Source organism: Sceloporus occidentalis, unplaced genomic scaffold, assembly GCF_023333645.1.
Source record: "Sceloporus occidentalis isolate IW3139 unplaced genomic scaffold, rSceOcc1.0.p SCAF_13, whole genome shotgun sequence".
NCBI lineage: Eukaryota > Metazoa > Chordata > Lepidosauria > Squamata > Phrynosomatidae > Sceloporus > Sceloporus occidentalis.
This window is the reverse complement of record NW_028316993.1, coordinates 9,092,147-9,640,710: the sequence shown is the minus strand read 5'-3', so window position 1 is coordinate 9,640,710 and position 548,564 is coordinate 9,092,147. Positions and strand designations below refer to the sequence as shown.

The window sequence follows — 548,564 nt, the reverse complement described above, 5'->3', positions numbered from 1 at the left end:
AGTGATTTCAGGGAGCCCCACTGGAGCTGGGCTGCAGCCATATAGTGGTTTTGGGGAGAGACGCCATGCAATAACACCAGTGTACAGCCCAAACGAAGCTTGAATTTGGCAGCAGTAAGACGCTTTTTTCCACAGTGTGACAATCTCCATAGAGTTGGAAGAGACCATAAGGGCCATCCAGTCCAAGCCCCTGCCATGCAGGAACACACAATCCAAGCACTCCTAATAAATGGCCATCCAGCCGCTGCTTAAAAACCTCCAAAGTAGGAGACACCACCACACTCCAAGGCTTACCCATCTGCCTCAGCTAACTGGCAATTCCTATATATGATTCTGAAAGCTGGACAGAGGAGAAAGCTGATAGGAAGAAAATCAACTCATTTGAAATGTAGTGCTACACAAGAGTTCTAAGGACAGCATGGACTGTTAAACAGACAAAGACATTTTGGACACAAATAAGTAAAGAGACGTCAGAGATTTTAAATGTTATGACACAATTAAATGTTGCAAAACAAAAAAACGTCTAGGGGGAAAATGGCATTAGTGAAAAAAGATTGCTCAGTTTTATTAAGTACAATATACAAATAATAATAGATCAGAAATATCATCAAACTTTGAGGCAAGCAAAAATCATATGAGGTCTGTGTGCTAGGCCTGAAGGTGAAAACAATGAAGAATATAAAATGTCTTGTATGAAAAATCAAGTACTGATAGTATATGCAGATTTCCATGGAATTCACACAGGCAAAATTTTTGAGATCAATTCTTGGCCTTTCTATTTAGGAAGATCAAGAACTGATCTCAAAAATGTTTTGCCCAATGCACTTTTACATCTAGTGACAGGCTAAATGTCACCCGAATCACAGGCATGGGCATGGGTTCTTAAATTGGCTAAGAATACTTTTTAGCCCAGTGGGATTGGCTACTTTAGTATTAACTGATGGGCTTCATTCTAGTTAGAACAAGACTCTGAATGAGAAACTTGCTAAACTGGGTTTCAGATGAACCACTATTTTGGCAATGGGTTATATAAAAGCAAAACATAAAATTGATCAACGTATTATAGACAATGAGTTGCAACAACATGTAAGCACAGCCACCACATGCCTTGGTTTTAGAGACAGAGGTCATGCTTTTTTGTTAGCTAACTATTTGAATATTTTAAACTTTACAAAATATAAGAAAGCATTTGCCATAGCAAAATATAATGTGTTACACTCTGCTTCATTGGAAAGGAGATATAACAATATCCCTTATGACGCATGTTTATGCGCCTATGGAGCTGGCACAATGGAGACAGTAGAGCATGCATTGTTACATTGCCCTTTATATAATGGTTATCATTATATTTTTTATTTATCCAATTCTTAGAAGTATTCCTGGAAGATACCAGTCCAGTGTCCATCAGTAACAATTAAATGGTCTGTCAGCGTAAAGCAGTATTTTAAGATTTTATACTAATTAATTTGAATTTAAAATTTAAAATTTTTGAGGAGCAAAGTTTGTATTTTGAATCTCAGTTATTATTATTCACTTTTATATTCTGATGTTAATTTTGATTTGTTTTATCTGTTTTATCTCTATGTCTGATCTATTGCTCATTAATCCAACAACAACAACAACAACAGGTTTATTGATTAGTCAACTGACCATATCAATGGTAAAATACAAATATCAAAATATCAAAGTACATACAAGGATAAAACTGGATCACTCCTAAAATCATATAAAATTAGCTAGAGGGTTGAGACACATAAAAGTTGAACAACAATTCATTCCTGAACTATGAGCTTTCATAGACTCCAGTCTTCTTCCTCAGATGCATTTAGTGGAGTGGGAACCAGGGGCAGACAGATATATATACCATCGGATGGAGGAATGTCAATTCAAATTAAAAATCCTTTGCCTATGGAAATGAAATAAAAAAATCCAGTTTTAACTATGATTGTTAGTGAATGAAGTCATTGAGAACTGGCCAATGCATATGGAAATGAAGAGGCAAGACCAGTTTGGAAACTAGCCTGTAGGTGAAGGAAACTAACCTGTAGGTCTGTTCTCTGTCCCTGGTTTCCACTCCACTAAATGCATCTGTGGAAGTAGATTGAAGTCTACAAAACTCATGCTGTCACTTCTTTATTTCAGTTAGTCTCTCTCTCTCTCTCTCTTTTTTTAAAAAAAACTCATTTTATTAAATAATATTCTTAATATATACAATACATATCATATTTCCATATATGAATATATTCCTACATTCTATTACATTTTAGCAAGTTATTTTATATTTCCCCTCGGTGGCCGCCTTCCCCGGAGCCATTTCCATCCTTATATTCCATCAAAAATTTCAGTTCATCTTGTGGAGGTAATCTTCCATCTTTTTCAGTTAGTCTCAAAGGTGCTACAAGATCTCTCTACATACGGATTCCACAGACTGACACAGCTATATCTTTGAATTCTTTGACTAAACTGAAGTTAGCATACTTTAGATAATATCACAATTAATTGCAAAACAGATAACACTTGGTAAAGCAGAGGCAGTAGGAAAAGAGGAAGACTACATTGCAGGTGGATTGATTCAATCAAGGAAGCCAATAGGCCTGAGTTTGCAAGATCTGAACCGGACAGCTGATGACTGTCATTCCTATTGTCATCAGTGTGTCATTGCTGCCCTTTCCCTTTCTCTAATCAAAATGCTGGAGGGAGATCTGAAGGCAAATGAGGATGTTACTCCATCTCCTCACTCTTGTCTCTATTTCCATGTAGGCAAACAACAGGTGACAACAAATAGTAAGAACTGCAGAGGTGGACCATTCCAAATGTCTGGATTTGGGGTTGAGCAGATGCCCTACAGCCTTGGCCCCTTATGCCAGTGCTGCTGTTTAAGACTATCTATTAGTCTTTTGTCACCCTACTAGTACCAAAATACCCTTCAATTAAGCATCATGCAAAACAAAAATGGAGCAGATGAGCTCAACTGATATACGATGACCTCTGATAGATAGTTTAGCTAAGTAACTGGAATTCAGATACTCATGTGGATATGACCTCCATCTCCCCCCTTTTAATAGATGCATTTCCCTACCTTGATCAACTTTAATCTTCCACGTCGTCCACCTTATTTCTGGTTCCTAGCTGAGATTCTGGACCACAATCTTGGTTTTCTATCCTCTGTGATCCAGTTACCAGCCAATGGGGCAAGGGACACTCCCTTCTTGACATTTTCCAGCATTATTCTGCTTGTACTTTTCTGAATGAAAGCTGTGGTCTCTTGCTGATTGGACATTTCATAGCCAGGAAGGCGGGATCTTTCTTTTACACAGTTACCTTGAAGATGAATGCTGGCATCCTACCAGCAATGGTAAGCGCTTCCACATTGGGGCAGACCTGACTGCAAATGGAGTAGGTTTTCTCATCTTTTAAAAAGAACCAGTGCACACAAGGCTTCTAATGCCAACTAAGTAGTGGAGGGGGAAAAATGAGCAATGCAAACAGGTATTAGCAAACGTGATGCGTTTTGCATGCGAAATGCAGAAAGTTGTTGTTGATGATACATTGGAAGTTGTGCAGATTAATATGCCGAAGAATCTCCCCTCCCTTTCTTATTGGTATCTCCGAAATATAAGAGGACTCTGAGAACTGCAGCATGAATACAAGAGAAAGCATCTTTGCCATGGCCAGTACTTTACCATCACACAATCCACTACAGGAGAGGACAGGTCCAGTCTTAATTTACAGGAAGGAAAGCACTTTGGTGTATGTAATGGTGGGATTCAAAGGATAGATGAATAAGTAAAGGGACAGATGAAGGAGCATGATTCTATCTATGGCTATGAAAGTTGGACAGTGAAGAAAGCTGACAGGAAGAACATCAACTTGTTTGAAATGTGATGCTGGAAGAGCATTCTACAGAGGATAAATAAATGGTCATTAAAACAAATGAAACCCAAACTCTCACTAGGAGCAAAAATAACTGAACAGAGGCTGTTGTACTTTGGACGTATCATGAGATGATGCAACTCATTGGAAAAGATGACAGTGCTTGGTAAAGTGGAAGGCAGTAGGAAAAGAGATAGACTGCATTACAGGGATTTTAGCTGGCATATGTGCATCTCTACAAGATCTACCATCGTAGAAATATATCATCCTCCAAGACCATCAGAAATTTATAAATAAACATTTATATTTAAACCATTGTATCTAAAACATTTGCCTTATGAAAAAAAAAAAATCTGCTTCCTCATTCATCAGGAGCATTTTTGTTGCTCATGAGATGGCAGATTAGGAAAAGAAATACACTTGCAAGATGTTGTGAAATAAAACTATGAGTAGTCAAAAATAAAGTTTTGAACGAGTGCCAGATATTTAATAGCAGGCTTCTCAACCCCCCCCCCCCAAAAAAAAAACCCAACAGTTTATCATTGAACCAAAATGTCCCCTTCCAGTACTCTTACATATCTATTCTCTAATGTTTGCAACTCAGAATGCCAGTCTACTCTTCACCCTGGAAACAATGGTTAAGTTGTCAATGAAATTTGGATGTAAAGTTCTAACGCTAAATCCAAAACAGACTAAGTCAGTTGCTGCTAGTCTAATTTATCTGAATACCACACTGCATTCTGTGATGAAATTAGTAAAGGTGATTGAGGGTGAAGTCAACATCACACTACACTGTTACAGCACTATTACTCTAACTCCGTGGTCCCCAAACGGTGCCCTTTAAGAGATTTTGGACTTAGTTCCCAGAAGCCTTAGCCATGTTGGCCAATAATCTGGAATTGTGGGATCTGAAGCCCAAAATCCCTTAAAGAGCATAGTTTGGTGACCACGGATCTGACTGCTATGGCATCCTCCTGTGAAATCCTGGGATTTACAATTTAGAGAGGCACAGAAGAATGACAAAGCTAATGCCAGTGGAATAATTTGTCTCAGTGTGGCAAATATAGGTTTCACTGAGTCCATGTGACAAAAGGCCAACCCAAAACAGGCTTCTTTCTTTGCCCCTCTCTGATTGGAACTGTGAGTTATGTTCAGCCATTTTATTGTGGGTCAAAGAAAGTTTCGTGTCACTATCCAATTATGCCTTTTCTTCTCTTAATTGCTAAGCAAACCAAAAGCTAGGACACGGTGACTGAGGAATTATGGAACGGAGATTTATGTGTAGATTGGCTGATCTGGCTCCCAGTGAGGAGTAGGGCAGGAAGGAAATAGAATGGATTCTCCAGTCTCAGTGCTAAATCTAAAATAAGTCCCTGTACACTGTCTGGTGTAAGAGATATCAGGGAATTCATGCCTTAACACCTCTACCCCCAACAAAGTGTTTCTTTTCCAAATGTACATTCCAAATATATCGCCTATATTTGGAATAGGCTAACTGAACTTGGGACACAGTGGCTCAGTGGTTAAAATGCTGATTCTGATGATCATAAGGTTGGAAGGTTGACAGTTCAAGGCCCAAGTGCCAGGTGATGGAGTGAGCTCCTGTCACTAGTCCAGGCTTTGTCCAATCTAGCAATTCGCAAGCATGTAAAAGTGCAAGTAGATAAATAGGTACCACTTCTGTGGGTCCAAGCCATTGTATTTCCCATCACCATGTACAGAAGTGAGAGCTGGACAGTGAAGAAAGAAAATCAGTTCATTTGAGACAAGTGCTGAGGGTACCATGGTTGCCCAAAAAGTCAAATAAATGGGTCCTAGAACAGATCAATCCTGAACTTTTCCTTGAAGCCAAGATTACTAAATTGAGCCTATCCTACTATGGACACATCAGGTGAAGGCACAACCCAATAGGAAAAACAATAATGTTTGGCAAAGTAGAGGGTAGTAGGAAAAGAGGAAGAACACATACTATATGGATCATGGTCCAGAACCTATAGGACCTGAGCAGAGCAGCTGAGGACAGGGGAGCTTGGATATGTCTCATTCACAAGGTCGCCATGAGTTGACTCAAAGTCAGCTAACAACAACCACAACAACAACAAGAATAACAGGGTAGCCATGGCATTTGGGGCCCCAAATATGTTTTTATGGTACTCTGTATACTCAACTATAAGTCGACCTCATATACACATCGAAGACAGGTTTGGGGCCCAAGATGATGGATTTTGCCATGACCATTGGATAAGTCGAGGGTAAAACTTGGAGGCTCCTTCAGTGTGTGTGTGTTGAGCAAGAGAGGCTCTAACTGAGGCTGTTGTTTCAACTTTGGTTTCAGCCTTCATCCAGACAGCGGTAGCCAGAACGGACAGGAGAGGGTCTCTCTTTGTTTGTTTAAAAGCAATTAATCACTCAGGACTCTTTCTGTTTGGCTCAAGAGAAAAAGAAACTATCTTCCCACCTCATGGGGAAATCTGAAAGAGCTGGTAACACATTACCATGCTGACTCATAAATAAGTCGACCTGGAATTTTAGGGTCAATTTTTGGGCATAAATTTAAATACTTATAAATGAGTACAATTGATCCTTCTTATCCAAGGATTTTTTATACACAGATTCAAGCATCCACGGTTTGAAAATGTTAAAAAAAGTATAAATTTCACATATCAAACCTTGATTTTCCATTTTTTATAAGGGACACCATTTTGCTATGTCATTATATTTAATGGGACTTGAGCATCCATGGATTTTGTTATCCACTGGGGATCTTGGAACCAAACCCCAGCATATAGCAAGGATTCATTGTATGTGTGGTAAGCGTGGCATTCATTTTTTAAAATGGGTTGCACTATTTAACATTAAAAATTACCAGTTCCAGGGGTTGGGACATTTCTGGGAGTATGTACAGCTTTCGGAGGGGGGGGGTAGGGCATTTTAGGAGCAGAACATTGGCCCCTGGACCAGCTGCAGCTGCCTATTCCTTTTCACAGCAAAGAGCCTCTTCACTGTCTATCTCTGTGCTCTTAACAGGTTTGTCAAGGGTGACAACTGAGCAAGTGAAATGCTTTTCCTCTGCCTCTACAAGCTAGAAATATTAAACAGCAGCATCTGTCATTTGAGGCAGTGGCTAATGGGATGACCGTCTCTGAAAAGAGTGTCCAGTGTGTGACAAGCGGGTGTTTTATTTTTAAAGACTGAGAGGCATTTATGAGTTACTTATTGCATCAAGAACAAAAGGCATCAAGCTTGTGATCTGGACAACGGCTCCTTGAAGACACAATTATTGTGAGCAAAGGAGCACAAGGACCTTAGCTGGGGCCAGAAGACTAGAGCATTTCAGAAGGGGACCAGATAACAATGGAAGTCAGAGCTCCTTGCAGCCTTTAGGGACAGACTGACCTTCACCAACCAGCAATCTTGGACAATATCAACACAGCTCTAGGAGAAAACAATGGTAATTCTGACCCTCTACCTTTTGAGGTGTCTCTCTTCAAAGGAGGGGTAGAGTCCCTATTGGTCACAGCAAGTTGGTTTCCAGATTTGACTTGGCAGTTGGAGTACATTTGATTACTTTTTATGGGGCGAAGGGAGGATAAAAAAAGTTTACAAGCAGCAGATACATGAAAAATGATAATCTCTGTCTGCCTCCCTCTCTTTTCCAACCCCAAAGTCTTGCAATTCTGCAGAGGAAATGATATAGGCATCAACATCGCTTCATATCCTTGTGCTTCTAGTAGCAGCTTGATCAGCAGAAATCAATAGGCAGGGGACATTTTTTAAGATTGTTGATGACTACACTTACCAGCTAATGTCTGAAGATCAAGCATCTGTGAAAGGCACATTAAAGAAAGATGGCAAGCTTGTGTTATCTCCTTTGTGCCCTCTTGTTAAATGATGAAACAGATGAAGAAGGTCCCCCTCCTCTATAGACAGACCTGGGAAAAATTTCTGGCAGAAACCTCTAAGAGCTGATATCATTAAATGGAGTGGAATATTTCCCCAATTAATACCTTCTAAAGGTTGATAATAATAATAATAATAATAATAATAATAATAATAATAATAATAATAATACATCACCTATCATCCATGATTATTGACCATGCCTGGGTTTGGGGGGGTTGCATGCACTCCTCCCTACTAGACCCAGCAGACTCACTCCTCCTCCCCATACCACCATTTTTTGCAACTAAAAAAATGACAGAAGAATTTCCCCACAGCCTTTAGCACCTATGCACACCTCTCCCCTGAACCTAAGTGTACTTGTGTACCTCTTTGAAATGTACACATTTTTAATCATGTGCATTTCCTTATGTACTATGTCAAACAGAAGGAAGAGGAGTAGTCTAATTCTATACTCAGTGCAGCAAATCAGAGCTACATACAGCATCCTCAACAGATGCCTGGAATGTCTGCTCTCCTTGGAGGCCTCCTTATGCTTGCTGAGGGAAAGTTTTAGCTTCATGAAGGAAGTACTAAAACCTATTCCACAGGGATAGCCATAAAAAAACCCACCCAGGCATACAATTTGTCCCCATAGATGTACTAACTCTTCAAATATGAGCATGTAAGCTTAATTTGGACATCTTATCTCCACATATGCATCTGTGGACTATGGAGGCAGAGCTTAGAAGGTAGAGGAAAGCTGCAAACACTTGCTTTTCTCCTATCCTGTACACATGTACATGTGCACATTATTCATATGTGTGCATGTGCACACACACATGGCAGGTCAAAGGAGACATATTAGCCCAGTCTGTTACTCCAAAGAGTCCAATGACATCTTCAAAACCAATTCATTTCTCCATGATATTTGTGTACTTTTTGAATTCCATCAAGGTGGTTTACGAAAAAGAAAGGAATAAGCATGTAATATCTTAAAAGATTTTTAAAATATAAAACCATTGAAAAAGGTGATTTAAACATATGTCTTGATTCTGTCTTTGAATTCAGATAGAGTAGGAAGGCCAGATGCAAAAGAGGAGAGGGCTCTCGAACCTTCAACAGTCATGTAGAAGAGAGACCTGTATGAATAATATGTATAACAACCTACCGCTGCTGAAATTCTTTCTAATTTAGACAGTTATTGTAGTTCTGTCCTCTTTTGTATTTGGCCACTCTAAAAAAGAGAAAGAGGAGCAATTACAGCTTAAAAGGGAGTGCATTCCTCAGTATGTGAGCAACCAAGAGAAAATATTTTCTCATGTGCCTGAAAAAACAGCCAGGGAAAGAACACATGTTGTCAAAGGGCCCGAACAGACAGGCCAAAATAAAGCTGCTTCAGGTCACTTTTGGAGGTATGCAGTTTAAATGAGGGATGCATCCTAAGAGGCTGGAAGCCATGCCAAAGCCATGCTCCAGTCCTAAGGTTTGGTGCAGCTTCTGACCTCTTTAAGATGTGTGTGTCATTTAAACAGCATACCTCCAAAGTGACCTGAAGCAGCTTTATTTTGGCCTGTCTGTTCAGGCCCAAAGGTTGACCTCCAGATCTTAAAAAACCCAGAAGGATGATACTTAGACAAATGGTCTCATAGGTAAGCAGGTGACAAATTAAATATGTGAATTATAGCCATCTATCAAAATCAAAAGGCAAGACTGGTAGCTAATACAGAAAGGATGGGAAAAGGGACAAAATAAGACAAAAGTACATGCAGCTCCTAGAATTCCTTATCATTGGTCATATTGGCTGGGCTGTCTGGAAGCCCAAAACACTGAGAGGACCGAAGGCTGAAGATCACCCCTCTCATCCATGATAATTTGTGACACAATAAATGTACTTGGGGGGAAAATGAGGGGGAAAAAAACAATCTCCAGAAAGAGATGCCACTGGGTTAGATCTGTTTTTGTTATCTCTGTTATTCTGCACTGTTAGCCTCAAAACAGAGATACATGTGAACAAATTGGATATTTTATGTGCAGTTTAAAATGTCTTATAGCACTGTTTTGTAAATGTCTTCGAAATGTACACATTGCGTTCAGAGGTGAGTCCCACTGAGTTTAAAGGGAGTTGCTCCCAGATAAATAATAGGATAGAATCATTAATTTATTAAGCAATATCAAGATTGCAATCCTCATGATCATTTGCGAATGTGTCCTAGTGAATTCAGGAGAACATGCTAGTGAGTAAATGCCAGAAAAGAAAGGAAAAGAAAAGAAAATTAAAGCCAATTGTTTCTTCCAGTGATGGGAAATGTTTGGCCCGCTGCTGCTAGGCGTTGCCCTCCAACAACATCTGGAGGGACACAAGATTCTCATCCTTGTTCTAGTCCCATGAAGGTTTAATTCCAAGCAAGATCTTCAATGGGATTTTCTCCTATTAAAATACGAGTAAGACCACACACTTACTGTGAGTGTTTTTGTTGCTTGCTCTTATTGAGAAACAGCTGTGATTTGGCTGGGAAAATGGGCCAGAGTGCCAAAATACAGTCAAAAGCACCAGATGGCGCCATTGGATAAAGAAAGCATCTTTATTTTATTTAAAAAAAACATATCCAGGGGCAACTGTGTTGACCATACAGTAAAATACAACAACATCCAAAATCCACAAATCACACAAAATACACCTTGCTAGCTTTCAAATCTCCATCAGGCAAAGGTGTTCAAAAACCATGCAGGAGAATTAAAAATGATGATGTTAGAGGAGGGCGACCAAAATGGTGAAGGATCTGGAAACCAAGCCTTATGAGGAGAGACTTAGGGAGCTGGATACGTTTAGCCTGGAGAAGAGAAGATTAAGAGGTGATATGATAGCCCTGTTTAAATACTTGAAGGGATGCCATATAGAGGAGGGAGCAAGCATTTGTTCTGCTGCTCCAAAGACTAGAACCTGGAGCAATGGATGCAAGCTGCAGGAAAAGAGATTCCACCTCAACATTAGCAGAAACTTCTTGACAGTAAGGGCTGTTCAACAGTAGAACAAATTCCCTTGGAGTGTATTGGAGTCTCCTTCCTTAGAGGTCTGGATGGACATCTCTACAGTCAAGCCATTAAGGCCTCTGTGAGACTGAGAGGCTTGTCTTCTTCTATTTGATATGGTATTTCACATTAAGTAGAAGTGTTCCTTGTGGATAGGTAGGAAGAACAAAGGCACTGTGAAGGCACTAGGAGCAAATGCTGCTGCTTCTGCTTCTGTAGCCCCCTGAGTAAGTGCCCAGTTTATTCACACTCACAGTTTCAGTGTAGCTTTGGACAATGTCAACTGTACGTTATGTAAAACAGCCAATATGTTTGTTTTACATTCTGTTCAGTTGTAAAATATGTAACAGTGCCACATGGGAAAGCTTCTCAATGTCTATTTCATAAAAATCGTACAGAACTTTCTGAAAACTTTCTTTGTAATATGTTGCACTGCATATGAACTACCTCCACTTATTCAATTAGAGTTACAAAGTGCTTAACTTAATTTCATAATTCTCTCATTATCAAAAAATAAAGTTCCAGACAGGTATCTAATCTATTTGCAACTAGTTCTTTCCACGCTATATCTTCTGAGATGTGGTGGAGGATGCTGTTCTGCCACCAGTATTGAAATATCAGTAGCAGCTAGTAGTCTCTATGGAAGTGAGGCCATGGGTTTGCTCTGGTTTGAGTCTAAACTTAAAAGGAGATATCAAAGGTTTTGAACTCCCTGTTCAAATAGCTCCACAAGCTTGGATAGATCCTCTAGATTAACAACTGGAATGGATTCACTGCCCATTGACATGGGAACCACCATATCAGTTACAATTCAACAGTGAGTCCATTGAGCTTCTAAGAATTAAATAGATGGGAGCCGTCTTGCCTTCCCTTTTGAGCAGCAAAATATCAGGAGCTGGCAATGATAACTGCTGCCTTGAGAAGTTATTTGTAGCAGTAGACATGATGCAAAATGCATTTTCTGGAAGGAAACCTGCATGAAAATCACAACAGATACTGGTCCTCATTTAAAGAGCATGGAAAAGAATAGTAAATCAACAGGCTGGGGAGTTGTGAGATGTGTCACATCAAACTCTAGTGGAAATTCTCACCTCTGTGAGAAGGTGGATAGGTGCTTTGTTTGCCTAACACCTTCAGCTAACAAAGTGCTTTATTTGTCTAACACCTTCAGCTATTTAACTCTGTCTAATGCAAACTTACACAGTGATTGCAAGCGATGTAAATTCCCCAACGATAACTTTGGCCATGGGCCACAAAGACAGAATAACAGGAACTCTTAAACTAACAAGTGGGTGATTAAACACCAGTTAAGGATTGATATCTTGGTGCTGCTCCCTCACCTGCTCCCATTAAGATCATGCTTTGCTAATTTACTCAAAGATACTGTTATTAATACCAGTGCACTCAGTGGGTAACCTTGATGCTACTGCACTCCTATCAAATCATAAAGGTGGAAAGGTTGGTTCCAAGGGCCATCTAGTTCAACCTCCAGCTAGTGCAGAAATCCACAGCTAAAGTAGTTTTGAGGGCCTTTTGAGGCAGTCTGTTGTCAGAACTAGTTGAACTTCCACAATTCAAAAAGGACATTGAGAAACTGGAGCATGTCCAAAGGAGGGCGACTAAAATGGTGAAGGGTCTGGAAACCATGCCCTATAAGGAAAGACTTAGGGAGCTGGGGATGTTTAGCCTGGAGAAGAGAAGGTTAAGAGGTGATATGACAGCCCTGTTTAAATATTTGAAGGGAGGTCATATTGAGGAGGGAGCAAGCTTGTTTTCTGCTGCTCCAGAGAACAGGACCTGGAGCAATGGATGCAAACTATAGAAAAAGAGATTCCACTACTATTATCGTGTGCTAGCTACCAATCGCTTTCTTGGCACTCCTGTCAAAATGAGATATGCCTAATAGAAAAAAAATTCTGAGGTCAGATTAATTTTCCTTTGTTTAATTTGCATTCTTGATCTTATCATCAACCATGTGGTCCGGGCCTCAGTTATCTCATCAAATTACCAATCTGTTAATTGGTGCTTGGAAGATGCTCTTCCATGCTGTTTAGCAAAGTCACATTGCATGGGGAGTTAAAGGCAGACCTTCACTATGGTGCCCCCCTCCCATTGTGACATGACTTCCCTTTAGAGATACAATTGACATCTAAGCTACAGATATCCTTCTGATTAGTAAAAACATACATATATTCATGTTTTCCTATGCACTGTTTTTTTACTACAGACTTTATTCAAGTATGGTTGATTGTTCTGACTATATTGCATTTTAAGATGGCCTTGCTATCTTTTATGATGGAAGCCACTCTATAATTCATATAACCATTGCACCCCTTCACACACACTTTGTTTCATTTTGCCCTCTTCTCGGAGTAGATGCACTTTAATTGCTGGGTAGGAATGGAGATATGAACAGTGTAGAAGCACTGTTTTAATCCCACATCAGAGGCTCATTCACATTACAGAATTATAGCACAGTTATTTCACTTTAACTGCCTTAATTCTGGTCCTATACAAATTCTTGGATTTGTAGTTTAAGGAGGGGAAATTAGACCTTTCAAGTGGACTGCTCTAGTGCCTTCCCAAACTACATATTCCAGGATTCCATAGCACAGATCCATGGCAGTTAAAACCAAATTAATATGACTATAATTATGCAGTGTGAATGGGACCTTAATGAAAGCATAAGAGTGAATCTGTCTTGGCAATGCAAATGAACCCTGGTGAGCAAGCTGTGTTTCTTGCCCTTTTTACCATTATTCACAAAATACACTTCTTTGTCCTTTGAACCTCCTTGCATAAGATTTCTAGAATCCTGAAGAAGTGATGTTAGTCCATGGTCAATGGGGTATCTGGCCTCATTTTTCCTCTGTGTGTTTGTCAGACGGCAGTCCATATACAGAGAAGGTGGGGCTGAGAACATTTGCCTCACAGCTCTAAGAACCATATTTGCACTTGACATGATTTCCAGGATCTTTACTCTTCCAGTTCTTCCCATGCGCTGCTCAGCTTCCAAGCAAAGAGTGACAACTACCATCCAAATATTGCATGATGTCAGAACTTGTATTGCTCATTTTGAGTCAACAAACCTACTGGCATGAGTGATGGATTTCCTCCCAACGTAAACAGCCATTTCAGAGGAGGGATTTGGTCTGATTCAATAAAGATAACATTCTGGAACCAATGTTAGTATCATCCCAGACTGTCCATCACTGGAAATATCCATTATTATTTTATTTATTAATGGAAGCATTTAGTAGACATTCTTCAGCCTCGGCCTTGCCAGCAGTGGGTCGCATCGGATGTAAAATCCAACAAATGGATGATGTGCTATCATGAATTCCAGATAATTGGCGCCAGCTCTTAATCCTCTGCCCTACATGATTTAAATCAATAGACAATTAAGTAGCCATGACCAGTAATGTTAAGATCCCTTCCCATCTCATCCTGCGTGAAACAAAGCAACAAATATTGACCCAACAGCTAAGCAAACTCTTGAAGGAGAAGGTTCTGGGAAAGGTTAGACTGTGAGGTGTGGTATTGTTAGGTTGGCAAAATAGTGCATGAGGCAGGCAGTGTTGAAGGAAACAAAGCTGGACTGGAGGAGGAGGGCTGAAGGAAAATGCTTGTCAGTGTGATGGTGTAGTGCAGTGGAAAGTAATATTTGTAACTAATTGCTTTTAATTAGTTATAGTTAATTATTTTAAATTACAGTCAGCCCTCCACATTCACTGAGGTTAGAGACGCAGGACCCCTGTGAAAGTGGAAAGACCGTGATTAACTTTAGGGCCCCCAAACCTTCTTTAAGAGGGCAAAGAAAGGGGACTGGGTGGGGGCTGTTTCTATCCTGCTAAGCTTTTAGATGGCAGGTAATACTGAAAAATTCTCATTGCTCTGAGTCCTTAAAACCAGGGGGGTTGTTCTGGCTATTTACTGGTATGTGGTTTTAAAAAGGATTTTGAAAGTAATTGTTTCAGTCTCTTTTAAAAATGTATTTCTCTGTCTGTATTTAATGTTTTAAATGTTGTGTGTGCGTTTTTGTTAGACATCATCACAGATGCCCTGGTGAATAAAAATCGATTCAAATAAATAGGATTAACCGTAGAGCATCTTGTCAACTGATATCTCATCAAATAAACTAAAGGCTTTACAAACACTTATGTACTATGAGGAACTAAACTTGCACTCACCCAAATCCGAGTTTAGTGTCCCTCCTCCAGGAAGTCACTACTCAGCCTGCCACACTCAAACATCCTGATGTGCCACCTTAACATGGTGGGTAATCTCTTGTATATAAACCTGGCAGTCTTGGCACTGTGATTGTCAAGAGCTCCCCAGCAGGTAAGTGAGTGAATTTCTCTTTACAACTGCCTACAAAATGAGCATGAGAATGTCAGAGAAGGCAGGGCTCTCTTATTCTAGCATCTGCATCCACTCACAGATCTGTTTAGTCAAGTGAGACTTAACTAATTATATGTTAATAAATTTATATTATCAATAAAACAGTAGTTCTGAAGAAAAGCAGGGAAAGCATACTTTGTGGTTTTGGTTTTTTTTAGAGATGATCACATTCACTGATTATAACAAGCAGCATCTTCTTGCTTTCTGTGCTGTGCAGGAGATAACAAGATATCAGGGGATGCATCTTCAAAGATGGCACCAAATATTCACTTATATAGATTTACTTTCTTTCCAAAAATCTTTGCTGAACTCTATCAAAGGATTTTTAAATCAATGTACCCTAACCAATGAATCTATGAAAATGCTTCAGTCCCAGCAGATGAACTGTTTTGTTTCTAGACAAAGTAAAAAGAAATATTTACCAAGGCCATGTGATCTAGCAGCTCCCATTAGCCATGATAATTAAATGAAATCTTCATGTACAGGAGTGGTGATTATCAGATGCTGAACCCTCCGAAACATCTGATGACTAGACAATCCTGGCTGTTGAATTTTATCCTTAGTAAATGATCATTCGTGCTATTTTGAAAGGTGATGTGGGGAAAGAAATGTTAAATCAGGGATGAGCAACTTGTGGCTACTGGCAGCTGGCAGCTGCAATGTTAGTGCAGTTCTGAATCTGCACTGGGTTTTATTCTGAAGGGTAAAGGAGCTATCCATTGTTCCAAAGCTATGGAGAAAGATACATTTCAGCATCTTTAATGTTCTGAGTACAACACAGAACAGCTTCAGTATCCCACTGTCATCAGAGCCACCAGTTGCCAGTGTTTGTGGCTCTCAAAATGTTGGACTGTTCCTAGTCATCAGAGCCAAAAATGGGGGATCTTGGTCCTGCCACATCTGGAGGCACCCATAAGTTGCCCAACCCCACATTAAACACACCCAGACATTTAAAATTGCATCTAGTCTGCCTCATGTTCTCTGGTCTTTACTTGCTCTTAAGGTTGACCACCACTTCTATTACTGTTGTTGCTAAGATGATCACTATATGGTTCTAGACATACAAAATGCCAAAACTAAAGTAGTATCAAACTATTAACAATATTAAAAGAATTTGAAACACATGGTTAAAAAGAATAAAAAGGCAGTTAAATCTGTAAAACTATGCTTTCCTTAAAAGCCGGTCTAAATAAAATATTATTCACTTGCTGATGGAAGGCAGCCCTTGGTAGCGTGTTCCAAAGTCTAGGGGCAGCCACCAAAAATCCATGTCTCATGTTTCCACCAATAATATCTGTGAAGGTAGTGGGAGTGAAATAAGGCCAATCTCATGGTTTGGGCAATCTCATAGGTGGAGCTTTGGTCTGTCAGATATTCTGAACCTATGGATGTCAAACTTTCATTTCCAATCCCTACTCCATATTTGTCATTCACTTTCCCATCTCCCTTCTTGTTTTACAGCCATGGGGACAAAGATGCTGCTGCCGATTGCTGTGGGGTTGACCCTCCTAAGTGGTAAGTGGGAAACTGTCCCTGGGCCCATGTCCGTAGATGCACTGGCACAGGAGTATATAAAATAAGTAATGCAAAAATTCAGGCATGTGCCTGAAGAATAATGAGCAGAAGATTCAACTCACAAAGTTAAAGAAAACAGATAGTAGGGTCATCAGACTGAAAACTGGAGACAGCTATTGCATCTTTAAGCTTTGTGGTTGTTGTGTGCCTTCAACATGGCAAACCTATTATGGATTTTTTTTTGGGCAAGATTTGTTCAGAGGGAGTTTGCTTTTGCCTTCCTCTGAGGCTGAGAGAGTAGGACTTGCTTAAGATCATCCAATGGGTTTCTCTGGCTGAGCAGGGATTTGAACTCTGGTTTCTAGAGTCATAGTCCAACACTCAAAATGACTACATCCCACCGGCTCTCATCTTTAAGCTAATGTATCTTTCATGGTTGTGTAGAAGAGGGAATTTCAGCAGGTGGTGCTTGTTACCCAATGTGTGAAAAACAATACCTGATGAAATCCCATCTTCCACACAACCAGAGGAATTTCTCCACTTTTATTTCTCTAGCAACCCTATAATGTTAGTGTCTATGTGGTTTGCTGCAAATCAGATGAAATGTCAGAGGTGTTGCATCTTTCTACACAGGAAGTTATAGTCATTGTGGAAAAAAAAATCAAATGGTAAGGCCTACTATTCAAATATGTAGTTTCTTTAAAAAAAAAATCCTTAAATCTGCAGACTGATCACGATGAACACTTTTGCTATACTTAAGGAAAGCAAGCCAGCCAAAAATGTGTTTATTTATCAAGGATGGGTGAATCCACTTCATATTCTACTGGCTTAAATCCTATTGTTTGTCTCAACTAGCATAGATTCACTGAGTCAATGGGAGTAATCTCTCTATTGACTTACCATTCAACAACTAATTCCATGGGTCTACTGTATTTGGGGCTAACCAAAAGGATTCGGGCCGTAATGCCATTTAATTTCCAAACATGTTCCACATCCATTTGTGAATGGTTTTTGAAAAATGACATTTTTGGGCAGTGGATATTTGTTGCAGTCTGTCACTTGGAGGATCCCTGAGATAAGTTCTGATTTGTGAATAGTTTCTGAAAACTGCATGGTTTTTGAAGACTTTTTCGCAGCAGGAAGAAAATTGCAAAAATTACTTGTTGCTGCCTTCCAAAAGAATCTAAGGGGCTGCAGTCTAAATGAATTTAATGCGTATTAATTAGGATGATCTGGGTTTTAAATTGCTTTCTTATTTTAAAGGGTGGAAGATAACCAGTTTTGGTTTAAGGCAGGGCTTTCTAAAAAGAGTAGTACTGTTATTCTGTTGATGTGCATTTATGGGCATGTTTGTGCATGTGTAAATGGCTACTTTTTTTTTTAACATGGTGACCACTACATGAGAATGATTTGAAATATTTGCAAATAAAAACTCTTCCCCTGCATTCATTTTTCTGGTTGGGATCAGGACTGGCACCATGTTAGAACAACCTCCTATTTCTGGGGATAGCTGGGGAAAGTAGCAGAATCTGGAACAGAGGAAGTGGTGTACAACTTGAAATGTTACTGTTAAAAAAATGAACTAGATACTTTACTTATTACTCTCATAACCCAGCTTGTTACTCCCAGTGAACTCTACAAAAAGAACTCACCAAATTATTCATTACTATCAACTTTCTGTTATTACAGTGGGCCCTTGCCTAACACGGGGATCCGTTCCGCCCCACCCCTGCATGAGGCTAATTTTGTGTATGCTCGAGCCCCATTCATTTGAATGGGGCTCGTGCGCGGTGGTGCAGGAGTGTGCGGGGCGCCATGGGAGTGCCCCCCATTCATTTGAATGGGACGCGCCATCCCTTGCGCCCCGCGTGTTCCCCACAGCTTGTCCGCGTAAAGTGCACCCGCATATAACGCAGGTGCACTGTATTACTATTGTAAAACACAACAAAATAAAGGACTATAAGAACTAACTCGGTAAAAAATAAAAACAGTTATTACTGCAGTGGCAATCCACCTTAAGGGTATCTGGATCTGGATTTCCTGCATGGCAGGGGGTTGGACTGGATGGCCCTTGTGGTCTCTTCCAACTCTATGATTCTATGATTCTATGATTCTATGAAAAGATATAATGAGCCCTCTGTTTGCATCCACTGATTCAACCAACCATGGCTCAGAAATATTTTTTAGAAAAATCCCAAAAGCAAACCTTTCAGTTACTCACCAGTTTATATAAGGGGCATAATTTTACTACATAATTATATATAATGGGAATTGAGCATCCACAGATTTTGGTATCCACAGAGGTGAGGGGAGGGTCCAGGAGCCATACCCCAGTGGATACCAAGGTCCACTTGGTAATAAATCTATGAAATAATCATTTGTTCAAATTAACACTATGCACTCCAACTGTATAAATAGCAACATAAGAAGAGGTCAGTTAGACTAACTACCACCCCTGTATAAGGAGAAACTACAGTCAGCCCGCCCCTTATGCAGGGGATCCATTCCGGACCCCACCTCCCAAATAAGGGGAATTGAGTGTATGCTCAAATCCCATTATGGACAATGGGGCATGCTCCCGCAGTGTGCCCCATTGGTTCTATCGGGGCTTGCCTTCCACGTGAGCTCAAGTCCAAGGAAGACAAGCCCATGTAAGGGGTGGGACAACTGTATGTGCAAAATCATTTATATGTTTTGCTGCATATGATACAGTGCACAAGAATGCATACAATTTTTCATGCAGTTTTTTGTAAAAAAATATCCAAATTATTGTAGAAATGGAATAGAAGAAACTTGTGTTTGAAAAATGGTTGTAGTAATTGAATCATACAGTATCATCCATCCCACTGCTGTCATAATTATGCACATAACTTAGTGTATCTGTTTAAAGAGCCAGCTTTGAAGTTCTGTAAGCAACACCTTTTCTTAATTATCAGACTTACAAAAGAAGGAATTTTAAGCATGTGTGTGTGCTATACCCCATCTCTTGTTTCTTCCATTCTTTCTAGGCCTCCATGCCGTCTCTCCTGTGGGACGAGAGTTCATCACAGTGTTTATGCAAAATTACAAGATGGACTACCCTCCAACTAAATTTCAGCTCTTCATCTCTGGCTACTCGCCCTCAACTGCTGTCACAGTCTCAGTCTACAAATCCGAGTTTCACAGCAACTTTGTCATTGCCCAGGGTCAGACAGTGGCAGTGAAGCTACCAGATTCTGTAGAGATGGTCGGCACTGTTCAGTTCTGCTATGCTGTCTTGGTGAGAGCTGATCAAGACATCTCCGTATTGGCCCTGAACTCAAAGAAAAATTCAGCTGATACCACCATTATCTATCCTGTCCATAGTCTTGGAGAAGAATACTATGTGCTCACACCTCCTGGAGAGCTGCCCAACTCATACAAGGAGTTCTCTGTTATTGCATGGCACAATAGCACTGCAGTGGCAATCCACCTTAAGGGTAGTGTGAGATTCAAAGAGCGTGTCTACCCCGCAGGCAGTGTGTTGAATGTTGATCTTCAACCCTATGAAGCTATACAGTTGCAGAGCCGGGAAGATCTGTCTGGCACTTTCATCAGAGCAATGAATCCAGTAGCAGTGCTGAGTGGGCACACTTGTGCTCACAAGAACACCAATTGCAACTACGTGGTGGAACAACTGCAGCCAGTGTCTAAATGGGGTCGAGTGTTCTTTATACCCCCAATCTCCTTCCAGATGAACTATGATCTTGCATATATAGTTGCCTCCCAGAACACCATAGTCACTTATGTCTCCAGTAGGATGCATAAGAATTATAATCTGGTTGCTGGGCAGGTACTCCAGTTGAAAGTCACCCGTTCAAACCCGATCTACATCACAGCCAATGTGGGCATCCAGGTCTTCTTCTTTTGTACTGGTGGTTCCTATTCTCACCTCACCTTCGATTCCTTCCTCTTGAGTGTCCCTGATGTGTTGAGTTATTGCACATCCTACTCTCTGACCAGCCAGATGGGTTTTGATAATTATGCACTCATCATTGCCAAGACCGCTGCCACTGATGAGATCACCATGGATGGGCACTTACTGAGTGCATCCTATTGGAGAGAGATCTCGGGAACAGACTATTCTTGGAGCGAGTATAGCCTTGGGAATGAAGGAAGTATTCATTCCATGGCACACCCCAACATCCCTTTTGGCCTGCTAACTTTTGGTATTGCTGATAGGAATGCCTACGGTGCAATGGCAGTCTGCCAAAGTGGTGAGTAATGGGGGCATTAAAGTTCTTTTCAATCGGTAACCCAAACCCTGCCAAATTATGCAATTATTTTTTATCAATTATGATATTTCCAATCCAACCCTCTATTTGTTAGACTCATAGAATTGTTGTTTGACAGCCACAGACAGCCCATGGGTTGCACTTTGCTCACCTCCACAGGAATGACCATCCCTTCTTTCTCTTCTTCATCCAGTCGCCTTTTCCCTTTCCGTTTCTCTTTCTGCCCCATTCCATTTCTCCTTCCCTCACCTCTGTTTCACTAACCTTGTGCCTTTTTATTCCAGTGACTGAACCTCAGCCTTCCTGCAGTTCCCTTCGGTGCCGGAAGAAAGAGACTTGCCAGATAATGAATGGCCATCCAGTGTGTATGGCCCAATCTGCTGCCACTTGCTGGGCCCGGGGCGATCCCCATTATTGGACTTTTGACAGGCGGAAATTCAACTTCATGGGCACTTGTTCCTACACCTTGGCCAAGACATGTGGCTCAGATACGACTCTCCCAGCCTTTCACATTGCAACCAGAAATGAGAACCGAGGCAGGCAAAGTGTGTCCTATGTTGGAATGGTGATGGTCCAAGTCTATGGCTATGACATAAGCATGGCCAGAAATGAGTATGGCTTGGTCAAGGTAAGAATTTACACTCCTAAATGTATGAGCTGGTGCCAAAATCATACCAGTAGATTTGGTGGGCAGCTATTGGGTGTTTGACCCTCATTAATCCCCTTGGGGGACATGGAAAATCATACTCTCTGCTACATGATCCAGGAAAAATGGAGGGATGCATCCACATGGCCCATGGAGGTATGGGGGCAATTTTACACATGCCATACCTTACAGCAGTTCACATATGAAAACTGGGATGCATGTGGCCAAGCAACATCAGAGTGTAGTCCAGGTGACAAAAATTATTAATGAGGAAGAATAGACAAACTAAGGCCCGTTACACACGGGCTAAAAAGTACGCGCGGAGCGCGTACTAGGGTTAAGGTGGGGCGGTGCTTCCGCACCGCCCTAACCCTAGTGCGCACTGTGCGTGCACAAAATGGCAGCGGCTGTTCCGCACGGCCGCCGCCATCGATACGTCATGACCGCGCTGCCTCCAAACGAGGTGGCGCGGTTGTGACGTATTGGGGTCACGGCAGGGCGCCTAGGGCGCCCTTTCCGCGACCCCGGAAGGAGCTCTGTTTCGGAGCTCCTTCCTGGTTTGGTCCGCTGGGCGCAGCCTTCAGACGGCTGCACCCAGCGGACCAAAGGAGAAAGGGGCGGTCTGTAAGGCGCCTAAGAGAGGGTGCAGCATTTTTCTTTTGCCTGAGTCTAGTGGGAAAGGCAAGCTCCCTCCCCTCTCCTCTCTGTTGAGCTAACTGAATGCAAACTACTTTGCACTTTGAACTCAGTTTGCAGCAGGTGAAGTAAGGTGAGGATGAGGGAGGAAAGTGAGAGGAGGAGAGTGAAAAATGCAGCTGAAAAAGTGGGATGACAGAGGATTCATTGGAATTGTGTGGAGTGCTATCTTTCACGATTCCAGCCACTCCACTTAATTCTTCCTCTCATCCAATTTTCTTCCTTCTCTCTCCTACAACTTTTAGTCAGCATGTATCACTCTCCTTGGACTGTGTGGGGTTTAAAGATTTTTTTTTTTGTCTTTTGGAGCAAGGAAGGAGAGATTAGTCCAAGTTGGTTTCACATGTTTCCATTCATGTCAATTCTGTCATCAGTGGTACATTTTTAACAATCATATTTGTTGTACCAGGTGAATAACCAGTGGTCCCGGCTGCCCATCTCCTTACATGAGGGGAAACTGCAGCTGTATCAGAGTGGGATGTCTGTCTTCATTGAAACAGACTACTCCCTGAGAGTCTCCTATGACTGGAACAGCCAGGTATTGGTGAAGATCTCCAGCAGCTTCTCCGAGAATGTTTGTGGCCTGTGTGGTAACTACAATGGGGACCCAGATGATGATTTCCAGACCCCTGCTGGGTCCTTGGCCCTGACCCCTGGGGAATTTGGAAAGAGCTGGAAGATAGAGGATGGAGACAAGTTTTGCTGGAATGACTGTCATGGAGAATGCAAGAAAGTTACCCCAGAGGTGCTCATCAAATACAAAGCTGAACCTTTCTGTGGCTGGATCAGCAAAAAAGGGAGTGGCCCATTCAGTCAGTGCCACTCTGTCATTGATCCTGAGATCTTTGTGGAAAACTGTGCCTATGACCTCTATATTTATGAAGGCCACATAGAGACTTTGTGCCAAGCACTGAAGAGCTATGCAGATGCCTGCCAGAGAGAAGGTGTAGTCATATCTGACTGGAGGAGACTCACTGGCTGCTGTGAGTAGAAGTTATTATTATTATTATTATTATTATTATTATTATTATTATTATTAATAGTATTATGACAGGCTCAGAGATGAGGCCTCCATTATTTTCATGCCTCACCTCTGAGCTGAATTAGATGGAAGTAGGCCTGTTTCAGAAGGCCTAGTCTTAGATCAGAAAGAGAGAGAAAATGCAGATGTGTACATGATAGAAGAAAAATGTATAATAATAGATGGATAAATAGATAGAGAGGTTAAAAACTAATGAGGTTAAGCTACAGGGAAACGTGGGCTATAATTAGGAGACAGGACCCCTAAACATTTTAGCTTTCCAGCAACAAAAAAGCAATCTTGAGAGGCTGTAGGACTTGTTTCTCAGAGCTTTCAGGAAAGGGGTGGGCTGTAGTTTCCTGTGGATTTCCATAGGATTTCATATGCATGGTATATAATGAAGAGAAAAAGCATTGTTGGATCTTCTGTTGCTGTCACCTTTGAAGCTATCTGAGGAAAGAAGTTAGATAGGGGGCAAAAATAATGCCTGTGTTGTATTTTTCTGCAGCTCTATCCTGCCCTGAAAACAGCCAATACAAGCTCTGTGGCTCTGCATGCCCTGCCACTTGCAATGACCAAGCTCTGCCCACCAGCTGTTCCTCTTCCCAATGTGTGGAGACTTGCGAATGCAACAAGGGATTTGTACTGGAATCTGGGCAATGCATCCCACTGGCTGCCTGTGGATGTGTTTATGAGGGTCGTCTGTTGACTCCTAATGAGGAGGTCTGGGGAGACAGCACCTGCACTAGACGCTGTGTTTGTGACCCCCAGAGCAAACAAGTGAGATGCCAGGCTGCCAGTTGCAAAGAAGGCGAGGAGTGCAAGGTGGAAAAAGGCATCCAGAATTGCTACCCAACAGGCTACGCCACTTGTTCTGCCATTGGTTACTCTCATTACCATACCTTTGATGGCCAGAGTTTCAACTTCCAGGGCACCTGTCTCTACGTTTTTGCTGGACTCACCAAGAAGAGTCAAGATTTGGTAGATTTCCAGGTCTTGGTCCAGAATGCAGGTCAACGTGGGTCATCTGTGTCTCTGAACAAGCTGGTCAAGGTTCAAGTCTATGACCTGGAGATCACTATCAGCTGGGCTTCTCGGGGGAGAGTCATGGTGGGTCTAATCTCACTGTTTCCATGAATGTCTCTGTTAAAAGTCCCACTGCCCCAGTTCCTTAGTATGGTCCATCTGACAAAGTATGTATGTTATTTCATCCTCATATGCAAAAACAAATAATTTTAAAGGTTTTGCCCTGATGGGGAAGATTACAAGAGATTTTGGAAATTTCATACTCAGGAATTTTTTGTGAAAAAATTATTTAGTCCAAATGTGTGGCTGGTTTGGTGGTAATGGGGGATACAAAACCCAGTACAAAATACCTTGGCTGTTTCAAAACTAGTTTTAAAAATAACATTGAGCAGCTTTTATGTAGATAACCAGGTTTTCGGCAAGATATTTTCCACGTTGTTATGTGCCATGAAGTCAGCTTTCACTACACTGACTCTGATTACCTGTAATGTTGTTTTCCTACTTTCCTCTCTTTTCTCCACTTACTCTCTCCATTTGTGTCACTGCTCCCAGGTTAATGGCTTACTCACCCACTTGCCCTATAGGATGGGCCTGAACCAGGTCCTCATCTACCAGAAAGGCTTGAGTGTTGTCATCCAAGCAGATTTTGGCCTCACTGTCACCTTTGACTGGCAAAGCCATCTCACAGTAACTGTGCCAAAAACCTATGAAGGGGCTCTTGGTGGTCTCTGTGGCAACTTCAACAGAGACAAAGTAGATGACTTGACATCTGGTGTTGCTGGGACAGCCTTAAATTCAACCTCTCTTGGCCAGCACTGGAAAGTGGCAGAGTCCCTGGGATGTGGAGAAGTGAGTCCAAGGGTGTGTCCAGACTTGGAAAGCATTGCCCGCCATCAACGAAGCCTCAGTGCAGAATGTGGACTCCTTGTGGACAAGAGTGGCCCCTTTAGGGAGTGCCATAGCAAAATTGACCCAGAAGTATTTTTCCGTGATTGTGTGTATGACTACTGTACATCCAATGGTCAGAAGGCTGTGTTGGAACACACCATTTCTGCTTATGCTGAAGCCTGTCAGCGCATTCATGTGACCATTTACAACTGGAGAATCCACATATTCTGGAGTAAGTATGACTTCATGGTGTAGCACTTTCCACTCTTTTAGCTGGGCATAGAGCAACAAATGTTTTGGAAGTAGTTTTGAAAGATTAGACAAAAACCTGTTGATGATATATGTGCCTGTAGCTTGAGGTTACATAGGTATATATCTTCTTCTGCATGCACTATGACTAGCCCCTTGTGCTTTCTCTCAAACCTCCCTGCACATCAGCAGCCAAGCTCCATAGGGAATTCTCTGACTCTTAAAAGGCCATGACAGAAGGAGGAAAGGGAGAGGGAGGGAGGCAACTGAGCAGTGAGGGATGCCCCTCTCCCTGCTGAGGATCTCCAGACCAGGAGTGGTCAACTGTAAATGTGCAAGCAACACCATGCCCCCTATGAGCGGTGTCACTAGTGGGGTGCGACAGCACCAGATGGCACCCTAGGGAAGGATGTCAAAGTCTGGCATAGCATTAGCTGCTGTGCCAGAAGGCTGGCGGGGGGGGGGGGGGGTATGGCTGCCTTCTGAGTCTGTCATCGGACTCAGGCCTTTGTGGGAGCTGCCTTCTGAGTCCGGTGTTAGACTCAGAAGTCATGGGGGGCTGCCTTTTGATTTCAGCGGACCGAGAAGGCCTTAGTGGGGATGCCTTCTAAGTTCAGCGTTGGACTCAGATGGGTTTTTGGGGGTGTCAGACTCAGAAGGCTTGGGGGGGGGCTGCATTGGTGTTTGGCCAGGTGCGGGGGGAGGGCAAGGCACTATCCCTAGTGATGATGCTGTTCCTTATTGTGCCTCACTGGTGTACCAAAGTCATCAAACCACTAAACATTTTAGTTTAGTAGATTTTGGGGGGGATAAATCCCCCACCATGCAAAAGTTTTGTTCCACCAAGCCCCACATGCCTTTTAAACCTGTCAGAAATCCCTCCCACCCCCCACCATCACCCCAAAATTAGCTGAGATTGAAACATGAAGAGAGTGATGCAGCTCCTGGTTTTGATTTCAACTTATTTTCAGCTGATTCCCCCCCCCCCAAAAAAAAAAATTCTAACAGGCATTTAAAGTGCAGATGCATTTCATAGTGTTTTCAACCATCATGGGGATTTAGGGGAAGAAAAATTGACCAGAAAATAGTTTTTTAAATGGGGTGGTGGTGGGACCTTTTGGTAGCTTCAGGGGCCACACCCTGGTCCCCCAAGGAACATACTTTACTCACTCAGAGAGAGAATACAAACAAGCATTGAGAAAGAAAGAAAAACTAAGAACAATAGTATCTTTTAAAATACTTTTCCAAAATATTTTCCAAAGTTGTGGGTCAGGGATGATATGAACAAAAGAACTAAATGGTAATTGATTTAAAATGATTGAATTATTTTACCCTCCCATTCCAGAGCCAGCTTGTCCCCAGAGCAGCCACTATGAACTCTGCATCCAGGGCTGTCAACAGACCTGCCAGAACCTTTTCTCCCCTCTGCCTTGCTCAGCGTATTGCACAGAAGGCTGTGTATGTAATGATGGGTTTGTGCTCAGTGGTGAACATTGCATCCCTGTGGCTCAGTGTGGCTGTGTCTACAAGGAACGGTATTATTTAGCTGGGCAAATATTTTACCCAACCAGCAAGTGCAATGTGGAGTGCATTTGCCAGGCTGGAGGAGACGTCACCTGCAAGGAATTCTCCTGTAGTGCCCATGAGGTGTGCAGTATCGTAGCTGGTGTCCGGAAGTGCCATCCAGTTGGTTCGGCCACTTGCTCTGTCTCTGGTGATCCTCATTATATCTCCTTTGATGGGCTCCACTTTAACTTCCAAGGCAACTGCACCTATGTACTTGCGAAGACAGCCACTGTGCTTCCAAACAACTTGATTCCCTTTACCATCACAGAGGAAAATGAAGCCTGGGGAAGTGGAAGAGTCTCAGTTGCTAAGATGGTATCTCTGGATGTCTATGGTTTCACCCTTACTCTTCTGCAGAACAAAAAGGGACTGGTCATGGTAGGTATTTTAACATCCTTCAGGCTATTTATTTAAGAAGTCATCCTCCCACTCTTCCTCTAAAAAACTTACAAAAACACAACCTTTTTTATTGTCACAATAAAGAGAGAAAATGATTGGCAGAAGGTTGCTCAGCAATCTTCATGAAACCTAAGTCTCACTGATTCTAGTCTACCAAACCCTAAGTCTCATGGTGTGGTATGTGGAGTTAAGTCTTCTATTGCAGAGGACCAATGGGCAGACCAGAAGACCAATTTATGGACCCCATAGATAGATTATAATAAAATGACTAGCCTTCTGCAATATAAGAACCTATTATTTGGAGTATCCAAAATGAAGTTTCAGTAATAGAGCTTCTCCTAATTTCCCCCTACATCTAGAGCCAAGCATCCAGAGAACATCAGATTCCAGAAATACAATGGCTCAAGTCCTATTATTAGTCCTGAGTAGACTAGACTCACTAATTTACTTATGTGTCAGTTCATCATTCAATAGTTGGTTGAATGGGTCTACTCTAGTTGGAGATAACTAACAAGATTCCAGCCAGTGTATACAATACTTTGAATTTGTATGCTTTGTCTTCTGGATAGATATATCCATATACACCAGTATCCAAGAATCAACTTTCCAACAGTCTTTGTAAGATACGTTGACTCATGTGATGGGCACCACATCAAGCAAGATGATTTTCAAATCCATTGAAATTATCAACTTGACCAAACTGTGTAGAGTGGCTGTGGGCAAAATGCTTATGATGGGCACAGCCAGGGATCAATTATCCATGAGTCTAGTTTTGTGACCCTTGAACATCCATGCTTTCCCTGCTAATCCCCTCCTATCCCCTACTCTCCTCCTCCTTCTTCCAGGTGAATGGTGTATTCCAGTCCCTTCCCATAGTCCTGTCTGAAGGACAACTCAGAGTCTATCATCATGGCACTAAAATCTTGATGCAAACTGATTTTGGCCTCACTGTGGGCTATGACTTGATTTACCACGTGACCGTCTCTGTCCCAAGCACTTATCAGGGCCAGATGCAAGGCCTGTGTGGAAACTACAATGGGCAGAAAGATGATGAATTCCTCCTCCCCAATGGCAGGGCAACCTCTGATGTAGCTGCATTTGGGGCTGCCTGGAAGGTTCCAGTCCCTGGGGCCACTAAAGCTTGCACAGATGGATGCTCTGGAAGCAATTGTCCAGCCTGCGATGAAACGAAGAAGGACATTTTCAAGCAGCGCAACTACTGTGGGATCCTCATTGCACCTGATAGCCCCTTCAGAGCTTGCCACAGCAAGGTGGATCCCAGTGTATATTTTAGTGATTGCCTCTATGATCTTTGCTTGGGCAATGGAGAGAGCCTGTCCTTGTGCCAAAGCATCCAGAGCTATGTGTCTGCCTGCCAAGAGGCCAAACTCCCCATCCAACCCTGGAGGAGCCCATCATTCTGCCGTGAGTACCATAATTCTGAATTCCAGGTTTAAATGCTTTGAACTTTCTTTTTAAAAAATGAGAAGTGAAAATGGTAGAAAGAGAGGTACAATTTGTAACCTGTGTAGTTATGACAAATAGGTTTCACACTCCGTAGGATATGACGTCAAAGGCTTTTGTGACCGGCATCCATAGTTTTTTGTGGATTTTTCGGGCTATGTAGCCATGTTCTAGATGAGTTTGTTCCTAACATTTCACCAGCATCTTCTGACAATGCCTGAAAAACCCACAAAAAACTATCCCTAGGATATATTTTCAAGTGAGGAGGCCATATCTAAATGTTTGTATATGCAGTCCAGATGGTACAGTAAATCTCTTCTTAGTGCTTTGAATGTAGCAAGTCTGTATTTATGAAAAGGATGTGATACATCTTTCCTCCACTAAATATCTACAGAACATATTTATCTCCATCCATTGCAACAAGTTTGGTGTCTCCACAGCTGAACCTGCCCAATGCCTATATCATCTAGAGGCATGAAAAACAGATTTCAGAGGTTTTTCATTTCCCTAAGAAAATCTATTCACATCTCCTGAAACTAACAATGGGATCTCACACATTTTATCTGGATATCCAAGGCTGATGACGTGTTTCAGCAAAGAAAATGTACATAAGATTATGCGTACATTTGAAATAGCTGCACAAGCATGCTTTAGTCAATTGGAAACAATGTGTACAAATATGTTCATTTGTGGAAAAACACGCAGACTACACATATACTGTACAGAAAGTGTGTGTCAACTTACACATAAACTTCCATGTGTGAGGGAGGAAAAGGTTTCACAACAAACCAGTATGAAACCAAAGTGGAACAGAATGCTAATAGGATATGAGAAATTCAGCTAAAATGAAATGGACAGATTTGCACAGCCCCAAGAACACCCATGGAAGACATTTGGTTGAAAGAGTGAGATAGGCACAAAGCTTGGTACCTGAAGATTTTTCCCACTGACAATATGTCTTTTTTCAAACCTCTCTCTCTCTTGTAGCTCTGAGCTGCCCTTCAAACAGCCACTATGAAATCTGTGCTGATTTGTGCTCTGCTGATTGTGCGGGGATCACTGACTCCAGAATATGCCCTGAGACCTGTGCAGAGGGATGCCAGTGTAATGATGGATTCTTCTTTGATGGTCTTGGCTGTGTCACAGTCGAGAACTGTGGATGCTTTTGGAAAGGAAGCTATTATAAGGTAATGCCCCACAGATAATGCTAGTTAAATCTTGTTTAACAGTAGGGTAATTGGGGGATACGTAAAGAGCTGCCTTACATTGTGGCAAGCTTTTGTTCCCACAAGCCCTGGTTCAGTGCACCAACTCTTGATGAGAGGTTCCTTTTCTAGTGCCTCTATAACATTAATCTGGAGAAACCAGGAACAGAACCTGTGATTTTATCTGTGTATCTGACCCACAAAAACATAACTGCTGCAAGAGTTAGCTGAGGTAGTTTACTTCCATCTGTTCCTGCAGCACCATAGAAACACCAGGCATCAATCGAAGGTAAGGAATTACCAAGTATTCTCCAGAAGAAGCCAACCTGTCAATGGTCTGAGTTGTTCTGAAGTCGAAGGAACTTGAGAATAGGTACAATTTTCTGGCAGGCTTCATTGATCAGCTCTCCAAGAAATGGGAAAAGTTTTACCTGTTGCAATTCAACCTGTCACCCAACTTTCAGAAGATGGAAATCTCCATCCAAACAAATATAGAGACTGGAGATTTGAATCTTACTATGTCGGGAAGGCAGGCAGTTAGTTTAGTCTGTACCCTGTCATGCAACAGTGAGCAGCTTCAAAGGCTCCTTTTGTTGACTGATCCCATTTGATGAAATTTTAGGATTTAGGATTTTTAGGATTTAGAAATTTAGGATTTTGGGAAGGATATTTAGAATTCTTAGCCAGAAATCCCCAGTGCCTCACCAGACTACAAACCCTAGAACTGGACATTGCCATAAGAGTTAAAGTGGAATCACAATGTTACAATGAGGTAGTGTGAAAGCATTCCTGGGGCTTCAGGTCTGTAAATTCTGGCTCTGTCTTTTTGATTAGAAGGGACAATGATGTCCGTCTTCCACCTCCACTAGTTTCCTCCCTGCTCCTGAGTTTAGATACATTCCTCATAGACAGTTCTGGACTGTCCTTGAGGGCTTAGCTAAGTGGAATGTCATGATGAGCACCTTGCACTTCAGAATTCACCACTACATATGGCAGCATTTAATGTTTACTTTTCCTCAAAAACTGTGCTCATTACAGCCCAATGAGAAGGTCCTGATGAATGAATGCCAGCAAGTCTGCAGCTGTGTCCCGGGTCGAGGAGTTACTTGCAAATCCCACAGCTGCACCTCTGATGAAACCTGCAAGATCCAGGATGGCATCCTGAGCTGCGTCAATAAAGGTGAGTGATGGAAGATGTTTTTAGAGCAGTATTTCAAAGATACAGCCGGGATAGGTCTCCATGCTCCAAAACACACTGCAGAAAATAATCCAGTTTAAGACCACTTAACTGCTTCGGCTCAGTGTTAGGAAAAACTGGGAATTGTAGTTTATTGTGGCCTTAGAGCTCTCTGACAGAGAAGGCTAAATGTCTCCTAGAATTTCCTAGCATTGAGCCAGGGCAGTCTCAAACTACATTATTTCTTCAATGTGTTTTGGATCCACTGTTCAACTGTATAGAGAATAACATATGTAACTTTTAGTTGCCCAGAGAACAAGACTGGCCTGGGGAGGTTATGCTCCTCAAAACTAACCAATTTATAATTTATCACAATACAGTTTTGTCATAATATATTGTAATCTAGTTTTATGGACTAAAGCCAGCCATCTACCCTATGGAGATGGTGGAGTTAGGCAAGATCCTGGATATGTCCAGAGCTTGCTGAGGGAGAGTGGAAGTTGTAGTCCAAAACAGCAACTCTTTCAAGCTCTGAGCATGTTTGTTTTACCAAAAGCCTTCCCTGTAGGACAGCTCTCTTTCTACCCAACAAACTGCATTTTCTTCTTTCAGATCCTTGCCAGGCATTGAAGTGTCGGCTCAAGGAATCATGTAAAGTGGAGAACAGCAGAGCAACCTGCGTTCCAGATTACAATGTCACCGCCTGGGGCTGGGGAGACCCACATTATCACACCTTTGATGAGATGGACTTTAGCTTCCAAGGCACCTGCACCTACACCGTTTGCAAGTATTGTGGCGATGACCCCACTTTGGTGCCATTTGTGGTAAATGCAAAGAATGATAACCGGGGCAGCCAGGCCATTTCCTATGTGAGATTGACCAGCATCTTTGTGTATGGATACAACATCTCCATCCACAGGAAGGAATTTGGTAAAATACGGGTGAGTTCCTTGCAGTGGTATCTCTATAGCACAGCATTAGGAGGAGAAGAGTTTTGAGGGAACAAGTTGCCTGTGGGTTGTCTTCTACCAGTATGAGTCTACCTGTATTCTGAGATCCTTGAAGGAGGACTTTTGTCCAGTCCCACCACCATCACAGACATGTTTGGTAAGGACATGTGGGAGAATCTTCTTTGTGGCTGCTCACAGGCTGTGGAACTTGGAGGAAGGAGATTAGGATGGCCCCTTCTCTCCTCTCCTACTGTCACTATGCAAAGACCTTTTTACTTAGGTCCAAAACACAATGCAGAAATAATGTAGTTTGAAACCATTTTAACTACTCTGGCTCAGTGCTAGGGAATCCTGGGAACTGTGGTTTGTTGTGGCCTCAAAGTGCTCTGATAGAGAAGCCTAAATGTCTCACAAAACTATAGTTCCCAGAATTGGCTGATAATTCTAAATATCCCCCAAACTGGAAATCTCAGGATTTGATAGGATACTACAATGCCAGTTAAAATGAAATCATAGCACTATAACTGTGTAGACTGGAAAGGTCCTCTCTGAGTATAGATTTATATTAGGCGATCATGTTGTAGGATCTTAGTCACTCTCTGGCTACTACCTTGGCAAGCTAATGCTTTATTGCAGAAAGTGAGATTGCATTGAAGACCCTTATTTATATAGATGTCCAATATTTCCAGCTGAATGGTGTTGTCACGAACTTGCCGGTGACTCTGGAGAATGGGAAGATACAGCTCTTTCGAAGTGGCTTGACTGCTGTTATGCAAACAGACTTTGGCCTGGTTGTTTCTTATGACTGGAGTGGGATGTTTGAGATTACCTTGCCCAGCAGCTACTATGGCACTACCTGTGGCCTTTGTGGGAATTTCAATGAAAACCCAGAGGATGACATGTTGACACCTGCTGGGGACAGAGCTTCTTCGCTGGTGGAATGGGCTGGAAACTGGACAGTGCCAGATCGTGACCCTTTCTGCTGGCATGTCTGTGAGGGGAACTGCCCTGTTTGTGAAGAGAGCAAGCGGCAGCTCTTTGGAAGTAATGAATTCTGTGGGCTTATCAGCAAGTCAGAAGGAGGCCCCTTCCAAAAATGTCACCCCAGATTAAACCCCGACAGCTTCTTTGACAGCTGCATCTATGATGTCTGCCTCAATGGTGGAGCCAAGAGTATCCTGTGCCAGGCCCTGGAGGCATATGCCTCCAATTGCCTCAAGGAAGGTGTGGTCATCCAAGACTGGAGAACAGCGAGTGGTTGTGGTGAGTATGCGGTAGTGGAATGGGAGGGAAAATGGCATTCTTGCATTGATTTCTTAATCCTAAAAGAGATGGATCATGTTTATAACTTAATATGTCCCCAAATCAGGTTATATGCTAAGGAAGGCTAACTTCCATGCAGGAACTCACAATCAAAGCATCCCTGGCAGATGGCCATCCAGCCTCTGTTTAATGACCTCCAAAGATGCCTCAGCAAATACAAGCACCAAGATTCCATAGGATGTTGCCATGCCAGTTATAGTAGAATATACCACTTTAATTGTGTCATGTGAATGAAGTCCAGATAGTTCTAGTACGTTACTGAACTACAATGCAGCCATGGCATTTAACATGGAATCAAGATATTATGACTGTGTAATGTAAGAGAGGTCCTGGTATCTTTTTGTTTGCTATAAGGTCTTTGCTACTCTGTCCCATCCTAGCTTTGTCTTGTCCTGAGAATAGCCACTATGAGGCCTGTGGAAATGCCTGCCCAGCCAGCTGCTCTGACCGATCTGCTCCTTCAACTTGCAATATGCCCTGTGTGGAAACCTGCCAGTGCAACGAAGGCTATGTGCTCAGCAGTGACAAATGTGTCCCTGTGCAGAGTTGTGGCTGCACACACAATGGCCTTTACTATAAGCCCAAAGAAGAGTTCTGGGCTGATGAGAACTGCAGATCTTATTGCCGGTGTGATCCCAACCTGGGTATGGTGGTGTGCCAGCCAGCCAGTTGCAAGGCCAGTGAAAGATGTATCACAGTCGACGGGATTCGGGGTTGTCACCCCACCAGCTATGCCACCTGTACAGCCACTGGAGATCATCACTACACCACTTTTGATGGAAAGAGATATGACTTTGCTGGCACTTGCATCCACCAGCTGGTTGGCCTCTGCTCCAAGAACACAACTCTAATTCCATTCATGATCAAGATCCAGAACAGCCAGGGCAGTAAGACAATGCCATTCTCTTCTGTGATTACCCTGGAAGTCTATGACAGGACTATTACAATCAGTCAAAAGCACCCTAACGTTATCCAGGTATGGAGAAAGAGGTTCTGCTCTGATTTAGGGATTAACAACGTGAGCCTCTATGTCATTTCTAACTGCAAAGTCCTTAATTCTCAGCTTCAAATCGCTTAATTATAAAATGGGAACAATAAAATTAGTTTACTTGATTTTACAGAAGTTATAAAAATAATTGAGATGATCTAGATAAAACACTTTTACCTGTTAGTTAAAATACATCTGTCTGTCTGTCTGTCTGTCTGTCTGTCTGTCTGTCTGTCTGTCTGTCTGTCTATCATCTGTTTATCTGCCTACACATCTACTTATTAGCTCTCTATCTATCCAAAGGGACTGACAACTTAATTCTTCAGCTATAAAAATAACTATAAACATGCTTGCTATTTTTCTGTGGAGTTTGCTTTCTAGTAAATCTATTTTAGATTGTATAATATTTTGGTTGTCAGGCTTTTTATCTCTGTTGTTTTGTCTGGATTGGTGGCCTTCATTTGATTGTTTTAATCAAGCTTACTGTGTATCTTGTAGGTAGATGGAGTATTTGTGGATCTGCCTTTCTACCATGAAGATAAGATAAAGGCCTACATCAGTGGAGCCCATGTCCTTGTAAAGACCAAGTTTGATCTTACTTTAACCTTCAGTTGGAACAGACTTGTCCATGTCACAGTTCCAAGAAGCTATCTTAATGCTGTTTGTGGGCTCTGTGGGAATGACAATGGAGAGCCTGGTGATGATCTGAACATGAAAGATGGGGGAAAGGCAACCAGTGTCATCCAGTTTGCTAAGAGCTGGAAGGTGGGTGAGATTCTTGGTTGTGTGAATGAATGCACCAGCAACTGTCCAGTGTGCAGGGAAGAGCACAAACAATTCTACAAAGGAGATGAATATTGTGGAATCCTCTTCAGGAAAGATGGCCCATTCAAGCAATGCCATGAGACCATTGATCCAACTCCTTACTTTGATGACTGTGTCTCTGATGTCTGCCAGTACAAGGGACACCATGATGCTCTCTGCAGTGCCATCAGTGCTTACGTGACAGTGTGCCAAGCTCAGGGCATCCAGGTTGGGCAGTGGCGATCAGCTTCCTTCTGCAGTAAGTATTGGTTCTAGTGGGGAAAATGTTTATTATGAAGCTGGATATCCTCCTCTATTATAAATTTCCTGATAGACCAAATTTTAAAATAATCTTAAAGGGAATACCAATGATATGCTGACTAGGAAATGCTGTTGTCTGCAGGCTTGGAGGTCTGGGTGATGAAACAAAAAAAGAATTAAAAGGAACTTTAGCTGTATACACATTGATTATAAAGCAATCTTCCACAAAGTTATGAGGACTGAAGAACCATGTCTGTATCATGTGGAGAACAGGAGAGATAGCTATAATATGCCATTAAATGTACCTTTGAATGTGATGGGCAAGTTTTTGAAAAATGTAAAATAACAACCCCAAAGTCCTGCTAAAAAGAACATCTAATCCAAATCATTGGTGCAAATCCCATTTTCTTTATGCTCATACTAATTTACAGTCTTTTATACTCATGCTCTCCAATGTTTCTTTTCAGGCCCCTCTTGCCCACAGAATTCTCACTATGATCTCTGTGGAAATGGCTGTCCAGTCACTTGCCATGGACTTTCAGCTCCTGATGGGTGTGAGACAACCTGCAAGGAAGGCTGCTATTGCAACGCTGGGTTTGTCCTAAGTGGAGACCGGTGTGTCCCTCTTGGGGACTGTGGCTGTGTATACCAGGAAAAGTATTATAAGAAGGGAGATGAGTTCTTCCCCACTTCCTCTTGCCAAGAAAAATGCCGCTGCAGGGAGAATGGAGTTGTGGAATGCCAGAAAGTATCTTGTGGTGCACAAGAGAAATGCAGGGTGAAGAATGGCATTCAAGGTTGTCACCCTGTTGGCTGTGGCAAATGCAGTACGGCTGGAGGAACCTATATGACTTTTGATGGACACACATTCAATTTCCCAGGTTCCTGTACCTATACCTTGGCCAAAGTTTGCAGCAGGGATCCAGAACTTGCAAGGTTTTCCGTGGTGGTGGAGAATGAAATCTTTGGTGAAGGCAAAGTTGTACCAAAGATGGTGGTCATCACTGTCCATGGTTATGTCCTCACTCTTATGAAGGGAAGGACCTGGAAGGTTATGGTATGTTTCCATTTTCTCTCTATTTCACTGGGGGAAACCATTTCTAACCCAGCCAGCAAAACAACTTGATTTTAGCTTCCTGCTTCATCAGAAAAACTCTGGGAAATGGAATTATATTTGAAACTGAAATGGTATAAGGGAACTCTAATGAGAGATATCTACTAGCCAGGGCTGCATCCATGTTTTAGGGGGGCCTGGGGATGTAGATTTACCTTGAAATAGCACCAGTAGTCAACAGTCAACAGGAGGAGCATTGCTCCAAGAAGAAATCAGACAGCCTGCTTGCCAGTTTAATATCCTACCATGCCTGGGAGGGACACTACATCCAGTGACTTTATGGGAAACTGAAATGACAGTGTCCAGGTCCGGCCACACAATGCTTACTGAGTGCTGGTTTTTTGTCTAAAGGAGGTGGCTGTATGTCCTACCAAAGAGGTACAGTGTTGACAATGGCCCTGCAACAAAGTTAAAGCTTAGATATAAGACTGGTCTAAGATATTTTGCAGCCTGAGAGAAAGTAGCAATTAGATATTTTCTCGCAACTCCTAAACTCAAGGTACTCTACGCCAGTCAAGTAATCTTAGCATTTGGGGTAGAAAACTTCACGTCTCTTTTTGCCCTGGCAGTAAAAATAGTAAATGAATCAAATAACTAACAGCTTGCTGAGTTGTTATGAAAAACAAAGTTCACAGCTATCCCTCCCTTTTAGATATTTCTGCATCCAGTTTCTTCAGAAGTAAGAAGAAGCATGAGTGAGATGATTCTTCTTTCTATTTTCTAGGTCCATCTTCTGCCAATCTAGCAGTTCAAAAGCATTCAAATGCAAGTAGATAGATAGGTGTCACTTCGGTGGTAAGGTAATAGCGTTTGGTGCAGCCGTGCTGGCCATATGACCACTGGATTTGTCTTTAGACAACCCTGGCTCTTTGGCTTAGTAATGGAAATGAGTACCACCTCCTACAGTCAGTCATGACTAGACATACATATCAAGGGACTACCTTTACCTTTTTAATGGACAAACAGAAACTCCATCTTCTTGCTTGCAAAATTGGATGCAGAAATAATTAAGAGATAGCGATAGCTGAGGATTTTGTTTCAGTTTGCTTTTGATAATATCTGCAGTATATTTGTTTTAATTGTGATCCAAATATGTTCCTTACATTTCTCTATTCTTTTTGTATAGGTGGATGGAGAGGTCTACACCTTGCCTATGGTATTAGATAGGAAAGAAGTTTGGGTCAATCAAGAGGGGAAGAATATTGTGGTGCAAACAGATTTTGGTCTCAAGGTTCTCTATGATTCTTCCCATTATCTTCGGATATATATTCCCACCACATATCAAGGACACATGTGCGGTCTTTGTGGCAACTTCAATGGTGACAGGACAGATGAATTCCAATTGCCCAATGAGAGGAGTACCCAGAATGTGACAGAATTTGGAGCTTCTTGGAAAGTGTTGGGGGATAATGCTAGATGTACTGATGGATGTAGGCAAAATTGTCCCTTGTGTGATGCCACCAAGACAAGGCCATATCGGGCTGAGAGCTTCTGTGGCCTTATCCACGCCAAATCAGGCCCTTTCAGTGACTGCCATGCCTTAGTGAAGCCTGCTGTATATTTCAACCATTGCCTGCATGAAATGTGTGCTGCTGATGGGGCAAAAGATGTCCTCTGCCAGAGTCTTCAAGCTTATGTAGCTGCCTGTCAAGCAGCTGGAGCAAACATCACGGCTTGGAGAGCAACTTCCTTCTGCCGTGAGTTTAAAAAAGCATGTGGCTGCCATAGACCTGCAGCTATCTTATGAGTTCTCATCTCTTGGCCATTATGTTTCTCCTTTCTGCCTGTTCTTCTCACTCCTGGGTTTCTTTTCCTGGGAACCTTTCCTATGCAGTGGTTTCTAGACTACAGCTTCCATTCAAATCCCCACTAAGCCACAAGCTTTGCAGAATGGCCTTGGGCCAATCACTGTTTCTTAAAGGATCAACAGGTGCTCCTACAAATGGTGAAAGATGTCTGTTTGTCAGAGGATGTGGTTATTATCAACTGTGTATCTTGCATTTAGGATGTTTTCTTTTGTGAATGGGCAGTGGAAGGTAAATTAACAGCCCTGTTTGCAAGCCAGATGGCAGAAACACTGTATCAAAAGAAATCCTGTTGTGAAAAGGAAAATCAGACAAATATCAGAAATATGTACACGCACACATACACACACACAATATCTAGTGTAACACAGAGCTAGCTCACAGAAATTGATGCAAAAATACAATGAAGGGAAGAGCTCCTTGAAGAAAGAGCAGGTGCGCAATAAGCATGTGCTCCCCTCCCCTCCCTACCAATTTTCTTGCCCATAGTTTGGAAATGTTACACAAAGTTTATTTTCATAAAACCCTTTTTAAGTAGTTCTGTTCATGTTTCCATTGGCTGCTATGTTCTCAGGCCTACTGGTTCTGCCTTCCCTAACCCTACCTTTTTCTAATTCCTTTTTAAAATTTGTCTGTCTGCTTTGTAGTTCATTGTAATGAAGATAGTTCAGTTACTATTGCTCATGCACTTGAAATTTGATATATTTCCTGTAAATGAGAATCAAAGGATCTTTGCTCAGAGATAACAACTGTGGTTCTCTTTTCTTTTCAGCTCTCACTTGCCCAGCCAACAGTCACTATGAGTTATGCACCAGATCCTGTGATCTTACCTGTGCAGGCCTCTCTGCACCCCTACAATGCACCACAAAATGCTTTGAAGGCTGCCAGTGCAATGCTGGCTATGTGTCTAGTGGGGAAGCATGCATTCCCATGGACCAGTGTGGCTGTATGCATAATGGTCGCTACATCAAGGTGGGTGCCAGAACTGCAGTGTAGCTATGTACTTGTGTTCACTACTCTTTTTTCCTTTAATATATTTCATTAGGTAATATAAAGGTTTTATAACACAGCATAATTATACACACATATGCATATCTATCTATCTATCTATCTATCTATCTATCTATCTATCTATCTATCTAAATGGCCACCTTGTTCAGCTCAGTTTCATCCTTTGCAACTGAAGAAGGTGGAAGCCAAAATGTTTTGCTCATTATATATATTTTTTGGTTGTGTTTGTTAATCACATACACACATGTAAAGTGGCCTGCTTGAATGTCTTTCACTATAGCAGTACATAAGTATTGCAAATAAAATAAAATAAAACACATAATTTAAAGCACTGTAATGGTGCTAGGGAAAGAAGAGAAAGACAACAGAAGCCACTGACCAAGAACCTAATAGACAAAGCTCTGCCATATATTGGTGGGAGTCTGGTCTCCTTCTCCAGCTTCCCATCAGTGCAGTGTCCAATGCCCTCAATTCCAGATTGGCTACAGGAGTCTTCCCTCATTGCAATCTGGTTGCTGTTGCACAGCCAGGAAAGGAGCAGCAGCCTTTTGCTCCTCTTGAAGAGGACAAAAGTTTATTAGATAAAATATCTATCTAACAAAGAGTCTTGAAGCACTTATAGATTAACATGTTTTGTTATAAGTTAAGCTTTCGCAGTCTCTGACTAACTTCATTTGAATGTTATGAACTAATAGTGTGTTAGTCTTTAATGCATTCCAAGACTTTATGGTTTTTATTGCAACACAACAGCTGCCTGCAATCATCAGTTTTTGGCAGGACTAAAGCCTCCATTTCCTTTTTCGAAAGAAAAATTTCCTTGTCAGAGCTGAGATTTTAATAACCATTTGTTTATTTGGGAATCCCATTTCTCTGCTGTAGGCTGAAGAAACAGTTATAAACAAGGACTGCTCTGAGAAATGCACCTGCCATGCCTCAGGCCGGCTCACCTGTGAAGGAATCAGCTGTGGCCAAGGGAAGGCATGCGCACTCAAGAATGGTACCCGTGGGTGTGTGAAGCAGGAAGCTCAGTGTACTCTTGCCTTAGGAGGCCAGCTCACCACCTTTGACGGCGCATCAGGCGAAATACTGTACAGTGGAGTGTATGAGGTGGCTTCTTTCTGCGACGTTTCAGCCAGTGCCTGGTTCCGGGTGGTAGTGAACATGAGAGAGTGCGGTGATGGTGAAGTGATGGCAAGTGCTGCAGTTTATGTCTTCTTCCGAGAGGCATTTATTGCCATTAACAGGAACAAAGAAGCTTGGGTAAGAAAACTGAGTTTGGTACTTCTTATGTGGTTTACCAAAGGACACTGTGGTTGGGACCAAAAAGAGAAATAACAGATATACATTAAAAAATTACCAAGTAGCTTTCTATTTGCAGAATACATGTTCTCCAATATTCACAAGTGAAAATTGAGACATGTGGAAATTAGTGTATGTTATGATACAATTGTTCCTACTATAAACATTTAATTTTTAAAAATAAGCATATTTGTATAGCTCTGGCAAATACATGCATTGCTGCTCATGCACATTTTTTAAATGGATGCATGGTTTTATATGCATTTTTCTTTGCCAAAATGTATCATGAGCCTTTGAGATTCATAGGGCTCTGAGGCAAGAGGTGCTTTGATCCACGTTAGTCTTGTGAAGTGCAAAATGATTATTTTCATAGGTAACTGAAAACCCAATTGATTTTTTCCATTCCTGGAAAGAAGTCTTTCTCCTTTGGCAGTGAAGGTTACCAACAACTAGATTGGATTACTCTACCCATAAACTTCATAGATAGGGCTATGGAAATAATTTCATGCTAGGTACCCTGGCATGTCAGGCATATAGCCACTTCCTTCCTGTTTCTCTCTTGCTCTCTCTTTTCTATCACATTCTTCTCCTCTGTATTGTTATCCTTTACCCCCTCTGATTCCTTATCTTAAACAATGAAAAACTGGCATGAAAAAGAAGAGAAAATGTTGGCAATATCCTCTGGTGTAATTTTCCTCAGATTGGCCCACAGCTCAGTTTTGGGTCACTATTTAAAGTGGGTGGAGGGACATTTGACTTGCAAAAGGTTATGGGACTGTGGTCCAGCAACATCTAGAGAGTCACATATCTTCTGCCCTAATTTAAAGGCCAGTAAGTCACACAGTTTTGATGTATGACAGTTCTCTCTCTCTCCCTATGTATTGCAGGTGAATGGTCAGCCGGTGCAGCTTCCAGCAACTGTCTCTGATATCACATCTGTGAGCATCTCTGATGATGTTGTCACCATCAGCCATGGAACATCTTTGCAAGTCCTCTTTGGCCTCAAAGGTGAAGTGACAGTGAAGGTCAAAGATACTCTAGAGGGAAAGCTGTGTGCATCGTGTGGAAATTTCAATGGTGACAGTTCAGATGACCTGATACTTCCCAATGGGAAGGTTGTGGGGAACATTGCTGAAGTTATTGATGCCTGGAAGGCTCGAGACTTTATTGGCTGGTAAGTGGAGAAGATGTGTGTGATGCTAACAGAAGACAGAATAGACAGAATTACTCAACACCTTCTTTGCTTCAGTCAGAAAACAAGCTTGCTCCCTCCTCAATAGGACATCCCTTCAAATATTTAAACAGGGCTATCATATCACCTCTTAACCTTCTCTTCTCCAGGCTGAACATCCCCAGCTCCCTGAGTCTTTCCTCATAGGGCATGGTTTCCAGACCCTTCCCCATTTTGGTGGCCCTCCTCTGAAAACGCTCCAATTTGTCAACATCCTTTTTGAATTGTGGGGCCCAGAATTGGACACAATAATTCTGGTGAGGTCTGACCAAAGCAGAATATGGTGGCACTATTACTTCCCTTGATCTAGACACTACACTTTTATTGATGCATCCTAGAATTGCATTGGATTTTTTAGCTGCCACATCATTCTGTTGATTCATGTTCAACTTGTAGTCTCCTGAGTCTCCTACATCCCTTTCACATGTAGTCATGTTAAGCCAGGTGTCCCCCATTTTATACAGTATCTATGCATTTCATTTTTTCTGCCTAAGTGCAGTACCTTACATTTCTCTTTGTTGAAATTGATTTTGTTAGTTTTGGCCCAGCTTTCTAATCTATTCAGGTCATTTTGAATTCTGATCTTCTCCTCTGGGAGATTAGTTAATCCTCCTAATTTGGTAAAGCTGTTTACCTCTTTTTGGCCACCAAACATGTGGTCTTTATGGTTAGGGTTACAAAACAGCCTTGAAGAACTGCACTATTCAATTCCAAGGGCATTCACCCTCCTCTTCTTTAGCTGAAGAGGTTTGGGAATGAAGTCCGGCACACAGAGCCATGTATTCTATGACTGAGCTATGCTTCTTTCCTACTGCTTTTTGAGTATTTTTGACATGACTGTACTTTTTGGATTATGTAGCATAAGTAATATTTATTTTTCTCTCCTAGTGAACAATAGTCCAAAAGAACATTGAAATACAAGACCTGCATTCTCCAATTTGGCATTTGAAGTTGAAGGCTTTTGTAAATACAGAAAGGATGCTCAAAATAGAAGCACATGGTAAATGTCAATAAAGCTGTACCTACAGATTTCTCTCTAAAGAAATAGTTCTTATCCTGTGTCACCATTCTTCTCAGATTCTCACACTGGAGTCTGAACTGCTGTTACAGTTCTGCTTATAGAAATTTCCCTTTCTAAAATTAACCATGATGCCAGATAGGTGATGTGTACTCTCTGTGGTTGGCTATATGCTTAAGAAGATCCCTTGAGGACAAGATTTCCTTAGATGTCCTTCCAGCAGTGATTCTTACATCACACCACACAGTAATGAATTACAGATGGTTAAGTCATCTCTTTTGTTCATTTAGGACTGTCCACAGAGAAATCTGAACTGGAAAGATTCTGTAAGTCAGAGACTGGGAGGAACCTGTGTCCCATGAGTTCTATCCTGACCTTTTTTAATTGCAGCCCTTTGTGTTTTAGTACTTCAGCATTTCCTGCTGCTGACTATGATCTTGTACCCACTACATAGAACACATTGTTCCTTAGGAGATTGGGGGGGGGGGGGGGGTTGAAAGTAGAAACCTAGTAGGAACCACACTTATGAAGAGTGTCCATCATGTTGAGCCAGAATTATATAATGTAATTATACTATGAGAGTGTAGTAGTGTCATGGTCATGGCAAATGTTGAAATGCAGGCACTTACTGGGGCAGCTGTACCCATGGCCATGCCACTTCCTTGGTAGGATCCAAAAAGTCAGGCAGCTCTTTTGATCCACAGTAACAAACCATCCTAAAATGAACACATTGTATTTGTGGGTGGCACTGTAAACATTCATGTGGGAGATGAATTGTAGTGAGGTAATTCTTGGCTAATTTTCTTCTTAAAACTAGCTTTAACAGGCAGCAGCTGCTGCAAGCAATAGAGGTCTGTTCTTCTATTGATTGGGGTACTTTCAACCTGCCAGCAATTACCAATGTAAGGAGGAATTGTGACAGGGAACCTGCTTCTGTTTGTCTCATCATTGGGGAGAAGGAATGGGAAGATCCATATGCTGTGCCCCATTTGACAAGTAAACAGATCTCTGCTACTTGCAACAGCTGCTGCCCAGTAAGGCAGGATTAGGGAGTCAGGCCAGTATATACTACACTAACAAAATGTGTGTAGAAAATGCTATTTCCTGCAAGGAAAATGCTATGGCTTTTTTGTTTTTGGAAAACAATCATGTGCGAATTTTGCGTCGAATAAATCTCAAACTGCAAAGATTGTTATCATTCCAGGATTCCTCTCAAGATTTTTTGACACTCTACAAACATGTCTTTCAACTATATTTAAAATATATTATCTTCATACTTAATGAAGTGCATTAGACTTTAAGAGGCTGCAAGATCTTTTTTCTTCTTCCCTGCAATAGACTAACAAACCAAGAAATGAGTTCTACTGGTTTTCATTTCTACCTGGAGCAGGTCTTTGGTAGTGGACCTTAAATGCCCATTCCAGACCAAATCACTCCAAATGAATTTGCGTTATAATAAACACAGCTCAAAATATTATAACGTGTTGTTTTTTTCATTGTTGCTGGGAAAACCTAGCCCCATTCCATCCTCTTACTGCTTTGAGAATTGCAGCTCAGCTCTGCAGGAACAGGGGAGTCTATACCAGATGATATCAATATGCCAACTAATGAAAAAGTCCTGATATTTCAACCCCATGAGCTTTGGCTGTACTGCAAGTGTGTAAATAGATTTGGAGCTGATCAGTGAGTGGTGTAGTGGAGAAACACTGAAGGAACAATATATTTGAAACACTGATGGCTACTTGTGTCCATCCTGAATTGTGATGTTAATACTTCCATTCCAGACACAACTTACTCTTCCATACTAAATCTATTTTTTGCACACACGTCAGTGATATTTTGTATTGTGGCTGAGATCATACACGGATGTGCACATGTGGAACTTCACTACAGTTTCCCCATCATCAGCCGGAGAACTGACTTTGTGGTGATAGCACCTTTCAAAGCCATCCCATGGCTGATGGACAGTGGCAGGGATCAAAGAGGCATCAGCCAGATGCAGACTGAGAACATCTTCCAAGATCTGTCAGAGTCCTCCAAAAGTCTCAGCAGATGATGTCACTGATTTGTGTCTGGCTATGGAAGCATAGTCAGATGTTTTTCTGATGGTCTCCATTCTCTTCCAGCAACAGGATGATGATTGGGAGCGGCTATTGCAATGACACAGTGAGTTGGGAGGAGGGTCTTTGGTTGTTTCAAAGGAAAGAAGTGGGTATCAACTTCTGCAACAACCTCAAAAATACATATGTAAACGTGTAATTACATTTGCACATGCAACTGATAGGATGCCACCAGTGTGTCCAGTGTCCTCAGAAAAAAAATGAATTTGTACAATCTTCACAAGGGTGGTCTAAGCATTTATTTCTTCATTAATAATTTACAATACTTTGCGTTAGAAGCAATAGCTTTTAGACATTCTGATTTGCCAGTGTGCTAGAAAAACCACAAATTGCCAAAGGTTTAGATGTAAACTCCCATCAAAATTCAGTTTAACATCCTAGGATACTGCTTCATCAGACCAAAGGTACGTGTATTCGAAGAAATGAACTCCCATGGAGAACTTCCAGTTGCCTGTGAGAAGTCCACAGGCAGAGCAATAAGATGACAACGATCCTCACAATTGTCTGGAAGCTCAAGTACACTGCTTCTACATATGGCGGTTCCATTCTTGGCTGTCACAATATCTATGATCTGATACAGTGGAATGATGGACTGCAGAGTGATTAAAGGAGGGAGAAACACTTGCAGCATTGTGTGGTCCAGTGCATGATTCCAGACTGGATTTTTAGATAATGCTAGGAGGGGGAAAAAATGAAACAAACGGGTATGTTACACTTAGACTTTTTTCCTGAGCCTATTACTTCCAGCAAGGAATCTCTCCCTCCAAAGGTCTGCACCTATGGGTGCTATTAGCCACCATTGTCTATATCCCTGACCACTTCCTTAATTCTAGTATTAGTTATGACGAAAAATATAACAGAATGGGACCTTAAAAATAGAAGCAGTTTGGACAGTTGCTTACCATGACACTGAGTAGCATCTTGTCCTCTGGGTATCAATAACTGTGGAGGTGAACAGAGGAGAAATGGCATGTAATACTGGTTCTCAAGGTATGTGCTACATGTGGTGGCCTCTTGAGGTTCTGGTGTATTTGAGACTTTGTAGTGTTGTTTTCCAGTTGGAAAATATGAGGAGGGGGATGAAAAATGTTGTAGCTGCTTAATACATGAGAGAAGTAGGCACAAAGTGATTCAACCCAGCTATGAATAGTAAAGGGAGCAGAGTGCACATAGCTGGCCCATGAAATGTTGCTGTCTGAGGTGAAGAACAAGAGAGTGATCTCTCCCATTCCATATACAAAAGATGACTGGAGTGGTTGTTGGCACTTTCTTCAACACTGATATTGGGACAGTGTCTTCCACCGCACCTGAAGGCAACAGGAGAGGTTAGGAAGTGCCAGGCAGGTGCGTGGTACACAACCCCCTGGTCCAAAACCTTGCTGCTGCCATCTAACATCTGCTTTCTGAGGATGACCACTTTACATTGCTTAAAGGAAAGACCTTCTCTCCATAGCATTGGGAGCCTGAGAGTGGTTGGACCTGATGTTGGAAGGAGAAGGGGTTAAAATTTGGAGGGGATTAAATCAACTGGAGAGCTATGGAGTACTCTTTTGGCTAGGGTCAGGAAAGGCCCAGGGATGGTGATGATAACCTTGGGAATAGCGCAATGGTATAGTATCTATTTTCATGTAGAAAGACAAGTTCAGTGCCCAATTCCATTCTAAAAGAAAGCAATTAGAGAACCTCGGACACGATTGCAAGTCGCAATGGGTTGAGATCCTGAGTCCAGAATCTCAGAAAATTCTGAGTCCTCAACTGGTACCAAGCTATCAATGCCCATGGGTCACTGGTACAGCCATTAAAAATGACCGAGGAAGGGCCATTCTTGGCTATAGTTCTCTAACAGAGGGAAGCAAAACAAGGTTGTAATTTCTCTTTCTTCTCTTCAGTGAGGATGGAAAGCAATCTGCACTGCTCAGTCATTTTCCTAACTCCCCTTTCTCCCTGCCCTGGTCATTTCATGGCTGCAGCAGTGCCCCATGAAGCTTGGCAGATGGTCTTGAGGAGGAGATTTTTCACAGATCACAAGAGGCTAATGAATAATTCTTCATCCACTGTCCAAAGGAAGATGTACACATGTATAGTCTTGGGTTATATACATGCATATCACCAACATCCTCAATATATAAGGTAGTAGACAGTAGAATCAGCAATGGCTGGTGTCTCCTATCTCAGTGGGGCAGTGACTCTGCTCTAAGTCTATTGAACTTTAAAGCAGCTATCCAAAGTTCTGGATGTAATTTTGGGGAGATGGCTCATCATCTTTAGTTCAGCTTTTGATTAAAAACTTAAGTAGATTCACAGCTCTGCTGAGACACTAGCCACCATCAAGTGGAGCAAATGCTTTACATGCACACAGTTCCCAGTTCAATCCTTAGCATTTCCAGCTTTTTTTAAAAAAGGATCTAGTAGAAGGTGATAGGAAAGGCTCAGGTGACAGATACTGGGAGGCACCTCTCCATGCCTGTGATCCTGGAGGTTATTTAGCTTATCCACACTGCAGAATTAAAGCAGTTTGACACCACTCTAACTGCCATGGCTCTATCCCACATCATCCTGGGATTTGTAGCTTGGTGAGGTATTTGGCATGGTCTGTCAGAGAGCTCTGGTGCCATACCAAACTACAAATCCCAAGCCTTTTTTTTAAATTGTAAGCCTGAGGGCAGGGAAATGTCTAATTAACAATTTGTACGCCACTCTGATAGCCTTTTGGCTGAAGAGCGGGGTATAAATAAATAATAATAATAATAATAATAATTATTATTATTATTATTATTATTATTTTGTGAGATAAAGTATGTCACAAATAGCAAAAGGTTATCTATAGAACTACTCACCAATCGAAGAAGTCCCTTGCCTTCCAGGCATTAATGACCTCAGCAATCCCACTAGCAATCTGACCACTTGGTAGCCTTAGGTCATCTGCGATGTCATTGTTGAAGTTTCCACAAGGCGCACACATCTTTCCTGCCAGGCTATTTGTGACTTTCACTGTCACTTTACCATTGGGACTGAAAAGAACTTGCATCTTGGAATTTTGATCAATGATAACCGTGTCCTGAGACTCAGTGAGGGACACCGCTTTGGAGATGTTCAGTGGGAGCTGGACCAAGAGTCCGTTGACCTGGAATACAAAGAAAGCAGTCTGAAGCAGAGTGGGGCTGAGAGCCATTGCTTCCAACCCCCTGAAGGAGAGAGGAAAGAACAGAAGAGATGAAGGGAGTGGGGTCTCATGAGATTGAGCACCTTTGTTTTGGGATAGTTATGAGATCAATTATAGAAGCAAAGTAGTCACTTAAAATTAGCTTTGTATAAGATAGGGAATCTGCTTGGGCCTTAGAGAGAGTCAGAGAGGTATTCTGACAAGCCAGTAGGGAAAAGAGAGAGAGAGAGAGAGAGAAAGTTGCACATGTTGCATCCTGAAATCTCCTTAAGAATGTTAAGAAGAACCTCAATGGATATGTCTGATGGCCCATCTAGTCCTACACTTAGTTTCACAGAGTAGCCAAGTGACTGTTTCTGGGATGCCAAAGAAGCATGATTTGAAGGACCCCTCTTTCATTTGCTCTTCAGCAATTCTTTACTGGCATACCACTTGTTTTTTTACATGGAAGTTCTGCTTAACTATGGTGGCCAGAAACCACTTACCCAGGTCTCTTTGTGGCTTGTCACTGTGATGAATGCTTCCCGGAAAAAGACATAGACAGCTGCAACTGCTGGCACAGCTTCATTATTGCATTCATTGATATCTACCACAACCTTAAACCAGGATGGCGACATCTCATCACAGTAGGCGGCCAACTTGTAGACACCATTAGAGAGGAATTTTCCTTTGGCACCATCAAAAGACGTGAACCAGGCTCCTGGTGTGAGCGTGCAGTGGCCTTCTTGTCTTACACAGCCACGTTTCTTAGCTGTAAGAGCACAGGTCTCTCCCACAGTGCAGCTGGTTTTTTCACAAGTGAGTTGGCCTGAGGGGCGACATGTGCATTTCTCTGAGCAGTCACTGGAGATGATGGCCTCTCCAGCCTAGAAAGGAATTCAAACACACAAAAAGATCCTGAACCTTTAAATCTCAGGAAATGAGCATGTTCACTAGAACCATAGAATTGAATCAAAGAAACATTCCTTTCCCTTTAAAACAAACAAACAAACAAACAAACAACCCAGCTCTCTAATTGAATAGCATTGGCTAAGGCAAGAGACCTGCACATTTTGCCTGACCTATCAGAGTCCATTTTCAAATAAAAGATCTGCCAAACTGGATATGCTTGATGAAAACTAACTAGATAGGTTGGTATGAAATGGGTTCAGTGTAGTTGTCAAAAAGTATATACTTTCAGTAGGAGATGGCATAACTCAGTGGTAGAACACATGGTTTATGAGCTAAAAGTCCCACATTCAATCCTCCCTCAACACTAAGAATCCCCGATTGGCTGGAATGAAAGAAGGGAATAAGCCCCCCCAAAATATCAGCACACTAGCAGATGGAAGTGGTTGAAAGGATGGCTGTGCAATGGGAAAGAATATGAGTACTCTCAACAGCAGAGGTCAGAAAATGCATTGGTTGTCTAACAATGATCTAAGAGTGTTTTGTTAACCATACTACTACTGAACATTTAATATAAGCTTCAGTTTAACCTATGCTGAACAGACAAATATAGGTACATACACCTACAGCAACAAAAACCTGTAGTGCTACGTTTCCCCAAGGAGTCTCATAACTGCTGCATCTTCACCGCCTACTGAATAGTCTAGTTCATTAGTCAATAGTCACCTTGATGTAGTGTCCGTCATAAGCACAGCCACAGTTGTCCATGGACACACATTCCTCTCCATCAAACACATAGCCAGTGTCACACTGGCAGCCTTCGAAGCATTTTCCAGTACATTGAGATGGAGCAGATAAGGCAGCACATGTAAAATCACAGGATCTTGTGCATAACTCATAATGACTGTTGACTGGGCAGGAGAGGGCTGAAAAGAACAAGGAATATTGTAGAAAATTGTAGAATGTTGTAGAATGGAATTAGGCTGGCTACAAACCTGAGTGACTGAGGACGTGAAAATGGCTCTTTAAGTCCCAGCTCCCCAAATTCTGGAAATTGCTCACCCCAGATCAAACTAAGTTGATAGAGACCAAAAATCAAATCTCCACTAGCCATGGAATACTCTGGGTTATCTTGAACCAGTTCCTTGATCTCACATTTCCCTCATTCGTTGAACCATGGATCATTGGACAATGAGTCCCTAAATCCAGCAGAAATTGCTACAAATTTCATTTGCAAACTTACGGCAGAAGGAGGGTGTTCTCCATGCTCCAATATTGACTCCAGCCAGTTGGCATGCAGCTGCATAGGCTTGAAGGCTATGACATAGGGTTTCCTCTGCTCCACTAAAGACACACATGTCAAACAGGCAATGTCTCAAGTAGTCATCAGGGCTCACCAATGGGTGACAATCTCTGAATGGACCTGTCTCAGACTGGATCATTCCACATGCATTTTCAGCCCTATATGGAACTGTCTGTGCTGTGTTGCAGGTTGGGCACCTATCTCCACAGCTGTCAGAACAAATGGCACCATCTACAGGGACTTTCCAGGAGGTCCCAAGTTCCTCCACACTTTTAGTGAGTTCTCCATTGGGTAGCATGAAGTCATCACTCTTATCCCCATTGAAGTTGCCACCAAGTCCACACATGTGTCCCTGGTAGGTGCTAGGGACAGACACACTGACATATGAAGAAGTATCATAAAGGACAGTGAGGCCAAAAGATGAATGGAGAATGATATTGTTCCCCTCTTGTGTGATCCATAGTTTCCCATCCACTGTATTCATTGGCAAAGTGTAGAGTTCTCCATCCACCTGTATAAATAACAAAAAAAACACCTGTATAAATAACAAAGATTGCAAAGCTATGTTTTTGAAACCTCTAGGGCAAGATTGTTGGTTATGGTCACACAAACCCCTGTAGGCAATTACTTGTGCATACACAAAAAAGTATAGCCACTGGTGATCAACACTAAGTTCTGTATTTCATTCATACCAATGGAATAGGAACATACCATAGCCTTCCATTTCATCCCCCTTTCAATGGCAATAGAGTAGCCATGAACAGAGATCATAACTGTTCTTGTTATAGGCGAGTGCCCATCGTCAGGTTTCTCTTTCTCCACCACCACAGAGAACTTCACTAATCGAGGATCTTCACTACAGACTTTGGCTAAGGTATAGGTGCAAGAGCCTTGGAAATCAAGACTTTGACCATCAAAGGAAATATAATGAATGTCACCAGATAATATTGCTATTCTATATCCAACAGGGTGGCAGCCCTGTATGCCATTTTCAACCCTGCACTCCTCATGAGCGCCACAGGAGAACGTCTGGCAGTCAACAGCTCCATTGTCCATGCACTGGCATTTCTCTTGGCAAGAGGTGTTGGGGTAGAATTCATCTCCTTTTTTGTAGTATCTGCCTTGGTGGGCACAGCCACACTCTGCAAGAGGGACACAGTCATCCCCACTGAGGAGAAATCCAGGGTCACAGAAACACCCTTCCACACATGAAGCCTCACATGTTTCTGGAGCTGAGCTATCATGACAAGTGGCAGGGCAACCATTTCCACACCGTTCATAGTGAGAATTACGTGGGCAGGGCATATCTGGAAGGCAAAAATGGAAGAAAAGAAAAATGAGCTTCACAGTTCAACACTGGGAACATACTGTATTCACCTATGTACGATATTCTAAGCAACAGAAGTACAGTACTAGTATAAATGCTACTGCCCTTTTATATAGGGCACATGCTGCCCCCCTAAACTGTTTTGTTGCACCAATCCCCATGGTCATCACAAAACCCTGGTCCCCTAATTTTTCTGAGAAAGAGTAGATGAATAAAAAGTCACAAAAGTTATAACAATGTCTGCTAAAACTATATTTTTGTGATGGGCAATGGATGTGCCTTTTTATTCCTAGTATGGCTTGGTGACTTGTGCTAGCACACATGATTTCAATGTAGAGGGGTCAATGATACATGCTAATGCAGAGATGAACATAGCCCCCAATAAAGTTAAAGAAGGCAACACTCACTGCAAAAGGAAGCTGATCTCCACTGTCCAATCTGAACGCCCTGAGCTTGGCAAGCTGTCACATAGCCACTGATGGCATTGCAGAGAGTGTCATGGTGACCTTTATATGCACAGGTATCAAAGACACAATCCTCGAAATAGGATGTTGGTTCAATGGCCTGATGACACTGTCTGAATGGCCCATCTTTTCTGATTAGGATCCCACAGAACTGGTCTCCCTTGTAGGTTTGTTTCTCTGCCTCATTGCATACTGGACAGTCAGTAGTACATCCTTCTGAGCATCCTGGAACCTCTTTCAACTTCCAGTTGTTTGCAAATTGGATTTCATCCTCTGCTTGAGTTCCATCCTTCATGGTAAAATCATCACTGGGATCCATGTTGGCATTGCCGCAGAGTCCACACATAGCATTGGCATATGCATTGGGAATAATGACCCGGGCATAGCTGTACCAGTCAAAACTGACTCTCAGATCAAAGTCTGTTTTAATGAAGCCGTGGACCCCACTTATGTAGATCTTCAGTTTATTCTCATAAGAGAATGGTAAGTCTACAAAGACTCCATTGACCTGAAAAATAGGTGGAACAGACTGTCAATGATTTTTGGTGAAAACAAGAAACATGAAATTGATCCAGTTTTTCCTCTTTTGTGACTTCAAATAATTTTTGATTTATGGTAATCCTAAAATGAACCTAATATGGGGGATTCTTGTTCAAAGGCAATTTGCCTTTGCCTTCTTTTGAGACTGAGAGATTGTGACTTACAGTGGGTTTCCATGGCTGAGCATGGATTTGAACCTTGGGCTCCTCAGTCATAGTCCAATGCACAGAACACTACATCATGCTGGCTTTCTAGTTTCTCATTGTTGAACAGCCCTTACTGTCAGGAAGTTCCTCCTAATGCTGAAGTGGAATCTCTTTTCCTGTAGCTTGCATCCATTGCTCTGGGTCCTAGTCTCTGGAGCAGCAGAAAACAAGCTTGTTCCCTCTTCAATATGGCATCCCTTCAAATATTTAAACAGGGCTATCATATCACCTCTTAACCTTCTCTTCTCCAGGCTGATCATCCCCAGCTCCCTAAGTCGTTCCTCATAGTGCATGGTTTCCAGAGCCTTCACCATTTTAGTCGCCCTCCTTTGGACATTCCCCAGCTTGTCAACATCCTTTTTGAATTGTGGTGCCCAGAACTGGACACAATATTCCAGGTGGGGCCTGACCAAGGCAGAATAGTGTGGCACTATCACTATGTCTATTGATGCAGCCTAGAATCGCCTTGGCCTTTTGAACTGCTGCATCACACTGTTGATTCATGTTCAATTTGTGGTCTACTAGGACTCCTAGATCCCCTTCACACGTAGTCTCATTTAGCCAAGTGTTCCCCCATCATATATCTATGCATTTCATTTTTTTAACCTAACTGCAGTATCTTACATTTCTCCATGTTGAAATTAATTTTCTAAGTTTTGGCACACCTTTCTAATCTATTCAGGCCATTCTGAATTTTGATCCTGTACTCTGGGGTATTAGCTACTCCTCCTAATTTGGTGTCATCTGCAAATTTGTTAAGCAACTCTATTCTTTCATCCAAGTCATTGATAAAGATGTTGAATAGCACTAGGCCCAGGACAGAACCCTGTGGCACCCCACTGGTCACTTCTCTCCAAGATGAAGAGAAGCCATTACTGAACACCGACTGGTCTCCAAGACTTAAAGTCATCTAGATTAACCAGGTATGACCTGAAGGCACACAGAGAAACATTATCAGATGTAACTATGATGATGGAGATCCATCACTGTAGTCACATCTGTGCAGAATCTTAGCCTTTATCTACAGTCCTGCAGTTTCCTTAACGTAAAGTCCCTGCCCTCAAACAACCCCATCCCACAGCATTTCTGTACCTGGATTTTGTGTGGATATTCCTGGCTCAGGCTGATGACCATGTCATAGACCTCCAAAGTCACCACCTTGGTGAAAGACACTGCCTTGCTGCCTCGGTTATTGTTTTCTACTGTGACCAAAAATGGAGTCAGGGCAGGATCCTTGGAACAGACTCCTGCCATTTGATAAATGCAGGTGCCCTGGAAGTCATACTTCCTTCCATCAAAGGTAGTGTAGTGAGGATCACCAGTTCCTATGCAAGTGGAATAAGTCGTTCCTTTGCAGCGACGAACACCATTCACCATGGCACACTTCTCATTGGATTTGCAACTGGCCTTCTGACATGTCACTCTGCCCAGATTGGCATCACATTTGCAGCGGACACGGCAGTGCTCATCCTCCCAGAACTCTTCCCCAGCTTTGTAATGGAGGTTGTTATAGGTACAGCCACAGTTCTCAATGGGGATGCATGTCTTGCCATTGAGGACATAGCCCTCATTGCACTGGCAGATGGCAACACAGGTATCGTCACATGTTGAGGGAGCAGTCTGGTCAGAGCAAGTAGCTGGGCATGCATTTCCACAGGCCTCGTAGTGGCTGTTCTCAGGGCAGCTGTGGGCTGTTTGGGATGGGAGGAAGAACGGGTTAGGTTTCATAAATCTTACATTTGTGATGGAATACCACTTCCAGTTGCTCAGGGAACAGGAAATACCCTGTTCCAAGAAATGGTTGAACTATGGGCCAAAACTATGGGAGAAGGTTGGCTAGAAAAATTAATCATTAGAGGGATGGTCTGGGGCTTCCTGATACTTGCCTCATACCTTACTCATTCCTGGATTAGACAAACACCTGTTATCCTTCCCCAACCTGGCATCCTCCAGATGTGATGGACTAGCAACTGGACTACCCACAGATAGCCTCACCAGTTTCACAATCCAGGCAACAACCATCCTGTCTGTAAACCAGAGTTCACTTCTTTACAACAGGGCATTTATGATTTTACTTTCTTGCTACTCCCAGTGAAGAAAGCAATGGGCAATAGCCCATGGGGAATAGGTTCCTGCAACTCTTTCTTGCCTACATGGTCTTAGAATCTAAACTTTCCTAGTTTGTGCATTGTAAGGTTAGGCTTTGTCTTGTTCCCTATTGTTTCGAATACCTTCAATGAATGTCTCATTTCTCTGGTGATCAAGCTGAACTGGCCCACAGCCAGATGTAATTTTCCAGTCAGCAATGGCAACACCTTGTTCTTCACAGGCAGCGGCATATGCCTCCATCACCTGGCAAAGCTCACTGCTGTCTCCATTGGTTAAACACATTCTATTGATACAGTCATTGAAGTAGCTGATAGGGCTCACAGCTGAATGACACTCTCCGAAAGATCCTCCTGAAAATTTGCTGATAACCCCACAATACACTTCACCGCCATAGAGTTCCTTCTGTCCATCATTACAGGCCAAGCAGTTTCCTTGGCAGGAGTCTGAGCAGGCAGGGTCCTGATCCTTGACTTTCCAGCTGCTGACCCAGTCCACGAGGGAAGAGGCTGGGATATCATTAAGAGAAGTCATGTCATCATTTGTATCCCCGTTGAAGTTCCCACAGAGCCCACAGGTGGCTCCAAAGTAACTGCTAGGGAGAGTCACTACTATAGCCCCATCCCTGCCATGTGTCACCTGAAGGCCAAAATCTGTCTCAACAGCAGGCTGATCATTGCTTTTGGTGACTTTGATTTTTCCATCCTCCAATGCTGCAGGAATACTGGTCACAACATCATCCAACTGAGAAAAAAAGATAAGGGACACATGAGACATTATAGATCTTCCTAGCACACTTTTTTCCCCATTGTAAGTAATCAGTATTTGCCACTACAGTGGGCCCTTGGTATCCATAGGGTTTGGTTCTAGGAAACCCTCATGGATATCAAAATCTGTGGATGCTCAAGTCCCATTAGGTTGTGTCCCTTACATAAAATGGCAAAAACAAGATCTGCTTTCTGGAATTTATATTTTTTGGAATATTTTCAATCCCTGGATGCATGAATCCATGGATTAAAAAAAAAATCCGTGGATATGGAGAGCCAAGTGTACTTAATTACTTTAAAATGAGATCCTGAGACCCAAGACAGCTTGGAATGCATGACCTATAATAAAGAGACACTGCCCAACAAAAAATTTAGGACTTTGACTATGGTTTAGTACTTGTGAACGTAGAGCATGTTGTTCTTGTGTGCCTTCAAGTCATTTCTGACTTATAGCAACCCAAAGGTGACCCTATCATGGGGTTTTCATAGCAAGAGGCTGAGAGCATGTGACTTGCCCAAGATCACCCAGTGGGGCTTCATGGCTGAGCTGGGAATTTAACCCTGGTCTCCAGAGTCACAGTCCAACACTCGAACCACTACACCACACTGATGTCCCTGTTTTGAAATCTATCAGCACCATCACCATCTAAATTATTATTACTATCCCTGTTGGCATTGAAAATAATCACTGGGTGGGAACATGTATGATTTGGGGGCTCTACTTCAGTCCGTTCTTTATACTATGAGACCTTCAGTGCTGTTTGTTGGTTATTTAAGAAACTATTATTTTTGTCAGTTCTTTATTGGGATTTCTAGATAATTTTCAGTTTTTATGCCAACTTTTCATCCATTTTTACTGCACTTCATTGTATCCCCCTCTATTTTATTATGAAGGGAATCACTGCAAACAAGTCAGCATGAATTCTTACCATAAGTTGGACATCATTTCCCTTTGTTATGGTGATGCTATGACCATATACTGTGATATGAGTTATCTGCAACTTGGAGGAGTCCTCGGTGTCCATGTTGCTGTTCTTCGCTTCAACTGAAAATGGCACAAGCAAAGGATCACTGCCACAGTACTTTGCAATAGTATAGGTGCAAGTGTCTTCGAAGTCCACAGAGAGACCATCAAACGTCTGGAAATACTGTGTTGTGAAGCCTTGACAAGTCCCCATGTACTCATGGACACAATTTGCCTGGCCATTCTGAACCTCACATGTCTCCTTTGGCCGGCACTGAAGTGTTGCGCAAGGATCTATGAAGGAAAACAGAACAAAGTAGGCATTACTGAACAATGACTTGGATTCTGAGTTCATCTAAGAAAACTCAAAGATGGAATATTTCCCATTTCTTCATTCTTCCCCCCACATCCCTTGCCCAAGGGTAGTAGCCACAGATACTTCTAAACAATGAAGGACGGGATGTAAGACTTGTGTGAGAGAGTTAAACCATCCAGATCAAGCATGCATCCTAAAGGTAGCTAAGGTGAGGAAGTTCACTGAAAGGGAAAAAACACCTTCTTTCTCCAGGAGTTCTTCACAACTCATCCCACATTGATCAGAGGTTTTCAGTCAATAATTTATTATGGTCATAGACCAGCTTATAAATCAGTTTTACCATAAATAAACATAAATAAATTTATTATTATTATTATTATTATTATTATTATTATTATTATTAGATACATAAAAGGTATGAGATATAGTAAAGCAGCATAAAATAGTAATTATAACAGATACATAAAATTCCCTCGTAATAACAGTAGTGCAAAGTTGATGAAGCAGTCCTATATACAGATCAGGTGCATTATCTAGAACCTAATGTAATCCACTCTCCTTGTTATTTACTCAGCTGCCTAATTCTTTATCACCATTCCCTACTGCTGCTTTGTCATCTGCTTGTGAGTCTAATGGCAGATGCACAAAATCATGCAACCTTATTTGTGATTTGTGGACCCTGGTCAGCAAGCAAAAAGGAAAGATAAAATGCTTCCGAGGCTTTCAGTTGTTAAAACATATACCTAAAATGCAAAATGTGAAACAACTCTCAGTCTTCTATAGAATCCAATTCTGAGATTCTTAAGAATATCAGAAAGAAAATAAAGGACCACTCAGGAGCATGTCAGTTTTCCACCAGTGGTCATGGGCAGGAGATTCCTCTGGCACACTAAACATTGAAGGAATGGGGAAAATATCCCACTCTAGCAACTGTAGTTCATCAGTGCTATTGAACTGCATTGCATTGCATTGATGGGAGTTCATGACTTCATTCATGAGCTATGACCCCTCTCCTGCCCCCATTCAGTCCTTGAGCTCTACAGTTTATAAGACTATTAAAGGGATTAAATAAGAGGAGAGGTATAAAAAGAGGGAACAAGAAATTTTGTTTTACCATTGGCACAAACAGCGGGGGAGCCGTAAGCTTTCTCATTTCCAATGCCAACGCTTAGCAGCCCGAAGGGGGTACTAGGGTGCTCCATCATGTGAACGGTATAACCTTGGCCTATGCTGTGGGAAGCCCAGGAGTATTCAGTACCAGCAACCAGATTCCATTGGAGACCCTGCAAAGGTCTTTTATCCAAGGTGATCCCAGAAGTTTCAGAAGATTTAGCAATGATCAACGCATAGTTGTCAAACTGGTCATGCCCATAGATGTGGTAGGCCTGACAGTAGCTAGAAATGTCTGGGATTGCCATGAAGAAGGGATCATATTTAAAGTTCTGGTAGGTGCCACCATCATTAAAGAACATTACCTGGATGCCAGAACTAGCTGAGAGTGACATGGCAGTTGTACCTTGAATGCCATACAGCACTGACCGGGCAGCAGGCAAATTCCGGCTGCTCTTGCTTTGCCCAGTCTGAGCATCAACGCGAGTATTTTGGGAAGTGGAAACATACACAATGTCGTGTTCTGTATTAAAGGGCAAAGAAGGAATTATGAAGTTGGCACCCCAACTGGAAACAGGTAAAAGTTGTTCAAAAACATGGTCACACTGGACTTGCCGAGAAACACAGGTGTGCCCACTGTAGACAGCCACAGGTTTTTGGGAAACTATCTTAGTGCCAGAGAGGTCTGCTGAGCTTTGTAGCTGGACAGCTTGATAAGGCTGAAGTGTGATGGTCAACTTGCTTCCTCGAAGGTAGTTTTTCCCTTGAAAAGTAACAGCTCCTTTCAGGTAGATATCAACAGATGTGGGTTCTTCCCATGCTATGATGGCAACCTCTCTGTAGCGATCTGTGCCCACATTTGGAGTGATGGCATAATACTCCGTACCTAAGCTCACCACAGGATAGATAACGGTGGTGTCAGCTGTGTGTGGTTTGTAGTTAAGAGAGAGGATGGAGATATTCCTGTCGGCCCGGACAGTGAGTGTGTTGTCAAAAATGCCACTTCCAACCATCTCAGCCTCTGGTGGGATTTTCACAGATATTGTTTGGCCAGCGTTTACCTTAACCCCAACCCTCAATGCAGGCCGCTTCATTGAGACATTAATGGATGTGACAGGAGCATAGCCTGTGATGAGTAGTTTAAAATCTCCCTTGAACATTCGTGGCAAGCCGTTCTGCATGAAAGCTGTGATGAACTCCCTTCCTAATGGGCTTGAGGAAGCAGAGATGGGGAGCATATTTAATAGAAGCCATGAAGGACCACCTGAGATTCCTAAACAGAAAAGAGAAAGAGAAAGAGCCCAAATAAAAGTTTCACTGAATCTTATTATTTAAATGAGTGTGTCTCTATTGTATAAAAGTGGATAAATGTCATTAATTTCTTTTCTTTATGGCGAGGGATAGGAACACATCCCCCCACAGGACTTACACCTTATAGTAAACATTTTGGGTATGTTTGGTATCATCATTGCAACAAAGAAAGTAGTTCTTTGTGAAATCATACAATTCTATTCAAAGACTGGGAAGGAAGAGGTAAAAGGAAACACTGTAAATATACAACTCTGATTTAGAGTTAAAAGTCTGGAACAGATTTCAGAATCTCATTGATCTGTGAAATTTTGGTCTGACAATAATCTTATATATTCACAGCCGGGACTTTTTCAAGTCGTATCAATTTGATGAGAAGCAATGAACCGTGATTATAGTCACAAGGTTTCAAAACATTAGGTTTTGCCTCTTGTTCCATTTTACCTCCCCTAGATGCCTTTTGAAGAGACTAATGAACATCAGTGGTGCTGCATGGTACTCACCCCATAGTATATAGAACTTGGCCCAGAGGTTGTTCATTTTCAGGACTGACAGTGTATTAACAGGGGCTGGAAAATAAGTTTTGAGATTAGATTGGAACAATAGGTCCTTCCAAAAGGGCAGTCTGCCACCCAAGATTTGGCAACTGAAAACAGAAGTCATCAGCACAAGTTGTGTGTTTGTGAGCATGGGAGCCAAGCTCTGTGTGGTTTGGCAGTAGCTGTAGATATTCATATCCTGGTGTGTGAATATAGACACATTTCTCTGAAATCTGGACAACTCTTTTCTTTCACATACTACAAATCTTACCTTGGAGACACATAATCACATCTTATGGCAAACAGAATCTCATCTTCTACATTAACATCCAGAATGGATGAGCATGTCTCAGTGTGGCTCATAACCAAGCTATTCTGTTTCTGAGATTTCACAATTGTTTAATTATGAAGCTGGTTTCACCTACCACTGTCAAAATCAGTTGAAGAAGTCAATTAAAATAAATGCTTGTTTGAGTAACTGATTTTATTATATCCATTTTGAACTGACTAGTATTATATTGTTTTTAGCTACTTTGGGGGAGAGTAGATGAAAAGCAGGATTGATTGGGTGATTCAACCAATGAATCAATAATTTTTAAAGTGTAGGAGATTTCCTCACAATTTTATTGTGGCATAACTAAATCTGGGAAAAGTTACTTTTTCAAACTACAAGTCCCAGAATCCTTCAGCCAGCATGACCACTAGCCATACTGATGGCAAAATTCCAGGAAATGTAGTCCAAATAAGTAGGGGAGCTGGTATCCTCTATGCAGTACTCAAATGATATTCAGTACACATCAAGTATCATTACTACTGTACTAATCAGCTCTGCTTGCTTATTCATTAAATAATTAATAGAGCAAGTTATGTAACCAAGAACCAAACAGCATTGTATGTTGTTAAAGCATCCACAACCTATCCATTGATGATTAGAAAGAGCAACCGCAGGCCTCAGTCTGGAATGAGTTTCTGATCTGTATCAGGCCCATTTACCAGTTTCCTTCTGGTTCTTCTTGCCACCCAAGATGCATGCTTTCCAACATGTCTCAGATGAAAATTTGTAGCGAAGCAACATCAGCTTGTGGACAAGATGGTAAAAGGTATTAATGATGAAGAATAGACAAACTAGGAACATCTGCAGCTGTTTGCTTTGGTTCAATTCTACTGGGAAGGGCAACATTCTAGCACTTCCTCTCCTCTTCCTCCTACTCAGTTAACTGAGTGCAAATAACTTCTGCACTTTAAACTCAGTTTGCAGGACTGAAATAAGCTGAACAGAAGGGGAAAAGTGAGAGGAGGTGAGAGAAACTGGGACATTTGAAAAGAGCTGAGAAAGTGCTCCTTTTCAGATGATTAAATAGGACTGTGCCTGCCAAACTGGGACTGTTGGAGAGTATGTATGAAGTACAATTGAGATACCTAGCCTTTGGAGTTCAAATAAAGAAAAGCCACTGCCAAATCTGCAGGGAATGATGCACCTTGTTTTGCTTAGTGAGTTGGGGAGGTCAGAACTTCAGTGTCTGAACAATCACATTGAGAAATAGAATTACAATAAGAAAAGCAAAATTTCTGAATCACTGCATAGCAAGGCCCAGGAAAGAAGGAGAATCTAGAAAAGTAAGGAAGACATGTACTTTGAATTCCCATCCTACCATGTACCTGTTAAACTCACGAAGGAGACACAAACAAAAGAAGAATCCCCAAAGAAACAGACTCAGCTGACAAGTTGTCGGTGTGAGTTTTCTTTCTTTTTCCTAATTAAATGTCACACTGGTTTATCATTATATTGACTGGTGTATATACAGTTTGCTGATCCATTTGCTATGTCCACCTGGGGATGGAGTTTCCCATCCCTCTAAATAAAAGAAAATCAATTCTTGCTGAAATAGCAGAGTGTAAATCTAAACCACAAAGTTTCTTACCTTTAATCCCCTTGTGTTTCTAATGGCTTGGAAGTGAGGAGAGAGGGAGATGATGCCACTGTATCTCTGCCTCTGAATTTCCTCACTTTTATGACTTCCCTTTATATAGGGATCAAGTGGCAGTTCCAGGAACTCTCCTAAGAGGACTAGAAAGGGTTTTGTTGTTTTTTGCTTCTCTTTTTACCAGAACAGATTGAAATTAAAATGGGGTGTGGAGACAACAACCAGCTTGGGATTTGCAATTCCTGGACTGGCCTTCTCGGATGAGGTTGTGGACATGCCTTTAGTTGTGAAATATTTGGCCACTGGAAGACTGGGGTGATTAATAGGAAAAAATGGCTTGATAGTTGCAAAAGTTTCCAAAACCCAGGCATCACCTGATCACCATTGACACCCACCATGTCTAGCCCTTGACTATTGCAGCTGAAATGGATTATTTATTGGGTGTTAAGAGCATTGAAACAGTTAGAGAATGTGGCACAATGATCAAGACCTCTCCTCCTTTCGCCCAATGGTTAATAGAAACCGCACAATATTGTTGTGAAGATTAAGCCGAATCAAAGGCTCCCGTTCCAAATGAGTCTGGTGCCAACATAAGCAAACGTCTGGAGGCCAAATTTCATGTCTTCATGTAAAAGAAGCTTTACAATTGCCTGGGACAATACCCAGATTAGAAATCCAAAATCTGTGTTGGTCATTACAGGCGTAAATGCCAAAATGTCTTCATCATTCTTTGTAAGAAGGCGAGTGGATCCAGATGGTGCCCCGAGGGAACTAAATAATAATCTTCTCTTGACATAACAAAACAATTGAGCAGAATCATGGAAATGAAAGGAAAATGTGAGCAAAGTGGAATAAATAAAAGTTGAGAGAATAAAGATATTTCTCAAAGATGAATTCTTGGTGATGGTATACTTGAGATTCAGATTAATCTAGAAGCTACTTGGCCTGATTTGGACAGATTTTGCAGATTTCTAGATTAAAGTGAGCATTTTCCAAAGTACAGCAAATCTGAATGGGGACATTGTATCTCCAAAAAGAGACCATTGCTTGGCTCAGATGCTTTATATTATTTTTATAGCTAGGATAGTCATATCATGGGCAGAGGTGGTGAAAAGCAAGTCTGCTGTCCTTTCCTGCTGTGCTCCTTTTGCACCATTTCCTTCCTCGTCTTAACTTTCCTGCTTCTCTTAAGCCAGTTTCCTTGCTATAACTCTTCCTTTTTCCTTTCTTTGCTGGATCCTACTAAACCAATGTGGACTGTAATGATGCCTCTCACTCCACAGAACTGAAGACAGCCAAGGAAAGAAGAAGCACAGTCATATTGTTTGCTAACATGATCATTCTCCATCCCAGGGAGATTGGGCGCTTTCCAGTGTTTTCTTGTGCATTCTCTTTTCACTTAATACTTTTTCTATTATCAGTGGATGTTGGGAAGTTCTTCCCAATACCAAACTGAACAAAATTCTCACCTATTCTTACTTAGACCTATGTTGGACACAACCCTCTACTCTAGGTAAAAACTAGTAAATCATGTTGTCTCCTCACCTTCTTACTCACATTGCCTTGCAACCTTCCTGCACAAATTCACTGAGCCAAAAGCATATCTATCAGTAGGTAGCAGGGAAGAGAAAAAGGAAGAGCCTGCTGCAGTGACTGCTTTTGAGTGCCTTTAAGGTATTTGTATGCCTTCGGATATCCTCCAACATATTATCCTGCAAAATTAAGCCTCGGTCCTTATTTTCAGAACCAACTACCATATATATGTTATCTCAGTATTCCTTATATCAATACATTTCTATTCTTAACATCTGCATATTGTCGCTGGTGGGTTTTTTTATTGTAGTTCTCCCATTGCATTTCTTAAACAAGGATATTCAGTATACATCAACTCTGCACTGTAGTTTATAGTTGTTGTCTCTATATTGCACATGACGGTGGTGGTGGTGGGCTGAGGTTTTCCTGCAGCAACCACCTAGTGTAGCCTTTATTGATACTGCGTAATTTCTCAAGAGGAGACAAGAGCTGGGGTAGAGTAATTTGACAACCGTGTCCCAACCTCTTTCATGAAAAGTACATCTTCTAACACTTTACTTCATAGTTTAAAGGAAATTCTGGATTCAATTAGAAGGTAAAGTGCGTATGCGTGTGAGTTTTTACTATTACCTGTTTTTTGTTCATTTGTTTGTTTTCGGTTTTGTTTTACATCTCAGACGTTTCCCCTTTAGACCAGAAATGGCTGAACATGGGAAGAGTGCAGGGAAAAAATCAACATTTAAAACACAAACATACAGTTTGTTCAGCTGTGACTGAATGAATCAGAAGATGACCTGGAGCTCCCAGAGCCAAAACAGGACAGAGAAGCAGCCCATGTTGGGTTTGTGAGGCATATCAAAGGCATCTTGGATTCTCGGAGAAACAGCAGTTGGATCTTTCCATTAGGATACAGACAGATCCATCTTCTCTGATTCAGAGGATGTTGATGAGTGATGTCACCTTCTGGCAGTGTAGAATGCAGGAACCTAAAGGGGCTTTTTGACAGGCTGTCAGATGTAGAAATGCCTGTCCCATATAATACTCATGGGATAAGGGTTACTCATGAATAAGACTACCTTCACAAGTGATACTGGTGGCTCACGCCTGTATTCTGGGGAGGTGTTGAAGGCTGAGGATTAAAAGCTTGAAATTCCCCTACCCCCCAAAAGGAATGAATAAGTTCAAATCATGTATAGTCGGATCATATTCTACTCGCATTGTACCAGGAGAATTTTCATCATGTAGGCTGGCACATAACTGAAATCACTCTTCCAAAATCATATTTCCAAAATGGCTTTACTGATACTTGGGGAAAAGGAGCATGATTTGATTTGGAAACAAGTGTGTGCTTGACAGGAGAATGAACTGCATGAAATGTGATACCAGGAAACTCTTCTATTCTGAAGAATTTACTCCAGAGCTTAAATCTGCAGAGTTACTACCAGTTGTGAGGAGCGCAGGGAAGCATTCCACGGTGATTCAGGTAGCTTTTAGACATCACTGGAAGAAAGAAATATGGAGGAAAGAAGTATTATAAACTTGTTTTAATCTCTGTGCATTATCCAAATACTTTGTCAGATCATGGAGCAGTTTTTTGAGGCACATAATTAACAATACACATAATATTTCTCTTTCTATGTACTCATTATCTCTTTTACTTTACAAGGCTACAACCTAAATACTATTATTTCCTGTGTGTATGGAGCAATTGTGAGGCAGCGTGGTATACTGGTTTGAACATTAGATAGAGCCATTGGCCAAATGCAATAAAGTATATGAGACATTATGAGACTCTGACTCTGGAGACCAGGGTTCAAATCCCCACTCAACCATGGAAACCCACTGGGTGACCTTGGGCAAGTCACACTCTCATCCTCTGAGGAAGGAAAAGGCAAACCCTCTCCGAACAAATACTGCCTCAAAAACCCCAACATAGGTTCACCTTAGGGTTGCCATAAGTCAGAAATGACTTGAAGGCAACCAACAACAATGGAGTGATTTTCCTTTCTCCTGCACTTCAAATAATAATAATAATAATAATAATAATAATAATAATAATAATAATAATATAATAGAAAAATCACAAAGATAACCCCTCTAAGAACCACTCACCAGCCAGAGAAGTCAATGGCCTTCCAGGCATCAACAACCTCAGCAATGTTTTCTGCTGTTTCTCCATTGGGCAGTATCAAGTCATCAGCAGCATTTCCATTGAAGTTCCCACAAGAGGCACACAGTTTTCCTCCCAGGCTTTCACTGACTTCAACAATCACTTCCCCACAGGGTCTGAGAAGAACTTTGACTTCAGAAGCCAAATCAATCACAACCCCATCATGAGAGTTGCTTATAGATATGTTTTCAGATGCTGCTGCTGGGAGTGATACTCTATGTCCATTTACCTGAAATGCAGAAACACAAATATTAAGGTATTGGATTAGTACTGTATTAAGGGGAAAAGATGCCAAGGGACTGTGCATCTCCCACTTGGAAGATACACACAGGTTCTCTCTCTTTAACAAGACTAAGAAGCACTTTTGTATCCAGGTAAGCAAAAACAGCTAGACCTCTGTGAAACACACACTTCCATTTCTGCATAGATCCTAACTGTTTATTGTTCATTTTATTGTAGGGCGGCAATTTTAGACTAGAGTCGTATACGGAGATGGATGAATTTTGCAATCACAATCCTTCCTTCCTTCAGTTTGTCAAATTTCTGCCCACTCTCCTAGTGTAATATTTTTGCATGTGTTTTTTGCAAATGTGTGAACTTTCCCATGTAGCAATTTTATATGATCTCCCCCCCCCCCCCCCGCTCCCATGATGTGTATATTTTCTACCCAAATATTCAAATATGCATTCTTCTTCACTTGCTTGCTTTCTTTGATTGGAGTCTGCCCATTTGGAGTGCAAATGTGCCCAAGTCTGTGTATAAGTGCAACGAGTGTCCATTAAGTTCTCATGAAAATGTGAACAGAACTAAGTTAAATGTTGACCATTCAACCAAGTTCATTTCATCCTGCTCCAGGTACTTACCCATGTTTCATTACTACTTTTCACTGTGATAAACACCCCTTGGAAAAAGACATGTATTGTTGACACGGCTGCCAAATCCCAAATGCGACATTCTTGGACCACTGCTATAATCCTGAACCAAAAGGGGTCATTTTGATTACAAAGAGAAGCCACTTCGTAAATTTCATTGGAGAGGATTCGTCCAGAGGCACCATCAAATGAAATCAGCTGTGCTCCAGGTTTCAATAGACACTCTCCCTTTGGCCCCATGCAGCCACGCACACCATTGTGGAGGGAACATATGTCTCCTTCCTGGCACCTGGTTTCTTCACAGACTACGTGGCCTAAGTCATGACAGCTGCAGTTCTTCAAACAGCCTTCCAAGATGATGCTTTCTCCAGTCTGAAAAATGAACAACAGAAAAAAAGAGAATACACTCATCTCTCCACATTTGCCGTTTTGACTTTTGCGGATTTGATCATTCACAGATTCTATTAATATGTTCTCTCTAGGAATATCTAGGTCAACTGTAAGCAAAAGTCGCACTGAAGGACCTAGAGATTCCAAGAGAGAATACTCCCTTAGGCATTTGTAGCTCCTCCAGTGCAATTCTGTCAAAGAAGACTTTTATCCCTGAAAAATCCCTCAAATGTGGAGGAAGCGCGCATGTTTGGAAGCTTGGCATGCTTCCTCAATTGTCATGCAGTCGTTGCTCCCTCTAACACCTCTGAATTGTCTCAAGGGGAGTGGATGATTCAGGGATGCTAGAGGGAGTGACAATTGCATGATGCTTGAGGAAGCACCCCATGTTTCCACATGCAGGTGCTTCCTCTACGTTTGAGGGACTTTTGACAGACGTCTTACCAGCGATTCAGGTATGAAAATCTTCATAGTCCAACATTCAAAGCAATTTTTTCACTTACCTTGATGTAGCGCCCCTCATGTACACAGCCACAGCTCTCCATTGGCACACATTGATTCCCATCAAACAGGTAGTCACTGTCACACTGGCACCCTTCAAAGCATTTTCTGGTGCATTGTCCTGGAGAGGACAAGCTTGTGCAGGTGAAATCACAGGTCCTTGTACACAGCTCATAATGGCTGTTGGATGGGCAGGTGAGAGCTGAAAAGAGAGAAGGGAAAACCAGTGATAAGAGATGACAGAAACAGGCCAGCATGTATTAGGCACCAGCTACACATTCCTGGAAAACTATTATATCCATGTCATGTTGAGAGACAAAGCAGGACTGCTCTCCACAGAATCTAGAGTTGACAAAAGCATGATTTGGTATTGGTTCAAACTGAATGAGATGGCTGCCATAAGGTTCCCCAAAAGGGAGGTTTGGGCTAGAACATGCCAGCACAAAATGACTAAATATTCCATTTTAGTAAAACAGGGAGCTTATAACAGAATATCAATTCAATTTTATTAAGCAAATTGAGAAATTTCACCATCCCTGGATAGGGAGTTCATAAATAATAGCTACACTTCTTGGTGATTCGCTGCTATTAAAAAAAAACTCCATCAGCTTTCCAGCTATCTTTGTCATTTTTCTCACCCCCCTTTGAGGAAGGCTTTTCACAGAACTGAGATTTCATCCTGGAGGATAGCTATCTTCACATCCTTGTAACTGCCAAGACTGTGTATTTGCAATAATGGCTGCATAGAATACTTAGTGCTTTACCTACTGTCTTGTCCACTATGTACTAGAGAGTGTCGGTTGTCACAATTTGTGTCATAAAGCAGTGGCTGGCCAACTCAGAAGATAGTAACTTTTTTGTTATTTGACAAAGTGGACAACAGGACAAAAATATAAAGCCTTGGTATTCAATGTGGTAACAGAACATTAGAATATGAAAGTGCAAACTTACGGCAGAAAGTGTTTGTCCTCCAGGCTCCAATTGTAACTCCAGCAGCCTGGCATGCAGCTGCATAGGCTTGAATGCTCTGACAGAGGGTTTCTTCTGCACCATTGGATGCACACATCTCATACAGACAACTGTTGAAGTATTCAGCAGGATTCACCAAGGAGTGACATTCTTTGAATGGGCCTGATGTGCTTTGTATTATTCCACAGGAACTCTCAAGCTGATATGGTGCTGTCTCCGTTGCATCACAGTTGGGGCATTTTTTGCCACAGCTGTCTACACAACTAACACCACCAATGGGAACTTTCCAAGAGACCCCAAATTCATCAACATTCTGGGTACTTTTCCCATTGGGCAGAATGAAGTCATCAGATGCATCATTATTGAAGTTACCACATAGGCCACTGACATGTTCTTGATATGTAGTGGGTACAGAGACAAGGACATAAGAGGACGAGTCATAAAGGACTTTCAGACCAAACCCAGACTGGATGACGATATTGTTTCCTTCTTGGTTAGCCCAGAGTTTCCCGTCATTTGTACTTAATGGCAAATTGTAGAGTTCTCCATTCACCTGTATTAATAACAAAACAAATGAGACTATGGACACTGTTGTTGACACTATATATATAATTAGAGAGCATATGATCATATTTAGTGTAAGCCATATGTCTTCCAAGGGGAGATAGGAGAGGCACATAAAGCATGGAGGGAGGAGAGCAGTGGGATGTTCTCTTCTCCCGCTGCCTTGCAGTCCATTTCTATCACACTTCCTAACTATGCTAAGGATTGGGTTGCCAGATAAGGACTCATGGTCAAAACCTTAGACATAGAAATGTCCTGGGTGATATTCCAAGGGGAAACCACTGATGATAGCATTAAGTATTAAATCTTAAACATCAAACACAGCTGTGTTATTGCACATAGTATTTTAACAAATGAGAGAATGTGTATTCACACTTTTTTCAAGCCAGTGGTGTTACCTTAAGGATTGGGGAAGAGGGTTCAGCCCCTGAGTTTCAGAGTCAAACACTGAGATTTAGAAATCCTGGTTTATGGAGTTCAAGGTAATATGGGTCATGAATGTCTCCCTAAAGTAATTCTAAAGACTTTTGGTTAAATATTGCCAATGTTTCTTTTTCAAAGATACAGAACTTATAGTAAGACTTACCTTGATCTTCCACTTCACCGCCTTTTCAATGACAGCAATGTAGCCATCAAAAGAGACCACAACCCTCTTGGTGAAGGCCTTTTCATTCTCCACAAGCACAGAGAAGTTTGTTAGCTTGGAATCCTTTCTGTGAACTTGAGCTAAAATATAAGTACAGGTGCCATGGAAATCATAGGCCTTTCTGTCAAAAGTCAAGTAATGGGAGCCCGCAGCCACACTGCATTTGCCACATCCCACAGGATGGCAACCTTGGATGCCATTCTCCACCTTGCATTCCTCGTGGGCTCCACAAGAAATATCTTGGCATTCAACCACTCCATTGTCAGTACAGCGGCATCGCTCCTGGCAGGATACACTGGGATAGAACTCCTCCCCCTTCTTGTAGTACTTGCCCTGATACACACAGCCACAGTCGCCAAGAGGAACACACTGGTCCCCACTCAAGACAAACCCAGAGTTACAATAGCATCCTTCTTTGCATGATGGCTCACAGCCATATGGAGGTGAGAGACCATAGCAAGTTGCAGGGCAGCTGTTTCCACAGAGCTCATAATGAAAATTAAGTGAGCAAGCAGGGCCTAGAAGGAAAGGCAATGATATCAGAAACATTGTGTATCTACCATATAATGGCTATCAAAGCTTTTGCAACATTACTTTTTTCAACACAAGGATAGTGTTAACTGTGTTTTAAGAGATGACACTTACTGCAGAAAGACTCTGATCGCCATTGTTCAATCTGAACACCCAAAGCCTGACAGGTTGCCACATAAACACTGATGGCATTGCACAGAGTGTCATGTTGACCCTGGTATTGGCAAGTATCAAAGACACAATCATTAAAGTAGGGAGTTGGGTCAATGGTCCCATGGCATTGCCTGAATGGCCCGTCCTTTTTGATAAGGATCCCACAATATTGGTCACCCTTGTAGGTTTGTTTCTGTTCCTCTCCACATACTGGGCAGTCAGTGGTGCAACCCACTGAGCAACCTGGGGCCTCTGCCACCTTCCAGCTCTCTCCAAACTGGGATACGCTAGATGCTTGGGCCCCATCCTTCATGATGAAGTCATCCTTGGGGTTCAAATTGTAGTTGCCACAGAGGCCACAGAGGGCATTGGTGTAAGTGCTGGGTACAGTGACTTTGACGTAGCTCTTCCAGTCAAAGGTTACAGTCAGCTCAAAGTTGGTCTTGATGAAGGCCTCATTCCCACGGATATAAGCCTGTATCTTGTCTTCATTGTAGAAAGGCAAGCTCACAAAAACACCATTAACCTACAACGTGATGGAAAAGGAAAGATATTGTTACAGTATAATCTTTACTGCTTTGTGGACAAACTGAGACACTCAGCTAATATGAACAGAACAGAAATGACATCTCTGGAGATTATCAGATGGGAAAAGGGTGTTCTTGTCCCGTCCTTCCCTCGTGATCACAGGAAAGACTTGCACATGACGTCACACTTATTCGGACATTGTCCTATCCAAGAAGCATGAGTGACAGCTATTGCATGAAAGACTTTCATATAGCATTGCATTGATCCTGTCATTGTCCCATCATTCAAGTGGAATTGTCCTGGCATTTTGTATTAACGGGATTTTGAGTTAATACAATTCCACTTCAATGACAGGATCAGCACTACGTGTATGAAAGGCTTTCATGCAATTGCAGTCATGGACGAGATAAGGACAGGAGAGCAATCCCGACTTTGTCCCATCCCCGTATGATAATCTCCAATGAGTACACAATCTATAGATCTGTGATTTCAAAAAGAATTAAGACAATATCCATGGATGCCAGTTGGCTTCCTCATTCTGTTATGTCTTTAAAGAGATCCAAGAAGCAACTTCAGAAGACCTGCAGTTATGACAAACGACTTTTCACTGGTGTATCACAGAATATGTCACATAGGTAAAGCCTTCCCACTCTAAGAAAGCCAGGTACCAGTTAAGTTCAATGCAGTAAATCCATAAAGATGGGTGTGTCACTGCAGCCTGTTTGCCACCAGCCAACTCTGGCTGAAGGGAGGAACTGTAGAAAGATTAGCAAAGCAATCTTCCTTCTGCCAACATAGCAGATTGGATTTGATAATAAGCCTAACCCCTTGATCATTGAACAGTTAGAATATCTGCTACCCCTGACTCTAGCAATCCTTGATGTAGCCCCATCCTCTGGAGTCACAGCCAATGGCACTCAGATGGCCTTCAAAGATAGATAGCTATCTAAGGAAAAATCATAACTGTGGTTTGTAATATTTCTATCTGACATCAATTTAACTCTGAAGTGACAAACCTAGCAACTGATTTAGATGCATAATTGATGATATCCTGAGAGATTCACTGCAAATTGCCACTGTTGAATCTATCACTACTATCAGAACTAACAAGATCTACAAGGGTCTCAAGAACCACAGTCATCTCCTGTTTAGTGATCTATAACGTCATAAAAAAAGTCCATATACATCCACTGATTTTTCCCATGTCAGTACCTGAATCTTTCGTGGATGCTCCTGACTCAGCATAATAGTTACATTATAAACGTTCAAAGTTACAACTTTGGTGTAGGACACCCTTTTATTGCCTCGGTTGTTGTTTTCCACATTGATAGTGAAAGGCCTAAGAGTTGGGTCATCAGAGCAATATCCGGCCAGCTGGTAGACACAGGTCCCCATGAAATCATATCTTTTCCCATCAAAAGTGGTGTAGTGAGGATCTCCAGATGCTGAGCAAGTAGCAAAGCTGATGGGAAGACAGCCACGGATCCCATTATCCACTGCACACCTCTCATTAGCTTTACAGCCAGCTGGTTTACACACAACCATTCCCAGGTTGGAATCACATGTACAGTGAGATTCACAGTTATCATCGGCCCAGAATTCCTCTCCAGGTTTATAGTAGACGCCATTGTAGGTGCAGCCACAGCTCCCTATGGGCACACACTTGTCAACACTGAGGACGTAGCCATCATCACACTGGCAGGTTTCCACACATGGTTCTTGGCAATAAGAGGGAGCAGTGCGGTCAGAACAAGTAGCTGTGCAGGCACTCCCACAGAACTGATAGTGGCTATTCTCAGAGCATGGCAAGACTGTGAGACAGATAGAGGGGAGGGAAGAGCAACAGAAGTTTAACAACTTACATTATGGGCTACAGAGCCAACATGCTGTAGTGGTCTGAGAGCTAAACTAGGACCCTAGTAGATTAGGGTTTGAATCCCCTCTCAACCATGGAAATCCATTGGGTAATCTTGGGAAAGTAACATTCTCTCAACATCAGAGGAATCCAAAAGCAATCCCATGTCGAGGAAGTGAAAGACCAGTGAGAAAGAAAAAGAGCAAGATCTAAACAAGAGAAATAGCACTGAGATTGGGAGATAACAATTGGCAAAGCTGGGTACTTTTACTAATATTCTGTACATTCAAGAACATTTGGATGTGATTGGGGCATCCAAGAACTGTCAGCTATGATCTATTTACAACAAATCTATTGGCACTCACCACAGCCAGATAGTGTCCTCCAGTCATATATGGTGGCACCTGCCTTTCTGCAGGTCTTAGCATAGGCTTCCAAGGCCTGGCAGAGGATGTTCTTGGCTCCTCCATTCAAGCACACATCATAAATGCAACTATCAAAGAAGTCATCTGGATTTACTAGGGAGTGACATTCTCTGAAGGGCCCTTCTGAGGTTTTGCTGATCAGCCCACAGTAGTCTTCATTCCCATATAACTCTCTCTTGTTCTCGTCACATGTTGGGCAATTCCCTTGACAGTAATCCCAGCAGAATGGGTCCCGGTCATTGACTCTCCAGCTGCTGGCCCAGCTCACAATGGAGGAAGCCTTGGTCCCATTGAGAAAAGTCATGTCATCCTGTGGGTTTTGATTGAAGTTTCCACAGAGACCACATGTAGCCTTATAATAGCTGCTAGGAAGAGTGATCACCAGATACCAGTTCCAGTCATACGTTACTTGGAGCCCAAAATCTGTTTGAACAATGGCATTGGGACCACTTTGGTAAAGCTTGATCCTCCCATCCTCAAGATTCAATGGCAGGCTCATAATTGTGTCATTTAACTAAAGAAAAGAACAAATGAAAATGAAATAGATCTGGATCTTTAACAATAGACCAGGGATTATTATTTTGGTTTCCTAAGAGTTGCACAACTGTGCCATCACTCCCATGTCACCATGAGCCAGGAAAGAGGAACAGTTAAGTCAGCATCAGAGAAGAAAGGACTGGAAAAATCTAAGCCATTTCTAGAAGAAACAGCTCTGCAATGAAGCAAGCTGAAGAACTCTGTTCAGACTGGATACCTTAAAAGTTACAGGAAAACAGGAATTGGTATCCAAAAGGGGAAGACATTTCTTGACAGCTTCATCCCCATTGCTTAATATTTAATACTGATTTTAGCCATTGCCCTAATTGTATGGTGGGGTATACCTAGACAACTCTAATCTGCTCTCCTAAACTATAGTACTGGAACTCTTAGCAAAGAATTCTAAGTCCCTCACCAAACTACAAATTCAAGGATATTGTAGGATGGAGCCATAGTTGTTAAAGTTATAGCAAGCTATAATTGGGCTGTCTTAGGGGCTACATAGAGCAATGAATTCTTTTATACTTTGTGGGGTCTTTTATCCTATGGCATGTTAACATACCCTGATTCTTCCAGTTTCCTGCTTGTAGATGGAAATCTTATATCCATAGACATAAATGTTGACCAGACGCACATAGGACACAGCCTGGTTGCCCCTGTTGTCATTCTTTTCATCGATAGAGAAAGGAACCAATGTAGAGTCATTTCCACAGTACTTAGCAATAGTGTATGAACAAGTGCCCTGGAAATCAAAGCTCATCCCATCAAATGTACGGTAATGTGGGTCTCCCCAGCCCCAGCAGGTTCCTGTAAAGTCTGGGACACAATGAGCTTGGCCATTCTCAATTTTGCATGTTTCTTTTTCTCGGCATGTCAAGCCTTTACATGGGTCTGAAATGAAAGGAGAAACAATGTGAGATGGGGTGAGTTTTAGCCATAGATATTTGAGCCAGTGTCTAGCTACCACTACCAAGTAAGAACTGAGGAAGGATGAGAAGCCATGCATTGCTAAGTGGTATCAGGAGACAGTCTCAAAATCGGGCAGCAAGTGCCATATTGTGGCTATTCAGAAGCCTGCAATGACTTGCACTGGTATGAAGCAGTTGTATCATTAGGTGTGTTACAAATTATGTTCCAATCCATGGCATGGAAGCTTGAGGAGGGTTGAAATCATGACATAATTCTTGCCCTGCAAGTTCTGACTCCACAAGACCACTGGAAATATGAGGTTCTGCAGAAGGAAGTTAGTATCAGTGATAGAGGGGTCCATCATTCTTGGTGATGTTTTCAGTGATAGAATAGAATACCAGTGGAATCACCCATACATACATGTTACAATGAACTTCTTCAGCATACAACCATCTGGCTAAGACGTTCACTTCATATCTACTAATCTATGTACTTGAAATAATCTGTATTTACCCTTATTAATGCAACTCAGGATGCCATCTTGGATCTTACAAGTCTCGTCAGTGCCACAGCTGTGGGATTCACAGGTTACCCCCAGACCTGGAACGCAAGTGCAGCTTTCCTGGCATGCATTCAGCAGAACCTTCTCATTGGGCTGGTAGGAAAATTGAACATAATGAAATGTTAGGGCAATAGCACCACTGGATCAGTTGTAGTAAAGAAAGTTATTTTAATGCATTTTTTTCCTTTTGATAGACCTAGTTGTATCAAGAGGAATTCATTGATTTTGTCTCTTCTACATCTCAACGACAACTATTGAGGAATTTTAAGATGGAAAGAAACTCTTAGCTGGTATACAAAAACTCCTTAGGAATTTTGGGGATGATCTCAGTTTCTTGTAATTTGGTGGGGGAAAGAGCGTAAAGCCAATAAATAAAGCCTGATCAATGATAGGGGACAAGAAAATGTTGAAAAGTGGTTGTGTGAGAAAAATACAGTTCCAAAGTTTCAGCCTACCTTGTAGTAGCGGCCATTCTTGAAACACCCGCAGCTTTCTGAGGCAACACAGCCAAAGCCATCAAAGAAGAAGCCATCATCACACTGGCAGCCCTCTGCACAGGTTTCTGGACATGGCATAGGGTCTGTGATCTTGGCACAGCTGGTGGAGCAGACTTGAGCACAGACCTCATAGTGACTATTGACTGGACAGCTGAGAGCTAGGTTAAGAGGAGAAAATACAAATGAGAATGTTTTAAAATGATACTGCTACTTCAAATGGGACAAAAATGGTGATATCTTGGAATATATCCCATTAACAACTATTGACTTGGCAGGTCAGGGCTATATGAAAAGGCCATACTATTTAGGAGAAAAAAATGCAGAGGTGATGGGGTGGAAATGGGTGAACCCAGCCTATCTTTTGGCAAGTGAAGCTAGACAGAAGGTCCCCTAAAAAGCTTTGTCTGTATGGGCCAAAAAGGCCCATTTCCCCCACCCCTTCTCTGGCATCATCCTGTTTGGACAACACACATCCCAAACCCTGGGTCCAGAGAGAACAATCTGGACAACGTCCACTATGTTCTGCACTAGAACCAGGCTATACTGGCCTTAACATGGCATAGAATAACATACTTGGTGCTCTGTATCTTCCAGAAAGATCCAGGGCCCTCTATTCCTGTGCCACGGTGCCTGTAAACACAGGCATCCCACTGGATCACTTGGCACATCCACCACTGCCACTACAGGGTGCTCATTCTGAGGTCAGAACAAGTTGCCCAGCCATATGACCATCACTGGGTGTCTCACTCTGACCTCAGAAGTGAGTGACCCACGGTGGCAGTGGACATGTTGGGTGGTGCGGTGAGATGCCCATGCAAACAGCCATTAGGGCCATGAGGTGAAGTCCAGGCTAAACTGGGTAGAAAAAAGGACTACAGTTATTAGTATGGTTATTATTTTTAGGGCCCTGAGGAGAAGTCCATGCAAAAGTAGACAGGAAAAAAGAATATTATTATTATTATTGAGACACTATTATTGAGTCCCTAAATATTAGGATGTTAGGTCAGATATTGCTCACATTTCATTTCCCAACCTATGCATAACTAAATGCCCAGTCTCTAATACTCACGACAGAAGGATGGGCTCCTCCAGGGCTCAACAGAGACACCAGCCGCTTGGCAGGCAGACATATAACTCTGAATACTCTTGCACAAGACTGGACCATCCCCATTGCCCATGCACAGATCATAGATGCAGTTATTAAGGTACACAGTGGGGTCCACCTGGCTGTGGCAAGTTCTGAAGGGGCCATCCGTTGCAATGAGAATCCCACAGTAGTTGCGCTGCTTGAAAATGTCCTTCTTCCTTTCCTCACAGACTGGGCAGTTGTTCCCAGAGCATCCATCTGAACAGGCTTCAGTAGCCCCAGGGACTAGGACCTTCCATCCAGCCCCAAATGCAGCTACATCTGAGGCTTCAGTGCCATCAGGGAGCAGGAACTCATCATTCTTCTGTCCATTGTAGTTCCCACACAAGCCTTGCATTTGGGCATGGTGAGTGCTTGGGACAGTAACTGTCACATGGTAAACCAAGTTATAGCTAACAATGAGGCCAAAGTCAGTTTCTATCAGGACTTTAGTGCCATGATGATAGGCTCTGAGCTTCTCAGAAGCAAAGGTGATAGGAAGAGGCTGGAATACACCATTCACCTGGGTGAAAGAAAGTATAAATATAAGCTGAACATCACATATACGTACATTTATCAACAGATAATCAAAAAGTAAATGAGATACCATTAAGGTAGTTTGATATCTAGGAAGTAACAAATGAGGATTGTATAATGTGAGCAATGTGTTTTTCGTTGTGTTATTGTGATGTATTATATGTGATATTTTGTCTGACTGATAATTTTTTTATACATGTTTTAAAAGTTAATAAAAACTAAATAAAACATAAGTTTAATGTGAGCGGGGAGGGAAGCAAGGTTTATATTGAAATGATATGTTACACTGCCTTAGTGAAGAACCTTGATCACAAGTTCTCACTTCGGGAGAAAAACAGGCTATAAAGCCAATAAATAAATAAATGAATAAATAACAACAAAATTATATAAATAATAACAAAATTATATAAAGCATATGTGCATGTAGGACGGCAAGAACAAGGAGATAAATTGCATTATGAAAATAGGAAAGATTAACATTGCAGTAAACTACGAAGAAAAATTTTAGTGTTGTTTTTCTAAGAAATTATTAGTATACCTTGGAATCTATATACTCTGGAAGAAGAGAAATATGTGCTTCTTCATAGTACATTTAGAAATGAAATACTTGTAATGCCAATAATAATATTTCACTGATCAGTCTAAAATAAGAGAGTGATACAAAGTCCTTCACTATATTATTTAACTATGATGTTCAACTGAGTAGATGAACCAGGACAATGATCAATGCATGGGGAGGAATAGCTATAGATCTAAGGAGTGACACCTCTGTTTTGATAAGAGACTTACCTTCACTTGTCCCTTTGTGTTCTGCAGTAACGTGAGTGTAATCCCATAGACTGTGACAGAGACCATTTTGGTCACAGAGACCTTCCCATTCCCCCAAGGCTCATTCTCCACATTAACAGTAAAGGGGATCAGGGCCCGGTTGCCTGCATTGGTCTTAGCCAAGGTATATGTGCAAGTGCCCTGGAAATCAAAAGCCAATCCATCGAAGGAAAGGTAGTGGGGGTCACCTGAGGCAGAGCAGGTGGCATTGCCAACAGGGTGGCATTTACGGATGCCACCCGACAGCCTACATTCCTCATTGGGACCACAGGAGAATGGTGCACATGTGACAGTCCCTCCTGCTTGGCACCTGCAGCACTCCTGGCATGTTGGGTAGAAAGTCTCTCCTGCTGGATAGTAGTGACCTTGGTAGAAACAGCCACACTGGGATAGAGGGACACATTGATCCCCACTCAACACAAAGCCCTCATCACACACACAGGCTTCTTGGCACTTAGCTGGACAAGAGACTGGAACATAGAAGCTGCCACAAGTCTGGCCACAGCCCTGAGCACAGAGCTCATAGTGGCTATTGGGACCACAAGAAAGACCTGCCGGATTGAAAAGAAAAGAAAATGGAAAGGTGAAAAGACTAGATAAAAGCTCTAGAATGACATCCTAATAGGAGTTATAAGCTTTGCATAGACAGGCTGAAGACTTATAGTCTGACAGCCACTTTTTGATCTAGCTGGATTCACATCTCACTAAATAAATACTTGTGTCCTTTTTCAGTGGTGGCCTTTTATTTAGGTTTACCACCCCATACAATTTATGCAAGTCCTATTCTATTACATCTGATCACTTTAAAGCTGAATGCTTAGCATGGGGAAAATGAGTTGTCTCACCAGGCAGCTTCAAGTGAGACTATGGTTGTGTACAGGTCTTATTTAACATAGCATGCAAAACATCTATTGCTTTCTTTTTAATTTTAGAATCCCATTGCTTGTGCTCACGCCACCCAGAGACTTTGCTCTAGACAGATGTACTTACTACAGAAGGTGTCAGATCTCCACTCTTGGATAGTCACCCCAGCAGCCTGGCAGGCTGCTGCATAGCTTTCAATAAGATGGCAGATTACATTCTGTTGGCCTTCAAAGAAGCAGTAATCATACACACAGTCTTTGAAGTACCCCTCTGGATCAATCTTGCTGTGACACTCTCTGAATGGCCCATTCTGGGCCAGGATGAGCCCACAGTCCCTATTGAGTTGCCGTTGGTGACTCTCGATAGCTGACAGACTGGAGCACTCTCCTTTGTCCACCTCGGTGCAGCCTGGTACCTCCTGCACTTTCCAACTCTGACCAAAGGCTGATGGATTTGATGCCACATTTCCATCTTTCATGGTCATATCATCTTTTTTGTTGCCATTGAAGTTGCCGCAGAGGCCACAAAGGGCACCAGCGTAAGTGCTAGGCACTGTCACCGTGACTCGGCTTTGCCAATCAAAGGTGACAGTCATCTGGAAGTCAGTCTGGACCACTGCTTCCTGTCCTTTTCTGTACAGGGAGATTTTGTCTTCAATGGTGTATGGGAGGTTGATCAGCAAACCATTGACCTAGGATCATTGAAAAAGGGGAAACACTGGTATTGGAGATGCAGTCCTTGTAATGCATGATTCCACCCAAAAGTGAAAGTTTACAACTTCCCTGCTTCCCAGAAAAGCTTATAGTGTCTTGTCAAAGGGATCCACATAATGATCTAGAGTTATCGATCACTATGGCATTCTCTGAAAACAAAACCTGGAATATTTGGCTTTAGTTCTGTCACTTCAGTAACCAACAAGGCAAAAGCTCTTTATGGTAGCTCAATGAAGAAATATAGTTATATTTTTATATATATTTTTTAAAAGCCTTGGTCAAATAAAGACTTTTACTGTATCACTGGGTAGAAGACATATCAGGGCTCAGTATATTATTTTCTTTACCTTCATGTTTCAAAATTCTGAGGATCATATGGACTAGACTACAGATTTCAGAGTTCTCAGTCAGTATATGGATACCCAGATAGCAATAAATAATGACTTGATGTGAAAATGAAGGAATAAAACAAAGCAAAAGCCCATGCACAAATGTTTCAAAAGCTAATCAAGCATTGCAAAGAAATCATACCCAAAGAGCTCACCTTAACTTTTGCAGGGTGTTCCCTGCTAATCACAATGACTGTGTCATAAACGTGGATCTCCACAATCCGAGTAAAAGACACCGACTGGCTGCCTCGATGGTCATTTTGAACGGAAACTTGGAAATCCACCATGTCCTTTCTTTGTTCGCACAGCCCAGTCAGCTGATACATGCAGGTGCCCTGGAAGTCAAACCTCTTGCCATCAAAGCTAATGTAGTGAGGGTCTCCTGAAGCAGAGCAAATGGCAAAACTGGTGGGGTAGCAGTTCTGGATGCCATCTTCTACCCTGCACTGCTCCCCAGTCTTGCAGCCTCCTTGTTGGCATTTCACTTGTTTAGTCTGTGGATCACAGATGCAGTGTCTTGTACATGTGCTGTCTCCCCAGAATTGCTCCCCAGGAGAGTAGAGTTTCCCCTCAAATGCACACCCACAGGCAGCCTGAGGGATACATTTCCCAGATTCTGACACAAAACCTGCATCACACTCACAAGTCTCTACACAAGGCAACGAGGAACAGTTCTTGGGACTAGCTGGATCATTGCAGGTAACTGGACATGGTGTTCCACAGGCCTTGTACTGGCTGTTCTCAGGGCATGGTAGAGCTATCAGAGAGAAGAGACAACAGTCATGAGAAAAGGACATGGAGCTCTGATGCTACAATATATATTGCTGTTGTTGTTATGTGCCTTCATGTCATTTCTGACTTATGGCAAACCTATGAGGAACCTATTATGGGGTTTTCTTGGTAATATTTGTTCAGAGGAGGTTTGCCATTGCCTTCCTCTGAGGCTGAGTGTATCATGGCTGAGTGAGGAATATCTTGCTAGTATAGCACAATCTAAACTACTTTATATTGTATGTGCAATCAAAATAGCCTTCCAAAGATTTGAAATTGTGTATGCTTTAAATGTGGTTTGCTAACACTTGCTGGTTAGTTCTGAAAGCCAATGTCTGCGGAGAACATCTGTAGTTTTCTGTATAAAGGTTTTCCTGAGTTTTCACTACCGAAGCCTGGATTTCTGAACTAAGGGCTCCTGTACTTGATAGTTTATATCTATAAAAGCTCATGCTAAAATATAATAAACCAGTTAGTCTTAAAAGTGCAGCCACATTTCTTTTTTCCCCCTCCTCTTTCCCCTCCATCCTTTTAATACTCTAAATCATGTTTCTGTAAGAAAGAGGACAAGGATTGTGTTGTAGTAGGTGACATGTCCTAGCTAGGGTAACTCAATGAATCTCATGATATCTGGGGACACAGTATAGTAGATTTCAGACAAAATGTGTGCTCTTTGTTCATTCTCCAAGGATACTCACGGCAACCAGTGGGTGTCCTCCAGTCAGAAATGGCAACCCCTGCTCTTTGACAGGTTTCTGCATAGTTCTTCAGGGCCTCACACAACACATCTTTGAGGCCATCATTCAAACAGACATCATAGATACAGTTTTTCAGAAAGATGTCAGGTTCGATCACAGAATGGCACTGGCTGAATGGGCCATTCCCTCCCTTGCTAATCCAGCCACAGAAAGGTTCAGCGTTATACTTGCTGGCCATCTCTGGGGAACATGTTTTGCATTCCCCTTGACAATCATCCCAGCAGAACAAGTCCCCATTTTCTACCTTCCAGCTCTGCCCAAACTCTACAGGACTGGAAACCAAGGCTCCACTGGGGGTGCTGAAGTCATCTGTGGGGTCTTCATTATAATTACCGCAAAGGCCACACACACTCTCTGAAAAGCTGCTGGAAACCTTTACCACCAGATAGCTATTCCAGTCATAAGAGACCTTCAGTGAAAAATCAGTCTCAATAAAGACAGAGCCCCCACTCTGGTAAATATGGAGCTTTCCTTCATTCAAGGAGATGGGCAGCCGGGATCTTTGGTTATTCACCTGCAAGGAAAAGGTAGAATGCAACAAATACCTTAAGGATTCTGTTCTCTTAAAAAGCCATCTCATGCACCATGGAAGAAAACAGAGTTAGAATTGGGCAATTCTAAATCAATTTATCATTTGGTTAAAAAACAAAACAGAAATATGATTTGAAAATGATGGGCTGATTGTCCCAAGAAATTTCAGTAACCTTATCAAAGGTATTTTTCCCTTAAAATATGTCAGATATTATTGCACAAATACTGATTTACAAAATTATTTCCCACTTAGATCCTGTTTTCTGTACAGCTGAACCAAGACGTCTCAGAAGAAATCTTTCAGCACGAAGGGGCGGAGGGATAACATTCAGATACTCTGAACAGGGAGCATCCTCTGTTGTTTTTGTGCCTACATGTGTCTGTGGAAACTGGCAAAATTGTAATTAGTTTTTTGTGGGGTTTTCAGGCTGTGTGGCCATGTTCTAGAAGAGTTTATTCCTGACATTTCACCAGCATCTGTAGCTGGCATCTTCAGAGATGTGCCATGCCACCAGCGATACTAGGGTTAGGGACCGTGCACCAACTGCATTTCATAACCCTAGCATGGCACTGTCCACACAGGCGTTGCCATGTTGACGTAAGTGATACACAGCATATACACATTGTTGTGTGTTGTTCATGTCATGAGTGCCCCATGCACCGTAACAAAACCCCGTTTTTTCCAGGTTCTTTTTACTCTTTTTACCCTCTGCGGTTTACCCTCCAGAGGGAATCAGGCCGCCACCAGTCTGGATTTAAGAGAGCAATATGTACCAGGCCTTAGTTTTCAACATGAAGTGCTTTCCACTATGAAACCTGAAAAGAAAGAACTGTTATGTATAACATGCAAACAAATCAACATAGCAGCAGATCAAACAAGTGCTTAGGAAAGCAAGGGCAAAATAGAAATATGTCTGCCTCTAGTCTTACCCGTACAAGTCCAATCTCATTTCTCACGACAGAGATGGTGATGTTATAGACAGTAACTGTCACTGAACCAACATAAGAAACACGAGTATTTCCCCTGTTTTCATTCTTGGCCTCGATGCTGAAGGAAGGAAGAGTCACATCTTGGCTACAAGTCTTAGCCACAGTGTAGATACAGGTGCCCATGAAGTCAAAATTCCTTCCATCAAAAGTGTGATAATGAGGGTCTCCCTGCACCCTGCAAATGGATTCTGATTCTGCCACACATACTGGGTTTCCTTCTATGAGCTGACACTTCTCCTTCTTCCTGCATTGGACCAGGCTGCAGGGCAACACTGGTTTGCCTAGAACAAAATAATTGCAATGTCATTATAAAAGCAAGACCAGTGAGTCCCTATCAGAGGGGGAGCTTCTAACCACAGTGAAATATGTGAAGAAAGGGGAGCTCTTAAATGCGCTGCAGCAAAGAAGTTGCGAAAAGCCACTATTGTGGTACCTAGTGTGCCCTTTCCATGAAAAGGTCAGATCGGGGCTGTGGCATGCAGTTGCCACGGTCCCAGTCTGGTCAGGGGCTGTCTATTGAGCCCCTTTATGACCTTTCAAATTGGTGTGGATGTCTGACTCTGGCCAAGCTTTATACAATTTTCATTCACTGTAGCAAAGCTTAGATTTAATACACAAGTTAGGATACTTACTGGAGGAGCACAGGGCCACAGACCCATAACCATCATATTGTGAGACACCCAGGATGAAGAGTCCAAAAGTTGTTTTCGGATGCTCTATGGAGAGAGCACTAGCTTCTCTGCCCAAACTGTATTCACCCCATGAATACTGTGTACCCGGAACTGATCTCCAGTGGACATTTTCAATGGCCTTATTCTCCACTTTGATCCCGCTGCTTTCTGAGGTGTTGGCAATGAGGACAGCATAATTATAAAACTGTGCCATCCCATCAATATGATAGGATGCGCAATAGCTTGTTACAGCTGGGATGTTGATGATGAATGGGTCAAAGGCTTCACTTCCTCTTATAGCCCCAGAAAAGAAGAACACGACTTGGATGCCAGCATTGGCAGTGAAGTACTGTGGCTGAAAAGGCTGCACATCATACGTGATCACTTGCCCCGCCACCACATTGTGGGACGTTTGTATGCCTCCAGATTGGTATTTGATGCAAGTGTCCTGGAAAGCAACTATGTACACAATGTCAAGTCGACTTTGAAAAGACAGTGGGGGCACAACGAAGGTGGTACCCCAACTGGAAACAGGCAAGAGCTGTTCAACAACATGATCACAGTTTGTATATCTCCAGGCACAGCTGTGTCCACTCAAGACAGCCACAGGAGCATTTGATTCAATCCTGGTGCCAGATAAATCAAATGAGCTTTGCAGCTGGACTGTTTGGAAGGCACTCAGGTCAACAAAAAGCCTACTTCCTGCAGGATATGTCCGACCTTTAAATACTACAGCTCCTTTCAGAAGAATATCAAGTCTGGTGGCAAACTGGTAGGCTACAACTGCAAATTCCTTGAATGTGTTGACACTATCACCCCTTGGGGTTACTGCGTAATACAGCGTTCCGAGCTGCTGGACTGGGTACACAACTGTTGTGGCACTTGTTTGGAATTTGTAGTTGCGAGATAAAACCGAAATATCTTTGTCAGCTTGGATCACTACAGTGTGCTCAAAGACACTAGTCCCAACCATCTCTATTGAGGTTGGGATCTCTACACGGACGGTCTCCCCTCTATTGATGGAGATGATTCTTTGGATCACTGACTTGTTTACTGTCACTGTTACACTGGTTGCAGGATGATGCCCAGTGATAAGCAACTCAAATTTGGGATTGGCTTGGGTTCTCCAGCTGTTCTGCATGAAGGCGGTGATAAATTCTGTCCCATGGGAATTTGCTCCACAGGGACCTGAAACAAAGAAAATAAACAAAACAAAGAAAAATTATTTGGAATGAGTAGTTACTACAACATAGTTACAGAAATCTGTGCTAACACCAAGGAGTTTATCAGACAAGGGAAATTGGAAGTATAATCCAATGGCAATCTGAACGCAATCATGGGGTTTCACGTTATTCCGTGATAGACTGCCACATGCAAATTCAGGCAATGGCATGCTATTTTGGGGCAATGGGAAGCCAGTTCGAATGCAATGAGCATTCATGTAATTTCGCTAAACTAGCAACTTTAAGTGAATGCGTTCTGGCCCCACTTTCTTTTCATTCGAAATTAAGAGAAATTCCTCAGGTGTGATAAACTCCCAAGAATCAAAGAAGACATAAACTGTCTAAGGTCTAATCTGCATTGCAGAAATAGTGCAATTTGGCACCCCTTAATGCTTTGGAATGCTTAATGCTTTGGAATGCTGGGTTTTGTAGTTTGACGTGGCCCCTACTCTGGCAGAGTAGGCTAAACATTTCACAAAACTACAAATCCCAGCATTCCATAGCATTGAGCCATGGCAGTTAAAGCAGTGAAAACTGCATTATTTCTGCAGTACAGATTAGAACCGTGTTTGTTGTGTGTGTATGGAGTAGCCTGATGGTAGGTTATTACATTTGTTTGAGAGCAGTGAATTTCAGGACTTGTGGCAGTGTTACAAATTTAACTAATGAAGATACATACACCATGTTGTTGCTGTTATTATGTATAACATAATGATCAGAACATGCAAGAGATCCATTAGAGGAGGACAAGAAAGCCATGGTCCTGTTGTCTCCTAATTTTTCTGCAAAGGCTAGATTTATGCTAATCGAATCTCTGTGTTGAGATTTGTGCCAGAGAACTACAGTCATGCATAGGGATTCTAGTTTGGCCAAGGAGCATCTTGCAAGAATCTCTGAGCAACTCCCCGCTCCCAAATTACAGGTTTTGCGAGAGTTCCCACATTTTATGGGTGGTCAATACAGGAACTAAGAGCAAAATGATCACTTCAAAGGAATATAGCAAGAAATTACATTCTTGCATGCACTTGAATATCAAACTCACCACACAGGAGTGCCAGCCAGATCCAGAGCAGCAGCCATTTTGTTGCCATGACTAAAAAAGAGCAAAAGAAAACAAAATGCTCGGGTGATCTCACTGTACAAGATGTTTCCCTAATAGCTCAGCCACTATCCAAACAGGTTAAATAGCATCTATTTAGGCAGTAACACAATTACACACTGCTAGCAGCAATCATCCTCATTCTGGCAGCAATGTACTTTTATCCCCAAACAGACATAGGAGCTTATCACACTAGTGAGATTCCACGAGAGTTATATTAGAGAAAACCCGGAAATGCCCAAAATGTATCTCACGATGTTGCTGTTAACATGAAAACTGGAGAAAAACTATAGCTTTTTACTTTCGGAAAATTCTGAAAGAGTGAGCCAATACACAGGGCTTCATTGGAGAAATGAGTGCTTTGTCCAGAGGACATTGAAGCAGAAAATGAAATGATGCAGAAATGTTATGATCATTACAAATACCATACACATGTGTGTGAAGTCTTGCACACACACTGATTCACTTATTGACTATTGTTAGTGCTGCAGGGCCACCCCAAGATATATCGCTTCTGGAAGCCATGGTCCACAGTACCCAGACCAATCTAGTTATCTTAGAACACAAGGCAAAATAACGCTCCCTCTTGATGAAAATACATTCCAAAAATCTGCTGCCTTTTCAGGATATCAAAAATCTACGGTTTGAGGCACCTGCCCCACTCTGTCTAAAGTTGAGTTTGGAAGAAATACTTTGGTAGGCCACAAACCACAGGATCTCCCAGCCAACATGGTTATTGTTGGGAGTGTTTGTGCAAAAAGTCACTTTCCCAGGCTTCCTAAACATTCATACCTATTTCTCCCCAATGACTTCATTGAACAAAATAGGTCCCCCTACTTGGAACTTTTAACAGCTTCTAGTCTCCACGTTGTTCCTTCCTTCCAAATTTTGTATTTGCCCAAATTATACCAATTGTACAAAGATTAGAAATGACATTGAGAGCACTCTTAACAGGAGAGTGTCGCATGCCTCATCTGTACAGTCACTTTTAGAACTATGCAGAGAGATGGACTGCATGTCAAATGTCTATAAGCCAAGACATACATGTCAGGCCAGTTCCTTATCTCTCCCAACATTATAGCATCATTAGGTCAACAATAAAAGGATACCACTTCGCTTACCTGCAGAAGGCATCTGGCTGACTCTGTAATGAGAACAGTTGGATTTATATAGTACCTTGCTTTCAAATGCCCCAGCCAATGCCTCAGGGCATGAGAAAAGACATCATTTGCATACTGTTCTGAACAGGAATAGCTGATAACATTATTTAATCAACTGACAACCCAGCCCTTTCAATATATGTATAAATACACATTTAAGCTTGGCAATGCCCAATAGTCATTCATGTTAAGGATGTGGAATGAGGTCAGAGAGGCAGGCACTAGAAGGAAAATTATGTTTAAATTTCAGGTTTACTCTTCTAGAAAAGAAAGTGCATTAAAGTGCATTGCAATGCACAAATATGATCTAGAATTATACATATCTGATCAATGATCAATGATTCAATGAGCACTAGCTGTGCCATAAGAACTTTTGGGATTCTTTTTTTCCAGGCAAAAACTGGGGCAGGGATGTCAGTCATTTCTTTGGATTTCACTGCTGCCATTCCTCCATACAGTGAAGGCAGGTAAACTGTGAGACTGAGCCAGGCAATTGATTCTCTTAATCTGACATTGCATCCTTTGGCTAGACCTCTGAGATCACAAGTAGATGTCTTTCCAGTCTTTTGCAGGAGAGAAGACCAGCCAAGCACAAGTCCATCATGCCTTGGCCTAGCGCTCCTCTATTCCGACTGCCATTGTTCTGGCCTCTGTGGGAGAAAACTACAGTCAGCATTTGCTGGACTTATTTTCCTCACCCCCATCCCTCATGGCCATCTCCTTTTGGTTGCATTCAACAAATGAATGACATAGGCTGCAATGTAGATATGTGACTATTTAGTGTCTTATTTAAATTGTAAGCCAGAGGGCAGGGAACTGTTTGGTTAATGATTGCTATTTTTGGCTGAAGACCCTGGTATAAATGCTGTAAATTAATTAATTAATTAATTAAGGTATGACTGCATTCTAACATCTCAGTTTTATTGTTAGTACCAACTATGATAGTCCCATTGCAGCAGTGAAACATGCATAAGTACAGTAGGCCCTTGTTATCCGCTGGGGTTTGATTCCAGGACCCCCCATGGATCACAAAATCCATGGATGCTCAAGTCCCATTAAATACAATGGCATAGTAAAATGGTGTCCCTTATATCAAATGGCAAAATCAAGGCTTGCTATTTGTAATTTATATGTTTTTGGAGTATATTAAAGCTGTGGATGCTTGAATCCATGGATAAAAATCTATGGATGAGGAGGGCCAACTGTCTTGACTTACCCATTGATGAAATCAGTCTACTCTAACTGGGACTAACAACTTGATTTAGGCCAAATGTATATTTGTTACAAAGAACCAGATAAGAATTTGAGACAATAAGTTCTGTGGAAGGACAATTCCAAAATAATAGGCCTTTCATTATTCATTAGTTCTTAAAATCATATTTCTGTTCTGTTTTCTTTAGCAAAAATGAATCAAGTTTAAACATACAGTATTGCTCTCTTGGCAAATAAAGCACAGAAACTATTTGCTTTTACAGATACACAGATATTTACAGTATTTAATAAGCACTCAGATTATACAGATACTGTCTGCAAAAGATATTTTGTCACAACACAGTTTTTAAAAGGGTAAAAGGTAACCTTATTCTTACACCCAACTAGAGTAGATTCATTGAATCAAATGGACTTGGCTATGTGTTGACTTGCCATTCCACCTACAGAAATGAACTTTCTTTAGATGGGAGGATTGCAACTAATATCAGATACAGCACTATGTCTATAGAATCACCAGTGTTGTATGTAGTGCAAAATGCAAGAATGGGGAAGACTGAAAGAGAAGCAAGAGAAAGGGATTTTCTTAGCAAAGTGAAAACCTCGTCACTGGAGTCAGTTGGACAAGGCTGTCCAGTTCCACTGGTTACAGTAAAAAAACGAATGAAGCAGCCTACAAAGTATAGGTTAGGAGTACATGAATAAATTCCTTGCAAGTCCTACTTCAAATATTTTAATATAGATGTCCTTTATCCACTCTTTTCTATCAAACCCAATTCTGGATGCTTTTGGGTTTAAAGATATGAAAACAGTAGCATGCCTATGATAAGTAAAGGGAGGTGGGGGACTGCAGTTCAGTAGCTGGCATCACAGAAATGGTTTTCTTGGGTGATCAGCCATAGTCGCAGGTCAAACATTTGACCCTGGCATTGATGCCTTTAACAGTTGTCCTATAGTTCTCTTGTCTGTTATTCCATCCCTAAAACAATGATCAGAGAAAGGGAGACAGTTGCATCTTTCAGGGTCCTGAACGCCCACACCATTTTTTTACTACCTTTGGTATGTATGTCCTTTATAACTCTGGTATGTTTGCCCTTTATGTAGCAAGCCTGTGCTTAGCCCTGCTTTTTTTAGATCTAGTTTAGACAGCTTTTGCACACAGCTAAATGATAGTTCAGTACATCCTTATCGAAGAAAAGGGTCACATGGCTTTACCTTCTGCCCAGTTGAGTACATTTATGTTTGCATACGTATCCTTCCCCTGGTTATCCCTTCTGGGCTAGGTATGAGAACTGAGCAATAGATATGGAATCCAGGTTGAGAAAGCTTTTGTTGAACTTGCATCTGAGGACATAACTCACATAGTCCTGTGGATCTTTTAACTTAGCTCCACTCCAGGATGCAGGATTTTGTAACCTACCCCATAGGAACATAACACAGAAAATGGGGAGAGGGCATTCTGTTGCTAGTATGTGTGCATGCTGCGGGAAAAGTTTATATTGAGTCAACTGCATTTCTAAATAGTAATAGGATTTGGAATACGTGGTGTGATTATGATGAATAAATACAAGAACAGAAATAGAAATAGAAATTTATCAGCAGCCATCACGTTGGGACAGGAAACCCTTGTGGTTTTGGATTTTGGCCAGACAGTGCCCATATTTCTACATTTTCCCCAATTGATTTTCCTATTTAATTCAAAAAGGACATTGACAAGCTGGAGCATGTCCAGAGGAGGGCGACCAAAATGGTGAAAGGTCTGGAAACAATGGCGCATTATAGATGCGCCAAAGGGACGTATTAGGGTTAGGAAGGGGTGTCCCTTCCGGACGCCCCACAACCCTAGTATGGACCGAGTCCGTACAAAATGGCAGTGCCCATCCACACAAGGGCCGCCATTTTGATGTCGCAGACGCATAGCATCCGGACATCACACGGAAGAAGTGACACCACAAGTGTGCGACTAGCGCCTCGCAGCGCCACTTCCAGGCCGCAGAAAGAAGTGCCATTTTGGCGCTTCTTTCTTGCTGCGCCCGGGAACTGCGCGGTTTGGCCGCTGCAATTCCCGGACACAGCAACCGGCAGCGGCGCGAGACCGCCCGTTTTGGGTGGTCTGTAACGCGCCAATGCCTTCTGAGGGGAGACTTAGGGAGCTCCATGTTTAGCATGGAGAAGAGATGGTTAAGAGGAGATATAATATCCCTGTTTAAATATTGAGGATGGAGCAAGCTTGGTTTCTGCTGCTCCAGAGAATAGGACCCAGAACAATGGATACAAGGAAAAGAGATTTCACCTCAACATTAGGAAGAACTTCCTGACAGTAAAAGCTCTTTGACAGTGAAACACAGTCCCTTGGAGTGTGGAGGATTAACATTCTTTGGAGGTTTTTAAAAGGAGGCTGGATGGCCATCTGTCAGTCGTGCTTTGACTGTGTATTCCTGTAAGGCAGGAGATTGGGCTGAATTCCCTTGTGGTCTCTTCCATCTCTATGATTCTATGACGATTCCAGTTTCTAACTAAACCTGAGAACGTCCAGATGGCCATTTTGCACACTTAAAGATATGGCCCTGTCTGTTTTTAAAAATGCTGTGTAAGCGGAGAATTGGAAAAAAAAATGAGAGAGACCGGAGATATGTTTCAAGATACTCAAAGCATAGCTTTTTTGTTGGTTAAAAAAAATGCCCAGCATGCTTTGGCCTCTGTGTGCTCTTAAGGACTTTTTCAAGGCTATTTAGAATTTAGAGCCAGCATGGAATGGTGGAGAACAGTGTTCAATACCCCTCTTGGCATGGAAACCTGTTGGGTGACCTTTGGTGGATCACACCCTTACAGCCCCAGAAAACCCCATTATAGGGGGTTGAAGGCATTATAGGGGGTTGAATGACTTGAAGGCACACAACAACAACAACAACAACAACAACAACAACAACAACAGGATTTAAAATCTAAGTTCCAAAATTATCTGGACTAGGAACTGTCAGACAATTTAGGTTTACATTTCTCTAGCAATTGAATGAATGAAACCAGAAAAGAGAGAGAGAAGAATGGATGAGTTTAGGACGAGAAAAGAACAACATGAAATAAAAGACTGAGAAACAATTTCCATTTCATATTTTGGGGGGGAAGAGATAATTCCTCAAGCTAGTGCTCTCAATGCAGCAATTTTCTACTCTGACATAGAAAGCAGATTTTATTAGAGGTGTGTCTGTGTGTAAACAGTCTTTCTCTACTTGCCTGTTTAAGACCAGTTAAAGCTGTCTCATGTTGACTAATGCTTCTCCAAAGCAGGATACTGGAAGCTCGGGTGAATTAATAGATTTGTTCTATGATTAGGGATGACTTTGTGCAATGCCATAAAATGTGCATGCTTACAGCTTAGCTTCCATAAACTCACAGTTTGCATTGGTCTTTCAGGCTCACATTCAGGTGCATATAATGGGGTTCCTGGGACCAGAAAGGATGTCTCACCCTGCATTGCCTTACAAAGTAGCTAAATCTTAATGGAATCCTGTGGAATCCTGTGACTATTTAAAAACATGAGCCAGTGACACTTTTGCTTTTGATAGTAGTACAGTGAAAGAAGAAGCCAGATCAGGAGGAAAAAAGAGACATGCTTCAAGAGCCGATTTAAAATAGGGGTGTAGCTTTGCACATATTCATTTATTTATATTTGTTCTTGGGACTTCTTTATTATTGGGTAAAAAAAACAATTTTTTTCCCTCAGAAAACTTGACTTTTAAGTGCAGAAAAGCAAGGACTGGCATTGTGTTCAGTTTGAACAATGTTGTATGCTGGAGTTACAGCATTGTATTTATTACAATGTTTACATTTATAGTCATTGCTCCATTGCAATGACTGAAAACATTTCCCAAAGTCTACCTATCAGTTGTGCAACCAGTCTCTGAAAAGAAGGTTTTCTGAGGTCCTGGAAAGCAGATTTTTGACTGATGGCACACATCCAGCCCTCTCCTGGTAGCAGGGTGATTTGTGACAAGCAATGGCTGGATCTTTGTGGAATCTTCTTGCAGATGCCAGCCACATCATGCCTTGCTGATGTGAGGGAGATGGACACAGAGGTCCAGTACATACCGGCAGGAAGCAGCATCCTGGCGGCAATTCTAGGGTTAGGAAGCGCGCATCAATTGCATGCTCCCTCACCCTAGCATGTCATGGTAGCGGCATAATGGTAGCCTCCCGTCCACACGGAGGCTGCATTGTTGGAAGGATAGGCTTGGAGAAGCAGCATCAGGATACAATGGTATGACCACAGGGCCCTGTCATCATAGCTACATCTTCCCCCTACACACACATAATTCTTGGCCTCAGTTCATGCGATGAAGAACTTCACTTCCAAATCTGCTAGATTCCTAATACTGGCTATAACACAGGATGTAAATCTTTGCTTAATTAATGCTCCAATGCTTTCTCCCCAGTGGGTGAGATTATGAGGGTTTTGTCTGTTGAGGCACTGCCAATACACTCATTGCTGCTCCAAAATACAGTGTTTGTTTTCTTAAAAGTGATTTTCAAAACTGGCTTTAAATAGGTATTTCCCTTTGTTTTAAAATAATGTTTTCAACCTATTTTATTGTACATTGTTTTGGTAGTCCTGGTGGACAGAAAAACAATGAATGAACAAATAAAACTGATCAGCACCACCCTTCCAGGTTCAAAAGAGCAACCCCTGGCACAGTGACCCTCAGAAACCAAAGTGGGGCAGGGCAGGCCTTATTTACCCCACTCTATCCCCATGCCGCAGATGTCATGATGCTGATATCTGTCATGATGTCAAAAACTTCTCCATCCCTCTTGTAGTTCAATGGCTCAAAGCAATTAAGTTTATGGTAGAAACCGGGTTGAGAATTCATAGCAAGATAAAAAGCACATTGCCATTAATTGTCTTGAGAAATCCATCCAAGGAAAGGAAAGAAACTAAACGAATCAAACTCATACTTCCAACACTTCACAGATTAAAAGTGGGATACATCTGGCCAAGCAACATTAGCTGGCAAAGGTTATTAATGAGGAACACACAAACTAGAAGAGGCTACAACAGTTTGCCTTTGCCTGTGCCTACTGGGAAGGGCAAGATTCTGCTCCTATGTTTGGCCATTTACCCACCGCTGAATCAACTGAGTGTAAATTACTTTTGCACTTTGAACTCAGTTTGCAGAAATGGAAGTCAGATGAGGAAAAAGAGGGAAGTGGGAGGAGGAGAGAGACAGCCGAATGTTTTAAAAGTAGCCGACAAAGTGGGATGACAGAGGATTGATTAAGGCTGTCCCTTTTTAGGGAGTGCATTGGTCCCGCTCAGAAGCCTTAGAACTACCAACCCTCCTGCATGCATATTTTTAGTTGATATGGCATAATGCCAAACATGTCACCTAATAAGGGGAAAGTATGCTTGTGCTGGTGGGTGTGGAAAAGTGATATCAAGTTTTATTTGGCTTGTGAAATGGAATAATGCCTTTCCTGATCTGAGCAGTTAACCAGCTGTTCAGTGTTTAATGAGGCATGTCCCACTAACTGAAATCAGTGGAAATGCAATGACTGTATACTAATTCAGTAAAAGGAAACCAGTATAAGGATACCTGTATTCTGCAATCTGAACTTGATCTCGGAAATATTAGTGTGAAAATGGATTATATATTTTATTTTTCTACTTTTTTATGTTGTGCCCCAGGGAAAAGAAGACTAGGTGCTATGTGAAGCCAAACCCTCATTTGACAGGTCTGGAAACCATGCCCTATGAAGAACAACTTAGGGAACTGGGGATGTTTAGCCTGGAGAAGAGAAGGTTAAGAGGCGATATGACAGCCCTGTTTAAATATTAGAAGGGATGTTATATTGAGGAGGGTGCTAGCTTGTTTTCTGTTGCTCCAGAGAATAGGACCTGGAATGATGGATGCAAGCTACAGGAAAAGAAATTCCTGACAGTAAGGGCTGTTCGACAGTGGAACACACTCCCTCAGAGTACAGTGGAGTCTCCTTCCTTAGAGGTCTTTAAACAGAGGCTGGATGGCTATCTGTCAGGTATGCTTTGACTGAGAGTTCCTGCATGACAGGGGTTGGTCCTTGTGGTTTCTTCCAACTCTATGATTCCATGATTCTACGATTCTGTGATTCTATCAGTGTGAACTTGCAGCGGAGTAGCTGTAGCTGCAGTCAAACCATACCCCTTGGTAGCTGATGAACCCATGTAGGAATTCTTGTGGGTTTTGAAATACAGTGCGCCCGTGCCATACGCGGCCTTGAGCATATGCGGGGTGGAAGGGGCGGCGCGTCCCATTCAATTGAATGGGCGCGCCCGCACCTGCACCGCCGCACCGCCACGCACGAGCCCCATTGTTTCCAATGGGGCTCGAGCATAGGCGGAATTCGCCTTACGCGGAGGGATCCGGAACGGATCCCCCGCGTAAGGCGAGGACGCACTGTAAAAGGCATTTTCAAATTCATAGTTTTAGAGAAAAGGAATTTTAAAATATGCATATAAATGCATACTTATGAGTAGATTTGTACATGTTTGTGGATTAATGAGTCATCACAAGCAAAATGGACATAGATTTGAAAACAACAGATTCAAACCATTTCTATATATGTGCAAAGTACAAATGTTTTACAAAATCCTCCCCCCCCACACACACACACACGGTGAAATTCAACCCATGCATAATGGAGGCAGGAGAGTGGATGGATTCTGCTCATTTGTGTCTTTGAGGGTGCTTTTCCTTTTCAACACTTCTATTTCTTGACATGGGCAGTGACAGCATGATCAGGGGAGACCCTCTTTTGGTGGTACGGCTGTCCTTTTGGTTCAGCATGCTCTGGAATGATGCTGCATCCAGGGAATTGTGAAGAAACCAAAAATGGAAAGCAGATCAGTAAAACAGAAGTTTTACTGGGAGAAGATCTGCTTTAATTCTTTGGATTAAGACAATTCAGTCCTCTGCACCCTTTGAAGCCAAAACATTTTGACTATTAATCGCACGTCCCTCTCTGCCAGAGGAACAAATTTGACAAGATTTAATCTGGGAAGCCATAGTGCTTAGGTTTAGATCCTATGGCATACTTTGGCATCCAGCGCTGGTGGATTAGGGACTTTTGCCCTTCTCCTTCCCTTTGCAGCAGCAATAACATCCTCCCAAGGCTTTTCTAACCTTTTGGAGCGGGGTTTGGGCTATCCTGGCAGCTGCAGGAAAGAAGGGGTTGCTCATTCTGGGAGAGGCATCATTGGATACTAGGCCTGTCTGAAAAAGTGCAATAGCAGGTGGAATCAAAGTTTATTACCAGCGTGATTACAATCATGTTCAAACCACATATTGAGTCTCCACCCTTCATCTCGGCCCAAGGAATTCCATCTAAAACTTTCATGCAAATATTTGTGCAAGCAAATAATCTCCATATGGAAGATACTTCCTTTGTTGACATAGGCCTTGTAAAATAGGGCAGAGTTTCCGGCTGGCACAGGGCAATCTCTGAGTTTAACTGTCCCAAGCAAACCTTGGAAAATTACTTAAGACCGAATCTAATGATATCATGTATCCATCTATAACTGGGCAGTGGTTAGGATGACGTTGTGGGATGAACAAAATATCCGGTCATTGCTCAATTATGGATGGATTCAGTACTTCATTACTGTATGATATGTTCTTCTTCAAAGTAATTTCTTGCATTCTGTGGTGGGGTGAAAACTGGTGGTCCTGGGTAGTTTTGGGGTCACTTTAGTTCCTCATGTCCCTCCACAGTCTTCATCTTAAATAAGACTCCAAACCATTAGTTTCTGATTGAAAAATCGCTCTTGGGTAGGGGCAACCAGATACAACAGAACATCACTTTTGGTTTTAGAAAAGGTGTGAGGACTACATGGGACCAGGAAGACATAAAAATAGTCTTCTACTGCAGTTATTTGAAGGGCAAAGTGAAAAGATATCTCAAAACCTGCCTCTGTAAAGATGACAGTAATATGGCGCAAAGGGCATGTTAGCCACGTTGCCCCAGGAATTCTGAGGCTTGTTGGGCAAAATAGTATTTTTTCTAATCTTTGGTAAATCGGCAGAATTGCTCCGTGTCAAAATGGATGAGAATTTCATTTGATGCATTCTTATATAAGAAATTTATGTTCTTCTATAATTCTTTTATCGTTGTTATGTGTCTTTGAGTAAACTCCAGTTTATAGTGACCCTATCCTAGGGTTTTCCTGGAAAAATCTGTGTTGAGGCGGTTTGCCATTGCATTCTTCCAAGCCCAAGAGAGTGTGACTTGCCCAAGGGCACCGTTGGCATTTCCATGGCTGAATGGGGGTGCAAACCCCAGTCTCCCGAAGATCTACTCTAGCACTCAGAGTACTATGCCAAGCTCTCATTTTTGTATACATTAATTTAGTTTATCTTTTATCTTATTTTAAAATAAATAATTACTTCTATTGAATTAATTCTTCCCCAAATTTGAATTAAATAACCATTTCACCTATCCCTAGATTTTTAAAACACATTTAAAAAGCTGGTTTACAAGTTAAAGAAAAACTTTCATCAACATTTAAGGAATTTCTACTTTTAGGACATGGTAGATTCAATGTGGTAGTTGCAATGTATAATTTGCCCTACTAATAAGCCATATTATCAGTAGAAAGCAATCCTAAAAATGAATATTACCTCCAGCCAAGTTTGCCAAGATGCACAAGGTCCGAGTTCTGGTTTCTATGTATGTGGGTCAATACTGGACAGTGAAGAAACTAATAGAAAAATCAACTCATTTGAAAACTGATGCTGGAGAAGAGTTCTACAGATAACAAAGACTGCTAAAAAGACAAATTCATTGGTCATACACTAAATTAAACCTGCACTCTCTTTAGAAGTAAAGATGACTAAATTCAGGCTGCCCTACTTTGGAGATATCATGAGACAGAATGACTCATTGGGAAAGGCAATAATGCTTGGTCAAGTGGAAGCCAGTAGAAAAAGAGGGAGACCAGAGTGAATTGACACAATTAAGGAAGCCATAGCCCTCAGTTTCCAACTTTTAAGCAGACCATTTCATGATGTGAAAGTGATGAGGTCTTTCATTCATTCATTTGTTGTTATTAACTCCCTTCAAGTTGGCCCCAACTCATTGGGAACCTTGTGGGTGAGACCTCTCCAAGACTCCCTGTCCTCCACTGTTCTGTCCTGTCATACTTGTGATCTCCTTAATAGAGTCCATCCATCTAGCATGTGACCTTCTTCACTTTCTACTGCCCTCTACTGCCTTTTGTAGTGAGTCATGCCTTCTCATGATGTGGCCAACGTATGACAGCCTCAGTTTCATCAACTTGGCTTCCAGGGAGAGTTCACGTTAAATCTGTTCAAGGACCCATTTATTTTTATTTTTCACTGTCCACTCTTCTCCAGCACCACATCTCAAGTGAGTTGACTTTCTTTCTCTCAGATTTCTTCACTGTCCAGCTCTCACATCCATACTTGGAGATGGGGAATATAATGGCTCAGATGATTCTAATTTTTGTGCTTAGTTGTACTGCATACCTTTACGCTTCAGGATCTTATCCAGTTCTTTCATGGCTGCCATTCCCATTCCTAGTCTTCTTCTCGTTTCTTGACTGCAGTGTCTGCTGTGATAAATGTTTGAGCCAAGATATGGGCACTCTTTTACAATTTCAATTTTCTCATTGTCTCGGTTGAATTTATGTCGATCCTCCATGGTTATTATTATTGTTTTCTTTTTGTTCAGCATTAAGCCTGCCTTTGCATTTTCTTCTTTGACCTTCTTTAATAATTGTTCCACTTTTGTAATGGTTTCCCTAGTAGTATGGTGTCATCTGCATATCTTAGACTGTTGATATTCCTTCCTCCTATCTTCACTCCTTCTTCTGAGTTCAGGCCTGCTCTTCGCATGATGTTTTCTATGTACACATTGAACAGATAGTGTGATAAGATGCAGCCTTGTTTGATCCCTTTGCCAGCTGGGACCATTCTGTTTCTCTATAGTCTGTACTAATCGTAGCCTCTTGTCCTAAGTAGAGATTTCTCATCAGTACCTTTTCACACACACACACACACACACACACAAAATTAAAATTGAGATGGCATTCATATCCCCCAAGCTTTGGAATCTCTTCCCCAAAGACATTCATCTGGCACCTCTTTTACAATACTTTCATCACTGGGTAGAGATGTTTTCATTTACCTGGGCATGTAATCCTGTTTAATTTCTTAGCCTGCTTTGGCATTAATACCTGCCATCTTTTGATTCTTTTCTTTCTTTCTCTAATCACAGTGGTTACAATAAAACAATCACGTTATTCTCATTCGTCTGTGTTGCCTCATGCCCTGAAATCTAATCTGGTATATAAATGTTTTAAATAAATATACGGGAACTAGTGGAAACACAGGCACCTTTTATAATGAATGCTAGGGACTCCACTCCAACTTACACTAGCACTTGCCAACCGCTGACAGATCCTTTTTCCATGCAGGATCAGAATTGTCTACTGGGGACCCTGCTTCAATGCATGCATGCATCTTCCCAATAGAGTGGATTAGACAACTTCATAGAGGATAGGTTTATATCAACACTTGTTAATCAGGCTGGCTAAATGGAACTCCAGTTTCCAGGTGATTTGGCACGAAGTGTGGACTAGAGACCAGCTGCTCACTTCCTCCTGTTTGTGATATTTGCTTCCAAGTCCTGCCACGTGTGTGTTCCCCAACAGTGCCATATGATCATTGTCTTTCTCCCATTTAAAGTGATCTTTTACTTTCCTCATAAAAACAGCATGGTTTCCCCAATTGTTCCTTGAAGTCCAAGCATTTTGCATGGGAACGGTTCATGTGTAATATGTACCCCCTCAAAAAAATCCTTGGAAGATTAGGACAATCTGCAAAGGAGAGAAGGGGTTCAAACACAAATTTCATCTGGGCAACTGTGGCAGGTCCAGGGTTACTTTTATGCCCAAGGCACTCTGAGGGCCACAGGGACTACCAAAATATTTTGTTTGTTTAAAGTGATGGAAACACTTTGGAAACACTACTGGTTTTCAAACAAGAGATTTCCTTGCAACCAGTTTAAAAGGGAAGTTGTTACACCTGCAGGCTTCCAGGAGCAGCAATTTATTCTCTTTCTTTGGCCCCAAAAAGGTCAGCTTGGGGATTCTGGAAGTGTCAAGGGCCACAAAAGCATCCTTGGGAGACACGTGAAGTGCCAGGGTTACATTTTGTCCACCCTTGTACTAGAGTGATATACATTTTAGACCCATTTGAAATGGAAGAATTTGAAAGAGAGCTATGCTCTTTGCAGTGAGTTTTTTTCCCTTCCTTGGAAGTGATCTTAGTCAATGCCAACTGGTACAAAACACAAAAACAATTAATTTTCATGGCTGTACCATTGTTGTGTTGTTTGTCAGAAATAGTAGCCATTCATAGAACAACTTACTAAAGTTGTCAGTGCTCAGAATTCTGGACTTCAAGAATGTCACTTAACAAAACAAAACAAGCATGCAACTGCCTGATCTCCATTCTTCTGGTTATTTGACATGTCCCCATGGATATCTTCTCATGAGACACAGAGCTTCTATGCAAACATTTCCTTGTTAATCCGTACATCAAAACGGAGATGAAGAGCTACAGCCAAGGTCAATCACAAACCCATCATGAACCTTCCTAAAAAGTCAAACCTTCAGAAATCTTTACACGTGAGCAATTTTTCACATTTCTGGAATACGAAATTGTGCAAACTCATAGGGGGAAGGTTAGGGAAGGCCTGGAAAGATGCAAGCAGAACACTTTGTAAAATATCACACCAAATAAGCACTGAAGAAGTCAAGAAAGCAGATACTGTTTTGCTGCACAGAAAACTGAAAAAGACATTCAGTTTTTTTCCATCCAAATATGGCTGAGAAAATAGATATACTGAGTGCAAAACAGGGCAGTCATTTGAAAAGAATATTCATTCATTATGTTTAATAATTATCAGCCAAACCTAATAACAAGGGCACTATTCATTTAATTCTAAAAGACTTCTAAACTGTTATATCCATTAAACTTGAGACTGAAGTAAAATTACTATCAGATGGATGAGACACCATGGGAATAATTACCTAGGGTTATTATATAGATGATACTCTGGACACTATCCTGGAAACCCCTGCATAGGCAGGTTCTTAAAAACCAGGATCACTAAAGAGGTTGTGGGATGAATGGCCTAGGAATTGCACTTGAACAGTGCCTCCATTCAGCTGGGAGTTGTGTCGTACGTACCACTTGTGTAAAAGGTGAACAGCAGACACTGCAGACTTGTTCCTCTTACTGCTTGCATTGTGTTACAGACTGAGTTCTACTTTGGAGATGCATTTTGCAAAATTTAATCCCCTGAAGACTGAATAATAAAGACTTGTGCATGACTTTTTACAGCAAATATAGGCAACTATATTATTTCATTACTTTACATCCTGCTTTTCTATGTAACAACTGCTAAACCATGCACTTCTTCTGATCTCTGTCTTTCTTCTGAAAATCTGTATATTCAGACCTTTCCATATGATACCTATAATGAATGCCTTACTAGTGTTTTGTTTTGGTGGAATGGGAATAAATCACTCCAAATTTGTTCATCTCAATGTCTGGTAATGAAACTAGGGTAACCACATTTGTCAGTGTAAATTCAATTTGCATGAATAGTGCCAGGAGATAATAATTATGGACAAGGGAATTTGAGCAGATGAATTTCGTCATACTGTAGTGCTATCACTCTTCTATTGTAGGAGAATAGGACCCCACCCCATTCCAGGGAATTTCTAGCTTGAATTGTTAAGTCAAACACAATGTGTCTTCCAAAGAAACATTTCTTCCCAGGAAACCACTTTCATTTTCTGCTCTGTTAAAAATCTCAAACCCTCAAGGCCCAATTCTACTTCTGTGGAATTTACTGATCCTCTTGTCTGTCAGATGGGATTAGATTTTCATCTCAATAAAAAGCAAGGCCAGACTTCTTTCCCCCTTGGATACCTCCAAAGGCTTGTTGCATTAATGGAGATTTGTTGCTACTGAGTGGACTCAAGTGACATCATGAGAAAGATAGCTCTTTAATAACTTTGGCAACACTAAAGGACTGGGGCTTTTATAGCAGAGGGGGGCAACCAGCATGCTTATATCCTATATGGGATAGAACTGGGATGATAGCAAGCAGTGTTTTTACTTTGCCAGGGTTCATCCCATCTCACATCCTCTGGACCTAGAAGAACTGGAGGAGAGATGATTGAGTTAAGAAAATGTTGAAGGAAGCATATTGTGCATGCTCATAGGCACTCTCCTAGAAGCCTATCCCCCTCTAACTTTGGCAGGGGGATACTGTCTATGTTAATCTTCCATCATCCCACTTTTTCAACTGCATTTAAAATGTCTCATGTTCCCTCTTGTCCTACTATTCCCCCCTTATTGCTATAAATTGAGTTCAAAGGGAAAAAGTAGCTTCTACTCTGTTATCTCTGTAGGAGAGAGAGGAGAGAAATGGACAGAGTCTTGCCTTTCCAACTTGGTCCAGGCAAAAGCAAAACACTGCAACCTCTCTTTGGCCCAGTACAGATAAGAAGAAAGGGGTGGCCAGAAGCCGCCCCTTTATCCTCCAGATTGTGACCGCAGCATCCGCACAGCTGCAACAAAGATCCGCTGCAAAAAGGAGCTCCTTCTGGTGATGATGCCAAGACACTGTAAGCGCCCTGGGGCGGCATGGTGAAGTCATGTACATGCCGCGCTGTTTTGACACAGCACACACATGATGTCATTGACACATGTGCCGTGTGGATGGCAGTATGTAAAGATGATGCCACTGTCACGTGCTATGGTTTTGGAGTGTGCAGATGCTGTGCACTCCAGAATCCTAGAATTGGCCCCAAGTCACTGCAAACCAGTGGTTTGTACTAGCCCTAGTTTGTCTTTTCTTCCTCATTAGCTACTTTTGCCATCTTGACCCCACTCTTGCCTGTTTTTTATCAGTGAAATGCTGGAGATTATGGAAGCCTGCAAATACAACAATAGCTATGGACAAAAACATTTAGACTTATGCTATGCATAATAGGAGCAGACTCATTCCTTTGGAGAAGATCCCTAATCATGAATAAAACGAGGGAGGCTATTTTTAGGCCAAAGGGAATGCATAGCCCTGGTTTAGTTCCTCACACAGGTGAAAGCCGCAAACTATTTTTGCCCAAAGGCAGATGTCTGAGGAGCAGTGGTGTCACCCTAACTTAGGGTGTCACCTGGTGCGATCTGTACATCTGCACCCCTTAGTGAAACCAGTGGTCTTTTCTACTGTTATTACATTGTTATTAAATAATCATTGGGAAGTGATAAAGACATCCAAACATAAGTAAACAAATAAATGTTTATACTGATAAGAAGTCTTAGTCTGAAACATAAGAGGTAATCTGAGGAAGTAGACTGTCTATGAAAGCTTATACTAGGTGTTTCACACAGTTACTTCAAAGATACTACAAGATCCCTTTCTATAAGAGATAAAAGTTTAATTTCTAGAAGCTAAGGTTTGCATCCTATTAATCGCACACAGGTATATATTGTGCTACACATGCAGATTTTTTTCTTGGACAAATCGACAGTGAGTTGTATCCAGCTGAGGGCAGTATAAACAGAGTTGTGCATGGTGGACCACTCTGTAGACAGTAGTGCATTAAAGCACATTAAGTGAATATACATTGTCTCTATGTATTGTCTCTGCACATCTTGCATTGCAATTACACAATGGGTTGGCAGCCATGCACTTTACACATTGATCCAAGTGTGTTGTACAATATTGGAATCCAGTATAGGGACTGCATAACAAAACTTTGTCAGTGAATATTAATGTTTGCTGAAGCAATGTAGAATCTTGGCCTTTATATCAGTAGGTGGGGAATTGAATTCATGAGACAAAAAAGAAATGTACAGCACGCCAGCACCATATGTGGGCTTGCCATATGTGGATTCAAGGTCACATGGATGACAAGTCCCCATAGAATGAAATGGGGTGTGCAACCATGCCACACAGTGTGCAGGAGCATGCCCCATTCATACAAATGGGACTTGGGGTCCTGCGTTTTTTGCCTTACGCGGTGTGTGTGTGTGTCCAGAATGGATCTCCTGCATATGGCAAGGGCGGACTGTAAAAATAAGAGGCACAAAAAATATCTAAACACTGGCTACAAAATAAACAGAAGACACAAACAAAACAACCCACAAATGGCACAGTAAAAGGCTGCTTATGAAAACATCTTTTATCCCTTCTTAGTTTAACTTGGAATAGTTATTTGTGGGACTACCAGAATCCACTATGAATGGCCAAAGGCATGTTGTTTGGGAGATTCTGGAAGCTATAGTCACAAAAAGTAATATCTCTAAACTCTACTGGATTAAATTCAGAGTTGGGTGATTTTGCTGGACAGCTAAAGCATGTTCGCCAAAATAATATAGTTTCCAGAACTATTTATGGAGCAGATTGGGTACCAAGCCATAGGATGACCAGTTTTAGCCAACAGCAAAAGCTGTGCTGAGACACGTAATTCCCTTCCTGAAATGGGGTAAGAAAAAGAAGTGAGCAAAAGTGGGAAGACCTTTCCCAGCAGGTTACCTGAATTCTCCTACTTGAAGGATGAAACAGAATGGAATTGAATCAGACATTCTTCCCTACCCAGTGCTCATAGCCAATACCTCCTCCCCAATGATCTGTGGGCCTGGATGTCTTATGCAACCCAACTGGAAAACCTGGATATTTTAAAAATGGCTGGAATGAGGTTAAAACATGCTATGTGTGAAAATCCTCTTGGCCTGAGAGCTTTCAGCGGGGGTTGATTTTACCATTTTCAAAGTTGCAACAACTGTAACTCTATCTATGCAAAACCAATGGGCCCAAAATCTTCCTCTAAATAAGCAGCAGATGTTTCCATCCTTTCAGATCTGAAAACAGATACTTAAATGAAATGATCACAAAACCCCAACCATTTTGGAATCAAGTCCGTGAAAGTGAAGCAAGAAGGAGTGGTGGAGATCTACATCTGACATCGCAGAATCTTGTCATCCTGAGTGATCAGCCATAGAACATTCAGGTCATAAGCCAAATCTTTGGCACGGGCAGTGATACTGTTGACTTTCATCCATTTGGTGCCTGAAGGTTTGCTGTCTGTGATACCAACCCTAAAACAATAGATAGAGAAGTGAAAATAATAATTATCTAAAAGGAAATCTACTTTCCTCTGTTTTCACTACCATCCTTCACAAAAGTTGTTTGTTCTCATTGTGGTGTGCCTTCAAATCATTTCCGACATATGGCGACACTAAGATGAACCTATTATGGGGCTTTCTTGGCAAGATTTGTTCAGAGAAGGTTTGCCACTGACTTCCCCTGAGGCTGAGAACATGTGATTTGCCCCAGGTCACTCACTCATAGCCATGCTGGGAATCAACCCATGGTCTCCAGAGTCATAGACCAACACGCAAACCACTAGCCCCCACTGCTCTCCAAATTGTCTAGGCAAATGTAACATTTCCTGTGAAAGATACATTCCATAAGTGCTCACCTGTGGTAGACTTCCCCTCCTTTCTTCACTGCATAGACATTTCCATCGCTCCCAACCTTAACCATGGAGAATGTACCAGCAATGTAGTCCCAGCGGTTTCCCTGGCACCTGTGTGGTTCAATGCCAATACGAAAATAGACAGCATTCGCACTGTTCACACCCCAGCAACCATTCAAACCACAGGTCAAATATTTCAGTTCTCGGTCCATATTACTCCAGGTTACTAGGGAGCTAGGCTTCATCGTGAGGAAGTCGGCACTTGAAAGACATACTGACTGGTGGTTTGATTTAATGCCAGCCACAAAGAGATCTCCACCTGCTTCAATCTGTTGGAATGATTCTGAGAAAGGAGAATGAATAGAGTCACCAAAGTCCTGTTCGAGTTGGAATCAATATGCAATGTGGGAATGCCTTGCTCTATAGTTGCTTTCTTATGTAGACATTGACAAGTCTGAAAAAGAGAAGTTCCTGTTGGAGCATGGATGATGATGATGATGATTTTTTTCTCCAGGATCTTTGCTCATTTTAAGATTCTCCATGCAAGCAGAAATCTTTCCATTTCAGGCTTGTCACTTTCCACATGAGTAAAATGATGGTGGAAGGGATGTGCCTAAATGCTCCCCTCTTCAAGTGTCAACTCCTACCCAGTACTTGACACACCTGATCAGCTCTCAGGTTTATTAGCTTGAAGAGATTCAGAGTCTACAGGTGATATAATGACAGGTCTAACTGCTCACCTACTACAGCAGCCATTTTGTTGTTTTAAAATGATATAAGTAAGTTACTCTAATTGTTCTCCATATTTCTTGGCTGCTGGGGAAGACTATAAGTTGATACATCTTGCGCATATCCTAAGGACTGGAGCACAGCTTTGGCGCAGCTTCTGGCCTCTTAAGGGGCCTAAGTCTATTTCATTACCTTTTAATGCTGTTAACTTGTGTTTTAAAGCAAAATTAGTTTAACTGTAGTTTAACGTTTGTATTAAGAGTTTTGTATTCTCTCTTTAAAGATATAAACACCACTTTGGGTTCCATACTGTGAGAAAGGTGGGATATAAATTAAATAAATAAACTAAATAAATATGCTGTGGCCAATAAAAGTCTTTCACCTCTTGAAGAAAGACTGATGGCAGGAACTGCAATGCACATATCATCTTGGTATGTCCTCAATCTCTCACATACTATTTAGGAATAATTTTATCACCATAAGAAACTATTTTGTCTGAGTAATCCTCCAGAGAGGTTCAATTATTATTTGTTAATGATGTGCTAAATGCCAATTCACATTTTTAGCCAAATGCTGTGAATGACAGAGTACCTGATACTTTTTCCAAATTGCCTCCTATCAGACGATAGATAAAGTTGTCATTGTCAACCATCCATATGCCACTAATGCCGGCAGACACATGTTTCATTCCTCCTGCCAGATAGAGCCAGTCTTCTCCATTCAACATGAATGCATTGCCTGTAGGCTCCAGACCAACTACAAGTCCATTGCCAGCATCAATCTGTTTTAGAAGTCCAGGGTTAGGAATTTCTGTGCAGAGTTGAGCTGCAAACAACAGAATACAACAAATACCAAATAGTTTCATGCAGAAAAGATTATGACCAAAATCTTGCATCCCACTAGCAGAGCATAAAACCAGTTTTCCCACTAATGACCAACCACAAAATAAAGCATAATAAATGAAAGATATTTCGGTAAGGAAGATCATGTGCTATAACAAATAAAGACTAACCCCAATGCAAAATGGAGGGGTGCTGTTGCATCAGGCCTCCAAGGGGCTGACCTCTCGGTACTGCCCAGCATCTAGCAATGGCTCCACTGCAATGGGACTTCAGGCAATATCCAGTGCAGATCTTGCGCTGGATCTCAGGAGAAGTCTCAGAGGCCAGAGGCTCCATGGGATTTTATGTGATATTTAGCAGGCTTATATAGACCTGCACCCATGGTATTTGGCCACTATCTGAATAACTATCATAAAATGAAATGGCACTTGACATATCCTTCAGCTCAATTTACTCACCATTTAGAAGCACCAAATCAGCCAAAAGGAACAGAATCCTCTTCACTGCCATGGCTGCAAAAGAAGTAAAGAAGGGCATATGAAACTTTTTTTTAACATTTTCACTTATTTTCAGATATATGAAAAGCCTGAAGCAGGAGTGTCACTAGAAAAGTGTGGGGCATGTGGACTGCACCAGGTGATACCTCATAGGGAGTTGAACAACCAGTGGGGCAGTTACTCCTGTCCATCCCAAGACACTCCCCTGGCCACCCTCCTCCACTTGCCAGGGTGCCTCTGCCATTTATCAGCTGCAGCAGCTGGTAAAGGTGGGTTGCTAGTGCTACCTGGCAGCCCCTTCTTGGTCTGGTGAGGCTGCTGGCTGGATGGGAAAGAGAGTTGCCTTCCTTTCCCACTCAGCCAGCAGTCTGTCTACAGGGTTGCCGGGCGGCTGCAGCACCCTATGGGGCTGCCTTCTGGTGCTGATGGGGCAGCTGACCAGGTGGAAAAGGGAGTCACTTGCTTTTGCCATTTAGCTTGCCAAATCCAAAAGTGGCTGCTGGGTGACAACAGCACACCACTCCCATCAGTGGCTGCTGGAGCAAAGGGATGCTCTGGCTGACCTGGAAGGGACTGCCAGGTGGCAGTAGCACCCCAACCCCACCTCAGCAGAGGCAGAGGGGCAACTGGGAGGGTGTGCCAGGCAGCCTGGGGGTGACAGCATGAGTTACCACACTGGGATGACACCAACCTTAGTAATGCCACTGGTGGCCAAGCCTGATCAATCTGTGCTGAGAGATCAGTGTCCTCCAAATGTGTGTGTATGTGTATATACACATACACCATGTTTTAGGAGACTTGTAGATAATCCAGCCCCATTGAAATGAATGGGGCACACTCCTGCGTGCAAGCATAGGTCATGCACCGTGGGAGCATGCCTCATTCATCTCAGTGGTGGGTTGCCCCTCCACGGATCGTCAAGTCCATAGATTTCAAGTCCGCAGACTTGGAGGGCCAAATGTGTTAAACTTTATTGGTAGTATTAAAATCAATACATATGGCATAACATAATTTCTAAAACATACCACCTAGCACCTAGCACATAACAACAGAACTACTATCTACCCCCCCCCCCAATATCTTACAACATCAAAACATAAACACTACATATTGCAATGTACATCACAACATAAATTAACAAAGATATACTTCCTGGACTTTGTTCAGAACTTTTCCCTTTTTTGTATAAGTTATCCTGTTTAACCATTACTATCTCACACCTTAATTTCCCCAACCTCTTAGTATACTGAAATGAATTCTAACTAGAATACTATCTTAATTCTATATTTAAATCTTATTTTCTCATTTTGGTTTATTTGCAACTTTAGCAGAACCCCTAGCCATTGGTGAGAAAGGACCATAAATAGGAAAGCCCCTTGCCTAATCCTTGTCCTGCAGTCAGTTGAATTGGGAGAAACACAAAGGAATGATCCAGGATGATCTCTTACCTTCTGCTCTTTAGTAGGCCTGCCTTGGACTGGGTAAATGAAAGAAGACAATTCTTCTCTCACTTGTCTACCAGATGGGATGTCCATTTTATAAAGGGGAAAGGATTGACCTCTGTTTCTGATGAATTTACAGAGAACCTTACAGAGTCCCAAAGGTGAGGTTTATTGAGAGGGCAAATGGAAGACCCAAATGATCTGATTTATGAAGCCAATGAACGACAAGGGCTATGCTCTTAACTCTTCGTGAAAGGGAAATGGTTTTGGCATGGGAACAAGTTGACCTTGGAGAGATTCCAACTGATTTCTGCTTAAGCCAAGAGGTGACTATTTGTTTCTCCCTCAAATTCCAACGAACTCGCTGAAACACAGCCAGCCTTTGGAAAGACTAGTCCTATGTGAGATTCCACAGAAATGTGGTCTTTGCTTATCAACTCATGGACTTTCTCCAAATGTTAGGTTTAAGATTTTTTTTAAAAAAAAATGGAAGTGTTAGTAAGAAAGTTTCAAGAGCATAAAACTATCTTCCCCTCCAAACAGAGATCTGCTACTCCCCTGTTTGTTGTGATCAGTGTAATGCTATCTATCTATCCTGCCTAAAAGAGGCTGTAGTGAGGCTATTATTGGAGGGGAAAAAACACACCTCAACTTAGGATTCCCACCATATTGAACAATGATAGGCCAATCTCCAATATTGGGCAAAGTTCTGCAAAATGTGGTGGTCTCCCAGCTTAGAATCATAGAGTCGGAAGAGACCACAAGGGCCATCCAGTCCAACCCCTTGCCATGCAGGAATACACAATCAAAGCACTCCTGACTGATGGCCATCCAGACTCTGTTTAAAAACCTCCAAAGAAGGAGACTCCACTACACTCCGAGGAGTGTATTCCTCTGTCAAACAATTCTTACTGTCAGAAAGTTCTTCCTAATATTGAGGTGGAATCTCTTTTCTTGTAGTTTGAATCCATTGCTCTGGGTCCTGTTCTCTGGTGCAGCAGAGAACAAGCTTGCTTCATCCTCAATATGATACCCCTTCAGATATTTAAACAGTGATATCATATCACTGTTTAGCCTTCTCCTCTCCAGGGTAAATATACCAAGCTCCCTAAGTCTCTCCTCATAGGTCAAGATTTCCAGTCCCTTCACCATTTTGGTCATCCTCCTTTGGACATATTTCAGCTTATCAACATGCTTTTTAAATTATGGTGCCCAGAACTGTATTCCAGATGAAGCCTGGCCAAAGCAGAATAGAGTGGCACTATTACTTCCCTTTATCTAAGGCACTATATTTTTATTGATGCAACCTAGAACTAAGACTCCTAGATCTTTAGGTATTGTGCTTTGTTGTGCTAGGACTTCAAGTTTAAGTACATTCTATTTGTGAGAAGACTGGGGCAAAGAAGGTGTTGAGTAGTTCTGCCTTTTTTCTGTCCTCTGTTAGCATTTGGGCATCTTCTCTATGCAGTGATCCTACCATTTCCTTCTTCTTCCTTTTGCTGCGGACATACCCCCAAAAGACCTTTTATTGTTCTTAACCTGAGCTCATTCTGCACTTTAGCTTTTCTGACTTTACCCCTACATGTGCTAGATATTTGTTTGAATTCCCCTTTGATGATTTCCCTCTTTTCCCATTTCTTATACATCTCCCGTTTAAAACTTAGGAGTTTATTACATGGGAGGGATACTGTGCAAAAATGGGATTTAATGTGAAAAAAGCCCCAAAAAGCAGATTTATTGTCAGCCAGCCATTATTATTAGCAGATTTATTTATTAGGATATTAGAATCTCTCTTTTATTCCAACATAGAATATATCTTTTTAAAAATGGGGGAGAAGGTTGGAAACTCTCCAGTTTGTCAACATCCTTGAATTGAGGTGCCCAAAATTAGACATAGCATTCCTGCCTGACTAAAGCAGAATACAATCGTACTATCATTTCCATTGATCTAGACACTATACTCCTGTTGGCTTTCTTAGCAGCTGCTGACTCATGTTCATCTTGTGGTCTACTAAGACTCTTTAGATCCCTTTCATATGAACTGATTGTTGTCTAGCCAGGTGCTTCTTATCCTATATCTGCCTAGGTGCAGGACCTTACATTTCTCCCTGTTGTTAGTTTTAGCCCAGTCCTCTAATCTGTCAAAGGCCCCATACAGACTGGCAGTTTACGCCGGCCTGTATGCAAGCTAGGGTTTAGCCTCCACACAGCCGAGAACCCTAGTCTACTGCCTGGGCACCATCATGGCACACACCCGTTTACATGGACTGCACCATGATGACGCATGGGTGGTGCAGTGCCCAAATAGCACTGGCCTGAAGGGCCATCATCATGGTGCACAAGTGTGCCAATGATGCCCCTTCCAGGAAGCTGCTCAAAGCAGCTTCTTTTGTGGTGCGGGTCGGTGCTGAACCATGCGGCTGCTGCAGCACTGATCTGGGGCATACAGGGGCAGCTAAACGCTACCTGTCTGTATAGCCCCCAAGTCATTCTGAATTTTAATCCTGTCCTCTGGGGAATTAGAAACCCCTCCCAGTTTGGTATTGTCTTCAGATTTAATCAGCATGCTCTCTATTCCTTCATCCAAGTTATTGATAAAGATGTTGCATCACACAGGGCCTAGTACAGATCTCTGTGGCACTAGTCACCTCTCTCCAGGATGAAGAGAGGCCATTGATGAACACCTTTAGGTTTGGTCAGTCAGCCAATTACAAATCCACCTAACAGTAGCACTGACTAGGCGACATTTTACTAGCTTCTTTGCAAGAATATCATGGGGATGTTTGTTAGAAGCGTTGCTGAAATCAAGATATGCTACATATCTTCAAGATTATTTGTGTGTATTGTTGTTGTTGCATGTTATTATGTGTCTTCAAGTCAACAATATAGAGGCCCCATCATAGGATTTTCTTCGCAAGATTTCTTCAGAGGATAATGTAATTGCCTTTCTCTGAGGCTGAGAGAGTATGGCTTACCCAAGACTACCCAATGAGTTCCCATGGCTGAGTGGAGATTCAAAACCTGGTCCTTGTCCAATGCTCAAGCCACTACACCACACTGGTTCCCACATCAGTTCCTTCATTGAATTCAGGTAAGGATGGAGAATAATTTTGCTGGAGTCAACATTCTCAACAAAGGGCTAAAGAAGACAACCTGGTAAAGCCAGTTTATAGCCAGCTTGGGGGCATGGCATTTAGAAACGCCACACCCCTGAGTTGCCTGGAAGCTGTGCTGGCGATTACAGCCATCTCTGAAGATGTAAGCCACAGATGCTGGCAAAACGTCAGGAAGAAACTCTTCTAGGACATGGCCACATAGCCTGGAAAACCCACAAAAATCTATGGATGCCAGCCATGAAAGCCTTCGACTTCACATTTAAAAGTGTGTTCATCAGAGAAAACTGCTACATCACACTGGCCCTTGTATGTATATTATAGAACAGAAAAACACTAAAACATAGTTCATATAAATCAGAAAAGGATTTATTTACAAGTGGAGTTTTTTGTTTTGAAGATAAGGTAATGAGACTTTTTTTTAACAAACAAAAATCAGAGTGCAATAACCGAAGCTTAATGGAGGCTAAGAGTCCATTTTATAAAACAGTCCTCTGGATACGGCTATATGTCTTTCACTGTTTCTATTCCTGTCATATGGTGGTCACCCTTGTCCTTCATTACTTCTCTGTTATGCTAGTTCAAAGATATATTTCCACTGATAAGAGGATGGTTAAAAATGTGACAAAAATGTTACAAACTATCAGACCCAGTGACAAAGTTCCCTGTGTTTCTGGATGACACCTGTTAGCAGTTTGAGCTGTTGAGCTGATGTTGAGCTGATGTTGTGTCTTCATTCCATTGACATACAGAAGATGCAGCACAAGACAGAAACCCCTCTTGCATTCAGTTGTAATGTTAGATGTAAAACAGTTACAAAAGAGGGAAGACTGGGTACGTCAAAGCATCCCAAGCATCGAAGATTGAAGACATTACTAGGAAAGAAAGACAAAAACACGTTCACAAATTAAATGTGTATGCTAGGTCGAAAACACACTGCAGAAATAATCCACTTTAACTCTTCTGTTTCAGTTTCTGGGAATTGTCATTTACTGTGGCACCAGAGCTCTCTGACAGAGAAGGCTAAATGTCTCACAACACTACATTTCCCAGAAGTCCTTAGCATTGAGTCAGGGCAGTTAAAGCAATCTCAAAGTGGATTATTTATTTCGACCTAACTCTGCTGTTCTTTGGATTCTTATTCAGGAATAATTTCTACAATATTCAGTGGAATTTGCTTCTGGTGAGACTAAGATTGGCCCAGCCTGTATGGATGCAATACAGAGAATTTGCTCTTGAGTAAAAATGATAAACTCTGAATTATAAACCTTGTCTCTTCCATTTCTGTTATGGAACTAAATGTCAGAATGCAGTTTGAAAAAGGCACTCTTTTGGACAATTCCCAGGCACCTAGCACACATGGCCACTTATTGGTGGATTCTCTGTGTTGTAGTCAACAAAAATTTCAGTCCTAATTTTCCCCCCTGCAAGGCAATGAAAACAGTAGTGTTTTCATATGCACATGAGGAAACAAAGCTACACTCTTTGAAAACTGATGTTTGTGTAAGAAACACTACTCAAATGAAGGCTACACTCCCTCCCAATACCTAGTCAAGCACCAGTCTCCTCAGTGGGTTGTTGCTATAATAGGTGTTTTGGAGGGCACAGTCTGCATTCCTCCCCTTTGCCAGCTGACAAAGCTTTGGAAAACCAAAGTGAGACTTACAGATCTGAAATCCAGCAGACCTTGCTTAAAGCTGAGCAAAGCAAGCTGGGCCTCTGTCCAAAGTACTGAAATAGATTCTTAAATAATATCTCCCAAGGCTATCCCCCACAGTTCTTCCCTACTGAGCCTAATGGAACGGAAGGAGTTGCACTTGTCAAAATCTGTGTCTTACCAATTTTTCTAAACCTCAGCCTCCCAGGATTCAAGGACTTCATCAAAACTCTTTGTGGCCACTCCATTGGGCAGCTTCAGGTCATCAGATCTGTCTCCATTGAAGTTTCCACATGTGGCACAAAGCTTCCCTGCGTGGTCCCCCTTGACTTTCACTGTCACCTCACCATCAGGATGGAGGTGAATCTGCACCTGAGAGTCCTGGTCAAAGACGATTCCATCCAGCAATCTCTTCAGAGATACAGAACTTCCCTCACAGGTTTTATTGTAGGGTAACATTACCAAGCGCCCATTTACCTGGAGGACATCAAAAAATAGGGGTGAGATGTAGTTGTGTGGAAGCCCATAGATCAACAAAAAATTGAAATCTATAACCAGATGCCATCATCTTCACAGGAAAAAATACAGACTAGGGTCAGCATTCTGTTAATGGTATGCAGAAGTGTAGCTAGCATGCATATAAATCCCACCTTGGACAGAGTGCAGAGAGCTATCAGCTTACTTTTCTAACTATTCACTAATCTTTGCACACCATCAAAAAATATCTCAACATCTCACAGCTGTCAAGTCTCAGAAGGGACTCTCCATTGATGTCATCAGTGGAGAAGGGGGGGGGAGGAGGCGATCCAGACCATGAAGATATGATTCATCTAATTGCCAAGGGAAAGGGGAAAGATAAGCATGGTAGACTCAGTGTGAGAGCATGCCCTCATATCTTCCCCCACAACTGAGTTGAGACCAGCTGTTTCTCCAGTATCTAAACTGGCTCTCCCTCCCTCCCTTCTCGATCAATAAGCAACAAGAGCAGGACCACTTCCCAGGGCTTCAGAGCTGCTAGGGTTGAGTGGTGAGAGGATGAAGAATGCCATACACAGAGAGCTGTGAATCAGTGTAGGATCTCAGCCTAGGAGTGGCATAGGTATTAGAAAATTGGTGGCTCAGAAATGTAAGCCTTGTCCCTTCAGTATTTGTGATGAGTTTACAGTCAAATTCAAAACAGGTTGAGTCTCAGGAGGACTCAAAATAGCACTTGCTGTCCATGTTACTTGGGGCCTTCTCATGTTAGTTCTTTAGGGTACAGAACTGTAAATAGATATCACCATTTAGGGGTGATTGGGAGAGAAGGAAGAATAGAGCCCCTTCACACTACAAAATTATAGTGTATGTTAACTGCCTTGGTTCCATCCCATGGAACTGGGAACTGGATTCCATAGGATGCTGTCTGGAATGCATCAGACTACTCTGGAGGAGAACTGCAAACTGCCAGGTCTAGGATTTCATAGGATCCCTAAGTGAATGGGCTCCTGTACTCTTTCTTGTGTGTATGTTTTGAAGATCATCTGGACAGGTGACTCTTTGTGGAACAAGATACTGCCAGACAAAAGCTAGCAATGTCCATCACATGTTGATGACAACATTAAAATAGCCTGAAAGGATTTTAGTGAAGGGCCTATACAGACAGGCCAAATTAAAGCTGCTTTGGGTCACTTTGGAGGCATGCTGTTTAAATGATACATGCATCTTAAGAGGCCAGAAGCTGCACCAAAGCTGTGCTCCAGTCCTTAGGACTAGACCCAAAGCACCTTTATTTTGGCCTATCCGTACGGGCTTTATATCCTATGTCCAAATTTTATGATGCATTCTGGAAGTTTTATATATTGTTCCTCATGGCCCCACTCTCTCCTGGATTCTACTTACCCATATCTGTTTATTGTTTTTTACCAAGATGGAGCCATGTGGGAAGTAAATGTAGACAGGACTTCCAGTTGCTGTGCCAGCATGGTTCTTGTTGATGCTTACTAACACTTTGAACCAGGTGAGGGCATTTTCATCACAAACGGAGGCCATTTCATAGATGCCACCGGAGACATATTTTCCTGAGACACCATCAAAAGAAGTGAGCTGGGCTTGTGGGGTGAGTTTGCACTCGCCATCCTTCTTCACACAGGTTGACACACTGTCACTGAGTACGCAGGTCTCCCCAGGTGAACAGCTGGTTTTCATGCAGATGACTTGGCCTGAGGAACTGCAGGTACATTTTGTTGAGCAATTGTTTGAGCTGATGCTCTCTCCAATCTGTTGGGAAATTCCCCAAAAGAACAGTTGTAAGCGAGAGGGAGGGGACTTTTTGTTTTGTTTTGTTTTTTGGTTGTGGAGTGATCCACAAGAAAATTTCCTGATATGAGCTGGCAGGTATATAAACCATCACATTTCTCACACTTGCACACAAAGATGAACAGTTCCCATAGTTTTGTCCCTAATGCAAGAGAAAGAAAAATTTCTGCACACTTCTAAGGAAGCATTTGCACTTTGCAAAAGCTTCTGAGGAATTATTCTGGCAAGAACACATTCTTTTTCTGCATAAAGATATTTTACACAGAAATTATATCTTCACTGCAGGGAACAGTGCCATCTGTATATAATACATGGTTCACTGCTTGCATTCATAAAGTAGAAACAAATGCAACTGCTGTGACCACACAACTGTAGAAACAAAAGATCTGGTCTTGAAGAGCACTATGTGTGAGCACCATATGCTGAAGCAGCACTTAGGACACATTTTTACAATCCTAACTAGAGATGAATGGATCTGGCTGTCTCAGTTTTCCAGCGCAAAGTACAACCGCCATGACAATTTGCATAGATTTGTATTCCCATTTCTCCAAATACGTAAAGTTCTGCCTTGCACAGATCTTTGTGAGCAATTTTCCTAACATGAGATATTTTAAACATTAACATCCAAGTGCAAACTGAATGAAAATGTTCTCCATTTCTAGTTATCAGATTTGAATAGTAATTTTTGGTACTCTACCCCTCCCCCCCTTCCTGGCTTCCTCTTCAGAAATGTACCTCTTTCTGCCAAGGGCAAAAAGCAAGTAAGTTTAATGTTGTTCCAAGTCATAACTCAAGTCATTAGAAATGCATACTTGTTAAAACAACAACAGCAAATACAAGTAAAGAATATGAGTTACATAATGGAAAATGGTGGTTACAATGCATGAAAAAATGACATTAAAAATGGAGATGCCAACTACAATTTAGCCAAAAATATAGTGGGTATCCTTCTAATTTTAAGAGATTAAAAAAGGAAAAAAATAGCCACTTGACTAGTAACATACACAATGACAAAAATTCTACTCTGCTTATAAATTTTGCCTTCAAGATACACAGAGGGCATTCTTTGGAAGTGTAAACTTCTAAATGCCTTCTGTGAGGGAGCACTAGTAAGTGGTGGATCAACCCTGTAGACATAATAGCATCTGACATCAGTCTGACAGCAAAAGGAACACCTTAGCTGTGCCTCCACATTTCTGAAGAAATGCATCCATCTCCACTTTGGGTGCTCACTTTGTTTCAACTCCTCCTGTCAAGATTACCAGCAGGCAGGGAAGGAAGCACAACATTTGGTTCAGTTTTTATACAAATTGTCATTCCAGCATATCTTTACGATATGGACACACTAATTTCCATTTCAGAAGCCTTGCTGGTTTTTCAGAACAAAGCAATGTATCTGGGATGCACAGGATTACCTTGAGGTAGACTCCATCATGCATGCAGCCACATTTGTCCATAGGGACACATGAGATTCCGTCAGACACATAGCCTTCATTGCACTGGCAGCCTTCAAAGCAGCTCTTTGTGCACTGGATTGGAGTGGCTAGGCTGGCACAGCTATAATCACAAGTTGCAGTGCAGGTCTTGTAGTGGCTGTGGGTTGGGCAGCTAAGAGCTATGGAGACAAGAAAAAGGAAGGAAAATGACATTTGTTAAATATTCTCCTTTTCATAGAAAGGCAATTTGGGTTGCAATCTTTGTGATTAACTGTGGAGGGAAAATACTATTTCCCATTGAGAACTCACGACAGAAGGAGGCTGTTCTCCAGGCTCCAATCTTAGCTCCAGATGCCTGACATGCAACTGCATAAGCTTGAAGGCTCTGACAGAGGGATTCTTGTGCTCCATCGGTCATACACATACCATAGAGGCAATGCTCAAAATACTCAGCAGGGCTCTCCAAGGAGTGACAATCTCTAAATGGGCCTGATTTAGACAGGATCTTTCCACAAGCACTCTCAGCCTTGTATGGTTCAGTCTTGGCTGCAGTGCAAGTGGGGCATCTCTCCCCACAGCCATCAGAGCAAATGGCACCATCCACAGGAACCTTCCAAGAGGCCCCAAACTCCTCCACACTTTCAGTGAGTTCTCCATTGGGTAGCATGAAGTCATCCCTCTTATCTCCGTTGAAGTTGCCACCCAGACCACACATGTGTCCCTGGTATCTGCTAGGCACAGACACACGGACATATGAAGAAGTATCATAGAGGACTGTGAGGCCAAAGGAGGACTGGACAATGATGTTGTTCCCCTCCTGGGTGATCCAGAGTTTCCCATCCTCTTTGTTCACTGGCAGAATGTAGGATTTCCCATTTAACTATAGATAGAACAAAACAGAGGCTTTCTGTTAGGTCTGACAACATAAAACGGCAGGCTTGGGTATATGTTAGTTTTTATGCTAGTGATCCATAGATTGATCTGATATACCAGCCTCCTCCATGCATTTCTTCTATGAAAGGAGCACTACAGCAAGAACTGAATTGTTCTTCTGACCCCAATATCAGTTTGTTTATTTTAGACTTGACTCCATTTCCATATAACCAAATGCCATCATTTGCAGGGGGAAAGCCTATTCTAGGGATGTAAATTTGATTTATTTATTTTTTCTTACACACAAGAATGAAAGATTTCAAAGATTTTCCCCATTTCTGTGAGTTTCTTGGTTGTTGTTTTTTTAACACTAAAGCATTGTTCTTTTGCATGAAATACAATGTTTTTCACATAGACCAACATTTTGGATGGGGGTTCTCAACCTATCAAGGCATCAATTCTCATCAAAGGCGGGAGTATTTGTAACTATTCTTTAAGCCCCTGCCTATATAGATGAAGTTGATGACATGTAGTCTTCTCTTTTGTTGGGACACAACTGGATATGTGGTAACTGGATATGTTTTTACACAAGATGACTGCGCTAACACATGGACATTTCTAAGATGAGACAAGCATTATTCCCAATGGGGACAGGGGCAGGAGTGCAGCACTGCTCCCTGTTACTAGTCTGATGTTTCTTTCATGAGAGTATTGCATGAAGGAGGTTACTGTCTTAATATGATAGCCACTTACCATTGCTTTCCACTTTATTCCCCTCTGAAGAGAAACCTTATATCCATAAACAGAGACCACAAGATTTTTTATAAGAATTAAAGGCCTGTCATCAAGTTTCTCATTCTCCATCAATATAGAGAAGTCGACCAGTCGGGGATTCTCACTGCAAACCTTAGCTAAGGTGTATGTACAGGAACCATGGAAATCAAAACGTCTGCCATCAAAAGAAATATAATGAGGGTCATCAAACACTATAACTGTTCCATATCCAGTGGGGTAACAGCCTTGGATGCCATTCTGTATCCTACACCTCTCATGAGTTCCACAGGAGAAGGTTTGACACTCAATAGCTCCATTGTCATTGCATTGGCACTTCTTTTCACAGGAACTACCAATGGGGAAGAATGTTACTCCTTGCTTGTAGTACTGGCCTTCATGCAAACAGCCACACTCTGTATGAGGAACACATTGGTCCCCACTGAAGAGGAATCCAGAGTCACAAAAGCATCCTTCAGTACATGGAGCATCACACGACTTGGAGAGTCTTTGGCATGTGGCAGGACAGCTACTTCCACAGAGTTCGTAGTGGGAATGAAGTGGGCAGGGAAGGCCTGGAAGGAGAGAAAAATATTTTTATTTTATTTTATTTTATTTTATTTTATTGCTGATGCCGGGAATATAAGCATCAGAAGACCCTAAGCTGAATCCACAGCACATGATGCCCCCAAAGTATCCAGAAGCTGGTCTTTTTTGTCCATATGTTTCAAGCCTCAGTTGTGTTTAGGTCTTATCAGAACGAATAGAAAAAAATTAGTTAGAACTAACTTAAATCCAAATGATTTCAATAGAATAATTCAGTTGATTTCAATTTCAATAGTATGGAGCCAACCCTATACTTCTATGCGATTCTGAGTAGAAGAAAAATCTACTTGTGAAAGTTCTCATAGTATTTCAGGCACCACAGAAAATGACTCTGAGGGTTAGCATGGATTCCTCAAAGGAGGGAAACATTCAAATCTGTTGAAACTCCATTTACAGTATAGCCTTATACATTCACCCTTAAAAGTAAATCACACTGAGTTCAACAAGATCTCTCCCAGGAAACTGGGATAGAATTTCAGCCCTAGGGTGCAGTCTTAACCAGAAAAGAGCACAATCATCAATAGGCTTACTCTGTATTGGGTAAGACTGCACTGTTATTCCTACTACAATTCAAACTATATTCTGATAACTAACACTTGAATATATTGACATAATTCAATATTAAAATATAATCCATGTAAAAATTTAACACTGTAATACAGGGTGGGCTTGCTAGATATTTTGAGCATCAACTCCCCCAAGTTGTAAGGAACATAGATAACGGCAAGGGATTATGAGAGCTGTAGTCTAAAACATTGGACTTTATCACACAGGGAAAAGTGGGGGTTTAAATTGACATTATCCCATGCAAATTGCATGATCATAGTGAAGATTTTCACACAACATCATGATTAAAGAGAACTTATCCTGGCAATAACCAGGTAATAACCAGCAACAAATCATTCACATGGAAATCATGTGAATGATTTGTTGCTGGTTATTACCTGGTTATTGCTGGGATAAGTCCTCTTTAATCACAATGTTGTGTGAAAATCTTCATTGTGATTATGCCATTTCCATGGGATAATGTCTGTTTAAACCCCTGATTTCCCCCCGTATGATAAAATGGAGGGGGGTATACATTCTCCACCCAAATTAATCTAAGTCATCCTTAATACAATTCCATAATTTAATATTTGGGCTCCTGGTTTAAAAGATCTTGTGTTTATATTCTGTCATTAAATGAGGCTTTCTTTTGCCCAATTAAGCTACTTAGTAAAGCTTAGAACTTGGAGGTAACACTTACTACAGAAGGATGGTGATCTCCATTCCCCAATCGAAATACCCTGACTTTGGCAGGCTGTCACATAGGAACTGATGGCTTTGCAGAGAGTTTCATGGTGGCCCCTATATGCACAGGTATCAAAGACACAGTCATCAAAATAGGCTGCTGGATCAATAGCTTCATGGCACTGTCTGAATGGGCCATTCTTTCTTATGAGCACCCCACAATAGCGGTCAGCTTTGTAGGTCTCTTTCCCTGCTGTAGTGCATGCTGGACAGTCACTGGTGCATCCTGCTGAACACCCTGGGACATCCATGAGCTTCCAGCTATCCGCAAATTGGATTTCATCTCTTGTTTGTGTTCCATTCTTCATGGCAAAGTCATCGCTAGGATCCTGATTGGCATTGCCACAGAGCCCACAGACAGCATTGGCATATGTACTGGGAAGAATGACCCTGGCATAGCTGTACCAGTCAAAGCTGACCCGGAGATCGAAGTCAGTTCTGACGAAGCCATGGACCCCACTGGTGTAGATCTTCAGCTTTTTCTTATAGGAGAAAGGCAGGTCCACAAAAATTCCATTGACCTGGAAAGCACATGGAAGATAGCAGCAAAGGGTATATCAGTGAAAACAAGGATCAGTCCTATTGTCATTAGCAGATGAAAGAGCTAATCCATAGTTTTATAGTTATTCCTTAAGGTTTTGCCACTTGTGCTAACCCAGCCAGAGAAGACAGTAAGAGAATAGGAGGCAATGCCAAAAGGCTGGGGCATTAAGCAAAAAGCCTTTTTTTTACAATTTTAATATTATAAGATATAAAAATCCTACTGAATTTTAGTAATGAGTGCCTCTGTTCCATGATCCTCTTCTGTTCTATTGACTGGCTTCTTTGGATTTGTGTAATAGCTACAAATCCATACTGATTTACTATGCAATGGCTATTTAGCTTATCCTATCACTCAAGCCAGTCTTCTAAAACATCAAAAACGTTCAACTCAAAGAGGTACCAAAATTTCTCAGGAACTAAGATTTGCAATGTCTCTTGTTTAAAATCTTATCAGTTTATCCTTTGCCCAGTATACATACCTGAATCTTGTTTGGATATTCTTGGCTCAGACTGATGTTCATATTGTAGACTTCAAGCGTCACCACTTTGGTGAAGGATACTGCCTTATTGCCTCGGTTGTTATTCTCCACACTGACCATAAATGGGACTAGGGCAGGATCTTTGGAGCAGAGCCCCACCATCTGATAAACACATGTTCCCATGAAATCATATTTCTTTCCATCAAAGGTAGTGTAGTGAGGATCTCCAGTTCCTATGCAAGTGTAGTGCTTGAGGGCATGACAGCCCCGGACCCCATTGACTACAGCACATTTCTTATTGCCCTTGCAGGAATCTTCTTTGCACACAACCTTGCCTAAAGTGGGGTCACACTTGCAGAGAGTATGACAGTCTTCATCATCCCAGAACTCCTCTTCTGCCTTGTAAGTTGCACCTTTATGAGTGCAGTTGCAGGTCTCCACAGGGACACATTTGCCAGCGCTAAGAACATAGCCCTCATTGCACTGGCAGATGGCAGCACAGGTATCATCACACGTTGAGGGAGCAGTGCGGTCAGAACAGGTCATGGGGCAGGCATTTCCACAGGCCTCATAGTGACTGTTCTCAGGGCAGGATGCTGGGACTGGGACCGGAATTGCATCTGAATGAAACAGTAATCAAACTCATCAGGCCAATTCTGATGTTAAAGTCTTTCAATTTTTGAGATAAATCTGTACACATGTAATGCTCCTAGGAGCTTATCCCATTGTGTTTTAATTCCGTTTACCTCTATTCAGATTAAACTTTAAATTCGGGCAGCATCCTGATCTTATGATCAGATGGTTTTTGCTGCCTAATTTGCCACCTGAATACATCCAGGGTCCATTAACACTTCTAAAGCTGTTTATCCCAGCTCTTTTTGGATCTGGGAGTTTTCTGGCTTGGGAAAATGGCCGGAGGAGCAATCCTGGAAGCAGGGGTGGACCTGGGCTATATTCAGGCAGCAAATTAGGCAGCAAAAAACGTCTGATAAGATCAGGATGCCACCCAAATTAAGGTTTAAACCAGATAGAGGTAAGCGAATTAAAACACCATAGAATAAACTCCTCTATTTACATTCCAACACCTCTATACATTTTTCGCTCTTGTGTAATTGCTATAGAATTTCTATAGGAGTTTATAGTGTGTTTTATTAGTTTTAGTGCTATTTTGTGTTATTTTGAAATGGCCTAAGGGCTAACCAATAAACATTTCTCTAAGTAATTCAAGGTGTACTTTTGCATATGATTTTGAAATAAACTGAAAAGAACTACATCTCATTTCTTTAAATACAAGAAGCTGCTGAGACAAAAAAGGGGAGAAAGAAGTAGGATGGGGCAGAAAGGAAGGTTAGACCAAACTCTAGATTTAGAACCTTCCTCCACTCAGCAAGAGTCTATCTTTCCTCTCTGTGGCCTACCCACTGCATTATTATTAAAACTCATTAAAACTATGACAGAGTACAAAGGAAGATGGGAGAAAGAGTGAAGCAACCCCTTTTCTCCTCCTGGAGCAACATACAGTATTGTTTGGTGCTCAGCCACTCAAAAAACCTATTACTAAAATTGACCCAGGCCAAATCTCTACCTACATTAGTGAATTAACTTTTAAATCCAACTTTCCAAGCTCTGCATTCTTCATATTTAGCTTCTTTGTCCATCAGTTGCCATTTTTACTCTTAGATGCCAGTTCAATAATTATATCTGCAACAGTGTTTAAAATACCAAAGCTTTAGGCAAATGTGAGGAGAATATAAGTGTTTGTACAGACATTTACTTTTCATTTCTTTTAAATTTTACCTTCCATACTCTCTGTCAAATCCAGAAAAATGGCCAGAATGTCCAGACAACCTGTATATTATGGTCAAATGATTCATTTGAATCGGGTTTTTTTTCATTGTTGTTGTCAAACTATTTTGATGGATTTTATTTTTTAATGTATATTGTCATAAGCTGTTTTGTTTCTTTTGTATCACAGCAAGAGAAATAGACATTTTAATAAAACAAGTAAAAACTCACGTTGAAGTGATGTGCATGAATGCTTACCACAAGAGCAAAGGGCCACAGAACCATAACCTTCAATTTGTGAGACTCCAAAGATGAGGAGCCCAAAAGGAGTGCTGGAGTGCTCCATCATAACAGCTCCTTCCTCTTTTCCCAGGTTTTGTTCAGCCCAAGAATATTCTGTGCCTGGGACTGGTGTCCACTGGATGTTTCCAATGGGTTCCTTCCCTAATTTGATGCCACTGGACTCTGAGGTTTTGGCTATGATGATAGCGTAACTATTGAACTGATTCATTCCATTAATGTAGTATGAGTTACAGTAGCTTGTCAAGGCTGGTAAATTGATAAGGAATGGGTCAACTGCTAGACCTCTATTATCAGCTCCTGTGAAAAAGTAGGCAACCTGGATTCCTGCATCAGCAGAGAGGTACAATGGATGAGAACCTTGCACCTGAAATGAGACAACTTCCCCTGCCATCATGTTACGGGAATCTTCTTTGGGCCCAGACTGGTATTTTATCAGCGTAGCTTGGGAAGCAATTACAAACACCATGTCAAATGTCTTCTGCAAGGATAAGGGAGGGATAATGAAGGCCTTTCCCCAGCTGGAAACAGGTAGGAGTTGTTCAACAACATGATCGCATGCTGTGTTTTTCACAGCACAGTTGTGCCCACTCAGAATAGCCACAGGTTCTGTGGATTCGACTCTAGTGCCAGATAAATCATCTGAACTTTGGATCTGGATTGCTTGGAAGGCTTCCAGGTCAACAGCAAGCCTGCTTCCTCCAGTATAGGTCTGCCCTTTGAATATCACAGTGCCTGTCAAATGAATGTCAACTCTAGTAGAGGTTTGATAGGCTACAACAGCAAATTCCTTGAATGTTCCTGATATATCCCCTGGTGGGGTTATCACATAATACTGTGTGCCAAGCTGCTGGACTGGATACACTACTGTGGCACCAGGTGAGTAGCCCTTGTAACTGAGGGAGAATACTGAAATGTCTTTGTCAGATTGTATCAGCACAGTTGCATCAAAGATGTCTGTTCCAACCATCTCTACAGAGGTAGGGAGTTCCACTGACACCATCTGTCCCTCATTAACTGCAATAGTTCTCTGAAACATAGGGATTTTAACTGTTACTGTGACTGAGGTTGCAGGATGATGCCCAGTAATAAGCAGCACAAGCCTAGTATTTTGTACAGGTTGCCAGTTGTGAAGAAATACTGTGACAAATTCCTTCCCCTTCGAACTTGCTGCACAAGAGCCTAAATGGAAAGAAAGAATGGGATTATTAGGTAAATGGCAATTATCATTATCAGATTTTTAGGAGAACAACATGTACAAGGAAAGATTAATGTTTGAGGCTTTGCTAGTGTACAAGAGAGAAATCATTTGCATTGCACTTTTCAAGTGCCACAATACAAGGAGAAAGCCTTCTCAGTTTTGCTGCTCCATTTATGAAATGATATTCTAGTGAAGATGCAAGTGACACCAGGATTGTAGAAGTTTTGATGTCATCTCCTTTTTTATTTCCAAACTTACTGGTTTGATCTCTTTCATGGGGGAAGGATGTTTTCTTTGCTTTCCTCCATATTTTGGAGTTTTTGTTTTCTTCATTATATTGCATTGGTTTACTATATTGATCCACTGTCCTGATCTTTGTAAGGGTGACTTTTAAGTGGGATGGATGGATGGATGGATAGATAGATAGATAGATAGATAGATAGATAGATAGATAGATAGATGGTCTAGGACCATCTTGCAGACAAAAAGAAAAACTGCTTTTTGTTCTCATGTGTGAGAATAAGACAATGAAGAATTTGCATCCTTCATATCAGCCTAAGTAAGTGAATGTCTCTTCAAAGATACAGCCCAGTTAGTCTGTAGAATCAGTATGTGAAAGATCTTGCAGCACCTTTGAGACTAACTGAAAGAAAGAAGTTGGGAGCATGAGCTTTAATGGATTTACATCTACTTTGTTATCCTTACCAAGGCAATCCATGATGCCATCTCGGATCTCACAAATTTCATCAGCAGCACATCTGTGGGTCTGGCAAGTCACTCCCTGGCCTGGGATACAGTGGCAACGCTCCTGGCACTTGTTCAGTAGAACTTGTTCATTAGGCTGGTGGGAGAAATAATAAAGCAATCATACTGATGAGAGTGTGTGCAGATGAAAATTCACATAAATCATTAGGCAAGATGGAGCCAATTCACTCGAAGCTTTGCTAGTGTATATGTTGAGTCCTGAAGGAGCTAGACTACACTTACTGCACTTAGGCCTATTACAGACTGCTAAAATAAAGCTGCTTCGGGTCTCTTTGGAGGTATGCTATTTAAATGATGCATGGGTCCTAAGAGTCCAGAAGTCGCGCCAAAGCCACACTCCATTCCTAAGCACTGGAGTGCAGCTTTGGTGCAGCTTCCGGATTCTTAGGATGCATACATCCTTTAAACAGCATACCTCCAAAGAGACCCGAAGCAGCTTTATTTTGGCAGTCTGTAACAGGCCTTAGTCAGCACTTCAATGCTGGAATCTTACTGGTGACTTACGTGGGCATAACCTGAGGCTGCATGTAGGCATGTCCTCTTTTGAAGCTGCAAAAGATATATTCATTACCTTCTTGTGTAAAACCCATCTTCCCCACTCAGGCAGCATTCATGTGCCTAGACTGGGTTCCCATGGCTTCTTACTGGCTGTGGTGGAAGGAAGGAAGAATTGCATAGGCAATACCTGGCTAGGTTACAGTTTGCCACTGGGTGAAGAAAGCTGACCTCACCCTCTCAAATCTCCAGTTAGTCAATGAAGATACATGAGGGTGACTTCAGCTCTATCCGCCTGGCTGCCTATTTGCCTTTTGCTTTCTTCTCCCCATCCAGTAAATGGCTACAGCAGCACTCTGTGCTTCCGGATGCACCCTTCCAGGAGGTGAGAGAGCTAAGGAATGGTACAGATGAAGCATTACCCTCTGCATCATCATCATCATGATCATCCCCCAGTTCAGGATTCAAGGTAACAACAGATTTTAATAACAGTTGAAAATTCATAAAATACAAAAGTTAAAAGGGGATTAAACTGTCAAAGTTATAACCAGCTAAAAACATAAACCATAACACCACACACCCCATCGACAAACCATCACTGACATCCAAGAAAAGGGAAGAAAATGGCTCCTATTCATTGGATGCTGAAAAATTCTAAATTTCATTGGAACAGAGGTCCAAAAATTCCAAATTGGGATAGCCCATAAAAAAATGTATGGAGCTGAGGAAAGTATAGACACTTAGAAGGAAACATTCCTGATCTGATTCAAAATAACAGCAACACAAGAGGAAGCTGGGGCAATAAGATTGCAAAGATCAGTTTACCTTGTAATAATGTCCATTCTTGAAACACCCACAACTTTCTTCAGGAACACAGTCAATGCCATCAAAGAAATAGCCATCATTACACTGACAGCCCTCTGCACAGGTCTCTGGACATACTCTGAAGTCAGTAATCCTGGCACAGTTGGTAGAGCAGAGATCAGAACAAACCTCATAGTGACTGTTGGCTGGACAGCTAAGAGCTAAACAAACAAACAAACAAACATATCAGATGAAAAGACTCCCAGGATGACTGGGGTCCAAAACATATTGCAGAAATAATCCAGTTTCAGACTGCTTTAACTGTCCTGGTTTAGTGCTAGGGAATCCTGGGAATTGTAATTTATTGTGGCACTGGAACTCCCTGACAAAGAAGATTAAATTTCTCACAAATCAAATTTTAAAAAATCAAAAGTTTGGACAAATTTTCTTCATTTTAAAATCATTAGAATATTCTAGTCTTATACTTGTAGAGAGCTACTCAATACTTCTGACAGCTATTGCACTGTGAGGGCATTTGTAGAATAAAAATAAGAGATCCTATTATGTCCCAAGGAAAAAGGGATGCTGCTGCCATTTCATTTCTCAGCATACACCTGCCACCCAGTCTGGATAACTTACGACAGAATGATGGACTCCTCCAATGATCAACAGAGACCCTGGCTTCTTGGCAGGCAGACACATAGCTCTGGATGTTCTGGCACAAGGCTGGGCTGTCCCCATTGCTCATGCACAGATCATAGACACAGTTATTGAAGTACACAGTGGGGTCCACCTGGCTGTGGCAAGCTCTGAAGGGGCCATCAATGGCAGTGAGGACCCCACAGTAGTTGTGCTGCTTGAAAACATCCTTCTTCCTTCCCTCACAGACTGGGCAGCTACTCCCAGAGCATCCAGGTGAGCAGGATGTATCTTTTCCAGTAGTCCCAACCTTCCAGGCAGCTCCAAATGCAGTTGCATTAGAGATTACAATTCCATTGGGGAGGAAGAACTCATCATCCTTCTGCCCATTGTAATTCCCACAAAGGCCACGCACCTGGCCTTGGTAAGTGCCTGGGATGGTGATTGTCATGTGGTAGACCAAGTCATAGCCCACAGTGAGGCCAAAGTCAGTTTCTATCAAGACTTTCATGCCATGCTGATAGGCTTTCAGCCTTCCTTCTGAATGGATCATAGGAAGGAGCTGGAACACTTCATTCACCTTTGAGAAAGAAGAAGATTCACCTATTATATTAAAGTTGTTTTGAGAAGAAGCCATGTTTGATTGAGCACGTTATTTTATCTGCATTCTGGTCCTTCTAATATCAAATTAAAATAAGCTATTCAGTTCATATTGGTAGCTTTTTGTTTATGTCATTCAATTGTGATTTGTTGTTGTTAACTGCCCCTGAATTGCCTGCGACTCATGGCAACCCTGTGGATGAGATATTTCCAAGACCCCCGTCCCTCACCATATGCTTAGGTCCTCTAGATTCAGATTTGTGGCCTCCCTGACTGAGTCCATCCATCTGGTGTGCAGTCTTCCTCTTTATCTATTGCCTTCCACCCTCTTAGATGATCACCCTTTCAAGTGATACTTTCTCATGATGTGGCCAAAGTACAACAGCATTATCTAAAATATACACTGAAAGAGTTGGAGGGAAATCTACAATTCTGTGGAAAATAAATCATGCATACTCAGCTACAATGCAATTTGGTGGCCATAGAAAATGCCCAGAGGAGACATCTATCTTCCACTCATTTATGGCAGGACACTTACCAGCTGCTTGAACAGAAGGAACAACTAAATAAAGGGCCATCCAAATATTTTGGATTTGAATCTCCAAAAACCCTGGTCAGCATGGTCAATGATTAAAAAATGTTGAGACTAGCACTCCAAAGTATCTGGAAAGTCTAAGATTCCCAACCGCAAAGGCTAAAGGCCTAAAATGAACTGTTTCTTAGCAGCCCAAACTCACCTTCACCTGTCCTGGTTTGTTCTGCACTAGAGTCACTGTGACACCGTACACCATGAGAGAGATGACCTTGGTAACTGAGCCCTTCCCATCACCATTGGACTCATTCTCCACATTCACTGCGAATGGAGTCAGTCTCTCATCATCTGTACTAGTTGTAGCCAAGGTGTATGCACAGGTCCCTTGGAAATTAAAGTACAGCCCATCAAAGGAAAGATAGTGAGGGTTGCCAAAAACTGAGCAGGTAGCGTTGCCAGTCGGGTGACATTTCTGGATGCCATCAAGCAACCTGCATTCTTCATCAGGCCCACAGGAGATAGCTTCACACTTCACGCTCCCTCCAGGCTGGCACAGACAACGCTTCTGGCATGTTGGGTAGAAAGTCTCTCCTGCCAAGTAATAGTGATCCTGATAGAGGCATCCACACTGGGACATGGGGACGCACTGGTCGCCACTCAGCACAAAGTCCTCATTGCAAACACAGCCTTCCTGGCATTTGGATGAACAAGGGAGTGGGACAGAGATGCTGCCACAAGTACTCTGGGCACAGCTGCGAGCACAGAGCTCATAGTGGCTATTCAGGCCACATGAAATACCTGGAAATTGGAAAGAACAGTAAAAGTAAAAAGACAGGGGAAGATCTAAGATGGTAAATCAATCACTCATTCCAGGTTGGCATGTTAAAAATGAGTGTATAAAGATTGCATGGACTTAATTTGAAAGCAACTTTCAGACTGAGAGCAAGCCTTTAGTGTACTGCTTGCATTTGATTTCATGTGCAGATTTTCTCTTCAGAGTTGCTAGCCTTTAACCTTGCAAATAATAAAATGGCACTGGAATAATAAAATGTTTCTCTTTCAATTATTTTTTTTAAAAAATCATGATTCCCGTACTTTGAAAAACATATTGTGCTTTTTTGAACACATAATGACTATGCACTCTTTCACCCAGAAAATCTACTCAATACAGTTTGCACTTACTGCAAAAGGTGTCAGATCTCCAAGCCTCAAGAGTTGCCCCAGTTGCCTGACAGGCTGCTGCATAGTTGGTGATGGCCTGGCAGATCACAGCTTGTTGGCCTTTGAAGAAGCAGGAATCATACACACAATCTTGGAAGTATTCTTCAGGATCAATTCTGCTGTGACACTCTTGGAAGGGACCTCTCTTGGACAGGATGAGCCCACAGTCCCTCCCAAGACGCCGCTGGCGGCTTGTAAGGGTTGACAGCCCAGCACACTCTTCTTTGTCCAGTTCAGTACAGCCTGGTACCTCCCGTATTTTCCAGCTCTGACCAAAAGCTGATGGATTCAGGGTCACTTCTCTATCTTTCATGATCATCTCAGCAAGTTTGTTGCCATTGAAGTTCCCACAGAGACCACAAAGGGCACTGGCATAAGAGCTGGGCACTGTTACAGTGACACGGCTTTGCCAATCAAAGGTGACTGTCAGGTGGAAATAAGTCTGAACAACTGCCTCTTGCCCTGTCCTATAGATGAGCATCTTCCCGTTTCCAGTTCTGTAAGGCAGGTTGGTCAAAAAGCCATTCACCTACAATTATTCGCAAAGAAAGAGATGGGAATTTCAGGTGAGTCTTTGTAATGCAGGGAATGCCCAGAACATAAAGGAAAACAAAACATATCAGTGGAATAATTTAAGCTCATTTTATCTCCTCTGGTGGACACAGTTATTTCAGTTAACAGCCTTCATATTTCTTTGTAAGAGATTTTTGCTTGGCTGGAAGTTTGCTGCAGTCCAAAAGAAAGCAGTTCTAACTTTTCTAACTTGTTTCCCCACTGTCTGGAACCATCAAAATAAAAATGGCATATGTCAATCTTTTTCTCTTCACTGTCTCTGCTTTCAGACAAGATCCTTGCAAATTCAGACATGGTTGGCATGAACCACAGTATAAGCACCTTTGGGAAGTGATATCACACAAACACAGATACAGGCAGCCAAGAGCAGGCTCTTCCCAAATGAGGACAAAGGTTATTATCACTGGTCTTTCTAAATTTATTTACTTTTGGGAATAATAGATAAAGAGATGGGGAAATCTGAAGGAAAGAAAAGATTTTATTTGTTGATTGGGGCCAGAATAATATATGCAGCAAACTGGAAAACTGACAAGATACCTCAATTATTGGAATGGTTTGAAAAAATTGTTGACTACATAGAAATGGAAAAATTGACACATCTTTTAAAAAATAAATCTATTAATAGGTTTAATGAAGAATGGTTGCCAACTGTGAAAATAGTGCAGGATAAGTTACTGGAGTGTATAAGATAAAATAGAATTAAGAAATTGGATATAATTCTACAGTACAAATTTAGTAGATACAAATATTTGCTGGATAAAGTTGGAAGGTTTTCTTTTGGTCGAAATAAAAGAATTTGTTTAAATATATTGATATAAGTTAAACTGGTAGTAATGTGGATACAAGATGTCTTAAATGATGGATCAGTTCAACGTTAACTGCACCCTGACATGAAAGGAGACCAGGACAGACATACCTTCCTTCTTCTCATCTGCATTTTAAGCAGCAAACTAGATGTGGGTCCAGATTTCAGTTGTACATTTGGGGGGCATCTCTTACTGGATCTCAAAACAGAGCTCACTTGCTCTGCTCTCGTCTTAAATAAGGATGAAGAAGTGAAAGGGGGTTGGGGGGGGGGGGAGCCATTAAAAAGAGCTGCCTTTCCAAAAGGAAGACAATAAACTCACCATGACTTTCCCAGGGTGTTCTCTATTAATCACAATCACAGTTCCATCAAGCCTGATTTCCACCATTTTCAGGAAGGTTGCAGAATGGCTGATTTCATGGCTATTTTGGACAAGAACCTGGAAATCCACCAGATCTTTCCTCTTCTCACAGAGACCTGCCAACTGATATACACAGGTGCCCTGGAAGTCAAACCTTTGCCCATCAAAAGTACTGTAATGAGTGCCCCTTGAAGCATAGCAGGTGGCATAATCGGTGGGATAGCAATTCTGGATGCCATCCTCCACCCTGCACTGCTCCCCACTCCTGCAGCTGGCTGCCTGGCAGGTCACCCGTTTGGTCTCTGGGTCACAGGTGCAGCGCCTTGTGCAGCTGCCATCTCCCCATAATTGCTGCCCAGGAGAGAAGAGCTTCTCCTCAAAGAGGCACCCACAGTCAGCCCTGGGGATGCATTTCCCAGCATCCCAAACAAAGCCTTCATTGCACTGGCAGGTCTCCACACAAGGCAATGAGGCACAGCTGCTGGGAAGAGCCTCATCGTTGCAGGTCGTAGGACATGCAGGTCCACAGGCCTTGTATTGGCTGTTTGCAGGGCAGACGAAGGAGGCTGTGGAAGGAAGAAGACAAAAATAAGACAAAAGTTTTTAAAAGGCATCTTATAGTGAAAAGGCACATAGAGAGAGCTGCAGAAGTCCATAAGGGGATACCACACATGGGGATGTCTCCATTACAAGGGTCCCCCTTTGTTCTGATCCCACCCTTCCATTCAACCCCCTGGGAGACTCACAGCATCCAGTGGCCATTCTCCAGTCAGAAACAGCAATTCCCTCTTTCTGGCAAATTTCTGCATAGTTCTTTAGGGCTTCACACAGTACTTCCTTGAGGCCATCATTCATGCAGACGTCATAGACACAGTTTTCCAGGAAGATCTCAGGACTGATCACAGCATGGCATTGGCTGAATGGGCCACTCCCTCCTTTGGTGATCCAGCCACAGAATGGTTCTGCTTTATATTTGCTGGTTAGTTCTGGAGAGCAGCTTTTGCAACCCCCTGGGCAGTCATCCCAGCAGAACCTGTCTCCATCGTCCACCTTCCAGCTGCTCCCAAACTCCACTGGACTGGAGGCCAGGGCTCTACTGGGAGTGGTGAAGTCATCAGCAGGATCATTGTTGTAGTTCCCACAAAGGCCACACACACTGTCTGAAAACATCCTTGGTATTGTGATCACCAAAGAGTCATCCCAGTCATAGGAAATCTTCAAGGAGAAGTCAGTCTCCATAAGGATGCCACCCACACTCTGGTAGAGATGAAGTTTACCTTCATTCAGGGAGATGGGCAAGCGGGATTGCTGGTTATTCACCTGTGGGAGAGAATATGCACAATCAAGAGTTGATGAGTTTTATTTTCTTACAATGTCATATATTCTACTGAAGAAGATGGGTTTGGAGCTGGGATATTTTTTAATGGCACGTGGCTTTTAAATTCAATCTTTTTCAAAATAATTTATTTAAATAAAAAAAGTATGAGGATATTCATCCTTAGGACTGGAGCATGGCTTTGGCGCTGCTTCCAGCCTCTTAGGATGCATGCATCATTTAAACAGCATACCTCCAAAGTGACCTGAAGCAGCTTTATTTTGGCCTGTCTGTTCGGGCCCTATGTTGTTTAAATGTTGTATGTGTGATTTTATAGTTAATAACATTTATTTTAAAAAAGAAAAACATAAAAAGATTAACCAAAAGAAAATCAATGTGAAGCAATTCTAGGAAAGTTAAGGAGTGAGGAACCATTACACAGATGGGGCTGGAGAATCATGGCACCATGCAAAGTAGAAGAAAGTGGCAGAATTACTCATTGACAAAATGACATTTGGGAAAGTGAGAGTGAAATGGAAAATTGGTTGTCACCCTGACTTACCCTGACAAGTCCAATCTCATTTCTCATGACAGAGACTGTGATGTTGTAGACTGTGATAGTCACACAACCAAAATAAGAAACATGAAGATTGCCCTTGTTTTCATCCTTAGCCTCAATGTTGAAAGAAGGAAGAGCTGCATCCAGGCTGCAAGTCTTGGCAACAGTGTAGGTACAGGTGCCCATGAAGTCAAAGTTCCTCCCATCAAAGGTGTGATAATGGTGACCTCTCTGTGCCCAGCAAATGGATTCAGATTTTGCCACACAGAATGGGTGTCCCTCTATGACCTCACACTTTTCCTCCTTCCCACATTTGATCAAGCTGCACGAAGCAAGTGGGTCACCTAGAGAGGAACAATTCCAGGGCAATTCATTGTAAAACTACAAATATTCAGCCGTAAGGATGTATCATGTAAGTCAAAATATGAAAGATACTAACCCACCTATCTGCAAACCAAGGCACAGTTTAGCATATTTCAGCAATATGTTTGGGAAATTATCTCTGCATTGATTAAGGTGGTTATATTATCTCTCTTCTATAAATGGACTGATGGATAAATGTGTGTCTACCTGGGCCTTCAGGGACAGAGACAGATCTCGGCATTCTCAGAAGCTGTGAGTATAGTTCCCTATGCCTATGATCTTTTGAAATGAGAAATGTGCATTTGAAGCTCTGAATCCAGGCAGCTAAATTCTCACTTCTTTGCTCCACATGGTACCTGTCCTCTAGTTGATATTTTGACATTACTATCCAGAAGTTAGAAACCATCTCTTTTCACTATGTACAGCAGTCAGTTTAATAAGAATAGGCATGACAATTTCCAAAACATGACAGACAGTGCTTTTAGGAGGAAAATATTGATGGTAACTTTAACCACAAACAGTGATGGAACATATAAAGCTAATGTGATATAGTTCTAAGCTTTATATTTAATTCTCTTTTAAGGGGGGGGGATATTGTAATTTTATGTATTATATTGTATGTGGATGTTTTACTGTGAGATGCTCTGATTGTTTTGCTACAGAAGAGCGGGATATAAATAAAAGTTTTATTTTTATTATTTATTATATATTGTCTTTTTTTACTGTTTTTGTTTTACTGTTGTTTTGTAAAAATGTTCCCATCATTTCCAATTAGCATTAATTGTATTTCTTTTCCTTTTATAAAAAATCATTGTAAAGGTACAATTATACAGCAAGACAAGATGAGTAGGCATCATACTAAAACCACTAATAGTTGATTATTAATATGGTAGCTCATTAACATGATAGCTCATTTATATATTAACTCATTAATATCTTACACACGCACATGCACACACACACACATAAATACTGGCATATACTCACTGCATGAGCAAAGGGCCACAGAGCCATAGCCAGTGTATGATGATGCTCCAAAGACAAGGAGGCCAAAGGGAGTGCTGGGATGGTCCAAGGAGAGAGCACGATCCTCACTGGTCAAGCTATGTTCAGCCCAAGAATATTCTGTGCCTGGGACTGGTCTCCACTGGATGTTTCCAATGACTTTCTTCTTTAGCAAGATCCTGCTGGATTCTGAGGTTTTGGCTATGATGACTGCATAACTTTCAAACTGGCTCATTCCATCAATGTAGTATGAGTTGCAGTAACTTGTTAAAGCTGGGATATTGATGAGAAATGGGTCAAAAGTTATGTTTCCTCTTCGGACTCCAGTGAAGAAGAATGAAACCTGGATCCCAGCATCAGAAGAAATGTAAAGTGGTTGAGAACTTTCTATTTCAAACTCGATGACTTGTCCAGCCACCGAGTTAAAGAAATCTTCTTTGGGTCCCGACTGATACCTGATCAAAGTGTTTTGAGATGCAATCACATACACAATATCAAATGTGCTCTGGAAGGACAGAGGAGGCACAATGAAGGTGGTTCCCCAGCTGGAAACAGGCAAAAGCTGTTCAACAACATGGTCACAGTGTGTGTGTTTCACAGCACATCTGTGCCCACTCAAGACAGCCACAGGTGCATTGGATTCAACCCGGGTGCCTGATAAATTACCTAAGCTTTGGATCTGGACTGCTTGGAAGGCCTGGAGGTCAACAACAAGCCTGCTTCCTGCAAGATAAGGCCTTTCCTGGAATATTACATCCCCTTGCAGATAAATATCAACTCTAGTAGGAACTTCATGAGCCACCACTACAAATACTTTAAACCAGGGAACTGCTGGAGATACCACATAGTACAGTCTGCCCAGTTGATGTACTGGATACACCACTGTGGCCCCAACTGTTGCCCTCTTATAGTTATAAGAAAATACAGAGATATCCTTGCTTGCTTCTATCATCACAGTCCCATCAAAGATGTCGGTCCCCAGGACTTCTAAGGAGTCAGGGAGCTCAACTGATACCATCTGTCCCTTGTTAACAGAAACGGTTCTTTGGAATTTGGATTTGTTCACAGTCACTCTTACTGAAGTTGCAGCATGATGTCCAGTAATAAGCACTTCAAATTTATTATCAGGTCCAGCAGCCTCATTTTTACCATCAGAGTTAACTAGAAATGCTGTGACAAATTCCTTCCCTTTGGAACCTGCCATACAATAACCTGAGGAAAAGAAGAAAGAGGTTACAACATTAAAAATACATTTAAAAATACAATAAAATACAAAATTAATCCCTACCCAGTCCCCCATCCAGATGGTATCATTACTGCTGACAAGTAAAGCATGGGTCTTTTCAATCTCACATGGGTGTGTGACAGTTTCTTTAACAAGATGTCCCCATATGTCAAGACCTTCTTTTTCATGTCAAGGATGAGGGGGGAAATGAAATTGTTCAACATTCCTCACAGCTAGTGGAATTAAATGAATGACTGTTACCCTTCTTCATGCAGTCCATGACTCCAGCTTGGATCTCACAGGTTTCATCAGTGGCACAGCTGTGGGTCACACAGGTCACTCCCTGGCCTGGGATACAGTGGCAGCGCTCTTGACATTTGTCCAGGAGAACCTGTTCATTGGGCTGGTGGGAGTAATATAATAAAGTGATTAGAAATATGGGAATGGTGGAGAAAGAGAATAAATTATGCATTCTTGCTGCAATGCAGGATATTCAAAGGACTTTTCCTTCCCTGAAAGACAGCGTTGAGCATTTGTTTCAGCAGTGGACGACAACTCTAGAGACCAGGTTTTGATTCCCCACTCAGCCATGGAAACCCACTCAGTGACTTCTGGCAAGTCACACTTTCCCAGTCTCAGAGCAAGGTAAAGGCAAGATCAATCTGAACAAATCTTGCCTCAGAATAACCTGTGCAAGCATTACCTTAGGGCTGCCACAAGTCAGAACTGACCTGAAGGCACACTGCAATAAACCTATGAACCTGCTGAGCTCAAAGCTGAAAGAACTGGTTAGGCTGGGAGGTCCCTGTGCACAACACTTCATTTCTTTCCTTCACATTTCAAAGACAGAAGAAAAAGCTTGACTCCCGTAAAATGGATGCTGAGAAATTCTACAGCCAAGCAAGGTAAGACAAATGTATGATCAGAAGGACTACAAACAACAAAAAAGGTGGGAGAATATGTCCAGATGCCTATTGGTGGCTTCTGCTGGCATAACCTCTGCTTAATCCAGGACAAGTACCTCCTTGGATCTTTCTCATGGAGGCATCCAGAACCACTTCCCACCACACATTTGTCCCAGATATGGAAAAGCAGCCAGACAACCAATCAATTGTGAAGAAGGAGGAGGTGACCTCACTTCAGGCCACTACCTGAAGTACACTGATGGAGATTTATGCTCTGCCAATTTCCCAGTGGGACCATGGATGCAGTCGCCAAAGACAAGCCTACCTGGTAGTAGCGTCCATTCTTAAAGCATCCACAACTTTCTACAGGAACACAGCCAAGGCCATCGAAAAAGTATCCATCATTACACTGGCAGCCCTCTGCACAGGTCTCCGGACATTTTTGAGGGTCAGAAATCTTGGCACAGCTGGTGGAGCAGAGATTGGCACAAACTTCATAGTGACTGTTGGCTGGACAGCTGAGAGCTAAATTAGACGGAAACATGGATTAGTTAGATAACCCCTATATGAATGGGCAGGAAATTGGGGAGAAGGGGTAAATACAGTGGTCATCTGAAGAAGCTGAATGGTAAGCAATTCAAGTCTGATATATGGTCCAATAAATAAAATAATTCAAGTACTCACGGCAAAAAGATAGAGTTCTCCAGGGCTGGACAGACACTCCGGCCACTTGGCAGGCAGACACATAGCTCTGAATGCTCTGGCACAAGGCTGGGCTGTCCCCGTTGCTCAGGCACAGATCATAGACACAGTTACTGAGGTATACATTGGGGTCCACCTGGCTGTGGCAAGCTCTAAAGGGGCCATCCGTTGCAGTGAGGATCCCACAGTATGTACGTTGCTTGAAAATGTCCTTTTTTGTTTCCTCACAGACTTGGCAGCCACTCCCAGAACATTCATGTGAGCAGGATGTGTCTGTCCCAGGGATCAAAACTTCCCAGGCTGCCCCAAATGTAGCTACATCAGAAGTTGTCTTGCTATCAGAGAGAAGGAACTCATCATCTTTTATCCCATTGTAGTTGCCACATAGGCCTCGCATCTCATCCCGATAAGTGCCCGGGACAGTGACTATCATGTGGTAAACCAAGTCGTAGCCCACAGTGAGGCCAAAGTCTGTTTGTATCAAGACTTTCATGCCATGCTGGTAGACTCTAAGTTGTCCTTTGGAGATAGAAAGGGTCACAGGAAGAGGCTGGAATACACCATTCACCTAAGAGAAAAAGAATTGTATTGAGACAGGTTATTTTGTTTTTGAAAGCCATGTCTGATAGTCAGAAAACAATTGAAGAGACTTCTTGTTCTAAGAAATAATCAGAAGTAATAAGTCCCAAATCATGTAGGTATCTATAATGAGTTGCAGTTTGGGAGTAAAGAGGGTATAGTGCAGGCAAATTTGAAAAACAACCAAATGAATGGAGAAACCATTATTTTATTTGATATGAGAAATAATGCTTTCTAGTTACCTTTACCATATATTTTTAAAGAGAACTTCAAGCCTGCTTAGAAGCCCTTGCATTAGAACTTTTTATGCTTATGCTATTCTCTTACAGATTCTTAGGGTTTTATTGAAAATTGAGAACTCTCCCTGGAAGCCAGGATGATTAAACTGAGGCTGTCATATTTTGGGCACATCATGAGAAGGCATGGACCATTAGAAAAGACAATAATGCTAGGAAAGCTAGAAGGCAGAAGAAAGAGAGGGGGATGACATGCCATTTCAGTGGACTCAGTCAGAGAGGTCACAGGCCTGAGCCTGATAGACCTGAACAGAGTAGGGGAGAACAGAAGACTCATCTACAGGGTCACCATGATTTGAGATTGACTTGAGGGAGGTTAGCAACAACAGAGCAGACACAATAATGAGTAATATAAATAGTAATGGATTTATTCCAGGCAATTACTTCAAAGGGGTCATAAGAAGAGGTTGGAAAATGCTATTACCCTTGATAAAGAGGATCCCCCTGTTGTTATTCTGTTGTTCTGTGAAGTAGTCATGCTTATGGATAAGAGAACATAACAGTTTATTCCAACTGTTGCCTTTCACACCCAATTATAAAATAGCAGATAACAGGTGAGGAAGCTAAAACACAACCAGAATACCTTTGGCCCTCCAAATATTTTGGACACCAGTACCCAGAAAGGCCAGCCAGCCAGTTTGGCAAATAAAGAATTCTGGTAGCAGCACTTCAAAGTATCTGGAGAACCCATGATTCCCTACCACAAAGGCTAAAAGGTCTAAAATTAGCTGTTCCCTAGGAGCACAAACTCACCTTCACCTGTCCTGGTTTGTTCTGCACTAAAGTTACTGTGACACCATACACCATGAGAGAGATGGCCTTGGTAACTGAGCCCTTCCCATCACCATTGGACTCATTCTCCACATTCACTGTGAATGGAGGCAGTCTCTCATCTTCTGTACTAGTTGTAGCCAAGGTGTATGCACAGGTCCCTTGGAAATTAAAGTACAGCCCATCAAAGGAAAGATAGTGAGGGTTGCCAAAAACTGAGCAGGTAGCGTTGCCAGTCGGGTGACATTTCTGGATGCCATCAAGCAACCTGCATTCTTCATCAGGCCCACAGGAGATAGCTTCACACTTCACGCTCCCTCCAGGCTGGCACACACAACGCTTCTGGCATGTTGGGTAGAAAGTCTCTCCTGCCAAGTAATAGTGATCCTGATAGAGGCAGCCACACTGGGACATGGGGACGCACTGGTCGCCACTCAGCACAAAGTCCTCATTGCAAACACAGCCTTCCTGGCATTTGGATGAACAAGGGAGTGGGACAGAGATGCTGCCACAGGTATTCTGGGAACAATCCCGAGCACAGACCTCATAGTGGCTATTCGGGCCACAAGGCAGACCTGGCAATTGAAAAAGGAAAAGTGAGAAGAAGAATTAAACAGGTAAATCAATAAATAAATCCAGGACATCTTGCCAAATTCAATCAATTCAGAGCAGCATACCAACTGGGGCTAAAAGAGAAAAATAGATAAGAATGAGAGAAGAGAACTGTCTACATGATAGACAACAGATGGGTCAGAGGTCTCCTCCTGGTGTTCAGAGCCTGTTTATTGCTCTTAAATGGTGCCTAAAAATCTCCATCTACCCAAAACAAAGAATGTCAAGCTGGGACTATGTGGGACAGTGATTGAAAACAGTCCTGATAAGAGATGTCAATAATGGAGCCCATGAGTGCCCAAAAATGTATATGTTCTGTATCCAATGACTGGAAAGGAGTGTAAATGTTTGTATCCTATGTATCCAATCAATGTATGGTTTGTAAGTTCTTTGTTTGAATTCCTATAAAAAGGTATGTCACCTAATATACCTTTGCTTCAGGCTTTTAAATAAAACTGTTGAACTTTCATTCACTTCTGGGTCCTCCTGAATTGTCTTTCTGAAATATCTGCAAAAGGGACATATTCTGATATCATCTTTCAAACAGACAGCAAGGCTTCAGTTTATTACTCATATCTGGTTCCACTTTCTATCAAATCCACATTTCCACGCCACTTTTCTGTGGGAGCCTGAGTGTTTCTTAAACACATACATACATAGAATCTATAGTTCAGGTTGGGAATCATATGAGTTTTTGTACCATAATATAAAATTGCCCTAACTAGCATGGTAAGCAATGCTGGAAGATACAGTCCTACAAAGCATGGAAGGCAACATGATTCTCATCCCAACTAAATGCAGAGGAAAATCTTGTCTTCCTCTGTTCCTAGTCAAGAAATGTGTCCTTCTTCTTCCCTTTTCAAAGGTAGCTAATATGTTTCTTGTATAATATACTCCTGCCTTATACAAACTACATACAATTCTGTCCTCTTCTTCTTCTGCCTGACTGACTGATGCTAAACTCTAGAGTCAATTGGAGGTCAGTTATTGTCTCTCTAGGCTACTCCAGTACAGACTTTGTTGGGGAAGGGATTTAAATCAAGTCTGATTTGAAATGGCACACAAAGCACCTAGTGTTTCTTTATTTTTATTTTTCTTACACCTCATACCTATGCTCTCCTTCCCTAGAAAAACTACTCAGGACAGTTTGCACTTACTGCAGAAGAGGTCAGATCGCCAGGCATCAATGTTCACGCCAGCTGCCTGACAGGCTTCCGCATAGTTGGTGATGGCCTGGCAGATCACAGCTTGTTGACCTTTGAAGAAACAGGAATCATACACACAATCTTGGAAGTATTCCTCAGGATCAATTCTGCTGTGACACTCCTGAAAAGGGCCCCTGTTGGCTAGGATGAGCCCACATTCCCTCCCAAGTTGTCGCTGATGGGTCTCAATGGTGGACAGCCCAGAGCATTCTTCTTGGTCCATCTCAGAGCAGCCTGGTACCTCTCGCATTTTCCAGCTTTGACCAAAGGTTGATGGACTCAGAGCTACTCTCTTATCTTTTGTGGTCATCTCATCAAGTTTGTTGCCATTGAAGTTACCACAGAGACCACAAAGGGCACTGGCATAAGTGCTGGGCACTGTTATAGTGACCCGGTTTTGCCAGTCAAAGGTGACAGTCAGGCGAAAGTCAATCTGAACCACTGCATCTTGCCCTCTCCTATAGAGGAGGATTTTCCTGTTTCCAATGCTGTAAGGCAGGTGTGTCAACAAGCCATTTACCTAAGGCCATTCAGAAAGAGAGAGATGGGAATATTATACATGGTGAAGAAAATACAGAACATTTTCACATCATTTTTCTAGTGCCATGTTTATGTCAAACATCTGATAGCTCCATATAAAGACCAAACCATCACACCCTACCATTTGGTAGACAGTTTAGAATATGCATCAAATGTCCTTACTGACTGTAAATATTATAGTGGCTGGATGAAGGGGAAAATTAGATTATACAAAAGAGTGGGAAGTTAAATCTGTCATTTAAAGAAAGAAAGAACATAAACTCACTATGACTTTCCCAGGGTGTTCTCTATTAATCACAATCACTGTTCCATCAACAGTGATTTCCACCATCTTCGGGAAGGTTGCAGAATGGCTGATTTGATGGCTATTTTGGACAAGAATCTGGAAATCCACCAGATCTTTCCTCTTCTCACAGAGACCTGCCAACTGATATACACAGGTGCCCTGGAAGTCAAACCTTTGCCCATCAAAAGTACTGTAATGAGTGCCCCTTGAAGCATAGCAGGTGGCATAATCGGTGGGATAGCAATTCTGGATGCCATCCTCCACCCTGCACTGCTCCCCACTCCTGCAGCTGGCTGCCTGGCAGGTCACCCGTTTGGTCTCTGGGTCACAGGTGCAGTGCTTTGTGCAGCTGCCATCTTGCCAGAATTGCTCCCCAGGAGAGAAGAGCTTCTCCTCAAAGAGGCACCCACAGTCAGCCCTGGGGATGCATTTCCCAGCATCCCAAACAAAGCCTTCATTGCACTGGCAGGTCTCCACACAAGGCAATGAGGCACAGCTGCTGGGAAGAGCCTCATCGTTGCAGGTCGTAGGACATGCAGGTCCACAGGCCTTGTATTGGCTGTTTGCAGGGCAGACGAAGGAGGCTGTGGAAGGAAGAAGACAAAATAAGCCAAAAGTTTTTAAAAGGCATCTTCTAGTGAAAAGGCACATAGAGAGAACTGCAGAAGTCCATAAGGGGATACCACACATGGGAATGTCCCCATTACAAGGGTCCCCCTTTGTTCTGATCCCACCCTTCCATTCAACCCCTGGGAGACTCACAGCATCCAGTGGCCATTCTCCAGTCAGAAACAGCAATTCCCTCTTTCTGGCAAATTTCTGCATAGTTCTTTAGGGCTTCACACAGTACTTCCTTGAGGCCATCATTCATGCAGACGTCATAGACACAGTTTTCCAGGAAGATCTCAGGACTGATCACAGCATGGCATTGGCTGAATGGGCCGCTCCCTCCTTTGCTGATCCAGCCACAGAATGGTTCTGCTGTATATTTGCTGATTAGTTCTGGAGAGCAGCTTTTGCAACCCCCTGGGCAGTCATCCCAGCAGAACCTGTCTCCATCGTCCACCTTCCAGCTGCTCCCAAACTCCACTGGACTGGAGGCCAGGGCTCTACTGGGAGTGGTGAAGTCATCAGCAGGATCATTGTTGTAGTTCCCACAAAGGCCACACACACTGTCTGAAAACATCCTTGGTATTGTGATCACCAAAGAGTCATCCCAGTCATAGGAGACCTTCAGGGAGAAGTCAGTCCCCATCAGGATAGCACCCCCACTCTGGTAGAGACGGAGTTTCCCTTCATGCATGGAGATGGGCAAGCTGGATCGCTGGTTATTCACCTGTGGGAGAGAATAAGCACAACCAAGAGGCGTGGATGGCACCAACCTCTGTGATGCCAATGGACTTTCCTGCTGGAACTTTCTGAAGAGGACATCCACATAGTTCATACTGATTACATTTTCACTTGTAACTGGCAGTCATTTGAACAACCTCCAACATCAGTGTTAAAATCAGAATGCTAGTGTTTGTTCCTCTAAGCATGAATAGTTGTTTTATCATCAGATGAACATGAATGACAGGCAGTTCTCAGCAGGAAGTTCCAAAAGGGAGAAACTAATGCAAAACATGGAGCTGCAGAAGTAATTTCAGTTTGCAAAGAAAAAGAAAAGAAAAGAAATGTTCAGCTTGCAAAAAAAAAAAAAAAAAGAAGTAAACAGAAAGGTTAAAGGGATGGATGGTTCAGAATATGCCTGATTTTTTTCCAGCAAGAATTTAAAGAAAGGAAGAGCTGTTGCGAAATCAAAGCTTTCGATGTTATTGTCACAGCATAAGAACAAAACAGAAGCAAAGGGACTAGATTCAGATGTAATCAGTTTTGGAAGAAAATGTAACTAAGACGTCTGGAATAGCAAAATAGAAATATGTTTCTTTCCAGACTTGAAAGAATATTGGATATTAGTTTTCATCCTAAAGCCTGAGAAAGAGGAACCTTTGCAAGAGCTGTATCACATGCATGCAGCCCAAGCACCAGTGGTGTCATTATTCATAAAGAATGGGAAATAACGAAGTGTATTCTGGTGCAGTTACCCCTTAAAAATTGGAAAATCAGAAGAAATGAAATATCTTTGTCTTCATATCTTACCCTTACAAATCCAATCTCATTTCTGGTGATAGAGATGGTGATGTTATAGACAGTAACTCTCAGTAAACCAACATAAGAAACATGAGTATTGCCTCTGTATTCATTCTTGGCTTCAATGCTGAAGGAAGGAACATCCCCATCCAGGCTACAAGTCTTGGCAATGGTGTAGGTACAGCTGCCTCTGAAGTCAAAGTTCCTCCCATCAAAGGTGTGATAATGGCGATCTCCCTGGACCCAACAAATGGATTCAGACCCTGCCACACACACTGGACGTTTGTCTTGGATCTCACACATCTCCTCCTTCCTGCACTGGATCAAGCTGCATGAAGCAACTGGCTCACCTAGAAAGGAGCAACTGCTGTGTCATTGCATGGAATTATAGTCATTTACTTTAAAAGTGGAAATACTCCTAGATTCATAGAATCACAGAGTTGGAAGAGATGTTAGGGTCATCCAGTCCAACCCCTGCCATGCAGGAACTCACAATCAAAGCATGCCCGACAGATGGCCATCCAGCCTCTGTTTAAAGACCTCCAAAGAAGGAGACTCCATCTCTCTCCAATGCACTCTTTGAATGCATTGCGAGTTAAAGACAGCTCTGGACAATCTTTTCAGGTAGTTTGTACACCTCACATACAGGATCAGTGCTTGAATCTTTACACCAATGCTGCTCAAAGCATTGGTCTGTGAACCAGTGCCAGTTCACAGCAAGTGGACTGCACCAAGTTTCAAGGAAAGCAAGAAACAATTGAATCCAACGAGCATAAATACAATATCATTCACATTGGGGTGGGGATCCTGTACCCATATTAGATAGTTCAGAAATATTTCTGCACATATATAAGTAGACGTACATATCTTGTTAGATTGCAACTGCATTCCTTGCCACTGGCTATGTGACTCCAACATCTGGGGGGGTCATAGGTTCACTCCCCTGCCCTAAAACATCACACTATGCTCTTCATCTGCTTTTAATACATATATGAAAGAATGGTAACGAAAATAATTTAACCTCAGACTAAATCAGATACAGTCTTGTATATAGACTGTTGATCTCTACACAAGTAGAATTTTTTACATGTCCATTGAACACATGAGTCTGGCATAGTTTTGATCACGTCATGATATGTATATGTGTCATACAGGGGGTTGGGTGGAAATAAGGGATGTGCATTTTTAAAGGCTTTATGAAAGTCCTGATTCTACACAGAGTCATGGCATAGGACTGTGCTTTCTGAAAAAGATATTAGTTCTGCTTAATCATTTGTGAATACATGTTGAGTATTTGTTATCCAAAATGCTTGCAACCAGAAATGTTTGGGTGTTTGGATTTTTTATATTTTTGAGGGGATTTTGGAATAAAGGTAGAAATAGCATAGTACATACTGTATTTGCAAATCTGCAGAGAGACATGAGGCTGGATAGAGATATGGCTGGACATAGACACAAGAATCTGTGAAATGTCTGGAATCCAAGCATAATGCTTAGTGCAAATCCAAACCTCTCACCATTTCAAATGCCTTCTCATCTCTCTCCATCTTGCATATTTCTCACCTCTCTCTCTAGTATTGTGTCTCTCTTCAGCCATGTAAATACAGTATGCACTATGCTACTTGTATTCAAAAATCCAAAATATTCCAAAATTGAAGCCTCAAAACATCATGTTGGTGTTCAAAAGGTTTCAGATTTTCAGATTAGAGACACTCAACCTCCACAAGTAGTTCAACTACATAGGATGCATTTCAAAAGATTTCCTCTACCCAGCAAGAATACTCTTTTGAAATTTGCAATAAAAATGCTGGTGGAAGCACCAAGGTGTATTTTAAATAGTTATAGATGCCAATTTTATCACACTGACAGACAGACAATTGCATTTAAAATAAATTCAGTGCCTATTGGAATGACAGAATTGGCATCCAAGTCTAATAGTGAAACTATTAATTCACTGGGGGGAAATACCCTGGACGTTTTGTATACAGAATACTTACCAGTGGTGCAAACTGCCATTGAACCAGAGCCATCGTTCTGTGAGACTCCAAGGATGAAAAGCCCAAAAGGAGTACTGGGATGTTCTAGGGAGAATACATCTGCTGTTTTGCTCAAACTGTGTTCAGCCCAAGAATATTCTGTGTCTGGGATTGGTCTCCACTGAAGGGTTCCAATGCCTTCCTTCTCTAACATGATCCCACTGGATTCTGAGGTTTTGGCTATGATGACAGCAAATCTGTCATACTGACTCATTCCGCAAGTGTTGTGGGACACACAATAGCTTGTTACTGCAGGAATGTTTATGAGAGAAGAGCCATAGTCTTGATCCGCAGCACCAACAGCAGAGAAAAGGACCTGGATTCCATTGTTAGCCGAAATGTACATTGGTTCAGAAGACTGATGGTCCAACTGGAGAACTTGTCCAGCTTCCATGTCCTGGGACTTCTCTATATGGCCATGTTGGTATTTGATAAAAGTGTTTTGAGAGGCTACTACATACACAGTGCCATGTCTATTTTGGAACGACAACAGAGGGACAATGAAGAAAGAACCCCAACTGGGGGTGGGCAAGAGTTGTTCAACAACATGGTCACAGGCTTTATTGTCCTGAGCACAGCTGTGTCCACTCAAAACAGCCACTGGTTCATTCGATTCAACTTTGGTGCCAGTCAAATCATCTGAGCTTTGGAGCTGGATTGCTTGGAAGGCTTCAAGGTGAGCAACAAGCCTGCTTCCAGAAGGATAACCATTGCCTTTGTATGTCACAGCCCCTGTCAGGGAAATATTTATTCTGGTGGAAGTTTCATAGGCTACAACCACAAATTCCTTGAAAGTATTTGCTTTGTCACCCACTGGGGTTACTACATAATATAGTGTGCCAAGCTGCTGAACTGGATAAAGTACTGTACTACCAACAGAAGACCCATCATGGCTGCGAGCCAAGATGGAGATATCCTTATCAGCTTCGATTAACACAGTCCCATCAAAGAGCTCAGTCCCCAACAATTCTATGGTGTTAGGAAGCTTTATTGTCACTGTCCGCCCTTCATTGAGAGGGAAGGTTCTCCGATACATAGATTTACCTATTGTAACTCTCACCATGGTTTTAGGAGAATAGCCAGTAATAAGGAGTTCATGCTTAGCACTGGGTTCATTTGCAAGGTTTTTCTGATTGTTTTGCATGAAAGCTGTGACAAATGTTTTCCCACGAGAACTTGCTACCTGAGACCCTGGAAGAAACAACGGAGAGATTATTCAGAAAGGGACTGACCATAATACCGCACATTCAAGAATGATGCAGCCACATTTGAAATACAGGAGAGACACATGTCTAAAACACACTGCAGAAACAGTCCAGTTTGAAACTGCTTTAACTGCCCTGGCTCAGTGCTAGGTAATCCTGAGAATTGTAGTTTATTGTGACACCAGTGCTCTCTGACAAAGAAGGCTAAATATCTCAATAAACTACAGTTTCCAGAATAACCTAGCATTAAGTCAGGGCAGTTAAAGAGGTCACAAACTGGGTTATTTCTCTAGTGTGTATTGGACCTCAGTTTGCATGGCCCCAATGTATAAACATCAGGTCCCCACTTTCCTTCCTTGTTATATATCACATAAAAAGTGGGAAGTTCTGTTCAGATACAGATTTTTTGTTTTAATGCATAGACATACACACCAAAGAAGAGGCACACTCGCTGAATAGTCATTTTAAAAATAAAAGAGCACTTTCCAGCCCAGTTTACTTACCACATAATTGTGCCAAACCAGCCAAGAGGAACACAATCCTCTTCATAGCCATGGCTGCACACCAAAAAAAGAAAGGAAAATCATATTAACATAAAAACATATCATGATTTGGACAACTTGTTGTGAAAACAGGGAGCCCTGGTGGCGCAGTGGTTAAATGCCTGTACTGCAGCCATTCACTCAAGACCACAAGGTTGCGAGTTCAAGACCAGCAAAAGGGCCCAAGCTCGACTCAGCCTTGCATCTTTCCGAGGTCGCTAAAATGAGTACCCAGACTGTTGGGGGCAAATTAGCTTACTTGCTAATTAGCTTACTTGCTGTTCACCGCTATGATCTTTGGAATAGCGGTATATAAATAAAACATATTATTATTATTATTATTATTATTATTATTATTATTAAAACTTACATAAGTGTTGACCTACCAATTCCCATTAACTCAGTGGGTCTGTTCTACAGTCTCCCCTCTTTTTTCACAGAGATCCATTCTGGACCCCCTCGCAAAAATGGAGCTTCGCCTATACTCAAGCCCTATTGGCTTGAATAGAGATGTGCGTGTGCAGGCGCATGCAGATGTATGCCATGGGCATGTGCCCCATTCATTCTTCCTGCGTTCATCCCTTGTGCATAAGCAAGGGATGCGAGTCCAAAGACCACGAAAATGGAGGAAGGACTGTATTTGGAAATAACCACCAGATTGAAGCTTGTGTGTCTGTCAGTCTGTCTTTCTGTCTGTCTGCTTTTATGTCTACATAATTATATAGATTTTATAAAGGGGGTGCTACAACTGTCCAAATTTGGCAGGACATTCCAATTAATCCCCCATTGTCTCACTTTTTCAGCTGCTTGTAAAATGTTGCAGTTTCTCTCTCTTCTCCCTACTTTCCCCCTTTGTCCTCATCTTACTTCAGTTGCTGCAAATGGACTCCAAAGTGCAAAAGAAGTTATGATTATCCTATGAATGCAGAGAAGAGGATCTTGCCCAGTGTCTTGTCCACATTAATAACTTTTGCCATCTTGACTACACTGTGATGTTAATTGGCCACGTGGGTAACAATTTTCATCTTATGTTGGAGAGTATGGATCATATTCCTAAAAGCTTGAGCCTTAACGGTCTCTTTTGATTAACCTGTTATATCCACTAATTCACATTGGAGAAGGGGCTCCCCCAGATTAAGTGCAACCATTGCAGCTTCAGCAACATTACTTGCAGCTGGCAACATTATTTATAAGTCTGCATTTAAAAAGAAATCATCAACAGAATAGAAAATGACAATTTCATGTTCATTGCAGAGCAAAAGGTACAGAGAATCGGCAAGCTATTTTCGCAGCAGCAGCAACAGATGGAGATTCTTCTTAATTAGAATTATTGGCCCCTGATTGAGAAAGATTGCTGGAATCAAAGGGTTGTTGCTTACCTTTAACTATTAGGGATACCTCTGTCACAACTTTCCTTCAGTGGGTCCCATGGCAGGAATAAAAGCAGGTCATCACTAAAATAGAATAAAATAAAAAACATTCAAGATGGCATGCATGGTTTTCCTGCTTCTCTTCCCACCCTTTGTCTTCACAAAAACCCTGTGAGCTTAAGCAAGCTAAAGATCCCCCAATGAGTTATCTAGTTTTAGTTTTATTATAGGGGGATAAGGGGGTTATGTAATTTATATTTATGTATGTATTGTATATGTCGTTGATGTGTTTTATTGTTGTAACCCGCTTCAATCCTTTCGGGAGAGGTGGGCTATAAATAAAATTATTTATTTATTTATTTATTTATTTATTTATTTATTTATTTATTTATTTCAGCAGGTGCAAGAATCTCCCTTGTCCCAACTGAACACTTTAACTACTACTCCACTATTTTACTCCACTACTTTACCTTTTCTTTTACTACTTTGCCCTTGGTTAGCTTGCAGTTCAGCAAAAGCAGCTCATTGGCTTCACAAAACACAATCCAGAGGAGTCTCTTACCTTTAATCTAGTAGATCTGCCTTTGAGCCACAGACCTGTCTGTGCTCCCTCTCTGTTTTCAGTTGCTCTCTCTCTCCTTTTGTAGAGAAAAAGGTCAAAGCCTTACAACAGTTTCCACAGAACTGCCTATAATTCCAAAGGTTAGCTTGGTTTATTGGCAGGGCAAATGCAAGAAATAAGCCAAAACCATACAAGCTGTCCCTGACTTTGCCAAAGGTAGTGGAATCTCCCTCCTTGGAGGCTTTTAAACAGAGACTGGATGGCCATCTGTCGGGGATGTTTTGATTTAGATTTCCTGCATGGCAGAATGAAGTTGGACTGGATGGCCCTTGTGGTCTCTTCCAACTCTATGATTCTATGAGCACAGCAGACCCTCCAATGAAGATATATCAGAACCAAGCAACATCAGAGAGTGATCAACGTGGCAAAAGTTATTAATGATGAAGACCATACAAGTTAGGAGAGGCTGCAGCAGTTTGCTTTTGCCTGTTTCAGCATCGAAACAGCAGCTGTCTACTACTTTCACCCTAAAAAATTAAAAACCCTCTTCTTGAGCTTTATGTATGTTTGCTGCCAATCCTGCTATAACCAGAGCTGGGGTATCGCTGGTCTTCCGGATAATTTGGAATATAAAGCATATAATGCCTTAACACTGGCCATTGTAGCTGGGTATTTGTCCAAAATATATGATGTCCCCGCTCCTAGAGTTCCCAGGTCAGAAGTTTCCCAGACCTCATCGTTTTAAGTCCAAAACATGAGACCTAGTACTAGGCCCTGATGGTGTTACAAAGCATGATGTATTAAGCATCGACCATAGCTGTGCGGAACATACTGTTCAAGTAAGGAACACCAAAGTCTAGCAAATGAGGTATGTGCACACATTTTGAGGTCTGTACTTACCCAGAAATCCCTCCTTTACCCTGAGGACAGGAGCCAGACCTTTAGATCTGGGAACGCTCCCCTGCTATAAATAACTAGGTCCTCTAACATCATACATTGTTTAAGTCCTGAGTTCAGCATGGTTTCCTTTTTATACTATAACACTCAAAATCCCCCATTCAGCTGGCCAATATCCAGATCTGTTTCAGCACTTTTCTGCATCACTGTGTCACCTTTTTACAGCAGGGGTGGCCGATCAGTATAACAAGGCACAATGTAAAGGAGTCTCTTACCTTCCACTCAGATCTGTCTTGGGTTGACAAAGCACAATGAGAGAGAAGCAGCTGCTTGCTCCCACTCTAACTTTTTAATCTGCTTCTTCTCCTTTTGTAGGGAAGAAGGTCAAGAGTCTCATTTCCAAAGAACTTCCAGAGAATCTCCTATAATCCCCAAGGTTTGGGTGTACTGGCAAGGCAAATGCAAGAGGTATGAAGCCATCCCATCACAACCCCTAGAGAAAAGGAGCTGGCTGGCTTTCCAGTTTGAGGTTAATGGCTGTAACAAACTCCAGTCTCATCTCTAGGTGGTCATTGTGCAGGTTTTTTAAAAATGTTTCTAAAACATAGTTCAGTGTTACAATATCCAGAAGAACATGTTTGCAAGCAGCACGACATCAATTAAAAGGAGATCTTCCTAATGTCCTTATTAGAACAAATCTAATCATGCAACAGAGCTAGAGGTTGCTGTGACTTCATCCATCAGTTTCCAAAAAATCCTTAAAGGTGATAGCATCTGAAGAAATATTTGGAAACAAGCAGCCAGTGAAGATGTCTTTAAATGAGGAGGAAATGCAGATGGATATGGAAATGGGATAGTATAAATCTGTGACTGAACATGGAGCAAGCTTGTTTTCTGCTGCTCCAGAGAACAAGACCCAGAACAATGGATGCAAGCTCCAGGAAAAGAGATTCCATCTCAACATTCGGAAGAACTTCCTGATAGTAAGGGCTGTTCGACAGTGGAACACACTCCTTCCTCTGAGTGTGATGGAGTCTCCTTTCTTGGAGGTCTTTAAACAGAGGCTGGATGGCCATCTGTTACGGATGCTTTGATTGAGAGTTCCTGCATGGCAGAATGGGGTTGGACTGGATGGCCCTTGTGGTCTCTTCCAACTGTACAATTCTATGATTCTGTGATTCAATGCACAATGCATTTCACAAAAGAGAATCTACATACAGGTGAAGGGCTAACATACAGAGAAATATCAAAGATACAGGAAGGAAAGTATTAAATGAAATCAAGAGGGGAATTATCATTAAAAAAATATAGAATGTCATTGGTTCCTCTGCCATCAGCTACATAGGAGATTTTAGCAAGATTTGAAATTGGAAGGTGTACAAGTGAAAAAGACAGAATTAGAGACAACTATATAAAGTGGAAGCAAACATCTAATAGCCAAACTTTATAGAAAGTGATGTTAAAATTAGGTATAGAACAGGAAAGAATTAAAGATAATATCGGGGCCTAAAATACTGGATAAACCTAAGAGGCATCCTGCAGCCGCCTTCAGCTGTGCCAGATCTGGGCTGTGGCAACCACACACTGCGGCCCTGGTCTGGCCTTTCCAGGGCACGATAGCCATGGTGCCATAGATTTAAGACACTCCTTTGGTGCTGCGTCTTGTGCCATGACATTACACACCGTGTGGACGCCATATGGCAACTCTGCGCCCAGGCCGGCCTTTATGGCCGGTCAGCACAGCCCCTTAATCTGCAGAAATAATGCATCTTGATGCCACTTTAACTGCCATGGCTCAATACTATAGAATTCTTATATATGTAGCCTTCTCTGTCAGAGAACTCTCATGCCTCAACAAACTGCTAATACTAGGATACTATAGGATGGAGCCATGTCAGTTTAAGCAGGGACAAACAGCATTAATTCTGCACTGCAGGTGAGCCTTGATGAGCTTTCAGCCTACAAAGCAAGCAAATGCTAGCAATGATGAGTGAGGAAGTGTAGGAACAGAAGCTGTTGATGACAATGGCAATGAGAAAGCACTTAGGAAAGGAATCTACTGAAATATCTTCTTCAATGGTCCTCAAAACCTGGACCTAGCATTTTACTCAAGACCCAGCAAAAGAGTACAGAATATATTGTCTGCTTTTCGATTAAAATGGAGGTTGCTGCTACAGAAGAGTCTCTGCCTTGTATTGTGTACATACCAATCTAGTCATTCTCTTTAGTCAGATCAAGGTCCAAAACACACTGCAGAAATAATCCAGTCTGAAACTGCTTTAATTGCTCTGGCTCAATGCTAGGGAATTCTGGGAACTGTAGTTTTGTGAGACATTTAGCCTTCTCTGTCACAATAAACTACAATGTGCTCTGGTGCCACAATAAATTACAATTCCCAATATTCCCTAGAACTGCGCCAGGGCAGTTAAAGTGGTCTCAAGCTATATTATTTCTGCAGCGTGTTTTGGAATATATATAGCAGGGCCTCTGATGCATAGTTTACATAGACAGCTGCCTTATGATCAATATCTCAGTATTCCAGACACTGATAAGCAATAGTTGTGACGTGCTGACTACAATCCAGCCAATCAGGTGCTGGCTTGAGAATTTGACGATTCCCTTTGGCAGTTGGGTTGAGTTAGTTGGGTTTAGGATGTTGAGAGAGGCAGTTGGGATTGGGCAGTTGAGGGAACAGTTGAGTCCAAGAGAGGACTGGGTTCCATGAGTTCCTGAGGGAAGAGTCAATTAGGGCTTGGGATCTGAAGAGTGACGGTTCCAGGGATAGAGAAAGATGGTTAGGGGTAGAGTCTGAGGGGGAAAGGGCTCCCTACCATTATACAGCCAGGGCTCTAGGAAAGGGAGTGGGTGGAGTATAATATCCTGCGGGATAGTGTTAGCTTTGGGGACTGTTAGTTCTAAGTTTAAGAGAGGAACTAAGGTGCGTTACAGACTGCCCAGAAGGGGCAGTCTCACGCCGCTGCCAGTTGCTCCGTGAGGGAGCCGCAGCAGTCAAATCGCGCGGCTCCCTCACAGAGCAAAAAGAAGCCCCCAAATGGCGCTTCTTCTTCCGCCCCAGATGTGACACCGCAAGGGGCTACTCGCCCACTCATGGCATCACATACAGGGCACGACGTGCGGATGCTATGCATCCAGTACGCCACCATCTTTACGCCCTCATCACGTTTTAGGGATGAGGCCGGTATGGACGCTAGGTCCTCGGCCAACCCCTAGCACGTGATGGGGGCGCCGTAAAGGCCCGTGTGTAACGGGCCCTCATAAATGGAGTGAGTGAATCTTAAGTAAACGAAACTGGTGATTTAGATGAAGATTTATAAACCCAACGGTAACAGTAACGAAGTAGAGAGTACAAATGCAACAAAGCAACATGTGCCTGACCTAACAGCTGTTTAATGCCATTTAGTTCAAGTTGTATCTGTTCAACCCTTTGTTCAATAAAGTTCATATTTTGTTTTATCTAAAGGCTTGTCTGACATATATCTTATATCCACGCTACTATATTATATAATACCGTGAGCCTGCTACATAAGAAAGGAGGTTGGTTACATAAATTGGTTGGCAGCGGGGTGGGATTAGAAAACCCCATAGGACTGCCATAAGGTGAAGGAGTGTTGTCGTTACAGTAGTTTCTTGGGATTTCATATGGGAACCTCTGTCCAGGCTTGGAGGACATCCTGGGGATTGAATGTTGAACCTTCGAGCTACAGACTTCCACAGTTCAGAGTACCAAATGACCCAAATTTCATTCCAAATAAACATTTGATTTCTGGGGAAGTTTTTCATGTGTTAATGGTCATTGACCTTCCCAAGAAATGGTCTGTTAGGGAACTCTAATTGTTTAAAAGAGGATGTTTGCCAAAGCTAGAAGCCAAAGTCATTTAGCTACACAGTATAACACTGTGGGCTACTGCCAATTCACTTGTCAAGCAGGAAGAGACAGGCTGCAGATGGGATTGTCTTGGGAATCACTGCATTTAGAGGGTTGCAGAATTGTTGTTGTCAACTGACTTCAAGTTGACCCCAACTCATGGCAATTAAAATGCAGTTTTTAATGCATTTCTGTAATGTGCACATTTACTTGTGCATTTTAGCTAATGTATGCCTTTCTCCTTACCTTCTAAACCATATTTATGTGGATTTTTGAAAAATGTGTTTAAGTTGCCTGCATTGTTTGGTCTGTGCTAATTTTATTTTAACAAAACACCACACATCTTGCAAATGTGTGAATTGTTGTGGGGAGTGCCATGATGAGTTCTTGCACATCACCATAACAGCAACTACATTTTTCTAAAGGCCAAGAGTGTCCCCACTTCTTCCACAAGGTTTTCAAAGAGTCAGGTCAGTTGATTTATTGTGATGTTTGGCTGTGGCCTTTTTCCCAATAATAATCCAGAATCTTTGGTGTTTTGGGAGTTTCCGTGGAATTTAATTGGGGTGGGAGGACTTGGACTCCTATCCTTCTCCCTATAAAAGAGAAAGAGAAACTGATAAAGGAGGAGGCAAGGCTGAGCTCTTGCTACTTCTTTATCAAGCCAAGAACATCTGCTGAAGGTCTGAAGGTAAGAGTCTCTTCTGGACTGTGCTTATCAGAATTTAGAGAACTGGATTTTTATTACATACCTCAGAATTATCTGGCTATGATATCTTGCAAATTGGGATCTTGCAAATTGCAAGAGGGATCTTGCTAATTGCAATCTAAAAATTAACTTTTTCCTAGTCTGCTAGTAACAATGGTCAGCTGAAACTACTATACCCACATGTCAAGAGTAGATAATACTAAAGGATCAACCAAGGAACTATGGCCCTAAACAGACTGGCACTTTGTGCTGGCCTGGGGCCAAACGTAGGGCTAGATAGGGCTGGGTATCCACACATGCCCAGCCCTATCTTCACCGCCTGTGCACCATCTTGGTGCACATCTGTCCATATGGGGAGTGCCATGATGCCACACAGGTGTCAGAACGCCCAAATGGCACTCTGTGGAAGGGGCGTCATCATGGAACATGAGTGCCATTATGGTGCCCCTTCAAAGAAGCTGCCTAGAGCGGCTTCTTTTTAGGGAGCGGGTCGGTGCTGCAGTGTATGGCTGCTGTGGCACCGACCAGGGACAAAGACGGGCAGCTTTTAGTCACCCATCTGTATACCCCTATCTCATTAAAGGAAGTAGATGGGAAAAGTACTTTTTGAAGCTCAGCTCCAAGGATTACCAAGGTAGTATGGCCACACTTGCACCATCTACTCTCTCCTACTTTGTTCTCTATACTGTCCTCTTTGCAATAAATATGTTCTCTTCCTTCTGCTGCCCTTTTGATTCAAGTAGAGTATGCTTTAAAAGCCATAGCTGGCAGATGGATCTTTTCTTTCATACTTTAGCTAGAGATCAGGAAACTTACATGAGGCTTGGGAGGTTTCAATCCTTTGTGACTCCCTCTCTGTGGTCCCAGTCCAGATTGCAGGAATATGGCTGAAATGTCTATTTCCAATAAGTATGACATTAGTTTCAATGGCTCATTTCATAAAAATTGCATGAATAGAAAGCCTCAAGAGACCATAAGTGTAAGGGAGCAAAGGGTTACGGTCTCCTTAGTGCTGCACCCTGGCATTGGTCCTGATCTGCACTTATGATTTTTGAATGTCAGACTGGTCACTGAATAATTACAGAGCTTATCAGCCAAAACTTAGCTGATTTAGGAGAGTCCATTTTTGGGCAAGCAAGTTAAGTGACCTCTCAGAACTTGAGTTTGGGAGAGCTTGGGAGAGTTACTTTTTTGACTTGCAGTTCACAGAATCCCTCAATCAATATGGTGTTGAAGTCACCAAAAGCATCTTTTCTAGTTCCTATGAACACTGTGAAATAATTAGCTTGCTGAGAAGCTCTTGAGAAGTTGATTAAGGGAGCATCAGTTCTCCTGGAAATGAAGTTTGACCACAGTTTCTGTACTCCACAAGTCACCGCCATTCCCTTATGCTTACACCAGATAATGATGGCATCATCTCTGTGTATGATCATAACTCCTGTTTCTAGGTCCCCCTTCCTATTTGCTTGTAACTGCTTTTCTAAACCTTTAGCAGCAACTTCAGCTTTAACCACCTGTCTTGTCCCTTCTCCTTTCTCTTGTTCAGAAATACTGCATCCTTGAAGTCTGGCACCAGGCCCTTATTCTTTCCCTGTAGAATATTGGCTTACTGGACACCATTAGTCAATTTTTTCTAGTGCAAGAACGTAATCTGGCTCAATAGTAGAGCATAGCCCTGGTAGCAGCCAGCATGGCAAGTCATTACAGTGGTTTTGGTCCAAAACAGTACTCAAAATGCCAGCAGATGAGATGTGAGACTACTATTCTACCCTTTAGAGTGCTGCAGGAGTCCAGCTTGTGTCCCATTTTCTTTAAATCTACATGGAACATGGTGAAATCACCAGGAGATTTTGAATTATAAGCCAGCATGGTGTAGTGGTTTGAGCACTGGACTGTCTCTGGAGATCAGGGTTTGATTCCCCATTCCCCAAACCTACTAGGTGACCTTGGGCAAACCATATGCTCTCAGCCTCAGAGGAAGACAGTGACAAACCTCTGAATAAATCTTGCCAACAAAACACCATGGCCTTAGGTCACTATAAGTTGGAAATGACTTGAAGGCACACAACACCACCAACAGTATGCTTCCTCTTACAGACAAAGTCTTAAATCCAACTAGACTAAATCTTCTGAATCAACTGAAGGTACACAAGTGTTGGCTCAGCAAGCTCCTACTAATTCTCTGTTTAGCAGTAACTATTGGATTTATCTACAAATGAATGAATAAACCAAGGATCATTATTTCAGTCTTTCTTTCTTGTTTGTAGACATGATCGTGCGGTGGATCTTCTTCCTTTTGGCTGGTTTGATGCTACTAAGTGGTGAGTAGGTTGCACCGATTGATAGTGCCACTTGCCTCTTCATTTTCAAGATGGCTAACCAGTGAGCATGTGGCAGGTGTAGAGATTCTTCTTATGTTACTCAACTGGAAAAAGAGGAGTGTTAGCAGACCCCTGATATTCATGCAGGAGAGGCATGAATCATCTCTCTAGTCTCCATCCCACTTGTTTCATCTCTACCAGGTCCCTAGTGAGCATTTTCAGCCCAGGGGGCCTGTTGCCACAGTTATCCAGACTATTTGAAATGGGGGAGAGTTTGCATAGCTACTTTAAAGCTTCAGCTAAAAGTCTTGGCAGATTTGCCACCACACTGACAAAGAAGCCATTGTCCCCCACTGTATGTAGTATATCACTCTCCATCCCTTTCATAAGAACCCCATCTTTGTTCTCTTTCTCCTCGTTTCTAGGTTGTTGTGCACGATCTCGTGGGAAGAAATTTGTGACAGCATTTCTGCTTAACATCTGGGAAAGCCAACCCAATGCTAGGTTTGAGCTGCTTATCACTGGATATCGCCCTGCAACCACTGTCACAGTGATGGCGAAAAATCCCAGCTTTGAAAAAACCATTTCTGTCACTGTGGGGCAGACAGTCTCCATTGAGCTTCCAGCCACCCTTGAAATGCTGAGAACTGACATCTTTAACAAAACTGTGATGGTCGAAGCTAACAAAGACATCTCAGTATTTGCCCGCAACTCCAAGGACTACTCCATTGGTGCCACGGTTGTGTACCCAGTCCAGCAGCTGGGCATGGTGTATTATGTGGTGACACCTGCTGGTGATCTACCAAACACTTTCAAGGAGCTTGCAGTTATATCCTATCAAACTCCCACCAGGGTTACTATTCATCTGACAGGAACTGTGGCATTCAAAGGACACATTTATCCTCGGGGCAGCACACTTGTTGTTAACCTCCAAGCCTTTCAAGCAATCCAGATCCAAAGTTCAGATGATTTATCTGGCTCCTGGGTTGAATCCAAGAAACCCGTGGCTGTCTTGACTGGACACAGTTGTGCTCAGAAAAACACAGCCTGTGACCATGTTGTGGAACAACTTCTTCCCGTTTCCAGCTGGGGCACCACTTTCATTGTCCCTCCTCTGTCTTTCCAGAGCAAATATGACATTGTATATATTGTTGCTTCCCAAAGCACTTTGCTCAAGTACCAATCTGGCCTCAAAGAAGATTCCCATAACATGGTGGCTGGGCAAGTTATCCAACTTAAAATACAGTATCCTGAGCCACTTTATCTCTCTGCCAGTGCTGGAATCCAGGTTCTTTTTTTCTTCACGGGTGCAACAAATGGAAATAGATCTTATGAGCAACTAATACCTCTGTTAGCTGATGCCCCAAAGGAAAGTAGACTCTATGATCCATTCCTTGTCAATATACCAGACTTAACCGATTATTGTAGACTGTTCCACATTGACAGAATGAGTCAGACTGATAACTATGCTGTCGTCATAGCTAATTCTTCAGAAACCAGCCAGTTCAAATTGGCAAAGAAAGCCATTGAAAATATCCATTGGAGGCCAGTTCCTGGCACAGAATATTCTTGGGCTGAATACCTCATAGGTACTGAAATGAATACTTTGTCTACAGAGCACTCCACCACTCCTTTTGGGCTCCTCATCCTTGGAGGCTTGTACCGCAATGGCTATGGCTCTGTGGCTCTTTGTTCTTGCAGTAAGTGCTCTGATTTTTATATGCAGATAAGATGTGTGACTAAAGGCACCAGATCCCATCTGATCTTGAAAGCCAAGCAGGATCAGCACTGTTTAGTACTTAGATGGAATACTAGGTGCTGTAGGCTATATTTCAGAGGAAAGAACTGAGTACCCAGATTGTTGTTGGCAAATTAGCTTACACTTGTAAACCGCTTAGACACTGCTTAGGCGGTATGAAGCAGGATATAAATGAAGCTTGTTTGTGTTACATATTCCTTACCGAAGAAAATCCTATGAAATTCATGAGGTTTCCATAAGTCAACAGGCAACTTGAAGGCACACGTACATAAACACGGATTGCTTGCAATGAAGGAATAATTCAACAACAAAGTACTTCACAGTTCTGTCAACTGGACTGGGAGATTATTTTTAAATGCAGCATTCTTAATGACCATATTATGAGTGTTATATGGTTTGTTGAAATCTGGCTTGTGATTTCCAAACCCACCTCTGCCAACATGTTTTTTTGACCAGTCCAATACCATAGTTCAAACTCATGGCTTGTTGTTGGCTTGCACACTCTGGCTTGATTGAAACATGGCTTATCATGGCAATTGAACCTGCTAGCATAGCTTGTCTTGGCTTCTTTCCATAGAAGTCTACTCTGAAACAGGAAACAAACCAGAGACACACAAGAGAGAAATCATGGTTTGTTATTCATGATCTGAGCAACGCAGTGTGGTCAATACAGCCATGGTTTATTGGTATTTGCAAACATTCCTGTATTAAATTCATATGGTGCCATTTCATAATATAGAAATGCATGGCTTCTATAAAGTACAACTTCATCCATAATATGATGGTCCTCACTCTTTAAATCTAGATTAACATCAAGTTGTTGTTGTTGTTGTTGTTGTTGTTGTTGTTGTTGTTGTGTCTTCAAGTCATTTCTGACTTGGCCACCCTATGACTGGTGTTTCTTGGCAAGATTTGTTCAGAAGGGGGTTGCCTTGCCTTCTCTTGAGGCTGAGAGAGTGTGACTTGCCTAAGGTCACCAGTGGGTTTCAATGTCTGAACCTCAGTCACCTAGAGTCCCAGTCTAATGCTCAAACCAACTGGCTAGCACATTAGTTCATTCAATGATCTCACGGAAGAACTTCTTGCACTTCCCAAGCCTTGCCTCAGAAATCTACACATTTATCCGATTTGTCATGTGCTTAGAAAAAATAAAATATCCATAAACCTAAGTGCATACTTAAAAGGGAAAAATACTAAAATGTGTTCAGTTGGAGAATATGCATAAACATGCTTTGTCAGTGGGTAAGAAAGAATTTAAAAGGGAAATGTACAGAAAGTGCTTGCAAATTTCTAGGGTGAATAATCAAAGTCTCACAGCCTGGTACAAAGAAAGGATGGAATGAGAATGTAGGCAGGATTCAAAGCAATGCAGAGAAAATGAGACTTTTCTTACTTCTGTAATCTTAAACTCTGATTAAGGTTTGATATCCTGCTGATGGTGCTGAGTTTGATCATCCCTACTTAATATCTGGGAATGTTCAGGGATTGTGGACTTAATCTCAATTAAAACTATTGTTAAAATGAAAAGTCTGTATGTTTGTAAAGGAGGTACAGATTTCATTGTATCTCTCTTGCTTCTTTTTAGAATCTGTGCCAGGTTCTTCTGCCAAGAAGCTAAAAGGTAAGGTGCAATTAAACTGAAACCCTGCATGTAAAAATGCTTACAAGTTTTCTTGTCATCATCGGCAAAGGATGTCTCAGCATGAGATCCAATAGAGGTGGTTCACAAAGCATCACAATCATACTACCCTGCCTGTGTACTGAACTGCACTGCTGTGGAACAGATTGTGCAGCTCACGTTACTCTGGTGTGCATTCTCAATGCTCAGTGGTCAATGCTGAGTGATGTGGGAAGCTAGTATTTCCCCCCTAATGTGCTGAAGGACTGCTGTCATTTTTGTACTAATTGGCTACAACTGTTTCTTTCTTATCTAGAACCTCTCAATGGACTGGCAGCTAGTGGCTTGTGAATCAGCACCAGTTCAGAGCCATCAGCACCAGTCCTGGCCGCCAAGCTCTTGCAATATAGTGCCACTCTGAGTAGCACTGTAGTAGGAGACAAATCTATGTAGTGCCTGAAAAAGCACAGCCATTTGTTGCAGTGACTACACTGGCAGAATTCTGCTTGCACTAGGGATGGAAGGAATAGTCAAAAGCATTTCATCAATGGACAAAAAGAGAGAGGAAGAGAAGTCCACCAGAATGAAAATCTTCACAGTTTGGGATTTCTTTTTCTGTGGATGAAAATCCATCTATGCATGTTTTTTTGCATAGAGAACGTGATTTTCTGCTTAGAAAAACAAGAGGCCCAGAAAGTGACAAAACATAACCAGACACTCCTTTTTCAGTTTTTTCCCAGCATTTCCAGGCCTGGCATGGTCCATGTTGGCTCCAGGGCCAAAACAGTGCCCCCCATAAGGTACCCATGCCTGGTATATAGGATTTCCATTAGTCTTAATATATGACCATTTGATCTCCAGTGGTCTTTTATCATTTATAGTAGATTTCTGTTGTACATTTAAAGCATCTGCTTGCTGTGTTTTGACATCAGAAGGTGCTCTGTGACTATGATTTCTGAACTTGATCATCTCTTATGGCTGTAACCCTGCATGACTCAACATAGCATAGTATTTCCTAACATAGAACTATGCTACATTGAGCCATTTCTCACTGCCATGTCAGCCATGCTCTGAAGGAAAGTGAGGGGGTTGGCATGTGGCTATGTCCCTGTTGTCAGCGGTAAAGTCATACTTAGGTTAACTTCTACTTGCATACTGTATACCACTAAAAGGATGTCAGCCTATGTGTAAGAAGTGGGAATTATACCATATTTAAGACCCAACTTTCTTTACCCAACTTTATTCTGCTGACTAGGTGCATCCCAGTATACCTGATGGGTGTTTAAATCTTTAATAGCTCTGATAAGCCAATTTCTTGTTCTTGTTTTAGGGTCAACATCAACCTTTTCTCCCTTGAAGCCAAAAGGTAAGATGATGGGATGGTATAGTGGGGTGTCTTTGGGGTGAGTCATTCCATCAAACCATGTTTACATTCAGTGTTTATAATATGGGTGGGAACTCCTTTCATCCAGAAGGCCAATGTCAGTTTCAAAGGCATTGGAAACAGCACTGGGGGGAAAACCACAACAGTGAAAGAAATATATCCTGTTCCAGAGCTGCTGCTGTATCCTTATGGGACAGAACAGGGTGACACAAGAAACCCCAAGTCGGATGATGCAACATCTCCAGAGATCTCCACAGCAGTGCCTTTCCCCTTCTACGGCAAGAAGCACCATTCTCTCTATGTATGTAGTCCCTTGTCCAAATGAACCGCATCTCCATGGTTGCTTCAGCCCAAAGCCAATTGCTAATGTGCTAGATACATTGAATCAATGGGAATTTGGTAAATCAACACTCATGTAAATTCCAGTGGATCAACAGGCCTACTCTAGTTGAGATTAACAAGCAGCTCTAGGTCCTAGACTGCTATTTTTTAAAATCTTTCATGACCTTTGATTTCTATGGATTTTGGAGACCCAACATTTTATGTGCCCTTCCCATTGGTCTTCCTGAAACCACTCTTCCCACTCTTGGGCAGTCAAAATACAACAACAAATAAATAGTTAACTAACAGTTTGCTGCTCTTTCATACCACCAGATATCTTCTGCCTAAAACACCTCTTTTACTCTCTTTAATAGCAGGTTCACCCTTCATTGCATTGATGAAGCCATTTATTTATTGTCCATTGCATCACCTGCAATCTCTGTTTTACATGTATCTTATAGTAAGAGGAAAGAATAGTAGTTATCACTCTGTATTTCATCTGAAGAAGTGGGTTTACATGCACGAAAGCTCATGCTAAAATAAAAAAAAAAGTTAGTCTTAAAGGTGTTGCTATATTCCTCCCCCTCCTTCCTCCTTTTATTTTAGCTTTTTGGAGTCATTCTGGACTGCTGGGTGTTTGTTTTGTTTTTTCATAATCTTTCTCTCTTTGGCAATTGATTCACAGCAATTCTGCTAAATTTACCTCTCTCTTTTCCCCACTTTGGGCCATCTCCTTTCTTTTTGGCCTCTTTCTGCAGGTGGATAACAATGGTGTGATCTCCTTTGGCATGACGGTCCCAGAGTTTGTACAAACACCTGACCCTTTACCCCTGGATGAGGGGCCACCCCTTGTTGCTCCATTTTGGGGAGATGTCTACAATCCAATCAGTGGGGATGTCTTCTGGAGGCAGACCCAGGACCCCAAAATCCTTCAACGCTGCAGTGCAGAAATCAGCCATTACTACCCTGAGATCTCTTTCACACCCACCTGGGCTTTCCTTGCTACTTGGGACCGAGTTGCCTATTTTGGATCTAAATCAAAAAAAGTAAGTCTCTGATTGCCTTGAACCCTGTAGTACCTTTGCAGATTTCTCCTGAACACATGGGAGCTACTTGACTCTGAGCAAAATGTAGAAACATTAATTTTGGAGACTACAGCTGTCAATGGCCAGAGCAATAGAGCTGCTCCAAGAAAGGACCTTGCAGAAGGGCAGTACTAGGTATAATTCCATTTGATTGGGTGGGATATAAATAAATCCTTATTATTATTATTATTATTATTATTATTATTATTATTATTTGGGTGTTACAACAGTGTGGGTGCTGGCTTCCCTTGCCATCACTCTCAAACCTGGAATAAATATAGTTCATCAACAAGATTCCAGCTTCTGTGCCAACCTTTTCCAGGTGTGCACCCTCCAGGTGTTTTGGATTATATGGTGCAGTACAGACCGCTGAAAAACGGTGGCCTGTCAGCGCCTGTTTTTCCACCGAAGGGAAGCTGCAGCCACCAAACCGCCCAGCTTCCCTCCGGTGGAAAAGCGGGTTCTTTTAAAGCTGCAGGGGCGGTGTAATGAGTGAGCCATTGGCACACCTGTTATGTAACGGCCATGCAGTGCCATGCGGATGCCACACGGTGCTAACATAACAATGGTGGGGCCCATGTATACAGGGCATCACCATTATTATGCCGCTGCCATGTGCTCGGGTTATGGGGCGTGTGGGCGCTCCACCCCGAGGCAACCCTAGCATGTGACGAGGATGTCACTAACATGACTGGCTGGGAAAAAAATGACAAAGCCAAAAGCAGTAGGAAAAGTGGAAGACCACATCACAAGTGAATAGATACAGTCAAGGGAGCCATAGCCCTGAGTCTGAAAGACCTGAGCATGGCAGCTGATGAAAGGGGCTCTTGGAGCTCTCTTATTCATAGAGTTGCCATATGTCAGGGTCAGCCTGACTACAACCTTTGCTGAGGCTTTGGGTGGGATGGGGTGGGGAATGTGCTGTCATTGCCCTCACATGATGATCCTCATTATTTCCACTATGGAGCTGGTGTGTCACTCTGTATGCAAGAAAACCTACTTGTTTTGTGATTTCTTCTCACTTTCCCCTCCTGTTACAGGTCAATACCTTTCAGGTTATCTTGACCACAAATGGGGAATTATCCTTCATCATACTGAACTATGCAGACATTCAGTGGACCACAGGGACATGGAGCAATGGGGATGCTAAGACGGGCCTTGGAGGAATCCCAGCACAGGTATCTCTGAGTAGAATTGGCACCATATAGTAGTTATCATTCTGGATCAAAGGATGCACAAATAAATAAATAAATAAATAAATAGTTGGCCTAGATCCAGTTACCAGCCCCAGGTCAATAGAATCACTCAACCAATTGCTGAATGGTAAATTGATAACTATTGTATGCATCCCATTCATTCAATTGGTGTACTTTGCTAGAAATTAGATTTCTATTTAGGCTTGTGTTTCTTATTCTGTAGTAGTGTGAAAGTGCTAATGGCTTTCATACAGCATATAACAAAAGCTTGGGGAAGTTTTCCCCCGACTAACCTTCCAGAATATTCCAGCCACAATAGGTGCTGTGCATGCTCTCTGGAGAATTCTGGGAGATATAGTTCAAAAGTACTTCTTCCAAGCTCTGTTCATAACTCTACTCAACTCTCCCCCAACCTGGTACACTTCAAATGCATTATGGTAGAAACCCCATAATCCAGTCACTCCAGTCAGAAGCATGTCAGAACCCTGCTGTCTTCACACTCTGTTCCCAAAGAGGGCTGTCCACACAGGGGCCAACCAGCACAACCAGGAGTCGGTTTATTTTGGCTCCTTTTTGTTGTGATTCTAAGGACTGGACCGCGGGCCATGGCCTGGCTTCCAGCTGCTTTGGAAGCATGTGTCACCTAATCTGCATGCCTCCAAAGTGGCCAGAAGCCACTTTAATTGTCTCACATATTTCACCCCAGTGTTGTGTGACAGATATTTTCAAATGCACTATTGAACTATTGTTGTTGCTGTATGCCTTCCAATTGTTTCTGACGTATGGCGACCTTAATATGAACCTATCATGGGCTTTTCATAGCAAGATTTGTTCAAAGGAGGTTTGCCATTGCTTTCCTCTGAGGCTGAGAGCATGTGACTTACCCAAAGTCGCCCAGTGGGTTTCATGGCATAGCGAGGAATTGAACTCTGGTCTACAGAGTAGTAATCCAACACTCAAACCGCTATGCCATGTTGGCTCTACTTTCACAAACTTTTATGGTGGTTTAAAAGCTATGTGTGATAAAGTCCTTTGTCCTTTGTTTCCATTCGTTTCCAACTTTTTGGCATCTTGACCACTCTCTGGTGTTGCCTGGCCACATGTGTCCCAGTTTTCAGCTGCAAAATGTTGGAGGGTTTGCACAAGGTAGGAAAGCCTACATCTACAAACTGTCCTGAATCACCCTGATAATTAAAAAACTAAAAACAGATTGAAGATTACACACTGCACACATCCACACAGAAATCCAAAGCATGTACTATCCTGAATGCTTTGCTGTGTTGCAAAAATTCATTTCCCGTTTTGTCTCTTCCCCAGGCTGGATTCGACAATGGAGACAAAATAAATTACTACATCATGCCTGGTTCCCGTACCGCTGATATTCTCAATATTACGAAAACAAGCAATGTGAATTACCCGGGTCGCTGGGTATTCAAAGTGGATGAATATGTGACTGACAGCACCATGGACTGTTTCTTGTGAGAACAGAGAGGAGTAGATCAGATCAAACTATTAGTTCTTTGCTAAAACAACTTAGAGCCTTCCGGATTTTGTTGGACTGTACCTCCCATCAGACCTAGCCAGTTGGAAACTAATCCAAACAGAAACTGGGATGTCACACTTCTTCCATGTTCCTGCATGTCTTTCATGAAATAAATGTGTATTTTTGTTTTTATTTTTTGTAACTCAGCAGTAGTTTTTGGCTGCTCCCAATTCCCTCCTTTTATTTCCAACAAATCAATCTTTAAACAAGGTTAAGCTGAAGTATCTGGGTTTTTGAACCTGCTGTATTCTCTCATTGGACCCCACCACCAATTTCTCCATTGGAATTAATTAAATACATTTTGGAATACTCTTTAATCTGTCCATTTAATTTCCCTTTTGTCTCATTCCTTCTTTTGCCCAGTTCAGACAGTGATCCATTTCTCCCTTGAATATTTGCAAAACTGCCACATGGATGTTCATAAGCCAAAGGATCTGAGGATCTAAGGACAGGGAGCTCCATCAGTCCATTGTTAGAAAGCTAGTCCAGAAACGGTGAAGGTTCAAGATCATAGTGTCTCTATCTAGGAATATTTGCCCCACCAAAATCTCTCCAAGAACTATAGAGCTAAATTCAATTGAAAATCCCAGCTAAAGTTGACCCGCTAAATCAAATGGACCTTGGTGAGTAAATAATTATGCAAGTCTCAAGGTAATCCTATGTGGATTTACCATTAGATTTGAAACTGTTTTCTTTCATTAGCTGCAAGAGTATTATTGTATCATATTACGATACCACTGCTTTATGATGGATGATGGCTTAAGCATTTCATTATTATTATTATTATTATTATTATTATTTCATTATATGCATTCTTAGTAAAAAGTGCATTTTGAAGCTCTGAATTCTAGTAGCACGCAACACAAAATTTAATTGGCATTTGCACAGGGTTCAAAATACAAACACAACCCTGGTGATCAATGGGGTGATAGATGTCGCAGCCAGATCGCCCTCACATCCAAGAGATATACTAATCCACCTTTTGCAGACCAAGTGCCCAAACTGCAACCCAAATCCCACTTATTTATCGCAAAGTGCCACATCCCTCTGGCTTTCTAGTAATGAACTCTGGCAAACTCTGTGCTGGGGCAACATCATGCATGCCCACAGAGAAGGCTCTGAGTGCCACATCTGGCACGCGTGCCATAGGTTCGCCAACACAGGTTTAAGATGATACTAACATAGCAACTCTACCAGCACCAACTGAAAGCTAGCCCAGGCACAGAATGTTAGGAAAATAATGGAGAGGGGAGTCAAACCTGGAAGGGATCAAGGGCCCTGTCACACTACATACTTATAGGGCTGTGATTCCACTTTAACTGTTATGCTAACATCCTATGGAATCTAGATTTGCAATTTGGGGGAAGGATTTTAGAATGCTCAGCCAGAGATCTTCTGTTCTTCACCAATCTATGAAGCCTAGGATTATATAGATGTTGTCATGGAAATTAAAGTGCAACCATAGTACTATGATTATGTGGTGTGAAAGGGCCCCTAAAGTCCAGTTCTGATTTCATTTTTGTGATTGTGGGAATTGGGAATGAGGCCCCCTCCAACGTAGAAACCTCTGCTCCTGGAAATGCTCAGGACCAGAATAATATTTTTATAGGATTAATATATTTTTCTGATTCCTGGCATCAAAGTCCTCCTGAGAGCCATAAAAATAGCTCTGGGATTGCATCTGGCCTACAGGATGCACTTTATCCATTCATTACAAAGACTCGACAATGAATGGTCCAGCGCACTGGGATCTGGCAGCATGGAATGATGGAGGCAGGGAAACAACAGTTTTATTATTATTATATTGTTTATTTCATTTTTATGCTGCCTTTCTCCCAGAAAGGGACCCAGGGTGGCTCACAAAATAAAAACATTTTAAAACTTTACAGTCAGAATTTAAAAACAATTAAAATCATTGAGTTAAAACAGTATAAAATTAACATTGGTTAATGGTTAAAAACATAAATAATCCCGGAATTTGTAGTTTGGTGAGGCACCAGTACTCCAGTTGGCAGTGTAGGCCAAAGTCCTTGCAAACTACAAACCCCAGGACTCCATAGGATTTGTGAATGATCCTTTTGTGAGACATACATGTTCTTCTTAATGGGGATTCCTTTGGTGTGAATCTAAAGCTCAGCACTTTCAGAAGGAGGCCAAAGAAAGAAGCCAGTCTGCAGCTCTTCAGCTGAAATGATTTGTCAGAAAGAGCAAATCCCTGACAGAATTTTTAAAATGTTAGAAGTCCATGGCTTTCCAAGCATGAAGGATCTCAGAAGTATTCTTCTCAGTCTCCCCACTGGGTAACTTCAGATCATCAGACTTGTCTCCATTGAAGTTTCCACATGGTCCACAGAGTTTCTCTGCAAGGGTCTCACTGGCTTTCACCATCACTTCTCCATTGGGATGGAGGTAAACTTGCACCTGAGTATCTAGGTCAATCATAGACCCATCCTGAATTCGGCTCACAGACACAGCATTTTTGATGTATGGCATCTGTACAGGGCGCCCATTTACCTGGAACACATGAAAATTTGGTGGAGATAAGATAAAGGTTTGTGATAAGGCCTAGATACCAAAACATTCCTTGTTTAAAAAGAGGAATAATTGTTGTTGTTAGCTGCCTTTGATTCAACCTCAACTCATGGCAACCCTGTGAATGAGATGTGTCCACCTCTCTGCTCAGATCCTGTAGGCTCAGGCCCATGGTCTCCCTACCTCAGGGCCCAAACAGACAAGCCAAAATAAAGCTGCTTTGGGTCACTTTGGAGGTATGCTGTTTGAATGACACATGTATCTTAAGAGGCCAGAAGCTGCACCAAAGCTATGCTCCAGTCCTTAGACAACATGCATATCTTTAGGTGTATACAAACTGAAAAGTGCAATACTGAAGAAATGAAGGGAAGGATCAAGCTCTAATCAGATGCATCTTGAATATTGCTGCTAGTTTGCCATTCTTTGCTTACCCACATCTTGTTGTTACTTTTCACGGCAACGAATGTATCTTGAAAGAAAACATAGATGGCCTTTGCAAGCACTAAGCCATCATCGCTGTCTCTTCCGAAGCTGACTAAGACCCTGAACCAGGAGAGGGCACTGTCATTGCAAAGAAGAGCCAATTCATAGACCCCACTCCAGAAGAAATCTCCCGAGGCACCATCAAAAGAAGTGAGCTGGGCTTCTGGAGAGATCTTGCACCGGCCTTCGCTCTGCTCACAGCCACGCACCCCATCTTTAAGTGTGCAAGTCTTTCCCAACGGACAACTGGCCTCCTCACAGATCAGCTGGCCAGAGACGCTGCTACAAGTACACTTTTCTGTACAGCTGCTCGAGAAGATGCTCTCTCCAGCCTATTGTATCAAGAGAGAGGATTTCATAGTGAGAGCTGGAAAATCAAATAAACCTTCAAATGACCTTTTTATGTATTGACTTAAGATGTTTATATTCTACCTTACCATGTGAAAAAAAATTATACATAATGACTTACATTTTTAAATGCATACACACTTTTAAAAGTTTGATTCCAAAGAAAGGAAAAAAGAAAAAGGAGAGAAATTGAGAACCTAGTATTTTGAATGTGGGCTATTCAAATACATTGATATAAGCTGACCACATTTCTAAAACTACATTTCCCCGAAGCTGGCATCTACAAAATACATGCCCAAACCCCCAATTATTATATATTTACTAAATTTATATACTGTCCAAGTGGCAAATGTCCTTGGGATGATTTACAAACAGCAAAACATGGAACAATCAATAAAGCCATGCCTCAGATAAATAAGCATTATTTAGCCACTGAAATTCAGTCTAGATTTGGTCTTATGTTAGAGCAGTAATGATTACAATCTTTTGTAAGGTGGTATTTTTGTATGCACTTGGTGGACTATTGCAATCATTCATTATATTCAGGGCAGTCCATTTAAAAATCATCATGTATCCGTGACATACCATGAGCCATGTTGTCCCCTCGAAAATAAGAGTGGAGAAATCATAGTTGTGGCACAAACATTTACCTTGAGATAGAGTCCACCATGCACACAGCCACACCTCTCAATAGGCACACAGGCACCCCCATCAGACATGTAACCTTCATTACATTCACAGCCTTCAAAGCAATTTGTTGTGTACTGGATAGGAATGGACACACTGAAACAACTGAAGTCAGAAGGTGCAGTGCAGGTTTCATAATGGCTGTTCAGGGGACAGATGAGTGCTGCAGAAAGAATCAGGAAAAGCAGTTTTAGTGGTTTTGAACTGAATGCAATGGATGAATTGAGATGGGTATAACATGTTCTTTGCCACATACATATTGTCCCATTGATTTCAATGGTTCTACTCTCATTGGGATTAGAACTGAATTCAGCCCAATGGTTCGGAAATATTCTCCTTCTTAAAGAATATGAAACTTTAATGGGATTGCTTTCAGGGATTTGGTTTTATTTATTTATTTGGTATACTGTGTGGCTTCTACCGTATGTATGTGACTTGAAGGCACATAATAACAAATGTGTGGCAATGGAGCTTTTGGCACAAACTGTCTGGGCTGGAGTTTGCACATTTGAATACATTGGGAACAGTGATATCAGAATCTCCATAGTCCAACCTCTGTGATGAGTAAAAAGGTGATCACTTTGGTCTGGGGATTAGAATACTATGTCAGTACTATAGAATGTGAGAGATAAAGCTTAGGGAAGATATAGTAGCTAGGAGCCAGGAAGCTCAGAGAGAGGGAATTAAGCAGTGGAGTAAACAAACAAACAAACAAACAAAAAGAAACATGGGAGAAAGGGGTCTTGAAGAAACATGGGGAAATGAAAAAAACCAGTGAATGTGAAACTGTTAAATTTCAGCCAACAAACCAAGCCATGTTTATGTAGTGTAGGGAGATGCACAAGAAAGTGGAAAAGAAAATGGTTCCCTGAAAACTTACGACAGAAAGAGGCTGTTCTCCAGGCTCCAATCTTGGCTCCAGATGCTTGACATGCAACTGCATAGGCTTGAAGGCTCTGACAGAGGGATTCTTGTGCTCCATCGGTCACACACATACCATAGAGGCAGTGCTCAAAATACTCAGCAGGGCTCACCAAGGAGTGACAATTTCTAAATGGGCCTGATTTGGACAGGATCTTTCCACAAGCACTCACAGCCTTGTATGGTTTGGCTTTGGCTATAGTGCAGGTGGGGCATCTCTCCCCACAGCCATCAGAGCAAATGGCACCATCCACAGGAACCTTCCAAGAGGCCCCAAACTCCTCCACACTTTCAGTGAGTTCTCCATTGGGTAGTATGAAGTCATCCCTCTTATCTCCATTGAAGTTGCCACCCAGACCACACATGTGTCCCTGGTATCTGCTAGGCACAGACACACGGACATATGAAGAAGTATCATAGAGGACTGTGAGGCCAAAGGAGGACTGGACAATGATGTTGTTCCCCTCCTGGGTGATCCAGAATTTCCCATCCTCTTTGTTCACTGGCAGAGTGTAGAACTCACCCTCTACCTATACCAATAATAAATATTATTATTTAGAGATCAGTTCTGGTCACACACAAATACATGTGAATACTATGCACATGACATTTTCTCAAGCAGGTGGCATACAAATCATTTGATTTTAATGTTAGGTACATACCATAGTCTTCCATTTCACTCCCCTCTCCAGTACAATAGTATATCCATGAATGGAGACCACAACAGTCTTTATTAGAATCAAAGGGTTGCCATCAAGCTTCTCATTTGCCACTGATACAGAGAAATCCACTATCCGTGGATCCTTGCTGCAGACTCTGGCTAATGTATAACTACAAGAGCCATGGAAGCTAAAACTTGTCCCATCAAAGGATATATAATGAGAGTTTCCAGATGCTATTGTTGTTCCATATCCGAGGGGATAGCAACCCAGGATGCCATTCTCTGAAGTGCACACCTCATGAGAAAAATGACAGAAAAATTGTTGGCAGTCAATGGTTCCATCATCCATGCATTGACACTTCTCCTGGCAGGAAGTATTAGGATAAAATTCCTCTCCCTTCTTGTAGTATCTTCCCTGGTGCACACAGCCACACTCTGTCTGAGGGACACATTGATCCCTGCTGAGGAGGAATCCAGAATCACAAAAACATCCTTCTGCGCACGATGTCTCACATGTTTTTGGAAAGGAATCATTGTGACACATAGCAGGGCAGCCACTTCCACAGAGCTCATAGTGGGAATTTTTGGGGCAGCTAAGGCCTGGAAAGACAGAAGGAGGGTCATTTTGTTGCTATTTGGAATACAAATAGGATTGATCTGAAATATCACAGGAAAATAAGAAGCTGTCTTTTACCGAGTCAAACCACTGCTCCATCTACCTCAATATTATAATCTCTGATCAGCACTGGCTCTCCAGAGTTTCAGCCAAGATTCTTCCCTGTTCCTCCCTGGAGGCACTAAGCCCCCTTACATTATTCTCTTCTATCATCAAAGTACTAACCAGGTCCAACCCTGTTTAGTTTCCTAAATCAAAAGAGATTGGATAGTTCAGGGTGGTATCATCTATTTGAAAATAATCTGATGTAATGTGTCATGCAAAGTGGCCTCTTGAACTCAATATGCAAAAGACTTCTAAACCATTGTAAGCAATGAAATGCACTTCCTATGAGATGTCTGGCTTGTGCACTACTACAGGAGTTAAAACACTGGGAGTGGTTATGAAATTTAGACAGTAATTCTATATAGTTGGACCCTTCCCCACCCAAATATAAACAATTGCCTACTACAACTAAATGCCATATTTTGCACAGTAAACTGGGAACCTTTGCAAATGCATCTTGCTTTTTAAAGACAAACTAGGATTATGCTGCACCTTCATTAAACATAGGCTGCGTTCCCACTATGATTTAAAGCGAATTGCTGATTGGGTTATATGACCATTGTTTCCATTTGAAACCAGTTCCGATCGTGTGTGTGTGTGTGTGTGTGTGTGTGTGTGTGTGTATATATATATATATAGAGAGAGAGAGAGAGAGAGAGAGAGAGTTCCCAAGCTGGGCTTCCCAGGCTTCCACTTACATCACTGCTGATGCACAGATGATTAATGCATTTTGAAGCAGTTCAAACTAGTGGGGATTACAATCCTGCCAAAAAAAGAAGCAATTACAAGGGGATAATGAAAAGATCCACTTTCATAGTGGGAACGACGGACCTTTTGGAATCGATTTACCAATACGGAGCGAAGGTGAATTGCAAACTGGTTTAAATGTAAGTGGGAATAAGCCCATAGGTTCAGTTTAGACATGGAGGGTATGCCTGTTTTCTCCAGTTAACCCATTTTCCATCCTGCAGCAGGATTTTCTCAGAGATGCATGCCTCAGCAATCAGGTTTTCAAATTATGCAAGTGTTTAACTTCCAATGATGAATCACAAAACAATGCATGACTCATCACTGAGGAACATCACATGCTGTGAGAAACAAATACCTTTTACCACTTGAGGGAACACCTCTTCTACTTAAAAACATTCTAAGCATATTATCTAGTTGGACCCCAACATTCAATAAGCAGCACTTACTGCAGAAGGAAGTCGATCTCCACTGTCCAAGCTGAATGCCATGATCTTGACAGGCTGTCACATAGGCAGTGATGGCATTGCAGAGTATGTCATGGTCACCCCTGTATGCACAGGTGTCAAAGACACAATCATCAAAGTAGATTGTTGGGTCAATGATCTTATGGCATTGTTGAAATGGTCCATCCTTTCTGACAAGGATCCCACAGAATTGGTCCCCCTTGTAGGTCTGTATTGATGTTTCCTGGCATACTGGACAATCAGTAGTACATCCTCCAGAGCATCCTGGGACCTCCTTCAGCTTCCAGCTGTCTGCAAATTGAGTTTCATCGCTAGCTTCAGTGCCATCCTTCATGGAAAAGTCATCATTGATATCCTGATTGGCATTGCCACAGAGCCCACAGACAGCATTGGCATACGTACTGGGAAGAATGACTCTGGCATAGCTGTACCAGTCAAAGCTGACTTTCAGATCAAAGTCTGTTTTGATGAAGCCATGGACCCCACTGATGTAGACCTTGATTTTGTTTTCATAGGTGAATGGTGGGTCAACAAAGATTCCATTGACCTGAAAAACAGTAGTTATAGTGAGGGCTTTTAGTGAATTTATGGAAGGGGTAGATTTGCTCTGACCATCATTGAACAAAATGGACAGTTAATGCTACATGTGACGGCTTTACTTCTTTTGGTCCAAGCTAGAGAATCTCCTCCTCTCATTAGCTGCTCCTTCCTTCTGTCACTTGCTTCTTCTGCCCTCTCTTCCTTTCTCCTTCTCCATTTGTCCTTCCTGAGATTTCTGTTTTTCACACCACTGCCAAGTTTGTATCTTTCTCTTTGACCATTTTGCCTCTTGGTACTGTGCCTATCTTTCTGTTCTGTCTCACAGTTCCATAGGAGCTTCTCACAGTCTAACCAGCCCATACTGAGCTTTGCCTTTCAGTCTTTTATGGGATGTTAAAGCCAACCAAACAAATGTCCATATAGGCTAGTTTCTTCCACAGACAAGGGTCATTGTAGAAAACAGATTTATTTTATATCATAAGAGAAGTGGGGCTTCTTTTCCACAGTCAATACACAGTGTGGACAGGGTATCAAACTGGATTTTCCATGTTCACACATCATCCTCTGGTATAATAATATGTCCAACATGGTTTCCTCATACTGTACATTTCCCTGCCCTTACCATCATAGGCTGACAGGAAAGGGGGCAAAAATGTAGAATACAATGAAATCACAGTACATGTTGATTACACTAAACGTTACCAGGGATGTGTCTGCACTACACAATTATAGCTCTTCAATTCCACTTTAAAATGCTTGACTTCCTCATATGAAACCTGGAATTTGTAATTTTGAGAGGTACTTAGAGTTTGCTGCCAGACAGCTGTAATACAGTAGTGCAGGGAGTGCACTGCGGAATTCTAAGTATCTCATCAGACTACAAATCCCAAAATTTCCAAAGATGAAGCTGTGGCAGTTAGAGTGATATCAAAGTGTTGTAATTGTGCACTGTGTATACAGCCCTGGAAGAGAAGGGAAAGCAGCAAAATGTAATTTTGTAGCTCTTAGAATATATGTAAGTGTGTGTGTGTGTGTTAGAAACTCTCATTGCTGATCACACAGAAAGTTCCATATATAGTGAAGACTCTTCCCTGCAGACTATCACTCTCTATATATGGAAGACATACACAAAACAAGGGTATCCTTCTCCCTTCTCCTCACACATTCAGATTAAACCTGTTCTGAATACTTGAATAGGGCTTATGTGTATTACTCTGCTCAAGTGTTCAAAAAAGGTTTAATCTGAATGTGTAAAAGTGTGAAGAGGACAGGATCGTCTATGCACAGACCTTCTACATGCAACCAGGACCCGAAATTTGTTAATCTCCCTGATTGTGTGGAACACCTTCATATTTAGTAGAGGCTCTTCTTTATACTGCTGCTCTCTACATGTCAAGAATGATAGTGGAGGAAGACACAATATGCATGCTCCTCTTCTCACATATTTGGAATAGTCCTTTTTTAAACACCAAAACAGGGCTCACATGTTTATATGTATCTTCCCTATTTCGAAGAAGCCTTGCTCCCTTACCCACGTAAGCACATATTAAAATGTATTAGCAAGCTCCCCACTGTCCCTTTAAAAATAAACAGTTTTTCCCTACCTAAGGAAAAGACTCATGTGCTGTGAAACTGAACTTCAGAGCATATTATGCGGCTGCCCAAACACTAAACGCATAATTTGAACCCTTATCATCTTTTCTTTTGTCCAACATACCTACCTGAACCCTGCGTGGATATTCTTGGCTCAGGCTGATGGTCATGTTGTAGACCTCCAGAGTCACTACTTTGGTGAAGGATACTGCCTTATTGCCTCGGTTGTTATTTTCCACACTGACCAAAAATGGGATAAGGGTAGGGTCCTTGGAACAAACCCCCGCCATCTGATAAATACATGTCCCCATGAAATCATATTTCTTTCCATCAAAGGTGCTATAGTGAGGGTCTCCAGATGCTATGCAGGTGTAGTGCTTAGGGGCCTGACAGCCCCGGACCCCATTGACTACAGCACATTTCTTATTGCCCTTGCAAGAATCTTCTTTGCACACAACCTTGCCTAAAGTGGGGTCACACTTGCAGAGCGTATGACAGTCTTCATCATCCCAGAACTCCTCCTCTGCCTTGTAGGTTGCACCTTTATGCATGCAGTTGCAGGCCTCCACTGGGACACATTCGCCAGCACTAAGAACATAGCCCTCATTGCACTGGCAGATGGCAACACAGGTGTCATCACACGTTGAGGGAGCAGTGCGGTCAGAACATGTCATGGGGCAGCCATTTCCACAGGCCTCATAGTGGCTGTTCTCAGGGCAGGATGCTGGGACTGGAATGGGATCTGAATGAAACAAAGATCAAAATTGGCCAAAGTTTTGAAGACTTTTCTTACAGTGGGAATTTTTTTTACTAAAATTACTCTTGCTTCATTCAATAATGAAATTAGCAAAGAATTACATCCTTACTCTGTTCATTTGACCCTTCCATATCAAATTCAGTGCCTGAACACATCTATCGCCCATCTGATCTTTCTCTGCCATACCTGAAATGGACCTTAAATGGTAGCTTGCCTTCACATTCAGCTAAGGCTTATTGTTCTGCATCTCCAGCAGCCAAGAGTCATTGGTTTTAATTCCGTTCTGATGATGTCTCTACTGACACCATGTCAAAAGAAGGATGGAAATATAATATAAAGGCCTGATTTTTTTACTCTTCTTTCAATAGAAAGGATGGCCAAGAAGGGCAGATAAGGAAGCTGAACTACCAGCAGCAGTGTAACTGGCAAATCAGGTTGACATGTTTTTAAAAGATCTCCATCTGAGATTTTTGGCTCATGCAGGTATATCTTGTGCAGGACTAGGAAACCTTTGGATCTAGAGATGTTGTAGCACCCAATTCACCAATGGTCCTGTTCAATTTGGTCAATGATAAGAGACCATGGACATAGTAGTCCAAAACATTTGGATGACCAATACCTCCCTGCCTCTTTCCTAGTGTTCTGCATTGAGACAAACTATCAGACTTTCCTTTGGCATGCATTCAGAAGCAGAAGATTGTGGCAGCAGCCCTGACTGGATAATGTGTAAGGAGTCTGGCTGTACTTTATGTGAAAGATAAATAGTGTAGCAGTACAAGATACTTTTTATGCCGAAGGTCCACATCAGTGATATTTGTATATGAACAGGTGTACTCTAGGTGAATATAGATACATTCTAGCCAATGTGCATCAATTAATTTCTTCTTACCATTAGAAATGCAACTCATGGTTCCGTTTTGGAATCCACAGGCCTCATTGACAGCACAGCTATGAACTTCACATATTAGGCCATGTTCTGGGATGCAGATGCAACTTTCCTGGCACTTATTTAGTAGAACGGTTTCATTGGACTGGTAGAAGGTTTAGAAAACAGTTAAATAAAGCAATAAAATTATGACAGACATCTGATCTATGAAATCCAGATCTGATAAAAACATCTAGGTCTTGGAAGTAAATAGAATCCACTCAAGGGTTCTGAATTACCTCTTGCTACCTGATGGAAAGCTACATCTACACACACACATAAACACACACACACACACACACACACAGAGAGAATAAACTGTAATAGGGGAAAGAAAATCAGTTTCACATTTCATGGAATTCTTAAAATGGCAAGTACTGTATTTTATATCTCCAACAGGAAAAAATGTGAATTTTGATAAATTCTTATCTTTCCAGGGGCAACCAGAAAACCTATTTAAACTGGTGTATTTGGCAACGGACCCCTTAGTAGTTTTTAAGAACCGCAATGATCTGCATCTTCAATAGTGTGAATAAGTTATCAGATCGATTTGGATCATGCAGTCATTCAGGAAATGAAGGTACCTCCATTTTGATGTAGAACAGGGGCCAATGGGAACTTCAGACTGTATTTAAATGCCACGGAGCTGCCTTAAAACAACGGTGAATCAATTTTGTATCACAGATGCGAATCTCTTCATGCAAAAAACATAAGTGTGACTGGCCCCTTTATCTATCCATTTGATTTCACCCCAACTACTTTTTTTAATCACATACTTTCCATCTCAAAGATATAATATTTTGCAAATTCTCACCCATCCTTACTCTAAACAGAATACAAGACATTAATGGATATGATACTTCAAACACAAATGAAAAACCCTAAGGCAGGCTAAAGCCAATTCACTGAAAGCTTTCTTGGGATATATTTTTGGCAGAATGGACTGAGGATCACTATAGCAGTGCTTCTTAAGCTATCTGATGTCAAGGACTGATATTATGTGTGTCCATTGGCTGCAATTTTCTTTCTTTCCTGGGAACTCCCAGGGACTAGCAGTTGTTGAGACATGAACAGACATGGGTCCATGGATCACCATTTTGAGTAGCACTGCATTAACCCATGTTTGGTGCTAGAATTCATTGCTCAGCACTGTTTTGTGTTACCAGGGGCCTGAACAGACAGGCCAAAATAAAGCTGCTTCAGGTCACTTTGGAGATATGCTGTTTAAATGACACACACATCTTAAGAGGCCAGGAGCTGCACCAAAGCTGTACTCAAGTCCTTAGGACTGGAGTGTGTCTTTGGTGCAGCTTCCGTCCTCTTAGGACACATGCATCATTTAAACAGCTTACCTCGAAAGTGACCCGAAGCAGCTTTATTTTGGCCTGTCTGTTCAGGTCCAAAGACAGATAGTAGAACTAGGCTTCTACTTAGCTGCCTTGGGCCTTCTACAAGGAGCAAGGTGGTATATACATAAAATAAAACTTAATGTGCATTGAAAAATATAGAGGTTTGATTACACTTGCTTGCAATGACCAGTTGGGATGTTTGGAGTAAAGCCAAACACAAGCATTTAGAAGAAGAAATAAATCATCTGGTCCCTAAGAAATACTGAGAACAAGAGAAACAGAGGGTGAGAGAATCAGATCTTAAAGACCAGCCTACCTTGAAGTAGGTTCCATTCACAAAGCACCCACAGCTCTCTGCAGGAACGCATCTAAACCCATCAAAGAGGAAGCCATCATCACACTGGCAACCTGCAGAGCACTGTTCTGAGCATGGTTCAGGATCTGTGTTCCTGGCACAACTGGTGGAGCACAGATCAACACAGTCTTCATAGTGACTATTAGCTGGACAGCTGGGAGCTAAAACAGACAAGGGCATACACATTAGAATGTAAACAATGGATAGTCGTATTCAAAATTGGTGGCAGGGGAGAGAAGTCAGTTTGAGTAAACCTGGCAAACTGGCCTAGATCTCATAACAGTTAGCTGGGAAGCTTAGAGCTCAGTTAGAAAACCATTCACATTACATTAGGGAGTAGGTCCCGTGGGTGTCTCACCATGACACTACATTTCTACAGTGGTGGGATTGCCATGCTCCTGTGAGACAGGAGTGCTGCTAGTAGGGTCTCCCATACCAGATAGGCTTCAGACCTGTCTTCCATATCAGACAAGTCAAAAGCTGTGCAACACCACATATCAAAGGAACATGGAATGTGAGACACATTAATCAGGGGAAGCTAGACATAGTAAAATAATAAATGGAATAAAACATTACAATACCTGGGGTGAGTGAGCTAAAGTGGACAGTAATGGGACGCTTTGAATCTGATAATTACTAGTTTTTTTACTCAGAAGAGTAAAATCTAAGAAGAAATGGGGTAACCATTTCTTCTCCAGGCTAAACATCCCCAGCTCCCTAAGTCGTTCCTCATAGGGCATGGTTTCTAGACCCTTCACTATTTTAGTCACCCTCCTTTGTCCATGCTCCAGCTTCTCAATATCCTTTTTGAATTACTTGCTAATTAGCTTACTTGCTGTTCACCTCTATGATCTTTGGAATAGCGGTATATAATATAAAACATATTATTATTATTATTATTATTATTATTATTATTATTATTATTATTATTAATTATGGCGTCCAGAACCATACGCAGTATTCCAGGTGCGGCCTAACCAAAGCAGAATACAGTGGCACTAATATTTCCCTTGATCTAGACACTATACCTCTATTGAGAAGACTAGGACAGGGAAAGGCAGCTATGAAAGAACTGGACAAGATCCTAAAGTGCAAAGACTAACACTGAATACTAAATTGTCCAAACCATTTTATTCCTCATCACCATGTATGGATGTATGAGCTGGACAGTAAAGAAAGCAGAGAGAAATAAAATCAACTCATATTAGGTATGGTGCTGGAGAAGAGTGCTGAGGATACTGTGGATGTCCAAAAAGAGAAACAATTGGGTCCCAGAACAAATCAAGCCCAAATTCCCCCTGAAAGCCAAGGTGACTAAATTAAAGTTGTTGCATTTTGTATAAACCATGAGAAGAAAAAGACTCCTTAGAAAAGGCAATGGTGCTAGGAAAAAGAGGAAAGCAGCAGGAAGAGAGAAAAACTCCAGGCCAGTGTCCCAAATGCAGTCCAGGTAACCAAGCAAGCCCTGATTGCTACACAGCTGATGAGCAAGCCTAGTAACAGCTTATAGTTAAGCATTTACTTTACTTACAAGCCTTAAGAAGACCCAGAGTTCAGCCCTAGTATGTGCCGGGGGCACCCTTTTGGCACGCGAGCATTCAGACAGTGACGTGTTTTGTATGACGCGTCCAAAAGGTGCAGCAGACAAGGGATGTCAGTGGGCCGCTCCAGGCTGCTAATGGATGAATCATTGTAGCGGCCATGGCAGCAACGATCCAAAGGAGAAAGGGGTGACCTCTGGCCGCCCCTTTCTTCTAATCTGTATAGCCCCAAATTTTATCTACCATTCTATTAAAAAAAATCTTGTGATCCATGTTGCCATTTTTTTACAGGAAAAAAAAGTTTCAGGGAAAAAATGGAGGCTAAAGTACTCTCTATATGATATAGAGCACTGATCTCATAGTCCATCATCATCATCATCATCATCATCATCATCATCATCATGATGTTTATTCATACCCCATCTTCCTCCCAGTACAGGGACTCAAGGCAGCTTACAAATCTAAAACAATCCAAGTTAAAACACAATAAATATGCAATATTCATGTTTAAAAAACAATTAAACAATACAAACAATTAAAAATGTTACATTATTAACGTTTAAAGTTTAAAACTCTTTAAAACAAGATAGTCTAGACTATTTCCATTTGGGACTGATGGGAGTCTAAAACCCCTGGAGGTCACCATGTTGCCAAAAACATTCCTAGGCTATTATCAAATTATTCATTAACTATTCATTCACCCATAAACTATTCATTTATCCTTGTATAAATGACAACACTTACAGGAAGAACAGAGGGCCACAGATCCGTAACCATCCCGTTGTGAGCCTCCAAGGAGGAAGAGTCCAAAGGGAGTGCTGGGGTGCTCTAGGGAGAGTGCTGTTCTGCCTAAACGGTGCTCAGCCCAGGAATATTCTGTGCCAAGAATTGGTTTCCAGTGGATGCTTCCTGTAGCCTTTTGGTCTAGTGTGATTCCACCAGATTCTGAAGTTTTGGCTAGGATAACAGCATAATTGTCAAACTGACTCATTCCATCCACATGGTATGACTTGCAATAGCTTGTAACGGGGGGAATATTGATGAGGAATGGGTCATATATTCTACTCCCTCTTGAAACCCCAGTGAAGAAGAAAAGGACTTGGATGCCATGGTCAGCCAGTATGTAAAGCGGCTGGGAGGGCTGAACATTCAGCTGGATAACTTCTCCGGTTTCCATTTGATGGGAGAATTTGGTGGGCCCAGATTGGTATGACATGGAAGTCCTCTGGGAAGCGGTTACATACACAATGTCATAACGCCTCTGGAAGGACAGTGGAGGGATAAGGAAAGTAGTTCCCCAGCTGGAAACAGGCAGGAGTTGTTCAACAACATGATCACAATGTGTGTGTTTCATAGCACAGCTATGCCCACTCAAGACAGCTACTGGTTCATTGGATTCAACCCAGGTGCCTGATAAATCATCTGAGCTTTGGATCTGGATTGCTTGGAAGGCCTCGAGCTCAACAGCGAGCCTGTCCCCTGCATGATAAACATGTCCTTTGAATATCACAGTCCCTTGCAGTTCGATATTAACCCTGGTAGGAACTGCATGGGTCATAACCACAAATTCCTTGAAAGTATTTTCCATGTTGCCCTCTGGGGTTACCACATAATACAATGTCCCTAACTGCTGGATTGGATACACGACTGTGGCACCGGTTGTGTAGTCCTTGTGACTGGTGGAGAAGACAGTGATGTCTTTGTCTGCTTGGATCCACACAGTGTTGTCAGAGAAAGCACTCCCCAAGATCTCTAAGGTGTCTGGAAGTTCAACTGGAAGTGTTTGTCCTTCAGTAAGAGAAAATGTTTTCTGTACCATATGGCCATTTGCTGTCACTGTAACAGTGGTTGCAGGGTGATATGCAGTGATGAGCAGCTCGAATTTAGGATTGTGTTGTCTTTTATTGAGGTTGGATAAGAAAGCTGTGACAAATTTCTTCCCAAGGGAATTTGATAAACATGATCCTGAAATAAATAAATAGAGAGAAAGAATGAAAGATATAGAGATAGATAGAGAGAGAGAGAGAGAAAGAGAGAAAGAGATAATACCACAGTTTCTTGATGTACAGTGGAGGCTGAGGGCTGCCATGTCAGCTGGGCAGTGAATCCACTTTCAGTTTAAGTGTGACCTTTAAAGTAACTTTCCAATATGTTGAAGCTGTTTTGGAGATAAGGGTACACCACCCTGGGCAGCTTCATTGAAATTTAGACTGAAATCAATAATGGATTCACCCTACCATTGACATGGGAGCCACTAGGTAGCCCTGATCAAGTTTATTAGGTGCCCCATGATGTAAACTAATGTGTACCATTAGAAGATCCTTTCCAACTCTATCATTCTAGGTAGATTATACTATTGGCTGGTTGACTACTCCTAATGTGGAATGGTAGGTTCTATTGCATGGACTCTCTATCTGTTCCAGTGAACAGACAAATCTCTGCAATCGGTCAATCATTCTACCATAGGGAACCATGCAATTCAAAAGTAAGGATGACATTAAAATTAAGCACAGCACAGGATACTACTCCAGATTTATATTACCTATGTAAATGAAAAGCATGCACCTTTATTGTTATTGTGTGCCTTCAAGCCATTTCTGACTTATGGCAACCCTAACGTGACCCTATCATGGGGTATTCTTGGCAAGATTGGTTCAGAGGATGGTGGCTTTTGCCTTCTGCTGAGGCTGAGAGAGTGTGATTTGCCCAAGGTCAGCCAGCGGGTTTCCATGACTGAATGGGGAGCCAAAACCTGGTCTCCAGAACCAAAGCCCAGCATTCAAATTACTAAATCACACTGGTGCTCATGCTTTGACATGTGAATGAATGAACTTACTTTTCATAGGCTTTTAAATCAATTGGTTTCTTAAGCATTAGATAGATTGACAGGTAAATTGGACCACCAAGTCAAACTGAACATTTCCCACTAGAAAGTCCACAGCCATGTAGATAGAACAGTATAGACCAGAGTGTTACAAGTGTTGTTGGACCGCTCAGCCTTAGCTAGCATTGACAGTGGTGAGGAATGCTGGGAGTTGTGGCCCCACAACAGCTGAAGAACCACACTTTGCCCGTCTCTGAGATAGACATCAGAAACAAGAAACAAAGTCTGAGCAGAGGGGTTCTGTGACACCATGGGGAAAATGCTAGCCCAGCACTAGAGTAGTGCACCAGCAAGGATTATGGTCTCTGTCTCCACCTTATGGGCATTTGGGCTCTTAGCAAGGACAGCCCAAGATTCAGGAAAGTGATCTGACTGCCTATGGAGGGCAAGATTTGTTCAGAGGAGGTTTGTCATTGCCTTCCCCTGAGGCTGAGAGCATATAGACTGAAAATTGGAAGCAATGTCTTCCGACTGACTTTACTTACCAGCCAAAAGTGCCAAACCAGTCAAGAGGAATATAGTTCTCTTCATGGCCATGGCTATGAGACAAAGAGGTAAAAGGAAAGAAAGATGATGTGAAGATTTATTTGGGGGAAAAATACACCTGAAAATAGCGTACCATACATTTCATTTCCCCACATATTGCAACTTTTTTGAGATTTGAAAACAATTTTGCACCTGAGGTATAAACCTTACCTGCTCTATGACTGGGTAATTTTAAATGACTGTTCCTACCTCCTTTGGTACATCTGAGCAAAATATTGCCTGTTCCCAACATCACCAGCACTTCATTGTTTATGCACTAAAAGTGAAAATTTAAGCTGAACTGAATCGTAGTTATTTTCTTGTTTATATGTGTTTCCCCCATACCTACCGCAACGGCACAATGGCAAAGGTAGCAACATATTTGCAAAACATCTCCCACACCTCTGTCCTGAGCTCTGACATTATTTAGATGATTTCTGGACGCTGCAGAAGAGGTCTGCAGCCATCATTGCAATGGATGCCCCTGAAGACCACAGTGGGTTATAACACCACACCCATCCAATGTCCTGGTTTGGCAATGTCCTAACATTGAGCCAGGGCAGTTAAAGTGGACTCAAACTGGATTATTCCTGCCGTGTGGACCTAAGAGAAAACATTTGTACACCTAGCACAGTACTGGGAACAGTAACTGTCAACAAGTCTCTAGGTTTTACTCTTTCCAGGACTACCTGGAGCTGCCAGGGAGTAAACCTTGGACTCCTGAGTGCAAAGCATGTGCCCTACCACTGAGCAAAGACCCTTCCCCATTCTCTTACCGTCTGTAAAACTGTCTTGGCTTGATGAAGAAGAACTCTTCCCATTTGCCATATGGCTCTGCTGCTTCTTGTGCTTTTATAAGGGGAATGAGTCAAAACCTATTGCCTAATGAACTTTGGGGCGAGCTCCAGCTGGCCAAATGGGCAGGATCAATGCAAGAACCACATAACAAAAATATAACCCCTGCAAGTCATGAGTCTGGCCCCAGACAAATACAGCTATCTGTCTTAGCTTGGCTTTCATGTGTTTCCAAAATATATTTTAGCATTTGAAATAGCTGGAAAACAGCAGCATTCTTCCTAATTAATGTGGCATGAATAGAACAGACTTCCGTTCCAAGGATTAGCATAGTATTAATAGTTAAGCCACTAAAGTATTACTATATAAAGTATTAAATAAATAAAGTATTACATAAATATTAAATAAGTGTTAAATAAAGTATTAAACAAAGTATTAAAATATCATTAAATTCATAATCTTTAAACCCCCATGTGTTACTGAGATCATTCACTGTCCACTGAAGGATGGGATACCTCAAGTGGGGGAGTTAACTCAAACCTCCAATCTAGCCCCTTCCAGATGTGCTGGACTACAACTCCTATAATTCCCACTGATTACATAAGAACCAACTAAAAGAAGAAGTATTCCTGGTATATTGTTTTGCAACCACCACCAACACCCCAGTGAGGGCATTTACTGTACATATATCTGCTTCTGTTTTTCTGGATTTGCACATTATTCATTATTTGCATTTTTGTAACATACATATTTTTCTCTGGTTGTCTTGTTTTTAAATGGATGCATGTGTTCATAGACGCTTTCCAAACGCACACACCCTCAGTGCATGAATGAGATCACAACTTGTAGATGTATAGGGTTTTGACAGCAAATGGCATTGAAGTCTGGGAGTAGCTAATTGGTATTTCTGAAAAGAAAAACAACAACCCTCCATCACTACCACCACTAGCATCCCTCCATTCCTTGCCTTCTTGTGCTGCATTCATCTCAGTCTTTTGTATCTCAGTTGGGCTCCTTGCCAGCATCAGAGTGCCAGCTAAAGTGATCCTCAGCAAAGAGAATACAGAGAAGTAACCTGGCAGGGAGGTCTAGCATGCCTTCCCACTGGCCTGTTACAGACTGCCAAAATAAAGCTGCTTCGGGTCTCTTTGGAGGTATGCTATTTAAATGATGCATGGGTCCGGAGGTCGCGCCAAAGCAACATGCCATTCCTAAGCACTGGAGTGCAGCTTTGGTGCAGCTTCCGGACTCTTAGGGTGCATGCATCATTTAAACAGCATACCCCCAAAGAGACCCGAAGCAGCTTTATTTTGGCAGTCTGTATGGGGCCTATGTGTTCTTTTTGCTCCTTCCTCCCCAACATACATTGCATACATGATTATTCGGGCTCTAACTGAAATATTAACTGCACCTGTTCCAGGTCAATGGTTATTTCTTCAGTTACATCCTTTTGTGAATGCTTCTCTGAGCATGTACAATCTGCTTTCACTCAACATTGTGTTGGTTTAGCCACTCCTGTACTGTTTTGGAGCCAGAAGAATAGCAATGGTCCACAAGACAAAGATCAAGATGGTTTCCTCACTCACTCTAGCTCAATGTAGCTGAATTTTTTTATTACACTAACAGATCTTGAGAAACTGCTTTTTAAAAACATTTAACTATAGCTATACCTCTAATTATACCATTCTAACTGACCTCAATGAATTATCGTTGTAGTTTTAATTTTAGATGGTAAATCTTACTCATTATTTGAGAGTAACTAATAAATACTTTTCAAGAGCCAGTATGGTAGAGTGGTTTGAGTGTTGGAGTACAAGTCTGGAGACCAGGGTTCAATTCTCCATTCAGCCATAGAGATCCACTGGGCAACTTTTCAGGAGTCACAGACTCTCAGCCCCAGAAAATCTTAGGCCTCAGTGTCAATATAAGTCAGATATGACTTGAAGTCACACAACAACAACAACAACAACAACAACAACAACAACAACAGCAACAACACATTTTTCAGTTACTGTTTTAAAACCTCAGAAAGTTTATCAGTACTGTACTGTAATGCAAAATATAAGTTGTCAGGCTGCGCACCAGGTATAGCTACCCCATTTTCTACAACAGTTAAGAGTTATGTCATGAAATGAGTAACATTACTCGTCATCCTATCACAATTGTGATATAACTTAGCTATGCCTTTGTTTAGCACAAAAGAATTAATTACTTGTAAATCATTACTTGTAATGAGTTGCTTGCAGTCTCTGCATTTTGGTTGGCTGATAAAAGAATCACTTTTTTGTGAATGTGATGTTGTTGTATTTTGCTGTATGGTCAACATGGCTACTCCTGAATATGTTTCCTTAATTCCCTTTATTATTCTTGTTTTATTGTATAAAGATTTCTATTTAGCATTTTTTCTCTCTGTCTGTCTCTTTTTCTTTCTCTCTCTCTCTCTCTTTTTTACTGCTATCATGTAGGAACCAAGCATTTCTCTTCAAACTTATTCTTACTGATACAAAAATTGATATAATACATTTTGGCACACAATAATAAATCGCATAATAAAAAGCAATGAATTTATACATAATAAATTATTACGGAAAAAAACCCAACATCATTAATACTGATTGAGTGAATAGACTGAAAATCATGATCAAACAAGTTTTATTTAACTGAGTGACACAGTCCTATATCCAAGTAGCCATTATTGCTTCTTATGTAAATTAGCAGTATTGGATTATTTTTTGCTGAAGATCAAGCATAGTAACTGAAGTTCCTTGGTATATCTGAAAAACAACAATAAAAAAGTTCTACTCAGGTAATCTGCAAAGCTTTTGGACATCTTGTTTCGGGAGTTAATCTTGTCTTTTTATTACATCGGATTGGGGAGACAGTGCTGCACTTGAAGAGACAGAAAGTTGAAGAGATGGTGCACTGTGGCAGGGAAATGCCATTGGATGACATATCAGTTAATACTTCGAGAATTTCGCATTTCACCCCATATGTTGGTAGATTTCCTCAAGAGTTACTGGGAAGAAGAAGAAGAAGAGGAGAGAGGATTATTTCCCCATTTTGGAAAATACATTCATAGAAATATAGAATCATAGAGTTAGAAGAGACCATAAGAATCATCCAATCCAACCCCCTATCATGCAGAGATACACAATCCAAGCACCCCCAGCAGATGATCGTCCAGCCCCTGCCATGAAAATGCTGGCATATTGTGGTGCCATGTGTGTGCCCATGGCAGTATCATTAACTTGAAGGTATATGTTATTACCAAAAGTGAGGTAGTTATGTGTTAGGACAAAGTGGCAGTCTAGGTGCTACAGATCCCTTTGGATACTATTTTTCCACACTACTATTGCTATGTCTGTGAATTCTATCATCAATGATGTAGTTTGGATCATTAGTTAAAGCTCAGAGATAGATTAGTGTTCCATGCAGTCATGCTGGCCACATGACCATGGAGTCGTCTTTGACAATGCTGGCTATTTGGCTTAGTAATGGAGATTAGCACTGCTCCCTACAGTTGGACACGACTTGACAACCTTGTCAAATACATTTACCTTTACTTTTACCTTGAAAGCTCAGTATCACATAAGATTTTAAAAATAAACTGATGTGTAGATAGATTTCCATAAAGCAACTTACTAGTATCAGTAATCTTTGGACCTCCAAGCATGGAGGACCTCAGCAATATTCATTTCAGACATTCCACTGGGCAGCTTCAGGTCATCAGAACGATCCCCATTGAAGTTTCCACATGGGGCACACAGCTTCCCAGCAAAGGTCGCTTTGACTTTCACTGTCACCTCCCCATCAGAACGAAGATGAACCTGAACCTGGGAGGCTTGGTCAACCAGGATCCCATCATGAACCTGGCTCACAGTTACAGTTTTGGAGACTTTGTATGGTAACTTCACAGGGCGCCCATTTACCTGGAACAAACAAAGTTAAATTGCAAGCATGAGATGCTCTTTTGAGAGAAGACCAAGAAGTTGTGCCCTGAGATTCTAATTAACTGAGGTGCTTTACAGACCACCCTTTTGGTCTGTAAAGCGCCCTCATTTGCTGCACGGAGAAGCCTCAACGGCCAAACCATGCGACTCCTCCACGCAGCAAAAAGAAGCTGCAAAAAGTGGTGATGACATGAGATGTAGTGTTGCAGACATGTGCTGAGAATTACTTGTACCATGCATGCAAGCCCTGGTGGCACAGTATTTAAATGCTGGTACTACAGCCACAGCATTGTAAGTTTGATCCTAGAGGAAGGCTCCAAGGTCCACTCAGTTTTTCATCCTTTCATAGGTTGGTAAAATGATTACCCAGCTTGCTGGGGGCAATTGGCTTGCACATTGTAAACTGCTTAGGGAGTGCTAGTTCACTGTTAAGCTGTATAGAAATGTACAGTACTTGCTATTGCTACTTGCTATATGTTTTGGAGTACAGCTGCAATAATGGGTGATCATTGCCATGCTGGCTGGGCCTACTTGGTACTGTTGTCCAGCAATATCTGAAAATTGCCAAGTTTTCTTTGACTGTCCTGGGTCATGTACTGAAATAAAAGCTTGAAGTGTCTTCTGGATGAACCGTGTCCTTAAAAAGAGGATTTAAAGGATGCATGATAAATCTTACCAATTAAGAACTTTACTTCTTCCTGGCCTCCACTTGTGTGTATGTGCCTTCAAGGCACCTGTCGACTTACAGCAACCCCATGAATTTCACAGGATTTTTTAAGGCAAGGAATACTCAACTGGTTTTGCTACTCCCTTCCTCTGAAATATAGTCTTCAGCACTTGGTATTCTTACCCATATCTTGCCATTTTTCTTCAGAGTGATTGATGCATCCCAGAAATAAAAGTAAACAGCCTTCCCAACTGCTAAGACATCCTCCACATCCTTTCCAATGTTCACTAGCACTCTGAACCAGGAGGCGGCATTTTCATCACAAACAGAGGCCAGGTCATAAACCCCACTGCTGAAGTACTTTCCCGAGGCTCCGTCAAAGGACGTGAACATGGCTTCTGGTGTGACTTTGCACTGGCCTTCTCTAGGCCCACAGCCCAATATGCCATTACTAAGTGTGCAGATCTCATCAGGCTGGCAGGTAGTTTCCTCATGGGTGACTTGGCCTGGGGCACTGCAGGTGTATTTTTCTGTGCAGTTCTTTGAGAAGATGCTCTCTTTAGCCTGTGGGGAAATCCCCAAGTAAAGAAAAACATTAGGACAATTGCAAAAGATCAGGAATAGTCAAAGAATGCTTTCTTCTACTGTTTTATTGCAATGTTTTGCATGTCGCAATTCATTTATAGTGGGAATATAGGGGGAGACATAGTTGCACATGCTGTATGATGGTCAAAAGCTTTTATTTCTTAAAAAGCCCAAAGCTTTTGGCTTCATCACCAACTAGCATTCTTCCAGAGCTGTTGTGTATGTGATATAGAGACAATGCATAAAGCATCCATAAAACATCATTTCTTAAAAGTTAAACAGTTTCTATTGTATATAAATATATCCATGCCAGTTCTCAGAAATTTCTGGAGTTGCAGTCTGAGCTTTCTATAGAAGTGGATCGCTTGAATATTAAAAGGAAGGAAATAGGCCTACCAATGGGTTCATATCTATAGATATTTCTTTAGATGGCTTCATCAAGGAGAACCAGTGGGAAGGGCCTCATTCCCACTACAAAATATACCGTTTCTTGAGTCAAATTGATGAGACTATTTAGTGCCGAATAGATGTTCACACTATTCAAGCTTTAATAAAAACTATCCGTTTCAATTTAATCTACTTTGTGTTCACATTCATCAATGGATAGACTCAATATGGAGTCGCATCACAGGGCTGACTGTGCCACAGGGAACTGATTCATATCCACTGTTCATTCACACTAGCACTGAATCTATTCATTGCAAAAGACGTGTGGAATTCAGCAGATCTGGAAGAAGTGCTTTAAATAGGTTTAGCACTGGGGTTATGTAATGGAGTAACCATTGTTGATAGGTGAGCATAAGGCAATGCCGCCTGTTATACAATTGCTTGCCTAATTGTGCAATTCTGCCATGGAATAACTCCAGTGGCATACATTTATGCTACACAATTGTTGAACAGGATCTGGGACACTGTATCTGTCCTTAATTCCAGCATTCACTTTTCCATAAGGTCTCTATGAAACTCTATTAGCCAAGCTGTCCCTTCTCTAAAACAGGAGTGGAAAATTTCATGGCTGGGACACAGATTCCTGTTGGTTACCCCCAACTAAAGTAGACTCATTGAATCAAATGCTGAATGGTAGGTCCACAAGTTGATTCAGTGGGTCTACTTTAATCAGGACTAACCATAGGATTTAATTGACTTACCTTGAGGTAGAATCCATCATGCACACAGCCACACTTGTCTATAGGCACACAAGCATCCCCATCAAACACATAACCTTCATTGCACTGGCAGCCTTCAAAACATTGCCTTGTGCACTGGAGTGGAGTATACAAGCTGGCACAGCTGAAATCACAAAGGGAGGTGCAGGTCCCATAATGGTTGTCATTTGGGCAGGTGACGGCTACAGACAGAGGAAACAGAAAGTGTTCAACAAGTATTTTCCTTGTGTCACCAGTGCTAGATAGAATAAAATGTCACAACATGCCAGACCCTTCCATGATTCCTTAGGCCTCAAAGAAAGGCAATGCCAAACCCCACTTGAACAAATCTTGCCAAGTAAACCTTGTGATAGGTTTGCCTTAGGGTCACCCTAAGTTGAAAATGATTTAAAGGTGAGCATACACTCACACACGCACGCACACGCACACACACTGCTGCTATCCCTTCAGGATGTGCATAGATGTTGAACTGTGATGGCCATGACTTCTGCCGTTACCACACTTTTGTACATTGACTGATAGATAGGAGCCCTGGTGGCGCAATGTTTAAGTGCCTGTACTGCAGCCACAAGGTTGTGAGTTCAATCCCAAGGGCTTCAAAGTCCACCCAGCCTTGCATCCTCCACTAAAATGAGTACCCAGCTTGTTGGGGGCAATTGGCTTACAGATTGTAAACTGCTTAGGGAGTGATTAGTTCACTGATAAGAAATGTACTTGCTATTGCTATTGCTATTGCTATTGATTGATAGAACTCAAGGAGTAGCAAAATCTGGCTATTAAGCTTTAAGGGCATTCATTATGAGAAAAAAAAGAACCCCACATTGCCAACTTACGACAGAAGGAGACTGTCCTCCATGCTCCAATCTCAGCTCCAGCTGCCTGACATGCAGCCATGTAGACTTGAAGGCTTTGACAGAGGTATTGTTGGGCCCCAGCTGCCGACATGTCATGCAGGCAGTTTTCAAAGTACTCTTCAGAGCTCACAAGTGAGTGGCAGTCTGCAAAGGGTCCTAACTCGGACTTGATCATGCCACAAGAAGTCTCATCTTCATATATTGATGTGTCGTCTGGTTCAGTGTTAAGCCTTTCCTTAATACAGCCATCAGAGCAACTGACACCAGCCACAGGGATGTTCCAGGATGCCCCAAAGTCAACCACATTTTGTGTGATAGTTCCATTGGGCAACATGAAATCATCACTCTCATCACCATTGAAGTTGCCACCCAGCCCACGCACCTGTCCCTGGTAGGTGATGGGAACAGAAACACGGACGTGGGAGGCAGTGTCATAAAAGACGGTGAATCCACTGGATGACTGGACAAGGATATTGCTTCCCTCTTGGGTGATCCAGAGTTTGTTGTTCTCTATATTCAGTGGCAAACTGTGAAACACTCCATTCACCTAGACAAACAATAACAAAAACAATAATGTCAATGAGAAATTAGTTTTCCTCACTAAAAGTGTAATGTTTGTTTATTTGATTTTGGCAAGTGAGGACGAAAAGTTCAGAAATTTTTCTCTCTGATAGATTAGATCATAAGGGATTGCGTACATTTTCATTGATTTTTCACATTTGGAGAGTTTTGTTCCAAACCTTTTTTGTGTGTAAAACATGTATATTCCACAATATCCAGCATTTTGCAGAAACCTTATGTTTTCTTCAGAATACAATATTTTTGCACACAGAAACAATATTTTGCATGATATAATGTTCCTGCGCATAAAATCATTTTTTAAAAATGGCAGACTGGGAAGATGGTGGTCTTTTTGCCCATTCTCAGAGGCCAAATAATAATTATAATAATAATCTCATGGCAGTTGATGTTTTTCTTCAGTGAGTTGTCAGAACACAGCAATCCCCTTTCCCAGCGAGTCTGAGAAAACTTGAAAATATTAATTTGATTCCTACGTGGCACATACATAGTGTACCCACAGACACAGGGCCAGAGCAGATGGGAGTGAAAGAGTAGTCTGAGTCTGTTCTGGCAGGAAGCAGATCCAAATCCCATTGACCCCATGGCCTGCTCCAAAAGCAGGCCGTGCTCAGCGGGGCCAACCAGCGCTTGCAAGAGTCGGGTTCCAGGCCATAGTCTCATGCACATGCTGGTGATCCACATTGGGGCATAGTTCAAATAGAGAGACAGGGTTGTGAAGCAGAGTAGGAGTGAGGTAGGATTCCCCTACTGCAAATCCTGGGAGGGGAGAGATGATATCAGGAGCACTGGGCATGCTCTCTGATATCTCTGGGTCAGTGCATCAAGGGAGCCTTGTCTACCTGTTTGAGCCAGGAACTCACAGCTGGATTGCTCCACTATATCTTCTTCACGTAGGCCTGTAGGTGGCAGAGGCATCTGTTTGTCAGTCTGTCTGTCTGTCTGTCTATCTACATGTCACATTTTTTCCAGTTATCATGGCCAGCCAGGCTGAGGATTTGGAGGACTCAGAGGAGGAGGCTGAGTTTGTGCCTCAGGTGCAGGTGGAACCTGAGGCTGAGCCAAGCCCCAGCTCTGCTCTGTCAGCTCCAGCAAAGCCTGTGACTCAGTCTCCCTCCAGCAGAGATTCCAGGCCTGGGAGATATGGAGAAGCTGGACGAGGAGGTACCTAACTTAAGCCAGCGAAGGACAGAAACTGTTCAGACCAGAGCCAGGGTTTGAGCTGTGGGTCATCCAGACACCCCACTAAAAGGATGCAGACAGGGCCTTGATGTACATGGCCACTATCTAGTTGGGGTTCTGATGCACAGTGGGACTGATGCATCATCAGCCCTGTTGTGCATTTGTCCCATTATACACTGGTCCTATAATTGTAGAGTTGGGAGAGACCACAAGGGCTCTCCAGTCCAACCCCCTGCCATGCAGGAAATCACAATCAAAGCACCCTGGCAGATGGCCAACCAGCCTCTGTTTAAAGATCTCCATGGAAGGAGACTCCACCACACTCCTGTCCTGTTGAGCATCAGTCCTGCTGTGTATCAATCACATTGTTGGCTGTCCTACTTAATAATGTAATAGCAGCCCTTTACTGGACATGTATGTTATAGAGCTGCCCAGTTCTAATTCCCACAGAGGCAATGCACTTACAAAGACACAAGTTGTTGTTGTTGTTTCCAATGTAATTCTGGAAAAATAAGAACATGAATAAAAATAAATTTGGAACATTCATCCAACCTGACTTACCATAGCTTTCCACTTCATGTTTCTCTCCAAGACAATAGTATTTCCATTAATGTAGATCACAACAGACTTTAACAGAGTTGAAGAACCAGCTTCAAGTTGTTCATACTCCACCAACACAGAGAACTTCACTAAATGAGGATCCTCCTTGCTAAAGATTTGGCACAAGACAAACGTGCCGGAGCCACGGAACCCAAAACTTCGTCCATCAAAAGAAATGTAATGAAGGCCTCCATATGTTGTTGTTGTTCCGTATCCCACAGGATAGCAATCCTGGATGTTGTTCTCAACCTTGCACTCCTCCTGAACTCCACAGGAGAACTGCCAACAGTCAACAACACCGTGGTCCTTGCACTGGCATTTCTCCTGGCAAGAGGCATATGGATAGAACTCCTCTCCATTCTTGTAATACCTGCCCTGGTGTACACAGCCACATTCTGCAAGAGGGACACATTCATCCCCACTAAGGACAAATCCAGTATCACAGAAGCATCCTTCAGTACATGGAGCATCACATCTTCTACCAGTAAAGTGGCTGTGGCATGTGGCAGGGCAGGCAGGTCCACAGAGTTTGTAGTGGGAATTAGAAGGACAGGAAAGGTCTGGGAAAAAGAATCAAGAGAATATTTTGCTGATCATTGCAATGGGACACAGAATACATGTTGGACTGCTGAGAGTAGACTAGCGGCCTCAGAGGTGGTGATGGGACATGTCTGTTCCTACTACTCCGGCCCTAGCCAGGTTTTTCTTACACAGAGATATGGTACAGCCCTCTCTATTGCCAGGTCAGGCCAGGATTGGCTGGTATATGTGAAAAATAGGTCTACATCAAGCCTACCTCAAGTCTTGCAAGAAGAAGGTGTCTTGCAACGATTTCAGGCTCCTGGAAGATTTGAATCTCACAGGAGTTCAGAATTCACATGAGAGATCATCCTCTCATGAAATTTGAGGTGGGTTTTTATACAGGCCTACCTCATGTGCCACTCACCTCAATCTCCTGGGTTTGTAGAACTGAGAGCAAGAGGGAGGACTTCTAGCAAGGAATGGGTTGCACCACACACCAGTTGGCAGGAATGTTTTTGCCAACAGTTTGAAAAAAAATGATCGGGAGGGCTTTAAACTAAGTTATGTGGGGGAAGGAGACAGTATTCTGGAGGGCAGGAGTTCATCAAGGGCTGGAGATAACTGTTATACTATAGAGAGATCAGGGCAAATAGTGCGAGGACCCAACAGTAGGAGAGGAGAAAACTTTACATAGGCAGCTAGTGGGGATGCCCCATGATCTTAGATGTCTCTACACTAGTTCACAGACCATGGGAAATAAAGAAGATGAAAAAACTCCAAAGGCCATCCACTCCAACCTCCTTCTGCCAGACAGGAATACACAGAATCCTAGAATCCTACAACTGGAAGAAACCCCCAGGGACCATCCAGATAAACACTCTCTCCTCCATTTGGTAAGAGGTGGGCCATTGCCATCTTCTGAGGCTGAGAATGTGACCCAGGTCACTTATACTGCAGTCGGCCCTCCTTATCCACAGATTTTTTTCTCCAGGGATTCAAGCATCCATGACTTGAAAATATTCAAACAAAGAATAAATTCGAAATAGCAAACCTTGATTTTGCCATTTCATATAAGGGATACCATTTTACTGTGCCATTGTTTTTAATGGGACTTGAGCATCCACAGATTTTGTCATCCATGGGGGGACCTGGAACCAAACTACAGAGGATACCAAGAGTGGGGTATAAATAAATAAAGAAATTATTATTATTATTATTATTATTATTATTATTAATTATTTTTCAGAAGAAGGAACTGGTGAAACAACCTCAGCTGATTCCTTGACTGTGAAGTTCATGGGGTCGCCATAAGTTGACAGGCTACCTAAGGCACATACACTTATGGCATTAATACTGATGACATATTACAGACCTCAGGTGTCATTCCTGTACAAACAACTTCATATATTATGAATGACAGTGGAAGTCTAAACTTTTAAGAAGGTGATTAAACTGCATCCCAGTATTTCAGTAGACCCAAATCTTGAAAGTAATACTTACTGCATGAGGATGCTGCTCTCCACTCCCCAATTTGGATGCCCTGCATTTGGCAATCTATCATGTAAGCATTGATGGCACTACAGAAAACACTGCGGAGACCTTTATATAGGCAGGTATCAAAGACACAGTCCTTAAAGTAGTATGTCGGATCAATGGCAGCATGGCATCTCTTGAATGGTCCATCCTTTCTGATGAGGAGTCCACAGTAATGTTCACCTTGGTAGATTTGTTTTTCTTCTTCACTGCACACTGGACAGTTATTGGAACATCCCTCTGAGCACTGTGGGGACCCTTTCAACTTCCAGCTGTCTGCAAATTGGATTACACTTGTTGTTTGAGTGCCAGCCTTCATGGTGAAATCATCACTGGGATTTTGATTGGCATTGCCACAGAGTCCACAGACAGCATTGGCATAAGTGTTGGGAATTATGACTCTGGCATAGCTGTACCAGTCAAAACTGACTCTCAGATCAAAGTCTGTTTTAATGAAGCCATGGACCCCACTGATGTAGATCTTCAGTTTATTCTCATAGGAGAATGGTAGGTTCACAGAGACTCCATTGACCTGGAAAACACATAGGAAATACCAGCAAGGTTTTTTTAGGGAATCAAGAAAACAAGGATATGTTAAAATTATAATTTGCTGCAGAACCAATGAGAAATGTATGTATTGCCCCATAGCACCAATTCATTTCTGATGGCCTAAACTAGAAAGATTATGTCTTGTGGCATGGTCAGCAATGAACTAGTTTGGGAAAATAAAGCATCTCCATTACACAGAGTTCAGGAAGCATTTGGCTGTTTCTCTTCCAAAATTTTCTGCTGCACACTTGCTGGTCCTCATATTCCACTTCATGTTTTACAAACAGGGTCAGCCCTACCATTAGGCAAATCAGATGGGTAAAATGCAGTCCTCTGGATGTTTTGGACCGAAACTCTCATCATCTCAAGCCAGTATATCCAGTGGTGTAGAATATTGGGAATTGCACTTTTCCCATCCCTGAAGTAAATGGGGAGCTCATTGACCATTGCCTTCCTTTGGAGGACAGAGTTGTGTGTTCCAGGGCAGCTGCCCTGCAATTTGTGTAAGTTAATCTGCTACCATTAAGCAAGGTAGAAGATGGTGTCCTCATGCCAATACTGGAGTAAACATGTACTGCCAGTCTGGTCAGCTTTGTAGGTGGGGTGGGGAACACACCATCATGACTCAGGCAGAAGAATGTATTGGGGTAAACCCTGTTTCCACCTCCCCCAATAAAACAAAATAGCCCAATGTAGTCAACTTGAAAAGCCTCACAACATGTTTGTCAGTCCATGATTCAGTATTTTTACCTGAACTTTCTGTGGATCCTCTTGGCTCAGGCTGATAGTCATGTTGTAGACCTCCAGAGTCACCTCTTTGGTGTAGGACACAGCTTTGCTTCCTCGGTTGTTGTTTTCCACTGTGACTAAAAACGGGGTGAGTCTGGGATCGTCAATGCAGACCCCTGCCAACTGATAAACACAGGTTCCCATGAAATCAAATTTCTTTCCATCAAAGGTTGTGTAATGGGGGTCTCCAGATGCGGTACAGGTGGTGTAGGTGACTTCCTGACAGGCCCGAACCCCATTGACCATGACACACTTCTCATTGTTCTTACATGAAGATCTCATGCACACAGCCCGGCCTAATTTGGGTTCACACTTGCAGCGAGTACGACAGTCTTCATCACCCCAAAACTCTTCCAATGGATTGTAAATCATGCCTTTGTAAATGCAGCTACAGCTCAACACTGGAACGCATGTCTCATCACTGCGGACATAGCCCTCATCACATTGACAGCTTTCTTCACAGGGCTGATTGCATTTGGAGGGATCTGTGCGGTCAAAACAGGTATGTGGGCAGGCAGTTCCACAGGTCTCATAGTGGCTGTTCTCAGGGCAGGATAATGGGACCAGAATTGGGGGAAGGGATGGAACAAGATCTGAATGAAATAATGATTAAAAAAAAGTCAGGTGAATTCTCAAGCTGAAATAAATATATACACCCAGTCTTAATTCAGAATTCACTGCTCAATAGTTTGTCAGGCCCAGCCCTGCCATTAAGCAGAATGAGATGGATGCCTTAGGCAGCAGATTGTGTGGAGCAGGAGAGCAGACTGTGTGTCTTACATGATCTTACATGTAACTCTCTCCTCATTCTAGTGTGTTGCTCTCAACTGCACTAGGCAACATTGTCCTACCGCTAGGATGGATGTAAGATTTAGCACCCAATCTACTCGATTACTGAAACATGGGCCAGAATCCTATTGATACTCTTTACATTGCAATGTTCCTTACATATGCAGTTGAACATTTTTGGTCATTGTGCAACAGACAGATTCAGTTCACGGTTGCATCATGTAAACCCAGGTATAACCATTTCACATCTCAACTAGTGTTAATCCTGACTAGAGCAAAATCAGTGACAGTTGTATTTCCCTATGCATTGACTCAACAATAGAGTATGTGAGTCTGCTCTAGTTGGAATAACTAATAGGATTCCAGCCACAACATTCTGCATTTTTAGATGTTGAGTCAATGCCTTCAAATGTGCCACGTTGTTTAATGAGATTGCAGTAATGGCCACTGAGCATTCCCCATTGCAGCCACACTGGCAGATAAACAACTGGTTGTACAATGATAAAATTTTGCTGAATATTTTACTACAGCGTAACTACACAAATCTAAATTTACATTCTACAATGTAGGATATCAGCCATCTATCCTGTTCTTCACCTCAGACTCTGAAATGTCTTGGCCTGGCCCTGTTCAGAGAATTCCCTTGCAGGGTTCCATATATTGTAACTCTAAGGAGCTTAAGGTGCCAGGAACTCAGTTGCATAATCTGCATACATCTCAGAGCTGAAAGCACAGTGTCATAGAACCACAATTTCTCCTTGGCTCTGCCCTTGGTCAACTACAATGGAGCATAGATTAAGGTGAGTATTTACCTAAATTCAAAAAAATCTATTTTTCAGAATTTGTAGAATTTATTTTTCCTGCTAAAGATGTGTGTACAAGGATTTACCCCTTTCTTTTCTTTTTCGATATGAAGATGAAAACTCCTTGATTGATTTTAGTAGAAATCCTGCCCAAAGGGAATGGTTTACTTCAGGGTATAATGTCCACAAACACTTCAGAGGAAAAACCTCAGGTGCCTGAATAGCATGTCTATTTTGACCCTTAGAGGCAATTGTCAGACAAATATATCTTAGCAAATCAATTATCCATAAAGGAAGAAGCAGGACAGATTTCATAACCTCAGATAAATCCAGAGTCTGGGACATTGTATGTGGGACAATTGAGATGTTACAGCTATGTGCCCAGTGTCCCTACATTCTCAACAGGGCCCTGAAACCCTTTAAAGAGAAGGAATATTATGATCTGCAAATCCTATCATGTGAAGAACTCAAGATAATTAAATTGTAAGAAAGCTGGGCCTTTGGGCCACTATCTTGAAAATAATTACCAAATGCGCCAAAAGGTGATGGAGCAAAGCCAAAGCCTTCATAGTTTCTGGTACTGAAGAGAAAGACACCAAAGGGAATTTCAGGATGCTCTAGGATGACAGATCTGCTTGTGCGGGGCCATTTGTGTTCCCCCCATGAATACTGTGATCCAGGGATCTCTCTCCATTGAATGTCTGTAAAAGCCATCTTATCCTTAGTAATGCGACTGGCTTCAGAACTTTTGGCTATGATTGCAATATAGTTCTCAAACTTCTCTAGTCCATCAATGTAGTAGGACAAGCCATAGAGCGTTATGGGTGAGATGTTAATGAGGAATGGATCATAGCCTGTATTTCCTGACTTGATGCCAGTGAAGAACAAAAAGACCTGGATCCCAGCATTAGCAGAGACATAAAATGCCTCTGGGTACTGGATTTCAAACTTGCTTACCTCCCCAGCCACCATGTCTAGAAAGCTTTTTAGATTCCCTGATTGATAATGTATGCGTGTGGTTTGGGATGCAACCACATATACAATATCAGCATTGCCTTGGAAAAACAGGGGAGGAACAATGAAACTGGTGCCCCAGCTGGAGACTGGCAGAAGCTGTTCGGAGACATGATCACAATAATAGTTTTGCTGAACACAAACATGCCCACTCAGGACTGCCACAGGTGCTGATGACTGAATCCTGGTTCCAGATAGATCATCTGAGCTTTGCAGCTGGACAACTTGGAAAGCACCAAGGTTAACTGTGAGTTTGCTTCCTGCTCCATAGGTCTTTCCATCAAAGACGACTTTCCCTTTCAGATAAACATCGACTCTCGTTGGAATCTGCCAAGCGATAACTGCAAATTCTTTTAAGTAGCTTGTTGATCTGGTACCAGCCGGAGTAATGACATAATACTCTGTGCCAAGTTTGTGGACTGGGTGTACAGTTGTGGTGGCAACAGAAAACAACTTCCGATCCAACAAGACCACAGAAATGTCCTTCTCAGCCTGGATCAGAACGGAATGATCAAACGTGTCACTGCCTATCATCTCTGCAGTCACTGGGATTTGTACCGGTACCATTTGACCCTCTTCAACAGAGTAACTTTTCCGGGTGGCACTTTTGGTCAGTGTCACAGTTACAGTGGTGGAACTATGGTAACCAGTGATGAACAGCTGTAAACTTGTCTCGGAGGGCCATCTTGTCTCAAAATTTTCCATGAAAGCCGTGATGAATTGTTTCCCCTGGAATCCTGCTTTGCCAGGACCTGAAGGGATGAGAAGAGAAAAGATCAAAAGAAGCCAAACTTGGTAAGATAATAACAGAAACAATTTATATGAGAAGATACCATCACAGACTTTGGATGGAATCTTTTTTTCAGCACTGTATATGTTCCTCCCCTTATATCATGCACCTCTCTATATAAACAACTTGCTCTGATTTGTTTCTTATCTGACCACCGTGTGCCCCCCCCCATTCACCATTTGTCTCCATTTCTCTTTCTTATTTTGGTATAATATTTAAAAAGGCAAATCAGTAAGCATGAAAGTGTTAATTGTGGGATCTGCGTATTGGACTTGAATTTTGGGAGACCAAGGTTTGAATCCCACTGGATGACTTTGGACAAGTCACATTCTCAGCCTCAGAGGAAGCCCCATACTCAATAAGATGCAGAGGGAGAAATAAAAATAGCTAAACCTTGTTATCTGCTATCTCATAGATAATAATTGTGACATTGCGAAGGACTGAAGAGCATTGTAAAGACATTTATATTTACAGATGAAGGAATCAATACACAGTTAAATCAAACTAGGAAGGCAAAACAGGATACATGGGCAGTAGACTAATCTGACAAAATCCATCTGGTGGCTGAGGTTTTGTACACACATTTTCTCTGACATTTCTTTCAATAGGGAAACTGAAATAAAGAACTGAGAGGAAATAAATAATAGAAGAGGAAGAATCAGCTTCCTCTTCTGAGAAAAATAAAGGAAGTGAAAGCTTTGATTTTATTATCACGGTTCTCCTCCCCATCCCCCCTTCGCCAAAGATATGAGTGATCAGCATTCTCACATATCTACTCCCAAGTGTTGCAAGTGGTGGCAGAATAATAGAATCATAGAACTGTAGAGTTGGAAGAGACTACAAGGGCCATCCAGTCCAACCCCATTCTGCCATGCAGGAACTCTCAATCAAAGCATACCTGACAGATGATCATTCAGCCTCTGTTGAAAGACCTCCAAGGAAGGAGACTCCACCACTCTCCATTGAGGGAGTGTGTTCCACTGTCGAACAGCCCTTACTGTTAGAAAGTTCCTCCTAATGTTGAGCTGGAATCTCTTTCCCTGTAGCTTGCATCTATTGTTCTGGGTCCTATTCTCTGGAGCAGCAGAAAACAAGCTTGCTCCCTCCTCAATATGACATCCCTTCAAATATTTAAACAGGGCTATCATATCAAAGGCAAGAGTGCAATTTGTCTTGGAAGCACTGACCTCCCTCTACTCTCTCTTCCATTCAGCCTTTAGTGTGAGCCAAAACAGTTAGGCCTGCCATAATTTTGTAGGTTCTTTGGCATTGTTTTACTTTACTTCATCATTTAGCTCTTTTGTTGCATGTCAGTAAGTTTTATCCTTAACTTATCTAAGGGTCATAACAAAATCCATAATTTTGCCCCCAAAACCTGCCCTCAACTTATGGCCTGTTACAGACTGCCAAAATAAAGCGCTTTGGGTCTCTTTGGAGGTATGCTATTTAAATGATGCATGGGTCCTAAGAGTTCGGAGGTCGCGCCAAAGCCACACTCCATTCCTAAGCACTGGAGTGCAGCTTTGGTGCAGCTTCCGGATTCTTAGGATGCATGCATCATTTAAACAGCATACCTCCAAAGAGACCCCTAGCAGCTTTATTTTGGCAGTCTGTAACAGGCCATAGTGAAGTATATATGGTAGGTAGGTAGGTAGGTAGGTAGGTAGGTAGGTAGGTAGGTAGGTAGTGTGTGTGTGTGTGTGTGTCTAAAATATTTATATCATGCACTGTTTAGATACAGGCCAAGGTATAAAATATTTATGCATCGCCTGCCCTCTGTCTGAAGAGTTCATGGTGTACAAGTCACACTGTGTAGCATAAATAACTGAGTCCTCCAACAAATAGGGAATAGCCAAAGAGTTCGGGACAAATAACTACTGCATCTGCTTCCTGAAGCAATTGGTCCCTGCACCCAATGTTAAAGATGGCCCCCGCGGTAAGAGGCAAACTCATCTTTCAGCTCCTCTTCTAATTCTGGATATTAGATACCCATCCTAAAAAGAAAGAGGGAATTGGAGACATTTTCTCTTCCTCCCAGATTACTCACCGATCAGTAGCATTAAACCAGCCAAAATGTGTAGGATCTTCATCTTTGCCACAACTGCAAAAATAATAATAATTTGGAACGAAAATATTTTAAAAGTTTTCTGGTATTTTTGCTCATAGTTGCAAACCTATAGTTTGCAGTGGTAACCTCTAAAGCAGAGCTTAGAACATTACTTTTAAAAATTATTTTGTTACATAACATTTTGCAAAGCCCCCATCCATGCACCCACACACCACCACAATTTGACAGCATTGCAGGGGGGGAAATAATAATCCCTCAATGTTATCCATATTCCTTTTGAATTCCTTTTTTTTTTTAAGGTAAATCTTTTAAAAATAAAAAAAAATGGTTTGAAATTGTTTCAAAAGGTTCCAAGGAAATAAAACAGTAACAGCATTATTGACCATAACATTATTTACAAAAGGAACATCATTATATATTATCCAGCAAAAACAGACTGCAGCCAACATTATTCATTGCAGCAGTTATTTGCAAGTGCTGCAAAGTGTTCTTGCAATGAAAATTTCTTGAAGAAGTCCTGTCACTTTTTAACAGCAGCCTAATAACATCATGAAAAAGGTTTCCAACCATGAAGATCCCATGACGGAAAACCAATGTCCATCCTAAAAGGCAGTTTCTTTCATCTGAGATAAAGGAAGGAATGCAGAGACTAAATACTGTTGGAGTTCATTCGTGATGTTCCAAGAGCACTAGAGACCTGGACATGGCCTTACCTCTCACATGAACACTGAAGCTTCAGAGTAACCCAAAAGCATCTTGATCCAGCTGCTATATAAAAATGCCTATGGTAAAAAGGGAGTGGCCATCTCTCTGCTTTAAGTGTGTGGATTTTGTTACATTCTTGTATGGTAAGAGAGCTGATACTTTAAATAAAACTTGTTGAACAAGAGGCGACATAGAAATGTCTATTTACACTTTGGGGAGTGGTCTCCACTCAAACGACATTCAACTCCTGTATTAATTCCTTTTTGCCTTCCCACACAGCAGTTCATACAATCTAACAGTACTGTAGATGAATAAGACAAAAGTGAAGCCATAGAAAAGAAGAAATCTGCTTGCTCCTGGGTCTAGATCAGGGTGAGAATCATGCTGCCCTCCTGATGTTGCTGAACTCTTGCTGTCTGAATTTAGACAGACTCTGAGTGCTAGGAGCTATCAGAAACTGAGGTGCAATCTTGAGAGAGCTGTAGACTGGGAATGTGATGCAGGATTAGCGATAATGCTGCTTGCTTCCAAAACACATATTTGCGAATTAAAAAGAAATTCTTCAAGCAAAGGTCTTTAGCATCCTTTTGTCAATACAAGGAACACCATAATGAAATAGAAAGGAAATATTACAATGGACTACTAAACCATAAGCCCTTTCCGTTAAACATTTAGAGTCAATAGGACAAAAGATTCTGAGAGGTCATAGAATCATTGAATCGTAGAGTTGGAAGAGACCACAAGGGACATCCAGTCCAACCCCATTCTGCCATGCAGGAACTCTCAATCAAAGCATACCTGACCGATGGCCATCCAGCCTTTATTTAAAGACCTCCAAGGAAGAAGACTCCACTACACTCCAAGGAAGTGTATTCTACTATTGAACAGCCCTTACTGTCAGGAAGTTCCTCCTAATGTTGAGGTGGAATCTCTTTTCCTGTAGTTTGCATTCATTGTTCTGGGTCCTGTTCTCTGGAGCAACAGAAAACAAGCTTGCTCCCTCCTCAATATGATATCCATTCAAATATTTAAACAGAGCTATCATATTACCTTCTCTTCTCCAGGCTAAACATCCCCAGCTCCTTAAGTCATTCCTCATAGGGCATGGTTTCCAGACCCTTCACCATTTTAGTCACCTTCCTTTGGACACACAGGGACAACCCTCTTGAGATTTGTCTCAGGTCGGCCAATTCCACCAGCTGCCCTGTAGGAAGGCTCCTTATGAAATGTTGTATGAAAATGTTGGCTGGCATGATGCTGATGAATTATGATGGCATAAGTTGGACCGACACCATCACAACTCACTTTTTAATCTTTGCGGAAGTCAACTATGAAACAACAAACATCTTTCCCCCCCCCCCCTCCAACCCCTTCCCACCTTTTCTCACCTGCAGCTCTTGAACCTGGGCATTTCCTAGTTAGTGAGGAGTTGCGAGCCAAACATTCAGCAAAATGTCTCATTCTGAGAGTTTCTCAAAGAGAGATGGATGAGGTGGTGATGGAAACTCCCTGTGTGCATAGACAAGTTGCAATGCTTTCTGAGGATCCCTGGGAATGATGTATTTGTTGTATGATCAAAAAGGGGAATATGCAGAGGCCGATGCTCCCCCTGAGGTGGTATCTCATGCTATCTCTGAGGCAAAAAGAACTAACAAAGTCACAGTTTGCTGAACCTATCTGTGGTGAAGGTTATCAACTGTGTTGCTTCAGAATCCAACCCAATGAAAAACTAAAGAAAAATGGCTCTAATCTAGGTAATCTTTTCAAATAATGCCTCCAGCTGGACAAAAACATGAACTCATGAGCCAAAGAAGGGTGAATCAGCCCAGCGCCCACATTCTGCCAGTAAAATGTATTAAAAGATAATCCACTTCAAATATTTGTGTTTTAAGTCTCTACCATAAACTTCTAGAGTTTTGACTGATACAAAGCACACAGAAGAGTGAAGTGGTAGAAGGAAGCACAGGGTGCAGAGGAGGAGAGGAAGATAGTAGCAATCTGGTGTGTTTGTTGAAGAATAACTGGTTCAAATTAAAAGGGATTATTCATGCCTGCCAATGAATCAGTGAATGTGCTGGGAAGGAAATCCTGGGAGGAAAGACATGGAGGTTGCCTTATTGTACACTTGTAAGCTTATCACACAGCTCTCTGTGGCATGGGAATGGAACGGGATGGAAGGGTATGGATCGGGGGGAGAACGTGTCTTACCACATGGCAGAATGCCCCTGATGCCACCGAAAAGCCCCAATCCATTCTTCATCCGTCCCACAGCAGCCAATTTTCAAGAACTGTTCAGAATTGTTCTTGAAAATTGGCTGCTGTGGGATGGATGCGGAACAGATTGGGGACTTCCGCAGCGCTCACAAAACTATAAATCCCAGGATTCTGTAGGGTGGAGCCACGGCAGTTAAGGATTCGATTTCACTTTCGCATCTTTACAATTTTTTATTAACGGAGTGGTTTCAGTAGTTCATCACCCAGATTTTCATATGCTAAAGGGCTTGGATAGAATAGGTAAACCGCCTTTCATAAGTGGAAGATAGGATTTTGATATCTAATATACTGGTAGGCCTGTGCACATGACAGAGAAAGTGTAATGCCTAACATCAAGAGAATCATATAGTACCGTAATCAGCAGTATGAGATCAAAAGCATTGATTTATGGCAAGAGCACAAAATGATATGCATGGCTTTAGACTCCAGTGAGGTAAGGTGGGATTTTTTACATACTTGAGCATAACAAGGGTTGGGGGGAGAGTGTGCAAGCAAAAGCCATGGGCTCCAAAACTCTGGAAGGCCTGGTTCAATTGTGTTTGTGTAAAAAGGAACACTAGATACCAAAATAAATGTTGGTAGCTTACCAGTCTAGAGGACTGCACCTTTCAATGGCAGAATTTATTCTCCCTCCCCACTCCATTTCTCCCTATGCACACCATATATTATTTTGAGGGGGGAAACATTAGATGATGATGATGATGATGATGATGATGATGATGATGATGATGATGATTTAACCACCTCTCCCCACCGGGAACAATAACAATTAACAGACACACCACATCAGTTAAATAACATCAATTAAAATACACATCAATTTAAAAGGACATGGATACAACTTAAAAGGACAAGATATACGCATATTAAAACAATCCACATTTAAAATTAATAATTTAAAATTCACAATTTAAAAATCATCTGGGTAAGCCTGCTAGAAGAGACTGGTCTTTAATGCTGTTTTGAATTCAGACAGCATATTCAGTTGTCGAATCTCTTCCGGCAGGCAGTTCCACAGTCTAGGGGTGGCTGAAGAAAAAGTCATCTGGCCGACAGTTGCCAACCTAGTCCTGGCTGACTGGAATAAATGTCCACTATAGGACCTGAGCATACAGTGTGGATTATATGGGAGAAGGAGATCCTGTGGGTAACCTGGCCCCAAACCATGCAGGACTTTAAAGGTAATAACCAATACTTTGTACCTTGCCCATAAACTAAATGGCAGCCAGTGGAATGATTTTAATATTGGTGTAATATGATCACTCCTAGATGTCCCTGTAATCAATCTGGCTGCCATATTTTGGATTAGCCGAAATTTCCAAACTTGGTACAGAGGTAGCCCAATGTAAAGGGCATTGCAGAAGTCCAGCCTTGAGGTTACCAGTGCATGCAATACCATCTTTAGCCTTGCCTCCCCAAAGGTAGGGAAAACTGGAGCATCTTCTCGTTGTAGTATGTGTAAGGAACTCATCAGAATTCATAGTGTTGTTCTGATGGTCACGCCTACATTTGCTATGCAAGAAAAGTCCTTCTCTCCCCTGCTTTAATAATAATAATAGGATTTATTTATATACCGCCCAGTCACTGGGAATCTGAGTGGTTTACAACAGAGGGGATAATAGACAGTTCCCTGCCCGCAGGCTTACAATCTAAAAGACACGACACAAAAGGAGAAGGGAATGGTGAGGAGGGGAGGGGATCAGGTCCAGCATTCTTCTCTCTTCTCTCCCTCTGAAGCCTGGACCAAGGCAAATGGGCCGGAGGGAGGGCTCATAGAATCATAGAATCATAGAGTTGGAAGAGACCACTAGGGCCATCCAGTCCAACCCCCCGCTCTTCTTCTTCTTCCAGGCAGGCAGTTGGAGCTAGCCTGCCTCTCTTTCCTTCAAGATGGAGGATGGAGGATGGTGCAAGGCCACAGCATCATGCTCCCAAATCAGCTAGGTCTGATGTGAGGTACAGTCTGACACCAGGAGACTCACATTTTGCTCATCCCCTCTTTAGTACAAGTTGATTTAACTACAACACCTTTTAGCATGAACACCATTCCATTAGGCCTAGAACTGTGCTGTTTTGGACGGTACAGGGCAATTTCACCAAACTCCTATAATCATTCATCTCAATATCCCAAGCGAACAGATGCTGGGATATCTGATATCTACAACACAACAGTTTCCCTGTTACAGTATATTCTTGATTTTGGATAACATATTAGCTTTTCCTACTGTTGTTTGCACAAACGAAAATGCAAAGAGTTTTTGTTCTTTTCCTGCAGTGATTTGTGTAGCAACCGGGTCAGTCCCAGGGCACGATGTGATTTATACGATGCTTCTCATTTCAATTGATTGCAACACCGGGGTTGTGAAACTGTTTTGTTTTTTAAGGAGTTGGTGCAACTCTAGGGAACTGCAGAGTGTGGAGAGGTTTAAAACCTTTTGAGCAACTTTAATCTGTTGCCTAATTTGATGAATGAGAAGAACTACATGCCAACAATTTGGAGTTTTGAATCAAATCAACAAATAAAATTCACCTCTCCCATATCTACTTGTACTCTAGATGCTTTACGACATACTGGGGATTTCCCCTTTCATCAGCATATATTCCAGGAATTCTGCTTTGCTGCAGGAATTCAGATAGCAACAGGGAAGTACAGAGGGTCATTCATTTCCAGTGCATTCTGTGGTTTGTTAGCTGTTTCGTACTTGACAACGTTGCAAAATGTTTCTTCTGTGACCTTGCTACCACTTTTCAAACCATTTTAAATTTTATTTTGTATTATAGTACATTATGTATATTATAAGGAACATAGAACAGGAAGGAATATTTGAGCAAAAAATTAAAACTTTTAAACTTGAGATGGGATGGGCGTTCAACCGCTATTCAATCCTTTCAGGAATGTTGGCATTTCTAGAGTAGGCATGGACTTATTGGCATTGTCCCCTTCACCATCTTGAATATGACTTGACTATGGACTTTATCACACCGGGAAAATAGGGGGATTTAAACACTGATTAAATTTTCATACACATCACGATTAAAGAGCCATTGTCCTGGGAATAAACTGGCAATAAACAGACAATAAGCAGCAACAAATCATTCGTGGGATTTCCCCATAAATGATTTCTTGCTATTCATTGCCTGTTTATTCCTGGGATAATGGCACTTTAATAGCAATATCGTGTGAAAATATCAATAGCGGTTGCACGATTTTCACAGAATGATCAATGTTTAAACCCCCGATTTTCCCTGTGTGATAAAGTCCTATGATGGAAACCTATTGGTTAGAGTTAGACTGATCCACATCAACAAACCAATTCTAGCAGTTTTCCTCTCTACCAGGATCTTTGTAAAATTGATGGTTCTTGACTGAGCATTCGAACCATCCCCAAAAATAGTTTTTTGTGGGCTCATGGCCACATAGTCTGAAAAACCCAGAAAAAACTATGGATGCCGGCCATGAAAGCCTTCGACTTCACATCCCCCCAAAATTTGCAAAACCGCAGAAATAATTGACAACACCATGTTGTTTCTAGGTGAATCCATTTCCGTCCTGGCTACTGTGAAGATTGTAACTAAACTCAAGTGAAAGGGAAAATATGTGGCAGTTTATGTACGTATTTAAATATCTCTGTCCCCTCCTATATCCAGAGTTCCCAGGAATGGGAACAGGCAATGAAAGCAATTTTGAAGCAATCATAAAGCAGTTGGAACCATTTTAAACAAATCAAGATAATTAAAACAGAACATATTTTACCAAACTATGTATCTGCATGCACATTTATGCTGTGCATATGATACTATAAAAATATTGTTTTAATTTTGTTAGTTCTCATACAGACAGGCCAAAATAAAGCTGCTTCGGGTCACTTTGGAGGTATGCTGTTTAAATGATGTATGGGTACTAAGAATCCAGAAGTTGCGCCAAAGCTGCGCTCCAGTCCTTAGGACTAGAGCATGGCTTTGACGCAGCTTCTGGCCACTTAGAATGAATGCAGCATTTAAACAGCATCCCTCCAAAGTGACCCGAAGCAGCTTTATTTTGGCCTGTCTGTATGGGGCCTTAGTTGTGTATGTCACAACTATTACCATTACCTTCAGTGACAGAAAGTAAGACACATGGTGCACCTGACCACAGAGATGGATTATTCAAATATGTTCTCAGTCATATGGGAAGCTGGTCAAGGATAAATGGCTTTGAATAGCTGAAGAAACCATACAGATGTACTTGTGGAATCTCTAAAAGAGTCCTACCACTAAGCAATAGGACTCTTTTGGTCATCGACTGTAATAATAAATTTCGTTAAGCAATTGGACAGTCCTAATCCTCTCCTAAGAGGTTACTAAGCCAGGCAATGTCATCTAACTCCGGTAAAAAGTTTCCAGTCTCATTTTATAATTAAAAGTTATCACGATTAATGCTTCCCTTGGTAGTTGATAAGTTGCACAAAGCTGCAGATGTTCAAATCTTGAGTTGGGTTTTGGAACCCGAGCACAAGTGGGTTGTTTCTGCATAGATCTAAATGGGCCAAAGCAAAATCGTACAATTTTCCAAATTGCTGAATTGGGATCTGAAACAAATTGTGTGTGTGTATATGTGCGTACGCACGTGTGTGTGCGCGCATGTGCACATTCTCAGGAAAGGAAACAAAAAGCAAGGACATGCGTCCTGGGCCTTCAAGGTGTAGTACTCACTATTGTCATAAGAGGGCTCACTTGCCATTCTGTTTAATGCTATTTATTTTTTCAGTTATACTTACAGCTTTCCATATACTTGTGCCTTCCAGATGTTTTTGTTTATAAATGCAGTTTGGGAAGGCAGCCTGCTACTTTGTGTGAGACTAGAGGCAAAGCCACTAAACTAGAGGCATACCAGGTCTTGAAAGAAGGTCCCCACAGCTGTCCTGTGGAAGCAGAAAAGTGGAATGACAATCTTGTTTTGTTGACCTGTGACTAGAGAATTGCACTAGAGATGGGAGGCAATCCCTGATACTCAGTCCCTTCCTTCATCCTCTCTGCCATTTAATAGCTGTAGCAGCAGCCTCCGAGGCTTGATGCCTGCCAAGGCAGAGGAACTGCATGGATGAACACTATGCTGCGCCTACCTGGATTTCCAGGATCTCGGCTCATGTTTCCTGATATCATGTTGCCTACAGAAGGATGGCTGGGTGGGAAATTCCTGACAGCATCCTTCTGTCAAACAAAGGACTATTCTTTGGAAGTTTTTCAAATGAAAGGTTACTTTCTGTAAAAATGGACATGTGGCACTGGGCACTCCACATCCTGGCAAAGGTAAGAGTGGAGATAGAAAGCTTGTAGGAGAGGAGTGGCTTCCTGGCATCATTCCTTAAGCATAACAAGAATAGGTGCAAGTAATCTGAGATGTTTTTTCTCCAAACTCTGTTTATTCAGTGGTTTCATCTTTGTTTGGAATGCTTCCTTGGTGCTACGTGAACGAGATGCAAATAATGGCACTGAGAACATAGCTGGCCATGTCTGAATAATGGAAACTACATTTTAGGCAGCCATGTATGTCAGCACAATTTCTGTTTTAGGAAGAACCTGTGGCAAATACTAGCAACTGAATGCAAAAGAAAAGGTTCCTATGGACATAAATGAGGAACATGTTGACTTCCAGATGTTGTTGGACCACAACTCCCATCATTCTTGACCATTTCTCCCTTATGGCTTAGGGCAATGATTGCTTTACTTTTGCACCATTCTTTTGCAGGAGTAGAGGTTTTCTGCCCCTGCTATAACAGGTTAGCATGTTGGCATTAAAATGTTGCCGTGTCTTTTCTCCTGTAGGGTTGAAAAAAATGTGCCATTTGACATTCCCTTTTGAAATTATGATAGGTGAGTCATGTTGCCAGTTTTGGAACTCCTACTTTTAAAACAGAAGTTAGATATATGAGAATTAGATGTCTCTTCTTGACCTCATTTATCTTGATCACCACAGTTGTTTTGAGAATGTCATTCAAATTTAAAAAAGGCAAAGTCTAATTAATGAGAACACTTTTTTTCTGGATGGGAACTAAGTTTTCTAGATTCTGTATTGAACAGAACTGCCCCCTGCATTCCAAAGCAACCTCCAACATTTTGGTCAGCAGCACTCCATTTTAAAAGTATATATTTTAATGGCAGTATTTTCACTGAGTTTTGTTTTGTGTTTTCCAATTCCTGAGGACCACAGACCCTGAGATCTAGCATTCGTACATTTGGGGTGGGAGAGACTGGAGTTTGTCAGACAAGGGAAATTGGAAGTATAATCCAATGGCAATCCGAATGCAATCATGGGGTTTAATGTTATTGCATGATAGAACACCACATGAAATTTCAGGCAATAGGAAATCAGTCCAAATGCAATCATGGGGTTTCATGTTACTGCGTGAGAGGTGATCACATGCAATTTCGGGCAATGGCAAGCTATTTTTGGGCAATGGGAAGTCAGTTCGAATGCAATTCGAATTCACATAAATTCGCTGAACTAGCGAATTCATGTGAATGCGTTCTGGCCCTCTTTATTCAAAATTAAGAGGAATTCCTCCCATGTGATAAACTCCTTTCTTGTATTTGGTCATTCAGCTGGAATTTCAACTTCAGCATAAAGGCCAAAAATGGACCTAAATACTCTAAAGGCACAAGATCTCATTTGATCATGGAAGTGAAGCAGAGTCAGCCCTGGTAAGTACTTGGATTGGGAGACCACCAACGAACACCAGTTGCTATAGATTGTATCTCAGAGGAAGGAACTAGCTAAACTACCTCTGGATGTACCTTGCCTAAGAAAACCCTGCAAACTTCATGCAGACACCAGAAGCTGACAGATGATTTGAGGGCACACACACACACACACACACACACACAACCAAAAATAAAGTATCTTTTTACAGGCATATTGCTTCTGGGGAGTGACTTTGCTTTTCTCATTGAAAGATCAACAAATCAGCTATTAGGAAACTTTTCTGCATGACAGTGGATGAGAGTCAGGGGCACATTTCAAATTTTGTATGCAAAGTCCAGTGAGATGGACTTGCATTAAACCAGCTGAGCTCAGTATCTTCTAGTAGCAGCTGATAGTGTGCATATTATTTCTGTAGCTATTGCGGGGGAGCACTCCGCTCTCCACTGAAGAGACTCTGGTCTCTTTCTAACTACACAATTATAGCAATTTGATGCCACTTGAACTGCCATAGCTCCATCCCATGGAATCTGGGCACATGTAATTTTATGAGGTGTTACCAATGCTCTAACAAAGAGTCCTAGTGCTTCACCACACTACAAATCCTAGGATTCTGTATCCAAATGCTGTAACTGTAATGTGACAAAGATCTCTGACTGAGTGCTAGGTAAGGTTGACAATTAATGACTAAACCTTATTTACTTACTTATTTATTTATTTCACTTATTTCCTGCCACGTTTCCCCCAGAAAGAGGGAAAGATTTTACCATAAAATATAAAAACTATTAAAATCATCAAGATAAAAACAGTATTAAAATTAACATAAAAACATACAAAAGTTAAAAACATAACTAAAACACCCCATGTAAAAATCACCCAGTCGTGTTTATATGTTAAAAAGCCTACCTAAATAAAAATGTTTTTGCTTTCTGGCGAAAGGAAAGCAGGGAAGGAAGTTCCAGAGAGTGGGAGCAGCCACCAAGAAGGCACTTGCTCATGTCCTCACCAAGCAAACCTATGATGGTGGTGGCACCAAGCCTTCTCCTGAAGATCTTGGGACTCTGGCAAGTTCATATAGGGAGATACAATCTCTCAAATAGTCTGGACCTAAACCAATGTGTAGGGCTTTATAGGTCATAACCAGCACTTTGGAGTTTATCACACGGGAGGAATTTCTCTTAATTTTGAATGAAAAGAAAGTGGGGCCAGAATGCATTTATGTGAATTCACTAGTTCAGCGAATTTACATGAATTTGAAATGTGTTCGAACTGACTTCTCATTGCCCGAAAATAGCTTGCCATTGCCCAAAATTGTGTGTGATCACCTCTCATGCATTAACGTGAAATCCCATGATCGCGTTCGGACTGGCTTCCCATTTCCCAAAATTGCGTGTGGTAGTCTATCACGCAATAACATTAAACCCCATGATTGTGTTTGGATTGCCATTGGATTATACTTCCAATTTCCCATGTCTGATAATGTCCATTCTGCATTCCTTCCATTGGTACTCCTCTAGATTTAGACTTTGGCACATAAGATGGTTTGCTAGTCAAGGTGATTTTGTGTTTGCGTGTGTGCATGCTTTCAAGTCAGCTGTCAACTTATGACAACCCCATGAATTTCATACAGTTTTCATAGGCAAAAAATGGTGGTTTGCAAGCTCCATCCTCTGAAATACAGCCTACAGCACCTGGTATTCATTGGTGGTCTCCCATCCAAGTACTAACCAGAGCTGACTATGCTTAGATTCCAGGATTAGACAAGAAATGGTGTCTTTAGGTGATCGTAGAGGCTATTATTTATTGCCATGTTTTTAATACCTTGAATAACGATACACATTTTAATCTATATTTTATTGTTAGCCACCTTTAATACTTTTGTTGGCAAGAGTGGCCTGTTACAGACCGCCCAAAAGGGGCGGTCTTGGGCCGCTGCCGGTTGCAGCGCGGAGGAGCCGCAGCAGCCAAACCGCACGACTCCTCCACGCTGCAAAAAAGGAGTGCAGAAATCACACTCCTTCCGGCAACCCGGAAGAGCCGCCACAAGTGCCAAAGCGCGCACTCGTGACGGCTCTTCCGGGTTTAGACGTCCGGACGCTGTGCGTCCGTTACGTCGAGATGGCCACGCCCATCTGTATAGGGCGCCGCCATCTTGCCGTACGGAATACGCGCGAGGGGCAAGGAGCGTCCGGAAGCGCCGCCCCTCGCGCGTATTCCTGGCGCAATGACGGCGCCGCTTAGGCCCGTCTGTAAGGCGCCAATATGAGCAATCATTCAGTCAAAGAAACAAATATGACACCTCCACATCGTGCTCCTCTCCTCGCTTAGGTGAGGAGAACATGGTTAATCTGGAGTAAAAGTGCACCCATCACCCACAGGAAATCAGGACAATGTAAGTAAATATTAGCAAACACATTTGAAGGCTAGGCTAAAACTAAGGTCCACTGGTTTTCTGGTGTTATTTTGGACTCACATAATAGCAAATCAAACAATAAGCTAGAGATGGAAGTTCTGGGTATCAGACATTTGAGACATGAGAGCAAATACATCCTGTTGACTTGTGATGTGTCAACCTACATCACAATGACAAGGTCAACAGCCTTGTTTTTCTTTTACAAAGAAACCAGGAAACTTTACTTTTTCTGACAAACAGTTCCCAATAAGATAAAAATTAAAGAATGCATATACAAAATATTCAAAAATATAGACTCAGGTTGATAGGGAAAATATCTGGACACACAGCAACAGGTATCCTCTATGGTTTCCAGAGGATGACAGCAGCATTGCTCTGATAGACCAGAGGTGAGAAGCACCCAGCCTTCCATATCTCCTTGGCTGCAATAGTAGGTTTGCTGCCCGCCAATAAATAGACAGTGGACCATGCTTCAACATACTGTGGCAAACATTGTGGAAGAAAGGACTGATTTCTTCTTTTCACAATTTTCAGAAAAGAGATGCACTCATGCAACCCCAGGTTATTCACATATATGTCACCAACATGTTTCCTGCAATTTAGAAATGATTATAACAATAATTGGTGGCGTTCAGTTTCACACATCCATTTCTTTTTGCCCCATTACTTTCATCCACTCTGAAATATCCAATTTTTGAAATAATCAGGTGTGATGTATCAAATAAAAACCAAAGATTCTACTTAATGCTGGTGAAAACATGAAGCCAGTGTAGTTACATGGGTTTAGCTTCACAGAGAAACATCCTGTATATAGGGGTAATGAATACCTTTTTGTACAAGTATGTAAATAGTGCAGTCCATGGCCTAACCAGGAGTTACACTGGCACAGCACCCTCAAGAAGATCCCAACCAAAAAGTATATCAAGTAACTTCTCAGGTGTGCCCTTCACGATGAATGTACCTTCCAACGTATCACATACCAAAGCCGGAATACATGTGGCCAAGCAACTTCAGATAGTGGTCAAGATGGTAAACAACAATAAGGAAAAACAAACAAGTTAGGAAAGGCTGTAGCAGTTTGCTTTTGCCTGAGATTACAGGGAAGGGCAGGATCTATCCCCCTGCTCAGTGAATTGAGTGCAAACTGGTTTTGCACTCTGAAGTCAGTTTGGAGCAACTGAAGTAAACAGAGGACAAAGAGGAAAATTGGGAAGAGGAGAGAAAAGCTGGGACATTTTACAAGCAGCTGAAAAAGTGTGATGACATAGGATTACATGTGACTGTCCCCTTTATTTGTCAAGGTACAGAGTTATGAACATTTCCTGATTTGATCAAGGAGCTGGAACTGCCCATCTATTGAGGTTGTGATCCGTTTATCACGAACGATGTGCAAAGAAATTCAATAAGATTAAACTGTTGAAATGGGTTGTTTGGCTAATGTCTTTCTTTTGTCCTTTATGAGAAATGTTTGCCCTCCCTCTGTAAAGCTAGGTGTGGATGAAGGGGGGGGGAGCATATATATGTACACACACACATCTCCATTACTTTATTTGGAATACACAACAACCAACAGCGAAGGCCTCATTGGTCTCTTACACAAAAACGAGCTGGCAGCATGGAGACCCTCTGGGCCTTCCTCCTTCTGACAGTGGGTAAGTCTCATAAATCCAGACTTTCTTGTATAGGCAGTTCTTTTTGTAAATGGGAGATGAGGTCTGATTTTAGCTTGATTGTAAGTAGACTGAGAATGGGATTGATTCAATATGCTCATGATTTATTACAGCTATCTTCATAAGGAAATTTCAAGTAAAATGTATAGGGTTGGATCCTGTTCAAGATGAATGCTATGGGGCTGGTAGATGTGTGATATGAGATATGAGAAGTATCAGGTGCTCTAGGCTGTATTTAAGAGGAAGGAACTGGCAAAACCACCTCTGACTAAGAAAACCCTATGAATGTTATGGGGTCACCATAACTCAACAGTTGACCTAAAAGCACATACAGACACAAAGGGCACAAGTTCAGAAACAATACTGAGCTACTGGTCTTATTCTTTTCCTCAAACAAGCTTTAACTCAATAGATCTCCATGGAAGTTACTGGCATAGCAAGAAATAATATGTGTGTGCATGGGTTACAGATCTGTCTCTTTGTTGTTGTTTTTCTTAGGATTAGCACTGACTTCTCCTGTTGAGAACTCAAAAGGTAAGATTTGGTTGACTGGAGAACCTGAATTTGGGTTGCGGTATATCAGAAGACCATAAAAGTGTGTAATATTGGTATAAAAATGAAGTGGTATGAAGGTAAGTAAAGTCCAGGAGACACCTAGGGCTCCTGTGCCTCCATGTGTACTACTATTATAGGCAAAACAGGATGCTTAGATCAGGGGTAGGCAACCTTTTTGAGCTGTGGGCCGGGTTGCTGTCCCTCAGACAACTGGGGGGCCAAAGCAAAAAAATAAATAACTAAATAATTTTTTAAAAAATTAAATAAATAAATAAACCAGGACAAATGTAGTACAAAATTTTCAAATGTAGGACAGTTTTTTAAAAAAATGCAGGACACGCGAAAAAATTTGCTGATTTTTTAAAAAATGTTAATATAAATGCATGTTTCGGAGGCTTCTATAGACAATTGCCCCCCTTGCCTGCCTCCTCCTGATAGGCCAAAGGCTCCGGCGGCAATCGGTGGCAGGACCGGGCTGGGGCCGGTCCCAAGGCCTTGCCGGGCCGCATCCGGCCCGTGGGCCGCAGGTTGCCTACCCCTGGCTTAGATGTTCGTGTGATAATGTACTCCACAGTTAATGCGCCTTAGATGTTAGGAGATCCTTGTTGTAGTACTGGATCCAGGGCTCACAGGTTCATAGCACAGGGATGTTTCGATTAGGAGGGACTTTGCCATCATCTTCCATCTCCCTCAGGTTTTTCTGTTTCTCTTGTACTGTATAAACCTAGATGTAATTTTCATAGCAGCTGAGGGTCTAGCATCAGTTTTTCCTAGCAACAATATATTATGAACCAGCCCAGCCTAGGCCTAATCCAATGCATTACATCCCTCTGCAAAGTGGTGTTTTGTTTCTGGAAAGCTAATCACTGGCCAAAACACTACGTAACAAGCCATTCTTTCCTATTCTAGCATCACTGATGTATCCTTATGGCACAGACCAGGGAGACACAAAGAATTCCAAGTCAGATGATGGGACATCTCCAGAGATCACCATTCCAGTGCCCTTTACCTTCTATGGCAAGAAATACTACTCTCTTTATGTATGTAACACTTGGTCAGAACAACCCTGCATGTTCCTTTACTAGAAGGCAGGTTGGCACCAAATTCAGGCTGCCAGTTCCACCTGTATCTTTGCTGATGTACCTTGACCCCTTGATTTTTGCACATCTGTCAGAAATAAAAGGCAAACTGCTTTATCTGATGAAAAGCTTAGGGCAGCTATTTTTGTATCTCCAAAGAAACTAGAAGATATTAAAAGATGCCAACCACAACGTCGGGAATAAACTCTTCTAGAACATGGCCTCATAGCCCCAAAAAACCCACAAAAAAACTATAGATATTAGCAGAGATTATAAAAGAAGACACCAATTTGCATATCCTAATTGATATGTATAGGCAAAATCATCTTTAAAAGCCCAGCGTGTTTAGCCTTGCCACAGATTGGCCTTCTTCAGGCCTTCTTCAACTCCAAATTTCTAGCATTCCAGAGTGTGAGACACTGAAAGTGGTTTACATCTAGAACTTTTGTATTTGTGATGTTCACAATCCCTTGGTCCTTTTGCCTGCCTATTTTCTTTGGATGATCAAATTGTATTTATAAACGCTTAAATGAACTGCACTTAAATATTTAAGTCACTGAAATGCTAGAAATCTGAGCACTGAAAGAAAATTTCATTGGATATCAAATTCCTCTTTGTATCCTCATTTTGCCCCCCCCCCCCCAACTACACTCCGGCTACTCATTGTCATTCATATCTTCTGTCTCTTTTCTTCAGGTAAACAATAATGGTGTGGTCTCCTTTGGTGTGAACGTTTCACAGTACACACCGGACCCTTTCCCCCTGGACGGTGGAACTCCCTTTGTTGCCCCATATTGGGCGGACGTTAACAATGTTATAGGTGGGGATGTTCTGTGGAGGCAAACCCAAGACCAAGCAATGCTTAGTCGCTGCACTGCGGACATCAATCTGAACTTCCCCGAGATCCCTTTCACAGCTACCTGGACCCTCATTGCGACCTGGGACCGTGTGGCCTACTTTGGATCAGCTTCAAACAAGGTAGGACTTTCACTGACCTGTATGCTTTAGCTGCAAAGTTAAACTGCTTTCCTAAGCATAAGAGAAAACATATCCATGTGGCAGGAAGAATGTATTAGTGGTCCAAATGCTCAGATTGGCCAAGGAGGAAGAACTCTAGAGCCTCGTATAAGATGGCCACTTACATGTTGCCAAAAAAGGAGTGCATGCATCAAGAATGTTTGCATACCGTCTAGCATTTCACAGATGAAAGCTGGGGTACATGTAACATCAGAGTGAGATCAGTATGGAAAAAGGTTATTGATAAGAAAGAACACACAAGCTAGGAGAGGCTGCAGCAGTTCCCTGTTGCCTGAGTCTACTGGTAAAGGCAGACAGAGTCTTCTCCCTCTTCTCCTCGCCACTATTGAGTTAACTGAGTGCACACTACTTTTGCACTTTGAACTCAGTTTGCAACATTTGGAGTAAGCTGAGATCCAAGAAGGAAAGTAGAAGGAGGAGAGAGAAACTGGGACATTTTAAAAGTAGCTGAAAAATTGGGACTGCAGAGAATTAATTAGGGGTATCCTTGCCAAATCGGGACAGTTGGAGGGTATGGTGTTGCACAAAATGTTTACTTCTAGTTTATGTGTATAGATGTACATTTAGAAATGATGAGTGAAAATGCCCAGATGTGCATGGCTTCGGACACACTATTCCTCCCCCAGAGATCTCACCAATCTCTCCTCTTTCCTTTCCTTGTTGGTTTCTCTCTTTCTCCAGTCTTGAACCAGCATCCCCTGATCCTCTACTAAAATTGTCAGCTGTGTGTCTGTGTCTGTGTGTGTGTGTGTGTGTCTGTCTGTCTGTCTGTCTGTCTGTCTATCTATCTATCTATCTATCTATCTATCTATCTATCTATCTATATCATAGAATCATAGAGTTGGAAGAGACCACAAGGGCCATACTGTCCAAATCCCCCCTCTCTCTCATATATATATATATATATATATATATATATATATATGATGGAGGGAGAAAGAGAAGGAGATCATGAGATAGGACAGCAATGTGACTCTTCCCAGACCTTCAATGTTCAATTCTTTGCTTTTGTCACAAGTACATTATTTTGTTATTGGGGTGGGGGATGCCCTTGTGATCCTTCTACCACAGTTTTTCCCAGTCGAGTAGCCTCCAGAAGTATTGGACTACAATTTCCATCATCCCCAGCAAACATGGGGAAAGCTACTTGCTATTTTTGTGTGAAATCCAAGTCAGAGCTGCTAAACTAACCACATTGCAGGGCAGTCAAAGATTATCTCCTTGTGCTTTCGTTAGCTTCAGAGTTGCCCAGAGGTCTCTTTCCTCCTTGCTGCAGGTCAACACTTTCCAGGCTGTCTTGATCACCAATGGAGAACTATCCTTCATCGTGCTGAACTATGATGAAATTCAGTGGACCACAGGGACAGCAAGTGGAGGAAAGTCTAAGACAGGTCTTGGTGGAACCCCAGCTCAAGTAAGACTGGCAAGACCTCATATTATACAGTGCATGGGCAGTTTGGGATCAAAGGATCAGTGCAATAAAGTGATCATGCTTCTTACAGAGAAAGAGCATTAAGCATTAATTTAATGCCTTATATTTCAGGGTATAACTATTGGTGTAATTGACTATAGTGCCAGCCAGCCATTAGGCAGAGTGAGGGAAATGACACAGACCACAAATACTTCAAGGCAGCCCCACACCAACAGATCTTCCTGAGATGTTAACCTTTCTCATTTGTTGGATCGCAGAACTGGATTCCTCAGGGAAAATGGAGGAAGCTTACTTGCTCCATGCCTATCCAGTTGGTTTAGATTGGGAATGAGGAGTAGTGCTATTTTTGCCTTTTTCTCAGACAAGAAACCATTTTAGCCCAGCTCTATTTCACAGTAAGAAACAAGAGGCATCACTGTACATGATGTGCTTCCAGCTGTACATCCAGCCCTGGTACCTGGGAATCATGTGTAAGCTACCTTACAAGTATTATAAGCAGTAGGCTATGCGTTGATAGACTACCACACGCAATTTCGGGCAATGGCAAGCTATTTTCGGGCAATGGGAAGTCAGTTCAAACGCAATTCGAATTCACGTAAATTCGCTGAACTAGCAAATTCACATGAATGCATTCTGGCCCCACTTTCTTTTCATTCAAAATTAAGAGAAATTCCATGTGATAAACTCCAAAGAATTTAAAAACAGACAAACAAACAAAGCAGGAGGAGATTAGCCCTTCCTAGGATTTTCCATTGGAACACTTTAAGAAACCATGTCTCGTTCTGGTTTGTTTTTTAAAGGAAGAGTCCTAGGGAAGACTCAAGAAATCACTAAAAATAGTTTAAAAAAAATGACTGAATGAAACAAACAATCAAAAAAAAGAATGGACAGAGGAGACAACAAGCAGCAAAACCCAGCAAAAACCGATGGGCTATATTGCAAGATACCTCATGCATCTTTAATCTAGTTTTGAAGAGCTCTTAGTCATATCTAGAATACATCCACTAAGATCCATAGTATTCAAGTTAGAAATGAGAAACTCAGGGTCCAAACAGACAGGCCAAAATAAAGCTGCTTCAGGTCACTTTGGAGGTATGCTGTTTAAATGACACATGCATCTTAAGAGGCTAGAAGTCCTTAGGACTGAAGCGCGGCTTCCAGCCTCTTAGGACGCATGCATCATTTAAACAGCATACCTCCAAAGTGACCCAAAGCAGCTTTATTTTGGCCTGTCTGTTTGGGCCCATGGGCTCCCTTGATTTCAGTGTATCTGCCCTAATTATTCCCAAAGTGTAAAAAGTAAGATGAAGCAGCTCAAAATGCCACATAACCAGTCAAAAATGAATTTTTCTTTCACTATGAATTTCTAAAACATATGACTTACATATAGCTTTTACAATATAATCCATTGATTTGTGCCCTGTGGTGGTTAAAATCAATTGAAAACGTAATATGCTGTGTTATGCTGGATAGAAGGTTTGCTAGCGATACTGTAGGATTGGGTGGTTCATGGTTTTTTCTCTTGGATCTCCTCCCCAGGCTGGATTTGACAGTGGAGACAAAATCAATTATTATAACATCCCTGGTTCCCGCACCCCTGATATCCTCAAAATTGCAGAAACCACCAATGTAAGAAGGCCAGGGCAATGGATGTTCCAAGTTGATGAATATGTGGTTGGAGTCACCACAGAGGAAAGTGACTGTTTGGAGTAAGCATCAGATCATCTCTTTTCATTTTGTACTGGTTTGTGAAAGGAATATGTAAACCTGAGTTCTCTACATTTTGGTTGTATTTTCTAAATGTTAGAAAAAGAGGAGGGGGTAGAAACGTCTAAGGAAGGACCTATGGGCATGTACAGCTCCCAGACCCCCATAGTTGCCCAGCTGTGGGACCCATGAGGAGGAACCTCCTGACAGTAGCAGATGTTTGACAATGGAACACACTCCCTTAGGACTTTATCACACAGGGAAGATCGGGGGGGAATCGGGGATTTAAACAGCGATTATCCCATGCAAAACATGATATCGTGCTTAAGATTTTCACACACACCGCTACTAAACAGGCAATAAAAAGCAACAAATCATTTTTGGGGATTTCCTCATAAATGATTTATTGTTGTTTATTGCCTGTTTAATAGCGGCATTGAGTGAAAATTGTGTGATATCGCGTTTTGTGTGAGATAATCGCTGTTTAAACCCCCGATTTTGAATCTTTTGTTCTATGATTCTGTACAAGACACAATTATAGCATTGTTATTTCACTTTTACTGTCATAGGATATTACTGCATGCAGCCCCATTCTCACAGATTCTACTTCCAGATAAATGTACAGGATTTCAACTTTATTTCATGAACCAAGGGCTCTATTTAATGTATATGTGAGCCTGTACAGATAGGCCAAAATAAAGCTGCTTTTGGTCACTTTGGAGCTATGCTGTTTAAATGATGCATGTGTCCTAAGAGGCCAAAAGCCGCACAAAAGCCATACTCCAGTCCTAAGATGTGTGTGTCATTTAAGCAGCATAACTCCAAAAGTGACCCAAAGCAGCTTTATTTTGACCAGTCTGTACAGGCCCTGTAAGATTCAAAAAGTGCTGCAGGGAGGGAGGATGCAATCTCTTTTCTATTTGCAATGTTGCTGTCTCTTTTCACTAGGTGACACCTCTTCCACCGACTCAAGGACCTCATGTTCATCCCCAGCATGGAGACAGTCTGTAGCAACATGCTTACAAAGATCTCTCTGCCACCTGATACAATCAAGGAGGTTTCTGGAGCTACTGTCCATTGTAGTGTAGCAATAAACAATTGTACTCACATTGATTCTCTCCCAGATCCATTTCCTGAATGACAGGAGATGGTCAGGTTGACTGATAAAGTGCATGACTGTTAGAATGTGTGTGTTTGCATGTGCAAGCATGTACACAGGGTTTTGTTGTTGTTGTTTTTAAATAAAGAAATTTGGCCCACAGCACCTGGTATCCCTAAGCAGTTTCCCATCTCAGTGCTAACCAGGGCTGACCCTGCTTAGATTCCGAAGATCAGATGGGATCTGGTGTCTTTAGGGCAATTAGGCCCCATTGGAGGATATACTACAGGCAAAAGGGATGTGGAACAGTGTGAACACTCTGTCCACACAAGATTAGGTTTCAGGCTACATCTGTTTTAATGCCACTGATGTGCTAACATTTACATTGCAGAGCATGTCAAGATTAAGCATACAGAGCTATTGAGTAAAGACCAGCGCAAGCTGTGCAATATAAATATGAGCCACACCTCACAGGTGATGATATGAGCTGCTAATGAGAATCTGTGCTGTCACCAGATCCTTTCATATCTGACAGGTTTGCCATCTTGAAGTGACATTTGAGTCCAATGTTTATTAAGGTAAATAGTGATGTAATGCAGCCAGGGATTGCAGGACTAGTGACACAAAATGGGACTTTTTGATGGTGGGAGAGTAGATAAAATGGCATACCCCAGGCCACATTATTCTCTCTGAACTTAGTTCCACATCTTCCAGGAATTAGAAAACAGGATGCGTGTCCCCAGCCACAATATATTGTTGTTATTCTTGATATTAAGCAGACTATTTGGAAGTATCTTGGCAATTAAGGTCCATTAATTTTACAAAAGAGCTGCCTTTGGTGGAAAAAATTGCTAGAACTGGTTTGTCAAATATGGATCAACACAGTTGCTTGAATTTTTGGAGTCTCCTTGGGAGAATGGCTATGAGAACTGTCAATATGAATGCTTGCACATTAGCATTTATCATTACACCACTGAAAGCAAGAAACAAGCAAGTGTCTCAGTCACACGCTGGACATAAAAGGGAGAGTGGATGTCCACAAGATAGTTCCAAAATGGCTTTGTGAAGAGAGTCTTGTTCACATGTAAACACTGGAATAAATTGAAGGAAAATACCCATCAGATTATTTAAAAATTCCCAGTTTGAGGGTCGTGTCTCCCACAATCCAGCCCTTTGTACTACAGAAACTAGTGAGTCATCTGCCCCACACAAGATGTAATTTATGGCCCACTCAGCCACACACAATTCAGCTACAAACGATACATCACTTAGGATATAATACTGTTTCAGTTGAAATGGAGATCAATTTTGGACAAGAAACCAGGTTGTTATTTGTAATGAGGCATTGCCACTTCCAGGATGCTGAGAGAAAGGCAGTTTGAAAAAATGGGAAGATGTCCATCTCTTTGTCTTTATCCATCAGCATCTCATTATTGGAGCAGGGGCTGAGGCACCCCATTAAGAACAAAAGCCTTTATTCAGTCATTTTCACCCTCACTCGTTCAGCTGAATGGGCAGAAGATGCGGAATATCAACTGGCACAATCATGGATATGGTATCTTCTAAGGAAATAACACACACCGGCTTGTGTTCACCAGATTTGCAAAACTCTCAAGACTTTAATTCAAAAAGATGTTGTTAATAGAAACACAATTAATACAAACGTGAGTCATAATATTGTTGTTACTTCTACTACTGCTACTAATAATAATAATAATAATGAACACCCCAGTGATAGTTACATATGTCTGCCATCCCCAGTGAACTACATTCTAGTTCTGTGTGGAATACATGGCCCACAAGCCACATGTAGCTGGCTAGAGCACACAAAGCTTAGGGGGTCCCATGAAGCCCTTGCCCCGATACCATACATTCCAGAATGTTGTAAGTAAAAAGGGGGGGGGGGGTTTAGCTAAAAAAAAATCATAATACATCCATTGATTCTGCCTAACTTTGCACAGTATCATGGTTCTTTACATCATCTTAATCCCCTTCATTTAGACTTGCTGTTGTTTTCATTTTGGAAAATGAAAATGTTGGGAGAGTTGGAAGCCCGTTGTTAGGTGCTGGAAACATACTAAGCCACAGGACAATAATTTGGGCTAAGTCCCATTCCTAGTCCCTGCTACTGTGAATCCACTGAATTGGCTGCTAAATGGCAAATCCACACCTATGTAAATCTAATTGATTTAGTGGGTCTGTTTTACTTCGGACTAGCAATTGGATCTGAATCAAAATTGAGAACTTCTAAACACCAAGTAGATTGGTCGATAATGTGCATAATCCACTATATTTCTCTTTTATATATAGTTGTAAAACGACTGGGTATAATTTCCTGAATATCAATTCATCCTGTGTATTGATATTTTTTCATGATTTTTTTCTTCCCTGTTTCTTTTTCCTTTTATCATTTTTTCCATATATATATATATATATATATATATATATTTAAAATTCTTAATAAAATATTGGTTTTTAATTTTAAAAAGCAACCCCATTTTTTCAATTCCCCCGCCCCTTTTTAAGAGCTTCCATGTTCTTAATCTGCTAGCTAAATTTTAGGCAAAATATTCAAATTTGTTTCAAAAGCTCCATTCTATATTATCTTTGGTTCATAGATACATTTGCTTCATAGATACATATTTGATATTCTTGTCCTTGGTGTTCTAGTATGAGACAGAAGAGTTGGGTTGAAGGAAGTTGGGTTCAGAGAGCCTCAGGATCCTTGGAATCAGCTGTCTGGCTAGTAGCATTGATGGGGGTCATGTTCTGATAAAGCACCACAACCTGAAGGAAAGACGAAGACAGGAACACAATCATATGTTCTACTCCTAAGTATCTAAATTACAGGCTTACGTTGTTATGAGGTTCAAGACATTCCCCTGAAACATTTGTCCAAAATTTATTGATTTTTATGGTCACCTAAAATGTTCTACAGCACCATTTTAGATTTCCCATTCATTGCGCTAATCGATGATGCAAGAGAGAAAGGAGTGATTCCAGGACATAAGCAACGTGCCACAATGACTAGACTGCTAAGCAGACATTTCACATATCTTTCATCAGTGATTATTTAGAATGTCCCAATGGGGTGTAACCAAGGCATGTACCACCGTGGCCAGATCTGGCATCTCAAGGAATGGGCACAATTGGTGCACAAGTCTTAACTGTACAAAAGCACTCCTGGTCACTGCTGAGACCTGGGCCTCCAGGTTCAAAGCTGAGTCCAGGAGTACGTCCAAACTGCAAACCTGCATCTTCAGGGGGAGTGTAACCCCTTCTAACGTTTAGCCTATTTTGCACACCTGCACAAACACACACAGCAATTTAGTGACTGGTGGAGAGCAGAGGTATGTCCAGCATAGAGATATTTCCCCATAGCCAGAAGCAGGTTGAAGACATCACCCACTGAGAACTGTGCAGGCATAGGTTGCATATGAGCTTGTATAGGTCAGTAGACAGCAGATAAGGAACTTCCCATCCAACAGCCATGAAAGCAAAGTTAGTGTTTGGGGCTAGATTTGTATTTCATTTGGCAATGGGAACTTGGCAATAAAAAGCTGGGAGTAGACATTTCAAATATCCTTATCCAGGGGTCCAATCTTGATGTGGATGATGGCAATGATTATTACTTATACCCTGGCTCCCCCCCCCCTAAGACTGGGACCCAAGATGGCTTACACATTTAAAAGATTACAATTAAAATATGCAAAAAAGTCAACATTATCCAAATTAAGCTATTAATAGTATTAAAAGCATATTTTAATTATATTAGAGCATACACTTAAAAAAGATTTTTAAAGTTAACAGCACCATTTATAACAATATACTTCTTGCAGCCTTTTAATTAAAAGCCTTCCATTCTAAAATCCTGGTGGAATAAACAAGTTTTAATCTGCTGATAGAAAGACAGCAAGAGGGGCCAGGCTAGCCTCCATAGGGAGCCAGTTCCAAAGTCTAGGGGGCAGCCAGATAGAAAGCCCTTTCTTGTGTTCCCATCTACCATACCTCGAAGATGGTAAGAGTGAGAGAAGAGTTTCTCCTACAGCCCCTGGGCCTGGGCAGTATCATATGGGAAGATACAGTCTGTTGGGTAGCCTTGTGTCCCTTTCTGGGAGAAAGGCGCCATAAAAATGAAATTAAATAAATTAAATATTTATTTAATGTTCCATCTTTCTCCATATAAAGCATTAAAATAGAAAATGTATTTAAATAAATAAATAAAATTCTGGACCCAAACCATAGAGTTTTATAGGTCATATCCATTTTGACTTGTAATAAACTCCTTTCTACAGTGCAAGAGAACAGGCCCTGTTCCTCGTTCTCCACTATGTTTTAAACGTTACCGTTTCGGAATAAGCATCCCGGCACACAGTCTTGCACCCAAAGGCAGCGGTAGAGATAGAAATGCAGAACTGTAGGATGACGAAAACCAGGATAACAACTTGCATTCCATATATGGTATCCTGCCAATAAAGCATATAAACCAGAAAAGGTGGTAATAATAATAATAATAATAATAATAATAAGCTTTATTTTTATACCGCTTTTCTGAGGTGATCAAAGCGGTTCACAGAATCATTTAAAACTTACACATCATAAGAACAACCTCACAAAAACCAATAAAAATCATTCTTCAGTGCCAAATATAAAGACAGATTCTGATTCAAGGTTCATGTAGCTACACATGATGAAGTGACAAAGAAAGGATCAAAACCCAAGTTGCACTGGACATTCATGGTACTCATCCTAGGATGGTGAACGGCTGGAGAACAGCTAGGGCTGCAAACATTATTTTGTGACAACGAAGCAATAGCCCAACCAAGGGAATTTCTCCCCAGTCTCTCTCTCACACGCATAAACAATACTCCCTAGGAATTTCGAGACTAAACAAGACAGCCTAACGTGATTGCAACCCACAGGACTCCCAGAGTGTACTTCTTTAAGAGCACTGAAAAAAAGAGAAACACAAGAGACGTAACTGCAAATGTCCATTTGGACAAGCAACCCATAGACCAGGGGTAGGCAACCTGCGGCCCGCGGGCCGGATGCAGCCCGGCGAGGCCTTGGGACTGGCCCCAGCCCGGTCCTGCCACCGATTGCCGCTGGGGCCTTTGGCCTCTCGCGCGCAGGGGCAAGGGGGCAATTGTCTATAGATGCCTCAGAAACATGCATTTATATTAACATTTTTTTAAAAATCAGCAAATTTTTTTGCGTGTCCTCACTTTTTTAAAAAAAGTGTCCACCATTTGAAAATGTTGTCCTACATTTGTCCCAGTTTATTTATTTATTTAATTTTTAAAAATGATTTAATTATTTATTTTTTGGCTTCGGACCCCCAGTTGTCTGAGGGACAGCAACCCGGCCCCCGGCTCAAAACGGTTGCCTACCCCTGCCATAGACTATTCCTGAAGGGATATGTACTTACATAAGAGATCACTTTAGCAAGACACTCCTCTTCAGCTATTGCATCCTCACACATATATGAGTATTGCCATTGCGGTGTGGTATATAACATTGTCAAGGAGAGGATTACGATCGAAATGCCAGCTCCAACAGCGCTCACAACATTCATTCCCAGCATGCCTTTCACCTAATGTGACAAACAATATAATGTTATTTCATTAAGCAATATTATGACAGACTCAGGAATGGTATAGGCATATTTGTCTGATATCTTCCCTGCTGCTGGACCTCCCAAAAATAAAATCTCTGTGCTTTCTTTGCAGACATCTCTTTATAAAGAAGAGAGATCCTGAGCAAATCATCATACTGTACAAAGCAATAGCAATAGCATTTACATTTCTATACCACTTCATACTGAACTAAATAATCTCTAAGCATAGCTTTTTTCTGTTTTTTTCCAGCTATGTGGCCATGTTCTCAAAGAATTTATTCCTGATGTTTCACCAGCATCTGTGGCTGGTGAAGATGGCAGCCACAGATGTCGGTGAAACGTCAGGAATAACCTCTTCCAGAACATGGCCACATAGCCTGAAAAACCCACAAAGAACTATGGATGTCAGCCGTAAAAGCCTTCAACTTCACAGTCTCTAAGCAGTTTATAACAATTCTCCATCAATCATAAAAAAAAGTGAGCCGGACTTTACTGGACCCAGCCCCGGAGTCCCTGAGAGCTGTCTTGCATCCCATCACAGCAGATTTGGGCCAGCTGTATCTAATGAACTACCTGCTGGATGATAATAGGGATATACAGTCGCCCCTCCTTTTTCGCAGGGGATCCATTCCCTTTTGGTATCTCAGTCATGCCCTCCAAGCTTCCTCACAGGACTACGCCACTTTCATTATGACACCATTTGCTGTTTCCCTGTTTTTGTGTGGGGTTTTTTACCATTCTAAAAGATTGAAATGCCAGTTGCAAGACTGACATGTTGAGGTATTTTTGGTCCTACTTTTTGTCTTTGGGATTACTGACCAGTGAAATGCAGCTTCCCAAAACGTCTCCAAAATTGAATGAAGCCCTTGGATGAAAGTAGTTTATCCCCTTTTGATCTTGTCAGAACTGAAGAACTCCCTTGGCAAGCCTTTTTTAAACAATGTTTGCACTTCTCTATACTCTTTTTCACTATACTGAATACAAGTAACTGGTTTGTACAGTGGACCCTTTGTTATACACTGGGGTTTGGTTCCAAGGTCCCCCGGGGATAACAAAATCCGTGGATGCTCAAGTCCCATTAAATATAATGACATAGCCAAATGGTATCCCTTATAAAAAATGGAAAATCAAGGTCTGATATTTGAAATGTATACTTTTTTTGAACATTTTCAAACCGTGGATGCTTGAATCCGTATATAAGAAGGGCCGACTGTATATATGACACACACTGGTGCAGAATGAGATATGGGATCAGGATGTTTGTTTCTATTCATATGTAACAAAACCACTCACATTATTAGTTTACTGACCAAGAGATAAACTAGAGACAGAGCTTTATAATTGCCACACAGATTTATAATTGTGTTATCTGTCTGAGTTTTGTTTTTGTTCTGACAGTACCTGCCAGATTCCATAAAGAAATCCACAAACTGTCTCAAGATTTACCCATGATGTTTCAAAACACAATATCAGGTCATAGCAAAAATGACAGCCTACATTTCAGTGAACTGTAGTCTGTCTCAGTGGAACTCAACCTTGATCATCCAGATGTTTTTCACTTTATCACCCGGAATCCTTGTCTATGGACAATGCTGACTGGAGTTTCTACAGCTGAAGCCTAAAATATCTGGACTACCAAAGATCAAGAACCACTGCTGCCTCCTTGGCTCCATCACAATCATATCACACATTCCCAAATAGGTCAATTACCAGTGACATCTTTGGATTCCTGGCAGCTGCCACAGACAGAGATCCTGAAATTATGTACTATAAGAGATAAAATAGAAAGTCAGAAGTGGCAATGAACAAGCTTCAAGTGACTGTCTTACGTCCCTCCAATTCTCTCTACTAGATCTTAATCAGATTATAAACCTGAATGTCATCTGAACATTTCTCAAGGTATGGCCTTATGTATTCCAATGGACAGATCCCTTTATTTAAGAAGGATTAATTAATTTGTCCATGGAAAAGCTTCTTAACAGCTGGATCAGTGAACAATTGGTGCCTCTCGTTCCTAGATGCAATATAAAGCCATGCCCCCTGGAAGATGCTATGTAGACACAAGCTCTTGAGAACATGATCACGGGGTGAGATTAGTTTAGCAATGCTAGTTCTCAATGAACTGTGTAAACATATTGTTTTCAATGCTCTAATGAAGATTTACCAAGATTCCAGTCCAGAATGGTGTCTTCAACACAAGGAACTCTGTACTGTATGTATCTGTGATGTTCAACACAATCCCAAAAGCTATTCCAATAATTCCTGTGAGTATCTGGGTGATCTGAAAAGATATAATGGAACAAGTTGGATTTGGCTGAACTAAATGATCCACGAAGGATCATCAGTAATTTAAATATCACATTAGCCGAAAAATAAATTAGCAGGGTCTATAGCTGCTGGTTTTGCTTCATTTCTAGTGCCTTTTTTCCAGTGAACTCACATGGCTCTTCTACATTATTCTCACAGTCTCCCTATAAGCTAGGTCATGCTGAGAGATGATGCAGTCGTAAGGTCATTCCATGAGCTTTATAGTTTAATGGGAACTAGAACTCAGACCTTCCAAATCTCAGTCCATTATTTTGAACACCACTTCGCAACAGTAATATCCCCCTCCTCTGTTATATGTGGCATACAGGTTGAGAGGCCCAAACTAAGCCTAACCAGAAAGAATTATTGCCTTTAACATGCTTCCCCCCCCCCCCCCTTTTATGCCACCAGCATGGGAGGATCTTGGCACATGGAAGAGTTTTCTTCACTACTATAACTTCAGTGCAAAGGATACACATAGAACTGTATGCACCTGAAGTCAGTGCATCCTTTTCTTAGCGCACACACAAAACTCCCCTATACCTGTGCATTGCATAGGAATGGGGTAGTTTGGGCAAACTGTCTGCAAAAGCAGTTATTTATTTTGATGTTATGTTATTAATTATTTTATTAAGGAACCCCTCAGCTGCCCAAAAAATACTGTAAAAATAAATTGTTCCGAAAATAAATTCTTTTTTCCTATATGGCATACTCACCCCAAGGGCCAACGGTTCTCCCAAATAGAACTTCTTCAATGGTCGTGGCAAGGAAAATTTTGTGTCGTCACTTGCGGAAGACCTTGACAGCTGGGGCAAGACTGGCATTGTATCCATGCTTGTATTGGTACCAGGCTTCTTTTGGCTTGCAAAACAGTAACACTTCTGCTGTGCAATGGAAATGCGGGGAGAAAGGAATTACTATAATCATTTGAAGAAACTCTCTTCCCAAATTCTTTCGGGATCCTTTCTGAGTCAAGAAATGTGGAATGACTGTACTTTAGTTTTCTTCTGAAAGACACTCTATATTCTTTTATCTGCTACATTAAAAGGAATACATTCAGCAGGCACCACTTTCCTAACATGGCAATGCATTGATATATGACACATCCTGAATTACTGTCTATCATAACTTGTTCAACACCGCACTGTCTTTTAAGCCAGAATCGGAGAGCTGAAATGGGAAGTTTCCATTTGCTCTACATTTTCTTGGGGCCAAATCTTACGATAGGAAGCTGGAAACATTCTTCTTAAGAGCTCCTGTACTTTAAGACAGTGCATTTTAAAATATTTGGTGTAGGAGCATGGAAATTTCCTCTCCAAGGTGCCACAGACCAATAGCTCAGGAACCAGCACTTTGAGTAGCACTGTGTTAAGATACAGGGGAAGCTGAACTTCTTTCTGGGTCCCTGAAGAAGTACTTGCTCCCTGCTATATGGCTGTTACAAGAAGAGTATCTCTTTCAAGAGAAAAATTAAACTGCAGTCTCTCCATGCTTCTTTTTCTGCTGCTGAATGAACAGAGATTACATGTTTTAACAGATGTAGGGGTCCTTAAACCTTCTTCATAGTGATTCCAACAAGGCCTCCTACATTAAGGGACAGAAAAAAATTATCTGCAGCACACTATACCTTTACTTGTGATTGGATCCAAGTAGGAACCTATATGGTGAGATATCTGGGGAGATATCTGGAGAGATACTGGTTGGTTTGTATGACCAGGGTTGCCAGTGGATTTTTCATTATCATTATTATCATCCTATTTATTTACATCCCACCTTTTCTCCAGTTTGGGACTCAAAGCAGCTCACAACAGTTAAAACAGTTGCCTGTCTATAGAGAAAGAATAGGGAACATGCCAATCTAATCTATCTAGGAAGAGAATCCCAAAGTTTGAGAACAGACATAGAGAAGGCTCTCCCCTGTGTTTCTACCAGGTATACCTGTGAGAGCAGGACAGAAAGAAAGGCTTCCCCAGAAGGACTCACAATATGAACAGGTTTGTATGGGAGAATATGGTCTTTCAAATAACCTGTACCTGAGCTATTGCTGCAGGAGCAGCAAACCCATTATCAGTTTTTCAGTCAGATGCAGGTTGTATGGAGGGTTGGCTAGTGCCAAAACTCTTCCAGCATTAGAGTCTAGTACCTGGATGGCTCATGCACAACAATGAAGCACAGCAGCAAAGCCGAAAGTGGATTTGCTGCTTCTGGGGTAACAGATTCACATGCCAACCCTGTGCATGGCAACACATTTATTGCTAAGAATACACCAAAGCCTGCCGTAATGGTGAATACAGTTTCAAAAGTAAAGTAACTGAAATATTTTGTAACAAATGCAATATCAGCAATAAGGGAAGAGCGGAATATAGATAACCGTAACTGTACTGTATACACAGTGGTTATTTAAAAAGAGATCATGTTTTTCCTCACGTAGTCCAAGGAAACTCAAGACTGATAAAAGAATGGACAAGGAGACTGAGATAGAATTTATAAAGCGTTCAATGTGGCAAAAGTGTTACGATTGTATCTTGCCTTTCTGCCAAAAGAAAAACAGCAGTCATGACAATAAAAAGAAATACAATCAAAAATACAACACATAGGGCCTGTTACAGGCTGCCAAAATAAAGCTGCTTTGGGTCTCTTTGGAGGTATGCTATTTAAATGACGCATGGGTCCTACGAGTCCGGAGGTTGCGCCAAAGCCACACTCCATTCCTAAGCACTGGAGTGCAGCTTTGGTGCAGCTTCCGGACTCTTAGGACCCATGCATCATTTAAACAGCATACCTCCAAAGAGACCCCAAGCAGCTTTATTTTGGCAGACCGTAATCAAAACATAATACTGGTTAAAACAGATTAATTTTTCAAAAAGAAAACAGCCATCACTTTTAGCATCATTTGAACTTTGTATTGAAATTACTGATATCAGAGTTTAGGAAGGCAGGGGCAAAACAGTATTCATCTTTCTTTTGCCTAATATTCCCCCCTTGTCTTTCCTTCTGAGGAAATGGCCACTCACTTATTCATCATCAGAAGCCCACAGATGAACACAAAATGTGGTTGCCATTGCAAAACATCTCCTCTCTCCTTTCAGCCCCATCTCCTGCAAAATGCCTCCAGCTGCACTTTAAAAGAAACTCTGTAGCCTTTGGGGAAGAAACAGTGTCAGATAAAAGCAGGCTTCAGGATATGAGAAGCCTCTAAAAACAAAGTATGCAAAAGGATGTTAAATGTATTTGGTCATTGTATTGGGTTTCTTCCACTTAACATTTGCAGGGCCCTCCATGTGTCTTTAGGTCCAAACCTGAGTGCAAACAGAGGCAGTGATTTTGAGCAGGGCATGCAACCTAATGAAAAGCTATGGGAGGTCTCTGAGAAATGGGAATCCCACTCGATTTGATCGCTTGGATGAGGAGAAACGCCACTCTGGGCCCCACAACATACTCCAACTCCCAGAATTCCATAGCAGTGAGTCAGACAAAGAGTTAAAACGGGACCAAACCGGTTTATTGCTCCAGTGTGGCTGCAGCCTGAGGGGAGCCTGGGCCCTCCTCCTCCTCCTCCTCCCTGGGGCCCTCCACTCACCCTCCGCCGGCGCTGCCTCGCTCAATGCGGGGCCTAAGTGGAGGGCGGCCCTGGAGCCAGGAAGGAAGGAAGGAACGGAAAGGGCTCGAGTTGCCAAACGCCTCAGTCAGCAGGAGACCCCGAGGAGGAGGAGGAGGAGGAAGGCCCGCCTGCTGCTGCTGCTGCTGCTGCTGCTGCTGCTGCCATGAGGGACGCTGGCCTTGTTGCGCAAGGCTTCCCCCAAAACACAGGGCTTCCAGCTCGGGCCGAGGACTTGCTGCTTCTCCTTCCCCTTCTCCTTTTCCTACTTTCCTCCTTCTCCTCCTCCTTCCCCTTCCCCTTCTTCTGTTTTTCCTCTTCTCCGCCTTCTATTTTCCTCCTCCTCCTTCCTCTCTTCCTCCTCCTCCTTCTTTTCCTTCTCCTTCTTCCCCTCCTCCTCCTCCTCCTCCTTTTCCTCTTCTCCACCTTCTATTTTCCTCCTTCTCCTCTTCCTTTTCTTCCTTCTCCTTTTCCTTCTCCTCCTCCCCCCTCCTTTCCTCCATTTCCTCCTTCTCCTATTTCTCTTCCTCCTTCTCCTCCCCCCTTTTCCTCCTTTTCTTTCTTCTCCTCCTCCCCCCTTTCCTCCATTTCCTCCTTCTCCTATTTCTCTTCCTCCTTCTCCTCCCCCCTTTTCCTCCTTTTCCTTCTCCTCCACCTCCCCTCCTTTCATCCCTTTCCTCCTTCTCCTATTTCTCTTCCTCCTTCTCCTCCCCTTTTCCTCCTTTTCTTTCTCCTCCACCTCCCCTCCTTTCCTCCCTTTCCTCCTTCTCCTATTTCTCTTCCTCCTCCCCCTCCTTTTCCTCCTTCTTCTCTTCCTTTTTCTCCTTCATCTTCTCCCTCTCCTTAGAATCCTAGAGTTGGAAGAGACCCCAAGAAGGGCCCTGATCCAGTCCAACCCCTTTCTTCTGCCATGCAGGAACTCTCCATCAAGGCATCCCCATTGACAGATGGCCATCCAGCCTCTGCTTAAAGACCTCCAAGGAGGGAGACTCCACCACTCTCAGCACTCTTCTCCTTCTACTTCCAGCCACTCCCTCAGAACCAGCTGATACATCTGTCCCTAATCCAAGGTTTAAACAGAATGACTAGGCGTCCTCCTTTTCCAGGACATGCCCTACCATTCAGCCTTCTGTCCAGGAGGAATGCCCAAATGTCCTCCATTTGGAGTAGCACTAAGAAGCATGAGTTCACATCTCTATGGGTGTTTTTAGCCTTTATGTTGTCCTGTCCAACATTTTTTTCCTCAGATGTCCTGCATTTTGTGGTGCCTCGTCCTCTGTTGTGGTGAGACCCTCTGGTTAGCCTGGGTTTGAGCCCCTCAGGAATGGCACTAAAATAATAGAGCTGAGTCTGTATCTGCATTACAGAAATAATCCACTTTAAGTGCTATGGCTCCATCTTATCTGGAATTTGTAGTTTGCTGTGGCACCAGAGCTCTCCGACAGAGAAGGCGAAATGTCTCACAAAACTACAATTCCCAAAGTACCATAGCATTGAGCCATGGTAGTTAAAGCAGTGTCAAACTGGATTATTTCTGCTGTGGGGAAGGAGCCCATGGGAAGAACAAAGGCGAATAAAATGAAAGGGGATCAGTAAGGAGAGAAAAAGCAGGGCTGCCTTATGGGTGCGTTGGCAAAGTTGGCATTAGGGCCACCATAAATCAGAGACGACTTGAAAGCCCACTGCAGAAATCATGCAGTTCAACACCACTTTAACTCCCTTTTTGGCCAGGCCCCAGCCCTATGGGGCAGGGAAGGTTCATTTCTCAATGTGAACCCCAGATCCTTAACAAGTGGAAATCTGAGCCAGTCTCCTTACTGACTGAGCCCTTTCCAAACTCTACTGAACTTCTGTCTCAACCATCAGAGTTACAAACTGCATTTTGAACCTTGGTTATGTTCCAGATTTGACCTCATGTTTACAGTAGACTTGTTGAAATGAACAGGGCAAAAAAGTCACGACTAAATGAGATCTAGTGGTTTCAGAAAACCTTTTGCAAGCATGGATTCTAGATTCAAGACGATGGTGAGAGTGATTTTGATCCAGCTATCTCTATTTATTAATGGGCTTTGATTTGAAAGTTAATACATTTTCAGAGCCAGTCCCAAAACTAGTAAATCGGGTTCCCATTCACTGTTATTTCTGTATTAATTCCTGTTTTCTTGCATATTGAACAAAGTTCCTCATGTGTTTAATGTTTTCTGTTTCATTCGAACCAAGTACAGTTTTGTACAACATTGATGTAATATCCAAATTTATGCTTAATGTTTCAGGTTTGGAGCCTTCCTCTTTTTCTTGATCTCCTTTTTTTTTTCTTTAGTAGTGGCTTTTTTCTGGGATTGCCATTTCATTTGTCCCAGAAAACCTGGGATCGTGAATCGGTTTGAATCGGCTCCAACGACAACGGTTCCCACTTAATCCATATCACTGAAGCGATTCTGAGAGGAGGATCATGCGCTAGACAGATTTAACCCACATCTTTTCGACGCTATTTTTTCCCCGCTCCTTTTTCGATAAGTCGAATCTACACAAGTGAGAACCACATGCGGATTGGAATCGATTCAAATTTCTCCTTTGGCTGGCTGGAACTGAATCCTTTTGAATCAATTCATTTGTGAATAAGAACCACAAATGGATTATTTTAGAGGGGGGAAATGCGATCGGGGCAAATGTAGTGGGAACCATGCTCTGCTGTCGAATCGATTCGGATTGCACACCAATTTATTTGTAAGTGGGAATGGACCTTGGAAGAGTAAAGGGAGTCCCTTTACTCTCTTAGGGCTCCTTGGAAGGCTCTCTCTCTTCACCCCAGCTATAGGGGTCAAGAAGAAAAAGAGAACTCTTCACTTGGTAAAAATATTGAGTTTGAACCATAATGATAGAAAAAGTACAATGATTAATGTGTTGAAATTGCATAACCAAAATCAAATTAATAATAGTCATAACTATAATAATTTATATAATATGCAAATAAGGTGACTGGCATTGAGGGCTGGGATATGACAACCCTATTGGAGCCACTGGGCTTGTGGGGGAGCATTTCTGTCATACATTCTGGTGGTGAGTGAAATGTCCTCCCCTCACTGGTCCCAAGGTGACCTTGCAATGGCAGAAAATGTAAGTGCCAGATTCCCTCCTCCAGCCGCAATTGTGACAAATTTTCCTTTTTCCTTATATTGGGCCCAAACAGACAGACCAAAATAAAGCTGCTCCAGGTCATTTGGAGGTATGCTATTTAAATGATGCATGCATCTGAAGAGACTGGAAGCCGCACCAAAGCCACACTCCAGTCCTAAGGACTGGAGCTCAGCTTTGGTGCAGCTTCTGGCCTCTTATGATGTGTGTTTCATTTAAACAGCATACCTCCAAAGTGAACCAAAGCAGCTTTATTTTGGCCTGTCTCTTTGGGCCCATTATGAGTACTATGTTTGTTAGGACAAATACTGTTGTAATGGAACCAGGATTTGCAGGGCTGGAGTGACATGGGGTGTTTTGGGGGGGGGGAGAGGGGAGCAGTAGGGAAAATGGCACAATCTGCCACCCCATTCCCCAAACCCCATTGTTTTCCCTGAGCTTAGTTCCACATCTGCCAGGAACTAGAGAAAGAAATGCATTTCCCTGGATACAATATATTGTTGTTATCCTTGATAGTAAGCAGAATGTTTTGAAATAGCTTGGCAAATAGGGTCTATTAACTAAGCTGTCGACAAACAGCTGCATTTGGTGAAGAAGGGAAATTCTTAGAACTGGTTTGTCAAACATGGATCAACACAGCTGCCTGAACGTTTGGACTCTCCGTGGGAGAATGGCTATGAGAACTGACATTATGAATGCCTGGACATTAGTATTTATCGCTACACAACGGAAAGCAAGAAACAGCCAAGCGTCTTGGTCACACTCTCTGGACACAAAAGGGAGAGTATATGTCCATAAAATATTTCCAAACTGGCTTACTGAAGAGAGCCTTGCTCACATGCAAAGGTTGAAAAAAAAAATAGAAGGAAACACACACAATTCAGCTCCATACAGTGCCCCATTTAAGATTTAATAATGCTTCAGCTGAAAATTGAGATCATCTTTGGAAAAGAAGCCAGTTTGCAACCTTTTTGATAGTGTGTCCACACCACAACTACTATTTGTAATGAGGAACTGCCACTTCCTGGAAGCTGAGAGAAATGCAGCTTGAAAAAATGAGAAGATGGAGCTCAAGTGTGCCTTAAAACACTCAAATCCTATGTGCATTTTCTATTTTCTTCTCTGCCAGGGATACATCAACCCTGCAATCCAATATGAAATTATGTGGAATTAAATACCAACAAACTTTGTCAGCGTTCTGAATAATAATGTATAGGATATTGTTAACAGACCTATACAGACCGGCCCAAAAGGCCAGCCTATGGGCAGAGTCATTGACGACATGCACCCTGACTCTGTGCCCAGGGTGCTATGTTACTGCGTGCCACTCCAGATGGCTTGCGGTATCATGACGTGCATCTGGCACTGTGTCCAGATGATGCAGTGCCAAGGGGCACCATATAGTCACATCTAAGCAACTATGGTACCCTTTGGCGGGCACAAAAAGGAGCCATCATCGCTTGCCCCTAGCTTCTCAACAACCTGCCCTATAGATCAGGAGAAGAGGACATTTAGCCCTCCAGATGTTTGGACTTCAGCTCCCAAAGCATGGGAGTTGGCACAATCATGGAAATAACACATACCAACATCTATCCACCAGATTCTGAGATATGCTCAAAACTCTAATTCAAAAAGAAAAGCAATTACTACTTGAGTTATAATATTGTTGTTGATGATGATGATGATGATAATAATAATAATAATAATAATAATAATAATAATAATGCACACACCAATGATAGTTACATATGTCTGCCATCCCCAGTGATAGATTCATTTTAGGGTCACCATAAGTCAGAACTGACTTGAAGGCACACAACAACAACAAACGACAACATCATCAGTAACAAAGACCTTCTTACTGAATTTCTTTAATTTTCAAATCTCTAAATTGATTATTCATTTCTTAAAGCAAATGTGAACAGTCAGAAACATAAGGTTTACAGAGAAAAGTATACAAATCGCTCGGAGAGTTGGAAGCCCATTCTTAGGTGTTGAAAGCACAGTAAGACACAGGAAAATATTTTGGCCTAAATCCCATTGCTAGCCCTTGCTAAAATAAATCCGCTGAATCAGCTGCCGAATGGTAAATCCACACCTATGTAAATCTAATTGGTTTAGTGGGTCTACTTACTTAGGATTAGCAACTGGATCTGAACCAAAATCAAGAACTTTTAAACACCAGAAAGATATGTTTATAATGTGCCTAATACATTACAGTGGAAACTCCACATTTGCTGGGGTTGGGGGCACAGGACCCCCGTGAAAGTGGAAGAACTGCAAATAAATATCCAAAGTTGCCTCAAAAGATCCATTCTACATTATCAACATCTCTCCACATTTATTCAAGAATTAGCTAAGAGAACACTTTGGTTTATAGATACATATTTAATCATCTTGCCCTTGGTGTTCCAGTACGAGACAGAAGTTCAGAAGAGTTGGGTTGAAGGAAGTTGGGTTCAGAGAGCCTCAGGATCCTTGAAATCAGTGGTCTGACTAGTAGCATTGTTGGGGGTCATGTTCTGATAAACCACCACAACCTGAAAAAAGGAGGAAGTCAGGAATGCAATCATCCCTTGAGGCATTAATTCTGCTCATCAGTATCTAAATTACAAGCTTTAGTAGTTATGATGTTCAAGACATTCCCCTCATGGTCAACTACCTTGTTCTACAGCACCATTTTAGATTTCCCATCCTTTGTGCCAGTTGATGGTGCAAGAGACAAAGGAGTGATTCCAAAGCACAGGACATAACAAAAATGCCACAATTGCTAAGCTGTTAAGCAGACGTTGAACATCTTTCATCAGTGAACAAACTCAGTTATTCTCGATTGTTGAGGAACAATCAAGGCCCTACAGCAGCCTTCCCCAATACAATGTCAACCCAATGTATCAGACTACAACTTCCATCACTGGCAATGCAGTCACCAATCATACTAGCTGGCTGATTGTGGGAGGTCTAGTTTATCAAGTGGAGAAGATGTTTTGCTGGTGAAGGGTATCCTAGAGGGTAGAGTCCACCACCACTCCATCCACTGGGTTAGTTCTTTGTATTACTATAGGCAGCAAAAATGTGAACAACCTGAGAGGTCTAGAATGGCACCAGAATACGTCATTCTCTGAATACAGTTGGCCCTCCGTTTTTGCGGAGGATCCGTTCCCCCTCACACTGTGAAAATGGAGGTTCGTGCTTATTCATGCCCCATTGGCTTGAATGGAGTGTGCCCCCATGTACACGGCAAGGGCGCATGCACTACTGCAAATAGCAGAGCTCACCGCATATATTTAAGGGTGCAGATCTGAGATCCATGCATTAGGAGGGATGACAGTACAAACAAATATTGTCTGAGATCCAGTATGGCAGAGCATGGCACAGAAGGTTCTGCAGGGGGAAACTATATTAGGCCTCTCCTCTCAACCCTTCTGATTCAACATTAAGCCACAGCATGCATGCACCTGCACAAACACACAAACATACACATACACATGTGTGCAAACACAGCAATTGAATAACTGGTGGAATGCAGAGATGTATCCAGCATAGGGATATCTCCCTATAGCCAGAAGCAGGCTGAAGACACCATCCACTGAGAACTGCAGGAGTCCTCAAAGAGTTGGATTATGTAATCATTCTGCATCTTTTGGGCTAGATTTCTATTGCGTTTGGCAATGGGAACATGGCAGTGACAGGCTAGAAGTAAACATTTCAAATCTCTTTATGCAGAGGTCCAACCTTGATGTTTATGATGATGGTGATGATGATAATGAAGATGATGAAGAATTTTATTGATATCCTGCCTTTTTCCCAAGACTGGGACTCAAGACAGCATACACATTTAATAGATTACAATTAAAATATACAAAAAGTCAACATTAAAACCAAGTTAAGTTATTAATATTAAAATCAAATTTTAATTATATTAAAGCACACACTTTAAAAAAGTAACAGTTAACAACTCTCTTGTCTACTGTACCTCATCTACTATATCTCGAAGGTGGTAAGCTTGAGAGAAGGGCCTCTCCTGCAGCTCTCAGATCTGGGCAGGCTCATATGGGGAACCTAGACCTAACCATGCCTAGACCTTACCATGCAAGGCTTTATAGGACATAACCATTTTGACTTGTAACAAACTCCTTACTATGGTGCAACAGAGCAGGCCCTGTTTCTGGTTCTCTTTGGCTACTTTGACTACCGAACTCCACTCTGTTTTAAACGTTACCGTTTCAGAATAGGCATCCCGGCACACGGTCTTGCACCCAAAGGCAGCAGTAGAGATGGCAATGCAGAACTCTAGGACAGTGAAAGCCAGGAAAACAGCTAGCATTCCCTTTATGATATCCTGCCAATAAAACATATGTGCCAGCAAAGGGACTCATTCTTCAGTGCCAAATATAAAGACAGATTCTGATTCAAGACTCAAGTAGCTATACATAGCAACAATAGCAAGTTTTTTAGATTGTAAGCCTGAGGGCAGGGAACCGTCCAACTAAAAAGATTGTATGTACAGCGCTGTGTAAATTTACAGCGCTTTATAAATAAAGGTTAATAATAATAATAATAATAATAATAATAATAGCAGGTATATTTTTATACCACTGATCAGTGCACTTAAGCAGTCCCCAGTTGACAATGTGTAAGTAATTGCCCCAAACAAGCTGGGAACTCATTTTAGTGACCTCGGACTGGATGGCCCCTGTGTTCTCTTCCAACTCTATGATTCTATGATTCTGTGAGTGTAGTGCAGTAATTCATGGCATTCATACTAGGATGATGAACCGCTGGAGAACAGCTAGGGCTGCAAATATTATCTCATGACAATGAAGCAGATAGCCCAACAAAGGGAATTATCCCCCATCATACACACACACACACACCCTCCTGGAAATTTCAGGACTAAACAGAACAACTTAACTTGATTGCAACCCACAGGACTTTTTAAGAGCATTGAGAGGAAACAAAACACAAGAGACCTAACTGCAGTGTCCATTTGGACAAGCAACCCAAAGACTTTTCCTGATGGGATATGTACTTACGTCAGTGATAACTTCATTAGCAATACACTGCTCATTATGTTCTTTCAATTCATACTGCTCACATTCATATATGATATGCCACCGCCGAAAGGAAAATGACAGCGGAATGCAGAGGAATATGATCTCAACGCCAGCGGCGACAGCACTCACAACATTCATTCCCAGCATGACTTTGACCTAATGGTGACAGACAATATAATGTTATTTCTTTAAGCACTATCATTGCCCAGAAGCAGACATGATTATAGATATATTTGCCTGTTATCTTCCGTGCTGCTGGACCTCCTAGAACTAAAATCCACTGTGCTTTTCTGCAGATGTCTCTCGACAAAGAACAGAGATCCTGCAAAGCATCATACTGTACAAAGGCGGAACACAGCCCCCACACACTGATGGAGAATGAGATATAGGATCAGGATGGTTGTCTTCATATGTGACCAAAACTACTCATATGGGCAATACTGGCTGGAACTTTCACCTCTGAAGTCCAAAATATCTGGACTACCAAAGATTGAGAACCACTGCTGCCCAATTGGCTCCATCTCAATCATGTCAAAAAGGTCAATTACCAGTGACATCTTCGGATTCCTGGCAGCTGCCACTGATACAGATCCTGAAATTATGTACTACAAGAGATAAAAGAAAAAGACAGAAATGGCAATGAACAAAGGTTCATGTCTTGCATTCCTCCAATTTTCTCTACTAGATCTTAATCAGAGTATTATAGGCCTAAAGGTCACCCCGACATTTGTCAAGTCATGGCACTGAGGATAGCTTATGTATTCCAATGGACAATTTCCAAATAATCAAGAGATTTTTCTATGGCAAGTCTTCATAACTAATGATGCAGCACCTGGATCAGTGCACAAATGGTGCCTTTCTATCCCTAATGCAATATGAAATCATGACCCCTGGAAGGTGCTGCATAGACAGGAACTCTTGAGAACATGACCAGGGGATGGCATTAGTTTAGCAATGCTAGTTCTAAATGAACTGTGTAAACATATTGTTTTCAATGCTCTAATGAAGATTTACCAAGATTCCAGTCCAGAATGGTGTCTTCAACACAAGGAACTCTGTCCTGTATGTATCTGTGATGTTCAACACAACCCCAAAAGCTATTCCAATAATTCCTGTGAGTATCTGGGTGATCTGAAAAGATATAATGGAACAAGTTGGATTTGGCTGAACTAAATGATCCACGAAGGATCATCAGTAATTTAAATATCACATTAGCCGAAAAATAAATTAGCAGGGTCTATAGCTGCTGGTTTTGCTTCATTTCTATTCCCTTTTTTCCAGTGAACTCACATGGCTCTTCTACATTATTCTCACAGTCTCCCTATAAGCTAGGTCATGCTGAGAGATGATGCAGTCGTAAGGTCATTCCATGAGCTTTATAGTTTAATGGGAACTAGAACTCAGACCTTCTAAGTCTCAGTCCATTATTCTGAACACTACTTCGCGACAGTAATATTCCCCTCCTCTGTTATATGTGGCATACAGGTTGAGAGGCCCAAACTAAGCCTAACCAGAACGAATTATTGCCTTTAACATGCTTCCCCCCCCCCCCTTTATGCCACCAGCATGGGGGGATCTTGGCACATGGAAGAGTTTTCTTCACTACTATAACTTCAGTGCAAAGGATACACATAGAACTGTATGCACCTGAAGTCAGTGCATCCTTTTCTTAGCGCACATGCAAAACTCCCCTATATCTGTGCATTGCATAGAAATGGAGTAGTTTGGGCAAACTGTCTACAAAAGCAGTTATTTATTTTGATGTTATGTTATTAATTATCTTATTAAGGAACCTCTCAGCTGCCCAGAAAATACTCTGAAAACAAACTGTTGCTAGAATAATACTTTTTCCCCCCATATGGCATACTCACCCCAAGGGCAAATGGTTCTCCCAAGTAGAACTTCTTCAATGGTCGTGGCAAGGGAAGTTTTCTGTCATCACTTGAGGAAGATCTTGACAGCTGGGGCAAGACTGGCATTGTATCCATGCTTGTATTGGTCCTAGGCTTCTTTTGTCTTAGAGATCAGCAATGAGTAGCACTGGGTTAAGGTACAGGAGAAGCTGGACTTCTTTCTGGTTATCTGATGGACTACTTGCTCCCTGCTGCTGTTGATGCTATTTTCTTAAATCCAGCCTCCCAACATAGTGACTTAAAGCAGCTATCAGAAAATTTAAAAACAATTTAAATTTTAAAAATTTTAAAAATACAATTTATAAGAATACTTACAAGTATTTCTTTCAAGAGAAAAGTTAAACTGCAGTCTCTCTATGCTTCTTTTTCTGCTCCTGAATGAACAGAGATTACTCCCACATTTCTTATGTGATGTTTCTAACCGATGTGGGAGTCACCAGGCATTTGTAGCCAAGTTCACCAGGCATTTGTAGCTCCTCCGGTGCAATTTTTTGGTCAATGTCTGTTGGACATTGACCACCGAGTTGCACTGGAGGACCTGGAGATTCCTAGAGAGGTGTCCTCTAAGATAAAGGCATAGTGTGTTAGTTATTTGTGGGTTTCCCCCATTCATGGGGGTCCTGTGTCGCTAACCCCAGTGAATGCGGAGGGAAAAGTGCATTGAAATTACTAATATCCAAGCATAGGAAGATGGCAGGAAACAGTATTCATCTCTCTTTTTCCTAATACTCTCCCCTCATCTTTCCTTTCAAGGAAATGGCCACTCACTTACTCATCTGGCTTCACATACAGCAGCCCATACACTGAACAGAAAATGTGATTGCCATTGCAAAACTTCTCCTCTCTCCTTCCACCCCCATCTTAGGCAAAATGTGACCAGCTCTACATCAGAATGAACTCTATAGCCTTTGGGGAGGAACCAGTGTCAGATCAAGGCAGGAGCTAATTCAGCCACACTTTAGGGCAGTGATGGTGAACCTATGGCACGCGTGCCAGAGGTGGCACTCAGAGCCCTCTCTGTGGGCACAGGTGTCGTCGTCCCAGCATAGAGTTTGCCAGAGTTTGTTACTAGAAAGCCAGAGGGACATGGCACTTTGCAGTACATAAGTGGGGTTTGGGTTGCAGTTTGGGCACTCGGCCTCTAAAAGGTTCACCATCACTGCTTTAGGGCCTCAGTTTACAACAAGCCACTCAATGCAAAATATAGGAAATGGTCAAAGTATTACATTTACTTTTTTGGTAACTGTATTGGGCTTCTCTAACATGACATATATAAGGGCCTCCATGTGTCTTAGCCATGAGTGCAAAAGTGATTTTGAGCAGAGTATAGAACATACTTCCTTTCAGGGCTAACCGAAAAGCAAAGGGTGGTCCAGATCCTTGACTTGATTTTTGAAGGCTGCATCCACACTGGAGAAATAACCCAGTTTGGCACTGCTTTAACTCTTTCTGGCTCAAGGCTGTGGAATTCTGGGAGCTGGAGTTTGTTGTGGGGCCTGGAACAGAGCCAACCATGGACAACATACAAATAAATACATATAAACAATATAAACAACAAATCAACAAACCAATCACATACTAGTATAAAGAAATCATCAGAGCGACTATACAGAAGTTTATTCTCAACACTTCCAGTAGATTAAATGATACCCTTCTTATCTTACTTTTGCTCAATTCCAAAATTAGAAAGGAACTTTCCACTTGGATTATATGTTTGCGTTATTTCTCTTTGGCGCCAACGCATCTGAGAAACAAACTGCGGGTTTTAAAATCCCGTTTCTGGATCCTGTTTTCTGGAGCAGCAGAAAACAAGTTTGCTCCCTCCTCAGTATGACACCCCTTCAAATGTTTCAAATATCTGCTGACATCCTGACACCCCAATGGCATATAGAGCTCTGTCCCTGGCTTCCCACTCCACCAAATGCACCTGAGGAAGCAGACTTGAGTCCAGGAAAGCTCAGGCTGCCAACTTCTTTCTTGAGTTACTCTCACTTTCCTCTTACTTTAGTTACTCTTTGGTTGCACCTGTTCAGAGGTGCTGCAAGAGCTTTCCACATACTGCCCCCTTCTTTGTTTCTTTTCTCACCCATCCTTTCCCCTTCTATTGACAGATTTCCTTCTCTTCCCCTCCCTGCTCTTCTCCTTCTTCACTTTCTCTCTCTTTCTCTCTCCTGACTCTGCTTCCCTCCTTTCTTCCTGTTGGCAAAGCCCCCTCCGAGGACCTTCCTCTCCTCCTCTTCCTCCTGCTCCTCCACTCACCCTCCTCCGGGCGCTGCCTGCTTCAAGTGAGGGCCCTGGAGGGCAGCCCTGGGGCGAGAGCAGGGTCCGGAAAGGGCTCTTCTTGCAAAAGGCCTCCGGAGAAAGAGAAACAGAGGCGCCGCCGCCCTTCTGGCCGCTGGCCTTGCGCAAGCCTTCTCCCAAAGCACAGGGCTTCCAGCTCGGGCCGATTTGTTGATCCTTCCCCCTTTCCTCCTTCCTCCCCCCTCCATCTTCCTCTCCTTCTCCTCCTTTTCCTTCTTCCCCCTTTCCTCCTCCTTCTTTTTCTCCTTCCCCTTTTCCTCCTTCTTCTCTTTTTCCTCCTTCTCCTTCTTCTTCTCTTTTCCTCCTCCTTCTTCCCCTTTCTCCCTTCTCCTTTCCCCTTCTCCTTCTTCCCTCTTTCCTCCTTCTTCTTTTCCTCCTTCTCCTCTTTCTCCTTCCCCTTTTCCTTCTTCTTCTCTTTTTCCTCCTTCTCCTTCTCCTTCTTCTCTTTTCCTCCTTTTTCTTCCCCTTTCCATTCTCCTTCTCCTTTTCTTCCTTCTTCTCCTTTCCTCTTTCTCCTTCTCCCCCTTCTCCTTCTTCCTCCTTTTCCTTCTCCTTCTTCCCCCTTTTCTCCTCTTCCTCCTCTTTCTCCTTCCCCTTTTCCTCCTTCTTCTCTTTTTCCTCCTTCTTATTCTCTTTTCCTCCTTCTCCTTTTCCTCCTTCTCCTTCTTCCCCTTCTCCTTCTTCTTCCTTTTCCTTCTTCTCCTTCTCCTTCCAGCCACTCCCTCAGAACCAGCTGATAGATCTGTCTCTAATCCGAGGTTTAAACAGGATGACCAGACGTCCTCCTTTTCCAGGACACCTTTCAGCCTTCTGTCCAGGAGGAATGCTCAAATGTCCTCCATTTGGCGCAGCACTAAGAAGCATGAGTTCACATCTCTATGGGTGTTTTTAGCCTTTATGTTGTCCTGTCCAACATTTTTTCCTCACATGTCCTACATTTTGTGGTACCTTGTCCTCCTTTGCGGTGAGGACATCTAGTCGCCCTGGGTTTAAGTCCCTCAGGAATGGCACAGAAAGAGGAGGAGGAGGAGGAAAAAAATTCAGCCTGCATCTGCACTGAAGAAATCTTCCAGTTTGAGTCCACATTAACTGCCATGGCTCCATCCTATGGACTTCCAGGATCTGTAGTTTGTTGTGGTGAAAGTAGAAACCAGAGCCTCTCCCTTGTACCCAGTACAAGTAGTCAATAGTGAGAGACATTAATGCCTTATAAATACTAATCGAACCACTAACTTCAGCACCTGAACAGCACAGAGTCAAAGGAATAGGTGGGTAGCTCAGGATCTCTGTGGGGCTATATACACACTGGAGAAATAACCGCTTTAACTGCCCTGGCTCAAGGCTATGGAATTTTAGGAGTTGGAGTTTGTTTTGGACCCAGAGTGGAGCAGAGCAGAGTCAGAACATCTGACTTTCACCTGGGCTTTGGATAAAGCCCATTATCTTGGAGATCATTCTTACACCCCACAATATGAGATTCCAGCCAGCTATGGGCCTCAACAGACAGACAAAAAATAAAGCTGCTTCAGGTCAGGGGAGAAGGTATGCTGTTTAAATGCTGCATGTGTCCTAAGAGGCCAGAAGCCGCACCAATGCAATGCTAAGGACTGGAGTGCAGCTTTAGAGCAGCTTCTGGCCTCTTAAGATTCACGTGTCATTTAAACATCATACCTCCAAAGTGACCCGAAACAGCTTTATTTTGGGCTTTATTTCTTCACTGAACTCTAGAATAGGGATGGGCAACATGGTCCACTGACCATATGTGGACTCTGAGCGCATTATTGCATGCCACAGTGACTTTTACTTCTGCCACTAAATCATGTCACCCCAATGGAAAACCCTCAGGCAGCCAAATAAGGCAGCTTCTAACTGTTTTGAAGTCAGCGGGGGTGTTTAAACAAAGCAGGAAACGAAACTGGGTGTAAAGCAAAACAAAGCCATATTCTAGAACTAAAAACAAAAAGAAACTAGGATATTCAGACTCAAGGCAGAAAATGTGCTCCATCGCAGTGCCAGCCCGATGCCAGTACGGGGCTCTGGCAAACCAAAAATGGGATCACCACTAATTCAATGGATATAATTACAACGTATGCAAGTCCAGCAGGGAAGCATGGGGTGAAAGGGGGTGAAGGGGGTATGTATAGGGGGCCTCCATGATTGTGCTTTGCCAACGTATCACCTGGCACACCAATGCACTGTATAGGTGGTGTATTGCACATGCAATTGTGTGACTGGTCATACAGGCGGGCGTCCAATGGAAGGGCATCTGGGTGGGAAGAAGGAGATAACTGGAGGTCACCGGTGTGTTCGTATGTTGGTGCACATGCATGGGGAGGCAACAACAAAAAAATAACCATACAACACTACTTGACACCGCATAGTGCAGACAGCCCATGGGTGTTTGGCCTGCCTTGGATGTGGGCAGTGTGGACAGTAGGGTTTCAATCCACTTTCAGAAAACCCAGGATCAAGATACTTTTTCATGCCCCTCTGCTCTGGCCCTATATCCTGCCTGCCACCAAACTGAAATATAGGTTGTGACAGCTAATTCAGTGGCAATCTGATCCCTTGGCCATGTGTGTTTAGAGGTCCAATGCTGTCCTCCAACTTCAGGAAATAGTCCAAACCTGCTCTAAGATCATATTTTTGTTAAGTGGATCTGAAAACTTCTTTGAAAACTTGCGAAGCTTTGGGGGAAAGTAGTAGTGAGCCTGCAAAACCTGGTTTGTAACTTTCTGATGAACCAGTGCCACTTGCTGGCTAAGTGGGGGAAATGCATTTTGAAAATATGTTTTATTTTCACCTAAATATCCCAATGCACATGCAGTGATGGTGAACCTTTTAGAAGCCAAGTGCCCAAACTGCAACCCAAAACCCACTTATTTATTGCAAAGTGCCATGTCCCTCTGGCTTTCTAGTAACAAACTCTGACAAACTCTGTGCTGGGGCGACGGCACATGTGCCCACAGAGAGTGTTCTGAGTGCCACCTCTGGCACGCATGCCATAGGTTCGCCATCACTGGATAAGAGCTATTTGGATGGCCCTGGACCAAAGGTTCAACAGAAGGAGATCACTTTAGGCATTCCCCAATAATTATTGTTCCCTTTGCCAGATCAATAAGTGGAGGAGACAGTTGAGGAGCTGATATAGACGTGGACAGAAGTATAGGTAAATGATCACTTTCTAGGCAGTCCAAAATATTATAGTTCATCCTATAGAACTACTAGGAGAAGCAGAATAGAAAATCAATAACACAACCTACTGTGTGTGTTGTAAAGGAACGTAAAACATCCCTTAGAATTATCCCAAGGACTGCCATGAAGGCATGTCAACTGCAGGCAGGACGTTAACTTTTTACCTTCTTTACTGACCACATTGTCCAAAGAAAAACAGTCAGGTAAAAAAGCCTCATTACAGTCCAGGTCAAAGCATTTTCCTTTTCATTAGGACCCAAACCAACATGAGCATTAAAATCACTACACACCACTATGGCTGACTTAGGATACCATGTCTCATTTGGGACGTTATCAGACAAGGGAAATTGGAAGTATAATCCAATGGCAATCCGAACGCAATCATGGGGTTTCACGCAATTTCAGGCAATGACAAGCTATTTTCGGGCAATGGGAAGTCAGTTTGAATGCAATTCAAAGTTGGTGGTCTTCCATCCAAGTACTAACCAGGGCTGAACTTAGCTTAGCTTCCAAGATCAGACAGGATCTGGTGCCTTTAGGATATTTAAGACCTGAATTGTATGTTACTTTTAAATTTGTACCAAAAGGGTGGTGGGGAAGTAATGACATTGAATCTTTGCTATTGCAAAGAATAATATTATATAAACTATTCAATATAAAGAGTTCATTTTTCAAGTGCCATTCCTTCTGTTGACAAAAGACCTAGCAATAATCCAATGTTGGCTTTCATTAAGGATTTGAGTCCTCGGGTGCAAATGAAGGCAGCTGTAATTTCCATCTGGTAATGTATATTTTTGCGACAATCCACGCCAGTGGTGACATAAATTCCTTTAATAAGGCCAACAAATGAAGAGAATTAAACGGAGCCAGAAAACATAGAAAAAAACAAACCACGCCAAATTTTTATTGTGAATACAGAACTGGAGACTCCTTGGAACAGAATTAGCACAATGGTGTTTTCCTTGGCATAGAAAGTCTACAGCCAGGCCTACAAATCGTACGCCAACTGAAGTCTCTCTTAACCTGAGGCTGTACAAAGAAACAAAGTTTGGATCCATGAATATTTCAGTCTTTCTGGCTCTACAGGGGAATTAGTTTAATGAAAATATATATGCAGTGCAGAGCCAGAAACAATGAATGGGTTTTGAAGGAATGAGCAGAAAAGACATGTTGAAGGTCAGACAGAGGGCTGGATGACTGGGGTGAGGTTTGGAAAACTAAGCAGCAACTTTTCCATTGGGGAAGAGCATGAAAGGTTGACACATGGGACGTCCACATCCAAGGCGAAGCAGGATCAGTGCAGTCCTGAGGACACAAAGTGGCTTCAGGCCTGTGACACATCATAGGTTCTGTAAAGAAAATGGACAGAGTTGAAACATATCAGAATGTATTTAACTGTGTATCAAGTGCAGCCATAGCCTAAGATATTGTGATGCATGAAATGAAGGGCAAGATTAGGGTTGGCATTGCACAGGATCCCTAGATGCCAATTTCTGCTTTTTAAACCACTACCGCCACCAGTCTCCCCAAACCCCACAAACAACCTCCTCATTTTTCTTTTAAATGCTGTGCAATTTCTGGCAATTTGGGGTTAAAAGCCACACAGAAACACCTGAAATGCATGGAAGCAGCACAGTTCAACCACCAGAACTTTTACCTCTTCCAAATACCTCCATTTTCATCACAGCTCCTCTCAAAATGGCAACAGGATATGACATATGTTATCATTTTGAGAGGAACTGCAGGGAAGAATCAGGGGAAGCTAGACATAGTAAACAAAAAAGGTAATGGAGCACATAAACATAGCAATACTAGGGATGAGCAAGCTAAAATGGACAGGAATAGGCCACTTTGACTCAGATTATTACTCAGTGTTATACTCAGAAAATGCGAAAACACAAAGAAACAGGGTGGCTTTCATACTAAGGAGAGATATAGCAAAAGCAGGCAAATGATACAATGCAAGATCAGACCAAATCATGTCAATAAGGGGTGTTTTGATTGTGAGTTCCTGCATGGCAGGGGTTGGACTGGATGGCTCTTGTGGTCTCTCCCAACTTTATGATTCTTCTAGTAAGAGTTCCTGTACCTTGGATCAAACATTGATCAGAATGGAAACTGCAGTCAAGAAATAAGAAAACTGGGAATGGGAAGGGAATCCAGAAAAAAATTACATAAGATCCTGAAGTGTAAAGATATACAACTGAGAACTAAAGTTAGCATCGTCCAAGCCACTATATCCTCCATGACCATGTATGGATGTGAAAGTTGGACACTGAAGAAATATGAGAGAAAGAAAATCAACTCATTTGAGATGTTGTGCTGGAGAAGAGTGTTAAGGATACCATGGACAGTCAAAAAGACAAATGAATGGATGGATCCTTGAACAGACTAAAGCTGAACTGTCCCTGGAAGCCAAAATGACAAAATTAAAGCTGTCACGCTTTGGCCATATCATGAAAAGGCAAGACTTGCTAGAAAAGGCAATAATGCTAGGGAAGGTGGAAGATAGTAGACAATGAGGAAGATCACACACCAGGTTGATGGACCCAGGGAGGTGACAGGCCTGAATCTACAGGACCTAAGCAGAGCCAAGGAAGACAGGGAGGCTTGGAGATGTCTCATCTACAGGGTTGCCATGAGTCGGGGGGGGGGGGGCGTCTCAAAGGCAGACAATGACAACAACAACAACAACAACAACAACAACAACCCTTCATTTAAATGCTGCCATTCAGCTTCATTCATGACATAATGAATTAGAGGGGAGAAAAGGAAGTCTGGATGGGTTGTTGTCTCACCTTGCCCGTTTCTTCCCACGGCATCGGGGGACTTTCCCATGTTTACCACCTAGAAATTGAGAGAGAACAAAGAGTTACAGTTCTTCCTAGTGTCAGAAATAGAAAGAAGTGGGCAGCCAGCAATGCCTAAGCAGCTACAACCTAGACGTCTTCTTCTGTATATGAAAGCAGTGGCACCAGATTTTGAAAATCTCAATAAGAGGCAGTTAAGTTCATGCCATGCAAGGTTCACAATAAAAAAAACCTATTAACAAGTTTGCGTACAACCTAAATATCAAATGAAAGTATCGATTTCATGACAGCCATGTGTTAGTTAATCTATTGCTCACATTCATAAATTACATGAAGTACACCTTTCTGCCTTTATGAAGAGCCCACACCCCAAAATACAGGATTTTATCATTTGTGGTTCAGTCTATATTGAAGGAAATGTTTTCCAGTCCTCAATGAGAGAACAGGATTTTATTGCACTGCTTTTTCCCATCCTTTCCTCCCGTACTAGGCACTGGATGTAACCTGTAATATGCAGATTTTATCACAAACCTCCATGCCCAGGGAGGAGGCATCCCATACCTGATCATGGCATCCCGTAGCCAATCTGGACTTCTCCGCACCTTGCAAAGAACGAGAAAATCCCATTCTTTCAAAAAGTGCCAGAGAAGTCCAGATCGGGTACAGGATGCCATAATTGGGTACAAGATGCCTCCTGCTTGGGCAAAGAGGGGTGCAATAAAATCTGCATATTAAAGTTTGCATCCTGCACTTAGCTCAGGAGGAAAGGACAGGAAATGGTAGTGCGATAATCTCCGCACAAGGCACAGTTGTCAGCCCTATAAGGAACAAGCTTTCCACCCCTGAAATAAGAAACATCCCTCATAATAAGGGATACCTGGCAACTCTATGTAATAGTGATATTCAAACTCTGGGTACTTATCAGGGCAGCATGTCACTCAGTATTAGTTGCTGGAAGCAACAATGGAAGAAAACCATTGCCTCTTTTTGGAAACTACTTTGGTTTGAATGCTCAGCATGAATGTTGAACTGACTACCTACAATTAACTTCTTTATCAGATATTTAGCCTTGTTTTAGCCCTGTTTTAAGCTGCCCTGGATCTCATGTTGGAGAAGGGCAAGATAGATAGATAGATAGATAGATAGATAGATAGATAGATAGATAGACTGTTTCCACCCCTTTTAGCAACACAGCTTAAATCAGATCCATTCATGCCAGCCCTCCATTCTTACAGGTGAGAATGAGAATGCCAAGGATGAACAGGATGGCAGCAGCTACTAAGCCCCATTTGCGGAGAGACTCGTAATCTGCAACAGGAGGAAAAACAACAACAGATATTTAGTACAAACATCAAATGGTATACTAAGATAAGCTAATGCTGGTGGATAAGCAATGTCTGGAGAATGAGCCAGTTTTTAAGAGCAGTGTGAAAGACATTTGAGATGCCTATGAGGAACTAGAAAGAAGTCTCCGAAAGCTTGTGCTACCAATTTCTTTCTTTCAGTTAGTCTCAAAGGTGCTACAAGCTCTCTCCACATAATGTGTGCCTACATGTATTTCTTTTGTGCCATGATCTCCTCTAGTCAAACAGGTTGTGCAGGGTTTTTTTGGCATCCCAAAATCTGCAAAACTTGCTTCCCAAAAAGAAAGGCAGCAAGAATGAAAAATACCATGAGCAGGCATCCTTCATTCAAAACCCTTCAGGGTCTCAATAAGAACCGCCATTTAAAAATGTCACTTCCTTCATTTTAGGACTTACCATACTTGAAAAGCTCATCATTGTAATCTGTATTTTCATCATCTGCCAAAAGCGAAAAAAACATTAGATAGACATAAAAATGTGCACGTTTTGCCATCATGAGAGTTTCAGATCTGATCCTCCTGGTACAAATTACAGGACCAGTTTCAAACATTGCATATACAACTAGCCTGATAGGTAAAGGTATTTGTTAATATCTATACATACATAAAGAAAATAACTGAGAGTCAGTGTGGTTTAATGGTTGAAGTACTGGAACTCCAGGAGACCAGAGTTCAAACCCCCTCTCAGTCATGGAAATCCACTTGGTGACTTTGGCAAGTTGCTCTCAATCTCAGAGGAAAGCAATGACAAACCTCCTCTGAATAAATCTTGCCCCACAATATGTTCACTACATATTGGAGTGGACTTGAAGGCACATGACAACAAAAGGAAAGTAAATACAGGCTTAGATTCCCCCCTTGAGTCCTAGTGCAACACCATGTTGGTTCTCAATATTCATGGGTATTTACCTAATTATAGAGAAATGGAAAATGCATTGAGGGGAGAAAGATTCTTTCCAAGTATTTCTGTAGTACCAGAGACACGCTGCAGAAAAAATACTGCAAATCCCCAAAGCCAAGTTTTCCCTCCTTCTTTTGCAGCCTTCAATATACCTGTTCTCCTCTTCTGGTCAATAGGTGGCAGTTCAGCTGAAGTGACTCCTGGAAAAGGCAATGCAGAGACACAATATTTTACCAGCTGCTGTTTGGTTGAGATTGGCATACCTGGGCTCCTTTGTAGGTTCTATCTCTCCCGGACCTTCTCAAATAGATTGTCCCAATCTCATGAGCTTGGTTTTAGTGCTCACCTGCAGGACTTGTGGATTCCATATAGCTGGTGCTGATCATGGCAGTTGTTGATGTTTCAACTGCAGTCGTAACTTCAGTTGTAGTTGTCACTTCAACTGTAGTCATCGCTTCTACGGCAAGTCAAGGAGAAAATATTAAAAATGTAAAAATGAGCCCAATTTTTTGGGGGGTGGGGGGGATTTCTGAGCTTTGTAGCCAAACAGAGACGTGCTCTCTTATTTCAATCTTACACTAACACTTTAATCATTAAACAAGTATAATAATGGTGTTCAGGCTTTCTGCATCCAGGTATGCACCCAATCTGAAAAAGACACCCTGATGGCAAATCCTGAAGGACTAATGGGACCTACAAAATATTGTCACACAGAATGCCGTTGTTCAGAGTTACAGCCAGCCAACCTTCTGCCTTCTGCCAAGGCACTCCATTCCACTCCCCAGCCCAACAGTCATTTAATATGGACACTGAGCATCAATCCTCAATGGTCTATTGTGGGGTGGGATTTCCACCATCCTGAAATCTTCATTCCCCATAAAGATTTTTGTTCTTTGGCTTCTTGGGAGTTCCTCCAAGCCTGCTTCTACCTTCCTCTTGCACCTCAATGGTGCCTTTTGGCTCCATAAGCACTGGCATGCTGACCATACTGGCTAGAAGACACTGAGCATTGTAGTCCAAAACAGTCCACTTTCCTAACTTCACAGAGAACTGAGGTCAATAATATTATGAAAGGATCTCAGCCTGAAGATGTTTTCAGCCACATACCATTTGTTGCTACAACCTCTTGCAGAAAGTTCAGAAAGCTCAGCTCATTACTTACATTTGCCAATCCCTCTGCCATATAAAATGAGGGGTGTATCCACACTGCAGAGTTAAAGCAGTTTGACAAGACTTTATCTGTCATGACTCTATCCTACAAAATCTTGGGATTTGTACTTTAGTGAGGAATGCAGCCTGGTCTGTCAGAGAACCCTGGTACTTGGCCAAACTACAGATCCTAGGATTCTTTTGGATAGAGTCGTGGCAGTTAAACTGATGTCAAACTGCTTTAATTGTGCATGTGGATACCTGATGATATGGCACAGGAAAACTGGGTTAGAAGAACTTGATCCTTAAAACCAAGGTAGCTATTTTCATGGTTTTAATTGACTATGATTTTAAAAACTGGTCTTTAAAAGTATTTTTAGTCTTAAAAAAAATACTTGTTCTAACTGTTTTATTTGTTGTGCATTGCCTGGAAGCCATAATGGAACAATGTATTTAAGCTACAGGAAAAGAGATTCCCCCTCAACATTAGGAAGAGCTTCCTGACAGTAAAAGCTGTTTGATTGTGGAACATGCTCCCTCGGAGATTGTGGTGGAGTCTCCTTATTTGGAGGTTTTTAAACAGAGACTGGATATCCATCTGGCAAGAGTACTTTGATTGCATATTCTTGCATATCAGGAGGCTGGAATGGATGTTCAGTGTCTTTTCTTCCATCTCTGATTCTATGAAATCATACACACATCCAGCAATGTCCTCTCTTCATTATACAGTTTAGAATGTGACACAGCAGACACTCAGCCAGTAAGGGAGGGAAATACATTTGGGAAAAGAGCGTGTGGGTGCTAACTTCAGTACAAAACAATGATTTCTTTTTGCTTGCATGCAGACGCAGTCTTTCTGAAGAGGGCCAGATACTCTCAGCCAAATTGACCAGAAATGATTTAAGAAGCCATAAGACTCACGTGTTGAAAAAAAATGGGGTTTCATTTTGGTTATAGCTGTAGCATCCTCCTTCTGTTCAGCAACTGAGGTTGGACTTACTGAAATCAAAGGAAGGATTTGGTCAGTCAGCATATCATGGCCACTGAATGTGTTCACACTTTATTGAACTAAACCTTTGCAGCCTAATATCTCCCCCCCTTCCCCCCCCTTTTCTTTTGTAAATGTTAAGGTTCCCACAAGCTTTTGGATGCCTTGCTCTTTGCACACAGTGTTGGGTGTGCAAGATGCCAGTGATGCTATTTTGGCTACTTTAGGAAAAGTGTTCATTGTCTGAACATCAGAAACATAAGAAATTATTATTATTAGAAGTGAGTGTTCTCATCCTCCATTCATATCAGACTAAAGATGCTGCTCTTGTTCTCTAAATCCTTTTTCTTGTAGCATTTTGGAGCTGAATGCATTTTGCAAACTTGGGCTGAGATTGTCTTTAGAGCTGGAGGAGTGTTACTTTATGCCAGTGTACCTTCTTGGACATCAGGAATATAAACCTGGCTAGTCAGGCGGTGGCAGGATGGAGTTTTCCATGTGTAGACCTGCACACTGCCAAGGTCAGTGAGTAGCCATTTGCAATGGGTGGTGGAGTTGTTTCTGTCTGCCATTGTGTGGCAAGGCAAAAACATTGTGCAGAAGGTAGTTGTAACCTTGCACAACATAAAAATAAATACTTATGCTGGCATCAAGAGAATTCATCCCATCCCTATAGCAGAGTAAATGTTTGTGCAGATGGTAAGAATAAAGAAATAGAGGGTGAATGCTAACCATTTTCTGGATCCTCTAACTGTTTTCCAACTCTGTCCTGTCTTAGGCTTAAAGGTTATGTTTTGATGTTACAACTCCCACAGTCTCATAGCCAGCCAGCTACTGGCCATGATGGCTGGGGGATTTGGGGAATCAGAGTCTAAAACAGTAACTGCTTTCCCATGCTTTTGCAGTTGTATGTGCAAGGATTACTACAACCTCTCCCCTTCATCATCCTTTTCTGTGATTCAAACCCTGTAAGCAGCTGGAGGCTCTGGAACGCTGCCTCCACCACAACACATGCGAGGAGGGATGCTTGGGCTGTGAAGCAAAAACCATGGCATTTTGTGAATTCTTGGAAATGCCAGCATATGTTCTGACTTATTGAACAAAAAAAAATATTGTTCATTTGCAGGGTAAAATATTTTACAACACTATTTTCTTCATTTCCCCAAATCTCCCTCCCTCCTAGTTTGGGTATTGCCTGTCACTGCAGGCTTTTCCTCTTTATTGCCACATCTTGATAGCTCTGCTTGCGTCTCTCCAAAACACACACGGCTCTGCCTACAGTTCTTCTGCACAGAGTACAACTCGCAGTCATTTCTCTCAAGTGGGATTTGGACAACAGTCATAGCATTTCCCTCTCAAAGGTCATGGCTGAAACATCCAAGGCAGGGATGCAGAAAGTTTGGCTCTCAACCTGCCAGTCCCACTCAATATAGCCAGTAGTAAGGCATTGTGGGAATTGTAGGACAAGCCCTTTAGAGGGCCAAAGCTTTTCCAGTGTGATTGCATCTGAAAAGGTCACTAAATGACCTGACTGATCTTTTTTTACTTTTCTTTGAGTCTTTTTGAATTCCATTCCTTTTTTCTTTCCTTGATGTCTAACCTTTGCAAGAGGCTCAGTGTGACTTACATTACAGTAAGACCCCCTGTCCTCCACTGTTCTGCCCAACTCCTGCAAACTCATACTCACAATCTCTTTAATAAAGTCTATCCATCTCACATGCAGCCTTCCTCTCTTTCTACTTCTCTCTACCTTTCCTAGCATTAGTGTTACAGTATCACAATTGCAATACCCAATTACAGTATCACAAAACAAAGCCCCAATTAATGCCAACCCAACTCTTACTATATTAACAAAATCAACAAAATGTCTAGCAAACTAAAAATGTATATTTCAAAAACAATTTTGTGTGTGTGTGCATTCTGTGATATTACAGTATCACTAATCACTATTACAGTTCCTTGAAAAAGTCCTTCCCATAGATCCTTGGTATCGGGTATGTAGAGGAGATCATATGTAGAAATGTAGAAAAGAACATGCAGAGATAGCTTTCATATACTGTTGGAGCTCATGCAGAGATAGCTTTTTATATACTGTAGGATCCCCAAGAATTCAAGGTGAGGTTGCAGTCAACCTACCATGCATGGTTATGAATCATATGGACTTTGATTTTATTTATAGTTTTATTACTGAATGTATTGTGTTTGTTGAGCACAGCTATGAAGTCTTTCAACATATGCTATTAATGCAAAGAATATGTTGTTAATGCACACCATCAAGTGTCAACTGTGAAGGAGCAACAATGGAAGAAGACTGTTGCCTTCATCTCTTCCTTGTAGGCTTCTTATAGGTACTTGATTAGCCAGTGTGCAAAACTAGATTAGTAGATTTTCTCTGTGTGTATGTGATCTTCTTGTGTACTTACCAGAGTTTGGAAAAAAAATACTTTTTGGATCCTATAGCTATAGTAATTCTAGGAACAGTCACCTCAAGAGTAACTTTTCCAGGCTATAGCTCTAATGGGTCACCTTGGATTAGCATGGAATTCCCTTTTTGTCTGAATAGATCTCTCAAATGATTTTGCTAGTGCTCCACACTTGTTAATTCCTGCCTGCTTTCACCATTACGCTATTCAGTATTAACAGCCATCTTTAACAAAGAATGAATAAGATGGAAAGAAGCAGAAAGCACTTAATTCCTGGATTTCCCCAAATCCAGGAAGGCCCAACAACCTCCAGTGTAAGATGTATTGGTAGTCCTCAAAACCTCCAGACTTGGCCTCAAATTTAATGTCAAGCTGCAATGTTATGAAAACACAAGTTTTATTTCAACTTCTGTACCTACTGACATTTATCCCCACTTCCCGGTTAGGCTTCTATTCCAAAAACATGGGAACAACTGCAGAAGCGAGATCTATAAGCTGAAGTTCAATTATGTAGATGAAGATGACCAATATCTGTCTTCTAGAGGGCTGTTCTACTATTCTTAATGTCAGAAGTGTCTAGATGATTCATGCAAGGGAGGTTAGGTGAAAAATTGTAGCTCATGGAGAACATGGATGTGTGACTCCATTGTTATCTACTGACATAGGGTTAGAACATGCACTTGGAAAAATGTCATGAACAGGCAACATCTTACCTTCTGCATCCACAGCGGTTGTGAGACTCACAAGGCCAAACAGCAGAAAGAGCTATGAAAGAAATACACAAAGACATGTTTTCAATTGTTATGCCCCAAATCTGGATTGTGTCCCATCCAGTCCAACTCCGTGCCATGCAGGAACTCACAAGTACCAGCAACAGATGCCCATCCAGCCTCTGTTTAAAGACTTGCAAGGAGGGAGACTCCACTATTCTCCAAGGGAGTTTGTTACACTGTCGAACAGCCCTTACTGTCAGGAAGTTCCTCCTAATGTTGAGCTGGAATCTCTTTTCCTGTAGCTTGCATCCATTGCTCCAGGTCCTAGTCTCTGGATCAGCAGAAAACAAGCTTGCTCCCTCCTCAATATGACATCCCTTCAAATATTTAAACAGGGCTATCATATCACCTCTTAACCTTCTCTTCTCCAGGCTGAACATCCCCAGCTCCCTACTTACCTGTTTGCTAGCTTTCTGTACTACACCGAGATCATTCAAAGACATTGCCATATTCATCTATTTCAGCATAAAAAATATGAAGGAATCATGTAGCAACTTTGAGATGGATAGCATTGGATAAAGGCATCTCATGAAGTAGACTGGAGTGAACTGAAAGTTTTGTTAGCAATGTCTCACAAAGGTGCTACAGGTTTTCTTTGTTTAACATAAAGATCAATGTGATGATCAACTTAATGAATTAAAGACAGTGCTGTGTATAATTACAGTGCTCTAGAAATAAAGTTTAATAATAATAATAATAATAATAATAATAATAATAATAATAATTTTCTTTGTATCTTTTCATGCTGAGATCATGACTACAATTCACAGAACAGCTCACATAAAAATAGGCACATCAAGAACCACATCCAAATGAAACAAAAACAGTCAGTTCTGCTGACAAAGCCTAGATCTTAGCTTTAAAAATCAATTTGTTTTGTTAATTATTAGCATGCATCCAGTAATTAATTTGTTGTTGTTCATGTTAGTAGTGAATCTTTAATTCATTATGTTGATCATCACATTAATCTTTATGTTAATCATTAGTTCTTCAAGAAACCAGCAGAGCTCCTGTTCCATGCCATTCTGCACACAAAAGCTCTCCTTGCCTGCAAAAGCTTCCAGGATGGCCAACCAGAGCTCTTTGGACTGGGAAACCTTCCAAAGCTTTCAATAACTTTTTGTTAAGATAAGGAGTAAGCACCTACAGTCTCTGTTTAAAAGAATCCAGGTTAAGTTAAAAACAAGTTGCTGTCCCTTGTTATATATTTTTTAATCCTCAGTGAATTGAAATAGCTGATTTATTCTGAAATGCTTGCTAAAGCAGAAGCTAGTTTCTGATATTCTTTTCCCCATAGCTGTTAGTGTTAGATGACCCTGTACTAGGAAGCCTAAAAGTTCAGCTCAAGCACATATTTGATGCTGCCATCTACTTTCCCCTTTCTTCAGTATGACTATATAGATGTACAGTTCAGCTTCCAAAGAATCTCTCTTTTCTTTTCTTCCTATTTTTTAATAAATGCAAATTTCTAGTTCTTATGTTCAATGCTATCCTTGATATGGTAGCAATGCCTGCAAAAAAAACTCACTAGTCCAAGAAGTGGCTGTCAATAGGATTTTCAACTTATTGGGAAGATGGTGATTCACAGCACAATTGCATACTCAGTAACCAGTAAGTCCCACTATGGGGCTGCACAGACCAGCATGAGGCGCAGGCATGGGGGTGGCATGGAGGTGTGGCATTTGGGCAATACATGCCCTGATGCCGCCCCATGCTGGTGTCATGATGCCCACCTAACCACATGGCAGGTGATGCCACAGTGCTCCTTTAGCACAGCATTTATACAATGCATGCCAAAAGGAGCACCAAAATGTGCCGCCATGGTGGCAAGGGCGCCTTCTTGCCAGCTCTGAAAGGAGTGGCATTTTGCTGTATCTTGTAGAGCTGGCAAAGTGCCGGATCAGGGCAGCAGTGTGTGGTTGCTGCAGCCCCAATCCGGCACTGAAAGGGGTGGCGGGATGCGGCTCCTTTGGGGCTGTGTGTACAGTTCCTGTAAGTCAGTCAGTAACCACTAAGGAGGTATAAGCTTATACGTCCAAAACACACTGAAGAAATAATCAATTTTGCAACCACTTTAACTGCCTTCGCTCAATGCTAGGAAATTCTAGGAACTGCAGTTTTGTGAGGCATTTAGCCTTCTCTGTTAGTGATCTCTGATGCCACAATAAAGTATAATACCCAGGATTCCTTAGCACTGAGCCAAGGCAGTTGAAGCAGTCTCAAACTGGATTCTTTCTGCAGTGTGTTTTGGACCATAGTTCCTCTTGTGAAAAGTAAACCCCAAAATATGCAATTTATTGATTTTTTCTGAAGAAAGGTTAGTGCAATGATGTAAGAAGTATATATGTTTGCCTGGTTTGTGCAGTGCAGGCTGGTCACAGATTTTAAACTATCCTGTTGCAGAACGTCAACTTCCTGGATGAAGAAAATTCCTTAAGGGCAGAACAAAAACAAATGCCTATTTATAGCCTGTTCTTTGTTGCCCGGCCTACATTTTTCCTATCCGGACAGGTTTATGGCCTAAGCCAAAGCCCTCCAGTGAGAAAGGAGCATAAATTCAATAAATAAATAAACAAATAAATAAAACAAGGGTGGGCAATAGTGGCCCTCCAGATGCTTTTGGACTGTGATTCCTATCAGCCACAGCCAGTAAACCCAATGGTGCAGTATTGTGAGAGCTGCAGTCCAACAGCCTCCAGAGAGCCACAATTGGTTATCCCTAATATAGATCATTTCAATTAATTTTAACATTAAAACCTGCATTTTAAAAGAGCATGCACTCAACATATTTTTCCACATAGAAAACAATGACAGGCTATAATGAAGAGAATATAAAATGAATGGTATTATCATGGTATTTAACCAGAAACATTTTTCCGGCTCTGACATGTCCTAAGTTTCATCATTGCCACTGTTTGCTTTAGCTTCTTTAAGTCGCAGGACCACCCCAATACAGTTTGCTGCCCGAGGCAAGGCAACGAATAAACACATACAACATGCATACCAGAACCCTACCCTACGTCTTGCTTGCAACTGTTTTAGGTGACCATCTCAGCAACCTGATGGGCATTTCTGCCTCAACAGCTCAGCAGAAGTCTCAGGCTCTTGGTCCAGTCTCTGGAGATGGAAAAATACTGATACTTCCACTCAACAGAAGGTGCACTTCTTCTTTGACTCTCATGACTGCTGACATGGTGGCTTACAACTGTAGGAAACCTTCAAAGGATGTGAGTCATGATGCAAAAGTCTAGTCAGGCAGCTCTGAGCGATCCAGCCACTAGTGTCTTAAGGATTCCCTTGGAGTTCATTAAAACCTAGCAGGGTTTCTCTTTCCAACTGAATCTCAAAGACTGATTGGTGTTTTTCTCTAGGCCTCTCCTACTGGATCCAATCCAGTCCACTGTAGTCCCAGCATCACTGAAATTAACCAGCTACCCCCTCATTCTTGGCTTTGTAACAGAAGATGAATGTGTTCTCTCTCCCACACTGAACAATCCCACAGGCTCATACCAAAGCTCTGGCACTTTGTTATTTTCCAGCTGGTCTGAAACTTCTACTTTTAGAATCAAAAGCTTGGGCAGGGCCTGGAAAAGTTAAGTTTCAGGATTACAACTACCAGAATCCCAAATCCATGGAGCCAGCTGAGGGAGTTGGGGAGCTGCATTTTATTTTAATAAGCAACTTTCCCTGACTTTGGCTGTGTGTGTGTGTCTTATGTCGCTGCCCAGAATATATAACACTGAGTCTTTAGCTCCTGTCCAAGGAGAGGGGGTCCTTGAGAGGGAGACCAGGAGTTCAGTAAATGTGATCTAAAGCAGGTAGGGCATTTGCCATGGAGCTTATCTGCCTAGTCTACAGCTTGGTCCCTTGCTTTGCACTGCTAAACTCCATCCTGCTCTCAGTTAGGGACATGTGGCTTTCATTTCCAAAGGCCTTCTTCTTGTGCCGCCAATTCCATCCCAAAGGGTTAATCCCCGGCAGAAACTTTTCTCCTGGCTGGTAAGATTTTCCAGAGACAGGAAACAAGTGGGAGGAGGGATGAAAGTTATTATTAGAAGAAAGACCTGGGTGGTCTGGTCTATGCTAGAAAGAGTTCAGGTCACTCACCTTCATGGCGGATGCTTCACAACACCAAGCGTGCGGCATGCCGGGCATCTGCGAGTGAACGAAAGGCCTCACCAGTCATTTCCTCTTCTTGCCACTTCCTGGCACTTATGGAGTGGGCGTGAGTCACAAGGCACGTGTTCTTACATTTCCAAGTGTGTGGGTATATATAAAATCCAGCCAGTGGTGTGTGTGAGTGCTTCAGAAGAGCATTCTGCAGAAGTACCGGATCTCTCTGTACATGACGGCAGGCTGTAATCAAATCTAGAGCCGCTAATAAGAACAAAAACAACCTTTCCGCCCTCCTTCTTGGCATGCTTGGGCGAATGGCAAAGGCCACATGGATTGTCCAAAGACTTTAACTGGAACCAATATGTGCACAGTTGGAGGGCAGTTTTCTGGGAGAGCAGTTTTTAAGAAGAGGAAAGTGAGGCCCTGGAAATGGTGGTCTGGTGCAAAGTTAGCTAGATGGAAATAGTACAAAAAGAGATCCTTCTGTTGTATCTTACAAGGTGAGTACTGTCCCTGTGTTGGGAAGCCAATGCAAAATGGTGGTCAGACCGTCAACACAGATGCCACCACTTAAAGCCAGCTGGGGATTTGGGGAGTTGTAGTCCAAGAAAGTGACAGTTTTTCTACTACTGCTTGCAGCACAACAAACATTTTAAAAATAAAAGAAAGAAGGGCTTCAACTGCCACCACTAACTTTGAGTACCACACCTAAGAAATTCTTGGAGAACTTCTCCCTCTCTCCACCTACAAAAAAATGAACCCTTCGTCCCAGTTCTCATGATCACAAATAGGAGAAGTTGGAAGACTCAGGTACAAAACCCAGATCAGCTGCCCCTTTCCCTTTGTCTAAACTTCCCTCTTTAAACATGGGAACTGAGGCTAGCTCCTGGGAAACCTGCAGACTGCCATTTTCGGGCGGTCTGTACTGTGCTTTAGCTTCCAAAGAGAGTTCAGGCTTTATCTGTTCTAGAACCCAGGAAAGCTGCTCACCTCTGAAGAAAGCAATTGAACCAATTACACTCTGAGTGTGACTTCTCTTTCACTTTTTTTAAAAATGTAGAGTGTCTAAATATGTTTTTTAACATATTGAGCAACCAGAAACATCTGCTTTAAAAGAACAGTAACACCTAACCATCCCTTCTAAGCATGAATGTTTGTGTGTGCGCATGAGTGTGTGTGAGAGAGAGAGTATAGAAGAGCAGAGAAACTTGGCTGCAGGAAACCACCTTCCTTCCTTCTCCCACTGAAGGTCTCTCAGTCATTTCCTATTTTGGTTTCTTCCTCTCACAGGTTAGTCTGTGAAACCTGCTGCAAATGCTGCGAAGAAGACAAGAAAACACTGCAGAAAACCAGAATTCAGAATCATTACCATTTTGGATATCAGCTCCCAGAATCTCCCTGGCAGTTGTTTTAAAAAAGTAACTTTCCTAACTTCTGGCAGGAGGTTAGTGGTAATGCTGCAGAGCTGGATTCTTCCTCTTTCCAGTGTTTGGGCAGAAAGAGAAGAGTTTGGGAAAATAATGTTTTTGATCACAACTCCCCCAAATCCTTGTAATGGCTTTTAGTCAAAGACAATGGCCACAATGGCTGGGAAATTCTAAGATGCTTAATCCAGAAAAATAATGTTTGCAAGCTCTACAAAGGTGCTATTAGGAGAATCTGGAAAGAGATGCAGGATAAAAGCATTTTCAGTTTGGTGCATCTCTTGCCAAGCATATACCATGCTTGGAAAAGTAGTACTATATGTATTCTAGCTGAGGGATTCTGGGAGCTATAGGGAAAAAAGCCCAAAACTTTCCCAAAATCTTGATAGGGTATAGCAGTGAGTGATTAAGTTCCAACTCATGCAGTAAGTAATAGATGAATTCTGCTCTTCCCCTCCTTTTTGTTATTGTTGTTGTTGTTGTTGTGTGCTTTCCACTTGTTTCAGACTTACAGTGAGCCTTTCACTGGGTTTTCTTGGCAAGATTGTTCAGAGGAGGTTTGCCATTACACCCAGGTCACCCAGTGGGTTTCATGGTCAAATAGGGAGTCGGACCCTGGTCTCCAGAGTCGCAGTCCACCACTCAAGCCACTTGCCATGCTGACTTATCCACTCCTTATTAAAACTAAATGGTGATGATGTATTTAGTATTGCTTCTACATGAATTTAACCTGAGCCACAGAGCTAGGATCTTCGAAAGCCCTGTGGAAGCTTGGAGGGAGTGAGAGCCAGAGTAGACATGACTTTATAAGACATTCACTACAATATAAGAAAAACCTTGTAGGATAAGATGTAAAAACAAAAGAATATAAAACATACTGTGTTTCTTTAAGCTGTACTATGAATGTTTACTGTGATTCCTATATTTAAATACTTTCCTTTGGTATTTGTTCCATCACTGGGTAACTCTTCTATAGTGCAGATATTGAATGGTGTTGCAAAAAATGGTAAGAATTGTTATTATTTTTCTTTTTTGGAAGTTCCTTCAGTTTCAAACATTGCTCTGTCTCTTCAGAAGGTGAGTGCTTTTGTAAATAAGTTGGTAAAATTTTGCCATTTGTTGTCTTTTAAAGTTCCTCATCTGGTTTGAAACTATAGATTAAATATAACTAGTGTGGGCGGTTGCAACTGCAGAAGAGCAATTAACCTGCTCTTTTGCTACTGAATTTTATTTAGCTGCTTTGTTGTGTCAAATCTTGCACATCTTGCACATTTGTGGCTTTGACTTTAGCAGATTTGATTATTTGCCATTTTGATTAATCTATTCTCTCTGAGAACCTCTAGGTCTTCCGATGTAACTTGGCCAGAGGTTGACCATAGAGTTGTGCTGGAGAACCTAGAAGTTCCTAGACAAAACCCTTCTCTAGGAACGTTTATGTCCTCCAGCATGATTGACTTCTGGTAGATGCTGACCATAGACTTGTACTGCAGCACCTGGTGAGGTATTTTTTTAGGGTCCTTCACCCCAATCCCAGCAAATGTGGGGGGACCACTGAAGCACAGAAATGACATCATATTCCAGAATTGTCACAAAAGAACTGGTTTTCTATTTGACCATTGGACTCTCTGTCTGGGCTACTAAATAGTACAGAATCATGTCTTTGTCTGTGTGCATGTTCTGTTTCTACATTGATTTGATTTGATTATTTTGCTTTTTGAGTTTTCATTCTGGTTTGCAGGGCTGCCTCGCCTTTTGCTTTTGAAAGCAGCTCACACAGCATTCCTCCAATAGGCTATTTCAAATTTTCTGCTTGTGGCATTGCACCCTCTGCTGATCATCCTACCGATTAGCAAGCACTGTGAAAAGGAACAGACAAGGCATCCTGGAAAAGGATGCCAGCCACAGATGCTGGCGAAACATCAGGAAGAAAATCTTCTAGAACATGGCCACATAGCCTGAACAACCCACAAAAAACCATGGATGCCGGCCATGAAAAGCCTTCGACTTCACATCCTGGAAAAGGATCAGAGCAAAGAGACTGGCCCATTTAATGCAGTTGACAAATGCAGAGGTTAAAAGAAAAGCTTTATCAAGATGTGAGCAGTATTTGCAGTGATTAACAAGGAGGAACTGCATGAGCATAACCAAACATCAAGCCCAGATGCTGTTGGATTACAACTCCCAATACCTCCAGCTTGGCAATGGTGAGGGACCATGGGATCTGCAGTCTAATAAATTCTGGACATTCCCAGTGAGGTGTCCTGTACTATAAGGGATATCCCTTATTTGAAGGTTGGAAAAGTTGTCCCTTATGTATTTGGCTAGTGCCCTTCATAATGAGGGATGTGTCTTATATATGATTAGGAAAGCCTTCCCTTTTATATGGCTGAACAAAATGCCAACATATTCCTGCATTTTGGGGTGGGAGCCTTTCATAAAGAAATGTGTGCATTATGTAATTTATGGATGTGGACAATATGTTAATTCTACAGAGAAGCGCATCGCTAGGTTAACTGAAATCAATAATTTAATTTGGTATTTGGGTAGAACACAAACTTGAGTATAGTTGCTTCCTGACTGTCAAGCCTACATGACATAAATTTCAACTGTCCCTTATTGCTGTGTATTTTGAAAATGTGGGAACACTCGAGGGTCACAGGTTACACACCTTTGGAATAGTGTACTCTTTCCAAAGATACTGGTCTCACCTTTCCCTTCTGTTGATGGGCAGAAAATCTGTCAGGTCTAGCAGGGTGGTTGGTTTGGGTACTTAAACCACCATGGTTCCCACTTAGTTAGAATCGCTAAACCGATTCAGAAAGGGGTGCATGGTTTTTGCCCATTTAACCCGCGTCAAAAAGATGCTGGTAAAATGGGGTGTTTTGGGGGCTGAATCGATTTATTTAGAAATAAATTGACTCAGCCCAAGTGGGAACCAGGTGGATTCGAATGGGATTTGAATTAGCCTTGGTTCCCACTGGCATTGGCTTTTCCCCAGCCTCTCCACCCTGGTCGTGATTCCCTCTGTCCCCAGCCTTCTTTCCGGCCTATCTCCTCCATCCCCCAAGCAGGGACGTAGCCGGGGGGGGGGGGTTCTTGGGGTCTGGACCCCCCCTTCCATTAGAAAAATGAATGGTGTGTGCTGCTGCACCCAAGCCCCATTATAATGGTGGCATAGTCTGGACCCTCCCCTTCCTAAAATCCTAGCTACTTCTCTGCCCCAAGCCTCTCTGCCACGCAGCCTGACCTCTCCGCACCTGGCCTTCCCGCAACTTTCCTGGCACCACCCTTGTTCTGGTGCAAAGATAGTGGGAACCACGTTCGAGGCGGTTTAACAGGTCAGTGGGAATTAGGCCAGTGTGGACTTTCTGAAGCATAAGCAATGGTAAATTTATTTATTTCATTAATAATTGCAGTGACGGAGAATGTGCACATTGGTGTGAGCAATCTCAATCTGAGCTTGACAAGGAATGCATTTATGTGATCTATCTGTGTTTCTATCACTGTTAACTCTGGAAACACATGGGGTGACATGTGTATCCAGTCCTACCACCATTCTCCTGTCTAATAAGTTGTGCTTTTGTATTACAGTGCGTGCAGTGGCAAACCAGATGAGAGTTACATCCCACTGGCAGAAATACTAGCAGAACATTGATGCGGGGGGGGGGGGGGAGTGAAAGAGGGAAATGGATATGACTCAGTTCTTAATGCTCTACAGAACAAATATCACAACTACTGGGATATTTAGAAAGAAGGAATAAGGAATATAAGAAATTTAGAAAGAGCTAAGAAGAGAAGGAGAAAGTTTACTTGGGGAGTAAGACTGGAGTCTTCCAGTACTGGAAGTTAGGTTGGGTTAGGAATTTGAGTAGTTAGGAGAGTTAGGGTCAGAGACAGCAATGAGTTAAGGGTCATAGCTATTTAGTATAAGAGAGAGAAAGAGAGATGTGAGTTTCAGTAGTATTGAGCAGGGAACAAGCTTGTTTGCTGCTGCCCCAGAGAATAGGACCCAGAACAATGGATGCAAACTGCAGGAAAAGAGATTCCACCTCAACATTAGGAGGAACTTCCTAACAGTAAGGGCTGTTAGACAGTGGAACAAATTCCCTTGGAGTGTAATGGAGTCTCCTTCCTTAGAGGTCTTCAAACAGAGGCTGGATGGCCATCTGTCGGGGATGCCTTGATTGAGAGTTCCTGCATGGCAGGGGTTGGACTGGATGGCCCTTGGGGTCTCTTCCAACTCTATGATTCTATGAACTCGGGTAGGAAATTGCTAATCTTTTATCCAAAAAAATGTGTAATATCCTTCATATCAGGCCTCTGTTCCAGAAGCCTGGAAAGTAATTACAGTCTATCAATTCTTAAAAAGAGTATGAGGCAGCTTCAGAAAATTGTAGAATCATAGAATAATAGGATTGGAAGATACCCCAAGGGCCATCCAGTCCAACCCCATGTCATGCAGGAACTCACAATCAAAGCATCCCTGACAGATGGCCATACAGCCTCTATTTAAAGACCTCCAGTCAACTTCATCCTCAGATGCCTTGGTTATTTTTCCCCCTTACCACCCTGCAGCTGAACAGTTTATATATAACATTTGGGCAAAGTAAAAATAAAAAGCAAAATAAAAATAAAATCTGTTTTCCCTGAATATTTTAAAAAACAAAACTCCAGAAAGAAAGTGACATTGTTTGCTTGGCTGTTTGAAAACTGGGCAAAGTCAAAATGTTTAGTGATGTCTCCCAAACTGAAGTAGCACCGTAAGAAACAGTTTGGGTTAAGTGGGGAAAAAAGATGGGGATGCAGTTTGTGACATCTGGGCCAATGAAGAGGGTGAGATTGTACAAGGGACTTCTTTGGTTGTGTTCTGATAAATCATGCTAATTTTTAAACAGACAATAAGCATGACAACATGCATACACACACATGAATGAGAACCAAGGTGACATGTAACCAGTGGTGGCTGGTGGCTTCCATCTAGGGCTGCATCTGCACTGGAAATAATCCAATTTTACACCACTTTAATTACCATGGCTCAGTGCTGTCCAATTCTGGGAACTGTAGTTTGTTGTGACACCAGAGCTCTCTGGCAGAACTACAGTTCCTAGAATTCCATAACATTGAGCCATGGCAGTTAAAGTGGTGTTAACCTAGATTATTTCTGCAGTCTGGATGCAGCCCAGGCTGTCCTTTTTCTAGCCAAAAAAGGGGTTGTAAATTGCCAGTCTGAAAATTCCCTAGCACAGAGCCAGGGCAGTTAAAGCAGTCTCAAAGTGGATTATTTCTACAGTGTGTTTTGGATTACATTTGGATTACATTATGATTGTAGCAGAACATGGATTAATTCACTTCTTGTTTTGTAGTGAAGCTGGTTGATTTTTTTTTTACTGCACGCAAAAGCTCATTATGTCTCTGGGGAATCTGAGCTTTCTGAGGCCATCTGGTCCCATTGCCCTCACCAGGAAAGTTCCTATCTAGATCTGCAGACATTTGGATCCAGGAGCAGGGAGAAAAGAGAGAAATGATAGACTTCAAAATCAACCAGCCTTTTGAAAAGTATACATTGCATTAAAGATTGTGTATCAAATGCAGTTGAAGGAAGCAGTTGAAGGAAGCATGTGATAGGGGCTTCTTAAGAGATGATCTATGTCACAAGGTTTAGGAGAGAAACATCTTTGTACCCTGTATGAACCAGCCCAGGGCCTGGATCCTCAGGAGAGGCTCTTCTCTCCAAACCCAAAGGGTGCTCAATAATGGCTCCTTTTCATCCTGGAAAGAAGTGACCAGTGGGGTCCCACAGGATAAAACTTCAGAATGACCTTAATAGATTAGAAAGCTGGGCCAAAGCTAACAAAATGAATTTCAACATGGGGAAATGCAAGATACTGCACTTAGGGTGGAAAAATGAAATGCACAGATATATGATGGGTGACACCTGGCAGAACAAGAGTTTTACGTACGAAAGGGATCTGGGAGTCCAAGTAGACCACAAATGGAACATGAGTCAACAGTGCAATGCAGCAGCTAAAAAGGCTAATGTGATTTTAGGCTGGATCAATAGAAGAATAGTGTCTAGATCAAGAGAAGTAATAGTGCCACTCTATTCTGCTTTGGTCAGGCTCCACCTGGAATACTGTGTCCAGTTCTGGGCACCAAAATTTAAAAAGGATGTTGAGAAACTGGAGCGTGTCCAAAGAAGTGCAACTAAAATGATGAAGGGTCTGGAAACCATGCCCTATGAGGAGCAAGTTAGGAAGCTGAGGATGTTTAGCCTGGAGAAGAGAAGGTTAAGGGGTGATATGATAGCCTTGTTTAAATACTTGAAGGGATGCCATATTGAGGAGGGAGTAAGCTTGTTTTCTGCTGCTCCAGAGACTAAGACCCGGAGCAATGGATACAAGCTCCAGGAAAAGAGATTCTACCTCAACATTAGGAGGAACCTCCTGACAGTAAGGGCTGTTCGACAGTGGAACACAATCCCTCAGAGTGTAATGGAGTCTCCTTCCTTGGAGGTCTTTAAACAGAGGCTGGATGGTCATCTGTTGGGGGTGCTTTGATTGTGATTTCGTGCATGACAGGGGGTTGGACTGGATGGCCCTTGCAGTCTCTTCCAACTCTATGATGATTCTATGACTCGATTTTTAGATTTCTACCCCCACCTTGTGGCCAGTACCACTTAACACTGCAAATGTCTCCTAAGCCTTGAAGTGGGACCTGCAGGAACTCTGACCTCTTTCAGGTACATAAATAATAATAATAAACAAGTAATTGCTTTATATTTTCCGCCTCTCCCTGTGGATCAAGGTGGGATTACAACCTGATAAAATACACACAATAATAAAATCAATAAAATACAATCCAACAACGATAAATAAAAAACCAACACAAGAAAGATCAGTTAGAAAAACCCCACATTTATTGATTTGTCAAATTTGGCTCCATGCATAGATGAGACATGGAGATGTGGATGGTACAAGCGAGGAGAAGCTGTGGGGAGCCCCCCTCCCCAGGGAAAGCAGAAAGTATGCCACAGAAGCAAGCCCTCCCCTGCACATTCTTATTCCAGTCCTATTTGGGGGTCCAGGGCGGACTGAACACCCTTGCCCATCCACCACAGACACGAATGTCCTTTCTGTTCTTAAAAAGCCAAGGGGCCAATGTGGCTCTTTCCCCTTGGGGCTATGATGGTCATTGGACTTCACAGCATAGCATGAGAAAGCAAAGCAGCAGCAGCAGCAAGAGCAATGGAGGTTTATTATGCCCTACAGTAAGGGGGCATTTCTTTTTGGTGGATGTTTTCTACAGGGCGGTGGTAGCAGCGACAGCAGGCAGCATTATTGCAATTTTAGGGACCTTTGGGGGGAGGTGGATTATAGGAACCAGCCCCCCAGCAGGGCAAGTGCCAGCTGGGAAACTGACAGGCAGAAGGGACTGCCACGCTACTACATCACCTGAGCAGCGCCCCAGCCCTGCCCAGGTGCTTGCTCCCATCATGCAATGGAAGCGCAAGAGCTAACTTGGTTATAAAATTGCCCCTCCCTCGTTGAGGATAGAACGGAGAGCCCCTCCCCCTCCCGGGCAGTCAGTGCCAAGGTGCCAAGGTCTCAGGAGAAATGTTCCTGGGCGCAGTTCATCCCCCAGCCAGTTGAGAGCAGCACATCTTGGAGATGGCGCCTATGCACTGCCAGCTGGAGCTAGGAGAAAGAGAGAAAGAGAGAGAAAGAGAGAGGAGTAAAGAATATGAGAAAGAGACAGAAGGCAGTGGTGGTTAAGACAGAGGGAGATGAATCCCAGAATCTAGGAGCCCTGGAAAACAATGTCTCCCTGCGGGCTTCCCAGCTGCTATTGGAATAGTGTTCTCTGTTGCCATGGCATCACGGTACAGTCCTCAGCATCCTTTGCAACGTCAGCAAATTCCATGGTAACAGAAGGTGGGTGGGAACTTACCTCAGGTGTGGGAGCATCAGCCACCCACTCATACAATTCCTCATTACCTTGCAATGAGATGGTGTAGGACAGACAGACGCACATTAACAAGCACATGTGGAACACCAGCCCCGTTCAACAGGAAGAACTTAAGTCTTCACTGGTTTTAAAAAGCATTGCTCTGGGCTTAGGTGGATCTTTAGGCCACTTCTTGGCAGAAACTCAACAGGGGCAGCCCAAGACATTTTGGCTTCCTGATGCAAAAGAAAAGATGGTATTCTTCCTGCCCTAGCCATTAGTCATTTCACATACGGAGGATACTGGACTGATAGATGTATCTTTTTCAGACACTGGAGGTGAAATAGCATTCTTCACCATACCTTAAGTAGCAGGCTACTTTATAGTAGCCCAGACTAAGTTGTGTGGCAGAAACAACTCTATCCTCCCAAAGAGGGGAACAGCCAGGGTTTTCAGGAGGAAAAGCAGGAGGCTACCCATATCTATGCACACATCTAGTGTGTCTGAGCAATGTGACACTTTGTGGCCCTCCAGAGGTTGTTCTACAACTCCCACCCATCCTCAACATTAGCAATGCTGGCTAGGGATGATGTAGTCCAACAGCTTTTTGGATTGCCCCAATGGTAGAGCCATCCCTGAAACTAAAACAGAACAAAATATGAGTTCGTGGCTAAGCTCTCAGCTAGGAGCTACATCCATGAACATGCCAATAAGGTACATCCTGCCTTGTGCCCTCCTCCCTCCGAGTGCCACATCACTTACTGGGAGTCTTGCCTGCTGCCCTGGGATCCGACAGGCTGCAGAGGGGAAGACACAGAAAGGGTGCAAGTGAATAGGGAGTAAAGGGTACCATGTCTCAGGATGGGGAGGGACAGGTAAAGAGTTCAGATGAGGAATGAAGACAAAACAGATGGATGAGCTGGAAGTGCCTACCTGGGGTCAGATTTTTTGCACCTGAACTTTTTACCTGCAGAAAGGGATAAAAGAGCAAAGTATCAGTGGAAGAAAAGATGCAGGGATGTATTCAATGGGCAAGATGCGTAAACTGTGTGTGTGTGTTATGTAAGGATCAGGCTCCTTAAACTCCACAGGAAAAGGCTTCATAGTTTTTACTGGCGTATGCACAGGAATTCACAGAAATTTGGCTGTCCATCTGCTTGACATAGATTCAGGTGACTCCATGTTATTGGCAAGGAGGAGGGGTTTAAACAGATACAAATTTGCACAGGAACATGAAGACAATTAACCATCTATGTGAGTGTGTGAAAATCCACAGTAATGCACATACTACACTTATGTGTACACTACCCCATAGTCAAGAAGGAGGTAAACTGATCCCCTTTCTGCTATTTCCCAATGATTCCTTACCACTACCATGCACACACATACACAGTATTACTCTCTGCCCTGTGTAAGGGGCACACCCATCCCTGATCATGCCTCAGTAATCAACCACAATGCCTAGGCTCTAAGAAGCTCTGGGGTAGACATGTTCCTGGACAACCAAAAGTTTTGAAAGCCACTTCTTCAGGCATGTCCAATTTCTTTATTTCCCAGTTTCCCTTTGGGCAAAACTGCATATATTATGTAATAAAAGTAATAACCATTATGCTGCATCAAAAGACTGAATTTTTCTATGTGGCACATTTTTGTTTATGTTATGTAATCTCCATCACCACCCCAATCCTCATCCTAAACCCAGTAAACCCAGTAAACCAAGTGTGGCATGGTCAACACTGATGGAAATCCCATTGATCCAATGGCTCTACTCTAGTTGGGGTCTAGCAACTTAATCTAGGCCTTTGTATTCATCTGCCAGATTTGAATGCTACCCTTTCTCCAAGGAATCTATGGTGAAGTGGATATGATTCTCTCTCTCCATTTTATCTAGACACAACACTGTGAGGTAAGTTAAACTGAAAGAGAAAGAGTGACAAGAGACCATCATTCACAAGTATGGAACTTGCTTTACTTGAGTCAAGTACAAGATTTGGCCACTGGTTGTTGTTGTCGTTGTTGGGTGCCTTCAAGTTGTTTCTAACTTATGGCAGCCCTAAGGCAAACTGTGGGGTTTTCTTGGGGAGTGGGGATGCTGATGGTTCCATGGGCCAACACAAAATCCTGTGTTTGGATGGTGAGACTCTTTCTCTGAATCAATGTAAAGCAGTGGTGGCATCGTTAGGATGGGATTTAGATGTTAGTACAGAAGACAAGAAGACATTAAAAAAAACAAGCATCAACAAAATGGAACTCACTCAGTGCTATCAAGATTCCCAGCACAAACATGACGATGGCCAAGACCAGCCCAACCATGCGCAACGTGTCATAGTCTAGAGAGGAAATGCAAGTCAGAACATGAGATGCTCAAAGTCATCCCTGCCTGCCCTGTCCCCCACCCAAGGAGGAGTTTAATTCAGAAAAGTTATAATTCATCCTGTTTTGGATATGGGCACCCCTTTCTCCTTGGATGACTTGCTACAGTTTCTCCTATCTCTCAGCCATGCAAACTATGAAATTCAGAAACAGCTATGGAGCTTTTAAGAGTTATACTCAACATCCAGAAAATGCCAAGTTCCACCAGCCTCTGAAAGGCTTGAACTGACATTGCTGAAACATCATCTCTTCCCAGCTTGATTGAGTGAACTGGGAGCTATCCATGGTCCTGACTCTTGTTTCCCTGAATCAGTCAAGACTAAGCCATCAGTAAACTAGCTCACCTCACTCTATAAACTCTGCAGTGCCTTGATCAGGTCATTTAATGTGGCCAGACTGACATTAATCTGATATATTTGACTGAACTTGACACACTGTGACCTGATTGCCTTGGAACTGATCTAGTTGACTCAGCCTGATTTACTTCAAGTGGACTTGTCTGACATTTCCTATCTCTTCCTTTGTATGCTCCCAGTCCCCACAACCAGGATCAAAAGGTAAAAGGTAAAGATACTCTCTTCATATGAATGTCTAGTAGTAACTGACCGTAGGGCCCTGTACAGACGGGCCTTTTAGCACGTAAGGAATACGTGCTAGGGTTGCCTCGGGGCATCGCTTACAGACGTCCCACAACCCTAGTACATATTCCGTACGTCAAAATGGCAATGCCCTGTACACACGGGCGCCGCCATTTTGACGTGACGGACACTTAGCGTTCGCACATCAGGATGCACTTGTGATGGCCCAAGTGTGCCATTGGAGCACTCGGGCGCCACAAGTGTGCCAGGAAAAGAACCCACTTTTGTGGGTTCTTTTTTTGCCGGTGGGAAACCGCATGGTTTATTCACTGGAAAAGGAGGCACTGGCAGACCACCCTTTTTGGACGGTCTGCATCCCGCCTTTGTTTCTAAGCTAAAGAGCCAGCATTGTCCGAAGATGACTCCAGTGGTCATGTAGCTAGTATGGCTGCACCAAACGCTGTTACCTTCCCGCCAAAGTGGTACCTATCTATCTACTTGCATTTGCATGCTTTCAAACTGCTAGACTGGGACTAGTGACAGGAGTTCATCCCATCATATAGCACTCAGGCTTTGAACTGCCAACCTTCTGATCTTCCAGTCTTCAGAACTGGCATCTTAACTACTAAGCCACTGCATCCCTACAACCAGTATAACCAGCACCCAAACCAAGATGTCATGGATGGCAACTCATCACCCTGAGCAATGTCACATCTTAGTTTCCTCTGGTTCTGCCTAGCCTGTGACATATCTGCCCCATTGCCCAATGTTTTCTCCTGGACCCCCCCCCCCCGCTGGTTTGGGACAAAAGACTTCCAATCCCAGTAACTGGACAGCATTTCTCTAATATCACTCACCGTAGGTGAAAGGGTCCATGTGGTTGTTGGTATCTGCGGAGAAAGCAGAGAGTCAGAGGATAGTGAGCAACCAAGCTTGCCAAGTATTATGTTTCACTGACTGGTTAAATGTTGCATTAAGTAAGATTATATCCAACAGAATTTGCAACAAAACTGCAGCTTAATAAACAAATATTGCATAGCATTGCTCTGCTCCTTAAATGGATGGTTTCAATACACAGTTCAGTCACTAGGCGGCACTAGACTTAGGTCCTAAACACATTGCAGAAATAATCCAGTTTTAGGCCACTTTAACTGCACTGGCTCAATGTTAGGGAATTCTGAAAACTGTAATATTGTGAGACATTTGGCCTTTTCTGTCAGAACTCTGGTGCCACAATAAACTACCGTTCCCAGTATTCCCTACCACTGGGCCAGGGCAGTTAAAGCCCTGGTCTCAAACTGGATTATTTCTGCAGTGTGTTTTGGACGTTAGTTGCACTTCATGGGAGTCAGGTGTTCACTACATTTATTGTGCTTAGAGAAGAAAAAATATGTCTCACTTCCAGACTGGCATGTGTTCATGATAATCTTCAGTCAGTCAGAATGCACGATCCTGTTAATGTCAGGCATAGTTCAGGGATACCAAAATCAACATTTCCCTTCAAGCCAATGCAGCATTGAAGTTTGCCATTAATGGGTTTAAATGGGTTTGCCAAGCAATGACCTAGAATAAACATCTCTGAAAAATGAAGGAGTAGGCAAAGATACAGCAGCTGAGCCTCCTGCACTTGACCTTTGATTCTGGCCAAAGCTAAACTTGTCCTTAATATAAAATTGATATATTTTAGTGAAACCCCCAATAAGAGTCTGTCCTTCCCATATATTGTGATCTTATAATATACAAGCAGCACCTGCAACAAAATATTGTAATGTGGAGTTCTGGTATTCAAAATCCCAGCCCATCAATTGCAGTCCCTCTCCAGAGGCCCTTTCACACCAGACAATGATAGCATTATGATTCCATTTAATTGTCATGCCTGCATGCTCTGGAATCCTGGGGCTTGTAGTTCATGAGGCACTAGAGCTCTCTAGCAGAGAATTCTAAATATCCCTCCCCAAACTGCAAGTCCCAGGATTCCATAGGATGCAGCCGTGGCTTTTAAAGAGGAATCATAGTGCTGTAATTGTTCAGTGTAAAGAGGTCCCAGTTTAAGTCCTGCCTTCCCATACTCAGCCAAAATATTGTGGCCACTGAAGACTCATAATGCTTTTCTGGGTAAGAGGGGGAAGAGGTGCATCCCTCCTGAGTTTTCTCCCTTGAGGATTATGTTTTGTACTTCTGCAAACCATGGGATTCCTCCCAACCTGCTGATATTTCTATTTTGTCCATGGATGCTGTTGTTTTGGCTACATAGGGGCTGGCACTCAGAGAACTGTGATCACTCTTAATATACAAATTGAAGTGAATGTAAACCCTGGGCAGTTACCTTGGCATGTTGGTGTGAGAGTGATGACACTGAGCTGCAACATATGGGAACGTGTGGGTGCATACATAAATTTGGCCATGTTCCCAATGTGAGACATTTCCCAACACTATGACAATGAATAAAAAGGTATAAATGTATATGAATGAATATGTATATGAATATATGAATGAATATATAAATGTATATGAATGAAAATGTAAATGAATGGGAAGATATGTGGCTCTGTCTCTGACTTTCCAAGAAGGCCAGGCTCCCATTCTGCAGAAGGTCTCACTTCCAATCTCAAGATAGTTTGGTACTTCAAAGTGATCTTTTAAATGTTTATTGATCACTCATTACTTAGTGATTTATGATTTAATTTGTTTTTAATTATATCGATAGCCACATTTTTATAATGGGAATGCAAGGTAGAAGTGAAATGAAATAAATAAATAACAGTGTAGTTTACTCAATTGCCACATTAAAAAAAACCTGATAATGTCACATCTTTCAGTATTTCTCTGTGATATGAGGCAGGTTCTTCATACATAAAGAGAGGACTGAACATGGCGTCCAATACTGGATGGAATAACACTGGGTGCCACTTTTAAATCATATACCTATGACAACTGATCCTGAGAATGAATTTCAGGAATCTGACCTTAGTCCTGTATGTCTCCTGAAAAGATACTACAAACAACTAGAGCGACGTCAATATTGTAAGAAAGAATCCATGTTACTAGAGGAGTACAGCAAATGTTTTACAACAGTGTGGATGTCTCCTGAAGGAGGGTCTATGTAGAGGGAGGGTGTAAGGTACGCTGGAGGTCCAGCGGGGCCTGGCCCATTCTGCAACCATGTTACAATGAGGAGGAAAAAATGAGGCTAAATTGTAGGTCATACTTGGGGATATTTATGGAAACTTATTTCCTACATCTATCTACCTATTGTCCAATCTTGTGAGATTTGCTAGCACAAAAAAATTAAAAAGGTTAAAGCAGAACAAAAGACACATGCTGAACAGTAGGTTTCTCTCCCTGTATTTTCTATACAGCAGAGAGAATGGGATTGTGCAGTGAAATTAGGACTTGTACGCTAAAAGATAGCAGTATGTTTGATTCCTTATGGCAATGCTTTCTCAAGAACTACCACCAAATGGGCTCAGTGTGACCACTGGGCTGCACCCCACTTTTGTGCACTTCTGAAGCCCCCCCCCCCCATCAGTCTCCCAAAGCCTCCTAACCCCCTCTTTGAGCCATTTTCTCCAAAGCCATGCAATCCCTCCCCACCCAAAAAAATTGTGGAAACTCATGAAAATATCCCCAGGCCAAACCCACAAGCATCTCAGGTTCAATTACCGCCCCAGAATACTTCAGTTTTCCTCTGCAGTCCCTCTCAGTCACTTCCTTTTGCCATTTTGAGATGGGCTGCAAAGAAAATTGGAGTTACTTGGACTTGCTGCGATGGGTATGGTCTACATGGGGTCTAGTGAAGGGAACTGGCCCTTGCCTCCTATGCAGTTATCCACATCTGAACTGCCAGTTCCAGAGGAGGGACATCTTGTAAGAAGGACAAGACATTTGTCATAATCAGACAATTGGTGCCTGGGGCAAATAACAAAATGACACCATCTACAAAAGCCATTTAGACTGTAGTACCTACTGTACTACCTGAAGCAACAACCTCATTATGGAAACTGTACTTTTGCAGCCTCTGTGTTAAGTAATCTCTTAACACAGATATATCCCATTCTCTCCTTCCTTTTTTAAAGAAGCTAGGACAGGTATGTAGGTTACAAACTACTTTTAAACTTGCAATGTAGATGTACCCTAATACAGTAATTATTCAAACAATACCTTCAACCGAGTACAGAATTTCACTGACTTGACGGAAAGCTGGAATGCCAAAAAACTAACTGTAGATCTTTCTCGCAAGGGCACAGTTCAATGAGAGGGTACCTCCTTTGCCTGCATAGCCCAGATTCAATCTGCAATACTCCAGTTAAAAGGATCAAATGGCACAAGGCGGAGAAATCTTTTGCCCTCTAGTTATTTTGGTGTACCACACCCATAATCCTTCATGATTGGATGTGCTGGCTGGGGGTTCTGGGTAGTGAGATCCAAAACATCTTTAGGACTCATCCTTAAATTAGCAGAATGAAAAAGAGATCCTGGAGAGCTGCTATCAGACAGACAACACAAGGCAGCTCCCTTTCTCCATTTTAAGTCAGATCAAAACCCACAGGAAGCCACAGCTACTTACTTAGAAATTATATGTCTATTCCACCTTTCCACCAATGAGTTCAAGGTGGCATATTTACGTCTCTTCTGCCCTACTTAAATGAATAGAGTACACCTTGCTTAACAAGACTACATGTGAAAGGGATCTAGGAGCCCGAGTAGGCCACAGGTTGAACATGAGTCAACAGAATGATGTTGCAGGTAAAAAAGTCAATGAGAGTCTAGGCTGCATCAATAGAAGTACAGTGTCTAGATCAAGGGAAGTAATAGTGCCACTCTATTCTGCTTTGGTTAGGTCCCACCTGGAATACTGTGTCCAGTTTTGGGCACCATAATTCAAAAATGATGTTGAGAAGCTGGAGCATGTCCAGCAGAGGGTGACCAAAATGGTGAAGGGGTTGGAAACCATTTCCAATGAGGAGAGACTTAGGGAGCTGAAGATGTTTAGCCTGGAGAAGAGAAGGTTAAGAGGTGATATGATAGCCCTGTTTAAATATTTGAAGGGATGTCATGTTGAGGCTGGAGTAAGCTTGTTTTCTGCTGCTCCAGAGACAAGGATGCAGAGCAAGGCATGTAAACTACAGGAAAAGAGATCCCACCTCATTAGGAAGAATTTCCTTGTAGCAACAGCTGTTCAACAGTGGAATATGCTTCTTTGGAGTTTTTTAAACAAAGACTGGATGGCTTTCTGTTAGGGGTGCTTTGATTGTGTATTCTTGTATGGCAGGAGGTTGGACTGGATGGCCCTTGAGTCTCTTCCAACTCTATGATTCTATGATTCCACTATGAAGTTGGTCAGACTGAGCAAGAGTGCCTGGTATTGCAACCCCACCTTCAACACACCTTATTTTGGAAGCTAAGCTCTCCCATTCCCTCTGGCTTCTTTCATTCCACTAAGCCTAAATCCCCCATACAATATACAGTCATAGTACTTTGATACCAGGTAGTTTGGTGAAATACATAGAATTCTCACAAGAGAACTGTATTTTTTTTTTCCTCTAAGAGAATTAGTGCTCTCTAGCAGAGAATTCTAAGCAACCCACAAAACTACAAATCTCAGAACTCTGTAGGGGGCGTGCCATTGAAGTGCTACCAAAATACTAAAACTATGAAATGCAGATATACTATAAAAGGCTACAGAGTCAACTTCATCATCTACCCTGAACAGGAGGAAATTCTATCTTACTCCATATTTATAATGAGAAACAACACCTACGTTGCACAACATCCTTCATTTTGACACTTTTATTATATGTAGCTTTACTACAGAGCTCCCTCTTCCCACACTGGCAATCCTTCCACCATTTTGTAAAGTCCAATGCCTGCCATGAATGGCCTGCAGACCATAAGCACAGGATTATGCACTCTCCCACACTCCCGAGAAGCAGTGCTCTCTGTTTCTGCTCCATCAATGTTTCCCCATCCTTTCCTTTGAGTACCCTAATGAGATGCTCCCATATTTCCACATGAAACTGCTTTAATAAGAGAATAAAGGGGAGAATATTAGCACCTGCAGCTTCTCCTGCTACATGTGTAGACTCATGTAAAGTGCTGCCTCCCCTTTGCAACTGGGGCTAAAAAGGGGGTTGAACACACTACCCACAGTTTCCACTCACACACAACCTGCAAATTGTCTCTAGTCTGTATCCCCCACCAGTTTCTCTAGTGAAGTGGCCAAGCAGCCATCTTCCTACTTCTCGCCTACTCCACACACACATCTCTCCTTACTCAGTACTTATCATGTGCCCTACTAAGACCCCAGCCTCATTCTGGTATTTCAGGACCATGTCTCAATCCTATTACCCCTTCTTCATTATAAAATATGATCTGCCCCCATGCTGCCCCCCTTCCGCCAACCAGTGCTACCTTCCTTCCTTCCCTAGCCCTCCTAGCTGCAGCATATAAGTAGGGAGAGGCCTCCAAAGTGCCTGATGCAAGATTGAGGGCGGTTGCTGCGGCGGCGCAGGGACTGCGGATGAATAATGCAAACTCCAATGCAGGGGATGGGGGGTTGCCATGGAGACAGGACACTGCATTGAGAGAGCCGGGTGTCTTAATCCAGTGCCAGGGCTCAGAAGAGGCAGCTGAGGAGAAAGGATGCTCAGGGCTGGCCCTGAGCCAACTGTCCATAGGAAGCTTTCCAGGCCTTGGGTGCAGGCTCCCATGGCTCCCCACAGCTGTCAGTTTACCTCAGTTTTAACCCAACAGCTTCTCCTGTCAAGCTGAGCAACAGCTATCCTCAAATGTGCCATGTGTGTCCTCAAATCCACTCTGTGTCCTTAAGTGTCCTTTTACAATCCCCTCGATTTCCTCCTTTCCTCCTTAGTATCTGAGTCCTGCCCTCTCTAGGAATCAATGGAGGGGACGTGGAGTTTGTTGCGGTGGATGGGTACGGGTCAAGGTCCCCTATCACTGAATCAGCAGGTTTCCCAGAACATCCTGGAAGTGAGCCAAGGAAACACCCTGCAGACAGCCATAGCCAGCGACTGGGGCAGCCGCAGAGATGGAGAGAGTGATAAAAAGGAGTGGCGTTTCCCAGAGCTGCGCATTAAACCGAGAAACATTATTATCTTTTCCCTCCTGACACAAAGCTGGCCAAGGAAGCCCAATGCCACTCCAATGCTTCCTCCTTGCATCCCCAAACAGAACATGAGGTTAGGTTGCCACATCATTTCGGTAAACTCAGCTTCTCAAAAAGGATGCTGGCTCTCTGCAGTGGTGTATGTGCCTCCAGCTTCTGTTCAAATACTGACCCTATTTAGAATATGGGCTCTGAGTATAGGCTGGGGAATCGCGGTGGCACCGGGGGGATGGCTCCAGGCCAGACCCTCAGACGTCCTTGAAGGAGAAAGCATTTTTGTGGCTGGCACACACTGACTGGGCAGACACCCAGGGCAATGAGAGAGTGGTGGTGAATGGTTGTGAGCACGTAGGAATGCACCTCTTGGATCTGAAAAATGGTTTGAGGCAGTAACTCTTTGGAGAAAGTGGCTTGGATGTAACAGGCTTCACTGATGCATTGGCCATAAGGAGTGCTTTAGTCTAAGTTAGCCAGTGGCATGCATGGTTAGTCACAAAAGCCATTTGCGGAAAGCAAGATCTTGAGCCTAGAACAGAGGCAGGAAGCATGCCAACCTCCAAATATTCCTAGTGTGCAATTCCCAGCATTCCTCACCAGTGGTTATGCTGGCAAGGGCTGCTGGAACTTGAGTCTAACAACATATGGAGGGGTGCATGATTCCCAGCCCTGTTCTAGAACAAAGAATTCAATAAAGACATAAGTGAATCTGAGCAGGAACAGAATGCCTTCTCCTCATTAGAGACTAATCACAGAAAACTATCCTTGCATGCATGCCTTTTGCTGCCCTCCAGATATGTTGGACAACACTTACCATAATCCAAGGCCTGTAAAGTAACTGAGAATGGTGGAAGCTGAAGTTCAACACAGGTGGATGTGTGAATTTCCAGGTCAGAAAGTACACTTTTTGATGCCCCTGAACCACCGTTATAAAACAAATGGCTTCTGACTAGAATTCTGGGGTATTAAAGTTTTGTAAGGATATTGAGAATTTCTTGCTAGAGACCTGCTGCTCCCTCAAACCGAATTAGTTTCCGGGTGGCCATGACACTTAAGAAGACTTAAAACTGTTTTAAATTTGTAATCCATATTAGAGTCAGGCCTTAGGTTTGGGGCACAAGTATATCCGTTCCTTCTGGTGCCAAATAATCTGATCTGATGTGGAGTCGAAGGCTTTCATGGCCAGCATCCATAGTTTTCGGGCTATGTGGCCATGCTCTAGAGGGGTTTCTTCCTGACGTTTTGCCCCAAAACCCCACAAAAAACTATAAACTGATCTGAACTTTAAAAAAAAAACCCACATTTTAATTGAAAGATGTTATTAAACTTGAAAATTTCAATATTACTCTGTAGTTGTTGAATGTGGTCCCTTTGGAGGCCTGACTGGTGCAGATCCTGGTTTGATAACAGCACCAGCCAAACCATGGCTTCGTAAGCCATGTTTTAGCTAAAGCCTTTGTACCCTCATAATTTCCATTGTTTAAAATAATTTTTCTGCAGGATTCCCAGAAATATAAAGTGGGATACAAATATTTTAATATATTAAACAAATTATTTACTACGAATTTGCCCATCTCCTTAAGCTTGTGAATAGATGGAAGAAAGTAATGATAAAGGCTGCCCCATTTGCCACGATAAAGACAAATATTAAATGGTTGTTGCTGGATAGGTTCCATAAAACAGCTATGGAAGAGATGAATTACCTTGTAGGGGAAATTGGTCTCTTTTGATGGGCAACTTGTAGCCCTTCAGAAAGTGCTGAGCTGTGTCTCCTATCGCCAGCACAGCAAAGAGCAAAAGTTTTGGAGGGAGTTGCAGTCCAACAACTTGTGGAATGTCATGTATTCCCCACGCCTGGCTTTGGTTTGGAGGCTATAGGCTTTTGGTTAACACAGAACTGTTCAACTATTCAGAATGAAGATTACCATCATGCAAAAGCTTAGATACTTGGTCTAGTTGATACCTCTGCTGAAATGTCAAAAAACATTTCAGAAACCCACTGAGGCTTATAAATTATTCCGCACTGAGCACAAAGAGCAAATGGTTCTCATGAATATGCAGACTTGCAGCACACTAGGCTTCTCTGCCAGTAAAAAATAGCAACAGAAATGTCAAAGTCTTTGCTTGTGTCACTAGGCAGGTCACAACGATCACTTAGCTGCTGAGTCTCATCACAAATACCTAACTAACCCTTTCTGATGTAGTGCCTTCTAGAGGTTTGGGACTCCATTTCCCATCAGCCTCAGCCAGAATGGCCGATTGTCAGGGAAACATACCACCTAAAACATCCAAAAGGCATTAGATAGAGGGAAACTGATTCAAAAGCCCTTTTGACAGAAGAAGAAGAGGAGGAGGAGGAGGAGGAGGAGGAGGAGGAGGAGGAGGAGGAGGAGGAGGGGCTAAAGAACAATTAAAAAGGGTCTCATTCCAATTAACACTGTCTAATGGACTTCCATGCTGACAGTGAAAACAAAGCCATTTGAGCCAATGTTCACTTACTGAACTCAATGGAGCTTTCCTTTATATAAGTTGGTATGGTTCTGCAGTCAGCCTAAACTCCCTAAAGGCACCAGATCCTATTTGATCTCAGAAGCTCAGCAGGTTCAGCTCTGGTTAGTATGTGGATGGGAGGCTGCCAACAAGGACCAGGTGCTGTAGAGGAAGGACCTGACAAAACTACCTCTGAGTATTGCTTGCCTAAGAAAACCCTATAAAATTCATGGGGTCACCAAAAGTTGATAGGTGACTTCAAGGCACATACAAACAAGCACACACACATACACGACGTTGCCACTTAAGTGTAGTAATGTGCCCACATTAATTTAACTTGGATCCAAACCAAACGAAACCAAACATTTCAGGTTCAGAACTGCCCACAAGAGAATTTCCCACTGAGATCAGTGCACATGTCTAAATTTGCATGAGATTTTGTACCAATCAACCCTGGCAAATGCATATGAGAGCAAACACACACTGTCATAGTTTAGCAGTCTGACCAAACCTAGAGGCTAAGTGGGCAGCAGTGGAGGAAGCAAAAGTTGGACCTTAGGGCTAAAATTCTGGGCCCTGGAGCTTGGGGTAGGTAGGAGCCAATTATAACACAGGTGCTCATTTTATCTTTCGCTATAAAAATATCCTTTTCAAAAATAAAATGATGCTTGTATCCAAATAAAAGAGCAGGAGGAACAGCCTCCATTTCTGTGAACGTGACCATGCTATCAGTAGAATTTAAAATTGAAAACTACATATGCTCAGAGTAAGGTAGTGTGTCCAACCATAGGGGGTGGTGCTCATCTCCATTACTAAGCCGAAGAGCCAGCGTTGTCAGAGACTACTCTGTGATCATGTGGCCAGCATGACTGCACAGAACGCTGTTTACCTTCCCACTGGAGTGGTACCTATTTATCAAATTGCATTTGCATGCTTTTGAACTGCTAGGTTGGCAGAAGCTGGGACTAGGGATGGGAGCTCATCCCATGGTTCGGCATCCAGGCCAAGTCAGTATCTTAACCACTTGAGCCACCGCAGAAGTGCTCAGAGTACTTCTTTTGAAAACAATCTTGGTTCAAAACCCTATTCCCGCCGCTCTCATCACATCAGCAATTAGAAGCAGTCATAAAGCCTGGAAAGTGGTTACAGGGAGAAATAAGACATATTACTTGTGTGCTTTACAGTATACAGCTACACATGGCTGAGATCCAAAGTCTAAAACTTTTAGGAAACCACAGCCTTGCAAATATTTTTTTGTCTTCAGCTTCCAAAATCTGCAGCTAACAGGATCAATGGTAATGAATTATGGGAGTCATAGTCCAATGATATTTGGATGCCCCAAAGTTCCTACCCACTTAAAATTACCAAGCTGTACCACTTTGCACCAAGATCCTTCTAGAAAGTGAGAGGGTATCTTTACACAGTTCCTTTAAAAACTAGGTAGCCTCAGAGTGGAAAGATACCAAAGCATGACATTTAGTTCTCTTGCCTGCGTCAGGCAGTTGATTGTATTGCTCACAACAGACAAACAGCAACCCTCACCTAGTTAGGTGTGCATGAGCAACATGGGGAGAAGGGGGGAACGGACAACAAATGGGCAGTGAGATAGTTCTCACATTCTTATATTGAAGAGTTTGGTGTTTGTCCAAGGTTATTTAGGGGCAAATTCATACATAACAATTTTTTTAGGTGTACACCAAAAGGAATAAAATAAAGAACGAATGCAGCAAACATCTGTGCCATAGAAACACAGTTGTCAAGGAGCTGGCATTAGCTGCTCATCCCTGCTGATTGCCACAGAGCACACACACTGTGGTTTGTCACTGCTCCCTGTGTGAAAACAGCCCTGAACAGCTGGGGGTGAACTAGGTGGAGGCATAACGCTCTGTGGCTGGAATCTGTGCATATAGTTTGCAATAACCTTGTGTGACTCCTCTTCCCCAGTCTGCGTGCAGAGAAGCACATTACCTTGGCCTGGGCATAGGGCTGCTTTATCATGCGGAGGAAGGGAAGGGCTGCAAACAAAAGGCAGCATGCATGCTTGCACGCTCACATAAAAACTGACAGTACACCTGCCCAATTGCACAGATGTACAATGCCTTGCCTGGTATGCATGTAAGACAGCAGCTGATCAAAAAGTCCCTAAAATCAAAGTTTACTCACCATCCTATCCTGGAACTAGATGCCTATGCTATATGGAAAGACATTCACATGTCATTCATAACACACTTGTGCAGCCGGGGGTACACATATGCGAATACATTTTTGAACATGCATATGTTTGCTTCTTCCCTATCTACATCCTCCCACTCTTGACACATCAAGTCATGCCTACACACCTTGATGAGTGTACCATTCATGAAACAGCAGGTTCACTGACAGCAGAATTGTGTAGAGGAGGGTTACAATTGAGTGGAGAAGCTTTAGTCCTTTAGCTGTTTTGGATTTCAATACCAAGCAGCCAGAGACAGTATCACCAATAGTAAAGACTGGTGAAAGCTGTAATCCAACATATCTGGAAGGCCAAAACTTCCTTAACTCTAAGCTACCAAAGCTCTTCTCAGAGAGTTTTACAGTCCAAATAAAATACACATTCAGATTATTCCTATGGAGATGCCCCCCTACAAAAGTGTTCAGCATGGGGTCAGGGAATGAGACTGCATTCATCAATAGCGAGAAAGGATCTTGTATGCATATAATTCACACTCATTAGGAAAGAATAGAGGGAACCTGACTCCCCAACTCTTTTTTAGAAGGTATTAGAAGGGCAATGATCTTAACTAAAACTGAGAGGGCTCAATAAGCCAAAGGTGCCGATTATGTGACTTACTCTTGCCAGCACAGTTAGTGCTCACAAGTGTTGGGAGCCTAATTCCAACAATTACAGTATCTGAATGTAATAGTGTAAACATTTTTTTACATTATCTATGGGGATGTTTTTCAGGTTTATTTCAGCAAGATGGATGATTTAGTGTTCTCCTTTAGCTTTACTCTGTTTGGTATTAGTAGTTCTCGATCTGTGACACAATCTGCTCGTGGTCTTGCTTTTGCACTGAGAATGCAAAAGAGAATGAATCCATCTTCTGCTTCCCATTATATTTTATATAAGTCTCCCTGCTTGGAAGTCTTTAGACAGAGGCTTGATGGCCATCTGTCGAGTATGCTTTGATTGAGAGTTCCTGCATGGCAGGGAGTTGGACTGGATGGCCCTTGAGGTCTCTTCCAACTCTTTGATTCTATGAGTTCTATATTGGCCTTCAACTGATATGCATGCATACAACCACTTCTTGGGTTGTTTGCAACAAACAAACCGTTGGCCTCGCAAAATTCAGTCAGTCGGTCTCCTGCTTCATTTCTGGATCATAGGCCAGATCTTCCTACAATATTGGATTCTGTTGCGTTTCCTATTTTTTTTCATCCTAGTCACGTATGAGTAACAAGAAGTCCTGTTTGAATGGATGAATGAATTTATTTACCGTCTTTGACCAAAATAAGAAGTCCTGTTTTGATGTGTGATCAATTTCTTCATGAAACTCCTCCATAGAATCCTTCAGTTTCTTCTCATTTTGCCTCTCTGGTTGGAGTGTAAATTTGAATTATGGTTATTTTAATGGGTTTTCCTAGAATTCATGTTAACATGATTCCTTCAGACTGTACATCCTTTGTCTGTTGCTACTCATAGTTATCCTCTGTTCTACCCCAAGAGCATGTTGAGTGTGCCCTGATATTATCTCTTTCTTCACTTGGATTATTTCTATGGTTAAAAAAAGGGTTTACCGCATCTTCCTCTGTGCAGTGCTAACAAGAAATTTAAACCAAGAGCAAGGAGCCTACTTCCTCAGATGCATGAGGTGGGGTGGAGAATCTAGAGACAGACTCTTATAAGTTGGCTGTATAACATTCTCACACACAACCTGCTTATATAGATCTGTCTCTGGACCCTCCACTCCACCTCATGCATGTGAGGAAGTAGTCTCAAGTCTACAAAAGCTCATGCTACCCGCTTCTTTCTTGTAGTCAGTCTTAAAGGTACAACAAGATGTTATTGCATATGTAAAAGAAATAAAAGGATGATAGCTACATTTAAAGAAGAATCATACGATGACTGACCTCCAATTTTAAAATGTTAAGTGAGTGATGCACTCAGAGTACTAGGGAGAAATACATCATCAAGAACATCTGGCATATCAACAGAACTACTTCAGTCTACAGAGACAAAATCTACAGTCAGCCCTCCATAGCCACAGATTCTCCATCCACAGATTCAACTATCCATGGCTTGAAAATATATTTTTAATTTAAAAAAATTAAAAAAGCAAACCATGATTTTGCCATTTTATATAATGTCCATTTTACTCTGCCACTGTGTATAATGGGACTTGAGCATTCATGGATTCTGGTATCCACAGAGAGTCCTGCAACCAAACCCCAGCAGACACCAAGGGCCCACAGTGCTCTAGTTATAATTAAAATCTGTTAACGAAAATGGAAAAACAAACAATGGCCCACAGATTGGAAATCCTCACTGCACATCCCTGTCCCCAAGAAAGGCAATAGTAATCACATAACCAATACATTAATCTCCCATGCAAGCAAAGCTATGCTCAAAATTCTACAATGAAGACTCTTACTATATATGAAGTGAGAAATGCCATGTTCAAGCTGGAATCAGGAAAGGAAAAGGCACTCGGGATCATGTCGCAAACATATGCTGGATAATGGAATGTACCAAAGAACTTCCCAAGAACATCAATTTCTGCTTTATAGACTGTACAGACTGGGTGGGTTTTTTTTATATAGATCATGATAAACCATAGATCACTCTTAAAGAAATGATGCCACAACATTTGATTCTGTTAGGGCAGAATACTGAGAAACAGAGTAGTTTCCAATTGTCAGGTAAAGAGGCATTTTATCACCCTACCTATTTAACTTGTATGCCAAAAATATCACACATAAAGTTGTAGGTATGAAAACTGGAGGAAGGAACATCAACAGTTTAAGATAGGCCAATGACACCTTATTGCTAGCATAATAAAGCAAAGACTTAGAACAGTTATTGAAAACAGTTGAGGAATACAGTGCAAAGGCACACTTACAGTTGAACATTAAAAAAACAAAAGTAATGACCACAGATGATTTACCTAACTTTAAAGCGGACCATGAAACAGTTCAAGCTTTTCCAAACCTTGACTCAATCATTAATCAGAGTGGAGACTGCAGTCAAGAAATCAGAAGACTAGGACTTGGATGGGCAGCTATGAAGAAGTAGACAAGATGCTGAGATGTAAAGATATATCACTGCATATTAAAGTTAAGATGGTCCATGGCTGTGAAAGCTGGACAGAGAAGAAAGTTGATAGGGGGAAAAAATCAACTAATTTGAGATGTGGTTTTGGGAATACCACGGAGTGCTAAAAAGACGGATCCTAGAGCAAATCAGGCCTGAACTCTCCTTAGAAGCCAGGATGGCTAAACTGAAGCTGTTAGACTTTAGCTATAGAAGAAATTACAAGATGATAATGCTTGATAAGGTGGAAGGCAGTAGGAAAAAAGAGGAAGACAACATTACAGATGGGTAGACTCTTATCAAGAAAGCCATGGCCTGAAGGACCTGAGCAGGGCAGCTGAGGATAGGGGGACTGGGGGGTCTGTTATAGGGGGTCTCCATAAGCAACTAACAAAAACATCTTCCTAAATTGACCATATTTCTTATGAAAAATGGAGTCAAATGTGATATAACATCACTTCCACTTGCTCCAAACATGTTTCTACATCCTACGGAATAGCACCGGCCCTGGCACAGTTGCCCATTGCTTCTGTATAGGATTGGCTGCTGCTTATCATCCTACTACTCAAAGGATTTAGGAAGGCGTCAAGAAAATATCTGCCACTCCTAGCCACAGGGTACAAATACCAACATCCTACAAATACCAGTATCCACACTTATATGGACAGAAGCTCAGATTTAATTCTTTCGGAAACACCCACTCAGTACAACATTCACTGATAAGCAGTATAGAAATGTACTTCCTATTGCTAAAACATATACATTCTGACCAAAATGTCATTCAAACATATATACCCGGTACATACAAATAACAGATGGTAGAGCATATATACACAATCACATCAAATGCATACAACCTGAAATGTTGCTTGCATGCACACTGGCAATATGGCATCCATACAGTTCCTTCATACATACATGCTAACATACTTAGTACCCCGTAGACGACAACTCAGAATCGCTGGGATGACATGAATAAATGGAACTAGGTAGGTAAGAATGAACATAGGATATGGTTCCATTCAGCTAACACGCCAAAATATAGTTTAAGTTTCTAGCAGGCCTACTTTGGCTCAGAGCTAATTGCTTTTCATTTGCTATCTGCCCAGACCCTGCATCTTCTAGACACAGCAGACTATGGGAGCAGAACAGCTATGGCCATGATCATTCAATTAAGTCATCACATACAAACACTGTTTGCACAGACTATAGTTACTCTGTCTGAACCATGGTTTCAGACTCCTGTTCGCAATAATGAATTCCTCAAGCCTGGGGCCATTTCGCAAAACAAAATGGCAACTTCCTATGGGATCCTTGAGTTTGTAGTTTGGTGTGGCACTAGAGCTCTCTGGCTGAGGGTTCTGAATGTCTCGCCCTAAAATGCAATTCCCAGAATTCCACAGGATGTTGCTTTGTCAGTTAAAGTGGAACAATAGCACTATAACTCCATGCTGTGCCAGACTTCATAGTCTCCTTGCAAATGACTGTTAGACTTCCCTAGCCATGATGATGTGGCATAAGCTTGAACTAAGCTTGTGCTGATGCACTGGAACAGACCACCTCTCAGTAGCCTTGCAATATGCTTCGCAAACCACAGATTCTGGGTTCATAGAATCATAGAATCATAGAATCATAGAATCGTAGAGTTGGAAGAGACCACTAGGGCCATCCAGTCCAACCCCCTGCCATGCAGGAAATCCAATTCAAAGCATCCCTGACAGATGGCCATCCAGCCTCTGCTTGAAGACCTCCAAGGAAGGAGACTCTATCACCCTCCGAGGGAGTGCATTCCACTGTCGAACAGCCCTTACTGTCAGGAAGTTCCTCCTAATGTTCAGGTGGAATCTCTTTTCCTGTAGCTTGCATCCATTGTTCCGGGTCCTGTTCTCTGGAGCAGCAGAGAACAAGCTTGCTCCCTCTTCAATATGACATCCTTTCAAATATTTAAACAGGGCTATCATATCACCTCTTAACCTTCTTTTCTCCAGGCTAAACATCCCCAGCTCCCTAAGTCGTTCCTCATAGGGCATGGTTTCCAGACCCTTCACCATTTTTGTCGCCCTCCTTTGGACACGCTCCAGTTTCTCAATGTCCTTTTTGAATTGTGGTGCCCAGAACTGGACACAATATTCTAGGTGGGGCCTGACCAAAGCAGAATACAGTGGCACTATTACTTCTCTTGATCTAGACACTATACTTCTATTGATGCAGCCTAAAATAGCATTGGCCTTTTTAGCTGCCGCATCACACTGTTCACTCATGTTCAACTTGTGGTCTACTTGGACTCCTAGATCCCTTTCACACGTAGTTTCATTCAGCCAGGTGTCACCCATCCTATATCTGTGCATTTTATTTTTCCGCCCTAAGTGCAATACCTTACATTTCTCTGTGTTGAATTTCATTTTGTTAGCCTTGGCCCAGCTTTCTAGTCTATTCAGGTCATTTTGAATCTTGATCCTGAAATCAAATTCTGCTGTCTCCACTTAAAAGGAACAGGTAACAGATGATGGCAAACAACCTTCTTCTGATACCCTGTTAGTCAGAAAAGGTAGCGCTGGACTTGATAGGCAGATAACATTACATTTCTTCTCCGATAAGAAGAAATGTCTTCTTATAAGCATATATTTATTCTCTAATAAGAAGAAAGTTAGAGCTCTCTCTCTCTTTCTTGTTGTAGCTACTGTCCTGGGAAGTTACTTTGTTTTTTTGAGGGGGGACACTAACACTGCTCAGATAGTAAATAGTTTACTTATGCTTCTTGTATCATCTCCAATATGTGAACATTTCTTCCTCCCCATGCTGCCCCCACAACAACCTTGTAAGGTAGGACAAACTAAGAGAAAGTGACTGGCTCTGGTCACTGAGTGAGTATCATGGTTCCTGGGCGTGGAACTTGAACCTGGATATCCCGCATCCCATTCAGTGGCTTCCATGTCAGTGAGTCTTTGAATCTGCTCTTGGTTTTATGCTGAACTTTAAAAAGGTGCTATCAGAGGGGTAGAACCCATAAGTTAAACAGCTTCGGTGGCTCTTTTAAACTTCAGGCTAAAGCACAGAGCAGATTAAATGCCGTATTGACATAGAAGCCACTAGCTGTTGCCGATCCCAGTCCCAACACTATGTGCACTGTAGTACATATGCATGCATGAACATCTGTGCATGAGGAAACTGCCTTATATATCAGGTAGAAAACATTACCTGATATAAGGCAGTTTCCTCTATCTGTGTCTGTTAGTGTCTTCTCCCTCTTCCTAAAAAAAACTAACCTAGACCATCTTACCAAAACAGTAGCTACAACAAGAAGAGAGAGCTCTGAATTTTTTCTTATTGGAGAAGAAATGTATGTTTATAGGAGGAAAAGTGGAATGTGAATGTAAAAAGGAGGTGATTTCAGACTAAATTGTACATGATTTCAGACTAAATTGTACATGACCAACCTTTCAACCATCATACATCTACCAACCTTTTTCCCAGGTACCCAGAGAGAGAGATGGCTCTGCGGCAGAAGCTTAGCCTAAACTTTTGGCATCTTGACTTATGGGAAGGGGGGGGGGGGGAGAAAGAAAACAGGCCATACACCCGGCTGCGCACAAGCACAACAAATCCCACTATGTTCACAGCAGCACCGCACAGACTGTTCCTGTCTGTCCTCCAGAAACAGGCAGCCAAATCCCTCTGTTTTCTTTTGCCTTGCTTTCCCAAGACACATTCCATCCAGGCATCCAAAGTGTGCACCGACCCAGCAAGATCCAGCAATGCCAACCCAACCGCTGGCAGCATCCTCTTCCCTCCAGACAGTCAAACAGAGCAGCAGCTGCTGCTGCAGAAGCGGATGATGATGGTGATGATGATGATGATGACTTCAGGCTCCCAAGGACTGCAGTGAGCTGGGCAACATGCTGTGAGACTGCAAATACACACGCACACACACACACACACAGACCTTGCAGCAATTCTTACAGGACTAGAGAGGAGAAGGAAGGAAAGAAGGAAGGAAGGAAGGAAGGAAGGAAGGAAGGAAGGAAGGAAGGAAGCTGCTTTGCCCAACCTGCCTCTGTGATCTCTTAGACCGCATCCTTCCGCATTGCTCGAATAACCCAGTTTGACACTGCTTTAACTGCCAAGATGTGTCAAGGGGAGAAGTGGAAGAGAGATTTAGGAAATGGAGTGGGTAAAGCAGGCTGATCTGGTTTGATACCACTTTGGCTGCATCCCCACTGGAGGAATCACCCGGTTTGGTCCCACTTTAATTTGTTGTCTGGCTCACTGCTATGGAATCCTGGGAGTTGGAGTCTGTTGTGGGACCCAGAGTGGAGCCACACAAACCCACACATCTAAACCATCTTCCCAAGAGAGCAACTCCAAATGAGAGGATCTGGGATGGCCTCAAAAAAACCCATTCCCACGTTTCACCTTCTTTTTGAGTGTTTGGACCAAGGCTCTGGAGGCTGGGGTTCGACTCCTGAAAGATGGCCTGGGCAAGGCACACTCTCTCAGCCTCAGGAGAAGGCAAGGCTACTTTTAGACTCTGGGTTCGAATCCTGGCTGGGTCCTGAAAGCGTCTGGGGTGACACTCTCTCAGCCTCTGAGAGCAACGCTCCCTTGAAGAAACCTTGCTCAGAAAACCCTTTAAAAAGGTGGCCATAAAAAAGAGCCACCCTTTTAAAAGGGTTTCCTGGGCAAGGTTTCTGGAAAGGAGCTTTTCCCTCGCCTTCCCCTGAGGCTGAGAGAGTGTCACCCCAGGCGCTTTCAGGACCCTGCCAGGATTCGAACCCAGAGTCTAAAAGTAGCCTTGCCTTCTCCTGAGGCTGAGAAAGAATGTCTCCCCTAATGCTGGCCTTCCTGAAGGGGAGAAAGATGGGGGTCTCACCCTGATGGATGGTCGCAGGGGTCGCCATGGCGGTGGAGGAAGAGGAGGAGGAAGAGGAGGAGGAGGAGGTCTTCTTGGCTGCACTCAGCTGCTGCTGCTTCTCTTCAGTGAAGATGCACGAAATGCGGCAGAAGCCGGCTGGGCGGGAGGAGGAGGAGGAGGAATAATAGGTGAAGAGGGCTGGGTTTTGTTTTCCCTTCCTTCCCTCCTTCCCTCCTTCCCTCTTTCCTCCCTTCTCCTTCTCTCTCTTTTCCCCTCAGTCCCTCTCCGCCTCCCCTTCGCTTCGCTTCACGTGGGAAGGAGCCACCAGTGGAAGCGAAGCTGCAGAGGGTCTCCAAAAAATGATTTGTATTGACTTTTCCAAACACACATTGAAAACAAACAAACCATAATCCCAAATCAGCTCCTTCCTACAATCCTCTTGGCACCTTCTTTCTCATCTTATGCATAACCTCTTCTTATATTTCCCTCATCTGTGCTCTCATCATTCCCCACCTTCTCTTTACCTTCCCACTTTCCACTTTATACACTCATCCTTCCATATTTGCAGATTGGATTATTCATGGGTTTTATGCATAGCTTCCTCTCTAGGAATATCTAGGTCCTCCAGCTCAACTCTATGGTCAGTGTCTGTCAGACGTTGGCCACGGAGTTGCACTGGAGGACCTAGAGATTCCTAGAGAGGACACTCCACTAGGCCTTCGTAGCTCCTCTGGCGCAGTTCTGTGGTCAGTGTCTGGCAGATGTTGACCACAGAGTTGCACTGGAGGATCTGGAGATAATAATAAGAATAAGGCCATAAGAAGAAGAATGCAGAATAAAGCTCTGGGGGCACCACAAGCTACAGTTCCCACAATTCCATAGCATGGAGCTGGGGCAGTTAAAGTGGTATCAAAATAATAAGAATAGGCAATAAGAAGAATAACATAGAATAAGGCTCTGGGGCAACCACAAGCTATAATTCCCAGAAACCCATAGCATTTAGCAAGGGTAGCTAAAGTGGTGTCATTCTGCTTCGGAGCCACTACAAATTACAAATCCCAGAATTCCATAGCACGGAGCCGGGGTAGTTAGAATGGTGTCCAAACCGCATGAGTTCAACAGTGAAGAGACAGCCACAGAGGTCCTAGTTGCCGGTTTTACACACATAGCCCACACACGCCTACTCACTTCCCAAATCTCTTTTTATACAGCCTCTGGGAAAGGTGGACCCAAGAAATGGGGAGGTCTGAGGCCAAGCAGCAGATGGTACCCTCACCAACCCACTCCCTTTTTTCAATCCAGTGTGCATAGCATTCCCCCTCACTGAGAAAGCAAGAAAGATGCCACAAATCCTCCAACCACAAAAAGGGCAATGGATTAAATCAGGAATAAGTGGCTGTCCTCTCTAAATCCCCCACAGATAAAGCAGCTGCCTCTCTTCCTCTGCCAAAGATAGCCATTTTGAAGGATGCGGACCTTAGACAGGAGTGGGCAACTTTAGTGAGTATGGAGGCCATAGTAGGACTGGTTTTGGTGTCAGCATGTAAAGCTATGAGGAAGTACGGTATCATCCAAAAGCCAGGGATATCTTTATTGGGCCAACCCAATATTGGGAGGTGTCTCAAGAAACCAGGATGGATGGCTAAAGAACTTTCAACTGAGCTAAGTCTTAAATGGAAGATATATAAAACATGGGAAAGGGGGAAATCATTAAAGAGGAATTCAAAGAAATGGCTAGCATTTGTAGGGAGAAAGTCAGAAAAGCTAAAGCGTAGAATGAGCCCAGGCTTGCTAGAGAGGTTAAGAACAATAAAAAGGGCTTTTTGGGGTATGTCCGTAGCAAAAGGGAAAATGACAAGGCATTGCATGGAGAAGATGGCCAAGTACTAACCCTAAACAGGGAAAAGGCAGAACTACTCAACACCTTCTTTGCCTCAGATGTCTTCTCACAAAAGGAAAAGGGAGCTCAACCTGAGGAAAAAGGAGTAATGACAGACTAGGGGAAATTCATCATCATCATCATCATCATCATCATCATCATCGGTATTTTTAATGTTAAATAGTGCAAAGGATCCCTGTTGTGACCTATTTAAATGGTGAATCACCATGCCTGGAAACTTCCAAGTCAGACAGCTTTTTCCCCTGGAGAAGGGACCTGAGATTCCCAAAAGAGCTTGGGATCACATGAAGTCCCCAGACCACCCTTTGCCAACTGCTGCCAGTTCATGAGCCATTGGCTTGCGCCAGTCCCTGATGAGTTATGAATGAGCCACCTCATTCCTTTCTGGGCTCTTCAGACTTCTTTTTGCTTACAACTCCAACCCCACTTGAATGTTGTCTATGCTGGCTGGGGAGGCCGAAGTACCAAAGCACTCTGGAGGGTCCTATGTTGGGGGAAGCCTGTGTAGGAAAATGAAATTCATACTGGAGCTACTTGCATTTAGGGACAGTTCTAGCAGTACGTAGCCCTGGTAACTGCCAGTAAAGAAAAGTTGTAAGCAGAGGAAATGCCAGGAGGGGGGAATGCTTCCTTGTAATGGCAATGTGACCTAGCTTTCTGTGATCATGTGTGGGGTTGGCAAAAAATTGCAAACCATAAGAAGTCAGGGATATTAACACAAAGTGCCTGGCAGTAAAAGAAAAGCTGTCTTCATGCAGTACGTAGCTATCTTAGGGAATGAACTGTCCTGTGACTGTTAATGTGATGAGCTGTAAGAAATGTTTTTTGAAAGGATTTGCCAACCATATGAGGGAAAAACCAAGCCTTAAGATGTAGAATCATAGAATCATAGAGTTGGAAGAGACCGCAAGGGCCATCCAGTCCAACCCCCTGCCATGCAGGAAATCCAGATCAAAGCATCCCCGACAGATGGCCATCCAGCCTCCACATATAAATGGTATAATGGGTAGGCAATTGATGAAGGAGCCAGCGTAGGATAGTGGTTTGAGTGTTGGACTACAACTTTGGAGACCAGAGTTTGGTTCCCAGCTTGGCCATGAAACCCACCGGATGACCTGGCCAAATCACATGCTCCCAGCTTCAGGCAATGGCAAACTTCCTTTTCACAAATCTTGCCAAGAAAACCCCATGATAGGTTCAGCTATAAAGTTAGAAACGACTTGAAGGCACATAACAACAAAACTGTTTAGGGAGCTGCATTTCCCACAAAGGACCCCGTTTTAAAATTCATTTTCACTTGCTTTGTGATATTCTTCCCTCTTTGGGCCGGTGTTTTTCCAAACGGAAAGTGACTCAGAAATCAACTTTGGCTCATCTCTTCTTGGAAGAAAAGGCCTTTCCCGGATCTAATATACCCTGAAAAGAGGGAAACATGGGGAAATTGACCCCTTCCAAATCCCCCCAAGGCTTTTGGGAGCAAAATATTTGGAAAATTCATCTCCTCTTCCCACTGCTGAGTTAATTCATTGCAAACTACTTTTGCACTTTTGAATCCAGTTTTTAGCAGTTGAAGTGAGGACAAAATGGGAAAATGGGAGGAGAAGAGCAAAAACAGGGCATTTTCAAAGTATCTGAGTGGGATGACAGAGGATTAATTGGGGACAGTCCATGCCAGATTGGGATAAATGGAGGATGTTTGCTTTGCCTCCTTCAGGACTGGAAAGCATCCCAGCCCAACTGTGCAAGCATACATTTCGCCTGTGTGGATGCAGGCTCTTGGCCAATGATGTTCTAAATTCATGCTCTAAATTCAGTATCTGGTTTTAATGCATCAACATATTTGTTTTTAATTGTTCTTAATAGCTCGGTACAGACTGCCGTAAAGCAGCAGTCTGGGGATGATTTTAGGGCTCGGGATTGTGGAGTGACCACATGGTCCCAAGCCCTACCATGTGGCGGCCGTGCCTTCATGGCTATATGGGGGCCGCCATCTTGACGCAAGCACGGTGCAGCATCTGCGCGTTGCGGTGCCACACTTGCATCATCGACACGCAACAGTGCGCCAATGGAACACTTATGGCATCTGCCATGCACACCAAAAACAACCCATTTTTAGTGGGTTCTTTTTGGTGCAGAGGGAGGCTGCGCAGTTTGGCTGCTGCGGCTTCCCTCAGGAGCAAAAACAGGCACTTCCAGCCCACCATTTTAAGGTGGTCTGTCGAGCCCCGATGTTCTTAAGATTGGTTTTAGCTGGTGTGGGTTTTTTAAAATTCATCTTGTTTCCTGTGTCAGGAGAAAGGAGAGGTATAAAATCAAATTAAATGCAATAGAACAAGCCTTGGGACTTCCAGCAAAAAAATGGTATTGAAACTGATAATTTTAATGTTTCTTGTTTTAATTTCATCTTGTCCAAAATTGAAATATATAGGAGTAGAGCTTGGAAAAGTTACTTTTTTTGGACCACAGCTCTCAGAATCCATGACCAATTAGTTGTAGAACAGAGGTGGGAATTGTAGAGTGTATAGGCCACATATGGCCCACCAGTTCACCTGCTGAAACCCCAGAGACAATCCCCTACACTGGGGCCTGAAAAGAAATACGGCCTCAAAAACATAAGACCTAAAACCTCTCCCAGAGGTTACAACTGACTATTTGAACACTTATTTCCTTTGGGGGTGAGAGCCAGATACTGTCTTTCAGAACCAGAACTGACCTTGTGGTCACTTCCATTTTTAGGAGGAAGGGCTCAGTGCAACCTAAAGGAAAATGGGGCTAGCACAGCTTGAATCTAGACTCCTCTCAGTTATCCACTCCTGGGTATGCGTGATACTTGGGTATGATTTTCATGGTGATAAAACATTAATAACATGAATGAATTACTGAAACCATAATGAAAGGCTTGTTCACACTTTATCCATTTTTTGCCTTATGTCACGGCATTTCATGCCAAAAGCTATGGCCTTATATAAACTCTGACCACCGGGCTCATGAAAGCACATATGCTAAATTTCTGGTAGACTATCAGAGAGATTTTCTTGAAGAGGCAGTGCCACTAGTGTGGCAAGCTTTAGGTTCTAATACAATGACTCTCTTAATACCAGGAGCAACACATTGTGTTCTAAGGAATTAATGGATGTTAGATTGGACCCCAAGTCTGGCACATATACAACATTGCTAAGAGTTATTTGTTTTATGTTAATATACAGGTTTGGGTATTTTTCAACTCATCAATGATCTATCTATCATCTATCTATCTATTTTATTTATTTTATTTTAATGTCACCATTCTGGAGTGGGACCTAAGGTGGCTTCCATGCAAAGATATCTTTTACATTTGAGAACTACTTTTGAATGGCTTCATCAGCTTCCATACATATAAATATTAATTGCTCTAATAATAAAAGATACTGATTGGCCTCTGATTGCTTGTGCATTTTTCCCCAAGGTATTCAAACAGTGATTTAGCAGTTTTCTCATTCCAAATATACCAATATGTCTCCTCAGTGAGAGCGCTGTCAATGAGACAATGTCAATCTCCAGGTCCTTAGCCTCCCAAACTGGGACTCTCTCTGCTTCTGTCAATCTCTGTTCCTCGCTGGGTTCTTGCTAATTCGAGTTCCTTTCTGCAAATCCAGTTGCAGAAGTTTTTCCCTGTAAGTTTGGGAATCATCAGATCAGTCCTTCAGAAAGTTGCCATGCTTCTTTGTTCTCACCCATGGTCTGGTTCTTTGATCTCTATTAATCTTTTCACAGATCTCTTAAAACATAAGCCTGGGCTCCATTAACCTAATAGAGAGTATGTGCATCTGTCAGAGATCCTCCTTAAGCAGCAAAGACACCAATGGCTTGGGGAAACAAACTACAGGTTTTATTATACAAACTCCATTCTAAAATAGATTAGTACTCAGGCTGTTAATCTAATCTAGCTTCATTTGAGGGAAGAGCTGAGAGAGGACTGGTGGAGAGAAGGGATGGAAAAACATCCCGAAGTATAACATTGCTCAGTCACAGCAAAAATAAAACACCTGAAAGGCTCAGAGTAAGAAGGACTGATGAAATAGGAGCTTTATTAGGAACCTCTTCCCTCTCAGTGAAATGGTGTGCTACAGAAACAGAAGGAAATGCAACACAGCAACTGAATAGACACAATATCGTGTGATCAGTACTGGCCAAATATGCTAGTATCTTGCTTTAATTCCAATGTACTGCATTGCACAATAAAGCCCATACATACCTTTCTCTAGGAATGCTACAATAATGTTATTCAGACACACTGGTGGGAGCATTTATTCAAGATCCTTACAAGCACTTTCCCCTTCCAGAAAACTAGAGAAGAGAAAGGGAGGAGGAAAAACAGAGAGAGAGAAGCAAAGATCTTTCCTTTCATGCCTCAGCAAGCCCTGTCTGCCTGCAGTTCAAGCAAGGAAGCCCAGCCAGGGCCACATACACTTCAGTTGGCATAAGCTTTCCTAGCCTTCAGCCCACTTGCATTTGACGGATTAAACTGCAGTTCACAAAAGCTTATGCCAAACAAAACTTGTCAGCCTTCCATGTGTCACATATCAGAATTCAGTTAAAAGTAAAGAGCCACAGAGGTGTTCAGTGTGGGTCTTACTGGCTTGTCAAGTGTCCCAAATCCATTGGGAAGTAAGCCCCCATAGAATCCAACCGATCTTTATTTGGGAGAAAATGCACCATGGGATCAGTGTTGCCAACAAGCCTCGAAGATATTTCCCGGAATGTTTTACCAAAATCCAAAATCCCCGGAATTCCCCAATATTTACTGGAATATTCAGTCAAAATCCCTGGAAATTAATTAAATTCCCCGGATTCATGGGAATTCCCTGGAAATTGACAACGCTCTCCTGGCAAAGATGAAAAAACAACCTAAGAAGAACCAACTGTTTTGAGAACAGTGTAATAATTGAGCCAGCTAATTTGTGAGGAGGAGCTAATGCTTTTGGTAGGCTTATATCTGATGTATGTGTACAGTCATCCCTCTGTATCCATAGATTATTTCTCCACAGATTCAAGCATCCATGGCATACACACACTCTCACACACTCTCTCTCTCTCTCTCTCTCACACACACACACACACCAAATAGCAAACCTTGATCTTATATAAGATCATCTTATATAAGGGACACCTTTCCCCTATGCTATTGTACTTAATGGGACTTGAGAATCCACAGATTTTGGTATCCATAGGAGGTCCTGTAACGAACCCCCTGTAGATAACAATGACCCACTGTACTTAGATTTCAGTTCTACCCAAGACATCCTGATAGCTACATCTCCCTGATCTCAGAATAAAGCTTGCTGATCATCCACATAGATACCCCAAAGCCACCAGATCATGTCTAATTTTGGAAGCTAAGCAGGGCCAACCCTGGCTAGCACTTGGATGGGAGGCCACAAACAAATACCGGATGCTGTAGGCTATATTTCAGAGCAGGAAACTGGCAAAACCATCTCTGAGTATTCCTTGCCTAAGAAAACGTATGAAATTCAAGGGGTCACCATAAATCAGCAGGTGCCTTGAAGGCACATGTGCGCACAGTGTCTAATATCAAGTCTGCTTTGTTTAATACAGCTAGACTTGCTTTGAAAACACCTAGCACAACTTGGAACATAACACATTATGTAATGATACCTCACTGATTCTTGGGCTCTTGAATAGTGTCTGACTTACTAATGGACTAAAAACTCCAGTCAGTAACAATGGACTGGGAAATTGAGATACAGCAGTGCTGATGGTGATAGGAGGAGAAGAAGAAGAAGAATATTGATTAATTGATCATACTCTTGGTAGTAGTGGGGTTGCTCTTAGAAAGCAATGATAATTGTCCAGCCCTTATTTTTAATTTCCTGCTTCTGTTCTGTAACCATCAGGACAGCTTCTCATACTTGAGTCAATTGCCTTTGAGTACAGAAGCATGAAACCCAGTAGCTAACATCTGCGATCTCCACTGGCCTTATTTTTGTCAAGTAGTATGCTTTTACCAACTCAGCATCTTATCAGAATCAGGCTGAAACAATCCTTCCTGTAAACTCTGGTCAGTGTGCTTTTCAGCATCTTTTTTTCCCCAGTTGGAAAATGCTATCGGTAAGCTGCCATTGCTCTGAAAGGATGACCTTTGTAAGATGCTTCTCATGCTGCCATAAGTTTTAAAGAGATACAGCCAGCAATTCAAATGGACTGGACCTTTTTACTTGCTTGAACCTTCTTGCTTGTTGTTGTCCTGTGCCTTCACGTCATTTCTGATTTAGGGTGAACCTAAGGCAACCTATCATGGGGTTTTCTTGGCAAGATTTGTTCAAAGGAGGTTTGCCATAGCCTTCCCCTGAGGCTGAGAGGATGTGACTTAGAATCATAGAGTTGGAAGAGACGGCAAGGGTCATCCAGTCCAATGCCCTGCCATGCAGGAAATCTAAATCAAAGCATCCCCGACAGATACCCATCCAGCCTCTGCTTAAAAACCTCCAAAGAAGGAGACTCCACTACACTCCGAGGGAGTTTGTTCCACTGTGTAAGCAATAAATAGTAAATGCATGAAGGATCACCTTGCAGTGCCACAGACCTAGACTTGAGGGACCCAGATTCATTCTTGGTGCCCCAAAAACAAAGCAAAGACAAAACAAGTGGCCAGTTTCAGCAGTAACAATGAGTTTACAGATCCCATATCATTCCCAAAAGCCTTGTGACAGCAGAATGAGCATTACCTTTCCAAGTTAAGGTCACCGATGAGATGCTATCAGTGGAAAGTACTGACACAAATTTCTCCATCTGAAATTATTATGATATTACATTAATTAAGTTACTTGATTTATTAATACTTGGGATCTAGAATAACAGAAGGCAAGCAAGCTGAAAGAGAAGTCTGTCCAACATCAACCTTGAGATGGATTGTCAAGATGGCTATCTTCCTTGTTGACAAAAACATAATTCAAGAGGAGATGAGAGAGTTGGGCAAGGGATTCAAAATAAGAAGGAGGATCATAACATCAGAAGACTAATAGATTTGTCATGATATAGGTTTTTGTGCAGCAAAATTTACTTCATCCAATGTACATGAATGGATGTACAGCAGGGCTGGTGGGCCAGATATACGCTATAGGTATCTTTGTCTATGCCATGTTAGCCTGCATGGCATTTAAGCTTTTCAAAACCCTACATATCTCACTAGGGCTAAAGGGTTGAGTTGCCATATGACCTGGATAGCCTGGTTTTAAACAGATTGTAGGCATGCTACCCAGTGCCCAGTACTCAGTTTGGACTATAATTTCACCTGGAATCTAGCTTTTCAAGACAATTTAGTCTCTCATTATTAATGCCATTCCATTTCTTCATAAATTTTTATTTCCTGAGTAAAAAAAAAAGAAACCCTGTAATTATCTGATTCAAAATGCCCCATTTCTGTCCCCTTTAGCTTGCTCACACTGCATATTGTAATGTTTATACATTCCATTTCTTGTTTTACAGCTTCCCCTGATTCATACTTCTCACATTCTGTGTTCTTGTAATATGTGTTGTGCAGCTTTGTACTTTCCTTTCACCGCTGAACAGGTCAAGAACTGAAAATCCTTTTAGCTTGATTCCAGTTGCATCATTAGCCATTGTGAGTTTACCTGCAGTCTTCTGCTGTACCACAGCAGCTCATTAAATGACATCTACCAGGGAGCTTAATCTTCTGTCACTAACTCACTTCATTTTGAATGGTCTCATCATAGGGCTTTCATGGTAAAAGACATTCAAAAGTGATTTACTGTGCTTCCTTCTTTGCAGTACTAACAAACGTTACTTATGGTGCCCTTGTCTCCACCAGTGTCAGCCTCCACTACTCTTGCTGTCAGTGGGCGTTTGGTACATTTTGTGTCCTAAGAGGCCAGAAGCCATGCCAAAGCCATGCTCCAGTCCTAAGGATGGAGCGCAGCTTAGGCGCAGCATCTGGCCTCTTAAGATGCATGTGTCATTTAAACAACATACTTCCAAAGTGACCCGAAGCAGCTTTATTTTGGCCTGTCTATACGGGCCCTATGTTGGCTAGCGCTGCTGGCACTTGTAGTCTAACAACTTTGGATAGCTACATGAGTCCCACTCTTCTTTTAAACAATGTAAACTTTAAGAAAAGCAGGGTGGGCCATTACCACTGAGACTTTGCTCATCTTAAGCTTTAGATCACATCTGAGCAATCTGCAACTTTCCAGATATTATTGGGATTGCACTGCCCATCAGTCTTAACCAGCATAGCTAACGGATATGGATGGTGGGCATTTCAGCTCAATATCTGGTGGCCCCTCCTGCCTTAAAACGGGATTACCATGAAATGTTCTCTCTCTCTCTCTCTTTGCATTTCTTTGCCATTTGATACCGCTGTTCACAGCCTGCACAGGCATATCCAGTACACACCTTTGAGAATAAATACTTCATGCATTTGATGAATCCTCATTCCCAATAACTCATGCTGTAGTTAATCTGTTAGACTTTAAGGTAAACACACGTTTCATTGTTTTCGTTGCTGCAGACTCATATACGCTTGCTACCTCCCTGGATGCTGATACTCCGTATTGGAGAGGGAAGTTCCCAAGAGATGGAAACTCAAAATGTCATCCTGCATTTCCCTTGATATTTTGTTCTTTTCCATTAAGATTTGAAGTGTGGCTCATGTGGGCATTTCCAAAGCTCTAAGAAACTGTGAAGCTCTTAACTACTCCTGTCAGGCTAAGTGAGACAAAAGGGAGGGGAGCAAAATTGGACACAGTATTCCAGGTGAGGCCTAACCAAAGCTGAATAAAGTGGCACATAGACAATAAACCTTCTTTAGCCATGCACTGGCTTTGTTTGTTTTTCAGTTTGTGATACTCTCCCCTTTTCAGCTTTGTTATACAGGATCATTGCCACTACTTCGCATCCCCAAGAGGCTGACATCTGGCAGGCGGCAGCTGGGCACAGCTAAGGCCGGTACGTCAGTCTTTAAATCAGCCCCGTAATTGGTTGGTGGGGAGGAGAGAAAGTGATCTCCGCTTGGAAAGGCATTTCAGGTAAGCCTTTTGGTGTGGCTCCAATTTGAGTTGAAGCCCCACAGCAAGGGGTGATGCTTGTGGGAGGACAGGAGTTGTGTCTTGAATACAAAACCTCTCTCCTCTCTGTGCAATGATGAATCCACTCTAGGTTTTAGTTCAGACTTTAAAGTACATGCTGGACATGTTTTGAGGATGAGGTTTAGCAACTTCAATAGCTCTTTCAAAGTTCAGCCTAATTTCCAGAACAGCCTCATTGCCACACTAATACAGGGAACCACTCCTCTATATAGCTACACCCTTCGTACAAAAAGGAGGTTCACAGTTCTAATGGCTCAACTATCAGCAAAGAAAAACTTAAGAGGAAGCACACAAGGACACACTTCAAGTACACTAGACACACAGTGGATTCAACAACCTGTTGAAGTTGCATTTTAGGGACGGGAACATCATGGTGGCCATGAGTCGGGTAACTGGGATAGTTTGGTGGGCCGTATTTTGTGAGGACAGAATTGCTCAGAGCAAGGGCCATTTTCACACTGCACAATTATAGCAATATGATTCCACTTTAACTTCCATGGCTACATCCATTGGAATTCTGGGGAATGTAGACTGGAGAAGCACTAAAGCTCTCTAGCAGAGCAATAGTAAACATCTCTCATTAAATTGCAAATCTTAGGACTCCACAAGACATTCCTATGACAATTAAAGTGAATCACAGCATTATAACTACATAATGTGAAAGGGCCTTGGGGTGGGAATTGTGCAGCTTCCAGATATCACTGGAGTACAATTCCCATCATTCCTCATCATTGGCTCTGCTGGATGAATCTGCATGAATCTGGAGGGTCACCCACTTCCCATCCCTGCCTAAGACCAAGGGGGGCAACTTGTAGTCTTCCAAAGAGTGGTGGATTACTATTGCCATCATCCCTCAACACTACCAATGCTTATGTCCACCAGCATATAGCATGCCAAAGGTTGCCCAGCCCTGTCTTAGAAGATCACATATTCTTGTATCTGTGCTCATGCATGCACACTCAAGAGCAAACCTGGCACCTTACAGGTTTGGTGAAAGTAGCATATTTATTGATTGATTTATAGAACTCCATCTATGTACATTTTAACATTATAAAAGGCACTTGCCAGGCTCACAAAGGTCAGAAACATACAAAGAGATCAGTAAAACCATAGAATAAGGCTCTTCTAGATAGAGGCAAGGACCACGCTGTAAGAAGGTCAGGCGCTAGATTTTGTAGGCCATCACAGCTGCATGACTCCTGCACAGTTGCAAGGCATTTCAGTAGGCAAATGTTAGTACTGCCATCTGCTGAAGAGAAACCATACTGCTCCATGTGAGAGAATTCTGCTTGTTCTCAATGGTATGCAGTTGTCCCTCCACCTTTGTGGCTTTGACTTCTGTGGCTTTATTTGTGGGTTTGATTAATGCGTTCTCTCTAGGAATCCCTAGGTCCCCCAGTGCAATTCTGCTGGAATTCAAAGATATAGCCATGTTAATCTGTGGAATCAGTATGTAGAGAGATCTTCTAGTACCTTTGAGACTAACTGAAAGAAAGAAATTGGCAGCATGAGCTTTTGTAGACTTCAGTCTTCTTCCTCAGAGAAAGCAGACTGAAGTCTAGGGCCCCATTCCCACTGGCTTATAATGCAGATCAGGATGCGAATCATGGGTGCATGGGTGTATCGTTTCCATTTGAGCACTCATGCTGCCAATTTCTTTGTTTCAGCTAGTCTCAAAGGTGCTACAAGATCACTCTACAATGCTGCTGGACGTTGACCATGGAGTTGTGCTAGAGGAGCTAGAAGTTCCTAGAGAAAATGCTTCTTTAGGCATTTGTAGGTCCTCCGGCATGATTCTGTGATCAACCTCTGGCAAATGTTGACCACAGAATTGCACTGAAGGACCTGTAGATTCCTAAAGAGGTGTTCTCTCAGGTAAAAAGAATAGTGTTTTCTTATTTGCAGTTTTTCCACATTCACAAGGGTCCTTCACCCTAAACCCAGCAAATGCAGGGAGACCACTCCAAAGTCCTTGTACAAAAGATAAGGATGCAGAGAGACAAGTGTGTGGAGCAGCTGCACCAAGGTGAATTGCATCTCATTGCGTGTGCACGCACATGCCTTTCATCCCAGTGCCATCTCTGGTGAAAATGACATGCATGCTTGTGAAACACAAGCAGATACAAAGGATTTCGTCTTCTCCGTCACTGGAAACAATGCTTTTATCATTTTGTCATCCATTGCTCAAGGCAAGGAAGAGAACTAGAGTATCTCTCCAGTATTGTGCTCCAAGACATCCCCACTTCAATGAAGTTTATTTATTTGGTGGGGAATTTTAGAAGAAATCTACATCAAGTTTGCCTGCAATACTACATGCAAAGGTGCAAGCCAGAGGCGAGTAGCATATATCCCCATAAATATTGTTGGACCGCACCTCCCATTATACCACAATACTGGCTATGCTGGATGGGGATGATGGGAGTCGCAGTCCAACAACTTCTGGAGGATCAGAGATTGTCCACTCTTGAGCTAAACCAAAAAAGCATGTTACACTCTACACTGACAAAGGAAGTAATGGACAGGAAAGAAGCTACAAAACTGGAGTTGCACCTTTTCCACCCTCCCAGCTATCAATTATTTATTTCAGAATAAGGGTATGGACTAGCCTTCGCTAATATTGTATTTTCCAGGTATGGGACCACATCCCACATCACTCCTTTTAAGGGAGTAGCACCCTTGGAGGACACTAAATGGGGGGAGGCATTTTTTGGCAAGGCTGCAATCCCAGACGCCAGCAGACAAGTACAAGATGATCATTTCTCACTGTAGACCTGACGCCAGCTGCTAAAAACAAGAAATAGGCCTGGAGGGAAATGCAAAATCATGACTGGCAAGTTAGGACTGCATTATTTATCATCACTTTAAAAAAAAACATTATGTGCTACCATCTTCTCTCCAAGCCTGCTCTTTTATACATGTTTTGGTAGGCCAGATCAAATCCTTTCATTATTGCTCCATTGGTCTAGAGAGAGAAAGGGACTTTGTGCCATGATACAGGAGAGCCACTACACAGAAGTGGCTTTCCATGTGCTTTGGTGATACATGTCCCCATGTATATTGCTATGGTCATCTGGGCAGCTCCAACTGATTCTTAGTTATCTTCTTGTCCTCAAACCAGCATGGACTGCTGGAAGTAAATGAAGTTAACACCTGACTTTGGGTTTGCTGTTTGCTTCTCTAGGTAGCTCCATCTAGGACAAGGCATACACCAAAAGAGCACAAATACCATTTGTATTTTCTTGTGATACCTTGTGACAGAATAGGACAGTTGGTTCTCAGCCCACCTACAGACCTCAGGTAGGCATGAAGAATGTTTGCCTTCCTCCCCTGGTCTTAGGGAGGCCCATCACACATAACAATAGTGTAAGAATGCAGATTTTAGCTTGGAAAGGTTCACTGTTTGAACTACAATATCCACAGTCCTCCTGCTGAAGGACTCTGGAGATTATATTCCCCAAAATAACTTTCTTGAACGCTGCCCATTGCCTAGGACTACGCTTAATCGACATGGCTGTCCCATAATCCTCTCTCCATGAAAGAAAGTGGCATAGAAGCAGCAGTTTAAGACGTGGGGATGGGGAAAGGGAGCTTATAGGCAACATTAGGATGGGGGCATCAGGTCTAGATTTTTCTAGGTTCAGTGGAAAAGATGGAAGCATTGCGGGGAGCAGAGGATAAGGCTGTGCAATGCAGTGCAGGGAAGAGAACACTCTGGGTCCAGGAAGAAGAATGCTCTGGGAGTAGCCTGCAATGAGAAAGAAGAAATTAAGTCATGTAAGAGGAAGTCAGGGCTCTTCCAGACTGGTCTAAATAAATGCAATTTGTTACAATATAGTTCCTTAGGTTTTGACACTTGTTATTGCCTTTGTATCCACTTGTTCCATTGTGTTGGAGTGTCAATTTCAAGGCTCTACACTAGGGCTCTTCCAAAGGTCTTTAAAAACTTTTGCTGAAATGGACGTATGTTTGAAGTGCAAAATTTCTGCTATCCAATTTTAAAATTTTTCTTTTTTTAGAGTGCAAAAGTACCATTTCACTGGTGCACTATAGTACTGTGACTATCGTTTAAAAAACACAAAGGAAAAGAGGAGAAGGGAGTATTTTGGAATTAAAAAGAGACCCACCCAAAGGTGGGGATAAATAGTGGTGCTGGGAATTGCCAGAAAAGAGTCCAGGAGAATAGGAATGTTGTTTGGATATGTTTAAAAACCTGATAATTATAACAACAAATACTGCAACCTCTCAACACTTTTGTCCCTCTGGAAGAGGCCTCCAAATTTATCTGTGCCATATAATTGCAGAAGGCCATTTTGTTATGAATCCATTTTATGGAATTCCTGAGATCCAGGCAATAATTACAAATGAAACTTTACCTGAATTATTTATTACAAGGTCCTGAATTGTAAGGAACACTTGAACTGCAATAAACTTCTTTAGTTTTGTCAAAAAGAGCAGCCAGAAAATAAAACAAAACCAGAAAACACTATCAGCATTAACGAAACAAAGAATATAATTGTGTCTCTTATAGTGTCCAGTAGATATAAAACATTCCTTCCAATAAAAAGAACCGAGAAAAGGAAAGTAACACCATGGACTGCAATGATGTGAGCTACTATATATAAGGAAAAGACAACCCCTCAAATGTCCCTGTTCTTTTTCCTCCCAGGACTTGGCACTCCTGTCCGAAGGCACCATTAGGAAAGAATATTGTCTATAACCAAGAAGAGCCACTGCTGCTAGTCAGAGTTGACAATACTAGGTGAGATGGAGCCACAGTCTGGCTTGCTATATGGCAACTTCCCACCTACTCTCTGAGGCATCTCCAGTTAAAGCAGATGTGGGCACCATGCAACTGACATACATACACCCTGACCATTTGTGCAGCCATCAGGTGATGGTTGTTCTTGTGTGCCTTCAAGTCATTTCTGACTTATGGCGACACAGAATTTTATTGGCAAGAATTGTTCAGTTTGCCATTTCTTTCCTCTGAGACTGAGAGAGTGTGACTTGCCCAAGGTCACCCAGAGGGTTTCCATGGCTGAATAGGGATTTGAATGCTGGTCTCCAGTCATGGTCTAATGCTCTAACCACTACACCATGCTTTTCTCTAATGGTGGTGAATTAATCAAAAGCTACAACTGTTGTTACTGGAAGCCTTCTGGAGTAAAACAAGGTGCAGCCCCCCACCCACTCCATTGTATCCCTAAAAAGGGGTTTCATGAAACAAGAAACCGACCCTTCTGGTTTGAGGAGCCTGTGTGTGAGAGTTTAGAGCCAGTGTGTGTAGTGGTTTGAGCATTAGACTAGGACTTTGGGAGACCAGGGTATAAAATCCCACTCAGCCACAGAAACCAACTTGGGCAAGTCATACTAATCCTAAGAGGAGAGCAATAGCAAGCCTCCCCTGAACAAATCTTGCAGAGGAAAAACCTGTGATAGGTTTACCTTAGGGCCACTTATGACCCCATTTGAAGTCACAAATGACTTGAAGACACAAACAAAAATAAGTGTACATGAACAGAATGAATAGAAAGTGCAGCCTGTAGTGTATCCCAGCAGAGAAAATTGGCCCTTGGACCTCCACAATTCCCCATCCCTGACTTAAAGGAATCAGGTAGCAGGAGATGAGAAAGACCTCTCTCTCATAGTGTTTGCACATCTCTGTGCATTCCAGACATGACTCACCATTCCTAGGCTCCTTCTATCTCATCCTGGTAGATAAACCTAGTGAAGATGCAGAAAGATGTAAGATACAATTTTTATTGCATGGATTATTTGTCCAAAATAATGAATTCTGTCCTTTCACTTCTATACCTCAGGCTGGGACAATCTGTCGCCTGTGGTGTCTGTTACATGACAGACCAAGCCAGGCCCAAAGCCCATCTTGTTCCCGAATGAAAGATCTAGTAGACACATGATGCAGAAGACTAATAATTCCCACTGTGAATGACTGCATTGTCCTAAAGGCACCCTTAGTTTGACTGCATCAAAACACAAAGTGATTTATTTGTCTCATGTTTTCCCAGAGCTCGAAAAAAGTTACTTTTAGACTACAGCTCTTGGAATCCCCTAATCATTATGACCACCCTCCAAGAAGATTTAGGAAAGTGTCCCTTAACTCTAGGAAAACTCTAGTCTAAAAGTAACTTTTCTATGCTCTAGGGACATATGAGATGGGAAGACTGCCCTCTTGCTCAGACAATGGCTTGTATTCAATAATTTCCTTGTAATTTCCCTGCCAAAGGCCTTAACATGGGGCTCCTTCACACTTTTTATAGTACTATAATTTCATACTTCACATATTTATAGCCCTATAATTTTTATTTGATTGCCATGGGTGCATCCTATGGAATGCTGGGGTTTGTAGTTTGGGGAGGCTGCTTTCTAGCTGAGAACCTTAATATCCCTCCCTAGACTGCAAATCCTTGGAGTCCAATGATATTGCCATAGCAGTTAAAATGGAATCATAGTGCTATAACTGGCAAAGGTGAAAAGGCCTGTGATAAAGGAAGAATTGCTTCACATTGATCACTCCATCTTTTAAAGGATGTCTAATAGCATCTGTGCTTTCTCTAGGCATCCCCCAAAATAATGTCCTTTGTGGAACCTGTTATCAGATGGCTCAAGTTTCCCATCCTCAAGTTTGAAGAAAAGAGGGTGGAAAAACAAAAGGATGATCAAAAGAGACCAGATCTTACGTCGGATTGAGCTGCGTAGGGCTCCCTCCTCCTCATCAGGTTCACCCGTCCTGGGAAAAGAAACTAAAATTGTCATGCCAAGCTTTTTATACTGTAACATGCAATTTGTTTTAATACTGTAGTAATTTAATTCTGTTTTAATGTACAATTTTTGTATGCTTTTAATTATACTGTTTTTAAAATATTGTCAGCTGCCCTGACTCCCAGTTTTGGGAAGGGGGAGGCTATAGATAAATGTAATAATAATTATAATAATCATCTAACAGTGTTCATATCTTACAGTGCAAACAGACGGACTTATTTTACTAACAGGACTGAATCGCGTGCAGAACAGAAGCTGGAGAGCTACCCCCTTTTGGGGTTCCCTCCCCCAAGACTTACTGCTCCTATAGACTGAGACATTTTGCACAACAGCAAAGCAATTGCTCCCCCTGCTGGCACACAGAGGAAGTAATTACTCAGCACAGTAGTCAACCAAGATGATTTCATCAACAAGAGAGGACCTAAGCTCAGAAAAGTTACTTTCGGGGATCATAACACCCAGAATCTTGCAGCCAGTTTTCTGAACTCTGGGTACAATGTATTGGTGGTGATGGGGTTGGAGAGAGACAATGCATCAGTGAAAAGACTGCAACAGGGAACAGGGCATGGTGCTCCTTACTATTGTGTTCCCAAACTGCATGAATGACTGATGGGGATTGAAAATTGTAGTGAGATGGGAGTGAAATGGATTGGAATACATCCTCCCTTAAAAAAAGATGGTTGGTAGTATCCTAGCAAACTCATGAAAATAAGCACTCAACATGACACTATTTTATATGAGATCTCACTGTAATTTTGGTTAGGACATATAGCAAGGATCTAGGATCTCTTTTCACCTTAGAGTTGGACTTTGCTTCAGAGATGTTCCCAGGAGCCTCATTTCAACTTTGGGCAAGGGAGAAGGCAAAAGAGTGGGACCCAGAATGTCAGTGTATTTTAGCTTAAAGGTGAGAAGGCCCTCTTCCATGTCCCAATACAGTGTATTGGTAACTATGCATTACTCTGTATTTGGTCTGATTGGTATTTTTCTGAAAAACTATCTGATTGTTGTGAAAAGCTGACATGTACCTGTTAATGAAGGAAACAGAGGAACTGTTGTAATTCATCTTCATATTGTTTCCTGAAGTAGAAACAGCTGTTCCTGACCACCCACTCAATTAAGATTTTGAAAGGAAAGGCCTTACCTTTGTTGCTGGTTGAACTTGCACCGGCAACGCCGACCTAAATAAGAAAGAGAGAGGTGATCCCAGGCAGTGAGCTTTGCATGCAAACTACAACAACGGCAGGTATTAATTACAATTTTCCAGTCCTCTGGGAGGGGACAACTGACCCCTGCATGAGAAAGCTTACATCCTCAGTGGCAGAGCACCTAGAGATGTTCTCCAGCCCAGGTCTTAGAACTGAATGACATCAAGTAGCAGGGGTGGGACAGCATGGCTGAGACCTGAGAGCCACAATGAACCAAGATATTGAACTAGATGGACAATTAATCTGGAAGTCAAACTTCACATACAACTACAAGTGGGTTCTCAATACAACATTGTCATGATGACCCCAGGCTTCTAGCCAGCCAGCTGTGCTCTCTTCCACTATATGGTCTTCCAATCCCCCACCTCTCATTTTCTATCTTCTCCAACAAAAACACACGCTCTTATTGATTCCTGTATGTGTGCAAGGAGGGAATACTCTGAGTCTTATCCCATTCTGCAAGGTGGCCAGGATTAGCCTCTTTGTAAGTTATTTGCTGCATCTATACATTGTGAACTGATCCGGTGACTAGGCTATTCTCATATTTTATATTGCATATTCCCAGTACAACAAACACTACACTGTTGTTTTTATTACTGTGTCTCATCTTGAAGGGCCTAAATACCCTAAGAGCACCAAATTCTGTCTAACTGTGGAAGCTAAGCAGGGCCAGTCCTGGATAATAATGGTTTCAAAAGTCCATAAATGCTAAATTTTAACCAAAATAAATCAAGACACTCCATATCAATAAGCCAATTGATCTTTTTCGGTTTTGATCTTGAGACTATAGCCTGACAGTGGCCATGCTTTACCTTCTGGAGGGCTGGTTACAAAGCTGAAAATCTGAACTCATGTTGCTTACCAGATTACCAAATTGACCAGAGACAGCTGCTTAACTCTGTCTAATGACAGTACTGACAATGAGTGAAATGAATGCTATAAAGCTTTCCCCAAAGATGAACACACAGTAGCTTTTATAGCTGTATTTTATTAGAGGACCATATTAGGGACAAAACTGATGCGTCATCCAGACTGTGGGCTTGACCTGGAATAAGACAGTTTCACCTGTAAATGTTGGCAGAATCTACTCACTCAGGATAATGAGAATGCCAAGCAGGAACAGCACAACTGCAAAAACCAGGCCCCCGATTCTCAGTGATTCATAATCTGGGGAGGAAATTAAAAAAGCAGCAGCTATGTCAGTGTTGGGCAAGGACCCTGGAACATGGGGCAAGTGGTGCTCAAGCCCCCACTATGAAATTGGACCATCAAGACTCCTACCTCGTTGTGCCTTATCATTAAAGTGCACTAAATGACTAAGCAGGCTGCATTGTGCTGACAACTGTTCTATGGTCAAGGCAATGTGTAAGTTTTCAGCTGTTGTGAGACTGCAGCTCCCATCATAGGGTTGCCAGGTGAAATATAGCTAGATCTCACATTCCTTTCATATTTAGCAGCTCCTCGTGCAGGAAAACTTAATATAAAGTTCCACCAGGCTGAACTACAGTACCTCTCCAACTTCACCCCTAAACCCTCTTGTAGCTGGTGTACCCCCCCCCCCACAGTGGAAATCTGGGAGAGCAGTAAAGCATCTGTTTAGCTAGATAATGAACAGATGTGGGGAGGTTGGTAGTACCAGTATTAACCAAGGCCAGCCCTGTGACCAGTTTAAAAGGGCTCGGGAGAAATATGTGTGAAAAGGGTGGGAGGTGAATAACAGTGGATGTAGAAATGTCTTGGTTTGTGATCAAATGGGGATGTATGGGACAGGTACACTGCTAACTCCATGTGGGTATTTGGGGATAATGGTAGTTTTGTCTGCAGAAGCCATACTGTTAACTTCTTTGGTTACTGAAATAAAGTTTGCTGTTAAAATACAAAACACTGGTTTACTGAATCGAAGAGGGTGGGCAGTTCCCGACACCAGCATAGCCAGTGCTGAGGAATCATGGGAGTTGCAGCCCAACAATATCTGGGGGACCACACATTTCCTATTCTTACCACAAGTCATAGGTGACCAACTTGTGGTACCAGGGAATTGGACTTGGTTGCGGCTGTGTATCAAGCGTGTATCTCCTATTAAATGCTGTTCATCAGCATCACAGCTGCGCTTACATTTGAAGTCTGGCTTTTTACACTTTAGAAAATAGTTGTTGTTGTTGTTGTTGTTGTTATTGCAGGACATTCAATCAACTCCTCAAGCTTTGTTTAGGGGATTCTGTGTTCTACAGTTCTTGAACCCAAGTAAGGTTGTTGGTAATCTTTTACTTACCGTAATTGAAGGGGTCATGGGGCTGGTCTTTGGGTGGTGGAGGTTCTGAAAAAGGCAGAGAGATAGACATGGGGAGGAGAGGAGAAAGAAGAAAGGGGAAAAGGACAATTAATGATAGCAGTAGCCTTAACTGTGCCTGCAAATCAATTATTTAAATTAAAATAACTCAGTTGCATAAATGAAAGTATTTGGGTTTCATCATTGCTTTGAGAAAAACAAACACAGTATTTGTGAGAAAGGTACCAAAGATGCTTGTCTTCTGAGAAGATTAGTGTTTAACCAATGAATTTTCTCACAGGCATCCATCCAACTCTGAATTAAGTTCTTCCTTGGGGCTCCTTCTCTTGGTCTGCTCACTCCAGGTCACCTGAGTTGAGTTAGGTGGCCTTTTGTGGTGGCCATAGGCAAATGGATTTGGGCAGGTATGATGTTGTTTGTTACACCTGCTAAAATTCTCTATGCCCAACTACTGAAGATACAGGAGCCCTGCCTTCTTTTGTATATGGAAATCTAGCGCTACCTGGACTGGCAACAGGGCCTTTGGGATTGTGGCACACCAACTCTACAACTTTCTTTTTCAGCAAGCTCATCTGACAACAAGTCAAATTCTTCTGAGAACCAAAAGAGATTCTTTCTCTGCCAAGGGCTTTCAAATGCCTTTGTTTTTACACTAATATTACGCTGGAATACTGCCCACATTGTGGTCTGAAATACGCTTGATTGTTATTGTCATCCAACACTGTTCTTTCAAGTCATCAGTTATGAGTCAGAGTTTAGTTGTGGGACTGAAGGCTCTTTGCCTTGCACTTGTTGATTTATATCTAGCTAGCATTCCTTAAGCACTTTGGTCACCTAAGTGCTCAGTTTGCAGAGAACAGTACATCTAGTAGGCAGATCATTATCAGTAAGAATCTCTTCAACTTTGGACTTTTAAGAAATGTATATTACTGGAGAATAAACATGTGGCTTTCTCACTTTTTAGAGATAAACAGCGTATGCATCCACACACTCCTTGCAGAGGATCAACAAATCACACAGAGCATTTCCAGTCTAGGTATCTCCTCCTTCATATATATTACAAAGACTAGGCATGTTATTTCTATGGACTTTTAACAGTCCAGGCAGATTATCTCTTCTAAGAAGCACATCTCAGACATAAGGCACATGGTACTGGTAGCACATTGAAGAGGTAAGGAACATAAATGCACACAATATTGAGGCATCATAACTCCTATTTCATCTACTGAGGGATTCTTAAATAATTATTCAGCATTTCCAATACACTTCCAATACATTCCAATACATAAAGGCATCTAACATCTTACGAAATACAGTCCAGCTACTTTTGAACTTAGTACAGCATTGCCCTCGCATCTCAGTCTATATGCTAGGGCAATTTACAACATTGTAAATAAAATACAGCATACTCATTTTGGGAATCGCAAACACACAACAGCATCTTTGTCTTTAGCTTGGTCACCAGGCAGACTAGCCCCATTTTTCTGCCTTCTTCCCACTTTTGTAGCTTCATTCAATCAGAGGACAGTTGTATTGTTTCTGGGAAATGCAGGTTTGGGGAGGCACTCCTGACTTGATAGGTATCTTGATATGTTTTTCCCTATACTATATTCAGAGGCCGCTCATTTCATGGTCATTTGAGACTCCCGATTCGATTACAGTTTTGTCAAGAATTGGCATCACTTTCCTTTTCAATCTTTTTTTTTTCGTTCAGAGAACAGTTGTGTCTTATCTATTGTGGTTTAATTGCCTTTGTGCCCAGGAACATCAAGCCTTCACTTTCAAGCATTAACATTCTCCTGTCTATTACACAGACAGCACTTGTTTCAATTTAAAATTTTAAACATTTTAAACACTATTTTTACATGCTGAACAGCACCTAGCAAAGTTCTTCTTCTTATTGACAATATTCCTATTACATAACACCGCAGATTTTGAAACCTCCCACCCACACAATACTCGGGGTGGGGAGGAATTCTTCCCATTGTTGTGTACTTGGCAAAAGATCGATTTTAGCAAGCAGATGTTGAGACGAATTATTAAAGCAGCATATGCTTTAGTGTCCTCACACTGCTTTTGTAGACTTCCACATTGAAAACTACCACAACAGCCGTGATAACAAGTTGTGTTTGACTTGGTTTCCTTCACAATGTTCTTGTATTGTAAAATACGTGTTTTACTGGTGTCATATTCCTGACTTTTTTTATCTTCTACATGGAGATAAAACTATATGCTATTTAAAAAAACAGCTAACTATTAGTGTGTGTGTACATATGAATGTGCATGCCTTCAAGTCACCTGCCAACGTATAGCAACCTGCATGCATTTCATAGGGTCTTCTTTGGCAAGGACTATTAATACGTGGTTTTGCCAGTTCCTTCCTCTTAAATATAGCCTACAGCACCTGGTATTCCTTGGTGGTCTCCCATCAAAGTACTAACCTGGGCTGACCCTACTTCACTTCCAAGATTAGCCTGCATCTGATGCCTTTAGGGTATTTAGGCCCCTTCCATATTAATAGATGTTACTAATAAAAAACAAATTAATAAACAGATAATATTAAGAATAGATAAAAAGAATAGATATAGATGCAATTGAAAATAAGATTAATATCACTTCTAAATGTCTGTAGGCTCCTAATGTATCCCAGTTTACATGCATATTCAGTAACAGTATACAATCCTTACCTGTGCTTGGTCTGTTTAGAGCCTATGTGCTCTTAATATCTCAGTGTCATATTTATTATTAATTATGTATTAATAATACATTTCATATTAATTATTTTCAGTTTTGAAAATGTTTTGGTCTAGTGCTGTTATACATTTAATAAGTGGTAACGTAAATGTGTTTTTAGGCTACACACACTCCAATCTTACCTGCAACTGTAGAGCCTATCAAGATCCCACAGAAAGGAAGAATGATCCACAGGTCCATTTCTGTCCTGAGGAGACAGAAGAGAAATCATAGTCAGATAGCTGGCTGGGGCCAAGGAGATAGGGCTGGCTATACTCTGCTTTTAACCTCCGCATCCCATCAGCCTGAACAATCTTAGGCAGGTTACAGACCGCCCATTTGGGGCGGGCTGCACCCACACCTTTCCCCGGTGTATCGGGGCCTCAGCAGCCAGAATGGCAGCCGCTGAGGCCCCGATCTGCCGCTTTTCAGGCTGCGGGGAAGCGGCAAAACGCTGCTTCCCTGCAGCCTGAAAAGGGGTGTCCCTGGGGCTTCAAGCCCCAAGGACACCCCGCGGCGGCGGGGAGAAGGAGAAAGGGGCCGCTTGGCCCCTTTCTCCTTTGGTCCACTGGATGCAGCCATGTGAAGGCTGCGCCCAGCGGACCAAACCAGGAAGGAGCTCCGAAACGGAGCTCCTTCCTGCTCTGCGGAAAGGGCACACTAGGCGCCCTGGCGTGGAGCAAGGACGTCACGTCCGCGCTGCCCCGTATAGAGGCGGGGCGCTCATTACGTCCTCATGGCAGCGGCCGTGCGGAATGGCTGCTGCCATTTTGTGCGCGCGCAGCACACACTAGGGTTAGGAGGTGCGGAAGCACCGCCCCTTCCTAACCCTAGTACGTGCTCCGCGCGTACTAAAGTGCCCGTCTGTAACGGGCCACAGTTAATGTGGGGTAACAATTCACCACCATTTTGTGGGCCATTTCTTGTTGAGGAAATGTGCCTTTAAGCACCTCCCCATGGTTGGCTACATCCATGAGACAACTATATGTGAGCCAAAATGTTCATCCAAAGATCAGGGGACCATTCTCATTGCCTACTTATAGCATTATGATTCTCTATTGACTGCCGTAGCGGCATCCTGGGCCCTTCCACACTGCAGAATTATAAATGCTGTGATTCCACATTAATTGCTATGATTTCATTCTATGGGATCCTAGGATCTGCAGTTTAGGGAGTGGTATTTAGACAACCAGACAGCTCTAGGGCCACACCAGATTACAAACCTCAGGATGCAACTAGGGCAGTTAAAGGTGAACACAGTACTATAATTCTGCAGTGTGAAATTATCTCTTATGCAATGCCACCGTTAACAGTTTGGTCAAATATTAGAGACCTCTGGCTGAGAATTGTAAATACCCTTCCTTATACTCCTCCCTATACTGTACCTTGGTTGAAATACCCTAAAGCCAACAGATTCTGTCTGATCTTGGAAGCTAAGCACACTCAGCCCCCGTTAGTATTTGGATGGGAGTCTGCCAACAAATACAAGGTGCTTTAGGCTACATTTCACAGGAAGGAATGACAAAATCGCCTCTAAGTATTCCTTCCATAAGGAAACCATATGAAATTCATGAGGAGATTGACACGGGACTTGAAGGCAGACACGCATGCACCTACACCCACTGTATATCCTAGGATTCCATATGATATTACCATGGCAGGTAAATGTTGAACCACAGCACTACAGTTGTGTAGTGTGGAAGGCTCCAGGAGGGGTGTTGGATAGAGATCAAGACTACCACAGCCAAACTGTGGCATAAATTCAGAGCATAATGCATCACACACAGACTGCATCTTGTTGCTCCATTAAATGTTTAACATCTTTGGACTTGAAAGTTCTCTTTGGCGTTTCAAGGGACAGAGGCGTTGTGTGTCCTCTCTCAGCTCACCCTGTTTGGCTGCTACCTGCTTTGCATGGACAGCATGTCTGCTAACCACAGTAGGGCCACTTGTATGAAGAACTACCATGGACTTCTCTTTATGTGATGAAGTAGCACCATTTGGGAGGGGGCTGTGGGGAATGGGGCAGATGCACAGCTTGGAAATGTTTTGGGATTGCAAAAGAGATGGGGCTTAGCTGTAGCATATATCTTGAGCCTTTCTCTTCATATTTAATGAGTGCAGGTTAATATTTTGGACTCATACGGGAATTTTGGTCTGGTTGTCAGCCCCATCACGATGTTATTTATGATTTCTAAAACGCAAACTTAGCACTAAATAGTGACAGTCCAGAGTCCAACTGCTGTACAAGAGGGTAGGTTATCTTTTTCTTTTTCATCCTGTTTCTTCACTAAATACACACACACACACACACACACACACACACACAAGCTATTTGGCCTTACACTTTTCCAGCGTCATAATTTCCCCCATTCCTCCCTTCCTCTCAACAATCATGTTCAAAGAAGTTGCCACCTTTTTGCCTGGCAGAGTGCATGTGCTTTTAACAGCTCTACTGATCTGATGGAGTCACCAGGAACTCAACAGGCAAAGGTTTCCACATCCATTGCACCGCTCCCAAGTTGAACAAAAGCAACTTGCTTTGTTTCTGCTCCTGAGTTCCACTGGATAAAACACTGGAGCCCCATAGAAACACAAAGTTGGCCGCTCTTAACAACACAAGGGCAAAAAGTATATCCACAAGGAGCGGGAATCCAGTTAAAAACGAGATCTCTGCTAAGAGCAGCAGAAAATGAAAGAAAATGCAAGGAACTGTATAAGGAGGGGAGAAACAACAGTTGAAAAACTGGCAAGAATGATGCAGACAGGATGAGGGGAGTGTCCAGGTTAGAAAGGCTAAGTGGAAAGGAAATAGATTGGGGAAGGAGAGGAAATTGTTTCTGGAACAGCTGGTGCTGAAGCCATTATTTCACATCCTGAACTGGCCTCGGTGGCCCTGGGAAGGGAGGGCAAAGGCCTGCTGCCATAGCAATGAGGCCTTTAGCAATGCTGGAAACCCACTTGCCAATGTTTGCATATGATAACCTGTCTTCAGGGTGTCCAGGGCCATTTCAGAGTACTCTGCTGACTGCCTCTCCACAGTCAATGAAAGTTACCAGACTTTCAGAGAAGATCTGGCCCCACTAGACCCTCTAAAGACAGAATGTATTAGGGAGAATGTGAGTTGTTTCTTCCTTCTCTTAATAAAAAGCAGGACACATTCACAATCTGAGGGATCATCCACATGTCATTGTTTGTTACGGAACAATGCAAGCAACCTCACTCATGCTTTCTAGGTTTGTGATTCATACTATGGAAGGACATCATACTATGGAGAACATATTCAAAACCCATTCAAGGTATGCAGAGTTTAATTTGGGCCCATTCGCATCGTACCGACTATCCTGAGTTAAGTGGGTTTTTGGAACCCCCTCCCCCCCCAATAAAACCATGAATTGGATGCATTTGGGATGTATGTGTGATTCAACCTGAATTCACCCTGGATTATTTTCACCATGTGAATAACCCCAGAATTTACAAGTTGCCCATAGCCTCGAATGGTGAGAAGAGAAGACAGAAAAACAGAAAAGAAGTGGGGCGCTGCAACACAATATTACAGCGTATTCTTTGAAAAGGCAAACAGGTTGGAGGGGGGATTTTTTGCAATAGTACAAAATTCATTAGGGAAAAACAAATCCTGATGAGGAAACTCCTCAATAGCTCACTGAGAAACAGATACAGTCAGTGACAACAAAATGTGCAAACAAAAATGGGAAAGTGGAAGAAGAAAGGGGAACAATATACAAACTACATAGTTACAGTGTTATTATTCCACATAGGTTCCATCCTAGTGTCTGGTGAAACACTAGAGGTCTGGAAATTGTACATGCTCCTTCCTATACTGCAAATTCTAGGATTTCCACAGGATGTTCCCATGGTAGTTAAAGTGGAATAACAGCACTGTAATTGTGTAGTGTCGAATTGGATCCAAGGAATAATACAGAGCATTCTGGAAGAGGGCAAAGGTGGCTGGAAATCTTGAAACAGGAGCATGCCACAGTGCAATAAGCTCTTGCAGGTTCTACTTGCCCCTACCACTAACTAGTGCACTGGGAGTATTGCTAACTGATGGCCTTTGACCAATGGCCCTAAGCGCAGCAAAGTTTCAGACGATCAGGAGACAATATATTCCATCCTCTACAACAGGGATGGAGAATCTTTAGCCTTCCAGATGTTTTGGACTTCAACTCCTAGAAGCTCCAACAAGCATGGCTGAATATTTTGGAAGTTGAAGTCAAGAACATCCAGAGGACCAAATATTCCCCACACATTGCTATAAAGAGGGATGTATTTAGCAAAATTATTTCTTTGAAGAAGAAGCCCCATCCACCCAAAGCAGAGAAACGCCATATAATTCTCCAGCCTTATTTATACGCTGGGATCCATTATTACTCCAGTTCATGAGTATGGAAAAGATCACTATTTCTCCTCAAAAAACTCTGCCTCACTTCCTCCATCTCGTCACCTTCTGAAAGTAAATGAATAATTACAAACTACTTACAAAAAACTAAAAGCCTCATTATTATCTTATTCTCTCCCCAGGACAAAAAAAAGCCTGTTTCCCATAACTGCACAGGCATGTGGATTTATTGGGACTTCAATACTCTAAAGGCACCAGATCTTATCTGATCTTGGAAGTTAAGCAGCATTAGTACTTGGATGGGAGATCAAATACCAAGTGCTTTAGGCTATATTTCAGAGGAAGGAACTGGCAAAACCATCTCTTGCCTAAGAATACCTGATGAAATTCATGGGGTTGCCGCAAATCGACAGGTGACTTGAAGGCACACACACACACACACACACAGACACAGAGGCTCCCAACTCATACAGAGCATTGCATCTGGCAGTTGAAGAATGGTGTGACCAAAAAGCTTCCAGATTCCTACATCAGCAGACCTTGTTCAGAAACTACCATCGTCACCAATTTATTTAATTATTTATTTTCCATTAATGCTGGAAGGGAAATCTGTCTCCTTTAAGCATAAAGCAAAGAGGCTTGCTTGGCTCAGTTATACAACTCTCTGCCCGCCCTCCAAGAATCATAGAGTTGGAAGAGACCGCAAGGGCCATCCAGTCCAACCCCATTCTGCCATGCAGGAAATCTAAATCAAAGCATCCCCAACAGATGGCCATCCAGCCTCTGTTTAAAGACCTCTAAGGAAGGATACTCCACTACACTCCGAGGGAGTTTGTTCCACTGTCAAACAGCCCTTACTGTCAGGAAGTTCCTCCTCATGTTGAGGTGGAATCTCTTTTCCTGGAGCTTGCATCCATTGCTCTGTGTTCTAGTCTCTGGAGCAGCAGAAAACAAGTTAGCTCCCTCCTCAATATGACATCCCTTCAAGTATTTAAACAGGGCTATCATATCACCTCTTAACTTTCTCTTCTCCAGGCTAAACATCCCCAGCTCCCTAAGTCGTTCCTCATAGGACATGGTTTCCAGGCCCTTCACCATTTTAGTTACCCTCTCAGACAATCTGGTCCTCTTAATAAACCTCTGAGTTACAGTTTGACTGTTATCACTAACCAACAGAAAAGGAAACAGGAACACTATTGTCCACTGGCTTATTGTCTTCTCAAAAGGCTATGCTCTAACACTTTTCAATGCAAACATCAAGCTAGAGCTCTTTCTTCTGCAAAAGGCATCCAGAAGCCCTTTCAACTCCACCTTCAGCTGCCATGGTCCCATTTTATGGGAATCCAGAGATTAGCAGTTTAGAGAAGGTGACTTGAAGGCACACAGACACACACATTACGAATTCTCAACCAGATGGCTCTAGTGCCTCGCCAAACTACAAATTTCACAATTCCATAGGATAAAGCAGTTAAATCATAGTTCTGTATTTGTATCCTATGAAAGAGCTATATAGCTCTGGACATTGGGTATCACTTCTGTTCAAAACTAGGAGGAAGAAAGAACAATGCATTTTATTTTTCTTTCAAACTCTGCAATGGAATCCACTATTATAATGCAAGGAATAAAGACATTCAACTTGGGAATACTTTAGATGTCCACTATCAAGATGGAGACTATCCAAAAGTAATTTAGGGCCCGTACAGACAGGCCAAAATAAAGCTGCTTTGGAGGTATGCTGTTTAAATGATGCATGCGTCCTAAGAGGCCAGAAGCCATGCCAAAGCCATGTTCCAGTCCTAAGGACTGTGTAAATTTACAGCGCTTTATAAATAAAGGTTGTTAATAATAATAATAATAATAATAATAATCCAATCTTCTATTATTTTTTAAAAAACACTCCATAATAGGGTTGCCTTGTGCTCACCATAAGTCAGAAGTGACTTGAGGACAAACAACAATGGCCTGCCCCAATTATGAGATCTGTGGCACAGGATCAAAAGAGATGCATTTTCTATGATCCGCATTCCTTATTGGGAAAACAAAAAAGAATTGGATTATGTAGACAATGCACCCCTGGGGACTACTAGATTGTAGCCGTCTGCCACACCAACTAGTATGTTTCCCTTCCTCATCCATTTTGCTTTTATTTTTTCCTGTTTTTAAATCCCTCTTGTTTGTTTGCATTGCTCCAAGCAATGGCACCAGCTTTTCCCCTGCTGCTCAGCAACTGCACCCCAATCTCAGCAAGGAGCACATTCCTAGAGGTGAGGTTGCTGGGCTGCCAGGCTCACACTTGCAGGGTCGGCTCTGCCAAGAAGGAGGCTTGAGCAGTTCTTCTTCCAGCAGCAGACTGCAATCCCAATCATAGGGCAACAGACTCAGGTCTTCCCCACTCTGCCAGCCCAGGATTCAAGTCCTTTTCCTGCCCAAGGCAATAAACAAACCAGAAACATGCACTCCTATCTCCACTCCATGACTGAGAACTGAACTTTACTTCAACACTGACAAGAGTGTGGGGCAGGAGTGCAGCTGGGAAAAGACACTGCCCCCAAATAAAAATTATGTCCCAAATTAATTTCCCTTCAGTCCCTGAATTTCTCACTTGCTGAGAATGAGACACTGAAAATTGTTCACACTTAGAACTCTTCTACTGTATAGCAATGTTCTCCAAGAGAGGGATATGGCCAAGAATGATATGATATGATAGCCCTGTTTAAAAATTTGAAGGGATGTCATATTGAGGAGGAAGCAAGCTTGTTTTCTGCTGCTCCAGAGACTAGGACCCGGAACAATGGATGCAAACTACAGCAAAAGAGATTCCACCTCAACATTAGGAAGAACTTCCTGACAGTAAGGGCTGTCCGACAGTGGAACAAACTCCCTCGGAGTGTAGTGGAATCTCCCTCCTTGGAGGTCTTTATACAGAGGCTGGATGGCCATCTGTCGGGGATGCTTTGATTTGGATTTCCTGCATGGCAGAATGGGGTTGGACTGGATGGCCCTTGCAGTCTCTTCCAACTCTTATTATTCTATGATTCTAAGAAACAGGAACAGCTGGGAGAACTACCACAACAAGTTTGAGAAAGTTACTTTTTTACATGATGATTCTCAAAATCCTCCCCCACATCATGGCCATGATGCTCCTATTGTGTGTGTATGTGCTTTCAGATTGCCTGTCAACTTATGGCAACCCCATAAATTTAATGGGGTTTTCTAAGTCACAGAGGTGGTTTTCCCAGTTCCTTCCTCTGAAAATGTCAGGTTCATGGGTCCTGTCATGCTTAATTTCTGTCCTTGAGCAAAGGCATGTTAATGCAGGATGATGGGGTATACGATCCTGTTGGTGACGCTGGGAAAATAAAAGATTGTTTTTCATTCACAGCCTGGCATAATGAGCAAGTGTATGAAAAGGAAATATGAGCTGCAAATTAGAAAGTGGTTCTTGTGGGAAGCTGTGGCTTGGTAATGGCAAAAGAAGGAGGGGTAAGACCTGGGAAGATGGTATGTTTTGAGTTGCTGACAAATGGGATGAAGGTTTTTGTAATGGGTGAATTGTTTGGACTCTAAGTATACTGTGTAACTGGGAAAACCTTTCATCCTGACAAACAATTATGTACGTGATCAGCTCTGCCTCCTGAATAAAGCTTTTTTGAACCTGCTGATGGCTTGTATTCCCGGAATGGAGTTAGCTTGCACAATATAGAAATGTAGCCTACAGCACCTGGTGTTTGTTGGCAGAATCCCATCCAAGTAACTTGCTCAGCCTCCATAATCAGGTCGGACCTGGTGCCTATATTTAGGCGGACTGATGGTCTTGCACAACTGAGAATCTAGCCTTGTTGAGGTGATTGCTTCACTTTGTCTAACAGACTCTGCATCACCTGTCCCATTATCTTTCTCTGATGAGAGTAAATAGGGTGAGAACAAGCAAACAAACCAAAAGCAAGATGTAAAAATGTAGACTGTAACCTATTGTATGGCTATTATGAGAAGTAACCATGAGATGTTTGAATTCCATCAAACAAATGACTCAGACTGTCACTCCACTACTGAGATCCAGAGGAAGAAGCAAGATTGAGCAAAGTAAGGTATCTTGCACCCAGTGGTCCCAAAACACCACGTTACTTCTCAGATCAGGTACCACAAAGCAACTTGACTGCTTAAGGGTGAAGTTGCAGGTGGGAAAGGCCAATAGATCCGAACCATGTCTCCATTTTACGGTTAATCTGGCACTCGCCCTATTCTGTATCAGGCTGAAGAATATCTGGCCCTTCAGGTTGTGATAGAGACTTGTCAGCCCAAAGAGCATGGCTATTGCTATCAGCTTTGGCAGAAACACCAACTGTGCCACTTCCTAGAACTGGAGGACCTAAAGATGGTACTGGACATGCTGGACTTCTCAAGGTTGGATTTTTGCAATGCACTGTACATTGGGCTATCTTTGTACCAAGTTCAGAAACTCCAACTGGTCCAGAATATGGCAGCCAGACTGATTACAGGTACAACCAGGAGGGAGCACATTACATTGATCTTAAAACCACTCTACTGACTGTCAATAAAATCATTCTTTTGACTGGGCAAAGTACAAAGTGTTGATTATTACTTTTAAACCCCTACATGGTTTGAGTCCCAGTTACCTATAGGATTGCCCTCTTCCGTACAATCCATCCTGTACCCTCAGGTCTTTTGGGAAATGTCTGCTCCAACCAACTAGGACCAGATTGGGAATGGTTTCCCAGAGGACCTTTTCATCTCCTTCCCCAGACAGTGGAATGATCTGTTGGAGGAGATATGACATCTGAAAAGGCTGACTGCATTTAAAACAGCATTAAATACATATCTCTTTGGCAGGCTTACCCAGTCCGTTTTAAATCATGACTTTTTAATTTTAAATGTACTCTTATGAATTATTTTAATGGTTTTATACAATTTAACTGTGGGTTTATATGTTTTAATTGTGTTTTCTATTTTAACATGCTGTACCTCACCTCTATCATCCTACTTGTTAAACTTGTATGCAGAAAACATCATAAGAATAACAGATTTAGACTCAGAAAAAGGAGGAGTGAAGATAAGAGGAAGGAACCTCAACTAGTTTACATATGCAGATGACATCCTATGAAAATGGGCCCTTGGTATCTGCTGAGGTTTGGCTCCAAGACCCCCTGGGGATGCCAAAATAGGATATTCAAGTCCTATTAATTACAGTGGCACAGTAAGATGGCATCCCTTATCAAGATTTGCTATTTGGAATTTATATATTTTAAATATGTTGCCAAAAAGTTAATGCTTGAAGCCATGGATAAAAAGTCCATGGATATAAAGGGCTGACTGTACTAGTGGAAAACAGCACAGACTTGGAACAAATACTAAAGATCAAAGATAAAAGTGCAAAGGCAGTCTTAATGCTGAACATAAAGAAAACAAAAATAATGACCATGGAAGAAATACATAAATTCAACCTAGACAATGAAGAGATTGAAATAGTTCCTGTACCTAGGATTAAACACTGATCGGAATGATGACTGCCACTAAGAAATAAGAAGAAGACTAGGGATGGGAATGGCAGCTATGAAAGAACTAGATAAGATCCTAAAGGGTAAAGACTGAGCACTAAAGTCAGAACCATCCAAGCCACAGTATTTCTCATCACCATGTATGGATGTGAGAGCTGGACAGTGAAAAAATATATAAGGAAAGAAATCAACTGATTTGAGATGTGGTGCTGGAGAAGAGTGCTGAAGATACTGTGGACAGCAAAAAGATAAATGCGTCCGTGAATGGATCAAACCAGAATTCTTCCTGGAAGCCAAGATGACAAAACTGAGGAGGCTACCATACTTTGACCATGTTATGAGAAGGCATGATTCACTTGGAAAGATATTAATGCTTGGAAAGCTGGAGGACAGTAGAAAGAGGAAGACAGCACACCAGATGGATAGGGAGGCCATGGGCATAAATCTACAGGACTTAAGCAGAGCAATGGAGGACGGGAGGGCTTGGAGATGTCTCATCCAAAGGATCGCCATGAATAGGGGCCAAGGAGATGCAAAAAAGCCAATAAATAAATAAAAATTGTTGTTATTGTTGTTGCTGCTGCTGTTGCCGCCCAGGGAGGATCATAGCAATACATCCCCTCCCCATTTCATATTACTGGAGTGCATCAGGGACCCATGTCCACCATCCTAAGAAAAGCAGACAGAATACAGCAAGCAAATGTAACAAAAGGAATACCTTCCGTTAATGCCTCTGCCCTGCAAAGTACATTTTTAAATACTCTCCTGAGCTTTTGAAGAGTTGTGACACAATTGCTCTGGAGCCAGTTTTTGCCTCCTCTCCTCTGCCTCATTTTGTGCAATCCACAGTCATCTTATAGCACAAGCAGACAGACTTCGGGTTTGTGGAGTTGCCTTAGCAGAACCCCCACCTAGATCTACCAGCTACTGGAGTCTTTTCAGACACTGAAAAGAATTCAAAATTCTGAGCCCAGGAATTTGGTTTGAGTGCCAGAACTAAGGCAGAGCACACAAAACAGTTCACTCCCCAAACTTTTCAGCAGGATAATGTAAGGGTGGAGAGGGGGAGGGAAGGTTTCATTCTGTTGCTTCTAATGGTAAACAACTGGGAACCAGAAAACCTCCTCACTGCTTTACAGCAAATCCCTCAGAGATCAGTTGGGAAATCCAGAGCCATCTTACTGCCCAGCCTTGCTTGGCTCTCGTGATAGCCTCTAAATCCAAGACCTTTGCTATCACAGCTGTGCCTGACTCCATGGAGCTCTGCCAATGAACGGAACAATATTATTCCATCTGTAGATTGGATCACAGCTTTGAAAACTCCCTTTTGAAAACTCCCTTTTTGGACGATAACTCTCACATTCCACGATCCAGATACTGCTGGGGGATTCTGAGAGTTGTAGTCCAAGAAGTAACCCTTCCACAGACATATCTTTCGAGGGCCCTGCCTTGCCCTATTTCAGTGTCCTTTGAGATCACCTTGTCAACTATCTCCCACCAACCACCTACCCAAAAAGTTGTGTTGCTCCCCCTTCATGCGTATACATACCCTTGCAACTACCCTCCAGAAGATGTCCTGCTTGGCCTCTCTGACGTTTCAGGGGGAAGATAACCAAGAGTTGGAGAGAGTTCAGGGAACGGGACAAAGTTTTATCAAAGCAACAGCACTGGCTCATGTCAGAGGGAGATTATGGGAGCTAAATTAGTCTCCTTTGGCTTCAGGACAACAGGGAGGGGGGAAAGAAGCACCGTGCTGCTGAACAGAAGGTGCAGCTGGGAGGGGAGCACAGGCGGAAAGAGTGAACTGGATCAGATTGCTTTCTCCCACCCACTCCCACCCCAGCCAAACCAGGCAGGCTTGCAGATAAGGCTAGGAAAGGTACCAACCCCAGCATTTGTTTATTTTAACTAGCTAGCTTGTCCACAGACATCTGATGTCACTCATTTTTGATAAGGCGGCAGCCTGAAAGGGAAGCTAGAGAGGAAGAAGAACCAACTCAATGACCATTACAGAGAAAATCTTGCAGCTGCAGTGCAGCAGCGTTTGCTGTTGCATGCATTTGGCTTTTAAAACTAGTATGTGGAGCGGAGGTTAGAGATGAACTAAAGGGGGGGGGGGGAGTTTTATCCTTCCTTCCTCCATGTTGCAGTCTCCACAAAACCTGAGAGCCAATGCACTGTGATGTTTAGGCTAACGGTGGGAGAATCCCTTCAGGCTGGGAGTGGAAATCAATTTCAGAGAGGTCTTCAGGGGCCAGATTTGTAGTAGTTGCAAGAGCCAAAGAGAAAAGAATGAAACACATAAAACCAATAATACTGGCATATTTTAGCTTCATTCCTCCCATGCTCGCTGTGTCCTATTTACATGACATAGGGCCAAAACCCCAAATAAGGTCCAGAGAGTGCACCTGATTTGGGGCTTCATCCTTCTAACCAATATTTAAATAACTCACCTTTTGCTACAGGTTTTTGGCTCTCTTCTCAGAGATGACGGCAGCTGCCTTCACTTGCGGTTCCTGTGAGCCTCCCAGTGCCACCACTGTGGGCACAAGTTGCTCTGAGGTCATGATGAGGCACCCAGCATCAATAACATGGCTGTGTGTCTCCTTCTGACTGCTACAAATGGAGAATGCATAGGACAGTAGCCACCCATCATTCACTGTGAGAGCCAAAAACCCACATCCAAAGAGAGCACGTGGGGAGAATTTGGCACCAGAATACCTTGAGTATTCTGGCAAGTGAAGATGGCACTAAGATTTGGAAAGACACTTCAGTCTTTTAGAATGGGGCTTTTAAAACAGTAGAAAAGCTGAGAAGCTGTTAAAACTAGTATGGGGAAGTGGGGATGGAGATGAACTACAAGGTATGTACACCTTGTACATCATCTAGTGATGATGTTATGGGTGCAGGGTTGTAGCTTTCTGAAGATGCCTCATGGGCTAGACTGGTACTCCTTGGAGTGCCAGGTTGACACTATAGCCTCAGGTTTCCTAGCCTTAATTGCTGTGCAAGGATTGCGAAGGCAAGGGCTGTTAGATTCCAAGCCAGAACCTAGCACCTCTTCTCCATTTCTCAAGATGAGGGAGAGAATCTAGGGGCCACAGCACACCCTTGACAAGTTTAAATGTGTGTGTGTTCCTCACTCCTTAGAGTTGGTATTTTTATTTTGGAATTGCACATTCTGTTCAAGTACAGCTAGTGCTTAATGTCACATGCTTAACATCAATATCAGGACCATTCTTTATAACACCTCCTCTGGGAGATCACCAGATCCCACCCCGGGATATCATAAAAGGGGATAATTCTTAAATCTAGCTTTTGGCATTTTAGGCTTGGGGCCTGAGACAGTCCTCACCTGGAATACTGTGTTTAGTTCTAGTCACCATAGTTCAAGATGGATACATTCAGAGGAAGACAACCAACTATGAGTAAAATTTTAGGGAGTTGAGAATGTTTATGTTGGAGAAGAGAAAAATGAGAAGCGATAGGATAGCCATCTTTACATATCTGAAAAGATGTCATGTAGAAGATGGAGTGAGCTTTTCTGCTGCTCCAAAGACTATGGCTGAATCCACACTGCAGAAATAATCCAGTCTGACACGACTGTAACTGCTATATTTCAATGCTATGGAATTCTGGGAATTGTAGTTCTGTGAGACATTTAGCCTCCTCTGTCAGAGAGTGACGGTGCCACAACAAATTGTTGAGGATTTTTGTTGAATTGTATGAGATCGCTGATGTCACTGTTGATGTATTGTACTGCTTTGTGCTATAGCATGTGACATGTAGCTTGTATGTTGTGAATCGCTTTGATCTGGAGGAAAAGCGGTATACAAATAAAAATATTATTATTATTATTATTAAACTACAATTCCCAGAATTCCATCGCATTGAAATACAACAGTTAAAGTGGTGTCAAACTGGATTATTTCTGCAGTGCAGATGCAGCCTAGAACATGAACCAATGCATTCATATTACAAGAAAATAGATTCCACTTAAACCTCATGGAGAACTTCTTGAGTGTAAAAGCTGTTCAGCAGTGGAATGGAAGGTGGAGGACTATCCTTCTTTGGAGCTCTTTAAACAGAGGTTGGGTGGGCCTCATTCAGGAGTGCTTTAGTTGCCCATTCCTGTATGTATGCCAATCTGTCAAACTAGATGGCAGTTGACAATGGTTGGCAGTGATGTAGTGCAACCCAAGGTTGCAAGACAGGTATGTGATGGTGATGCACAATAGCCACCTCCTGCATGCCTCCTTGTTTCCTTTAAATTTAGCTACGTCCCCCACTGCTGGGCCTTGAATGGGCAAGTAAGAACTTACCTTTACAAAAAACCTGTTCCTTGTGGAGATCAAAATGGCTAGAACTGACCTGCTGATACATATAACCCCAGCTGACTGAATTGTTAAATTTATCTATTTGTTTATCTGTTTATTTGTTTATTCTCCTGGGGTGAGCGTGGCCGTGGGGACCGTCAGGATGGGCTCAAATGCTGAAAAATGTATTACTAAACCACTGAGAGCTGAGTTATGAGAATAAGAAATGACAAGTTGTTCGCTCTCTTTTGTTTGCTGCTGACCCATATCTCTTATATCTTTCCATTATTAAGATTGTATAGATGGGGGAACAAAACAGCAATACATGTTCCTAAGGAAGCCAAGAGAAGAATACAGAAAAGCTCAGCTGCAAACCCTTTTATGGAACCCCCTCCCCTGACTTGTTGTTTGGCAGCACTGTCTAAATATACCAAGGTTGGCAGGATGCTGGAGTTATAAATATCCCCCATACTCATTCCTCGTGGCATCCAGCCCTGCAGCTCTACCGGGGTTCAAGCCAGTACAGAGTTCTCCCAAAGAAGGCACACAGCCATGAGAGGTTTGCACAGCCAGTTAAAGGACAAATACCACGTGCCATTTAAAAAATTCAGGGACAGGAGAACACTTTCTGGAGATAGGTTGGGAAGCAGCAGTTAACACTGGCGTACAATTACTTCTTTATCACTTCTATTCTTGCTTCTTCCAATCAGTTCAATACAAAGCTCCCCTCTTCCCTGCTTTATCCTCACAATGACCCTATGAGGTAGATCAAGCTGAGAGAAAGCAAATGACCCAAGATCATTCAATGAGTTTCATGGCTCTGGGAGAGCTTGGTCCTGAATTACCCAAGCCTTAGTCTCCCCAAGTCTGCACCACATTGACTCTAATTCCCATTCCTCAAATCCCAGACTGAATAACCAAACAAAAACACCCATTTAAAACAACCAACCATTGCATTTAAGCAATGGAATTTTACCAGCAGTGGCACCTGTTAATCCCATTTAAAAACCATGCCAATTGGTGCAATTTGACGAAGGTGAAAAAACATACCAGCAGCATCTAAAAGGCCTGAGCAATTACAGTTACACTTAATTAACTGTAGTTAATGACATGTAAAATAGTTACATCAATTAACAAAGTAGATGGGTTCCTGGATGTTACTTCTGTAACATGAAGAAATTAGGGACTGGTTCCTACATCACAAAAAGAAGAGCAGGCCTTCACAATTCTCCCAGTGCTAATACTGCTTTAAAAATGTGGTTACACAGAGGATAGGAGAAATGGGGGACATAAAAAAACTTTGTAAAAAGGAGCTTCTTTGAGACCTTGTTAACCGAGGTATGTCTGTAAACCTCTCTGTACAGGTGTTCAAAGATAGAGGTCTTGTATAGATGAAGGATGCATCCTTCATCTATCTATCCCTTGCATCCTTGCATCTATCCCTATCTATCCCTTGCATCCTTCATCTATACAACAAACTTTACCAAGGGGCAAACTGTATTTCTTTAAAAAGGCCTATTTACCTATTTGGGGCACACTAATATATCCTCCAATAAACACCAGACAGACTTGACACATTAATAAATATACACATGGGGTTTATCACAACCCATCCCAGTTTGATATAGCTTAGTAGTGAGAGGGATGGACATGTTCAGAGATACTTTGTACATGGGGCAGGATGGGATTTTGACAACAAAATAGTTCCCAGGACTGGTTTCACCTCTATGGGATGAGGAGCAGAAGTAACTTTCCCTGGGTTTACACAATGCTGCTCAACACTATGCTTATTCCTACAAAACATGGAACAATTACTCTTTTAACTTTTCAAGCAAACTGTCTACCAGCAACCAAGTAGCATCTTACTATAAGGCTGTTGACTGTTCATAGGAGAAACTAAGCAAAGTATGATTTGTAATAGCAAATAAAACAATGTAAAAATTAATGCAGTTCAGTGGGTAGGAAAATTGCATTTTGCCCATGAAACCTGCTTTCAGATCCTACCTCCATCGCTGATCCTCTAAGCAGCCTTGGAGAAAATGCTTTTTCTAAACCTCAGCATGGGGTCAGTTGGTTTTTTTCGCTCACAGTTGTTGCAAAGACTATGGAACATTTTGTACATCAGAAGTGCTACAAACATGATTAGCAACAGAACAGTTTGGGATGAAAAGATGACATCTCTTGGGAATAAACAAGTCTTTCTTATAAGGAAAACATCACCAGTTTAATGTACAGTCAGCTCTCTGTACCCATGGATTCAGCCATCCACAGCATGAAAAAGCAAACCTTGATTTTGCCATTTCATATAAAGGACACGAATTTACTATGCCCCAGTATATGTATAATTGGAGTTGAACAGCCACAAATTTTGGTATCCATGGGGAGTCCCAGTACCTGCAGATACCAAGGGCCCTTTATAAAAGAGCGAGCCAGTTTGCAGAGATCTGGGAAGACATATATATCCAATTTCATATCCTGACACACATGTTGGTTTGGTCTGTCACCATGATGAAAATACTAATTTTGGTATGGCTATTTATTTATTCCACTCTGTGAAGATATGAAGCTAGTCGATTGCCTCGATTTGGCAAAACAAGTTAGCTTAAGACAAAAGATGGTTCTCCAGGTGTCAATTTACATTGCCCTAATTTATACCATTTCAAATGTACAACATGTCTCCAGAAATATATAAATAAGATTCTCACCCACAATGCATTAGATGAGCAAGCAACTGTAGTCGGTGTTGCTATAAGGAAGGAAAGTACGGTGCGCTCTTTTTTTACGCGGGATATCCGTTCCAGACCCCCCCCCCCCCACGTTAAAAAAACTGCACATGCTCAAGCCCCATTGAAAGTAATGGGGCTCGTGCATGACGCGGTGGTGCAGCAGCGCATGCATCCCACCCCTTGCGCCCCGCACGCTCCCTCACATCTTTCAACGTATGCTAAAAGCCGCGTATAGTGCATCCACATATAATGTGGGTGCACTGTATAAGGCAGTGTTGGTGAACCTTTTAGAGACTGAGTGCTCAAACTCAAAGGTGTTCCCGCACTGGGTGTCAGGGAGTGGGTCTTCCACTTTCTGGGTATGGGACTTCTGCCTTCTGGTGGTAGGACCTCTAGCGGTGGGACTTCCGCAGAGACAGTTGAAGAACAAGGAGGGCAGGAGGGAAGATTCCACCCTCTGCATGCCCTCAAAAAATGGCTTCTCATGCCTATCTCTGGCACGCATGCCACATTTGCCACCATCGGTATAAGGAGTAAGATGAAACTTGAATCTTGCCAACATATGGAATAAGGAGTTTCCTTCAACTGCTAAGAAAGGAACATGGCAGGGAAGAAGAAACTGGATTTTTGCTGTCATTGGAGGATGGGTTTCCGTTGCCTGTTTAGAAGAGGGATGAGGAGAAGAAATAAACTTAATTCATGGAGATTTGGTGTGACTGGAAGGGCCTGCCTGGAAGAGAGGGGCTAATCTAGCCTGGAAAAGGTAAATTCTGGTGCTTTATGTTTTGAACATCTTTAAAACTAAGGAAGGCAAGAGCAAACCATCTCTGAACAAATCTTGCCAAGAAAACCCTAGGATAGGTTTACTTTAGAGTTACCATAACCCAGAAACAACCTGAAGGCACACAACAACAAAACTGATGATTGGCTGAATACAATCACCTTTTGCGGTTACTTCAGTTCCATAGGAACACATCCCTCTTGTCGCCAATTATTCCCTATGGTTCTGGCTCCCCGAATTACACTGTGTATACAGGAACACAATCCCAAGATAAATAAAGACTTGCCTGTACCTTCATGTATGTTTCTATTGCTCCCCTTCTACAGATGGAAAAACTGAGGAAGGAAGCTAGCTGCTTACTCCAAGCCAACCGGTGCATCTAGGTATACATGCTGGATCGCATAAGACAGTGTGTTCCAAACTTCAGGAACTTCTCAAAAGTTTCCCACAGCAATTTGCTGAAGGCTCCCCAAAAGAGTATTGTGACACATGTCCCATGGAGTTCCTGCATGATGCAGATGATATTGGGAAGCAAGCCCAGGGAAATTAGCCAGATCTTGCCCAGAGCTTGGCACGCTTACTGGGTTCATTACTGCCCCCCTCTGGACTGACCAGACAGCAATGCTCTGCCTTAAACTGCATATTTTAAGAGACAACTGGTCATGGAGGGCAAGGTGTTTTCTGGAGATGTTCATCCAGTATTACTCGCTTTGACATGGAGGAATTTCTAACACATTGGAAAATCCCAGGGTTTCAATGAACATGCAAGAGCGGGCCTGCAAGATCAGACCAGAGGTTCTTCTCTAGGCTAATAACCTGTTTCCCACTGTGGCCAATGAGGTACCTCTGGGTAGCCAACAAGCAAGGAAGGCCAGGAGCCTCCCTCACTATTGCATCCCAAAGATCGAAATTTGCTGCCTAAGATTTCTTCATTGGAGAAATATTCATGGTACAATGGTGGGTGAAATACAGTCTATGGCCTGTTACAGGCTGCCAAAATAAAGCTGCTTGGGGTCTCTTTGGAGGTATGCTGTTTAAATGATGCATGCACTCTAAGAATCCGGAAGCTGCACCAAAGCTGCACTCCAGTGCTTAGGAATGGAGTGTGGCTTTGGCGCAACCTCCGGACTCTTAGGACCCATGCATCATTTAAATAGCATACCTCCAAAGAGACCCCAAGCAGCTTTATTTTGGCAGTCTGTAACAGGCCTATGTCTCCCTAAATTTTGGCACGAGTTCTGTCACTGCAGAATAATGGGTAGCCCAATGTGTTCATGTAATAAAACTTTTGCTATCATCTGACTTTCCCATGAGTGGAGAATATTGTATAACCCTGTACGGTTTTTGCCATCTCAATGTCCCATGTTTGTCTCAGGGAAATATGGTCAGCCTAGGCATAGGCCTTGTCCGGACAGCGCAAACCCTGGTTCTGGGTACTCCAGATGGCACCCAGCATATCTTGCACTAAGAACAGATCACAATAGGGTTCAAACAATTTTTAAACATGTCTCCTCTGTTTCTATGCCATGCCAGCTGTCTTCTTACCCTTCCCGCTACTGGGGATGAGGGGTGTTGAAGTAAGGCCTGCCTGGACAGCACCAGGTTGGAGAAAGGTATCCGAGGGGGTTCTGGTTAATGTCAGAGACTTAAGTGTTAGTATGGGAAGTGACTGAGGACACTGGCTCACCTTTTCTCTTGCAATATCAGCAACATTCCCAGGAGAATGCATTCTGAACTCCGGTCACTTGTGGGAAATGCTGTGTCTCTTTTTCACAAGCCATAACATTTGAAAATGAAATTAGTGTATAATTAGTTGAGGAGGCATTTGCAGTCACAAGATATGGTGACCATGTGTCTTAGAATCACAGAATCATAGCGTTAGAAGGGACCCCAAGAAGGGCCATCCAGTCCAACCCCCTTCTGCCATGCAGGAACTCTCAATCAAAGCATCCCCATTGACAGATGGTCCTCCAGCCTCTGTTCCGGGTCCTGTTCTCTGGAGCAGCAGAAAACAAGCTTGCTCCCTCCTCAATATGACATCCCTTCAAGTATTTAAACAAGGCTGTCATATCACCCCTTAACCTTCTCTTCTCCAGGTTAAACATCCCCAGCTCCTTGAGTCTTTCCTCATAGAGCATGGGTGCAAGCTCCAGGAAAAGAGATTCCAGCTCAACATGAAGAGGAACTTCCTGACAGCAAGGGCTGTTCGACAGTGGAACACACTCTCCCTCCTTGGAATCTCCCTCCTTGGAGGTCTTTAAGCAGAGGCTGGATGGCCATCTGTCAATGGGGATGCTTGGATTGGGAGTTCCTGCATGGCAGAAAAAAGAGGAGGGGGCTAGTCTGGATCAGGGCCCTTCTTGGGTCTCAATGGTTCCTTAGAGGTTTTTAAGCAGAGGCTGGATGGCCATCTGTCAATGGGGATGCTTGGATTGGGAGTTCCTGCGTGGCAGAAAAAAGAGGAGGGGGCTAGTCTGGATCAGGGCCCTTCTTGGGTCTCAATGGTTCCTTAGAGGTTTTTAAGCAGAGGCTGGATGGCCATCTGTCAATGGGGATGCTTGGATTGGGAGTTCCTGCGTGGCAGAAAAAAGAGGAGGGGGCTAGTCTGGATCAGGGCCCTTCTTGGGTCTCTATGGTTCCTTAGAGGTTTTTAAGCAGAGGCTAGATGGCCATCTGTCAATGGGGATGCTTTGATTGGGAGTTCCTGCATGGCAGAAGAAGGGGGTTGGACTGGGTGGTCCTTGCAGTCTCTTCCAACTCTACGATGTTCTAATGGCTTGTCAGGGCTTCCCCTGTTCTCCGCTCCGGTACCACAATGCACTACGATTCCCAGAATTCCAGACCATGGAGCCGAGAGTTCCCCCCATCTCCCCCCCCCCCAGACCTTAGTCCTCTTGTTGTCCGGAGGGTCCTCCTGGGGTCAGTCAGTCAAGGCTTCCTCGGCTGCAGGTCTCCCTTCCTTCCCCTGAGTCTCGAGTGGGACGAAGCCTTGCAGCCCGAGAGGAGGAAGAAGGAGGAGGAGAAGCCCCGCTTCTGGGTGGAGCTCGGCCCCTGGTCAAGCGCAGCCCCCAGAGGACCAGGCGTCCCCACGAGACGGACTGACACGTGTACAGCCAGAGAGAGGCTGCGAAGGCCATGGGTTCCGTCCGCACTGCAACAGTGGTCCGCTTTGGCACCGCTTTGGCTGCCACGCCGCCCTGCTGCTTTGGAGTTCTGGGATTTGTAGCACTGGCTGTCGAATATAGTTTGGAGAAAGGCGTCCCATGCCTCCACAGCCCCGCCTTCCTTATCTGTCAATGGTGTGTGAGGCGGGTGGGTGTTGCGGCCACACTTCAACATTAATCCGGTTTGGCCACCCCTTGAGCTGCCATGGAATCCTGGGAAGCCTTGCTCCACTCTGGGGCCACAATATAACACAGACTTTAGTTGCTTCCACACTGCAGGAATTATCCGGTTTGACAGACACCGCTTTAGCTGAGTGCTGTGGGATTCTGGGAAAAGTAGCTCTGCTCTGGTGGCACAACGAACTGCAGTTCCCAGACTTTCCTAGAATTGAGCCATAGCACTTTTTCAAAAGAAGTGTTTGAAAGTGTTTTTATCCTGCGAGACGCTTTGGGTCCCTTTTGGGGAGAAAAGCGGCATAAAAATGCAATAAGTAAGACTAGTGGTGTCAAACCGGATTATTTCTTCAGTGCGGATGCAGTTCCTAGAGAAGGCCTGGACGCAGCACTCTTTGTCCACATGCCTTCCTTTTAGACCTAAAGGCCAATTCACACTGAGCAGTAGCCAGACTGAGAACTGGAGAGGGCTCCTGTCCCTTCCATGGTTGTGTAAGAAGTGGTTACAGTTAGAATTGTATAAGCCATTATATTCCCCATCACTATGAGAGCTAAACAGTGGGAAAGTGCATAAGAAGACCATCCACTCATTCTTAGAATCACAGATAGAAGAGTCCAACACCATGCAGGAATACACAACCAAAGTCCCTCTGACAGATGGCCATCCAGTCTCTGTTTAAAGACCTTCAAAGAAGGAGACTGCATTGCTCTTCAAGGAAGTGTGTCCCACTGTCAAACAGCTCTTACTGTCCAGACGTCCTTCCTAATGTTTACGTGGAATCTGTTTCCCTGTCGTTTGAATCCATTGCTCCTTATTTTATTCTCTGGAGCAGCAGAAAACAAGCTTGCTCCCTCCTCAATATGACATCCCTTCAAGTATTTAAACAGGGCTATCATATCACCTCTTAACCTTCTCTTCTCCAGGCTGAACATCCCCAGCTCCCTGAGTCTTTCCTCATAGGTCACAGATAACCACCAAGAGTAGTTGCCAGACGGAAAACTGGAGAGGACTTGTGCCCCTTTCATGATTGTACTGTATAAGAAGTGGTTAAAGTTAGAATTGTCCAAGCCATTGAATTCCCCATCGCCATTTACGGATGCAAGAGCTGGACAATGAAGGAAGTGGATCAGAAGGAAATCAATTCATTTGAGATGTGGTGCTGGCGAAGAGTGCTGAGGATACCATGGACAGCCAAAAAGACAAAGAGATGGGTCCTAGAACAAATCAAGCTTGAACTCTCCCTGGAAGCCAAGATGACTGCATTGAGGCTGTTGTACTTTGGCCACATCATGAGAAGGCATGATTCGCTAGAAAAGACAATAATGCTGGGAAAGATGTGCTTTGTGTGCCTTCAAGTCATTTCAGACTTATGGCGACCCTAAGGCAAACCTATCATGAGATTTCCTTGGCTATGATTCTGTGATTTGTTCAGAGAAGGTTTGCCATTGCCTTCCCCTGAGGCTGAAGGTGTGTGACTTGCCCAAAAGGTGGGTTTCATAACTGAGGTGGGAATCAAACCCTGGTCTCCAGAGTCATAGTCCAACACTAAAACCACTAGTAGGGAAGTAGAAAGAGAAGAAGACCCCACACTAGATGGGTAGACTCAGTTAAGATCACACGTCTCAATCTGCAGGACCTGAGCAAAGCAGTGGAGGACAGTGAGTCTTGTTGGAGATGTCTCATCCACAGGGTCACCATGCGTTGGGGTTGACTCAAGGGCAGCTAACAACAACACCAAAACAAGTAATTTGAGCATCAAGGTACAACTGTGGAAATCAGGATTTGAATCCCCATTCCCACATGAAAATCCCATAATAGCTTCACCTTAGGGTCGCCATAAATCTGAAACAACCTGAAGGCACACAACAATGAAAGAAGAGGGGATTCCTGCAGGTGTTGCTTGTCACCTAACCAGATAACAAGCAACACTTGATGAAATCCACCATCTACACAACCATGAAATGTCCCAGGGGGTCCAAAAACACCACACCTTCTCCCTCCCAGCCTAGTGTTGCTTTACTTGCAACTGGGTATCACCCCTCTCGCCACCGCACTCCCCTAGTAACACCACTGGGTCCCTGGATGACTGTAAATTGCCCAATAACATACTAGTCAGTCCCATTGCCTCTTCTACCCATGCCATAGTTTTAGCAAGACCGAATCCTCCACTCCAGTAGTCGAATTGTATCCTGTGCTTTTCAAACCTTGTATCTGGTTCACTTACTCTGAATTTGTTGAGTAACAGTTGTCTCCAAATTCCTGCTCATAGCCACAAAGTATCTTCCTATCCATAAACAGAAATACAGCAGAAGCGTCACTTGCAGGGTTACTACCAGGACCTTTTAACCACGAAGGACAATAATGTCATCTGCCACCCACCACTGGCTTCCCATTCCATCTAAGCATAGTTATCATTCTTACAATTGCTTGGTCAGAGGTGGCTGAGTGAGAGTGGATTTTCCCAGGGAAACATATTGTCTCGAGATATCATTATTTGCCATCCATTTCTTTTTGCCACGGCTTTGTTTTGAATGGACAATTCAAGCTCATTAGCATTATAAAACATCTGCTCTTTTAGAAGAGATGAAAATAGCCCAGTTTGTTTTGCTGCCTACATTTTTGATTCTCCTTGGGAATATCATAGAAGAGGCTCTCATGATAAATAGCTTTTCTTCCATATTTATCAGCACATCACTGCATGAACATGCTGATTTTATTTTCTCTGGAGGGCTGGAGAGAAATGAGTTTCCTTTTAAAAAGTACTCTTTAGCCACCCTGTTGAGTCTGGTATTAAAGTCACACGCATTGAGTGACCTTGAGTGCGACTTGTGCACCAGGCGCAGCACAGTCAACGTATTAGCAAACACTTATCCAAGTGTACTATAGAGCTTTTCACATTTTCACATCAGATGTGAGCATATATTCCCTTTGACACATGCTCAGATTCACTGGAGGGAAAGAAATTATTGAGCTTATTAGCCTGTGAGTATTTTAACCTCAGCATAAAGCATCCAGACATCGTCTTAACTGCAATTATACTGACAGGCCAGGAAAGTAAACTGGCTTTGGAAAGGAAGATTAATGTGGCTCCAGGCCATCGCTGTTATTATCACCCATCACTTGACAAAGTCTTTCTGTTTCTAATGGCTGCAAAGTGGCTGCAAAATAGACATTCAATCAGAGCTTGGGAACCTTACCATGCGAAATGGTGGATTCAGGGAACTGTAGTCCAAGCAAGTAACTTTCCCAGGGTCTGTCTCCATGATCTGTTACCACATTAGTTTATAGAATCAGTTTATAGAAAGATCCTGTAGCACCTTTGAGACTAACTGCAATAAAGAAGTTGGCAGCATGAGCTTTCGTAGACTCTGCGTATGCATCTGAGAAAGTAGACTGAAGTCCATGAAAGCTCATGCTGCCAACTTCTTTATTTCAGTTAGTCTCAAAGATGCTACAAGATCTGATTCTACCTAGAGTAGTACTCCTTCTTTTAAACTACAATTCCCAGAACCCCCCAGATAGCATGATCACTGGCCAAGCCAGCTCAAGAAGTGTTGACCAAATATCAACTTCTTTCTGAAGTCGGTAGGTATAATCCTGTGTTCACATATCATCATTTCTTCATATTCTAATCCGTCAATTTCATTTACTGATCCAGTCAAAAGGCATCATCATAAGGCTTTTGCCATCAGCTATATTCAAAAGTGCAGTTGAAAAAGTGATCAAATATCTCTCTTAACACAGAAAACTGATTGAATGAATATGATTTTAATTCACATCCTTGTTACTTGCACTCAAAGTTGTTGCGCTTTTAATGGATAAACTCATTTGTACCAGAAAGGGATGTGTGTACATAAGATTCACTCATGTTTGTCAGGTGATTTATGATATGACCTGAAGAGGGCAATGTATTTCCAGCAATAGAATACAAAAAGCATCCAATGATAATAGGAGATGGCTCTCCAAATGTGGGCCTTCTTATGTGGTTGGGTTCCAGTTATTGGGGTTATTTTGATGCTTTCCCTCTTTTTATTACCTGGGCTCTTGTGTGACTTGGATGGCAGCTCAGGAGAGATAAATTTGACAAAGGAAACTTTTCCTTGCATGAAGATGAATACATAAGAAAAGCTCAAATGGCAGAATCTGTGTGCCAGGCAGTGGCATCACTAGGGTTGGCATAGTGACCTCCTCCTATACTAGACCATACAGAATCCTTAGTCATATTTTTTATGCTAATGTTACACCAAGTTAGTTTGTTGGTTTATTATTACAACCAGGTTCTCTGGTTCAGGCTGTGTTTCTTATAGCTCCAAAGTTGGCAGCTTCTGGATGGCTCTTTCATAGCTGATGTCCCAATTTGGGGGAGGAACCATTGCATAAGGTGCATATAAAAATGTTGTCTTCATAATGATTTCCTAGCTGATCGTGGAACAGGTAGGAAGTGGTAGCAGATTTGGAGGTATTAGTACATTTAAACAGTTCTAGCTGCCAATAAACTAATGAACATATATGCTTCAGATAACAAAGCAGATGTGTTCCTGGACATTACGCCTCTAACAGAAAATTTAGTACCAGAGGTGAAAAGTGCATGGAAAGAATAGGGACAGGTTTCTACACCACAAAAGAAAAGACCAGTTCAACATGTTTGGGTACACTTTTAATTCAAAACTCACATGATGGACATGTGCAATGAAACAACCAGGTCAAGTGAGCCTTGCATAAGTCTACAAAAGCATTTTGAACCTTCTAGAAACCACTTGAATGTTCCTTTTGAAATGTATCCATGGTGACATTTTCTTTCACCAGCCTCCACTTTTCATATGATTTCCATTTTAGTGGCCAAACAACCCATGCTTTTTCAACATGCTGAGGGGAACTAGTGTGGAAGGCTTCTCTTTTCTTCCCCTTTTCTCTCTGTTTTGTTGCTCTTGCATGCTCAGTAAGGGATTCTGGAAGGGTTCTGTTGCAGGCAAGCATTACTGTTGTTGTTAACTACCGTGAGTCAACCTTGATCCCTGTAGATGAGACATCTCCAAGATCTGTCCTCATCTATTCTGCTTAGATCCTGCAGCCTTAGGCCCATGGATTGAGTTTAACCATTTGGCATGTGGTCTTCTACCTTTCATGGCATCATTGTCATAGAATCATAGAATCGTAGAGTTGGAAGAGACCACTAGGGCCATCCAGTCCAACCCCCTGCCATGCAGGAAATCCAAATCAAAGCATCCCTGACAGATGGCCATCCAGCCTCTGTTTAAAGACCTCCAAGGAAGGAGACTCTATCACCTTCCGAGGAAGTGCATTTCTAATGATTAATTGTTCCTCATGATATGGCTAAAGTACAACAACTTCAGATTGGTTATCTTGACTTCCAGGGAGGTTTCTGGCTTGACCTGCTTTAGGACCCATTTGCTTGTCTTCTTGGCTCTCCATGATATCCTCAGCACTCTTCTCCAGCCCCACATCTCAAATGAAGTTATTTTCTTCTTTTCGGCTTTCTTCACTTCCCAGCTCTCACATTTGTACAGGGTGCTGAGGAATACAATGGCTTGCAGAATCCTCAATTTTGTGTCCAGAGTTATATCTTTACACTTTATGATATTGTCCAGTTCTTTTAAAGCTGCCCTTCCCAATCCTAGTCTTCTGGTTTCTTGACTGCAGTCTCCGTTCTGATCAGTATTTGATCCAAATTATGGGAACTCTTTGAGTGTTTCAATTTTCTTTTTATCTAAGATGAATACTTGTAGGCCTTCTGTGGTCATTATTTTTGTTTTCTTAGTGTTTAAGCATTAAGCTTACATTGGCACTTTCCTCCTTGACCTTCAATAATTGCTCCAAATCTTTGTTTGTTTCTGCTAGTAGTATTGTATCAGCTGCGTATCTTAGGTTGTGAATGTTCCTTCCTCCAGAGTTCACTCCTCCTGCCTCTGAGTCTAAACCTACTCTGTGTACGATACTTTCTGCATACATGTTGAATAAATATATAGTATGCAGTCTTGCCTGGCCCCTTTGCCAACTGGGAATTATTCTGTTGTGAAGTTGAAGGCTTTCAAAGCCGGCATCCATAGTTTTTTGTGGGGTTTTTTTTTTTGGGGGGGGGGGCTATGTGGCCATGCTCTAGAAGAGTTTATTGTTTCTCATTTGCATTTGCTGAGTCCTCATTTTGCTATTCTTCAGGACTGGTAGCCAAACTCATAAGGATTTCTTCTGGATAATTTTAACTGGAAAGAAGAAACCCTTAAAGTGAACTCAGGGCCCGAACAGACCAAAATAAAGCTGCTTTGGGTCACTTTGGAGATGTGCTGTTTAAGTGACACGTGCATCTCAAGAGGCCAAAGGCTGCACCAAAGCTGCGCTCCAGTCTTTAGGACTGGAGCATGGCTTTGGTGCGGCTTCTGGACTCTTAGGACGCATGCATCATTTAAACAGCATACCTCCAAAGTGACCCGAAGCAGCTTTATTGTGGTCTGTCTGTTTGGGCTCAAAGTTGGGAATGGATATGGACTGTTTTGAATTACTCTTCCCCAGCTGAATGCATTGCATATATATTGGACTACATCTCCCATCACTAGTCATGTTTACTGGGGATGATGACTTATGGTTCAGCTGGGTAGACTAGATGAACATCAGAATCCCACATGTATGGAGGCCATCAGAATGGGGAAGAATGTCCTGAAATGTACACAAAGAGATCTTGCAATACATAAGCTGCCAGCAACTTGGTCATGCATCTCAGGAAGCAGATCAAGTCTATAAAAGCTTATGCTACAACGTCTTTCATCCAGTTAGTCTCAAAGGTACTGCACGACCCTTTTGCATACTGTTGTTGCAGACTAACGTGACTAGGTATTGTTCCAGTGGTGCTGTAATAGCATGAACAATGTATCCTTTCTCTCTCTTCCACCTGCTTAGAGAGCAGTTTCAAAATTCAAGTCCTGTGGTAGGCATGGCTAGCTATTTTGGGTGTCTAGTGGGAGGTAATATCTTCCCACAAAGACAGGCATGTAGAACAGCACATTAGAAGAAAGGGGTATTTTGCCGGTCAGCAACTATTTATGATGGGAGGCCGTTCCAAAGGGAAAGGAGGTTGTGGACTAATGTCCCACGCCACACCTCACTATACTGCCCCACCTCTTAAAGTGGGATGCTGCCTGGTTTCCTCAGCAACAGTGCAGCTTATCCATACTTGTCTTTCCCTCTGGGGATGATCATTGGGAAGGGGGCTGGTTTGGCCCAGTGGATGCCAGTTGCCACCCACAAACTTGTTACACACCAAAGATAGCAAGCTTCTCTAACATATCACCAGTTCCTCAAATGCTACTTCACTCTCCGTTTCTGCCCAGGGCAGTTCTTATTTTAAACAGCTGCTCTTTAAAATCCGCTCTGCTCCATCTCAACCTCCCCCTTTCCAAAAGCCGTCTTCGGAACAAAGCTTAGCTGTGTGAAGGGAAATGCCGAGGCCTGGGCGGGAATCCCAGCTTTGAGGGCGCTGGGCCAAACAGCTGGGCCCATTGTGTGACCGAGGGTTGGGCCTTTGCTCTGTGCTCTGCTTTATAGCTTGGCATTTTGGGGGGTGAGAGGGCCAAATGGCCATGGTGTCAGGGACAGTGGAAAACTATTAGAGCATGTTAGTGCTTGCTGGAGACTCCCTGGAGATGGAAAGAGGTGACTGACCTGTAAGGAGTTGCTAGGTTTTTCAAAAAGCAATTCTCATATACAAAAAGGCTTTTGAAAGAGTCCAGCATCTCCTAAGATGCCAAAAACAAAGGGCAGACAAAGCAGTTCTAGAGGAGACCTTTGTGGAGCTCAGACTCCACTAACCAGTCTCTGAAGTTAGTATACGTTCCAAGAACCCCCCAAAAATATGGGTGGAGAACCTCAGGTTCTGGGCCAAATCTGGTCAGACTGGGGTACCAATCCAGTCTGCTGGGGTTCCCCAGAGAGCAGTGTCTCCTTTTTCCCATACCAACATCAGAACATTTCCTGGCTTTTGCACACACACACACACACACCGCATGTCTAGTTCCAAAAGACTGAAATGGATGCCCATTGCTGGCAGTAAGTTACTGAAAGCCAGAGCATTAAGCTAAAATACAGTGGTATTTTTTGGTTCCTTTATTCCCTCCCTCCCTCCGTTTATTTATACACTGCCTTTCTCCTAGGTTGGGACTCAAAGTGGCTCACAAAAAAGCAGAATACAATAAAACACATATTTTTTTAAAAAAAAAAACCTTCCAAATTTAATTGGAATTAAAGCAATTAAAATCTTAGTATAAAATAGATTAAAAACAGTACAGCACTATAAAAGCCAAATGTTTTTTGGTTAAAATCAGTTTCCAAAAGCGTGCTGGAAAAGAAAGGTCTGTCACCCAAAGTAAAACAAAGACGGTAACATCCTAACTTCCCTAGGGAGAGAGTTCCAAAGCGTGAGACAAGTCACAGAGAAGCCTTTCCCACCAACTCTGTCTGTGAATGGTGCCTCCCCTGCAGACCCTTGGGCAGCTTCATATGGGAAGATAACTGTCCTCCAAATAGCCCAGCCCTGAGGGAGTTTATATGTCAAAACCAGTACTTTGAATTATGCCCAGAAATAGACCAGTAGCAAGTGAAGTAGTCCTTCTGCCTTTGGCTGCATCCATCACTGGAATTTGTCCCCCCTAAGAATTCATCTGAAATTTAATTCAGTCTTGAGACTGAAAAGGGTTCCCAACCTTGGTCCATGAGTCTAGAAAACACTTTGAAGGAAAACAGATAAAACCACACAGGCGAAAGCTTTAATGCCGCAGCCATGATTTTGCTTCAGGGCCATTACTAGTTGCCTTCCGCAATTCTTCTGTAAATAGCAAATGAAATAGAATTTCAGAGAGACAAAAACAGAGACAGGCAAACACACACAGAGAGAATGAGAGAGACAGACCTTCCCAGCTCCACTGCTACATTAAAGTAAACCTTTTGACCTTAATGCAAGTTAGTCCAGACTAACATAAATTTCACAATTTCAGTGGCCCTTCAATGCTATAATTATATATGGTTCCAATAAATAATAAGCAATAAATAAGTATGGCTCCAATGTTATAACTACCTTTCCAAGTATTGTAATTTTTCAAGGATTCTTCATCATTTTTATTGCATTATTATTGTTGTTATTTGCCACCAAGCCAACTTCAATTTAAGGCAAACCTATGAATAAAAGACCTCCCTGAATTCTGGTCATCAACAGCCCTGCTCAGGTCTTGCAAATTCAGAACTGTGGTTTCCCTGATTGAATTACTCCATCTGTATTTAATCCGCCTCCCTCTTTTCCTTCTGCTTTTCACTTTTCTGAGCGTTATCATCTTTTCCAGTGACTCTCATGATATGTCCAAAGTACAGTTTAGTTGTTTTGGTTTCTAGTAAGAGTTCAGGCTTGATTTGCTCTAAGGCCCATTCATTTGTCTTTTCAGGAGCCCATGGTATCTGCACAACTCTCCTCTAGCATCACATTTCAGATGGGCTGATTTTCCTCCTGTCAGCCTTCTTCACTTCATACACATACATGGAACCCAAAACGATAGCCTGGATTATTCTGATGTTTGTGTTTAATGATATATCTCTACAGCTTTACGTTTGAGGATCTTATCTAGTCCCTTCATAGCTGATTTTCCAAACCTTAGTCCTCTTCTGGTTTCTTAACGACAGTCTCCATTTTGATTAATGACTGACGCTAGGTATACAAAATCCAAAATACAACAAAAGTGAAAGAACTACTGCTGTTGTCTCTGAGACATTATCTGCCCATACTTTGCTACTGCTGCTCCTCAGAAGCTGTTTGACACATTTAATCTGTCTCCTCGACGAAAGCCTGTCTGACTTGGGACACCCTACCAGCACCAATTCTACTGCCAGCAGAGCCTTTTACTTGACAGGAGCACGCAGTGCTATCACATTGATAGTACCAAGGTGAGTACATTATTATTCAAGGTACAAAAAAGAACATTGTACCCAAACTGCTCAGAAAATAACTAGAGCTTCTGTAACAAAGGATGCTGGGAGAACCTTCCTTGATGTTCATATCATTGAACATTAGAAGGAACTTCTTGACAGTAGGAGAGGCTGAGCAATGGACCCAATTACCTAAAGAGGTGGTGGGGTCAGGTCTCCTTCCATGGACATCTTCAAAAAGAAGCTGGACAGCTACCTGTTAGGAATGCTTTAGTTGGAGATCCTGAACTGAGCAGAGGGTTGGATTCACAGGTCCATGAGGCCCCTTCCAACTCTGTGACTCTATAACAGGCCACCTGAGCCTACAAAATGTGGCCACATCCCCTGTCATATAAAGAAAACAGTTCAGACTACATGGCTACTGAGCCCAATATTGGTTGCTGCTCTGCAAGTTCTCAGTGTCTGCTAACGCAACTGGAGATGCCAGGGACTCAACCAGCAAAGCATCTGCCCTACTGTTGAAATAAGATACTTTGCAATTTTTGGAACTCATAAGGAAGCATGAGGTTTTATGGTCCTTTCAAGGAGTGCAAGCACCCATTGAACTTTACTATGGTAGCCCAAATAGTGAAGCTAGTTTTTAAGTACTTCCTGATAACCCTTCCATGAAGTCGGGACAACTGCCATGTGTCCAATGGCTTCCCTTCAGATTATTATCAATGTGATGGTAAAATTTTTGAAGCCAGAACAGGTGGGCCTTAGCAGTCACTCACTGGTAAGGAAACGACACTACAGCAGTGGGAGCTGTTGGCTTCTTTGTCAGTGAACTATAGTGGGCTCTTCTGTGTTAAGGGCACAGGAGTCCTGTGAAAATGGAAAAAACGCAAATTAAAAAACACAGCTTATTTTACCTGAGCGAACACCTCCCTAGGAGTCTCTAGGTCCTCCAGCACAACTCTGTGGTCACCATCTGTCAGACATTGACCACAGAATTGCCAAGGAGGATTAGAAATGCCTAGAGAAGTGTTCTCTCTAGGAATCTCTAGGTCCTCCAGCATGATTACTAGCAGATGTTGAGCATAGAGTCATGTTAGAAGATCTAGAGATTCCCAGGGAAAACATATTAATCAAATCCATGAATAATCAAATCTGGAAAAGTCAAAGCCACAAAAGTGGAGGGCTAGCTGTACATAAACTCTGAAGGAGCTATCCAGGGTGCTAAACCTGTGAGGAGGATAGGTTTCTGCTCCTTAGAAAGCTCCTTTGCAGAACAGACAAAAACTTGGAATGTGTTTACCATGCCACTGACATGTAGCTTCTAACCTTTCCTTGTATTTCTGTGGCTTCCACAGTAATTTTGTGGAGCTATTTTGTTGAAATGTTCTAGTTGATTGAACTCGATGTCCCTTTGGACATCCACAGTAATGACACCTAGGTTTGACAGTCTGATAACTGAAGAAGGCTCCTATACCTGGAACGGTTGTGTAGAAGAGGGAGGTTCAGCAGGTCTTGCATGTCAAGCAACCAGGTAACAAGTAACAGCTGCTGAAGTTCCCTCTTCTTCACAACCATTAAAGGTACAGGAGCCGTCTCCAGTTTTCCAACTGTTAACCCTGACCTCAGTATAGCCTCTCTTGGCCTCTCTATCGAGCAAGAGTTGGAACTTTTGATGTAGTTCAGACTCCAGCTACGTAAGAGATGGTAATGGAACCTTCTGAATCTGGTGCTCATCAGATTTTGGGTGACATTTTATAACAAGGCTGGTGAAAATGTGTTCCTAGTCTAGATGTACTTGGCTATGTATGGTGATGGGAGCTACATTCCAACAATATATGTGGGCCATGCATTGCTTACCCTTAGAAAAGAAGAATGTGAACCCAAGGCTGGGACAGAATGCATCAGTATTTCCAGTTAACATAATTTTGGGCACCTTCCAGCAATCGTGATAAAAGATTAATTAAGATACCAATTTAGATGACTGAATTGAATTAAATTAATTAAGATGACTTGGAAGATTAAGGCTAAGGTCCTTACAATTGTTTTATTGCCTTTTATGTCATAGTTCTCACAATGTGATTAGCATCCTGTTGGTTACTTTCCATTGAAGCAGGTCCATTCAATCATTTGCTGAATGGTGAATCAGGACAGGTAAATCCATTGATTCAATGAGTTTACCCTAGTCAAGACTAACAACAGGATTTAGAGCCATGTGTTTTTCCTTCTACTTGTTTTTAGACTTAAAATAGCATGACCAACTGGTGTCCCTCCAGATATCCTTAGACTGCAACTTTCATCAGTCCTAGCCAGCAAAGCCATTGACAAGGAATCATGACAATGATACCTCTGGAGACTTTCCTCAGCCATGGATACCCACTGGGTGACTTTGGGCACATCACCCTCTCTCAGCCCCAGAGGAAAGCAATGGCAAACCTGAACAGCCATGTTAGGGTTGTCTTAGGATGGCCATAAGTTGAAAGTGACTTGAAGGGCCACAACACAACACACACATGCTGGAGAAGAGTTCTGTGACTGCCATGGACTGTTAAGGATTCCTGGAGACCAGGGTTCAAATCTTTGATCAGCCACAAAAACCCACTGGGAAACCTTGGAAGTTGGGATGTGGTGGCTTAGTGGTTAGGATGCCAGTTCTGACAATCGTAATATAGGACGGTTGGCAGTTCGAGGCCCAAGTGCTGCATGATGCTCCTCTCACTAGTCCCAGCTTCTGCCAACCTAGCAGTTTGAAAGCATACAAATCAACTTTTGTGTAGAGTTTTATATAGCGTTCTACTTAGTTTTGTGGTACTTTGAGATGGCTCACGGGCTAATCAATAAATACTGATATTGAAAGCATGCAGGTACCACTTCTCAGTGGGAAGGTAACAGCGTTGGGTGCAGTCATGCTGGCTACATGGCCACCAAAGCAGTCTTCAGACAACGCTGGCTCTTTGGCTTAGAAACGGAGATGAGCACCGCCCTTTACAGTCGGTTATGACTAGACATTCAGTCAAGGGACTATCTTTACTTTAACCTTGGAGAAGTCAAGGGTGGCCTTAGGGTGGCCATACGTCCGAAGTGACTTGAAGGCAGCAAACAACAACAAATGTGGAATGAGGGTAGGAAAGAGTCTTGATCTTCGTTCTATGTCTGCACTTTTGGTGTCCTGCTCCCCTGCGCATGTTGGGTCTCAATGCAGGGAAGGAGCCCTGGCCTTTGAGTGCAGAGCCCCATGACTGCACCAAGAAAACCCCACAAGCCTAAAGAAAAAGGTGAGGGAGACACCGGTTGCGGGTTCTTTTTTGAGATGATCCTTCACTGCCCACATGTCATCCTCCACCCTCGGGATGATGATGATGATGATGATGATGATGATGATGATGATGATGATGATGATGATGATGATAGATCTTGTAGCACCTTTGAGACTAACTGAAAGAAAGAAAAAGATTAGCAGCATGAGCTTTCCTAGACTTCAGTCTGCTTCCTCAGATGCATTGAAATGATTCCTCAGATGCATTTAAATGCAGTTCAGATGATGATGGTGGTGGTGGTGATGATATTTATTGCACCCCGCATCCTTTGGGGGGTAAGACATCTTATTTGCTTCTCGGCTGTAGGTTGGCCGCTATGCCAGCCAGGAACCTGTGTTTCTATTGGTTGGCACGGGTGTGTGTGTCTGTGTTGTGTGTGTGTGTACACTGCACTGATGTATCTGCGGAGACAAGAGGGAGACTGCTTGGATCCCTGACATTTGATAAGAAAAAGGCGCCTTAAGAGGCTCTCTCTGGTGGCTTTCGATGGAGGAGACTTGGATTGATCCGATTTTGGCCAACTGGAGCCCCAGAGGAAGAGGGGGCTCTTTTTAAGACTGGACAGAGGCGAGAGAAGGCCAGGGCGGCCTTTGGGGGTTTTGGTTTTGGGAGAGCCAGGGAAAGAGCTTCGGAAGGGTCTCCTTCTCCTTCTTCTCTTCCTTTTGGGGCCTGGGCCAGGGATGCTGCGGGGGGGCGCAGAGCCCGGATCGCTTTGCCTTCTTCTGAGGCCAAGGAAGGCGGGAGGAGGGGGGGGTTTTTTCTTTCCCTCCCCATAGCTTTGCGGTTTCGTGAAGAAAGGAAGGAAAGAGGGAAGGAGGGAGGAAGGGAGAGAAAGAAGGAAGGAAAGAGAGAGAGAGAAGGAGGGAAGAAAGGAAAAGGAGAGGGAGGGAGGGAGGGAAGGAAGGAAGGAAGGAAGGAAGGAGAGAGAGAGAAGGAGGGAAGGAAGGAAGGAAAAGGTGAAGGAGGGAGGGAGGGAAGGAAAGAAGGAAAGAGAGAGAGAAGGAGAGAAGAAAGGAAAGGGGAAGGAGGGAAGGAAGAAAGGAAGGAGAGAGAAAGAGAAGGAGGGAAGAAAGGAAAAGGGGAGGGAGGGAGGGAAGGAAGGAGAGAGAGAGAGGGAAGGAAGGAAGGAAAAGAGGAAGGAGGGAGGGAGAAAGGAAGGAAGGAAAGAGGGAGGGAAGGAAGGAAGGGAGAGAGGGAGGGAGAGAGAGAAGGAGGCCGGGGGTCCTCGGGGGCTTGGTCCTGGTGGTCCTCTTCAGGGGAGGATGGTCTGGCGGCTGGGTCTGGGCTCGGCGGGGCCCCCTCTGCTGCTGCTGCTGCTCCTGGCGGGGGCCCCGGGGGTCTCTGGCCGGAAGCCCCCCAAAAGAAAGTGCCCCACGGGCTGCACCTGCACCAAGGACACGGCCCTCTGCGAGAGAGTCAAGGAGATCCCCGCCGACCTCCCGCAGAACCTCGTCTCCCTGTAAGAACAACACCCCCCTCCTCCGGGGGGTCTCTTTCTGGGGGGAGTGGGAGGGGGGCCTTTTTGAGGGAGGGAAGGGTCCCCTCAGCCCTCCAGCCACAGCCTCGCCTTCTTAGGGGGTGGGGGTCTCCTGGTGCAGTGCTCCCTCCCCTGAAACTGGGCTATTCCGGGTTAACCCTGCCTTTATCCCTCTTTGGAGGGGGGAGTTGTAGGGCTGGAAGGGGACTGGGGGGGGCAATGCAGTGCCCAAATTGTATGAGAACCAGCCCTGGAATCCTAGTGGCCCATCTATATCTTTGAATTCCCCCAACATAGTGGTCCCCCTAATATGTTAGAGTCCAGTTCCCATCATCCTCAACCAACATGGCCTACCATTGCGCTTGTTGTGTGTGTGTGTGGGGGGGTGTAGACTAACACATCTGGAAGGTGCTATGTTTGGGGAAAGCTGCTCCAGAGTAGAGGCGAGGATCCTCCTGTGGCCCTCCAGATCTTAAGGGCATACTGTCATTCCACGCCAGTGGCAAGTTGTTAGTACTGTGGCTGTCGTTGTTATCTGGAGGGCCCTGTCCCAAAGACATACCTTTGAGGCTTAAAGCCTATCTCAAAGGAGGAAAAAAGATTGCCATAATAGGAGGCACCCAAGAGACTGGAATCGATATGATGTGGGAAAGCTGCAGGTAAAGCTGTAGATATTGCCTGGGTAACATCAGAAAGCCTCCCCAGTGAGTTGCTCAGCTGTTGCATAGATGCAAGAGTGCAGCTGCCCAGAGGAAGGCCCTCTCCACTGCATGAATTTAAAAGCAAGGTGTAGACTCCAGGGAAGGGGGTCACAATATTCTGAAATATCATCCCTGGTTGATTTGTCAGCCTGTTTGATGAATACCAGGCGCTGTTGGGCATATTTCAAAGAAAGGAACTGGCAGAAGCATCTCTTGGGTATCCCTTGCTTAGCTTTTACTTTCCATAAGGGCAACACTTGAAGGCACACAGCAATGACTTGTAAGGCTGGTTGATTCAGAAGTATCAACAGATACATCTGAATCTGTTGTACCAAGCAGATTGTACCAGCCCTCCCTGTTGCTGGTGCCATTGATGCTGCATCTGGCATCTCTCCCAAGATGACCCAGCTTCCCACTCTCTCCTCTCTCTGTGTGCAGGTCTCTCATCCGCTCGGGGTTCACTGTGATCTTAGAGGGCAGCTTTCACCAAGTGCCATCTCTTCAGCTGCTGTAAGGATCCTGAGACATCAGTTGTGAGTGGGATGTCTGAGTGTCAAAGAGTGGGTATATGTGGGTTTGCGTGTCCATCATTTGCTGAGCATGTGTGGGTAGCACCTGGGAATCCGTCTGCTTACCAGTCAACCTCCCAAACAGTGCATCTGTTTACGTGCCTTGTAAATGTGAATCTCTTTACACTGGCACAAGTGAGTTTGCACCATTTTGCTGATCTGGGCAAAGGGATGTGCTGTGGACATTGAATTACTGTTTGGTGTAAGAGGAGTATGTTAATCTGTCTGCCTGTCTTTCTATCTGTCTGCCTGTCTGTTTGAGGCAGTGTGGCAACACTGCAGACTGCGACTGGCATATGGGCCCCAGATCCTATTTGGATTATCACACCCGCAAGCTGCTCCTTGAAAATAAAAGACTGAAAAATACCTATTTCCACTCCTGCTAGAATAGAGATTTTGCTTTAAAATGAGATGCGACTCCCTGACCTTATTTCTCCCCAGATTGTGGTTTGACAACATTCTAGAGTAGTGTAGTATTCAGTCATGTACTCAGTTCCACTGATCTTGGTGGAATTTACTCCCAGCTGAGTATCTATATAAGCTTGCAGTCTTCATCAGTCAGAAAAGTCATTTTAATTGACTATAAATGAGCTCCCAATTAACCAGTGAGCAGATTTGATTATATAATTTTTATAACAGTTCTTGTACCAACTAAAGATGCCAAGTGCCATCTAAAATGGACATTTCTTCTCCGGAAAGGGAAAATAGAAACTCCCTTTTGAAGATGCTGTCTCCCAAGATACATCCATATACCATCTTGCTCATTTTTCAAAGGATAGATTGAGTCAACATTTTGTTTTTTGATCTACTAAATTGTTCATTAACTAAGATTGTCCACTGGGCAAGAGCTCAGTTGTGTTTCTGAAATCAGTGCCCATGGCCCTGTGAGCGTGAATTTCAAAAGTGAATGTACACTATTTCACTGGCTCTTATTGGTGAGTGTACCATATAGGTGCCTTTTCTTTGATGTTTCTGTTGCATCTGGTGCTTTCCATCAGTTCACATGCCCTAATGAATATGAATTTGGACATGTGTGCAAGTGAATTTGTACAGTTGCTCTGGCACTTGCTTATGCCACACGCTGGAGCTGATGAAAGAGTACATGTTACACGCCACAGGCATAGCCTAGTGGGTTGGATAATGGTAAGTGAGGCCTTTATTCCCTTTGCATGCTGGAGGTCTCTCCTTGGCAGATGTTAATCCCTGAAAGACAGAAGGGTCTTTGGCTACACATCAGGCATCCCACTGGGTCTTTGAATGTCCAGTTTGTTCTCTTCCTAATGACTTTTCTCCCAGGCACAGGTACGCTAAGTACTTAATGCCAAAGCAAACTCATTTCCCTGAGTGCTAGCCCTTCACAGCACAGGTTTCCTTTTATAGACAACTGAACTGAAATTTCAAGTCCAGACACACATTATGACAGTCCCCACACATGTACCCCCAAGGAAAGTCCAAAATTGCATCTAGTTGACTGCTAATTGATATCCACAAATCAGTTCAGTCCATCTTGATCTTCACAAAAAGCAAGGCTTTTATAAGCCAACAAATCTTAACTGCCTATCCAAGACCAAACCTCCACAAAAAATGTTTGCATGGCAACAGGGATAGCTGAAAAACTGATATTGCTTCTAGCACACACACCTCACTCGAGTAATTCTCCAGTAACTGTGAGAATTGCAGCTCTGCTCAGAGAAAGCAGAAAAGCCTGTGTTGGTTGCCAGATAATGACAGAGTCCCTGCTAATGAACGAAGTCCATGGATGTAGATCCTGCAAGCCCTGGTTCCACTGCAGTACTGGAGCTACTCCCTTTGGGATGTTAGTTTTCCCTTTCCTGTCCCTTCCCTGAAAACTTGGCTGCCCTTCCTTGACATTTCCCACTGTCTGACCTGCTTGCTTCTCCCTCCCCGTCCCCTCCCTAGCTTGATCACATACAACTCCCTGGAACTGATTGGGGACGACGCCTTTGCGGGACTCGTACACCTGGAGTATCTGTGAGTGTGCAAAGACGATGATGGGTCATGGGAAGGTTGGGATGCATGCACAATTGGGATGGGTTGGTGTGTGGGATGGCATAAAGAGGTTGTGAAAGGAAGTATGTCTTATGCAGGTAGTGAGCTTGGGAGGGGATGGGTTTGTGATAAGTTTATGGGGCAGTGTGTGAATGGGACAAGACTGAGTGACTTCAAGAAGTGAAACCATATTAAAAGTAGGGTAGTGAGTCAATTAAAATTAGCTGATTAATCATCTGGCTTAAATTGTTTAGATAATATGAATTTCATTTTAAATATGTGTCCATACAAATGAATATGATCAAAAGCACAATATTGCAGAAAGGAAGAGGTTGTCACCCTTTGCCATTCCAATTCAGGTTCAAAATCAAAATCAAAATTTCAAAGCAATATAATTTTCACACCAATTGGCATGTCCCTTGCAACTCAAATACCAGGCACTTTGGGGTATATTGTGGAGTAGGATCACAATATGGGGCAAAGAGTTCAAGTGCTTGTGTGAAGGTGTCAGTCCTGATCAAAGGGAGTGTGGGTAGGCTTGCACCACATACTCTTTGTTTTTTAAAACCATGGAGCCAATTTGTAACTGCATGAATGGCTTCATATGTAATTCGGCATTCAGTTTGTGAATGTTCCCCAAGATTGCAAATGTACTTGCAGGGCAACTAGTGAGAAGAGACATAGGTCTAAAACAGGAGGTGGGAAACCGTTTGCATTCTACACATTTTGAGCAACTCACATAATCCCCAGTACCTGGACATACTGGATTGGGTTTATGAGAGTTGTAGGCCAAAAGATTGCCCACCCCTGGTCCAGAGAGAACTTTGTTAATGGGAAAATTTGGGGCTGGGGTAGTAGTCTTGTGGCAGTTTAACAGAGCATTGGCCAACTGAATGAGTGCCAACCCCACACTCTCTGGCAAGCAGCACACCACTTTTGTAGTGAACTGGAGGTGACGACATATCACTTCAAGATTCATTTTTTAAGCTGAAAGTCAGTGCTTTTACAGGGCTGAGAAGATTGGGGATCCAAGACTAGCCAAACTGCTGCACTTGTAATTTTGCAGCAGTTTGCATGATTTTTCACCTGAAGAGATGTTTTATGGTTGCTTGGCAGAAGCTGCAAGTACACTGCTTAGACTGCTCTGAATAATAAAAACATCACTCTACCACTTCTCTAGACAATTGGATTCATTGCCAATCTGCTGTTCCCACCAAGAAGTCCCTTCTAATGTTCAGTCAAAATCTACCTTCCTGTAACTTAGACCTGGTCCTACCCTATGGGACAGGCGAGAACAAGCTTGTATCCTCCACTGTGTGACAGCCCTTTACATATTTAGAGAGTGAAGTCATGTCACCTACCCACCCCATTCTATGTTCACCAGGCTGAATATGCTCAGTTCCCTCAACCTTTCCTCTTAAGATGCCACAAGATGTTTTTATTCTTCAGAGCAACCCAAGCAGTGTACCTGCACCTTCTGCCAAGCAACCATCTGCCCTGCTATTAACATATCATACTTTTCTGCCAAGCCAAGCCAATGGCAGGTCAAATACCTTGAGTAATAGGGATTTGTGGGAGAAAATGCAAGAGCTTTGAAAATGACTTTAAAGAAGTATGAATACGGTGACATGCTTGGCTTTTCTATAATAGGTAGGATGATATTGTGGGATGCATGGCTCACTTTGGGATGGTGTCAGTGTACCATTATATCAGTTCTCTTTATAAGTATAGAGATACTCCTCAAATGCTACCAAGATGTTAATAGCAGTGTCAGCAAACATGCCTGTCTACTCACTCAGAGACGCAGTGGCTGTGATATGAAATGGATGAATATTATAATATGCTGATATTTATTATTTACACAAATAGTAACTTTGAAGGCATTTGGGAATGTCCCAGGAGGATGGAGGGTTTAATTACCTCAATTCACATACTGTGGTTCTTATGAAAATTGGCTCACTCCCATCATCCCCACAGAAAACATTTCTGTTAGCTGCAGGAATATAATGTTACTTGTAGGGCTACATATTGATTTATATCCCATGCCATCTTCACAGAGAAGTTTATCAAACGGGAGGAATTTCTCTTAAATTCGAATGAAAAGAAAGTGGGACCAGAACGCATTCACTTAAAGTCGCTAGTTTAGCGCAATTACGTGACTGCGCATTGCATTCAAACTGGCTCCCCATTGCCCGAAAATAGCATGCCCTTGCCCGAATTTGCGTGTGGCAGTCTATCATGCAATAACGTCAAACCACATGATTGCGTTCGGACTGACTTCCCATTGCCCGAATTTGTGTGTAGTGGGTTATCACGCAATAACATTAAACCCCATGATTGCGTTCAGATTGCCATCGGATTATACTTCCAATTCCCCTTGTCTGATAAACTACTGAGTGGCTCCTTTGTCCTTCTCAACACTTTTTCTTCACAATAGCCATGTGTGATAGGTAAAGCTTAGAAAAAGTGATTATCCTAAAGTCATCCAGTGAGTATCAGTGCTCAGTGAGAACTAGAACTCCTTAGCCTAACACTCTAACCATTATGCCACATTAGATGGCTACCTTCCCTTTAGTGTAGAATGCTCTCAGTCCTGATTGTCCACAGTGCATTTTCACTTTAAATGACAAGGATCTAACATGTTAAACAGTTATCATTGTATATTGTCTCATCTTGTTCTTGGTGTACTATACCACATAGTCCGTGCCTTGACTCTAGGGCAAAATGCACAATTTGGGGTCCCCTTCTTTTTCGTGTGCCTTGGTGAATTTATCTGGTGGCCAGTGGAATAACTGGTTGACTGACAGCCATCATTAGGGCCAGCCCTGTCATTAAGCAACATGAGCCAACTGCCTTCAGTAATGGGTTGGTGTTTAGTTTCAAGAGTTGCATATGCTACATGGATTGCTCTGTGCTCACTAAGGCCCCATTCCCACTGGCTTATAACACGAATCAAGAATCGAATTATGGGTGCATCGTTTCCATTTGAGCGCGCATTTGATCCTCATTGCGCTGATTTCGTTCCCATTGGAATTCGGATCTGATCCCCGTGTATTCGATTTTTCCTTGGAAAACCCGAATCAGTGGTGGATAAACCGGTTTAAAAAGAGTGCACTTTTTAAGAGGTTCTTCCTGCAATGACCTGCTCTCCTCAGAATGGAGAACATTGCCCAGTTACCAGTTTTAACATTAGACTTGTCTACCAGAACAGTTAGAACCAGTATATGATAGGATGATGAAGGGGTATCATCTGGTTCATATTAGGCCAGTTCTGCCTGTCATTTCCATTTCCCACAATTCCCCAGAGTGAGGCTGTGTCAAGGGTGTTGTGGGAAATTAAAATGATCGCCAGACTCATGATTGATTTCTGCAGACAACCCAACCATTGTACATGTCTTCTCTTCTTATAACATTCCACCTTATTTCCTCAGCATTGCCACACTGAAATAGACAACGTTGTGTGACTTTAGTGCTGGAAGAGAGTTGAGATATCTTGAGAAATCTTTGTATTTGCTTCTTAGATCCTTGCTCATTCTATACTATGTGTGAGAGTGATATATGTCAGTTTTCTTACTGTTGTGACTGCCCCCAAAGCAGCCTGGGAATTGTAGTTTGGAAATTGTGTTCCGAATCCTCTGAGATAATTACAAGACCTTTCTCGCCATGAAATTATCGTTCTCAACACCTACATTTCCACCAATTTGTGGTGGATGTAATAATTTTGTTATTTAAAAAAATGATTTATATCCCACCTTTCTTCATAAAAGGGGACTCAAGGTGTTGTCCAACTAAATGGAACAAATACTGTTTTTAAAAATGAACTGCATAAAAGCAATATGAGGAAGGCATATAATTTTTCGCATGAGGCACAACTGCAAGCCATATTGCCATCCCTTGTAATCTGGGGCTTTTAAATTCCCCACAGATAACCTGAAGCTACAAAGCACATAATTAAGTCTCTGGAAATAACTGCTCTCTATAACTGCTCTCCACTTTGTAATCTATCCATTACTCCCTTCTCTGGTTGTTGACGTAACAGGGGCTTCTTTCTACCTGCAGATTCATTGAGCAAAATAGTCTTGAAGTGATCTCCAAGAATGCCTTCAGAGGCCTGAAGAATCTTCTCCATCTGTGAGTGCTTCCTGGACATGCTCCCAATCCCCACTTAGAGTCTCATTTAGGGTGGCTGCTTAACTAATGGCTGAAAAAGAGCAAATGCTTCACTTGAAAAAGAAAACTAGAGGACACAGATTAACATATAATGTGTATGTGTATATGTTTGTATGCAAATATAGGTATACAAGCATATAAATATGCAAATCATATGCTAATATGTGCCCTTTCTGTTTGTATGCAAATATAGGAGGGCCTACATACCCTAACAGCACCAGCCCTCATCTGACCTTGGAAGCTAAGCAGTGTCAGTCGTAGTGAGTAATTGGATGGGAGACTGCCAATGAACACCAGGTGCTCTAGGCTATATTTCAGAGGAAGAGCAGGTAAAACCACCTCTAAGTATCCCTTGCCTAAGAAAAATCCTATGAAATCCACGGGGTTTGATACTATTTTAACTGCCATGGCTCAGTGCTATGGAATTCTGTGGCTTGTGGTTTGCTGGTTCAGCAGAGCTGAAATGGTATCAAACCGGACTATTTCTCCAGCGCTTAGGTCCTTAGATTGAGGGTGCTGACACAGGCAAAGGGTTCATGCAGGGCCGGCAAATTATTCATATTGTCATTGCTATAGGAGTAATTTTTCACCCAGGGAGAGGTGTTTGTGAGAATTTCTGTCTTAGGTTCCCATAGACTTATACAAAAGGCACAGTGACAGACTGTGTGCTTATATATGTAACTTCAGTTGTTATGGCTCAGGCAGCAAATTATTTTGGGTTACATATGCTGGATACATATCCTTATACATATCCTTCCAGTCCTTACTTCCAATGCACCTCTACCAAATCCATTGCAGCTAGGGTTGCCAGGTCAGGCTTATCCTGGACCCTGAAATTGCAGGGTCAAAAGCAGAGGGTGAAGAATGTTCCCTTGGGATGTCACAGAAGGTAGGCCCTTGTGACGTTACAAGGATGATGTTACTAGGGACAGGCCTTATAAATTGGCTTACATGTTGTAAACCCTTAGAGAGTGCTTTCGTTCACTATGAAGTGGTATAGAAATGTAAAATGTTATTGCTATCCTAAGAGTTCTTCACACCTTGAGATCTAGCAACCCTAATTGCAGCATCCTTCCCCAGGCCCTCAAACTGAGCTTGTCTACTCTGCTTTCCTTCTGAGGTTGTTTTTCTCTCCTTTCCCATAGAAATTTGGCCAACAATAACCTGCAGACGTTGCCAAGACACTTGTTCCGGGGCTTGGATTCTTTGACCTCAGTGTGAGTTGAAGGGCAAGGGGTCTGGGCAACAAATGGGGAGGAAGGGTGTGGGCATGGCTGTGGATATGAAGGATGTAACAATTTGCCCCCAGTTTGCCTCCTGCTTTCTTTCTTTCTTTCATTTGCCCCCAGTTGCCTCCTGTTTTTTCTCATAAGATTGTAAAATTGGCACAAGATAATTTCAGGGTCAGTATTAAAAGCTAGCATTGTTGGGCATCAGCTGAGGCCCACACTGTTTGCAGGGGTGCAAAGATTTTACAGATGAAAATGGACACATGGTGGCATATGTGGTCCCGCTTTCCATTTTTATGCTCACGGATAGGTCAGGCTCAAGCTGAGAGATAGCAAGGTGATCCAGTGAGCTTCATGACCATGTAAGGAATATGAACCTGGGTTTCATTTATCCTAGTTCAACTGTCTCACCACTATAGCACGCTGGTTCCAGAGGTACTGCCTGCATTGGCAGCAGGAATAGTGGCAAAAAAATGGTGGGTCCTTTCCAAGTTGCCCAAAGACAGCCCCAGATAGCTGGCACTGCATCTACTTTCATCCAGCCAAATGTGACAGACTGGCTTCTTTCTTGACAGAGACCTGAGGGGAAATGCCTTCCACTGTGACTGCAAGTTGAAATGGTTGGTGGAGTGGTTGAGCCAAACCAATGCTTTGGTAGAGCCTATAGAGTGTCGGTCACCACCCGAGCTGAACCGTACCAGCGTGAGTGAACTCCGTCCTGGGGAATTTAACTGCATCACCACTGGTAAGTCATCTCTTTGGGTGGCATGTTTCTCTCACTAAACTATTTCTCCTCCACATGCTACAGCTGCTGCAGGCTTGGGAATCCCTTATTGTCCTTCACCTTTTCTCCCCTTGAAATCAGCTGTCTGCACTTCAGTTATCATCCATTTACTAAGCAGCATTACCCATAGAAGCAAAATATATCCAGTATGGAACAGCTGATACATTGAATAGATAAATCCATGGAAGAGGAGAGATGTATCAGTGGTTACTAGTCATGATCAGAGTTTGCAGATCATCAAGTTATAACAAAGTCAAATTACTATGGATAACACAATGAGAGATTATTTAACTCATTTTGCAGTGTAACGGTGATGATATTTTAGTAACTTTTCTAATTAAAGGAAGCGTGTGGCCTCACTACCTCAATATTTTTATACTACAAACCAGTAACTTACTACATTCTTCTAAAAGAAATAAAAAGTGAAGATTTTGGTTACTTTTGAATCAATGTGGTGTGGGGACTCGTATATGTATAATAACTTATAAAAGTAACTTCCCAAGCTCTGGTAATGATGGATGTATACAACTCCATGTTCAGAGACCTTAAGCTGCCAAAGAACAGTGGCTGAAAGGCAACCATATGTTAGGGGTCAATGGACATTATGTCCTCTTTTGGAGTTTTCCAGAAGCATCTAGTTGACTGGTGTGAAAAACAGGTTGCTGAACTAGATGCAGAACACACATGTTTTCTTCTTTAGGACTACAGTTCCCAGAATTCCCCAGCCACCATGCTGGCTAAGGTATTCTGTGTATTGTAGTTCCAAAAGGGAATTTTTCTAAGCTCTGAGGTGGACATTTATTTTGAATCAGCAGGGCTCTCGGGAAACAGAAAGCAGAGCAGTAAGCAGTATGTAAATAAATAAGTTCAAACTGTGAGACACATCTGAAATAACAAGTCTTGTAAACATGCCCTGATGGATGAACTGTTTTGTAGTAACCGACTTAGTTTGCTATGACACTATGACAAGGTTGGTGTGCTCCATTTTTGTTCTAGCACTAATCCCCATCTTTCTTCCTTAGACCTTGTCCTCTTTGATACCTTGCCTGAACAGTCACTCTCAGTAGAAACCTTCACCTACCATGAAGAACAGAACTTGGTGGTTGCCCAGCCTTTCACGGGACGCTGCAGCTTCTTAGAGTGGGATCACGTCGCAGGGAAATTCCGCAACTATGCCTACATCAATGGTGAGACATACACACATATGCACACACACTTCCACCCTCACTAGACAAGTGTTTATCTCACATCCTTAGGGACAGACAGCACACAGTGTTGTATGTGGAACATAGACTGGTGTGTGTGCGTCTTATCTTTTTTCTTCATGCAGAAAAACATATTGGATTGACTCTGATGAATTAGTTGTATCCTGTCTCCCACAAACATTTTGCATCTCTTTATCATTCTGTCTAAAACTCACAGGACTACTCCATGATTTTTGGTTCTTATTAACTATAAGAAGTAGCAAGAAAAGGGGGAAGGAGTCTCGTGGTACCTTTAATTGGTTTATTTGAGCATGATCTTTCAAGATTAAAGTCCACGTCCTTAGATGCACTTAATATTTTTTTAAGTGTGATATTCTAGCAGCAAATGTAGATAAAAGAGCCATTCACTATTAATTCTCTTCTCACCCATTGATACTTCCTAGGTTCCTCCACAGTGGTCTGCAAACCCTTGGTGATCGAGGGTGAGCTCTTTGTGGTAGTGGCCCAGCTGTTCAAAGGCTCACACATCTACAAACGGCATGAAGCAACCGGCCAGTTCCTGCACATGCAGGTGATTGAGAGCTCACGCATGCGTAAACCCAATGACATTGAGGTCTTCAGAGTGGAAGGAGACTGGTATTTCATCATGGCTGACAGCTCCAAGGCAGGCTCCACCACGCTATACCGCTGGAATGGTCATGGCTTCTATTCCCATCAGTCGCTGCACCCCTGGTACCGTGACACAGATGCCGAATTTCTGGAGATTGCCGGCAAGCCCCACCTCATCCTGGCCAGCAGCTCCCAGCGCCCTGTCATCTACCAATGGAATAAGAAAGAATTTGTGCGCCGTACTGATATCCCCGACATGGATGATGTCTATGCGGTCAAACATTTCAAAGTCAAGGAGGATGTGTACATTTGCTTGACCCGCTTCCTGGGTGATTCCAAGGTGAGGTTACTGAGAACCACTGCCAAGTCTCTCTTTGTCAGAAGGAGGAAATGTGCATGCATGGTAAAAGGTATAGAAGAATCTGCTATTGCTCTTGTCACCATCTTCACTCCACTCCCAGTTTACATCACTAAGGTGATGTAAAGGTCCAGAAGCAAAACAAACCCTGGGCAGGCAAGTGAGTATAAGGTGGGGAGATAATGGGTGGGTTTTCTTGACAAGATTTGTTCAGAGGAGGTTTGCTATTGCCCTCTCCTGAGGCTGAGAGCTGTGACTTGCCCAAGATCACCCAGTGGGTTTCATGGGTGAGCAGGAATCGAACCTTAGTCTGCAGAGTCATACTCCAACACTCAAACTACTACACCACACTGGCTCACCATATAGGGACAAAAGTATTATGATCCAGACCATTTTTGACAGGCTGTCTCAGTGTGTTGAAGCACACTTTCCTGTTAAAGATGAGAGCATTTGGAAATATCCTTTAGATCTCTTGTACAGAGGACTGCTTAGCCAGGCATAATCAAGCTGCATTGAAAGAACTGTAGTTTCGAGTTTAGGAGAAAGAATAGGTTTACCTTATTTTGCATTAATAGGATCTCATCTGAAAAGCTGCAGCTGGTAGATGGTTAGTCTGTTCTGGAGTTTAGCCTGAATTCTAAAAGTGCTTTCCAAGGCTCTCAACCCTACTCCAAAATAGATTTAGCACCTTGAACGGGTCCTTTAAAGTTCCAACCAAAGCACAAAACAGACTCACAGAAGTAAGCAGCTGATGCTGCATTTGGAATACAGTGTCTTGTTCTGAACAGTGGTGTTATGGAGCCAGGACTCACAGGGCTGAAGTTCTTGGACTTTTCTTTAAGCAGCAGGAATAATTATGTCATCTGATGTTCATTGCATATTTTCCTGAGTTTAGCTGCAGTTCTCTCTGAGGTCTCCTGGTGGGCCAACTGTTGTTGTTGTTGTTGTTGTTTTGTGCCTTCCAGTCATTTCTGACTTATGGTGACCCTAAGGCAAACCTATCACAAGCTTTTCTTGGCAAGATTTGTTCAGAGAGACTTTGCCTTTGCCTTCTTCTGAGACTGAGTGTGTGTGACTTGCTCAGGGCCATTCAGTAGGTTTCCATGGCTAAGCAGGGATTTAAAACCTGGTCTCAAAGTCATAGCCCAGTGTTCAAATCGCTATACCATGTGCCCCTAGACAACTGCCCACCATTGATCTAAATCAATATAGCTGCCTTTTTTTGTTTTTCCTCTGAGGACATGGATAAGTGAACTGTAATAATGAGCACATGCCTTTCAAAATTTAACACTGGACATTATTACACAGGAGGCAAGCATCCTCCTCCATCATTAAATCGCAATTAATTCATGTTAATCGTGCGATCGGGGGGAAGATTATTACAAACCCACACGCTTATGCCATTCCTATCTCGTCTGTAAACAGTAATGAACCCATCATTTCGTATTAACAGGAGTTAATAACAAAGGACACAAGAATGGGATAAATGCATGGGGGTGTGATAATCTTCCCCCCGTTCACATGATTTAATGACAATTTAATGATGGGAGGAGAATGCTTGCCTCCTGTATGATAAAAGTCCTATGTATCACTGCTCCTGGATACCACATTTTAAGAACCATAGTGCTGGAAGGTACTTTGCAGGTCATTTTTGTTTATGCATTTCTCTACCTTCTCATCAAAAGATTTTTCAGACCATTACATAATCAGGTTCTTTAAAGTATTTTAAAGACTACCTATGGCAAATGGAAGTAAAACCTATATTTCAAATGGTATTAAAATGCAGCTCTGGCTAATAATGTATTATGGTCATTCACAAACTTATTACACTCATCACAGTATAATCCAAGACTATAACCTTTGCTCTGCTATGTCTCCAAAATTAGTTTACCCATTTAACTGCCCTTGCAAATTAGGGCTTCATTTTTCAATCAACACTGTCCCCCATGGACCACTTGCAGGAACCATCGATCTACTGATGAACAGTTCTGAATTTGTTGTGTTCAGTGAAGGATCCAGGAACAAATTACAGCATGTCTGAGGCCCATCTTCATTTGCCAGAATACTCCAGACTGCCTCTGGAGTACTCTGGCTCTGAATTCCCACCCCCTGCTCTCTTTTGCTGCAGGTTTTCCACTCTCGTAGTGAACAATGGACAACTGCTTTTCCACTCAGTCCATGTTCATTGCCTGCCATTGCTGCTGAGGTCAGAACAGGGCACCCAGCCCATGTTATTGACACTGGGCACCTCATTCTGACCTCAGAGCAACTTGTTCTGCCCTCTGACCTTAGAGCAACTTGCACCCACAGTGCCATAGCCAGATGGCTTGACGCTGCAAAGAGCCAAAAACTCACAGCTAAAAGTGAGTTATTTAAATGCAGGTTAAGGACAGGAAGTCCCAAATCAAGTGCAGGTGTCATGAAGACCTGATGGGGGGTTTGGCCTTGTTTCATGTAAACAGGACACAGTGAGATTGTGAGGGTGTTTGGGGTAAATCATGTAGACAAACCCTGACAGATAATGTTCAAATTTTTTTTGAACATTTTCAAACCGTGTGTGCTTGAATCCATGTATAAAAAATCTGTGTATGAGAAGGGCTGACTGTAATCCAGAGGTGTCATATCAAAGCCCTAGTTAGCTCAGCATTCTGTTCCCACAGTGGCCAAGAAAATCCATAAGCAGGGCTCCCTTCGGCTCCCTAGGAAATGAGATTAAAAAGCATTTTGCTATTATTATACAACTGGAACTCAAAACCCTTTGGAGAACTTCATAAATTCCAGTCTACCTTCTACTAGTCCCCTCATGTGAAAAATGGAAACTAAGATCTTATGGCCAACATCCTACATTCTGCTTTGGAATGTGAATCTCTGCCAGTGTACTTACAGGAGACAGTAGGTCCCTTTGCCTAGTTGCTTCTTCCTTTGTGCAACAACTGCTGGGGGACCTTATGCTTCTCCATTCCCCATCCTCTGTGAGAGTATACCTGACCTTGTTCCAACTGCTCTTCAACATGAAGAAGGAGCAGCCTTTGTTCCCAACATAAGGCTTCTGATTCTTTCTTCAGTGCTCAAGAGCAGCTGGAACAAACCTAGGCATACCCCCATAGACTGTCACTGAGTAGGAAGGTGGATCTGTGTCCACCAGCCACTCAACTATTGTTGAATGTTCAACGTGATGGCCTTGCAAGGTTTGAATAAGTACCTATGCCCTAGTTGTGCCTACATACATCACCAACCAGATACTGGTCCTTGTGTGCATTCTATTCAGAGCTTGGAAAAGCTGGAAAAGTTCAGATTCTGTTCAGAGCTTGGAAAAGCTTCTGGGAGTTGTAGTCCAAAAATAATTTTTCAAAGCTGTGGTTATGTTTGTTTAAATCCTGGCTTTTATGTCAAGACACTGACCATAGTTGTCCATCTCACCCTTAAGTCAGTCAAGCTAAGAACAGTGACTAACCCAAATTCACTAAATGAACATCATGGCTAGGCAGGGGCTTGACACTTTCTCAGTAATCATTGAGCTATGGATCAAGCAAATAGCCAATACATCTCAGAATTTAGTGATCCTCCAGGAAGTTTTTCATGCAGGATGCTGTAATGAGAACCATTTCTTGTTCATTTTCACCATCTTGACCTTTGCACTGTCTAGAAATATAGGTTCTCCTTTTGGCTCTTTATAGAATCATCCTACATAGTCTAGGCTGTAGAGGCTTTAAAGACTACTTATATTCACACTGGTGGTGGGAGCTATATGAGCTACTGGTGTGCTGGGGTTTTTTTTATTTGACTTTAAAATGTATTTTCAGTTTCAGCAGATGGCCCAGAGTTCTTGCTCTAAGCTGGAAAGACTGAACAATGTTTCCCTATTCATTCTTACTTTACTTGTGCTCTATGTAATGGCTTTAAAACTATAAGCCCTCCATGCTGCTTAATTTTATGGAATAGCACTGAGCCTAAGTTGATAAGGGAGAAACCTGGCACATTGCTCATTTTGACCTAATGAAGCATGGCTTATCAGGAGTGGGTCTTAATTTCCCAAGGGCGTTTGATGCCATTTCTTTCTTTCTTTAGGAGAAATTGTACCCAATTCTAGCTGCCATGTAGGAAAAAAATCTCTTTGGACTCTCATTCTCAGGAACACAGGAAAACCTATGCTTAGTTGAGCCACTGGTCCATTGAGGATCATTTTAAGACCCCAGCTGAATTGCTAGAATCCCTCATTTGTATTAACTTGATTTGCATTTGTATTTGGCACATTATATGGGAGCCAATGGAGTGTAGTGGTTTGAGTATTGGATTACGATTAAGGAGAACAGGGTTCAAATACCTGATGGGTCATGGAAAACCACTGGATTATATTGGACAAGTCACACTCTCACAGCCTTAGAGGAAAGCAAAGGCAAACTTCCTCTGAACAAATTCTGCAAAGAAAACCATGTGATAGGGCCACCATACGTCAGAGATGACATGAAAGACATGGCAACATCAACAATGGCAAATTATCTTAATGTGTGTGTCATGGAGTGCAATATGTAATTGGCTGTGCCTTTGGAGCCACCATTTTGTATCTGGGTCCAATTGGCAGACTTTGGGGTACCAGTTTAAAAACAACCCATTAGCTCCTGCAAGCTTGGAATCTACTTCCTGAACCAGAGCTTGGACTATTTATGTTTTGTACAACAAATCCCAGAATACCCCGCCATTGTGGGGGACTCTAAAGGATATTGTCCAAGAAGGTAACTTCCCAAGCTCTCCTTTCATCTACAGTCTAGTATCTGGTCTTGGCTCTTGCTCCATAGCCTCCCTCATAGAATATTGAAACTTGCCACAAGTTGTATTGAAGTCATCCTCCTTCCTGAGCTCATGGCAATCTCTTCTACTGACAGGTGATGCACTGGGATGGTTCAATGTTTCGAGATGTCCAGCAGATGCCTTCCCGGGGCTCCATGGTCTTTCAACCGCTGACCATTGCCGGCTACCGCTACGCATTTCTAGGCAACGATTACTCCTTCAGCAAAGTGTACCGCTATGATCCCATCACTGGGCTCTTCCAACATTTCCAAGAGCTAAACACCCAAGCCCCACGCTCCTTTGCTCACCTCAGCGTGGACCAGCGAGACTTCCTTATTGCCTCCAGCTTCAAGGGCAAAACGCACATCTACCAGCATGTCATCATCGATCAGAGTGCCTGAGCCTGGTGATGGCAGGGTTGGGGGTGTCAGTATAGGAGACAGCCACGATGGGAGAGAGAGGAAGCACAGGAGTGGACAGTCAAGTCTGCCCCTGGAGGAAGTGCAGTGCCAAAGGAAACCACTAGGGGGCAGCACTGGAAGCAGATGCTGTTGAGAGTGCAACTTCTCCAGTGGCCCTCAAATGGGGAGTACTGGGTAACAGCTAGCCAGTGGGTGGAAGTCAGGCAACCGAAGAACTATAATCAATTGCTAGTGAGTGCAAAGAATGGCAGGAGGAATCATCAATAGAATGCTTACTTTGATTGTGTTGCCCACTAGTAATAAAGGGATCCTGCAGCTTCTGGAGATGGCAGGACCTCGGTGCTTTCAGTGAGGCTAAACTCAATGTCCTCATCAGTGAAGAAGCACATAGGTTTGGAGAGGCAGAACTTTGCCTGTAATCACTCCAAATCTTGTCTCCAACAAGTTACTTTTCCCCTAACTAAGGAGTGGATACTTTCCCATCTGTTTCACTTCTCATCCTAACTTGAGATGCTTGTTTTGTTTTCCATTCCCCCTTCCCAACCTTCATTCCCATTTAAATGGGTGGGAAACATTACCTATCGCTTATTTTCCCCGCTTGCTTGTTTTTACTGCAAATTATTTTCCTTTGAAAATGCATGATTTAAAAAAAAATTCATGCAATCCAGCACAAAGTAGTTGCAACTAACAGTGCAATCCTATGCATGCCTACTCAAAAAGCTAGGTTGTACAGGACTGCAGCTTAATCATCCTTTAAGGCACAGCAAAGGACTGTTCCAGGCTTTTACTGAAGCAAGCAGCATGATCTCCATGCATGTTCATGTGGAAATGTCATTCCATTTAGTGGCACGTAGTCCCAAACAGAGGTTGCAATTACTGGCTGCTCAGTTGCATCAGATGTGTTTTAACTGTTATTTTTCAATCTTACACTTTATTTGTTTTTAAAAAATATGATTTCAGGCGTTATGCCGTGTCAGGTTGTTAAAACACAACTATAAGCACAAGCTTAACTGTAAGCACACAAAGATCTCCCTTGATATGGAGGGAGAGTGGTTGAGAAAGAAGTACAAGAGACCACAGGGTAGGTTGGACTCATTGACAGGATGGGTGGATAGAAGAGAATATGGTACTAGAATAGATTTTTGTCATGGAAGAGTTGGATATGGCAGCAAACAAATAGAGTATTTATCCCTTACCTGTAAATAACCAGCATGTTGTTCAGATCCATCAGACCTTTCTCCAGTAGTGGGCAGCACTGAGTACAAGGAGTACATAAATACTAATGTATTTTATTCCCATACTGGAATCATGAGGATGTGAAGCTGGGATCACACAGTTGAAGATGGAACACACCACAAAAGGTCTCTTCCGAAGGACAGACTGATATCCTCTTCTGTCTCCCATTCATGATGTGGGATCCCACATACGAGCATTGTAAATAAATATACATATATATATTGTTTGTGGGCTCTGGGGTGACATTACTTACCCACTGTTGCTTTTTGCCAAAATCGTCATGGCTGCAGGAATGGATCGCACCCAAGGGCAACTTGAGACAGACAGTTTCCTGAAGCTGTGAAAAGGAACACTGAACACTGGTTGTACGCTTCCATTTCATTGCACACTTAAGCTCCTTGGAACGTCAAAAGGAAGGTCTCTCCCAGAGCAGAGGCAGCATTGCCTTGCTATATTGTATAGCAAGGCAACTTTCCCACAGCTTAAGTTTTGCCTTTGCTCCTAAATTCATAGATACTGGTCCTCATGCTGGGAACAATGCTCAGTGCAAACTGAAGTCCAAGGCTGGCTCTGTCATTAAGAAAAACAAAGTGGCTGCTTCAAGCATCACATGCTACGAAGCAGCAGCAACAATGGAAAAGACTATGATCAGAGGTCTTCCCTGCACCCTCTATTTAGGAAGTTGGTTTCAGGTACATAGCATGGTCCCATCACCACTGTGCAAACCATGCAAATTTGCACCACACTGCAAATGGACAAAATGTCAGTTCAGTTGCCATTTATGCATGGAATGGAATGGGCACATTCTCTTGGGCAGCAAACTATCTTGGACCAGCCTTGGTGAGCATGTGCTACCTAGTACCTCTTCTTCATCTTCAAAGTTCTTATGAAGGGTTCGGATCCTTGTGCTGAATTCCAAGGATCAGCACAGAAGGGACCTAAACTGCATCTGCTTTCCCAAGAGTCCAGTGCAAAATGAGAACTATCTATCCTTTTCTTGGCACCAATAGAAGCTAGTGGCAGATTTTGGGCAGAGATTTCTTCAAGATCTTGGGCTGGCTATATAAGGTAGTGATTCCTATAGATGAGCAGTGAGGAATCTGTAGCCCAGCAGATACTGTTGGGACTAGAAACGTCCATCATGGCCAAGCACTGGCCATGCCAACTGGGGCTGATGAGAATTGTACTCCGATATCAGAAGGGCTACTGGTTTCCTATACATGCTATAGATTAATCTGAACCATACTTATGCAGACACACTTACCTGGAAGTGAATCTAGGACTGCAGCCAAAATAGGCTTATCAGATACAGGATTGAAAGGACTGGGGCTGGGGGATGAGGACAAAGAAAATAGCTGAAACAATATAGGAACTGTATACTCTTTTCAACTTCTCAGGTAAGATGCCATTCTATCAATCCCAACTGTTTTTTCAAAGTAAAAAGTAAAGCAAAATGCATATAATTTTTTTCAACATTGTAATAACCAACAGCAATGAATTACTTTTCAATCAGGGTAAAGAGTAAAGGAAGGGATTGCTTTTAAAAAGTAACACTGACGCTTTAAGTCTGAACTCAGTCTGAAACAAAGGGATTATCTTCCAGCCTTCAGATCTCTGCATTTGTTCTTATTCCAGAAGTGTTTTCAATGTTTCTCTCCCTAATCACTTGGACAAAACCAAAATAGTCTGTCTTACACAATTCGCCACTTCAAAAATGTGTTGTTCACCAGCCAAGGCAATATGACCCTTAACCTCAGCAGACAGAGAGAGAGAATCCAACAACAAAAACACACCAAGGCATTTGACAGCAACATTGAAGGACTTGTGCAAAATCAAGTGGTGGATAGCTTTCTAGTGGCTTTGCATTTAATGCTTTGCAGAAACACATTTGCTCTCCAAGCCTACAAGTTCAAGGATTTTGGAACTGCAGACACACACATTCACGAACTGTCAAATGGAGGGAAAGCGGCACAAATCTCCCACAGAGATTTCAAACATTTGCGCCTTCCATTAGTGTTGTTCTTCCTTTGACCAAGGTCTCACTTCCAGACATACAACCTTGAAAAAACACACAGACACCAGTTGACAGGAAGCCAGTTTGCTCAGTACAAAATGTTTCATTCTTTTATTCTGGGTATCTATTTCTTGCCTTTTAGGACAGAATCCTACCAAGTTGGATCCATAACATAAGCATTAAAAGTGCAAGGTATTACAATAAGCAGAGCTTTAAAACACACCACTTCTGAAGAGAAATGTAGTCCACATAAAATTGTTCACGATCTTCCAAAGTCAAAGCAGAGCCTGTCTGAACACAGCTATTAGGTGACCTGAAAGAGATCTCTTAAGTAATGCGTGGAGCCTTGACCAAAAGACATTACAGAGCTCTCATATCCACATGCATTTTCACTCCTAACCACTAAAAATCTTCTTGACTAGTGTTCTCATTGTTGGATCCAATTCCTTTTTCAGTGAGTCCCATCTGGGACTGACAAAGGGCCAGGAATGATGGGAGTTGCTATCCAAAATCTAGAGGACACCAGATTGGGAAGGATGCAAGGGAACATAAATAATGGAAATGTTCCCTTAACTCACTTCTCTCACATTTTGTGAAATGGATTTGCCTTCTTGTAATTTGAAGACTGATTAGTGGATTCATAGCTGAGTTTGGGGATGTTACTTTTTAGACTCCAACTCCCAGAATCCCCAACCACTGTTCAAAAATAACCATTTTAAGTTCTCGAAAAGGTTTTAAAATCAATTTCAAATAAAGCTGTCAGAGTAATACAGTTTACTCTAAGGAAGCAGTTGGATATTTAACCACAAGCCTTATAGCAACAGTCTTTTTTTTGTTCTTAAAGCAACAGCCCATATTGATTAAAGCTAAGCGCTTATACATTCATGGCTATTTGAAAAAAATCCAGAAACAATAAGAGTGGGACTGTAATGGCCTCTAAAGTATTTTGGGAGGTGTAAAATGTTCCGATTGCAGAGAATCTTCCATTACAAGACTCCTACCTTTGTTCCCTAACAGAATTCTGCTTATGGGCTCTCTGAACATGCCCTCGCAGCACGACAGCTAAAACCAGTTCAGACTTGTAGTGGTGCTATGCTCTCAGTGTAATACCTGAATGTGTGTGCATGCAGTCTCTACAGGAGAAATATCTACATATTAGGTCCCAGGCAGAGAACAGGTCTTGGTTCAAAAACCTTCCAGCGCACGACGGGATTAATTCATTTCAGAAAAGCAGCAGCGTTTTATTACATTTTTGTAAAAAAAAACAAGATCTTGGTGAGGGGCCAGAATAACAGGGAAAGAAGGTCTGCTGCCACCAGTAGAGAGAGGAAACATTTCGTGGACACGAGACAGGGCAGGTATCTTAGCACAAGTAACGGTTATCTTGACTCAGCACTCACTAGCACCTCCTACAGAAAGATGACAAACCAGAAAGCAAAAATAGAATATTTGAGATACAGAGCACTGAATATCTTCTCTTGCTAACATAGGAGATGAGAACTTGAGACACGTCAAGAACCAACACAGACCTGAATCCTCTTGGTTGTCCTAACCAAAGAAGTTCCACTGAATCAATGGGAATTGCCTACATGTTATTCCATAATCCATCCAGCAGGTATACTTTAGTTGGGATGAACCAGTAATATTCAGGTCATACTTCATCATAACCCAGAGGATTTTTGTTGTGTTTATTAATACACTTCCCTCAGATGTCTCCCAGGACCTCAAATTTGCAGACCATCACCCCTCCCACCAACATAACTAAGACTTTCACTAGACCCTCCAACTGTCCTGATTTGGTAGGATGGTTCCAATGAATCCTATGTCATCCCACTTTTCCAGCTACTTTTTAAATGTGTCGGGGACTATACAGATTGTGAGAAAGGATACTGCCCCGTTCTGCCACCGATGGAGACTGCGGCAATGTAACGCCACAGCCTTCGGGATGCCTAAAAAGAACCTGCTCCCGTTGGGTTCTTTTAGACCACGCACGGGGTGCCAGCACATGATGATGACATCCACACGGCATGGCGCTGTTTGAGTGCTGCACCGTGCAGATGTTATCATTGTACCACCTCCATGGACAGGCGCACACAGTGATAGTGGCCAGGGTATGCGTTCGGGTTTCTGAGCGTGTAAACACTCAGCCCTCACACACCTCTAGTTTGGGCCAAGGCCAGCGCAAAGCACCTGTTTGTCCAGGCCCTTCGTTTCTTTCTCCTGCTCTCACTTTACTCCTTTGTCTTCAGTTTATTTCAGATGCTGTAAACTGAGTCCTAAATTCAATAGTAGTTTGCATTCAATTGATTCAGTGTTGTCAAAATACTGGCCTTCATGCAAAAACAAATTGCGGCAGCTTCTCCTAGCTTCGTCCTCATTAATAACTTTTGCCATCTTTGGCCACAATCTAAAGTTGCCTGGACACATGTGACCTGGGTTTCACTTGTGAAATGTTGGGAGCATACGATTTCACTAGCCTTACTGGCATTTCATAGATGTTGCAAATTCACTTTGATTTTTTTTTTTAATTTGGTCAGGGAGGACCTAACCAGGATGGTGGGAATGTAACATCTATCATTCCCCCACCAATACTGTCACTGCTAATGCTGAACCAGTTCAGTAACTGGTAGACCACATGCTTCCCATCCCTCTGGTCCTCCAGACATGTTTGACTCCTATTCCCCAAAGCAACATGTGCAATGGCCAAGCACAGGAGATTATATAGAGGTTGGCCATCCAAAGAGCTGGAGAGCCAATGGTTCATCATTTTCACTTTCAGCAAAGATCTGGTGTAATCTTTGGTAAGCCAAAATAAAACAGAGCTCACTGGTTCTCCTACTCAAGTAACATGTCTGTGAAGGCACTGCTGTAGCTAAGCATTTTGCTGAAGAAAAATAGTTGTGCCCTCTCATCCTACTCAAGCCACAGTCCCTTGCAATTTCATAAATTCCAGAAGCACTGCTTACCTGGAAGAAGACCCTTTGGTGCCACACCTATCTGGACACTAGACAAGGAAAAAGGACACATTACGACTGGTGAAATCACCACTTTCAACAATATTTTTCTTCCCAGTTTCAGATCAATGGATTGAGGGTTTGCTTTCTCTGCAATCATAGCCAACTATAGCCCTATCCCTGCATAACCCCTTCAATCCTGGAAGGCAGCCAAAGTTGCCTGTAAGCTGTGCACAGCCACCCATTATCACCATACCTGGATCTCCTCTTGGGTTTACATTTGCACTTTCCACCTAGGAGTAAAAACAAAAGCAGAAAAGGTATCAGAGATATTTACAAATGACATTGTCAGGAGCTTCCCAAATGCAGGAGTGCTAATCACACATCTGAACAGAACCATAGAATCATATGCGGAGGATAACAATGACTGGCTCCTGGAATTAGAGGTGGCAGAGCTGGATAGTTGGGGGAAGATCTCCTGCCTGCAATCAGATCTGAAGCTGTTAAAATAAAGAGTGGTGCCAGCTATGGGCACCAGATCCCATCTGATCTTGGAAGCTAAACAGAGTTAGCTCTGGTTAATACTTGGATGGTAGAGTGCTAATGAAGACCAGGTGCTGTTGGCTATATTTCAGAAGGTAAAGGTAAACTACCTCTGAGTATTCCTTACCAAAGAAAATCCTATGAAATTCATGGGGTCATGGATTCTGCACTTGCATAACCTCATAATAGCTTAAAGACACACACACACACACACACACCTTATATTGGTATATGGCATCTCCATGTGTGTGGATGTATGGCACCTGAAAAGCAGGGAAGGAGACATGTAGCTCTCCAGATGATGCTCAATTGCAACTCAGATTATCTGTTACCATTAGCTAAGGTGTTCGGGACTCAAGAGAGTTGCATTCAAATTCTGTTTGGAGGGCCACATGTTTCCCATCCCTGCTGTAAAGGAAGAGGCTAAATGGACAATATCCAACAAGGTCCCTTCTAAACCTAAGCTCACAGTGAGCCAGCAAACCTCTTTTGCTTTACTGTAGTGATTTTGCTGACATTTCAGTGTTCTAAATCACCATGGTAACCACTTTGGCTGAAAAGCAAAGTTGATAAAAAATATATATCTTAAAATACAGACAAATAAATATTCTGCTTGCACTGGACCACTCCATCTGCAGAAAGGAGCAGGGCTGCTCCAAGACATTTTGCTGCACGAGGAAGAACAGCAAATGTCACTTTCCAAATCTGAGCCTAGGTGCAGAGTGCTTAAAGCTGGCCAACATATTCTGGCACATGAAGGAGGGATTGCAACAAGTATCATTTTTCCTCCTCTAGCAGTAAAGTACAGATTAAATAGTGATTTGCTGCCTTTTCGTGATGGTCAAAATCTGTTGCCTGAGGCACCCACTTCATGTCTACATAACAGAATCTAAATCTGGCTTTGGTGGGAAAAGGATTCATATGGTTGAATGCTTCTCCACAGAGGAATTAAGATAAGATAGAAAAATTCTAGGCTATTCTTCCACTGGATGCATGGCGCAAAGTATGTGGATTTTTAATTGTCGTGCAAGCCCACCCCATCTCCATCATTCCAATATGAAGTAGTAAAGTCCAACTTAGTGAGAGATAGGCCAAAGTACATCTGAAACTGGCAATACTGTCCCTGCTCCCTATGGACTGCTTCCTTTCCTGGACCTGAAGATCTACTTACTCAGTAGGATAACAATTCCAAGAAAACAGAGTACACCAGCAAAAATCAAGCCGCCAATACGAAGCGAATGCACATCTGAAGAAGAAAAGAGAAGATGGTTGTTTTATTTAGGTTATGCAGAGAGATCAGAAGACTTAAGTGACTATTTTCCAGAAAGGAACTCAGAAGAAGAAGAAAAACAAGCTTCCAATGTGATCAGCACTTGGAATGAATAGATACAGAACAGGATTAAGTAAACTGGAGTGGAATCTGCTGCACTGAACTGTTGAGATCTTCTGCACAGACAAATAAAGCTCACATCCTTCCTCTTATTGTAAATAACCATTTGCAACATCTGTTTATGGGCAGCAAACCAAGGTGGCATAATGGTTTGTTTGTTGGAGTAGGGCCCTGGGAAACCTGGGGCCAGTCACACTCAGCTTTCGAAGACAACCATGGAAAATCTTATCCAAATAAACCTTACCGTGAAAACCCTTGGAGAGGGTTGCCATATGGCACATAACAACAACATTTTTGTACCTTTAACTCTTGCTCAAAAGACTTGGGGTGGTTAAATCGGATTGCGGAATATGACTCGAACTTACCATAATAAAAAGGGCTGTTTTTATCTAGAGAGAAAAAGAAAGAAAGTTGTTTTTTTCCCATTTTTATTTTATCTATTTTAATTGATATCCCGCCAATCTCCCTATATGTGACCCAAGTTGGCTCACAGCATAGGTTAAAAGAAATCAAGCTTATAATACAAAAGTGAAAGATGAATTAATGATTGAGCCAGTAATCCTATTAAAAAGATTTAATACCATTTCAAAACACTGAAAACTTAACAACTGATGATAAAAGTACAGGAGTCCACCCCAATCCCCTATTAAAAGACTCTTCTATATTTGGAAATATTGATATTCAAAAGATGTAAGGGTATGTGTGTGCCTTCAAGTCACCTGTCAATTTATAGTGACCCCCATTAATTTCCTATGGTTTTCTTAGGCAAGGAATACTCAGAGGTGGTTTTGCCAGTTACTTCCTCTGAAATACTGCCTACACCACTGGTTTTTGTTCACTGTCTCTCATCCAAGTACTAACCAGCTCTGACCCTACCTAGCCTTCAAGATCAAACAGGATCTGGTGCCTTTTGATATTTAGGCCACATATGACTTTGTATATCAAGATTACTCTTTGGTAGTAATCCCAAGGAGAGAGCCAATGTGGTGTTGTAGGTTGAATGTTGGACTAGGACCAAGGTTCAAATCCCCACTCAGTTATGAAAAGCCACTGGGTGACCTTGGGTAAGTCATACTCTCTCAGCCTTAGAAGGTGGCAATGGTGAACCACTTCCGAATAAATATTGCCAAAAAAACACAAACCACCCTGTAATAGGGTCTCCATAAGCCAGGATCAACTTGAAGACACACAGTAACAACCAGAAGCTCAAGGTGCTTCTAAAAGCACACTTCTGAGTGGATGGTGTACAATTAGAACAGGGAGCAATGAAGTTGTACTCCTGGAAGCATCAAATTGGCTTTAACAAACTCTGTTTCGGACTGTACCATATCCTATATGACCTTCCTTCCTGCCTTTTTATAGCCCATCTTCTCAAGCACGTTGGCCAAAGTTGGCTTTAGACTGTACTGGAGATCAGCACATCTGAAGTCATGTTTTACTTCTCAGAAGTGTTTTGACTGGTTCACTTCACCACAAAGAAACTCTCTCCAGAAACACAGTCACTGTCAGCATCTAGAACAGGCATAAGAAGCCTGTGGCCCTCTAGGTCTTTTGGACCACAACTCTCTCAGACCCTTACTATTGGCCATTCTGGATGGGCCTTCCTGAATTTTAAGTCCAAAATATATGGAGGGCCAAAGGTTCCCAGACTCTGTTTTCTACATAGAATCTACATAGAATCAGAGTTGGAAGAGACTACAAGGGCAATCCATTCCAACTCCTTGCCATGCAGGAAATCACAATCAAAACATCCCTGACAAATGGCCATCCAGCCTCTGTTTAAAGATCTCCAAGGAGGGAGACTCCACCAAACTCCAAAGGAGTGTGTTCCACTGTCAAACAGCCCTTACTGTCAGGAAGTTCCTCCTAATGTTGAGGTGGAATCTCTTTTCCTGGAGCTTGCATCCATTGCTCTGGGTCCTGTTCTCTGGAGCAGCAGAAAACAATCTTGCTCCCTCCTCAATGTGACATCCCTTCAAGTATTTAAACAGGGCTGTCATATCACCTCTTAACCTTCTCTTCTCCAGGCAATCAAGGCAATTAAAAGGCAACCAAACAGGAAATTTGTAGCTGCCATTACCAATGGAGCAATTTAAAGAATTTGTTAACAGAATGATAAGATCTGTTGTCAGAGTTTAAGGAGATCTTTTGTCACATAGGAACATGTGACAAACTACTCACCCGTAGGATCATTTGCCTCCAGGAGAGGAAATGCTGTAGATGAACATAAAAACAGTTATTTCTCAGGCGACACATAATTACAGCTGCTAAAAGGCTAATATTTGTAGAGCAGGGGCATAACGCAAACAGGGCAGAAGTGAGTTGACTACTGTAAGCATGGTTAACTATGTCAGGGGAAAGTAAAAGACTGAGAGGTCTCTGGTTATCATTTGGTATCTTAGCAAGGCTCACTGACTTCCATCTGTTTCACAAAGAATAATATATTCTATGGATCCCAGTATCTGTTGTTTCATATCATCATAATTATCTTTGTATAAATGACTTGTGTTATTTTATTTTAAATCAATAAAGTTACTTTAAAATATCAAGCTAAGACTGGGAACACAGTTTTGATACAACCACCCCCCAACACAATTCCTATGATGAACACTTGTTCAAAACATGCACTTTACATTTTAAGGGTATGCTTGCCCCATCAGACCACTATGGAAGTGCTTGGTTCTCGTTCCTTGAGGGGCATGGGAAGTTGACCAACAACAACAGAGCAGCTCCTGCAAGACTGAAATAGTCAGTCCCCCACTTCAGCTCTATAGAATTATGTCCATATGGCTTGCATTGCTCGTTCTTGACATGATTAAATTTCATTTGTGGTGAGCTCCTTGAAATTGCTTTCAAGGCTGGGAAGACGATCATGATATGCCTTAACCACTGTGGCACATTAACCTGGATGTGGGCAACTCTGCCAGGACAAGGGGCCCTAACTGTCAAATGTGCCAAGAAAAGTGGCTTAAAGTCCTCTCCTGGTTTTGAAAAGATGGTGCAAGTAGAGTATGCAATCTATTTAAAAGGCAAATTGTCACTCCCAAGAATGGGAGGTAACTAGGAGGGGTAACTCACCCTTGAGAGGGACAGAAAAAGGTAGTCTGGGGAAACAGATGGCTGCCAAAAACAGCATCTGGAGACTGTCTAGGGCCCTCTCTTGGGTTAAATCCCACCCAGGCTGCTCTCATTGAGATGCAGGTATGGACATTCAATACAAATATAGGAAAATCACAAGATTATTATGATTCAATTAACTTTTTAAACAAACTACAAGTCAAAGGCCAATCCATAGTTAATTTGGGTTCTTCTATCTCCAGCTAACCTGAATTGTCACCAGGCCAAAGCCTGACTTGTCTAAACAGTAAAACAGACATTTTGTCAGGTATATGGCACTAGAGGCTAAAATGAGTCACTCTGCTCCACTTGGCTGCATCTCCTGCTTCCCAACATGGAGCCAATACTTTGCAAAACAGAAATGTTGGCAATACTATGATTAATGTTGCAACACTCCCATAAGAAAGGCAAATACGGAGGAGATACAATAAGGAAGGAAAGTTCTGGAAGGAAATACAAGGGGGAATAAATGTTTCATTTAAAAAAATCTTCCTGCACAGTGTAGTCCTGATCTGGATCATGGCCCAATCTAACTGCTTTTTTTGTACACAGAAGTAACAATGATTCTAAGCAAGCCTTCACCAACACTTGCATAATACAGAGCTGGAACATTTCTTTTTCAAACCGCAGCTCCCAGAATCCCCCAAACAGCATGACTTAACATGCAGATGGACCCGGACTCTATTACCAGCTTTCGGCAAACCGTTCTGCCTATCCCCCAACAGTGTGCATTTTTAATCCCATATACTGCACCATTTTAGACTAATACTGGAACCACTTTGGAAAAGAGCTTTTAAAAAGGCCCCAAGACCAAAGGCAAAGAGGTATTCAAGAGCATTACCAGCCAACAGAAGAAGCAGGATCTCTGTGATGGTAGACTTCATCTTGGCATGTACTGTGTGATCTCTGAGGCAAAGAAAAGGAAAGAAACGTTAGTGAGAAAATGGATGGAAAAACCAAGTGTCAGTATATTTGCTCCATTTGTACTTATTGGCTGCCTTTCCTTTCTCCTAGAACTTAAAAAAGGAAAATGGATGAAACTTTACTATAGAGACATCTCAGCCCCACTATGTTCTTAGAACAGATAGTACTTCTAAGTTGGCCAGTAACACAATTATTACTTAGGAAACTGAATTTACAGTTAAGTATCTGATTCTTTTCCAACAGTCCCAGGTTTCCATCCTGGGCATGCCAGCTAAAAGCATCAGGTAACAGGTTGTTTTTGTCTGTCACCTCGGAGAACCACTATTGCTCAAGAGATAATATGGAGATAGATGCATAGGTAGTCTAATCCAGTACAAGAGAGCATCCTATCAATTTTATCCCATCTAAACCTCAAGAATTCTAGTCATCCTTGAAACTAAACTTGTCTCAATCCCCAGAGCTCCCTTCCCAGAATGGCTTTGTTGTCCTCCATTGGCTTTTAAAACAGAACAGGGGGTGCTGCATAATATAACTGTTTTTAGCAGCTTTTTATCTTTTTAAAATTGCACTGTATTCTTTTAATTTGAGATTTGCATAGTTTTAATACTGTGAATAGTTTAGCTTTAATTTTCAATTTTTGTATGCTTTTATATTGTTAGTCATTTGCATCCCAATTTTTTTGGGGGGGGGGGGGGGGGGGGCGGGAAAATCCTACTAATATCCCCAAATCCGTCAATTCATATATTGACTAACTGAGCCAATATGTTGATTAATTTAAAAACTTATAGGGATAATAAGGAAATCCAAGTCTCGGTGCACATGTATGGAAAGATTAATTAATTAATTAATTAATTAATTAATTAAAAAGATTTATATCCCACCTTTCTTCCGCAATGGGATTCAAGCCGGGTGAATGGAGATGAGGCAAACAGTGTTTATTATTTTTAGAACATATAGCCTGCCTCATTTCCCAAAGGAAATTGATACAGCTATCATTATTATCATAGAAGAAAACATACTGTATATGGTATTCTATATTCTTAGTGAGAACAACAAAATTACAGTGTTAGCATAACAGACCAAGAACAACTGCTAGGCCAGAAATCAAGACTGAGGGGTTATTCCAAGTAGAAATATTCCAGGTAGAATCTGGGTTGAATCTTTGCTGTTCACATGCATTACGAATGCATCCGATTAAGTTCTTTTTTGGGGGGAGAGGGGTCTGCCAACAAAAACCTACTTAACCTGAGATAATGAACATCAGATTCCTCCCCCCCCCCCCCAAGTTTTTGTAAAAGATTTGGATACCTGTGTGAATAACCAATGTGAATAGACCTGGGATAAATCTCTACATGCCTTGAGCGTGTTTCAAATACATTCACATCATCGACTCCATCTTTATTCGAGTGCAGATACATGTGAGCAACCAAACTCACGGAGATGCACATAGATGCGGTTCCATAGCATGAACAACAATCCTGGAACGTGTGAGTGAGTTATTTGCATTAAGAAATCATTTTCAAAAATCAGTCAGGAAAATATTTGGGCAACGGCCTTTGAATGAGCCATGTTTTTGTCGACCATTAAGAATAACAGGCCTAAGGAGTGTCTGTTGGCAGGGCATGCTGTAAGATAGTTGGCATGTTAGAAAGAGCCCTATACCAACTCTCCATTTACAAAGTGGCAGAAAGAATTATCAACATTTTTATGGTCAGGCAACAAACCAAGAATTAAATGGAAATTGATAACAGATGCAAAAGAAAGAGGAGGATTAGGGGTACCAGATATAACAATCTATTTTCAGGCCTCTTGTTTAACTTGGTTTTAAACAATGGATTACATTGCAAACAGATAAAATTTAGAACTGGAAGGACATGAATTAAAAGTAGGGTGCCATGGTTGTATATGATGTGGAAAAGGTAAAATAGATGCAGACTTTAAACACTGTATTATAAGATGTACATTGTTAAGAATTTAGGGGAAATACAAGGATAGACTTTGCCCTAAAATGCCAGGTTGGTTATCCATATAAGAGGCCTTTTTAAGAAGAGAGCTGAGAGAAAGCAGTTGGATAACTTAAGGAGATATGCTTAAGGAAGAATGAGATAGATGGAAGATTAAAGAGATGAAGCAGCCGGAGGAGGGAAAACTGAATAGCTAAAGTATTATCTACAAAATGATATTCAACTGGTATATGATATGACCTCAGATAAGTTGGAGAAAATATATAAAGACATGTAATATCTGCTGGAAGAACCATCATGGCATAATGGTTTGAGTGTTGGACTATTATGACTCTGGAGACCAAGGTTCGATTCCCTGCTTAGGAGACTTTTGGTGAGTTACACACTCTTGGCCTCAGGGGATGCAATGGCAAGCCTCTTGCCATCTTGCAAATAAAACCCCATGATTGCCTTAGAGTCTCCACAAGTCAAAAATGACTTGAAACAACAATATCTGCTAAAAATGTAAAAGAACAAATTGGGTTTTTTTTAATCACATATAATGGAAATGTTTTTTAAAAGCAAGGAAACACTGTCTTAAAATCAGCAAATGGATGCAAAAGATTTAGGGATTTAAATTAGATCTACCAGAATTATATTTAGTCAACGTGATAAATTTAGGAGATAAAAAAGAAAGAGAATATAGAGATTTAATAAGCTATATGGTTACAGCTGCAAGACTTTTATGCAAGATGCTGGAAATCCAGTAAGATACCAAATAGGATGGAATGGACAGAGAAGATTGGCAGAATTAGTAAAATTGACTTAGGGGCTAACAGACCACCCCTTTGGAGCAGCCTGCCGCTGCCCCTTTCAACACCGGATTGGGGCTACGACAACTATATGCCGAAGACCTGATCCAGCCTTTCCCCAGCACTAAAAGGAACAGCAAAATGGCACTACTTTTTGACCTGGCACCGCCGCAGTGGCAAAGCACCCTCCACCTGGGTAGCCACCTGCCATGATCCAGAGGGTGACAGGATCTGAAGCAAAGGGGTCATTCGGATGTCTTTTTTTAAGCGGAAAGATGCGAATAACCCCACTCACACATTCCAGGTTGGTTATTCACATCTATGCACATCTCTAGGAGTTCGGTTGCTCACATGCCAGCACTTGAATAAACATGGAGTCGATGATGCCAATGTATTTGAAACATAGTCAAGGCATGCAGAGTTTAAACCTGGATTTCCCGGGTCTATTCGCATCCGTTATTCACACTGCCGACAATAAATATCTTCAGATGTTGATTCCTTTGTGAAAAGCTTGACATGGAAGAAATCATCTTACTTTTTAAACAGAGAAAGGGTAAGCGATAACAAAGAGAGTGAAGAGCCAAGAGCAGAATCAGTTTGTACCTAGGTCCATTCAGAACACCCAAGATCACCCTCGGCCAATGAGAAACAAAGCTGAGACTGAAGGCAAACATTCCAAGCGGAACGGACATTCTGTACTAACAGCCCTGTTGTCCTCCAGAGTGCCTAGAAGGGCCGAAAACCAGATGCCAGAGATACAGATCAGTTATTAGAAGGCATTTTCCTTCTAATTGAGTGAATTTCTTTAGTGTTTATAGCTCAACATGCCAATCAGGCAAGCTAAAACATCAGAAGCTTATGGACAAGGAAGAAAGAGATAAAGCAGCGAAGGTTAGCAATTTTAGAATTCGTTTCATTAGCCTGATACTAGTCCTCAGGGACATTTACAACTTGCTCCTTGTAGGGGCAGAGTAAAGCCAACGCATAGGGAAACAATACATTCTGATGAAGCATTTAGGAATTGTGGATAAGTGAATTCAAGTCAACCATGTGATACCGTGATAAAAAATGTTAATTAACAAAATCAGTTCCGGCCTCTTTGGGGGGAAATTCTTTTGATAAAAGATCAGAAACATTCCCTGGGGCATGCTGGGAGAGACAGGGGTTTTTGGCCTTGTTTCATCCATCAAGGGGTAGCATACTGTGCTCTACAGAGAAAGTAGAAGTATGCATCACTGAAGTTGGAAGAAAAAGCAGGACTTGGCCAGTTGTAGCTGGGGATTTGGGGTTATACTCCAAAATGTAACTTTCCATGCTTCAATAGGCAACTGCTTTGACAGAAGAAGCAGTTCAATCTGGCCTTAAGGAGACTACAAGTGAAAGAGATCTAGGAGTCCAAGTAGACCACAAATTGAACATGAGTCAACAGTGCGATGCAGCAGCTAACAAGACCAATGCGATTTTAGGCTACATCAATAGAAGTATAGTGTCTAGACCAAGGGAAGGAATAGTCCCGCTCTATTCTGCTTTGGTCAGGCCTCACCTGGAATACTGTGTCCAGTTCTGGGCACCAAATTCAAAAAGGATGTTGAGAAACTGAAGCGTATCCAAAGGAGGGCGACTAAAATGGTGAAGGGCCTGGAAACCATCTCCTATGAGGAAAGACTTAGGGAACTTGGGATGTTTAGCCTGGAGAAGAGAAGGTTAAGAGGTTATATGATAAATATTTGAAGGGATGTCATATTGAGGAGGGAGCAAGCTTGTTTTCTGCTGCTCCAGAGACTAGGACCCGGAGCAATGGATGCAAACTACAGGAAAAGAGATTCTACCTCAACATTAGGAAGAACCTCCTGACAATAAAGGCTGTTTGACGGTGGAACACGTAGGGGAGTCTCCTTCCTTGGAGGTCTTTAAACAGAGGCTGGATGGCCATGTGTTGTTTGGATGGAGAGTTCCTGCATGGCAGGGGGTTGGACTGGATGGCCCTTGTGGTCTCTTCCAACTCTATGATTCTATGGCCTGTTACAGACAGCCAAAATAAAGCTGCTTCGAGTCACATTGGAGGTATGGTGTTCCAATGATGCATGCGTCCTAAGAGTCCAGAAGCCACACCAAAGCCACACTCCAGTCATTAGGGCTGGAGCATGGTTTTGGTGCAACTTCTGGACTCTTAGGACGCATGCATCATTGAAACACCATACCTCCACTGTGACTCGAAGCAGCTTTATTTTGGCTGTCTGTAACAGGCCTATGATTCTCCTTTGGCAATAAGAACTGAGAAAGCTGTGTGCTGTAGTGGAGAGGTGCACTGGAGTGGAGTTTGGAGGACTCAGGAAGAAAAAGAGAAAGTAACCTGAACAGAGCTGAGAGCAGAAATAGCTACGTGCTTAATAGGAGAAGGCTGAAGAGAGGAGCCAGAGGCCTTTCCCTTATCAGTTCAAATCTTACCCACCAAATTTCTCAAGGAGGTTCAAAGGCCACAGAAAATATACAATCAAGCATCTGTCTTAATAACTAGCCAGGTACTGCAGGTAGAAAACAGATTGCATCAAACATGATTCAAGCAACAAATTTCAGAAACAACTGGATTTTTAGCGGAAGGGTCAGGGCCGAGGGCAACGCGGCAAAGAATGCTGGATGTCAGTACACTTCTTGCATCCAAAAGCATGGAGAGCCAAGGCCATAATCTGATTGGCAAGCCATAGAACAATGACTTTCTTGGAAATCTTAAATTACTAACTCATTATGACAGGATTATTGTGAAAGGGAAACAAGTTCCGGCAAGCTCAAGGAATCTGCTTGGTTCCAAGCCAGCTTTCATGATGGGCTTTTAAGTTTTAACCCAAACCTTTAAAGCAATTTACTGAAGGAAGAGGCCCAGAATTCCATTAGAACTACGTTTTAAAGAGAAACAGCAAAAGCAAAATTATGAGACCAAGCTGGAAGTCGCTGTTAAACGATATAGTGATGGCAGCTGGTTTAACCATAAGGCAAAGCCACAAGAGAGACAGTGTGGCATAATGGTTAAGAATCTGGACTAGGACTAAGATGACCTAGGTTCAGATGCCCCTAAACTCCTTATGAGACCTTGGTCCAGTCACTATCTTTCTCAACCTAACCTACCTGACAGAGTTGTGATAATAAAAGGAGGAAGACTGTGTGCATAAAATTTGCAAATCGCTTTAAGCTCCTTGAAGGAAAGGTGGATACAAATGTAAATGATACACAGAATAAGTAAACTGGTGGGAAAGTAGTGTCGCTTGTGCAATGTTGTAACTTTTTAGACTCTTGACTTATTTCCACCTCTCACTTGGTAGTCTGCTTTTTCAAATGATTTACTGGCCTCCTCAACTGACCTCCATGAAAGTAGACCTAGGGCCTGAACAGACAGGCCAAAATAAAGCTGCTTCGGGTCACTTTGGAGGTATGCTGTTTAAATGACACATGCATCTTAAGAGGTCAAATGCTGTGCCAACGCTGCGCTCCAGTCCTTAGGGCTGGAGCATGGCTTTGGCATGGCATTCGGCCTCTTGGGACACATGCAGCATTTAAACAGCATACCTCCAAAGTGACCCGAAGTAGCTTTATTTTGGTCTGTCTGTTCAGGCCCTATAATAAGAGAGGAAATATGATAGCTGAGCACAATAAGCAAGTCAGTTGCTCTCTTGACAAAGGAGAGGTTTGCACTTCCAATATGTTTCCCCTCCAGAAATATGGTCCTCCTCAGGAAAGGAGAAAACACAAAGAAACAGGGCAGGCTTCATACAAAGGAGAGACATGGCAAAAGCAATCAAAGAATACAATGCATAGTCAGATTAAATCATGCCAATAAGGCTTCTGGGAAAACCTGTAAATATTACCATAATCCAAGTATATGCGTCAACTGCAGAGGCAGAGGAAGAAGACATAAAGAGATTCTATGACAGAGTTCAGGATGAAATTGACAACACACCAACACAGGATTTAAGGCTAATCATACTAACTGGAATGCTAAAGTAAGAAGCAATGAAGAATCAAAAAAGCAACACGAACCAACCATGTCAAACTACAGAACCTTACTGCTGCAAGCTGCAAGCTTAATATGATATTAAGGTCTAACTTTCCTTTACCTATTTTCGTCCCATTGGTTCTGTTTTGTTTAACATCTCTGCTGAAGGGTTCTGGAGAACTCAAAAGATTGCTCATATCCTTGTGACATTTTTGTTTGTGGCAATAAAGATACAGTATCACCTAACTGTGACTTTTGGATTGTTCTTTTGCAAACTGGTTCTTTCAAGATGCCCAAGTTACTTCCTCCATTGGCAACCTGAGAGGCCAGAAGGTATGCATTATTCAGGGAAAACAAAAGAGGAGTAAATGCAAAAATAAATGAATGTAGGTATCTTGGGGGGGGGGGGGGGGAGCCAAGACCGACAGAAAATTATTATTAAGACCATTCCAAATAGAAAATTATTATTAAGACTATTCAAAATGCCACAAGAATGTGCTGATTTTCTCAAGGCAAAAAAGCTTAAGCTCTGAAGTTACATCTGCACCCACACCCTCAATAAAGGCTGCTGCCATCACCTGCAAGAAACAAGAGGAAAAGCAACCTGGCAAGCAGCCTGGCTGTATCTAATCCTGAGCGGCAGCTCCATAATTACTACCATAGGAGCCTGAAACCTACTCCCAGCTTCTAGAGAACTGACTCCTATTAGTCCCTCCGCTATCGCCATGGGTAAAGCAATTATTTGCATTTGGACAAAAGGATCAGAGCGATTCCGTATAAGTACATACAATCTAGGTGCCTTGCACTGGTTTCTGAAACAAGCCCACTGACAAAGGTAATGTATAAACTGGGCCAAAGTCTCAAAGCAAAGTCTGAAGACTCTCCGATGGACAGTGTGTGTTGCTGCACATACACATTGTCCACACTGCAAATTTAAATCCTTTCTGCTGGACACTGTTCCCGACTGTGGAATTCTGCATTCTCATTCACTTTGCCAAGGTTCCTTTGGGAAAGTTGTATACTATGGGCCTATACAGACAGAGGCTGCCCCTTTCTCCCTCAGATTGTGGCCACGCCAACCAATGGCGCAGCAATGATGTGCCTGGAAAAAGGAGCCATGAATGTGATGATGACTCATGTTCCATAGTTATGCAAAGTAGGTCTGTTTTCATACTTAACCATTTGAAAAAAGGAGTAAATTTCAAGCAGTTAAGACTTTAAAAAAACAAACCTTTCTAATAAATTTGGAAAGCTACAAAGGACTGGACACAATGATCTGTAATCATAGAAGATAATCTGTCTGTTCATGATGTTCACTTTTAATTTAACATTTATACTAACAGATATACATTTATAACACTCAGCAGTTGTATATTATGTCACACACACACACACGAACTGTATTATATCATTTCTTCCAAGTAATAGTTTCACTGAGAATACTTTCAATACTTTCAATGAGAGCACTTACTGCTGTTCCTTTGGGGACGTACATGTCTAGACTGTGGGGAGAAACAGACTCTCCATCCCACCCCTAAATATTTGTTGTTGTGTGCCTTCAAATTGTTTCTGACTTATGGCGACCCATAGGGTTTCCTTGGCAGGTTAATTCAGAGGGGGTTTCCTGTTGCCATCCTCCGAGGCTGAGAGAGTGAGACTTGTGCTCATGGTCACCCAATGGGTTTTGGCATTGCCGAACTGGGATTCAAACCCTGGTCTCCAGAGTCATAGCCCAATGCTCAAACCACTACACCATGCTGGCTGCCTCATAGTCAGTAACTGGGTCCTAACTAAGGCCCAGGACCCCCTTCTCTCCCCTCACAGAATCCCCTTTTACTCACCCTGTCCTGGGATACTTCAGCAAAGGCAGAAGCAACAAACTAGGCAGCAGCAATCCTTGGCCTAAATAGCACCTCAGAGGCCGCACCCAGCCAGGTGAGGAGGAACAGGTTTCACTGCTGCAGGGGAGGGAAGGGCTGCTCGGCCTTTTTTTGTTTGCTTGCTTGCCTTCTCTTTGCAAAGGAACCATTATAGAATCATGGAGTTGGAAGAGACCCCAAGGGCCATCCAGTCCAACCTCCTGCTGATAGGGTAAAAAGAGCAAAAAGGTCAAAGGCTGAAGAACAGTGAAGGTAAAGATATCTGGAATAAAAGTTGAATAAATGATAACAAGGTCCAAAAAGTTAAGTCTGACTGTGTGACAAGAGATTGCCAAAGTTTGCATAGGAAGTGCTCTTGCAAGCTAAACCGTGTCTAGAAAATTTCATCTTGTGGTTAGGCTAACGGTAAATGCATAAGGGAGGGGGAGAGAAAGTGCAAATTGCTAAATTGCTGATAGAATCATAGAATCATAGAGTTGGAAGAGACCGCAAGGGCCATCCAGTCCAACCCCCTGCCATGCAGGAAATCACAATCAAAGCATCCCCGACAGATGGCCATAGATTGCAAATTCAGACACACTTAGGTTGCATGAACTAAGAACATGAGATATAATGTAATCATTTAAGCAAACTGAAAATTTGTAACATCTTGTGGTTTCTGTCAATAAAAGAAATGTACAGCCTTCTGTTCGGGGCCAGCTTCCTTGAAGTTATTCAGGAGCTGGACCGCTAGCGAATAAAGTCATCTGAGAAACTGGACTTTGTCTGAGACTCAATCATTAATTGAATAACTATTTTTTTAACCGTAACACTGCCATGCAGGAACTCACAATCAAAGCATACCCGACAGATGGCCATCCAGCCTCTGTTTAAAAACCTCCAAAGAAGGAGACTCTACCACACTTCTAAGGAGTGCGTTCCGCAGTCAAACAGCTCTTACTGTCAGAAAGGTCCTCCTAACGATGAGGTGGAATTACTTCTCCTCTAGTGTGAATCCATTGCTCCATGTCCTGTTCTCTGGAGCAGCAGAAAACAAGCTTGTTCCCTCCTCAATATGACATCCCTTCACGTATTTAAACAGGGCTGTCATTTCACCTTTTAACCGTCTCTTCTCCGAGCTAGGAGTTTTCCACCCTTTGGATAGTTTCAACAGGGCTTCCCTGTTCCTGGAGAAGGCCTGCACACAGCACTCTTTGTCCACATGCCTTCCTTTTAGACCTAAAGGCCAATTCACACTGAGCAGTAGCCAGACTGAGAACTGGAGAGGGCTCCTGTCCCTTCCATGGTTGTGTAAGAAGTGGTTACAGTTAGAATTGTATAAGCCTTTATATTCCCGATCACTATGAGAGCTGAACAGTGGGAAAGTGGGTACATCAATTCATTCTTAGAATCATAGAAGAGACTCCAAGGGCCATCCAGTCCAACCTTCTGCCATGCAGGAATACACAGTCAAAGCAGCCCTGACAGATGACCATCCAGCCTCTGTTTAAAGGCCTCCAAAGAAGGTGACTCCACCGCTCTTCAAGGAAGTATGTTCCACTGTCAAACAGCACTTACTATCCAGAAGTCCCTCCTAATGCTTAAGTGGAATCTGTTTTCCTGTAGTTGGAATCCATTGCTCCTTGTCTTTTTCTCTGGAGCAGCAGACAACCCCATTCTCCGTATGACACTCCTTGAAAAACTTAAACAGGTCTATCATATTACCCCTTAATGGTCTCTTCTCCAGGCTAAACATCCCCAGCTCCCTATGTCTCTCCTCACAGGGCATGGTTTCATTCCCCACTCCTTTGGTGGTGTTGTGTGCCTTCAGGTTGTAACCCTAGGGTGACCCTGTCATGCATTTTTCTTTTTACTTGCCATTGTCATCCTCTGAGGCTGAGAGAGTGTGACTTGCCCAAAGTCACCCAGTGGGGTTTGCATGGCAGAGCTGGGTATTCGACCCCTGTTCTCAAGAGTCCAAGGTTGCATTCACACTGGCTCAATACTCTGGAATTTGGAGAATGGTAACTTGTTGAGAATTCCACAGCATTGAGCCACGGCAGTTAAAGAGGGGCCAAACCGGATTATTTCGGCAGTGTGGATGCATCCCTAATCTGTGCCCCAAAACACACTGGAGAAATCAGTTTGAGACCGATTTAACTGCCTTGGCTCAGTGATAGGGAACCCTGGGAACTGTGGTTTTGTAGCCTTCTCTGTCAGAGAGCTCTGGTGCCACAGAGGGCAGTTAAAGCAGTCTCAAACTGGATTATTTCTGCAGTGTGTTTTGGACCTGTGTCTAAACTGTAGAAATAAAGTGGTTTGACACCATTTGAACTGCCATGGTGTCATCCTACAGTGTCCTGGGCTGTATAGTTTTGTGAGGCACCAGCACTCTGGCAGAGAAGGCTAAAGGTTTTCACCTTCGTTTTTAATGTTAGTAATATTTAATTATTATTTTTAACTTTTGTAATCAATGTTTTAGTTCTTAACCCACCTTGAATCCCATTGCAGGAGAAAGGTGGGATATAAATCCTATTCAGAATGAAAGAAAGAAAGAAAGAAAGAAAGAAAGAAAGAAAGAAAGAAAGAAAGAAAGACCTTGTCAAACTACCCATCCCAGGATTCCATAGGATGGAACTGCAGCCCTTAAAGCAATGTCAAGCTGTTGTTTCTACAGTGTAGATGCAGCCTTCCTCCCACACTCAAACCACAACAACATACTGGCTGCCCCCCTCCACTTCTTTCCTCTTAGTTCAATAAAGCAAAATGGGTTAACTATGCTTTTTCTCCCTCTCTTCCTTCCTCCTCCCCAAATAGAGCTCTTTCTCCTGCCTTTAAACAACTTGTGCCTTTCATAACAGCAACATTATTCAGATGGTGAATTCCTGCCTGCTTGTGAACTCCTTCAGAGAAAGGAGATCCACTTGGCACACATCGCTGTTGCACTGTAGAGCTCAGGGCCAGATTTAGGCATTTGGGGGACTGGATGTGGGCATATCAAGTAGCTAAAGGGCCCAGAGCATCACCTAAAATGTGCAATCTTACAGGGCTTTTGTTTTTTCTTATAGGAGTATTTAGAGGGCCCTCATCATCTTTGGTCCTCAATCACAGCCGACTTATCTAGTGCTTAAATCTGGCACTGGCTAGGTCTCATTTTGTAATAAAATGTTCTCTTCCTATCTTTTCTGCACGTATGCACCATCCGTCCAGTTTGTGGCAGCCTTCTGGCTATTCTCCTCTGTTGGATGTCAGAGGTCTAGCCAGTCTGTCCTGAACCCATCAAGCTACCCTGCTGTCCTAAACTGAGGTGGAAGATGTTGTCACGATACTACTGTTTTGTTTTTTGTCAAATATATTTTATTGGATTTATCAAACATATATATATTTAAAAAGTTACAAACAAATAATGGTACCAAGCACTTCTGGCCATCGCATCTGCTTGAGATGTCAACTGTAGAGATGGATCCATAAGTACTCCCAAACTGTGAACTTCGTCCTTCAGAGGAAGCGTGACCCCATCCAGGACAGGTTGGTAAATTTCCTTCCCCAGACCTGAGGTGCCTATTGCAAGTACCTCCATTTTCTCTGTATTCAACCTGAGTTTGTTTTCCCTCATCCAGCCCATTACTGACTCAAGGCAGGTATTCAGAGGAGAGATGCCATCCTTAATCACTGAAACAGTCGGAGGCATAGAGAAGCATATTTGGGTGTCATCAGCATACTGATAACACCGCGCCCCATGTCTCCGGATGATCTCTCCCAGCGATTTCATGTAAATGTTAAACAGCATGGGGGACAGAATGGCGCCTTGAGGGACACCAGATGTCAGCTCTCTCTTAGAGGAGCAACTGCCCCCCAGCCTCACCATCTGGAATCTGACTGAGTGGTAGGAATGGAACCACTGGAGTGCAGTGCCTCCGATACCTAACTCCCTCAGGCGTTCCAGAAGGATACAATGGTCTATGGTATCGAAAGCAGCTGAGATGTCCAAGAGCACCAGCAGGGTCACACTTCCCCTGTCAATGCCCAGACTGGGTTTCTCTGGGTCCTCCAGTGCAACTCTGTGGTCAATATCCACTAGAAATTGTTCATATAATTATGATGAAGGACCTATAAATGTCTAGAAAAGTGTTCTCTCTAGGAATCTCTTAGGTCCTCCTGGTGGACCTCTAATGGACATTGACTAGAGATTCCTAGAAAAAAACATATTGATCAAAACCATGAAATAACCAAGTCCACAAAAGTGAAAGCTGCGGATGTGGAGAGCCAGCGGTATTTATGTTTTGCAGTAAAACTAGCACAAAGATATTGTGTAGCCTTAAAAGTCAGAGCAACCTGTGGTCCTCCAAGATTCCATCAGCCTTAGCCTGCCTAGGGTTGTAGAAGTCACACTCCCATTATGGGCCATGTGAGAACTAGAGACAAGGAGCAATAAAAGACAGGTAATAAAATTTCAACTCTCATTAGCAATAGAAAAAAGAAGTTACTGTTTCCCTCCTGTATGATTTTTAACATCTTTACCTGATGAAGAAGCCACTGAAGCTTTGAAAGCTTGCATAATGTATTTAATGCTTTGGAGCTGGCTCAAGAAAGGTATCACTTCTTGTGGATTCTGTTAATGCTGATAGATTCCTCAGGCCCACTGTCTTGGTATTAGTATTGTTCAGGGATTTGAGGGGCCAATTTAAACAATCTTATCAAAAGCAGGAAGGAGATGTTGAAACACACAGCGGCTATAATCAGAATAGCCTTGGGAGCCTCCTGACAATAAAAGCTGGTAAACCAACAAATGGTTGATCTGTAATAGCTGGAGCATATCCTGTTCATTTGGTTCCCACCAAGCTGATGCTTTCAGGAGGATGCTGGGCTAGATAGATTTTTTTTCCTGATGCAGTTCTCGTTCCCATTTCGCACAAATTTTAAATGTGCATATCGTAATTGTATTTTAAATGTTTAGATTTTGGAGATCATAATAGATACAGTGCCTCTCCCTTGCAGTATGGAATAGTGCCACCATCACTGTACCTTGATTAGACCTGGCTATAAAGGACCGTGGGCAGGTTATATTCTCACCTGAGATACGTTTGGGAGATTTATTTGTGGAGGCTAGAATTCCCAGAATCCACTGTGATAATGGCCATTGACAGTATGATGCCAAAAATATAACTTTTCTGAGCTCTACCTTTGGCTCAACTGTCTCCCAAGAGGAAGGCAAAGAAAAGATACAGACTACAGGGCAAACCTCTTTGAAAGTACAGTAACATTTGAGGAAAGGTCTCTGGGGATCAGGATGGATGTAAAACAGCAATACAATGACAATAGTTTGTGTTCTTTAGTTCATTACTCTGCTTCTGTTAACACACCAGCAAAATGGGAGGATGAAGAAAAGCAGCCACTATCATCATTCTTAGCCATGAAAGAAAAGACTACTTCATCCAGCCCATTAGTGGCCTCTGCCAAGGTCTCTGCTTATCTATATGTACAAGTCTAGAGTTACTTAAAAGGTGAAATGGTATACAAAGGGATCTTGAGTAGTTTTTTGTGGGTTTTGGGGGCTATGTGGCCACATTCTAGAAGAGTTTATTCAGTGGCTGGCATTTTCAGAGAAATCCGAAACCGCAGAAGTCCTGCCCATAAGTGACCACACCAGGCGACACCAACTCTAGGGATACCACCAATGCTATGGCCCGGTTTTTCCAAATGATACATACTTAGCAACAGTAGCATTGCTAAGATGATGGTCATGGTGTCACCCCACTTATGGTGTCACCCAGTGTGTCCTGACCCCACCCCCCCCACACACACACACACATACTGCCTAGTGATGCCTCTGCCACAAGGCCATCATGGGTGAGAAGATTCTCAGTCACTGCTCAGCAAGCTACTGGTTTGCTGCTCCAAGAGTGACCAAGTGGCAAAAGGGAGCAGTGACTAAGATTGGTTGTTTTGTATGTGTAGTAGAACAGTGGAACAAACTCCCTCAGAGTGTAGTGGAGTCTCCTTCCTTAGAGGTCTTCAAACAGAGGCTGGATGGCCATCTGTCGGGGATGCTTTGGTTGTGATTTCCTGCATGGCAGAATGGGGTTGGACTGGATGGCCCTTGTGGTCTCTTCCAACTCTACGATTCTATGATTCTAGTAGGTTTAACATCAAGAAATATGTATTTGGGGGTGCTGCAGTGGAACCCAAGAAGAAAGGGGGCAGCAACCCAAAAAAGTTTGCAGACCATTGCCCTAGTGGAAACTTTCTACTTGGCCACTTCTCATATTCTAGGACAGCAATTCCTAACTTGGGAGCGTTTTTACAGCTCCCAGAATCCCTGAGCATTGGCCATGGTGGCTGAGGAGTTAAGTCCTACTATATCTAGGGACTCAGAACTGGAATCACTTTTCTAAAGAAACACAGCATTATATATATATGAGAGGGCTGCATTTAGCAGAAGGCACAGGAACAGTCTCAGCTTTCATTACAAGTTCACAGTGCTGTAAATTTGAAGCTTTTCTAACTATATGAAAAAAGAACCTCTGTGTATTGAAGGTGCATAAATAGGAGTGTGGTGGCACAAAAGACCCAGTATGTCACCACAGTTGCAGCTGCACAAAGATCTTCCCTTAGAAAAAGCTTAACGCAGCAGAATTCATGGCCCTGGGACACTCCATTCCCACTCTCTTCTCCCAGGGCGGTGGCTGCTTTTTTGGATCACACTCTCTCTTTTTGATTGTCTGTTTATAGGTCAGCATTTCAAGAGCAGGGGTGGAGGAACCAAGCCCAGAATGTACAGTACCTGATGTGCATACCAATGAACCCTTTGGCAGAGGTACAAGGAGGGGTGCATGGAGGGGGGGGGTCAGATAGTATCTTAAGTGCCTTGGCCTGGCAACAACTTGTCAAAAGTCCTCAGATCTTTGAGGATCTGTAGGGAACATGAACATTACTTCACAATTAGAAGGCCTGGAAGCAGGCAGTGGAGGCTTTTTGTGGGGTCCTGGGGCTAGGAAGGTACTACCTAATGCATATGCTTTGGCTCTACTGATTTTATTCTACAGTGCTTGTTACTACAAGTCACTGGCCATAGGGGTTCCTTCTAAGGGTCACTGATTTATCATAGCATTAGTTCCCAGGAGACAGGCTAATCCTCCCACTCCAGATGCCACATCTGCACTGAAGCTGGCCCAGTGTGCTGTTCAAGGACAGTGTCAGCATGAAGGGGGCTTGGACAAGATGCTCTCAGTGTCCCCACCCAATCCCTGAGTGGGCCCACTTTCTTTTCACTGGGTCAGGGACGTAGCCAAGGGGGGGGGTTCTTGGGGTCCAGACCACCCCTCCATTAGATAAAATGAATGGTGCATGCTGCCACGCCGCCACACCCAAGCCCCATTATAATGGTGGCACTTAGTCTAGACCCCCCCTTCCCAAAATCCTGGCTACATCCCTGACTGGGTGTCACTAGAGGGGTGCAGCGGTGCAGAATGCACCAGGTGACACCACAGAGGGGAGTGAACACTTGGGGGTTGTCACTAACTGCCCATCCCAAGACTCTTTCCCAATGTCCTCCCCTTGTCATCCAGTGAACTGGATGAAGTTAGGATGCAGATTTGTTTTACCTAAGCCTTATTCCCAGAATCCCCTGTTGTCCTCTAGCCCATGTTGCTTTTCTCCTTGCAGGCAGGGGCAAGTGCAGAGCTCCATGGCACTTTCTGCACAGAGAAACAGATTTGACTGGTCCTTGGATTCTCCAGGCACTGTCTGAGCTGGCAATGGCTTAGTGGGCATTCTGATGACCTGCTCCTTCAGGTGTCATTCATGTTGCAGGCAGGCTTTGACTGCCGTTCAAGATGCAAAACTACATCAGGGTTACAGTGGAACCAGGAAGGGCTTAAAATGGCTGGCACCACCAATAATGCTTAGACAACTCTGTTGTACTCTAAGTACTCTGTACTTCCTCCACATGCACAGACAACAGATGTAAAGCTCACACCAATGAGGAACATATAATATACTTCTGGATTTTCATGAACAGACTGCCTTTCAGTTCTAGCAGCATAGAAGGAGGAGGGTTTGCAGACATACTCCTACACACACAGCAGAAGCAGAAAGGCGCATATTTATAGATTCTTTAAATTAGCCCAGTTTGGTTTTGACCAGTGTTCAGTTTAAATTTTATTGCTGGCAAACTCTTCAGCTGACAGTGGCTTGTTATTCTTCAGATCAGCCACATGTCCCAACATCACCAGACAGCAAAGTCAGTGGCCATGCTGGCTGGGGATGATGCATGGTGCAGTGATTTTCCTTCTCAACAAGAAAAATGAAACTCATATAAGTGCTGCTGCAGGGGCATCCTATCACTTGAAGAGTTGGGAGGCACTACAACTATTCATTTGGCTTTTTAAAGAATTATTTTTGTTGCATTTATGTTCCTTATTATTACCTCTCTTGAACTCAAGGTGGAGTATCTGGTATCTGCCTGTCCAACAACAACATTGCACGTTCGGTCAGGCTGAGAATAACCCTGTATGTTTTGCAGCTTGTTTACTTATTCTCTGTCCAACACTAACCACTGCTCCGTACTGTCACTGTAACCCCACCACCACCACCACCATCTATTCTGGTGTCTTCTCCAAAATTTCACAATTTTTGCAGGGTGGGGATCTGGACCAAGATTTCCTTCTCTACACATATTATGCAACACAGACAGTAGCAACTGTACTGCTCCTGATAAGACTGGTTTAAAAGAGGCATTCATGCTGCGCTTTCTCTGGAGATCTACATCTATTTAATTACTTGAAGACAAATGTTTTTAAATAACTGCCCAGGGCTCTGCAAAAACTCTTGTTGCCTTGGCAGGACTGGAACAAAGGGAGCCTCCTCCCATGGGAGGGAAGACTAGCTGGATATTTTGCATTGCTCTACCTATGTTATGGGAGGAGCAAGCAAACATTTCTTGGACAGTGCATGTATGTGCCTTCAGGTTACTTGTTGACTTATGGTGACCCCATGAATTCCATAGGGTTTTCTTAGGCAAGGAATTTTTTCAGTTCTTCCTCTGAAATATAGCCTACAGCACCTGGCATTTGTTGGTGGTCTCCCATCCAAGTACTAACCAGGGCTGAACCTGCTTAGCCTCCAAGATTAATCATATAATTGGAAGAGATCCTGTGGGCCTTATGTTCACCCCCTGCTATGCAGGAAAACACAATCAAAGCATCCCCAACAGATGTCTAAAAAGCCTCCTAAGAAGGAAACTCCACCACAAACCACACTCTGAGGCAACATATTCCACTGTATTGCACTGCTGAGCTTCATACGTTTCACACCGATGTGAGATAAAAACAGGTCAACTTGAGAATGGCCTCAACAGCAAATCATGGGCCAAAGATTAGCTGTGCTAGTAACCGCCCTTGATTCACCAATGAATATGTAATGAGAGTAATGGACGACAGGATATTCCTCGAAGAAGTACATAGAGACATCTTGTAATACCTTTGAGACTAAGGAGTTTATCACACAGCAGGAATTCCTCTTAGTTTCGAATGAAAAGAAAGTGGGGCCAGAACACACTCACATGAATTCGCTAGTTCAGCGAATTTACATGAATTCGAATTGTGTTCGAACTGACTTCCCATTGCCCGAAAATAGATTTCCATTGCCCAAAATTGTGTGTGGTAGTCTATCACGCAATAACGTGAAACCCCATGATTGCGTTGGGATTGCCATTGGATTATACTTCCAATTTCCCTTGTCTGATAACATCCTAACTAAAGAAAAAAGTTGGCAGCATTTGGTGGAGTCGAAGCCAGGGACAGACATATATATGCCATTGGTATGTGAGGATGTCAATTCAAATTATAAATCCTTTGTGTATGGAAATAAAGTTGCAGGTCCAATTTTAATGATGGTCTTAGTGCACAAAGGCTGTGCTTTAGATATGGCACAGGACTAAAGTAATAACAGTTCAATATATAATAATAAAATGTAACACTAATTCTCACTGATTGCTGGGAATACAATTCTGAAACCAGTGTAGACAATGTTTTCTTCATATGAATACAGTCAGCCCTCGGTATCCACAGATTTTTTTAATCCATGGATTGAAGCCTCCATGGCTTGAAAATCTTGACATTGTTCCTAGTATGGAAATACATTGCAGGGGGAAGCAGCTATTAAAGGCAAACATCTTTCAAGGAAGATAAGCAGAGCAGCTACTACATGGTACAGAATGCCAGCATATAATTTAGCTGTAGCATGAAAAATACTACCATATACCAATACTGGGGCAATTCATGTCACCACAAATGTGCAAACTCCTGATTTCTTCATCAGGCAGGCTATTACGAAAAGAATTGTGGTTGATTCTGATAGCTGGCATGATTCTATAGCCTGATAGCTGGCATGATTCTGTGACCTCTGAATGGGATTAATAAAGATATTGTCCTAATATGGTTTGTGCCGTTTTTCTACAGCCTTATTAAGTGTCCCAAAGATGATGGACAGTGTTCTTAGGCTCTTAGACAAGTCTGTCCTCCCTCCCTCCCTTCTTCTCTTCCTTTCTTCCAGAGGTAGGGAAGTTAAGACATGTATGGCTAATTTGCCATCCATCTTGGAGGAAAGCCAGGGTTTCTTCATTTTAAACCACAGAAGTTCATTGCTTAAGGGCAAGTATTCTTAATGGGCCCTGAGGTGCTTTATTGTGCAGTGATCCTTTAAATCAGTTGCTTTTGTTTGTTTAAAAAAATAGGAGTGCAAAATGCAGAGGATTTATTGGCAAGATACTGTATCTATCTACAACACTTTCAAGTGATCTTCTTCACTTAAAATACTTCCCAGGGAGAAGCCAGGCTTGCAAACTAACTCTCCCATCCCGCCGACTTCCTAGACATGCAGTTACCTTGACTTTAAGCATTAGAAAAGGCAGACTGCTTCTTGGAGCATGCCACCCTGCTAAACTCTCCCTGACATCTGCACAAAGGCGCCGCTCAGCTAGGCATGTTGCCAGGGTGCTTCGCAGGCTGTTGCTCTTGCTCAATGGCACACAGCTGTGCTGGCTCACGAAAACTGGCTTTGAATCACCTCATTCTCCCTTGAACAAAAAAGGGGCATCTTCATCCCCCAACCACCACCTCAGGAGACCCGTAATTCAGGGACATCATTGGTTTCCATGTTAGAATCATAGAGTTGGAAGAGACTTCAAGGGCCAACCAATCCCCCTGCCATGCAGGAGCTTACAATCAAAGCACCCCCAACAGATGCCCATCCAGCCTCTGTTTAAAAAAGAGATTCCATCACATTCTGAGGCAGTGTGTTCTACCGTTAAACAGCTCCTATATCAGAAAGTTGTTCCACTTTTGCCAAACTAGGCTCCTTCTTTCCCTCTGCCTCAGCCAGGAGTTCATTCCCCCTTTCCAAGACACAAAGCGTCTCGTCCCTTCCTTTTCTCTCTTCCTTGACAGCCATCCAGACAATGTGGCTCTCATTACGGGTGGTGACTGCATCCCGCAGCCAAAGCACAGCCCAGCAAGGACAGACTTTTGGGAGGGGGGAGGCACTCCTAAGGTCCAGAGCCTCCCCCATCTTGTTTCTGGGTGTTGCCATTAGTTCTCGGTGCCTCATCTGGAGCTGGAACAAAAGGCCAAGCCCCCTGCCCGCTCTGCAGTGCCGCCATTCTCACACCGTTGAATGGAGCGCTTGTTCTCCATCGAGCTTCCAAACAATGTCCCGTCTGTGCTGCAAGCAGCCGAGCAGGGGCCTGGGGTTGTTCTCTGAAGTGCTAGGGTCACTGGTGAATTTAAGTCAGCGGAAATGACTGAGGGAAGCAAAGCTTTCAGGGTTAGAGCAAGGAGACAGATGCCTTGGGGGCCGGTACAAGGCCCCTCTCTGCCCAATACCCTCCAGCCAGCGACGGAGCTTGGTAATTTTAGACTATGGACTAAATGGTTTCAGGGGGACACCCCTTATTTAGATCGCAATGTGTGTTGTTTTGCTTCCCTGCCCCTCACCCTCAAAATATGATAAGCCAAGCCTGCATGAAGATCTTCCTGTTCTTTTTGCCAAGTGGGGCTCTGGACCTCTGCCCCAAAGGGTCAATCTAACAGTGCAACTTCCTCCAGCAATGAGGGTCTCAAAGGACAAAAGAGGGCAAAATTAGACCTACCTTCCTTCCTTCCTTCCTTCCTTCGGATACTGACCCTCTCGCTCAGTGATTCCTAGACTTTGGTCTTCCAGGTGTTTTGGACTTCAACTCCAAGATGCCCAAGACAGTTTGGCCAACAGTCAGGAATGCTGGGAGCTGAAGTCCAAAACATCTGGAGGATCAAAGTTTCGGAACCACTGCTCTAGCCCATAGCTTTGCCTAACCCTGCTCCAGAATGAAACTTCCTGAGGAAGTTGAAATATCAATTATTAATTAACTCTTGGGGTTGAGAATTGTGGGATCCTCTACAGTATTTTTGGTTGTGCAGACTCTTGAGAACAAACCTGCTGGGCCTTGCCCTGGCCTCTCTTTTATTGAGTAAACAACCTAACACACCTTTAAAATTACACTGTAGATGTCCGTAATGATTTCTTGTCACACTTGAGCTCTTCACAACATTCCAGGAGGGCTTGACAGCAGCATTTTTTAGTGGGGGGAAATCAGTTTAAATTCCCAGCTCAGCTATGAAACCCACTGGGTGACCTTGAGCAAGTCACATGCGCTTTGCCTCAGGGGATGGCAATAGCAAATCTCAGCTGAACAAATCTTACAAGAAAACCCCATGATAGGTTCACTGCAGGGTCACCATAAATCAGAAATGACCTGAAGACACACAACACACACAAAATCACTAAACCATGAGGTTTATTACACAGGCCCCTGGAATGGGCCTGTCATGTTACAAAAGGGAGGGTGATGGGAATGGGAGGCAGCATAGAACACATCTTACCACACAGGAGAATGCTGCCACCGCCGCCGGAAGTTCCCATTGCATTCCAGATGTGTCCCCGAAGTGGCAATTTTTAGGAACGGTTTAGAAGTGTGCAATGGAGATGATGAGGTCTAAAGGGGACACCACACACTCTGGTTTCGGACCTCAGACCTCTGGGGCCAGAAAAACTGCATCCAAGGGGTCTAAAGGGATATGCAAATCTAAACTCAGAGCCTCTGTCTATATGCTTTCAGAACTCTTGACAAACAAGTCAAGGCCTTTGGAGACTGGAGACAGACAAATGTGTTCCAGTTTCCAAGAAGGGAATGAAAAAGAAGAACCAGACTATTCTCCCACTGAACAGCATCTGTCAGATTTCTACCTGTCACATAGCTGTGGGAAGGCAGAGATCTTTAGAGCCTACCAATGGAGTAAACATGCCTCATTTGCCCCAAAGACTCTCTCTGCCTCTGCTCTTTTTCTTTTTACTACAGGCAAAAACAAGGCACCCTACATGCATTTGGCATCAGTAGTAAGGCTCCAAGCAAGAGCTTTCTGCCTCACAATGATACATCTTTAGGGGCTATTCAGACAGTGAAAAAAAATCCAGATGAATGTGAGATTTCTCTCTGTTGTTCACATGTATTTTGAATGTATCTGTTAACTTTTTTGAGGGGGAGGAGCTACCCCAAAACCTGCAAATCCTGGCATAATCGATTTCGGGTGGGGTGGGGTTCAGTTTTCCTAAAAGATTTGCATTCATTCAGTCATCTTTTTAAAAGTGGAACAATGCAAATAACCTCACTCATGTATTCATTCTACAGAACTGCATCTCTGTGAGTTTGGTTGCTCACATGTGCCAGCACTTGAATAAACATAGAATCCACGATGCAAATGTATTTGAAACATGTTCAAGGCATGCAAAGTTTAATCACAGGTGTATTCGCATCGGTTCTCCACACTGCCGACGATATGGCAGCCCCCCCCCAAAAAAAAACAAAACCCTTAATCGGGCATATTCAGGATGCATGTGAACAACGGAGATTCAGCCTGGATTCATTGTGGATTATTTTCACTGTCTGAATAACCCCATGCTCTGTGAATAGCCAATGCAAATAGACCCCGCATAAACCAGAATAAAACTCTGTATACCTTGAACATGTTTCAAATACATGCACATCATCAAATCCATCTTTGGTGGTCATTCAAACTTTCTTCTTGGTTTAGGAGAACAATGCAAATAACCTCACTCGCACATTCTTTTTTGTTGTTCCCAGTATGGATCTGCATCAATGCACATCTCTGGGAGTTTGTGTCACCTTCTAATAAAATGGAGTTGATGATGCAAATATATTCAAAATGCATTCAAGACATGGAGCAAGTGCTGACATGTGTGATAAACAGAATTCACAGAGATGCGCATTGGTCTGGTTCAGATTTTTAAAAACTAGTGTGAACAACAAAACAGGAATCGATGAGTGAGGTTACGTCTGAATAACCCCAGTAAGCAGCCTTTCTCTGCTGCTTCTTCCCAGGAGTGGAGTCCTGTTCAGATGTCAATAGCCTTTTTTCTTTGATTAGAAAAGACAGCAATGTTAGAAAAGGTGGAGGGAACCAGAAAGAGAGGAAGGCCACATGCTAGATCAGTGGTTTCCAAATGTTTGTCCTTCAGACTTTTGGACATCAGGTCCCATAATTCCTGACCATTGGCCAAGCTGGCTATGGCTTCTGGGAGCTGAAGTCCAAAACAACTGGTGGACCAAAGTTTGCGAACCACTGACCTAAGCTGGTGGGTCACAAACTTTGGTCCTTCAGGTGTTTTGTACCTCAACTCCCATAAGCTCCAGCCACCTTGGCGAGCCACCAGGAATTCTGGGAGCTAAAGTCCAAAACACCTGGAGGACTAAAGTTTGGGAACCACTGTGCAACTAGATGGATGGACTCAAAGAGGTTAAGGGTATGAGTTTGCAGGAACTAAGTAGAGCAGCGGAGGACAGGGAGTCTTGGAGATGTCTCATCCACAGGGTTGCCATGAGTTGTGAGTCAAGATCAGCTCAAGGGTGGTTAACAACAAAAATCCTCCTGGTCTTCTTCGCTTACTGGGAATTGCTCCAAGCACAATTACACAACACCTCCTTCAGCCAGTCAACCAGTTAGGGAGAACTAGTGCCAGAGGCTGCTGGGCGGCGCTGACCTCTAGTGGACAGTAGCAGCAACAGCAGCACTGCGTAAAGGTAAAGGTAGTCCCTTGTCATGAATTCATAACCGACTAGTGACTTAGGTGTCACATGGTTCTATCCTGGGCCCAGTGCTATTCAACATCTTTATCAATGACTTAGATGAAAGAACAGAGGGCATGCTTATCAAATTTGCAGATGACGCAAAATTAGGAGGAATAGCTAATACCCCAGAGGACAGGATCAAAATTCAAAATGAATGAATGAATGAATGAATGAGTCTTTATTTATATACCGCCGTTCCTTCGATCACGGCGGTTTACAGAATAATAAAATACAAGTTACATTAGCAAAAGTCCCCCATATTAAACAGTACAATACATCAATTAAAATGCATCATTCAATCATTAAAACCAGTTAAAAAACAATCAGACAATTCAATCAATACAATACACACAATACACAGGAGAAAAATAGTGATTAGGACATGTGGGGGAAAGCTTGGCGGAAGAGGTAAGTCTTGAGATTTTTCTTAAAAGACTCGAGGGAGGGGGCCGAGCGGAGCTCGTCAGGGAGAGAGTTCCAAGTCCGCGGGGCCGAAACAGAAAAAGCCCTATGCGCAGACGCTGTATATTTCACCTTAGGAACTCTCAAAAGTTGTCTCCCACCCGACCTGAGAGTGCGGGGCAGATTAGATTAGATTAGAAAGTTGGGCCAAAGCTAACAAAGGTCCAATACATATGGGCAGGAAGCAGAGTGGCGGTGCCAATTCTAAGGTTCTGGACCGCACAGCAACTACAAGACTCAGAATCCTAGAATGTGCTGCTGTCATCATCATGGCAGCCTCCTGTCCACACGGGGACCACCGTGATGACGTGCAGCGTCCGCACGTCACACACAGGAAGTGGCGTCATAGGGCTGCATCACAGCCCTTATGACGGCATAAGGAAGAAGCTGGAATGCCTCGCCTCGCCCCCTCCATTCCCAAAATTTCAGAGACTCTTGGTTTGCTTTTTTTTATTCATGGATAAGGGCCAATTAGGAATGGCATTAATATTTGCTCTTAGAGTGAACAGAAGGTATTGGGAACCTGATCTAGACAAAGGGTGTAGTTACATCTGTCAGGAGTGCTTTGATTGTGTATTCCTGCATGGCAGGGGATTGGACTGGATGGCCCTTGCGGTCTCTTCCAACCTTATGATTCTACAATTACAGTGCTTTGATACCACATTAACTGCCATGTCTCCATCCTATGGATTAATGGGGCTTATAGTTTCATGAGATACTAATTTTCAGACTGAAAAACCAAGTGCAGGAAGACAGTAGAGAATTTTAAATTCTTTACTGCAGATTCCAAGATTACACAGGTTCGACTAGAGCTATTGTTGTTAAGGAGGTAACTAACTGTACAGTGTGGATAGATCCCAGGAGGCTTGGAAGTGGCATGGGGTTTGTAATACATTGCTACCTGATTTGGTCACAAATCTCAGTGTGGGCCAGTTGCGCCTCCCTGGTCCAGTGATTGCTACTGGAGGAAAACGAATATTCTGCACATAGCAAATCCACCACTGCAGATAGCATTTTTTTCTAGACATGCACAAATGCAAATGCAAACACACTATGGAATTCCAAATTGTATGGACTGCTTTGTTATCTGCTCTGGCAGTAAGTGACTGTGTAAACTGTAGTCAGCTTCAGTTGCCAGGAGTGGATTCAGTCCTCATCGTGGGCAGCACTGGTGTATTTCAGAATCATTATACCAGTGCATGTATGAGAAATCTCCACATACAGGTACTGTATCTCCGTCCACCCATTAGCCATACCAGCAAAGATCTTGACTACGGTGAAAGGCATTAGCGAAGTATCCAATAGGAAACTATGGTATGGAGCAGAATATGTAGGATAGTGAAAGGGGTTAGGGTGCAGCAGTATCCACTGGCTAGTTGGAGCCCTGTAAAAACAGAAACACACAGCTGTAAGCTTTCCTGTTTAATTGCCTGCAAATAATTTCAGGCAGTCATGCAGAAACAATAATACTTGGCATTAACAAACTACTGTAGACGTTCCAAAGCTCTAGCTATGATAGTGGCATGTGTTTAACTATATTTTAACTATGATTAACTAGGACCTGGGGAAAAAATACAATAATAATAATAATAATAATAATAATAATTGGACTACAACTCCCAGAATCCCCCCAGACACTGTGCTGTGATATTCTGGGGCATGTAGTCCAAAAAGCAAAATGTCCAAGATCTAATTAAACAAGGATCAAACTACAAATTAATGTCAATATGCTTAGAACAAACTACTGTTTCCCATCAGATTTTGATCTTTGTTGCATGTGAAGGAAAGGCATATAACTTGCACATGTATCTCATTCCCACACATTGAGAATCTATGGCTTCCTCCAGCCGTATTTAAAACTTTGCACCCACAGTCTGTTTGGCAAATGTAACATATTTGCATGGGGTTTCCCCCCTTTTTGGCTTCAATCTTAATTATTCTTTTGCTAGGACAATAGCAGATCTGTTCCCAGTGCACAAAGTCCGCTTGGAGGAAAAAGAAATGACACACTGCCACATTATTTAAATTGGCCATTCCTATTTCTTTGCCCCCAAATCCTCTGAAATTAAACTTTCTGTTCTTTGTGTTCCTTGCTGCATTTAGTCAAGTTAAAAACAAAACAAATTAAAAGAAAAATTAGGACTCCTTCCCACCAGTCATGTTAAACACAGTCTGTGGTCTTCCAGATGTTGTTGGACTACATCTCTTATAGTCCCCAAAAAGCACAGTTAAGGGCTAGGGAATATGGGTGTTACAGTCCAACTATCTCAAGGGCCATAGATTACCCATCATTGTTTCTGAGAAAAGAAAATGCTCTTAACCCATATTTATAAAAGCCATCCATGTGCCCACTTGCCCCAGCACTGGCACTAAAAGAAAGATGACCTGCCTTGATCAAGAGATTTGTCGTATCTCAAGAAAGGGCCAGATGAGATGATGCCTGATGGCGCCTTCCTTCCAGCAATCACAGGACTTGCCAAGTCACAGTTCTGAGAGGGAAAGAAGCATGATACATTCTCATGATCTTGTTATGGTGGACTTTATAGCCTTGTGGCTATCAGGATGGAGCCACACTCAAAATAACGCAGTGTGCGGCCAGCCAGACTCTTTCTGATGCATTTTGGCCCAGGATACTTCTGACAAATTTTGGAGGCAAATTTTGGGTACCTGGGGCAAACAAGGTGGCACTCCCCATTCAGTGAATGAAAGCCAACCAAAGTGACAAACCTTTATTAAAAGAGATGGTGGGACAGCCCCTGCACATCAGAGTAGCAGTGTGCATGGTACACAGTTCTTTCCTCCAACATCTTGTTGTTCCCCCACCACCACTTCATTTGCTCCCTGAGGTGACTGCTTCACTCCAATGTTAGGGCCAGCCCTTGGCCAGGTAAAGGTTTCTGCACAGCAGATCCTTGGCTGTATTTTTCTTAAAGACTCTTGTTGTTGCATGCCTTCAAGTCATCTCTGACTAATGGCAACCCTAAGATGAACCTATCACAGGGTTTTCTTGGCAAGATTTATTCAGAGGGGGTTTGCCTTTGCTTTCCTCTGAGGCTGAGAGAATATGATTTGCCCAAGATCACTCAGTGGGTTTCCATGATTGAGTGGGGATTTGAACCCTGGTCTCCTGAGTTGTACTCCAAAACTCAAACCACTACTGGCTCCCAGAGTCTTATTAATCTCTCAAAATGAGACTGGGTTAAATTACCACCTTTTAGAGGTCTAAACCAGGTCGGTTCTGGCTTGAGATTTATATCCAGGGTTAGGAATCACTGCTCACAATCACTGGACAATTGCTGGGCCCTCAACCTCTCCTCTCCAGCAACCACTGCCACTGCCTCTCCCAGGTCTTTTAACAATGTTCTGATCTAAGAAGCAAGCATCTGTCTCTAGAGGAGCTGCCATTTAAATATCCCACAATGACCCTAATGTAGCATCACTGCATAGCACTACTGGAAACTGTGCACTCTTTACATTTCTCATAATGCTATGGGAGTGATGCTATGTTGGCAACTCTATCTTAGACCATTGCCACAGCTGCTTCCACCACCAATTGAGCCCAGGATGTCAAGGAAGGACACTGCCATATAAGTGGGTTCAGTGGGGTGCATTTTTGCTGGGGTTCTCTTCATACTTAGAAGGATCTAGTCTTGTTTGCTGTCTGTCAGATCGCCTTCCTAACTCACCGCTGTGCACTTGGCAGTGTGGAAGCTGCAAAGGCGGATGCGGCAGTGCAGGTACACCTTCACCAAGTCTGGGACAAACTGAAAGACGCTGAAGGAGAACTGGCCAACGAGAGACACACCATTCTTTTCCACGACCACTGTACCATCTCGAGGGTTGGGGCACCTACGTTGGGAAAAGCAGCACAAGAAAACGTGGTGAGGGTAAGGACAGATGGGAAAGGCCAAAGGTTGGGTCCACTTTCCTCTTCTTTCCTGATAAGTTGAATGCAAATTATTTTTGCACATTTAAGTCTGCAGCAACTGAAGTAAGCTGTGGATAAACAGGGGAAGTGGAAGGCAACAGAAACTGGAACATTTAATAAACCGATGAAAAAAGTGGGATGACAAGAGAAATAATTGGGACTGTCTCATATAAATAGGTACAGCTGGAGGGCATGGTTGACCACTCATTGACTGAAGTATCAAGTAACAACTTATATGGGTGAATGATCCAACATAAGCAGAATTTTAGTTCACTTTTTAATGAGGATAGCTCACAGATTCAGCTAAGAGTTACTGAAAAATGCCAAGGCTAGCCCAAGACATTCTGCTGTCTATGGTCAAGCAGCAAATGCCACCCTCCCCATTTAAAACTTAATGGTTCTACAGATGTTTTGGTACAAGGGAAAGAAAATCCTGTAAGCTACTCCCTGACAATAAAAATACAGCAACAAATATGCCACCTGAGGAAGCTGCATCACTTGCTATTCATATAATGTGGTATCAGTGTGTGATACTGCTTCCATGACTGCTGCAGCATCATACAATGTGTGTGAGTGAATCACTGTGAATAGAACATCAGCAACAGATTGAAGAGCCAGACTTCAGTAATGGCCAAACTAGGGGTTATTCACACTGTGAAAATAATCCAGGATGAATCCAGGTTGAATCTGCATTTTTCACACACATCCCAAATGCACCTGATTAAGGTGTTTTTTGGGGGGGAGGGGCTGCCAAAACACCCCACTTAAATCAGGAAAATTGATATCAAGTGTTTCCTCAAGTTTTTAAAAATGATCTCCATCACTGGTAGTGTGAAAAACCAATGCGATCATACTCTCCCCAATTTGAGGAGAAACCCTCATGCCTAATATATATTAACCCAAATATATAAATATGTACACACATATACACATCTTTGATCCTGGCACACAAGGCCAACACATGCATAACATTACATCTATCTTACCCCTACAATAAGGAAATAAGTAGGTTGGATTTTTACTTTCTCGTCATCAAAGCTCCATTCCTGGGCAACGTGAGCTTCTCCCCTACTTTAATCTTCTTGCTATGACAATTTAGATGCTAAGACGTCTTTTCTCTCTGTGTGTATGTGCCTTCAAGTTACCTGTCCACAGTGTTGGCTTAGTCTATGTGTTGCAATCCAAATCTGTATTTTCCAAGCTGTGCTCACAAAAATACACTGTTGCTAGCAATTTCCATTCCACTCCAGTTACTATGATAACTGTTGCTAACTGCAGAGAAAACAGAAACCTATGTAGGAGGTTGGGATTTCTAGAAGAGTTGATGAGGAGCAATAGTTATATCATCCACCCTATACACATTTTATATGCTTAGGGATGCAAAATATAATCAAGGCATACCTCCGTTAACAAAACCTCTGCAGCTGCCCCTTTCATGGCCGGATTGGGAACTCAATAACTGAAACTGATTCCTCCCACTCTTTTGCTTGGGAAAATCAAAGTACTTTCCAAGTTGAGAGAGAAAGGAGATTTAAAGATCAGGAAAAACCAATTCTTTGGTCTTATCCTAAGCAAGTGAATCAGCTTTGTTCCAGCCTAGGAAACCAGTCCTTTGGGGTCTAAGTTCATCATGGAAACTACAGCTGTGATGAAGGATTGTTTCAATCAGTGAAGGGATGTGAGCAAAATTTGCCTTAGCTTTTATTACTGCATGCCGCTTAATACGTCACGTAATCAATAAACCAAACACATCTGAGGAAGTAGGCTGAAGTCTATGAAAGCTCATGCTGCCAATTTCTTTCTTTCATTTAGTCTCAAAGGTGCTACAAGATCTCTCTACATACTCAATAAACCATTGTTTTGGTACATCTGTGATTCTGTTTCATTTTGGCAGACCCCTGAGCCTTTGTTGGGCAGGAAACTGAGTGGATCAAGGTCCTGGAGTCATTATATCTGAACAGAGATGACAGATAGCATCATAATTCCTTTTAATTAAAAAGTCCTCAAAATTTAATCCTGTGGGCCCTGGCTCCACTACAACACCACTTTTATGACATAGACATAAGAGAAGTATGCAAGGCATTTGCTATGTCTGGTTTAGGCTGCTGATTTCAGAAGCAACAACAAAACACAATTGTTTTCCTCCTCAAACCCTGCTCTTTAACGCTATGGATTCTCTTTTCTATCTCAGATAAAATCCTGGGGCCCCCTCCTGTCTCTTCCAATATGGATCATAAACTCTGTTCGCTTTCAGGCTGACAAAGTAAAAAGGAAGAACCAATAGCTTACTGGTTGGTGATGAGATCCCACCGAATACTGGAGGAAGGGTCTTTGTCTGGTGTGGCCCAGCATGATGACAAGGTCACCACGAAGTGGCTGGGGTCTGCTCCCCAAACGCTGATGCCCACATAGGCCCTGTGGTTGACCATGAGCAGGATAGGGCTCTGGATGAAGGGCCTGCTGTATTGGGGGTCTTGGTACAAGGTCATGGCTGTCCAGTAGTTCCCTTGGCCAGGAGTAAGAGTTTCATTAATAATGCTATCAAAAGGATAAAAGAGAAAGAGTTATAAATATTTTGGCTGAAATTTTGGAACAGGTGGGGGTTGCAGGGCATTAAGTTCTTGGGAAACAGATGCAGGTGCAAAGCTGATAGATGAAAATAAAATGCAAGAAGCAGCAGGATGGAGGGCACCAGCAAAGTTGAGAGCAGCATTTGGAAAAGTTATTCTTTTACCACAATTCCCAGAATCTCCAGCTACTGACTGAGGGATGCTGGAAGTTCTGGTCCTTCCAAGCTCTGTTCAGGAGGAGGTGAATGGGAGTCTCTCCCATCCCTTTTTAGCTGATTTAGGCCCCATACAGACAGGCCAAAATAAAGCTGCTTCGGGTCACTTTGGAGGTATGGTGTTTAAATGATGCATGCGTACTAAGAGTCTGGAAGCTGTGCTCCAGTCCTTGGGACTGAATCGTGGCCTTGGCGTGGCTTCTGTAGTTGTATTGATCATGGCTTAATGTCTGTATTCAGCTGCCAAAAAGTAGAGATCCAGAGAGTGCAAGTGGCCTGTAGGCCACACTTTGCCTATCCTTGCCTTAATATGAAGGAGGTGAGTGGGAAGAAGAGACACAGCAAACAGTGAAAGATGGCACATTAAGTGTCAGTGGAGTGGAACAGGGGCAGGGCACTGACTCAAGCGTGTAAGATTTGAAAAAGATCACCATAATGGGGGGGAAATACAACAGAAAAGAAGAGAGAGCATAATGAAAGATATGAAGTGTGGTGCAAAACTGCTGTGTGTGTGTAAATGCTGCACTGTGTTATTTGGCATCTTTCTCCCCCATCCTTTCTCTCTCCTGTCCTTCCAGGTGAACTTACTCCTGGATGGGATGGATGGCAGATGTCATGGAAAGGTTGATATTGAGTGGGTAGGTGCAGGAGAAGCTCAGGAAGAGAAACCGGTCTCTGCTGATCACCCCTCCATAGATGTTCTCCACATGGCCCTGTACCACATTGGAGTAGATGGCGTGGGTTGCATTGACCTAGAAAGAGCACACACACAAAAAAAATCTTCTGAAAGACAGACCTGGCTATCTTTCTTCCACAGCATCGCTCCTTTCAGACACAGAAATCTGAAAACATAATTGGCATCTCCTTAGGGGTCAGCTAGTTTAAACACCAACCTTGCTGTATCATAGACTCCTGAAAGGTGTTAAGCATGGTGGGATGCCTTTGTGTAGTTGCTCTCATGTTCAATGCTACTTGGCATCCATCCTAGTACAACTGGGAATGTGAACGTGTGAACACAAGTTTATTGCCGCTTTTGAATCTCAGCTCAGTTGAAAGTTCTTTAGACATCCATCCTGGTTTCTTTAGACACCTTCCATTTTTCCTCCTCATTGGAACTGTTTGAAATTGTGCCTTCAGTATCTCACTTTGGAGAAACACCCATCCCTCATAAACCCTCTTCTCTACTAATCTTCCAGACCGTGGGATCACTGCCAGTATTTTCCTAAGTTTATTGAAATCAGCTTTGTTAAAATCTAAAATTCATGTTTGACTGTACTTGGTCCCCCCCCCCCCTTCCCAGCGTATAATAAACTCCAGGAGAATATGGTAACTCCCACCTAAGGATCTTGCCATTTCTACCACATTAACCAGATCATTGCTGTTGTTTATAACCTTATAACATTCCTACAATTTTTGATTTATTATTTATTGACTTACTTTATTTCTATGCTGCCTTTTTCCCAGCCTGGGACCCAAGGTGGTGTACAAAATTAAAAGAAGATTCCTACTCAGATATAAAATGAAAAAAGGGGAAGGGGAAAGAAAAGCAAGTACTAGAGCAGCAGATCTTTCTTTGGCTGATAGATGGGACCAGACTGGTCTTTGGCATGCCAGTAGAAATTGGCATCTTTCTCTCTCCTTCCCCTGCTGGAAGACTAAGTGTGATGGGCTGTTACAGCTACATTTACTTATTGCCTTCTCCCTACCTCCACTGTGGTCCCACAGGTCTTCTGGACAGTATCAAAGTAGAAGATGAGTTTGTCTCCAACCAGTGTGCCAGTGCAAGTCGGGTCTGTCAGATGCAATCCTTCAGCAGGGAATCCATCAGTAAAAAGCAAGCAGCGGGAAAGGGAAACAGCACTACTACTGTTGCCACTGCAGGTCAGATGATAATCTGGGAGAAAGAAGAAGACCATTGGTCAAGTCAATGGATGTGGTTTTATTAAATTATGAAAATAATGTCTTTGGCAATGCTTATTGCACTATGCTCTCTCAGTCTTGTCATTCCCTCTCTCTCCAAGCATGGTTACAATACATCTTGTCATTGATTGGAAAACCCATCAATATGCTCCTAAATACACTGCTGTCCTATTAAGTCCTCAGGTATGATAAGTTCTTTGAATAGCAGTTCCAGTATTGGGCAGTCATGTAGTGTCAGTGTCTCCTCGTCTCCCCCTATTCCCCCTTCCACTTCCTATTCCTTTTTAAACTGACATCATGCAGAGATATAAGCAGAAAGCTGCTACTCTCCCATTTTGGGTTTCTTTTCTCATGTGATCATGCTCCATGTGATAAACTCCTTAGAGTTGTTTTGTGCATGCAGGTAAGTGCAGCATCAAGAGTAAGAATGGTTGGACACCTACTTAAGGGCCTACATCCCATAAGGGACCCAGTGACAAGAAATTTAATCTACATCACCTTCTAGAACAAACCACAGAGGTGGCAGTAAGGAGAACAGTAGATGCCTTTGCTTGCTTGCTCATTGGTTCTCTGGCTGTCAAGCAAGCGTGTGCGTCTATGATAGAAAAATAAGGAGACACTAACAGCAGCTTGTAACAAATACAGCCATTCCACCTGGTATAGCATGCATACATGTACCTTACTTGAGTACAACATCATGGGATGCATACCCTCCAACATTTCACAGATGGAAACCAGGACATGTGTGGCCAAACTCAAGGTCAAGAAAGCAAAAGTTATTAATGAAGAAGAAAGTACAAGCTAGGAGAGGCTGCAACAGTTGCTTTTGCCAGAGCCTCCTGGGAAAGGCAAGGTTTGACCCTCTCCACCCTTCCCTTGGATGAGTGCAAACCACTTTCAGTACAAACTACCTTTACATTTTGAACTCAGTTTGCAGTTTGAAGTAAGCTGTGGATAAATGGAGAAAGTAGAGGAGGAGAAGGAAACTGGAACATTTGGAAAACTTTTGCAAAAGTGGGATGACAGAGGATTAATCAGGACTGTCATTGCTGAATCAGGACAGATGGCAGGTATGAAGGATGACATGCATCGGTGGATGACTACATTATTTAACACATATACATATCAAAGAGATCTGAAAGGAGGAGAGGGAGGAGCAGGGGAGGACAAAAAGGGAACTAAAATTCCAATTACCATAATCAGCCTTTTTGGCTGAGCCATACTCTTTGTGGCAGAAGCAGCCCCATTTCCCCTTCTTTTCACCACACCACTCATTCTCTCCACATGCTAAGTCAATGCAGGGGTCAGTCGCAACTATAAAAAGAGAGAAAAAAATGTTGAGCAGAAATGGTATGAGATCCAGTGTGGAGTAGTGGTTTAAATGTTGAACCAAGATTCGATTCCCCACATGCCCATAAAAACCATTGGGTAAATCACATTCTTAGAGAAAGGCAAAGAAAAAGCCACTCTAAACAAATCTTGCCAAGAAAATGCTCTGGTAGGTTCACTTTATGGTCACCATAAACCAGAAATGATTGGAAGGTACACAACAACAACTTGGGCTCGAACCCCAAATGCTGCATGATGGTATGAGCTCCCATCACTAGTCCCAGCATCTGCCAACCTCGCAGTTTGAAAGCATGCAAATGCAAGTAGATAAATAGGTACCACTTTCTCAGTGGGAAAGTAACAGCATTCAGTGCAGTCATAATGACCACTGGAGTAGTCTTTGGACAATTCTGGGCCTTCATAAAATGATAGAATTGTAGAGTTGGAAGGAAACCACAAGGGCCATCCACTCCAACTCATTGCCATGCAGTAAATCACAAGCAAACCTTAGTAACAGGGATGAGCACTGCCCCCTACAGTCAGTTGCAACTAAACATTCATGTCAAGGGAAAACCTTTACCTTTACCGAACAACAATAGTAGTGGTACACTGGCATGTGTTGTGGAGTCAGGTATTAGAGGGCCCGGGTGCTGTAACTTTTTGCTTTTTTTGAAATTGCTTCAAAAAAGAGGCTGGACAGCTTCCTGCTGGGGATGTTTTAGCTGGAAAGCCAACACTGAGCAGGAGGTTGGACCTGATGACCCAAGAGCCCCCTTCCAATTCTATAATTCAATTATTCATTTGGAGGGAAACGCATACCAAAACAGCTACATATTTCTGCACATCAATATAAATAAGTCCCACAGCCTGGAAGGGAAAAAAGGATGGGCAGGATAATAGGTTATCTGACTTCACATCCCTACTCACGGCACTGGGCAGCTGCTCTCCAGCCACTGGTGTGGATCCCCTGATGGAGGCACCTCTCCTCATAAGCCCCAAGGGCCATACACAGCATCCCATGATTTGTTCCATAGTGGCATAAGTCGTACAGGCATGCTGTATAAAATGGAGAAGGGTCTACATGCCAGTGGCACTCAGCAAATGGCCCCAAATGGTTTATGAGGGTACCACAGAGCACTTCATATTCCTGGGGGTCTTTGCAGGTCTCTAGCTCTGTGTTGTCATCTAAGCACCTAAAACCAAAAAGGCAGGCAGCAGAAAGAATTAAGCTGATCAAAGGAAGGCTTCCTCATACTTAAAAAAAAAAGAAAAGAAAAGAAATCCTGGACATTTAATATACATTTGATTTAATATGACTCCTATCTCTAAAGGTGATTGCATGTGATCAGCCCCTACTGCTTGTCAGTGAAAAGGCACTGTATAGGATTCCCAATTGTTTTGCTTAACGAAGTTTTCACAGTATGAAAAAAAAGATAGAAGAAAGTGATAACACTAGCTTGAGGTCATCCCCTGAGAAGGTTTCATGTCTTCACAAAATGTTTCTGTGATGATTTTGGGACTGAGAGAAAGCCTTCACCTGAGGATCTTATTCGAGCATGCTCATATAAGCTTCACATGATGAAGATTTCCATTCTCAGGATGGATCCCGGCCACAGAAGACTACCAAAGCTTTGGTTGGACTAGGGCTGCTTGAAGACCTGTGAGTGTTTGTTCCTCCCTTGCTTCACCAAAGCTTTGGAAAAATTCCTGCAACACATTTCCTTCTTACCCTGATGGGTTGGTGTCTGTTTTCCAGGAATTGCCAAACTGCAAGTCATTCTGGGCTCTGTTCCCATCAGGCAAGACTTTATCGTCTCCAGGTATGCTGTTGAAATTCCCACACATGCCACATAATTTCCCTTGGTATTCTGGTCCCACATGGATAAATAGAGTGTGCCGACCATTATACTGGATCTCCAAGTTCGCTACCGCCTTTATTGTCACTGTATTTTTAATTTTAGTAATGGAGCCCATGAGCCCAAGGCTATAGGGTAGTTGCACTCTTTGCTGATTGACCTGCAAAAAGAAGACAGAGTTGGAACCCTAAGTGTGGCAACATCAGACAAGGAATGAGGCCATTTGCAGTGCTTAGGTGCAGTTGCACCTAAAGGCACCAGATCCCACCTGATCTTGAAAGCTAAGCAGAATCAGTTGTTGGAGACCACCAACAAATACTAGGTGCTGTAGACTATATTTTAGAGAATAGAACTGGCAAAATTGCCTCTAAGTATTCTTTGCCTAAGAAAACCCTATGAAATTCATAGGGCCACCATAAGTTGACAGGACATATATATATACACACACAATGAGTGCACACTTTGGCAATTTCCAACATACCTCACAACTGACCATGCTGACAAAATAGTGGTGTAACTGTGGTGGGAAACAAAATGTGGGCTTTGCTTCCCTGAATAAGATTTCTGTCCCTCTCCCCCCCCCTCGAAATTTTCATCCACTCTCTAAATTTCTAGCATTTCAGAGAGTGAAACACTGGAAATTCATCACATCTGGAATTCTTAACATTTGCTGTGTTCACATTCCCTTGATAACTTTGCTTGCCTTTTTCCTTGGGTGACCAAGACTGCATCCACACTGCAGAAATAATCCAGTTGAACTCAACTTCAACTGCCACATTAATGCTATGGAATTCTGGGAATGGTAGTTTGTTGTGGCACTGGAGCAAAGCCCAACTTGTATTTCTAGATGCTCAAGGGAAATCTTAAATTAGTCCAGTGGCAAGAAGTTAGGTATTGAAGAAAAATTTCATTGGGGAGGGCAGAATCTAGTGGTGGAGGGGTCAATGCCATCATTTCGCTCATCCCCATAGCTATACACTTTGTTGCAGTTAAACGACATCTGGATGGCTGTACTTCACCCATCCTGGACCTAGTACTAAATCCTCACTTCTCATGAATCAAGTTCTTGGGCTTCATTGTTATGAGAAAGAAATGTTACATATGGTTTAAGCAAACTTCAGTTCTGCTTTCCCATCTGTTAGCTACCATGTACCAAAACCTACATACCTCTACCATTTGACTTCTCCCTAGGACAACATGAAAGCTGAGCAAGCTGCTCTTCAGCCAGACCTCCACTCGGCTCACAAAAGACACCCGGGGGTTTCCCCAATTCCTGTTTTCTGCCACAATCCGGTAGAAGAAGGGAAGGGAGCTGTTGCAAGTCCTTGAGATCTCATAGGCACAAGTGCCCTGGAAATGTGCCACAGCCCCATCAAAGGTGAAGTAATGAGGGTCACCAGTTACTGTGCAGGTTCCCCACTGAGTATGACAACCCACTTTCCCATCTTTCACAGTACACTCCTGGCCGGGGTTACAACTGGCTGGAACACAGTGGAAGTCCGAAGAGGCAATGCAGCTGCACCTCTTCTGGCAACCGGGAAGCCAGACGCGGTTGCCAATCTGCAAGAAAAACAGAAAGGGTTTAAAAGGCTAGAGCACAAATGATACACTGCAAAACCAAAAAGGCATGCCTACTTGCCAAAATGTATAGAACCTGCTTTGTGGGTGAGGGGGCCTTGGCAGAGAGCTTTATTTTTATTCTTGCCATCAGGGCTGCATGCCTGGCATTTCCATTATTATCACAATATCCCTGAAATAATGATGCAACTGTGTCCCTTACAGATGGCATTGGAATGTTACTCCCAACATTCTTCACCATTGGCTATGCTGCTAGGTCTGACTAGAGTTGCTGTCCAAAAAAACCTCTTTGAAGGGTCATAGTTCCCAACCCTCTGCTCTGGACCACTGTTGGTAAAAGGAAGGTGGACACCAAGTTTGGAGTGTAAAAAAAAGATGGAGGAGGAATCTTTTAGGCAGACAACAGCAGCAGGCCATAAAGGGCCCCTGGGAACCTATAGCTATTTGAGGCTGCCAAGTGCTGACTCCAAGCCTGGCTGTGCAGTTGGGGGGGAAAGACTCTGACACGATAAGCAGTGGATTAATATTTTCCTGCCACCTTTGTCCATTGTACACTAAGATGAAAATGGGGAAAGTACAGAATTGGGACCCTCACCTCATAATGCATCCCATTGTGTAAGCAGCCACACTGGTCCTCTGGGATGCAGCTGCTGCCACTGCGCAGGTACCCTTTGTCACAGAAGCACCCTTCAGAGCACATGTCAAGGCAGCGAGGCTTGATCCAAGCATGAAAGCAGATGTCCTGGCAGGGAGACCCACACAGCTCATAATGACTGTTGGCCGGGCAATCAAAACCTGCCCAAAAAGGAGGGACAGAAAATGAGAAATCCAGGGCCATTCAGAGAGAGAAATGCCTAAAACAGGGGTGTGCAGCTTGTGGCGCTCCAGATGTTGTTGGACTGCAACTCCCAGCAGCCATAGCCTGCATAGCATAAGGCATCGTGGGAGTTATAGACCAACACCATCTAGAGGGCAACAGATGGCTTACTCAGACCTAAAATGTTCAAAATGAAACTCATAAAGGAAAAATCATTGTACTCCATATAGATTCCTATTTTTGTTCTTTTGTCATTGAATCTCAGTGCATTAGGCTACCACTGATGCTGAAGTCCAAAGTATGAAATAAAGATGGTTTCTACTTACTGCAGAAGCTCTCTGTTCTCCAAGGTGAGACTGTGACATTGGCTCTCTGACAAGCCGCTACATAAGTCTGAATGGAATGACATAAGAGGCTGCTGTCCTCCTCAAAGATGTAAAGGTCAAAAATGCACTCTGTCAGATACGGCTCTGGATCAACTTCAGAATGGCAAGAGGCAAATGGCCCATTGGGATTCTGGATGACCCAGCACATGGATTTGAAATGGATGAGGTATTGCCACTGCTCAGACAGAGGAACTGAAGCAGAAGAATCACCAGTGTCCCCAGGGGCAGTTTCTAATCTCCATCCTAGAACAAAGTCCACAGTGGCATTTGCAACAGAGCCATTGCGCAGCACAAAGTCATCATCAGCAACTCCATTGAAGTTCCCACATAGTCCACATGTCTGGCCTTGATATGTTGGGGCAAGCATGACAAAGAGCCTGTGCTGGTCCATATCATAGCTCACTGTTAGCCCAAAATCTGTTTTTACAATGGTATAAAAGCCATGCTGATAAATGGTGATTCCTAAAGCTTGAATAGTCGCTGGGAGACTTACATCCACTTTGTCAATCTGTACAAAAGGAAATAGTGAAAGTAGGCGATTCCTGCTAAATGAAACCACAGATGGTCAGACTAGAGAGATGTGCCTTGGTCTAGTTAATCCAGTGAACCTGTTTTTGCTGCAAGGTGAGGGCAGTTTGTAGAAAAGAAATAGTAAATGTGCTTAACCCAAAGAGACCCAGTGTGATGTAGGGTGGTGAGAGTGCTGAACTGGGACTTGACTCTGGAGAATGATGGCCTCCACTGCTGATTAATGACTCCTCTATTGAGAGTCCGCTGTCTATTGTGCATTACACAGGGATTTCTGTGTGTCCATGTGCTTTGAAAATGCCTGTCGACTTATGCCAATCTCATAGTGTTTTCCTAGGCAAGGAAAGATCAGAATTGGTTGGCCATTGCACCCTCTGAAAGACAGCCCATAGCGCCAGGTATTTCCTGGCAGTCTCCCATTCAAGTACTACCCAGGCCTGACTGCTTAGTGTCTAAGGGGATCTCATACCTTCAGTGTATTTTGGATTCTAAATGTGGGGTAAAATCCCTTAATTCTGTTCAAGGCCACACTCCTTCAAGAGGGTGTGTGGGTTTTGGTGGGAGGTTTAAATGAAAATTTACTTTTTGGGGACCACGGTTTCACAACCCTCGTCAACATGGCTAGGGGTTTCAGACAGCTGCAGTCCAAAAAGATAATGTTTGCAGTGGATGAATCTTGTGAGGGATGCATGGCTGGTAGCAGGGTGGGCAGAAAACACTGGTGAATGTGAGCATAACCAAAACTGAATGAAGTTATCGCTTCTTCCCCCCACCCCACCTTTTTCTCTCTAGTGTCCTGCTCCCTCTCATTTCTGACCATAGCAATAATCCAATTGCTTGCAGAAGATTTTTAAAATTACGCCAAGAGCTTTGGGTTCCTCCTGCCAACCTATTGAGAATATCCATGGGCATTATTTTGGCATCATTTTAAAAATATTAAACTCACAATGGCTGCTTCTTTGGAAACCATTTGCATCAGAGGAGTCATACAATTTTTGAAGTTACATTCTGATTCACTTCAGCTTAATAGGTTAAATCTGATACACATCAAAAGCCTGTGTAAATTCTTTTATTTCTTTCATTATCCCTGAGATATATTCTGGACTCACCTTAACAGTACCCTGAAGACCTTTCTGCAGGCATATCTGTGTATTGTTGATCAGTACAAAAACTTCTGAAGTCACGGCTAAAGGTCTACTAGGCAGCTTCTCATTTTTCACCTCAATTCTAAAAGAGGGTGAAGATTCAGATGCCTTACACAGTTCTATCAAGACAAATGTGGAGCTCCCCTGGAAACTATAGTGCTGTCCATCAAAAGTGGTATAGTGGAGAAACCCAGACACCTGACAGATGCCATCTGGCAAAGCATGGCACCCATACACACCCTTCCAGATGCCACAGAATTGCCCAGAGCTACACAGGGACCCAGCGCCTTCGGTGGCTTTGATAGTTCCACCACATTGGTACATATTCTGGCAATCTTCTCCTTCCAAGAAGAATGTTTCTCCTTTCAGGTAATATTGGCCCTTGTAACTGCAGCCACACTGCTCCAGAGGTACACAGTCAGTGCCACTTAGCACAAACCCGGGTTCACACTGGCATCCTTCTACACATGGGGAATCGTGGCAGGTGTCGGGCCCCAATGGATGGGCACAAGAAGGAGGGCAGGGATTTCCACAGAGTGCATAATGGCTATTTGCAGGGCAGGCCAATTCTAAAAAATGAATAGAGTATAATATTAAAATAATGGCAAAGAAATGCACCAGGGGACTCTTTGAAGGGAAATGAGATAGATCCATTTAAAAATGGAAGGAACATAAGAAATGTGCACTTGTAAATATTAGAGGATAGAGATCATTTTAAAAAAGCAGTTAGTTACAATCATAGTAGACTTTGAAGTAACTCTTTGCTTTTTTATTATTCAGAAGCAATTAAAATAGTACACACCTTAGTAGTCAGGTCACATAGCCCCTAGAACTATAAAACTAATTAAAACAGTAGTTATTTAATCATTACATTTGCATTTGAAATAGTTACTTGCTTTTCCATTACTTGAAAACAACTAACATTTTCAAGGCTGTGGTACATAACACATCTAGGTAGTGAGGTCACATAGGCCCTGGAACTATAAAAGTAATTAAAACAGTTCTTGCTCAAAAAGATGGAACTCATGTCCTAGTCAGTTACAGTCATAATGTAACATTGATATATACAACTAATTCATTATTTGTAATTGCCTACATCCAAATTCTGCCAAAAAGTAGGAAAGAGGGCTGTTGATGAGACAGCGAGATATCCTAAAATTTATGTTCCATGGGGTTTACTACTCACCGCACCCAGCAATCTCTCTCCATGGCTGAATTGTGCTGCCGCTAACCTGGCATTGCCATACATAGCTCTGGAGAGCCTTGCACATGGTCTTGTGGCTGCCTTGGGTTGCACACAGGTCCTTCCCACAGTTCTCCAAATAGAGGTGAGCATTCACTGAGTGGTTACAGTCTTTAAATGGCCCATTCACATCACTAATAATTCCACAGTGGTTCTCAGATGTATAATACACTAGGTCAGTCCCGCTACATGTGTCTTGAGATTCAACCACTATGCAGTGGAAAGAGGAACTGGTATCCTTCCAACTATCGCCAAAATCCCCAGCATTCATAACCAGAGAGCCATTGGGGATCCTGAGATCATCATGGGGAATGCCATTGAAATCTCCACCAAGGCCACAGAGGGACCCAGAATAGATCTCCGGAACAGAAATGGACACGTAATAAGCCCAGTCGTAGTTAACAGAGAGGCCAAAATCAGTCTGGATGAGGACAGAAGATCCACTGTAATAGGCATAGAGTTTCCCTGATGCAAGGATGATGGGCAAGTTCCTTACAATGCCATTTACCTGGGGAAAAATAAGGAAGCAAGAAATTTCCAAGAACTACTGAGCAGAGCTGGGAAAAGTTACTTTGAAGGATGACAACTGCCAGAGCCCCCAGTCATCGTGGCCAGTTGTACCCCAAAAGTAACTTTTCCAGGCTCTGGTATTGTATCATATCAAGCTCCATCTTTAGGTGACTCTTTTGCATTTCCAGTTTCTCTTCTAAGACTCATTATATTTTCTGATTTCTACATCAATTCAGAAGGTTCAGATCTGGCCAGCTGACACGGAATTCACAAAAGTGTGAATTCCTCAAATATGCCATATTTAGGATTCACTTCTCCAAAGCTTATGAAACGATTGTCTTACCTGTACTTTGCCATCCTGGCCTCCCACTACGGTGATGCGTTCTCCATAGACATCCAGCTCTATTAGTTTGATCCCAGAGACTGCAATGGAACCTTTGTGTTCATTGCTCACCCAAAGGCTGAAAGCAGGAAGATTACTGGGAGGGCCACAGGATTTGCTGAGTAGGTACCTGCAGGCTCCTTGGTAGTCAAATGTAACTCCATCAAATGTGATGTAGTGGAGGTAGCCAAATGCCCACATGGTGCCATATTTCATAGGATAACAGCTGCGTATGCCATCCATGACCTTGCATATCTCTAGAGGCCCACAGGCATGATCCTGGCACTCCATGGGATGGGATGGTTGCTTGCAGGAGCACCTCTTGCTGCAGGTGTCTGTCAAGATAACCTCCTCACCCACCTGATAGTTGTGGCCATTCATCCTACAGCCACACTCTCCCAGGGGTATGCAGGCATCAGCATTCAGGACATACCCTTGTTGGCAGAAGCATCCCGCCATGCATGGCTTTGAACAGTTGGTGGGTGCTGTGAGGTCAGTGCAAGTGGCAGGACAGGCTGTGCCACAGTAGTCATAATAAGCATTGGCTGGGCAGGAATTATCTGGAGGGGGAGAAAAGAAATCACGAAAAAGAAGTGGACAAAGATCTCTTTCACACCACACAATTATAGTACTTGGATGCTATATTAGCTGCCATGGTTCCAGCCAATGGACTCCTGGGATTCACAGTTTCATGTGGTATTAAAATTCTCGGCCGGATACCTCTTGTGCTCCCAGACTACAAGTCCCAGGATTCCATAAGATGCAGCCACAACAGTTAAAGTTTTATCAAAGTACTGTTGTAGTGTAGTGTGAAATAGGTCAAAGACAGAACTTCTTAATAGCCAGAAACCTAACATTCTAAGCCAATTAAACCAAAACATACCCCCAATTATTTTACAGGCTTCAATTGCCAGTTTAAGGCCATGACAGATGCAAACAATTTATGACTGGATTTGCTGACACTCTTCCACTCTCATTTTGATTGTAGTGGTAGCTTTCTTTTTGTGGTCCCACCAAAACTCAGGGACATATGTCTAGCAGCAATGGTTGCATGGAATGGCATGGCAGCGCTATTAACTTGAAGATATATGTTGTTATCAAAGGTGAAGTAATTGTGTGTGAGAACTAATTGGCAGACCTTAGTGGCTAGGTCAGATAGGTTCCCATCTGGAATGATGTTCCTGATGGCTTGTAGTCCATCTTTGTGTGGGATGTTGATGTACAGGGATTCCACATCCGTAGTGGATAAGATGTGTTTCCTGGAAGCTTATGGATGGATTGTATCTTCTGTCTATGATGGGGTTGTCATACATCAGAGTTAGCTCGAAGGCACATAACAACAAAAGAGCTGCTGAAGTAAAAAGCTCTGCCTCTGCATTTATGCTCAACTCACCTCTTTTTAAAGGAAGGGGAACATTACCAAACACCTGTAAAGCCAGCAGTGAACACATTTCAGAGGAAACTAAACACTGATAAATGCTGCAAACTTGAAACCCCTCACTGTTTAGAGAATGGACAATCGCTTTGCACATGACAGGTGCATACAACAGGAGTGCAATATTAACACATAATATACTCTGCTCACCACATCCAAGGGCCTTTCTCCAGTTTGGCACGTTCACTCCAATTATTTCACACATCTCCTCATAGGCTTCTATGGCTGCACACAGCATACGATCCCCTGTTCCATAATGGCAGAGGTCATAGATGCAGGATTCATAGTAAGGAGCTGGGTCTTCATGCCAGTGACACTCCGAGAAAGGACCAGAATGGTTTCTGAGGATTCCACACATTTCCTCAAATTCTTGCAGATTGATGCAAGGTTCGGAGGTTCTCATGTCAGTCAAGCACCTGAACAGTGCAGGTAGACATATACTGAAACAGTTAATACATCCTTCTCTATCAGCACTGTAATCTTGGTCCATTTAAAAGAAATCCCTCTCGTGTTTGCATTTAATTTTAAGCCTGAACCAATACATGAGCTGTATCCCAGCTCCTCTGAATAGTATACCTGCCTTGGTTTGATCTTTTTATTGCAGTGTTTCCCAAAGTGGGAGGTATGCCCCCTTGGGGGTGCTGAGAGGAGAAAGAGGGCAGAAGGAAGTGATGAGAGAAAAGGGAGCCCTAGGAGCACCTTCAGTCAAAGTATTGGTGTGCAGGAAAGGCAAGGGAAACTAGCAGCTTTTCGGACCATGGTTGTGCTGACATCTTTGTGTGGTGGTGTCTCCCGCTCTTCACCTGCCTGTATGAGCTTACAGCCTTAGCTACATTTTCACTAGTAGTGGTCATTGGGAGACTCTCATGAGGTCTGGGCTCAGGGCCTCGCTCAGCCGGCCAATTTTTGAAGTCAGAATATCCCCGACTTTGAAAAGGTGCTGGCTGAGCGAGGCATCATCCAGGTGACGCCTTGCTCCTGGCTAGATAGGTGGCAACTCCTGGCTAGATAGGCGGCAATTTAGGTATACCATCCAGGGGCATCCCGGATCCTGAATTCAAGCCAGAAGAGGTAAACTGGCCTATTTGTTAGTGCAATAAGGTCCTTGGTTTCTCTGTCACCTTTCACTTTTCCCCTTTGTCCCCAGCTTCCTTCAACTGTTGCAAATTGAGTTCAAAGTGCAAAAGTAGTTGGTATTCAATTAACTCAGCAGTGGGGAGAGGAGAAGAGGAAGGGATCTTGCTCTTCTAAGGTGGCCTCTCCTAGCTTCTGTGTTTTCTTTCATTTTGCCATCTTAAACATATTCTGATGTTGCTTGGTTATACATTTCCCACTTTACATCCATGTAATGTTGGAGGTATTGCAACACCATAAATGGAGAGCTGAAGAGAATACAAATAAACATACTTGTTGGGGCTGATTTCTGACATCCAGGCATTGCCAAACTCTGAATCATTCATGGCTTTTTTCCCATCAGGCAAGACCTTATCATCTCCATGGATACCATTGAAGTTCCCACACATCCCACGCAGCTTCCCCCAGTATTCTGGGCCCACACGGACAAACAAAGCATGCCGGCCGTTGTATTGGATCTGCAGATTGGGATGGGCTCTCAAAGTCACCATGTTCTTCCTTTGTGTGATGTTGACCAAATGGTTCAGCTCTGTTGGCAAAAGGGTCTGTCTCCCATCAACCTGAGAAAGAAACCAGAATTATCTATAGTGCTGATTTGTGAAATGGACAATGGCTACATGGGGGGGGGGGGGGGGGAACCATGCCAAAGTGGTCTCATCAGTGAGATGCCAGCCTTCTGAATCTGTTTCCTCTATCTGCTGATACCTTCAGCTAAAACTAGAAGTACAAAGTCATTTCCACCTGCATTTCCAGATCCAAATTAGCACCAAATGGTTGTGAAAATTCACCCAAGCAGCTGTGGTGGCAATCCCTACTCTACCGAACAGTAGGACCAAACATATGTGTCACAGTCAGAATCTGGCCAGAATCAATTTGGGCAGATTCAAAGACAGGTTACCTTAAACATTTGGTTCTTGTATTTAGGGCTGTGTTCTAATCTTCCCCAGCACCTGGAAGCTCAGCTAGCATGTTATGCACCATCTAGAAATTTTAAGATCTACAAAGGATTGTTGTGTGTTCTACCAATATGCATAGTTCTGTCAAGACTGAGAGCTTTTCAGGATCTGGCTCCAAATTTGTGGAACGGTCTTCCTTTGGACTTGCAGCTGGAGGAGGATCTCACCCATTTTCATAAGGCGTTAAAGACCTTCCTCGCTGATTCATTGGATTAAGCTGCTGAGTTGTGCCTGAGGTTGCTGAGATGGGTAGTGGTTGGTATGAGTTTGGTGATGTTATGTATATTTATAGTGTTATGTTTTATTGTCTTGGATTGTATATGTTTGATGGTCTGCCCTTTGGTGGAAAGGGCATTATAAACAATGTTAGAATAATAGAGTTGGAAGAGACCACAAGGGCCATCCAGTCCAACCTCCTGCCATGCAGGAAATCCAAATCAAAGCTTTTGTTGTTGCTGTTGCTTTTACTGCTGCTGCTGCTGCTGCTGTTGTTGTTGGATCTGTTTTCCAACTTTCCACCTGATCATATTTTTCCATGCTTCCTGAAAAGTCTTTCGGTCATGCTGCCCTATCATGTATGTTCCCACCTCTTCCTCCTCTTCCTCTGATCATTTACCAAAGAGTTCCACACACCTGAACATCTTTGCCTTGCTCCAGAACAACATGAGAACTGAAATGCTTGTAGCTGAGCCATATTTCCACTCGGTAAAGAAAGGAGACATGAGAATTCTGGAAATTCTTGTTAGCTGCCACAACTCGGAAGGAGAAATCAGCCACAGATTCAGATGTCATTGAGATCTCATAGGCACAAGTGCCCTGGAAATGCACCACAGCCCCATCAAAAGTGAAGTAATGAGGGTCCCCAGAAATAGTGCAAGTGGTCAACTGATTTATGCAGCCCAGTTTGCCCTCCTTGAGTGCACAACGCTGGCCATGGTTACAGCTGGCTGGGATACACCGGAAAGTCGAGGAAGCATCACAGCTGCACCTTTGAGTGCAGTCAGAAAGCCAGAGAAGGTCCCCAACCTGAAAGAAAAAGTGACCATAAAGAGAAAAGTAAAGGTCTTCACAAGTTACTTTAGAACTGTAGTTGCTGCTACTGGGCACACTAAACAACGTCAGGCAAAGGTGCATCTACTCACATTATAATACTGTCCATTGTACTCACAGCCACACAGCTTGGGCCGAACGCACTCATCTCCGTTCCATAGGTATCCATCATCACAGACACAACCTTCAGAGCAGAGGGGGCTGCAGAGATGTTTAAATGTGGAGCTCACACAGAGGTTTTGGCAGGAAGGCTTACAGAGCTCATAGTGGCTCCTTGCTGGACATTCAGCAGCTGAAAGGAGAGGAAAACCAGAGGAATGAGAAATGTTTTTGAGTTTTAAACTCAATAAAACAAACAATGTTTTATATCTGATTGGGTTTGCAGTGTCGGGAGGTACATGGGATCCATTTATATTTTTCATCTTTTCCTAGTGCAACAAAGGCCAAGCTCAGAAATGCAAGCTTCTTAATGTGATTTATTAAACATCATTATTGATCACTAGTAGTTATTGTTTGAGAGAAACATTTCCTATTATTGTCATTGTTGTCATAAACATCTTCATATCTCACTTTTTCTTCAAAAAATGCAAGGCCGCTTACCAATTAAAGTAGGATATTTTTAAAACATACAAGGATCAAAATTAAAATAACAACATTTAAAAAACAATTTGAAACATAGAACTGAAAATGATAAAAAGTAGTCCAGAAACCCAGTACATATAAGATAGTGCAGCATCCTCTTAAAAGCCCTTTCTTTAAAAACCTTCAGTTCCCAAAAGTCTGTTGGAATTGAAAGAAGGAAGGAAGGAAGGAAGGAAGGAAGGAAGGAAGGAAGGAAGGAAGAAATGGTTAAGATGCTTAAAATGAAATGAAAAGATGAAAATGAAAATCACACTGAATAGATAAGACTCAAGGAAGGAAACTGACTAAGATTAATAAATAAGCAAACAGTCACACAGTGGAGGGATATAGGAGGGAAAGGATAATATAGGTTAATATTTAGATTTGTAAATTGTAGTCATTTAGTGTTTGTATTTTAAACTCAATCACAATTATTATTATTATTAAAAGAGCAAAGGTTGAGAAACATTGCTTTAAAGTCTAAAGAATACTGCAGTAACCACAGGAAGAAAAAGTCCATGTTGGAAACCCATTAGGAAAAGAGGCCATGATCCTTTTGGTGATGTAAGCCAGTTTAGTACTCTGCTATGCCAATGGAAAGGACATTCTGGACACAGTGGCTGGAGAGAAAACAAAGCTGTCTCTGATCCGCAAAAAGTTGTGCTGTCAACTCTTGAGTATCAAGGGAACCGACAAAGCAGCTTTTGCTCTTGGAAGAGGTTAATTCCTATGTTACACCCCTGATGCCATGATCCTGTGGCCATTTTACCCCTGACACTGCATTGCTGCCACCTTCTAAGCTGGCACCATTATTGCACCCAACAAAATATGGCAAGCATATTAAGATTTGTAAACTCATATGGGCAGAGCTAGAAACAGTAGGATGTGCTGAGTTTCATAAGCCAGACCTACCACAGAAGAACTCTGTCCTCCAGGGCGAGAGGGTGACATTGGCTCTCTGGCAGGCTGCTACATATGTCTGAATGGAGCCACACAAGATCTCTATGTCCCCAGCAGAGGTATACAGGTCAAAAATGCAGTTTGTCAGATAAGGCTCTGGATCCACTATGGAGTGGCAAGAAGCAAATGGTCCTTCGGGATTCTGGATGATCCAGCACCTGGATTTTGACTGGACAAGGTGATCCTTCTGGTCAAACACAGTAGATGAGGTGCCTCCAGGGTTGATGGCTGGCAAAATCCAGCCTCTAGTAGTCTCCAAGTGGTGCTTTGCTGTGGAGCCATCTTGTGCCATGGAGTCATCATCATCAGCTCCATTGAAACTACCACATAGCCCACACACCCGGTCTTGGTACTCAGGGGAAAGTGTGATGAACAGACTGTGCACCAAGTCATAGCTGACTGTTAATCCAAAGTCTGCTTTGACAACTGCATAAAAACCATGCTGATAAATGACAATTCCTTGGTTTTTTAAGTGAACAGGGAGAAGATAGATCATGTCATTGATCTGTGCGAGAAAGGAAAACAGGATTATTTGGGGGTGAGGAGATGTGGATTCATAGGGATAAAACAAAATTCAAAATCCAAAATCCAAAATCCTGATTCACTAAGGCCTTTTCCTTTTGGCACTGGTTTTAATTGCAGATTGGAATGCCTTGAAATATTCATCCAAAACACTTTTTTGACTTCCATCCTTCCTTCTGCCCAAATTGTTAAGCCCGATACAGAGCTCTGGGCTACGCAAAAGCTTGCACATTTAGTGAATTTATAGGTGATCCTAAGAAAAGTATATATTTTACCGTTCAGGATGGGTTAGTGTTAAACTGTTACCATATATTCCTCCCTTTCACGTTTTCTACTTTTTATGGCTTTTCTAATGGCTAATGGATACCCAGTCTTCTCATTTCTTGACTGCAGTCTCCATTCTCATTAATGCCTCAGTCAAAGTATGAAGAATCTTGAACTACGTCAATGTCTTCTTTGTCAATTTTAAAGTTTTGTGAGTCACCTGTGGTTATAATTTTTGTTCTTATGTTCAACTGTAAACCTGCCTTACACTTTCTTTCTTGACTTTCTTCAGCAATCATTCCAAGCCTTAACTATTATTTGCTAGTAATGTGATGTCATCTACATAGCTGAAAAAAGAAAAAGGGCCAGATACAGAAGAATGGGTCTTAAAACCATTGGAAGCAAGAAAGTTGGACAGGAAGACTAGGAGAATACAAAAATGAAAGATCGGATAAATATCTTGAGGACTGGGATAAAGTCTTACATTTAGAACAGAAATGGGGAAAGTTAGCAACAAAGATCTTTGAGAAGGAATAATAATAGGTCAAAAAATAACAATAAACAGATAACAGCAACGAACATCAAAATTAAGAATTAAGAACTAAAACTTTTTTAAAAATAGAAAAAGGAAAAGAAAAGAAAGGCAGGTATGAAAACAAACTTGGAAGTTAACAAGAAAACAAGCAAGAAGCTAAGAAAATAAAGAGGTATAGACAGAGAAGAGTTAAAGGATAGATTTAAGGAATATCTAATAGATACAAGGAATATTAAAGAAAGGGGGAAACAGTTAAGAATAGCAGAGAATAGTGAGACAAACAGAAGAATTATTCAGTGAAAGACAAATCACATTTATAAGCTAGGAAAAGAAACTGGAAAGACTGTAAGTACAGGAGATAATGAGTGAAGAATGAAAGTTAAGTTAAATGAAGGAATAAGATATGATGGAGTGTGTAGATGTTATAAATGTTGTCCAAATTTTCTATGTTTGTATGTATGTTTTTATATATTGTGTTGTAAGAGTAATAACTAATAAAAAGTTCAAATAATAGCTAACAGAAAGCATTTTAAAAAATTAAAAAGGAACATTTTACAAGAGAACTGATTTTTGTTTCGGGCATTTTAAAATTTATATTTGTCTTGACTCAAAGATATCTTATACTATTGGCTTACATGTGATAGATTCAGTTATCTTATAAATTTCATTTTAACTGCTTTTAGTGGAATGTAGCGGAATACAGCAAACATACTAAGAAAAGATAATTCAGACTATGAAAATGAAAAATGCCATTACCATGACAGTCCCATGATGTCCTCTCTGCAGATATATCTTTGTGCTGTTTATCAGCACAAACACCTCTGAAGTCATGGATAAAGGACCCCTAGGCAGCATCTCATTTTTCACCTCAATTCTAAAAGAGGGTGAAGATTCAGATACCTTACACAGTTCCATCAAGACAAATGTGGAGCTCCCCTGGAAACTATAGTGGTGTCCATCAAAAGTGGTGTAGTGGAGAAACCCAGACACCTGACAGATGCCATCTGGCAAAGCATGGCACCCATACACACCCTTCCGGATGCCACAGAATTGCCCAGAGCTACACAGGGACCCAGCGCCTTCAGTGGCTTTGATAGTTCCATCACATTGGTACATATTCTGGCAATCTTCTCCTTCCAAGAAGAATGTCTCTCCTTTCAGGTAATATCGGCCCTTGTAACTGCAGCCACACTGCTCCAAAGGTACACAGTCGGTGCCACTTAGCACAAACCCGGGTTCACACTGGCATCCTTCTACACATGGGAAATCGTGGCAGGTGTCGGGCCCCAATGGATGGGCACAAGAAGGAGGGCAGGGATTTCCACAGAGTACATAATGGCTATTTGCAGGGCAGGCCAATTCTAAAAAAAGATAGAGCATAATATTAAAATAATGATGAAGAAATGTGCCAGAGGACTTTTTCTTTGAAGGGAAATCATAGAATCATGTATAGATTGGCAGGTTTTTTGAACTGAAAATTGCCTACCGCATCCAGTTATTTGTCTCCATGGCTGAATGTTGATGTACTGATCTTGACATCTCTGGGCGTATCTCTGCAGTGCCACACACAGAGTCTGGTGGCTACCCTGGGTGGCACATATGTCCCTCACACAGCTCTCCATGTAGATCTGAGAATCTGCTGGGTCCATACAGTCTTTAAATGGCCCACTCTCATCACCAATGATTCCACAGTAAACGGATGACCTGTATTGAGCTAATTCTGTTTCACTACACATAGATAGGTGCCCAACAGCTGTGCAATGGAAGGAAGAACTGGCATCCTTCCAACTATTGCCAAAATCCACAGCATCCTGAACCAGAGTGCCATCGGGGGTCCTGAAGTCATCGTAGGGAATGCCATTAAAATCTCCACCAAGGCCACAGAGGGATCCAGAATAGGTCTCAGGAATGGAAACAGACACATAGTAAGCCCAGTCATAGGAAATAGAGAGACGAAAATCAGTCTGGATGAGGACAGCAGATCCAGTGTAATAGGCATAGAGTTTCCCTGACGCAAGCATGATGGGCAGGTTCATCAGAAGGCCATTCACCTAAGGAAAAGGATAGAAGCAAGAAATTTCTAAGGACATCTGTGCAGCGATTGGAAAAGTACCTTTGGTGGACTACGACTCATAGAATACAGAGAGATGAAGTATGCAGAAAGGCTTACCTTTATTCTGCCACGCTGTCCTGCTGCTATAGTAATTTTTGCCCCATAGATATGCAGTTCCAGCACCTTGATCCAAGCTACTGCAATGGAGCTTCTATGTGTATTGAGGATTTTGATGGTGAACCTTGGTAGCTTGCCTGGTGGGCCACAGTATGTAGCCAGAGTGCTTAGACAGGCTCCTTGATACACAAAGGAAAAGCCATCAAAGGTATTATAGTGACCAGGACTCTGTATCCGCATGATGGCAAAATTCACAGGATAACAACCTCGTCGGTCATCTACAACTTTACATATTTCCAGTGTCTCACAGGCATGCTCCTGACATTCCATGGTGCTAGCAGGATGTCTGCAGGAACATTTCTTGCTGCAAGTGTCTGTCAGGATCACTTCATCTCCCAGCTTGTAATAGCGGCCATGCAGTGTGCAACCACACAACTTCAGGGGGACACAGACCCCAGATTTCAAAACATATCCTTCTCGGCAAAAGCAGCCCATGACACAGGACTTTTTGCAGTGGGCAGGTGCACTGAGGTTGGCACATGTGGCTGGACAAGCTGAACCACAGAAGTCATAGTACATGTTGGCTGGACAGTTGACACCTGGCAGTGGGGAGGAAGAAAGAGAGAGAGATTAATTTTTTGGAAGCCATGGTGGTCAGGCTTAAAACATTAATGTGCTAATTTTTAATATCACCCCCTTTTTAATTTGCATTTACCACAGGCATTTTTTAATTTTAAAAATCATTACTGTTCTCACCAGGCATAGACATTCCATATAGAGATATAACATATTTGAAAATGTATATATATACACATACTTCATTAAAACACAAAGTATAAAATTCTCTCACCACCTTGATTCTGAGATCCTCTACATATTTAGCAAATAGAATTATGGTGTATTGTTGCATTTAGGTTCATACCTAATAGAATTGTTGTATTTAGGTTCCTGCAATCATATTACGTGCTCATTACAAATGCATATTGCATTTAATAACAGCCATAATGAATGCATGTTACATTTCTTGACAAGAGGCCTCAAAATCCTACAAATGGCAGGGGAACATGCTGTCATAGTAACCTCTAGGGATGCCAGCCATATGTAATGAAACCTGCTCTCTACCTGCAAAGCTCTGTGCTGACTGTGTTTCTTAGTCATGCTACCATGGGAACTGGCTATGTGATTTTCCTGTAAAAGGCCATTCAGATTCAGAGTGATTTTGGGGCTTGCTTTGCCTATTTGTGCAAAGACCCACATGCCTGCTTACACACACCTTTCCTGATGCTACTTTAAAATGTTGTTCTTGTTATACTTTTTATATTCTGTTTCTGAAACATACAAAACTACTATGATTCTCAATGGATAAGAGGCTCTTGGAGGCTTACAAATGGTGCATAATAATAAATGTAAGACCAAGTTAAACACAAAGTGCTGACACTACAATCAGGATCTCTGGCAGCAGAGCTCAGGAACAACTGAGACAGCTCTCACTGGGGCCAGCCTTACCATTAAGACAAGCGAGGCAGTCAGCTCAGGCAGTGAATGCTAGAAGACACCCTCAGATTGTTGAATGAGACAGCTGCAGCCTACCTTTTACATTAGGAAAGCATAGCATTATGATTCTACTTGAACTGGTATGATAATTTCCTTTGGGATTCTGGGATTTGCAGTTTAGAAAGGGGCATTTAAAATTCTCAGCCAGAGAACTTTATTGCATCACCAAACTATACACTCCAGGTTTCCTTAGGATGCCATCATGACAGCTGAAGTGCTATATCTGTGTGGTGTAAAGGGCCACTGTTTCCTTCAGCTGTGATGATGGATCCTATCCCATGTCACACACCTTCCAGCATATCACAGATGAAAACCATGTGTCGCCAAACAGTGTAAATATTAACAGTGTAATAAAGACAGCAAAAGTAAGTGAGGAAAAATACACAAGCTTGGAGAGGCTGCAGCAGTTGGCTTATGCCTGAATCTACTGGGAAGGCCAAGATTCTGCTTCCTTCACTCTTCTTGCTTCTGGGTTAACTGGCTGCAAACTACTTTTGCACTTTTAATCCAGATTGCAGCAATTGAGATAAACCAAGAATAAGGGAGGAAAGTGGGAGGAGACAGAAACTGGGACATTTTAAAAGCAGCTGAAAAGTGAGGTGACAAAGCATTAATCTGGATTGTCGCTACCAAATCAGGATAGTTGGATGGTGTGAAATCATGAGAGTTGAAGAACGACTCAACTCCCAATCCAACTGGCTTTTGGACATGGAATAAGAGGGGGTATGGTATCCTAATTTTTTTACTCAGGCAGCAGAATGTCTTCGCCTGTCCCTGGCTCTCCTGAAAAAGGGAACCATTGGCCTAATCTGAAGACATTTCAGCATGGAATAAGCACTCATCTACTTACTGCATCCTGACTCTCGACGCCAATTCACCACCTTCACACCAACAATGGTGCACATCTCGTCATAGGCTTCTATAGCTGTGCAGAGCATGCGATTGCTCAGACCATACTGGCAGAGGTCATAAATACAGGATTCATAGTAGGGATCTGGGCTTTTGTACCAGTGACACTCAGAGAAAGGTCCCGGGGTTTTGATTAGAATGGCACACATCTGCTCATACTTGGATTTTTCTGGACAAGGAATGAGGTCCTCTGTATCATTCTTACACCTGAAAGAATCGCGCAGAGAACAAATGCAAGACAAAACATCACAAGCCAAAGGTATTTTTCCAAACCTCGTGCCCTCCAGATGCACTGGACTACAGTTTCCACCATCCCTAGCCAGCAGATTTGTGGATGATAGCGGTTGTGATCTGGCACTCCTGGAAGGGATCAGGTTGGGACAGACTGGGATAAAGGATTGGGGTGCAGAAAGGAGGACTGGATGAATTATTTATTAAATTATTTAACTTATTAATAAATGCAATAATGTCGTAATCATCATCTGATACCACTATTCTCAGAATATTACCTTTATGAATGTATACCTGTACATTGATGGTTTAGCATCAAGCACAAGCAGTCCAAGTAGCACAATAATCTTATTGTCTCCCAATGGTGTCACTAGGAGATACGGGCTGCACCAGGTGACACCCCCCAGAAAGGGGTACAACACCCCAGAAGAGGGGACTGACACCTGGTCAGCCTCCTACTCCCTGCAGGCACTCCTTGGGCTGCATGGATGCCCCTCAGGGCTGCGCGGGTATTGCTCTGGGCCTTGGGGGGGACTCCAGCCAAGATGTCAGGTGGCTGTTTCCATGGCCCCAGAAGTCCCACCTGAAAGTTCAGCCCCCCCAGTACTCCCTCCCCCCCCCCCAACTGGGTGTACCACCCAGTATGGGATCCCCACTGTTGTCTCCTATATTCTTTGCCAAGGTCAGGAAAAATACATGCTTCCTAAGAGGAGGTTCCATGGAATGTGGGCTATAAATTAATAGTTACTGTAGATTCCAAAGTAACTTTGTAGTAGTTTCTAGTGATAAATTCACCTACCCTGTGTGGCTGGTGTTTGATATCCAGGCATTCCCAAAATTTGCATCATCCAGAGCTCTCTCTCCACTGGGCAGGACTTTATCATCAGTGGCATCGCCATTGAAATTTCCACACATCCCACAAAGTTGATTCTGATACTCTGGACCCACATGTATGAAAGCGGTACTGACCCCATTGAACTGGATCTCAACGTTTACTTTTGTTTTGATGGTCAACAGGTGCCTCTGTCTGAGGATCACAGCAATGGAGCCGATATGGGCTGGTAATTGGGTCCTTCTACCATTAACCTAGTGGTGGAAATGCAAAAGAAAATAAGAGAGAGGAAGGAAAGGAGGATGTGGCTTCTTCTGTAGTGCTAAAAACAATGAGAAGACAAGCTCCGTGTGCTCTGGGATGGTCAACTGTTTATTCAATGTATAAACAGTTGACCATCCCAGAGCACATGGAGCTTGTCTAGAAAGCCCACCTCTGAGTATTCCTTACCTAAGAAACCCCTATGAAATTCATCAGGTCACTATGAGTTGACAGGCTACTTGAAGGCACATGGGAGATTAGTGCATTCACCTCGCCATGGGTGAATGTGATAAAACCCTTTTGTAAATTTAAATGTACCTCTTTCCTGTTGGGGATAAGACGATTTAAAAAGAGTGCGCCAGTCTTCATACACACACACACAATTTAACCCAATTAAAGCTAGCAGCCCTAATTGTAATTAACCTGGAGCACCAACTCACATGGGCAGCTTTGCCTCTCTCCAGAACAACATGAAAATGTGACTGGGGGGTGTATAACCAGATTTCCACTCGGTAAAGAAAGGATACTCTGGGATTCTGGAAGTTTCTGTTTCCTGTGACAATCCGGAAGGAGAAATCCCGAGAGGAGTTGCAAGTGTGAGAAACTTCGTAGTCACAGGCACCCTGGAAATGTGCCACGGCTCCATCGAAGGTGAAGTAGTGAGGATCCCCTGTCACAACACAAGTGGTCAAGAGAGTGTGGCAACCCATCCGTCCATTCTTCAGGGTACATTGCTGTGGCAGAGTGCACTTAGCTGGGAAACAATGGAAATTGCCATGGGAGACACAGCTGCATTTTTTAGTACAGCTGGGTAACCATATAAGGTCTCCAACCTGGAAGAAGAAGATAGTTATGACTATCCATAAACCCACAGGAATAATTCCAGTGTTGGCAGAGATCTAGGGCCCACAGCACCAATGCCCAGGGCTTTTTGATTATCAGGAGCAATATTATAATCACACTTACTAACCCCTCCCCAGTATTTATGGTGCATTACAAAGGCTTGGATTTTGATAAAAGAAGACAACCAGCTGACTTTATGGGAGCCAGCATTGTGGTTTGAGTACAGTGGGTCCTCATTATCTGCCAGGGTTTGGATCTGGGACCCCCTGTAGATATCAAAATCTATAGATGCTCAAGTCCCATTATATACAATAGCATAATAAAATGGCATCCCTTATAAATGGGAAAATCAAGGTTTGCTTTTAGGATTATTTTTGGTGTGAACATTTTTGAACCATGATTAGTTGAAATTATGGATGCAGAATGCATGGATATGGAAGGCCGACTGTATTGTAGTAGATTACTGGGAAATCAGAGCTTGAATCTCCACACAGCTATGGAAACCCATAAGGTGAATTTGAACAAGTCACATTCTCTCAGCCTCAGAGGAAGGCAAGAGCAAATCTACTCTGTTGTGATAGATTCCCCATAGAATCAACCAGAAGTCAGAAGTGATTTGAAGGCACACAACAACAAGAAGCTCACTTTATAGTAATGCCCATTGTGCTCACATCCACACCGCTCTGACAGGACACACTGGTTGCCACTCCAAAAGTATCCATTATCACAGAAACATCCTTCAGAGCATGAGGAGCCCTTAAAGTCCTGAAGCCAAGTTCTGGAGCAGAGGGCACTCACAGAAGCAGCGCAGAGCTCATAGTGACTGTGCTCTGGACACTGGAGATCTATAGCAAAAAGATAAGGATTAGATAGAAGGCAGTTGTTCTTGTTACACCAGGGTTGAGAAACCTCTATCTAATGTCAAAAGGCCCCTGCAAATGATTGTTTCTCCAGTGGCAGTTTACTCAAAGCTTCTAATGGGCCACTGAACTCACACCAAGTTAAGTCATTTTGGGTCCTGTGCTGATGGAAAGGCAAGATATTAAACAAACAAACAAGGAAACAAGATGGCAAGTCAGCAAAGCTCTTATATTCCATGCTCTCAGGGGTTTTTTTGGACATTTGAAAAGAACTTCCATAAATACACATCACGTCAAGGAACATTCATGAGCTTTCTCCAATCTTTTTGCCTTCCAGATGTTTTGAACTTCATCCCTGGCCAAAACACATGAGAGATAAAATCCAAAACATCTGGAGGACGCCAGATTGAGGAAGTTTCATGGGCAATTAAATCTATGATGCACCTTCAGGTTGGATCAGTTCATATCCAGAATAATGTAATGCAATATGTAATCTCGCCGCCACCCTGTTGTGGGCATATTTTTGCACATCAGTCCACATAGAGAAGAAAATCATGTCTAATGCACACTTGAGATACATACAGCAAAAAGATGTGTTCCTCCAGGCGGAGATCTTTAGGTTTGCTCTCTGGCAGACTGCTGCATAGTTCTGAATAGACTGACAAAGGATATTGCTGTCCCCTGGCGAAAGGCAGAGATCTAATATGCAATTGGACATAAAGGGCTCAGGGTTAATTTGAGCGTGGCAAGGAGCAAATGGTCCATGGGGATTTTGGATAATCCAGCATTTGTATTTCGCCTGCATGAGCAGATTTTTCTCAAGGCACTCAGGATAGAAGACATCATCGCAACCAGGAATGGTGTTTGATTTCCAGCCCATTGCAAAATGGAAAGTGTCCTTCCCCAGGGAACCATCTGGCATCACAAAATCATCATCTGCATCTCCGTTGTAGTTCCCACAAAGCCCACAGGTCTGGTTCATATATTGAAAGGGGATGGTGACAAAGACGCTATGGTCCATATCATAGCTCAGGGTCAAACCAAACTTTGTTTTCATTACTGTATATATTCCATCTGGATAAATAACTGTTTCTCCTTGGTTGAGATTTGCTGGGAGGTTCACAGCTACTCCATCAATCTGATTAAAACAAGCAAGAATTGGATCACTAGATTAGGTTGCAGGGTTATAAAAAGAAAGAAAGAAACACTGTTCCTTGCACCCTACACAAACCTTTCTGAAAAGAGAAATTACTTGAAGGCGTCTGGATAAGGTATCAAGATTTATTAGACTGGAAAGAATCCAAATCCAGTCCCAAAACTCACTGGTTCACTTATAGACAATTAGATGAAATAAAATTTGATAAAGATAATCACACTATGTCAAAGGCCTATACATCACTTGTAAGAATAGGAATGGAGTAAAAATCTGTCAAAAAATGCACAATCCTATTTTTTTGCTCCTCCAAAGCAATGAAAATGTAATACCTAGCTCAGCATGTAATATGATGAGTTGCCTGTCACTGTAACAAATAATGACAGCATAATTTGCAAACAGCATAATGAAAGTTATTTATAGGACTGGATTGCTACTAAATAGGAACTTTCCAAGCTCCTCTCTACATATAGAATGGTTAAGTCCTTGGCAAAGGGGAACCTTATGCATCCAATATTGCTCAACCCATTGGATTTGCCTCTGAAAAAGGAGCATGATTCTGCCCCAGGACTAGTTAAGATTTTCCCACTTCCAATCCAGAATTCATACATATAGAATGGTTAAGTGGATCCTTGGCAAAGGGGAACCTTATGCATCCAATGTTGCATAATTTTCTTTACCTGGATGGATTCCTGGAGCCACCTTTGAAGACGTATCTTATGGGTGTTCACCTGTATCAACACCTCTGATGTCACAGGTAGAGGCTTGTTGGGTAGTTTCTCGTTCTTCACTTCAATCCTAAAATAGGGTAAAGATGCAGCTGTCCCACACCATTCTGCAAAGATATATCTGCAGGTACCCTGGAAGTTATAATGCTTCCCATCAAATGTCACATAGTGGAGATATCCTGAAGCCCAACAGAGGCCATTTGACAACATGTGGCACCCATAGATTCCTTTCTGAATGCCACAAAATTCTTCAGGGCCACAGGAGGAGCTGGCACACTCAATGGTATGGGTGGTGCCATTACATCTGCAGATACTTTGACAACTTTCTCCTTCCCAGAAAGTTTCCTCAGCCAGGTAGTATCTTCCATGGTGAGTGCAGCCACACTGCTCCTGAGGCACACACTCTATGCCACTCCTCACAAGCCCAGGGTTGCAATGACACCCTTCCACACAACCAGTCTGGCAGGTGGGAGGAGCTGCTGGATCAGCACAAGAAGCAGGGCAGGAAGGTCCACAGAGCTCATAGTGGCTGTTGGCAGGGCATGGCAACTCTGAAACAAAGAGGTACAAGCATTTTGAGTATACATCTACACAATGCTGGATTCATATACAAGTAAGCTATAGTTTAGAATCTCAGATTGTGAAGGCCTTTTAAATCTTCTCTGCAAGGAATCATGTCATCTCTTGACATACTATAGTCTCAGATTAGACATTCAGGCTTCTAGCGAGAGTTTAAGGCTTGATTTGCTCTCAGATTAATGTACTTGTCTTTTTAGCAATCCATCGTGTTCCACAAAGTTAAAAAAAAGGTTCTAAATTTCAAGTTTTACATAGTTCTATTAATATTATAGGTCCTCGTAGACTTTACAGAGCTTAAGATCTCAGCATGACTTAATCTGGCCCTGGATCAGGGCCAGCTCCAATGAACAGTACAACCCACACTGGAAAGCTGAATCACACATCCCCATCATCCTTAACACCATTTGCTCCATTTTAAGCAATAAAAGAGTTGAACTGACTCAGATGCTAAACACTATCTGTGTGTAAGAGTGGTTACTGCAGCTGTTCTTCAGAAACAAGATAGGATAGGAAACAACAAATTCTGCTGGCGGATCTCTATGTGATTTATATTACATCAACAAGGCTTTCTGACCCCCCCAATTCTTCAATAATAGCCAAAAAAAAAAATTCCTTGTAATCATATGTATTTCCTATTCTGTCTTCCCAACAGCCCTGAGACAACTCAAGATGAAGAAACAAAAGAGACTGGCCCATAGTCATCCAGAGTTTTATGGCTCATTTGGGGCTAAAACCTGGTTCTCCCAAGTCCCTACCCAACATACTAGCATGGCTGCAGGCTCCCATGTCACAGTAGTGGTGAATCCAGTTTTAAAGGAGTTGTCCAAGGTCCTGAACCTTAGCTCCAAAAAAGGTTCACCACCTTAGATAGCTCCACTGCAGTGATTCAGTATCTGGAATGGCTTCACCTCCCCACCAACTATCACCATATTAGCTTCTACACCACTCTAGCTCTTAGTACAAATGCCTGGTATTATCCTTACATGGAATAAAAGGCTGGCCTTTGCTTACCACAACCAGTTATCTCTCTCCAGGGCTGAATGGCGATTCCACGAATTTGGCATTGCTGAGCATAAGTGCCCAGGATCTTGCACAAGCTGCTGCCATGTGTGATGCACATGTCCTTTACACAGTTCTCAAAGAGAACCCGAGAAACCACAGGACTACTGCAGAGTCTAAAAGGCCCGCTTGGATCACGGATGATGCCGCAGGAGCTGAAAGACTTGTATGGGGCTTGATCACAGGGTGGTGGAAACCCAACAACTGTGCAATGGAAAGGCGAGCTGGCCTCTTTCCAGCTGTCGCTGAAAGTGACAGCATCATGAAGCAGAGTGCCATCTGGACTTTTGAAGTCATCATCCTGGTTTCCATTGAAGTTTCCACTAAGGCCACAGAGTGAGCCAGAATAGGTCTTGGGAATAGAAACTGACAGAAAATAAGACCAGTCATAGGAGATGGAAAGGCCAAAATCGGTCTGGATAGTGACAGAGAAACCAGTGTAGAAAGCATAGACCTTCCCTGATCTGAGGACAACAGGCAGGTTGACTAGGATGCCGTTCACCTAGAATGGAATGAAAAGCAGGGAAGTTTCATTTATTAATCAACCGGGGAAAGGCTGGTCCAAAACCCTTCTCTGCCTGAAGTGAAGAACAAGATGGAGCCTCTCCCATGCCATGTAAAGCAGCAGCTGAAGGGACCAGAATTTAGCATTTACCTTAATTATGACAATGGACTGGCACTCCTCTTCCAAAGTTTGCTGTATGCCTTGAAGATGTTTTCTGACTTATTGTAACCCTAAGAGGGGACCTATATGACCTGTCCAAAGTCACCCAGCAGTGTGAGTAGGGGTTTGAATCCTGGTGTCCAGAATTGTAATCCATTACTCAAACCACCACACCAACTCACTGAAGAAGTGCCACTGCTGCTGTGTCACATTCCTAGATGACTAAGGCAGTCACCTCATTCTTCCTAATGATAGAGACAACCTTACATGGGGCAGCCAGTATGCCTGTTTGGGCACCTTTTTTTGCTGGTCCAGTTTATACCGCTGAGGACAAATTGCAACTGAACTAATTGAAATCTATTTTAAGGGACAACCACTTTATGACTTTAATAAATATTTAATGATGTGGTTTTCTCTATGACCACATTTCGGTCAAAGAGATGTAAGCTGTACATTAGCAGCTGTGACCACAACGGTAAGGAATCTTCTGAATCATAACCACCATCGCCACAACTTTAACAAAGAGTTCCATTTCTTCCACTACTTCACAAAAATTAAAGAGTGCAATTGCTTTACAGTAAATTGTTATGGCACCAAAGAAGCCACAAATGAGTTCACCCCTTGTGCAGTTGGCCAATCCTTCTGAAGACTGTGTGAACAATTGATTTCAAAAATGGATGTTTTACTTATTAATGAGAAGAGATTTTTCATCCTGACCTTCAGTGAGTTGTTATTGTCCCATTGCTGCTCACAGATAAAAATGGAGGCATGTGTTCCTCTAGCATATATCATACTCCAGAATTTGGATGTTCTGTATATGCTACCAAAACTAGTGTCCAGTTTCCAAGCAAAATGCAAGTGTATCAGCAAAACAAAGGGATGTCTCACTCAAGATCCACTACACATCTATATTTGATATTGAATGCGAGAAACAGTGGTTTCAATCCAGATTCAAGTGTGTGCAGCTAGGCTGGTGGGGAAAGATTTCTCCTCTACCTGCTTCACACAACAGCATCTCTGAAAATACTACAGAGAGCAGAGAACGTGATGAATGGTAGTGTAGTGTAGTATGTGAAGTGTAGTATGTGAGGAAGGGGAGAATTCCAATTTGGGTGGAGGCACATTCTGTGAACTGAGCCCCCTCCTGGACCTGAAGACTAATCCATTTGGGTAAAGAGCAATTTTTCATGCCAGAGGCAATGTCCATGTGTACATCCCCTGCTAGCTCAGGAAATAAGCATGCAAAAGGCCCAAAGCCTTCATGATCAGCTCCACAGATACCCCAGGGCCTATACTTGTATTCAGTATCCATGCTGAAAGGGAGCTGGTCATTTTCCTGTTATAAGCCACTACTTTGACAATACTCACAGATGCCTCACATGGAGGTATTAACACAGATGTGGTTTGAATTACCCAGGTCTCCTCCACATTGCACAATTGTAGCACTTTGATACCACTAAAACTGTCATGGCTGCAACCTATGGATTCCTGGGATTTGGAATTTCATGAGATATTCTCTGCCAAACTACAAATCCCAGGATTCCATAGGATGCAGCTATGGTAGTTAAAGTGTATCAAACTATTATAATTGTTTAGTGTGAAAGAGACATTAAGGCTATTTGTCACAGAGAATAACTGAAAGGATTATAATAGAGTGTCTGTTTTCTCCTCTTTTAATTTTTTAATAGTAATGTGCTTTTTCTATCAAGCAATAGTGAGTTAGTAGCGGTGGTAAATAATAGCACCAGTAGAGCTAAGCAAGGAATAGAAAGGAGAAATCCACAGCAAGCTAACTCAGAGGGCTATGTGAAACCCATCCCTTTATTTTCAGAGAGGCTTCCTCTTTGCCATTCCTTGCTCTCTCTCTCTCTCTCCCTCTCTCCTTTTAATCCATGGAGTGTCTTGAATATTCTTGCTCTCCAAAAGAAATACATTGTTGTTGTTGTTGTTTTCCTTTGGAAAAGCAAGTTCAGTAACAGGTGTGTATTATAGTGCTGGCACATGCTTGACCTTGTGCTGGAATGTGCATCTTATGAACAGTAAGATAATGTCAACAGAGAGGTTTATTCTTGGATATACATTTTGAGGCACATTCAGCATGTCCCTCTCCCCAGGGTATGATACCCCCTGTTTGCTTAAGGGTTTGCACATTCGGACAATTACTCCCCACCCACTTCAGTACAAAATAAATAAGATTAAATTTTCCTACCTGCACTTTGCCATACTCATCTGCCGCTATAGCAATGTGCTCCCCATAGACATCGATTTCTACCAGATGTGTCCATGATGCTGCAAAGGAGCCACGATGATCATTCTCCACTTTGATGGTGAAGTCAGAGAGGTTGCCTAATGGCCCGCAGTACTTGCTCAGGGTGTATTTGCACGTCCCTTCATAATCAAACATTACCCCATCAAATGTGACATAATGTGGATCCCCAAACACCCAGGACCGGCCAGATTTCACTGGATAACAGCCCAGTATGCCATCTACAATGTTGCATGTCTCCTGAGTGCCACAGGCATGCTCCTCGCACTCCATGGGGTGGGAAGGGTGCCTACAGGAGCATTTCTTGCCACAGCTATCAGTTAGGATGACCTCATCGCCCAGATGGTAATACCGGCCATTCAGTGTGCAACCACAATGGTTCAGAGGCACACAAGCTCCTCCGCTAAGAATGTACCCTCTGTTGCAAGGGCAGCCTTCCCTGCAGGGACTGACACAGTAAAGTGGTGCTGTGGAATCCATGCAGGTAGCAGGGCAGGCTGTAGAGCATGGTTCATAATGGCTGTTCTCTGGACAGGTGATTGCTTCATGGAGAAAAGATGTATGTGGAGACAAAAGAAAAGAAAAGACTATTAGTACAGGACTAAGATTTTTCTTCACCTGAGGCAGGATTCAAATGCCCCACTCTGTTCTCTCCAGTGGAGAATTTTAAATACCCCCTGCAAAAAAAAAAACTCTGCCAATCTCAGGATTTCATGGGATGTTGCCCTGGTGATTAAAGTGGAATATAGTGCTAAAATTGTATAGTGGCCATGGGTCCCTGAGGTTGTTGCTTTTTACCCACCACAGGATGTGTCTGTTCTCCACTGGCCAACTGTGATGTTGTCTGCCTGACAAAGTTCAGCATAAAACTGAAGCATTTTGCACAGTACAATCCGGTTGCCTCTAGTCATGCAAAGATCATACATGCAGCTTTCCATGAAGCTGGAGAGAGCTTGTGCACAGTTTGCAAAAGGACCTGGGGATTTTTTCAGAATGCCACAATATTCTGGGCTTGAGTAATGAGCTAGTTCAGTAGGGGAGCAAGGTGGCAATTCCTGAATCTCCGCGCACTGGTCTTTGATAGCATTTTTCTGCCAGCTTCTAGCAAACGGAGCAGCTGAAGTCCCCAAGGATCCCTCTGATGTCAAGAAGTCATCTGCGGAGTTTCCATTCAGTGTTCCACAGAGGCCACAAGTAGCATTGTAGTAGCTGGCAGGAACAGCAATCTCCATGTGTTGTTTTCCATTGAAGGATACTTCAATCCCCAGATCAGTGACTATCTTCACAGAGAAGCCGCTCTGATGCACTTGGACTTTGCCACCAAGAAGGCGCGCTGGAAGATGTGCTTTTATCCCATTAATCTAGGAGGCAGTTCAGTAAAATAAAAGAGAATTAACATTATTGGTTAAGTCTTAGCTAGATTACATTTTAAAGAATTTTGATGAAATTCAAAACTCCCAAATGATATGACTTTACCCAGATTGAGACCAATGCCAGGGATATCTGGTGTGTGTGTGTGTGTGCGTGTGTGTGTGTGCATCATCTGAATGCTATGTCCCTGAAGCAGCCAGAAGCTGCTTCTTTTGGCCCATCTGTTTTGGGCATTGCTTTCCTGAATCATGCAGCCCAAACCTCTCAGCTTGTGTCTTCATACATCCCAACTTTCCATGGACCTTTTGTCTTCAGGAAGAGGCATGTATTGCCTCATCCAACCCTCAGTTTCTATTATCCTCTTTCAGGTTTGTATATTCAGTTAACTCTGTATGCTGTGCTTTTGAATGAGTTATCTCTCTGTGTGTGCTACATTCTATTCTTCTAAATAAACAGATATATAGTTCACTTTGGCTGGGTCTCCATAGTTAGTACTGGTATAGTCGGTGCTTTGTCCTACATATCACTGTTACCACCCTCGCATGGCCAGGTTGAATATTTTCTCAAATTAATCAAATTGAATAAATTAATTAAAGATAGACTGCAACTGCTAGTGGATGCTGAATCAGACCCATGCAGAAAGGGTGACAAAATATACACATAAAAGATGGATGATGGATGAATAGATAGACAGATAGGAGTGAAGAAAGTCTTGTAGAAAGAGAGCATATGAAGAGAGCAGTTAGTCCAGAGGCCAAATCTGGGATATTAAAATCCAGTGACTCACCATGACCAGTCCAGTGGAATTTGTGATTATAACAATGTCCTGTCCATAGACTGCCATATGCAAGTGCTTTATGCGTGGTGCGTCCGGACCACTTCCTAGCATCTCTCCTTCTATTTGATAATGCTCCAAGCTGTGGTCATGTGAGGATGTGCACAACTGAGAGAGCACATAAGTACAATTGCCCTGAAAGTGGTACAGTTGACCATCAAAGGTAATATAGTGCCGTCCACTCAGGATTTGACAGGATGCCCTATAGATACGAATAGACAAATCTGTCAATTTTGGCTTCTCTTTTTCTAGCTCTACCTTTGTTTAACAAGAACTTTCGTGGGGTTTTTTTTAAATTTGTATGCAAACTATATATATATATATATATATATATATATATATTCACATTTTTGCATTTTTTCTAATGTCTCCATATACCATTTTTGCAAGCAGTTTTTCTCACACAATGCACTTTTAATGTTATTTTCACCCATTATGTATTTATGAATACTTTGTCCCAAGATAAAGTATTCATAAATACATACAATACGTATATAACACAAAGTCTATAACACAACAACTGCATCACAAAATTCAGAAGTGTGAATTTCAGTGGGCAGCTGAGATTTCAGTTAACATATCGGTTCCAAAAAGTGTGAAATTAAGTAAGTCCTGTTTAAAAATGTGAACTCAATGAGTTTCTCCCCTGTGCCTACCGATGGAAAGGCTGGCATACATGATACCAGGAAGATGATTGGCAAACTTCATCTGTAGCACAGCTCTTGGTCTGGCATGTCACCCCATGCCCAGTTGATGTGCACTGGCACTTCTTCTCACAGGCTGACTCCCTCCAGAAGCTGGTACTGGCTGGTAGGAAATTAGCTAGGGAAAAAACACAAGTTATATAACCACACAGAGTGACCACAAATGTTGGACCACATTGGTTTACAAATGACCTTTTTAGCCAGAGGCATTTTCCCAGTTAAAGAAAAGAGCCATGTTAAACCTCATCTGTACAAACACTCACTATTCTTAGTTATAGGAAGACAGAGCTATGACAGCTGATTGGTAATAAGATGGATATGCCTAGGGTGACCATGTAAACTATGTTGTGGAGAACAGTTCTCTGTATAAAGGACTGCTGGAGAACAGTCCACCATGCAGGGACAGACTATATTTATATTTAATTATGCTAATCCTTAACAAATTTTGCAGAGATGGAAAGTTATGTAAAGAGTTACAGCTAAAGTAATAAGCCTCCTACACAAAGTAATTAGCTGCTATTAGAATTACAGGTTTAATAAGCAACTCATTACTTCGCACTTCTTAAAAATAACTGATAGTTACTAAAACCTATGTTTAGTTAGTTAATTTTAATTAATATGTTGTTAAATAACAATAACTGGACACTGCATGGTGCAAAATATGCACAAGAGAGCACAGGGCAGAAGCATAAGGCACAATGTAAGCCATCATTTGGACAATCTCTATTTCTTCTTTACAGTTTATTGAGGCTATACTAGCTATAAAAGTAATTAAAAAGTTAAAGTTATGCCCCCATTGCAAAGAGTAAAGTTACCCTACGTTCAGCTGTCATCATAACAAAAGGTAGCTATATTTTCACTACTGAGAAATATAACTAATTACAGCTGACTCAGTAGTTGTAGCTACTTGCTTCTAAGCTCTGAATTTTTCATTCAGATACATAAATTAGCATGGGGAAATTTTTAGCTGGATCCTTCATGGTTTGTCCTCTGATCTCTCTGAGGAGCATTTAACATACCTCCATACACACAACCATTGGGCACTGCAAAGACATCCACTTCAAAAACCCAGCGACCAGGGTCCATGATATTACTCATTGAGCTGATGTTAATGATGTTCTGAGTCCATGATCCAGGGATGTTGAAGTAGTTGTGAGCATCTCCACCGTTAAATCCAGCCTGATGTGACGGGGGGGAAAGGAGAGAGGGAGAGAGAGAAAAGAACCATGGATTCAGCTTGAGAGTTCTCCTTTTTGTAGTCTCCAGAACAGATGGTCAACTAGACAGCACTTCTTTTCTTTCAACCATGTAACAAACAATGAGATGCTCTGAAATGGCACAAGCAGGTTATCTAATAACAGAAATGTAAAACCTATTTGAAAATGGAATGGGCTGCCTAAGAGTGCGATGGACTCTCCTTCTTTGGAGGTATTTAAACAGAGGTTGGATGGCATATAAGGGGGTTGTCATTGTAAGCAGAGTAGCATCTTCCACCATATCTAAAAGGAGCCAACTTGTTTAATGGGTGCAGTACAGACCATGCACCCATTAAACTAGTTGGCTCCTTTGTGCGCACAAATCTCCATTTTCCAAAATATTTCAACTGCCAGGGTGGCCTTGTGGAAATGGCTGAGAAGATGCCATTGCTGCTCCAGAATATCTGCCAACTGAGCTAGTTGCCTCCATTGCACCTAATAACAAGGTTATTGATTAATGCAAATACTTTCCTCATGTTTGGAACATAACTGTTTAATTGCCAAACCTCATGTTTTTCATACAGTGGTCACCTTCTCTACCTGCTTCTATCCTCACAGCCCAAATAACATCATCCGGTCATTCTTATATCTAATCCAGCACTTGTAGTTAATGATAGCATAAGAAGGGACACATTCATGTCAAATGGGAAGACCAGCATCATCTATAGCATGTTTAATTTTGGTAGAACCTACCTGAGCAGGTGTGCCCTCCAAACCAGTGTGAACATCTCCACCGCTTGCCTGCCCTGATATCCACTGGATGTCTTGGTAGTTCAGTATAACAAAAGACTGTTTACCATTGGAGGTTAAAACAGCCTGGAATGTGTTCACCTATACAGAACAGGTAGCACATGCACAGTGAATAGATGCCACTAATATTCAGTTCCCTATTACGAGTTTATAATGATTGCTCACATCTCAAATCCTTTGAATCCATCTCTGACTGAATTTCTGTTCTTTGTGTCTGACACTTCTATAAGGTAACTGCCTCAGATAGCACATGTTTGGGAATAGTAATGCAACCTGCTTGACAGTTCTTCCTGAGTCCTGTATCCATTTCTCTGTCAACTTGGGAGATTATCATACACTCAAAATAAGTGTCCTATCCCTGGTGGGATAAGGTCACCTTACAGGTTGCTATGGGGTGATATCACATACCAAAATGCTACCAATGCTGCCGGGCAACTACAACCTGTCCCCCAGGCGCACTTAGCCTGCCGATTTTCAAGAATGAGAAATTGGCAGGCTAAGTGTGGCATTTTGGTGTTCGATAACACCTGATAGCAACCCTTAAGGCAGCCTTATCCCATCAGAGATAGGACACTTATTCTGGCTGTGCGGTAATTTTGTTTATTGCTCACTGCTATGAGGAATGCTATTCTGTTGCTAGGAGGAATGCTATGCTGTCCACTAGGAGACCGCACCAGTTGACATCCTAAGAGGGGATGACACCACTGCTCCTCAAACATCTGCCTTTGGGCAGAAACAGGCTTTGGTGCTGAAGAGATGGGGTGAGGCTCAGTGGGAAGAAAAAGGAGAGTCCCCAGGTTTTTTTCAAATTAAAATTTAAATTGTTTTTAAAAAAAAACATTTTAAAAACATCACCTTTCACCAAATTTTCACTTCAACCACATGAAACAATGCATATGCAAATGCACTAGGCTGTGTGCATGATAGTACAACTTAAATGTATAATTTTTAATTTTGCTAATTGTTTGATGCCACAACTATTACCATGACTTTTTGTGGCTTTTTCGGGCTCTGTAGCCACGTTCTAAAGGAGTTTATTCCTGACGTTTCACCAGCATCTGTGGCTGGCATTCTCTGAAGATGCCAGCCACAAGTCCAAAAAGGAACTTTTCAAAAGCTCTGCATAATGAGAGTGGAATCAGTCATTTTGGCTACAGTGAATATCATTTTCCCTTTTACACCGCAGTGAACTGGAGAAGGAATAAATCAGTGCTCCCCCCCTGATGTCTCCCTTGATTTTATTATTTTTACTTTTGGCAAGCAAAACTGTTAGAACTACTCAGCTATCTGGTCATGGTGTCCTGAGAGCTTTACAGTCTTAAAAAGGCATTTAATCAAGATTTATGGCATATTGCATGCAGGCCAGATTTCAGAGAAACAAATTAAGCATAGAACATGGAACAGAACTCAGTTTGCATGTGGAGAATGCTGTTTTTATTTATGGCTGTTGAAGACCTTACTCCACAACCCCACTTTCCTTCTTTGCCCCATCACATTTTTTTCTGTTGCTGTTGAAGCCATGGTAGTTTTCTGAAGTGTGCAAAAAATGTGCAATAGAGAGTCAAATCTTCCCACAGCTCCAAAATCAATGTACATAGTACTTCAAGTGATCTATCTATCTATCTATCTATCTATCTATCTATCTATCTATCTATCTATCTGATATATAAGGAAGAAAAAAACCTGTGTCTCCCCAGTTCAAACTTGGTGCTTTTATTACAAACCCATATAGGGGATGCTCAACTTTTCCCCAGTTCAAGCTTTTCTATTTAAAACATGTATAACTACTCATGTTCAATATAGAGAGCAATATTATAACACCTTTATGACTTTAAGTAGAACTTCTTATTTCTTTCAGTTAGTCTTAAAGGCATTATAAAATCTCTATATATATTGTTTATACAGACTAACATGGCTATATCTTTATTTTCTACTCATGTTCAGGTTGTCTTTAATGAGGAATAGTCAGCGCTGTCATATTTGCAGCCATCCAGGTCAGGGAGATAGCTGTAGTTCTAATATTTGTCCTACTGGCAGTCCACCATTGAGAACGGTTCAAAAAATCCTACCTTGGAGGACAAGGATCCGTAAAAAGCCACTCGGTCCCAGGTGGCCACGAAGGCCCAAGTCGCAATGAACTTTTCCTTTGGGAAGTAGGCGTTGATGTCTGCTGTGACTCTCTGCAACAGCCTCTTGTCTTGGCTCTGCCTGTAATACACCTCACCTTGGATACGGTTATCAACATCAGCCCAAAATGGGGCCACGAAAGCCCGGCCATCGGTCAGGGGGAAAGGATCAGGAGTGAACTGGCTGACAGGTTTGTCAAATGATACCACCCCATTATTGTTCACCTGTGGGAATGGAACAGTGAATTTTCCTCCCTGCCATTTTTCACCTACTCAGAACAAAACAGTCAATGAGGTATATCACCTGTCGCTGGGAGAGAGCAAGCAGTAGCTTCTCATGACTAAATGCTAAATCCTATACACAAATAGTACCTGCAACTAAATTTTGCCATATGAAGGCCAAGGACTCAGTCTATTCCATTCCAAAACAACCTTGGGAGGATCTACATTGTTCCCCACTTTTGGACTATAGGATGAATTTAATTCTCTGTGTTTCAAATTAGGATTGCCAGAGTAAAAACTGGAGAGGGCTCCTGTACCCTTTAGTGGTTGAACAAATGGGACACTTTCAGCAGTGGTGTTTGTTTACCTGGTTGTGCAACCAGTAACACCTGATATTCCCTCTTCTACACAACCATCAAAGGTACAAGAGCCTTCCCCAGTTTTCAATCAGGAAACCCTTAGGATCATAGATAAAATAAGCCACAGGAAAACATCAGAATGCAACTTACATAAAGGGACTTATATCTCTTGCCATAAAAGTAGAAGTACTCGTAGATTGAGATTTGGGGAGATGCTCCATCGTCTGCTTTTGGGGTGCTTCTGTCTTGATATTTAGGACCAAAAGGGTAGAGCAGTGTGTCTGAAGAGGAAACAAGACAATAAAAACCAGAAGTAATCGTAGGTAGGAATACTGGGGATTGTGGGGCTCTAAAGACCGGCACTTTGTGCTAGCCTTTGGAGGAGCCACAGCACGACATTCACATGCTGGATGTTCGTGACTCCACCTCACTACATCATGATTTTCACACACTCTTCTGGACAGCACGGCATCACAAAGCAGCACTGCCATGGCTATGATGACTTTTACGGGGCCCAAAAAGGGGCCTGGTTTTCTGGCTCCTTTTTTGTGCTCTCTAGAGGCCAGATCAGTGCCGCAGCATGCGGTTGCTGTGGCACCGATCCAGCAGTAAAGGGGCAGCTGCATGCCACCTATCTGTCCAGCCCCATACTATTCAGGGTCAACACACACACACACACACACACACACACATATATACATATAATTTCAGTGCAAGAGTGCATTAAAAAAAGTTATCCACATATGCAAGTTGAAGCAATGAAGCCTAGTCAGCTATTAACAACACCACTTCATTCTGGGCTGCCCAATGGCAAGAAAAAGAATTTAAAATCAGAGAAAGAGGGAAACACTGATATAGACTTTTGTACGTTTAACTTACCTGCATCAGCTACTTGTTCCAATGGCAACACCTGTAATGCTACAGTTAGAAGAACATTAGTGACAGCTGACTCCTACCCAGTGGCAGATTATTGTAACACTATGATATAAAGACTATGGACGTTGTCAGACAAGGTAAATTGGAAGTATAATGCAATGGCAATCCAAATGCAATCATGGGGTTTAACATTATTGAGTGATAGACTACCACACGCAATTTTGGGCAATGGGAAATCAGTCTGAACGCAATCATGGGGTTTCACATTATTGCCTGAGAGGTGATCACACGCAATTTCAGGCAATGGCATGCTATTTTCGGGCAATGGGAAGTCAGTTTGAACGCAATTCGAATTCACATAAATTCGCTGAAGTAGCAAATTCGCGTGAATGCGTTCTGGCCCCATTTTCTTTTCATTCAAAATTAAGGGAAATTCCTCCCGAGTGATAAACTCCTAAGGCTTTGGTTCCTTAGTCAAGATCTGGGATTTGAGCCTGGGAGGCATCACACCTAAGTAAGACTTAGATCATGGCCCCTTTCACACTACACAAATATAGCACCATATACCACTTTAACTGCCATTGTTCCATCGTATGGAATCCTGGAATTTGTAATTGGGGAGGAGGGCAGTATTTAGACTTCTCAGCCAGTGTGATCAGGGATCTCACCAGACTAAACACCCCAGGATTTCATCAGATGAAGCCCTGCCAGTTTAAGTGGGCTCTTAGTGCTATATTTATGTAGTTTGAAAGGGCCCATGAGTGTGGAATCGTGACCCACCTGATGCTGCCTGACTGCATCTCCCATCATTCTTGCCCATTACAGCACATGCACAGGGCTGATGGAATTGGGATCCAACAATACCTTTAGCTAGCCCTTTATTCTGAAGCAATAGTATTCAGAAACAATTTTTATTATGGGTGACTTGGGCAGGCTTCTTTTGATGGTTTCCCCCCCCCCCCTAACAGCTCAAGTAAAAAATAAAATAATAACAGAGCTTTCAAGAGTGGCAATTCTGTAAACTGTATGCAAAAACTTAATTTTTCAAAGTTCTGGCAAGAGAAAAAAACTCATTAAAATGTGTTGGGATATACAGTACTCACCCAGTGCCAGTAAGTTTGTAACCAAAGGGAGGTACGCTCTCATTATTCCCAACCTCTTCATAATTTCTTATGAGAGCAACTCTGTTCGGATCGTAAGAATTAGTAAGTTATTGTGATTTCATATTGTAAAAGTCACTTTGAAAATGTTTAGGCAGCATTATAACCTATTATCAGATTTATAAGGTTCACTAATGCCACATGATAAAAAGGTGGTTAACACATTCAGTGGCTTCAAATTTCTACTTATGGTGTGCCCACACCAAGTGTGGGCTTACCATCCACCATTTCAGCTTCTGCGAATAGCAAGCCCTGGCTTTCTGAATGGGCGCATGCACATGCTGCAGCACAAGTGGGAGCATGTGCTTATTGAGAAGAATGGGACTTAAGGTCCCGTGTTTTTTACTATCCATGGGGGGATCCAGAATGGATCCCCATGGATAGCAAGGGTGCACTGTACGTAGGGATAAACGAAATAAAACTCTCCCACACTATCCATCCAACAACCTTCTGATGCAAGTTCAAACAAGCAAGCACAACTGATTCAGAAGTCACTTGAGTAGTATAATGGATAAATGGAGATTTGAGCCTGAACCTTCCTCACAAACGAAACTACTGCACTATAGCAGTTCTTACTGGAGAGACAGATAAAGCATAAGAATAGAAATATGAATATTTCTGCAAGCGAATAAGAATCCTTCTGATCATTTCACTCTAGCTGCAAAAGCAAAACTTACCAGCCTCCCATGAACGTCTGCAAAACAAATCTCCAGAACATTTGTGATACAGGTCCCTGTTGCACACATGATCGCGTCCTACAGTTTGTGGGGGTTTTATACATGCTCACCCAGGTAGCGAAAGCACGAAGAGATCCTGGACTCTTAAATAGGAATGAATAGGTTCATTTGTCAATCCAATTTGGGCTGGAGTATTTTGGCTGGAATATATTGTCCTTCGACCTGCTTTAACTGACCCACTGTAGCCATGCCCAATCCCTGGCAATCACGGGGGACAGATATCCAACTAGACAGTAATTTTTCTTTTAAAGAAAGTAATAATAATGGATAGACTTGGCCAGGAAAACAGGTAGTAACATAGAATTGGCAATGTACAGCCGCAGAAGTGGAAGGTTTTGCTATTCTCATATAGCTTTAAAAAGGTTAGATTTGAGACAGTGAGGTGTAGTCCCTCAAAGTGCTGGATTAGGAGGCCCAGGTCTTAATTCCTGCTTAATAACTGCTAGACATGGAAAAAAAGTAGAACTATTTAGTACCTAATAAGAATATACACAAAGGAAGTAGTGAATGCTGCAGGGATGGGCCAAAGGGAAAGGGTCAGATTGTCTTCACACTAGAAACCCCGAGTTGTCATTCTATTGCAGTCTTCCTCAATTTAGTGTTCCCCCGTATTCTCATAAGTCTCTGCCAGTACCAGATGGATACCTCTAGGAATTGTAAATATAACATATTTCAAAGACACAAGGCTTCTCTGTTATATTGATTAGGCTAGGAAAGGGAATCGTACAGTCCTTGAGATGTTGTTGGATTACATCTCGCAGAATTCTTCACCACTGGCTATGCTGACTAGCGGGCTCAACAGACCGGCAGTTTATGCTGGCCTGCATGCGTGGTAGGGCTGCTGGAGGGCTAAGCATTCACACACTCCAATCCCTTCTTTTTCTACCAAGTGCGTGCCCATCCATATGGCACATGCCATACTGACATCCATGCAGTGCAGCACTGAAATGGTGCTCTGTGGAAAGGTTGTCATCATGACTCAGGCTTGCATCCTTCCGAGGTCACTAAAATGAGTACCCAGATTGTTGGGGCAATTAGCTTACACTTTGTAAACTGCTTAGGGAGTGCTTAAGTGCACTGATAAGCGGTATAGAAATGTGCTTGTTATTGCTATTGCTATAGTTGTGCAACCTCTCAGAGACGCTTTTGCAATCCACCTCTTAGATATGCATTCCGAGATGGTTTTGTCTAATGTCTTTAAAGTTATGTCACTTACACCCCTCCAAAAGGTATGAGGGCCATGACAGTTTGGCCCCATTCCACCATCAACTACATCACGATAATAGCAGTGTTCAACCTCAGTTCTATGAGCACAGTCATGGTTAATTTTGTGCTGGGTCATTGCTGCTGGTGAGATGAAGCAGAGAAAGAGAAAAAATATATAGTTAACTATTAATAAGTTGTAGGTCTCTGTTCCTCTTTGCCCAGGCGGATGTGGGATTCTCTCTCCTTCAGCAGTTCTATTGTTCTCAGCCACCATGGGGCTGCTAGTCCACATTATACAGCCAATTTCCAGAAAGAAAATAAGACCTATTAGTCACTTGGAGCTGAGTTCTTTAGGAATTGTAACTGCCTTTTCATCCCTCCTGATACAGAGAGATGTGTTCACCTCTGGTCATCTCTAGTTCTTCCCCACTGATGCTTAGTCCCTTGGATGTTGATGGGGCAGTGAATCCTCTCTGGGTTCTTATCAGACCTTTAAAGGCGTTGAAGAAGGTGCTGACTCTTAGCTCCATAGAAGGTTCTATACTTTGCATATCTCCTTTAGGGTCCACACTATAACCTGGATTTGATGTAGAAGCCACTAGCTGCCAATGTGTTTCCCTGAATACTGGACATCTTTGGGCTGGCAGACAAACCATTAAGTGGATTTTCAGAATTGCTGCCAAAGGGAGGTTGAGAGTTTTGTCACATAACTAGGTATCAAGCAACACCTGATGAAATTCCCTCTTTTACACAACCAGTAAGGGTATGGGAGCTTGCTCCACTTTTCAGTCTGGCAACCCCAGGCTTAACCACAAGCCTTGCCAATACCGAAGAAAAATTCACCTGCCAGTCTTCTTAATCTTCTTCAGCATTGGCAAGGAGAAAGGGTTGTTCTGCTTCAGGCAGCAAAACAATAGAGCAGGTGTAAATTACTAAGGGTCAGTACATTCCCAGTCCGAAGGCACTTCCAAGGGCCAAATCCAAGGGCCAGGACCAAATTCAAAGGCAGGGAGTATCACAAATAGGTATCCAGCCAAGGGGTGCAAAAAGTACCACTTCTGAGATGGTTTAAGAAAAAGTTGTTCCAGCATTCAGGCCCAAGAGCTGAAGGGTTTAAAGTTATACCTCAACTGCCCATTGACACCCATGCCAATTGGAAACCATTCTGTTTCATCATATTTTGTTTTAACAATAGTCCTAAGTACAGATTTCTTATCAGGATGATCAGATGAAGGGGCTCCCATGTCTTTAAGAGCATTCCATAGCTTTTCATGATGGCTTTGCTCTAGTCAAGTAAGCTTATTGCACAGCACTTGGAGCGACGGGAATGGAATGGAACGGAACAGGGGAAATGTGTGTTACTGCACAGGAGAATGCCTCCAATGCTGCCAGGAGTCCCCAAGCCATTCCCCAGATGTTCTTGGCAGCCAATTTTGGGAAATGGTTGAAAATTGTCCTTCAAAATCGGCTGCCATGGAACTTCATGGAGCATCCCTGCTCTTGGTTTAAACTTCCCTTTGAATTCCCAGAGCTTGTGGAAGAGGTCTCTCATTCTTTTGCTTTTATTGTTGTCTTCTATTTCCCTGCATTGATTATTATAGTAGTCCTCTTTATCCTTGCACACTAGTCATTGCATTCATGGTTCTGGTCTTGTTCCAATCTCCCTTTGCTTTTGCTTCTCTTCTTTCCTTAACGACTTGAAACATTTCATCTGTTATCTTTTGTTACTTCTCTTTCTTTTTTGCCACCAATAGTGTCTTTCTGCATTCGTATTTGAGTATGTCCTTGGCTTCTAACCATAGTACTTCAGATTCCCCATTGATTATGCTTAATAGTACCAATTCTTACATTATCTGTAAATTCATTTGAGATATTGCTCATACCATTTATATGTTTTGCTTTCTTCTTCAGCTTCACTTTAATTTTTTATATAACTAGTTCTTGATTTGTACCACAATCTGCACCTAGTCTAGTTTGGGCCACAAGAATAGAGCTTCTCCATCTTCTGCTTCTGACTGTACAGTGTATCTGAATTTTCCTTCCTTGACCAAAGGCAAGGCTATGACTAACATCATCAGTCCCCTGCCCCGCTGTATGATTTTAAACACCTTTGCCTAATAAAGAAGCCAATGGAGCTTCAAAATCTTGCAATATGTATAATGCACATTGGCCCAATATGTAGTAGAAAGAGTGGGCTTCTGAATGTTCACAAAGTGCCTTTCTATGCAACTATACAGTCATTCTCTCCAAATTTATCTCACACACAAACATCTTTAGATACATGACTGTCAACATTGCGATTGCATGCAAGTTTCTCCCTCAGCACCTCCAGATTATTTCACCTCTTGAGAGACACAGGATAACAAGGAATGCCAGAATTCACTTTTATTATTTTACTACACTACAATTAAGCTGTGATTGCAGTAGACTCCCCGACTCTTGGAGGCTCCAAAAAGAATTGCTCCACATCCTGGCTGGTCCTGTTAGGACATCTGTGAATGTCTACATGAAGTGAAAGGCTTCTGGGATGGTTTAATCTGAAGGGAAAAGAAAGACAATATTTGCATTAGAAGGAAAACCTAGGCAGTTCAAGGCATGACTGCGTGCCTTTGGGGTTCTGCTTTTTCAAGTTGGACTGATGCCCTTCCGGTGCCACCCCACTCCTATAATTTCATTCTGAGCTTCTCCCCTGCCTAGCTCTGGTTAGCCACACAGCAAAGAAACTGAAACTGCTGGAATAGGAAGCAATGTAAACTATACAAAAAAAGACTTTACTCGTGAGGCACCCACACTGCAGAAATAATCCAGTTTGACACTACTGTAACTACCATGGCTCAATGCTATGGAATTCGCGTAGCAAACTTCACTTCACAGAATTCCATAGCACTGAGCCATGGCAGTTAAAGCCATGTCAAACCGGATTATTTCTGCATTGTGGATGCAGCCAAAGTCTATTATATATCACTTCAGGGGCTCTGGCAGGCTGGGAGGCAATGCATACTTCCTTTGGATGATAAAATAAATCAATAAATATTGAAGGATATTTGCCAGCCAAAAAACCCAGTTAACAAAGCCTCTGACACAGAAGCTCCTTTGTACAAAGACTTTGTAAAGCTGGCAGATAAAAACTCTATTTAATACATTAAATCTAAAAGACAAAATGGATTAAAACATTTATTGAAAACAAACTGGAGCCATTTCTATCTTTAAAAAAAATGCTAAAGCCACACACAATTAAAATAGTGAGGGCAGCCACCCATAGTTTTAAAGACTGACAGCCATATGAAACAATGCAGTCTCAGGTGCTCATTGGTGACCCCAAGAGGATGGAATTAACATGGGCCCCATACAGACAGGCCAAGGTAAAGCTGCTTAGGGCCACTTTGGAGGTATGCTATTTAAATGATGCATGCATCCTAAGCGTCCAGAAGCCATGCCAAAGCCACGATCCAGTCCTAAGGACTGGAGCACAGCTTTGGTGCAGCTTCCAGCTTCTTAGGATGCATGCATCATTTAAACAGCATACCTCCAAAGTGGCCCTAAGCAGCTTTATTTTGGCCTGTCTGTATGGGGCCTTGGCCTCCTTTGGAAGGGAATAGTGATATAAATTCCTGATGATTTCAACTCTGTATGTATACTTACTGTGAGTTTCTGCCCACTGAGAGTGAAAACATATTTTGTGCAATATTCTCCCTCTACTCAACCATCCTCAAGTGTTCCAGAGGGTTTTTCTATTCAGGAAAAGACGTGGACTTTTTAAATTTTTTGCATAGAAGAAATAAACCTTTCCTGCACAACAGACACTGTTTCCTGTAGAGGAAACACATTTGTGCATAAAAAACATAGAAGGAGGGTTATGCAAAAAGGCTACTTTTTTCCCCTGTAGAAAAATCCTCTGGAACTTTTGAGGTTGCTCAAATTGTGGGAAGGGGGAGTGCACAAAAACCTCACTTTTCTGGGGGTTTTTAAAATTGGGAAATCAGTAATAGAGAACATGTTTTCCAGGCCTAGGAGGACATACCGATAGGGAGGTTATCTATTTATACAATATTCTCTTGAAAAGAAAAGGGGGGCATGGTCTCTGCTGCCATAAGAGGAAGGTTTTTTTGTACTGGCTTACAAGAAAAGCCAGCCAATTCCCATCTTACAGCTCTTGCTTGGATATACTTACATTCATACAATTCACAATCATCATCCTCTTCATAGTCCATTGGAGTCTCTTGGGGTTCTTCTTCCTCAATGGGGGCTTTAGGCTTTTCCTCAATAGGGGCTATGGGTTCTTCCTCAGTAGGGGCTTCGGGCTCTTTCTCTACAGGAGTTTGTGGCTCTTTCTCCACAGGGGCCTGTGGCTCTTGTTCCACAGGGGTCTGTGGCTCTTGTTCCACAGGGGCCTGTGGCTCTTGTTCCACAGGGACCTGTGGCTCTTGTTCCACAGGGACCTGTGGCTCTTGTTCCACAGGGGCCTCTGGCTCCTGTTCCACAGGGACTTGTGGCTCTGGTTCCACAGGGGCTTGTGGTTCTTCCTCCACATGGGATTGTGGCTCTTCGTCCACTGGAACAGTTAGTTTCAAAAGTTCTTCAGGGATTCCAGTCGGCTTGAAATCATTCATCTGGAATATCCAGAGTCCTGGCTTATGCACATTGCTGGTTTGGGTGATGTTGATAATTTCGGGGCGACGGGAACCAGGAATGCTATAGTAGTTTTTATCATCACCAGTGTTGAATCCAGCCTGAAATTTTTTTAAAAAAAGTGCCAGTCATCTTTGTACTATATCTAAACTATATTCTGTGGCTGCCATTACAAATATTATAGATCGCCAGGAGTCATCCTACAACCTGAATTTTTCCCATGTCAAGGAAAGAATCCAGAGACTTTGGCCTTGTTCCCACTTACCTGAAAATCTGATTCCTGAACCTATTCCTGAAACCGGTTCCGAAAAAACATGGTTCCCACTATGTTTGCACCCGTTTCAGGAATCGGTTCAGGAATCAGCAAGTGGGGGGGGGGCAGCTTGATGGCCCGGCTTGTCACTGGCCTCTCCTGGAGCTGATACCCCCAGCCCAGCCTCCTTACTGGTTTCTTTGGCTGCTGGATACTCCCTAGAATTCAATCCCATTTATTTTAGCTGTCTGTTTTTTATATTAGGCCTCATTTTCCAATTTTAAGCAAAAAACAATTAACAGCCAATTCAAAGGACTCTAGACAGTATCTGCCAGAGGAGACATATGGACTAGATAAATGTGTTACTCTGCTATAATTCCAAACTGGAATGAGAAGGCATTTTATTGGTTCTACCACTATCTGAAGCCAGTCTTTCTGGCTAATCTAGTCATACCTACCTGTGCTGGTTTTCCTCCCCGACCTGTCTCGGGATCTCCACCACTTGCTGTACCAGTGGTCCACTGTATTTTCTTATATTTGAGCATTACAAAGGATGTGTCTTTATCTGTTGCTAGGATGCACTGGAAAGTGTTTGTCTGTTGCAAAGAGAACAAGAGTGAATGAGGTCAAGGCACAGTATGGATGTATCATGCTATTGCATGGACGATTACAATTGCTTTGTTATCCATTGATTTAAAAGTATTTCTAGCCCATTCCTTATCCCAAGATGAAAATCCCAAGATGACTGGATATACTCCTGGGTCCAAAAGGTTGTTTTCCAGTTTACTAACTGGTCAAGGGGCTGCACAGCCAAAGGAACCTAAGGCCTGTTACAGACAGCCAAAATAAAGCTGCTTCAAGTCACAGTGGAGGTATGGTGTTTCAATGATGCATGCGTCCTAAGAGTCCAGAAGTCGCACCAAAGCCACGCTCCAGCCCTAAGGTCTGGAGCGTGGCTTTGGTGTGGCTTCTGGACTCTTAGGACGCATGCATCATTGAAACACCATACTTCCACTGTGACTCGAAGCAGCTTTATTTTGGCTGTCTGTAACAGGCCTAAGATCCTAAGGCAGTTTAAAAAGGCACATAAAAACCCAACTCCAAGCTGCTTTAGATCCCATTTGGGAGAAGAGCAGGATAGGAACAAAATAAAATAAACAGTCCCCAAACTGTGAAATATTTCATTTAAGAAAAATCCCAATTAACATTCAAAACAAGAACAACCAGGAGGATAAAAACAGTGTAGAAACTAAACATGATCCAGAATTAATTTGTACAACCTCAGGTTGGGGATTCTGGGAATTACAGTATAATCCAGCAACATCTGGGGACTCACAGATTGAGAACCAATGGAATATATGAACAGAAGGTGGAGTAGAGCTTGAAACGTAACTGTGGCATGTACCTTGGACAACACTTAGATATCAAACTGGCTACATCATTGTAATCCAGTTGATATTTCTGAACACTGTGCTAAAAAAGACAAACATTGATTGATTGATTGATTGATTGATTGATTGATTGATTGTAAAATGTATAAACTGTTCCATATCAAAGATCTCAGAGTGGTTAAAAACAACCACAGACAAACACAAAAGCACCAAACAAAATAAACCCTTTAATTTTATAAAAAGAAGTTTTGTTTGGAATTTTGTAGGGAGTGCTGCTTGGCTAAAAAGAAGAGTCTTCAGCAAAAAATGAGATATTGAGGGTGTAATTTTCGCTGAAAGGTTATTCCACAGAATGGGAGCCAGTGTGGCAGGGGTTTCCAAAACATGGTCCACAAGCTATATGACATCCCATACCTTTTTTTTTTTTTTTTTTTTTTTTTTTTTTTTTTTTTGCAGTGCTTTAATCCTTTATCCTCCAAGCCTCCAGCTCCCTTAATCTGAGGCAGATGAAAAACACCCCAAATTGTTCCCCAAACACTTCTCTCCCTCTGAGACCTGGACCAAATAAATCCCTCCTGGAGGGAGGGATTTATTACAGACCCTTCAACATTTCGCTGGTGAAAAGTATTACACAGGTGGCCAAGCACCAACAGGGTTTGGCCAAATGGACAGAAAGTATTAATGACACATATGTTATTAAGAAGAGAGTGCAATAGTTTGCTTTTGCGTAGGCAGAGCAAAACACTACTCTTCCTCACCTCTCTACTGCTGAGTTAGGGCCAGAGCAGGATTAGTGCATCATTGTGTCCAAAGCCTGCATCATAAAAGACAAGTCCTTGCTGCCCAGGAGTTTCAAAGCGGTAAAATTAGGCTGGGAAACAACAACACCACTCAATTATTAGATTCCATTTTACCTTTCCTTTCTATCGTCTGTGGCTTACCTTGTCAGAAGTACTTCCAAAATAGGCCACACGATCCCAGGTTGCAATCAAGGCCCAAATGGCTTTGAAAGGGATATCAGGGTAGTGCTCATTGATGTCCTTGGTAATACGATCCAGCAGTTTTGGATCTTCTACTTGACGGTAGTAGATGTCCCCTGCTATCTCATTGTTGACATCTCCCCAGTATGGGGCAACAAAAGCTATTCCATCTGTCAGAGGAATACCTTTGGGGGTGTATCCTGAGACACGCTTCTCAAAGGAAACCACACCATTGTTGTTAATCTGTAATGAGTCACACAGCCACAACACAAGCGTTACAATTGGCAGTAATGGAAAATGCCCTATTCCCCCTTAAATTGATCACCTGAAAGATTACTTCATCCCAGAAGTTGAATCAGTGCAATATCTTTATTAGGCCAGTCAAAAAAAAAATGTTGGGAATATTCAGTTTCTGACCTTAATTCTTCAGATATGAGTTCCCAAAGGCAGCGATGGTGAACCTTTTAGAGGCCGAGTGCCCAAACTGCAACCCAAAACCCACATATTTACTGCAAAGTGCCATGTCCCTCTGGCTTTCTAGTAACAAACTCTGGCAAACTTTGTGCTGGGGTGATGGCACATGTGCCCACAGAGAGGGCTCTGAGTGCCACCTCTGGCACGCGTGCCATAGGTTCGCCATCTCTGGATTGTTGGGCTTTTTTTTGGGGGGGGAGTTGTTATTTATTCAGTATTTTAGAAGTATTTCTATTTATTGTGCATCACCTTGAGGGCCCTGGTAGGTTGAGAGGTGATAAGCAAATAAGTAAAATGGAAAAGGAAGATTTTGTAGCTTGTCTCTAAAAGGACAGTTCTACACCTGCCAGACTCCTGGGGTATTCTGGCTCTGAATTCTTCCTCTTACCCGCTCTCTTTTGTTGCGGGTTTTTGTCTCTCGCAGTGAATGATGTGCAGCTCCTTCCCATGCAGGTCCCTGGGAGCTGCCTGGCAAGCCACTGCTGCAGGTATGAGAATCCCAGGGACCTCATTCTAACCTCAGAGCAACTTGCACCCAGAGCAGCAGCACATCAGGTGGCTTAAAGTGACTACAAGCCAGTGCTGCTGCTATAAAGAGAGCTGAAAACCTGCAGCAAAAGGTGAGTTATTTAAATGCAGGTTGGGGACCAAAGCCTCAAATTGGGTGAGGGTGTCATGAAGATAGTTCCTATTCAATTTGGGGTTTCAGCCTTGCAACATATAAGCAGGAGAGAGTGAGCCTGGAGGAGGTAATTTGGGATGATTTCTGCATATAGACAAGGCCTGAATTAATTTCAGGATTAGTGCATCATGGTAACCTGGTAATTATCAGCGCCTTCCATACTTTGAAAACTTTGCTCTCAGTCAAGCACCAGTCTCACCTTGGATATACGTAAGACTTGCCCATTCTCTTACTATTTGGAGGCAGCTAGTCACAGGATTTGCTGTGAGCCGTTCCAGACGGAATATTTTATTTAAGGCCTCTCTTATAGCCATAGGAAGGGGTAGGTAAAATGTGCTCCCCCTGATACTGTTGGACTCCACCTCCAAGCAGCCCTAGCCAGCATGGTCCATAATGAAGAATGCAAGGAGTTGCAGATTAACAACATCTGGAAGGTCACAAATCCTACCTCTGCCATAAAGTCATAGAGTAGCAACATAATTTTTACAACTAAACCCCCTTTCCCCAAGTAGGATTGAAATTTTCATCATGTTTCCCTTTTCATGTCTTGGTCTTTCTCTGTGACAACTGAAGTGATACGTACATAAGCGGTCTCATAAGTCTTGTTAAAGAAGGTGTAAGGCTCTAAAAGGTAAATTCTGGGTGATGTCCCATCATCTTTCTTGGGGGTCATCTGATCTCCTTCAGCTTCCCCATAGGGATACAGAAGATTTTCTGCAGAGAAATAGAGACAGACAGCACCTATATAACTCAACCCTGACTCCGCATTAGAAAGACTTCTCATGAAAATGTCCATACTCGGATGTTTTAATCACAGAAAGGATTCATGGTGAAATTGTTTGCATGCCTTTTCAGAACGATTCCTCGCTGTGTTCCATGGGACTTGCTCTCTAGCCAGCGTACTGGTTGGGGATAGTGGGAGTTGCAATACAAGACACACAAGATTGCAACATAATATACTTGCATAACACTTTATTACTCATGATTTTTTTTACTTTGATCCTAAATGGCTTAACATGAATTGTCATTTCATTTTGATTTGAATGACTTCATTTAGAATGCTTAAATTTTATAAATAAAGGACAGAGCTTGTTTTCATTGCCTTAAATAAATGTGCTGTGTTCTGCCCTTCTAGTCAGCAACTTCAATAGGTACGATGTTATTAAGGGTCACTAGCTCTCCTGTTCTGAGGACTCTTGAGTTTGTTTTATATGCGTCAGAGATGGAAATGATTATCTGAATGGAGTGGTCCTTTTGTTTCTGCAAATGGGAGTCTTAACTCCCAACAGTCCTCTGAAGAAGGAATGGGATAAAATGTATACTTAGACCTTGCAGAGGAGGTAGTAAGCCAGATGCAGTTTGCTTCCTCTCTCATGATTCTTGGCTTCATCTTGGGTGACCCCATCCTCCACCCCACCAGCCCCGCTGGGCATCGGCTGATATGGTATCTCTATCAGTGTCATACAACTCAGGTTCCTAGAAACTGCAGAAAGTCCTATGAAGAACACCCATCCACACATCACCCATCATTGCAAGCATCAACATTTTACCATCAGTCTGTGTATCATGCCATGGGAATGGCAGGACCGAACCTGTAACAAAGAAAAACAGAAGAAGAAGATGAGCTTCATGCCGAATTTGTGTTCCTTCACAAATTGCCAGGGAATTTGTAGATGAAGTCTTAAGATACTGTCGTAACTCCATACACACAGGGGTTTAGTTGTTGGAGAGAGGGGTCAGAACAAGGGCATTGATTCCCCAATAAAAATTCTGCCTCAAATTAATTTTCACCCAGTCCCCCCTCCCCTCATTTTTAGCTTTACAGAGAGTGAGATCTTGAAAATTGACCACATCTAGTACTTTCTTGTCTGCTGTATTCTCACTCCCTTTGTCCCTTTTCTTTGGTGGCCTAAACCCTGTTTTTAAACACTCAAATGAAAGTTTACATTACTGCAATGCTAGACGTTTGGGGACTGAAGAGAAATATTCTTATTTAGGGTGCAAGGCTCTCATTTCCTCCCTTCCTCCACAGCTACACCCCTGTAATACATCATGCAAATAGCTGGCTGGTTTGTACATGTATGTTCTAAAGAAATAGCCATTTTCATGTAGAGGAAGACATGCAGCAAATCAGAGAGGGCAAGAAATGTTAATGGAAGTTCATGTGTTTTTCTCTAGAGTTCTCCTCTGAAGTAAAGTTCAGGTATCGGCTAAGAATGTCTGTGCTGCTTACGAGCATCTAAGCTCAACATGTACAAATCTCCAATGATTTCTCCTCTGAGAGGAACCAAAAGCCAAATAGTGCTGTCTTTGGAATTAGGACTTAGAGAAAGGGAGGGAATATAGGCCCGGTACATACCACCAAGAAGTGGCATCCAGGCGGCGATTCTAGGGTTAGGGATCATGCACCAACTGCATTGACCCTAACCCTAGGACATCACGGCGGCGGCGTAATGATGGCCTCGCATCCATACAGGGGCCGCCATTGTGATATACGTGATGCAGAGCGTATAGACGTCACTGTGCATTGCTTACATCATGAACGTGCCAATGGCACACTCATGATGTGCACATGGCATCCCAAGAAAAACCCAGATTTTCTTGGTTCTTTTTGGGGCGGAGGGATGCTGCACAGTTTGGCTGCTGCAGCATCCCTCCACAGGAAAACCAGCCACCTCCAGCCCACCCTTTCAGGGTGGTATGTACCAGGCCATAGGTTGATAAAATGCTATTTTTCAGGACTAGGCATGGTTCCCTAACTTGCCAAATCCCTTGTCTCAGCAGTGCAACCACTCACCATTGTCTGAAAGAGTAAACTGCAGTGTTATCAGCTGAGCCCATTAAAGCAGAGGTACCCATTATTTTGCACCTTGCATTAAAGCCTTCCATTGCCTGAAACCTGGAGCTTACAGTGATTTAACAAGTCAGTACTTTTATACACATAGGAGAGATCTGGACTGCTGCTTAAATCTGTGGATTCCTATGGTACACTTCACCCCAGCAGTATTTCAATTTAACAGTGATTAAGTTTGTAGCAGCAGTGGTTTGACCTGCTTCTACTCCATGGCCAAGTACTCCCTCTCTCTGCAGTTATTCATTCACTTCACAATTTTGTGTGGGTGTAGGGGAATAACTTTTTCACCCAACCACCAGCCTCTTGTGTCTTTCATATTGCTCTTTCTCAAATTAACTTACCCAGCGCAAGTAGTAGGAAGGTCAAGGAAATCTTCATGTTGGCCTTCCCTTTGAAAGTAACAAAGCAAAGAGGAGAAAAACAAATATAGAATTAATTAGGGTATTAGTGTTTGATTATTTGAATTATATGCTTGTTGTTGTTATTTGTCTAATTCTATAGTTTATTCCTGTCCCATTTCTGCAAAAGTGGATAGATTGCCTAATTTCATACAATCTTGGACAAAGCCTGGGTTGAAGGTCACAACATGGAAAAGTTGCCTTTTGGACTTTTGGACTACTGGCTGGGGGATTCTGGGAACGGTAGTCCAAAAAAGTAATATTTCCAAATTCCAACCATTGGCTTAATTTCCAAAACCCTGTACAAGAGATCATTGTGAGTGTCAGGTAAAAGTTATTTGTCCTTCCCTAGGATCCTGATGGGTTAGAGGAAGAGGATGAAAGACAGAGAGAAAGGGGGACTGCAGAAAGAGAGAAAAAGGAAAAGAATTCTCAGAAAGAGAGGCATCTACTCTGTAGAAATAATGCAGTTTGACACCATTTCATGTGCTGTAGCCCCATCCTATGGACTCCTGGGATTTGTAGTTTTACCAAGTCTTTAGCCTCCTCTCCCAAAGAGTTCTGGTGCCGTGGCAGTTAAAGTGGTATCAAATTGCATTATTTCTACAGTGCGGATGCACCCATAGAAAAGGGGGCTGAAAGAAGAGTGAGAAAAGAGGGGTGACAGAAAGTAGAAAGTAAGGTGATGGCAGTAAAAAGGTGACCTCATCCATTTCCCCCACCCCTGACTTCTCTTTTGCCCTATCGTGCTCACCTTTTGGCTCCTCTCTTCTTCAAATCTTTACCCCCTGGGTTCCAACTTCGTTAAGGAGTCTGCTGTTTTTATAGACAGACTCCCAAGCTTCCCATGTCCAACCCTCCACCAAGACAGTGACCCATCTCCTGCTCTGTTCTTCCCCTCCCTCCATGGAACAGATCTGGCCATATGCCCCAGGGATTGATGGCTGACCCAATGGTGACAAGGAAGTTCTAAATCCATTCTTAATCCAACTGCATATACTGGATTCAGAGGGCAAACTGAGGCTTTAGGCAAAAGCTCACCCCACCCCCCATTCCTGAAAAAGAGGATAAGGGAGAAAGGGCAATAAAGGATAAACTTAAATAGGTATTAGGACCACACTGCATGTCTGAGTTGTACTGTGTTGGACTATGGCCTGATACAGACTGGCGCAAAGTGCTGACCTGGGCCCGATTTTAGGGCTTGGGAGAGTGGAGCGTCTGCACACTCCCGGGCCCTACAGCAACATAATGGCTCACCCCCATCCACATGGGTGGCGCCATGATGGTGTACACATGGTGCCATGTCCAAATGGTGGAGTGCCACATGGACATCATTGTTGCACATGAGGTCACCAATGGTGCCCGGCACACACCCTAAAAAGAACCTGCTGGGAGCGGGTTCTTTTTAGGGCTCCAGGAGGCGCACCGTTTGGTTGCTGCAGCCTCCGTGTGGGGCAGAAAGGGGTGGCATCTCGGCACTCCTTTCTCCCCGTCTGTATCCCCACTATGACTCTGGGACCAGGATTTGATTTTCTACTTGGCCATAGAAACCGACTGGTTGACCATGGGTGAGTCACACACTCTCAGCCACAGAGAACTCTGTCACCATAAATCACTCAGAAGCGCTTTGAAGGCATACATGTATTTTGGCACTACAGTTGATTTAATGTACTTCTTCAGCTTTACTCTAATTTTTGAACATAACAGTTCCTGGTCTGCACTGTAGACTGCTCCTGTTTTTGTAGAGACTATGTTTCTTCCTCTGCTTCCAGTTATGTAGTATATTTGAAAGACAGTCAGGGATGGGTTACCACTGCAGCCTTCTACAAGGTACTAACACAAATTATCTCAGAGATCTTCTACCAGCGTCATCCCACACTACTGCTGCTGCCCAGTAGCTGTTTGGCACATTTAGTTTGATTCCTCAACAAAAGCCTGCATGACTGTCAATATGAATTCTACTGTCAGCAGAACCTCTAAGCTAATGGGAGCATGCAGTCCTACCACCTTGGAAAGGTAGTGCCAAAGTGGGGTTCTAAGGCATACCGTTGTAGAAAATCAAAATGCTGATCCTCAGTTATCCAACACATTGGGTCAGACCACAATCTTTTGTCCAATATATAAACTAATTGGCCTTCCAGTTGAATTTTATTCCAGTATTAATGATGCTCTACCATAGCTGAGGTCAATGAGGTATATATGATATCCGGGATGAGGGGGGTCATTGCACTCTACCTAATGGTTGTGCTGGCCCTGTTGCTTTGGGTCCCCACAACTGCCAGGTAAGTCTACCAGGGCTCAGCTACAGAAAAGAGAAGTATCTCAAATGCACTTTACCCAAGAAATTACCATCAAGAGTTCCCCATGTTGTCTCTGTGTGCAATTATAGCACTTTGATACTACTTTATCTTTCCTGGGTCCATCCCCTGGAACACTCAACCTTCCACGGATACACTGTAATTTGACATGGCTTTTCCCTCCCTCTTTTGTTCTTGTGACAAATGAGAGTTTAGTATTAGCTCAGCACTTAAGATCATCCACCCTTCAATCCTCCGCCAAAAGATAAAATGAAATGAAAATCAGAGAGCAGAAAATTATTTAAGATCCAGTTCAGTGTTGAGTGAAAAATGTGGATCTAGATTAGCTGTTGATCCTCAGTCGGTTTGCTTATGCAAAGAAACTCAGTAAGCATTAAGTGAGCATACAAGGTGTGGCTTTTGTTTGCCTTGGCCATTTCACTTGTGTTAAAGTCCCGAATGTTTGCAAATGAAGACCTGGAGGTAAAGCAGGATCTTGTCATGCCTCTTTGTGTAATAGAGTGCTACTGAAAATGGTGGTCTGTGGATTGAGGCCGTCAAATGCTAGTCTGTGGCAGGTTTTTAGGAAACTATGCAAATATGATAGTAACATGGAACAAACATGGTACCAGTCCCTGGTACATAGGGAGAAAAATAGTTCTTTGTCACATCAAATAGCTTGTAAAGCACTTGCATAATAGATAAGAAGCGAGGGAAGGGGAGGGGGAAAGGGATGTAGTGGCATCTTTAAGACTAGCTGGTTTTTATTTTTGCATGAGCATTCGTGGATATAAACCCACTTCTTTGTATGCAGTACAGAGTGATAAGAAATGCTCAGGTATAAAGCATATTGTGGGAGTGGGAGTAGGATACAGATGGTAGAAAAACAGCCTGAAGGGGAATGTTGCAGAAGGACAGATATATAGAAAGCAGAGAGTTACAGCATAGAATTTAAAAATTACAGTTCTACAAAGTCCCTGAACCTAGGTGATTCTGGGAATTGTAATCCAAAAATGCAATTTTTCTAAGGATTGCCTAAGTAACTGGCTTACTCACATTCATGTTATTTGACAAAACTGCAGTTAGAAACTAGCATTTGCTACTATAACAATAGACTAAAGCTAGTTATGGCCAAAACAATAAGACAGTGTTTTCAGTTGATCCAGGAAGTAAAAGAGAATAAAGCTGAACCTTGATTGTCAAGGGGTAGATTTTACTTTATGAATACCAGTTTCATATGGGATGTTTAAGCCCAGTGTGCTTTGCAGTGTATGAATCCGTGTCACGCCCTTGTTCTGCTTCTGCTCCAGTGTGCCTTGGGCGAGGGCAGGGGATGACTCTAGTCCAAACCTTAATATGTTTGCTGACCATTAAACTTCCTTCAGCTCGCCGTCATGCCATGCACTTGCAGTTTGATATTGTTTACTCATCCCACGGGCACGTGGTCCGCTCCAAATTTTTGCATTCTGGCCATGATCTCTATCTCCTTAGCATGAATGATGGGACCTAAATGGACTAGAATAGCCCTGAACTCTGGAAAAGCTATCCATTTGCCTCTCACACTGTTATAAATAAGACGGGCTAAAGCTCTTTTGAACCAAATGGCCAGCTCTAAGGAACTGCTATTGTCTAAGGTTTGAAGATGAGGATCAATATTTGTCTTCTGAATTGACTCCCTCTACTCTGCTCACATAAGGTTATCTGGCTGAAAGTTGGAGAGGCCTTCTGTACCTCTAATGGTTCTGTAAGAAGAGGGAATTTCAGCAGGCATTGCTTGCTATCAGCTTGTGCGACAAGCCACACCTGCTGAAATTCTTTCTTCTACACATCCATCAAATGTACAGGAGTCTTCTCCAGTTTTTAATCTGGCAACCCGACACTCAGTAATCTGTTTGACTACCTCATACAGTCTCATAGGAGTTTATCACATGGGGAGGAATTGGAAGTTTAAAATGATGCAAATGGTTTTCACATGCAAACTGCTGTTATCCTGTGCAAAATCCGAGATCAATCTGCACACGCGTGCAAATGCGTGAATGGTTTTCACACAACAGGACCAAATGGGCCTCCGTCCTGATAATGATAAAAGTGTGTGCATTCCAAAAAGATTTTCACATGTAGACCACATCAAATCTGTCTGTGTGTGTCCCTGCCTTCCCTCAGTAGCTGTTTCTGTAAGAACTCTGGCTTGGAGCGAAGGCTGAAGTGATCCCCAAACTGTCCTTTTTAAAGGATTTTGGACTTCAGCTCCCAGAAGCCTCAGCCATGTTGGCCACTAGCCTGGGATTCTGGGAGCTGAAGTCCAAAATGCCTTAAAGGGGACAGTTTGGGGATCACTGTGGCTGAAGCAGGAGAGAAAGAGAGAGAGAGAGAGAGAGAGAAGCACAAGCATTCATTCACTTCCCCCCCCCCACCCTCTCTCTCTCTCTTTCTCTCTCTCTCTCTCTTTCTCTGCTCTTGCATCAGCTGTTTGTTTTAAGAGCTCTGGCTATGAAGAAGGGTGGGTACTTATTTTACTTATTTCATGGCACTGGAAGTAAACACCCCAAAGAGCCATGGGAAATCTGGCAACAGGGAGAATCCTGTGAACAAACTGCAAGTTGCTTTCACACTACAGCAGTGCGCAAAAAAAGCGAATTCGTGAATGAAATGGAAATGAATTTCCTATATTTCCCCCAAAATGCTTATTTCCTGGTTCAGGTCACTTTCTTGTCAGATTCCAAGTGGCTTGCACATAACATCATGTGAAAACCATTTGCGCAATGGTCAACGGAATTCACAAAATTCAGTAGTCCATCTATGCAGACACACCCCAGATCAGTGCACTGAAAAACCCTGGAAGCTGGATGTGAACCCCAAACCATGTTAACTCCAAAATAATCCCAATCCATTTTAACCCACCATTCTTCCCCCTTGCCAGTTCACACCATACAAAAGTCTCCCATATCAGTTTATTGAAAACCTGAACATTGGATTTTATTGTTAACTCTAATCCATGTTAACCTTGAGATCAACCCACCTTGCCTTCCTGCTGTCCCCTCTCCTCCTCCTCCACCACCACACCAATTAATCTATGTAGAAGTATCCCAAGTCAGTGCACTGAAAAACCTAATATCTGGAAGTTTACCCTACTAAATGGTAAACCTAGAATTTTTGGAATACAATCTCTCCCCATTTTCTTCTCTTCTTCTCCTCCTCCTGAAACCCTGCTCAGCCATGGAGACCCCTTGGGTACCCTTGGGTCAATCACTCTCTCTCAATCCCAGAAAGGCAAAGAAAACCTCCTCTGAACAAATCTTGCCAAGAAAAACCTGGGATAGGTTGACTTAGGGTCACTATAAGTTGGAAATGACTTGAAGGCAAGACATTGGGGTCTATGGTGCAAATTTGAATGTTTTTGTGACGCTGCCCTCTGCTGTGTTGACTTTGCCACTGCTTCTCAGTCATGAAATGAAATCTATGTTATAATATCTGATGGAATAGCATTGGATAGTTCAGTGTATTAGAGATCCTGTTGGAGCAGTGAGACCGCTAGGAACTGCTATTCCAACTATGAAATGTATTATTTTCTGTTACATTTCAGCAACCTGGGCCCTGAGCAGATGGGCCCAGAAAGCATGGTTGTTTGGTTGGCCCCTGGTTCAGCGCACTGATGGGTGAGTATTCACATACCCATACCCATGCCAACCCTGGCGCACCATTCCATACCTTGATGGCCATCAATCTTACTAAGAAGCCCCCAGTCACCACATCTGACTTTAAAACAAAGTGCCTGGCACTGCACCCACATGGCCAGGCACCCCATTTCTGCATCACATGCAGGGACTAGGGGATTTTTCATGCAGATCGACAGCCGGCAAGAGAAGGAGCATGGGGAAGGCATCTGAACAGCCCAGTTTTGTTAAGGAATTTGTTAGAAACTGTGTATTTTACCCTGGGAGTAAATGCTGTTTACCCCGGGATCAGGCTAGATCCTCCGAATCCACGTCTGGATAGATAAAATCAAGCCCAATCCTGCCCCTGGGGTTTTGGTCTCTGACTTCTGTACTAGATAACATGAGTCCAGGGGAAAACAGGTCTATTTGGCCTGTGCGGACAATCCCATGGACTAGCTAACACAGATTATATGAGTACCATATTGTTGACTGTTGAAACTAACTCTGAGTGAATACTTTCACTTAATTACAGTTATGAGAACCTCTCTACTGTAGAGGTGGATTTACTGACTTCAGTGTAGTCACAGGGTGAGCTTATACACTTTTGGTCTGTGCTAATATAGTTGTTCTTGTTTGCTTCTGAAACACACCGCAAGGCACACTGTTTGGGAGGGAAAGGAAATTCTTTGGCCAAAGATCTTTCCAAATAAAAATTCAGGATTTGACCCACAGTCTGCATTAACTCAGAGTGGATGTAGAGGGACTGATATTTTAGTTCTCCCCTTGTTGCTTTCACTAGATACAAAGTCCTGTGACAATAAAGATGGTGATTTTACCTGTGTATCTCTCTAAGCATGATCACTTACCCTTTGTGAAACTGACATTTTGTTCTTCTTTGACAAACATGGGATTTAGTATTTGAGGCTCAAACCTCACTTTTGCTTTCAACTGATTTACTTTATGATTTAACTTGTTTCTAAGCCTTAGTTTGGCTTCTGTGAAATTTTGAAAACAAGCTCTGGATTGGAAATATTGATTTTTGTTTTGAAACTCCATCTCTGACCTCTACTTTGTATTCTAGAAGGCATTGTTGTTGTTGCATGTACATTTGCATTCCAGCACCCTGTTAAAAGTAGCACTTCTCATAACAGCTGAACGATGCCATTAAAGAAAATTGAGAAAGAGCTGAAGAGTCCTTGGCAATGTTTCTTTTAACCTTGGCAGTTTGTTCTCTGGGAAATGACTATTTTCTAACTGGACAGGCTATCATTGAAGCCATCTTATGAGAGTACTCCTGACATGCTTTCGGAATCCCAAACACACCCAGCAGTCCCAAAAGGCTGAGGTGCGGATAGTATTGAGTAAGTTGGATCACTGCCTTAACTCAACATAAGGGAGCCTCCTCTATGCTGGGCAACAGGACCTTTTCAATGAAAGAAATTTGAACCATTTGAGGCATATAATGCACATACAGAGAGAAGTAGCCGGAAAAATTGGTATTCTTCAGCCCCATGGGAAGGCTACATTCACACCCTTCATTTTCTCCTGATAAACACAGTCAAAATGCTTGCTCTGTGCTACTGTCAAATGGTTCTTCCAGTCCCCACAGATGCCTGGAAGATGACAAGAAAGAGTAAGGTAATCACAAAGAAGTAGCACATTGTATATTAATACTCCTAGCTGTAGACGGAAGTGGGGAGCTGTCATCTGAAATGGCTGATGCTGGAGGACAACTACTTTACCACCTTCCTTGGGTTTCCCCCCACCGTCCTCCTGTTATTCAACCCTCCTGATTAGTAGTCCAGCATTTCTAATGCTTGCTGGATTGTAGCTTTCTCTCAATATGCTACAGCACTATTAGTAAAAAACCCTGAGTGAATATGAGGGAGCCAGGCCAAACTGCACAACCCAATGCACACTTCACGTGTGCATTTGTTCTTTCTAGAGGTAGAGCCCAGCAAAATATCTTGGGCCAGTCCTCTTTTACACACTGTCACTTCTGAAAAGCCTTCTCGGATATAATAAAGCATGCTAACACTGCTCATGACTGAAGGGGTTGTCAGCTGTTTCCATATCAAAATCGTTCTGTTTATATCACAAGAGTCTAAAATGTGTCCCTTCAGATGTTGCTGGACTGTCATTCCCAGCATTCCTCATACATTGACTATAGTGGTTAACTCCAGTTAGAGGTGTAATTTTAAATATAAGTTGTAGCATATAAATGAATCAATGCAAAAATAAATAGTAACCCCAAGGGCACTGTCATATCTTGGGCTCTCCATCACAGGTCTGCCCAACTGCTGCTATCTGAGCCCCACAGCAAATCAATGTATACCAATTCCAAACACCCAGAAAGCTCTGCTTTTACCTTTCCTCATGAACTTCCCTTCTTTATGGTTGAAATGTGCATCTGGAAGGTTGGAAAAGTTGGACATTTTGTTATCCTTCATCTTCTGGAAGGAGGCGTTTTCCACTACAGCATCTATTTGCTGTCTGTTGAGTTCTTTACCAAGGAAGTGGCAGATCTTTTCCACACTGCCTCGCAGGTCCTGGGGAAGGAGGGAATAATGTTGAACAACAGGAATCTGATTCCTGACTCTGTGCTTCCATGTCGAAATTGACTTTCTCCTCTCTCTGAGCCTCACAGCGTCTCTTCAGTGTTTTAAAGGGATGCAGGCAAATACCACAGTGGTTCTGCTTAAAGGCGGGTGTTTTGGGGAGCAGTGGTGTCGTTCCTAGTATGGTCCTTACTCTCTGCACCCCATAGTGCCCTCCTGGCACACAGGGAGGGGAGAATCAAACAACTTAAGAGAAACTACAGTCAAAAACTGTCCTCAGTCCTAAATTGCTCTCATATATCATGTTTTATTATTGGGGTAAGCAAAGTATGGCCACTTTTGGCTCTTGTAGTGTGGCCCCTATAATACCTCCCAAAATGCCCACAATGTCAGATCACCTCCAGTTCTCTAGGAGATGTGATTTCCCACTTAAATATAATACCTGCCCACCTCTTCTTTGGTTTAGGCCTTTCATAGAACTGGAAGTGGTGTGTTAGTCACTTCCTGTTTCTTACAAAATCAGTTTTCGGCCTGACGTAGTTCTAGTGGAGGTGATTGCAGAATTATTCTGTCATAATCTATCCAAAGAAAAGGTCTAGATAAGACCAAATGCTCCTTTATGTTCTTGTTGTTATCTGCCTTCAAGTTATTTCCAACATACAGTGACAATAGGGACCCTAAAATCATGGGGTTTTCTTGGCAAGTTGCATCAAAGGGGGGTTGCCACTGCCATCCTCTGAGAATGAGAGAATGTGACTTTCCCCAGGTCACTCAGTGGGTTTAAATGGCCAAGCTGGGATTAGATCCCTGGTCTCCAGAGTCATAGCCCAATGTTCAAACCATTACACCTTGTCTCTCTTATAGATATGCTGATTTCAGCACCGTAGACAGCTCCCAATTTGACAAGGGGTAGTAGACCAGATGTATTCTTTTTTTAAAGGGCTATCAATTCTAGATGAATACTGAACCAAGATGCAGCCATTTTGTTGATAGATTCAGAACCATTGGGGACAAGGAATAACTTTGAGCAGTTCAGTTTATCAGTGATACTGTTGCAGCTGTGTAACTACTAGGAAATGATATTTCCACTATGAAGTGTATCATTTTCTGCTACATTTATATAACATGAACTAATCAAGACAGGTGAAATGAATAGCATATTGTTACTGTTGAAATTAATTCTTAATCGATATTTTCAGCTAATGATGTCATGAGAAGCTCCCTTCTGTACATGTTAGTGTATAGTTTCTTGTATGATCACTATGTGAGTTTATAAGTCTTTAATCTGTGTTAATCTGTGTTAACTATAGGTATGCGAATATAGGTAATGTCAAACCAGACCTTCTGTAGCTCTTCATAGGTGATGAAGAAGAAGTTGGGCATGTCCTTCATTTCCAGCCAGCCTTTCACGTGGTCAAACCAGGAACCAATGGGTACTGGGAGGGCAAAGCAGAGGCAAAGACAGAATGTAAGCAGTCAGAGTTAATGTTGGGGGCAGGAGAAAGAAAGCAAATTTTCACTAGGAGTATAGATATTTATTATCACATAGAACAACACTGACACTGAGGCCTCTTCATATAATCCCTTCCTGACAGACTGACAGCAAAAAAAGCGAAACCCTGTCATGGAGCTCATTTCTTCCTTTCATTTGCACTTCACCCACTTCACAACCTGAGATATATTTTTCTGCCATAAGGCCAATTGACAAATTCAAATGTTTTCTCTTATTCCATACCATTTCCACTCAGAAACTCCTCCAGAAATTCTTCCACAGTTCCAGGATCCTTCAATCCATCATACAACTTAGCGAAGTGGTAATATGAGATCAACACATCCTTAGGATTGCGCAGGGTGTAGATAACCTGTAAGAAAGTTAGTTATTTAGAGTGCAAACAAAGCCAACCCTGCCATTGGACATGTTAGGGCAGCCACATCGAGCAGCTTATTTGAATGGCTATGAAAGTGCAACAATAGTATTTTTAATTCACAAAATAGATCTACTACTACTTCGGCATGCAATAAGGCAAGTGTCAAAAAAGCTACCAAATGGGGAACTACAATTAAGAAGAGCAAAAATATGTGGAAAAAACATTTTGCAGAGAAAATGTGAATTGTAGAAACATGTTATTTTGGCCCAAAACAGACAGGACACATAAAGCGACTTCTGGGCACTTTTAGGGGCATGGCATTAAAATAACGCAGCCCCTAAACTGCCCAGATGACTAAGGCAGCCCAAACCCAGCTGCAAACAAAACATTTTTGAATGTGTGAATATCTGGCAAAAAGTGCAATGTTGTTGGTAATGTCAACAAATCCAGTTTTGAGGCTTGAAAAGCAAGCTCCCATAGGCTTAATGTATCCGTTTCCTCTTACCTTGGCCTCAGAATGGAGTAAGGACTTGGGTGAAATCTGAAATGGCAGGTGAGTTGTTAGAAGACGGGGTGGAGGATATTTCAAGGCTAGTTCCAGACCGAGATTAGTGTTAATCCATAGCGCCCGCTCCCAAACCGCTGTGCTGTGAACCCATGAGGGGTCCCCACTGTGTTGGATCAAGCCCAAGATCTCTAGCATCCAAACGGTACCTTGGAAGAGAATTAACAGTATTACCTCTAGTGTCATAGCAAAGACTGATTTTCCTGCAGATACAACATGGTTGTTTTCCTCCATCGCCTTATACCACTGAGTAATCTTTGTTTCCTCTCGTCTGCTAACAGTTTGTGCCAAACATTTTGACTTTCAATCAGGCCATCAGGTTTGGTTATGCAATGGCTGCACTAAGCCAAATAAATGCTGGGGTTCTAGATACCCCCTTAATAATACTTCATTTGTGACATCTTCCAGTTTAGATAATGTACCCTGTTAAGGCTAATAGCTATTGAGTGAGTGGATCCAGGGCCTTTTCCACGCCTGTTTGATCGTCAAAGGATTGTTTCAGATTGCATCAATGCAGTGACACCTTGGAGCTAAAGATCATTACTTTTTCTAGAACAGTTAAGAATACCTTTTAAGTTACATAAGACTGTATGAGTTTGTTAATAATACCCTACGATGTAGAAGCTTGCCTTTCTTACCTGTTTCCCCTGCTTAAGAGATGGTAATCATTACCAATTGCAACAGGCATTTATTCACCTCCCTCTTAGGAGTTAGTTACAAGCCATTTCACGCCGTGTAGCCTTTATGGTGTAGGCATCTTGTATCACTGAAACGTAAGTAGTCTGAATGATAAATTGTTGTTGTAATTGTCCAGTGTGTTTATATTATCGATATGATCTGCATGCACACATGTTTATATTTTGACAAGGACGTAGCTGAAGAAGTCACAGAAATGGAGACTAGAAATTCTTGGGGTTTCTACTCCACCTCAGTACCAGCCCACTGGAAAGCCAGCCATCAGAGGCCTTTTCGCACTGCATCATGGGTGCCTATGGCATCTGCTTCTGTCTGCTAAACTGGCTTTTTTGGCTATTGCACATTACACATCTCTTTCTCTGCTTTATGTTACATAACTTTGTCTAACTGCCTGTCCTCCACAGCCTGTCATCGCTTCATGTTGTCGTGTCATTTGAAAAAGTAATGAGGGTTCATTATATTTTCTTCCCGCGCACTTTTTTCAGAGATTCACTGCAATGCATAATAATAAGCAGTGTGTTGTTTGTGCCAGAAAAAATTATGCAGTTTCTTTTAGCATGTGTCTCCAGGGAGGAGTGTGCAAAACATGACATGTGTGTGTGTGTGTGTGTGTGTGTGTGTGTGTGTGTTAGAAAGAGCTACATTTAATTCTGAGTGTCCAGCTCACATCTGCATGAGGTTTGAAAAGGGAACTCGGGCTGAACAGGCAGTCCCTTTCAGCGCCAGACTGGGGCCATGGCAACTACATGCTGCAGCCTTATCTGGCCTTCCCATGGCACAAAAAGGAGCCGCAAAAAGTGGCTCCTTTTGTGCCATGGAAAGGGCGCTTTTGCTGCCGTGGTGACACCTTCTGGCACTCCTTTTGGTGCTGCATCATCTGGATGCAGTGCCAAAACAGCACCATGATGCCACCCACCATGCAGTTGGGCACACAGCATGATGGCAGTGTCAGGGCATGCATTGGGGTATGCATTGTGTGGACACCATGCCCTCACTCTGCACTGAGGCTGACATTTATTGCTGGTCTGTCGAGGCTGTCAGTCAGGTGTGCACAAACCTTTCTTCTGCCTTTCCACCACAGAGAATTAATCCATTGAGGGACAAGAATAAAAGAACAAAGAAGTGGTTTGAGTGTAGACATGCAGAGCTACTCCACCATCACAAAAGGGATTTCCCCCCACCACTGAAAGACCTAAAGCAGAACAGCTGAGATTTGAGGTTGCATCTCCCCTGCAACCCTTTCCCACTGGTCTTGCTGGCTGGGAGGTGGAATCCAAAAGGTAAAATATTATCCCCCCCATCTCTGCTGAATAGGGAAGCAGAGAAATTAAGTTAGTCCGCATCCACTGAGTTGCAAAGGGAAATCAAAACCTTGCCTTCTATATAAAGGGATTCTGACGCTGGCAGAACATTAGAGGGGATAGTGCCATATTATAAGGCGCTGTGTTTGGTCCAAAATCATGTTGAGATTTATTAAAAAAAAAGAACCAGCACTTCATATCATTTTGTTTCTCAACAACAAGTCATGCCAGGCTAACCTTGGTCCAAAACACACTGCAGAAATAATCCAATTTGAGACTGCTTTAACTGCCTTGGCTCAATGCTAGGGAATTCTGGAACCCGGGTTTATTCCATAGCTTTTCAAGAACAGGATAAACTTGGGCTGACTACAAGCTACCTATGGGGAATGTTGTAAGATCCATCATTGCTGGGTAAATCACATGTCTGTCCCATTGAGGGTAGTCACATGCAATAACCTTCCATGTCTGTTGCTGTTCCTTTTGCTGTGTGCCTTGCAACCTTCAATTGGAACAGTGACTGTTTTAATACTTTTTACAATTTAAGATTTTTATTAAAGTTTCTAATACATATACACAAAAAACATAAAATATACTAACATATATACTAACATTCCTTTCATTAGTTATTCTCAAATAATTGTTGATTTTTCAAAGAGATAATAATTACTAGGTAATTTATTTTATTTGTATAACCATATTTACATACATTATATGCACGGATTCTTCATTTTATAGTACATTCATATTTTTGTTAGAATTTTAGATGTATCTGTATTTATTTTAAGTCCAGAAAATTTACCATATTCTTTTAGTTTCTGTAATAGATTACCTATTTCCTTGTTAGAGTTAATTGTATTAATTATAACCAAATCATCAGCAAAAGCTTTTAACTTGAATTCTTAGTTTCAATCTGGATATTATCTGTTGTGTTCCCAATAGAACATCCCAATATAACTGCTACAATCCCAATAGAACTGCTACAATCCACAGAGACAGAATCAAGATCAGTTCTCAATGAAATCTGCCAACAAATAAGGAAAACAAGACAGTGGCCCACAGATTGCAAGTGACCAATATATATCCCCATCGGTAAAAAAGAAGACATAAAAGATTGAATTAGTTACAGAACCATCACACTAATCTCCTATGCAAGCCAAGTCATGCTCAAAATTCTGCCGCAAAGACTCCTACCATACGTGGAATTTAAAATCCCAGAGGTCCAAGCTGTATTTAGGAAAGGAAGAGGCACTAGCGATCACACTGCAAATATAAACTAGATAATGGTGCACGCCTCCTTTGCAGAAATGTGAGGCAGTTATCTTTAACGACAAAAATTAAAAATGAAATAAATATTTCCTTTTCAGTTCTGCTTAATCCCAGAACAGTTCTTAAAAGTGAGAACTTTAAGAAGGGGTGAGAATCATACAGCTCTAGAGAGGTTGCTGGACTTCTTCCATGTGGTCCCAGGGGATGATGCCATTTTCAATATATTTCCAGAGGCTCCTTAGCCATCACACAGCCCCACTCTATAGTAGCTGCTACATGTCCATGTCAGGCTGTGGTGAAGCAGCCTGAAGAAGTTGAGGTTTAAGGGCGGGCAAATGGGAGATGTACCATGTCTTCTGGTGCAGGATCTTAGCTATATAGTTTCAGCCCATGATATATCACCAATAGATGAGGAGAGAGAAATTGCTAATCTTTAGGCCATTCTAGAATTCAAAATGTATTGCATCCTTCTGATTCTTTGCACCCTGCCATATTTGTTCAGGTACCATCCCATCTATGGAAATAAGAAATCTTCAACAAGCTTCTTTTATTTAATACATTGACTCTCAGAGACTTTGGAGAGATAAAATGTTTGTGTACAGAACAGCAGGTGGAGCAGTCTAGCATTCTTCAGTCCCATAGGAAGTAATGTTCACACCCTGCATTTTCTCCTGATAAACGCGGTCAAAGTATTCATTCTGAGCCACTGTCAGGTGGTTCTTCCAGTCCCCAGAAATCCCTGGAATGCCATAGGAAGCAACAATGAATATAATCAACACAATGTACAATCAATACAATGAAACCAATTTCCTCTCAAATGACTAGCCCTACCATTAAGCAAAGTGAGAAAGGAATGGAAAGTGGACATTGAGGAAGAGAGCTTTATGCTCCCTTCCCATCAATGATTATATCATCTAGAGTCATTGTCAGTGCTGTGATACTGCTTACTGGACCATCTCAACTAGTAGCCTTCAACCAATGGGTTAGGAGAAGATTCAACTGCAAGTCTAGTAACTCTTTGTACAAGGAACATCGAGGAGGAATGCTGTCTTCCTCTTTAGTTTAGGAAGCAAAATGATGGATGCCATTTTCCAAACTGGAACAAATACCCACATGTCACCTCTTGATACAACCCTGGCTCACCCGCCTCCCCAAACTCTGCTTTTACCTTTCCTCATGAACTTTCCTTTGTTGTGATCGAAAAATTCCTGTGACACTAGGGAGAAGTTGGACATGCTGTTTTCCTTCATCTTCTGGAAAGAGGCATTTTCCAGCACAGAGTCTATTTGCTGACTATTCAGGTCTTTTCCAAGGATGTGGCAAAGCCTCTTGACACTGTCTTGGGGATTCTGGGGAAGAAAATAATGTGAGAAGGATGGGAAACTCACATTGTATTTCCATGAGGATATTTGCCCCTTGCTAAGTGATGTAAAGAGACAGTTGGTGCCATTTTTACAAGGTGCCTTCAGTTAGATATATTTTGCCTTATCTGGTATTGTTGGGAAATAATCTGGAAGGATAGGAAAAGAACTTTGGGCTCTTCTTGACAATGAAAAGCCCCTTTCCTGTCATCTTATTCCAGGCTGTGTCTAGCAAGGACATCTCCCAGGGATCACCAAATATCTTAGCCATGAAATCTGCATATATCTTGAGGTGTTTTATCTAGGTTGCTAGAATTCATGAAAGTCAAAAGCTGTCAATGTTGCAGAAGTGTTGAAATAGCCAGAGGTCACACCATACCTGTTGTAGCTCTTCATAGGTGACCAAGAAGAAGTTAGGTCTGTCTTTCAGCTCCATCCAGCCTCTCACGTGGTCAAACCAGGAACCAAATGCAACTGGAAGAGCAAACCAAAAGGTAGAATGTAAATACTGTATCTGAAGCAATGTTGTACAATGGATCCTTGGTATCTGCTGGGGTTTGGTTCCAGGACCCTTGGTATCTGCTGGGATTTGGTTCCAGGACCCCCCATGAATACCAAAATCTGTGGATGGTCAAGACCCCCATTATATGCAAGGGCATAGCAAAATGGTGCATATGTAAATGGTATAAAATGGCAAAATCAAGGCCTGCTATTTGGAATTTTTTTAAAGGGGGGAAATTTAAGCCATGGATGGCTGAATTTGTGGATACAGAATCTGTGGGTGTTGCAGCCTGGTTCAAAGCTTAGGAGAATCTATGGCAGCTGGCTCCTTAGTCCACAGTCCCAGGCTTTAAAACCACACTGCACCAATGGTGGCTAGCAGCAAATATTTTTTCAAAGAGATAAACCACGGGAGCAGAAGAAGCCCTTCCCAACCTGACTGTATGGCTATATGCCAGATGTAAGGGCACCATTGGCACCAGGACACAGCAGGAGAGAGAACCAATAGGCAGAGGGGGAAGCTGTCACTGTTGAGAGGAGAAGGCAATGAGAAATGAGAGTGTGTGTGTCCTCATCTCAGGATATGTCATTATGGCAACAAAGAACACATGAACAGCATTGCAAGCACTGCTGCCTCTTGAAGCAACATTGTCTAGCTGGATACCCTTTCTTAATTGGAGATCCCCAGAAGAAACTGTCAAAGTTAATACCATGTTAGTTGTTTTTTGGTATTAAAATAAGAGTTGGAGTTTTGATGCACAATTTTCATGTGTTGAAAGCAAAGCACTTTTGCCTCTGGTTAAAGGAAGGAGCCCTGATGGCACAGTGGTTAAATGCCTGTACTGCAGCCATTCACTCAAAACCACAAGGTTGTGAGTTCAAGACCAGCAAAAGGGCCCAAGCTCGACTCAGCCTTGCATCCTTCCGAGGTCGCTAAAATGAGTACCCAGACTGTTGGGGGCAAATTAGCTTACTTGCTAATTAGCTTACTTGCTGTTCACTGCTATGATCTTTGGAATAGCGGTATATAAATAAAACAAATTATTATTATTAAGGAAAGTGTAATGCAATAGTAACTCAGTATGGCTTTTGCTACAATCTGATGGAGAGAGCTGATTTGTCTTTCTATACCATTCCCAGTGAGGAACTTTTCCAAGAACTCTTCCATAGTCCCAGGGTCCTGGAATCCTTTAAATGACTTGGAAAAGTGGTAATTTGAGACCAGCACATCTTTGGGGTTACGCAATACATAGATGACCTGTTAGTGACAGAAAGGTTACATGTAAGGAGGGTGGCATGTCCAGCATTCGTTTGACACATGGAATGCTTTGTGATTGGGGTCCAAAACACACTGCAGAAATAGCCCAGTATGAGACTGCTTTAACTGCTTTGGCTCAATGCTAGACAATTCTGGGAACTGTAGTTTTGTGAGACATTTAGCCTTCTCTGTCAGAGAGCTCTGGTGCCAGAATAAACTACAATTCCCATGATTCCCAAGCACTGAGCCAAGGCAGTTAAAGTGGTCTCAGACTGGATTATTTCTGCAGTGCGTTTTGGACCTATGTCTCATATTTCAGTTTTGTGACGTCTAAAATATCTTTAGTTTGTACTGCTCTGTTCCTTTCTTTCGATTAGTTCATGTTCTCCCTGAAGCAGCACAACTATCAAGACATTTTCCTGGAGTCCTTTCTATGCTTTAGTACACAATATGCCATCTTACATCTAACACACAATGTTAGTACAGAATTCCTCATATCTGGGTTGTACTAAATGAGAAAAAGAAGGTTTGTTTTATGGGTTTGTCTCTTACCTTGGCCTTGGAGTGGTAAAAAGATTTAGGGAAGTGCTGGATTGGTAGGTGAGAAGTGAGGAACCTGGGCGGAGGGTATTTCAGGGCTGTGTCCAGGCAGTCAGACATCTCAATCCATGGTGACCGATCCCACACTGGGATACTGGAAATCCATGATGGATCCCCACTGTGCTGAATCAAACCCAAGATCTCCAGCATCCAATTGGTACCTGAGAGGGAACCTGATGGTCAAAAACATGCCACTTCTTCCCCAACCCTTTCTCCTTACTGAATCGCAACCTAATTTGCCTTCACTGACACAAAAATAATTACAAGAAAACATGTTATTTGTAACTACATATTTCCCAAGTCTTGTTACCCATGCTGGTTTATATAAATTTTGGAATCAATGATAACCCTTGGATGACCCCTGGCCAGACTCCAAGCCTGTCCGCCATTACTGGCAAAGCGAGAGGACATGTGCACCTCCCCTGAGGGGAGCAGCCACATTAACATCTTAGAAGGTCTGGGAAGTCGCATGAAGGGATTATCTTGAGTCAGAAAGAGTGAAATGTTTGCCTTCCCTGAAGCTATCACCCCCTCCTCAAGTCTGTTGTCCGAACAACTTAAGTCAGTGATATTATCAGATCCAGACATCCAGGTGAAAGAAAGCAATTAAACGCCTTTGTTCCAATCACCAAAACTCTCTGCCCTCAGGCGAGATTTTGCCCTTAAAAGGTCCCAACTTTGGCTGCTCAGCGCGCCATTTACAAGGTCTACTTACTCCACGTCAGTTGGACCTCTGTTCTGGTAGCCGGCATTTCTGCTCAAACCCAGGTTGCGGAGCAGACTTGTCTCACTGTCCCACATCCCATTCGCTTCCCGGAGGAAGACTACATCTTGGTGAGTATACCATTAGCAAAGCCTAAACATCTTTTCCACATTTCCAACCTACCTTCCTGAGCCTTGATTGTGTGTGTGAGTGTGTGCATTGTGTGTGTTCCCCCTGTTTTCAATAAAGTAGACATCTAGTTATTGCAATCTGTCTCAGCTTCAGTTATTGGGAGGCCCTGGTCTACTCCATATACATATCGGGAGACGATCTCGGTGGGCTCTGGTAGCCAGCCCCCTCTTGCAATATTTGGACTAATAACAACATAATAAAATTCCCCTATGGACCCTTGGCTACAGTCTGGCTATGGTCAGTTAATTGGTCCATTTCTGATTGACGTCTTAGTTATTACTGGGATCCAAGAAAAGAGTCTGGGACTAACTGGATCTTGCTCTCCATTTTTTCTAAGAAAGAGTACATTCTCCAGATCACTTGACAGAACGTGGTCCTCCCTTAACAGCTAAGAGATCACAGGTGCATCTGTCATCTAAATCTAGTAGATCCCCTGTGTTCCAGAGAACTGTATCTACAAATACAGAAAAATCTATCACATAAGGCATCAATCTCCATTGATTTATGAACAAAAGGTGGATCCATTCATGGGATACATTGTGGTGGGATGATGGCACAAAGAGCCTACAGTCAAAAGGGGGGTTATGATTCATTAAATGACCTGAAAATATATTTTTAAGATACAGTATATCCCCCATATTTCTTCTTTCTTTACTTTCTTTTCTCATGGATCCAGAATGTGCAAACCACTGTGGTGCAGCAGTCTCAGTATTGAAGCAGGGCACCAATAGACCCATTCTGCCATAGAATAGCCTAATGACTTTGAGCAAGTCACATTCTCTCACTCCCAGGAAGGTAATAGCAAGCCTCTGAACAAATCTCGCCAAGGATAACCAAAAGTCAGAAATGTCTTGAAGGCACACGACAATCCATAATGTAGCAGTTATACAGCATGCACTGAGATGGCACCAGTTGTTTTGTTTTATTGTCGAATATGGTTGTGACCTTCACTTTTCAATTAGGTGAAACAACACACACAATATCATATAAAGAGGTCCCTGTAAGCAGGTCCAAAATGACATGACTGTATTACTGACCTGACTTTGGATATGTGACAGTCACTATGTCATCATCCAACAGCTGGAACTCATTTTCCACATAGTTCAGTGTTTCCACTGAAGATCCCACTGTGGGGAACAAGATCCCCTTGTAGGTGAAATAAGTCATATCTGATACAGACAAACTGTATACACATGAAAAAGAGAAAGAGAGAGAATGAAAAAGAAACATTGTGATGCAGCATTAGTAGGGTTTATTTTTCCTGGATGTGTTTCTGCCTGTCACTTTTAATAAGTTACTTTTTAAAATAAATTCATTATATAATTCATGTAAATCATTCCTGAAAGCTTTCCGGTTTTGTTACTCCAACAACTATCTTGGGATTGATAAGAGAATGGCACAGAATTATTGAGAAAGATTTTGTAATGCTGTTAGATGCTGACATATGCCTTTTCCAGTTCTGAAAAGGTTACCATGTGGATTGTAAAGCACATGGTTCTCAATACATATAATATCTATAACATTGGGTTTTAAACTGGAAAGTAGTTGCACAGTTAACTCTGCTTCTCATCATTATTTTCTATCATTATGGAGACATAAATCCAATGCACTTTCTCCAAAGTGGCCTTTGAATATATGTTTGAAGGACTCTTTCACAAAGTTGAACATAAGAGGGGCATCCCTAAACTGACTATCGTACTGAGTTCCAGGAGATGCCAGTCACAGGTTAGATGGCCAAGAGAATATCTCCAACATTGAAAGTATTTTTGAATAAAGGATGATACTTCTAGTGCAAAATCTATGGACCACAGCTACCTGGCAACTCTTGTTCCTAAATCAGTTGCAGAATTTGTCTCCTTGATGGCCTTCAAAGGCTCCCTACTCACCTCAAAATTTGTGCGCCTGCTTGTCTCACACTCCGCAGTCGACTGCATATGACCTTTAGTCTCTCTTTCGCTGTTGTATTGCAGGGGTATGCCACCTGATCAATAAACCTTAGCCAATAAAATCCTTAACAACCATGGCAGCAACACGCCTATAAAGTTACATTATACAATATTACATAAAAAGGAAAAGGGATGGGAAGGGAGGAGAATGAGGACAAATAAATTCAGGAACAGTAAAAACGTCTTTGGATAATATGGAAGACATTCATAGAGAGAAGGAGCAAATGCAGCTAATCTTTCAATAAAATCCATGCAGAGGATCCTCCACTCCCAACTCTCTCTCAGATACAGTTTTTTCCAGAGCAGCACACATGAGATAAGAAACTTATTGGGCCTGCCTTAGAGCTTTGCTTTTGAGTTTCTTGGCTAAGACTAAGGAGCATATAGCTTGGACAAATAAAACAGTTTACCTCTTCCGGCTTCAATTCTGGATGCCCCTGGATGTTACCATGCCTAAATCACCACCGATCTAGGCGGGATGCTGCTGCCCAGATGTATCCTGGGTTGAAGCCTTGCTCAGCCAGCCAATTGTTGAAGTCAGAAACTCCCCGGGCATTCCGGATCCAGAATTGAAGCCGGAAGAGGTAAGCTGGCTTATTTGCCAAAGCGATAAGCTCCTCACACTGATAAGCAATCACATACTGACCAAGGTTGTTGCTGTTGAAGGGTGTGCCTTCAAGTCATTTCCAGCTTATGGCAACCCTAAGTCGCACGTATCATGAGGTTTTCTGGACTTGTTCAGAGGATGTTTTGCTATTGCCTTGCCCTGAGGCTGAAAGAGTGTGACCAAGTGCTTTGAACCTAATCGGCAAATCACTAGCAAGGGGTGGGATAGTGAAGCAGTCGCCTCACTGCCTTATCCTGTGTGGCATTTTTTAAGCCAATCAATTGTAGAAAAGATAAGGTTCTGAAAAGTATAAAAGCTTTGTTTGCTTGGCACCCAGCGTGCACCATTTTCTTTGTGCACCCAATAGTGCTCTTTCTTTAAAATTCCCTTGCTTCCTTGCTGTTTCTGTTCCAGTCAATACATATTATTTAAACGGACATATTTTTTTTAATCAATGGCAGAAAGACCTATCAAGATTTATTTGGCAAAGGAAGAAAATGAGACTAGCTGTTTGGATTGCATTGCACACCTCTGGGAGCAGAAGCCTAGGCCAGCCTACTTGTAAGTAAATCCCATTAAATGCAATGGGTCTACCTAGGACAAGAGGTCCAACGCTGGCTGTGTCAGTGCTTGTTCTCACACATTTTCTAAATGCAAAAACCTTTGCCACTTTACAGATTTTATGGATTTTTACGGATTACCTGCCATGATGACATTGTCAACTCCAGCAGCAATCACTCTTATCTTGACCTTTCCTCTGTCACAGAGTTGTGTAGTAAAACAGTAAAACAAGAGAAGGAAAAAAGAAAAATAGGTGATCTGATTTTAGGATAGTGTGGGATACTTCATGTAGTTGAAGGAGGTTAAGAAAGAACAATAAATCAGGGCCAAGGTACTTCACATTTATTGCCTAAATGGAAAATGTGGCCCAATGTGGCTCTGAGAAATGATGACAGAAAAGATTTTGAAATTCAAACAATTGGAGGGAGGGCAAAACAGCATTTTCCCTACACTTTAATGAGATCTTCTCAACATGAGATCTTCTGAGCAATGGGATCACAGGGGATCTCACCTGTTCAGAACCCTCTGGCCCCCCACAGCCTCCACACCATAACATTTGATATATGAACTTTTCCTTATCAGCTTTCCTTGTTATTTCATCCAAAAGCAGATCTCAAAGCAAACTGTGTACATGATTTCAGTATGACAAAATCACAATGAAACCATTTCTAACTATAGCTGTGCTTGTCAGAAAAAGAGCTTCACAGCAACCCTTCAAGGTAGGACAGGACACTATGAGAGGGAGCGAGGTTGCCATCACACAAGGTGGCAGAACAGGGCTTTTCCCCTCTTTTCTTCAGTATTTTCCTATGTGGCTTGTGCAAATGACCAAAAGGTTAAGGAGGGACACTATTGAAAAGATTGTTGAGAAAATATATGAGGGAGGCAGGTGTTTGTTAAGACCTCAACATATACAAATTCTATGAAAGTTACAAGTGCCACCTAGTGACTTAACATAGCACTTAACATGCAAATAGTATTAGTTAGCACTGTAACCTGAATAAATGTTCCCTGGCAGAAATGTGCCAGGAATGGTTTGGCTTCCCTGTGAAGGGTGATCCAGTTGAAATATCTCACTCTTTACAGACCAGTGAGAAGAGTAATAAAAATTCTTGCTCCCTACAGGGATGGAGAGAATAAAGGGAGCAATTCCCATCACTAGTAAGGCTTTTTAGAAAGACTCCTTGTTTTTTCATAACTTATGGTATAAGAAAGGCAAAGACTTCTCTCAGCCACTGGCCCATTAAGTGATGAATGCTATGGACTTGGCCTACAAAGTTGCTGATAAAAAGTCCTCCTAGTGATGCAAATTGCTTTCTTAAGGGGTCAAACTGCATTCCATGTGTGAAACTGCATCAGTATTTCTCATAGGAATCCTGCTCACAGAGTAATGATATGTACTGACATGTACATTTCTAGGCTAGATGTGGAACATAGGAGGACCTTGGAGTCTAGAGTGGAGCTGCTGTGAGAGAATAAGAGAATCACAGAGCTGGAACAGACCTGAATGGCCACCAGGTCCAACCCCTTGCCATGAATATGAAGTCAAAGCACCTTCACCAGATGGCAATCCAGCCACTGTTTAAAACCTCCAAGGAAGAAGGTTCTAATTTCAACACAGAAAAATGTAATGTATTGCACATAAGCAGGAAAAAATGAAATGCATAGATATAGGATGGGGGACACCTGCTTGAATGAAACTATGGCCTGTTACAGACTGCCAAAATAAAGCTGCTTCGGGTCTCTTTGGAGGTATGCTATTTAAATGATGCATGGGTCCTAAGAGTCCGGAGGCCGCTCCAAAGCCACACTCCATTCCTAAGCACTGGAGTGTAGCTTTGGTGCAGCTTCTGTATTCTTAGGATGCATGCATCATTTAAACAGCATACCTCCAAAGAGACCCGAAGCAGCTTTTTTTTGGCAGTCTGTAACAGGCCTATGTGTGAAAGGGATCTAGGACTACTAGTAGACCACAAGTTGAACATGAATCAACAGTGTGATGTGGCAACTAAAGAGGCCAATACAATTTTAGTCTTCATCAATAGAAGTATAGTGTCTAGATCAAGGGAAGTAATAGTGCCACTCTATTCTGCTTTGGTCAGGCCTCACATGGAATACTGTGCCTATTCTGGGCACCACAAATTTAAAAAGATGTTGAGAAGCTGGAGTGTGTTCAAAGGAGGGCAACCAAAATGGTGAAGGGTCTGGAAACCATGTCTTATGAGGAGCAATTTGTTTATTTTTTGGAATGGTTAAAGAAACTTGAGAAATTATGTGCAAATGAGTTGAACGTCAGGGTGAATATATTGAATAGCATGTATGCTTCATGCATCTAGGTCATTCCCTTCTTAGTCAGGCCTACAGCTTTTCAGCACCCCCTTGTATAAGGACCCCAAATGTTAGAAGCCTTCCTGTTAGTAACATATGCAGGCATTAAGACAATCTTACACCTAGGTATGTCTTTTTTTGGTTGATGTAAATGCTGATATTCCCTTCTTCCCTCTGCAGAAACCAAAGTCCCAGTGGAGAATGGTATCAGAAAAGCACCTGACAATGTCACTGTAGTAAGAAGCAAAATTATCATGTCACCCACAGCAGGAGGACCCCAGCAGATCTTCTAAACCTTTGCAAATGACGTAATAACTTTACAACAGGCTACAGAGACATATCCAGACATTTCTCCAAACCCCACCCAGGATCTCCACCATGCATTGAAGGACTTGGGGGGACTGCAGTGGCTCTAGAGTAACTCTGGGAATCAGCTAAAGGCCAGGTATGGACTTCCTCAGCACAGAGCATTACTACAAGGTGCAGGAGGTACAGACCACACCAAGTGACACCTAAAAGGGAGGGGGGTGATACCACTGGTCCTCAAACATCTGCGTTTTGGAAATAACAGGATGTGGCATTCACCTACATCCCTTTAAAATGCTGAAGTGATGGTGGAAGTAGGGTAAGGCTCAGAGGGAAGAGAAAGGCAAGGCCCCAGGTTTGAAAAGAATTAGAATTTTAAATATTATTTTTTAAAATTTTATTTTTAAAAATGTAACTGTTTTATTCTTTTTACATATTCTTTCAAACATCACATCTTACCAAATTTTTGCTTTAACCACTTGAAATTTTGTACAGATGATATTGAAAGTCAAAGGTATATCTTTTAATTTTGCTAGTTGTTTATGTCACAACTATTACCATTACATTCAGCGATATGTAGGAATTCTGATTGCTGAGTAATATTGGCATAATAAAACATCACTAAGGATTATGTGACATGGGGGAGGTCAATGGGGCAGTTGTGACACCATGAGTTACCGTACCAGGTGATGCCAACCTAAGTGATGGCACTGCCTCAGCATGCAAAACTATGACACTACACTGAGTCATGTAGGGTTGTGGTCCTACAGAATTAGGAAACCGAGCAGCAGATAGAGGAGCCTGGGCTTCTTCAATCCCATTGTAGGTTTAGATTTACATTCTGCATTTTCTCCTGATAAACACGGTCAAAGTATTCACTCTGTGCCACTGTCAGGTGGTTTTTCCAGTCCCCAGAGATCCCTGGAACACCAAAAGCAGAGACAATAAATACACAGAATGCCTGGAACACCAAAAGCAGGGACAATAAATACACAGAAATGTAACCAGCTCATTGAAATTAGTATTTATTTCATTTCCTTGTTATGCCTCCTTTCTCCCAGAAAGAGACTCAAGGCACCCTACAGGATAATTACTTACCTTAAAATGACCATCTTGACTATTATGCAAAGTGAGGTAGTATTTTAAGGTGGCATAATAATGAATGGTTCCCAGTTGGCAAAGGGGTCAGACTAGGCTGTATCCTTTCACCCTATCTGTTCAACTTGTATGCATAACATATTATAAGAAAAGCAGGCTTGGACACAGAAGAAGGGGGAGTGAAAATAGGATGAAGGAATATCAACCATCTAAGACATGCATATGACACATTACTACTAGCAGAAAACCTCACAGTCCTGGAACACCTATTAAGGAATATCAGAGAAGAAAGTGTAAAGGCAGACTTAACGTTGATGTTGAACATAAAGAAAACAAGAATAATTATCACTGAGGACCTTCACAAGTTCAACCTAAAATTCTGTCTTTTTCTATACAGTATGAAACAAAATCCAGCAGCCGCTGTCCAAGCTGGAGCAAATACCAACAAGACAACCCTCAACACAACCCCCAAAATGCACACTGCTCTGCTTTTACCTTTTCTCATGAACTTTCCTCTGTTATGATTAAAATATTTATTTGGCATTAGGGTGAAGTTGGACATGTTGTTGTCTTTCATCTTCTGGAAAGAGGCATTTTCCAGCACAGAGTCTATCTGCTGACTATTCAGGTCCTTTCCAAGGATCTGGCATAGTCTCTCAACACTGCCTCGAGGATTCTGGGGAAGACAAGAATAAGTCAGAAAGACTGGGAAACTGAAGTCTCACGCTGCATTTTCATGGGAAGACCTGCCCCTTGCTATGTGGTGTCATTTTTACAGGCAGCCTTGAGCTAAAATGCTATAAGGATGTGTTGGAAGAAACTTATGCCTGAACCTTTAGTTCCAGGCCCTATTGTCTGGAACAGCAAAAAAACAAAATTTGTTCCATCTTCAGTATAATACCCCTTCAAATATTTAAACAGGGCTATCATATCACCCCTTAACCTTCTCTTCTCCAAGCTAAACATTCCCAGCTCCCTAAGTTGCTCCTTATAAGGCATAGTTCCAGAGCTTCCACCATTTTCACCTCTGGAGACACTCCAGATTGTCCTTTTTGAATTGTGATGCAACTGACACTGTTTTAATTGCCATGGCTCAGTGCTATGAAATCTTGGGATTTGCTGTTTGTTGTGGCACCAGAGAAGGCTAAATATCTCACAAAACAACAAATTCTGGAATTCCGTACCATTGAGCCATGGCAGTTAAAACAGTGTCAAACTGCATTATTTTGTAGTGTATATGCAGCCTAGGAGTAGGACTATTTGGTGTGTATGCTACCAGAGATCAGTGGGCTAGTAAAACGTGAGTTTATTGGCAAAACAGGAATAATTACTTTGGATCTATTAATATGGTACCCATCCAAGCAGTGGCGTCACTAAGATAGTGCGGGGGGTAACACCACTTCTGCTCTAACACCTTCATTTTGACAGAAACATTATGGCATTTGCCTGTATCTCTTTAAAATGCTTTAAGAGATGGTGAGAGTGAGGTGAACCTCAGTGGGAGAAGGAAGGAGGGACCCCAGCATTTCTTAAAAAAATTAAATTTAAATGCATATGATATTGTAATTTGAAGGTATAACTTTAATTTTGCTAGTTGTTTTTGTCACGACTATTAGCATTACATTCAGTGGTATATAGGAATTATGATTTACAGATAACATTAGTTCAAAATCTTTTTACTAAGGTATGGTGCGAAATGGGAGGAGGAGGTCAGTCATGGGGTGACACCAACCCTAAGGGCGCCACTGCATCCAAGAAATCCATCCAAGTGCATTCTGGGTGAGTGTGAACACCAAGGAAATAACCCGGATTCATCCCAGTTTATTTTCATAGTGTGAATGAGGCCTATGTGTCTCCCATCTCAGACACATGGGATGCCTTCTCAAATTGGGGGGGGGGGGGGTGTGCAAAGAGATTGGCCATCGTCCTGAAATAAGGAGGGGAGTTACTTCAAAATTACTCTGTAACTTTAAAATGTTTTAATCACTTGGAAGAGAGGCAAGGAACTCTGATTATGGACTGAGTAATTTAACACAGGATACTAGAATTCCAAGATACGTAGATAGATAGGCAGGCAATAGTGTAGGAATGTGACTGTAGCCAAACATACTTGCTGCAGCTCTTCATAGGTGAAGAAGAAGATGTTGAGTCTGTCCTTCATCTCCATCCAGCCTCTCACGTGATCAAACCAAGAACCATATGGAACTGGAAGGGCAAAACAGAGAGCAAAATAGAACATGAATACATGAGAAAATGTGGTGGTGTTGGAATGGATATGTTTTCTCTCTGCCGCTAGTGCAGGATCACTTGGAGCCTGCAGCCTGAAACTCTATGCTTACCTGCCAAGAGTTGCATCTGGCTCACTGATGGCTCCCCATTGACCCAAACCTCCTCTACTCAGTGACAGAATGTCCTGTCTCCTGTCGGTTAGACACAAGAATAGGGATTCTTGTGCACATACAACCAGCACACAAAGCCAAAGACTCTAGTAAAAAGGTAATAGGCTTATAAAAACTGCTAAGGAAGTACTCTGTGAAGGACATGTAGTATAAGTGCGTAGGGACAGATGAGCTACAGTAATTCATTTTGCATGGGAGAGAGGGATGTTCTGAATGAAAGGCTCTGAATGCACTGAATGGCATTCTATGAGTAACTGGTGTCAATGGTCAACATTTTCTACTAAATAAAATGCCAATGCACCAACTTCTGCAACATCACAGGGAGCTAACATAGGTCTCAAGTTTGTTCCCAGAAATCTCAGGGCCTGGGGTGTCCCTGGTCTGGGAGTCTTATCCCTCAACCCCAATACACTTCCACACATCTGCACTAAGCAGTGCACTAATCGTTTTACTGTCCAAATTGTCTCTGCTCTCTGAAAAACCCAGATTCCTGGATTCCCTCAAAGAAGAGATAACAGACACTCAAGTCACAATTGAATGCTCAGGGCTGCAAGAGCATACTTCCAGTTCTGACTAAAAGAAGGAAACAGCGGTACAGTGGTCATTCACTGTGAGTTTGCTGCAATCTATACTAAAGCAGTCAGCTGATTGTTTCTTTCCATACCATCCCCATTCAGGAAAGCCTCCATGAACTCTTCCATAGTTCCAGGCTCCTTGAATCCTTTAAACACCTTGGAATAGTGGTAATATGAGATCAGCACATCTTTGGGATTACGCAGGACATAGATAACCTGTAAGTGACAGAAAGGTTACATTTAAGAAGGCCAACATATTCAGCATCTAGGATATTTCATGCTCCCCAAGAATCACGGCAGCCATCAAGAAGCATTCCTCAAGTCTTCCCCAAGCTTTACTACACAATATACTATCTTGCTGTAAATGAACAGACTCACCCCCAAATTCTTCATATCTGTTGCACTCCATGACAAAATAAAAGTTGACTCCATGACTTCTTCTCTTACCTTGGTCTTGGAATTGAGAAAGGACTTGGGGAAAAACTGGAATGGCAGGTGAGAAGATAGATATCTGGGTGGAGGATACTTCAAGGCTGTTTCCAGGCAAGCATCAGACTCAATCCATGGTGACCGATGCCACACTGGCACACTGCATACCCATGAGGGGTCTCCACCATGATGGATCAACCCCAAGATCTCCAGCATCCAGTTGGTACCTGGATAGGAGTCCACGGATTATAAAGTAGTCTGTTCTTCTCCATACGTCTTGTTTCTGGTAAACATTATCTAATGCCCTTTCCCTTCCACTATCCAATAATAATTTCCTCACTTTTCAAATCTAGAAATACAGTAAATAAAAAAAAAAGAATTGGATTTAGTCTTTGTAAAGAGCCAATAGATATATTTGTCATTCCTTTTGAGGCAGATTTGGGACTAGTTCAAGATCCGCTCCGCTCACCAGGCAACCTTCGCACATGACGAGGGCGGCGCAAAGGCCTGTCTGTTCCAGGCCTATGTTCAGTTGATGGACTACTGACCAATTTCTGACACACTTCTGAGTCAGTGCTGGGATTCAAGTAAAAAAATCTGGAGAGTAAGTCAAACTCGCTGTCAATTTTTCTAGGTGCCTGACACACGTGTGTGTTCGAGTCACCAGTTGAATTATAGAGACTCCCATTAATTTCATAGGGTTTTCTTTGGAAAAGAATCCTCAGAGATGGCTTTGACAGTTCCTTCCTAATAAAATGTAGCAGACAGCAGCAGGGTTTACTTTGTGATTTCCCATCCAGATACCAACCAGGGCTGACCCTGCTTCCAAGATCAGAGGGGATCTGGCACCTTTAGGGTGTTTAGGCCTAATGTTTGTCAAAGATTAGCTGTTGCTTAATGTTAAGAAGATCTGTGGTGATAAGATCATCATATCCCTATGTTCAAAAGCACCGTATGTACAAATGTCAAAAATCTATCGTATCACCCACTACAATCTGCAAAAGAAAAAACCTTGGTTTTGAAACAAGGATTTAGGTCCATTGATATGATGCACAGCAGTGTGGTGAAATGGCAACAAAGACAGGCTATACAGTTGGACCTTCTTATCTATGGATTTTTGATACACGGATTCAAGCATCCGCAGGCTGAAAATATTCCAAAAAAGTATAAATTCCCAATAGCAAACTTTGATTTTCCATTTTACGTAAGGGACACCATTTTGCTCTGCCATTATATTGAATGGGACTTGAGCATCCACGGATTTTGTTATCCATGGGAGATCTTGGAACCAAACCCCAGCAGATAACAAGGTCCCACTGCAGTTATAATCATACCATAATCTGTTAAAATTGAAAATAAAATTCTAAGCATGAACAGAGGCTGTCTTACCTTCTAGTGTATCGGAAATGTAGCAGTTGTATACAATGGAAAGGAGGTACAAATATAATTAATTTTTGATTGTGTATTTCACTTCTAAATATGTGAAACAACACACATTAAAGGGGCCCTGTAAGAGCATTAAAGGTCCAGAGTCCAAAATTACAGAACTGCACTACTGACCTGACTTTGGATAGGTGACAGTCACTACGTCATCATCCAACAGCTGGAAGTCATTTTCCACAGAGATCAATGTTTTCTGTGAGTAGCCCAGAGTGGAGAAAGAAATCCCCTTATGGGTGAAATAGGTCATAACTGATATGGGAAAACTGTACGCACATTTAAGAAAGAGAGAGAGAGAGAGAGAGAGAAATTATGATGCAGCACCCTTGATTTACTGAATGAGTTCCCATCTGCAGCACTTTCAGTAGATAGTACAGAAGTTAAAAAGTTAGTTCAGAAAGGTTATTCATTATATCGTAATTTTTGAAAAGGAGAGAAAATTAATTATTCACAATTTGGTAACGTTTTTGTGCTACTCACTTTTCCACTGCTTTTGGTAACCAAATGAATGTCTTACCCATGTTCAGAGAAGGTTTTGTTCAAAATGTCTTCAAATGTCTAAAATGCCATTTGCAAGCTCTGAGAAGGTTACCATGCACATCCTAATACACATGGTTCTTAATACATAGAATATCTATAATATCACGTATCAAATCTCAGAGTTGCAGAACAGCCTTTGTTGTTGTGTGCCTACAAGTCATTTCTGACTCATATATACACACACACACACACACACACACACACAGTGCGCCCGCGTTATACGCAGGCGTGCTGTACGCAGCTTTCAGCATATGCTGAAAGCCATACAGGAGCACATGGGGCGCAAGGAACAGCACATTCAATTTGGGTGAATGGGGCACGCACCACTGCGCCGCCACATGCACGAGCCCCATTCATTTGAATGGGACTTCAGCATGTGTGGTATTTGGCTTACGCGGGGGGATCCCTCGCATAAGCCAAGGGCGCACTGTATATACACCCCTCTCTCTTCCATGCCAGCATTCTCTGAAGATGCCAGCAACAGCTGCTGGTGAAATGTCAGCAGTAAACTCTTCGAAAACATGGTCTCATAGCCTGAAAAACCCACAAAAAACTAGTCATTGAATTATTTTACTGAGCTGAAAATATAGCAACCTACGATCATAGTATGTTCCAGTGGATTCCAGGCTTGGGTCAGTGCTTCCAGTGTGCCATTCCAGAACACAAAATGAGTTTGATGAGAAGAAGGATAGCTTTGGTTTGCTGTGTATGAAGCACCTGGCAATCCTTATTCCTAAAGCAGATACAGAAACCCCATCCACCGTGGCCCCAGAAGATCCCCTGCTCACCTCCAAATTCAGCCTGTCTGCCTCACACTCTGCTGTCAATGGCTTATGATCTTTGCGCTCTTAGTCTCTTTCTTCTGTTACAGAAGCAAGTCAGCTGATCTACAAGATCAATAAATAACTTAGTAAACAAGGCAGCTCATGCCATGAATATACAACTTTAATGATAATACATAAAAATAATGAGAGATAGAAGAAGCAAAAGAGAAGCAGGTTAACAGAGGTACAAAATAATCCTGATAAAATGGAAGGATCTCGGAGACAAAGGAAGGAATGGAGCTAGTAGCTGTGATCCTGCATCTTCTTCACCAAAGTCCAACAATCTGCCTGCACAGTTGTGTTAGGATGTCATGTACAAAAGGCAGTTACCCAATATGGATGGTGCCCCTACAGCCATTTACTGGTTAGGGAGGGCACAGGCTACCTTGGCGGCAACAAAATACTGGCTGTTGCCTGCCAAAAACTCCAACAACTATTTGTTTCTCCAGCAAATACTTTTTTCAGCATCATCTGCATCCTGCCTACTCTCCAGAAATAGTACTCAGCATGGCATACAAATCAAAACAGATACAGTAAACCACACAGAAGGCAACATTAAAATGGAATTAAACTAATAGTAACATTAAGATAAAGTGAAAAGTATAATATTACAGCATTGTGTTAAAATCCTATCCACAAAAGCATTCACTTCCCAAAATCCTATTGAAATTTTAAAAAGAATTTTATTAAATTTACGCAGAAACACAAACTAAAAATATATGCATTACTCCACAAAAGAACATATAGCATACATTAAAATATAAACACAATCACATAGGACTCTATCATACGAAGGAGGCAAGCATCATGAAAACATGATTAAAATGTGGTAATAGCGCAATCAGGGGGAAGATTATCACACCCCGCGCACTTCTTCCATTTGTGTCCCATGCATAAACTGTCATGGATGCATCACAGATGCATCTATGACAGTTTACGCACAGGACACGAACAGAAGACACATGCGGGGGTGTGATAATCTTCCTCCTGATTGCGCTATTACCACATTTTAATCATGTTTTCATGACGCTTGCCTCCCGCATGTGATAGCATCCATAGATTAAGTCACATCATGTCATCAATCTTCTGTATCACAATGTAACTCCCTTTTTATTCAAATTTCATATACAAAATTCCTATAGTCTATCTCGTTTTTCCCCAGATTCTCAAACTGATGAGCTCCTTATAATTTCACATTCATATTTCTTCTTTTTGAAAGTGTCATCCTTGAATTGCCTCCTACGCTCAAATTCTATATAGCCTTATTTCATCTATCAATCGTTGTGGTCAGTTGTCTGCTCTGGTGTCCATTTTCTATGAAAACAAATCTAACTTTAAATCCCACCTTTCCCGCCGATATTCTAAGATCAGAAGCCATTCTTTTCCCCATTTTTGGTTAGAGTCATTCTTTAAAAGTCTTTTCCTGCTGATAGAAGAGAGCAAGGAGAAAGCCATTGCAGGAAGTACCGTAGGAGATGCTTTGCAGAGCCTAGGGGCTGCCATCAAGAAAGTCCATCTTGCCTTCCCACCAAATGTACCTCTGAAAGTGACACAACTAATAAGACAAGGGACCCTCCCAAGGATCATAGGGCCTGAGCAGACTCAGGTGGGCAGATAACAGTCTGTTAAATAGCTGTATAAGAATGATGACCTAAATCCAATGGAGAGTCTCACCTAGGGATGTCATAATCTTAGTTTATTTCATTCTTACATATAAGCATAAGTAATTCCAGAGGAGAGCATCTAATGACACTTGGCTAGTTTCTTGATGTGGTATTGTCATATGAATCCAAATTCTGATTCCCATCAAGGTCGAGGAAAATTTGCAAGCATTCTTTATGTCTCTAATCCCAACAAGTGTATGCTCACTGAAGCAACTGAACTTGCATAAGTGTTGATTTATTGCACTCTCACTGATTCAGCAGATCCATTCTATTTGCGGCTAATAAATGCGTTACTCGATAGCAATTGAATCATAGATTCTGCCTGAGCATAAACAAGACAGACACCAGACTTTTTAAAAAGAGTTTTCATTAAGAGATTAATTCAAAATGTTTAAAACAGTGTATTGGTCTGAGTGTTGTAGCATTTTGAGTAATCTAGTGATATTTTTTGGAACAACTCGTCACTGTTGATGAAACATGGTTACTATGATCCAGAGACCAAACTATGGAACTTAGCACACAGCCCCTTGAGACACTCCCAGCGTGGAATGAAAGGGGACAGGATGGGGACAGAATAGGGGCTATTACCCATTTTATTGCATGCCAGGATGCTGCTGATGCCGCTGCAAGTTCCCATTCTGTTCCCAGTCCATCCCAGAGGAGGTGATTTTCAGGAACTGTTCAGAAGCATTCCTGAAAATCGCCTCCTCTGGGACGGATGGGGAATGGAATGGGAACTTCCAGCAGTGTCAGCGGCATTCCAGCATGCAATATAATGGATAATAGCCCCCATTCTGTTCCCATCCCACCCTCTTTCATTCCACATGGGAAGCGTTCCAAGGGGCTGGGCAATAAGCTCCTATAGTTCTTGCAGTGGGGGCACTTGGGTTCTCCATGGTCAAAGAAATTCAATACTCAAAGGTCAGCAAGAAAGGTCATGGCCAAAGTCTTTTGAAATAAGAAAGGTATTTTTATGACTGGTATCTTCGGAAGGGTCAAACAGTTAATACAGAATACTATTCTAACTAGCTGTGCCAGTTGCCAGACAATGAATGCTTTGAAGAATTGTAAGCTTGAGTACACAGACCATCCACCTTGCTCACCAGATCTTCCTCAATCTATTTCTTGTTTCCAAAGCTTAAAAACAGTTTGAAAGGAAGAAAAAATTTGAACGATTCAGAGATGATAACAGCAGCACATGAGGATTTCATTGACCAGACACCAGATTTTTACTTTTTTGAATAGTTTAAGAAACTTGAGAAATTATGGGCCAAGTGTGTTGAACAGCAGGGTGAATATATTGAAAAGCATGTATGCTTCATGTATCTAGGTCATTCTCTACTTAGTCAGGCTTACAACTTTGCAGCACCCCTCGTATAAGTACCCCAAATGTTGGAAGCCTTCCTGTTAGTAACATATGCAGGCATTAAGACAATCTTACACCTAGGTATGTCTTTTTTTGGTTCATGCAAATACTGATATTCCCTTCTTCCCTCTGCAGCAACCAAAGTCCTAGTGGAGGATGGTATCAGAAAAGCACCTGTCATTGTAGTATGAAGCAAAATGATCATGTCACCCACTAACAGCCCAGAGGATGACCCCAGCATTGTAATAGTGCAATCAGGGGGAAGATTATCACACCCCGCACACTTCTTCCATTTGTGTCCCATGCATAAACTGTCATGGATGCATCGCAGACGAATCTATTACAGTTTATGCACAGGACACGAACAGGAGACACATGCGGGGGGGCGATAATCTTCCTCCTGATTGCGCTATTACCACACTTTAATCATGTTTTCATGATGCTTGCCTCCTGCATGTCATAGCATCCATAGATTAATCAATCTTCAGTCTTCTGTATCACAATGTAACTCCCTTTTTATTCAACTTTCATATACAAAATTCTTATAGTCTATCTTGTTTTTCCCCCAGATTCTCAAATTGATGAGCTCCTCATAATTTCACATTCATGTTTCTTCTCATTGAAAGTGTCATCCTTGAATTGCCTCCTATGCTCAAACTCTATATAGCCTTATTTCATCTATCAATCGTTGTGGTCAATTGTCCGCTCTGGTGTCCATTTTCTATGAAAGCAAATCGATCTTTAAATCCCAGCTTTCCCACCAATATTCTAAAATCTGAAGCCATTCTTTCCCCCATTTTTGTTTAGAGTCATTCTTTAAAAGTCTTTGCCTGCTGATAGAAGGAAGCAAAGAGAAAGCCATTGCAGGAAGCACTGTAGGAGATGCTTTGCAGAGCCTAGGGCAGGGGTCGGCAACCTACGGCCCGCGGGCCAGATCCGGTCCTGCAAGGCCTCGGGACTGGCCCCAGCCCGGTCCTGCCACCAATTGCCACCCACACCACAGCTTGAGCACCGCACCGGGCACCCGCGGGGGCCTTGCTGCTATCCTCCTCCTCCAACGCTCATGGCCGCACGGAGGAGGCAGAGGAAAAGGAGAGCAGTGAGGTCTGGGGCAGAGGAGGCAAAAGTGGAGGCGATGCCTCCTGCGTGCGGCCGCGCCACCTTCCCCGCCTCCCCGCGGCCTCCAGCTTCCCTCTCAGCCTGTGTGGAGGGCAGCCACCGCGGAGGCTGAGAAGGAGCACGCGGGGCCACCGGCTTCCCTCTCGGCCTCCGTGGAAGGCAGCCTCCACAGAGGCAGAGAAGGAGCGCGGGGGGCCGGGAAAGAGGGGAGGCCTCCAGCGCTGGCGCCCCCCGCCGGCTCTTTCCCAGCTTCTGACGGGGCCTGAGCTCCCCAGGGGCTGGGAAAGAGGGGAGGCCTCCAGCGCTGGTGCCCCCACCCACTCTTTCCCGGCCTTTGAGTAATACTGGCATTAAAAAAATCACTAAGGATTATGTGACATGGGGGAGGTCAATGGGGCAGTTGTGACACCATGAGTTTTCATACCAGGTGATGCCAACCAAAGTGATGGCACTGCCTCAGCATGCAAAACTATGACACTACACTGAGTCATGAAGGGTTGTGGTCCTACAGAACTAGGAAACCGAGCAGCAGATAGAGGAGCCTGGGCTTCTTCAATCCCATTGTAGGTTTACATTCACATTCTGCATTTTCTCCTGATAAACACGGTCAAAGTATTCACTCTGTGCCACTGTCAGGTGGTTCTTCCAGTCCCCAGAGATCCCTGGAACACCAAAAGCAGGGACAATAAATACACAGAATGCCTGGAACACCAAAAGCAGGGACAATAAATACACAGAAATGTAACCAGCTCATTGAAATTAGTATTTATTTCATTTCATTTGCATGCCACCTTTCTCCCAGAAAGATACCCAAGGCACCTCACAAGATAATTAACTGCCTTGAAATGACCATCCCTACTATTATGGAAAGTGAGGAAGTATTTGAAGGTGGCCAATGCTGAAGGGCAGCCCCTAACTCTGGAATTTCCCCATTAGCCCCCCACCAACCTACTCTTACATCACTTTGAGTCAGTTACAGCATTGGTGACAATTCCATTTATTTATTTATTTGGCTTATTTCAGCTGGCCACCTGAACCAGAAGCCATCACCCAATGGGTCAGAGATAGCAGTGTCAGGTCCAAGCAAGCAGAGAGGAAGTCAAGCCAGGCCACACACATCCTAGGCCTTCAAAGACATGGCTGTGTTAGTCTGGAAAATCAGTATGCAAAGGGATTGTGTACCACCTTTGCGATGAAGTGAAAGAAAGACCCTAGTAGTGTGAGTTTTCACAGAGGACTAAGAGCCTTATTGCATTACAATATAATAATAATAATAATAATAATAATAATAATAATAATAATAATAATAATATGAGAGGCAGTGAGACAGAAGTGGTTTTTTGCTTACCTTCCTGCATGATATCATAGCTCTTCGGTTCTCCCTCCAGAGAGAGATGGTCATAAGCACACTTTTGCCAAATGGATTTTTCCAGCAGGACAAAAGGCACACATTTATCATTGTCCCCCTGTGGAGGGAGAACGCAAGTACTATAATGTCATGTGGGAAGTTAAGCAAAACTCCGCTTCTGTTTCACTGCCTCTCGTCTTTTGTAACGCAGTAATTTTCATAGACTCAAACTCATAGACAAAAGCTCTTTTGTTCAGTTAGTCTCAGAGGTACTACAAGATCCCTTTGCAAACTGATTCTAGGTTTTGTACATGTTCATGTCTTTGAATATGCAGCAAGTGGGCATCAGGCAAACAAATAGGAAGAAGTCCAAAAACATTATCATATGTATCACACGGTATTCCCCCCACAAAACTACAGTGTAGTCTTCAGGCACAATGGAAGAACTTGCCTAGTTGCCATTGTCCAAGTAAGATGTACTTGGTCTAGTCTAGTCATCTTCTTTGCATGGAAAGAGGGTGATGCTGTCTTCTTTTGTAGTGGAGGAAGCAAAATGCCAGCAGCCACTCTCCAAGCTGGAGCAAATACCCACAAGACAATGCTAGACAAAAAGCCCACATCACACACTCAAGCTCTGCTTTTACCTTTTCTCATGAACTTCCCTGTGTTGTGGTCAAATTGGTCCTCTGGCACTAGGGTGAAGTTGGACATGTTGTTGTCCTTCATCTTCTGGAAAGAGGCATTTTCCAGCACAGAGTCTATTTGCTGACTATTCAGGTCTTTTCCAAGGATCTGGCAGAGTCTCTCAACACTGCCTCGAGGATTCTGGGGAAAACAAGAATAAGTCAGAAAGACTGGGAAACTCACTGGCTTATTCCTTGCTACATGGTGTCATTTTTGCAGGTAGCCTTGAGCTAGAATGCTATAAGGATGTATCTCACTTCATTGTACACTAACGGGAGGAAAGAAAGAGTAGAAAATTCTGTTGATCATTACCTGTTCCCATGATCACTTGATACATATATCAATAACCTTTCACTTCTAGAAAATATGTGCAGGGATAGCCATGTTGGCCATATAGAAAAATACAGTAACTTCCCAAATTCACAAAAGAGCAGTATCTTTTCCTTTTTTTTTTTTTTTTCACTTTTAACACTTTGCATGTGATATAAGACTCTGTAACTTTAAAATGTTTTAATCGCTTGGAAGAGAGGCAAGGAATTCTCATTATGGACTGAGGAATTTGACACAGGATGCTAGAATTCCAAGATACATAGACAGATAGGCAGACAATGCTGTAGGTGTGTGACTGTAGCTAAACATACATGCTGCAACTCTTCATAGGTGAAGAAGAAGACGTTGGATTTGTCTTTCATCTCCAGCCAGCCTCTCACATGGTCAAACCAGGAACCATATGGAACTGGAAAGACAAAGCAGAGACAAAAATGGAACATGAATGCACAAGAGAGTGTTGTGGTGTTGGAATGGAACAGAGGGAATCAGTTTTCTCTGTGTCCCTAGTACAGGAGAGGTGGATCTGCAGCCTGAAGCGCTATCCTTGCCTGCCAAGAGTTGCATCTGGTGCACTGAATGCTCCCCAAACCCAATGGCAAAGAGTCTCCTGTCACCTGTTGGTTGGACACAACAGTAGGGATTCGTCTGCACATGCAACCAGCACACAAAGCCAGTTGCATTCCAGACTCACTGGCTTATTGCATGAACTTTAAAACTGACTCAGGCCTCCCAGGTTGCAGCCGGGACATGGGATGGAAGTGGGGATTATCACAAAAGCTTATTTCCAGTTCTGGCTAAAAGAAGGAAACGGTGGTACAGTGGTCATTCACTGTGAGTTTGCTGCAATCTGTACTAAAGCAGTCAACTGATTGTTTCTTTCCATACCATCTCCATTCAGGAAAGCCTCCATGAACTCTTCCATAGTCCCAGGCTCCTTGAATCCTTTAAACAACTTGGAAAAATGGTAATATGAGATCAGCACATCTTTGGGATTACGCATGACATAGATAACCTGCAAGTGACAGAAAGGTTACATTTAAGGAGGCAGACATATCCAGCATCTAGGATATTTCATGTTTCCCTAGAATCAGAGCAGCTATCAAGAAGCATTCCTTGAGTCTTCTGCAAGCTATACTACACAATATGTCATCTTGCTGTAAATGGACAGTCATCTAAATGCTTCATATCTTTGTTGCACTCCATGACAAAATAAATGTTTACTTCATGACTTCTTCTCTTACCTTGGTCTTTGATCTGAAAAAGGATTTAGGGAAAAGCTGGAATGGCAAGTGAGAAGACAGACATCTGGGTGGAGGATAATTCAAGGCTGTTTCCAGGCCACCATCAGTCTCAATCCATGGTGACCGATGCCACACTAGCACACTGCGCACCCATGAGGGGTCCCCACCACGTAGCACCAGCCCCAAGATCTCAAGCATCCAGTTGGTACCTGAGTAGAAGTCCAATGATTATAAAGCAGTCTATGCTTCTCCATCTATTTTGGTTTTGGTTTACAGTACCTAATCCCCTTTCCCTTCCACTATCCAGTGAAGATTTCCTCATTTTCAAATCCTAAAATAAATCCAAAAGAATGCGAACTGATCTTTGTAAGCCTCCCCCAACGGAGGCTGTCTTTCCTTGTAGTGTATTTGGGATGTAGCAGTTGCATACAATGGAAAGGAGGTGGGAAGACAATTATTTTTTTGATTGTGTGCTTCACTTCTAAAGTATGTGTGGCAACACAAGTTATCACACAAAGGGGGCCCTGTAAATGCATTAAAGGTCCAGAGCCCAAAATTACAGAACTGCACTACTGACCTGACTTTGGATAGGTGACAGTCACTACATCATCATCCAACAGCTGGAAGTCATTTTCCACAGAGATCAATGTTTTCTGTGAGTAGCCCAGAGTGGAGAAAAAAATCCCCTTATGGGTGAAATAGGTCATAACTGATATGGGAAAACTGTATGCACATTTAAGAAAGAGAGAGAGAGAGAGAGAGAAATTATGATGCAACACCCTTAATGCTTTACTTAATGGGTTCCCATTTGCAGCACTTTCAACAATATCAGATCTCAGAGTTGCAGAACAGTCTTTGTTGTTGTGTGCCTTGAAGTCGTTTCTGACTCATGGGACATCTAAGGCCGACCTATCACAGGCTTTTCTTGGCAAGATTTGTTCAGATGGTTTATCTTTGTCTTTCTCTGAGGCTAAGAGAGTATGACAAGCCCAGGTCATCCAGTGGGTTTCTATGGCCAAGCTGGGATTCTAGCCCTGATCTCGGGAGAGTCCAATGCTCAAACCACTACATCACACTGGGTCTCATCAAATCTCAACATTGTTGAACAGTTAATTTTACTTCCCTTCATTAAAATGACAAATCCAAGGCCAATGCTGTAGCTGAGGAAGGAATGTGTTCCACTGTTGAACAACCCTTACTGTCAGGAAGTTACTCCTAATGTTGAGGTGGAATCTCTTTTGCTGTAGCTTGCATCCATTGCTTTCTGTCCTGTTCTCTGGAGCAGCAGAAAACAAGCTTGCTCCCTCCTCAGTATGACATCCCTTCAAGTATTTAAACAGGGCTATCGTATCACCTCTTACCCTTCTCTTCTCCAGGCTAAACATCCCCAACTCCTTAAGTCATTCCTCATAGGACATGGCTTCCAGACCTTTCACCATTTTAGTTGCCTTCCTTTGGACACACTCCAGTTTTTCAACCTCTTAGGACTGGAGCATGGCTTTGGCACAGCTTCCGGCCTCTTAGGACACACACATTATTTAAAACAGCATACCTCCAAAGTGACCCAAAGCAGCTTTATTTTAGCCCTGCTCTCTTCAATCCAGGATTTTCCCAGTTTTCTGTGACAAATGGCATCCCCAGGCAAGAGGCTCTGCAAATCCTTGGGCAAGTCACACTCTCTCTGCCTCAGAAGAGGACAAATTCATGCCTTCTCTAAGCAAACCTCCCCCCTAAAAAAACTTTGAGCAAGTCACACTCTGAAAAAAAGGCCAAGTTCCCCCCACTCCCTCAGAGAGGGCACAAATGGCCCCCAACAGTCTCCAAACTGGAGCACATGGCAGCAATGGGCCTCTCTCCCTCCTCACCCCCTCAGAGAAGCCTACCTGGGCTGCCTCCTGGATCACTTTGGAGAGCAGCAGTGGCAGAGGCAGCAACAGTATTCCCAGGCTCAGAGACCTACCGGGCTTGTTGGAGCTTGCTACCACGTGCTTTCCTTCTTTCCCTCTCTTGCACATGCGGGGCTGGACTTCAAGGAAAAGGAGCAGGAACAGCCAAGTCCCTGGCTGCTGTGAGGCTCCAAGGAACTTGGCCGCTTTCCCTGGTGCTGGGGAAAGGAGGCTTGGCCTGGGAGAGTGAAACTCGGAGGTAATTGGCACCAGGGGAGGCCTGGGAGCCGGGACAGCAGTATAAACGGGACGGGACCATCCCAAATGCAAAAAAACCCCCGGGAATGTCCCGCGAAAAAGCGTGATATAGCAACCCTAAGCCTGCAACTCAGCACAGCTGCAGAAGCCCGACTTAGAAATCCACTGCTGCTTCTGCATTGGACTCTCTTTCTTCAAGCCGTGCTGTGCCAGTTGCAAGACAATGAATGTTTTGAAGAATTTGAAGCTTGAGTACACAGACCATCCACCTTGCTCACCCGATCTTCCTCAATCTATTTCTTGTTTCCAAAGCTTAAAAACAGTTTGAAAGGAAGAAAAATTTTGAATGATTCAGAGATGATAACAGCAGCACATGAGGATTTCATTGACCAGACACCAGATTTTTACTTTTTTGAATAGTTTAAGAAACTTGAGAAATTGTGGGCCAAGTGTGTTGAACAGCAGGGTGAATATATTGAAAAGCATGTATGCTTCATGTATCTAGGTCATTCCCTACTTAGTCAGGCCTACAGCTTTTCAGCACCCCCTTGTATAAGGACCCCAAATGTTGGAAGCCTTCCTGTTAGTAACATATGCAGGCATTAAGACAATCTTACACCTAGGTATGTCTTTTTTTGGTTGATGCAAATGCTGATATTCCCTTCTTCCCTCTGCAGCAACCAAAGTCCTAGTGGAGGATGGTATCAGAAAAGCACCTGTCACTGTAGTAAGAAGCAAAATGATCATGTCACCCACTAACATCCCAGCAGGAGGATCCCAGCAGATCTTCTGAACCTTTGCAAATGACGTAATAATTTTACAACGGGCTACAGAAACATACCTAGATATTTCTCCAAACCCACACCCATGATCTCCACCATTCATTGAAGGACCTTGGGGGATTGCAATGGCTCTAGAGTAACTCTTGGAATCAGCTAAAGGCCAGGTATGGACTTCCTCAGCACAGAGCATTACTACAAGGTGCAGGAGGTACAGACCACACCAAGTGACACCTAAAAGGGGGGTGACACCACTGGTCCTCAAACATCTGCGTTTTGGAAATAACAGGCTGTGGCATTCACCTACATCCCTTTAAAACGCTGAAGTGATGGTGGAAGTAGGGTAAGGCTCAGAGGGAAGAGAAAGGCAAGGCCCCATGTTTGAAAAGAATTAGAATTTTAAATATTATTTTTTTAAATTTTATTTTTAAAAATGTAACTGTTTTATTCTTTTTACATATTCTTTCAAACATCACATCTTACCAAATTTTTGCTTTAACCACTTGAAATTTTGTACAGATGATATTGAAAGTCAAAGGTATATCTTTTAATTTTGCTAGTTGTTTATGTCACAACTATTACCATTACATTCAGCAATATGTAGGAATTCTGATTGATGACTAATATTAGTATTAAAAAAAATCACTAAGGATTATGTGGTATGGTGAGGTCAATGGGGCAGTTGTGACACCATGTGTTTTCATACCAGGTGATGCCAACCTAAGTGATGGCACTGCCTCAGCATGCAAAACTATGACACTACACTGAGTCTTGCAGGGCTATGGTCCTACAGTATTAGGAAACCGAGCAGCAGATAGAGGAGCCTGGGCTTCTTCAATCCCATTGTAGGTTTAGATTTACATTCTGCATTTTCTCCTGATAAACACGGTCAAAGTATTCACTCTGTGCCACTGTCAGGTGGTTCTTCCAGTCCCCAGAGATCCCTGGAACACCAAAAGCAGGGACAATAAATACACAGAATGCCTGGAACACCAAAAGCAGGGACAATAAATACACAGAATGCCTGGAACACCAAAAGCAGGGACAATAAATACACAGAATGCCTGGAACACCAAAAGCAGGGACAATAAATACACAGAATGCCTGGAACACCAAAAGCAGGGACAATAAATACACAGAAATGTAACCAGCTCATTGAAATTAGTATTTATTTCATTTCATTTGCATGCCACCTTTCTCCCAGAAAGATACCCAAGGCACCTCACAAGATAATTAACTGCCTTGAAATGACCATCCCTACTATTATGGAAAGTGAGGAAGTATTTGAAGGTGGCCAATGCTGAAGGGCAGCCCCTAACTCTGGAATTTCCCCATTAGCCCCCCACCAACCTACTATTACATCACTTTGAGTCAGTTACAGCATTGGTGACAATTCCATTTATTTATTTATTTGGCTTATTTCAGCTGGCCACCTGAACCAGAAGCCATCACCCAATGGGTCAGAGATAGCAGTGTCAGGTCCAAGCAAGCAGAGAGGAAGTCAAGCCAGGCCACACACATCCTAGGCCTTCAAAGACATGGCTGTGTTAGTCTGGAAAATCAGTATGCAAAGGGATTGTGTAGCACCTTTGCGATGAAGTGAAAGAAAGACCCTAGTAGTGTGAGTTTTCACAGAGGACTAAGAGCCTTATTGCATTACAAAATAATAATAATAATAATAATAATAATAATAATAATAATAATAAGATGATGATGATGATGATGATGAGAGGCAGCAAGACAGAAGTGGCTTTTTGCTTACCTTCCTACATGGCGTCATAGCACTTTGGTTCTCTCTCCAGAGAGAGATGGTCATAAGCACACTTTTGCCAAATGGATTTTTCCAGCAGGACAAAAGGCACATGGACAGAGAACGGAAGTACTATAATGTCATGTGGGAAGTTAAGCAAAATGCTGCTTCTGTTTCACTGCCTCTCGTCTTTCTTTTGTTACGCAGTAAGGTTCATAGACTCAAACTCATAGACAAAAGCTCTTTTGTTCAATTAGTCTCAGAGGTACTACAAGATCCCTTTGCAAACTGATTCTAGGCTTTCTACATGTTCATGTCTTTGAATATGCAGCAAGTGGGCATCAGGCAAACAAATAGGAAGAAGTCCAAAAACATTATCATATGTATCACACGGTATTCCCCCCACAAAACTACAGTGTAGTCTTCAGGCACAATGGAAGACACTGCCCAGTTGCCATTGTCCAAATAAGATTTACTTGGTCTAGTCTAGTCATCTTCTTTGCATGGAAAGAGGGGGATGCTGTCTTTTTTTGTCGTGTAGGAAGCAGCCACTCTCTAAGCTGGAGCAAATACCCACAAGACAATGCTAGACAAAAAGCCCACATCACACACTTAAGCTCTGCTGTTACCTTTTCTCATGAATTTCCCTGTGTTGTGATCAAAATGGTCCTCTGGCACTAGGGTGAAGTTGGACATGTTGTTGTCCTTCATCTTCTGGAAAGAGGCATTTTCCAGCACAGAATCTATCTGCTGACTATTCAGGTCCTTTCCAAGGATCTGGCATAGTCTCTCAACACTGCCTCGAGGATTCTGGGGTAGACAAGAATAAGTCAGAAAGACTGGGAAACTGAAATCTCACGCTGCATTTGTCCCTTGCTACATGGTGTCATTTTTGCAGGTAGCCATAAGCTAGAATGCTATAAGGATGTATCTCACTTCATTGTACACTAACGGGAGGAAAGAAAGAGTAGAAAATTCTGTTGATCATTACCTGTTCCCATGATCACTTGATACATATATCAATAACCTTTCACTTCTAGAAAATATGTGCAGGGATAGCCATGTTGGCCATATAGAAAAATACAGTAACTTCCCAAATTCACAAAAGAGCAGTATCTTTTCCTTTTTTTTTTTTTTTTCACTTTTAACACTTTGCATGTGATATAAGACTCTGTAACTTTAAAATGTTTTAATCGCTTGGAAGAGAGGCAAGGAATTCTCATTATGGACTGAGGAATTTGACACAGGATGCTAGAATTCCAAGATACATAGACAGATAGGCAGGCAATGCTGTAGGTGTGTGACTGTAGCTAAACATACATGCTGCAACTCTTCATAGGTGAAGAAGAAGACGTTGGATTTGTCTTTCATCTCCAGCCAGCCTCTCACATGGTCAAACCAGGAACCATACGGAACTGGAAAGACAAAGCAGAGACAAAAATGGAACATGAATGCACAAGAGAGTGTTGTGGTGTTGGAATGGAACAGAGGGAATCAGTTTTCTCTGTGTCCCTAGTACAGGAGAGGTGGATCTGCAGCCTGAAGTACTATCCTTGCCTGCCAAGAGTTGCATCTGGTGCACTGAATGCTCCCCAAACCCAATGGCAAAGAGTCTCCTGTCACCTGTTGGTTGGACACAACAGTAGGGATTCGTCTGCACATGCAACCAGCACACAAAGCCAGTTGCATTCCAGACTCACTGGCTTATTGCATGAACTTTAAAACTGACTCAGGCCTCCCAGGTTGCAGCCGGGACATGGGATGGAAGTGGGGATTATCATATGCTAAATCGTCACCTGATCACATGCCACCATCAGCCCAGGTCCCAGGCAGTAGTTTTTATAACCCGGAAAGCTTCTGACTTCTAAAAGGGCTGGTGGTGCACGACTGGGACCTGGCTTGGAACCAGGCTGATGGCGGCAGGCAATTTAGCATGCGCTAATCCTCACCTCCATCCCACTCCAAGACATAGTTTTTTGTGGGTTTTTTGGGCTATGTGGCCATGTTCTAGAAGAGTTTATTCCTGATGTGAAGATGCCAGCCACAGATGCTGGCGAAACAACAGGAACAAACTCTTCTAGAACATGGTCACATAGCCCAAAAAACCCACAAAAAATCTCCAAGCAAACTTGCTAGGTTCCTGAAGACTTAGGCTGTGTCCTCTTTGACTGTGTCTTTGACATCTGTTATGTGGTCTTCCTCTCTTTCTACTGTCATCTATCTTCCAAGCATTTACATCATTCCTAGTGAGTCTTGTCTTCTCACCACTGTACTATAAAGGTAAAAGGCTTATAAAACTGCTAAGGAAGTACTCTGTGAAGGACATGTAGTATAAGTGCATGGGAGGGAGGGATGTTCTGAATGAAAGGCTCTGAATGCACTGAATGGTGTCAATGGTCAACATTTTATACAAAATACAATGCCACAAAAACAGCTTCTGTGACATAGCAGGGAGCCAGCATAGGTCCCAGGTTTGGTCCCAGAAATCTCAGGGCCTGGAGTGCTCCTAGTCTGTCACTCTTATCCCTTGAAACACTGCCCCACACCTGCACTAAGGAATTCACTAATCATTTTACTGTGCCACTACTGCACAAATAAGTTGTCTCTGCTTTCTGAGAAATCCAGATTCCTGGATTCCCTCAAAGAAGATATAATAGTCACACAGAAGCTGCAACTGGATGCTCAGTACCACAAAAGCTTATTTCCAGTTCTGGCGAAAAGAAGGAAACGGTGGTACAGTGGTCATTCACTGTGAGTTTGCTGCAATCTGTACTAAAGCAGTCAACTGATTGTTTCTTTCCATACCATCTCCATTCAGGAAAGCCTCCATGAACTCTTCCATAGTCCCAGGCTCCTTGAATCCTTTAAACACCTTGGAAAAGTGGTAATGTGAGATCAGCACATCTTTGGGATTACGCAGGACATAGATAATCTGCAAGTGACAGAAAGGTTAAATTTAAGGAGGCAGATATATTCAGCATCTAGGATATTTCATGTTTCCCTAGAATCAGAGCAGCTATCAAGAAACATTCCTTGAGTCTTCTCCAAGCTTTACTACACAATATACCATCTTGCTGTAAATGAACAGAGCCATCTAAATGCTTCATATCTCTGTTGCACTCCATGACAAAATAAATGTTTACTTCATGACTTCTTCTCTTACCTTGGTCTTTGATTTGAGAAAGGATTTAGGGAAAAGCTGGAATGGCAAGTGAGAAGACAGACATCTGGGTGGAGGATAATTCAAGGCTTTCTCCAGGCCATCATCAGTCTCAATCCATGGTGACCGATCCCACACTGGCACACTGCGCACCCATGAGGGGTCCCCACCACGAAGGACCAGCCCCAAGATCTCAAGCATCCAGTTGGTACCTGAGTAGAAGTCCAATGATTATAAAGTAGTCTATGCTTCTCCATCTATTTTGGTTCTGGTATACATTGCCTAATCCCCCTTCCCTTCCACTATCCAATGAAGATTTCCTCACTTTTCAAATCCTAAAATAAATCCCAAGGAACCCGAACTGATCTTTGTAAGGAACCAGTAGATATATTTGTGATTCTCTATGAGTCAGGTTTGGGTTTCTCTATCAGTCAGGTTCAAGATGGTGATACCAAAATGAGCATATTCCTTTGACAGAGGGAGCAAGTGAGGATCTCCAAAAGAATTTTACTTTGCTTTTGGAATCCAAGTAGCTTTTTTAAGAGACAGGGTTGGAGATGGTGCTGAGGCAAAAGAAAATAAAGTTCCAGAAAGGAAGGGTTCGAATAAAGTTGGGTGTAGAGAAAAATGCCGAAGCACAGTCAAGTATGGAGAATGAACTGTGCTTCAGAAATAGCTTTTTCAAATGTGATTATTTCTGGCTAGAATTGTAACCCACCCCCCCTCAACAACAGAAGCTATCTTTCATTGTAGTGTATTTGGAATGCAGCAGTTGCATACAATGGAAAGGAGGTGGGGACACAATTATTTTTTGATTGTGTGCTTCACTTCTAAAGTATGTTATCACATAAAGGGGGCCCTGTAAGCGCATTAAAGGTCCAGAATCCAAAATTGCATAACTGCACTACTGACCTGACTTTGGATAGGTGACAGTCACTACGTCATCATCCAACAGCTGCAAGTCATTTTCCACAGAGATCAGCGTTTTCTGTGAGCAGGCCAGAGTGGTGAAAAGAATCCCCTTATGGGTGAAATAGGTCATAACTGATATGGGGAAACTGTACGCACATTTAAGAAAGAGAGAGAGAGAGAGAGAGAGAGAGAGAAATTATGATGCAACACCCTTAATGCTTTACTTAATGGGTTCCCATTTGCAGCACTTTCAACAATATCAGATCTCAGAGTTGCAGAACAGTCTTTGTTGTTGTGTGCCTTGAAGTCGTTTCTGACTCATGGGACATCTAAGGCCGACCTATCACAGGCTTTTCTTGGCAAGATTTGTTCAGATGGTTTATCTTTGTCTTTCTCTCAGGCTAAGAGAGTATGACAAGCCCAGGTCATCCAGTGGGTTTCTATGGCCAAGCTGGGATTCTAGCCCTGATCTCGAGCGAATGAAATGCTCAAACCACTACATCACACTGGGTCACATCAAATGTCAACATTGTTGAACAGTTAATTTTACTTCCCATCATTAAAATGACAAACCCAAGGCCAACGCTATAGCTATCCAAATTGAGGCCAGTATGCTGAGTTTGTTGAGCATCTAAAAGTGCAAGTACCACTTAATAGGTACCACTTTGGTGGGAAGGTAACAGCATTCCATGTTCCTTGGCATTTAGTCATGCTGGCCACATAAGTCATCTTTATTTCTTGCGCCCTCGGCTTAGTAATGGAAATGAGCACCACCCTCTACACAACTAGACACAACTAGACAATCACATCAAATGGGTATCCTTTACCTTTTAAATTAGGGACAGTTGGTAAAACTCCCACTCCTATACACACTCTACATTTTGCTTGGGAATAGCTCTGATACTGTGAGCCTGGGATTGCCATTCATTGAATTGTGAAGTCAAAGGCCGGCACCCATAGTTTTTAATGGGGTTTTTCAGGCTATGCGGCTGTGTTCTAGAAGAGCTTTTTCCTGACATTTTGCCAGCAGCTGTGGCTGGCATCTTCAGAGAATACTGGCATGGAAGAGAGTGGGGTGTGTGTGTGTGTATATAAGAGTAGGGTACATACACTGTTGGTTGAGAGAAAGCGACAGAACAGTACAAAGATCAACTATTGTTCAACAACAGAATACACAGATCAACATGTAAATTGCTTCCTCTCAACCAACAGTATATATACCCCACTCTCTTTCATGCCAGCATTCTCTGAAGATGCCAGGCGCAGCTGCCGGCAAAATGTCAGGCATAAACTCTTCTAGAATATGGCCTCACAGCTTGAAAACCCCACACAAAACTATTCATTGGATTATTTTACCAAGCTGAAAATATAGCAAAGCCATTCCTTAACCTACGATCATAGTATGTCCCATTGGATTCCAGGCTTGGGTCAGTGAATCCAGAACACAAAGCAAGTTTGATGAGAAGAAGGATCCCTTTGGTTTGCTGTGTATCAAGCACCTGGCAAACCTTATTCCTAAAGCAGATGCAGAAACCCCATCCACCGTGGCCCCAGAAGATTCCCTGCTCACCTCCAAATTCAGCCTGTCTGCCTCACACTCTGCTGTCAATGACTTATGATCTTTGCGCTCTTAGTCTCTTTCTTCTGTTACAGGAGCAAGTCAGCTGATCTACAAGATCAATAAAAAATGTAGTAAGCAAGGCAGCTCATGCCAGGAATATACAACTTAAATGATAATACATAAAAATAATGAGAGAGAGAAAAAGAAAAAGAGAAGCAGGTTAACAGAGGTACAAAATAATCCTGATAAAATGGAAGGACCTCGGGGACAAAGGAAGGTATGGAACTAGTAGCTGTGATCCTGCATCCTCACCAAAGTCTATCACTCTGACTTCACAGTTACCAAAGCTAAGGGGAGTTTCTTCAGTTCTTGGGACTGCTTGGAAGTGATGTTCCATCATGAAGGAGGAATCCAAGAGCTATTGGATCAACCAACGAAGACATTTAGGAGCCCAAACAGAGGCCAGAAGCTGCACCAAAGCTGCGTTCAAGTCCTTAGGACTGGAGCATGGCTTTGGCACAGCTTCCAGCCTCTTAGGACACATGCATTATTTAAACAGCATACCTCCAAAGTGACCCAAAGCAGCTTTATTTTGTCCCTGCTCTCTTCAATCCAGGATTTTCAATGACATATGGCATCCCCAGGAAGAGGCTCTGCAAATCCTTGGGCAAGTCACGCTGTCTCTGCCTCAGAAGAAGGCAAACACATACCCTCTCTAAGCAAACCCCCCAAAATCTTTGGGCAAGTCACACTTTCTCTGCCTCAGAAGAGGGCAAATTCATACCCTCTCTAAGCAAACCTCCCCCCTAAAAAAAACTTTGAGCAAGTCACACTCTGAAAAAATGGCAAAGTCCCCCCCACTCCCTCAAAGAGGGCACAAACGGCCCCCAACAGTCTCCAAACTGCAGCACATGGCAGCAATGGGCCTCTCTCCTTCCCCACCCCCTCAAAGAAGTCTACCTGGGCTGCCTGCTGGATCTCTTTGGGAAGCAGCGGCGGCGGCAGAGGCAGCAACAATAGGCCTAGGCTCAGAGACCTACCGGGCTTGTTGGAGCTTGCTACCACGTGCTCTCCTTCTCTCCCTCTCTTGCACATGCAGGGCTGGGCTTCAAGGAAAAGGACCTGAAACAGCCCTGCCCTTGGCTGCTGTGAGGCTTCGAGGAACTTGGCCACTTTCCCTGGTGCTGGCCCGGGAGAGCGAAACTCGGAGGTAATTGGCATCAGAAGAGGCCTGGGAGCTGGGACAGCAGTATAAACGGGACGGGACCATCCCAAATGCAAAAAAACCAAGAAATGTCCTGCCACAAAGCGTGATATGGCGACCCTAAGCCTGCAACTCAGCACAGCTGCAGAAGCCCGACTTAGGAATCTACTGCTGCTTCTGCATTGGACTCCCTTTCTTCAAGCACCTCAGGAAGGGATGGGGAGTGAAGAGGGAACGCCTTTACCTTTTCAAACATGTCCTTTGTAAAACTGCCCTCCTTACACGCTCGCCTCCTCCATCTCTATTTCTATCTCCCTCCCCACCACTTGCTATCCATTCACCAGCTTCCCCCAACCCTGGGGCCAACTTTGTGATTTCCATTCCCAAGGATTTTGAATTTGAATTGACATTCTCACATACCTGTGGCATATATAGCTCAATCCCTGGCTTCAACTCTACCAAAAGCATCTGAGGAAGTAGACTGAAGTCTACGAAAGCTCATGCTGCCAACTTCTTTCTTTCAGTTAGTCTCAAAGGTGCTACAAGATCTTTCTACAATAAAAAAAGTGTTAGCAGATAGTGATTTTCAGGATTGTGAAAGGTACTACTGTACAACCACTGCTTGCCTTTTGTTGAGTCTCTTGGACAGGTCTTCCTGGGGCTTCCTCTCCTAGCAGAAAGTGCTGGAATAAAGGTTGCCATTTCCTTCCTTTGGACAGGCTTCTCGTCTTTAACAGCTGTATGGCAAAAAGGCACAACATTGACCACTCCACGCTAGGAATAGCCATTGAATTTGGCCAATGCAGATGGCTGAGAATTTCAATCTGATTTGGGCTTTTTATAAGAATTTGCCAACACTTGCAGTTTTTCATATCTTTAATGGAAAGCATTTCAGTTTTAGACAATTTGAATGAAAGAATGAGAGAAAGCGAACCTGGAAAGAGAGGAGTGTTTGGACACTTGGATTGTCTCCTTTTTTGTCCTAGAAGGACATCAACTGTTTGAAAAGTGGCTGAATTCGATAAATTTACTTGTCCAATAAAATATGAAAGCCTAGGAAGATTTGTAGAAATTTGGGATTCGGTGACAAAATATTTAAGTAACAAGCGGGGAATGATATCAATTATTGGTTTCAGAGATTAACGTGATTGTATATGTTATTGATACCTATTTGGGGAAAACAGGTTTAATCAAATTATTAAAGAGAGAATCAAAAAGGCTGAATAATAGAAGAAAAGAACAGCGTGAAAAATATGCATAGTTAGATTTGGAAGAACTGAAGGAACAAAATGTTTTGGGGGGAAATGAAAAAAATCACCTTCAAAATGAATGTTGGTTTACCTAATATAAGATGTGTTTTAATTGTAAGTCAAAGTTTTAAAATGTTTATTCTGGAGCAATGCTATGTTACAATAATTTTTTTTTATTAAATAATTTTTAAAAAGAAAGAAAAGTGGCCAACATTTATCATACGAAGCTTTTAAAAATGAACGGTGTTGCAATAACATGTATAAATAACACAGTAGTTAAAGGTGCCAGATAGCATACAAACAGCAAAAATTTCACCATATCATTCTTCAGCCAGAATTGGAAGAAGAAATAGTTAATGATTCAATGACTCAATGGGCACAAAATGGATTTGGAGAAATTTGTGGAAAAGAACGCAAAAATTTACACTGTGACGAGATTTGAAAGAAAATTATGGGCGCATACAGACAGGCCAAAATAAAGCTGCTTCGGGTCACTTTGGAGGTATGTTGTTTAAATGATGCATGCATCCAAAGAGTCCAGAAGCTGCACCAAAGCCGTGCACCAGTCCTTAGGATGCATGCATCATTTAAACAACATACCTCCAAAGTGACCTGAAGCAGCTTTATTTTGGACTGTCTGTATGGGGCCTATGTTAAACTGCTTCACTGATGTTACCTAACTCCTGAAAAATGAGACAAAATGCACAAAATAGGAAGCAACCAGTGTTGGAAATGCCAAAAAACTATGGATTCTTTTTACCGCATGTGGAGGATCTATCTTAGAGCGAAAGAGGTTTGGTCAAAAACACACATGCCAGTAATAGGGATTAATCTCCAGATGAAAACAGAATTATAACTCCCGAACATGATGAGCATAGTAAATGCAAGTTGTGGAAAAAAATATCGGAGGGTGTTTTTATATACGATGACAGCAGAATGTACTGTGTATGCTAAGAAATGAAAAGTGGAGGAAATACCAGCAATAGGTGACTGGCTGTTAAAAAATGTTTGAATTTACTTTCTGGATTAATGATAAACCAATGGGGGGGGGGGGGGGGGGGAATTGGAAGACAGGTTCCCAATACAAAACCACTTTTAAAGGACGCCTTGGGATGCTATATTGTTTAAATGTTTATTAGACGTGTTTATCTTCTCTTTTTTATTTTTGTTGTAGTCGTTTAATATTATTTTAATGTTTTATTTTTGTATCTTTTCAATTGCATTGTTTTTAATGTTGCAAGCCGCCCTGAGTACCAGTCCTGGGAGAAAGGCAGGATGATAATAATAATAATAATAATAATAATAATAATAATAATAATAATAATGTCTATTGAACTGGTCCAGTGCAAATGGGAGAAATTTCATTGTGGTTTGTTTCTGAAAAAAAATTACAATCAAATTGCAAATCCCTTCCTATTCAAAAAAGAAAAAGCCTTGGGGTTGTTGGGTTGTTATTTTTTAATACAATCTCTGCAGATACTAGATCCACTAGATGGCACCATTGATCTCTCTCAAGAGACGTATTCAGGGGTAGTCGTCTTGGCCGTTCAGCAAAGTACAATAACATCCAACATCCACGAAACACTGATACCTTTATTCAACCAACCAAAATGCACAAAATATATGATGCAAGCTTTCGAACCTCTGCTGGCTTCTTCATCAGACAAAAGTGTTAAAAAACATTCAGGAGAGAAAATATATGATGATATTAGTCGCAGGCCTGCATTTTGTCAAGATGTTGTTGTTCTGTTGTTCTGTTGTTCTGTATTGAGATGGTTTGGAGGGATATCTATACAGGCAAGTCCCTGCTCCTTCTGGCCATGTGACATTGAGAACAAAGCATTCCAGAGTCCAGGAGATAAAATTTGAATTACATTACCAATACAAAAAGGTACTTCCTCTAAGATCCAAGATCCAGTCCTTGCAAGGTCACAATCCCTTTGTTAGGCAGAGAACAAGAGACATGTACACCAGCATGTTCTGAGCACTCTAGGGCTGCTGCCACACTGCAGATTTAATGTGGCTTGACACTGCTTATGGTACCATCCTATAAAAACCTGGGATTTGTAGTTGTGGCACCAGCGCTCTCTGACAGAGATACTTCACACAACTACAAATCCCAGAATTCCATACTATTGAGTCATGGCAGTTACAGAGGTGTTCAACTACATTAACTCTGCAGAGTGGCAGCAGCCTAAGGCTCTTCTGTCCCTCTCATCTTCCAACTCTGCTTCCAACTTGTGACATAATAAACTGACTCAAGTGTTGAGTTTTCCATGAAATAATGTGCAGATTTGTATCCTGCTACAGTACCCAGGTCAGTCTCCATCAGTAAAAGCTCTTGTCTTACCATGAACTGATATATTTCTCACTGGAGGTCAGAGCAGCAGGGCGCTTGTATTTCCACAGTATTCAAAATGACATATTTCACTGCAGGCACTGAAATGCATGCCTCCATTCTGGGAATCCAAGCAGCTCACCAGAAGAATCATTAGTGTACAGGCCAGAAGGCTCCCAATGCAAACTGTGGGAGGCTCTGAGAATATCCAACAGCCATACACCCTACATTATATAAAACAGTGCTGTTTGAAAGATTTCTTCTGTTGGAAAAAATCCTTTATTAGGTCCGTCCAGTCCAAGTGTAGTTTAAAAGTAAAGAATCATATGAGCTTGGGAGAGTTGGTGCTTTGAAGCAGTCCACAAATGCTCAGCACCTGTATATACCTGATCAGGTTGGTCCTGGCATGATAGTGTGCTGGGGGATCCTGTTATGCATCATGTGTTCGATACAACTGGATGTATGATATTCTAATATGCATGGTTTCAACTGGAAGGTATGATTTAGACCTTTTGCTTATATGAATATGCTGTGAGATGACAAGAATATAATGGAGAGTTTACATCAGGTGCGTTAACTGATATGTACGTGACATGTGCTAACTGATATATGTGCTGATATGCATTTGAAACAAGCCTGATAGTCTGATGCTTTATGCAGGAGTGTTGTTAGGTTGGTGGACATGTGCATGCTTTGCTATGTGCTGTTATACATAGCTGTAGATTCATGATGATGTGATGCATTTTTCCTACTAGCTGGTATGGAAACTGGTTTGTGATATCTTGGGAGGAGGAAATACAAATTTGGGCTAAACAAACAGATAACATATCCTGCTGGTTAGATTAACAGTTATATAGATAGCAAAATCTGTAATGCTTTTGTATATTTTAAATATGTTAAGTACGCAGTGTATGGTAGCTTCAGAGAGAGGGCTTGTATTAATTGCTGAATGCTTGATAAAGGAATGTGTGGGGGGTGTTTTGACTTTTCGGTTTCTGAAGGCCTCCATTAGCTGCTGTGATGGTTAAAACAGCTAGGCAAAGCTTCCCTGGGGAAGAAGAAAAACACCCTAAGAAGAACCAACTGTTTGAGCACAATGAAATAATTGAGTCCGCCAATTTTGTGACGTGGAGCTAATACTTTTGGTAGGCTTATATTTGATGTATATGTACTTAGATTTCAGTTCTGTCCAAGACATCCTGCTAGCTACATCTCCCTCATCTCAGAATAAAGCTTACTGATCATCCACGAATCCTGAATTGCTGAGTCTAGGGAGGAAAGTTCAACTAGTTCCTGACAGCTGGTCATAGTCTTGCCTACAAGGGTGACATATATTGTAATTCTATTTTTATAATAGCAATTATACCCAGATTAGACTCTATGCATATGTCAGCACACTATTGTTGTTATAGATCTTTATGTCGACTCTGACTTATGGTGACCCTTGCATAAGGTTTTCTTGGCCAGATTTATTCAGAAGAGGTTTGCCATTGCTCTCCTCTTTGGCTGAGAGAGTGTGACTTATCCAGGGTCAGCCAATGGGCTTCCATGGCTGAGCAGGGATTCAAGTCCTGGTCTCCTGTAGTCCAGTGCTCTATCCATTACACCACATGGCACCTACAAATATGGAAATCATTATAGAGCATAATATTCTGCAGGTGTACTTGTGGGGCTTCTTTTCTGTCCCCTTCCCACCTCCCATGCAAGGCAGCTTCTTAACATCTATGTGCACACCGTTAACCATTTTGTGACCAGGAGAAAGTGTGGGTGCACCCATGCAACATCCAGCTACACTTCTGCATCTGGGAGAAAGGATCAACCATCACACTTCAGTACGCTGGATATTTGGAAAGGCAACAACTCTTTTTTCCAGCTGCACAAATGCAGACAGATGCTGCCTAGGTCCACCTCCTCACACACACTTCTCTGACTACTAAATTACCCAGGGAGTTGGTGGACCCATTGTAGAGCTGCCTTGTGAGGACAGAAAACATTGCACAAAGAGGTCCTAAATGGATCTATGTGAAATTCAAAGCACTTAATGGTCATGTAGCCCCTGATAATATAAGTGTATTTCAACAACAGGATTCCAATCAATATTGTTTTAGGAAGCTGATATTGAGTTTACTCTATCCAATATTGTTAACTCTGACTTGTGGCAGCTCCCTGGCGTTTAAAGGTGCTATTCCCCACCCACAAGGACCCTGGTATTCCCTGAAGATCTCCTCTGAAAGCATCAATCAGGCCTGACCCACCTTAGCTTCTAAAATCAGATGAGACTGGACATGCTCTGTGGCACAGCTTTTATAGTGAGACACATTCTCTCTTCTGGCAATGTAACAGTAGCCACTGTTGCAAAAGCCATCCATAATCAAAACAAGTTTAATTTATTGAAATCATCATAATTATGCAAATATATACAATCCGAGTGCACCGATCTATGCTCAGGTAGGACAGCAGAGACCCAATATAGTAATCTATTTACACTGTAAGATAATATAATAAAAGAACATCCTGGGGTGCTTCCTAGCCTGATAGATATTGGCCTCTGCCATATCATGTGGTGGCGGAGAACACTTTGTTTGTTTGGCTTGGAAGACAGCAAACGTACCTGATTATCCCAGCCAGGAACTCATAACTTTTTCAGTGAATCAATAAGTAGATGTTTATGCAGCTGTGCGTAGATATGCTGGGGAGATATAGTTGATTTAGGGCAATCTAAATGGTTGCCCATATGTTCAGATTTGGCAGCAACATCTACTTATGCCTGCCCTGCCCTCACTTTAAAAAATGCAGCCTATCATTCTACTCTGAGGTCAGCTACCATGTTAATTTCCCATGGTACCTCAAAGTACTCCTACTCTGGGGCATGATGAAAAATGTAAAGGATGATTATATCCAGTCACCTGGTGCTACCTGCAGCACTAGTCCCTGCTGCCAGCATAGAAACCCCAGGGGGAAAGGGCAATGAGAGAAGAGGGGCTAACTAGAAGTCAGTTTGTTCAGGGTCCCCTCAACCCTGGAGCCAGACATGGGCTTATTCCCTGGCACAGCAAGATATTAGCATCGACTCTTTGTGTATCAGCTGTGTATCATCCCAACCTAATTTTCATTGGTGTGTCTGGTATAAAACTGAAGCAGCTCAGGGTCTTTCCCACCCCCAAGTATATACTGTTCTTGCTACATCTATAGAGGGCATGCTCCCTGGGCAGCCTTAGAAAATCATGGCCAATAGCAATGTTAGTAGGAGCTTTGATTTTTTGGGTTAGGATATTGTGTGTGTTGTTTTTGTTGTCAAGTAATTTCTGACTTATGGTGACCCTAAGGCAAACCTATCATGGGGTTTTCTTGGCAAGGTTTGTTCAGAGGGGGGTTGCCATTGTGCTACTCTGCTTTTTTGTACAATTAGAACAGAGATCTAGAACCCATAGTCTGCCAATGTCATCTAAACTTCATCTTCCCAGATCACCCATCACTGCTTATGTTAGTTAGGATTGATGGGGGGGAAAGGCCACAGACATTTGGAGAACCACATATTCCCCACCCTTGATCAGAAATTGTGGCTCCTGTAAAGTCAAGCAGTCAAATTTAAGGTTTTTTCTGGCTCTTTCTACCTCTTTCAGGTCCTCTCAGCAACATACAAACTCCTCCTGAAGGCTCCACTGGAAAGCTAAAAGACTTGAGACAAGCCTCTTTCCCCATGAATTAAAAATTAAAATGGGCAAGCAACTTTAGAGGTGAAACGAAACAGGCACATATAAAGAACGTATAAAGATTCATGTCTACCTCCTGCCCTTTCCCCATACATTGTATGGGAGACTGAAAAGGATCCTGGCAGAGTTTGGAACTCTTATGTTTTGCCCACGAATTCCAGATTCTGGGGTGACTAGGAATTGTGGGATGGCTGAGGGTTTAATCCAAAAACGTGGTGTTCACAATCTCTGGATCCTACAATAATCTCCGTAAACTGCTATCTTTTGGACCACCGCAGCCTACAGTGTGACTGGCTGTTTGAAGCAGGGAGCCAGCATTGGCTCCAACAGGGCCCACTTTCATTTGCTACTGTATGAGCCGCTCATCTAGATCAGTGCTATTCAAAGTGTTTGTCCATAGACTGGTGCCAACAAATGATGCTCTAGATCTGTTCCATAACAGACCTCACAGTTCTCCTTTCCACAGAGAAAACGATTGTGAGGACACTTTAGCAGCCTACCTTAGGTAAGGATGCAACCATCCCTGTGGGCTCTGACCCAGCTCCACTCCTCAACTATCTACTTAAGGCCAATCATCAAGAGAAATGAAAGTAAAAAAACTCTGAAAGCAAGTATTTTGTGTGGGTTTCCCTTTTTTTTTCACCAGAAGAACTGTCTAGATTTGTAGGGAGTGGATGCTTAAATCCAAAAGCTAGGAAAGCTTCAAATCTGCACCTTCACTTTCAAAAAGTCAGCTGCAGTGCAGTATTTTTATAGCCATGTTTTTCAGAACCTTCAATTGAAGTGATATTACTGTGGACGACACTGCATGTGATCTGAACATGAGCTATACCAATCTTTGCACCCACATTAACCACATATTAGCCAACCGAAGTGCCCTGAGAAGCAGGGTCAACATTCATTCACAGCTGGGCAATTAAAGGACCAGAAGCACCATTCCTGAGAGGCTGACACAGCAGCAAAGACTTCCTATTGGCAGAGTGAGAGATACTTAAAAGGCTGGCAAGGCACTGTGACTGCCAACTGGCAAGCACTCACTTGGTCCATTTCCATAACACTGAGCCAGTCCAAAGTACGTAGTCCAACAAGTGGCTGTATTTGTTCCCTTTGAAATAGCCTTTTTTCTGGTTTGATATTTTGTTTTGTTTTTTCTTTTTAAAGCAGCAGCATCTCACTGGAAGGGAAGTAGGCTGGACCAGCAGTGGCTCATTGTCACAGTTCCTGTGGCTTCAGTACTGGATCACCATCCCGGTGGTGTGTGAATGAGACTGCAGGAAGAAAGCAAAAGATGTGAAGCCTGGGGATTCTTTTACTGGCCAGAGAATTCTGCTGGTGAAGGTAGAGTAGAATGGCACTAAGAAAGCAGGTTACAAACATGCCATGCCACTACAATGGACTGGTTATCAATTCACCAGAAAGCTTTCTCGGATCAGCTCTTGGAAAATTACTTCTTCAGACTACAGTTCCCAGGAGACATGCCAGATGGTGGATTCTGAGAGCTGTGGTCCAAAATAGTAATGTTTCCAAGACCTGGGATGGATCCCTTCTAAGCAGTGGCATCAGGGGAAACTGAAACAGTGAGCCACATATCATTTTAATTTGCCATAGTGCCTTTCAGTGATGCTCCATCAGGGGTACCATCAGGGAAGTTAAAATGGTAGCTAAATCGAGCTATCAGGGGCTGCCCACTGATGCCATGTCCCCATTTTCCCCATCAAATGGATTGATGTCAGGACGGAACACAGCAGTAACACTTGTCACAGGGTCATTGATTTGTGGATGGAATCCACATCTTGTTCTAGAAATCTTTCTTCTGCATCCTGATTAATGCCCCAGTTTTGCAGCCCCTAAGATTACTAACAATCCCTCAAAGCCTGCAAGTGAATTGGAGAGAGTCATTTTTCACCCCCAAATTGCCTAAAATGCCAGTAAATTCCCCTCAAATGCAATAGTAGTCTTCCCACCTGCCCAGAACTGCCCAACCTCCTCACTCCAAATGCCTGTGTTTCACTGAAAACTGGTCCAAAACTTAGCCTACACTCCACCTGTTTCCCTGAGATAGATAAAGTGACCAGCCCACCCCTATCTAAGCCACTTTCCTCATCTCACAAAACCTAGATGCTAGTGGCAAAGGTGCCATGTGATTTTACTGCAACAGAGTTGCACAGCTCCTGCTCTGGAATAAACCACACTCATATGCCCTTTACCTTCATGGTGTGGATGATCCATCCATGGAAGTCATTGACCTTGGTGTAAACACCAGGCTTATTGGGCAGGGCACACCCTGTGCCCCAGCTCACAATGCCACAGAGTCGCCAGCGTGAAGTCCGGGAGATGCCATCCTCACACACAAAAGGTCCACCACTGTCACCCTGTCATGTGAAAAGAAGTAGAGGTTTCAATTTCTCCTAGCATCACCTTCTCTTTTAGACTGGCCCAACTGCAGTAAAGTACCGTTGGCCCTCCATAGCCATGGATTCCTCATACATGGATCCAAGCATCCATAGTTTGAAAATATTAAAAATATATATACAAATTCAGAAAAGCAAACCATGTTTTGCCATTTTATATAACCGCTATATTATGTTGGCTCCCAATATATTTATTAGAGTTTGATTAATTGTACATATCATGAGACAACTCATTTGAAAAGATGACAATTCTCAGCCAAACTGAAGGCACTAGGAAAAGACTACGTTACAGGTGATAGACTCAATCAAGGAAACTACAGCTGCCCTTTCTTTACAAGGTCTCTCAAGCATGGGGCCCACCTTAAGTCAGACCCAATGTAACAACACAAACCAACAACTTTAGATTAGCAGGACTGGCAATGTCATCTGCTGCCCCCCACCCCAGCATCTGCATTCATAGATTTGGACCAATTAGTTCCACACACAAAAAAAACCCTGTTCCTGATGAAGATGACACCTGATAGAACTGATTTGGTGACACAGATAAACACAGATGCCAAAATGTTTAGATGTTTCTTGGATGCACAGTGTCTGCCATGATGAAGAATCTGCTATTCCAAGATTACCACTCCAGTACATCTCTGTTCCCCTTCACCATGATATCCGTTGCCAACATACAGCCTACCTGGCAGGCATCTGTGCCGCCAGCAGCAAAGCCAGCACAGAACATCCGCGACCTTATCTGACTGCCGTAGTACTCAGGACTGTTGCAGACAGTGGTACTGATGATGGGCACACTGGCCTCTTGGAGCACATCTGACTGTTGTCCTGTGCAGGAGGAAGGACTGAGTATCACAAGATGATCTAACACGTGTATTTACGCACAGGTCCAGAATTGCAATAACAAGCAGAAGATCAAGATGATTTAAATGAGTAAATAACTAAGTAAACAAGCAAGAATCCCCAGTTTGCAGTGGTTTAGCAATGCGGAAAACAGAATATCCTTACCACAGTGGCAACCAATGGCTTCCATATCTCTCCAGGCTTTAAGGCGGAATTTTAGAGGAGTTATCCAATGTTCTATAATCAAGTTCAATACCTTGGAGAGCTCCTTTAAACTTCAGCCTAAAAAAAAAAGTTGGTGTGGTGTGGAGGAAACATGAATTGATTTGTGTGAGAAAGGATTTGTGCATAAGCATCAGGTTTGGTACTGAAAAATATAAAGCTTGGAAATAATGTGTTACAGAGCACAGAGATAGCATGATCATAATGATGCACATTTACCAAAGAGCATAGGCAATGTGTAGTATCATTATTTTTCCTGAGCAATGAGTTACATTTATTTCTTCCTCCAAAAAACCAAACCAAGATGGGGCCATTTCTGCATTAAGAGATTTTTTTTAAAATGTAAATCATTTAGAAAGGAACATGCTACTAACTAACTAAACATGAAAAATACTCAGTAACATTAATGTGCAACATGACACTTTTTAATAATAATGTTCCAAGCTCTGGAAAACCTATGCCTGGGCTAAGCTTGAGTTCAGAGGCTCGTTGTTTCTTAGTTTTAATTCACTCTTCGTGAGCTTTCTCTTCTGAACCTGGCTGGAACTCAGAGTTCAACAGGGCAAGTAGGATATGCATGCTTAAAGTTTCCCCACTCCTGCATCACTGCCTATGCTAGCTAGCCATGGTTTCTTATTGTCTCAGCTGACAGTCCCAATCCAAGATGTTTCACTGTAAATAAGACTTATCCCCTCCCCACATGAAATGTTCCTTCAGTCCCCAAATTTCTAGCATTGCAGACAGTATGACATTAAAAAAACTCACACCTGGAACTCTTAATGCTGCATAGTACTAATAGTGTAGTACTTACCGTAATACTGTGTGTTGCCCCAGCCAGTCACAGTACACAGCTTGCCATCCACCAGAGGTTGGCCCAGTGCTGGGAGACAGATAGGCTGGATAAATTCTGTGAGAGACAAAACTGTCATCAGGGAAACTAGTCTTTTGGTCCTATTTCCTAGTATCTAGGCTGCTTTGATTTCAATGCCCTCACTTCCACCATATGGTGGCTCTAGAGCAGAGGAGAGGATTAGCAGCCCCCACATTTGCTTTATTTCTCCTTTTGGAGAGAGATCCAGATTATGCCAGAGGTAAATGACAAAGGGCAACAGTGGCAGTTGTGAAGGGGCAAGCCTACTCAGAGAGAGCATTTTGTTTCTCCAAAACCACAACTTCAAAACTGCCCTGTCAATGGTCATGCTGGAATTTCTCATCCAAAAAGCTATTTGTCTGAGCTCTGTCCAAATCTGGAGGCAGCACTGATCATACTAGCTCTCCTGACAATTCTCCCAGGCCTTCCCACATTGTCTTCATTGACCCCAACAATGTTCTCACCATTGAAGGAAAGAGGTGTTGCCAAGTGCATCAGGGCAATGTCATTGCTGTTCTCCTCACTGTTGGGATCCTGGAAGGGCTGGTAGCCACCATGGTACACAATGCTTGTCACACCCACCTGCAGCCCCTTAGTGGACGACTGGGAAATAGCACCCACAAACACCCGCCACCGGCTCACCACCCGGTTCCGCCTGCAGAGAAATGGGACAACTCAAGAGGATATTGTAGCAGAACAGCCAGGGCCAGCAAAAACACAACCCAAGTGCCAGTTCTTTTGGGCACCGTTTTTATTCTTTGGAGTCAAGCAGTAAAATATCTTGAGACAATCCTGGGGTTTATACAACACAGCATAGTCCAACTACTGACTGAAGGAAAGGTGAAAGGGGATGAAATAGCCACCCTGGATCCATAGTCTCTACTTCCTAGTGGTTACTGTGTTATTTCTCAGAATGCTCTATATGGCACTTTGAGAAATTCAAGTGGGGTTTGGCAGCCACTAAAAAGACACGATGGCTCTCTTGGCTTTTGCCATGTTTCGACCTACAGCAGGGATGGGCAACTGTTGATGGCTAAGGGGTCACATTATACCCTTCCCAGAGAACTAGGAAAGACACGCATGCATATGTGTGTGTGCGTGCACACACACTCACACACAGCACACACCCCAGCAAAAAAATCAGTATGTTTATTACTCCCAAAGATCTTCTAGGTGATGTGGGGACATTTCTGTTATGGGGAACATGCCATTTCAGGCCAAAGAGAAGCCTTTTTAACAACTGGAAGTAACCAGAAGTCACTTTCTGTTTTCAAAAAGGCCTCTTCTGCCTCTAAAAAGGCCAAAAGAGGTCCAAAAATGTGGACAGAATAGCCCCCATCCCTATTAGAAGGCATTTTGATCAAAAATTGATCCAGAGTCTGTGGGCACAAAAAATTATCCTGAGCACAACCTGTGGCCCGGAGGCAACATTTTGCCCACTTCTGCCCTTTGGAATGCTTGAGAATTATGCAACATCCAAGGTATTCTGGGAAAATACAGCGATGACCACCAAGAATATTTTTTGTCATGAGAGAAAGGTAACCTCTCCCTGAACTTGCCCGTGCACGCATACACACAAATGTAGTCAACATGCATTAAAGCATCACACCAAATTACATTAATCTGGCAGGAATCCTAATAGGACACACAGCTCTCAGCTGAGACTCACTCAGGGAAACAATGTGCTGCTGTGATAACCCATTCATCTGAGATGACAGAGCCACCACAAAGGTGTGTCCCATCGTAGCGGAGGCTGACTTGCCACGGCCATTTCCCCAAGCTGGCATCTTGGCCTCCCACAATCCTGTCCACAGACAACTTTCGCCGTCCACAATCTACAAAACACAAACACAGGGATTTGTTCTACAAGAAATACATCTGGATTAGAATCAAACTACAAAATCCCAGAGTTCCATAGGTTGTTGTCACTGCAATTAAAATGGAATATACTCAGTGTAAAGGGGAGCCTGGACAGCAGACATACAGAAGTCATGGGACCACACTCTTTCCCACTGTTGTGATATGGACTGTAATTTGATTTACATGATACCCATATATTAGCACATGCAGATTTTATTCATACCTGAAGCCTATCTTGTCCTTTCTTTGAGCAATGTATCTATTCTTCTCCTTACTTCTCACTGGCCACACTAGATTCTGGTCACGGGAGCAAGGCTGAATACAATTTAATGGGTGGGGGAGAGCAACAGGTCTACCAAAGGGCTCTAAAACAAAGGGCCCTCATACCTAAAGCTGGACATACCCTCACTCATTCTGGCTCAGTTTTTTCAGCCTGCACACTTTCCTGAGATCACTTTAAAACATTGTCACACAAGCACCAATTGTCAATCAGAATGCGCCCTTGTGATGTGCTTTTAAAAATGCCCAACAGCGCCTATGTGCAAGTACAAAAGAAATGGGGAAAAGTGGATCTGGTAGGAAAAGAATGGAAAACTACTTTTTAAACTATGTCAGGATGTCAGATAATAAAGGAAAGAGATGTGGGGATGGGAGAAAGAAAACTTGCACATGGACAGATCAAAGGATTCAAGATGCCCATACCTTGACAGAGGGTTGCCAGGAATCGGCCTGTTGGACACTCACTGTAAAAGATAAAAAGATTTTAAAATCTATCAATAATTACTAATAAATCATTCTCTTATCCCATCAAACAACTTATTTATTTCTCCTCAATTTATCAACTTCAACCCCTTGACCAACATGACTACTTTTAAATTCTTCCATCTTGACCAGTATTATTTGGAACAGAAACATCTCATACTAAACAAAACGATCATTTTCACTGCAGTGGCTTTTCCCAACCAAGACAAATATTAATCTCTCTCCTCTTAACATACCCTTCTCAATTTCACTTCACGTCTTAACATCGTCATTGTGAAACAACATAAAGTTCATATTCATCGTAACAATGCTAAATACTCAGCTTTCTTCGCAGTTTCAAAACCACTATTCCCCATCAACTCAATTGAATCTTGTATAGTCATTTTTTGTTTACACAGATCCTGCCAACATACCCACATTTTTTGTAACAAAACCCAATTGTCCAAGTTTTTCCCCATCTCTTCATCTGTAATTTCAGTTTTATCTTCTATCTTCTCTTAAAATCACTGTCCCCTTTATCTATTTAAAACATTGTCAAATCATCATTCCAGTTCAGCATTTTGCTTTCAAATCAAAATCTTGTTTTAAAAAGCCCTTTATTTTATCACTCCTTGTTCACCGATGGAAGCCTAGGGCACCAATCTCACCACTGAAAGTAAAGATCTCTCTTAAAATGTAGATTAGATAGCTAGATGGTTAAGTCATTAAAATTGTGGCGGTTTTTGCAGGCCCAGTATCCTTTAAAAGACTTGTCTGAAATGGCCCACCATCACCGCCCCAACTAATTTTCCAGAGAGGTTTGCTGGCTGAAGGTTGCCTCCTAGCCAGTATTATGGCTGTTTCAGCTTCCTCTATCTGTTCCGCTTCCTCTATCCAGCCACTTTGGGGTTATTTAAGCACATTTACATTCATTTTCCTAATTTCGTAACAACACTTGGGACCTAAGGTTGGGAAAGGTTAATATACAGGCTGGGTGTAAAATCTCTCACACAAAAGCTCCCGTCACCCTTGATTCCTAGGCTTCCTGTGATCTGCTCAAGCATGGCGTTTCACCCCAAAATTTTGGGAGGAGAGATGAGGTAGGCTCCCACCCCCACTTGGACTTTGCACTGTCTCTACTTTGAGCATAACTCATGATGAGTGTTGATGATGGTTTTTGTAATCCAATAATATCTGGAGAGCCGATGCTGGGTAAAGCTAGGTCTAGGGACCAGGGTGAAAGAAAGGCAACAAAAACCCTAAAGAGTAGTAGTCCAGTCCATCTTGTACCTTACCACACAACAATGGCCTCAGTGAGTCTTCGTGCATAAGGCAGCTGAGATTCATTCACACAGAAATAACCTGACGTCCCATTGGCCCCTGCACTGTTAGCAGCCAGCACTGAATGAGAGAGCGACCTGCAGTGGAGGCAAACAGAGAGAATCAATACTCATGCAGTGACATGGCTGTACTGCAGCATTTTCCATGCTTCTGCAAGCATTAGGTTTGATCCAAAAGTGGAGTGTTTTGTAAAAGTCTTCTATCAGAACCATGCCCGCCACTGCCTTGAAGATTGATGGATGCTCCTTCTTTGGAGGTTTTTAAACAGAGGCTGGATGGCCATCTGTCAGGAGTGCTTTGATTGTGTGTCCCTGCATGGCAGTGGGTTGGACTGGATGGCACTTGTGGTCACTTCCTGCTCTACAATTCTGTAAGGTACAGTCAGCCCTCCATATCCATGGATCCTGCATTCGGAGATTTAACCATCCATGGCTTGAAAGTTTGGGGGGGGGGGGGTTAATTCCAAAAAGCAAACCCTAATATTGCCATTTATATAAGGGATATCAATTTACTACCCTATTGTATATATTGGCATCTTAAGCAAACACAGGTTTTGGTATCCACAGGAAACAGATCTTCGTGTCCTCTGTGGACCAGACCAATGGCACAATGTAGATTCTTTGGAATAATCATACATAGATCTAGTCTTACATTTCAGCTTGACTAAGCTGGTGTGGATGCACTTGAACTCCACTTGATCTTTGGGCAATCATTCACTGGCATAAACCAGACCTAAACATTAAGGTTTAGTTCAACTTGACCCAAGCTGGATCAGATGTATGAGGGGGGAAAGCACGTCCAGCTCCACCTATTTGCCAAGCCCAGCCAACTGTTTCATGATGATTCAGTCCAGGACACCTTCCCACACTTTGCAGTCCTGGATTTTTCTCTAATGTTTCTACCATCTCTGAGGCTTCATGCATAAGCCAAGCATGGAAAGTTAATTTTAGACAGTAAGTATGTATAGTTATAGTTTTAAGAAGGACATGTAGTTGGTCGTTGTTTTAGGTATGGGTTTTAACACTGGCTCTTTAGTAAAATAAATTTAAAAAAACAAAGGAAATTAAATAGTTCAATTTTTCATTGCGCTTTGTGACTAAAAGAAATCTCAGAGCCACAAGCCTTTGGCCTCTGGCATGAAATGCATTCTCCTCCCATTCATCTTCCCTTCACCTCAGTAACCATTACTGAGTACTAAACAGCTGCTTGAGGAACAACACAAGGTAACATCTAAGTGAGTGACATTTAATTCCCAGCATTCAGTAGGGCCACACGCCTGTAATATAAAAAGCAACTATAAATGCTACATTTATATAATGAGGGTGTTATCCCTCATTAAATTATCATCCTAATGTGACACTGTAATGACGTAGGGCCCAAACAGACAGGCCAAAATAAAGCTGCTTTGGGTCACTTTGGAGGTATGCTGTTTAAATGATGCATGCATCCTAAGATGCCAGAAGCTGTGCCAAAGCTACGCTCCAATCCAAAGGACTGGAGTGCAGCTTTGATGCAGCTTCTGGCCTCTTAAGATATGTGTGTCACTTAAACAGTATACCTCTAAAGTGACCCAAAGCAACTTTATTTTGGCATGTCTGTTCGGGCTCTTAGTTCTTGGACTCTTGTCACCCCAGCAGTGCTGTCCGCATACCTGACAAATCCCATCTCTTCACAACTTAGGGCTGCCACCTGGGCGTTGAAAGACGAAGAGCAAAGAAGCCTCCATTTCCCTTCATTTTCATCATACACAGTGAGGCGCAGGTCCCCAGGAATCACTTGAACTGAAGAGACCAAACAAAAGCATTAACGTTGTCATGACCTGGCTATGCTTCAACCAACCTTCTATGAAGCACTGTGTTGGCCTTGCCAAATTAGCCCTGCCAAATTAGAAATGCCAGCAAATAAATATCTTTAGGTTTGTTTTAGAAGTCCCTCCAAGTAGTCCCATGATCTGACATCTGTGATCTGAGACTACATGTCCATCACCATTCACATGTATGTACTAAGCCATTGACTATAGATTTATATTTGTGTCTTGTAAATGGGCTGTAATTCGTTTTAACTGTTTGCTATGACTAATATTTTATCTTCTTTGTTTATATTTTTTTTAAAAGCTTTTAATCTATTGTAGCATTACAGCTACAATAAAATATAGCATTACTGCTATATTTTATTGTGAGACTGTGGTTAGCTACCTGGAGAACGATTTGAAGGAAAGGTGGGGTATAAATTAAACAAAACAAAACAAAAATTGTGTTGTTGCTGAAGGATAGTTGCCAGGATGATACTTGCAAGAAGCAGGGAAAATGGATGATTGCTCAAGCTGGAGTTACACGTGTTCAAAAAATAATGTGGATAATGCAGTTGCACAGATTCCCATGCCTTTTTTCTCCACCGAACAAAGCAGAGTTGGGAAAGCCAGCAGGGAAGGATTAACACATTAAGTTAATCAGTAACATGGTTGAAAAACCGATTCAATAATGTTTACATTGGAAAGGGGACACTTTTAGTAATTAAGTTAATTTTAAATTGGCATTTCCATTTATATTACATATATTGCTACACTAAAAGCCTTACCAAACCTGTAGCTGAAAAATCTCACCCATGAGATTTTCTTTATTCCTTTTTTGCCCCCTTTGTCCCTGCTTTGATAAGTAAGGAAAACTGATACGTGTATTTTTGAAAACGCCTTTTCTCGACCGCTCCACCAAAAACCTCTTCTCGCTTCCTTACAATCTCATCTCCTTCCCCTCCCTTAGCTTAATAGTTTCCATATGCATCTTTACAGATATTCCAGGATTAAGAGCTTCATCATTCCGATCCCTTGGACAGTTGAGGAGCTTCTATGCAATGTCCAGTAGACCAGATGGGTGCAAAAGAGACCATCCCCGGCCAAGCTGCCCTTACTAATTGTTGGTTTAAAATCTTTCCACCTTGTAATTAATTAAAACTATCATACTTCACTGAAGAACTAAAGCAGAAGCAGATTCATATGACTGTTTGAATGTATTAAAGCATTTAATGATGGCATTCACGCGTACACCTTTCCTGAAGAAATATTTGGGCTCCGGTAATGTGAAACCTTTATTATTTTTAGAAATAGGATAAGGAAGAATCTTTTACATTTTACTGCCTGAAGCAAACTGCAAGGCACTTTGTTGAGCATTAAGGCTATGCCCTGGTGCTTCTGCAAACACTCACCAGTGTATAGGCTTTCCCTTTCATTTTCCAGCACAGAAACCACTGCAATGGAGTAGAGAGAAACAGAAGGGTGAAATTACAACACCATTCAGCCACAGAAATGACAGGATCAGCAAATGCAAGACTGATCTCCTGCACGATTTCCCACTAGGACCTTCACCATGACCTCTGGAAGTATCTCTTTCCTACGGGATTTAGAATCTTCCCAATAATAATTGAATTGGGAGTAGTCTGATGCCAACTTTTCTTCTCCTTCCTCATGATAAAAGACCATGGATCTTTTCAGAACAGAGGCTAGGAACGACTACCATAGTCACGTAGTCATCCGTGCAGAAATGAAATTTGGATAGAGTGTCCTTTTACTACATGCACATTTACTACATGGAGGAATGGGATTCTATAAAACCACTGATTTTAACATGAATCATGTTTTGTGAAAGCTCTCTCTCTCTCTCACCTATAGCCCAGATTCCAGCCCCAATCCCAGCCAGCAACAGAAGGCCAGTGGTGACCACAGCCACCAGTTTAAGTGGATTCCAATGGCATGCTTTAAGGCCTCCTGCAAGACAAAGAAAAAGTCAACATTTCAAGCAGCCGGAAAACATTTATAATGGGATAGAAAACAGGAGAGGGCTTTCTCAGGTACTTGGAGTAAAAGATATTTGGGATGGGGGGGGAGTAGGAAAAAAGAAGAGGGCAGAATAACTGATGCAAGGAACGTTGAGATTTTTTTAAAAATACAGTCAAATAGTTATCTGAGGTACTGCTGGTAAATTTCCTGCGCAGGAAAGCAGAGGCCCCAGGAACCCATTTTGGAGTATTACGCACGAGACAATCCTGGCAAGGCTTGTCATTTTGACTCCCTTAACATTACCTGCTGCGGAATTGTTGTGTAACTGAAGAGCACTTTTGTACGCATTGGCATTTCAGACAAGCTCATGAGCAAAAATGCAACCCATTTTACAGCAACAGAATTCCACTCATTCCAGACATCTTACAGTTTTCATCACATTACCATCAGTTCCCACTGTTCTCAAGCAATATTTGCTATCATTTCCTCATATCCATTACGTTGCTCGATTCTTGAATGATTCTTGTGTAAAAATGCCACACATGCAGTTGTATATTCTGGAAAATTCTAACAAAAATAGATATTGAAAGAAAGGGGAGGAAACAGCCAAACAGGAGCTGTTCCCATAGTCTTTGACACCATTAAAATCTACTTTTTTGAGGACCACATACTGTAGGTTCAATAAGACTTTGAACAGATTCACGGTGATAATCCAAAACCCTGTAATCATGGTCTGATTATCTTTAACCTTCAACCTTTATTAAGCATACAACAGGCCTGGTTATCAATGGTGGAATTGGTGCAATTGCTCCAGTCTTTTCAGAAGTCAGAGGGGGGAAATGGTAGCTTGCTTCCTTTTTCTTCCCATCACTTGCTCAGTCTCTTGATATTTCTGTCGTTATCAACATAACTAACACAGTAAAAACAAACCTGGAGATCAGGCTGTTAGTCTCACTGAAGTGGAAGAGCTGCAAATGGGTTGAACTTGAAGATTTTCACACTGCTCTTTGCTGTGCTTTTCATTTTATACGATATTTAATCTTTTTTTATTTAATTACTAAGCCATCAATCCTAGAATAGTTCACATGTACATACAAAACAGGACCTTATTTAAGGAACCACTCTAAGCAGTGATGCAGACTTGAATGACACGGATTCAAATCAGACTCAAGTCACTTCTATGACTTGACCTGGACTTGACTCAGCAATAAATGATGCAGTGACTCGACTCGAGACTTCCATACTTTGAGTGACCAACCTTCTGGCCTAACATCACCTAGAAACAGCAAAAGCATTAGGCAATGGGCTTGACATGAGGGTTGCGGTTAGGCCACCTCAAGCCCATTGCCAAACACATTTACGAGAATATGAGAAGCCTGATTTACCTATTCACTTTTTTTCAGCAGTCCATGCTTTCCTTAGAACTCTCTTCCAATGAGTTAATTTTCTTCCTATCAACATTTTGCACTGTCCTGCTTTCATACCCATATACTAAAAATCAGAGATACCATGACACGAATGATTCTCACTTTGGTATTTAATGATATGTCTTTGCACTTGAAGATCTTATGCCTTGCCGCAAAAAAGAGAACAACAAAACAATACAATGTAGGTTTGCATAAAATTTGAGTGTGCTTATAGAATCATAGAACCATGGAGTTGGAAGAGACCATAAGGGCCATCAGGTCCAACCCATTGACAAGCAGGAACACCAAACAAAGCACTCTGCAACAGATGGCCATCCAGCCTCTCTTTAAAAACCTCCAAAGATGAGGAGTCCATCACACTCTGAGGTGGCATATTCTGCTGTCAAACAGCTCTGCATGAAGATGCAATTTTTAAAAGAACTGGTATAACTTCAATAGAATTGTTATATACATCTCCTAACAGATTGGTCATGTGTGTGTTTGTGTGTGTGGTGTCCACCTTCAACATATAGTGACTCTATGAATTTCATAGGGTTTTTTTAACCAAGGAATACTCAGTGAGGTTTGTCATTGCCTTCCTCTGAAATATATTCTATAGCATCTGGCCTTCCATGGTGTTCTCCCCCTCCAAGTACTAACCAGGGCTGACCTTGCTTAGCTTCCAAGATCAGACAGGATCTGGAACCTTCAGGGTACTGAGGTCCTAAGGTTGGTCATTAAGCCACAGCAAAAAAAGAAAAAGAAAGAAAAATTCAAAACTCCACAAGAGGCCAGGAAAGAACATAGATGTAACATAACATGTAACAGAAATACAGTACATTCTACCAAAGTGAGGAACACAGTGTCCTGGTGGCTCTGTCTGCTGTCCAGGTGCCAACTGTTGATGAGTAACTTTAACGCCCCTTGCTATCACATTATTGTTCTTTACCTGCCATTGATGATTTCCATGTCAGTAGAGCAGTTGAATCTATTCTGGGTCTTAGTCCAAACTTTAGAGGAGCTGTCCATGGTGCTTGTTCTATTTGGGATTTAGAGTTCAGCACCTTGGATAGTTCTTTTAGAGGTGAAGCCCAAAGCAGATTCCTCTCCCCACTGACATGGAAGCCATCAGCTGCCTCCAACCAGCAGTCCATGGGCCAAGCAATTGGGGTATTTCTGGAGTGGGGTGGGATGCCTGTCCAGCATGGATCATGGACTGAAACTGTCTTTATATTTAAATGGGCATTAGATCAGACAACAGGTGTTCATGTCAAGAATGTCTCCAAAGAAAGGTATTTCTCCTCTCAAGCAAGGCTAACCTACCTCTCCCTGTAGAATTTGTCCATGTTTAAAGAAAAGCGTATCCTGGAGATAGAGGTAGAAAGTGATTCACATAATGGGCAACCACAGTCACTGCATTTTCCAGGCCAAGACAAAGCAGCCAAAAACGTTAATGTTTAAGTCCTGCTCTGTCTGGACGGAGTGGGAGGAGTAGGGGTGGGAGTTTCATGGAATTAGAAGGAGAAGGACTAGGAAATTCTGTGGTCTTTTTTTGAAAGTACAACTCACCGTCTTTTTCAGCCATTTCAGTGGCAGTTAATCATCAACCCTGCCACACTGTCCCTTCAGAAATCCCACACTTCCAGGCCAGGAGGCCTTTGGGAAAAGCCTACAGACAAAAAAAGAAATAAGTGTAACTGTCCAGAAACTTTGAATCCTCAAACACAGCCAGTGCCATAGGGTAGCAGGGGTAAACACTTGCCACAGCCACTTAGACCAGCAATGTCCCACCCCTGATTCCACAAAAAAAGAAGACCTAGTGTTATCATATTCTCTGTTTTTGTGTCAGCCCTTTCCATATTATGGGGGCAACCCACAGTGCAACCCAGGGACCCCAAAATCCTGAGGTCAGCACTACCATCTTTTCCCTTTTTTTCTTTAGAGTCAGA

The 548,564-nt window shown here is 42.5% G+C and overlaps 28 protein-coding genes and 1 pseudogene across 46 annotated transcripts; 4 read left to right on the top strand and 25 right to left on the bottom strand.

The window, feature by feature from the left end:
* Window positions 1–14,196: 14,196 nt before the first annotated feature.
* Window positions 14,197–43,052, top strand: LOC149304891 (IgGFc-binding protein-like). The gene is made up of 22 exons (XM_089479152.1): window positions 14,197–14,312; window positions 15,092–15,126; window positions 16,648–16,701; window positions 19,710–20,936; window positions 21,239–21,582; window positions 22,706–23,279; window positions 23,826–24,427; window positions 24,896–25,463; window positions 26,919–27,424; window positions 28,291–28,870; window positions 29,897–30,096; window positions 31,153–31,294; window positions 31,904–32,232; window positions 32,931–33,504; window positions 33,945–34,540; window positions 35,051–35,615; window positions 36,085–36,674; window positions 37,858–38,428; window positions 39,309–39,508; window positions 40,427–40,807; window positions 41,734–42,020; window positions 42,966–43,052. Exons 1-22 carry the CDS (start codon window positions 14,197–14,199, stop codon window positions 42,973–42,975), a joined length of 9,051 nt encoding a protein of 3,016 aa, XP_089335278.1. The 3' UTR covers window positions 42,976–43,052.
* Window positions 43,053–46,314: 3,262 nt separating this feature from the next.
* On the bottom strand, window positions 46,315–60,232 carry LOC149304890 (IgGFc-binding protein-like). The gene is made up of 12 exons (XM_089478356.1): window positions 60,181–60,232; window positions 58,374–59,642; window positions 56,909–57,237; window positions 55,338–55,956; window positions 54,199–54,797; window positions 52,304–52,868; window positions 51,281–51,876; window positions 50,510–51,080; window positions 49,993–50,192; window positions 48,864–49,244; window positions 48,053–48,339; window positions 46,315–46,522 (listed from the first exon to the last, which is right to left on the bottom strand). Exons 1-12 carry the CDS (start codon window positions 60,215–60,217, stop codon window positions 46,315–46,317), a joined length of 5,661 nt encoding a protein of 1,886 aa, XP_089334482.1. The 5' UTR covers window positions 60,218–60,232.
* A 5,550-nt stretch (window positions 60,233–65,782) lies between these two features.
* LOC149304889 (IgGFc-binding protein-like) lies at window positions 65,783–86,275 on the bottom strand. Its single transcript, XM_089479150.1, has 17 exons — window positions 86,227–86,275; window positions 83,923–85,149; window positions 83,231–83,571; window positions 82,103–82,283; window positions 80,396–80,997; window positions 79,265–79,829; window positions 78,236–78,825; window positions 76,853–77,432; window positions 75,742–75,941; window positions 75,238–75,379; window positions 72,211–72,809; window positions 70,432–70,996; window positions 69,727–70,304; window positions 68,559–69,129; window positions 67,610–67,809; window positions 66,708–67,088; window positions 65,783–66,073 (listed from the first exon to the last, which is right to left on the bottom strand). The coding sequence occupies exons 1-17, from the start codon at window positions 86,273–86,275 to the stop codon at window positions 65,783–65,785; spliced, it is 7,662 nt and encodes a 2,553-aa protein (XP_089335276.1).
* An 18,354-nt stretch (window positions 86,276–104,629) lies between these two features.
* On the bottom strand, window positions 104,630–107,285 carry LOC149304888 (fish-egg lectin-like). The gene is made up of 4 exons (XM_089478200.1): window positions 107,234–107,285; window positions 106,525–106,758; window positions 105,208–105,547; window positions 104,630–104,824 (listed from the first exon to the last, which is right to left on the bottom strand). The coding sequence occupies exons 1-4, from the start codon at window positions 107,283–107,285 to the stop codon at window positions 104,680–104,682; spliced, it is 771 nt and encodes a 256-aa protein (XP_089334326.1). The 3' UTR covers window positions 104,630–104,679.
* A 4,927-nt stretch (window positions 107,286–112,212) lies between these two features.
* LOC149304887 (IgGFc-binding protein-like) lies at window positions 112,213–143,524 on the bottom strand. Its single transcript, XM_089479149.1, has 25 exons — window positions 142,984–143,524; window positions 142,201–142,805; window positions 141,348–141,915; window positions 139,561–140,153; window positions 137,915–138,500; window positions 137,556–137,755; window positions 136,587–136,728; window positions 135,083–136,312; window positions 133,736–134,076; window positions 132,605–133,178; window positions 131,820–132,424; window positions 130,081–130,648; window positions 129,104–129,696; window positions 127,767–128,346; window positions 127,149–127,348; window positions 125,769–125,904; window positions 123,821–125,044; window positions 121,778–122,397; window positions 120,712–121,276; window positions 118,842–119,434; window positions 117,525–118,095; window positions 117,195–117,394; window positions 115,363–115,740; window positions 113,666–113,961; window positions 112,213–112,702 (listed from the first exon to the last, which is right to left on the bottom strand). The coding sequence occupies exons 1-24, from the start codon at window positions 143,522–143,524 to the stop codon at window positions 113,674–113,676; spliced, it is 12,501 nt and encodes a 4,166-aa protein (XP_089335275.1). The 3' UTR covers window positions 112,213–112,702; window positions 113,666–113,673.
* A 25-nt stretch (window positions 143,525–143,549) lies between these two features.
* On the bottom strand, window positions 143,550–148,147 carry LOC149304886 (peptidylaminoacyl-L/D-isomerase pseudogene; annotated as a pseudogene).
* A 7,332-nt stretch (window positions 148,148–155,479) lies between these two features.
* LOC149304885 (peptidylaminoacyl-L/D-isomerase-like) lies at window positions 155,480–167,140 on the top strand. Its single transcript, XM_089478550.1, has 9 exons — window positions 155,480–155,540; window positions 157,826–157,879; window positions 158,305–159,579; window positions 161,224–161,259; window positions 162,587–162,622; window positions 162,811–162,941; window positions 163,720–164,007; window positions 165,087–165,224; window positions 166,560–167,140. The coding sequence occupies exons 2-9, from the start codon at window positions 157,828–157,830 to the stop codon at window positions 166,722–166,724; spliced, it is 2,121 nt and encodes a 706-aa protein (XP_089334676.1). The 5' UTR covers window positions 155,480–155,540; window positions 157,826–157,827; the 3' UTR covers window positions 166,725–167,140.
* A 1,433-nt stretch (window positions 167,141–168,573) lies between these two features.
* LOC149304884 (IgGFc-binding protein-like) lies at window positions 168,574–186,664 on the bottom strand. Of its 2 annotated transcripts, none has more exons than XM_089478549.1 (12): window positions 186,364–186,664; window positions 184,782–184,835; window positions 182,157–183,377; window positions 179,833–180,032; window positions 178,132–178,273; window positions 176,614–177,227; window positions 174,335–174,899; window positions 172,419–173,017; window positions 171,716–172,286; window positions 170,799–170,998; window positions 169,749–170,132; window positions 168,574–169,299 (listed from the first exon to the last, which is right to left on the bottom strand). In XM_089478549.1, exons 2-12 carry the CDS (start codon window positions 184,831–184,833, stop codon window positions 169,021–169,023), a joined length of 4,827 nt encoding a protein of 1,608 aa, XP_089334675.1. In that variant the 5' UTR covers window positions 184,834–184,835; window positions 186,364–186,664; the 3' UTR covers window positions 168,574–169,020. The 2 variants fall into 2 exon arrangements, with proteins under 2 accessions (XP_089334675.1, XP_089334674.1); XM_089478548.1 differs by lacking the exon at window positions 186,364–186,664 and adding an exon at window positions 185,598–185,795.
* Window positions 186,665–188,251: 1,587 nt separating this feature from the next.
* Window positions 188,252–206,171, bottom strand: LOC149304883 (IgGFc-binding protein-like). 2 transcript variants are annotated; one of them, XM_089478187.1, is made up of 11 exons: window positions 206,150–206,171; window positions 204,036–204,089; window positions 200,712–201,950; window positions 198,554–199,185; window positions 197,222–197,786; window positions 195,161–195,759; window positions 192,818–193,385; window positions 191,967–192,166; window positions 190,417–190,797; window positions 189,259–189,545; window positions 188,252–188,632 (listed from the first exon to the last, which is right to left on the bottom strand). In XM_089478187.1, the coding sequence occupies exons 2-10, from the start codon at window positions 204,076–204,078 to the stop codon at window positions 189,264–189,266; spliced, it is 4,509 nt and encodes a 1,502-aa protein (XP_089334313.1). In that variant the 5' UTR covers window positions 204,079–204,089; window positions 206,150–206,171; the 3' UTR covers window positions 188,252–188,632; window positions 189,259–189,263. The 2 variants fall into 2 exon arrangements, with proteins under 2 accessions (XP_089334313.1, XP_089334312.1); XM_089478186.1 differs by lacking the exon at window positions 206,150–206,171 and adding an exon at window positions 204,770–204,789.
* On the top strand, window positions 201,791–224,846 carry LOC149304882 (sushi, nidogen and EGF-like domain-containing protein 1). 3 transcript variants are annotated; one of them, XM_089478192.1, is made up of 7 exons: window positions 201,791–201,993; window positions 218,296–218,331; window positions 219,262–219,392; window positions 220,128–220,409; window positions 221,746–221,883; window positions 223,441–223,610; window positions 224,557–224,845. In XM_089478192.1, the coding sequence occupies exons 3-7, from the start codon at window positions 219,270–219,272 to the stop codon at window positions 224,558–224,560; spliced, it is 717 nt and encodes a 238-aa protein (XP_089334318.1). In that variant the 5' UTR covers window positions 201,791–201,993; window positions 218,296–218,331; window positions 219,262–219,269; the 3' UTR covers window positions 224,561–224,845. The 3 variants fall into 3 exon arrangements, with proteins under 3 accessions (XP_089334318.1, XP_089334317.1, XP_089334314.1); XM_089478191.1 differs by lacking the exon at window positions 201,791–201,993 and adding an exon at window positions 208,166–208,216 and having other exon boundaries at window positions 224,557–224,846; XM_089478188.1 differs by lacking the exon at window positions 201,791–201,993 and adding an exon at window positions 212,845–212,888 and having other exon boundaries at window positions 224,557–224,846.
* Window positions 224,847–226,306: 1,460 nt separating this feature from the next.
* On the bottom strand, window positions 226,307–236,617 carry LOC149304881 (membrane-spanning 4-domains subfamily A member 4A-like). 3 transcript variants are annotated; one of them, XM_089479189.1, is made up of 7 exons: window positions 236,212–236,617; window positions 233,348–233,515; window positions 232,489–232,605; window positions 232,035–232,091; window positions 230,136–230,300; window positions 229,054–229,173; window positions 226,307–227,494 (listed from the first exon to the last, which is right to left on the bottom strand). In XM_089479189.1, exons 2-7 carry the CDS (start codon window positions 233,462–233,464, stop codon window positions 227,414–227,416), a joined length of 657 nt encoding a protein of 218 aa, XP_089335315.1. In that variant the 5' UTR covers window positions 233,465–233,515; window positions 236,212–236,617; the 3' UTR covers window positions 226,307–227,413. The 3 variants fall into 3 exon arrangements, with proteins under 3 accessions (XP_089335315.1, XP_089335314.1, XP_089335316.1); XM_089479188.1 differs by having other exon boundaries at window positions 233,348–233,512; window positions 236,212–236,616; XM_089479190.1 differs by lacking the exon at window positions 236,212–236,617 and adding an exon at window positions 235,646–235,772 and having other exon boundaries at window positions 233,348–233,512.
* A 4,528-nt stretch (window positions 236,618–241,145) lies between these two features.
* LOC149304880 (membrane-spanning 4-domains subfamily A member 15-like) lies at window positions 241,146–248,729 on the bottom strand. 6 transcript variants are annotated; one of them, XM_089478823.1, is made up of 8 exons: window positions 248,259–248,728; window positions 247,669–247,827; window positions 246,290–246,578; window positions 245,433–245,549; window positions 244,967–245,023; window positions 244,398–244,574; window positions 243,584–243,703; window positions 241,146–241,904 (listed from the first exon to the last, which is right to left on the bottom strand). In XM_089478823.1, exons 3-8 carry the CDS (start codon window positions 246,404–246,406, stop codon window positions 241,824–241,826), a joined length of 669 nt encoding a protein of 222 aa, XP_089334949.1. In that variant the 5' UTR covers window positions 246,407–246,578; window positions 247,669–247,827; window positions 248,259–248,728; the 3' UTR covers window positions 241,146–241,823. The 6 variants fall into 6 exon arrangements, with proteins under 6 accessions (XP_089334949.1, XP_089334948.1, XP_089334950.1 ...); XM_089478822.1 differs by having other exon boundaries at window positions 248,591–248,728; XM_089478824.1 differs by having other exon boundaries at window positions 247,686–247,827; window positions 248,591–248,728.
* A 3,977-nt stretch (window positions 248,730–252,706) lies between these two features.
* LOC149304879 (uncharacterized) lies at window positions 252,707–266,430 on the bottom strand. Of its 3 annotated transcripts, none has more exons than XM_089478915.1 (9): window positions 266,342–266,430; window positions 262,175–262,226; window positions 258,972–259,049; window positions 257,248–257,358; window positions 257,054–257,101; window positions 256,398–256,439; window positions 255,871–255,945; window positions 254,626–254,674; window positions 252,707–253,176 (listed from the first exon to the last, which is right to left on the bottom strand). In XM_089478915.1, the coding sequence occupies exons 1-9, from the start codon at window positions 266,387–266,389 to the stop codon at window positions 253,152–253,154; spliced, it is 528 nt and encodes a 175-aa protein (XP_089335041.1). In that variant the 5' UTR covers window positions 266,390–266,430; the 3' UTR covers window positions 252,707–253,151. The 3 variants fall into 3 exon arrangements, with proteins under 3 accessions (XP_089335041.1, XP_089335042.1, XP_089335043.1); XM_089478916.1 differs by having other exon boundaries at window positions 257,248–257,355; XM_089478917.1 differs by lacking the exon at window positions 255,871–255,945.
* An 8,238-nt stretch (window positions 266,431–274,668) lies between these two features.
* Window positions 274,669–298,682, bottom strand: LOC149304878 (FXYD domain-containing ion transport regulator 7-like). Its single transcript, XM_089479239.1, has 6 exons — window positions 298,443–298,682; window positions 279,527–279,559; window positions 277,974–278,048; window positions 276,652–276,685; window positions 276,481–276,515; window positions 274,669–275,468 (listed from the first exon to the last, which is right to left on the bottom strand). Exons 1-6 carry the CDS (start codon window positions 298,468–298,470, stop codon window positions 275,449–275,451), a joined length of 225 nt encoding a protein of 74 aa, XP_089335365.1. The 5' UTR covers window positions 298,471–298,682; the 3' UTR covers window positions 274,669–275,448.
* An 11,732-nt stretch (window positions 298,683–310,414) lies between these two features.
* FXYD1 (FXYD domain containing ion transport regulator 1) lies at window positions 310,415–343,289 on the bottom strand. 4 transcript variants are annotated; one of them, XM_089478744.1, is made up of 8 exons: window positions 343,023–343,289; window positions 322,583–322,647; window positions 319,689–319,733; window positions 318,509–318,583; window positions 317,353–317,389; window positions 316,127–316,176; window positions 315,114–315,152; window positions 310,415–313,173 (listed from the first exon to the last, which is right to left on the bottom strand). In XM_089478744.1, exons 2-7 carry the CDS (start codon window positions 322,638–322,640, stop codon window positions 315,130–315,132), a joined length of 288 nt encoding a protein of 95 aa, XP_089334870.1. In that variant the 5' UTR covers window positions 322,641–322,647; window positions 343,023–343,289; the 3' UTR covers window positions 310,415–313,173; window positions 315,114–315,129. The 4 variants fall into 4 exon arrangements, with proteins under 4 accessions (XP_089334870.1, XP_089334868.1, XP_089334871.1 ...); XM_089478742.1 differs by lacking the exon at window positions 343,023–343,289 and adding an exon at window positions 341,826–341,898; XM_089478745.1 differs by lacking the exon at window positions 343,023–343,289 and adding an exon at window positions 340,431–340,580.
* A 14,606-nt stretch (window positions 343,290–357,895) lies between these two features.
* LOC149304876 (leucine-rich glioma-inactivated protein 1-like) lies at window positions 357,896–376,493 on the top strand. The gene is made up of 9 exons (XM_089479384.1): window positions 357,896–358,168; window positions 359,326–359,397; window positions 361,377–361,448; window positions 365,526–365,597; window positions 366,782–366,853; window positions 367,441–367,610; window positions 368,672–368,836; window positions 369,298–369,803; window positions 374,705–376,493. The coding sequence occupies exons 1-9, from the start codon at window positions 357,972–357,974 to the stop codon at window positions 375,008–375,010; spliced, it is 1,632 nt and encodes a 543-aa protein (XP_089335510.1). The 5' UTR covers window positions 357,896–357,971; the 3' UTR covers window positions 375,011–376,493.
* Window positions 376,494–379,501: 3,008 nt separating this feature from the next.
* On the bottom strand, window positions 379,502–391,565 carry FXYD3 (FXYD domain containing ion transport regulator 3). The gene is made up of 8 exons (XM_089479385.1): window positions 391,508–391,565; window positions 387,127–387,191; window positions 385,350–385,382; window positions 383,534–383,557; window positions 382,950–383,024; window positions 381,492–381,528; window positions 381,248–381,285; window positions 379,502–379,690 (listed from the first exon to the last, which is right to left on the bottom strand). The coding sequence occupies exons 2-8, from the start codon at window positions 387,167–387,169 to the stop codon at window positions 379,671–379,673; spliced, it is 270 nt and encodes an 89-aa protein (XP_089335511.1). The 5' UTR covers window positions 387,170–387,191; window positions 391,508–391,565; the 3' UTR covers window positions 379,502–379,670.
* Window positions 391,566–411,783: 20,218 nt separating this feature from the next.
* Window positions 411,784–433,923, bottom strand: LOC149304874 (alpha-tectorin-like). The gene is made up of 18 exons (XM_089479148.1): window positions 433,906–433,923; window positions 432,704–432,990; window positions 431,447–431,712; window positions 429,823–430,421; window positions 428,913–429,477; window positions 427,691–428,295; window positions 425,994–426,561; window positions 425,446–425,645; window positions 424,440–424,832; window positions 423,146–423,432; window positions 422,344–422,609; window positions 421,282–421,401; window positions 419,874–420,061; window positions 418,756–418,919; window positions 417,672–417,920; window positions 415,141–415,303; window positions 413,844–413,943; window positions 411,784–412,838 (listed from the first exon to the last, which is right to left on the bottom strand). The coding sequence occupies exons 1-18, from the start codon at window positions 433,921–433,923 to the stop codon at window positions 412,741–412,743; spliced, it is 5,136 nt and encodes a 1,711-aa protein (XP_089335274.1). The 3' UTR covers window positions 411,784–412,740.
* A 75-nt stretch (window positions 433,924–433,998) lies between these two features.
* Window positions 433,999–436,513, bottom strand: LOC149304873 (alpha-tectorin-like). Its single transcript, XM_089479147.1, has 3 exons — window positions 435,970–436,513; window positions 434,529–434,728; window positions 433,999–434,412 (listed from the first exon to the last, which is right to left on the bottom strand). Exons 1-3 carry the CDS (start codon window positions 436,511–436,513, stop codon window positions 433,999–434,001), a joined length of 1,158 nt encoding a protein of 385 aa, XP_089335273.1.
* A 625-nt stretch (window positions 436,514–437,138) lies between these two features.
* Window positions 437,139–440,087, bottom strand: LOC149304872 (alpha-tectorin-like). The gene is made up of 4 exons (XM_089479146.1): window positions 439,509–440,087; window positions 438,825–439,389; window positions 438,095–438,699; window positions 437,139–437,150 (listed from the first exon to the last, which is right to left on the bottom strand). The coding sequence occupies exons 1-4, from the start codon at window positions 440,085–440,087 to the stop codon at window positions 437,139–437,141; spliced, it is 1,761 nt and encodes a 586-aa protein (XP_089335272.1).
* A 1,817-nt stretch (window positions 440,088–441,904) lies between these two features.
* Window positions 441,905–451,720, bottom strand: LOC149304871 (IgGFc-binding protein-like). Its single transcript, XM_089479145.1, has 8 exons — window positions 451,391–451,720; window positions 448,470–449,019; window positions 446,799–447,430; window positions 445,581–446,136; window positions 444,810–444,983; window positions 443,823–444,049; window positions 443,002–443,288; window positions 441,905–442,178 (listed from the first exon to the last, which is right to left on the bottom strand). Exons 1-8 carry the CDS (start codon window positions 451,718–451,720, stop codon window positions 441,905–441,907), a joined length of 3,030 nt encoding a protein of 1,009 aa, XP_089335271.1.
* A 2,585-nt stretch (window positions 451,721–454,305) lies between these two features.
* LOC149304870 (alpha-tectorin-like) lies at window positions 454,306–461,334 on the bottom strand. The gene is made up of 7 exons (XM_089479143.1): window positions 461,325–461,334; window positions 459,950–459,988; window positions 459,221–459,351; window positions 458,433–458,714; window positions 456,307–456,444; window positions 455,377–455,536; window positions 454,306–454,475 (listed from the first exon to the last, which is right to left on the bottom strand). The coding sequence occupies exons 1-7, from the start codon at window positions 461,332–461,334 to the stop codon at window positions 454,306–454,308; spliced, it is 930 nt and encodes a 309-aa protein (XP_089335269.1).
* A 4,131-nt stretch (window positions 461,335–465,465) lies between these two features.
* Window positions 465,466–486,661, bottom strand: LOC149304868 (alpha-tectorin-like). Its single transcript, XM_089479318.1, has 8 exons — window positions 486,582–486,661; window positions 474,654–474,701; window positions 473,009–473,050; window positions 472,042–472,172; window positions 470,264–470,545; window positions 468,390–468,527; window positions 467,221–467,779; window positions 465,466–465,586 (listed from the first exon to the last, which is right to left on the bottom strand). The coding sequence occupies exons 2-8, from the start codon at window positions 474,688–474,690 to the stop codon at window positions 465,582–465,584; spliced, it is 1,194 nt and encodes a 397-aa protein (XP_089335444.1). The 5' UTR covers window positions 474,691–474,701; window positions 486,582–486,661; the 3' UTR covers window positions 465,466–465,581.
* Window positions 482,155–485,798, bottom strand: LOC149304869 (sulfotransferase 2B1-like). Its single transcript, XM_089478577.1, has 5 exons — window positions 485,595–485,798; window positions 484,957–485,083; window positions 484,563–484,657; window positions 483,032–483,212; window positions 482,155–482,276 (listed from the first exon to the last, which is right to left on the bottom strand). The coding sequence occupies exons 1-5, from the start codon at window positions 485,790–485,792 to the stop codon at window positions 482,167–482,169; spliced, it is 711 nt and encodes a 236-aa protein (XP_089334703.1). The 5' UTR covers window positions 485,793–485,798; the 3' UTR covers window positions 482,155–482,166.
* Window positions 486,662–488,320: 1,659 nt separating the features above from the next.
* LOC149304867 (sulfotransferase 2B1-like) lies at window positions 488,321–494,717 on the bottom strand. The gene is made up of 6 exons (XM_089478399.1): window positions 494,570–494,717; window positions 492,590–492,798; window positions 491,911–492,037; window positions 490,658–490,752; window positions 490,086–490,266; window positions 488,321–489,656 (listed from the first exon to the last, which is right to left on the bottom strand). The coding sequence occupies exons 1-6, from the start codon at window positions 494,697–494,699 to the stop codon at window positions 489,538–489,540; spliced, it is 861 nt and encodes a 286-aa protein (XP_089334525.1). The 5' UTR covers window positions 494,700–494,717; the 3' UTR covers window positions 488,321–489,537.
* Window positions 494,718–499,721: 5,004 nt separating this feature from the next.
* Window positions 499,722–505,515, bottom strand: LOC149304866 (sulfotransferase 2B1-like). Of its 2 annotated transcripts, none has more exons than XM_089479367.1 (6): window positions 505,342–505,515; window positions 503,800–504,008; window positions 503,442–503,568; window positions 502,489–502,583; window positions 500,874–501,054; window positions 499,722–500,201 (listed from the first exon to the last, which is right to left on the bottom strand). In XM_089479367.1, exons 1-6 carry the CDS (start codon window positions 505,469–505,471, stop codon window positions 500,092–500,094), a joined length of 852 nt encoding a protein of 283 aa, XP_089335493.1. In that variant the 5' UTR covers window positions 505,472–505,515; the 3' UTR covers window positions 499,722–500,091. The 2 variants fall into 2 exon arrangements, with proteins under 2 accessions (XP_089335493.1, XP_089335494.1); XM_089479368.1 differs by having other exon boundaries at window positions 503,800–504,130; window positions 505,342–505,425.
* A 5,606-nt stretch (window positions 505,516–511,121) lies between these two features.
* On the bottom strand, window positions 511,122–515,044 carry LOC149304865 (sulfotransferase 2B1-like). Its single transcript, XM_089479369.1, has 6 exons — window positions 514,915–515,044; window positions 514,338–514,546; window positions 513,982–514,108; window positions 513,408–513,502; window positions 512,727–512,907; window positions 511,122–511,396 (listed from the first exon to the last, which is right to left on the bottom strand). Exons 1-6 carry the CDS (start codon window positions 515,042–515,044, stop codon window positions 511,287–511,289), a joined length of 852 nt encoding a protein of 283 aa, XP_089335495.1. The 3' UTR covers window positions 511,122–511,286.
* A 2,663-nt stretch (window positions 515,045–517,707) lies between these two features.
* Window positions 517,708–524,685, bottom strand: LOC149304864 (sulfotransferase 2B1-like). Of its 2 annotated transcripts, none has more exons than XM_089478353.1 (7): window positions 524,653–524,685; window positions 523,083–523,228; window positions 522,174–522,382; window positions 521,816–521,942; window positions 520,331–520,425; window positions 519,640–519,820; window positions 517,708–518,204 (listed from the first exon to the last, which is right to left on the bottom strand). In XM_089478353.1, exons 2-7 carry the CDS (start codon window positions 523,210–523,212, stop codon window positions 518,095–518,097), a joined length of 852 nt encoding a protein of 283 aa, XP_089334479.1. In that variant the 5' UTR covers window positions 523,213–523,228; window positions 524,653–524,685; the 3' UTR covers window positions 517,708–518,094. The 2 variants fall into 2 exon arrangements, with proteins under 2 accessions (XP_089334479.1, XP_089334480.1); XM_089478354.1 differs by having other exon boundaries at window positions 523,083–523,191; window positions 524,653–524,681.
* A 7,116-nt stretch (window positions 524,686–531,801) lies between these two features.
* On the bottom strand, window positions 531,802–548,200 carry LOC149304863 (serine protease hepsin-like). The gene is made up of 12 exons (XM_089479142.1): window positions 548,185–548,200; window positions 545,096–545,197; window positions 544,639–544,680; window positions 543,089–543,218; window positions 541,392–541,514; window positions 540,058–540,098; window positions 539,165–539,330; window positions 537,960–538,150; window positions 537,436–537,531; window positions 536,245–536,387; window positions 535,356–535,520; window positions 531,802–534,416 (listed from the first exon to the last, which is right to left on the bottom strand). Exons 1-12 carry the CDS (start codon window positions 548,198–548,200, stop codon window positions 534,378–534,380), a joined length of 1,254 nt encoding a protein of 417 aa, XP_089335268.1. The 3' UTR covers window positions 531,802–534,377.
* Window positions 548,201–548,564: the final 364 nt, after the last annotated feature.

What these genes read in the sequence shown, in the direction of transcription:
- LOC149304891 (XM_089479152.1), top strand. Translation starts at nt 14,197, where the DNA reads ATGACCAGTAATGTTAAGATCCCTTCCCATCTCATCCTGCGTGAAACA. An exon ending in GGAAAGGAAGCTATTATAAG is followed by an intron (nt 30,097 to 31,152) that starts GTAATGCCCCAC and finishes TGCTCATTACAG; the next exon opens with CCCAATGAGAAGGTCCTGAT. An exon ending in GCGATCAGCTTCCTTCTGCA is followed by an intron (nt 35,616 to 36,084) that starts GTAAGTATTGGT and finishes GTTTCTTTTCAG; the next exon opens with GCCCCTCTTGCCCACAGAAT.
- LOC149304884 (XM_089478548.1), bottom strand. Translation starts at nt 185,649, where the DNA reads ATGGCAAATGGGAAGAGTTCTTCTTCATCAAGCCAAGACAGTTTTACA. An exon ending in TGGTTTGGCACTTTTGGCTG is followed by an intron (nt 183,378 to 184,781) that starts GTAAGTAAAGTC and finishes TATTTATTTCAG; the next exon opens with GATCATGTTTATCAAATTCC. An exon ending in ATGGTGGACTCTATCTCAAG is followed by an intron (nt 170,133 to 170,798) that starts GTAAATGTTTGT and finishes TTGATACAATAG; the next exon opens with GCTGGAGAGAGCATCTTCTC.
- LOC149304888 (XM_089478200.1), bottom strand. Translation starts at nt 107,285, where the DNA reads ATGGCAGTGAAGAGGATTCTGTTCCTTTTGGCTGATTTGGTGCTTCTA. An exon ending in TGATTTGGTGCTTCTAAATG is followed by an intron (nt 106,759 to 107,233) that starts GTGAGTAAATTG and finishes TGTTGTTTGCAG; the next exon opens with CTCAACTCTGCACAGAAATT. An exon ending in GGAGGGGAAGTCTACCACAG is followed by an intron (nt 104,825 to 105,207) that starts GTGAGCACTTAT and finishes CTATTGTTTTAG; the next exon opens with GGTTGGTATCACAGACAGCA.
- LOC149304866 (XM_089479367.1), bottom strand. Translation starts at nt 505,471, where the DNA reads ATGACCTATTTCACCCATAAGGGGATTTCTTTCTCCACTCTGGGCTAC. An exon ending in TGTCACCTATCCAAAGTCAG is followed by an intron (nt 504,009 to 505,341) that starts GTCAGTAGTGCA and finishes ACTCCTATCCAG; the next exon opens with GTACCAACTGGATGCTGGAG. An exon ending in CCTATGAAGAGCTGCAGCAA is followed by an intron (nt 501,055 to 502,488) that starts GTATGTTTGGCT and finishes TGTCTTCCCCAG; the next exon opens with AATCCTCGAGGCAGTGTTGA.
- LOC149304864 (XM_089478353.1), bottom strand. Translation starts at nt 523,212, where the DNA reads ATGACCTATTTCACCCATAAGGGGATTCTTTTCACCACTCTGGCCTGC. An exon ending in TTCTCAAATCAAAGACCAAG is followed by an intron (nt 521,943 to 522,173) that starts GTAAGAGAAGAA and finishes TGTCACTTGCAG; the next exon opens with ATTATCTATGTCCTGCGTAA. An exon ending in AGGGAAATTCATGAGAAAAG is followed by an intron (nt 518,205 to 519,639) that starts GTAACAGCAGAG and finishes TTGGTGTTCCAG; the next exon opens with GGATCTCTGGGGACTGGAAG.
- LOC149304867 (XM_089478399.1), bottom strand. Translation starts at nt 494,699, where the DNA reads ATGACTTATTTCACCTACAAGGGGATCTTGTTCCCCACAGTGGGATCT. An exon ending in AAAGTTCCTCACTGGGAATG is followed by an intron (nt 490,753 to 491,910) that starts GTATAGAAAGAC and finishes TTGCTCTTCCAG; the next exon opens with TTGCATTTGGTTCCTGGTTT. An exon ending in CCTATGAAGAGCTACAACAG is followed by an intron (nt 490,267 to 490,657) that starts GTATGGTGTGAC and finishes TTTCTTCCCCAG; the next exon opens with AATCCCCAAGACAGTGTCAA.
- LOC149304879 (XM_089478915.1), bottom strand. Translation starts at nt 266,389, where the DNA reads ATGCCCGGCATGCCGCACGCTTGGTGTTGTGAAGCATCCGCCATGAAG. An exon ending in TGATGAGCTTTTCAAGTATG is followed by an intron (nt 255,946 to 256,397) that starts GTAAGTCCTAAA and finishes CTCCTGTTGCAG; the next exon opens with ATTACGAGTCTCTCCGCAAA. An exon ending in CGTGGGAAGAAACGGGCAAG is followed by an intron (nt 253,177 to 254,625) that starts GTGAGACAACAA and finishes TTTTCTTTACAG; the next exon opens with AACCTATGATGTGTCACAGG.
- LOC149304870 (XM_089479143.1), bottom strand. An exon ending in GGAACAAGTAGCTGATGCAG is followed by an intron (nt 459,352 to 459,949) that starts GTAAGTTAAACG and finishes TTTCCTCTTCAG; the next exon opens with ACACACTGCTCTACCCTTTT. An exon ending in AGAGATATAAGTCCCTTTAT is followed by an intron (nt 458,715 to 459,220) that starts GTAAGTTGCATT and finishes CCATTCCCACAG; the next exon opens with GTGAACAATAATGGGGTGGT.
- LOC149304874 (XM_089479148.1), bottom strand. An exon ending in TGGGATCTCATCACCAACCA is followed by an intron (nt 415,304 to 417,671) that starts GTAAGCTATTGG and finishes TTCCCAACGTAG; the next exon opens with GTGCCCCAACCCTCGAGATG. An exon ending in ACACTGCCAAGTGCACAGCG is followed by an intron (nt 413,944 to 415,140) that starts GTGAGTTAGGAA and finishes TTTCCCTCTCAG; the next exon opens with AACTGTGACTTGGCAAGTCC.
- FXYD3 (XM_089479385.1), bottom strand. Translation starts at nt 387,169, where the DNA reads ATGAAGTCTACCATCACAGAGATCCTGCTTCTTCTGTTGGCTG. An exon ending in TGGAATTGTTATCCTACTGA is followed by an intron (nt 381,529 to 382,949) that starts GTAAGTAGATCT and finishes TTTTACTCCTAG; the next exon opens with GTGGAAAGTGCAAATGTAAA. An exon ending in AAACCCAAGAGGAGATCCAG is followed by an intron (nt 381,286 to 381,491) that starts GTATGGTGATAA and finishes TTCCTTGTCTAG; the next exon opens with TGTCCAGATAGGTGTGGCAC.
- LOC149304882 (XM_089478188.1), top strand. Translation starts at nt 212,852, where the DNA reads ATGTGCCATTTGACATTCCCTTTTGAAATTATGATAG. An exon ending in CCCTTTTGAAATTATGATAG is followed by an intron (nt 212,889 to 218,295) that starts GTGAGTCATGTT and finishes TGTTTTTCTTAG; the next exon opens with GATTAGCACTGACTTCTCCT. An exon ending in TTGGATCAGCTTCAAACAAG is followed by an intron (nt 220,410 to 221,745) that starts GTAGGACTTTCA and finishes TCCTTGCTGCAG; the next exon opens with GTCAACACTTTCCAGGCTGT.
- LOC149304868 (XM_089479318.1), bottom strand. Translation starts at nt 474,690, where the DNA reads ATGAAGATTTCCTTGACCTTCCTACTACTTGCGCTGG. An exon ending in CTTCCTACTACTTGCGCTGG is followed by an intron (nt 473,051 to 474,653) that starts GTAAGTTAATTT and finishes TCTTTGTTACAG; the next exon opens with GTTCGGTCCTGCCATTCCCA. An exon ending in AGACTTATGAGACCGCTTAT is followed by an intron (nt 470,546 to 472,041) that starts GTACGTATCACT and finishes GACTCATTACAG; the next exon opens with ATTAACAACAATGGTGTGGT.
- LOC149304878 (XM_089479239.1), bottom strand. Translation starts at nt 298,470, where the DNA reads ATGGCGACCCCTGCGACCATCCATCAGG. An exon ending in CATGGACCCTTTCACCTACG is followed by an intron (nt 278,049 to 279,526) that starts GTGAGTGATATT and finishes TTTCCTCTCTAG; the next exon opens with ACTATGACACGTTGCGCATG. An exon ending in GGCAGCAGGCAAGACTCCCA is followed by an intron (nt 275,469 to 276,480) that starts GTAAGTGATGTG and finishes TCTTTCTCCTAG; the next exon opens with CTCCAGCTGGCAGTGCATAG.
- LOC149304881 (XM_089479189.1), bottom strand. Translation starts at nt 233,464, where the DNA reads ATGGATACAATGCCAGTCTTGCCCCAGCTGTCAAGGTCTTCCGCAAGT. An exon ending in CATTCTGGACTGGAATCTTG is followed by an intron (nt 232,092 to 232,488) that starts GTAAATCTTCAT and finishes TATCTCTTATAG; the next exon opens with TACATAATTTCAGGATCTCT. An exon ending in TTGCTAAAGTGATCTCTTAT is followed by an intron (nt 229,174 to 230,135) that starts GTAAGTACATAT and finishes CTTTATTGGCAG; the next exon opens with GATACCATATATGGAATGCA.
- LOC149304865 (XM_089479369.1), bottom strand. Translation starts at nt 515,044, where the DNA reads ATGACCTATTTCACCCATAAGGGGATTTTTTTCTCCACTCTGGGCTAC. An exon ending in TGTCACCTATCCAAAGTCAG is followed by an intron (nt 514,547 to 514,914) that starts GTCAGTAGTGCA and finishes ACTTCTACTCAG; the next exon opens with GTACCAACTGGATGCTTGAG. An exon ending in CCTATGAAGAGTTGCAGCAT is followed by an intron (nt 512,908 to 513,407) that starts GTATGTTTAGCT and finishes TGTTTTCCCCAG; the next exon opens with AATCCTCGAGGCAGTGTTGA.
- FXYD1 (XM_089478742.1), bottom strand. Translation starts at nt 341,851, where the DNA reads ATGTTGCTGATATTGCAAGAGAAAAG. An exon ending in CTGATATTGCAAGAGAAAAG is followed by an intron (nt 322,648 to 341,825) that starts GTGAGCCAGTGT and finishes CTGTCTCCTCAG; the next exon opens with GACAGAAATGGACCTGTGGA. An exon ending in CCTACGCAGCTCAATCCGAC is followed by an intron (nt 315,153 to 316,126) that starts GTAAGATCTGGT and finishes CATCTTCACTAG; the next exon opens with GTTTATCTACCAGGATGAGA.
- LOC149304872 (XM_089479146.1), bottom strand. Translation starts at nt 440,087, where the DNA reads ATGTACTATGACTTCTGTGGTTCAGCTTGTCCAGCCACATGTGCCAAC. An exon ending in GACAGCGTGGCAGAATAAAG is followed by an intron (nt 439,390 to 439,508) that starts GTAAGCCTTTCT and finishes CCTTTTCCTTAG; the next exon opens with GTGAATGGCCTTCTGATGAA. An exon ending in GAGACAAATAACTGGATGCG is followed by an intron (nt 438,700 to 438,824) that starts GTAGGCAATTTT and finishes ATCTTTTTTTAG; the next exon opens with AATTGGCCTGCCCTGCAAAT.
- LOC149304890 (XM_089478356.1), bottom strand. Translation starts at nt 60,217, where the DNA reads ATGAACAACCTCTGGGCCAAGTTCTATATACTATGGG. An exon ending in CCCCGCTGTTTGTGCCAATG is followed by an intron (nt 57,238 to 58,373) that starts GTAAAACAAAAT and finishes TTTCCTTCATAG; the next exon opens with ATCCTTGCGCAACACTTCAG. An exon ending in GAGAACACCCTCCTTCTGCC is followed by an intron (nt 50,193 to 50,509) that starts GTAAGTTTGCAA and finishes TGTTCTTTTCAG; the next exon opens with CCCTCTCCTGCCCAGTCAAC.
- LOC149304887 (XM_089479149.1), bottom strand. Translation starts at nt 143,524, where the DNA reads ATGCATGAAGGGAAACTCCGTCTCTACCAGAGTGGGGGTGCTATCCTG. An exon ending in GAGAATGGCCACTGGATGCT is followed by an intron (nt 142,806 to 142,983) that starts GTGAGTCTCCCA and finishes TTCCTTCCACAG; the next exon opens with CCTCCTTCGTCTGCCCTGCA. An exon ending in ACAAACCAGGACAGGTGAAG is followed by an intron (nt 128,347 to 129,103) that starts GTGAGTTTGGGC and finishes TCTTTCTCAAAG; the next exon opens with GTGAATGAAGTGTTCCAGCT.
- LOC149304869 (XM_089478577.1), bottom strand. Translation starts at nt 485,792, where the DNA reads ATGCTAGAGATCTTGGGCTTGATCCAACACAGTGGGGACCCCTCATGG. An exon ending in GGAGTTTCTGAGTGGAAATG is followed by an intron (nt 484,658 to 484,956) that starts GTATGGAATAAG and finishes TTGCCCTCCCAG; the next exon opens with TACCCATTGGTTCCTGGTTT. An exon ending in AGGGAAGTTCATGAGGAAAG is followed by an intron (nt 482,277 to 483,031) that starts GTAAAAGCAGAG and finishes GTCATCTTCCAG; the next exon opens with GCATCTGTGGGGACTGGAAG.
- LOC149304885 (XM_089478550.1), top strand. Translation starts at nt 157,828, where the DNA reads ATGATCGTGCGGTGGATCTTCTTCCTTTTGGCTGGTTTGATGCTACTA. An exon ending in TGTGGCTCTTTGTTCTTGCA is followed by an intron (nt 159,580 to 161,223) that starts GTAAGTGCTCTG and finishes GCTTCTTTTTAG; the next exon opens with AATCTGTGCCAGGTTCTTCT. An exon ending in TTGGAGGAATCCCAGCACAG is followed by an intron (nt 165,225 to 166,559) that starts GTATCTCTGAGT and finishes TCTCTTCCCCAG; the next exon opens with GCTGGATTCGACAATGGAGA.
- LOC149304889 (XM_089479150.1), bottom strand. Translation starts at nt 86,275, where the DNA reads ATGGCAACAAAATGGCTGCTGCTCTGGATCTGGCTGGCACTCCTGTGT. An exon ending in CCTGAGTTGCATTAATAAGG is followed by an intron (nt 72,810 to 75,237) that starts GTAAATACAGAT and finishes TCTGTCTCACAG; the next exon opens with TCTTGCCATGCTCTGAGAAT. An exon ending in ATGAGGGGCGCTACATCAAG is followed by an intron (nt 67,089 to 67,609) that starts GTAAGTGAAAAA and finishes TTCATTTTTCAG; the next exon opens with ACTGGAGAAAGCATCATCTT.
- LOC149304883 (XM_089478187.1), bottom strand. Translation starts at nt 204,078, where the DNA reads ATGAAGATCCTACACATTTTGGCTGGTTTAATGCTACTGATCG. An exon ending in GAGAGCAGCATCCTCATGCA is followed by an intron (nt 195,760 to 197,221) that starts GTAAGTATTACT and finishes TCTTTTTCCCAG; the next exon opens with ACCTTTCCTGTCCTTCTAAT. An exon ending in GAGGACAGTCTCCTTCTGTC is followed by an intron (nt 192,167 to 192,817) that starts GTAAGTTGGCAA and finishes CTCTGTCTGTAG; the next exon opens with CCGTCACCTGCCCAAATGAC.
- LOC149304873 (XM_089479147.1), bottom strand. Translation starts at nt 436,513, where the DNA reads ATGATCTATCTTCTCCCTGTTCACTTAAAAAACCAAGGAATTGTCATT. An exon ending in GAGGACAGAGTTCTTCTGTG is followed by an intron (nt 434,729 to 435,969) that starts GTAGGTCTGGCT and finishes CTCTCCTTTCAG; the next exon opens with CTGCTGAATGTCCAGCAAGG. An exon ending in ACAATGGACAGTATTATAAT is followed by an intron (nt 434,413 to 434,528) that starts GTGAGTAGATGC and finishes TTTTTCTTTCAG; the next exon opens with GTTGGGGACCTTCTCTGGCT.
- LOC149304871 (XM_089479145.1), bottom strand. Translation starts at nt 451,720, where the DNA reads ATGGAGTGCGAGGAGCATGCCTGTGGCACTCAGGAGACATGCAACATT. An exon ending in GAGAGAGATAACTGGTTGTG is followed by an intron (nt 447,431 to 448,469) that starts GTAAGCAAAGGC and finishes TCTTTGTTTCAG; the next exon opens with AGTTGCCATGCCCTGCCAAC. An exon ending in GAGGAACACATCTTTTTGCT is followed by an intron (nt 444,984 to 445,580) that starts GTATGTATCTCA and finishes TTTTTGCTATAG; the next exon opens with ATCTCCAGTGTCCAGAGCAC.
- LOC149304863 (XM_089479142.1), bottom strand. An exon ending in AACACCTCTTTCCTTCAATG is followed by an intron (nt 537,532 to 537,959) that starts GTGAGAACATTG and finishes TGTCTCTCACAG; the next exon opens with AATTTATCCAGCCTATCTGT. An exon ending in GCGGCACAGATGCCTGCCAG is followed by an intron (nt 535,521 to 536,244) that starts GTAGGCTGTATG and finishes TTCACATGACAG; the next exon opens with GGTGACAGTGGTGGACCTTT.
- LOC149304880 (XM_089478823.1), bottom strand. Translation starts at nt 246,406, where the DNA reads ATGGATACAATGCCAGTCTTGCCCCAGCTGTCAAGATCTTCCTCAAGT. An exon ending in GGAATCCGAAGATGTCACTG is followed by an intron (nt 244,575 to 244,966) that starts GTAATTGACCTT and finishes TGTCACCATTAG; the next exon opens with GTCAAAGTCATGCTGGGAAT. An exon ending in GGGATGCCTATTCTGAAACG is followed by an intron (nt 241,905 to 243,583) that starts GTAACGTTTAAA and finishes TCCTTTTTTCAG; the next exon opens with GTTGTGGTGGTTTATCAGAA.
- LOC149304876 (XM_089479384.1), top strand. Translation starts at nt 357,972, where the DNA reads ATGGTCTGGCGGCTGGGTCTGGGCTCGGCGGGGCCCCCTCTGCTGCTG. An exon ending in CCGCAGAACCTCGTCTCCCT is followed by an intron (nt 358,169 to 359,325) that starts GTAAGAACAACA and finishes CTCTGTGTGCAG; the next exon opens with GTCTCTCATCCGCTCGGGGT. An exon ending in CAACTATGCCTACATCAATG is followed by an intron (nt 368,837 to 369,297) that starts GTGAGACATACA and finishes GATACTTCCTAG; the next exon opens with GTTCCTCCACAGTGGTCTGC.